General features: G+C 37.5%; 2 protein-coding genes, 3 long non-coding RNA genes and 33 other non-coding genes across 96 annotated transcripts; 35 read left to right on the plus strand and 3 right to left on the minus strand.

The window, feature by feature from the left end:
* Window positions 1-13111: 13111 nt before the first annotated feature.
* LOC128095712 (U6 spliceosomal RNA) lies at window positions 13112-13218 on the minus strand. Its single transcript, XR_008213324.1, has one exon. It is a non-coding gene; the product is annotated as a U6 spliceosomal RNA (small nuclear RNA).
* A 588-nt stretch (window positions 13219-13806) lies between these two features.
* LOC128095182 (uncharacterized) lies at window positions 13807-79459 on the plus strand. Of its 3 annotated transcripts, none has more exons than XR_008213180.1 (9): window positions 13807-25952; window positions 26815-26907; window positions 28609-28878; window positions 29980-30141; window positions 57658-57782; window positions 58859-58973; window positions 64489-64632; window positions 66065-76053; window positions 78568-79459. It is a non-coding gene; the product is annotated as an uncharacterized LOC128095182 (long non-coding RNA). The 3 variants fall into 3 exon arrangements; XR_008213181.1 differs by having other exon boundaries at window positions 64527-64632; XR_008213179.1 differs by lacking the exon at window positions 64489-64632 and having other exon boundaries at window positions 13808-25952.
* LOC128095846 (small nucleolar RNA SNORD64) lies at window positions 20072-20136 on the plus strand. Its single transcript, XR_008213444.1, has one exon. It is a non-coding gene; the product is annotated as a small nucleolar RNA SNORD64 (small nucleolar RNA).
* Window positions 38358-38476, minus strand: LOC128095697 (5S ribosomal RNA). Its single transcript, XR_008213312.1, has one exon. It is a non-coding gene; the product is annotated as a 5S ribosomal RNA (ribosomal RNA).
* Window positions 79460-83208: 3749 nt separating the features above from the next.
* Window positions 83209-83302, plus strand: LOC128095817 (small nucleolar RNA SNORD116). Its single transcript, XR_008213420.1, has one exon. It is a non-coding gene; the product is annotated as a small nucleolar RNA SNORD116 (small nucleolar RNA).
* Window positions 83303-86276: 2974 nt separating this feature from the next.
* LOC128095816 (small nucleolar RNA SNORD116) lies at window positions 86277-86370 on the plus strand. Its single transcript, XR_008213419.1, has one exon. It is a non-coding gene; the product is annotated as a small nucleolar RNA SNORD116 (small nucleolar RNA).
* Window positions 86371-89805: 3435 nt separating this feature from the next.
* LOC128124757 (selenide, water dikinase 2-like) lies at window positions 89806-258438 on the plus strand. 18 transcript variants are annotated; one of them, XR_008222957.1, is made up of 20 exons: window positions 89806-89921; window positions 93689-93833; window positions 97600-97744; window positions 110390-110534; window positions 116910-117004; window positions 117585-117771; window positions 120386-120424; window positions 124311-124437; window positions 127785-133554; window positions 185852-185945; window positions 195656-195696; window positions 200597-200747; window positions 214098-214121; window positions 219827-225505; window positions 234888-234928; window positions 240661-243587; window positions 246495-246571; window positions 247352-247392; window positions 255974-256021; window positions 257281-258438. XR_008222957.1 is itself a non-coding variant. In XM_052761391.1 (15 exons), exon 15 carries the CDS (start codon window positions 242294-242296, stop codon window positions 242999-243001), a length of 708 nt encoding a protein of 235 aa, XP_052617351.1. In that variant the 5' UTR covers window positions 89806-89921; window positions 93689-93833; window positions 97600-97744; window positions 110390-110534; window positions 117585-117771; window positions 120386-120424; window positions 124311-124437; window positions 127785-133554; window positions 185852-185945; window positions 195656-195696; window positions 200597-200747; window positions 214098-214121; window positions 219827-225505; window positions 234888-234928; window positions 240661-242293; the 3' UTR covers window positions 243002-246488. The 18 variants fall into 18 exon arrangements, 1 of the variants encoding a protein (XP_052617351.1); XR_008222958.1 differs by lacking the exon at window positions 116910-117004 and having other exon boundaries at window positions 219827-223795; window positions 225231-225505; XR_008222966.1 differs by lacking the exon at window positions 116910-117004 and adding an exon at window positions 233594-233640 and having other exon boundaries at window positions 243458-243587; window positions 257281-257492.
* Window positions 90186-90281, plus strand: LOC128095814 (small nucleolar RNA SNORD116). The gene has a single exon (XR_008213417.1). It is a non-coding gene; the product is annotated as a small nucleolar RNA SNORD116 (small nucleolar RNA).
* LOC128095813 (small nucleolar RNA SNORD116) lies at window positions 94098-94192 on the plus strand. Its single transcript, XR_008213416.1, has one exon. It is a non-coding gene; the product is annotated as a small nucleolar RNA SNORD116 (small nucleolar RNA).
* LOC128095815 (small nucleolar RNA SNORD116) lies at window positions 108721-108813 on the plus strand. Its single transcript, XR_008213418.1, has one exon. It is a non-coding gene; the product is annotated as a small nucleolar RNA SNORD116 (small nucleolar RNA).
* On the plus strand, window positions 199536-199601 carry LOC128095866 (small nucleolar RNA SNORD109A). Its single transcript, XR_008213461.1, has one exon. It is a non-coding gene; the product is annotated as a small nucleolar RNA SNORD109A (small nucleolar RNA).
* LOC128095860 (small nucleolar RNA SNORD109A) lies at window positions 218480-218545 on the plus strand. The gene has a single exon (XR_008213455.1). It is a non-coding gene; the product is annotated as a small nucleolar RNA SNORD109A (small nucleolar RNA).
* On the plus strand, window positions 221543-221608 carry LOC128095862 (small nucleolar RNA SNORD109A). Its single transcript, XR_008213457.1, has one exon. It is a non-coding gene; the product is annotated as a small nucleolar RNA SNORD109A (small nucleolar RNA).
* LOC128095865 (small nucleolar RNA SNORD109A) lies at window positions 233029-233094 on the plus strand. Its single transcript, XR_008213460.1, has one exon. It is a non-coding gene; the product is annotated as a small nucleolar RNA SNORD109A (small nucleolar RNA).
* Window positions 240792-240854, plus strand: LOC128095868 (small nucleolar RNA SNORD109A). The gene has a single exon (XR_008213462.1). It is a non-coding gene; the product is annotated as a small nucleolar RNA SNORD109A (small nucleolar RNA).
* Window positions 245034-245112, plus strand: LOC128095864 (small nucleolar RNA SNORD109A). The gene has a single exon (XR_008213459.1). It is a non-coding gene; the product is annotated as a small nucleolar RNA SNORD109A (small nucleolar RNA).
* Window positions 255659-255737, plus strand: LOC128095812 (small nucleolar RNA SNORD115). Its single transcript, XR_008213415.1, has one exon. It is a non-coding gene; the product is annotated as a small nucleolar RNA SNORD115 (small nucleolar RNA).
* Window positions 258439-258564: 126 nt separating the features above from the next.
* LOC128094214 (uncharacterized) lies at window positions 258565-366229 on the plus strand. Of its 32 annotated transcripts, none has more exons than XR_008212858.1 (40): window positions 258565-258879; window positions 259259-259306; window positions 260660-260781; window positions 261161-261208; window positions 262562-262683; window positions 263063-263110; window positions 264464-264585; window positions 264965-265012; window positions 266366-266487; window positions 266867-266914; window positions 268268-268389; window positions 268769-268816; window positions 270170-270291; window positions 270671-270718; window positions 272072-272193; window positions 272573-272620; window positions 273974-274095; window positions 274475-274522; window positions 275876-275997; window positions 276377-276424; window positions 277778-277899; window positions 278279-278326; window positions 279680-279801; window positions 280181-280228; window positions 281582-281703; window positions 282083-282130; window positions 283484-283605; window positions 283985-284032; window positions 285386-285507; window positions 285887-285934; window positions 287288-287409; window positions 287789-287836; window positions 291317-292958; window positions 303618-303766; window positions 304948-305150; window positions 331123-331271; window positions 354420-354524; window positions 354624-354704; window positions 360098-360136; window positions 363769-366229. It is a non-coding gene; the product is annotated as an uncharacterized LOC128094214 (long non-coding RNA). The 32 variants fall into 32 exon arrangements; XR_008212866.1 differs by lacking the exons at window positions 304948-305150; window positions 331123-331271 and adding an exon at window positions 293941-294002 and having other exon boundaries at window positions 258566-258879; window positions 291317-292837; window positions 292922-292958; XR_008212880.1 differs by lacking the exons at window positions 304948-305150; window positions 331123-331271 and adding an exon at window positions 293941-294002 and having other exon boundaries at window positions 258571-258879; window positions 291317-291361; window positions 292922-292958.
* LOC128095795 (small nucleolar RNA SNORD115) lies at window positions 258936-259014 on the plus strand. Its single transcript, XR_008213398.1, has one exon. It is a non-coding gene; the product is annotated as a small nucleolar RNA SNORD115 (small nucleolar RNA).
* On the plus strand, window positions 260838-260916 carry LOC128095796 (small nucleolar RNA SNORD115). Its single transcript, XR_008213399.1, has one exon. It is a non-coding gene; the product is annotated as a small nucleolar RNA SNORD115 (small nucleolar RNA).
* Window positions 262740-262818, plus strand: LOC128095797 (small nucleolar RNA SNORD115). Its single transcript, XR_008213400.1, has one exon. It is a non-coding gene; the product is annotated as a small nucleolar RNA SNORD115 (small nucleolar RNA).
* LOC128095799 (small nucleolar RNA SNORD115) lies at window positions 264642-264720 on the plus strand. The gene has a single exon (XR_008213402.1). It is a non-coding gene; the product is annotated as a small nucleolar RNA SNORD115 (small nucleolar RNA).
* Window positions 266544-266622, plus strand: LOC128095800 (small nucleolar RNA SNORD115). Its single transcript, XR_008213403.1, has one exon. It is a non-coding gene; the product is annotated as a small nucleolar RNA SNORD115 (small nucleolar RNA).
* Window positions 268446-268524, plus strand: LOC128095801 (small nucleolar RNA SNORD115). The gene has a single exon (XR_008213404.1). It is a non-coding gene; the product is annotated as a small nucleolar RNA SNORD115 (small nucleolar RNA).
* Window positions 270348-270426, plus strand: LOC128095802 (small nucleolar RNA SNORD115). Its single transcript, XR_008213405.1, has one exon. It is a non-coding gene; the product is annotated as a small nucleolar RNA SNORD115 (small nucleolar RNA).
* LOC128095803 (small nucleolar RNA SNORD115) lies at window positions 272250-272328 on the plus strand. Its single transcript, XR_008213406.1, has one exon. It is a non-coding gene; the product is annotated as a small nucleolar RNA SNORD115 (small nucleolar RNA).
* LOC128095804 (small nucleolar RNA SNORD115) lies at window positions 274152-274230 on the plus strand. Its single transcript, XR_008213407.1, has one exon. It is a non-coding gene; the product is annotated as a small nucleolar RNA SNORD115 (small nucleolar RNA).
* LOC128095805 (small nucleolar RNA SNORD115) lies at window positions 276054-276132 on the plus strand. Its single transcript, XR_008213408.1, has one exon. It is a non-coding gene; the product is annotated as a small nucleolar RNA SNORD115 (small nucleolar RNA).
* On the plus strand, window positions 277956-278034 carry LOC128095806 (small nucleolar RNA SNORD115). The gene has a single exon (XR_008213409.1). It is a non-coding gene; the product is annotated as a small nucleolar RNA SNORD115 (small nucleolar RNA).
* Window positions 279858-279936, plus strand: LOC128095807 (small nucleolar RNA SNORD115). Its single transcript, XR_008213410.1, has one exon. It is a non-coding gene; the product is annotated as a small nucleolar RNA SNORD115 (small nucleolar RNA).
* Window positions 281760-281838, plus strand: LOC128095808 (small nucleolar RNA SNORD115). Its single transcript, XR_008213411.1, has one exon. It is a non-coding gene; the product is annotated as a small nucleolar RNA SNORD115 (small nucleolar RNA).
* On the plus strand, window positions 283662-283740 carry LOC128095809 (small nucleolar RNA SNORD115). The gene has a single exon (XR_008213412.1). It is a non-coding gene; the product is annotated as a small nucleolar RNA SNORD115 (small nucleolar RNA).
* LOC128095810 (small nucleolar RNA SNORD115) lies at window positions 285564-285642 on the plus strand. Its single transcript, XR_008213413.1, has one exon. It is a non-coding gene; the product is annotated as a small nucleolar RNA SNORD115 (small nucleolar RNA).
* LOC128095811 (small nucleolar RNA SNORD115) lies at window positions 287466-287544 on the plus strand. The gene has a single exon (XR_008213414.1). It is a non-coding gene; the product is annotated as a small nucleolar RNA SNORD115 (small nucleolar RNA).
* On the plus strand, window positions 292457-292522 carry LOC128095861 (small nucleolar RNA SNORD109A). The gene has a single exon (XR_008213456.1). It is a non-coding gene; the product is annotated as a small nucleolar RNA SNORD109A (small nucleolar RNA).
* On the plus strand, window positions 297157-297220 carry LOC128095863 (small nucleolar RNA SNORD109A). The gene has a single exon (XR_008213458.1). It is a non-coding gene; the product is annotated as a small nucleolar RNA SNORD109A (small nucleolar RNA).
* On the minus strand, window positions 326831-420038 carry Ube3a (ubiquitin protein ligase E3A). Of its 4 annotated transcripts, none has more exons than XM_052712404.1 (13): window positions 419927-420038; window positions 405446-405509; window positions 403185-403304; window positions 399582-399626; window positions 366746-367041; window positions 361737-363043; window positions 352504-352648; window positions 350543-350748; window positions 349565-349729; window positions 348098-348253; window positions 347913-347986; window positions 333380-333523; window positions 326831-332373 (listed from the first exon to the last, which is right to left on the minus strand). In XM_052712404.1, exons 3-13 carry the CDS (start codon window positions 403202-403204, stop codon window positions 332253-332255), a joined length of 2679 nt encoding a protein of 892 aa, XP_052568364.1. In that variant the 5' UTR covers window positions 403205-403304; window positions 405446-405509; window positions 419927-420038; the 3' UTR covers window positions 326831-332252. The 4 variants fall into 4 exon arrangements, with proteins under 4 accessions (XP_052568364.1, XP_052568365.1, XP_052568366.1 ...); XM_052712405.1 differs by lacking the exon at window positions 419927-420038 and adding an exon at window positions 419397-419903; XM_052712406.1 differs by lacking the exons at window positions 403185-403304; window positions 405446-405509 and having other exon boundaries at window positions 419927-419990.
* Window positions 420039-463660: 43622 nt separating this feature from the next.
* Window positions 463661-512441, plus strand: LOC128125548 (uncharacterized). Of its 6 annotated transcripts, XR_008223186.1 has the most exons (6): window positions 463661-467978; window positions 468545-468623; window positions 474798-474867; window positions 492680-492804; window positions 505509-505754; window positions 512140-512441. It is a non-coding gene; the product is annotated as an uncharacterized LOC128125548 (long non-coding RNA). The 6 variants fall into 6 exon arrangements; XR_008223185.1 differs by lacking the exon at window positions 492680-492804; XR_008223187.1 differs by lacking the exon at window positions 468545-468623.
* Window positions 512442-576716: the final 64275 nt, after the last annotated feature.

Raw genomic sequence — 576716 nt, forward strand, 5'->3', positions numbered from 1 at the left:
TTTATTTATTTATCTATTGATTTATTTCCTTTGTGTGCTTATTTATTCTTTCTGTCTTTCTTCCTTTCCTCCTTTCTTTCTTTATCTCTCTTTCTCTTTTTTTTATTGACTAACCATAATCCTTACTTACTAACATTTATTTGCTTGCTGGAATTCTTAGCTACTTACCTATTTATTTATTTAATCATTTATTTATTGTCTGATTATTTATTTATTTATTGTGTCACCAAGTTGTTTGTTTGTTTGTTTATTGGCTCGCCATAATACTTAAGAACATTTACTTGCTTGCAATAATACTTATTCATTTATTTATTTATTGGTTCACCACTTCATTTCCTTTTTTCTTTGTTCTTTCTTCCTTTCTTTCTTGGCTCACATTAATACTTATTTACATACTTACTAACATTCATTTGCCTGCTGGATTATTTATTTATTTATTTATTGAGCACATGATTATTTATTCATTTATTTATTAGCATGCTGCATCATTTATTTATTTATTTATTGCCCCTGCCCCCCCGCATTCTTACTAACTCAGTATTTATTTGCTCGCCTGAATACTTACTTATATATATATTTATTAGCTCGCTGGATTATTTATTTATTTATTTGTGTATTTCTCCCCTCCCCCATCAATGTTACTTATTTACTAACATACTTATTTTACTCCCCGGAAATACTTAATTATTGACGCACTAACATTTACTTATTTATTTTCCCGACAGAGCAATTATGTATTCATTTATTTATATATTTATTTATTCATTTATTTATCTGCACCGGAATGTTTGTTTGTTTGTTTGTTTACTTATTTTTTGCCCCGTTTGGAATTCTCACTTATTAACATTCATTTGTTCGCCAGAATCCTTACATACCCACTAACATTTATTTATTTATTTATTTGCCTGAGAAATCAATTATTTATTTATTTATCTATTTATTTATTCATTCATCTATTAGTGCATCGGAATGTTTGTTTGTTTATTTATTGCCCTCTTTGGAATTCTTACTAACATTTATTTGTTCGCTGGAATACTTATACACTTACTAACATTTATTTATTTATTTTCCCAACAGATCATTTATTTATTTATTTAGGTAGGTAGGTGGTTATTGACTCACCGTTTATTTTTCATTCTTTTATTGATTCATTGTCTTGCCGGATTATTTATTTAATTATTTTTTTCTTATCGGCCCTCCCAATTATTTATTCATTCATTCATTTATTTATTTATTTATTTATTTATTGACTAGCCATACCTCTTTCTTACTAACATTTATTTGCTCGCCAGCATACTTACTTACTATTTATTTTTTATTTATTGCCTTACCAGATTATTTATTTATTTATCCATTTATTTGTTTACTGTCTCCCATATAATGCATTTCTTCATTCATTTACTTATTTATTCATTCACTCATTCGCACGCTGGCTTATTTATTTATTTATTTACATATTTATTTATTTATTTATTTATTGGTCTCCCCATCATTCTTACTTATATATTTGCTCCCCTTAATGCTTACATACTTACTGACTAACATTTATTTATTGGCTCACCAGATTATTTATTTATTTATTCATCTATTTATTTTCTAACCATAGTACTTACTAAGATATTTATTTGTTTGCCGAAATACTTACTTACTCAATAACACATTCATCCATTCATTTGTTCATTCATTCATTTATTTATTTATTGTCTTGCCAGATTATTTATTCATCTATTCATTGATTTATTTGTTTATTGGTCCCCGCGTCATATTTACTTAATCACTTACTTACTAGCATATTTATTTCCTCCCCGGAATTCTTACTTAATTACTCACTAATTTGTTTACTTTCTCACTGGATTATTTATTTATTTATTTACTTATTCATTATTTATTTATTGGCTAACCATAATACTTACTAACATTTATTTGCGCCCCGGAATACTTACTTACACCTTTATTTATTTATTGTCTCACTGGATTATTTATTTATTTACTGATTGATTGATTGGATTACCAAAATTCCTACTTATTAACATATTTATTTGTTCTATGGAATACTTACTCACTAACATTTATTTATTGTCATTCATCTATTTATTTGCTGCCTCGCCTATTTATTCATTTATTTATTTATTTATTGCCCCCCTCATCATTCTTACTTACTAACATTTATTTGCTTGCTGGAATACTTACTTAATCACTAACATTTATTCATTTATTTTCCTGGTGGATTATTTATTTATTTATTTATTTATTGGCTCCTCGGTTTATTAATTTTTATTTATTTATTTTAATTTATTTATTGCCCTCTTTGGAATTCTTTGATTGATTTATTGTCTCGCTGGTTTATTTATTTATTCGTTAATTGATTTATTGTCTTGCCCGAATAATTATTGTTTAAATAATTGGGCTCGCACAATTATTTCTTCATTTATTTATTTATATATTTATTGGCTAACCATAATACTAAGTTACTAACATATTTGTTTGCCAGCATACTTACTCACTCACTAATTTATTTATTTATTTAGCACCTCCCCAGAATATTTATTTATTTATTTATTAGCATGCACGTTTATTCATTGTCCCCCCATCATTCTTACTTATTTACTTACTAACATATTTATTTGCTCGCCCGAATCCTTACTTATTCACTCACTAACATTTATTTATTTTCCAAATGAATTCTTTCTTTCTTTCTTGCCTCGCCGATTTATTTAACTATTCATTCATTCATTTATTTACTGCCCCGCTGATTTATTTATTTATTTGTTTGTTTGCTTATTTGTTGGGTAACCGTAATACTTACTCACTAACATATTTATTTGCTCAACCAGCTTTCTTACTTACTCACTAATTTATTTATATATTTATTTTCCTGCCAGATTATTTATTTGTCTATTTATTGTCTTCTCTAATCATCTATTTATTTATTCATTCATTCATTTATTGGCACACCAGAGTTATTTATTTATTGGCTAACCGTAATACTTACTTACTAACATATATATTTGCTTGCCAGAATACTTATTCACCAATTTCTTTCTTTCTTTTTCTCACTGGCTATCTATCTTATCTATTTATTTATTCATTCATTCATTCAGTTATTCATTCAATCATTTTATTATTTATTTGTTGTTGTCTCGCGGGTCATTGATCTATCTATCTATCTATCTATCTATCTATCATTCTATATATCCATGTATCTATCTACCTACTTATCTATTTATTTGTTAATCGCCCAACATCATACTTAATCACTAACATTTTTTTGCTTGCCAGATTGCTTACTAATTTATTTGTTTATTTATTTTTTGTTATTTATCTATTTATTGTCTCAACTGATCATCTCTATCAATCTATCTCTATCTATCTACCTATCTATTGGCTCCCGGGTTATTTATTCATTTACTTATTTATCTGTTTATTTATTTAATGGCCCACCATCATACTTTCTTACTTACTAATATTTATTTGATCACCATAATACTTACATAACACTCACTAATTTATTTATTGGCTTGTCAGATTATTTATTCATTTATCTATTTGTCTGTTTTTATTTTTTTTTTATATATTTATTTATTGGCTCCCTGTACATACTTACATTATATATCTGTGTATTTATTTAATGGCCCACAATCATGCTTTCTTACTTGCTTACTAACATACTTATTTGCTTTCCGTAATATGTACTTACCTACCAATTTATTTATTTATTTATTTATTCATTGTCTCGCCAGATTACTTATTTATTTATTTATTTATTCATTTCAATCATTTATTTATTTATCATTCTCTCACTTATTGGCTCATGGTTTTACTTATTTATTTATTTATTGGTTAACTATAATACTTACTTACTAACGTTTATTTGGTAGTCAGAATACTTAGTTACTTACTCACTAACGTTTATTTATATTTACTGTCCCACTGGATTTTTATATATATAATATATACTTTATATATATATATACACTATATTATATATATACATTTATTGGCTTGTTGGATCATTTGTTTATCTATTTATTTATTTATTTATTTGCTGACCATCATAATTACTAACGTATCTATTTGCTTGCCAGATTATTTACTCACTTACCTACTAATTTATTTATTTATTGCTTCAACAGATTATTTATTTATCTATTTTCTTATTCCTTCATTAATCATCCACTTATTTCTTGGCTTACCGAATTCTTTACTTATTTATTTATGTATTAATTCATTAATTTATTAATTTATTGGTTAACCATAATACATACTGACTGCCATTCATTTGTTCACCCGAATAGTTAGTTACTCACTAACATATTTATTTATTTATTTATTTATTTATTTATTTATTTATTGGCTTGTCAGGTCATTTGTTTATTTATGTATTTAATGATTTATCCATCTATTTATTTATCGGCTAACTATAATACTTACTAACATTTATTTGCCTGCTGGAATACTTCATTATCATCAATTTATTTATTTATTGTAGCACCACTTTTTTACCCACCTATTTATTTATTTATTTATTTATGCACTCACTTATTTGTTTATTGGTTGGCTTGCCCGATTATTTATATATTTAGTTATTTATCTCTCTGTTTTTTATTTATCTATCTATCCTATCTATCAACTTATGTATTTATTTCTCTATCTATCTATCTATGTATCTATCTATTTATTTATTTATTGATCAGTCATCATACTTATTTACTTACTAACATTTATTTGCTCGCCAGAATACTTACTTATTCACCCATTTATTTATTTATTCATTCATTCATCCATCCATTTATTATTTATTTATTGTCTTGCCCCATCAGTGGCTTGCTTCTTCATTTATTTATTTGTTTACTTATTGTCTTGTCGGATCATCTCATTTATTTATTTATTAATTTACTTACTTTGCTGACTTGCTAGATTACTTATTTGTGTATTTATTTATTTATTAATTTATTTATTGGCCATGTAATTTTTACTTACTAACATATTTACTTGCTCATCAAAATACTTACTTACTAATTTATTTATTTATTATCTCATTGGATTATTTATTTATTTGTTCTCCATCCGTCCACTCATTTTTTCATTTAGTCATTCATCTATTCATTTATCTATTTATTTATTTATATATTGGCTCCCTGGTTTATGTATGTATGTATGTATGCATGTATTTATTTATCTATCATTTCCTTTATTTATTTATTTATTGACACTCCATCATACTTACTTACTTACATATATTTATTTGCTTGCTGGAATACTTACCTACTCACTCACTAATTATTTACTTGCCTGTTGCACTATTTCTCTATCTTTTTTTATTGTCTTGCCGCATGATTTATTTATCTTTTTTCATTAATTAATTAATTTATTGGATAGCCATAATACTAACATTTATTTGCTTACTGGAAAAATTGGTTACTTACTAATTTATTTATTTGTTTATTTAACTTTCCCCACACTATGTATTTATCAATCTATCTATCTATTTGTTTAATTTAGTTATTTAATTGATTTATTGGCTCCCCGTAATAATTACTAACATTTTTTTTCTCGCCGGATTACTTACATATTCATGAATTTACCTATTTATTTATTTATCTATCTATCTATTGATATATTTATTTGTTTATTGTCTCATCTGATTATTTCATCGCCACACCATTTGTTCATTCATCTATTAATTAATTTGTTTGTTCATTGACTTTTATTTGTTTATTTATTTGTTTATTGTCTCTATCTTGCTCTATCTGTCTGTATCTATATACTGTCTCACCAGATTATTTTTTCATTTATTTATTTGTTTATTTGCTTATTTGTTTGTTAATTTATCTGCCTGACATCATACCAACATATTTATTTGCATGCCGGAATACTTCCTTACTTATTCACTAGTTTATTATTTATTTGATCACCACACCATCTATTTATTTATTTATCTGTTTATTTATAGTTCGCCATAATAGTTACTAATATATTTATTTGCTTGCTGGAAGAGTTACTTATTTACTCACTAATTTATTGTCTCCTCAAATTATTCATTTGTTTATTTGCCTGCTGCACTATTTATTTATTGGCTCACCATAATACTTACTTACTAACATTTATTTGCTTTTCAGAATACCTACTTACTTATTAATTTATTTATGTATTGTCTCATGGGATTACTCATTCATTCATTCATTCATCCATTTATTCTTTCCTTTCTTTCCTTCCTTCCTTCCTTCCTTCCTCCCTCCCTCCTTCCCTCCTTTCTTTCTTTCTTTCTTTCTTTCTTTCTTTCTTTCTTTCTTTCTTTCTTTCTTTCTTTCTTCTTTCTCTCTCTCTCTCTCTCTCTCTCTCTCTCTCTCTCTCTCTCTCTCTCTCTCTTTCTTTCTTTCTTTTTATAGGCCAGCCTGAACACTTGCTAACATTTTTGCTTGACAGAATACTTACTCAATTTTTTGTTTATTGGTTCACTGGCTTATTAATTAATTAATTAATTAATTTATTGGCTCACCATAATACTTACTAACATATATTTATGTGCTCACTTATTTACTCATTTATTTATTTATTATTTATTTATTTATTGGCTGGCCGCAGTACTTACATACATTTATTTGCTTGTTGGAATACTTACTTACTCACTAATTTTTTATTTATTTATTGTCTCATCGGTTTATTTATTTATTTGCATGCTGCACTATTATTGCATCATTAGATTATTCGTTCACTTATTTATTTATGTATTTATTGGCATGTTGGGCTCTTTATTTATTTATTGGCTCATCTGATTATTTATTCATTTATTGGTTCATCATAATACTTACTTGCTAGCATATAGATTTATTTGCTTGCTGGAATTCTTAGCAACCTACACAGTTTATTTGATTATCTAATCTACCTATCTATCTATCTGTCTATCTCAATCTATTTATTTATGTCCTCATTGCATTATTCATTCATTCATCCATTTATGTATTTATTGTATAGCCAGATTATTTATTTATTCATTTATTTATTGGATCATCATAATACTTTCCTGCTAACATTTATTTATTTGCTACTAGTAGTATTCACTCACTCATTTATTTATTTGGTCGCAGCATTATTTTTTATTGGCTCACCATAATACTTTATTATATATATATTTATTTGCTCACCTATTTATTTATTTTATTTTTGGTCAATTGTTTATTTATTTATTCTTTCCTCACCATAATACTTACTAACATTTATTTGCTTGCCAGAATACTTACTTACTTAATGATTTATTTATTGGCTTGTCAGATTATCTAACTCTTATCTATCTATCTATCTATCTATCGCCTTGCCAGATTATTTATTTATTTTTGTATTCATTCATTTGTTGGCTCTCATTAATACTTACTGACTTATTACATTTATTTGCTTTCTGGATTTCTTATTGGCTCGTGAATAACCTCTATCTATCTATCTATCTATCTATCTATCTCAATCTATCTACCTATCTACCTACCTACCTATCCTATTTGTTTATTGTGTCATTGGACTTTTTATTTATTGGGCCGTCGTTTTATTTATTTATTTGTTGGATCACTGTAATACGTACTAACAGGTATATATTTACTTACTTACCTACCAACTTACTTATTTATTTGTTTCTTGGGTTGCCACTCACTCTATTATTTATTTATTTGGTCATGGTATTATTCATTTATTTGTTGGATCACCATGATACCTACTTACTAACATGTCTATTTGCTCACTTATTTATTCATTTATTGGTTTCATAGATTATTTATTCTTTCTTTATTGACTTATCATAATACTTACTAACACATATTTATTTTCTTGACAGAATACCTACTTCCTTGCTTATTTATTCATTTATTAATATATTATTTATTTATCTGTTTGTTTATTTATCTATTTATTTATTTATTTATTGTGCTGCCGATTGATTGATTGATTGATTGGCTGGCTATAATACTTTCTTACTGACATATATATGTGTGTGTGTGTGTGTGTGTGTGTGTGTGTGTGTATTCCTTACTGAAATACTTAATTACCTATTTATTTATTTATTCATTCATTTATTTATCAGCTTGCTGGATAATTTATTGTGTCCCCCATTATCTACTTATATATTGCCTCAGCTTTATATGTAGTAACATATTTGGCACCAAATATTTACTTGTTTATTTATTTATTGTCTCCTGATAATTTGTTTATTTATTTATTGGATCATTGTATATTTATTTATTTATTCATCCATTTTTTATTTTATTTATTTGTTGTTTATTGGCTCACGAGATTATTTATTTTACTTATTTATTGGCTCGCTGCATCGCTTTATCTATCTATCTATCTATCTATCTATCTACCTATCTATCTAATCTATCTATTTTCTCCCAGGTTTTTTATTCATTTACTTATTTATCTGTTTATTTAATGACCCACCATCAAACTTTCTTACTTACTAATATTTATTTGATCACCATAATATGCTGTGGGATGTTCTGTATGGCAAATGTGTTGCTGATTAGTCAATAAATAAAACACTGATTGGCCATTGGCTAGGCAGGAAGTGTAGGCAGGACAAGGAGGAGAATAAAGCTGGGAAGTGGAAGGCTGAGTCAGAGAGACACTACCAGGCGCCACGATGAGAAACAGCATGTGAAGATGCCAGTAAGCCACAAGCCATATGGCAAGGTATAGATTAATGGAAATGGATTTATTTAAGCTGTAAGAACAGTTAGCAAGAAGCCTACCACGGCCATACAGTTTGTAAGCAATATAAGTCTCTGTGTTTACTTGGTCGGGTTTGAGCATCTGTGGGACTGGCAGGTGAGAGAGATTTGTCCTGACTGTGGGCCAGACAGGGAAACTCTAGCTACATTAATACTTACATAACACTCACTAATTTATTTATTGGCTTGTCAGATTATTTATTCATTTATCTATTTGTCTGTTTTTATTTATTTATTTTTTATATATTTATTGGCTCCTGGAACATACTTAATTATTTGTTATTTATTTAATGGCCCACCATCATACTTTCTTACTTACTAATATTTATTTGATCACCATAATACTTACATAACACTCACTAATTTATTTATTGGCTTGTCAGATTATTTATTCATTTATCTATTTGTCTATTTTTATTTATTTATTTTTTATATATTTATTGGCTCCCGGAACATACTTAATTATTTGTTATTTATTTAATGGCCCACCATCATACTTTCTTACTTACTAATATATTTATTTACTTTCCATAATATTTACTTACCTACCAATTTATTTATTTGTTTATTCATTGCCTTGCCAGATTATTTTATTCATTTCATTCATTTATTTATTTATCATTCTCTTAGTTATTGACTCATGGTTTTACTTATTTATTTATTTATTGGTTAACTATAATACTTACTTACTAACATTTATTTGGTAGCCAGAATACTTAGTTACTTACTCACTAATGTTTATTCATATTTACTGTCTCGCCGGATTTTTATATATATAATAAATATACTTTATATATATATTATGTATAATATAAATATATATTGGCTCCTTGGATCCTTTATTTATTTATTGGCTCAACATAATACATAATTATTTTCTACCATATATATATTTGTTTGCTTGCCTGGATACTTAATAACTCATTTATTTATTCATTATTTATTGGCATGTTGGACTATTTATTTATCTATTTCTCTATTTACTTATTTTTTAATTTATTTGCTTACCATAACACTTGCTTACTTACATATATTTATTTGCTCAATGGAAAACTTACTTAGTCACTTACTAACTTATTTATTTATAGTTTTGTTGCATGATTTATTTATTTATTGGTCCGCCAGATTACTTATTAATTAATTTATTTATTTGCTCGCTGTGACACTTATTTACTTACTTACTAAGATGTATTTATTTGGTCGTTGGCCTATTCACTTTCGAATGAGCATTTATTTATTTATTTATTTGGTGGCTAGCCATGATACTTACTGACATTGATTTGCTCACCGGAATACTTACTTACTTCCTCACTAACATTTATTTATTTATTTTTTCTATCCATTTATCTATCTATCTATTTATTGGCCCCCCATTATAGTTACTTACATACTTACTAACATTTATTTGCTCACTGAAATATTTATTTACTCACTCACTAATTTATTTATTTACTTTCTCGCCAGATCATTCATTCATTCATTCATTCATTCATTTGTTTGTTTGTGTTTATTTATTGATTAGCACTGGCTCATCTATTTAATTATTTGCATTTATTTATTGATTAGCACTGGCTCATTTATTTATTTAATTATTTATTTGCATTTATTTATTGATTAGCATCAGCTCATTAAATTTATTTATTTATTTATTCATTTGCTCACTATAATATAATATAATATAATTATATTATATTATTATATATTATATCATATAAATATAAATATATATAAATATTATATTATATAAATAATATAATTCTTATTTACTAACACGTATTTATTTGCTTGCCTGAGGTTCACCAACATACTTACTAACATATATTTATTTGCCCACTTATTTATTTATTTATTTATCGATTGATTTATTTCCTTTGTGGATTGCTTATTTATTCTTTTTGTCTTTCTTCCTTTCCTCCTTTCTTTCTTTATCTCTCTTTCTCTCTTTTTTTATTGACTCACCATAATCCTTACTTACTAACATATTTATTTGCTTGCTGGAATTCTTAGCTACTTACCTATTTATTTATTTAATCATTTATTTATTGTCTAATTATTTATTTATTTATTGTGTCACCAGGTTGTTTGTTTGTTTATTGGCTCACCATAATACTTACTTAAGAACATTTATTTGCTTGCAATAATACTTATTATTGGTTCACCATTTCATTTCCTTTTTTCTTTGTTTCTTTCTTCCTTTCTTTCTTGGCTCACATTAATACTTATTTACATACTTACTAACATTCATTTGCCTGCTGGGTTACTTATTTATTTATTTATTTATTGAGCACATGATTATTTATTCATTTATTTTTCCTTTCTTTTTTACTTATGTGTTGGCTCTTCGGGTTATTTTTTTTCTATTCATCTATTTATTTATTTGTTTGTTGGATCATGATAGTACTTACCAACATAGATATTTACTTGCTCATCAGTATACTTATTTATTTAATTTTTATTGCCTCTTCCGGGTATTTATTTATTTATTTCCTGGGACTCCGTATTATTTATTTGTTTATCTTTCTGTCTATTTTTTATTTATTGTCTTTCCGCATTATTTATTTATTCTTTTATTTATTTATTGGCTTATCGTGATACATACTTACTAACATATTTATTTGCTTGCCGGAATATTTATTTATTGATTCGCAGGATTTATCTATCTGTCTGTCTGTCTGTCTATCTATCTATCTATCTCTATCTATCTACCTATCTATCTATCTTATTGGCTCACCATACTGCTTACTTACTAACATTCATTCGGTCGCCAGAATAATTACTTACTTAGTAATTGCTTTATTTATTGGCTTGTTGAATTATTTATTTGCTAACCGGAGTTCTTACTTGTTTATTTATTGAATCACTGAATTATTTATCTATATATTTACTTATTCATCTTTTGCATTGCCACATTATTTACTCATATATTCTTCCTTTATTTGTTTATTTATTTATTGGCTCACTGTAATACTTACTTACAAACATATTTATTTGCTTCCCAGAATACTTACTCACCTATTTATTTGTTTATTTGCTCTTTGAAATATTTATGTGTTAATTGGCTTGCCGGATTATTTATTGATTTACTTTTTTTTTCATTGGCTCACCATTATTTGTTTATTTATTGGCTTGCCTATTTATTTATTTATTTACTTTATCTATCTATCTATCTATCTATCTCTGTCTATCTATCTATCTATTTTTTGACTCACTGGATTATCAGGTCTCTATCGATGTATGTATCTACTTAACTTTTGGCTTCTTGATCTATCTATTTATTTATTGACTTGATAGATTATTTCTTGGCTTCTTGACCTTTTTATTTATTGGCCTGCTTGCTTATTTAGTTATTTATTTATTAATTTTATCTTAGAGTAGTAAAAGGCCTTCAATGTGCTGAGAAAATACTATATGATAGTCTATGTAACTATTTTTTAATGGCTTCTTGATCTATTTATATATTGCCTTGCTGCATTATGTATTTATTGGCCTACTGGGCCATTTGTTTGTTTCTTGGTGTGCTTGCTTGCTTATTTTTGTATTGGCTGGATTATTTATTTACTTGTGTATTTGCTATCTTGCTTTATTATTTTTAATGATTGATTGACTTGCTTGTCTATTTATACATTTATATATGTGTATATGAAGGTATTCATTTATTTTATCCTAGTGTAATAAAAGACCTTCAATATGCTGAATAATACCATACTGATAAGCCATGTCTCTTCTATGTTTTTATATTTTTCCCTGGGACAAGGTTTCTCTGTGCAGTTTTGTACCTTTCCTGGAACTCTCTCTGTATTCCAGGCTGGCCTTGAACTCACAGATATCCACCTACCTCTGCCTCCGGAGTGCTGAGATTAAAGGCATGGACCACCAGTGCCTGGCTACCATGTCTCTTCTCTATTGGACAGTTTATATATCTATTTATGTATTTTCTGGCTTCTTGATCTATTTATTAATATGTGGCCTTGCTGCATTAAGTACTTATTTGGTTATTCATTGACTTGCCAGCTTATTTATTTATTTATTTATTTGCTTGCTATTTATTCATTGGTGTGCTTGCTTAATTATTCCTTTATTCATTCATTGTTCCGCTTATATTACTGTTGACTAATAAAAGGCCTTCTAGATGCTTAGCTAATGCTATATGGATAAGCCATGCCTCTACTCTGTTAGACTGTTTATCTGTTTCTCTATCTATCTATCATCTATCTATCTATCTATCTATCTATCTATCTATCAGTCTATCTATCTATTGATACATCTATCTAACTGCCTTGACTTCTTGATCTCTATTGCTTGCTGGATTTTTTTTAAGAAAACATTTCTGAAGCCTTTATTTATAAAAGCTTTGAAAACACATAATACCCTTTGTTTGCAAATAATGTATAGTTTAAAAAAATATGGAATGCTTCATGAATTTGCATGTCATCCTTGCACAGGGGCCATGCTAATCTTCTCTGTATCATTCCAAATTTAGTATATGTGCTGCCGACGCGAGCACAGCTTGCTGGGTTATTTATTTATTTGCTTATGGATCTGTTTATATATTGCCTTGCTGCATTATCTATTTATTTATTTATTGAACTTGCAAGATTATTCATTTAGTAACTTACTGAATCTCCTAATACTTATTCATTTATTTGCTAACTGGAATACTTACTTAGTTGCTTACTCAATTAAATATTGGCTTGTGAATTGATTATTTTTTTATTTTGCCACCAGATCATTTATTTATCTATCTATTCATTCCTTCCTTCCTTCATTTATTTATTTATTTATTTATTTATTGGCTTCCATAATACTCTCTTCCTTACTAACATATTTATTTGCTCCCAAAATACTTACTTATTGATTGATTGATTGATTAATCAGCTGTCCGCATTGTTTATTTATTCATTCATCCATTTATTTATTTATTTATTGGCTTTCTGGATTATTTATTTATCTATTTGTTTATTAATTTACATGCTGGATTATCTTAATCTATCTATCATCTATCTATTTATTGGGTTGTTTTTCTATTTGTATGTTTATGTATGTATGTATGTATGTATTCATTTGTTTATGTATGTATGTATGTATGTATTCATTTGTATTCATTAGGAAAAGGCCTTCAGTGAGCTGAGATACTGTGTGGATAAATCATGCCTCTCCTGGTTAGTCAGTCTATCTCTCTGTTGATTATCTTCATATGTGTCTATCCATCTATTTATTTATTTGCTACTTGATGTATTTATTATTTTTTGTTGGGTTGCTATATTATTTATTTTTTGACTTGCTTGTCTATATATGTATGTATTTATGTGTGTATGTATGTATAAATGTTTTCATCTATTTTACCATATAATAGTCAATGGCTTTTAGTGTGCTGAGAAATACTATACTGATAAGCCATGTCTCTACATTGTTAGGCTGTTTATATATCTATATATCTTTATTTATTTACTTATTGAATTCCTGGTCTATTTATCTATTTAATGGCTTGCTGCATTATTTATCTATTTATATATTTATTTGTTGACATGCTTGCTTATTTATTTATTGATTGATTGTTTAATTAATTCTTTCAGTTATATTACCGTAGGCTAATAAATGGCTTGCCAGGTAATTGGAAATGGCTATACTGATAAACTATGCTTCTACTCTGTGATACTGTTTATCTAATCTATGTATCTATATATCTATGATTCTGTGTATCTATGTATCTATCTATCCATCTATCAAAGTATTGTCTATCTACTTATGTTTTGGCTTCTTGATCTATTTATTTATTGACTTGGATTATTTATTGTCTTGATCTATTTATTTATTTATTGGCCTGTTTGCTTATTTATTTATTTATTCATTTTACCTTAGAGTAATAAAAGGCCTTCATTATGCTGATAAAATACTACTCTGATAATTTATGCCTCTACACTGTTACAATGTTTATCTGTATGTATTTATCTATCTATCTATATATATATCTATCCACCCATCCATCCGTCCGTCCATCTACCTGTATATTGGATTCTTGATTTTATTTATTTGCATGCTGGCTTCTTTATTCATTCTACTTTAAAGGCCTTTAAAGTACTGAGAAATACTATACTTAGAAGCCATGCTTCTACTGTTAGAATGTTTATCTATCTATCGACTATATATTTACTTAATGGATTCATTTTTATTTTTATTGGCTTACAGCAATATTTACTTATTTATTTAAGTATTTATTTATTAGTGTGCTTAAAGATTGATTAGTGATTGGCTGGATTTTTTATGTATATATTGGCTTGCTGGGTAATTTATTATTGACTTGCTTGTCTATTTATATATTTATGTGGTATGGAAATAATCATTTATTTTATCCTAGATTAGTAAAAGACCTTCTGTATGCTGATAAATCCTATACTGATAAGCCAAGACTCTTAAAGCCAAGACTCTTCTGCATTACACTGTTTATAAATCTATATAATTATTTATTTATTTTATTTAATGGCTTCTTGACCTATACATTTATATATTGCCTTGCTGCATGATCTATTTATTTATTGGCTTACCGGGACACTTATCTATCTGTCTGTCTATCTATCTATCTATCTATCTATCTATCTATCTATCTATCTATCTATCTGCATGCTTGATTGCTTATATATTTTTTAATTGGCTGGATTGTTTATTTGTATGCATTTATTGTCTTGCTATATTATTTATTGATTTGACTTGCTTGTCTATATATGTGTATATGAAAGTATTCATTTATTTTATCCTAGAATAGTAGAAGACCTTCAATATGCTGAGAAATATCCTGATAAGCCATGCCTCTTCTCTGGTAGACTGTTTATCTATGCGTGTACATTTATGTATTTAATGGCTTCTTGTTCTATGTATATATTGCCTTGCTGCATTATCTATTTATTCCTTTATTTACTTGCCAGACTATTTATTTATTTGCTGTATTTGTTATTTATTCATTTGGTTATTTATTCATTGGTGTGTTTCATCATTTATTCATTCATTGTTTTATATTACTGTTGACTAATAAAATGCTTTCTAGATGCTTACCGAATGCTGTATGGATAAGCCATGCCTCTACTCTGTTAGACTGTTGATATCTGTCTCTGTGTCTGTCCATCTATTTATTTATTTATTTGCTTACATATATATATATATATATATATATATATATTTACTGTTTGCTGGATTATTTGTTTATTTGTTGGCTTATTGATCTATTTATTTATATATTGCCTTGGTGCATTATCTATTTATTTATTGATTGACAGATAGATAGATTGATTGATTGGCTCTCTAATGCTTGCTTACTTATTTGCTCTCCAGAATATCTGCCTACCTATCTATCTATCTATCTATCTATCTATCTATCTATCTATCTTTCTATCGGCTTCTTATTTATTTATTTAGTGGCTTGCTTATTTATTTATTTTACCTTACCATGATAAAAGGGCTTCCTTCATTGTACTGAGAAAATTCTATACTGATAATCTATGCCTCTACTCTATTACAATGTTTATCTATCTGTCTGTCTGTACATCTATCTATCTAACTATCCATCCATCCATCCATCTATTGGCTTCTTGATGTATTTATTTATTGGCGTGCTGGCTTATTCATTCATTATACTTTGAAGTAATAAAAGGCCTTCAAAATGCTGAGAAATATTATACTGAGAAGCCATGCCTCTATTCTGTTAGAATGTTTATCTATCTATCTATCTATCTATCTATCTATCTATCTATCTATCTATCTATCTATTTATTAAATTGTTTCTTTATTTTATTTTTGGTTTTTTGAGACAGGGTTTCTCTGTGTAGCTTTGGGGCCTTTCCTGGAACTTACTCTGTAGGCAAGACTGTCCTTGAACTCACAGATCCACCTTCTTCTGCTCCCAAGTGCTGCATTAAAGGCATCTGCCACCACCACTGGGCAGTTTCTTTATTTTTCTATTGACTTGCTGCATTATTTCTTTATTTAAGATTGATTGGCTGGATTTATTTATGTATATATTGGCTTGCTGTGTTATTTATTTATTTACAGACTTAAAGATTGATTGGCTGGATTTATTTATGTATACATTGGCTTGCTGGGTTATTTATTTATTTATTTATTTATTTATTTATTTATTGACTTGCTTGTCTTTATATATTTGTGTGTGTATGGAAGTATTCATTTATTTTGCCCTAGATTAGTGAAAAACCATTAGTATGCTGAGAAATACCAAACTGATGAGCCAGACCTCTTCTGTGGTAGACTGTATATAAATCTATATAACTATTAATTTAATGGCTTCATGATCTATTTATTTATATATTTTCTTGCTGCATTATCTATTTATCTATTGGCATACCGTGTCATTTATTTATTTATTGGTGTGCATGCTTGCTTATATACTTATTTTTTTATTGGCTAAATTGTTTATTCATATACTTATTGTCTTTCTGTATTATTTATTGATTCATTGATTAACTTGCTTATCTATTTATATATTTGTGTAATGTACGTGTGAAAGCATTCATTTATTTTGTCCTACAGTAGTAAAAGGTCCTCAATATGCTGAGAAATACCATAGTGATGTGCCATGTCTCTTCTCTGTTAGACTGTTTACATACCTATATATCTATTTATTTATGTATTTAATGACTATTGACCTATTTATTTATATGTTGCTCTGGTGCATCATCTAAATTTATTTATTTATGGTCACTTATTTATTTATTTACCCGCTGGGATATTTGTTTATATATTTAGTTGCTTGTTGTATTTGTTATTTATTCATTTACTTATCTATTCATATGTGTGCTTGCTCATGTATTCCTTTATTCATTCATTGTTTCATTTATATTACTGTTGACTAATAAAAGGTCTTCTAGGTGCTTAGCAAATGCTATATGGATAAGCTATGCCTCTAGTCTGTTAGACTATTCATCTATCTATCTACCTACCTACCTAACTACCTATCCATCCATCTATCCATCCATTCATCCATCTATCTATTGGCTTCTTGATCTCTTTATTTATTGTTTGCTGGATTAATTGTTTATTTATTGGCTTATTGATCTATTTATTTATATATTGCCTTGCTTCATTATTGATGCATCAACTTGCCAGATTATTTAATTATTTGTTTATTTATATATTGACTCCCCTAATACTTACCTATTTATTTATTTGCTCGCCAGAATACATACTTACTAACTTCTTGATTTTTTTTTAATTTGTTGGATTGTTGAATATTTATCCATTACATATTTATTTATTTACTGGCTGGCTGGAATACTTATTTATTTCCACTCTGGGATTTTTATTTTATTTATTTATTGTCTCACTGGATTATTTATTTATTTATTTATTGGCTCCTCATATTTATCTATATATTTATTGTATTTCTAGATTATTTATTTATTTACTTATGTATTTGTTGGCTCGCCGTAATACTTACAGATTTATTCATTACCCTGAATATTTATTTATTTGTTTCTTTCTTTCTTCATTGACTCGTGGATTATTTATATATTAATCTATTGGTTCACCATATCATTTATTTATTTATTCATGTTCATAGGATTATTTATTTACTTATTTATTGCCTTGCCGTAATGCTTATTTATTTATTTATTTACCTGCCGTAATGCTTGTATCAGTTCCCAGCCAAGGAAGTAACAACAGTTAGAGGCACAAAGCTACATGCTGGTATATGGGTCATATCTGGAGAATTTGTTTGACAATGTACCATCTTTGGTACTCCACATTTAAATACACTCCCCCCAAAACATTGTCAAAACAAAACTTCAATTGTCACCTCAAAGAGTAAAGAATTTATGTAAGAGAAGAATTAGAAGGGTCATAGCTTAGGGAAACACAGATTCAAGTTGCCTCATATCATTGTTTTTGTGTAGGACCAGTTGTGTATAGCTTACATCAAAACAAGGTCATAAATTGGGAAAATCAGGGAGGGAAGTTATAACAAAGTGGGAAAATCTAAATTCTAAGAATCAGGTTCTATTTGATGACATTCTTAGGTTTTGAAGTATTGAAAGCTAGGGTCTTATTAAGAATGCATTTTAAAAGTTTTGATAGTCATTGGGATGTTATGTTAGAATTAGATGTGGTCAATGGGTCACTTTCAAAGTGGCAAAAAATAGCACAAAATAGAGTCATTTGTCATTTGCTATTATAGAATCAATAGGTGAGCTGCCATTTTTGTACCTTCTGGAGACTTCAGTTAACAATTGAAATTGCATGACAAAAACCTTGGTAAAAACAAAGGGTTTTTCATAATCTGTGGTGACAGATATAAACTTTGAATGATTTATGTGTGGAAACTGATAATTATTTACTATATTTAGTTTTATGAAACCCTGGATCTCATTCTTACTCTGCTGCTGGTATGATGTTTGCCTATGCATTAATTGTTAGTTTGCACATTTATTCAATTATATTTTTATCCTGGGGATTAAACTCTAGGGCCTTGAGTACTGTTTCTTGTGTAGTGTTAAAATGGACAGGACAAGCATCTGTGTGGATTTTGTTTGCTTGTTTGTGTTTTGGCTTGTTTTTATTTTACTTGATTTTTGAGTTTTGAAACATTATCTTATTATATAACTCAGCCAAACTGGCTTCCAGGTCACAGTATTCCTGCTTCAGTATCCTAAGTATGGGACTACAGCCTTGCATTAATCCTATTCATTTGTTTTTTTATTTATTTGTTTATTTATTTATTTATTTATTTATTTATTGTGTGTGTATGTGTGTACACGTGTGCGCTTGTGTGCGTGTGCTTGTGTGCATGTGTGCAACATTGCACATGGGCTCCAGTGCTTTCTCTATCCATGGTGTTCTTGAGGTGATCTGAGATCAACTTTCAGGACTCAGTTCTTTTTTCAATTCATTGTCTGACAAGCTGTCTCTACTTGAGTTAGTATATCAAGCTTATCACTGATTCTCATGCTAGCATCTTCTCTTGTGGTAAGATTACTGTGTATTTTTTAAAACTTTATTTATTTAATTTATTTGTGTGTGTGTGTTTGTGTGTATGAGAGAGACAGATATACAGAAAGAATGCATGAATGAGCATTGATGTTTGAACTCAAGATGTCCTGTATATCTCACTAGGTAACGATAAACTTAGCCTCCATACATTCTACATTGTTTTTAGTGCTGTTAATTTAGCCCAGGATCTTGTTCGTGTGAAGCAATTGCTCTGTTACTGAACCATACCTGTAAATCATAAGTTACTTTCTAAATCAGGCCCCTCAAATTCACTGTCTTTCCTACCACATCAGTACCAGGTAACCACCTACCACGTTCCATTTTTTACACAACTTTTGGTAAATACCTTTTAGAGGACCTTGGCTGGATTTATGATGAGGTATGCTTACTGAGCATGATGAAATGTGGCTCAATGATTACTCTGAAGTCTAGCCAAAGTGTCATATTAATGACTTAGGTAACAAAATTTTGAAACTTAAGTTATTAGAATATGATATCACAAATTTTTTTTCAAGGAGACTGGAGCTGTAGATTTTTCCAATATAGCAAAATTGGTTTTATACCCATTACATTTTCCTTTTGTAAAGTGCCTCTATATTCACATCGCATAATAGCATTCACCTTGATTTTCATTTGATAAAGAAACTTGAGAAAGACCTTGGAAGCTAATGTGTCTCTTCCAGTTACCCAGATCTTACCCTGGGTTGTAGTTTCTTGAGCATGTTCCTAGTCATTCTGATAGCGTTTCCATTTACTATATTGAGATATTGCTAGATTGTTAGTAAGACATTCATTGATTTTTGAATAAGATAGGAATTTGATATTTACTGGAATGCTGAGGTGGAATTCAGAGAGGTTAATTTATCTTTATCCTCACAAGGCATTGGTGGAATAAAGTATTCCTATGAACACTTTAGGGAGGTGAATTAACTTTGTGATTGCTGATACTGAGTGTGAGTAATTATTATATTGTTTAATTTTTTGGCAGCAAGAGAACTTATTCCCATTTTGGGACACTTGATTTGGCAGAGTCTGGATAATTATCTATATACCAGTTTGTTTTTGTTCCTCTGACATGCTTCCTTGAGCATTTCTTTTTGTATATGAGCTACTGCTGTAGTATTTTCTTACTGTGGAGTATTCTCCTGCCTTTGTAAGATTTACCTCTGAATCTTTGCATATCTGCTTGCATATACAACAAGTAGATTTATGTTCTCCTACAATTGTAAATCATCTCTAAATCTTGAGGTTCTGGTAACTTTTATAACTGATAGAATATTATTTTAAATATATACTAACTCATTGGCATAATTTAGTTAACATAGAAATGTAAGATGGTTCTTGATTAAACAAAGTATTGTATTTTACATGGTTCAGAGTCAAATCAGAAAATACTTGTATTTATTTTTTGGTTTATATTGTAAAAATTACTTAGATTTTAAACAACAATATGGTATGTGAAATGATTGCTGTGATAAAATAACCGCAAGAGAAATTTCTATTACATACTTGATAAAAATCATCATTTCATAAAGATTATGGCAAGCAAATTAATGTTATATTTATGTTTTGAGTTGCTAAGGTTAGTGTGAAACAAGGGGCTATAAAAAGTGCATAAAGTATAAACTGGAAAAAGGCATTATTTTCACTACATGTGAGAAGTCATTCAAATATGATTATGTCATTTTCTTTATGTAGATTACAAATCATGGTGTTTGTTAAAATATAGAAGAAATGTTTTTAAATATTTAAAAAAAAAAGTAGAATTTCTATAGTATATAATATAATCTTTTATTGGATTATTGTGGCTATCCTTTCAATTAGTACTTATGTATATATGGTAGTCATGGTTATGTTATCAAAGAAGCTTATGTTTATTTACTAGTTCAGAAAAACATCACCCTATTATCTAGGATTGAATATTCTTTTACATTGACATGTGTATAATAGAATAATGCACCATGTTAATTTAATCTTATAAGGAAAAGTGATAGATGATTTTTGCATTTGAAGATCATTAAATTACTAGAATTATTTTATTGCTTGTTCAGGAACTTCTAGACTGTTTTTATGCCATGTTAAAAAGGATTTAAGAGGGTACCATTTCAGAGAGATGATTTTACATGACTATACCCCAATGAGAAATTATTAGATATGTTTTGTGGATGAATCTGATGCCAAGGAATATTTGACCTTTATGATAGGAATGTTGTCTGTGAACTAAAGTCTAGTGACCCTATGATATTAGTCCACAAATATCATCAATATTTCAAAGACATAGTACATATTATATTCTTAAACATTTGTATCACATCCATATAACTAACATCATTTACAGCATTTTCTTACATGATATAAATAAAATGTATAATTTTTTGCTGTTTTAAATTTTTAGTGTTGATGTAATTATGATTGTCCCATATTACATGTATGTACATGGAGTATTATATACATATTAACTCATTAGTATGTCTGTACTTAGATAAAACAATAGTTGCTGAAATACAAGATTACAAATTTCTTTGTCACCAGAGAATATGATACAGCAATGTTTTTCTAGTTTTTCATTGTGAATTGTGAACTGTAAAGTAAAAGCAAACATTTTTTTTTTTAAATTGGAATTGCTGTATCATACTTTGGATTTATAAAATTAGTCAGTTACATTCAACAAACACCAGAAATCTGTCAGTGAATCTTCCATGGTTCCATTTATCAGTCATTTTTTTAGTAACTGAATCAGTGATTGTCAGTAAAGTAAGCTACATAATAAGATTTGATCCCCATTCTCTCTGTTTAAATATTTGTGAGAATTGTAACAGTTGTTATGTATATTGTGCAGACTTTTTATCCAGTCTAATTCTTAACTTGTTTCTACTAGTATCTATTCATTTTTTTAAACGTAACCTGGCAGTGTTTGACTACTGCAGAAATAATAGACTGAATTTGTGTAGACTGTCTGAAATTCCTACATTTGTAGAAACACCAAATCCCATCAACTACCATATACACATGGTGTTAATAATAAGATTTAATCAGTCTTAACATTAGAACTATCAATCTCTGTTTTGTATTTAATCTATATGAGGTTTGTTTGAACCACTTTATCTGACTACTTTTGCCTATATGCATAATTTCTGATTACATTTTCTGAATATATTTTACTTTTAAAATTTAGAATAAGTGCTTTTATGTGATAAAATGTTTTAAAACTGTATGTTTCATATGTATGTAGTTACATTATTTTAAAAACTTCATGAGTAGAGAATAAATTTTGTTTATGGAAAGCTATGTTTAAAATATTTGGCCTGTAATAGTTCAGATTTTAAACATATAGACTATAGGAAAAGAATAAATTATTTTTGTTGTTAAAATATTATCTTTATGTAGGTTTCATTGTGTTGTATGATAAAGTCGAATTACCTGAATATAGTGTTAGCAAAGGCCTCTTTTAATATATATGGTAAAAAATATGTGTGTATATTCTACCATGGTGTCAAGATACTCTTTTTAGCTACTAAATTATTTAGGAGTATAACTCAAATATAAGCACATAAAATATCACTGTTCTTTGAAAAATGTATATGCTATATAAAAGGCATGTAGCTACATTTTATTTTTCTGATCACTGAGATTTGTGATGCAATTTATTTCTCCAAATGATCTAGATATTTCAGAATTACATTGTTTTATATTAATCCGATACATGGCAAAAATTAACTCTGTAAGTAATAAGTTACTTTTTATATCAAGCCACTGGTAATTCTAGAGATACTGAGACTTAGAAATTATAAGCTTATAAATATATTGTAAATACTATTGTCTATTTCAATTAATATGACAAACTGATAGTTTATAGAGGGGATCATGGAGCTCACAGTTTTTCATGTTTGTTTGAATGTTAAAGGAGAAAGTTATAAACACTATGCATTTACTCTATTCTCATAGTAGGATAGTTGACCATTTTTTCATGTGAGTTGCACATTAAAAATGACATGGTAGGTATTTCAGTTGGCTTGTTGAGCAATAATGAGCCTACTGATGCACCTCTTTTCTACTTTTTTTGTCAACTTTCATGAAGATTTTGTACTACCTCTTGGGACACTACAAAGTTTTGTATGTGTTTCCTGTTTGCATGACAATATTCAAGACAACTTTGTAAATAATAGTCAAATACAAAATTTTAACATCTAGTCTTTCTAGATGTATAGAGTGTCACAGGGTATAATTTTGTAAATACATCATTGTAAACTTTCATTGCACCCACTAAATTTCGGGAATGAAATTTTTAAAGTTGCGATTTTTTTTTCTACTTTATGTTCATTATTTGTTAGGGGAGTGAGTTTTCTTAAGAGTATTTAAATTTAGCTTTGGCTACATATCTCAAGAAAAATCTTCATTAACCATAGGATAAGTAAGGTTTATATTGTACAATTAGGGGTGCAAATTATAATTCTGTGGTTGTATTAATGATAGGCCACCATGTAAATACCTTGTTAGTCATTATAGGAAAAAACTCTTAAAGAGTTACTTCTACCTCTGAATTAATATACTATTATATTTACATTGCATGACAGCATTCAAGACAAGTTGTAAATAACTGATAAATGTTTCCATTTGAAAAATCCATTTTTAGATATACATTCTTAACAAAATATAAGCCTGTGAATATTCATTGTAAACTAACATTAATAAAATTATTCCAGCAAATGCTTTTTCAATGCAATAGATAAGGACTACTCAGTTTACTAAGTATAAAAATGTTTCTAAGTAGTTTCTCATGGAGAATAAGCTAGGTCTTATTTTTACTTGGAGAAAAATTACTTAAAGAAAAGAATTAGATACTTTTCATCTTCATGAAGAAAGATGAACAGTAAAAAAATTTTAAATTAATGATATAATTGTAAAAGCATTGTTTCCTGCCCATTTAACCTAGGCAAATTTGTTTTATATTACATTCACATATACATCTTATGTTATAGTAGTATATAAACTACTTAGTATTCATCTTTCATGTGTTTTTGTTTGTTTTTACATTAGTATTCCCACTTTACAAATTATAAAATTAATATTCTAGTTCTAATTCAGATTATTTAGACATATTTTGTGTTAATGAAGAGCCTATAACTTTGTTTATGTGTTTATACATCTTATAAATTTATTTATGTATTTATACATCTTCAGTGTATAAAATTTTAAAAACTTGTTTTATTTTTGTATATTTTTCATGTAGGATTATTAAATGTAAACATCTAGTGTTCCCTCTAATGTACTGTAAGAAAAAGTAGCCTGTGTGACATTAAAGGCAATATAAATTATAGAGTTGGGCTTGATGAGGAACACTTATACCAGCACCTGCCAAGATTATACTCAGCTACATACCCAGTTTGAGGCCAGCCATGGGTCATAAGACCCTGTGTCAGAAGAAAACATGAAAGCAAAAAAAAAACTGAGTACCTTCCTACAAAATCAGGAGTTATAAAACTATGTAAATTATTTTTCATATTTTGGAGTTGGCTACTAAGATTTTTATCATTTCTGATTCTCAAATTTAATTGTTGAATATAAAAATAGCAAAATGCCAGATCTGTCAGTGAACAGATCATAAGGATTGTAGCTTAAAGTGAATGTAATTTAATATTTTAAATATCCATTTTCTGTAGAAATGGTGTTTGTTGAATTTTAATTGAAGAAATGTACAATTGACATACATGTAGATATATTTTAGTTCTTCCAATTAAAGTGGATAATTAAGAAAATTTTAATTGCACATAGGTAATATCAGTCTGAAAGTTAATACTTCTGTATTACGATGTATGTTATTTTCCAGTAATGATTGAAGATTTGTTCAAGTGATTTAAACAGTGTATTCATGCTTGGAAATTGTCACATGAGAACATCTAGAACAAATGAACAATTTATGCAAACAGAAAACATGTTCAGGAAGAACGTTAAAGTTTTAACACTAAAAAATAGAAAGGAGTAAGACCACTTCTATCTGCCTTTGTATTTTATAAGGGCCTTTGCAAATAAGCAACTAAAAAACAGGAAAGAGACAATTTATGCCTGTATCTTTGATTGACAACATCATGGGAGTGATGGGTTGCCATATCCAACTTTCTATTCCTAGCAGCCCTTATGAATGGTTTTTGAACATTTTTGTGAAGAATTTTAGACACTCCAGCACCTTATGTGTCAACAATCAGTATTCCATTATCCAATGATAAAAAGGAGAAGATGAAAATTCACGTGAGTATTAAGCTGATCATGTCTTGTGATGAACCTATGAGTGAAATGTATTAAATAAAAAATGTTTTAAAGGGTAAACATTTGTAATGGCATGGTATCCTAATAGGTATAGGATGCTATTTTAGATAGTTTTTGTTATGTCACATTTGGGATAAATTGCAAGTTTTAGTATTACATTTTTGTGCTTGGAATATAACCCAGGGTCTGAAGCATGATAAAGTATAAGCTGAACTACTAAACTACCTTTCCATTCATTCGATGTAATTTTTATATAGAAGAAGAATAGATTATTCCTTCATTATATGTGTTTGATATGCTTCAGGGATCTCAAGTAGGCATTTAGGGATGTGTAGATCCTACAAAATTAACTGGGAGAACTTTAAATAGTGATACTATTATATAGTAATTGAGTGGTAGATAGATGGCTCAGCTGTTAAAAGCACTTAACGTTCTTTCAAACCTGAGCTCTGTCCCCAGCTACCTGTGGTGACTCACTGCTGCCTGTAACTGCAGAACCTGGGGAATCTAAAATGTCTCTGAATCAGGCATCTGCTCTCACATGCATATATTCACATACAGGCACATACACATGAATTAAAAATAAGATGCTGGAGTCAAGGCTTGTTGAGTATGTGAACTGTATTTCCGGGGGACTTCAGTTATATTTGTAGCACCCAAAGACATATTTCTCATCTTTGGTATCTGATGCTTCTGGACTCTGAGGGCTCCCACACAAATAATAAGTGGGAACTGGATAGGAATATTTGCTGTTAAATATAAGTTTTGGCCCTGAGAACAGAATAATGCTCCTAATAGTTGCTTCATAAACAACATGCTTTGTATTGGCTACTTTTTTTTTCAGGTAATTATGATGACAGACTTATTAAACCTACTGTGATAGCAACTTATGGAGTCTACGAAAATTTACTTTACGAAAGTGAACTCTAAACTAAAGGTAAGAAAGGATTTTAATTTTATTATTTAATTTTATTTTTTTAATTTTATTTTATAATTTAATTTAATTTTACATATCAGCCATGGATTCCCTCCCCCCGCCTTCCCCGCAGCTTACCCCCCCATTCCTATCTCCTCCATGGCAAAGACTCCCCTGAGGATTGAGTTCTACTTGGTAGATTCAGTCCAGTACCCTCCTCCCAGGCTGAGCCAAGTGTCTCTGTATAAGCCCCAGGTTCCAAACAGCCAGTGCATGTGGGACAGGTCCCAGTCCTACTTCCTGGACGACTCCCAAACAGATCAAGCTAATCAATTGTTGCTCTTATCCAGAAGGCCTGATCCAATTGGGGACTCCTCAGCCATTGGTTCATAGTTCATGTGTTTCCATTCATTTGGCTATTTGTCCCTGTGCTTTTTCCAACCTTGGTGTCAACAATTCTTTCTCATAAAAACCCTCCTCTTTCTCCCTAATTGGACTCCTGGGGTTCCACCTGGGGCCTGACTGTGGATCTCTGCATCCGGTTTCCTCAGTCATTGCATGAGGTTTCTAGTCCCACAATTAGGGTATTTGGCCATCCTATCACCAGAGTAGGTCATTTGGGGCTAGATGTAGCAAAATAATATTATTTCCAACATTATTGTTTTCATGTATTTGATTTTTCTGTATTAAAGAAATCATTTTTTCCCCAGTGATTGGTATGAAATCTGTGGCTCTCATATATGAACCAGAGTACACTATGAGTAAACTGTAATTGCAACCTTGAATTAGTTATTTTATAAATCTTTGAGATTTGTCTGAGGTATCCAAAGCTGGTGTCAAACTCTATGTAGCTGACGATGGACATGAACTTCTAATTCCTTTGTCTACCAGGATTAGATAGAGATGTGCACCCTCATTCCTGGTTTATGCAGTTATAGGAATTACACTCAGTACTTTGTTCATGTCTAGAAATTGCCATCTAACATCTCCAGTCCTCCTGAAACAGTCTTTTTAGGAGGTCATTTTATTAAAACAATGATTTAATACATGTACAAATGGTGTTGCCCTTTATTTAATTGGCTTACATATTCAATTTTGGTTTTGTGATTTGTTGCTTAGAAAAAAACACGTGATAAAAGTAGAGATAAATTGCTTAGCAGTTAAAAGTGAGTACTTCTCTTTCAAAGGCTCTTGAGTTTAGTTAGCTTAGTAGCTCACAACCATCATACACATATATACATGATACACCCACAATTGAAATAATGAAAATAAACATTTAAAAAATATATGATCCAATCACTTATGGGCTCACAGTACAGTCAACATTCTACAGTGGTGGAGAGGGCATGTCAGCAGTAGCATGATGCTGGTGGTCACATTATATGCATAGTCAAAAAGTTCAGTGGTAGAGCGCTTGCCTAGCAAACGTGAGGCCCTGGGTTAGGTCCTCAGCTCTGAAAAAAAAATTAAAGTAAGCAGGATAGGGAGAATTTACAGGGAAAACAGGTTCAAGTGGCCATATATGCTTATTTGAAAGTGTTTGTATTTACCAAACTAGCAAGGACAATGAAAATTAAATAAACTCAGTAATACAGAAAACTGACTTGTTCAGTACTATTATTTGTGGTTTAAGAATAAGAAATACCTGTTTTTATATAAAAATAAAATACGCTGTACTTTGATAATACTAATGGTTCTGAATTTCTTCCTTTGTGCTTTTAGGTGATCACCAAAATAGATAATCATTGTATCTACAACCTTCATAACTGTAAAAAGATCTCAGAAGGTGTTGCGTGACTAGTCTTATTGATCATTAAAATTGACCTCAGCTTATTGGATGGAGACTGAAATATGTCTTTGAAGAAAATATTTTATATATATTTAAAGACTTTCATTGATTTTGTTGGACTAACTCAAGAAATGGAGACACTACCACATGGATAAAAATAGTATGATGGAACTGACATTGGCTTCATCACAGTGTTTTCATAAGTACGAAGTGCTTCTCATGATAATAATAATGACTTCATGTTAATCTTGAGGCTGATTTGAAGTAAATTAGAACTGATTATAAATTTTCATTTTTAAATGGTTTAACTGTAGCACAGTCTGACATTTGAACTCACTTTGCCTCAGCTGCCTGAGTGGTGATTATAGAAATGGACCATGTGCTAAGTTAGAATAGTGTTGTATGAAGCTTTATATTACATTTAAAATTCATCCTAATTTTAACATACAGTGTTAATCAAAGTTTATGGAATTCTCTGGTACTTTTGGGAGAATTTTTTCAAAAATATTTGTAAGTGCATCTTTCATGAGTTGAAAGAATAGTTTTAAATTTTTTATGTAGTCATTATGTTTATATGGAAATATAAATCTCACAGAGAGCTCAGAATAATTTGTATTGCTTTGATGTACCATGGCAAATTATATCAAATCTACATTTTAGTCAATACCCTAAGATGAATTAGTGGATTTGAATATTATTATTAAATAAATTATTAAAACTACAAATATTTTAGTTAATAGTACACTTCTTGTTTTTACTGATAATATAATATTATAAAGTATTTAATATTATTGAATCATCATGCTATTCATTTCTATTTGTTGTTCTGTTTGAGTTTTCATGCTGAGTATCTGTTACTTATTTATAAACCCATTTGTAATTGAGTCTGTAAGCAGGTCATTGTGTGTCAAATGAAATAATATGTGTTTTCTATTCGTTTTAATACTAGGTTGTACATAACTTATTCAATGAAATACAATCATGTTCTCTCATGTCTTTGGAGTCTTGTTTTTTTTTCTTTTGCAAGCATGTTTATGTTCATATCATACTTCACTGTGTTGTCTCCCTAATTTTTCATCAGAGATTTTTCTATTTCTTTTGCTCCTGATTATTGATATCCTAGAATATTAAATAATAAAATTATTTCCATTGAATAATACTGTTCTTAAAATCTAGCATATAGAAAAATCATGTAATTTGCTGCATGTCTGTTTGCTTTCTCTTCTATTAACTTGTTAATTACTGATGATTTATACTGTCTTACCTGTTCTATTGAGTTCAGCCTCCTTTCTCTTCTTTTTCAGAGTATTCCCTGTATGTAGTCAATTTTTTCCTCAGAGTTGATGCTTACAATTATTTGTCAAGTTGGAAAAAATGCACTTTTAATTTCATTTGCACCACATTTAATAGATTAAGTAGGAGAGAATAGATTTCTTTAAAATTGAGTCTTCTTATACATCCTCAAGGTATGTCTTCTATTTGTAACTAAATGTTTTCACACCTTTGCATTCCATAACTTTCATTAATATAATGGCTCGTAACGTTTCAATGTGGTTTATGATATGATATTCATTTTCACATCCTTTTCCAATAGTCTCCATTAAATTTAAAAAATTCCTACTATCATTTGATCACGAAAATATGAATTGGATAGTACTTCTTGAATATATACAAGTATGAAGTACTCTTAGATTCTCTTGTAGGTAATGTTACATACTAAAGGTTTTTCTACAAATTCAGTGTTGGTTTTAATTTTTTGAATTATTTTTCATACTTGCCCTTTAAATTATCACTTGCTTAAGAAAAAAATGCCCCAGGATAACTTGGACCTCATGGTGTAGTTCATGTTAGAGTTGAACTTTCAGGAATCCTCCTACCTATGTACCTCCTCTAAATAGTAGTTAACATTTCTAAATATTTTATTCCTGGGCCTGGAGATTATATTCAGAGTACCTAATGCACTAGCAGACCATGTTTCATTCCCAACACCCTTCTTATTGGTCTTATAGTTGTCTGCAACTGCAGCATCCAAGGTATCTATTTCCTCGTCTCTTTGGGAATATGGATTCATGTTGACTTACCTTACAAGCAGGGTTTTTACTTGAGCCAAGCCACTTTACTACATCACTTAGGAATAACATTTACCTCTCCCTAGCAACGTTTAATTGCCTATAGATACTCAGGGAGTATAGTGTTGTATGAAACATAATAATGGAACATTGATTTGCCCTGTCTTTTTTTTTTTTTTTTGGTTTTTGAGACAGGGTTTCTCTGTGTAGCTTTGTGCCTTTCCTGGAACTCGCTTTGGAGACCAGGCTGGCCTCGAACTCACAGAGATCCGCCTGGCTCTGCCTCCGGAGTGCTGGGATTAAAGGCGTGCGCCAACACTGCCCGGCAAAGAAGTGGTTTTTATCCTTAACACTAATGCCATAGTTGTACCATTAGGCTCATTGTATCTGGCAGTCTGGTTTGTAGTTTGCATTGTTTACAGCTTTGTAAGATCATAGATAGCACTTTCTAGCACTAAGAAAGGTAGCCAACAGAGAGGAATGTTCTAATCAGTTTCTGCTTGATGTATATATGTCCTGAACCCGAAACATTACCTGCAGTAGCAGGGTATCATCTAATTTTGATTGGCAACCAAGAACTGTGGCAAAGGCCTGTGTGATTTTGTTGTCTTGGAGTCTCCCTGACAACATCGTATTTTATGTGAAGCATTAGGATTTTTGTTTAAATATGTGGTTTCTGGGAGTAGCATAATCTATGCATGTAGGATACCACAGATTATTTGAAAAAAATTACCATTCTACTTTCCTATGATATGTTATATCCTTGGATAGACACATTCTAGCTTCCAGACCTCTTCAGGCATTTCATAGTTAAACATAAATCTAAAAATCAAAGGTTGCATTTTAATCAGCGGGAGAAAATGAGTACTTTGTCTTCCTGGACCTTAATTATACCTCATACCATTTTCAGCCATTAGGAGGAAAAGTCCATGACTTTATAAGTTAATATACTATCATAATTATCCTATTTATCAGATGAGAACCTAGGTTGCGTCAATTTTCTAGCTATTGATGGTAGATCATCAGAGAGTATAGATGTGTGGGTGTGTGTGTATATATATATATATATATATATATATATATATATATATGTGTGTGTGTGTGTGTATATGTGTATATATACACATGTACATGTATGTGTGCATATGTATGTATTTGTATAAATATCTTTAATGTGTTTTATATCTGAAGAAGTCCTTTGAGTAGATTCCCAGGAATGGTTATTGTTTGGTCACAGGGGACTTCTATGTTTTTCACTTTTTTTCAGGAAATTTGCACACTAATTAGCTTAGTGTCTTAACCATATTACCCTGTGACATTGTTCAACTTTTCCCATTACTTTCTTATCATTTGTCTTCATAATAGTAATTATCCTTATGGTGTAAGTTGGAAACTCATTGTAGTTAATTTTCACATTCCTGAAGTCTGGGCGTATTGATCACTTCAAAAACTACCTCAGTCCTGTGCCACATTTTTGATATAGCTGTTTCTTTTAATCATGGTGAAGATTTTCTGCCATTCCATTAGCTCCTTGTTTACTTATTGAACAACTTCTTTTGATGTGTGAATGTGCCTCTAAAGTTCTTACTAAAATTTTCATTTCCAGTTTTTCCTTCAGTTTAGATTTTCCTTACTGATTCCTTTTCTACTTTCATGTCATCTCAGGACATGCTATAGTCCGTTTTTTAGGCTCCAGTAGAGACATACAGTCCTGGCTGTTATTGATATGCTTTTATGCTGATGTTTAGGTATCTGGGTTTGAACTGCCTATAATTCTAGGTGCTAATAACTGGTCTTTTTTTTTTTTTTGGTTGGATATTCTGATCCTTGTTTTCTATTTCCCATTCTGTTTCTTATGAGAATGTGGGGTCTGTGGGTTGCCTGGTTAGGAGATGGGTTTCCAGGTAGAATGTTTTTCTAGGATTTGGGGGAGCTGGTGATGGCTTTGAAGGGTTGTGGGTGAGAAGGTCCACAGGAGAGAGGAAAGCAGGTTGTGCCACCAGGATGGGCATAGACAGTCTGTGAAGGCTGTTAGAGAGGAAAGTAATCTGATACAAAGCTAGGGATAATACTTGGGAATTGTAATTAGATGATAGGAGGAGATCATCTACTTGGGTCCCTGGCCAGTGTGGCCATCAGGTTTCCTTTGAGTACCTATGTGCATTGGAGCCTAAGACAGACGACAATTTTTAAATTTTTTAATTGATGTTCTTATTTATACCTTGAATTTCAAAATGCAGTGATTTTGCTCATTAATCCCCTCCCCAACATCCCTAGACACCCAATTTCATGATTATTCTCTTTTCATTCTCTCCCTCTCTTCCTGCTCCTCTCTCTCCATCCAACTAATAATAGTAAAAGAAAAACATCAATCCTATTTGTGTCAGCTGACTTCTGTTCTTGAAGCCTACATTAGACTTTGGTCAAATGTGGGAGCCCAGCTGGGAGACTGGCCCCCACATTTTAGTGCAGGATACTCTTGAGGAGTGAGGGATAAGAGATTTAGATAAGAGGACAGAGGGGAGATGAACAGAAACAGAGGAGAGCCTCGGGTGGGCCTGAATCCTTTTCTTCCAGCCCCTTCTGTCTCTTTTAAAGGGCTATTTATAGTAATGCCAAGGAGTGGAGCAAAAGATCTCCCCCCAGCACAGTCAAGTGCAGACCCTTTCCAATCACCTAGTAACTGCTCATGATCAAGCCATCCTCTAATGCAACTCTGCTGGGTAAAGCAAGCTCAGATCTCACTAGGAAACCTTTGTGGGCCCCCACAACTCCCCTTCTTGATATAAAAAGAGGGCCTCCCAGGCCCCTCAGATTGTGCCTGTCTTCTTTGGCTACCAGCCTCTAGCAAGAGGGAGTACAGAGCTTAACTCAGCTCTGACCCAGGCCCCTACTATGAGCTTTCAAACATCCACAGCGATCTCCCTGTAAAGGAGTAGAGGATAATAAAGATGGAATACCCTTATTGTAATGGGTCTAAGGTGGTTACAGCAGTCTTAGCTGCACCAAACCCCTTTCCTAGGTCAAAACTCCTAACAGATGTTCAATAAAACTTTCATGAGACTATTTTGATTCCTAGGAGAAAATAGTCATTTCAAACCATTTCAGAGTATCCATACACGTAAACAAAAACCTATGCTAATTATAAAAACACTTTTACAAACTAAAGAGTTTTATCCCTTTGTGGGAGGTCTACCCCTTTCTAAACAGAAACAGGAAGAGTGAAAACTTCTAGGAAGAAGGCAGAAAAGCTCCCCTAATTATGATATCTTCATTTAAGTTTTCCAGGGGCTACTGCCATCATAAAATTATATTTTAAGCTATCATATAACATAAGATTTTATTTTAAGCTATCATATGAAATCATTAAATTATATTTTAAGCTATCATAAAAAGTATTCAAATATATCTGAAAGTAAAAGTAATAAAAACAATCCTAGTATGAAGATCACTATTCACTTTTTACAAAATTACATTCAATATTCACACTTTACATTCAATAATTACACATTTTGCATGCTTAATTCAAAAGGAAACTTGATCAAACTAGTTTAGCACATATCCAGAAGAGATCTCTTACCAAACCTAACTTACATTCAAAAACAAACTCTATGGCAAACATCTGGAAAGAATCTCTTAGCAGAATTAACTTATTTTCTTCAACAAGACAGAAAGTATGCACATCATTTCTAAAGTTTGACATTTATAGTCAGCTTTAATATCATACTGACAGTTTGAATTTAGAGCCTAGTTTGTCAGTGGCTACAGCTTCTCTAGACCCCAGAATTCAGTGAATTCCATTGGTAGGGCACTGTATCACTTGCTGCTAGTGACTGTAACACTTGGGACAATGAATGCCATTCCCCCAAAGTCACCTTTTTCACGTGTCTCAGCAATTCTGGAACTGGCAGAAATGCACTAAGTGGCAGACAGTTTCTAACTAGGGGCTGTACCTTCACCCAAATTCATTAAAGTTCCCCTGAGTGCCACAATTCAAACAAACATTGATGAAGCTTTCTTCCCTACTATAGTGGCACTTTTGGTTATTATTCCTGAGAAGTTTTTGCCTAGAGACAAGAAAAGAATTACCGGTTTGGGCTGTTGTAAAGCTCTTAGAAATAACTTCCTCCACAGCTGTTCTTCAAGGAGCCTGCATTGAAACAGAAGTGCTATGGCTCCATGTTCCATTTCTTTTCGGCTTTTCTGGAAAAACATCAGTACCTATGGTATTATTAGAGCTGACATGTCCTTGTTCCACACACCTCAAACTCAGCCAACAGGCTTTTCCCGGAGTGCCTTTCTCTGTAGCATCAAACTGTTATGTTACGGACTGTTTCCCATACTGCCTTTTGTGTCCAGGAGAAAACTCAGCTGCAGCCAATGATGGCCATTACTCTCCCAGTTTTGTTCACACGGTCTGCATATGTGCTTTTGCTTTTACCACGGGAGACTTTTTTTTTCTTCCCTAAGCTTGCATTAGGACACCTGCCTTATGTTTGACAGGTGTACCTCTCTAATTAGATTTTTCACCTGACACTGTTCAACAAGCACTCAGGTGCTTGTTGCCAGAAGAGAAAACCCCTTGGGGCATACTCCCCTGCCTTATGGGATCAGTGAAAGAAGATGAAAATAGTTGAAATAAAGCTTTGTCAGTCCCTGTTTGTCCCCTCCCCCAAGATGTAGAGTCTCTGATGCCTTAGCAGAGGCTCAGTTTCTCCACTAAGTGTTTCTACACTAGCAGGCCCTCCCTGGGTCCTGCTCAGCCTCTTCTGCAGTTAACGCTCAGCTGTCTGCCTGCACTTTCTTGGGTATAGGCTCTGCCCACAGGGGATTCTGGCTGCTGTTTTTACTGGCTTTAAGGAGAGACAGGGCTAGTAAAGAGGATTTGTCATATTCCAAGAATTTTTTTGTTTGTTTTTTTCTTAGAGCAGCATTAAAGGTGATTTTCCCCTACTGAAGATGTTATTTCCAGGTGAATCTAATTTTGGCCTTACAAGAAGAAAAGAGTTCTGAGAATGCAAGACCTGAAAAACTTTCAGTTTTTAAAAGAGAGATTACTAAGTTTTTCCCAGGAAAGCTTTCAGTTTTTGTGAGAAAGATGATTAAATTTTCCCCAGAACTTCTGTTCTCTAAACTTTTGACTTCATGGCCAAACAGAGACTAATTCTGATTTATGATGTTTTCATTTAGTCACGGCATCAGCAGAGTGAAAAGTTTTATTTCACTTGAGTCTGCCTCAGGGAAAATTCTTTCCTCTGCCTCTCAGGGCTTGATTCTAAGCTGTCTCCAGGCCAAAAGCTTCCATAGGAATCTTTTTCTGCCCCCCCCTCTTTGCTTATCTTTGATAGATTTTTCTAATTCTTTCCCAGGATTTTGTGTTTATAGTCCCATAGTTGGAAATCAAGGACATAGTTCCTCTGTCTTGTTGCTTGTCTTATTCTAATTTTTTTCTTAAACTGTATTCCTAACCCAATATTTCTATTTTCTACCTTACTCTAAATTTTTTCTTTAATTTCTATAGAAATTAAGAGAGAGAGAGAGAAAGAAAGAAACCTCGATAGAGAGAAATATATACTGCAGCCTTACTTTTCAGCTTCAGCATTCCACTGCCTAACCTTCACTCCTGAGAATAAAATACTATCACTTTTATATTTTTCAATTCCTTTTCGGTATGACTTACACCTGCCACACCCCCTGAAACCCCTTTTGCCAAGTCCCTCATCCCTGTTCATGGCACTGTCTGTGGGAAACCAGCTGGGAGACTGGCTTCCACATTTTACCCCAGGGTTCTCCTGAGGAGTGAGGGATAAGAGATTGAGATAGAAGCATAGAGGGGATAGAAACAGAAACACAGGAGAACCTCGGGAGGGCCTTTCTGGGCCTCCATAGTCAATGTGTGTCACACAGATGAAGAATACTTACTCTTTCTGCTGCCCATCATCAATAAAATGCCAATATTACTTCACCTGCATCCTCCATGTTTATATTTTCTCTGCGTTGAACTTGAGCAGGTGTTGTGCATTTTACTAGTCACTTAGTTTATCTAAGTGCATCTACCCTTTTTTGTATATGGAAAGTACAGATTCCTTGAGGTCATCCACCATCAATCTTTACATCCCCTCTTCCAAATAGATCACTGAGTCTTGATGGGAAGGGTGATAGAGACATCCCATTTAGGGCTGAGGACTCTAAATATGACATTTGTCTATCTTGGTCTTGATTACTTCACTCAATAGGATATTTTCTACTTTCATCCATTTGCCTGCAAAATTATATCTGAATAGTATTCCAGAGTGTATATGCACCACATTTTTATTATCTATTTCTCAGTTGAAGGACATTTTAAGTTGGAGGATATTTATGTGGCTTATTGTGTTTTAACTTGCCTGCATTTGACCATTCCTGTGTTTCAGAGATAAAGCCAGGTTGGTCATGGTAGATAATATTTTTGATGTGTGTCTGTAATCTGTTGGCAAGTATTTTAGCACATTTTTAAGTTTATGTTTGTCAAGAATATTGATCTGAAGTTTCCTTTTTGTTTTATCTTTCCCTGGTTTGGGTAGTAGAGTGATGATGGCTCTATAAAAGTTTTGGAATATTCTTTCTATTTCTATGTTTTTGAATAGTTAAAAAATGACTAGTTGTAGATCAGCCTTCAAAGTTTGTCAGAAATATGTTGTGAAATTTTCTGGCCCTGAACTTTTGCTTTGTTTTGGTTTTATTCGGTTTCAAGGCAACTGGCTCAGACAATACAGCCTCATGGACTACCCCATAAGCCTAAAATTTTCTTTGTGTCTCATAAGATACAGCGCCCTCCTCCAGCAGGAAGTAGTAAGAGATGCTATCCCAAATTCCCAAATATACCAAGCTGGCTTTTGGAGATGGAATTGGCTCACTCCCCCTCTAAACCCAGACATATTGCTAAAAGAAAAGGTTAAGAGATTCTTGTGTCCCAAATCAGAAGAGCCCTCTGATGTGGGACAGAGAAAAACCAATATTTTTATTTAAAACAGGTTGATTATGAATGCGATGTCTTTCTAAAAAAGAAAAGGGGATATGATGTAGATTTATAGGATATAGAGATGATAGGATAAAAGAGTAGATTAATGTTTTGGTTTTATTGTTGTTTTTGTTTGTTTGTTTTTTCTTTTCTGGAAAGTTTTCTATTGATATTTCAATTTCATTTGTTTGGGTCCATTTAAGTTATTGAGTTCTTGGTTTATCTTTGGTTGTTCGGCTACTATTGAAATTTATCTATTTCTTTTAGATTTTCCATCTTAAAGGTATAACAATCTCTTGATATTATTCTGAATTTCTTTGGTGTATATTATGTTATCCTGTTCACTTCAGATTCTGCTAATTTTGGTCTTGTTTTTCATTTGGTTAGTTGGACTAAGGGGCTGTCAATCTTGTTTATCTTCTCAAAGAACTAGCTCTTAGAATTATTTATTTATTTTATTATTTTCTTTATTCCTGTTTTGTTGATTTCTGCTCTTATTTTTATTTCTTGTGGTCAATTGGGTTTGGATTTGATTTATTCTTGTTTCCTTACTTTTTGAGCTGTGACATTAAGCCCTTTGTTATTTTCTGATTTTTTTTTTTTTTTTTTTTAAAGCCTACAGCACCCGGTATTCCCAGGCGGTCTCCCATCCAAGTACTAACCAGGCCCGACCCTGCTTAGCTTCCGAGATCAGACGAGATCGGGCGCGTTCAGGGTGGTATGGCCGTAGACTATTTTCTGATTTTTAATACAGTCAACTAAAGCTATGAATTTCCTGCTTGGGACTGATTCCAGTGTATTCTAGAGGTTTTGTTGTTGTATTTTCATTTTTATTTCATTCCAGGAATTTTTTCTGTCTTAATTTCTGCTTTCACCTCTTCACTATTCAGTAATGGAGTTGTTTCATCATCATGGAGTTGTTTAATTTCTATAAGTTTGAGTATTAACTAGAGATTGTTTTGCTGTCAATTTTACATTTTCCTGCACTGTGGTAAGATAGGATACAAGGAGTGGTTTCAATCTTTTTGAATTTATAAAGATTGGTTTTGTGTCTCTGCAAGATTTCATGTTTCTTTTTTTTGTGACAGAATGTAACCATTTAGCCTTAGCTGTTGTGATACTTCCTATGTAGACCAGGCTGATCTCAAAGTCACAAAAATCTGTCCATCTGCCTCTGAATGTTGTAATTAATGGCATATACCATCATGCCTGTAATTAAAGGTCTTTGAATTTGGTTTCTTGTAGTTTTACCATGTCCTTAAGGGTCATCCTTAAGTTGTTTATTTTGAACCTCTTTTTTTTTGTTTGTTTGTTGTTGTTTTGTTTGTTTTTTAAATTTGGATCTCATAGATACATGCTTTTAGTATTGTTTCATTATTCACTTTATTTTCATAAGTTAAGTATTCATTTTCATTTATTTTTAGAATTTTAAATTTCCCTTTTTGGTTTCTTTTGTTTTGTTTTGTTTTTGTTTTTTTGTTTTGTAATCCGTTATTCACTCAGTAGTGTGGCATTTAATCTCCATGAGTTGAATTCTCTGTCTTGTTCTGCTATTGTTTTCTAGTTCTTATGCTGGCTAGATAGAATGTAAAAAGTTATTTAAGTTTTACTGTATTTAGTAAGACTTTCTTTGTGTCCTAGTATGTTATTGGTGTTATAGAAAGTTCCATATATTGTTTAGAAAAATGTGTATTTAATGTTGGTACATAATATTCTATGCAGAATTGTTCCTGTTGTTATCCATGTTATTTTTTAACTACTGCATTTCTCTGCTTGTTTTTATTTTTTTAAATGTATTTTTTATGTGTATGGGTTATTTGCCTACATGTATGTCTGTGCACTATGTGCATGCCTGGTGTAAGTTGAGGCCAGAAGATCACATCAGATCCCCTGGAACTGAAGTTAAAGACAGTTGTAATTTGCCATGTAGGTAGTTTGAATTTATATAGGTCTTCCTGAAAGAGCAACAAATGCTCATAACTGCCTAGCCATCTTTCCAGCCTTCTGTGTCTGTTTTTTATTGAGCCATTTGCCTACCCTTGAGAATTTCTGTGTTATGAATAATGTGTGACTTCATACCTAACAGTATATTTTATATGAAATTTAGTGGACTCAATGTCTGTTTTATTTAGAGTTGTAATATGTTAATGATGAATCATTCCTTACTCAGTATGAAATGACCATTTAATCTTTCTTGACTAAAATTGCTAGTTCTGTTTGTTTGGGATATCCCTTTCCAACCTTTCACACTGAGATTGTGTCAGTCTTTCAAGGTAAGATGTATTTCTTGCAGGCAGCAACTAGATGGAATCTATTGATTAATATAGTATTTCATAAATGAATACAGTTTACTTTTATTATATTCATCTCCTCTTATTGACATAAACTCCTTCATAACTAGCCAACTTCTTGTCCTCTTTGTGTTTTGTAACCTACTAAGTCAACTCATGCTACCTATGTGCTCATTGGTATACTGTTTGCTGTTCCGGGTCATATGGGGGAACTGGGACTATGATTATGTAAATTTTATTTAAAGTCATATATTAATTCCTGTCATTTTGTTGTGTGTGATATTTTCTTAATTCTCAATTTGTAGTATGTTTTACTCTTTTGTGTGGCTCTTTGGATAGTTTTCTCTTTCTTGTTAGTATGAATCATTCCTTCTAGTGCTCTATGTAGAGTCAGCTTTGTGATCATAAAGTCCTTTAGTCTACTTTCATTTGTTAAAGAATGTTTTAATTTCTCTTTCCAATGTGATAGTTTTCCTGGGCAAAATAGCTGGGGTTCACAAATATGTTCTTTCAGAACTTCAGTTACATTTTTTCCAGTGCATTTTTGATTTTGATATTTTTCTGATGAGTCTGCTTGGACAGAATTTCTCTGTGTAGCTTTGCAGCCTGTCCTGGAACTCACTCTGTAGACCAGGCTGGCCTCGAACTCACAGAGATCCTCCTGCCTCTGTCTCCTGAGTGCTGGGATTAAAGGCATGTGCCACCACTGCTTGACGAGTCTGCTTTTATATATTTTCTGGTGTTTCCCTTTCGCATCTCTCAATAGATTCTTTTTCTATATTTTTCATGCTTTAACCATAGTATGACATGAGAAATTTCTATTCTGGTACTGCCTATTTGGTGTATGTATCTGGGACTCAGACTAACCACTATTTCTTTAGATCTTTCTTAGTTTATTTTGTACTATGATTGTACTGAAAATATTTTCTGTTCCTTTTTGCATGAAGTTTTTTCCATTCTTCTATTCTCATAATTCATACATTCAAGGTTTTTCATAGATATAATTTTTTCAAACTCAAGGCTGTCCTCGACTGAATGTACCAACTTTTCTGCTTTGTTTTCATTTCCTGATTTCCTAACCTATTTTCAATGAGCTCTATATTTGATTTATTTAGTATTTCATTTCTAACGCCATTTAAATTTTCTGTAGTATTTCTATTATTTGTCTTTATTGAATACTTATTTCATTCCCTTACCTTCTTTATTTTATCATCTCTGTTTATTTTCTTTTTTGAGTTTATTCAAATATTTTTACCTATTTATTTATATGAACATATTTATCATTATTCTTCTGAAGTTTTTGTTGAGATTAACATCTAAGTCCCTTCATTGGAGTTGTTTGCCCTGTGACTGTATTAGAAGAGACTTCATGTGTGTGTGTGTGTGTGTGTGTGTGTGTGTGTGTGTGTGTCTGTGTCTGTGTGTGCATGTGTACATGCACACATGAACACATTGAGATTTGTGTCAGGAATTAGTTTGATTTAAAAGGTATTTAATTCATCTTTCATCTTTTATTTGGAAGTGTTTACAGTAATATATTAAAAGTGAGGATATTTTCTCCCTAAGGTGGGTGTTCAGGGAACCAAAACAATAGTCACTTCCAAGACTGCAAAACCTCTATTCACCTGGAAAACAGATTAATAATCAATATTCAAAGGTCATCTCTTAATCAGTTTCAGGGAGTCAAGGCATATTAACAGAGTAAGTATAAGTAGAAAATGAAGGAGAACTATTAGGAAGGTAGTTATAGGGAAATGATGAGGAAAGTGGGGGAGTGAAAATAGGGACTTGCTTGAAGTTTAGAGGTAAAACTTTGCAATCAGATAATTGAAGAATCATGCTGTCTTGGGAGAGTGAGGCATAAGGACCTTGAAGACCACAACCAGACAATGTAATTTGGTAGAAGAAAACCAGAGAAAAACAGTAAGAATAGAGGGGGAAAGAAAAAGAAATAAAAGAAGGAAAGCAAAAAAGAAGGAGGGGGAAAGCAAAGAAAGGAAAAAGCAATATAGGTTAAGAGAAGAACAGGCCACAAAAGCATTCTACAATTAACTTTGGGTATTAAAAGTAGATGGGATAGATACAGCATAGAATGATAGGTGGATATATAGGATATGAAAACTGATATGTATATGAGTTTGCTATCTTCCATTGGAGCATGGGAAACTTATTAGTGTCCACTTCAAACTTATTAGTGTTCATTTCAAAAAAGAATGATTCTTCCTCCTCCAGTAACTATTCACTGTGAATAACACTGCCAAAGGAATGCAGCTTAAAGATAATCTATCTATGCCATCTGGAGTGGGATTTTGGCTGGCTCAATCTTTTGCAGGGAACCACAGCTGCTTTGAATTAATAAGTGTTATAAACATTTTTTTCCTCATTTTTCTACAACCTTGCCCCTTACATTCTTTCTGTCTTCTTGCGCAATTTTTATGAGCCTTAGTGGTGGTGCTGTTAATGTACTTGTCCTATGTGGGACTGAGCATTCAGTCTTTTTATCCTCATATCCTCAGCATGTTAACAAATAAGTTGTGTGTCTCTCCATTAATATCTAAAATCTATTTTAATGTGCAAAATAACAATAGCAATTTCTACCCTAGGACTTAAGAGCTCCTCTTCTGTGGGTTTTTGAGGAGAATTATAATGCCAGGCATTAAATTTCCTTTATTGGAATAGCATTCATCAATTTAGAAAATATCTGGTTGCTCATTCCTGTTATGTTACTATTACAGTATTGCACCATGCAGGAACTACCACTGGGTGAGAGAATTGATGTATTTTCTCCCACACCAGTTTTCAGCAGAATTGATGTATTTTCTCCCACACCAGTTGACAGCACTATAAAATGTAGCCAGCATAAATAAAGTCTCCTGGTTGGTTTCAAATTGATTTCTGTTATTTCTTGGGTGTGAAATATTCCACAATAGGGTCTTACAATATAGTTTTTTATGGTTAGCCAGGTACATTGGCAATGAATTTGTGTTGTTTTGGCATTCTGGAGACTTTCTGACCAATAATTTATAGTGAGGCATCCCATGCCTTTCATTACTTTCATTTTATATTACTAGCCAGAAAGGAGAACATTTCTTGGTTACTTTGATACTTAGATCTCTGTCCATCAGTCAAAATGTGTGCTGTCTTTTGCTATAATGTCTTACAATGTGATTCTGGTGGTTTACCAAGGGCAATGTAATGCTTATGTTGGATTAGAAACCTCTGGATTAGAGAATCTCTGTTGGATTAGAGATTCTTCCTGACTAAACTTGGTAGGAGATAACTATATCTTATACTGACATTAACATTTAATAATCCATGTCTTCTGGGAACATTGTTAACACATGGAAAGTAATTAAATTGGAGCTATTATCTGATTAAGAAGTGGTTTTTAAGCTTGGTGGTGGTGGCACACGCCTTTATTCCCAGCACTTGGGATGCAGAGGCAGGCAGGTCTCTATGAGTTCGAGAATAACCTGGTGCACAGAGCTAGTTCAAGGACAGCCAATGCTACAAAAGCATCCGTGTCTCAAAAAACAAACAAACAAACAAACAAACAAACAAGAACAAAACAAAGAAGAAATTGGTTTTTATATTTGTCATAAATCAATCTGCTTAACACACCCTATCCCCTCCTTTTCTATGTACCTCTGAATCCTGCTTAACCATTTAACTCTCAGTATTCTTGCCCTTATTTTTCATTTCACTTATGTTCTACTATCCCTCCATTTATCTTTGTAAAATGAATTATTAGATATTTGGCTTCTATATGGCTTTCCATACCTTCTTTATTGGGCTAGGTCTCCTGCTAATAGCCTGGTTTTTCATACTCTCATGTTCCTCTCTGATTAAGCCTTTTTACCACCAGGATTCCATCTCAGTTTTTTTTAACTGCCATATATTATCCTCTAACTCTTAACATATCCCTCTTCAAATACCTCTTTTTTTTGTGTGTTCTCAGTCCTCTAATTGTTCCAAGAGCTGAGATCTGAAGCTAGGATCCATAGAAAAAGAGAACTATTTTCACCTTACCTAGTCTTGTTCTATTCCTATCCATTTACTTACCAATTACAAGATTTAAACTTTCTTTATCACTGACTAGTAGTCCGTAGTGTATGTGTAACAAAATCTATTCATCAGCTTATAAACAAGTACTTTGATTCCATTTCCTAGCTATTATAAATATTCCCTATAGTAGTGTATAAAGTCCATTGGGTATATGCCCAAGAGTAATATAACTGAATCATAGGGTAGTCGTATTTCCTTTTTTGTTATTTTTGAGACAGTTTATCTGTGTATCCCTTGCTGTCCTGGAGCTCATTCTATAGACAAGGCTAGCCTCATCTATATATGCAGTTATATATAGTGATAGATGTACACATACACATGTACACACATGTGCATATTATGCATGAACACATATGCATATGTGTACACCTACATACATGTGCATATATATATCCATATACATATATACACAAACACATATAAACAGGGAGTGGTAGTAGATACTTTATAAGGCCCATGACCCCACTTGCTCTAGGAAGCTGGCTAGGTTTCCAGTACCAGGCATGATTTCCTTCCTTTTCAGTGGGCCTGAAGTCCAATTAGACAGCTATTTGTTACCACTGACTTGTGAGTGTCCCTTATTGTATGTTTATGGATATATTGTCATGCTAGTAATTGTGATAGTTCATGCATGTTACGAGTGGGTAAGACATTTTAATTGCTCTCCTCCCTTGGCATCTTGCATAGTATTTTCTGCAACCATGTAATCTAGACCACAAAAAGAGGCTTTCAGGTCAGATCCACCTCTAGTCATCTGAATTAGCATTAGGGGCATATCCACAACCCATGAGAGGTAAACAACTGGTACATCACTATAGCAATATTCTATATTGTTTGCAGAGTCAATTGGACTACCCTGACCAACACTTGAAAGGAGGTTTCTCATGTCAGGTACTGACAAGTTCCTTAATTTCCTTTAAGAAATACAAACACTACTGCCAGTAGTCTAATCTAGGGTCATCCTTGTGGATTCCTGGGAACTTCCCTAACACCCATTTTCTCCCTATTCCCATGATATCTCCCTCTATCATGGTATCTTTTCCATTTCTCCCCCATTCCATCTCTGTGCCAGCTTGACTATCACGTTACCTTGTGTTCTTATCCCCCATCCCCTACCCTCCATTGCCCACCCGTCATCCATCCCTGGTGCATGAGCAGGCCTTTTGGAGCCAGCTTCTGTGACTGGACACCTTGCACAGCCTTGAGGCAGGGGGAGGGGCTTGGACCTGCTTCTACTAAATGTACCTCCCCATGGGAGGCCTTACCTTCTTGTAGGAGGGAATGGGAGGTGGGTTGGGAAGGGGAGACTGGAGGGGCAGGAGAAGGGAAAAGGGGGATCTTTGGTATATAAAATGAATAAAACCTTTTTCTTAAAAACAAGAAATACACACACATACATACACACACAGATGTCTATATTATCTATTTGTGTTTAATATGTATACACACAATAATTTTAAATAAATATAAAATAATTTCTTGATGCTTTATCAAACACTTTTGGTGTTATTTGTCCCTACCCCCTCCCCAGTTGATGCTATATCTTCCTCACTTTTTCATGTCCTACTTCTTATCACCAGTATTCAGCTATTCCCCCTCTCAAACCCCCTGCCTTGATCTGGTTTTTTTTCTGATTTCAATGGTTATTCCATGTTGTACACTCACCTCTGAGGATTTGGATCTAGAAACCACAGATGAAAAAGAACATGTATTGCACATGAAAAATAATATGCTGACAACTTTCTGGGTCTGGGTTCCCTCAATATACTCTTTTCCAGGTTTATTCATTTCCTTGCAAATTTCATGATTTCATTTTTCTTTACAGTTGAATAACATTCCATTGTATATATGTGAAGTATTTTTTGCCCATTCAACTGTAGAAGGATGATATTTAGGCTTCTTACATTTCTTGCCTATTGTGGATAGGGAAGCTATGAACTTTACTGAGCAACTATCCTTGAAGCGTGATGTTGATATTGTTGGGCATATGCCAAGGAGTTGAATCACTGAGTCATGAGGTAGATTTTTTTTGAGCATTCTCCATACTGATTTTCAGACTGACTCCAACAGTTTGCATTTCTGACAACAGTGAATGAGAGTTCCTCTTTCTCTACAGCCTCACCAGCACTTTTTGGCAGTTGTTTTGTTGATCTTGGCCACTCAGAATAAGATAAAATCTAAAAGCTGTTTTAATATGCATCCCTATTTGCTATGGATAAGAAACTTTTTGAGGTATTTCTTTGCCATTATTTTTTATGTTGTGAAGGAAGTCTGTTTAGATCCCTATCTCGTTTTTAATTGAATCTTTTTTCCTTGACTTTTTAAAAAATTCTCTGTATATTCTGTAAATAACTCTTTGTCAAATATATAGCTAGCATAGCTTCTCTCCCAATCTGTGAGTTTCTTCTCAATTGATTGTTTCCCTAGGTGTACAAAGCTTTTTAGTTTTATGAGGTCTCATTTGTTGATTGTTGGTATTCATTTCTTGGCAAATAGAGTCCTGTTTGGAAACTCTGTAAGGTTCAGCTATCTTTTCTTTTAGAAGTTTTAGTGTTTCTGAATTCAAATTAGGGTCTTTGATCCAGTTGGATCTAATTTTTGTGCAAGGTGATAGATATGGTTTTACTTCTCTTTTCTGTAGGTAGGCACCATGTTTTCCCAGCATCATTTGTTGAAAATGGTGTCTTGACTCCAATGTATGATTTGTTTGCTTCTTTGTCAAATGCAGCTGACTGTAGTTATGATTACATATGTTTGAGTCTTTTATTCTATTCCATTGGTGTACATGCTTGCTTTTATGCCAGTGCATATTATTTTTATTACTTTAGATTTATTATATGGTCACTCTATAATATCTGAGAGTCTGGAATAGAAATGTCTCCTGTGCTCTTTTTTTTTTTTTTTTTTTTTTTGCTTTTTCGAGACAGGGTTTCTCTGTGTAGCTTTGCGCCTTTCCTGGAACTCGCTTTGGAGACCAGGCTGGCCTCGAACTCACAGAGATCCGCCTGGCTCTGCCTCCCGAGTGCTGGGATTAAAGGCGTGCGCCACCACCGCCCGGCTCCTGTGCTCTTTTGTTCAGGATTTCTTTGCCTAGCTGGTATTTTTGCTGTTTCCAAATGAAATTTAGAATGCGTGGTCTTTATTTCTGTGAAAAGTGTTGTGAGTATTTTGATTGAGATTGCAAATTAAGAAATTCCAGCCCATTTGGATTTATCACTGAGTTCTTCCAGACTTTCAAAGAAGACTGACAACCAATCTTTAAACTTTTAAAAATATATATAAACAGAAGAATCACCTATTCTATTGCTCTAATCCCCAAACAATGTATGCACACAAATAAATCCACAGCCTGATATCCCTGAAGAACATAGTTGCAAAACTCATCATAACATTCTGGCAAACTCTATACAAGTACATTCAAGAAGATCATCCACCATCACTAGGCTGTCTTTATCCTGGCAATGTAGACTTAGTTCATATATAAATAAACTCATAAATATAATAAATCGTATACATAGACTTAAAGATAAAAATCACATGATCATATCAGTAGTGGCAAAAAAAGCCTTTGACAAACTCTAATATGCTTTCATGATGAAAGTACTAGAAAGAGTAGGACTGGAGTGAACATATGTCTACATAGTAAAGGTTATATAACAAACCCATGGCCAGCATTTTACTAAATAGAGAAAAACTTAAAGCAATGTCATTAAAATCAGAAATGAGAGGCGCTCACTGTACTCACTTATTTTTAATATAGGAATGGAAACACCAGCTGGAGTAGTAAGACAAGTGAAGGAAACTAAACAAATGCCAATAGAAAAAGAACTCATTCAAATTATCTCTATTTTCATGTGACATATTACAGATTCCCCCAAATTTCACCAGGAAACTTCTAGAAATAACCAACAACTTTTTCATAGTGACAGATTACAAGCACAACTTACAAAAATTAGTAGCCTTTCTATGCAAACTAACCACAAACACATTGATAAAGACCATGGACACACCCCCATTTACAATATCAAAGTCAAGAAAATAAGAAAATGTCTTGGAATAAACCTACAAAGATGGGGAAGGAAGATCTTTATAATTAATACTTAAATGCTGAAGAGATTGAAACAGACACTTGAAAGTGGAAAGTTATCACATGTTCACAGATTGATAAAGTCAATATTGTGAAAATGTCCATACTGTCCAAATCAATTTATAGATTTAATGTCTCTTTTCAGGTAGAAGACTTTTTATTGTTTTATAATTTCTTTTGTTACAGGACTATTTAGGTTATTGGTCTCCTTGTTTTAACTTTGGTAATTTGGGTGAATCAATAAATTCATACATTTCTTTCTAATTTTTCAACTTAGTCATGTACAGGTTTTTAAAATATTCTGTATTCCTTTAAAATATTCTATATTTCTTTGGTGTCTGTTGTAATGTGTCTGTGCTCATTACTGATTCTGTTATTTGTGTTATTCTTTCTTTTGCTTGGTTAGGCAAAGGGTCTGTCAATCGTGTTTATTCCCTCAAAGAACCATTGCTTGCATTTATTAATACCATTTTACCATTTAAAAAAAAATCTTACTGAGTTCAATTAGTACCATCTGCATGTGCCTGTGTATGGGACCATGCACCTGAGTCTAAACAACTTTTCAGGAGCAAATGTCCAAAGAAAAATGACTTCCCTTCACAAGCAACCATCAATTACTAGTAGCTCCTTAGTTAGATTTTGAGTTTCTTTTTTTTTTCTTTTTAACATTTATTTTATTTATTATGTATACTGTTCTTTCTCCATGTTTGCCTGCATTCCAGAAGAGGGCATTAGATCTCATCATAGATGGTTATGAGCCACCATTTGGTTGCTGGGAATTGAACTCAGGACCTCTTGAAAAACAGTCAATGCTTTTAACCTCTGAGCTATCTCTACAGCCCCAATTTTGAATTTCTTGAGCCTCTTTCCCATTAATGTTGAGAGGTTGGCTCTCTTGATCTTGTGTTATAGCCTGTAGGGAAGTTCCATAACTCCTTATTTTCATGAGGTCAATGGCCATGTCCTGCATAGTATTTCACACCACTTCTGCATCTTATATTTCTTCTACAGTGTTTGTTCCTTAAGCTTGGGTGGGGGAGGTGCAATGTATAAATGTTCCCTTTGCTACTTGTTATTTTGTCAATTTTGGTTATCCAATGCTTCATGTTAGTTTTCCCTCCCCAGCAACCATTGTGTATGCTCTATATATTTATGAAAAGTCATGAAACCTATTGTATATAATTAATACATACTAATAAGAACAAATACTGATGTCCCACTTTCTGTGGATATTTAACAATTTGTTTTGAGAAATGAATGCTTACCATTGAATGTATGGGTACCAGTATCTTTCTGTCTTTGTTATAGAAGTCAGTTGCTAGATTGATATTGTGTGTCCAAAATGTCCTATAGGTATGTTAATTATTCATTTTCATCTTTTACCTTTTTTTCACTGTACTTTCGTTTTTTTGTTTTGTTTTGTTTTTTCGAGACAGGGTTTCTCTGTGTAGCTTTGCGCCTTTCCTGGGACTCACTTGGTAGCCCAGGCTGGCCTCGAACTCACAGAGATCCACCTGGCTCTGCCTCCCGAGTGCTGGGATTAAAGGCGTGCGCCACCACCGCCCGGCTCACTGTACTTTTTAAGAAAAAAAGTAAAAAAATAGTTTGTATTGGGTTAGAGGTTGTTACTGTCAGTTTTGAAAAGTAAGTAAGTGGCCAGTTTTTTGTTTTTATTTTTGTTTTTTTACATACTGCCTATTCATCCTCAAATAGAATCCTCCTTTATGAGCTCCTGAATGTTGTGATTACATGTGTTCAATCAAAATCAGGTTCTTGTTTTCCAAAAATAATTTTTATTTTGAGATAAAGAACACAATGTGATGTATATATCTGAGTTTACTAGCAAGTGATTTTCCCTCAGCTCTTTTATCTTTTTTATCACAAGGGATTGTCCGCATTTTAGTTAGAAACTTTCTGTTTCAGAGGTGTTATTTAAAGTCTATTTCCCCATTTGAAGTTTATTTCTTCTGTCCATTGTTTCCTTTTCTGTGTTGACACTTCTTACATAAATATAATGTGAGGCTTTCTTCATATATTTTTCCTTCATATATGTCTCTCTGTCTGAAGTTCATTTTCTTATCCTCACTCTCCATCAATCAAATACTGTCTCAGGATTTAAGATTTGCACCCAAGAGAGTGTTCTGGGAGGTTAGTGTAATATGTAATGGGTTATATTGTGAGAATTTCTCATTCTTCTCTTGCTGGTGTCCTTACTTCTAAAAGATGTCGGTTCTATTTACATGTATCTGTTTCATTGATTGCTATTCTCCCACCCTTTACACCTTTTCCTCTTGCATATATATATATATATGAAAATATAAACCTATATTCTGTATTTGTAATATATAACTTCCTAAGTCTTTCTTATTTTGATGAACATTATGACTTTCAGCTCCATCCATATTTCTAAGAATGTTATTTCATTTTATATTGCAGCAAAATACAATTCCCTTGTACATATTGCCACATTTTCCTTTCATTTATCTGTTCAACATCTAGGCTGGTTTCAAATATTGTATTTTCTAAAGTAGTATAGGCCATTTTTTATTAGGTGATTTTTTTTCCAACATGGTATTTTTACTGATTATTTGGGAACTTCACATAACACACTTCAATCATACTCACTTTCCAATCCTCCAAGGTGAACCCTGCCACACTTGTGACCTCCCCCTAAAAAAGAAAAGAAAAGGAAAAAATATACCAAGTCCAATATGTATTGACCATGTACTCACTGGAGCATAGTTAAACTCCCAGTGGTCAGCCCCTTAAAGCAAACTAGGTCTTTCCCCACCCCTACCCCAGCCAGAAGCCACAGACACCACATGTCCCCTGGTGGCAGCATGGCCCACAGACATCAATATGGCTTCAGGCAGCAGCATAGACCACAGATATCCACATGCCCTCAGGTAGTAGCATGGGTTACAGACTTCAACATGGTCTATGGTGGCATGGACCACCGATACCATTGTTGGCTATAGGCAACATTACAGACCATCGACATTAACATGACTTCAGGGGGCAGCATAGACTACAGATATCCACAAGGCCTTTGATGGTAACATGGGCCACAGACATCAGCATGGCTTCTGGTGGCAGCTTGGTCCATGGACATCAACATGGGCTCAGGCATTAGCCCATGCCAAGAACTCCCATTTATCCTCCAGTGATAAAACCAAATATGAACATCAACATGGTCTCAGGTAGCATCATAGACCACAGACACCAAAATGGCCTGTGCTGTCAAAAGGGACCATGGACATCATCACCTCCAGTAGTAGTAGGACAATAGATATAAACATAGCTTCAGGCAACAGCACAGACGATAGACATCATCATGGCCCTGGCAGCAGCATGGGCCAGGGACACCAACATGGGGCCGCATGGATCACTGATGTTAATATGGGCTTTGGTGGCAGCACAGATCATGATGATCAACTTGGCCTCAAGCAACAACACTGACCACAAGTACCAGCACATCCTTGGCAGAACTCCAGGGTGCTGCATACCACCCTGCATGGCATGCTCCCCTGTCCATTGAAGCTTTCACCCACAACTTTGGCTACCATTGAATCTCTAAGGTCTGCCTCTTTCCACCATCCATGATCCACTCCATTCCTCCATTATTCCTACTTGTCCATCACATATATGTTCATCAAAGCATATCACACAGTATATATTTTTGTCCAAATAGCTTTACATGCAAATACTCATCACAATGAGTCATTAGTCTGGTTCAAGGTTTCTGGTTTCTGAAGCACAGTGAATACTGGACAATCACCTAGAGGTTTCTTGGATATCCTGCTGTTGTCCAGGGTCAGGGTGATTGTAGTCAGATGTTTTACTGTGTCCCGCTTGGCCCGCAGTTGGGACAAATTTCTCCCATTCGTGTCCTGAGGCAGCTTAGTCCCAAGTAAACACACAGAGGCTTATATTATTTACAAACTGGATGGCCTATGGCTCAAGCTTCTTGCTAGCTAGCTCTTATAACTTGATCCTTTTCTATTAATCTATAAGTTGCCATTTGGCTGTGGCTCACCGGTATTTTCACATCTTGCTTCTCCTGGCGGTGCTGGCATCTCTTTCCCCTCTCCTTTCTTCTTCATGTTTCTCTCTTTAACTGCTTGCCTAGCTATAACCTGACTTGCCATAGGCAAAACAGCTTTGTTTATCAACCAATCAGAGCAACACATATTCACAGCATACAGAAAGACATCCCATAGCACTTCCCCTTTTCTGTCTAATCAAAAAGGAAGGTTTTAACTTTAACATAGTAAAATTACATATAATAGAACAGTTATCAATCAAGAATTACAGTTACAATATCTAGTCTATTTTATTTGATAAAATTAAAGAAAATATTCTATCATCTACCCTATATTTGTGAGTTTAAATTTCATATCTAATTTATCTTTTATCATAACAAATGAAAATTATAATTATCTAATCTTCAACTATATCAAAGACCTCAGAAGGCTATAATATTACCTAAGTAAACAGGAAGTGCATTGTAAGCAACTTCCAAAAATCTAGAATGACAGAGACAGCTGGCTGTTAGAGTTATAACTTACATTTTTTGGAAGTAACTTTTTTGCACTTCCTGTTTTACTAGGTAATATTCTTTTATTTTCAGGTCTCTGAGGGAGTTGAAAATTAGATAATTATAGTTATAGTTCAGAAAAGAAACTCACTAAGAAGTGTTAAGTGTATAAGTTTGAAAGACATCAAAAGATAGTTTTTGGTTGGTAAATAAGTTAGGATAGAAAGTGAATTAGATGCATTTTGGACTCATTAAAATAGGATAGATAACGAAGTATTTTCTCTAAATTTATCAAATGCAAATGGACTAGACATTGTTGATATATTTATTGCTTGTAAATATTATATATAGTCATTGTACTTGTTGATATAGTTATTGTACTTATTGTATATAGTTTTTCTTATATTAGTTATAACTTTTTTTATTTTTTACTTTAGACAAAAAAGAGAAAATGTGGTGATGTATTGTGTCTGCAATATATTGTGAACCCTAATCAAGTTAATCTGATGATCGGAGGAAAAAGCTAGCTACTAAAGAAAACATAGAAGTCAGGCAATAATAGCACATGCCTTTAATCCTATCACTTGGGAGGCAGATCCATCTGGATCTCTGTGATTTCAAGACTACACTGGGAACAGAGGCAGGCATGGCGGTACATACCTTTAATCCTGGCACTAACTATAAAGGTCTGGAGGTTTGTATAGACAGACAGGAAGTGACAGAGCTTGGCAGGAAGAGGAAGTGATATAGCTGGGCAGAGAGAGGAAATGAGAGGGCAGAATAGAAAGGCATATAGGCATGGGTATACAGAAAGTAAGTCTCTTTGGAGACTGACGTGTCGTGAGGTGAGGTTGTCTGTGACTTGTCCTATTTCTCTGATCTCTCTGTTTTTCACCCGAATATCTGGCTCTGGGTTTTTATTAATAATACCATCTAGCATTACAACTACAGGTGATCTTGTTGCTAGGCAGGGCATCCAGGGGCAGGATTATCAAGAGCTCTAAGCACTACATACCTCCCTGCCCTTGGTGCCAGCAGACTCAAGGCTCACCAGATTGACCTTTGTACTTGCAGCCTGTGGGCATCCCCTTCTCACAGTAGGGTGAGCTGCACAGGCTCTGTGCTGCAGTTCACCACAGACCGAAGACTGGCTCTATTCAGTAATGTCATGTTTTTTGTCTGCTGCAACCAAGCTCTCATATGGCTGCCATACCAGTAAATGCCTGTCTGTCATTTTACTATTCTCTGCCACACATGTGACTCAACCATCTTTCCATCCAATTTTGTGAGTCCCCCTTTTTTTAAAGTATCTTCCTATAAGATCTACCTATTTTTTTAGTTGTTCTGCAGATACTGTGGGCTCTGCAGACTCCCGTGTTACTGCCCCTGCCACATCACCCCTCAGAGCCTCCATGGGTCTTTCAGGCTCCCTTGGAAATGCTCTTTATGTTGATCTGATCAAATGATGTTTGTTTACTTTGTATTTTAACTTTAGACACTCATGGAATTCTAGAGATTAATCTGCTGCTTCATAAGCTTTCTCTTCAATAATTGCTTTTCTGTGCTATGCCAAAGTTTATTTTCATGTAAACTCATTTGACATTTTGAGATTAGTTCCTATGTTGTTGGATTTAGAAAGTCTTTGTGTATGCCTCTGTCTTGAAGTGTTTTGCTTTTGTTTTCCTGTGGATAGTTTATTTAGGTTATTAGGAAATTTCTATAAATTTCCATATTTATAGAAACATGTATAGAAATGGATGTATAGGTTAGTGACAAGTAAGGAAAAATCAGTGGAATTAGAAATAGTTGATAAACAACTTCATGATATATATGTGGATGTTTACATTTGAGAGTTCATTTTAAATGGAATTAAAGGATTGGATGTATGAGTGAAGAAGCATATTTTGTACACATATTTTAACGTAAGTATGTAAACAAGGTTATACACATATACACACATAGAGGAGTATAAATGTATGAGGTGTATTATAAAGTATTGTATGACTTTAGGCTGATTGACAATGAAAAATGAAGACATGGTGGATAGAAAACTGGATTAAGTGATTGAGATTTACTTGAAAGTGTATGTGGGTCTGGCAATTCAAAAGAAGCTAATTTCTTTTTTTTGTTTTTTGTTTTTTGTTTTTTGTTTTTCGAGACAGGGTTTCTCTGTGTAGCTTTGCACCTTTCCTGGGACTCACTTGGTAGCCCAGGCTGGCCTCGAACTCACAGAGATCCACCTGCCTCTGCCTCCCGAGTGCTGGGATTAAAGGCGTGCGCCACCACCGAAGCTAATTTCTTAATCTCAATGACCTAAATTTGTGTGTATTTCCCACAGTGAGTTGTTAACCATGATTTTTAAAGGTCCTGTGTTTGTGTTAGTCACTTGTGCTAAATGTCACATAGAAAGTAACATTTGTTTTTGCTTTTATCTCCATATAAAATTCCATGGCTTATTGATTGTCAGAGAGTATAGGTGAGGTCATATAATTGCCCTAAAAAATACTATCAGGGAGTACTATCACTCCAGGTTTTACAGAATATATTCCAATGAAAACTAAGGAAAAACTATATTGCTAAAAATTACATATTTAAATATAAATTAATTTTAATTATTTCACTATTAAAATGGCTGAAGTGATAGACATTGAAGTCATTATTAATAGTTATTGTTTACCTTGCCATCTTATATACATGTATCAAGCATGATATACTCATACATGTATACAATTACATTTTTGTCAAAGGTAATTTACATTGTATAACTAGCTAAACAATTACTGATGCATATCACTGAATGTATTTCTAATTTGAGATTAAGTTTCTACTCATTAAATTTTTCTTCTTGGTAGTTAGAACTAGTGAAAATGCCATTCACCTAAAACCCCAGAGTGTATGAAGTACAGGACTCACTTCCTTAAGTGAATTGAAGCAATTTGTAGATTATGTCACATTTTTCTATTTTTATGACAGAAATATTTGATTTTATAAGATGGTTATTTGCATAATGACTGCTCATTTTTTGTGGTAGAGCAAGAATAGAGCAACCATAATACAACTCCAAATCCTAAGCTGTCAACTGTGACAGATACAATAATCAGCACGTGTGGATATATTTATGGCCTCTAGTTGTAGCAAGCAATGTCTCATTAGCCCTTATGAGAGTCTCACTTATACTCTACTTTCCTGCCCTACTTTGGGCCTGGAGGTCATTTTCTCATTTGCCTCATGAGCTCCTTGATTGTTTTTAAGAGAGGCAGAGGGGCTCTCTTAAAATCATTGTAGAGACTTATTTATATAGTTGTTTATTCCCAGAGTTTAGGTCTAAAGCAATCAAAAATATTTTTTCAGGTATTTTTTATTATTTTCATTTATTTGGATGTCTGTTTGTGTGTGAATGCCACAAGTATGCAGGTGCCTGAGGAGTAGAGAAGATTATATCAGATCCTACTGGAGCTTCGGTTATGAGCTTCCCAACATGGTTTCAAGGAACCAAACTTGGGTCTTCTTGAAGATTAACAAGTCTTTTACCTCTGAGATATCCCTCTAGCTGTAAAATATGTTTTTGTTTGTTTGCTTGTTCCATAGGTGTGTAATAGAGAGCTTATCTAGTATGCGGGAGGCCCTGGATACAGACCTTAGCTTCATACAACCAGTAGTATAAATGCATGTTTCTTGTGCTTGTGTCTGCAGTAGCCTATATATGAGTACCCATCTGTTATCTGTGGCTCACAAAGAAATATTGATAAATGAGGTCACAAAAGGGTATTGTTGTGTAATAGTAAAAATACCATGTGGAACAAAGGTGCCATATGAGTCATTGGATATTCTTTTGAATGATTACTCAATTTTATCATACTAAGACACAAAATGTTGGTTTCTGTGACTTCAAACTGACTAGATGGGATGCTGTATATAGTTCAAGTACAATGCTATAGAAAGTGAAGATCAGCAGAAGGCAATATTTTTGTTTGTAATTCCAGCACTTAGGAGGTTAAATCAGGAAGGTAAGTTCAAATATAGGATGGCTGCTTAGTGTGATTCTGTTGATACAAACCAACAAACAAAAATGATAGGTTACAGTTGATGTTTTAAGATAATTTATAAAGTCTGGCTAGGAATATTGATTAAGAGCACATATTGTTCTTGCACAGAACCTAGGTTCAGTTCTTAGGACCCATAACCCCAGTTCCAGGATATTTTATGCCTGCTTATGTCCTCTTTAGGCACTAGACATGTGCATGCTTGCAAGAAAAGCACTCATACACATTAAATTAAAATAAATTACAAAACAGAGAATTGAAAAGGACCTGGAGTGATAACTTAGCTGATAAGAGCACTTGGTACTCTTTCAGAGGACTTGAGCTCAGTTCTAAGCACCTATCTTTGGTGTTTCACAGTTGCTTATAACTCCAGCTCCATGTGATCCAACATCCTTTTGTAGCCTCCATGGGCACTGTACTTTTATGTACACAAACATGCAGAAAGACATATACATATACACACGTTTTTAAATTTTTAAATAAATGTAGGGATAAGTGTATAGACAAATCTGTTACATGATCAGGTTTCATGTGCCTTGACAGATATAATCATTCTTATGGCTTGATTAAAAACAGAATGCTACAGATAGATGACTCATATAAGAACAAACTGATACTGCAAATCATGTGTAAAGTTGAAGGAAAAGACAAATAGCTGAAGGGTGAAACCATAGTAGTGTTCTTAAAACAAAATATTTTTACAGTAAAAAAAATTCAAATTGCAAAATTACTAGTGAGTGGACAAACTAATTTTTTTCTAATCAAGATTATTTTCCACTTTATCTTAATTACTTATTAGAGAATATTCTTATATGTTGCAGGCTGACCTTTAATGAACTGTGTAGCAAAAGATAACCATTTAACTTTTGATTCCCCTGCTCCTACTTTAGGAGGATTCCGAGATTACAATCACGTATCACAGCACCAGGTTTATGTGGTTCTGGGGCTGAAACTCAGAGATTCCTGAAGGCTGGATAACTACTCTACCAATTGAAGTACTACACCCAAACCAAAGGTAAACTTTTATATTTTAATAATTTGGAGTCTGGCATCATAGCCAATACCGCAATTCCCAGTACTCAGGAAATTGTTATAGGAGGATTATAAGAGTTCAGGGCCATTTTAAGAGATGACTCAGTGGTTAAGGGCACTGGCTGCTCTTCTAGATGGACCTGGGTTCAAATCCCAGCACCCACATAGCAGCTCACACCTATCTGTGACTCCAGTTTCAGGAGACCCGACATCCATGGCAAAAACACCAATGCACGTAAAAAAAGAAAAAAATAATAATAAAACACCCATCTTAAACTATATAACACCCATGGCATAGTGTCTTTCACCTTTAATGCCAACGTTCAGAATGCTGAGGTTGAATGAGCACTGGGAATTCAAAGAAAGTCTGAGATGTATATTGAGTTCCAGTTTAGGCTGGGATAGAGTCAGAATATGTATAAAAATAACAATACTAAAAAATACATAAAATCAAAACAATTTGGGTACTCTGGGATTTTGTGTATGTCAGTCAACAATTTTATGATTGCATTCTTGTCATAGTATGTGCCATTTTCTTTCATATTTTCTATAGCTCTACTAAAATGTTTTCAATACAAGAAGTAAGAGTTTAAGCTGAGTATGTTGGGGCATACCTGTAAGTTAAGATACAGGGAGGCATATGCAGTTCTATTTTTAATTCAAGAATAGGCTAGGTTACATCCAGAAAGCCCCTCTGAAAAATAAGTCATACTTTCAGATACTTTATAGCCTGTCACTTCCATGTCAATCTAAATCGGAGTGTTTATTTTTGTAGACTTTATTCTCTGAAAGAGCTCACAGGCATCAGTACATTTGTTGTACTATTTGTAAATTTTCATTTAATATATTCAATCTGATATGTTTACAATATTTGAAGATAGAACATATGCTATTTGAATTTCATAAAATATACAAAACATCAGATTGTGAAGTGATTGTCAGCCTTAATAGAAAGTACAAGTTTTTCTAAATTTTGATTTAGTTTTTATAGGAGCATTATATACATTTTGACTTATATTTTCTATTATGTCCATAAACTGTTATTTGCATCTAATACAGGAATAGTGTTGTACAACTCTAGCCCTGGCTACTCAAGACAATACAGGAAGACTGAAAGTTTGAGGTCAGCTTGGCAACACTGAGACCTCTTCTCCGCATCTCAACAACAAAAAAGGTGATGATATTATCTACACAGGGTCTCTAATCTTTTATCTGTATCTGTATACTCAGTAAATGTAAATTTTCTAAATTTATCAATAAATGTTTAAGAATATACCAATGGTGGATGAATAGAGGAAAACTGGGAAGCAGGTAAAGAAAAAAACTGAAAGATGTATAGACATATGTCAAAAAGATAGTGGGATGTAACATTTGCTACATGTGGCATAGGGGAGTTGAAGGTTGAGTATTAGTTCCATGTGCATGATTACCAGTGTTACTAACTGTATTGGGTAGTACATAGTTTCTGATGTAAAAGTAGATTGCTAATACCCTTTTATTTGATGAATGAATGAAAATTTTCAAACATGATTTAATTTCTTCTCACAAGGTTCCTTTAAAAGCAAGCACCAAATAAATATCAGCTATAGGTAAGATCTTGAAGGCATATATTATAATATTTAAGATGTTCTTTTGTCTACATTGATTATAAGTAATAACTTAGCTGGGCATGGGTGGCACATACCTTTAATACCAGCACTCAGGAGGTAGAAACAGGTGGATCTCTGTGTTTGAGGCCATCCTGGCCTGCAGAGAGAGTTCCATAACAGCCAGAGCTACAAAGAAACCCAGTCTTGAAAAAGAAAACAAACAAACAAAATCACTGTCTTAGTTGTTCAAAATTGTTTTTTTTTCTTATAAACATACATTATGGCCTATATATTTATCAAATATTTTAATAAAAACTTAATTTGTTATGATGGGACAGCATTCCATGAAACTGATATTTAAAATACAAGTGCTTTCTTATCCTTAGTGATTTTGTTAATTTTCAATTGCTATGAGAAAAAACAACAACAACAACAACAACATGACCAAGGGAACTTATAAAGGCAATCATTTACTGAGGATTTGCAGTTCATAGGGTTAGTCCATGACCATCACAGAAGAAAGAATGGCAGCAAGCAGGCAGACATGGTGTTGGAGTAGTAGCTGAGATCTTACATCTTGATCCACTAGCAGAAGGCAGAAAAGTATCTGAGAATGACCTGGGCTTTTGAACTATCCAAACTCACCACCAATAACATACCTCCTCCAACAAGGCCACATCTCTCAGTCATTGCTCAGCAGTTCTACCACCTGGGGATGTGATGACTAAAGTTATGCTTTAAGTTTAAATTACTGTGCTTAAGAGATCTATAAACCAAAAATGCCTCTAATCTGTGAGCCCCACTTGCCTAAGGACAGATAATTTCCTAGAGTGCTTGGGGCTATTGTTCATGTAAGATAACAAACCAAACATTTCATTTTGTAAATAAAGTTTGTTGGCCCAACTGCACAGGACATGCTTGATCACATGCATATTTAAGTCCTTGTCATCTTCTAAGATTTTAAAAAAATTATTGAGTTCATCATTTTTTTACCCCAACAATAGTTCTTAGATGAGAAATATCTCCAAATAATCTTTGAAAGTCATTAAGAGTCTGTAGTCTATCTCTCCTAATTTGCACCTTTTGGGGTCTAATTTTTTGTAGCTCTATTTTATATCCTAAATAATTAATAGAATCTCCTCTTTGCATCTTTTCAGGAGCAATTTGTAATCCCCAGCAAGGCAAAATTTTCTTTACTTCTTCAAACATTCTTTCTAAAGTATTTGCATTTGAGTCAGCTAGTAAAATATCATCCATATAATGATAAAGTATAGATTTAGAAAATTTTTTACGTACCACTTCCAATGCCTGTTGTACAAAATATTGGCACAGAGTTGGGCTATTCAACATTCCCTGTGGGAGGACCCTCCATTGAAATCTTTTAACCGGTTGAGAATTATTATAAGTAGGCACTGTGAAGGCAAATCTTTCTCTGTCTTTTTCTTGTAAGGGTATTGAAAAGAAACAGTCTTTTAAATCAATAACTATGAGAGACCATCCTTTTGGTAATAGAGTAGGCAAAGGAATTCCAGATTGTAGAGAGCCCATTGGCTGAATTACTTTGTTAATTGCTCTAAGGTCTGTTACCATTATCCATTTACCAGATTTCTTTTTAATAACAAATACAGGAGATTTCCAAGGGCTGGTTGATTCTTCAATATGCTGAGCATTTAACTATTCTTCTACCAGCTCTTTTAAAGTCTGGAGTTTCTCTGTTGTTAAAGGCCATTGCTTAACCCATACAGGCTTGTCTGTTGACCATTTTAAAGGTAGAGCTGTTGGTGTTTTGGGAAGATTATTAGTTGTTGTGCCCTGTTCTTGTATGACATGGATGGCTGGTGACCACTCATTATAATAATATCTTCTAATATTTCTCTCAGAAACATGTACTAGTTTATGATTTGTTTCTGAGATTGGAGGGATGTTAATCTGAATATTCCATTGTTGCAACAAGTCTCTACCCCACAGGTTCATAGCTATGTTAGCCACATATGGTTTTAATTTTCCTTTCTGTCCTTCTGGACCTATACATTTGAGCCATCTCATGCGAGATAATGTCCCAATTCCTGTCCCAAACAGTTGAATGTTTACCTCTTGAAGAGGCCAAGTTGGATGCCAAAATTCTGGTGCAATTATGGTAATATCTGCACCTGTGTCTACCAGACCAGACAACAAAACACCATTTATTTTTATTGTTAATTTTGGTCTTTTTTCATTAATAGAGGTTTGCCAAAAAGTTTTCTTTATGTTTTTTTTCTGAATTTCCTATTCTCTCTGTTTCATCATCCCGACCAGCATGATTTATTCCAATAGGCATTTGATTATTTAGTTGCTTTGAGTAGGGGTTTCCTCTACAACTGCAGGAAAGGTTTGAACTGGATTTACTGTGGGGGCCTGCCTGAGGCCCCTGTGGGAGTTTCCTGAAGCCTGAGGCAAAGGATTACCCTGTCTGTCCCTTGTTGATCTACATTCGTTGGTCCAGTGTTTTCCCTTACCACACCTTCTGCATACTCCAGAAGGAAGGGGTATTCTGTTGCCAGTGTTCCTTGAAGAAACATTATTTCTAGGAATGACCTGTTTACAATCCCTTTTCAAATGTCCTTGCTTTCCACATCCAAAACTTCTAACATTTCTCAAACCTTTTGAAATTGCTTTTCCTACCCACATATCATTATGGTCATGAGCCTCAACATTAACCGTGTCTCTAATCCAATCTTCCAAGGGTGCAGATCTTGCATTTAAAGGCCTGATTATTCTTTTGCATGCTGCATTTGCATTCTCAAAGGCCAAAGATTCGATTATTATATGACTAGCCTCTGAATTTGGGACCATTCTCTGTACTGCTGAAGTCAATCTTTGTAAGAAATCTGTGAAAAATTCTTTTGGGCCCTGTATAACCTTTGTAAATGACTCAGTTTTTTTACTGGTTCCTCAACTCTGTCCCATGCATTCAAGGCTGCCGTTCAACATAGAATTAGGGTTTGGACATCATATAAACATTGTGTTTGTACTGAAGCATATTGGCCTTATCCAATAAGCTGATCCTGGCAGACTTGTATTCCTTTATCCCTCCATTGTTTTTCTATATTTTTAGTCTCCTCCTTTAACCACATTTTCCACTGGAGATTTTGTCCAGGTTTAAGAACAGCCTGTGCCAGCTCCCACCAGTCCTGTAGTAGAATCCTATTACAAGTTGATCAAGAGTTTAACATTTGTTTTACATATGGGGAATGCATGCTATAAGATGCTATTGCCTCCTTAAATCTTCATAAGTCTAACATTTCAATTGGAATCCAAGTATTTTGTCCATTCTCTTCACCAGGTAGCTGCTATATGGCTACTGGATAAATTAAGGGTGATTGTGTGAAAACAGGCTTTCTTTCTGTAACCTTATGATCCAATTTTGAAACAACTTCACTGTTAATTTCTTCTGTCTGAATTTAAATTTCTCTATAATTCATTTTTACAGGTTTAACAGGTTTTTCTAAGACTGTTATCCTGGCACTTAAATTGACTATCTTTTTAAATAGTAAAATGAGGTTAAGAAAAGTAATAAACTGCATAATTCGATCAATATTAATCTTCTCATATAGTTGTTTCATTGTTAGAGTGCCTAAAATTTCAAACAAAGCCCAATTCTCTTCCAATGTACACATAAAGCCCATTTTTTTTAATGTAGAAAAAAATTCTCTTTTAAATAGATATGTTAATTGACTTACCAAGTCTGCGTAGAATAGTAGAAATCCAAAGGGAATTTCAAAACAGCCACCTGGTGTCCTAGGTGTGAATCCAGAGAGAGAGAGAGAGAGAGAGAGAGAGAGAGAGAGAGAGAGAGAGAAAGAGAGAGAACAAGAAAGCGTAGCCACAAATTCTGGCTAAAAGCTTAAATCCAGCCACGTTTTCCCGCTTGAGCTGAGTCAAGCCTGGGCAGGCCTGAGTTGTTTGTAGCACCGGCTTTAAGTGAGTAGCAACAGCTGCATGTAACCACTTGGGTCTACGGTCGGGTCATTCTGGCCTGAGACCAAGCCGACCTGGGCCCGAGGTAGGAAGCCGGGCCACCCAGATGGGAAACCGGACCTGCTGCCAAGCCAAGCCAAGCAGTTTTTAATGGATTCTTGTCACATTGGGCGCCAAATGTAGATGTAACCAACCATCTTATTAAATAAGAAACACAGAACCAATGCAAAGAAGAAAGCCACGAGGTCAGAGCTAAGAGCTAAAACCTTACCCTTCCTCCTGCGGTGGTCCTACCTCTCCGAAAGAGAGCTACTTCCTGTGTTAAAATCTTTATAAAGACTTTCAGTTCTGCCTTCTCATTGGTTGTAAACCCAACCACATGACTGCCTCATCACTGCCTTTCTGTTCAGACCTCCAGGTCTTCTATGGTTGGTATTGAGATTAAAGGCGTGTGTCTCCAATGCTGGTTGTATGCCTGAACACACAGAGACCTACCTAGCTCTGCCTACCAAGTGCTGGGATTAAAGGCATGCGCCACCACCACCTGGCTTTCCTATGGCTTGCTAATAGCTCTGACCTCCGGGCAACTTTATTTATTAACATACAAATAACATTTTAGTACAAAATAAAATATCACCATATATTTATCACCAAATATATCTAGGTCATTCCTAGAAATAATGTTTCTTCAAGGAACATTGGCAACAGAATATTGCCTGGTGGGATTAGTAGGGACCAAGAATTCAAATATATGAGCCTGTGGGAGCTCTGCTCCTTCAAACCACTGTATTCTAGTCCCTGGCCCACAAAAGCTTCTGGTTATATCATAATTCAAAATTTAGTTGAACTTCAAAGCTCCCCATAGTCTTTGACAGTCTTAACACAGTTTTAAAGTCCAAAGTTTCATATGAAACTCTAGGCATTCTCTTAATTATAAGGCTTGTAAAATAAAAATCAAAACTCAAATTATACACTTCCAACAAACAATTCTGCAGAATGTGTATTATTTTTACGAGAAAGACAGGGATGAAGGTATAGTGAAGAAATACTGCATCAAAGTAAAACTGAAACCTAGCAGAGAAAACTCCAACTCTTTTAATCCATATCTTATGTCAAAGGGCTCACATGTCTTTCTCTTCCCAGCTCAATTGACTGAAATATACTCCTTTCTCTTGGGCTAGTTGCACTCCCTGTCTAAAGACCTACTTGACAGATATCCCATGGCTCTGATACCTCCAACATCCTGGGGTCAGCTTCATGCAATGCCCTCTCAGGACCTCCATGCAGGTACTCCACTTCCATAAATCTGTTCTCAGCAACTTTTCATAACTATAGAGGAAGATCTCAAGACCTATTTACTCTAAAGCCAGAACCACATGACCTTCACTCTCCAGTTCAGTTGCTCTCTTGGGGTAGAACTTGGCCTTTTTTGGAATTATATTTGCATAAGTTTTGATTTGTTATTGCTTCTTAGAACATTCCTTAGGTCTTTTCCTTCCACAAGTTGAAGGTAGAATCTTTCCCTGAGGGCATTATACCCTTTATTTTATTCCCTTCAGGCCTCTTCTTATCGTTTTTGTACAAGCCTTAGCTCCAACATTAAATTTTCTGGTGCTCTTTTTCTTTTCAAACTGTACATTTATAATTATTAACCTGTTTGCTGTTTTTCTTTGTGGACTTGCATAGGAATTATTACTAATAACCTAGTGACAGAATAAATATTAGGCTGTCTTGAAATCTCCTCTGCCAAAGAAATTAATCTACTATTTTTCAATTTAGTCTCAGGAAGATTGTTATTAGAAAGGAAAAAAATAACAAATTATTTGCCAAAATATCACACAATGGTCTCTAACCAAGTTACTAATATTATTCCTCTGTAAAACCTTGTGATAGACCTCCATGGGCCACACTGCCTTCTGCGCTATTATCTTCCAAGTTTCTCGTAAGATGGCCTCGTAAGCCCTGCTTTCATCATCCAACCACTTGCCATGTCCAAAAGTTCAAATTCTTACACATTCTCCCAAAAAAACAGTGTAATAAGTCTTATCACAGCAATACCTCACACCTGGTACCAGCTTCTGTCTTAGTTATTTTTTAATTGCTATGATAAAATACCATGAATAAGGAGACCTTTAAAAGAAACTATTCAGAAGGATCTTACTGTTGCAGAGGGTAAGCCCACGACTGTCATGGCAGCAGTTAGGCATTTTTATTCAAACCACTGCACTTAGAATCATCAGAAATTGCACAAGAAGCTTTTAGGAATTCAGTGACAACAGATATATGCATTGTTTTTGTTTTTCTCAGAGACAGGGATTCCTGTATGCATCCTGGATTGCCAGAAATATATAATCTATATAATCCTTTTGCTGTGGAGTCCCTTATGTGGGGATTTTGATTTTTGGAAAATATTTCCATAATATATTATTGGATATAATGCATATTTTAACAGATTAGCTGCTAACTAAGAATGTATATAGGAAATGTTATGTCCAAAAATTAATAAGTGAATAAATAACATCGAAACTCTTTAGAATATGAAATAAAAGAAGGAAATGAAATGATAGCAGTCATTTTTATAGAGTATTTTTCATTGCATTCAGAATTAGAAGCTGCTTTTATGGAGTTTTGGTAAAATCTGAGGATGATTTCTATCCATTGGAAACCAGGTAACATGTTATTCTTTTCACTTATAATCTACATTTCTGTACTCTCCCAGGTGGTGGCCATCTTGACAAATACACCAAATATACCTTCTGAAGAGGTTTTATCAACAGGATCTTCCTAATACACTTACTGTATTTACTGTTTCTGGAGTCTTATTCTACCCTTATCATCTCACAACTTGTATAGAAGCCTTCAGTGGAATAGAAAAGACCTGGTTTTGGCAAGTAATTGACTGGAACATTCAGTACTTCTGCTTTCAGAATATCTTGTACTCACGTGTTGTGCGTTACTTCTTCTCTTATTCATATTTTACATTTTAAATGGAAGAGACTTTTATGTGTAGGTAGTACAATTACTGTACACAGATATTTTTATGATACTTCAGATGATAACAAGGTTTTCTGACTAATTGAGTTTCCCTGTATACCAGTTTTGTTATCATTTGTGAGATGGTTTCATCCTCCTTTAAATAAGAACCTCAAATTTTAGGCAGTCCCCAGAGAAGATCATCTTCTACACTGGTATTCCCTAGGGAAGACCCTCCTCTGGTTTCTGTTTTATTGGCATTACTGGCCTCTGTCTGGGCCAGGAAAATGGGTCTCTGTGGTTTGTCTTTTCTCCAATACCTCAACTGCAGACTTCAATACCATTGCAACTATGAGTATGTAGAGAAATGTTATTGCATTGTTGAGGAGAACCATGCGGATGCTCTAATCACTTTATTGGTATCATCTATGTCCCTTCAGGTAAGGGTAAAACCTCACTGTTTCAAAGAGATTTGAGTTTATTACACAGTGTGTTGATTTTCACTTGTTCCTGCTTAAATTAAGTGAAGTCATAAAGTACTATTTATTTTAAATATTAGTTGTCTGTTTTTAGAACATAAGTCATACTGTTCATCAGGAAATTACTATCTGAATTTCTCAACCTGTTTTAATAATTGTTAAGAGTACAAACAACTGCTAAGAATTTTTAAAGTGTGTGCGTGTGTATGCTCTTATGTAAGTATGTTCATGTTAGGTGTCTGTGGAGGTCAGAAATCAAAGTCAGATCCCCTGGAGCTGGAGTTATGGGTGAGCCATGATCACTCAAGCACCAGATATTTTAAGGTTATTTAATAATTCCTTTCTTTGAAAGTTTGTGTGGTTTACCAGTGGAAAAAGGTGATTTCCATCCAAGCCTGGCAACCTCAGTTTTGTGTTTGTAACTCAAGTTGGAGAGAATATAGCAGAAAGCAAAAGACTTAATGGATTTTTTTCAATCTCATAAATTTGTAATGCAACACATGTCTCATTATATTATTATGGCATTGCAGTTGATTTCTGAGGTATGTTCTGTGTTATTTTTATAATATCCATTTAATTCATATACAGTGGAGTTCCTTTTTTAACAGCAAAGTTAATGTATTTCAGTTAATTTCCTATGTTAATATTTTCCAAGTTCATATTGATCTTGAGTCTAATCAGACACAGTGACAGTGCTTGAAACAGAAGATAATACAACTTGTCAGTTTGTGTTAGGGGTCACAAAACATTTTCTGTAAGGCTCCAGATTTACAGATCATGTTGTTGCAACCAGGAATCTGTTCTTGCAGTACAACAGTACCAAGGGCTAATTATGAAACTGTGACCCAGTAAATAGTTACAGTGCATAAATCCTGTGGCAGATTTGGACTCTAGCAGATGATTTCGATCCCTTAGTGTACTGTATGGTTCTAGTTTCATCCATAAGATCTTTGATAAATTTTGAAAAAGAAGAGACACAAAGAATGTCTTTGCTTGTACTAGTTTCTGAATCTTTTATATCAGTGGTTCTCAACCTGTGGATTGTGATCCCTTTGAGGTCCAACAACCCTTTCATGGAGGTCACCTAAGACTATTGTAAAACAGATATTTATACTACAATTCATAACAGTAGCCAAATTGCAGTTATGAAGTAGAAAAAAAATAATTTTATGGTTAGAGGGTCACCACAGCATGAAGAACTGTATTAAAGGGCCACAGCCTTAAGGAAGGTTGAGAAGCACTGCTCTAAACATTCAAATAGTTATATTTATCATTGAAAGAAATATTTAAGCCTTTTGATACTTGGCCCTTAAATTTATTTTAAATCAATTTTAAAGTTAGATGTTTTAGCACATTGAAATATGGCCATCAACAATGATTAAAGTATTCTGTGCTCATTCATTCTTAATCTTCTATCCACATTCCACAGCAGTGATGAGTTAAGCTTTCATGATATATATATATATATATATATATATATATATATATATATATATATATATATAGCAGTCAGTAACTTTCTTATGTTTATATAAATGTAGGTGGAGGTTGTAGATGTATGATCTTTGTATTGTTGCTTTTAAACTTTCTATTTAATATATCATGGGTGTATTTCCAAACTAGTAGTTTAGGTTTATAAAAATGTGATTTGCTCCTACATGTGATACTGTTGATGATGCCACATATAATTATATAACTTTGAAAATATATTTGGGTTCCTAATTATGTAATAGTTTTCTACGTATGGTAATATTATGTCATCTTCTGTGGTTTCTGTTACTATTGTGAAATTGCTCTTAAATGCTTTCTGGGCTAAGCCAGAGCAGTGGTGTAATGACAGTGCTAATTTTCATAGACTTGTGTTTATTATGTTTCAAAACATTTAAATAATAGTCAATCTAATGGGTGAAATAGTATTTTTAAAACTTAAGCCTAATTTAAATGTTAAGTGGCCAAGATTTTATAAAATTAAACAGTTTTTAGATGTAGAAACCACTAAATGCTTCTAATTTTTGCACTTTCTCGTAAATTCCTTTAGTATATATGGCAATGAGTTTTTTCTTTCTCTTATTTTGATCAAATTTTAGGGCCAGATGCTCTTCATCTAGGTTTACTATTTGCATTCCTTTCACTCATCATGTCCTTTCCTCTTTCCCTCCCTTTCCTCTCATCTTATTTCTGTTTATACATGTCACTTTGTTTTCTGAACCTATGTATTATTTGCAGATATGATGTTCAAATTGCCCAGTATTTTTCTGCATGTACATTATAAAAGTGTGTGTATGTTCCTTTAAACCTGGCTTAATTTTTTTTTTTTTTTGGGTTTCGTGAGATAGGGTTTCTCTGTGTAATAGCCCTAGCTGTCTTGGCACTAACTCTGTAGATCAGGCTGGCTTGGAACTCACAGAGATTCTCCTGCCTCTGCCTCCCAAGTGTTGGGATTAAAGGCTAGTGTCACCACCACACAGCTAGACCTGGTTTAAAATGTAAGAACTTTATGACTCTGATGTGTACTTTTTCCTTTATCATATCATATCATATCATATCATATCATATCATATCATATCATATCATATCATACCAAATATATTATATTATATTATTATCCCTTAGAAGCCTGTTTATTTTCTAATGAGAGACAAATGGCGATTCTATATGGGAAGGGAAGTAGAGAGGAACTGGGAAGAGTAGACAGGTGAAATCATACTTTGTGTGTGAGAAAGAAAATCTTTCATTAAAAGGAAAAAGATAAAGAATATCAGATATATCATCACTAGTTTAAAAGTGCACTATATGCATTGTATAAATTTACATGTCAATAGTTTTTTTTTCTTTCTTTTTCCATTCTGTGGAAATAACAGTATTTGCAGAAGCCATGTCTCTTTGTTATATCCATTAGGCTATCTTGGTCCTCGATGGCATTGGTGTTCTTGAGAAATAGCACACTTCAGGTTTTGAGATTCTTCAGCTTCTTATTTTTTTCCTTATGAAATATTTGAGGACATATATTTATTTAGTAATACTTCAGAATAAATGTATGTTGTCTTCAACAAATCATGCAAGTAAAATGTTTATCCTCACAATATGGATATTCATTTAGTTTAATTGGAACTGACATCTTTCTCCAGTGTTACAGTTACTTCTTCCTAAATAAACACTACATAGAAAGACAATTTTCAATTATGTAAATCTTTTTATAAGCAAATTTTAGCACTATCAATTTAAATATTCCTTGTGTTTCTATATTTGAAAACTGTAAGAAAATTTGATGACAGATCTTCTCTGAACATCTGGTAGAATTCTTCCATGAATCAATTTGAGCCTGAGCTTTTCTTATTTTTGTTGTTTTATTTTTGTGTAATATATTTTGATGATGTTGTTTGGTTCTCCCAAATTCTTCCAGATCTTCCCTACCTATCCAACTTCCTGTTCTTTCTCTCTCTCTCAAACACAAAAGCCAAACCAAACATCAAAGCAAACAAAAAAAAATCAGTAAGAGAAAAAAATGCCTAAACAAACTGAAACATAAAGCAACAAAAATAAATGTAGTCTCGGTGATGTGATTTATTTATTTCATATTTAATTTTTACAGTTGTTTTGAGACAAGCTCTCACTATGTAACCTTGGCTGTCTTAGTGTTGCCTATGTAGATTAGGCTGCCCATGAACGCATAGAGCTCCACAGAGTTTTCTCTGCTTCTACAGGTCTGGGTTGAGAGGCATACATCACCATATCTAGATGGGCTATTTATTTTTTACTTAGAAGGGATTTTGCTACTGTTTCTTTTATCTTATTTTTGGTTGTTTTTTTTGTTTGTTGTGCTTTTTTTGTTTCAGTTTTTGTTTTTGTTTTTGAGATAATGTTTCTCTGTGTAGCCTTAGCTGTCCTGGACCAGGCTAGCCTGGAACACACAGGGATCCATCTGCCTCTGCTTCTGGAGTGCTGGGATTAAAGGCATGTGTGTCCATTACCCGGCTGTTACTGTTTATATCTCCTTGTTTATTTTGAGTATCTTAACCTATTGATCTCTTCTTGGTTTTACTTTGGTGGTTTGGAGAAATCTAGAAATTCACCCAGTTGTTTTAGATTTTCTAACATAATAAAGCACGTGTTTTTAAAGTGCTCCCTTATAGTATTCTAAATTTCTTTGGTCTTTGTTATGTTTTCCTGTTCATCTCTGATTCTAGTTTTTTGGGTCATCTCTTTCCTTCTTTTGCTTAATTGGACCAAGAGTCCATCAAATTTGTTCATCTCTTCAGAGAACCAGCTCATATGTTCATTGTTTCCTTATACTTTTATTCCATTATTAATATCTGCTCTTATTTTTATTATTTCTTGCAAACTGCTGGATTGTATTTTGGTTTGTTCTTGTTTTTCCAAAATCTTGATCTATATCATTAAGTTATTTATTTGTGCTATTTCTGGTTTTTGATTTTGTTATGTTTGGTTTGGTTAACAGTTGGTCTTGCTATGTAGCCCTGGCTGTCTGAAACTTACTATGTGAAGCTGGTTACCCTTGAACTTACAGAAGTCTACCTGCTTCTGCTTCAATTTCTAATTTTTAATGTAGGATCCAGAGCTATACATTTATCTCTTAGTAATGCTTTTAATATGTCCCAGAGCTTTTGTTGTATTGTTTTATTATTAAATTACTTCCTGCTTTTAATTTTTTTCCTTTGATTTCTTCCTTGAACCATTCATCATTCAGTAATGTTTTTTTTATTTCCACGAGTTTCTGTAGTTTTGGCTGATTTAAAGTTTTATTGAATCATAGTCATGTAAGATACATAGAATTATTTCAGGTTTTTCTGAATTTTAAAAATACTTATTTTGTATAACTTAGACAACAAATGAAAAACAAATATCTATTATTTCTGTTGATATTATCATTTAAAATGAGATGGTCATATAATCTAATGCTTGAAAAAAAGATGAGTTTGAATGTTTGTATTTGGATGGCTCCCAGATGTGGGCATATCATTACCATCCTTTGGCATGAAAGGATTAATTAAAGTGATTAAATAAAAAACAAACAAAAATAGGGAGGAACATTGATAATTTACCAGTAGTATTGAATATAGACTTAGAATATGTCTGAAAACAGCCAATAGCACCAATGTTTATGGCATATCCAAGAAAGTTATTGAATATTCTCCCAAAATGAAGACACTGTTATAGTCCCTAGCTGGAAACCTTCCAGTATTCTGCTTTTCAGTTGCCTGTGTGTTTGATAATTTAAAGTTTGGTATGTTGTACTTACTTGATCACATAGGATTATGCAATAATCATTTTGTCTTTGCTTTCATTTCTCCACAAGAAAGGTAAATTCCAAATTGATAGAAACATGGATTCTAAAGATGTATTCCTTCTCAAAATTTCACATTTAGTGTTTCCTCAGAACAAATGTTCTCATTTAAGTACTTGTAGTGCTTTTGGGACAAATTGCCTTTTTATGTGTGTGTGCCATAGAGATAACTCATCAAGTATAGGTGCTTGCCACTAAGGCTAATGATCTGAGTTTTATTTCTTGCATCCATATGTTGGAAGGAAAGAATTGATTTGTACAAAGTGTCCTCTGAACTTTGGTATGAGATATACAGACATACTTTTTGAGATGAAGAGAAGGTCAATTTATATAATCCAACCCGGACAGCTTTAATCATATGATCATCTTGATGGCCTCCACTGTCAGTCTCCTTAGTACAGTGATTCCAGGGTGCACCAGCATGTTTGGCCCATGTTGTCTACATATATTTTGTTTATTCAAACATATTAGGTAAGATAAAGATCATATTGGTTGAACTCTACAGATAAATAGTAGTAACATACAAAAACTAGAATTAAGTAAGGAAGATTCATGGATATTTCAGAGTTGCATGTAATCTATGTGTTTGATATATGTATATGTAATTATGGAGAAAACCGGGATTTGGAATATATCTGTGAAGTATTGCTAGTACAATTTGATAAATTGATAATTATTACTAGGTGTTATAAGGTTTTTCAAGACAGAATAAACAGCCAGACATGTTAGCATGTACCTGTAACCCCAGTGTCTGGAGAGAGAGCGACAGAATTAGCTTGAGTTTCAGGTAAACCTGGGTTATATAGAAATATCATGTATTAACAAATAAGGAAAAACTAAAAATTAAAATCTGAGAAAAATTTGACACCATTTATTATCATTACTATATTGAACAGTTACTTTTCTCAGCATTTGATAGGGACAGGGTAGGAAGAGAAGGAGATTTTGAGAGTTTGTCATTATATTCATCCCTTAACACAAACACTTGATTTTTAGAATGGAAATAAATTAGAGCTCCAGAGAATTTAAAGAGAGAAATAATAGTTTGTATTAATCACTGTGTGATTTTCTTGTGATTGTGTGCAAATATGAGACCTAGAAACAGTGAAATGAGAGGAGGAATAGCCACTTGAAACATTTCCTTAAGTGGTCTAGCATGGAAGTGTTGAGAAAGCAGTCATTCCTTGATGTTTCTTCATCTTCTGAGTTCCCACTTGTGTTGCTTTTATTTGCCTGCATTGTAGAATGTGAACCCTTGATCCTCAAGCCTCTAGATTTACTCATTGAAAGCAAGAGAATATGGCAGACTTGGGTGTAAATTAAGTATAAAACTCAATAGCTACTGAGATAGTAATTAATTTTTTATGTCAATGAAAGACATAGTTTACAAGTATAGAGAATATAACTGTTTTAGGTAAAAGTTCTATGTGGAGAAGGGAGAAAGTAGTCAAGATCAAATCTAAGGATACATTTGAATTGATAGATTGTCCTTTGATGATGTCACTAGCCCAGATATGTATTTGTATCTGGTGAGGTTCTTTTTCAAAGTTATTTATTTATTTTTTTCATATTGATCATGTTTTTTCATCCACTTACTCTTCCCAGACTTTCCCCTCCTCCCTACCCAACAAACTTTATTCCCTCTGTCTCTAGAGTGTGTATGAAAATAGCAGAGATGTATCTCATGTGTACAATAACACATTTTCTTCAGCATTCCATATTCTTTATATGAATACACCACTGAGTATCTTTTACATCGCAGAATTCCAATAGTAATCTTTTGTTTAACTGTATCATTTTAGTTCCCACTTAGATTGTTTCTTTTAGTTCTTGTATCCATTGACTAATACCATTGAATAATATTTTTTGAGGCATGGTTGTTGAATTGCTTGGAGATGCGGATTTTGTGAAAGGTTTATAAAAGTTTGTGGTGTAATTCAACCATTTGTTGAATGTGTAAGAGCCCTAACAAAAAATAAAAACTCTAAACATAAATGAGTAAAAGATTCAAGAACATAATGCCAGGAATCAAGGGAGTAAAGCAGGATAGATGGTATATAAGGTAGAATTTGGTAGAAAGTGTAGTAGGGTAAGGTAAATTTAGTTCACAATTTTGCATATTATTTCTGAAAGACAGTAAATGATTATACCATAACTAGAGTTAGAGGAAAGCAAGAGTGTGGGAGATAGACTTGCCAACTGAATCAGGAAAGTTGTGAACCGTATCTCCAGAAATCAGTTGTAAATTATCATTCCCTCCTTTGTGACTTCGAAATGAGTGGCTATTATTCAATATACCAAGATTCATACCATGCAATTTATGATTTTTGCCCCTGACCTTTTCTTTTCATTTTTTAATCTTTTATCTGTTTAGTTTATTTTCAGAAGACTAAAAATTATGAGCTCCTATTAACAGATTTAGTAGTCATTTCAATCTTGAAACATAAATCCACATATTCTGTGTACTATTCCTTTTTTTTTTTTGGTTTTTCGAGACAGGGTTTCTCTGTGTAGCTTTGCGCCTTTTCCTGGAACTCACTTGGTAGCCCAGGCTGGCCTCAAACTCACAGAGATCCTCCTGGCTCTGCCTCCTGAGTGCTGGGATTAAAGGCGTGCGCCACCACCGCCCGGCGTACTATTCCTTTTTATTTGCTATTTGGTTCCTAACAAAGATGTCATTATAGCCCTATTGATACGTCTGTATTTTAATTTTTTATGCATGAGAAGACTTTTTGTAGAGAGCCTATGAACAGGGCATTGGTAAGACAATGTGGTATCAAAGAACAATGCTTTAAAATATTTAGAGTGAACGCTGTATTTCAACCTCTATGTCTAACTTCAGATATACCATTCATTCATCACTTACTGCTATGTGTTTATTACTGTCTTTGACCTAAGTTTTAAAAAAAAAATTATTTGTATTTTTAATTATGTGTATGTGTGTCTATGTGTGGGCATGTATGTGTGAGTGAAGGTGCCTATAGAAACCAGAAGAGTATATCAGGTTCTCTAATGTTGGAGTACAGGTAGCTATGAGTTGGCCAGAAAGGGTGTGAGGAACTGATGTCAGGTCCTCTACAAGAGGAATATATTATCTTAGCCACTGACACATCTCTCCAGCCCTGAACTGAGTTTTTAAACTTATTCATCTAGGTATCTCATACACCATAGGCATTTCCTAAAAGAACTTTATTTTCATTTTTGTGAGTCAGCTCACTTATTTAGTATTGGAATTCAAGCAGTAATAAAGAAATATCTACTTATTTATGACAGATTAGAAGAATATATTTAACTGGACATCATGGCATTATGGCACACACACCTTTAATCCCAGCACTCTAGAGGCAGACAGATCTCTGTGAATTTGAGGCTAGACTGGTCTACATAATGAGTTCCAGAACAGCTGGGGCTACTTAATAGAGAGAGTCTGTCTTAAAAAATCAGAAAAAAAACGTTACATAGTTTAGATACCATATGACAAAGGAAAATAGGAAGGAGTTATTTTTCCAAAAGATAAGAAATGGTCCTCTTTTGAAGATTTTGAAGATGCTAGAAACAGCAAGATGCCTCACAGGCAGTATATGACCAAATTAGTATAGTGATACGTGCTTTTTTATACTGTCTGTTGGCTTCTCGTGATCTATTCTATTTTATTCTATTCTATTCTATTTCTAGTGATCTATTAACTTTTTTTCTGATGATGTTACCTTTGGGAAATCTAATTCTTTTAGTTCAATTTTGAGCAGTACCAGATTTATTGAAATGATCTCCTGTTGATTCATGATTATCTTCATTGATAATATTTCATGGGATCCTACACATATCCTTCCTATATCTAGTATAGAAGTTCTGCTTTGGAGACATTTTACTGGATTGATATATTTGAGTGAGATCTGATGAATGGCAGTGAGACATGAAATACAGGTAAGATCAAGATGCCTTAACATAAATGTCTGTATGTGTTTAGTCATTTGTACTTTTTTTCACTTCTTACTTCAAGTTTTTAAACATTTGTGTTTATATATTTATCAATGCAGTTTTGGTTCACTTTATGTCTAATATTGTGTTTCCATTACCCAAAATAAATATAGTGAGCTCCTACTTGACAGGGATTATTTTCTTACTATTACCTAACCCTACAATTTCCAAAGAAAAGGGTTTGGTTAAAGCTTATTAAATAAACAAACTTGTGAAAGGAGGAGTGAAAAAATTTTGTGAATAATGCTTTAATACAGATTTAGACTTAGATTTTGACAGAAATGCCATGTAATTATAGTTACTTAGTAATTAATTACAAACATTTGATAGAGTAGCAATGAACCTATAAAATTTGATTTTTTTCTATAGTCTTATTTTATTCAGTGAATTGTATAGTTCTTGTTTACAACTTCATCTTTTACAACTCTTCTAGACTTTTTCAGAGAGTTGAGAATGTTATCACAGAAGACACTTGGGTTTTTCTTCAGATTCATTAGGGTTGTTAGGGAAATGTTTCTGGGGATGTTAAGAACCATTTAATGAACATGAAAGGGTATTCTGGATGCTTCCATTGATCTAACTTTTTAAACAGTTTTGAGAAATCTGAATGCTTAGTTTTGGTTATTAGGTCTTAGTCAAAGTGTTCAGTTACTAGAAACAGCATACATTAATCTTCTTATAGCCACTATTATCTTTCAAGATTTATCCTTAAAAATATATGTCTGCCTCTCTGCTGTGTATCTGTGACATTGATATTAAAAAATAATTGAGCCAAGTGGTTGAGGCACATGCCTTTCATCCCAGCACTCTCGATACAGAGGCAGGCAGATCTCTGAGTTCAATGCCTGCCTGATCTACAGTGAGATTTCCAGGACAGCTAGTATTACATAAAGAAACACTGTCTTGAAAAAAAACAGATCAAACAGAACAAACAAACATAAAATGAAAACCAACCAACCAACCAAAAACAAAACAAAAAACAAAAAGTTAAGTATTTAAGAGCATTGTATGTGTGTATAACAACAATTAATGACAAAAGAGGTCATGGATATTAAAAAGAGCAAGGGAAGTATATGGAAAGATTTTTGATGGGAAGGAGTAAATGATGTAATTATACTATAATCTCAAAAAAATAGTTAAACAAAACACCCAAAGGAAGAAGCACAAAGCCATTCCTCCCAGGTTAGCTGGCATTGGCAACACTAGTCTGTGTGATCATGACTTAGAATAAAATGGCTAAGGGACTATGGGCCACTAATATATGCCAATAAACATTAAAAGACCATATTAATGTGTTGGACTACTTAAATCAAACTAGAGTTCCCTTGCTATCCATATTATTATACTTTCCCATATTCATGCACAGTTTTAATTACATTGAGTTATACTTGAGAATTTCTTAAGCCAGACCAGAAACTAAAAAGATTTAAGTAACTACCCAGTTATTTTGAGACTGGGTCTCCTATATCTCAGGATGGGCTCAAACTCACTGTGAGCTATGGATGACTTTGAACTTCTAATCATCCTGAATAAGCCTCCATCAAATTCAGTTTGAACATTTTAGGTTGTGTTCAGACATTATTTTTATTTTATGTGTCAAATCTTGGAGTTACAGACAGTTGTGAGCTACCATGTAGGTGCTGGGAATTGAGCCCAGGTCCTCTGGAAGAGTAGTCAGTGCTCTTATCTGCTGAGCTATCTCTCCAGCCCTTAACATTTTAGGTTGTAAAGATTTTAATACTTACTGTTGCATGTAAGCTAGCTTCTGTTCTAGTGGGAAAGCAGTGATATGTGTTGTGTAGTATGTCACTTTATTATTTTATTTTATTTATTAATTTTTACATTTTCAAGACAGGGTTTCTTTGGTTAGCCTTGGCTGTCCTGGAACTAGTTCTGTAGACCAAGCTGACCTCAAACTCATAGAGATCCACCTGCCTCTACCTCTCAGGTGCTGGGGTTAAAAAGGTGTGTGCCATGATTGCCTGGCCCTGTGTAATATGTCATAACTGTTTAAATAAAATTTTATTTCCAGATATAGCCTGAGATAATATATTTACTAATCCTTGTACTAGAGCATTGGCTAAATTAGAACCTTAAAATTACATTAACTCAAACACATGGTAAAATATATGAGAATCATTTCTCCATTTTACTTTCATAAAAATAACTTTTAGTTATTTTATCAGGTCTCAGTTGTAAGAGTGATGCATATATTATCATGATATAATCCATATAGTTACCATAATGCAAGAAAATAGCAAAGTAAGAGTCTATCTATAGTTATAACTGATAAATTAAATTTAATAAGTGTAACTTCTCCACATTTCTGCTTTTTTGTTTCCTCATTTAGTGGACATTATTTTCTTTTTTATTTTACTACTCATTACATTTATGTATAAATGTTATTCCTCAGCATCATTGGTTTCATCTATACCCCTTGTACAGTGACGAAACCACTTTGATTATAGCAAAATTTTTACAGAAAAGGTTACTTTTTAGTCTATTAAAGTTAGAGTCAATAGTATGTGTAGCCAATGGATCCTATTTATTCTATTTATGTTTTATTTTCTTAATTTCTTCATTTTCATATTGTCTGGCTCTAAAGGTTAAAGTTAGAAAGGAAGAATCTAGAATCTAGAATTTGTTAACTTAAAATTAACTTGTAACTAATTCTTCTTTTTCCTTCAATTATTCATTCAAAATATATTTAGTGTTTTATTTTATGAAAGGCTCACTAAATCAATTGGGAAAAAAACATCATGAGTAAGTAGAAAAGCATATAAATTAATGATTCATAAATGAAGTGTTATGAATGGCCACAAACATATAAAATACATTAAATTATGTCAGTCTTTATTACTAACTGATTAACTTTGAAAATCATTAAATCAGAACATAAAGGATATATTAAGAAATGAATTTCCCCTTTTCACCTATCAGATTTGCCAAAATACTTAGAAATGAAATTTGAAACAATTGAAAATTCTGATACTGTTGAAAATTTTAATTAAGATAGACATATATGATGAAAATTAGCACATTTTGATCACCAATTTAATTTTTAGATAATTACTTATAGTTTGTAATTAGAAACAAGAAAATTTATGTAATAGTAAGTATTCATCATAATCAATAATTATGCTTGTAATTATTAATTAACTTGTGATTAATCATAGTTCTATTTATCTAATTTGAATATGTTCACGTATTATGATACTGTATGTTCAAATTAACTGTTAAAAATCCCAATTTGAAAAATTCATTTGTTGCTGAGTGCCAGTTATGTCCGAAGCATTGATTTATTTATTCATGTCAAATGTTATATGCATATGCTTCTTGTGGCCAATAAAACAATTTTTAGCAGGGATATTTAAAAATATTCATAGTGATTTGTTGTCATTATTTTATTCTTGTATTTATATGGGTGTGTGATTGTTATTTATATAATTTCCTAAATATTAAATTTATATAATATATATATTGATATAAAGTATCTTAATTGTTGTATTTTTGTATAAAAGACTATAAAGGACCAGTGAAATGGCTTAGGATAGATAAAGCTGCTTGTTATCAAGAGTGACAACCTGAGTCTGAGTTTATCATACAGAGAGAGAGAGAGAGAGAGAGAGAAAGAGAGAGAGAGAGAGAGAGAGAGAGAGAGAGAGAGAGAGAGAGAGAGAGAGGAGAGAAAGGAGAGAGAGGAGAGAGAGGAGAGAGAATAACATTTTAAAGAGTTGGGCATGGTCATACATGCCTTTTATCACAGCACTTGGGAGTCAGAGGCAGGTGAATCTCTCTGAGTTCCAGCAATCCTAGTCTACAAAGTGAGTTCCAGGACAACTTGGCCTGTTACAAGGAGAAACCCTGTCTTGAAAAAAACAACAATGAAAAAGCAACAGTAATAATATTATCGTTTAAAAAATGAAATATGGTCTCCACTACCTCTCTCCATTGCACCTTTTCTTTTCCTGCTTTTCTATAATATGCCCTTCTTCCTCTTGTGTTATTTTTCTGAGATTAGGTATCTCATTATATAGACTTAGAATATTTGGCAACTGAGCTGACCAAATGTGAATGCTATAAACACTTACTGGAATATTTTTTCCAGTTGTAGTTCATCAGGTTGTGTTCAGATAATATAGCAGCTCCTTACTAAAATACATGTTCTATAATGATGTTATTTTCCCCTTTTTTTTTCATTCATTCTAACTCTTTTTGTTTTTTAAGTGAAAACTTTATGGTAAAGAACTTTCAGATAAAATACAACACACAAAAGTAAGATTAGCCTGACCCTACATTTGTAGTTCTCAAGGAACTTCTTTCCTGAGATCTGTGACTTTGCTTAATATTGTACATTTTAAATCTATGTATTTTCCTGAAAATTTTCTAATTTACTTTTTCTTAAGACCTGAATAGTATTCCACATTATGAATTTTAATGAATTTACCCGATTTTCATTAATGCTTCATCCATTAGGTTGATTCCATTTCCATGCTACAGTGAGTCAAGCAGTAGTGAATGTGGTGTTATACATGTCTCTGTGATAGAGTGTGGCATTCTCTAGGTATATGTCTCTGTGATAGAGTGTGGCATTCTCTAGTTATATGCCTCTGTGATAAAGTGTGACATTCTCTAGGTATATGTCTCTGTGATAGAGTGTGGCGTTCTCTAGGTATATGCCTAGGAGTGAAATACCTGGGACATATGGTAGTTGTCTTTTTAGTTCTATTCTCATGGAATCTCAAAGTTGGACCATTGAATTGAGGCCAGTTTCTTTAAAAGGAAACATGAATGGTCAATAACTATTTTAAATATGTTAAATATTCATAACCATCAGGGAATGAAAACTAAAAGCACTTTGAAATACTACAGTACCACAGTCAGAATGGCTGTTATGAAACAATATGAGAGGATGTGGAAAATCTTTAATACACTTAATAACCTTAAACACTGTTGGTAGTGATACAAATTAATATAGCTATTATGGAAATTATTATGAATTTTCTAACCTTTTCCAACTATAGCTTGTGTCTTATATGTACAGCCATTGTGCGATTCACAGATAGTCACTGAAAAACTATTCCTTGCCTGTGCATACCTCATGAATGCACAGAGCTGCCCCCTGTGAAGGGGGGCCCTTAAAGTAGATCTCTGGTACAGTACCCTTGTTTCTGTCATTGTGGGCCTGTACCCATTTGTATTTATTTCTTGGCCTTGTCAGGAGATGAGTAGGGGTGACATTAGAGGCCATATAGTAGCTTTGAATGTGGAGGCCTGGACTACAGACTTCCCTAATTGCACCATGGACCTTGCAGGTCAGCTATCAGCAAGAGAATCTGCCTCCTCCATATTTTAAGTCCCACCTGCAGTACCTGTCCGACTTGTTCTTTCCCGAGGTCTGTATTCATTTGGAAGAACTGAGCCTTAATGTGGTTTATTCTGATGCTTTGGAAGCAGATTGGGTGAGAATATACAGTCCTCATCCCCTTGGATATTGGCGGAAGTGCTCATTGACACACAGGGTATAGTTGAAGACAGTCCAAAGACAACATCACATGACCACTGAAACACCAAAAAAGGATGCCTCACTCACATGTTGAGCTTAGTGGTACAAGGAGGCATTGTGTGACAAAAAAATATTGAGAAATCACAGATGCAGAAGGCTAAAGGTATTTGGATACACCATACAAAATGATGCTTTCATGGAGTTCATAGATTCCAGTCATCTTAAAAGATGGAATTCGCCGGGCGGTGGTGGCGCACGCCTTTAATCCCAGCACTCGGGAGGCAGAGGCAGGCGGATCTCTGTGAGTTCGAGGCCAGCCTGGTCTACAAAGCGAGTTCCAGGAAAGGCGCAAAGCTACACAGAGAAACCCTGTCTCGAAAAAACTAAAAAAAAAAAAAAAAAAAAAGATGGAATTCTAGAATTCCTCACTTTGTTGGAAAAATGTGTGTGTGTGTGTGTGTGTGTGTGTGTGTGTGTGTGTGTGTGTGTGCATGTGTGTGTGTGTGTGTGTGTGTGTGTGTGTGTGTGAGAGAGAGAGAGAGAGAGAGAGAGAGAGAAAGCGCTTGTTTCTTGGTGTCCCATTACCCTAGACAGAATGACCCGTATTCCAATATTGATAGAGAGGTAGACATACAACCAGTACAGCAGGTTAACCATTCTCCATCAAAATGGACAGATAATTGTACACAGACTTTGAGGAAAGGCAGCATGGAGGAATACTTCCTACTTGAAAAAGATGTTCATGGAGGCATAGTTTAGCTGTGGAAATGCCCAGAACTTGGGCTAGCACAGGTCAGCAAAACCCAGTGAGTTTGTCCTTGGAAATGCAATCAAGGCTAACACTGAGAAGGAGAAACAATGGCAGAAGATGGCCTATGATGGAAGTTTAACATTGGTTTGCTTTAGTTGGAGGAATCTCATGTGTTGGAAAGTTTGGGATTTTTGTCAGTGACTATAAAAATGGTACAAAGACACTTGTGAAGGCCAGAGAGGGAGACCAACAGAGAACAAGACCTTAGCATTCAAACAACTTTCCTCCAGAGAAAGTTTTGAAGAATATATCCCATGCACATGGCAGCCTGATTAGGAGGGTGTGTGGAGAGCATGTGAAATGAAGAGGAGGTGTTACCTGGTGTTCCCAACCAGATGGGAGCATTGCAACACCAACCCTGTTGTAGCTGTTCCCCTGTAGAGATTGTATGTGTTTTATGTTGCTATCTCAAGGTTTGATTTCCATGATCTTCATGCCTTCAGTCCAATAAGACGAGCCACAATATCACTTCTAGACGAGTGAAGACATCCAATTGTGCCTCATGCAATGCAGTTCAAAATTCAGATCCTATAGAGAAAAGTAGAGGATAATGGTAACCATTATTTGAATTCTCCAAGGTGCTCATGACTCTAAGGTCTTGGTGGAACTGCTAGAATTTAACACTTCAAAACAAATCCAAAAGTCTCGGATTTCCATGTCCCACATTTAGAACTGTCAGTTACCACCTTGAGGAGGCAAGGTACCCTCTTCTCCTGGATGCAGAAGGTCCTAGAGTTCATCATACTTCCCAATTTTCTGCAAGTTTCAGAGTACACTGACCACCTTATTGCTAATACCCTCCAGCTTGGGTGGACCAAATGGTTATTCATATTCAACCTTCATTGTAAGAGATGAACAAAATAAGTGAAAACTCATTATCATCATTCTAATCAAGACTAAGATACAGCATATCCACTGACCCAAGTACTCTATAAGTCAGGCAAACTTTTCCAAGTCACTCTTCTCCCTTGCTGACAACCAGCTTTGGCAAGTCACCTTTCAGAGGGGCCTGAGTTTTCAGGGGTTTTTTGTTTGTTTATTTGTTTGTTTGTTTTTTGCAAACACACATGTGTACAGTAAAGGGAACATTTTGGGTACCTGGGAAGCTCCCTGTGGTCTTGTTCCTGGGCAGGCAAGAGTGGAAAGTTTTAGGACTGGCATGAAGTGAGAGAAAAGAGTCAAAGACAGAAGCAATACAGGCACAAACAGTTTGGCAAGGTTGATAATGACCATGAGTAATGTGTCAGAGAGCTGCACTGAAATAAGACTGTCTTAAAATTTGCTTTGTTGGGACTTTTAGCAGTATAATCCACAATGATGGGCTGCATCTATTTTGGGGATGAGCAGAAACAGTGTGAGTCTCTGAATATCAGAGCACTGTTTGAAGCCATGGTTGGAAAGAGAGACAAAGACAATGTCTGAAGCAGATGAATATGGGTGGAAATATTAAGGCAACTTCACGTAGTTAAAAGGGAGTTTTATTTTGGGGGATAACTTACAAGTAAACGGATAGGTTACAGGTCCAGGAGAGGTGAAGTGCAGTCCAGCAGTGTTCTCTGGAGAACTCTGTACCATCCAGCATCAAGGATTACCAGGAACCAAGAGAGCCAGCACATCTGGATCTCAGGTCTTAAGGGCTCCCATCTTGGCCCGCCTCAGAGGCAGGCCATAGGTAGGCTTGGCGGTTACCAGAAACCTCAATGAGGGTAGTACTTCCAGGTCAAAGCTAGAACAGCTACCCACTACAGATGAAGGCTAGAAGAACTATGCTGAGGGGGCATGCCATCTTCAGTCCTGTGTGTTGAACGGTTGCTTCATAAAGCCAAAAACTGTCTTGTATCTAGATAGGCAGTCTGTCTTGTGACCACCTGAAAGAAGTTCAGTGGACCTGCTTGGAAGAAAAAGGGCCACATGAGTGAAACATGGATGGCACAGATATACAGGTTTGTTTGACCAACTTACACCCATACATGTGCACCTAGATGCCTGGAATGTTGGAATACATAGGTAGAAGCATTGAGATACATGTACCTTTGTACAATGCGGATATATGAATCTGTATAGAAATCAATGTATAGCTGAGGTGGTGGTGCACACTTTTAATCCCAGCACTTGGCAGGCAGAGGCAGGCGGTTCTGTGAGTTCAAGACCAATCTGGTCTACAAAGTGAGTTCCAGGAAAGCCAGAGCTGTTGTTCAGAGAAACCCTGTCTTGAAAATCAAAAAAAAAAAAAAAAAAGAAAGAAAAGAAAGAAAGAAGGAAGGAAGTGGAAGAAGAAAGAAAGAAAGACAGACAGACAGAAAGAAAGAAAGAAAGAAAGAAAGAAAGAAAGAAAGAAAGAAAGAAAGAAAGAAAGAAAGAAACATGTATAATGGTACATTTGATCCTGGCACTTTTCTGGGGATCTTTGGTCCACCAAAATGGTTTCTACCAGGAAACTGACAAGGTAAAGATATGAGAGTCCTGGATACACAATTGCCAGGGCCACTCACTTTCTGAGGAGTTAGATTGCAGCAATATTTGGGCTCTACATATGTCTGAACAAACCTTGAAAATGTAAATAGATGTCCACAGTGAAGCTACCAAATAACATGGACTGCTTAATAGAGACATCTCTCTGTCTTTATAGGTCACGAACAAATTTCTGCCTTGTGCTGGGCCTTGGCATCATGGGGAGTGGACCATGCTTAGCTGATTTGACACAGTAAGACAACAAGAGCAGCTGAGGCCAGGTATTTGGAAATCAGCATTCCTTCCTCATACTTAAAACTTGAAGGCAAGCGGTGAATTTGGAGATGGGACTCCTCTGTATTTTGCATCATGGCCCATAGTACCAGAGGGTCTCTCTTGTGTTTGGATGAACATAATAAGAATAGAGACAAAATGAATTATAATCAGAAGTTTTAGAGATGATGTTTCAAGGAAAGTAGGCTTTGTCTCCAGTTTGGTGGCTACTGAAAGAAGTGGTCAGTGGCAGGAAGATAGGTGTGAAGATATACAGAAAGAGACAGAAAAACTAACGACATAGAGAAAGAGAAATGTAAATTGGTTCCCATTGACTTAGAAAGTATGAAATATATTTCTGGGAATGTGGAAGAAAAATCTGCAACCCTCTGGCCCAAAGCTTTGAAGCAAGGATGAAAAGTGAACAATTCAGAAGGGAGATTATGGCCATTCTAAACATTCACATTATTCTTGTTAGAGTAACTTTTAACATGTTGGAGAGACTGGGATTTGTTGTGGGACTACAGAGAGGTGCAGAGGAGATAAGTAACATCAGGAAGGGAGACAGGACTAGACCAAGCTGAAAAAAAACATATTTTTCCCAAGAAAACCCCCAAAAAACCACTACTTGGCAAGGATGAAAGGAGGGTGTAGGGAGAAAGCAGGTGGGTTCAGACACTCAGGGTAGATTTGACTAGGGAAAAAACTACAGAGCATAATTGTCACTCTATAATGAGTCAAGAGCATAGTTCAATATTTTCACAGACACATGTGGTGGGGCCCAAGAATGCAGTGCACAAGAAAATCATCAAGATGACTCAATGACAGGAGCAAGAAACAGAGGGGGCAACAGAAATTAACTTAGAGTCCTTGGAATATTAAGCACAAAAGCCCTAAGAAGGTCAGCATAAATAATATAATAAAGAGTACTGATATAGCTTAGATCATGGTGTAGCTAAGAAGAACAACCATGTATATAAGAAGGAATGTATAGAAATGTCACAGAAAACAGACTCAGGATAATCACATAAAAATGTACAGGTAACTACAAGAGCTTACTGAATGGTGCGTATTTGGAATATCTCACATTCTCAAATACCCACCCATGTCCCAACTGCCCTGAAATGCCTTGAACTAGGGCATTCAAGAATGCTTGGATCGATGAAGATTTCCAGTCAAACAATCCTTGGAAAAGCTGAACAAAATGTGAAAAAACTCAGTACCGCCGCTCTCATCGAAACTGAGGTCCGGCACCTTGGCTCACCCAAGTCCTCTGGGAGTCAGACACAGGCCTGAGAACCACTCCGCTGCTCCTGCCCCCCTCCAGCAGTAGCCAGACTCTCTTCCCGTGGGCGTGATCTTTGCCCCACTCTGCTCGCCATCACGGGCATGGGGAAAAGAGAAGATTTGGGGCTTGCTGGCCAGCAAGCAGCCATCCCCACTCTCCCAAGCCAGACTGACAGCTAGACATGGGACCCTGGACCTTGGGCTCTCTTGGAGGCACTCTAGAAATAGGCTAGCTTCGGACACCCACATGAAACAGGCGTGCTGACCTGTGTAGATATCTGCACAGTGGAGGCCTGTGGTGGAGTCGGTAGACCAGGGGACACTGCTGGCCTCCTGGTGGAGGAGACAGGTGTGAGAGTGCTTTTCTCTCAGCCATGGTAGTGGAGGTCCTGTGGAGGCTCAAGCCAATCTCAAAGCTAGGGAAGATACCTATTTTGTTGAGTGGTCTTCACCAGCATGTGATTCTTCCAGGAAGGCCTGTTTGGAGGCCGGCTAGGGATCCCTTGTAGGAATTGCACTCTGGGGCCCAGGCTGTAGATCCAGACTGGCTGGAGAGCTCTGCTCACGGGCAGTGGAGGGTGCCAAAGCGACTTTGTCTTGCAAGGGTGCGTTTCTGGTCATTGGAAGCCATGTGTGTTGCAACTCCTCTTGGGACGTGCCGGATTCTCTGGCTTGCCCTTGGCATCCCTGTAGCTAGAGTTTTCCTGCCTGGCCCACAGTCAGGACAAATGTCTCTCAGCCGCCAGTCCCAGAGCCGCTCAGACTCACCCAAGCAAACACAGAGACTTATATTGCTTACAAACTGTATGGTCGTGGCAGGCTTCTTGCTAACTGTTCTTACAGCTTAAATTAATCCATTTCCATTAATCTATAGCTTGCCACATGGCTCGTGGTTTACCGGCATCTTCACATGCTGCTTGTCATCGTGGCGCCTGGCAATGTCTCTCTGACTCAGCCTTCCACTTCCCAGCTTTATTTTCCTCCTTGTCCTGCCTATGCTTCCTGTCTAACCAATGGCCAACCAGTCTTTTATTTAGTGACCAATCAGCAACACATTTGCCATACAGAACATCCCACAGAACTTCCCTTTTCTTTTTCAAAAAGGAAGGTTTTAACCTTAACAAAGTAAAATTACATATAATTTGGGAATTTGGGCGTAGCTTCTCTTACTATTTCCTGCTGGATTGGGGTGCTGTATCTTATGGGGATACAAAGAAAATTTTAGGATTATGGAATAGTCCATGAGGGTGTATCATCTGAGGCAGTTGCCTTCAAACCATTCTGGATGTTGGATCATCTGGGCCATGGTGTCATCAGAGACCTTTCAGGGGGTCTTGGCTGGTCACACCTGATGTATCTTAATCTGGAACAAATCCATAGCCTCTGGCTTTCTGTGGCAACAAAAAAGACTCTTTTCCAAAGCAACATATCCTTATATCCACATTTTGAAGTCAAGGTATCTTTAAAATGTACATTTTGGCATAACTCAACAGCTTTTACAATCGAATGTTTTTCTGCAGTTAAAAATCCCAAAGACAACACAATCCAGATTCTCTGTGTAATATTCATCTTCACGTGGCTTATTTTTTATATTACCTTTACTGTCTCTTTAAAGACTTTATTTTTAAAAACTATGTATTTCTTTATATAACTGTATATATTCCTTTTCCTCTCTCTTCCAAGCCTACGTATATTTTACACACATTGTAAAGTATTACATCTGAATCTGTCTTATTGTGAATCTATTGCTTTAAACTGCAGTAGCTGTGGCTGCTGGCTCCGCCCACCTCAGCTTCCCAACCTGGCAGTGGTAGTTGACCGCCAGCTCTGGGAGCTATCGTGGGTCTATGCTTTTATCCAAGCCGCGTGTAGCCCAGAAACCTCTTGTTTTGTTTTGTTCTCGGAAGGGCAATATCCACCACGCAGCTTAATGTGCCACTTGTACAGGCCTCATTCCCGCCACACTGCAGGTCGAGCATGTAGCTAGGAACCCACAAGTAGCTCAAGCAGGCAGCTGCCACTCATTTGAGAGAGACAATTAGGAAGCTGTTTTTAGCTCTGTTGTAGAATCTTTTTTTCTCAGTTTTTACGTGGAAACTCTTGCCACCACGTTTAACGCCATTTGTAGCTAGAGTTTTCCTGCCTGGCCCACAGTCAGGACAAATCTCTCTCAGCCGCCAGTCCCAGAGCGGCTCAGACCCAACCAAGTAAACACAGAGACTTATATTGCTTACAAACTGTATGGCCGTGGCAGGCTTCTTGCTAACTGTTCTTACAGCTTAAATTAATCCATTTCCATTAATCTATACCTTGCCACATGGCTCGTGGCTTACCGGCATCTTCACATGCTGCTTGTCATCGTGGCGCCTGGCAATGTCTCTCTGACTCAGCCTTCCACTTCCCAGCTTTATTTTCCTCCTTGTCCTGCCTATACTTCCTGCCTAGCCAATGGCAGACCAGTGTTTTATTTATGAACAATCAGCAGCACCTTTGCCATACACAACATCCCACAGGACGTCCCACATAAGTTAGGTTGTGTAGATGTAGTGCAGTGCTCTGGCTTGCAGTCAAAATTTCCAGCACTCTTGAACACGGGCTTTCCCATGAAGACAGACTGACAGAGAATGGCATCAATCCAGAGACAGAAGCAGAGACAGAGAGAGAGACAGAGAGAGAAATCAGGAGTAAGAGAAAGAGACATGGCAAAAGAAAGAGACAGAAAGAGAGTGAGAAAGGAGGTCTGGTTGACCCAGACGACCTGCCATGTCCTGTGGTGAAGGCCTCAGAGGAGACTTTAGGCACATTAACGTCGGGCCCTCAGCATTATTAGCTGCAGAAGGATGCAGATTTTGGGTAGCTTTGCCCACCTGGTTGTCAGGGATGTTGAGATGGGAGGATGGAGGCTTGGTTTGGCTAGTGAGCATGGCCAGAGCTGCGTCCTAAGACTTGAGCTTGAGCCAGCAAGGTGAGCTTGCCCTGGTTAGTGACCCCCGGGCACAGTGTTAGAGGGTTGAGGTCCTCAGAGCTGGCCGTGAGTTTTTTTCGGGAAGAGTCTGCTTGCCTGCAGCGCAGTTCCTTGATGTTTTGGCCGGGCCGAAACTGGTGGTTGGAATGCAGAGAGGGGCCAAGGTGATCTGAAAGGGCAGGGAGGGAGGGAGCCAGGGTAAGGACAGGCTCTGAGACCCTGGTGGAAAACTGCCACCCATGTGGAAGCCATGCTGGAGGGTGAGGGCAGCGCCGGAGTGGTGAGGGAGCAGATGTGATCTGATCTTCCCATTGAGACGAGCCAGGCCCACCCATCCATCCATTCCAGAGCCAGTCACCCGCTTCCCACTGTAATGTTGGCATGTGCTTTGATGTCTTCACAGTGTGGCATTGCGTGGCCTGCACGGCCATAGTGCGGAGAGGAGAGAATGGCCCAGCATCCTTTGCCCAGGGCTGATGGCACCTGAGTGAGCCTCGAGGGAAGCTGTTTCGTGTTAGTGTCCTGCATGAGAAGGCCTGAGGCCCAAGGTAAGCCTCCCATGCATTGTCCCAGGTGCTCAGGATCCTGGGGTCTTGGTGGTGCTGCGAGCAGGACTTACCATCCCTGCATCCCGGGCCTGTCCGCACCTGTAGCAGACTTAGGTCCTCAAGTTGCCTCCCATTTCCATGCAGGGACCCGTGGCATCCTGCAAAAGGACGACGGGGCATGTCTTGGTATTTCTCGCACTCCCCAACACCCACCCTGTCCTGAGTGCCCTGAAAATCCCTGTGCAAGGGCACTCCAGCGTGCTTGGATCGATGATGATTTCCAGTCAAACATTCCTTGGAAAAGCTGAACAAAATGAGTGAAAACTCAGTACCCCGCCGCTCTCATCGAAACTGAGGTCCGGCACCTTGGCTCACCCAAGTCCTCTGGGAGTCAGACACAGGCCTGAGAACCACTCCGCTGCTCCTGCCCCCCTCCAGCAGTAGCCAGACTCTCTTCCCGTGGGCGTGATCTTTGCCCCACTCTGCTCGCCATCACGGGCATGGGGAAAAGAGAAGATTTGGGGCTTGCTGGCCAGCAAGCAGCCATCCCCACTCTCCCAAGCCAGACTGACAGCTAGACATGGGACCCTGGACCTTGGGCTCTCTTGGAGGCACTCTAGAAATAGGCTAGCTTCGGACACCCACATGAAACAGGCGTGCTGACCTGTGTAGATATCTGCACAGTGGAGGCCTGTGGTGGAGTCGGTAGACCAGGGGACACTGCTGGCCTCCTGGTGGAGGAGACAGGTGTGAGAGTGCTTTTCTCTCAGCCATGGTAGTGGAGGTCCTGTGGAGGCTCAAGCCAATCTCAAAGCTAGGGAAGATACCTATTTTGTTGAGTGGTCTTCACCAGCATGTGATTCTTCCAGGAAGGCCTGTTTGGAGGCCGGCTAGGGATCCCTTGTAGGAATTGCACTCTGGGGCCCAGGCTGTAGATCCAGACTGGCTGGAGAGCTCTGCTCACGGGCAGTGGAGGGTGCCAAAGCGACTTTGTCTTGCAAGGGTGCGTTTCTGGTCATTGGAAGCCATGTGTGTTGCAACTCCTCTTGGGACGTGCCGGATTCTCTGGCTTGCCCTTGGCATCCCTGTAGCTAGAGTTTTCCTGCCTGGCCCACAGTCAGGACAAATGTCTCTCAGCCGCCAGTCCCAGAGCCGCTCAGACTCACCCAAGCAAACACAGAGACTTATATTGCTTACAAACTGTATGGTCGTGGCAGGCTTCTTGCTAACTGTTCTTACAGCTTAAATTAATCCATTTCCATTAATCTATAGCTTGCCACATGGCTCGTGGTTTACCGGCATCTTCACATGCTGCTTGTCATCGTGTCGCCTGGCAATGTCTCTCTGACTCAGCCTTCCACTTCCCAGCTTTATTTTCCTCCTTGTCCTGCCTATGCTTCCTGTCTAACCAATGGCCAACCAGTCTTTTATTTAGTGACCAATCAGCAACACATTTGCCATACAGAACATCCCACAGAACTTCCCTTTTCTTTTTCAAAAAGGAAGGTTTTAACCTTAACAAAGTAAAATTACATATAATTTGGGAATTTGGGCGTAGCTTCTCTTACTATTTCCTGCTGGATTGGGGCGCTGAATCTTATGGGGATACAAAGAAAATTTTAGGATTATGGAATAGTCCATGAGGGTGTATCATCTGAGCCAGTTGCCTTCAAACCATTCTGGATGTTGGATCATCTGGGCCATGGTGTCATCAGAGACCTTTCAGGGGGTCTTGGCTGGTCACACCTGATGTATCTTAATCTGGAACAAATCCATAGCCTCTGGCTTTCTGTGGCAACAAAAAAGACTCTTTTCCAAAGCAACATATCCTTATATCCACATTTTGAAGTCAAGGTATCTTTAAAATGTACATTTTGGCATAACTCAACAGCTTTTACAATCAAATGTTTTTCTGCAGTTAAAAATCCCAAAGACAACACAATCCAGATTCTCTGTGTAATATTCATCTTCACGTGGCTTATTTTTAATATTACCTTTACTGTCTCTTTAGAGACTTTATTTTTAAAAACTATGTATTTCTTTATATAACTGTATATATTCCTTTTCCTCTCTCTTCCAAGCCTACGTATATCTTACACACATTGTAAAGTATTACATCTGAATCTGTCTTATTGTGAATCTATTGCTTTAAACTGCAGTAGCTGTGGCTGCTGGCTCCGCCCACCTCAGCTTCCCAACCTGGCAGTGGTAGTTGACCGCCAGCTCTGGGAGCTATCGTGGGTCTATGCTTTTATCCAAGCCGCGTGTAGCCCAGAAACCTCTTGTTTTGTTTTGTTCTAGGAAGGGCTATATCCACCACGCAGCTTAATGTGCCACTTGTAGAGGCCTCATTCCCGCCACACTGCAGGTCGAGCATGTACGCTAGGAACCCACAAGTAGCTCAAGCCGGCAGCTGCCACTCATTTGAGAGAGACAATTAGGAAGCTGTTTTTAGCTCTGTTGTAGAATCTTTTTTTCTCAGTTTTTACGTGGAAACTCTTGCCACCACGTTTAACGCCATTTGTAGCTAGAGTTTTCCTGCCTGGCCCACAGTCAGGACAAATCTCTCTCAGCCGCCAGTCCCAGAGCGGCTCAGACCCAACCAAGTAAACACAGAGACTTATATTGCTTACAAACTGTATGGCCGTGGCAGGCTTCTTGCTAACTGTTCTTACAGCTTAAATTAATCCATTTCCATTAATCTATACCTTGCCACATGGCTCGTGGCTTACCGGCATCTTCACATGCTGCTTGTCATCGTGGCGCCTGGCAATGTCTCTCTGACTCAGCCTTCCACTTCCCAGCTTTATTTTCCTCCTTGTCCTGCCTATACTTCCTGCCTAGCCAATGGCAGACCAGTGTTTTATTTATGAACAATCAGCAGCACCTTTGCCATACACAACATCCCACAGGACGTCCCACATAAGTTAGGTTGTGTAGATGTAGTGCAGTGCTCTGGCTTGCAGTCAAAATTTCCAGCACTCTTGAACACGGGCTTTCCCATGAAGACAGACTGACAGAGAATGGCATCAATCCAGAGACAGAAGCAGAGACAGAGAGAGAGACAGAGAGAGAAATCAGGAGTAAGAGAAAGAGACATGGCAAAAGAAAGAGACAGAAAGAGAGTGAGAAAGGAGGTCTGGTTGACCCAGACGACCTGCCATGTCCTGTGGTGAAGGCCTCAGAGGAGACTTTAGGCACATTAACGTCGGGCCCTCAGCATTATTAGCTGCAGAAGGATGCAGATTTTGGGTAGCTTTGGCAACCTGGTTGTCAGGGATGTTGAGATGGGAGGATGGAGGCTTGGTTTGGCTAGTGAGCATGGCCAGAGCTGCGTCCTAAGACTTGAGCTTGAGCCAGCAAGGTGAGCTTGCCCTGGTTAGTGACCCCCGGGCACAGTGTTAGAGGGTTGAGGTCCTCAGAGCTGGCCGTGAGTTTTTTTCGGGAAGAGTCTGCTTGCCTGCAGCGCAGTTCCTTGATGTTTTGGCCGGGCCGAAACTGGTGGTTGGAATGCAGAGAGGGGCCAAGGTGATCTGAAAGGGCAGGGAGGGAGGGAGCCAGGGTAAGGACAGGCTCTGAGACCCTGGTGGAAAACTGCCACCCATGTGGAAGCCATGCTGGAGGGTGAGGGCAGCGCCGGAGTGGTGAGGGAGCAGATGTGATCTGATCTTCCCATTGAGACGAGCCAGGCCCACCCATCCATCCATTCCAGAGCCAGTCACCCGCTTCCCACTGTAATGTTGGCATGTGCTTTGATGTCTTCACAGTGTGGCATTGCGTGGCCTGCACGGCCATAGTGCGGAGAGGAGAGAATGGCCCAGCATCCTTTGCCCAGGGCTGATGGCACCTGAGTGAGCCTCGAGGGAAGCTGTTTCGTGTTAGTGTCCTGCATGAGAAGGCCTGAGGCCCAAGGTAAGCCTCCCATGCATTGTCCCAGGTGCTCAGGATCCTGGGGTCTTGGTGGTGCTGCGAGCAGGACTTACCATCCCTGCATCCCGGGCCTGTCCGCACCTGTAGCAGACTTAGGTCCTCAAGCTGCCTCCCATTTCCATGCAGGAACCCTTGGCATCCTGCAAAAGGACGAAGGGGCATGTCTTGGTATTTCTCGCACTCCCCAACACCCACCCTGTCCTGAGTGCCCTGAAAATCCCTGTGCAAGGGCACTCCAGCGTGCTTGGATCGATGATGATTTCCAGTCAAACATTCCTTGGAAAAGCTGAACAAAATGAGTGAAAACTCAGTACCCGCCGCTCTCATCGAAACTGAGGTCCGGCACCTTGGCTCACCCAAGTCCTCTGGGAGTCAGACACAGGCCTGAGAACCACTCCGCTGCTCCTGCCCCCCTCCAGCAGTAGCCAGACTCTCTTCCCGTGGGCGTGATCTTTGCCCCACTCTGCTCGCCATCACGGGCATGGGGAAAAGAGAAGATTTGGGGCTTGCTGGCCAGCAAGCAGCCATCCCCACTCTCCCAAGCCAGACTGACAGCTAGACATGGGACCCTGGACCTTGGGCTCTCTTGGAGGCACTCTAGAAATAGGCTAGCTTCGGACACCCACATGAAACAGGCGTGCTGACCTGTGTAGATATCTGCACAGTGGAGGCCTGTGGTGGAGTCGGTAGACCAGGGGACACTGCTGGCCTCCTGGTGGAGGAGACAGGTGTGAGAGTGCTTTTCTCTCAGCCATGGTAGTGGAGGTCCTGTGGAGGCTCAAGCCAATCTCAAAGCTAGGGAAGATACCTATTTTGTTGAGTGGTCTTCACCAGCATGTGATTCTTCCAGGAAGGCCTGTTTGGAGGCCGGCTAGGGATCCCTTGTAGGAATTGCACTCTGGGGCCCAGGCTGTAGATCCAGACTGGCTGGAGAGCTCTGCTCACGGGCAGTGGAGGGTGCCAAAGCGACTTTGTCTTGCAAGGGTGCGTTTCTGGTCATTGGAAGCCATGTGTGTTGCAACTCCTCTTGGGACTTGCCGGATTCTCTGGCTTGCCCTTGGCATCCCTGTAGCTAGAGTTTTCCTGCCTGGCCCACAGTCAGGACAAATGTCTCTCAGCCGCCAGTCCCAGAGCCGCTCAGACTCACCCAAGCAAACACAGAGACTTATATTGCTTACAAACTGTATGGTCGTGGCAGGCTTCTTGCTAACTGTTCTTACAGCTTAAATTAATCCATTTCCATTAATCTATAGCTTGCCACATGGCTCGTGGTTTACCGGCATCTTCACATGCTGCTTGTCATCGTGGCGCCTGGCAATGTCTCTCTGACTCAGCCTTCCACTTCCCAGCTTTATTTTCCTCCTTGTCCTGCCTATGCTTCCTGCCTAGCCAATGGCCAACCAGTCTTTTATTTAGTGACCAATCAGCAACACATTTGCCATACAGAACATCCCACAGAACTTCCCTTTTCTTTTTCAAAAAGGAAGGTTTTAACCTTAACAAAGTAAAATTACATATAATTTGGGAATTTGGGCGTAGCTTCTCTTACTATTTCCTGCTGGATTGGGGCGCTGAATCTTATGGGGATACAAAGAAAATTTTAGGATTATGGAATAGTCCATGAGGGTGTATCATCTGAGCCAGTTGCCTTCAAACCATTCTGGATGTTGGATCATCTGGGCCATGGTGTCATCAGAGACCTTTCAGGGGGTCTTGGCTGGTCACACCTGATGTATCTTAATCTGGAACAAATCCATAGCCTCTGGCTTTCTGTGGCAACAAAAAAGACTCTTTTCCAAAGCAACATATCCTTATATCCACATTTTGAAGTCAAGGTATCTTTAAAATGTACATTTTGGCATAACTCAACAGCTTTTACAATCAAATGTTTTTCTGCAGTTAAAAATCCCAAAGACAACACAATCCAGATTCTCTGTGTAATATTCATCTTCACGTGGCTTATTTTTTATATTACCTTTACTGTCTCTTTAGAGACTTTATTTTTATAAACTATGTATTTCTTTATATAACTGTATATATTCCTTTTCCTCTCTCTTCCAAGCCTACGTATATCTTACACACATTGTAAAGTATTACATCTGAATCTGTCTTATTGTGAATCTATTGCTTTAAACTGCAGTAGCTGTGGCTGCTGGCTCCGCCCACCTCAGCTTCCCAACCTGGCAGTGGTAGTTGACCGCCAGCTCTGGGAGCTATCGTGGGTCTATGCTTTTATCCAAGCCGCGTGTAGCCCAGAAACCTCTTGTTTTGTTTTGTTCTAGGAAGGGCTATATCCACCACGCAGCTTAATGTGCCACTTGTAGAGGCCTCATTCCCGCCACACTGCAGGTCGAGCATGTACGCTAGGAACCCACAAGTAGCTCAAGCAGGCAGCTGCCACTCATTTGAGAGAGACAATTAGGAAGCTGTTTTTAGCTCTGTTGTAGAATCTTTTTTTCTCAGTTTTTACGTGGAAACTCTTGCCACCACGTTTAACGCCATTTGTAGCTAAAGTTTTCCTGCCTGGCCCACAGTCAGGACAAATCTCTCTCAGCCGCCAGTCCCAGAGCGGCTCAGACCCAACCAAGTAAACACAGAGACTTATATTGCTTACAAACTGTATGGCCGTGGCAGGCTTCTTGCTAACTGTTCTTACAGCTTAAATTAATCCATTTCCATTCATCTATACCTTGCCACATGGCTCGTGGCTTACCGGCATCTTCACATGCTGCTTGTCATCGTGGCGCCTGGCAATGTCTCTCTGACTCAGCCTTCCACTTCCCAGCTTTATTTTCCTCCTTGTCCTGCCTATACTTCCTGCCTAGCCAATGGCAGACCAGTGTTTCATTTATGAACAATCAGCAGCACCTTTGCCATACACAACATCCCACAGGACGTCCCACATAAGTTAGGTTGTGTAGATGTAGTGCAGTGCTCTGGCTTGCAGTCAAAATTTCCAGCACTCTTGAACACGGGCTTTCCCATGAAGACAGACTGACAGAGAATGGCATCAATCCAGAGACAGAAGCAGAGACAGAGGGAGAGACAGAGAAAGAAATCAGGAGTAAGAGAAAGAGACATGGCAAAAGAAAGAGACAGAAAGAGAGTGAGAAAGGAAGTCTGGTTGACCCAGACAACCTGCCATGTCCTGTGGTGAAGGCCTCAGAGGAGACTTTAGGCACATTAACGTCGGGCCCTCAGCATTATTAGCTGCAGAAGGATGCAGATTTTGGGTAGCTTTGGCAACCTGGTTGTCAGGGATGTTGAGATGGGAGGATGGAGGCTTGGTTTGGCTAGTGAGCATGGCCAGAGCTGCGTCCTAAGACTTGAGCTTGAGCCAGCAAGGTGAGCTTGCCCTGGTTAGTGACCCCCGGGCACAGTGTTAGAGGGTTGAGGTCCTCAGAGCTGGCCGTGAGTTTTTTTCGGGAAGAGTCTGCTTGCCTGCAGCGCAGTTCCTTGATGTTTTGGCCGGGCCGAAACTGGTGGTTGGACTGCAGAGAGGGGCCAAGGTGATCTGAAAGGGCAGGGAGGGAGGGAGCCAGGGTAAGGACAGGCTCTGAGACCCTGGTAGAAAACTGCCACCCATGTGGAAGCCATGCTGGAGGGTGAGGGCAGCGCCGGAGTGGTGAGGGAGCAGATGTGATCTGATCTTCCCATTGAGACGAGCCAGGCCCACCCATCCATCCATTCCAGAGCGAGTCACCCGCTTCCCACTGTAATGTTGGCATGTGCTTTGATGTCTTCACAGTGTGGCATTGCGTGGCCTGCACGGCCATAGTGCGGAGAGGAGAGAATGGCCCAGCATCCTTTGCCCAGGGCTGATGGCACCTGTGTGATCCTCGAGTGAAGTTGCTTGGTGTTGGTGACCTGCATGAGAAGGCCTGAGGCTCAAGGTAAGCCTCCCATGCATTGTCCCAGGTGCTCAGGATCCTGGGGTCTTGGTGGTACTGCAAGCAGGACTTACCATCCCTGTGTCCAGGGCCTGTCTGCACCTCTAGCAGACTTAGGTCCTCAAGTTGCTTCCCATTTCCATGCAGGGACCTGTTACTCCCTGCAAAAGGACAACCGGGCCTTTCTTGATATTTCTTGCACTCCCCAACACCCACCGTGTCCCTAGTGACCCGTCCCGCTGGCCAGGTTATTGGGTGAGACCCAAGGAGCCACCTCCTTAAAGATCAATGGTGGTGAATGAGAAAGGAGACCAGGCACATAAAGGAAGACAAAGTCAGTCTGAGTCACGTCAAGGTCTCGTTTATTGCAAGGAAGTCAGGCTTATATATGCTAGGAGCTAGGAGAAGTATATAGGGGTATGGAAAGTTACTAGGAGGAAGTTAGGGCAAGGTAGGGTTCAGGACAAGGTCTCTTTGTTCCAGGGCCTGATCCACGGACCATACAGCAAACCATTATGTTTCAGGGAGTTGATCAAAAGTTTCATACTTTGTCTTGTTTAAAAATGATTGCTATTGAAACTGTTAACGGAAGGTTAGATACACAGCTTTTTCCCATGAGAATCAGTTAGGCTACTTGGCTCCTGACAATTCCCCCTTCTTTCTATAAAATGGCCAAAGCAGGCTTTGGTCATAAATCGAGAGGGCCCCTGCTTAGGCTATATGGGGTGCATCCTGTGTCTGGCAACGTGCCATGTTGAGCCAGTCTCTGGCGACCTCTGTATATTGTGCTCCCAGCACAGGCCCCATACTATTCCCATCATTGAGTGCCCTCTAGCTTTTAATTGTAGGGGATTTTTAGGTTTGTAGGCCACTGAACCTGAGCCTTTCACCTGTTTCAATAGTTTCCTCTCGAGTTTCTATCCGATGGTAGTGTACTGAAACGGTTTTTGATAGGGCCGAATCGATCTGATTTTTGATGAATTGTGTTAGTTGTTGACAAGCCCAAGGACCAAAGGTGAGGAGGAGAAGGAAAATGATCAAGGGGGACAGGATGGTGGGAATCAGAGTAGAAAGCCAAGGGGACCCCTTTAGCCAACCCCCAAACCAATTGTTTTGATTTTCAAAATCACGTTTTCTTTGTGCCAATCTTTCTCTTAGTCTATTCATTGATTCTCCGACTACCCCAGTGTGATCGGCATAAAAGCAGCATTCTTCCTTCAAGGCTGCACATAATCCCCCTCCTTTAAAAATAGTAAATCCAGACCTCTTCTGTTTTGTAACACAACCTCAGAGAGCGAGGTTAAAGACTTCTCCAGAGCAGAAATGGATCTTTCTATGGCCTCTAGGTCAGTCGTCATAGCCATTTGTAACTGCATAAGGTGGTTGTTCTGCACGAGGGCAGCAGTTCCTGTACCAATTCCTGCAGCGATACACCCAATACCAAACAAGAGGGCAATAGTCATAGACACAGGTTCTTGAGTGTATCTGCCTCTCTGCTCAAAGAATTCCATCACTGAGCTTTCTTGATGATAAGTGACACGAGGCTCTAACTGGACCATCTCACAAAATTCATGGGAATCATCAAATATCTGAGCAGATACACATGGGGTCAATCCTGTGTTACAGGCCCAGTAGGACCCATTGGGGGCTTCGAGATTATAGCTCCCTTTATAGGGTGTCAGAGTTTGTTTACAGAGGTGACTATGGGTCGATGGAATCTTGCCCAAACAAGAACCTCGTCCAGAGACTTCAGGGAGTGTTAGCTTATGTGGCTTAGTCTGACACCTATTGCTCGGGGAAGTGAGGTTATTGGCAGTAGACTGAAAGGCTATTCCTTCATAATAAGGAGGACTGGAGGTTAGGCAAAGCCAGCAACCCAAGGTTTGGTTTGGATTTGTGGCATTTAGGGCCAGATAAGCTCCCTGGACCAAATTAAACAATCTATCTCCTGTTCCCCCAAAGGGAGTAAGGAGAGTTCCGTTACTGGAGTCTACGATAGTAGTCACAGTGTTTGTATGGTAGGGAAAGGGACGAGGATGAAGTGAGGGGGGAGGAGGTGATAGCACCTTTTCATGATTGGAGGGAACTTTTTGGTCAGAGAGAACTATGTTGGTTCCTACCGACTTTGGGTACAGGTTTTCTATTGTTAGCAAGATCTTGAAAATGACTCCTTTATCTGTGCCATCAAGATACCAGCGGAGTCCCCATGTTTTTCCTGAGGGCCATTCTCGATTCGCCCTACCCTGAGGGGTGAAGGTTATGTTTAAAGGTAATGATAGCCTGTGATTATGGGCTGTCCCAGTATACGAGCTAAAGCAAAAATGTCTATTCGTGCTAGGCTTACTGTATCCCCTTGTAACTGAAATAAGGTCCCAAGATGAAGTTGGTTACCAGTAAGCTGCCCCTGTAGTTTCACAACCCCTTCGAGCACAAAAGAAGGTCTCGAATCCCCCACATCTGGCAGTCGTAGCTCGGCTTCTACTGTCCTTAGGGCAGACATAAAAATCAGATTGTGCTAACCTACAATGAGCTGTAGGACTAACACAGCCTGGGGCAGTCATCATGGCAGGGTCATTATCATGGAATGTTCCACAAGGGCTTGTCCAAGTGGTTTTAGGACTGCGAGGAAATTGATGGCAGTTTGGAATCATTTGACCTCCTGTACCATTTAACTGGTGTTGGTCAATAGTAGGTATATCCAAAGAATCCAATCCTGCAGCCAGCTGACAGAAGTCAGGAGTGAGTGACGGCCACCAGGAATAGGGAGCATGGTTTGCAGTAACCCTCCAGACCTCCTCCCCTGTTACTGTGAAAATTCGCCAGGTAAGCTTTTTAATAGCATGGGGGCTTTCCTTGGAGATGCAGGAGAGGGGAAGGGGGAAGAGTAGTAAGCAAGTGATGAAGTAGGGGTTGATTTTCCGAGGCCCGCGACGAACAGGTCCTGCCATTGAGATGCCTGTGGCTCCCTTTATTTTCCAAGTTGGAGGCATTTCTGAAAGAGAAAGAGAGAATTTTTGTCTCAGGGTTGTGTCCTGGATATAATAGTTATTTTTTCCTTAGTCTAAGGAGACAATCTATGTAGAGTAAGGCTTAATCAGTCTTTCTGGTAGCCAACGAGCCCCATTTTCCTTGGAGTCATAGATACATGCAGACCCCTTTCCCCAGATTATAGCTGGATCAGGACCACCCCATTTTCCAGTTATTGGATCTTTCCAAAGGGCCTGTGCATATCCCTGTTTGGTTTCTGGGTGCCAGTGTCACTCAGCCGCAGATTTTCTGAAAACATCCAATTGCAGAAAATTTAATACCAATAGGGCATGAGAAAGCAGAGCTTTGTGGTTTCCCTTAAGGGGAAATAGTGTCTCTTGTGAGCTAAGTTTATTAAGAATATTTTTTAAAGTTTGGTGAGCTCTCTCCATGATACCCTGTCCTTGAGGGTTATAGGATATTCCAGTGATGTGTTTAATTCCTAATTGTAAACAAAATTGTCTAAATTTGCTACTAGTATACCCAGACCATTATCAGTTTTTATACATTTCAGCTGACCCAGCACTATGAAGACATGTAACATATGATTGATAACATCTTTGGTGGCTTCTCCACTATGAGCGGAGGCACAAATAAATCCACTGAAGGTATCTACAGTAACGTGTATAAACTTTAATTTGCCAAAAGAAGGAACATGGGTGACATCCATCTGCCATATTTGTCCAGGTATAAGCCCTCTGGGGTTTACTCCATAATGAGGTTTGGGTAAGAGCATCAGGCAATTTTTACAGCATTTTACAATTTCTCTAGCCTATTCTCTAGTAATTGAGAATCTTAGTCTCAGAGTTTGAGCATTGAGGTGATGAAGGCGGTGTGCCTCATGAGCAGCTGCTACCTGATCATGTTCCAAGTGAGAAATCAAGATAGAACGTGTAGCAGAATCGGCAAGTTCATTTCCCTGAGCTAGGGGTCCAGGTAGGCCTGTGTGGGCACAAATATGGCCAACATAAAAGGGTAGCAACCTCTGTCAGATTAATATTTGTAATTCAGAAAACATTTGGAAGGTGGGAGTAATGGGTTGGATTATTGGGACCATTTCTAAAGCCTGTAAAGCCCCTACCACATATCTACTGTCTGAATACAAGTTAAAGGAGCAATCTTCAAAATTTTTAAAGACAGCAAGGGCAACATATAGCTCCACCAGCTGAGCTGACTTGAAAGGAGTTGTCATAATGTTCTTTTGGCCATTGAGGACATAAGCAGCTTTACCATTACTTGACCCATCTATGAAAAGCACAGGGGAGTCTGGGATGGGCTCCATTCGAGTATTTTTAAGAAAAACAAAAGAAGTGAGGGAGAAGAATTGTAGGAGTTTGTTACTGGGCATCTGTGTGTCAAGTTTTCCTTCATAGGTGCAGACAAGGATAGCCCAGTCAGGACTACGGGTGCATAACCTTTCAAGTTGCTCTTTATCATATGGCATAACAATAATATCAGGGTCATGCCCAAAGTATTGAGTGGAGGCTTTTATTCCTAACATTATCGCTTGGCAAACCAGGGAAGGGTAGGTGGGAAGGATTTTTCTTTTAGTAACAGGAAGATGTACCGACAGTAAAGGTATGGGCTCTTGCCAGAGCAGGCCTGTAGGGGCAAAATCTATAGAAAAAATGATCAAATACAGTGGGAGGGTCGGGTCAAAATATCCTGTATGTTGTTGAGTGATGGCCGTTTCAACCTTTTGTAATACCCTCTCTGCCTCCACCGTAAGGTATCTAGGGGATTAAGGGTCGGAATCTCCTTTGAGGATATCCTCAAGGGGGCGTACTTCTCCCTTGGTTATTTTTAAATAGGGTCGAGCCAATTGATATCCCCTAAAAGCTTTTGAAAATCATTGAGACAACGAAGTGTATCTTTTCTAATCTGGATTTTTGTGTATAGAGGAGGTCTGGGTGTAACTCGAACCCTAAAAACAGGAAGGGGTATTGGGTTTGTATCTTCTCTGGAGCTATATGAAATTCTCGATACTGAAGTGTGGTAATTATCTTTTGAGCTACATTTTGTGGGTTTTGTTCAGATTTCCTTGCTATTAACAAATCATCCATATAATGTATAATATAAACTTCGGGGTCCTGGACCCTCACTGGATCTATAGACTGAGCTCCATACTTTTGACATAGCATAGGGGAATTGGCCATTCCTTGGGGCAATACTCTCCATTGAAATTGAGGGTTAGGCCCAACATGATTCACAACAGGTATAGAAAAGGCAAAGTGTTTGCAATCCAGAGGATGCAGGGGGATAGAGAAAAAACAATCTTTGATATCTATGACTATTTTAAAATATTTTTTGGGAATGGCCACAGGAGATGGCAACCCAGGCTGTATCGCTCCCATGGGGACCATGGTTTTGTTTACTTCCCTGAGATCCTGCAATAGCCTCCATTTTCCAGTCTTTTTCTTTATCACAAAAATAGGAGTGTTCCTTTGAGATGTGGAAGGTTCTAGATGCCCTTGTTTTAATTGTTCCTGCACCAACTGAAGGGCAGCCTGTATCTTTTCTTGAGGCATGGACCACTGATCTATCCAAACCGGATCATCTGACTTCCAAGTTATTTTATCGGCTTGGCATGCAGGAGGAACAGTGGTCCTTAGGAAAAAAGGTCTGTCCCCAATACTCTTTTATCCAGCTTAGGGGTGGGCATGATGGGCTGAGTTCATCCTTGTTCAAACTTCCCCAACCCTTTGCCAGGCAGAAAGCCTGTCTTTAACATCATTTGGGTCACTTTATCATTGGGACTCATCATAATGACCCCCATCTTTGTCAAAATGTCTCTTCTCCACAGGTTGGTTGGCAACCCCTCAACTATAAAGGGCCTTACTGTTCCAGTATTTCCCTCGGGGTCTTTCCATTTTAAGAATTTTGAGCTTTGTAGCATATTTTGGATTTGGCCTATTCCCTTTAAATGTGTGGCAGTGGGTTCCAGTGGCCATGAATCAGGCCAGTATTTTTTTGCTATAATGGTGGCATCAGCACCCGTATCAAGGATACCCGAAAATTGCTTCCCCTCCAAGGAGAGGTTGAGTATAGGCCAGCCCTCTGTTAATTGTTGTACCCAAAATATATCTGAAGATCCTGGTGTTGAGTGACCACGAGTTGGACCCTTATAGGAAAATCGTCCAACCATCGGGAGAGGAAGGGCCTGTGCAATGCAGTGGCCTGCGGGGATGGTGATAGGACCCCAAGAAGCCATGGCCAGGCATTTTATTTCTCCTTGATAATCAGCATCTACTATGGAGGGAACAATGGAGAGCCCTTGTAGTGAGCTGGAGGCTCGGCCTATAATTAGGAAGAACATACCAGATGGGGAAGGGCCAAGGACCCCAGTTTCTATAATCACCATGCCCTCTTCCGGAGTTACAACCCGGGTGGTGGGGGAACAGAGGTCCAATCCTGCACTTCCTGGTGTGGCTCGGGATAGGCCTGAGGAAGCTGAGCCAAGGCTGTCTGGGGCAGCGGGGTCCCGTGTTCCCGATTGTTGCTGAAGGGGTTGTTGGGGTTTACACGGGGTTGTAATGGATGGGTGGGGCCCCGAAACGGGGCCCGCATCCCGTTTCCCGATACCACAGACAATGGCTGGCCATTAATATCAGTCCTGGAGCGGCAGTCCTTGGCCCAATGTCTCCCCCTTTTCATCGAGGGCAGAGCCCTGGGGGTGGATTGTTTAGATTATTATTAAAAGAGGATCCTTCACCTTGGGTGCTAGGGCACTCTCTGGCGAAATGTCCTGGGCACCCGCATTTGAAACAGTTCTTGCCTCCATAATTTGGCCCTCTGATGGGCACCTGAAGCACGGCACCTATGGCCATACTAATGGATTTAGAGATCTTGTGATCAAAGGAGTCTACCTCATTACATAGCTTGATCATGCCTTTGAGATCCATGGCCTTAGTTTTGCCTCTTAAGGCTGCTCTGCAGGCTGCATTGGCATTTTCTATGGCCAATTGTTTAACCATAATATTTTCTAACCCATCCTCTCCCAGGATTCGTTCAGCCGCTTCTAGTAGCCTGGCAATGAACTGGGCATAAGGTTCACTGTTGCCTTGGACTATCTTAGACAGGGAAGTAGTGGCTGCCCCTGTCTCGGGCACAGCCCACCAGGCAGCCATTGCTGCCTGGGCTGTTTGTACCAGAAGCCCTGCTGGGAGTTTTTGTTGCTTTTCCTCCATGGCATACTTGCCCCTTCCCGTAATTTTATCTGAAGACCATGAGGCCGTCTGGGAGCCCTTTTTATTTATGATGGCCTGTGTTTCAGCTCTATCTATAAATTCAGCCTTCCAGGTCAAAAGCTGACTTCAAGTTAACACTGACTGTACCACTTTGTTCCATTCATGAGGCAACAAACTGCCCCCCTGAGCCAGCCCTTCAAGGACTGAAATTGTAAAGGGGGCGTTGATACCATAATTCTACACTGCTGAATGCAAATCTTTTAAATGCCTGATTTTTAGCTTTCTATATATGACCTGGCCATTAGTGCCACCCCCCTGTTCCTCTGTTGGTTCTTCCTCTTCCCCTTCGGAGGCTGAGGCGCCTTACTCTGCACCCTCAGCATCCTCATCATTATCCTGAGTGGTGTCAACTTGTCCCCCCATGTCCTGGGACTGAGTACCAGAGCAGGTCATTACTAGGAAGGAGAGGAAAACGGTGGGCAGTGTCTTTTTGATTTTTTTCTACTTTTGGTTTGGCCTTCGACTGGGAGTCTGAGTGATGGGAGTTACCGGAGGCGGTGGGCAGGGTGGTGTTGGCCTCTCATGTAAGGTCAGCTTGTAACTCCTGTATCTGTTGGGCAAGATCCCTCAACTGTCTTTTCATAGAAAGACCATCTTTTAAATTGGTGATCTGGTTTAGAAAAGATTCCTTGGTCTCTAAAAGACCCTGCATTCCTGGTATAGCATAGCCCATTTGTCCCAGCACTGTTTCTCTATGAGTAGGGGCTCTCGGGGCACTGGGAATAGGAGGGACATAGAGAGGCGGGGGGGGGGCAATGCAGGCGCCTCTCACCACATAGGATCTGGGACTGAATAAAAGGAGGGGGGTCATATCGTTCTTTTTCATAGCGTGCTGCCTCCTCTCCTAAGCTTACTACAGACGAGGGGTCAAGCCATTCATCACCTGACACATTTTTGTAAATGAGAGGGTAGATCTTTTTTTTTTTTTTTTTTTTTTTTTTTTTTTGTTTTTGTTTTTTTTTGAGTTATGCCAAAATGTATATTTTTTTTTTTTTTTTTTTTTTTTTTTTTCAATCTTAAAATTTATTTATTTTTTTTTCCCCTTTTCTATTTTAATAAAAAGGAAAAAAAAGAAAAAGGTTATAACTAACAAAAGAAAAATTATATACAAAAGTACAATGACTATATACAATATATACAAGTAATAAATGTCTAAACAATGTCTAGTCCATTTGTATTTGACAAATTCAGAGAAAATAATTTCATTATCTATCCTATTTTGTTAAGTCCAAAATGTATCTAATTCACTTTCTATCCTAATTAATCTTCAACTATAACTAACTAACCTTCAACTATAACTAACTAATCTTCAACTCCCTCAGAGACCCAAGAAGGAAATAATATTAGCTAACAAAAATAAAAACAGAAAGTGCATGCAAGCAACTTCCAAAAAATTTGTGAGTTGACAGAAACAGCCAGCTGCCTGGACAGTCACCTGAGGTTTCTCCACAGTGTTGGGGCATCATCTTCAGCCTATAGGCTTAGCATATCTGACAGACTCATTTGTGAGGTAGGATGTACACAAGGTCGACAGTTCAACCTCACATTGGGTGAGAGCAGTCCATGTACCAGAAACACCTGAATTCCACTAGTGTCATGTCATGACTCAGGATTTTAAATTCTGGAAATTGTTGTTGATTTTTTAATTCAGCTGTCCATTCTTGGCTGTGTATATATGGCTTCATCTTAACATCCCGTTCTTCTCCACATCCCTCTGTCAAATGCCAGTTTACTATTGCGAGGCGTGAGCTTAGTTACTCTTCAAGAATAACTGTTTCAGCTGCTGTTCCATTGCACATCAGAAGCCATCGGCCCACTGCCTATTCAGCTGCCTTCGAAGAAAAGGGCACTGTACCTTTTCCAAATTGCGAAGGCCACTTCAGGGATGGTGCCATATTGTCCTGGCCTCAGAAGATGCCTTTTGATAAAGCCATAACCACACTCGTTTTGGCAAGAATCAGTAGTCCTTTGTTTCATGTCCTGTCTGTCCATTTTGTCAGCAGTTGATTCAAGGATACTTTGTTGTCCAGTGGCTAACTTTTGCCACAATGAAAGTTAACTCCATATGCAGTTTCTTCAATGCCCATATTTTCTCTGAAGTAGATTGGTACTGCCAGGAGCCGACATGTCTCATAATCATAACAAAAAAGAAAAATTTTCTAAGTTATTAAAACATTTTAAATGCCATATTCTGTAGATCTCTGAAGGGTTTGAAGATGACCTGTCTAAAATATATCTGCTCAATTTTTAAAACATATCTAATATGACTACAACTTCTATTGTAATGTCTAACTACTAACTTTCATTTCTTTTTTTTTTTTTTTATTAATTTATTTTGCAATACAATTCAGTTCTACATATCAGCCACGGATTCCCTTGTTCTCCCCCCTCCCGTCCCCCTCACCTTCCCCTCAACACCCCCCCCCCATTCCCATCTCCTCCAGGGCAAAGCCTTCCCCACAGACTGAGGTCAACCTGGTAGACTCAGTCCAGGTAGGTCTAGTCGAGGGTAGATCTTTTTACAAGATTGAGTGGCAGTGGGTGGCTTTATTAGAGGGGTTGTTAACTCATTAGGGACAGGCTCATCGATAAGAGAGGGGGCACGCGAGACCGGGGCGGCTGCAGGGTCATCCATGATCTCGATGTTCTTTTGAGCCTCCGTTAGGGGAGAAGTGGCCATTTTTGTTTCACTTTCATTTTTTAATGGAGTGGCCACCACACCTCCAGATTCATTATCGGGTGTCAGGCAGGGGGAGTCTGAGAGAAAATCCTCTGCAAGGGCTAGTAAATGTGAAACACGCCCATCTCCTTCTGCTTCCTTTAAAACATCTCTAATCATACCATAAAAACTAAAAAAGGCATCAGGGACATTTTCCCCATCTCTGAGTAATTTGTTAATATCTTTTCCAACCTTGTTCGAAGTCAAAGGGTGAATTCCTGGTCCATTAATCACTAACCAGGGACATTTCTCCTCCACATATTGGAAGAATTTTATCAAATCCTTTTTCTTAACTCTTATTCCTCTCTCCCTAAGATTACCTTTCATCTCCTTTAGAAAAACAGCCTCTTTAGATAAATTTTTGCCCATGATCAATGGGACAACACACTTACCTCAAGACTCTCCCACGTTGCACGAGTGATGCGGTCTGGGCATCTCTACCCTGATCCTCTCCAGGGCCCCTTCTGTTGTCCATCGTCTGGCAGGTCACCGTGCCTCAAGCACCACATTCGGGCACCACTTGACCCATCCCTTGGGCCAGGTTATTGGGTGAGACCCGAAGAGGCAACTCCTGAAAGATAAATGGGGGCAAGAGAGAAAGGAGATGGGGTGCATAAAGGAAGACAAAGTCAGTCTGAGTCACGTCAAGGTCTCGTTTATTGCAAGGAGAGTCAGGCTTATATATGCTAGGGGCTAGGAGAAGTAAATAGGGGTATGGAAAGTTACTAGGAGGAAGTTAGGATAAGGTAGGGTTCAGGACAAGGTCTCTTTGTTCAGGGCCTGATCAACGGACCACACAGCAAACCATTATGTTTCAGGAGATGATCAAAAGGTACATACTGTGGTCTTGTTGAAAAATGGTTGCTATTGAAACTGTTAACAGAAGGTTAGGTACACAGTTTTTCCCATAAGAATCAGTTAGGCTACTTGACTCCTGACACCTGAGTGCCCTGAAAATCCCTGTGCAAGGGCACTCCAGCGTGCTTGGATTGATGATGATTTCCAGCAAACATTCCTTGGAAAAGCTGAACAAAATGAGTGAAAACTCAGTACTGCTGCTCTCATCGAAACTGAGGTCTGGCACCTTGGCTCACCCAAGTCCTCTGGGAGTCAGACACAGGCCTGAGAACCACTCCGCTGCTCCTGCTCCCCTCCAGCAGTAACCAGACTCTCTTCCCGTGGGCGTGATCTTTGCCCCACTCTGCTCGCCATCACGGGCATGGGGAAAACAGAAGATTTGGGGCTTGCTGGCAAGCAAGCAGCCATCCCCACTCTCCCAAGCCAGACTGACAGCTAGACATGGGACCCTGGACGTTGGGCTCTCTTGGAGGCACTCTAGAAATAGGCTAGCTTCGGACACCCACATGAAACAGGCGTGCTGACCTGTGTAGATATCTGCACAGTGGAGGACTGTGGTGGAGTCGGTTGACCAAGGGACACTGTTGGCCTCCTGGTGGAGGAGACAGGTGTGAGAGTGCTTTTCTCTCAGCCATGGTAGTGGAGGGCCCGTGTAGGCTCAAGCCAATCTCAAAGCTAGGAAAGACACCTATTTTGTTGAGTGGTCTTCACCAGGGCATGATTCTTCCAGGAAGGTCTGTTTGGAAGCCGGCTAGGGATCCCTTGTAAGAATTGCACTCTGGGGCCCAGGCTGTAGATCCAGACTGGCTGGAGAGCTCTGCTCATGGGCAGTGGAGGGTGCCAAAGCGACTTTGGCTTGCAAGGGTGCATTTCTGGTCATTGGAAGCCATGTGTGTTGCAACTTGTCTTGGGATGTGCCAGACTCTCTGGCTTGCCCTTGGCGTCCCACATAAGTTAGGTTGTGTAGATGTAGTGCAGTGCTCTGGCTTGCAGTCAAAATTTCCAGCACTCTTGAACACGGGCTTTCCCATGAAGACAGACTGACAGAGAGTGGCATCAATCCAGAGACAGAAGCAGAGAAAGAGACAGAGACAGAGAGAGAAATCAGGAGTAAGAGAAAGAGACATGGCAAAAGAAAGAGACAGAAAGAGAGTGAGAAAGGAGGTCTGGTTGACCCAGGCGACCTGCCATGTCCTGTGGTGAAGGCCTCAGAGGAGACTTTAGCACTTTGACCTCGGGCCCTCAGCATTACTAGCAGGAGAGGGATGCAGATTTCGGGTAGCTTTGCCCACCTGGTTGTCAGAGATGTTGAGATGGGAGGATGGAGGCTTGGTTTGGCTAGTGAGCATGGCCAGAGCTGCGTCCTAAGAGCTGAGCTTGAGCTAGCAAGGTGAGCTTGCCCTGGTTAGTGACCCCCGTGCACAGTGTTAGAGGGTTGAGGTCGTCAGAGCTGGCCGTGAGTTTTTTTCGGGAAGAGTCTGCTTGCCTGCAGCGCAGTTCCTTGATGTTTTGGCCGGGCCGAAACTGGTGGTTGGAATGCAGAGAGGGGCCAAGGTGATCTGAAAGGGCAGGGAGGGAGGGAGCCAGGGTAAGGACAGGCTCTGAGACCCTGGTGGAAAACTGCCACCCATGTGGAAGCCATGCTGGAGGGTGAGGGCAGCGCCGGAGTGGTGAGGGAGCAGATGTGATCTGATCTTCCCATTGAGATGAGCCAGGCCCACCAATCCATCCATCCATCCCAGAGCCAGTTGCCTGCTTCCCACTGTAATGTTGGCATGTGCTTTGATGTCTTCACAGTGTGGTATTGCGTGGCCTCCATGGCCATAGTGCGGAGAGGAGAGAATGGCCCAGCATCCTTTGCCCAGGGCTGATGGCACCTGTGTGAGCCTCGAGGGAAGTTGCTTGGTGTTGGTGACCTGCATGAGAAGGCCTAAGGCCCAAGGTAAGCTTCCCATGCATTGTCCCAGGTGCTCAGGATCCTGGGGTCTTGGTGGTGCTGTGAGGACTTACCATCCCTGCATCCCTGGCCTGTCCACACCTGTAGCAGACTTAGGTCCTCAAGTTGCTTCCCATTTCAATGCAGGGACCCGTTGCAACCTGCAAAAGGATGACGGGGCATGTCTTGGTGTAACATTCTGTGTCTTATGTCTATGTGTGACCATGTGTGTGTGCAAGTGTGTGTCTGTGTATGTATATCTGTGTGTCAGAGTCTGTGTCAGTGTTAGCATATATATGTTTTGTGTGTGTGTGTGTGTCTTTCCCTAAAAAATGACTTTGCTCTGTTTTTACTGGACAGCATGGGAATATGGAATGAATGGCATAATTTGCAGAGATATTAAAGAATTTTCCAGGGATAGGTCACTGCCTCCAATTGACCCTACCTGACCAGGACAACAAAACTAAGTACAAACATCATTGTTTATCAGACAGTATACACAAATGAATATTTACTTTAAAAGCTTGCTTTCAACTTGTATATTTGCCATATTTGTTACTATCTAGGGGTCTTTACCATGTTCATTTTCCTGTCAGTTCAAGAAGTAAAAGGATGAAAAATAGCTCAACAGGTAGCAGAAGAGAACATGAGCAAACAAAATAAAGAAAGGTGAAGACACACCCACATGTAGGAGACACACAGAGAAAAAATAAATCCCCCACTAAGCAGACAAATTCACCTTCATTTATATGGTGGGTTTTGAGTCACTTAAGGGTCTCCCTCTTCTAAATGAGGATTGGTTGGTTTGAAGAAAGATAAAATGACTGATTGGGCCACAACTATTAAGCAAGTATGGTCTGATTTGACCCCAAAGTTTTTAACCAGTCCATCAGCAGAAGCTGACTGGCAGGAGAAAAAGCCTCCAAGAATTTTCTTTTAATCTGACAGGGTTTTGTCTCAGGTCAGGAGGGTGAGGAAGAATCCCAGACGTTCACCACCTTTATTATTTACATATTGCTCCTCTCTTTATCTGTCTGCCTCCCAGGGAATCTGTGCACTGCCTACTCTCTCACCGTCAGCAAAACATACACATGCATTATTTGAGCCAGGGTTAGAGAAGGGTACATACTTTAAGATAACAGCTATTCATTAGCTTCATTTGTAAAATTTGATTATGTGGGAAGTTCAAGGTAAATACAGTTGTTGTTACATTGTTCTCCTGTAGTCAGGTTAAACAAGCAGGCTGCATATATAGTGGAACAGCAGTCTTAAGCTTTAAGTGATCTCAAGTTGTATTATTAATCCTGGATTGGAGGTTCAGCAAATGTTCCAGTCTCTTAGAACTTAAGAGATTTTTTTTCATAATTTATCACCACATCAAATATTATGAACGCAGATAAAAAAGGACATCTATCAAATTAGGATCCTAACAAAATGGCCTTCAACCAAACCAAGGGTGGTCCAAGAGCCTCAGAAAGAACTCACCTGAAAAAATAACATCAGATGGCCTGGATTCATTGAGTCCATGCAGGTACCTGGCTTCCGTTCAAGTGATTTATCCAGAGAAAAGAGAATCATTTTTAGAGTCCCAACTTGAAGCCTAACACTTTTTGGGCCCTTTACTTTAGATCATTAACCCACTTGCTCACTTGGGAGTATTTTTGCTCAACAAATCAGTTCTGTGCTTATTTCTAAACATGTGACCCTGGAGCAGTCCTAGTAAAAACTGCTGCAACCTGATCACAGAAGAGTACCACAAGCCACAGAGACAGAAAGAATTACAGATCTATTAGATTTAGTGCCCTAGGCTTTCTGCAGGCCTCTCCCAGGTAGCTTTCTTACTATTTCTAAGTGCTTCTGGGAAATTGAAATGAGAAGGAAGAAGATATACTGGCATTATGGGTGTCCTTGCTATTGAAAAAAGAGAAATTGGAGAGCATTTTATGCCTTTCTCATTTGTAGTTCTTAGAGATTTCAGATATAAACATTATATCCTGACTGGATTATGGGGAGATAAGAATTATTTACTGTTCTAGATGTAGTTCTGATTTCAGAGGGCACCTGCTGAGATTTCCAGATTCTTGAATCTCAAAAGAGGGAAATGGACAAAGGGCATGTGTATAGTGATATAAATAGATAATTTATTAAGAGGAAAATGCAATCACAAGAGTAGAAGTACGTCAGAGAACTGGGAAATAGTAGAAATTGACTTAAGGTTCATTTACTTTTTTTCTTGTGCATTCTCTGTTGACTACACTCAGGTGGGTGTCCATCTTTCTATAAACTAGCTATTTTGTGTGTGAATTTTAATGGACATTTCCTCATTTGTGCCCCCCATTCATTTGTAGCCTTATCCTTAGGCTAGGTAAGGCTCCAAATAACTATGCAGTCCCTGTCAAGGTATGGTCCTGCCCATTCTCCTGAAAATCAAATTGATGCTTTGGCTTCCCACAGGAATTTTAGCATTTTCCTCATTACATCAGTAGAGTCATGGAAAAATTCAAATTCCTTTTTTTATTCTTCTCTTATATATTACATCTAGACCAGTTTTTCCTTCTTCCATCCACTCCTCCCAGTCCCCCTGACCTTCTCCTTCAGATCCACATCTCCTCCATTTCCCTTCATAAAAGAGCATGCCTCCCAGGGATATCAACTGACCACAGCATAATAAGTTACAGTAAGACTAGGTACAAATCCAAATAACAAGGCAAGGCAAAGCAACCTGGAAGGAGGAAAAGGGTCCCAAGCACAGGCAAGAGTCAGAGACACCCTCCACTCCCACTGACAGGAGTCCCACAGGAACACCAAGCTATGCAACCATGCAACCATAACATATATGCAGAGGACCTAGTTCAGACCAATAGAGGCTCTGTGATTGTCACTTCAGTCTTTGTGAGCCCCTGAGCCTTGCTTAGTTGATTCTGTGGACCATGTTCTCATGGTGTCCTTGACCCCTCTGGCTCCTACAACCCTTCGTTCCCATCTTCTGCAGGGTTCCCCAAATTCCATCTAATGATTCAAATTTCTTTCTTTTTTAAAATTTTTTAATTCATTTTACATACCAACCACAGATCCCCCTCTCATCCCTCCACCTGTTCCCCCAACTTCCCCCTACCCCTCATCCTCTCCTCCAATAAGGTAAGTTCTCCCATGGGGGCACAGCTTATCTTGGTACATTCAGTTGAGGGAGGACCAAGCCCCTCCCCACTTTACCAGGGGTGAGCTAGGTGTCTGTGGTTTAAATTTCTTAAATAATTTTGTTTTAAATAGTCCAAAGGACTCTCAGCACAATTTTCTGATATACAGTAACTTGTTTCCTGCTAAGCTCCATTAACTCTCACCCGAGTGATATTCATTATTAGTTACTGAAATCACTAATAGAATTTCAGTGAAAAAAATCAACATGATAGGAAAAAAATGTCCTAAGATTTATATGGAGCCACAAAAGGCATAAACATCAAAATCAACCTTGATGTAAATGAACAAAAGACAGATGAGTCATATATTGCTAATCCCACTGCGTAAGAATAAGACCACTACCACAATTTTTGAGCCAAATTTGAAATAAGCTTTATTAAATATTGGTCAGAAGATAGGCACTAGCCAGGTCCATACCCAGGATTCCTAGAGAATGTCCAGGAATTATGTTAGTCAGGCACTTATAAAAGCAAAACCCACAAAGCTACATACTTCCTGCTTTCATCCAGTCAGGCACAAACATATATATCCTGATGTACTTCCTGCCTATGTACCTCCCACCAATGTGTGATCAAGCACATCCTGTGCAGTTGGGTCAACCAACCTTGTTTATAGAAGTGAAAACAAATAGCTTGCTATCTCATATGAACAGCCCCCAGCATTCTAGAAAGTTATCTGTCCTCAGACAAGTAGGGTTTGCATGTTAGAGGCACTTTTGTTTTAGAGATCTCTTAAGCACAGCAATTTAAACTTAAAACAACTTTAGCCCTCACAATATCTTGATTTGAAATCTACTACAAAGAAATTCAAACAGCATAAAAACAGACACACCAGCTAATGGCACAGAAATAGTGCCAAGAAATTTTTTTTTTGGTTTCAAAAAATAGAAATAGAAAACCAATGCTGTTGAGAAACTAGATATCCATATGTAATATATTGTAGTCATACCCTTGTCTCACACTATATGTAAAATAAACTTAGTGGACTAAAACTTTAAAGGTAAACTTGAACCTATAAAATTACTAGAAGGAAACAAGAGTAAAATGTGACTTCCTGAACACATGAAAAAACCAAAACAGACAACAAAAAAATGAAATACAAATAGTATAACCCAAATTTGAAAAGCTTCCTCATAGTGCCATATATAATGTTCAGAATGAAGAAATAGTCTATAGAATGAAAAAATTTTAAGCTATATATCTAATAAGGCTTGGTTATCTAAATATAAGGTATTCATACTACTAAGAATATGATAACCTGATATAAAAATGAAAAAGAATCTAACTAAACATATAGTCAGCAAGTGTATGAATAAATGTCAGACACTACTAATTATCAAGACAATGTAAATCAGTATTTCATCTAAATGTTACTTCAAATATATTTGAACGGCTATTATCAAATACAGAAGAAGTAATATGTGTTGCTGAATATGTGAAACTTGTAAGAGTAGGCAGCCATTGAAAGACAGAAGGTAGAAGGAGAAGTGTGGTCTGACCTTGGGCAGGATCATGTTTATTCAAGGCAAAGTGACATCTTGTTACCCACATGTGTGGTTGGCCAAAAGTCTTTTAGCATGAAACTATCAGAAGATAAGGAACATTTATATGCATTTATATGGTAGGAATTTAAGTTAATGTGCTCATTATGAAAAGCAGCATAGTGTCTCCTTAAAAATGCCAATGTATATCTACTACATATTCAGCAAGTCTAGTCTTCAGGATATATTTACAGCCAATGAAATGGGTATGGTGAAGAGGTACTGAAGTATCATATTAATTTCATAGTCATTCACAGTTCTGACACAGACTCAACCTAACTATCCATTAAAAATGAATAGCTAATTAGGATAAGTATTAAGCCTATCAAGCAAGGCTTTTATTTTTGTTATGATTGTTCAGGTCTATTATCTTCATTGGTCCATTTTCTTACATCTAATACATATGTGTGACTTTCTACTGTTTCACTTGTTTCAAGAGAATGCAATATTGGCTAAAGCAGCTTTAACATGATGCTCAAAATCTTTATCTGATAACGAAAATGTTTAATCTGGGGGTAATTGTTACCAGTTGATTTTCTTACTCTATTCCTGATTTTACTTGTACTTATAATTTTTCTGGAGCTTATTTGGTGGATGCTGCATTGTTTACCTGTTAGTGTTTAGTATTAGGGAATTCAGATCCCATATATATATATATATATATATATATATATATATATATATATATATATATATATATATATATATATATAATATTAATATATTAATAGAAAATGTTTTAAATTGAATGCTGATTAATGAGACATTTTAATGACTCAATCATTTTGTTTAGATTCCAATGAGATCTATTTTTGTCAATCTACATTGTCAGTAATCACATTTACAAAGGTGACTTTGAACCTAATATATCTGTCAGAACATGAATGATGTTACATAGTTTATGACCAACTTCATGACTCCCTTTCACAGACAATGTCCAGGATCACTGGAGTCTTGTGATTTTCTGAAAAGAATCAATATCATACAGGTTTTATACCTTTTGATGGTTATATTATATAATATATAATATATATATTAATTCTTGCTAGAGGTGCAATTTGAGAGTATATAGCCTATTCATACCTCCATTTTGCTCTCTCTGACTTGTGTTTGCAGTTGTGTATATGATCTCTCAGTTTCTTGTTCCAAGTGCCTGCTGGTATGCCTCCTCTACCAGTATGATCTCTCCTTCTGAACCACAAGCCAAAATAAACTCTTTATTCTATGAGTTGCTTTTGGTTATAGTATTTTATCACAACAACAGAAAATTAACTAATATAGTCATATGAACTTTTCAGATTTAACAGTTTTTAAATTTTTATACCAGGCTTTCATAGAATGTACTTTTAGTCACAGCTGTTTCAATGTTGTTTGATCACTTCATTTATCTGGTGTTCCTATAATGCTATGTGAGATATCAAATAGTTATACATTACTGGGATGCCTTTTCCCTGTAAACAAAACAGAAAATCAAGAACATAAAAATGAAGAGAGCCTCAACTGTGTCACCTAGCAAATGGTCTTGACAAATATATGACAATATGCTCCATAGAATGCCAACTCTGTGGAGAGTTCTAGACAGTTGACTTGAACAATTAATATCTGTATTGCACATCTTTCCACATTTTTCTCTATTCTTGCAGCTCAACATGAATTCATCACTGGAAAGTACAGAGAATGATAGTGAATATAATAAGGCTAAAACCAAACTTCAAAACTCAGTGGGAACCATCAAAAGGTATAAAACCTGTATGATATTGATTCTTTTCAGAAAATCACAAGACTCCAGTGATCCTGGACATTGTCTGTGAAAGGGAGTCATGAAGTTGGTCATAAACTATGTAACATCATTCATGTTCTGACAGATATATTAGGTTCAAAGTCACCTTTGTAAATGTGATTACTGACTATGTGGATTGACAAAAATAGATCTCATTGGAATCTAAACAAAATGAATGATTCATTAAAATGTCTCATTAATCAGCATTCAATTTAAAACATTTTCTATCTTAACTTCCTTAAGATTGCTTGTGTTTATGGTCCAAACTGATACCACAGTTGCATGAATTTCCTACTGTCATGCCAAAACAAGCTGACTTTTACCACTTAAATTAGCTTCTTTTTCTGAGAAAGAACACAATGATATACTCTGGTGGTAACCTTTCACTGTTTATATCTATTTCATCATATTAATCTTACTATTGCTAAGTATTCAGGAAAATTATTGCTGTTTATACTTTGCTAATTCAGACATTAGAGCCTTTACTAATACGGTGAATATTACAAGTCTGCCATTTTATTCTCTTTTGTAATTCTAGGACATTTTCTTCTTCCTTAAGACTCCCTATATGGGAACTATGTATTGAGACTGATGAAAATGCTCTTCCTCATTGTTGTGATGAAGGGAAGTTTGACTCTCCTGAGATATAGCTTGCCTGAACATTACTGAGTCCTCAGAAGGATGGCTAGAGAACATCACTCTTAATAGTAGGTTAGAGACTCATGGTAAGAGAAATTTCCCTTGTCTATTGTGCCCACACCTAATTACTCTAGTCACATGTCCATATTTTACTGTATTTTTGTGAACTCTGACTGAAATGTTGTGACCGCTCTTTGTAGAATGTCATATAGTGTAGTGGGTAGCTGTTCTTGCAATCCAGCATCCAGGATCATAAGGTAGCCAAGAGAGAGCAAGCACATATGCATCTCAGATTATAAGGGTCCAAAAAGGCCATACCCCATGGGCAGGTCATATAGGAAAGTGTAGCAATTACCTGCTACCTCGCTAGGGGACAGTGCTTCAAAGTCAAAGCTGGAACAGCTACCCACTACAATGTAGCATAGCCCTTTTTTTCCTCTATAAATTGGTAGCTTCTCAAGCTCCTGGAATTTGGATGTTGTAATCAATCTTTAGAAAATTGTTCTTTTATTCCTCCATAATGGCTTTTGGAAACTTCTTCCACATTCAATTAATGGATCATTTAAGCCTTAATTTGTAAGATAATCTGATTTGGTGATTGAAAGTGCAGATTTTGCTGTATATTGTTGTTAATGGAATCTTGACCATTCCCAGGATGATTCCATTTAATTTGTCTGGTAGAACTTGTTGGAAAATATTTGATCTGATGGAGGCTATAGACAAACACACTAACTGTTGAAAAATATTGTAGGAGATGTGTTAACATGGAGGCAGGCACATGTGAAACTTTCTATCCCATAGGCAGCAGACTAATGAGCACATGCTTCTATATGTCTCATCTTCCAATAGGATTACGCTGTGGTCCAAGATCATCAAGGACAAAGCACTGGGATTTATATGAAAGTTTGTTTCCTCAGCATGAGCTGGGAAAGGAAGGAAAATATCAGGAATGGTTTCTGATATTACATCTTCAGGGACTAATGGGAATTCTTAACTTGCTAAAAATTTTATATTTAAGTTATTGGCATATTATAGTTTCAAGTATTGCATAATGGTAGTCTGAAAGATACTGTCTGTGCAACAAAGAAGCTGGGTCACTGATGTTTGTGAGTGGTCTCTGTAACTGAGTGTGGCAGGTTAGTAGGTCCCAAGGTAATGTGTTCTAGAGTACTTAGATCCTGACCCTTTTCTGTAAGTTCTTAAAAAAAAAACAGAACAAAGCAAACAAAAAACATGTTTCAGTGATGGCTATTATAATTGATCTTCTCAAAAATTCTAGAAAAATGCATTGTGAAATCAATTCTCTAAAAATGGAGGATTAACACATTAAGTAAAACACAGTTGGAGTTTAGTCACTCTCCTTTGTACACCCAGTGAAGACTGTGGTATTGGAAATCTATATGCTTGCATAAGTCAGAAAGACTAAACTGGTTAGTGATCTGTATATACCTGATTGGAGTAGAAAGAATGGCACTTAGCACTCAGGTAATGGAACAAATATGTATGTGATAAGGAGACCCTGGAGTATCAGGTCATGAACAGAGAAAAAGAAAAAGTTGCATTTTATTTATATTATTTTATTTATACACACACACACACACACACACACACACACATATTAGCTGTCCACACTTTTGTTTGAACAATTAGGATCTTTTCCATGATGTTTGTTTTCCTCAAAGCAAAAATAATAATAATAATAATAATGCCTCATTTTAAAATGAATATTGTTTCCACTTTCTGTTTTTGTAGTAAGTAAAAGAGGTCTGGAAAAAAAACCCAGGAAACATGATATATTTAGAATCTTCATAGTATACTTTAATCCACTTACCAATTAGTCTGTAAGATTGAAACATTATTTCTCTAGGGTTTTCTCCTAAGCTAAAGCAATTTTACACACTGGACTTTCCACAAAAATTTGTTTCCTCACCCTTAGATGAGAATGGAAGCAAATTCCTCCAGATTCACATGGTACATTAGACATTTTTAGTCACAAGCTAATCTAATTTCTAATTTTTATGTTTATTTTGGTTTTCTTGGTGACTTTTACATACCCTCAGTGATTCCTCAATGTGTTTACAGATAGGTACGAGTCATAATGAGTGTTGTGTTGGGTGTGATGAGGAAATTCTGAAACTGGTATTTTAGAAAATACTTCTAAACTACTGTATTTCAGCAAATTAACTGTTTGTCTTCTATAGCCAACACAGAAAATAACTGGTAAATCCCCAACAACAATTTTTTAAGTAAGCATTCCACTAGGGAAGTTTAGCTCCCCAGCTCTCTAAACTTCCCTTACTTTATAGAATGAAGTGATGTTGATGAGAAGGGGCATGCTACTGCTTGGAAGTCTTACCAAGAAGCTCAAAAGTAGCAAGCTTTGTAGTAAATAGTAGTTATAGAAGGTTTGTTTCTTTCTCTATACAGAGGTAATGATATCATTGTCTTATGTAATTCTTTACCTTAACTTCAATGTTTCATTAACAAATATGTCTGTATAGTTCCTTTGGAGGAAACAGTTATGTATCTTCTTCGTGAATGATATATACATGTATACACTTAGCTAGTCAGGGTCTCTATCCATATATGTGTCAGTAAGAATTTTCAAGACCAAATATCTTATATTTGATATATAATCATGTATTTACAGTAGTGCCCTATTACTCCAGCCCATAATGATTTTAAAACTCTGTTCAACAGGAAGCATTATGAAGTTCAACTGTCAAAGAATGATTTATGGTAAGTTTGCAAGCTGCTTTCCTTTTGATAATAATCTAAACAAGTAGAAATGTAGCAATTGTCTTATGGCTCGAATGATATTTATTTCCTTCTACAATGGCTGCAATTTCTTTCTCAAATACATACATATGAAGTTCAACAGACAAACTTCTGTAATACCCTGACATAATCTGAACACTGTGTTCCTGTGAGTACAGATGTAAACACTTAACCTAAGGGCCTCCAGCAAAGTTCTACCTGCTCTAGAGCTACTGCCTTGGTTCCTCTACCGCAGTACAACACCCTCCAGTTTTCTCAAGCTTATAAACTGTTGATTAACTCTTACTTTGTACAGACAATGCATTTAAACATAAAGCAATATGTAGGGCTGTGATTGCTCTTGAAACATTCTTAAAATAGAAGAGATTTGAATCTTAAGCCTCTTTAATTATACTATAATAATGCAGAGCAAGGGATTCAGTTCTACATCCCTACATTTACACACCAGAGTACCTTTGGGAGTTAACAGTGTGTTACCAAAGCTCAGAATCTTCACAGGTAATTCCAGATCAAGGCTTTCTTGGTTGAAGGATTTAGATGAATATATGTAAATGCAATGAAGATATGTGACAAAGTATACAGCAGATAACTTTGGGCAACAAATTTTTTGTGACATGTGTTTGTTTACTATAATTAATTGGTTGTTTGACAATTTCAAGCATGTATATAACACATTCTGGTCACACTCAACCTTCTCTTATCTCTCATCTATCTCCTCCAAATCTGCTCTCCCTAGAAGCCCCCTTCTCATTATCATGCCTTTTTAATTTTGTTTTTCTTTTATGATCCACTGACTTTAACCAGGGTTATGTGTATGACCATGAATGTAGAGCTATGCACTAGAGCATGGATAAGTCACTACTGGTTTGAGCATTGAAAATATAACAGCCCTTCCCTTAGAAGCCATCTACAGCTAATAGTTCCCCAGGGCAGTGCCAGGCTTCATGAGCCTCTTGCCTATCCATGACTGAATGTTTTCTGCAGGTTCTTCATAGGTAACACAGTTTTCATTTATCCATTAGATAATGATTACATAATCAAATATGTTTATTATTTTGACACATAGAAATTTCTAGTTACATTGAGGTTATTGAGAAATAATTTTACATTGCCAACATTGTTCAATATCATCAATAAAAATATTTAAAATATGTGGTTAGAGCCTGCAGAGATGACTCAGGAGTTAAGAGCATGAATCAAACTTGGTTCACATTACCTACATGAGGATGTTCATTACTGCCTGTAATTCCAGCTCCAGGAGTTCTTATGTGTCTGTCCTCTGTGTGTCCCTTCATCCACATCCACATACCTACATGTAGACACACATATCTACACATAATTAAAAAAATAAAATAGTTATAATATACCATGTCTATAGATATGTTTCAGAGGAAGAATACTTAGGACGCTCAATATTGCTTTGAGGTGAATTTTAGACTATTTTTAATGATGCAATTTAATTTAATCCATTTTACCTAGGTATTTAGATGGCCTAGTATAGTATCCACAGACTAGTTTTGCTAAGACAGTAGATTTAGGTTGCAAACGAACACTTAGAGGTAATAAGGAAGCTAATAGGAGACATAAATTTACCCACTGGGTAGTTTCACAAGTAATACTAGATGATGAAAGATTCAGTGCAGCACCTGGTCTAGTAGCACCTACCTTTTCCAGAACTTCTCACCATGTTGGAAGCAATGTGTATCTTTTTCTAAGCATTCCTAAAGCAGATGAATGGGTAGATATTTTTCTTAATTAGGGTTTTTATTGCTGTGAAAAGACAATATGACCATGGCATCTCTTATAAACGAAAACATTTAATTGGTATGGTACACTTGGAGTTCAGAGGCTTAGTCCATTATCATCATGGAGGGAAGGCACCATGCAAACAGACCTGTTGTTGGAGAAGGAGCTGAGAGTTCTTACATCTTGACCCATAGGCAATAGAAAGTGCACTGAGACACTGGGCATGGCTTAAGCATATACGAGACATCAAAGCCAGCCTCCACAGTGACACACTTCCTCCAACAAGGCCATATATACTCCAAAAAAGACATACCTCCTAATAGTGCAACTCCTTATGAGCTTATGGCGGCCAATTACATTTAAACTACTACAGTAGTATTACATACTTACAACCTATAATGACATAGAATATACATTACCATTCCAAAAGAGATAAAAAATATACATCAGAGCACAGTGAACCAAAGCAAGACCAAAACTAGAAAATGATTATTCTGTCAGTACTATGCAGGATCATCCTTAAGTAGCACTTACATTCCAAACAGGACCTTAAAAGAGGATCATTATGTGGCTAAACAAACATTTTTTTTCTCCACATAGTGCTTCCTATTGCCTTGGATTCCACAGAGAGGGGATCTCTAGGTCAGACTACCTATGCAATGACATCTTTAGTCTGGCTTGCTCTTTCCTCATGGCTAGCATTCTTAAAGAAACAGCTGGTAGGGTATGTCCAGGAGGTGTATTCTCTCTGCAATTAGCTAACTTGCTTAGTGTATATGGGAGAAGTTAATATTACCTAGACCTGGTCCATGGCTAATTTGGTTTGACCAGAGTCTTGGAAAGAAAAAGAATTTCAGGGCAAGGATAGTTGATAGTGATAATGGTCGCCTATTTTCCCAGCCACACACATGAACATTTTCCTGTAAGGATGATCTTGTTACAGTTGGTTAAGTTGCAAATATATTTTGCCAACTGGAACTTTTAGGAGCCTTTCTTACATTTCAGTGAGTATTAAAAGAGCATGTCTTCACTGTTTTGTATACAGTGGTAATATTTTTATTTTGTGACATTTGGTTGTAATCAAACATAAATATGTTTATCTTACTAGCATAATAATTACATGATACTCTCTGTCCACTGGACAGGAGAATGTCTGTGTGACAGAGGATTCAGCAAATGTTTTACTTTCAAATTTACACATGACACAACATACTCATACTTCGTGGATATTTCATTAGAGTACAAGAGAGAGTGTACTCTCTTGTTATTGTTATATGTTACTATTCTTTGTTTTGTTTCTGTTGGGTGATGATACAAACCAGAAAGAAAGAGCAGTTAACGCCCTGAATGAATGGGAAACTTCTTTCAGTCAAGGTATCCATTCCTAATTATAGCCTTTTGGAATTTTGCTAGGTGTGGTGAATATATGAATAAGGACCTACATTTTTCAGGAAAAGAACTCAAGATGCATATGTCTTGATAGTACTTGTACTCAAGCTTGATGACATTTGGTTGCAGCCTAACAGCATAAAATCTTACCCAAGCTTCAGATGGATGTGGTTAGTTATGGAAAATTACAGTATTGTTGTCATATGAGTGTTTCTGCTTTGGGAAGTTCTTATTGGACTTAATCTTCTTCTATTAAAGCACCATATTTAAGACCGGTATTTGTATAGCTCATTGAATGAACTTTTACTTATTTTTAGTCACATATTTTTATGTTTACTGTTGTGACATTAGCCATATCTCATCATAGGATGAGTTTGAAATAATTTCTATTGATAATTAAATGTATGAGGTTTTTGAATTACTCTGAATAACTTACTCCTCTACATAGTTAAAGATAATTTTTTTTTTAAAGAAAGTTAGAAACATGAATTTTACTCAGACTCAGATGATCCACTGAGTTTTGGAGTACATAAGGGGTGAAGGACCTGAAAGTATGCTCAAAAATATAAAGATAAATGGAATAGATATTTATGGCTTCAGGGTTGTATAAATAAAGAACAGTTTTCAAATGAAATCAAAATGAAAGAAACAATGAATTTTATGGATTTCATGTAGATTTGTCTGTGACACTGGAAACATTGTTTCCTTTTAGTTTTCTACTCAGAAGACCTATTCCAGAAATTTCTTCAGAGAATGACTAAGAGCAGGAAATATCTGTAGGAAGACTCCTCAGACCAAAATCTCTTCACCATATATTATAAGAAAGCCATACTCTGAAGGTATGTCTGTTAGTTACTTTCCTATTACTGTGATAAAACATTAACAAGATAATTTATTAAACAAACCAAATGTTTAATTGGGCTTATGGTTCTTGAGGGTTAGAGTTCATGATCACAAAGTAAAGGCATGACAGCAGAAAAATGTGAGATGATGTATCTTAATCTATAAGCAGGAGACAGAGGGTACACTGGAAATATCAAGAATCTTTTGAAACTTCAAAAGCTGCTCTCAGTGTCAAACATCCTCCAAACAAAGCCACTCCTAATCCTTTCCCAGAAGTTTTACCACCTGGAAAACAAGTATTGAAACATATGAGACAATTGGTGCCAACTTCTCATTCAAACCACACATTACATTCTCTGACACTTATATAGGCTAATGGTCATATCATGATGCAAAATATATTTAGTCCAACCTAAAAAGTCTCATAATATTTCACAGTTTCAACACTGTTTTAAAGCCCAAAGTCTCTTCTGAGACATGAAATAATCTTTTATTTACAATGCTCTGTAAAATCAAAATGCAAATTGCATGCTTCTAACATTTAATGTCATAGAATATTCATTACCATTCTAACAGGGATAAATAAGAGAATAGTGTGGCAATACTGGAACAAAGCAAGACCAAAACCCAGGAGGGCAAAATCCAAATCCTGTAGCTCCATGTCTGGTGTCAGAGGTCTTAGACTTCTCTAGCCTTCCGGTGTACTGCCTGCAATGTGTATCTGTTCCTCAGGCTGGACATTCCCTGTCTTCAATTCTATTTTGTAGATACCCCACAGTTCTGCCATGTGCAATACTTTGGGGTCTCCAATACCATTCAAACTTCACTTGGACAGCTTTATGCCATGGTTTCTCAGGGCCTCCTTTCCTCTCAGGGTCCTTGTGTAGGGACTTCCCTACAATATTGCCTGGCCTCATTGGCTCTTCTTCACCAGATAATAAGACTGTACAACTTCTTTACCTGTTTTTCCCTCATGACTCTAAAACCAGAACCACATACATGAGACTTCCAAGTTCGGATGCCCACTTAGGATGGTGCCTGGCCCTCTTAAATTTCATTTGCACCAACTTTTATTTACTGTTGCTTTTTAGGATCACAAACTAGAAGCTTAGCTGGCTGATGCCATGTCCTCAGGGCTCTCTTTACTTTTATCCCATTGTGGATTAGGCTTCTCCTTGATATCCTTATTTCTTTCAGCACAAGCCTTGCTTTCAACATGAAATTTTCTAGTGTTCTTTTTCTCTTTAAAGTGTACATTTGTATTTCTTTCTGCAGCATTTGAGCTTCAACATTATAACCTGCATAAAAGTGATTAATAATCACATGACATAAACAATACTCAGTTGACTTAAAAGTCTTCCAGGAAGTTAGTTCATTGCTTTTCAATTTAGCTTTAGGCAAATTCTTAGGACAAGTGCATTAGGCAGCCAAATTCCTTGCCAAAATATCACAAGCCTTGTCTATATCCCATTTGATAATAGTAGTCCTATCTAAAAGTTCTTGAGCCAGACCTCTATAATTCACATTGCTCTTAGCACTGCTGTCTTCCAATATCCTCCTAGGACAGTGTATTAAACTCTTTTTATAGCACTATACCACTTTTCTAGTCCAAAGTTTCAAAACATTCCACACCTCTGCAAAAAAATAATAGTGAGGTTCTTCACAGGAATACACCATTCCTGTTATCAATTTCTGTTTTACTTACTTTCTTTTTTTATTGTTTGTTTATTTTTTAAGACAGGGTTTCTCTGTGTAGTTTTAGTGTCTGTCCTGGATCTTGCTGTGTAGACCAGGCTGGCCTTGAGCTCACAGAGATCCACCTGGCTCTGCCTCCCAAGTGCTGGGATTAAAGGTGTGCACCACCACCACCCATCTTACTTACTTTCTTTATTGCTGTAATAAAACACCATGACCAAAGCAGCTTATGAAATAAACAGTTTAATTGAACTCTAGTTCCAGAGTATTAAGTCTGTAATGGCAGAGTAAGACATGGCAGCAAGAACATATGAAATATCACATATTGATCTACAAGCATAAGGCAGAGAGCACACTGGTAATGGTATGAGACTTTTGAAACCCCAAAGCCCACCTCAGGTGACATACTTCCTCCAACCAGACCATGGCTCCTATTCTTTCCCAGATTGTTCTACTAATTGAGGAGCTAAGTACTTAAACATGGAGCCAATAGAGGCCATTATCATTTAAACCATCACAGAAAGGTTTTTGGTAACTGTACTCTTAACTTTATAGAAGTCTTATCTGCATAGAAAATGAATTTTTAATTTCCTGAAATGGATAACATTTGTGTATACTCTACTTAAGTCCATTGACCAAACTGTAAAAAAAGCTAATAACTCGAGTGTTTTTAAAAAACACGTATCTTTGTAGCATTTCTACATCTCAATTTATGTTGTCACTGTGAAGGAACTCTTTGACTTTCTGCTGCTCATGTTTTGTCACTATGAAGGATTTATTTGATTTTTTTCTGCTCCTATCAAATAGACTAAACTCCTACTGAAGGCTGTCTCCATGTGTCACTAGAAAATTACTTTATGTGTGAGACACAATAGAATCTCTAGTAAGTGGAAAATAGAAACCTCACAAGACCTGACAAATAATGTTGTCTGATATAATTGACCTAGAGTTTTAGGCTATAGAATAAAGGTGAAAAGAAGAGAGCACAAAGTCCAAAGAAACCCAAAGTTTCTGGATGGTGGCTGTTACTTTTAACCAGAAGAAGGAGGAGGAGGAGGAGAAGAAGAAGAAGAGGAAGAGAGAGAGGAAGAAGAGGAAGAAGAGGAGGAGGAGAAAGAGGAAGAGGAGGAAGAGGAAGATGAGGAGGAGAAGGAGAAGAAGAGGAAGAGGAAGAAGGATAATAATAATAATAATAGTAAGAAGAAGAAGAAGAAGAAGAAGACACACCAGCATTTGCCTTTCTTTTTTAAAAAAATATTTTATTTTATAATTAATTTAATTTTACATATCAGCCACAGATTCCCCTGTCCTCCCTCCTCCCTCCTCCTATCCCCCAGCCTTCCCCCCCAACCCACCCCTCATTCCCACCTCCTCCAAGGCAAGGTCTCCCCTGGGGAGTCAGCCCAGCCTGGTAGATTCAGTTGAGGCAGGTCCAGTCCCCTCCTAAAGCATTTGCCTTTCTTAAGAAGTTTCAAAATCACTTTTTCTGGCCACAGAATGAATCCCAGCTTCTACCCAAGAGCCTTTCTTCATGTATTATGAAGATCTGTTCTAGCACATGTTGGTATACAGTCAAGTAGTTTCCAGCTCTCTGTCTTCTTAGGATATGTGTTCCTAACCTATCAAATTTCCCTTTTTGTCCTGGCAGATGATACCAGCTGTGATAAGGTGGAAACATAATAGATGGTGCCATCTCTTCTACCAGCAGATTCACCAAGACAGTCTTCACTACACAAGCTGATGCCTTTTTCCTGTGTAGCAGCAGATACCACCTGCAGATAAGAAATGCTTAACTGAGAAATGCTCATGTTGGGATATCATCGATGAAACTTTAATTTGGGCATGGTGACTGTTTCCCTTGCTGCCACTTGACTCAATCCCAGGAGCCTCAGTAGAGGAAATAATATTGCACGAGAAGCTCAAAATGGTGGAAATATTCAGTGCTCCTATAAATATACATTGCTAATTTTAAAAATACGAGATATCAAAAAGAACTGCATGATTAAAAAAAACTCAAAGTATACTTATATGATACATAAATTATGGGCCTTCTCTCTTTCAAGAGATTTGAAAGTTTCCTACAGTTTCCCCCCATTAAGGAAGGGTTATACATGCTCTTAAGCAGATAAATATACGCAAAAATGCGCATACTTTCTGGGGGGACTTCTAGCAGTGGGGCCATATTCTTATGCAAATTGCTACTTTTATTTAAGAGTCTTTTTAATGAGCTTTTCTATTTCAGTACTACATTAATATCTATGTCATTTTTTGAATGACTGCATGACTGCTTTGTAGATGAAATAGAATGAAATGTTTTAAGCATTGCCCATTCATAGACATTTATGTAGGTGCCAAATTTTGTGCAATGAACTGCCATATATATATATGTATACATGTATATATGTATATATATATGTATATGTATACATGTATATATGTATGTATATATATGTTCATATATATGTATATACACACATACATATATTATCAATAATTCTGTATTTGTCTCCTCTATTACAGTAAAATTACCTAGTACTTAAATTATTAAAATTAAGAATATATTAATAGTTAATTTTTTTAAATCATCACAATTACTTTTAAATGTGCTCAATAGCTTTCTCCTCAATGGCAATGCCTTAGAATACCATCCTCATAATCCACATACAATGGATTTTACAAATATTTGAAATCTCTTCCAATGTGTTAGTCCAACCTATTGTCTTAAATTGTATTTATTTTATTTTTGAGTTTGATCATTTTCATGTTTATTAGCCATCTGTATTTTTTGATTTCTTCTTTATGTCAAAGTTTGAGAGTATGTGGAGGTTTTAGTCTCTTTTAAAAATCATATTTATAATTGGGGAAAAATAAGATTTTGGATTGTCAAACATTACATGTTTTTCACACTTTTGAACTTTGTTTTGTTATAAGAATGTGTATAATTGTTACATGTCCAACTATAACCATGTTTGCTTTTATGGCTTCTGAGTTTCATGTCATTTTTGAAAAAAAAAATATATTCTGAGCCCATAAAGCCCCTTTCCTTTGTTAATCCTAATTCTTTTGTGTTTTTTAATTCAAATTCTATGTCATGAAAAGAATTTTGTTTTAAAATCTTAAAGTTGCAAGTTATTTGCCATTACTTATGATTATTTGCCAATAATTGCCCATTTATCTGTAATGCCATCTTGCACATGTGCTGTATTCATCCGTGAATGGCTCCATTTTTGTTCTGTGGGTACGTGTGTCTCTTCTTCTGCCTCCTGTCTCATGTGTCTTCTTGTTGGAAGAAATTACAGTTTAGACTGCAATTTCATCAACCTTAATAAATTAATTTGGGGAAACTGTTTTTAAATATTATTGTCTTCATAATTAAGGACAAGGTATGTCTCTTTTATTAAACATTTGATTACTGTTTATATTTTCACCGTGATGTTGGGTTTTTCTTTTCTTTTATTTGCTTGTTCATTTTTATGTATCTGAAAGTTTTGTTTTGTTTTTGTTTTTGTTTTGTTTTATTTTGTTTTTCAGATTTTGTTTTGTTTGGGGAGGTTAAGTGGCCACGTTACTACTGATTGTTTTCAGAATGTACCCCAAATTCTTTGCAAATATTGATTTTACTCCTTCCAATTGATATTGATTTTGGTTATTTTGATAAAATTTCCCCAGACTGGTACTTTCAGAGCACTTAAAAAATTTGCGGAAATATTACTCACACTTGATTTAAATGATATTTAACGAGTGCTTCTTAGGTTGAATAGCACCTATATTGCTGCTGGTCTATGCTTCCAAAAGACCACCTGAAAGAGCTATGATCAAGCAAAGTTGAGTTTATTAAACTTACTGCAGCAAGGGAAAACACCACCTTAACAGGGTTTAGTAGTGGTTGAAAGGCAAAAAAGAAGGGCCTTTGGATCTGGGTTTCTGTGGTTTAAAGCACAGACATGATTATGAATACATTGTTCAGCATGCGATACTTTAAAATGAATGGGGGTATGGTGAGATTCTTAATGTGCTTCTTGATAATCAAACTGTTATCTAAGTGAGCTGTTTCTCTTAATAGATATTTATAATGACAGAAGAGCTATTGCCTATGAGAGAAATAGAATTTATCAGTTTATAGTTTTGTCTTGCTAAGCAGGACTTACTAGGGTTGGTATCAGGTCTTATTCCCAAAAGGTAAGTTATTTTTTTTTAATGTGAATGGTTTTAAGTATCAATGTAAGATTATAACTTTTAACTCTGAGATATTTGGTATATTCTGTTAGAAAATTCTTCCTTCCATGTTTTATATTTTTCTAAAGAATTTGAATCAAACCTAGGTGGAAGATGTAATTGTTGTTTTTTACCCAAATAATTGTACTATTCTTTTTTGAATTATTAATTGCTGTACAATATTTATTTTTCAATTTTTAGAAATCCTTTTATTCCATGAGTGAGCATACTCTTGCTTAATTCTTTTTATTTACTGCTGAGCTATCGGCACTTAAATTTGATTTGAAATTATTGAGTGTATATCATTATATGAAATTACTTTTCCATTGACTTTTCTTTTCTACTTTGGTGTTAGCATTTCTGATTATGTTTAAACAATGTAGAGAATTTTCTTTATGATGCTCAATGAGTTGGTACCATGATAACTTGAGCACATCAGTGAAATCAGCTGCTGTGCAGTGGTGGTCCATGTAAATAAGGCTGTATAGTTTTGCTCCCATCTTACTAGTTATTGTTTGTTTCATATCTGGTGTCTTCTGTTAAACATTTTTCTCATAGAGGATCACAGTGCACACAGACTTTCTATCACACTGTTTAAACTGTGCCTTTTTAAAGGAGCAAGTTACAAAATGGGTTTTTAGAATTGCCAGGTTTTTCCCTCTCTTCCACAATCAAGACTTTAGCATAGTTTTTAAGTTTATGAAAGGTCCATATATGTATGTGTGTGTGTGTGTTTTCCGTGTGCTTTGCCTCTTTTAGTAAGAAATGCTTAAACACTTGTAAACTATTCATTTCTATTTTTTTCTTAGTAATTAAAAATGTGCTTTCTCATGTACTCTCTGAAATTATAACCATGGAGCAGGAGAGGAAAGGACGGTGAAGTTGTACATGCCAGGGCAAGAGCCCATGTTGCAACATGATTAATCTTCGCTGAATATTCTTCATGTTATTTAAAAAACCATTTTTAAATGAGAGGATGAGTAGGTGGTTTAGTTGTGAGGTCTTGAGTTCAAATCCCAGAACCTATGTTTGAAAAGCTGGATGTGGTGATACATGCTTATAATCTCCTTGCTAGAAATCAGAGCCAGGTTGATCCCTGGGGCTCACTAGGCATCCAGCCCATCTTAATTAGTGGCCTCCAGACCAATGAGAGACCCTGTCTCAAAGCAAACAAACAAACAAAAAACTACAAACATGCTAAGCAATAACAACCACAGTTGTTCTGGCCCTACACCCGGCACTCCCTCCCTCACCATACACACATATGCCTAGGAACTCAAACACACTCACCAAATATTTTTTTAAATGAGTCAGGTAAATCTTAGCAGTTTTTCCTCAGAGACAACTTAAAATGCATTTATTTATTCATTTCTTCCTTAATTTTAGAGAAGAAACACATGTTTACCATAGTTCACATGTATAGACCAGAGGATAACTTGGAGTCAATTCTCTCCTTCCACTATCTAGGTTCCAGGGATTGAGTGCCAGTCACCAGGCTCTGCAGAAAACACATTTACCTGCTGAGTCATCTCACTGGCCATTTTAAATGTATATTTAAATGACTGTGTATATTACAAAATTCATAGTTTACAAAAGTAAATTCAAATAAAACTAATTCTTAATTCCAGCATTGCTGGCCATGCAGTGTCTTCATCTCCATAAAGACAGCTAGTGTTACTGCATCATTCTCTTTGTCTCTGTCTTCCTCTCATTCACACCCCTGTACATCCACCCTCAAATCTCCAAGGTATATGTATGTAAATACAACAGATACTTTTCTATTATTATGTAACTTTCTTTTGTATACTAAAACCATATTATAAATGTTTTAGTATTGTTTTCTTGAGACAGGGTTTCTGTGTATAGCCTTGGCTCTCCTGGAGCTTGCTCTGTAGATCAGGCTGACCTCAGACTCACAGAGATCCACCTGCCTCCACCTCCAGAGTGCTGAGATTAAAGGTGTGTACTATCACCACTTGGCTAGAAGCTTCTTATCATATTTAATAATTTATACCTTTTCATAGGTAAAATCTACATATTTAAGTGCATATATCTTCTAAGTTGCTTGAGGATTTTGTATAATGTATTTTGATCATATTTACATCCTCTTCCAACTCCTTCCAGACCCACTCCCATTTTCTTACTCACTCAATTTCATGGTCTTAAATGTTTTTATGTCGTAAAATATTACCTCTGTCTTAGTTACAGTTCTATTATCATGAAGAAACACTATGACCAAGTCAACTCTTATAAAAGAAAGCATTTATTTGGGGGTTTACTTAAGTTTCAGAGGCTTAGTCCAGTATTATCATGGCAGGAAGCATGGCAGCATGCAGGCAGGTGCTGGGGCAGTAACTGAGAACTATATCCTGATCTGGAGGCAGAGGCAGAGCAAAAATGACTGGGCCTGGCCTAGGATTTTGAAACCTTAAAATATATCCCTAGTGACAAACTGGCTCGAACAAGGCCATACCTTCCCATAGTGTCATTCCCCGGTGACTAAGCATTCAAGTATATGAACTTACCAGGGTCATTCTTATTTACATTCCACTCCCTAGCTCCTATAGGCTTACAGTCATATCATAATAAAAAAAAAATGTGTTTTGTCCAACTTTAAAAGTTCCCATATTCTTTCACATTCTCATCACTGTTTAAGAGCCACAAGTTCAAAGTCTTTTTTGAGTCTCATGGCAATAACTTATCTGTAACCCCCTATAAAATAAAAAATAAACAAGCAAATCACACACCTTCAACATACAGCAGTGCAGAATATACATTATCATTCCAAAGAGGAAGAAACAGAGCATAATGAGGAAATGCTAGACCAAAGCAAAAAGAAAAGCCAGTGGGTAAACTCCAGATTCTGTATCTCCATGTTTGATGTCAAAGCCCTCTCATACCTTCAATTACTTTCAGGTTTGTTGACTGCAACACACTTCACTGATTCCACATAGTTTTCCTTCCAGATATCCCATGACTCTGGCATCTCCAAAATGTTTCATTCTCCCACACAAACCAGGCTTCACCCTCACATCTTCATGCAATGGCCTCTATGATCCTTCATGCGGGGTCACCACTGACACACACCTGGCCTCAGCGACTTCCCTTAGCCACAGAGGGAGATTCCACAAGCCCTTTCTAGTATTCTTGACTTTCAAACCAGAACCATGTGACCAAAGCTTCAAGTTCTGCTGATTGCTGGGGTAAGAACATGGCCTCCCTTTTCAATTACATCTTAATCAGTTTTCTGTTTTTTATGGTTGCCTTTACTGTTTAAGCTTTTTTAAAAGTTCTTTTTCACAACTGGGAAGCTTAGCTGGGTGGGGTCTTGCCCTCAGGACATCATTTCCTTTATTCCATTTAGCATCAGGCTTTTCTTTAAACATTTTGTCTCCTAGAACATAGGACTTAGCTCTATTATATTTTCTGGTAATCCTTTTCTCCTCAAACAATACATTTTGTATTTTTGCTTACTCAGCTTTTTTCTTTTCATTATATATCTGGCCACAAATAAGCATATGGCACAGTAAAAAAATAAGCTGTCTTGAAATCTTCTCTTTGAACACTATTAATGCAAAACTCTTCAGTTTAGCCTCAGACATATTTTCAGAACAAGGGCCCAAACCAGGCACGTTCTTTGCCAAAATATCACAAGGGTGGTCTCTAGTATACTTAACTAATATTCTTCCTCTCTGAAACTTCTTGGATTGGCCCCCTATTGTTCAAATCACCCTCAACCTTGCCTTGCATGCTCCTACTAGGATGACCCATTAAGCTCTCTTAAAGTGTCCAGTGGCTTTTGGGGTCCAAAGTTACAATGTCTTCCACATCCTTCCAAAAAACAGTAGGGTCAGACCTGTCAAAGCAATACCCTAGTCCCTGGTACCAACTTCCGTCTTAGTCATTGTGGAGAGAAACTATGACCAAGGCATCTCTTTTAAAAGGAAGCATTTAATTTGGGACTTGCTTACAGCTTCAGAGGCTAAATCTATTGTCATCATAGCAGAGAACATGATGTCAGGCAGTCAGGCATTGGGGAAGTAGCTGAGGGCTATATTCTAATATTTAGGCTAAGAGGCAGTGTGAGAGAGACTGGGCCTGGCACAGGCTTTTGAAACATCAAAGCTCACACCCAGTGACACACTTCTTCCAATAAGGCCATACCTTTTAATCCTTCTTAAATAGTGTCACTCCCTGGTGCCTAAGCATTTATATATATGAGCCTATAGGGGCATTATTCATCAATTACAACCTCACTACATGGATAAAATATTTATTATTATTAAAGTTTTGCTGGTTATTCTTTCCTGGAAAGCTAATTCTCTAAAGGGAATAGTGTTTTGTTTCCACTAGTATAGATTACTTTTGCCTGTTTTTCAATTAACATGATTAAAATCACAATGTGTGTCTGGCTTCTTATGTGTGTCATAGTGGTATTGACATTCATTTGTGCAGTTCTACCCATAAGGTTTTTAAATATGTTCTTCATAATTTTAATATAATCCATTAGGTGGGCATATTAATAACTTTTTAAATCCAGTCTCCTACTGATAAATATCTGAGTAGTACCTAGTTTTCAGCTTTTTTGATGTTGACATATCTCTGATATAATTATCTAAAAAAGTGGATTTTTTTCATCATAGAATAGAATTTTGCTTAACTTTATAGTTGCCAAAGAATCTTCTAGAATTGTTTTCCTTTCCAATTAATGGTATATGAAACTTCGACAATCCATTGTCAGATACATGGGAAATTGACAATCTTTTAAATTTTTGATAATTTTTATGGTTATCTTTTTCATTTAAAAATCATAATAGGTTTTTTGAATACTTAATGTATGAGCACTGGATCTACCTCACTCTGACCCCACACTCCTCCCCTTCCAGCTGCCCCCCCCTTCTCCAATCCACAATCTCTTTAAAAGCTATTATTGTTGTATGTGTATATACACATGTATATATAACCTACTGAGTACATTTATCTTTACTCATATGTGCATGTGTCCAAGGATGACAACTTGGGAATGGAAAATCTAGTGAGAATTTGTCCCTGGAGGAAACTGTTTCTCCCTCTCTCAGCAGCCTTTAACCTCCTGGATCTCTTTGCTTAAGGTTGGGACCATGTGGAATTTCCCCGGCCTCTCTAACATACCTATTAATATTGGTGTTTTCATTTTATTGGTCTTGTGTCTGGCAACCAAGTTCATGAGAATTCCTAAATGCACTTCCCTATTTAATCTAGAAGATGCTACCTACCCCCAGATATCCAGGTCCTCTGACTCTAACAGTCTTTCTGCTCATTAAGGGAGGGTCTCACTATGTAGCTCAGGTCCAGTTGTCCATGCCTGAATCACTGCATCCAGGGAGGCAGAGAAATGTGGATCTCTAGTGCAAGGTCAATCCAAGTTAAATAATGTCCATGTGAGTGCCAGGCAGTATTTTATCATGACTTTAAAATAAAATTTATTCACTTTATTAGGTAACTTTTCATGAGATTATTCAGTTGAAAATCTATGTAATGCTTATAATTATAGACTAATGGGAAACTTATAAATGTAATAATCTTCATATATTTTATTAAAAATATTTTTTGAAGATTGTACACATTTGTACAATGTATTTTGATCATATCTATCCACCACCACCTTTCTCCAACTACCTCTAATCCCTCCACTACATAGTCCTCTCAAGTTAACACCTTCTTTTTAAAATTTATCAATAAGCCCTGAGTCCAGTTACCATAGTCCATATGCACATGAGTGTGAGGCCTTTCATGTGGCATGAGAAATCGACTGTTAGTCAAATACCCAAGGAACAGTGACTCTTTGTCCCTTAGCAGCCATCAACTGTCATAGTCCTCTGCTAGTTATGAGGACTCAGGGAACCTTCACCATACCTGCTAGGCTTTTGACTGGCTTGTTCTTATACAGGAAACTACAAATGTGTGTAGATGTGAGCAATAGCAATGTTATGTCCAGAACCAGCATTTCACAGTGCTCCAACCCTCTGTTTGCTGGCTCTTATTCTTTCTGCTCAATCTTCCATCATATTGGGGAAGTTAATATAGATAATGCATCCACAGTTGAGTACTTGCAGATACCTATATTTGGTACTTTGACCAGTTTTGAGTTTCTGCATTAAGCATCTCCTATTGTAAAAGGATGTTTTGTGACATAAACTTAAATCAACACAAATATTTAGATAAAAACATAAATATTTAAAAGGCAGTTTGACAACATGGCCATTTAGGAAAACAAGAGCAATAGATTTCCAACAAGGGCATATGGCTTCCTTGGTTATGAGTTTAAAAAGAATGTATTTTATATTTAATTATGTGTATATATGTATATGTGTGATGGGGTTAGAGAGTTATGAGCATGTATTAGGGGTTTCTCTAATGAGCAGAACTGATGGAATGAACACATACATAATATACACATATATAATATACTATAATAAATATAATACAATAAGTATAATATATATATATATATAAAGTAATATATAATAAAGAAATTTATTAGAATGGCATATGGGCTGTGGTCTGAGTATAACAATTGCTGCCTCCTGACAGGAAGGCCAAGGATCCAGTAGTTGTTCAGTCCATATCCAATCTGAAAGCAGTTGATTATCCCTCTGACCCATCCAGCAGGTCAGGTTATTCGAGGGTCTCGAGGAGGGAACCACCTGAAAGCCAATGGGGGTGAGAGAAGAAGGAGACCAGGCGCATAAAGAAAGACAGAGTCAGTCTGAGTCGCGTCAAGGTCTCGTTTATTGGCAGGATGTTGCAGCTTATAAGCAGGATTTCAGGCAGGGAGGGGGAGCAAGGGAAGGAGAGTGGAAAATATTTGAGAAGAAGTCAGGGTGGTCAGGGTGGGGTGTTTCTTTGGTCCCAGACTTCTGCAGCTGGCCGATTACAGTTTATGCCGGGTGGTTTATCTAAACGTACATTTTGCGGTTAGGCCAAGGACGCCCTGTTTTTGCAAGACTCCATGAAGCAGAAAAACTCAAGACATAACAGTCCTGGGTCAAACAGTCCTCGGTCAGGCTCCAACATCCCTCTACCTGTTATACCTCAATTGTACTAGTCAGCAGGCACATGGGACCAAGCAGGCTAGTATTGTAATAGTGAAGGATACATCCACTGAGGTCTTTCCTTCCCAGTCAGTTTGCATTGTATCTTCTGGCACAATGTAAACTAGCCAATAGTGTGTTTCCCTGGTTCATTTTAAGGATGAGTTCTCTACATCCTGCATCCACAATGAGTGGTGTCTTTGGCAATAGGGTCTGACCATGTGGTATGGTGGAAAACCAAGAGTAATGGCAATATCCTTCATTGTTTTGAATGCCTCTGGGTCTCCCTGATTAATAGCTCACATAGAAGTATCCTGTGCCTGGTACTGAGATTGATATTTAATAACCTGTGCCCTCTGGGGAGATCATTTTCCACCTATGTAGCATACTTATGTTTAAAAATGATTTTATTATTATCATTATTGTTATTATTGTTGTTATTATTATTTACATGTGAATGTGTGAATGCATGTATATGTGTGCCTTGTTTGCGTGTGTGGGTGCATGTACCATGACTATGCATGGAGGTCAGAGGACAGCTTCTGGGAGTCAGTTCCCATCCTCAAACTTTAGATAGGTTCTAGAGATTAAATTCAGTTTATCAAGACCATTCAAGACGTGACCAGTTGAGTTATTTGTCTATACTCCCACCCTCTTATGTTTTTCATTCAGTCATTTTATACTAGCATATCATATAATCTCTTATAATATTTTTTTACTTATGGTTATTAAAGTCATGAAATTATGATTAAAATAATTTATTAACTAATATGCAGGGTGGTATCTTCAGTGAACATGAATCCCCACACTCATGAGGAAGACTGTGGCAAAAAAGGTGACCACACAGGGTGGAACATCACAGTGAGTCACAGATCAGGAAGACTGGAAGATTCTTGGTCCAAAGGCTCTCTGGATAGCCTGTCAAGCCTCTGCCTGACTGCCAGACTTTATTCTGGCCCTGCCTCTGCACCCTTCCTGAGCCAGTCATCCTGCAGATGTAATGCTGCAGAGGCAGGTTCCCATGATACTGGTCCTGTTCATGACATCCTATCCCTGAGTGTTGCAGGAGAGAATGGCAAAGGAGGAAAAAAAATAGACACGGACAAATATTAATTGAAACAATAGTAAAGAAGTTACTTTTCAGTGGAGAAAGCTGCCAGACACTATCTTAATCAAGTGACATACATAACAACAGCATGAATAATTTCCACTAATGACATGAAGTAAGGACAACCCAGTAGGAGCGAGTTGGAAGAGAAAAATAGGGTTTGGATGCCATCATATTTCATTCAGTTAATGTATGAAAGTTTTAAAAAACATTTTTAAAAAGCTGACACTTTTTAGTAAATTTAGCTCAAATTCAGAAAATTTACTCTAATACTGACTAAATTAGTTTAAAAGCTCAATTAAATTTGATTCTTTGTGGATTATCTTTTTGACCAGCTGTGAACATGGTTTTTCTACAGGAATTTTTGTCTCACATAATCTTTGTGTGTGTGTGTGTGTGTGTGTATGTGTGTGTGTGTGTGTGTGTGTGTGTGTGTGTGAAAGGTGCTATAGTTTTTTTCCCCAATACTTAAAATTTACAGTGTTATACTAATATGTTGTGATACTTTGCTTATTCCATTTCTGTTAGTTTAACTGTTATATTGTTTTTCCTTTCCTAAAGCTATTTCAAGGCTATGTTTTTCAAACTTACAAAAGTATGCATCTAAAGAGTCACAGGGTTTTGCATCATTACATGATATTCAGCAGCTCTCAACTTTTGGCTCACTTTCTTCTTCCCCATCGCCACCACTTACTAATCTCCAAAGAGACTGGAATTTAGCTGCGCATCTTTAAATAGCCCACTTATTATGAGCTCTTCTTTTTTCTCCCTAGTATTTCATTAGTTATTTGAGAATTTTATATAGTGTATTTTATCATGTTAACCCCCCTTTTTCTTAGTTACTTTTCTATTATTCTGAAGAGACACCATGGCTAAGGCAATTTATAAAAGAAAGGATGTAATTGGGGACTTGCTTATAGTTCCAGGGGGTAAGATCATGGCTGTCATGGCAGGGAACATGGACATAGACAGGTAAGCATGGCACTGGAGCAGTAGCCAAAAACTCACTTCCTGATTGCAAGTTGTCTGGTGTGTTGGCTTTTTGTTGTTGTTGTTGTTGTTTGAGACAGGGTTTCTCTTTGTAGTTTTGGTGCCTGTCCTGGATCTTGCTCTATAGAGGAGGCTGGCCTCGAACTCATAGAGATCCACCTAGCTCTGCCTCCTGAGTGCTGGGATTAAAGGCATGCGCCACCACTGCCCAGCTGTGTTGGCTTTTGAAACCTCAAAGTGCACTCTCAGTGAAATACCTTCTCCAAGAAGGCTACACCTTTTAATCCTTCCCCAAAACAATTGTATCAAGTAGGAACCAAGCATTCAAGTATATGAGCCTTTGTAGTTTATTCTCACACAAACCATCAAATTCCACTCCCTGGACCCCAGAGTCTTGTCGTCATATCATAATGAAAAATGCATTTAATCACTTTCAATTCTCTACAGTCTTTCACAGTCAACACTATTTGAAACTTCAATAAATAACATTTTTTTAAAGGTTCAGTCATCTAAGGCTTAAGTCAATCTTCTAATCATAATCCCATGTAAAACCAAAACCAAACAGCAAATTTCATGCTTCTAATAACACAAAATATATATAAGAAAGGAAAGGGGGGCTAGTGAGGAAATGGTGAACCAGACCAAGGCTGAAACCCAGCAAGGCAATCTCAAAATCCTCTAATTCTCATATATAATCTCAAAGGGTTTAGCTTGCTCCTCAAATCTCCCACTCCTTTCCTATTTGTTGAATGTAGCACACTTCTGTTGTGGGCTGCTTCCACTTTCTATGTCCTTAGCAGACATCCCATGGCTGTGGCATTTACAACATCTTGTGGGATCCAACACAATCTAGGCTTCACCTTCATAGCTTCATGCAATGTTTCCTCTGTGCCTCCATACAGAAACTCTGCCTCCACAAGCCTGACCTCAGCAGCTTTCCTTAACTTCAAGGAAATTTCCACAGCTCCTTTACTGTTGCCTCTGGTACTGTAAAGCCAAAAACACATTGCTGATTTTACCTAGGATTTCCACCAATGTGGTATAAAATCTAGCCCCTCCTGAATCACATTTGTATAAGCTTTGATTTGTTGATGCTTTTCTTTGTTTAATAAGCTTTCCTTTGTTTTAAGAGCAGAAAATTCCCTAGGCAGTTTCTTTTCACAAATTGAAGGATTAGCTGGATGGGGTCTTTCTCTGAGGATACCATTCCCTTTATTTTGTTTCTCCTTATCTCTTTCAGCGCAAACTAAGACTCTAACATTATATTCTTTGTTGTTCTTTTTTTCTCCTAAAATTGTGCATTTCCATTTTGCATTTTATTTTGCCCCTCCTATTTTTTTTATTGTAGATATGCATGAAAGTGACCACTAATAACTTTGCAACTCAGCCAATACTAGATTTTCTTGAAATCTGTTCTGCCAATAATATTAATCCAAAACTCTTCAGTTTGAGGCCCTTAGTGGTCAATAGCTACACAAGAAGTATCTCATTCTCGACACTAGGCTTTATATTTATTTGTTAATCTCTAGTGTCTAGTAGGAACATTGTTAACACATTACAAGGTAACTCAACTGTAATTTTTTATGTATACACACACATATGTATATACATACATACATACATACATAATACATACATACATACATGGAAGTTTCCACAGTAGTAGATTACTATATATGATTTTTTTTTCTAAAAAAAGATATTTAGGCCGGGCGGTGGTGGCGCACGCCTTTAATCCCAGCACTCGGGAGGCAGAGCCAGGCGGATCTCTGTGAGTTCGAGGCCAGCCTGGGCTACCAAGTGAGTTCCAGGAAAAGGCGCAAAGCTACACAAGAGAAACCCTGTCTCGAAAAACCAAAAAAAAAAAAAAAAAAAAAGATATTTAGTATTATTTATCCCTCCCTGTATTTCTTCTTCCATCCTGTCTTCTCTCCCATTCCAAACCTCAATTTAACACTTTCTGCTTTATTTTTCCATTCTAACACTTTATACTGTTTGAAAAAAAAAGAAATAAAAAGGAAAGGAAGGACATGACTGCTCCTAGGTATGGTGGAGGAGAAAGTTTATTGTAGATGTGTGGGAGAGCATAGTCAGAGGCAGATCTGGGAGAGTCCAGAGTGAACATAATCATATTGAACTAGGCCATGTGGGAGAGGGAGAGGGGAGGGGAGAAAGGGGGAAAGGGAACATGTGCAGCACCAAGAGCCAAAAGTCCAAAAAGGGGAGCATAGCCAAAATGTCTGGATTATATAGCGGGGAGCCTCTGGAGGAGGGCAGCTCAGCCTTTGGGCTTGGAGAGTTCAGGTTAGAGGTTGGGTATATAGGGACTGAGGGATGCTGGGTGAACCTGGTAGCCACATCCAGCTTTGAGAAGGTAAATAGGTACCTCAGCTGTGTGTCCCTGGTTTGAAACTTAACACGCCAGCCTTTTGTTGACAATACATGAATGATAATGAACAATGTAACCATCTATGACTGCTTCCTGCTGACAGTGGGGCATTGTAGCTGGGGACCCAAAAATCTGGAATATTGGCTAAGTCTGGGAAAAGCAGGCTGTTTCAGTCCCTCTCCAGGCTCTGCAAGATCTAGGGATATGCAGGCAGCATTTGGAGCAGTTTGCAGACGTTAAGTCTGCGGAACAAATATCCATTAAGGCAAAAGATAAAGTTACATTTAGGAGGAAAATTTTCTTAGGTGTACATTTGAATTTTTTAGGTACATGGTCCTGGTAGGTAGAGGAGGGGAGTCCATCATTGACACTGTTTATACTAAAATCCACATTGTAGAAAAGCCAGCAGACTCACATTTTTGAGTCATAGTAAAAGCTTAAAATGTCTTTCCTATCCAGGAGACTTGGTATATATAGATTAGACAGATTTTTTTTTAGCATAATGAGAAGCACTTTTAAGTCTGTACTTCGATGACAGCTAAAGAGAATTCAAAATTCTTGACTTTGTGACTATGATAATTGTTTCATTTAAAAATGGTGGGTGGTAGTCTTGGTGGATGGGAGCCAAGGGGCATGGCATAAAGTCACTCACACCATGCAGACAGTGCTCATGTAGAGGATTTTATTGGGGGGAAAGGGAGAGAGGGGAGATGAAGAAAGAAGAGGAAGAAGAAGAGACAGAAAAAGCAAAGAGAGGAGGTACAGATGCAGCCTCTTCCAGGGAGAGGGAGGGAGAGAGAGAGAGAGAGAGAGAGAGAGAGAGAGAGAGAGAGAGGTGGTCAGAGCCCACCTCTTAAAGCAGGCATAGCACGTGAACAAATGGGCTACATAAGATAACACTGTCAGGACCCTGAGCAGTCCAAGGTACTTCCTGCTTTGGCTAGGTCCCCAAGGGGCCTGCCAGGTAATGTGTAAATGCTAACAATAATAGTAGTAGTGCATTACCACAACTAGATTAATAGCTTATTAGTGCTGTAGTTTAGCAGCAGAGAGAAGGAATTGCACCAAACAAAAAACTCACATGGGAGGTTTATTGGGAAAAGGGAAAGAGAAAATTTCAGAGACCAACCTTTGGGGAGAAGCTGTGGGAAAGAGAGATGGGAATGGGTGGAGCTTACTTTTAAAGGGGGCTTAGCGCACACACAGGGAATATGTAGTGACATAGTGGCTGTAGGACCCTGGCCTGGCCAGCATACCTGCCTAAATGTTAGGAAGTGCATGCACACAGGGGATGCTGTTAGTGGCTGTAGGTAAGCACCCTGTGCAGGCCAGCATAGTGCCTGAATGCTAACAATCAGAACTCCATTGAATAATGTTAAGACTCTGAACTTTTGAAGTCTTAATACAACAGTAGCTTAGTAGGGGAAAGAAATCTGAAACATTTTTCATTTTCTTATGTACACTTAATTGTTTTCTTATCACAACTAAAGTTTTCACATCCTCAGACCTTACATAAACTTGGATTTACACCTAAAACACCTTTTTAAACCTTAAAACATTTTCTTAGATCCTCACAGCTTAAGCTTTCATATCCTCAGAACTGACATAAACTTTACATCTTTTTTTTCTCTCCAGGCATTCACCATGAGACACAGGTGGTAGATTATTGAGAGCAGTATTGTAAAGTGAGTTTCTTTAAATAAGTGAATAGCAAAAACTTACATTGAAATCTGTTTTGTGGAAATATATATATATACATATATATACATATACATACATACATACACACACACACACACACACACACACACACACACACACACACACACATATATATATATATATATATATATATATATATGGTAACAAGGTAAACTATGCCTAGATCTAGTAGTAGCTCTAGGAAAATGAGGCCTGTGACCTGATTTTTGCATATGAAAGAACTGAAAAGACAGCTGAAACCTTGGGAAATGAGCTGTGTGCTTGCTGCTGCTAAAGTTACAGTTAGTCAATATCCTCAGATATCTGAAAAAGATAAATCATAACTGGAAATATAATCTAAATGGTCTATGTATCAGTTAAAATGACAGTGAACCTTTACCTAGACAGGTTATCTTAGGCTCCGGTGGTCTCCACAGTTTCACTGGGTGCAGTAATTGTAGGTCTTCAGCTGTCACAAAGAGCAGCAGAGGCCTTGGTTTTCAGATTCATGTCTGAAATTTCTGTGGAGGAACAACTTGGGGGACTGATCTTACTTTGGCCAGGCAAAGTAGGGCAATCAACCCAAAAGTGTCCATGGTGTGAATAGATCCATGGCACCAAGCAAGGCATGGGGCAGTGCTTACCAGTGGTTAGTGTTGCCCAAATCCAGGTGGAGTTGTCATGCTCCATCTCTCTTTGGATACTTTAAGGGGTTCCCACAAGGAGGGGTCAGTTCTTTCTATAATGGAAGCTTAAACATTTTAAATGTCATATTCTGCAGATCTCTGAAGTGTTTGAGGACCACCTGTCTATTCGATATATCTGCATAGCCAAATTTTGTTTCTAGTTACTTGTTTTAGGCTTAACTTTGAAAACATATATGGGGGCTATGTAAGGTTTATTCTTGTAATTAATTACATTAGTACTTAGCATAACTACAAGTATCGGTCTGAGCACATTCAAGAACTTGATCATTTATAAAGTGACTGATTATGACCTTGCATTTTTTATTATGCTTAACAGTTTACAATAAATTTGTACCTTTTATAAGACTAAGACTTTACATTCCATCCCTGTTTAAAGTGACTCACCATTAACTTGCATTCCTTAATTATCCTTAACAGTTTACAGTAAGTTAGTAGCTTTCATAAAACTAGAACGTTATGTTCTAGCCCTATTAGGTTTAGCCTCAAAAATAATGATTTTTGAATTGAAGCTCTTCTAGTTCAAAATAAAGCCTTTAATCATAGATACAGTCCATAGAGAGATTGGCAACTTTTTTGAAACTTTTAAAGTGTACCATGAATGAAAATGGGTGCAGTAAAGAAACCAAAAATAGCCACTCCATGGGTAAAAGGGGGAAAAATGTTTATTTCAGACTGCCAAAGGCTGTATCTCAGAAAAGCAAGTAGAAACACAGAGAAAAGCTTTTCAGGGTTAAATGGGAATATGAGAAAGGGGGTTTGTGAGCTGGGGTTGGGCTTGTGAGCAGGGATTAAGCAAACCAAGGGGCAAGTATTTCCCTTGACAAGTTAATAGACACCACAGTCATATGTTAATGGAGAAGGGCCACAAGTTCCTCTTTCCAGGGATAAGGAGAATGACTCCCTTTTAGCAACCAGGAACTTTCTTCAAGCCCCTGAGGGAACTAGAGCCTTTGTCTGAATGGGAAAAGGGACCTTGGAAAAAGGACTTTCTTGGAAGACAAGACATAACATTATAGAATATTGCAGGGTTTTTGTTTGTTTGGTTGTTTTTTTGTGTGTGTGTGTGTGTGGCTTAGTTTATCCAAGTAGCTAAAGCTTGAATGAGCAAAGATGAAGCTATTGACTCACAAATACTAATGTGAGCCTGAGAAGACATTAGGAATTTATAAATCTTGATTACCAAATGTACCTTATTTATCAAGCAAATCTTATTTATTAAATATACCTTATCAAACAAATGTTTCTTACTTAAATTTTCTAGTAGCTGGGTTTTAAACATTTACCAGAGACAAGTAGTTAGACATACATCTTTAATCAACTTCTGTTAATCTGAATAGACCTTCATAACCTTAAAAGTGTATCAGCATATAGAGTATACTGTAAACCAGAGTTGAATCACATGTATAGTATGTTGTACCAAATATAACCTTAATTTTTTTATCATCATACAAAATTCCATACTGATCCAAAATATTTGAGACATTGCTTCCTTAGTCTACAAAGAAATACAATGAAAAACTAAAGGCTCGATAGGACCGAGAAGTCTTATAATTGTTGCTTTATGCCATATAGTCATCTTAAGATGATGAAATCACATACTGTTTAACCTTATTAAGGATAGTTGCCAGCTAAATGGCTGCTTATGTCTTGAAAGCCATCAGTCAATATGAAGGAGAGCCACACAGTTACTATTTAAAACATCTGTCCTCCTAAACAAAGTTGAATCTATGTGTACAATATATTCTAGATAAGAGTTGGATGACATATCCATGTGTGGATACACATACGATGTTGTAGCAAATTACAATTCCTATGTATAGGTTTTAATTATAAGCCTTTTTCTCTAAGTTTTAAGCCACATTTTGTCACAGATTTTACAGATTCTTTAACCACATCCAATGAACTTACAAATCAATTCTAAGATAAAGACTGTTTATGCAGTAGTCTTTAAAGATTACTTGAAAGCAAAGCCCAGAGAAATATTAGAAATAAAAGATTTGAGTGGGAAGTTGTAGAACCTTAGGAATAAGAAACTTTAGGATCATTTGCTTGTGCAGTGACAGAAGTTATTACATTCTGTTACAATTTGAAACTCAGATGTGCCATCTTTGACCATCAAGCTATAGTGAGGCTAAGCCATTTTCAGTAAGACAGTGAGGCTTTAAGAAAATCTGAGTCCAAGAAAGGAATCAAGTCCTAGGAGAAAAGTAGGAAGGGTTACAAAAGAAAAAGAAATCCACCACAGGGAGGCTTAGGCAACTAGGAGATAGAGAAGAATGTCAACCTAAGGGACAAACAGGAATAAGCAGAAATTCCACCAGAGGGAGGATTCCAAATCGAAGGAACCACAAGGACATAGAGAAACTGTGGGACTTAGCAGGCAGCTCCTAGGGGCAGGCAAGGGAACCCGAAACATGTAAGCCTAGGAGGGCAATAGGAGAGATAGAACAGGTAGCTCTGAGCCTGAAAGAAAGCTTCCTGGCACACTGGTGTGGCTTTCATAGTAAAAGTAGACAAAGCAAGGAGCTCTGTAGTGATTATTACCCAGTGGTCAGAGCAAATAGAAAAGAAAATATCTGGAAAGGTGCAAGTGTCTTAGTAAATAGAATTGCCCATGTAGTGGGGCCCTGCAGGACATTGCAGAGAGTATGCCCATGTGGTGGCCAACCCAAAAGGGGCATCGAAGGGAGATGCCCACATTGAAGATGGCCCAAAAGTGCAGAGAAGGGAGATCCCCAAGTGGTAGGTAGTCCAAAAGGGCATAACTGGGAGAGAGGACACTTATTTAGCAGGCAAGGAGAGATAGATGGTTAGTTAAGATCAAGGGAAGAAGCAGCTGAAGAGGCAAACTCTAGAGTCAACTTTTGTGGGTGACAAAAGTCTACAGAAGCAAATGATCTGTACATAACTTCTGAGAGTCAGATCAGCAGCTTTGTTCAGAGCAGCCGAGTTCCTTGGGCAGGGAATTCATTTAAATTATTCCCGGGTTTCAGCACCAGATGTATGAAAAAAAAAAAAAGAAAGAAAAAGGAAAAGAATGGACATGACTGCTCCTAGGAATGGTGGAGGCGAAGTTTATTATAGATGTGTGGGAGAACATAGTCAGAGGCAGGGATATCTGGAAGAGGCCAGAGTGGACATAACCAGATTGAGCTAGGCCATGTGGGAGAGGGAGAAGGGAGGGGAGAAGAGAGAAAGGGGAACATGTGCAGCAGCCAAGAGCCAAAGGTCCAAAATGGGAAGCATATCCAAAAATGTCTGGAATATATAGGGAAGAGCCTCTGAGCTTGGAGAGTTCAGGGTAGAGGGAGGAGTATGCAAGAGCCATACCCTGTAACAGGTAGGGACTGAGGGATGCTTGGGGAACCTGGTGGCCACATCCAGCTTTGATATGTTAAATAGGCACCTCAGCTGTTTGCTCCATTTGGAACTTAACACTAATGAATTATGTCTTTCCTCTCTTGAAAGTTCCTCTCTCTAGCCTCCTCCTAATTCCCTGACTTCTATGGGTACTTCCAATGTGGTATAAATACACGTATTATATTTTCCTTTGTAAATTACTTACATAATTTTCTTTGTTTGCTGACTTATTAAAATATGTATTTATATCCTCTCCTCCATTGAAAATCATTTAGGAGAAAAGTTATATGGTGTTTGATAAGTTTTGGTTACCAATGTGTCTTATGATGAGTTATTCTTCTAAAAAATTATCAGCTTAATAGAGACTTCTTTGTGTAAAAGAAGATAGTAATACAGAAATCTCTTGTTCATGTAATAAAGCAATCATGAGAATTTTTTATTCATACAGTGAATAAGATTAGCAAGTTACAACAAATTATAACAGAACTTATTAATTTTTTTCCTTGCTAAGAATTTATTCTAGAGCTTTGCAAATGCCTCACAAGTGTTTTGCAACTGAATTCTATCTCCAGTTCTTGGTTTTTTTGAGACAGGCTCTAAACCTGTGTTCCATGCTGCTTCTCACTGAGATATTATTGTCTGTTTCCGAGTGCTGGGATTATAAGCATGCACCAGCATATCGATGTATTTTGTCTTTAATAATTGTTGTCATTTGTAGCTAGAGTTTTCCGGCCTGGCCCACAGTCAGGACAAATCTCTCTCACCTACCAGACCCAACCAAGTAAACACAGAGACTTATATTGGTTAGAAACTGTATGGCCATGGCAGGCTTCTTGCTAACTGTTCTTACAGCTTAAATTAATCCATTTCTATAAATCTATACCTTGCCACGTGGCTTGTGACTTACCGGCATCTTCACATGCTGTTTGTCATCATGGCGGCTGGCAGTGTCTCTGACTCAGCCTTCCACTTCCCAGCTTTATTCTCCTTCTTGTCCCACCTACACTTCCTGCCTCACCACTGGCCAATCAGTGATTTATTTACTAACCAATCAGAGCAACACATTTGCCATACAGAACATCCCACAGTAGTCATTTATCTCATGACATGCATATATCATAATTTTATGAATTTGACATAAAGCATATGAAACATATCTATATGTTTACCTAACAATGCTGCTCAGATGCCAGTACTCAAATTGTTATTTATTTTATTTTCTTTAGAGTTTTTTGATACAAGTGGTTTTCTTTGTATGATAGCGCTGGTTGTCCTAGAACTTGCTTTGTAGACCAGGCTGTCCTTAAACTCACAAAGATCCAACTGTCTTTGCCTTCCAAGTGTTGGGGTTAAATGTGTGTGCCACAACTTCTGGCTGCCTCAAATTGGTATTTTTAAAAACAGGCTTTATGTAGATAAAACTTCATGGAAAGATTTGGAATAATACTGTAGTCATCAGTTTCTAGAAACTGCAATAATAAGGGAAGACATAGTTCATTAAAACAATATTTTGACGCTGTTACATGTTCTTGAAAAATAATATTAGTAGGCACTATGTCTTGATGTTCTTCACATGCCAGGTTTACTTTGCTGTATAGTCTGAAATTTTAATTTTGCATACCACATTGGCATAATTACATTCAGTTGCACAATTAATACAAGTATTGTAAAGTGCACAAAGTCAAATTTTTGGACTTATTTCATCACTGCTTTATGTTTCACAGCAACATATACCACATGGTCAACAGTGGCATATATAAATTCATTTGTCACTGTTATTTTCTTGATATCACATTCACATATTTATATCTTTTTTCCACTGGTAGTACTTTTTTCAAGAATTATTTAAGAAGCACTCCTAAAATATTGTATTCCTTGATCTTGGTATTGTTAATTGCTCTTTTGTTATTCCCTGTAACTGTTTTGATCAGTCTGATCTCATAGTTAAAAGACAAGCAGCACATTAAAGAGACTCTCAGCCATTGTGATCCTGGTTTCAGACTCAGTGAAGATGGGCCCTAAAGGAGCAGTTAGCCTTTTGTTCCTTCCTCATCTCTTAGATCTACAATTCTAGGTTTGACTTAATTCTGCAGTCAAGTATTTTCTGTTGGTAAATTGGCAAAAAGTCTATTTGAAGTCTCAGAATTTAGTTCTCATTGTCTTTACAAGATTTGAACTTTCCACCCTCTCTGTCTATAAAAGTCAAAGGTGGAAAAAGTGGGCTTGGTTTGAGTCATTCGTCCATTCAATAACCTGGGATGAAACTCAGGGTAGGTCTGGTATATCTCCAGCAGTACTCCACAGCTATCCATCTTTGAGCATCAGAATGTTTCCCAAGAAACAGGAAAAGGAAACTCCAAACATAGACAGCTTAGGAATTTATAGTGTACAAAGACACTTCACACAAAATGCTAAGTGTAAAATCTACTTCCATAAAGACTTAATGTTTCTGGGTCATAATACCACAAAGGCTGTTATGGCTCTGTTTTGCTATCATGTAAAACATTTGATAGTTTTTAATTCCCAAACCCCAACCTTGACCCCATGGAAGAATAATCATATAATAGAATTAGATGAATGAGGACTTAAAGTATGTTAGGCATTTAAATTATTGATTCTTTCTTCTTTTCTACTGAGTTGTGTGTAGCTCCCCATTGAGACTTGCTCCCTCACTAATGCTTGATCTGTCTGTTTTAGAATCCAGCATATAAAATTAATCAGGCATCTGTCTTGTTAATATTTGTCAAATGGAAGAACAGTGTCCTTGATAGAAAAATGGACTGTTAACCTTGTAGCACAAATGGAAAAATGTATCCGTATTAGGAGGAAAGTGCTTGAAGGAAGCTGTCATAGCCCTCTGTTGCTCTAATTGTAGTCAACTTTTAATGTCATCAGCAGCTCTCACCTTGAAGAAGCAGCCACTGGTGTGTCTGGTGGGCCACAGGGACCAGGGGAAACAGTATGAACTGCATGTTACACAAGTAATTCTGTTCTGGGTGTTTCTGTTTGATATGTTTCCTGGCTGAACTACTTAATACCACATGTAGTTAAAAACCACAGTGAGTATTCTCAGGAGTGTCCTGCCTCTGCATCATACTGGGCAGGACTGAACTTCTTTCTTCTAGTGTGATGTAAAAGTCAGATTCATCAATGACAAACTTGAAAGTAAAGTTAGAAAACATATTTTCTTCTAAATTAGGCTTAAGAGAGAAGCAGCAGCATTGTTCTTATAACTGATACTGTTCTACTGAATTGCCATTTTCACTTTATTCAATCCCTATTCTTTTTACCTTTGATAAAGTGTGAGCTCCCTCAGAATCTCTTTGTACCTTGACCCTAGTACTTTTTATACATTCTGATCATGGTATGTGCTCATTGAACATAGTTTCAATACTGTGAATATTTTGATGTAAATTAACTATGTATTAAAGGAAATAAAAAATAGTTTATTTGGAGCCATAAGTAAGTGGGCATTCCTAGAGAACATGGATTCACTACCTTGAATGACCTCTTCTGCATGAAATAGGGCAAATGAGCTTTTGTAGCCAGTAAAGACAGACAGAAATCAGTACATTCCACAAACATATTGATGCACATAGAGCTATAGGAATGGTGGCAGCAAGCAGTCATTTTGGTTCAACAATACATTTGAAAAAGCTAACATATTAGATACAAAATTTAAAATAAATGACTATTTTCCTAAAAGAACTAAGATAACAGAAGATAAAATTCACTCTTGACCTATAACATGCATATTCTAATTCTCTATTTATTTTTTTTCTCTCTCTCTCATTTTCTCTCCCTCTCCATAGTCACAATGTTCTTCTTAGAAAGGTCAGAAGTCTACAAGATTTTTAATAAATTCCTTAGTTTCACAAATGTTTTATTAAATAATTGAATGAATTTGGTGAAAATATAAACACTTAACAATATTTACACATATATGGAAAATATATATATAATTTCGTTTTGTGGTTTTGCTTTGAACTGTTCCCACATATTTTCTTCTGGTACTTTCCTAGATTTGAACCTTACCTACAGATCTTTGCATATTTTTACATTATTTGTACATAGTGAGAGACAGGAGACAAGTTTCATTCTTCTCAATATGTGCATCCGGCTTCCACACTACCAATGATTGAAGAGATTATTGTTTTTCCAATATTTGTTCTTGATAGCTTGTCAAAGCAAGTTGGCTATAAATATTTTGATGGTTTTCTACATTTTCAATTCTGTTTCATTAGTCTGTTGTCAGGTTTTCTACCAGTTTGCTGCTTGATTTCTGTAGCTTTGAGGAATGTTTGGAATTTTTTGTAATTTAGGTTTGTTCTTTTAGCTTATGACTGCTTTGTCTACTTGGGTCTTTTGTGGTTATGTGAATTTTTCGGGGTTTTTTTTGTTAACATGAAGAATGTAATTAGTATTTTTGTGGAAGTTTCACTGAATCAGTAGGTTGTTGTGAGGAATAGGAGAAATATTAGCTATATTTTTGCAAGTCATAAACATGGAGAGTCTTTTCATTCTGGAGTGTCCTATATAATTTTTTCATTGACATTGTATAGCTTTCAATATTTGCTAGTTTTCACTGTCCTAATACAAATTCCCTAAGTGAGAAAGAAAATTTCAAAAACTCCCTTAAATTTGAAAGTAAAAGAGCTAAATCAGGTTCAAAATTTTGAAACAGAGAATTATGCTTTGAAAGAATTTTTGTGGTAACAGATAAATAGTGAGAGCAAATTTTCTTTCTTTCTTTCCTAAAAGAGAGGAAAATTAACAGAAAATTAAGGCAAAGTAGAGCCTAAGTTAAACTGCATATAAGCAGGGTTTTGATGAGAACAAAGCCAGAAATTAATGTGATGAAGTTGATTCAGTCAAAGTCAACGGGAGATCACTGAAAGAAATAATGAAGAAAGGCTAGCTCATACAATGTTTTTATGTTGTGATATGACAATAGATGAAAACGAGTTTTGACCAGTTTCACCACTATCTGTATGCTTCGTGATTAGATCTTTCATGGAAGAACAGTAATTCCCACTTCTTTTGTACATGAGGATGATGTCCTTTAAGCAAGGTTGGCAGATTTTATTATTACTATTAAAGCCTAGAGGTGAATACACATTACTGTGCAACCTAGATATCAAGTGATAGTGATTTTTCCTCTAACTTTAAGCATCTAAAGTACAAAGATAATTTAAAAGGCAACTTTCTGTCAATCATTTAAAAATGGTGAAATAACACAATAATGAAAAGAATAATAAAAGGGGAAATATAAATAGTATAATATCTGTTGAAAATATACAGTCATGTATCTGTTGAAAATATCATCCTGTAACTGTTAAACATTTACATATAATAATATTCCATGCTTAAATGTTCCATTAGTAAAATTTTATAAGTACTTGAGGAAAACTACAGAATTAATTTTCAGAATATTAAATTTTACTAACAAATGTAAAATAATATGACTATTATGGCCATAGATGGGATTGAAGATTAAATTATGTTACACTTCAAAAAATAAAGAATTCTGCATTATGACGATTTAAGATTTTTTTCTTAGAAATGAGAAACATTTTTGTTTTGTACTTAATAAAACAGCATTCAATACTTCTGGCTTCCACTCTAACATGGAAGAGCTTACATGCCATCATTTCTGTCTTATCAAGATAAAACAGAAAAAAAAATTTTCCCTTGAAACCATCAGAGAATGGAAGCTTCAGGAAAGCTACCTATTAAAATCTGGAGAGTCTAAAACTAATACTTAGGTATATGGAACAGAAATTGGAGACACAAATTAAAAGAAGTGCTTAGGTTAAAACATAAATGAATAACTGAGCAGAACGTGACAAGAATCAGAGGAAAAGACTCTGGGGGACCTCACAGTGTGTGTTCAACCTATGTACAGGAACCTCACCCATGTCTCAAGGTCCATGTCAAAGAATGATTCCCTTGTGATTCCGAAAAAGAACAGAGAAAAGCTTGTGAAATACACCCAGAGTATCCCCATAGCAGTTTCCATCTTCAATCAAAATACTTTACCAAAGTAATATTCCATTTGGAAGTTGGGCATTATTTTTCTAGCCAATTTCTTTCTGTCTTACAAGTCAAAAACTAATAATCCCACAAGGATTAACAGAGGTCAATGCTTTAGAGAAATGCATTAGGGACTGTGGTATTTTGAATGTAACTGGCCCCCATAAGCTCACAGGGAGGGGCACTATTAGGAGGTGTGACTTTGTTTGAGTAGGTGTGAATTTGGTGGAGGAAGCATTTCACTGTGAGGATGGGCTTTGAGGTGCTCTGTGCTCAAACTATACCCAGTGACACAATTCACTTCTTATTGCCTTGGGATCAAGCTGTAGAATTCTCAGCTACTTCTCTAGCACCATGTCTGTTTGTATTCTACCATGTCCCACCATGATGACAATGGACTGAATCTCTGAAACTTTAAGATACCCAATTAAATGTTTTCCTTTATAAGAATTACCATGGTCATGGTGTCTCTTCACAGCAATAGAAACCGTAACTAAGAAAAGGTCACTAAAATAAAAGAAGAAAATAGAAGGAAACTGGGGAGAGAAGAAAGCTATGCATGTATCCAGAGATGACTCAATGGAAGAAAACCTCTTGTCTTTGATGAATTGAGTTCAAAACCTAGGACCTACATGGTACAAGAAGAAAATCAAGGCCCACAAATTATCCTCTGACCTTCAAATGTGGGCCTTGGCACACACATTCATGAATAAAAAAACAAATAAATACAAATATAAACAAATATTGAGGGTCAGTGAGATGGTACAGGACATAAAGCTGCTTGACTCTAATCATGATGATGTGAGTTTGAGCCCTGGGACACACATGGTGAAAAGAGAGGAACAATTTCTGCAAATTGTCCTCTGATCTCTCCCTGTGGAGCATTGACAAACATGTCAACACACACACACACACACACACACACACACACACACACACACACACACACATATACCATGTTTGAATGTACGCATAAATAAGTAAATAAAGAAATACTGTAAAAAATAATTTCAGGCAGTGAAATGGTTCAGCAGGTAAAAGGGCTTATCTAAATACCCAATGACTTGAATTTGGTTCCTGAAACACACATGATGAGAGGAGAGAAACAACTGCTTCAAAAGTTGTCACCTGAACTCTAGATGCACATGGTGACACAGACACCTCTTTCCAAACAATAAACATTGAAAACATCTAATTTAAAGAAGATATGCAACTGTAGAAATTTCTGCACAGACTAGTACACTATACAAACTTACTCAACAGTTCTCAGAATATCCAGTGTTCCTTGACATCTCACCACACCACAGACTTGCATATAATAACAATGGGTTATGGTTGAAGAAGCTGCAAAGCATTAGTTGTCTCAAACTATTTAGTGAAGCCCAAAGTCAAAATGAGAAATCAAAACAAAGATATTAAAGGAGTCTGACACTCTGTTCCTCTAGTAAATGCAAACATTAACCATCCAGCTCCTGCTCAGATGGCCATAAATCTCACTGTAAAGGACTATTTACCCCAGTTTCTTATTACAGACAAAATGGCAGTGAGTGTCATATGTCAAAAAACAATTAAAAAAAAGGGAGATATCAGTGAATAACACCAGACCCAGAACATATATGTTAGAATTATCAAAGGGGAATGCTAAACCACTATTATGAACATGTTTAGGGAACAGAATGGAAAATGGAGATACTATGCTTGAAGAATGAGCTATATAAGCAGAGACATTGGAATTTTGATAATCAAAAGAAAATACTAGAAATGAAAAGCCCTTCAAACAGAAAGAAAGGATGCTTTCACTGGGTTCATCAGTATACTAAACAGAGTGCAGGAATCAATCAACAATCTTATAAGTCTATTTTACACACTTCGGTGCAAAGAAGAAAACAAAATAACAATAGAATATACCAGAACATTTAAGAACAGTAGAACCTACTATATCTTAGTATAATTGAAGTCCTAGAAGCAGAGAGTACAAGAAGAAAAACAAAACAAAACAAAAAACCAAACAAACAAAAATCAAAACAATAGCAGGCATAAAGTGTCCAAAAGTAGTAGCATCCAAAGATCCATGTAATTCAGAGAACAAATAAAACAATAGAAAAAAAACCTAGCAAAACCTAGGTGTGTCATAGTCAGTAGAGAAACCAAAAGGGGAAAAACTTGAATTAATCCATAGGAAAAAATCCTCATCTACAAAATAAAAAGAATAAAATAACTTTTCCATTGAAATCATGAAATCATGAAGGAAGGAGATATTTAAATGCTTAAAATTGTTCAAGAATAGAAGAAACTAATTAACATAGCAGTCTATATGCAGATAAGTTATTCAAAAGTAAAAGGCAATAACAACTTCCATATGTTCTTGGAACAGACAAAAACATATATATTTCCCAGCATACATGCCCTTTAATACATGTTAATTAAAGTTCTTCAGGAAAAAGAAAAATAGTTTTAATCCAAAAGCAATGTTTCAGTAAGAAATAGCATTATTGAATAAATAAAAGTGGTAAAATAAAATCTATTATTTACATTGTCCATTCTTTCATTATTTTACTGAAATTATTTTCATACAATATAGTATGATCATACTTGTGTCCCCTTCCTATCCCTTCCAGTATCCTTCCCACCTCCCCACCCACAGAATTCCATGTCTTTTATTGCTCATGCTCCTCATAAAACAAATAAAACACAGCCCAAAAAATACAAAAACACATACATGAATACACACATACATGGGGTCCAGGAAAGCAGGGAGGGAAGGAGGAAGGGGGAGAGAGAGAGAAAGGGAGAGGGAATTTGAAGCCAAAGAACAATAAGACACACACACACACACACACACACACACACACACACACACACACACACACAAATGACCAAACAAAGCAATATGAGACAAAAATACCACTGATTTCATGTTTTTCAGCCATTTACTCATGGGCCCACTGTTCTTAAATAATCTAAAAGCTTTATTAAAGGAATACAAGCAATTTCCTGGGTAATTATGGCATACAAGTATGTAAAATAATTGTCAACAATGCTACAAATGATTGTAGAAAGAAATTAAATATATTCTGTTGTAATGATGCCACAGTAGAGGTAAAATGCATATACCCTTCATGTAAAGTGCTCAAGTAAAAGTAGATAATGGAGTAAAATGAGATGGGATAAAGAAATGGTAATGTGATGACTAGAAAACGCATACAATATATTAGTTCAGCTACATAACAACCACTTTAAATATTAAGTCATTTAAAATATAAAGATTGTCAAATGGATTGAGTATGATCTCTAAGTGTCTACAAGAAATCTGCTTTTAAGATTTAAACAGATTCAAAGTAAAGAGAAAGGAAAAGATCCCAGCAAAAGTTACTATATTGATTTCAGACAAACCAGATTTCAGAACAAGAAAGATATGAGACATAAAGAATGTTATTACAAAATGATTACAGTGTAGCTGGAGATTTCTCCAGTCCCACAAGGGCCCCGCAGCCACTCAGACCCAAGTAAACACACAGAGACTTATGTTACTTATAAACTATATGGCAGTGGCAGGCTTCTTGCTATCTAGTTCTTATATCTTAAATTAACCCATTTATAGTAATCTATACCTTGCCATGTGATTCGTGGCTTACTGGTATCTTTACATGTTGTTTCTCCTGGCAGCAGCTGGCAGCATCTCCTGATTCAGCCTTCCTGTTCCCAGAATTCTCCTCTCTCTTTGTCCCACCTATACTTTCTGCCTGGTTATTAGCCAAACAGCACTTTATTTATTAACCAATCAGAGCAACACATTCACAGTATACAGATATCCACAGCATAACAGATCATTAAACAAATGAGATACTAGTTATAAACCTGTCTATACATAATAACAAGAATGTACAGCCACATGAGATAATAGTTACTATTATTGAAAGAAGAAATAGACAAAGAAACAGTAGAATTCAGTTTAGAGGTGTCAAGATCTTTGCCAAGAACCAATAAAGTAGTCAAATCACAATAAGAATAGAGATGACTTGATCAGCACTATGTATTGATTTGTTTAACACTGATAGAGTACTCATCTAACAACAGGGTACTATAAATTATTCTAATTCACATGAGAAATGTTCACCCAATTGATCAATCATGTTGTATGTCATGAAATATGTCTTAATAGATTCAAAAGTGTAAAAAATAGCAGTTCTCAGAAAAAAATAATTTATAAATAAATAAAAAACAGCTCAGTAGTCATCAAGTATTTGGAAATTAAATAATATAACCCTTCAGGTATGATACTTAAAGCTACTCATTAGAGAGATTATAATTCATTTTTAATAAGTTCATGCAAAAATCCTAATCAAAATTTGGAATATCAGTTCTCTATCATTATTTCCAGAATGTGGACATAGAGGGATCACTTACTAGATCACTGCATACACAGCAGTCAGACAGACATTAAAAGGAAACTATGGACCAATATGTCCTATGAATTTCAGCCTAAAATTTTTAACAATGGCAGGATTCAGATATGTGTATATAGATATATTTTCTGTGTGCTATGAGAGTTAACATTACTAATTAAGATAGACATAGCAGGAGAGTAGTTATGTCCATAAAATATGTGCTACTATTGTACCAGTAGGAATGTCATATTGGGCCAGTAACTATTTTAGCTCACAGCTGTGTAAAATTGTTGATTACCTTTTCACTTAGTAATACAAGCAGAATTTTCTAGCACTAGAAACTAGTAAATACAGCTGAAGCATCCAGTTAGATACCAACTTGAAAGATCAAGCGACCCCAAATCCCAGCATGAACAGGGAGGTGATCAGGAAGTCCCACCCATAGATGAAAAGTTATTGGCAATTTGTGGCTGCTGGAAGAAGGACAGTCAGTTCTCTTCAGAAATACAGTCCTTGAAAGACTACCCATGTTGGAGTGGTTCATACTCCCTGCACATACAGACAGCACTTACTAGACTCAATAAAATTGAAATAAGACAACAAATCAAGTTCAGAATGAAATGGATGTATAACTAGAAAGAAGGGAATGGGTGTGACTATGTTCAAAAGATTATATGTGTTTATGAAATATTCAGATTTAGAAAAAACAAAAATTATAAAATATTGGAATAAAGAAACTGCGTTTTCCTTGGTTAGGTTACCAAGGTAGGTAGTCTTATATAAAAAATTGCTATCATTGAAACTATTGAGCTTTTTGAGTTTATTGTTTTTCAATAAATTCTGACATTATGGAAAGACAAGAAAATTCTTAACACATTATTGTTGAATTGAATTCACCAATATATACAAAAGATATTAAAGCAAGCTGTTAACTTATTCTAGGTATACAAATCTGTTTCACCATTTAAATTTCAACAGCCCAAGGGGAAAAAAATTACAAAATAATATTGATAGGTGGAAAAGGTATTTAATGAAATCTAATATTTATTAGCAATATTAATTTTGAGCAAGGAAATAATTCAAGGAAATTTCCTTAACTTGATAAAATATCTACAAATACAAGATCCAGTTTACATCAAACTTACAGCATAAGACCCTCTTATAAATGAGGCCAGAATGTTGTTTCTTATAGCATTATTTTATGAGATCTTTTTGAATGTCTCAGTTAGTTCATCACTTTGAGAAAAAGGAATAAGCCCTACAGGTCATAAGGAAAGAAATAAACTGCCTTTATCTGGGTGATATGACTGTTTATGAAAAGGACTCCCAAAGAATCTGCAAAAAGAAAAGCCCTTAGAGCTAGTAATGGAGTGCATCAAGACTAGAGGATATGAGGTACATCAATTTCTTGTTGCTGTGTCAATACTGAAAGAAGCAATTTAATTTTTAAAAGTTTTCGTGTGTGTGTGTGTGTGTGTGTGTGTGTGTGTGTGTGTGTGTGTGTGTATGTGTGTTTGTGTGTGTATGTACATTCCACAGCACAGATGTAGAGAACAACTTACAAGGAATTGGTCCTTTGCTTTAACATCTAAGAGATCTGAGGATCACACTTAGTCCATCAGGCTCAGCTACAAGTACCTTTACCTGCTGAGTCACTCACCAGCTCAAAAGAAATAATTTGAATTGCAAAACAATTATTTTTCTTTTTAGTTTCCTAGACTTTGGTGTTTTACAGTCTTGCTGTGAGCCTGTGGGGAGGCAGAACATCATGAATAAAGCACCTTGGTTCATGGTGGCTTGGAAATGGAGGGACAAGAAAGAACCAGGTCATGCTCCTAGTGACCAAGCATTCCTAACTAGACCCATCTCCTAATAATACTCTCATATTATTAATTCATTGCTCCATAAATTAAGTAAGAGCTCCCAAGATCCATTCACTTCCCAAAAGTCTATTATCTGGCAACCAGGGCCCTAAATGGAAGCCTTCCATAAAGGATATCTCAGATTCAAATCATAAGACTAAAATACATAAACCAGTTGTTTCCCTAATACCAGTTGAAGACAAAATGTAAAAAACTCTATGCTAGAAAGAAAAAAATAGGTTTAAAATATAAGTAAGTAGGTATAGGCACATTTTTCTACATACATAAAGTATACCACTTTGGTGAAAGGAATCAAAGGTCTAAATAAAGATCTGTGTTTGGGGATTTGAAGACTCCGTGTTGTCTAGATGCTATTCTTCCTGACTTGATCTATAGATTCAATGTAATCCTATTTAAGCACAAATTCAATATTGACAGATTAATTCTAAGGTTTATATGAAAAATAAAGATCCAGAAGAGTCAGAAAAATACTGAAGTGGATCAAAGTTGGGTAAACGATATATATGACTTGGTTTCAAATATTTTATTAGAAACCATAGAAATGAAAGTAGTTTACAATTGGAAAAGAATAAAGTATAATACAGAATGAATAAAAGCCAGGATTAGAAGGAGACAGGGGTGCAAATCCAGTGCCTGAAGAATAGGTTTTCAAAGGACACTGGTGTCGTCAGACTTGGTGGCCCAACTGTAATGCTGTCACACAGGAGGTGAAGACAGGAGCTTAAAGCTATACTTGGCTACATAAGTCCAAGACCTGCCTGAGCTACATAAGAACATGTCGTCAAACAGATTTAAAAATGAAGGAAGAATGTTTCTTGAGCAAGGTGATATACATACACAAACAAGTGATCCTAGATTCAAACTATGTATACAAGGAGTACACTAACTTCATCACAGAACTAAGTATGATAGCAAAATATTTGAAACTTAAAACAATATTATGTGACCTTAGATTCCATGAAGAGATTTTAAGTAAATCACATGCATTAATTAAATCTAATGAGGGCAAAAATATAACTTGGACTTTTTCTAGTCTGTCTTTTAAAAACATTGTTAAATTAATGGAAAGAGAAGGCACAGATCAGGAGACAATATTTTCTAAATATATCTTTTATCTATTCAAGTCAATAAGAACTCATTAAACTTAGCAATGAGAAGTCATAAAATTTACTTTAAAAATAGACAAGATTTAAACAGAAGCTTTATAAAAGTTATGTAGATGCCAACCTTATATAAAAATACTCAAATCTTTATATTATTAGGGAGTTTCAAAGTGATATAATTTTTCATTAGAGTAAAAAGTTATAGACAAGCAAAGATTAAAAACAAGACTAGTCCACATTGTAATGTACTGTTGTTGGGAAATCAGTGTAAATAGAATGGTACATAATTAAGTATAATGTGTAGATATGCCTTGTAAACACTCAGGAACACACACACATGCATACATACTATTATCTTACTCTATCATCTGAGAAATCATGTGATATTCTAATAACAATAGGCATAACCAGGATCTACACCTTCATAATTAGGAAACCAAATCAATGACCCTTGGAAAAGTAGCTCAGTTTTCAATTGGTAGGGAATGTTTATAGTGGACCCAGAACAATTTGTAATATCAGACTAAAAAGGTACTAAGCATGTAGACACCTTCATTCATGGAATTGCATTAACAAGGCATAGGAACAAGCCTAAACAGCTCCATGCTCACAAAGCTAGAACAAACTGAAAACAATGCATAGAATATCCTGGCTGATAACTCATAGTTTTAAATAAATATCTTTGAATCCATAGTAATATAGATAACTGAATGCTAAAAGAAAAATATTTTGTTGTTGTTGTTGTTGTTTTTTCCAAGACAGGGTTTCTATGTGTAGCTTTGTGCCTGTCCTGGATTTCGCTCTGTAGACCAGGCTGGTCTCGAACTCACAGAGATCCGCCTGGATCTGCCTCCCGAGTGCTGGGATTAAAGGCGTGTGCCACCACTGCCCAACAAAAAATATTTTTATATTACTTTCAAAGGATAGAATGTAAAAGTAGGAGTCAGAAGAAAAGCAGATTGTCAGTGTGTGTCATAGAGTTTATATTGCTATGAAGAGAAACTACAACCACATCAACTCTTATAAAGTATAACATTTAACTGGGGCTTATGTACAGTTCAGAGGTTTGGTCTACTGCCATTATGGCAGGAAGTATGGCAGCATGCAGGCAGACTTGGTATTTGAGAGGTAGCTGAGAATTCTACATATAGATTGGTAGGGGGCAAAAATAAAGAGTGACACTCGGTCTTCTTTGAGCTTCTGAAACCTCAAAGTATAACCCTAGTGACACACTTATTCCATAAAGGCCACACCTACTTCAAGAAGGCTCTACCTCTTAATAGTACCATTTCATATGGGTCAATGGAAGTAATTTTCATTCAGGCCAACACAGTATGGAAGCCTGATAAATAATATCATAGCATGGTGACCATAAGCAGCATCAATAGTGATGAAACATATTGGAAATAGGTCTGTTGATATAATGTGCTGGAGATTACACTTATCTCATGATTGTCTTCCTTAAACCCACAAGGCCCGAACCATCTTTCAATACTCATCAGAAATCATCTTTTGAGAGACACTTTCCAGAATATTTGAATATTTTGTTTCAAAATTATAAAGGTCATAAAAAAGAAAAATTTGATAAAGTATCACGGCCCAGAATAATGTAAACACACAAATAAGTGTAGTATGAGGTCGTGGAGCAGAAAGAGGGAACATTGTTAAGATTATAAAAATCTGAAGGAAACATATATTATAATGGATTACCAATATTGGTTTATTTACAAATGTATCATAATAATAGATTAATATCAGAAAAACTTGATGTGAACATTTGTGAACTCTGAGCTCTCTTCACTTTTGCAGTAAGTGCATTTTCAAACAAAGAGTAAAAAACATTCAGTGTAATTCAACTAAGTAATGCATGGGAGGGAAAAAAAATCACAATTGTGCCCCCAAAACGTTTGATAAAATGCAAAATAATCTTTCATATGCAGACCCTAGTCTTTCTCATTTATTTTCAAATTTATGTGTTTAGGTATTTGAGAAGTGTGTGTGTGTGTGTGTGTGTGTGTGTGTGTGTGTGTGTGTGTGTGTGTGTGTATCCTGGCATGGACACCATAGTGTGAGTATGGAGGTTAACAGAAAGCTTTCAGGAACAGGCTGTCTCTTTCCACTGTGAGTTCCAGTGATAGAACTCAATTCATGAGGCATGAACTTCAAATCTTATTACCAGCTGTCCATCCTCTAGATATTATTTTTAATGTATGTGTAAATACGTTGTGTTAGTGTGGATATAGATCCTGAAACTATAAAGGGGACCACAAAGTAGGAGAAGAAATGTGTTGAGGAAGAAGATGGGTAATAGAACACATGTGACATCAAAAGAAAAGAGGCTGCTGAGACTGAGAGGGAAGTCTAGGGAGAGCAAAGAGGTAAAGGAAGGAAGGAGGATCAACAAAACTAAATTAAGTTTGAAAATGTCAGAATGAGTGATGTTATGGTGGTGCACTCCTTTAATCCCAGAACTTGGGAGGCAGATTGAGGAGTTTGAGGCCAGCCTGGTCCGCAGAGTGAGTTCTTGGACAGGCAGGGATGCACAGAGAAAACTTTTTTTTTTTCCAAAAAAAGTCATAATTAAATCTATCAGTTGTATGGTAATTAAAAATAAAGTAAACTGATTCTTAATAATTCTTTATTGTAACCAAAACCCAAATGCAGATAAAGGGTGAAATACTGATAATAAAGATATGAAAAGTTTTCCTGATAACGAGGAAAATGCTTCTTTTGTGATTTATATTAATCACTAGTCTGAGAGTCTGGTAATAAGCCAAATAGGTCATGGAATGAGGAATGGCAATGTAAATGTATATATTTCATTACTCACACAAAAAAGTGTTTTAAGCAATAAAAATAACGAAGTTAATGTAACAAACTGCTGACTTCTAAAACCAACATTTAAAACTAAGTGTGTCTCTGTGAAACAGAAAATTTAAAGTGATAGAAAGATAGCAACTGATAACATTTTCAGAAAAATCACAACATCAACTACAGGAAAAGATATCTGAAGAAGTATTAACAAGCAGTGTTGAAAGGAAATAAATATTATCAAACAAATGAGGTAATACATTCAGATTGATACATTTACTTCTGCATGAATGTTCTGCCTTCCTGAAATTTACTTAAAGGTCCAGTTAAAAAATGTTTCAAATCCAAAATTGACTCATTTTTATTTTCAAAATTATTAATCTTTTTTCAAGAATTATTTAGGATTTACAACTGAAAAGAGTTGGTGGTTAGCTCAGTGATAGTATGACTTTCTAGTACACGCTGGTTTCAACCATCATCACAGAAAAAAAGAAAGGAAGCAAGGGAAGGGGAGAGGGAAAGAAAAAGACAAAAGGAGAGTTTCTTGAGGTAGATTAGTGTGACTGTGTGAGTTGTATGACCAAATCTGAGGTTCTATTATAAAATTACAGCATAAAATTATATTCATTGTTGTGCACAACTATAATCCCAATAGTCAGGCTTCAGAGGTGGGAGTGTTGTGAGGTCTAACCCAGCCTACTCCACAATGCATGATATCATCAACAATAGTAGCCACTCAAATTACATTGTATTGACAAATGACAGAGACTATCCCACATACTCCATTTAGATGTGACAAAGGCAAAGTTCTGTGACGTATGACCCAACGATCACTGTTTGACAGTTAAGAAAGCCTTATCTACTCAATAGCTCCTGGCAGGTCTGTTGAACTTCATGATGGAAAATCCTGAGTCCTTTTCAGACAAACACAGAAGATATTTCTAGGTATTGCTCATCTGTAAACCAACCAACCAACCAACCAACCAACCAACCAACTAACCAATCAATCAACCAACCAACCAACAAAATAAAAAAAAATAACAAAAATCAAAGCTTCTTGAATATAACATAACAGTGTCATTATAATTTGTGGGAAGTTGAAAAGTCAAAATTAAATGCCAGAAGTGCTTGCCAAGAAAATAATCATTGATGAAGTAATTTTCATCAAAATTAAAATACTTTTGTCAAAATATAGTGTTTACTCAGTAGAGGACCATTATATAAAACAGTCAATAAACTTTTATGTAGGACAAAGTAAGAAACAAAACATTTAAATACCTATTTCAGAAAGGAAGATATTGAAACAACCAGTTAGCATATGAAGTGGTCATTGGCCATAAAAAAGTACTATTTCAAATAATCAGGCAAAATACTACCTAATTTCAAGTTAAAATCCAGTTTTAAACAGTCTATTCAGAATATTCTTACTAAATGCTAAAGTTGAATGGAGACATCTTACTCTTAAGCACAGAGTTAACAAGATGCATAATTTTGTCTACATATGAATGGTTATAGTAGCATAATTTCTTTTTTGTTTGTTTGTTTGTTTTTTCGAGACAGGGTTTCTCTGTGTAGTTTTGCGCCTTTCCTGGAACTCACTTGGTAGCCCAGGCTGGCCTCGAACTCACAGAGATCCGCCTGGCTCTGCCTCCCGAGTGCTGGGATTAAAGGCGTGCGCCACCACCGCCCGGCAATAATTTCTTATATATAAACTTCAAAGCTAAGGAGCTATAAGGAGTTAAGAGAAAAAAATAAATCTCAGAATATACTCATGCATTCAGAAAATATTAGTATTATTATGGATAGTTCTTTTCAGAGACTAACCTACGTAGAGGGCAGAGTTTATTTTATTTTACTCAGTTTTGCGATTTTGTCTTCCTACAAAATTAAGGCTGGTCTCAGGCTCCTGAGCCCAGGTGATCCTTGTGTGTAAGCCTCCTGTGAACAGTGATTATAGCCACATGCCACCATTCCTAAATAAGAAACTTAACTTTATACTTGAACTTGACTTTCATTGAAAATTAGGAAACATTTGATTAATTGGCACTGTTTATATGGCATATTACTATCCAAATTCACATATGAGCTCCACTATCATGCAAACAGCTTGTGAACTTCAGCTGATAAACATCTGATGGTAGACTTACTTTGTTTGTTTCTTCCCATATAGGAAATTCTTTATTTCATAAAACATTTCTCAGTTTTCTTTTAATGACTTTGATGTGTTGCAGTAAATCTAGCTTGTGAATGTAGACCATTGTATGAATCAAGTATTCTGCTGATAACTTAGGCATTCCAAATACATTTTTGGGTTCAGTGAAGACTTGATTCTGGTGTATACAAATTCATCCTCTTTGATATTATGAATACTACTATATGTTCTTATCATGCATTGATTTCCATTTAGAAGATTCTCACATTAATTTTTATTACATGTATTTGTGTGTGTGTGTGTGTGTGTGTGTGTGTGTGTGTGTGTGTGTGTGTGTATGTGTGTTTGGGGGGTTGTAATCACACCATTGCATGCTTGTGGAGGTCAGAGGACAATTTTCAGAAACTGGTTCTTTTGTTTCACTGTATGGGTCCTGGGAATAGAACCCCAGTTGCCAGGCTTCATAGCAAGTGCCTTTCCCAGCTGAATCAAATCACCAGACTCAATATTCTTACTCTCTACCTGAATTTTCTATGACTTAAAGTTAAGAAAATTTCTAGTTCATTAGTATAATTAGTATAATTTCTACAATAAAATAAGTAGACAAGTTCAACCTTGTTACATTTTTTCAAATTTGTAATATGTTATAATGTCTGTAATTGATGGTTGATGAACTGATTATTGGTGGTTGCACTCAGAGGACTGACACCCATATATTTGTTGGTCTATATATATGCATTTGATAAATTAGGAGCTTGGTATTTGACTTGTGTTTTAGAAGTAAACATCCATGAAATACAATTCTTTAAACTACTCTCCAACTTCTGTGCACTCTTAGATAAATATTACAGAAGAATAAGACTCCATGGCCTAACAGAATATGTGACCATTATATAAAATGAAACTAGCTATACTGAATCTGTCAAAACTGTGATGAATGTTACTATGAGTTCTTAATGATTTCTTTTTTTGTTCTTTTTTCTTTTTTTTAATTTAATGTTATTTTATTTTACAATATAATTTAGTTCTATATATCAGCCACGGATTGCCTTGTTCTCCCCCCTCCTGCCCCCCTCCCCTTCCCCCCAGCCCACCCCCCATACCCGCCTCCTCCAGGGCAAAGCCTCCCCCAAGGACTGAGATCAACCTGGTAGACTCAGTCCAGGCAGGTCCAGTCCCCTCCTCCAAGGCTGAGCCAAGCAACCCTGCATAAGCCCCAGGTTTCAAACAGCCAACTCATGCAATGAGCACAGGACCCAGTCCCACTGCCTGGATGCCTCCCAAACAGATCAAGCCAATCAACTGTCTCACCCATTCAGAGGCCCTGATCCAGTTGGGGACCCCTCAGCCATTGGTTCATAGTTCATGTGTTTCCATTTGTTTGGCTACTTGTCCCTGTGCTTTATCCTTGGTCTCAACAATTCTTGCTCATATAAACCCTGCTCTTTCTCGCTAATTGGACTCCCGGAGCTCCACCCGGAGCCTAGCCGTGGATCTCTGCATCCAGTTCCCTCAGTCATTGGATGGGGTTTCTAGCATGACAATTAGGGTGTTTGGCCATCCCATCACCAGAGTAGGTCAGTTCTGGCTGTTGCTCGGCCATTGCCAACAGTCTATTGTGGGGGTATCTGTGGATTTCTGTGGGCCTCTCTAGCACTTTGCTTCTTCCTATTCTCATGTGGTCTTCATTTACCATGGTCTCCTATTCCTTGTTCTCCCTCTCTGTTGTTGATCCAGCTGGGATCTCCCGCTCCCCCAAGCTCTCTTTCCCTTGACCCTTGCCCTTCATTACCCCAACTCGTGTTCAGGCTGCTCATGTAGATCTCATCCATTTCTCTGTCATTGGGCGATCCCAATTTCTTGGGGTCCTGTTTTCCAGATAGCCTCAACACTGATCAAAGTTATCTAGAAATAGGTACATTTAAGGGGAATTTCACAATTTAAACTCTGAGGATATTTGGTAATATGATGGTTATGCTTTAAGCGTCACATTGTCATCCCTTTTTGTGAAGGGATATTTAGGTGTTCAGCACTGTGAAAAATAGCTAAGGAAAAAGAAATGATAGACCAGATGAAGCAGCTGCCAAGAATTTCAAATGGGATTGGATCGCATATCATGGGGCTCATTTCAGGAGGAGAATAACTCTCCTTCTCTTAACAACAGTTAATTGTGTGTAGCTTTTTAACTAATCTGCTTTTTAACTGATGGGGTCCTATGAGATTGCCTCCACACACATTATCTTGTCAACTTGTGTTGTCATTGTCCAAGTCATTTAGTCAATTGTACTGTTGAAAGTTCATGGCTGCAGGGTCCATGTCATTTATATAGGGCACAGGAGAAGTTGGTGTTGGGAAGAGGAAGGGGATGGAAAATTTATAAATACAGCAATCATGTATGATATTCTGAAAAGAAATGAGCATTGAAAACTTGCTAAAACTTAAAAAAATTAGATACAGAACTGTCTTTATGTGAAGGTATTAGTCTGATATAAAAGGAGAAAAAAACCAACAGAATTGAGATATTAACTGAAAAATGGGAAAAGAAACCAAACAAAACAGTTTTCATCTGAAAATGAAGAATACTGGTCCACCACCTTAAGTCTTTGTTAAAAACTATGTAATTAGTGCTGGATATATAATGTTATTTTTTATGAGTCCTTTTATTGAGCCAGCATAGGCTATGTTCATATCTATTTTCCAGTGTGCTGTGGGAGGCTATCCACTAAAATTTCCCAAGGTGCTTGCAGTGCCTTTTCAGTTCAGAGCACTACACATGCAAATGAGCCCTAGATTTTGATGGGGAAATCCCTCCAGTTGCCTTTATTTTACTAACAGGATGTGCACAAGAGCTAAAGGAAAAACAATTATTGAACAACTCTGTATTTTTTTTTTACCTTGGAAGCTTAGCAAGAGAGATTGATAGCTGAATTTATTAGACAAGATAAGCTGGAAAAACTAAATACTAAACTTGGAAGTTGGCCAATTACCTTATTGATTTTTAATGTGGGTGTTCTTAAATTTATAAATCCATAAAGAGGTTAGAAAACCTTTCGTATTCTCAATTGATATGAAGCTTTTGTTGTCACACATTTAAATATGAGTAAGATTAAACCTATGTAGGTGAAGTTAGAGGTAGTTCCTAACATACAGGTGGTTGCAACCCATCTTTGGTACTTTATAGAGAAAGATAATACAAAATAAACCCAATATCTGTATTAGTTGCCAGTTACAATTGCTCAAAGCATTATTTAGAGTGTACAAGCTAATGGAATGCCACTAGTAACTATGGTAAAAGCCAAGGAATTAGGAAAAGGAATCATGAAGAATATTGAGTAAAATGTTAGAGGTTAAACCTCATTTTAGAGCCTCCTCAAGAAGACATTTCCAATTTTGTAAACTCAGACAAGAAACAACTGTCAGTTGTGAATTTCCACCATTTATAAGACTAAATTTCTCTTTGAGATATTACACAAATTCTTGACAATTTTTTTGTGCTGTAGTCAAAATAAACAGCAGTCTTCCACACCCCTAAACTAGATGTTGAATCCTATGGAGATTAGGATATTGTAACATTAATAAAACTTCTACTTTTTCTGTCAGGAGATTCTTTATAATGGTGTGCTTACTCAAAAATTAGGCTTTGATTACAGTAATGTTTTTTGCTTTTCTGGATTTAGATTTGTCACTTAGGGATGCCATTGTTACAGTGTATACCAGTAGTCTCTCTCTTAATTAAAAATGTTTAGATTTTGACTCTGGAAAATTAACTTAGAGATAACTCATACTGACTATTTATTTACTTATTTTACAAATGTATAACAGATAATACTTTTGAGTGTATCCACCAACTATACAGAGATTGTACAGTTTAAGCCCAAAAACATTCTATGAGGTGTGAGTTTTTGACAGCTTCTCTGAGGATAGATACCAACAGAACAGGTAGAATGTATTTTAGTCAGAGATAAAGATCTTGGGACTTTATCTGAGCTATCTAATATTCCAATTCTGAATGATGACTGAATATTCACTGGTAAATTCTTTGTGAGGCCAAGAAGGCATCATAAAAGAACCTTAAGCAGTCCTTGTGAAATGTTCAAGGATTTTGTTCTCTTAAACATAAAACTCAAGTGGCAGAACTCACAAACATTATACTAGTTATTAAATTAACTGGAGTCTTATAGTGACTGTCTGTATTGACAGAATTTATATTTGTGGTCTGTTCTGTGAGTGGCCAACTTTGGAAGAATATGAGTAGGCTTTCTGACATCAGTAGAAATGAAGTCATGACACAGGAAACCTACTAATTGATGAGAGTTTTATTAGAGATTCATGTGTTTATTACAGTATTCACTCTGGAAAATAAGATTAAGTTTCTCTCAAGATTTCAAAGATTATAAACAAACCTGAGAAAAGCTATTAAAGTTAGAGTAGACAAACTGGATGACATTTCTGTCATTTCTACCAGGAACTCTTACTCACCATTCAGAAATAGTCAACTCTCGATATGATTGAGAAGATTAAGAAGCAAGAACTGAAAAGTCTATGGGAAGCAGGATTTCATGATGGAACCATGCCTTTATTTGTTCTGTCACTGAATATCCTTATCATGACTACCATCAAATCTTCTAACAAAACAGATATACTGAAAAGCTCAGAAATTGTCTAGTCATAAAAATAAACAATTCTGATAGGTTGAATTAGTAAGGCAGACTCTGTTTTTGGCTAATTTACAGCAAGACAATGGTTAACAGGGCCCACAAACTTCACCATTTGTTCTATTTAAAATAAAGTTCACTCTTTCTAGAAGGCATAACATCTCTCTCCTTTGAGTTTGAAAGATTTAGGAAACTGGGTTTAAGCCTAACTCATTATCAGATAAACAGAAAACTCTCATTATTAGATAAAGCATTTAGTTTGGGGGTTTCTTTATACTCACTTTACCACCATTCTGGCCAGATCCTGGAAATATTCCCCAAGAAGGTAAGCCATTCATGTTGAATAGGGAACACAGCCTATCTCAAAATGTTCCAATGGCATACTGTCACCATATTGAGCAGAGCCACACTAGATATTGCTAACTTACAGTGCTATAAAAATAAATGAAAACTGAAATAGATATAAGACATATGTAACATCTGCAAAAAATGTGTGGTAAGATATGATAATATGCAAGCTGAATAGAAGAGCTTCTCCAATGGACAGACAGCAGAATAAGAATGACTTGTTGTTTTCTTATCTCTGTATCTCTCTCTCTCTCTCTCTCTCTCTCTCTCTCTCTCTCTCTCTCTCTCATTTGTATGCTCTGTTTGTGTGTGTGTGTGTGTGTGTGTGTGTGTGTGTGTGTGTGTGTGTGTGTGTTGTTATGAATCAACTTGGAGATTTGTTATGCTAGGGATGTGCTCTACTACTGAATATATCCTGGCCTTAATTATCCTGACATTATAAATTTAATAGTTATATAATATTATTTTAATCTGCATCTTAATAAATCCCCTTTCTTTTGAAAACAGTATTGCAATGTGAAGGAAGTTTTAATTGATTAAACATTAGGCAGACTACAGGGGAAAGAGATCAAGAACCTCTCTGCACTGTCCCAGTTCATGAGACCCATCAAATGAAAGTTTCAAATTTGGAAGAAACGGAACTTTTCAAGTCTCGTAGGTCAATGTTATACCAATAAATAAATATAAATGTTACATTATTAAATGACTGAACATACTGATAGAAGACATTTTTAGCTAATCAAATAGAATATAACTGTATCAAGTTAAATGTCCTGGAAAATATCACAAAGCTCAAACTGTGGTCTTTCGTATGTAGCCACAAGAATCAAGTCAACAAAGCACTATTGGAAATGGAGATATGGAACATATATCAACCCCAATGATGAGGGCTGGTGCTTTAAAAGCCCCTCCCCCAACCATCTCTGATAAGAATGTGTCTACAATTTTTAGATCCTATGTGCCACCTGTCAACATATTCAGTCTCTCTAGGAGAATTAAATGACTTATAAATTCTAATATTGTATCGCTAATGTGAGTAAACTAATTTTGATTGTTCGTGATAGTCTGCAATATCATGAAAATATTTCACTAAACCAGTAGTATAACTAAACTAAGATTATTGCAAAATTAGATTGAGGGAAGAGAAACAAGGGATTTAATATTAATGACATAAAAATACTAACAAAATAATTGCTCTGGGGAAATTGAGGAAATGTATAATTTAAATATGAATAGGATGATGTGATCTGTATAAAGATAGAGAAAATTAGAACAAAATCAGGATCAAAGGTGGAGTTGGGCATTTTGAATGAAAATTTTCCAGAAAAATAGAAAATTCTCATATGCCTTAACTTGTGTAAGTGAACAATGATGGTGAATATTTATAAGCACTAAGCTACAAGATTGTACCTACTTCTGAAATAAATTTGATATTTCTCATATTACTGCCTATGAGTTGATTAAATGTTAGCACAAGAGGATTGATTTCATTTTAGACAAAAGATTTAAATGTATCAACATTAAACTAATGAAATAGAGTTCACTGTATTACATTTTTTGCGTGTGTGTGTGTGTGAAAGTTGTCTACCTTTCAAGAAAACGTAATTTATTGTAGCTCATAAGTTATTGGCCAGTATAAGAAATGGTCATTTGAGTGGATTTATTTAAGACCTGAACCCTGAACTGTATCTTTTTTTTTTAATTACAACTATGTTTCTGTAATTTAATAATTCCTTATATAGCTTACCAAAAATACACTATAATCAAGCTTCAGTAATATATAGCAAGGTTGGTGTCTTTTATAGGAAACATGACTTGGAAAAAATGGATTATTTCTATCATTCCAGATTAAACTATAGGAAGATATTATATAATTCTGGAGAACTATATTAGATCAGACTACAAAAATTCAAATTATAGACCTGTGTAGGCCTGTCATTGCTGCTTCAGTATCTATGAGTTCATATGAGCTTGGCTCACTTGTTTCAGAGGGCCTCATTTGTCTGGAATCCTCCATTCCCCATCTCTCCCACTCTTCTGCCTCCTCTTCTGTAGGATTCACTGAGCTCTGAGATAAAAGATTTGATGGATACATCTCATTTAGAGTTGTGTGTTCTAAGCTCTCTCTCTCTCTCTCTCTCTCTCTCTCTCTCTCTCTCTCTCTCTCTCTCTCTCTCTCTCTCTCTCCCCGTGTGTGTGTGTGTGTGTGTGTGTGTGTGTGTGTGTGTGTGTGTGTGTGTGTATTTGTTTCTGTATGTTGTATGAGGAAGTCTTTCTGATGATGGCTGAATAAGGTACCGATAAGATACTATTGGTAAAGCAGAATATCATTAGGAATCATTTGTAATGTTATTGTTATTTTTAGACCAGTAGTATTTGGTTTTACCCCAGGTTTCTGGGCTATGTAGATGTAGGCTCTTGGTCATTCAAGCAGTGTCAGGTATTGATTTCATCTCATGGAGTGGGCCTTAAATCAAATTAGACATTGATTGCTTACTCCCACAAGTTTTGTGCCACCATTGTCCTAGCATTTTTTATGGGTAGCACAGATGAAAGATCAAAGGTTTTGAGGTTAGGCAGGTGTTTACTTTTCCCTTTTGGTAACCTGCAAAGTGCCTTTCTGGGACAAAAACACTAGAATGTGAGGGTGAAGGTACTATGTAGGCACCAACTTGACCTCTCCATGTTTGTGTAGGTATTGTCTTCAGCAATGGCACCTAGCTAACAGTTTGGGGAGAGTAACTTCCTGTCTTGGCAACAACCTGTGTTGTTTGGGAATTTCTATGGAACACTTTCAGACAACAACTCAATTGAATGAAACCCAGTCTTGGCACTGAAATGCTTTGTTTGGTGAAACAAGATAGCAAATAGGCTTTCTATCCTTCTCATTATTTGAAGACTTCATTAAGACCACCTTCATGTGTTATGGGAAATTTCTACTACACTAGCTTCCCCTACTTCCCTTCAAATGCTCTTCCATTCTAGCTGTCTCTCTCCTCATTCTTTCCCCCAAATCCCATCTCTACTTTCCAACCAATGTTCTATTTCTCATCCAACCCTAACCTCCCCCAGACCAATGTACCTATAAAATCGATGCTATTTTCTCCTCCCAGGGAAATCTATGTATCTCCTCTAGTCCCTTCCTCTATGCCTAACCTCTCTGGGTCTATGGATTGTAGCTTGGTTGTCATTTATTTAATGGCTAATATCTAGATATAAGTGAATACATACCACACTTACCTTTCTGAGTCTGGGTTACCTCACTCAGCATGATTTTTTTCTAGTTCAATCCATTTGCCTGGGAATTTCATGATGTCATTTTTTAAAAGAACTGAATAATACTCTATTTTGTACATGTACCACATTTTCTTCATCCAGTCTTCTGTTGAGGGACATCTAGATTGTTTGCAATTTCTGGTTATTATGAATAAAGCCACAATGAACATCATTGAGCAAGTGTCCCTGTGATAGGATGAAGCATCCTTTGGGTATATGCCCAAGAGTGGTATAACTGAATCTTGAGGTATATCAATTCCCATCTTTCTGAGGAACCTCCATACTGATTTGTACTTCCACCTGCAATGGAGGAATGTTTCACATTCTCTGAATCCTTGCCAGCTTGAGCTGTTATGTGTATTAATTATCTTAGTTATTCTGACAGGTATAAGATTAAATCTCAAGTAACTTTGATTTGTATTTCCCTAAGAATGTTCAGCATTCCTTTAAGTATTTCTCAGCCACCTGAGTTTTCTTTGTTGTGAATTGTCTGTTTAGATCTAACCATTCATCTATTGATGAACGTCTAGGCTGATTACATTTACTGGTTATTTAAAAAGACCATCAATAAACATGTCTAAACAAGTATCATTTATAGTAGACTGTGGAATCCTCTGGGCATATGCGTATGGGTGTTACACTGGGGCATTTGCTAGTTATTATTTCTAATATTTTGAGAAACTGTAACAGTGATTTCCACCATGGTTGAACCAGTATACATTTCCACCAAGGGATAATAAGGGTACCTCTTGCTAGAATTTGTTACCATTATATTTCTTGATGATAAGCATTCTGACAGGGGTGAGATAGAATCTCAAAGTAGTAACTTTTAAAAATGCATATCGGCTATTTTCATTTCTTCTTTTGAGAATTTTATTTAGTTCCTTGGTCTATTTTTGTTGTTGTTATTGTTTTTTACCTTATTTGGTAAAGATATATGTTAAAGATATCAGGGGAAGAAGTCAAGATAGGAACTTGAGGTAGGAACATGAAAGCAGGAACTGAAGCAGAAGTCATGGAGGAACGGTACTTACTAGTATCCTCCTCGTGGATTGCTCAGCCTGCATTTTCATACACTGCTGACACCTTACCCAACAGTGGTACCAGATCTGACTGGCTGGGTCCTCCTGCATCAATTACTAAGTAAGAAAATGCCCAACAAGCTTGCCTATAGGGGAGTCATAAGAAAACATTTTCTCAGTTATAGTTCTTTCTTCTAAGAAAACTCTAGATTATGTCAAGTTGATAAAAGCCAATCAGAACAATCGACCTCTCATCAAATTCACACACAAACACATTACTATCCAATTATAGCATTTCTCTTTTTGATCATCTATAAGATCTCACATTAATATCAATTCCTCAATATAAAACACATTTCAAAATTTAAGTCCCACAGTCTTTAAAAATTCAAACACTCTAAAAGCTCAGTCTCTTTAAAACAGTGATTCTCAGCTTTCCTAATGCTGTAACCCTTTAATACAGTTCCTCATGTTGTGGTGACCCATACCCATAAAATTATTTTCATTACCACATTAAAACAGTAATTTTGCTTCAGTTTTGAATCATAAAGTAAGTATCTAATATGCAGTATATCTGGTATATACTGTGAAAGGGTTATTCAGCATCCCACCAAAGGGGTAGCAACACACACGTTGAGAACTGATGCTTTAAACATCCAATGTCCTTTCAAAGTTCAAAACACTCTAAAATATCCAAAGTCTCCCAAATGTAGGGTACTATAAAATTAAATAATAAGTCAAATACTTTTCTTACTCCAACAGTGAAAATCCAGGACATGGTCATAATCAATCTAAATTAAATTCATTATTCAGCATTATAGAAAGTGTGTGGCATGAATTCATGATCCTCTGGGCTATAAAGGTCTTTATAATGCTGCTTCTCTAATCATTTTCCACAGCACACATATATTGTCACAAATATATTTAGGCATAGAACATCTCTTAATAGTTGCTGCTGTACTACTTGGTTGTTAAGCCATGATACGGCATCTTCAAAATGTAGTATCTACAAGTTTGCACCTCCATCAATAGCCTTTCCTGAACTCTCTTTGGTGACTATGGTTCTGGCGCATGGTGAAAAACATCATTTTCTCTCCATGATCCATTAATCCTGGGACTTCTACTTCAACTGGCTCTGCACATTCATCAGTGGCTTCTTCTGTCCTCTCATTGTGCCAAGTCTTAGTTCCTTTACATGAGCCCTTCAAAGAGGTATCTTCTGGGAGACTTTTGCACATTACCGAGTTTGACAACCTCCATATTAGGTACAGCCTTGGCCTTCTCTGGACCATGGCTTCTGAGTGATGACACTGTGGAAATATTTCCACATTTGCCCCCAATGATGCTAGCCTCTTGTCAATCATAACTGTTTCTTCAGCCCCAGTTTTTCTGAACATATTTTTAATTCAAATTATGGAATGGCCTGGAGAGAATTTCTAAATGATTCCCATATAAGTCAGGATTCTTAGCACTGTCTTCTTACTTCCCATAATAGTCCGTTAAGCTCTGACTAGTCAATGGCTTTTCTAGCCTTAAGTTCTAAAGTATTTCCATAATCCATCAAAAACATGGTTATATCTGTCACAGCAATATCCCATAAACCTGGTAGTATCAATTTCTGTCTGTTTGAGTTTCTATTGCTCTGATAAAAACACCATGATTAAAATAAACTTGGCTAGGATAGGGTTTATTTCATTTCACAACTTTCAGGTCATGGTCCATCACTGTGGAAAGTATAGGCAGGAACCTGCAGCCATGAAGTGAAGCAGAAAACAAGGTAGAACATTACTTACTGACTTTTTTTTACCATGTCTTGCTTAGCCTACTATCTTACATATCATGGGGCCATCTGATTAGGATTGGTACCACCGATGATGCATTGGGTTCAAAAAACACCTATCACTAATTAAGAAAATGACTCACAGGCTTACCTGCAGGCCAATTTTATGGAGATACTTTCTTAATTATCATTGGGTCTTATTCTAGTTTGTGTCAAGTTAACCAAAAGACCAGGTAGGTCATATAGATACATATGATCCTAATTTTCTATTTCTGTAATAAGTACACAATGACTAAATCACCTTGGGGAGGAAAGGGTTTATTTGTCTCACACATCCTTATCATAGTTCATCATTGAAGACAGGATAGTAACTCACAACAGGAACCTAGAAGCAGCAACTAAAGCTGAAGCCACAGAGAAAGGCTGATTATTGGCTAGATTAGAATTTGGATGGGGGAATGTCTTATTAGCAGATGTAGAAGGATGTTTTAGAGTTTTGAATGCTTTCATAAAACACTATGACCAAAACCATTACTTTTTATTTATTATAATTCCATTCTTTTTCTTTTTATTATTTTTAGTTCCTTCTCATATTTATTTTGTTCTTTAAAATTAATTTATATGTTCTTGATATCTTTATTATAAAACATATTTGTTTTACAATCTGGAAGTATCAATTCATTCTCTTGAGTATAATAGATGCAGTTTATCATGTCTATACTTTTATTGATATTTGAGCACCAGAATAGATCTGATTAATGTTTTGTAGTATTTGACCTTAGCCTTAAATATATTTGGGTTGCTCTCTTGAAATTTCTATGAAGTCATTGTAGACATGGAGAACAAAGGACTTAGGTGTAGGCCATTTAGTCCAACAATCAGTTTCATTAAGAGCATTGAAATCCAGGGGAAACTGTATGGCAATTGTATTAGTATTTTGGTCCCACAGTAGCTTTTTAGTAAGCTATAGTGAAGGTTTTGTCTTTCATAGTGCCATCATGAGTTATCTTAAGAAACACTGAGCACAGAGCACTTGTGGTTTTTCCTCTTGTCATTGAGACACTTAGGACATGGGTACAGGCTCCAAGATCCCCCATTGGATGAGATAAATAGACAAGCATATAAAACACAATTCTTGAAATTACCAGAGGTTCTCTAGTAGCTTTATTCTTAGAGTTAACTTTAAAGATTCCCTGGGTACCCCACCTACTTCCCACCAGTCTTTTTCTTTTTCCTTTTAGAACCTTTAAAATTATACCTCTTAGCTCAAGTAAAAGGAAAGAGTCCATCCTTTTCTGCTGACATTTGGCAGTATCAGTTGTCTGAAGCACTTGAAAGGGGCCTTTTCTTTTTTTATTTAAAACATTTTAGTCATTTTATATACCAACCACAGATCACCCTCTCATTCCTCCTCCTGCTCTACCCGAGGCTCGCTCCTCCTCCTCTTCCATCCCCTCCTTCAAAAGGGTAAGGCCTCCCAGGGAGAGTCAGCAAAGGCTGATACATTCAGTTGAGGCAGGACCAAGCCCCTCCTCCCCACATCAAGGCTGACCAAGGCATCCCACCATAGGTAATGGGCTCCAAAAAGCCAGTTCATGCACAAGGGATAGATCCTGATCCCACTGCCAGGGCCATTTCAATTCAGTTGGAACGTATCTTATTTTCCCAACTTTTTCAGGACCATGTCATTGGCCTAGGATTGATATTCTGAGGACAGGATATGAGCAAGACATTACTTGTTTGTGAAGGATGATAAAGAGGAAGATATAGCTAGCACATACTTTATTAAAAGTTGATCCTTAATTTTCATAATAGAGAGGTGCTGGGGAATAACCTTTTTGTACACTATATATATATATTACTCTCATTGGCTAATAAAGAGCTTACTGGCCTATATCTGGGCAGAAGGATGTTAGATGGAAAAAACAGATTAAGAGAATGCTGAGAGGAAGAAGGGTGGAGTCAGAGGAGTTGCCAGCCAGACACAGAATGAGCAGGACACACAAAATGGGATAGAGGTAAAAGCCATGAGCCTCAGAACAGCACAAAGATTAATTGAAATGAGTTAAGTTGTAAGAGATAGTTAGTAACAAGCCCGAGCTATTGACCAATCATTTATACTTAAAATAAGTCTCCATGTTGGTTATGAGAGCAAGCAGTTGGGACAGGAAAACTCTGCCTACAGAGAGGTCCATGGACCCACTAAGATATGGGAAACTATACAACATTTAATATGGAGACAGGCACTTATCGCTTCATGGAGATGTTCTAATGCTAAGCAAAGCTTCATGAAGGCACTTAGTCTAGTAAAATCTTTTTTTTTAAGTGTAAGTTCAAGTACACCATCCCTTTGGTACTGGGTGAACTTGCAGGGCAAAATATTAGGTACTCTCATTGATACTTGTCCTTATTAGTGCATACCTCCAAGGTTTGATTGCTGCGCATCTGAAAGTTCAGCTTTTCAAGTCTTGTAATTTTAACTATTGTTTAAAACAATAAGCTATTATATATAAAGTTTTAAGATAAAAACTTTTAAATAAATTTTTGATGTTGTTATGACTCATTTTCCTCAATTTGTTGAAGCCTAACAAAAATACCAAAAACCACAAATAATTGTTTTGATAAGTATATTTTAAGCTAGTTCATGTAGATGTTATGACGAGCAATTAAATTTTAATAGCATTTAATCAAACTATTTGTTATCCTTTTGCTCCATCTTGTACAATCTATATGTAACTTATTTGGAGTTTATTTGTTGTTTTTACCAAAAATTATAAACTTATACTTACACCTTTCTCATCAATTCTCTCTGACTCAAATTTACTATTTCTTTTTTTTAATTTGTGTTCTAACAATTTTTTTATTTTATTTTATAATTTAATTTAATTTTACATATCAGCCATGGATTCTCTTGTTCTCCCCACCTCCCACCCACCCCCCACGTTCCCCCCAGCTCACCCCCCATTCCCATCTCCTCCATGGCAAAGACTCCCCTGAGGATTGAGTTCAACTTGGTAGGTTCAATCCAAGCAGGTCCAGTCCCCTCCTCCCAGGCTGAGCCAAGTGTCCCTGTATAAGCCTCAGGTTCCAAAGAGCCAGCACATGCACTGAGGACAGGTCCTGGTCCCAGTGCCTAGATGCCTCCCAAACAGATCAAGCTTATCAACTGTCTCATTTATCCAGAGAGCCTGATCCAGTTGGGGGCTCCTCAGCTATTGGTTCATAGTTCATGTGTTTCCATTCATTTGGCTATTTGTCCCTGTGCTTTATCCAACCTTGTTCTCTACAATTCTCACTCATACAAACCCTCCTCTTTCATGACATCATGAAGTTTACAGGCAAATGGATGGATCTAGAAAAAATCATCCTGAGTGAGGTAACCCAGACTCAGAAAGACAAACATGGTATGTACTCACTCACAGGAGGATACTAGATGTAAAACAAAGATGACTAGACTGCTACTCACAACTCCAGAGAGGCTACCTAGAAAACAGGACCCTAAGAAAGACACAGGGATCGTCCAATGACAGAAAAATGGATGAGATCTACATGAACAACCTGGATGTGAGTGAGGGTAATGAAGGGAAAGAGAGCTTAGGGGAGCAGGAGATCCCAGCTGGATCAAGAACAGAGAGGGAGAACAAGGATAAGAGACCATGATCAATGAAGACCACATGAGAATAGGAAGAAGCAAAGTGCTAAAGAGGTCCACAGAAATCCACAAAGATACCTCCACTATAGACTACTGGCAATGGTCGAGAGACAGCTCGAACTGACCTACTCTGGTGATAGGATGGCCAAACACCCTAACTGTCATGCTAGAAACCCCATCCAATGACTGAGGGAACCAGATGCAGAGATCCACGGCCAGGTCCCTGGTAGAGCTCCAGGAGTACTATTTCTTTTTTTATTTATCACTCTAAACATTGAATCCCAATCCCATTCATGCACATTGTAGCAATTTAACCTGTATCTATATTATTAAACTGTTAATGTTTATTCCTGTTGCAAGTCCCAGGCAAGTATTTTTTCTTGGAATTTTACACTACTATGCCTTCCGTTTTTTTCTTTTCGTGCCCCACTCTTTTATATCTTTGTTCTTCTCCAACACTTCAGAAATGACCAGGAGGATTTTTCAAGAAGAAAAACTAATGCAGAAAGACTTGCCAAAGTTTCCAGAAGAAAGGGACATCCCTGTATCAACTAGGCAACTTTCCAGAGCCCAGGAGAGAAAGCTTTATATTCAGCAAGAGCCTGAAGATATATCAGTGACTTTAAGTAGTGAAAGCTCATTAAAAACAAGAAACAGGCAATGATAAATTACACAGAGTGACTTTTTTTTTACATGTTAACCATATAATTGAAATTTTAGGTACAGAAGACATTTGTTCTTATTACAACATTCTGTGTCCTCCTGAAAGAGTGGAATTTAATCATTAACATAAAAGATTAAAATTTGACTTATCTAATCCATTTCTGATTCAAACTTCAGCCAGAAAATGGAGGTTATTTTTTTAATCGATATGTTCTTTTGGCCATATGAAACAATAATTTGATCATGAAGTTGATTCAAAACAAACATTTTTCCTTCCTATTTCCCTTTGTTCATGGGTTGTCATCTAAGAACCTCAACATTCTTTCTAATGACCTATGTGGGAGAATTTACCAAGGAGTTTTATTATCATCTTTTTACCTTGTGTCTCTTCAAATTTAATCACTTATTTCCCTTCTTCTATTTCTTGTCTTCTCTGGAGTCAGTCAACCTTCCACACTGGAGGATTTTCACATTCCCCTAGACACACTGTCTTCCATTTTTAGAGAACTCCTGTGACAGCCATGTCAGTTACACTCTCACCGTCTGAAAACATCCAGGCTCCATGGAATACTGAATTGCTTTTGGCCAACTTTCCTGCCTTGGCAGCATGCGTGCTGTTTGCTTGTTTACCATGGTATCTTTTCTTCTGAAAAGACCAGTCACCACTCCACACTTTGTAGTCCAGTATTTCTACTTTGGTTCAAGCATGAAGTTGCTTTTTACTTTTGTGATGTCTCTTCCTTCTGGAAAGCTCTGCAAGTAATTCTGCATTAGTTTCACTTCTCTTTAAATTACTCTTGAGATTTTCTCAAGGTCTGCAGAAAGACCAAGATCTGGAAGAATAGGACACTCTAAGTGGAGTCCAAAATGTTGTCCCTTCTCCAGAGACAAAAGGGCTTTTGCCCCAAATACAGAAATAAGGAGAGGCCCTAGTTGTGCAAAATGTAGGCCCTTACTTCAAAATAACAGCACTGACAGAGTAGCAAAACCAAGAGAGTTTATTTTACATTGCAAAGGCAGCATCTAACTAGAACAGTGGGAACAATGATGCTCCACAAAGAACAGTTCTTATAGACCTGCATGCTGGTCTCTTCTTCCTTTACTTCATTGTCTAAATGATCAGAAAGTGACAATCTTATGTGTCATGACTTTCATTTGCAGGTAAGCTTGGCTGTTAATTTTCTACTCTAAACTTGCAGTTTGAGTGGGGGGTCTAGTAGACCAGCAGACACTAGCAGGGGTCCAGTTTTTTCTATCTGTCTGTTTCTGGGATGAAGCTGCTTTGAAGCACCTTTAAAAATAAATATTTCAAAAAATTCTTACACTTGTTATATATCTGTGTAAATGGCTTATCTCACCTCAATTTAACTTTCACAGGCCATATGTAGCAAGAAATTCATTCATCTCTTTTATATTTTCCTACAGGGAAGATTATAGTTTTTAAAATATTAATTTGTGATTTTCTAAATTACATTGGTATATGTACCATTCCTTTAAGTATCTTTTAAATTTCTGCCTTTATGAGCATGCACAGCTTCAGTTTGTGCTTATCTTAAATTGCTGCAGTTGGAAGTTTTCCTGTGTCCCACCTGGTCCCATGGCCACTCAGTCTCGAGTAAACACACACAGGCTTATATTAATTACAAACTGTATGGCCTATTGCTCAGCCTCATTACTAACTAGCTCTTATAACTTTATTCAACCCATTTCTATTAATCTATCTTTCATCATGTGGCTTCATGGAACTACCTGTTCTCTCACATCTTGCTTCTCCTGGTGGTGGCTCACAGTTTTTGCCTGACTCCATCTTTCTTCATCTCTGTCTTCAGTTTGAATGTACCTCCTAACCTTATTCTGCCTCACCATTGGCCAAACAGCTTTATTTATCAACCAATGAAACCAACATATATTCACAGTGTACAGAAAGACATCCCACAGCAAAATGCCCTTTATTTCTCCATCCATTTTAAAAGATAGCTTTTCTGTTTATTGGAATCTTGATTATCAGCTATTGTTTTTTCCAGTACTTAAAAATATAGCACTCCATGCTTTGGCTTTGAGGCTTGCTTACATATTCTGTCTTTGTAGCTGAGTTGATGCTTTCCCCAATATTTTACAAAACTGTTTTTTCACTTTGTATTTTTAATTATTTTAGAGTTTATTTTATTTTATTTTATGAATATTTGACCATATGTACATATGTAAACTGCATGTGTGTCTGGTGCTAATGGAGGCCAGAAGAGGGCATCAGTTCTTCTGGAACTGGAGTTACAGATGGTTGTAACATAGTTGCCAGGATTTGAACCCAGGTCCTCTTCAAGAGCAACAGTGTTCTAAACCAGAGACAACATTCCATCCCTGCTTGATGGTTTGAGTATTATATGTCAAATAAGTTATTCTCTAGTCACATCTATCTGAGATTCTAAATGCCTCTTTTATTTAAATATTTTCTCTTTTTCTAGATTGGGAAATTTCTGTTGTACATTGAATATAACCTCTATTCTTTGTATTTTCCTACATAATCTTAGGTTTAGTCTTTTGGCTGTATCTCAAGAGTTCTTCTTCTTCTTCTTCTTCTTCTTCTTCTTCTTCTTCTTCTTCTTCTTCTTCTTTCTTTCTTTATTGATATTTAAATGTAGTATGTTGTCAATATTATCTGCCTTTGCTGATATTTTTTCCTCTATTTGGCCAAATATATTGGTGGAGTAGTTTGAATATAATTAGCCCACATAATCTCACAGGGAGTGGCACTAGTAGGAGGTGCGGCCTTGTTGGAGGAATTGTGACTATGGGGTGGGATTTGAGATCTCTTTTGCCCAAGCTTTGCTGAGTGTGACCCTCAGTTGATTGCCTACTTCCTGAAAGATGTAGGACTCTCAACTACTTCTCCAGCACTGTGTCTGACTACATGCCACCATGTTTCCTGACTTAATGATAATGAACTGAATCTCTGAACTTTAAACAACCACCTCAATTAAATATTTTCCATTTTAAGAGTTGCTTTCATCATGGTGTCTCTCCACAGCAATTGAAACCCTAACTAAGACAATTGGTGATGCTTTGCTATGTTATTTTTTTACTTGTTACCTTTAGTCTTTAGTTTTGAGGTCTTTAATCTCAAGTCTGTTTTTTTTTTAAGAATCTCAATTTACTTGTTGATTTTTTTCTTTCAATTGACATTTTCACTCATGTTGCTTGTTTTCTTATTCATTTTAAGACTATTTTCCTCTGTGTTACTAACTCTCCTTTCTTGTCTTAGATTGAATTAATGTGATAGTCTGTATCTCCTTTTGGATCATTGACCATTTTTGCCCCCAAATCTTTGAATTCTTCATGGGGCATTTTACTCATTTCAGAAGCTCTAAATTTACTAGCTGAGGGGTTATCATTTTTTGAAAAAGTCATGTTGATTTGAGTTTTCTTGGTTCTGGAATTTGTAGATCATTATTTGTACATCTGTTTGTTTGGATTTCTTTTCAAGATTTATGGGGAGGAATCTCTGATTGAGAAGCCTACTCATAAAGGCTCAATCTCAATATTACTCAGCAAGGGGAAAATAAACACGTTACCTGTGATCATAAAAGTGAAAAAAACCCACAAAACTCATGCAGAGTATTCTGTGAAATTAAAAAATTTTAAAGGTGATCTGGAAAGATTGTTCAGTGGCTAAGAGCATGGATTACTTACTTTTGTAGTTGAAGATATATTTTTTCATACCATATAATCTGATTATGGTTTCTTCTCCCCCAAATCCTCTCAGATCTTCCTTGACCCCTCATCCACCCAAATCCATACCCTTTCTTTCTCTCTCCCATTTGGGTACAAACAGACAAGAAAAATTAATGATAAGATTAAAAAAGGACAAAGTGAACTACCAGGAGAAAAAGATCCAAAGAAAGAGTACAAGAAACACATATAGACAAGGAGACACACACACTAAAACACAGAGAAATTGCATAAAAAGAGATCATCAGAAACAATAATGCATATGCAAAAGACCTGTAAGGAAAAATGGACAAAAAGAAAAATAATGTCCAGACACTGAATTATGAGACAAGGAGCCTCCAAAAATGCAATCGAGTTCACTTTGTTTTTTATCTACTGTTCAGCATGTGGTCTGTCTTTATGGGTGGTTTGTATACCAGTGAAATTCACTTGGAGAAGATTAATTTTTTCTTTGTGAGTGATTAGCAATTAGAGATAGCTTCTTTGATTTGGATGGATTCTTGTGCCCACTTCTTCTTTCATTACTGAGACACCATCTGGTTTAGATCTTTGTATAAGGACTGCCGCAGCCTGTCTGAGTTCATATGTGTATCAATCGTGCTGTGTTTAGAAAGTATTTTTTTCCTTGATGTCCTCCATCCTCACTGGTTCTTACCATCTTTCTGCTTCCTCTTCCACAGGCTTCCCTAAGCTATGATGGGATGGATTTGATCAAGACAACCCATTTAGTATTGAGTGCACCAAGCTCTCCCACTCTCTGTACTTTGTTCTCTTGTGAGTCTTCATATTTGTTTACTTCTTCTTCTTCAGGAATAAACTTCTCTGAGCAAAGGACAAAATTATAAGTATAGCAGAATGTTGTTAGAAGTCATTTTTGCCTTGTTTCTTTAGTAGAACAGTTGTATTTAGATTTGACCAGGTCCTTGGAATCTCTAGTCTCAGGTTCTTGTTCACCTGAGCAGTGTCAGGCATGGGTTTCATGTCATGGAGTGGAATTTAAATCCAATCACGCAGTTGTTGGTTATCCCCACAAGCTTTGGGCTACTATTGCACAAACTAATAATGCACCGGTCACCATTGTAGAACAAAGGGTTTGTATCTGGGTTGGTGTTTACCTGTCTCTTCTGGTAGTGGGTGGAATATGTTTTAATATCATGAACACTAGTCCATAGGGGTGAAGGCTCTTATGTAGGTAGCAGCTTGACTTCTCTGTGTTCAATGACAAGTGTAGATGTTGTCTTTAGCAATAGGCCCATACCATTAGTTTATGGAGAGCAACCAGCAGGTTTGGTAATAGCCATGAATGCTTGATGGTGTCCATCAAGTCCTTTGGCCAACAACTCTATTCTATGTAACCTGTTTCCAGAACTGAAGGTTTCGTTTGGTGATGAGAGATGCCTAGTTGGGACTTTATCTCCCCTGTTATTTGATGATTCCCTTTAGATTTCTTTCACATATGTATGTATTTTAGGAAGCTTATACTGCATTAGGTTTCCATACTATCCTTCAAATGACCTGTAGCTTTATCTCTCTCCCTGTATTCCCTTCCTTATCCCACTCTCCCTTCTCCCTCCCTATTTCATTCTCCTGTTCTATTCTCCTGATCTCACCCCTATCCATCAATAACTGTCTATTCTAATTCCTCTTTCTAGGGAGAACCCATCTTCCTCCATGGTCCCTTACTCTATACCTTACCTCTGTGGTTATATGGATTATAGTTTGCTTAACAAAACCTTAACAGCTAACATCCACAAATAGACAAATACATAGCATATTTATCATTTTGGGTCTAGGCTACCTCATTCCGTATGATTTTTTCTAGCTCCTTGCATTTGCCTGAGAACTTCATATTTTCTTTCTTTTTTTTTTGGTTTTTCAAGACAGGGTTTCTCTGTGTAGCTTTGTGCCTTTCCTGGAACTCACTTGGTAGTCCAGGCTGGCCTCGAACTCACAGAGATCCACCTGCCTCTGCCTCCCGAGTGCTGGGATTAAAGGCGTGCGCCACCACTGCCCGGCTATTTTTTAATTTTTATTAAGAATTTTTTTAAATTCATTTTACATACCAATCACAGAGCCTCATCTTCCCTCCTCCAGGCCCTCCAGCCTGCCCCGCAACATACCCCATTTCCTCCTACAAGAAGTTAAGGCCTCCCATGGGGAGTTAGCAGAGCCTGGTACATTCATTAGAGGCAGGTCTAAGCCTCTTCTCCTGCCTCAGCGATGTGTGAGTTTCATATTTTCATTTTTAACAGCTGTGTAATATTTCATTGAATAACTGTACCACTTTTAGGCTGTTCCCAATTTCATATCCTACCACAGAGACATTTGCTCAACTATGCTGCTCTATTCATAAAAGCATGTGATACTCTTTCAGAGGACCCAAGTTCAATTCCTAATACCCATGTGAAGTGGCTAGCAACTACTTATAAATCCTTCTCCAAGGGATTCAGTGCCCTCTTATGGACTCTATGGTCACTTCACTCAATCCATATCTACATTCATGTATAGATACATATACCTAATAAATAAAAAACAAGTCTTTAAAAATATTAAAAGTAAGTTAGAAATAGTTGGTAAGTGAATTGGTATAAGAGAATTAATAGAGAAGAGGGAAGGTTTCATAAGAGGAGTAAGAGAAGTGGGTAGAGCAGAGTGTCATAGAGAGGAAAAGAAAGAGCAAGTGATTAGAAAAAATATAAATACCAACAATGAAAAAGTCCAAAATATGTGGATGAATGTAAAAATGGACATAAAAATATCATGGAAAGAATACAGTAAAATCAAAATACCTCTAATGTAGACATGAGGGAAGAAGACAGGAGTTAAAAAGAAGAAATGGAAAAAATACATAAACATAGATGTATATGTGAAAAGGAATAACACGTTAAAAATTAAACTTAAAATTACAATAAAGTAGAATTTTGCTAATCATGTAGAAAGACAAACAAATCATCAGGGATAAAGAAAGTTTGTTAGAGTAGGTTCTTTTGGGGTCCTCATAAAATAGAGACTGCATGGAGCACAAATGTTGTTAGTTGTGCTTATGAATACATCTTTATGCTTGTTTCTGAGTTTATATTGGACAAGTGTCATATCCACCAAAGACGTCTTTAAATTCAATAGTTTTTCTTCTTTGAGTAGGAGGAGGTCTCTGTTATCCACACTTAGCTTTGCACTTTGTGTGCAAGCAGATTTTCTCATAACTCCCCAGGGCCCACTATGAAGTGGATAACGTTTTTGATGTAGATGCCTGCCAAAAGTTCTGGGAGTGTAGGAAGTAACTACAGTACTGAGATCAATACAGGTGAAGAAGACCTCTTGAGCAGTAACCACCTTTCTGGGAAGATGGAGCTGTGGGAATCATGCATATTTCTACATCTTTCTAGTGCTTGTGCTCTACCTCAGTGAACAAGAGAAAGATAATTTGAGAATTTAATATATCCATTTTCCTTAGCAGCAGAGCTATTTAACACATTTTAATTATCAATTGATATGATCTGCCACTGTCCACTGAAGATAGGATCATGTTTCCCCATACACTTTCCAACTTGAGCAAAGCTCTTGGCACATGTAAACACTGGCTTTTCAGAGTCCATTTCTCCTTCTGTACATGATTTCCTTGCTGAGTTTTCTATAATCCACAAGTTATGGCATGCCTGTGAATGTTCCCTGATCACAGGCCCTGATAATAGCTCAGTTTTTAAATCTATTTCATCTCAGACGAGCACAGGCCACTGTCCTCAGAGTCATAAAATAGGATTTTTCTCTGCCAATAACACATACATCAAATGAATCATTGTGTCACCAAAAATTGTATCTAGATTTAAGACTTGTGAGGGCTGTTGCCTGTCATGATGGTATGCTGCCCACACTTCATCTTATTTACCTATTGGAAGCAGACTCTGTTATCCTCCCCTTGCTACCTCTGAACTGTGCACACAAGGCAGTGGGTGGCTTACTTTTGTGGGTTGCACTTTCTTTTTTTCTTGTTTGTCTTTAGGTACTGGTACACTTCATTAATCAATTTCTGAAACTGTATCACACACACACACACACACACACACACACACACACACACACCTATACATACATACAAATGTATATGTGTACACACACACACACACACATATGCTGTTTTTGTTTTTAAGACAAGTTCTCACTATGTAGTCTTGGATGTCCTGGAATTTAATATGTAGATCAGGCTGGCTTTAAACTCATAGATATCTATGTGCTGTTGTCTCCAGCGTGCTGGGGTTATCTGGTTGCACCACTACAACTGGTAATTTGTATTTGTTCTTGTTCTGTCTCCTTTACCTGATCACAGAGACATACTCTTCTCTGCAAACTTATCCAGAGATCCATGTTCTTTCAGTGAAATAATTTTTGAAAAATTAGTTCTTTAAAGGTCTTACAGAATTGAGCAGTGAATATTCCAGTCCTATTCTTTTCTTTTGGAGAAGACTATTATTGCTTTAAAGTTATTATAAATGTGTTAGTTGCTTATATCAAATCAATTTAATTTTAGTAGGTCATATGTGGCATTAAGTGCAAACATTTCTTCTAAAATGATAAATTGATTGGAAAATATGTGTTCAGGATATCTCATAATATGGCTTTATGGTATAAGCTGCAATAATCTCCTTTTCATGAATAATTGTATTAGTTTGTATTGTTTCTCTTTTTTTCTTTTGGGTAGTTTGAATAAGGTTTTGCTATTATTGTTTGTCTTTTCAAAGAATCAGCATTGTCTCATTGATAATTTCTAGTCTATTCTTGATTTCATTAATTTATTCCCTGATTTTCACTATTTCTTTCCTTCTATTACTTTTGTATTTGTCTAGTTCTCATTTTTATAAGAGTTTTAGGTATACTACTGGATTATTTGTTTGAGGTTTCTCTTGTTTTAAATTATAGGCTGCCAAAGATACAAAAATTGTCTTACAATTTCCTTTGCTGAATCTCAAAGGTTCTGGTAAATTGTGTTTCATTTTCCTTTGATTCCAAGTGTTTAAACATGCCCCACCCTGCAATTTCTTGAGTAATCCGCCTAGCTTTGAAAAGTACATTGCACCATTCCTTTATGTTTCCATATCTTTTCTAGTTTCTTTATTTTTCTCTTTATTTCATGACAGTCTGATCAGATATAAGAAATTATCTCAGTTCTTTCCATTTGCTAAGACTTCTTTCATGGCATAAAACCTGCTCTGCTCTAAAGAAAGTTCCATGATGTGCTGAGATAAATGAATATTTTAATATTATCATATAGAATTTTCTTCAGATATTTTTAAAGCCCATTTGATCAATGGCATAGTTTAAACTCTGAATTTTCTTTCTTGACCTTTCTTTTCTCTATGAATGAACTCTATATTGATTAGAGTAGGGCATTGAAAGTCCGCATTAGATCATCTGGGTCTTTGTGGGATACCCAATAATACATGTTTATAATTATTGGAGTTTCTTGATAAACTGTTCATTTTTCAAAGTTATTTTTGTTTTCATTTTATGTATATGTATGTTTTTCTACATATGTGCATGTGTACTGCCTGTATGTCTAGTGTCTGCAGAGGTCAGAAAAGAAAATTGAATCTTCTGGAACTGGAGGTACAAACAGTTGTTAGTCTTCATGTGGGTTCTTTCAGTTGTACATGTTATCTGCTAGAGCTACAGGTACTTTTAACTATTGAGCCATTTCCCTCATCCCTCATCCCATTTTTAATTTTAAATTATTGACCTCTTTTTTTTCTGACAGTTTTAACCTGAAATCTACTTTTTCAGATATAAGCATGGAACTCTATTCTGCTGTCAGATTTTGTTTTCTTGAAATATCATTTGTAATTCTTTGCCTTTCAGTCTGCGTAAATCTTTGGCTGATAACCACGTTTCTTGCAGATAAACAACAGGCCAATTAGTCTGTGTCTTAGATTTGAAAATTAATACCACTTACATTTATGGTTATTGTTGAAATATAAGTATTATTAGTTTCCTCTTCACTTTAGATATTTTCTGGTTTACTGATTTATATTAATAAATTCCTTCCTTTTTCACATCTTGTAATGTGAATAGTTTCCAATATGGTGAATACTAGTCAATAGTAGCAACCAAAGGCTCAAGTTAGGTACCAGTTAAATTTCTCTGTTCAATCAGATATGTAGGTGTTGTCCTCAGAAATAGCACCTTATCATCCGTTTGTGGATAACAATCAATAGCTTTAACAGTTGCCTCAGTGGTTTGATTTCTTCATGTGATCAAAATTTCAATTAGATGTACTCTATTTCTGGCACTGGAGGTTTCACTTGGTAGTGACAGATAGATAGCGAGTTAGGGATTTGTCTTTCCCATTATTTGATGACTGTATTTAAATTTCTTTTGTAAATGGACATACTTTTAGATTCTTTTGGTGTTGTGGGTTTCCATATAATCCATGAAATGTTCCTTAGAGTTAGCCATCCTTCTTGGTTTCCCCTCATTTACCCTCGTCTTCATCCCTCTCCATTTCCTCCTCATATTTCAGTCTCCTCATTGTCTCTCTCCATAGCTATATACTCTATTTCCCCCTTCTTTGGGGATCCTCTATTCACCCCAGTCCTTTGTTCTATACTTAACCTCTGTGTTTAAATAGATTGTAGCTTATTTATCAACAACTTAATAGTTTACACCTACATATAAGGGAGTACATACCATATTTGTCTTTCTAGGTATGTGTTACCTCATTCAGTTTGATTTTTCTAGCTCTATACATTTAACTGTGAAATTCATGTTTTCATTTTTTAACAGCTGAATGAAATTCAATTGTGCAAATGTATCACATCTTCATTATCCATTAATCTGTTGATGGGCATCTGGGCAATTTTTCATTTCCAGTTGCTATGAATAGAACATACAGAGTAAATATTTCTGTAGTAGGATATATAGTCATTTGATCTATGTCAAGTGTGGCATAGATTGAACTTGAGGTAAATTTATTCTACACTTCCTGAGGAACCACCACATTGACTTCCAGATTGGCTGTAGAAGTTTGCACTCCCATCAGCAATGGATGAGTTTTCCCCTTACCAGCATGAACTATCATTTGTTTTACTGATCTTGGCCCTTCTCACTCATGTAAGAAGAAATCTCAAAGTCATTTTCATATGAATTTCCCTGAGGACTAAGTTGTTGAGCTTTTCTTTGAGTTTTTCTCAGCCATTTGTATTTTACCTTTGAGAATTCTGTTTAGAACTGTACATCAACTTTTAAAATTGAGTTATTTGTTTTCTAGTTGTCCAGTTTATTTTCTTTAGTTCTTTTATATATTTCAGATATTCACCCTCTGTTATATGTGTAGTTGGAAAACATCTTTTCTCAATTGGTAGCCTTCTACATTGTCTAAATAATGGTGTCCTTGCCATACAGAATCATTTCAGTTTCATGAAGTGTCATTTAATGTTGTTCTTAATGACCATGTCATTGGTGTCCCATTCAGAAAGTCTTTTTCCTGTTCCAATGAGTTCATTAGTATCCTTTACTTTATTTTCTATCAGATTCAGGGTATCTGGCTATATATTGAAGTACTTGAGACATTTGTAATTGAGTTTTGTAAAGGGTGATAAATATGGATCTGGTTGCATGTAGCCATCAAGTTTGACCAGTACCATTTGGTGAAGATAGTATCCTTTTCCAGCTTGTATTTCTTGGATTTATTGTTAAAAATTACAAACCCATGGGTATTTGGACTCCCCTGCTGCCTCACCAATTCAGAGCTTCCTTTTCTTTAACCATTCTTGTTATGTGTACATATAAATGAATGAATATATGAATATAACTAGCTGAGTTTCTTTAGTGTTACCTGCATGCATATGTTTCTAGGGCAGACCACTTGATATTAGATAATATTTCAGGGACCAATCCCTGGGGAAAACAAATTCTCCCTCTCTCAGCAGGTGTTAATTTCCTATAGCTTGTAACCAATAGGCAAGTCTTATAACATTTAACCCATCTATACTGGGATGTCAGCTGGTGTTGTTATTGTAAAGGTCTTGTTGGGTAGCATATTGTTGTTATTTTGTGGATATAGTTCCCTTTTGTAGCTAGATGTCCCAATTCTCTGGCTTTTATAATCCTTCTCTTTATTCTTTCACTGTGTTCTCTGAATCTTAGTTATAGGAATTGTGTTGTGGATGTATCAAATGGAAAAAGGCACCCTATTGTCAATTGTTCTCTGAATTTTGACTAGTGGTGGCTTTCTGTAATGGTCCTCTACTGAAAAAAGAATCATCTCTTGTGAAGGATGATATATACAATAATCTCTCTGTATAAGAATATGTATTTAGAATGCAGTTAGGAATTAAACTGGTTTAGGAAAGTAGAGATAGTAGGTACTATCCTCTGATCCATGACTTCATTGTCCACATGCATTTGGTTAGGTTTATGATAGCAGGAATGATTTCCTACTAAGAGGATGTTGATTCCCAATAAGACAGCTGTTCACTACTGTCAGTACATAAGTGCCACTATTCTATCTTTTAGAATAAATTACCATAATGGTAATGGTTTTAGTTCATGAGTATCATAGCTGTGTAAGACTATTTTTAATTTTTTCCTTTATGTTTATTTTATGTGTATGCATGTTTCCATGCATATATGTGTGTGCACCACCTGCATGCCTCATGCCAAGGAGACTAGAACAGGGCATTGCTCTGAGGCTAGAGCTACAGACAGTTGTGAGCAATCATGTGGAATAACACTTGGAGAACTAGAAAAGCAGTCAATGCTCTGAATCTTTGAGCCATCTATCCAGGCATGGGAGGGACTATTGATTGTTTTGCTCTTGGTAGATAGCATACCATCTTCTGATACTTTGAAAAGTATTCCAAACAGCAGATGTTTTTGGTTAGATATAACTAATGCTTTATTGAAGAGCATTAGTTAGTAAACTAATCTCAACATATAACTAAATATGAAGGATGATAGTAAAATTAATCTTCGTGGGTAGATAATACAGCTTCCATACTATGAATTATGTTTCAAGGCATGGGATCCATCCATATAAGCAATTGGTCACTGATACTTCGATTGTACCAAAAAGAGCAGGATGCTGCCATTGCCCACAGTTACCATCCTTAACTACATGGTAGCACTGTATTGCTGAAGATTCCACACATTTTGGTTGTAGGATGAAGATAAAACAGTCTCAAAAAGTCCAGGAAACTTTTCTTTTTAACCTGCCTGCCAGATTTACTATTGCCAGATGGTGTTATGTAGATTGATAGGTAAGAAAACACACAAATGCTCTTACACCTGGAGACATTCTATGTTGAAATACTGAGTGAAAGGTAAGACATGCTCACTAGTGTAACAGAGTGAAAACTGCTATCACGTAACTAAAAGCATAAATAAAACATGGTATATGTAAAATTGAAAGCTGTAAAGCCAAAAATTATTTAATTTCAGGAAAAGTATTTTATCTAGAAACAAGTACAGCATATCTTGTCTCTCACCTGCACACCTGAGCTTCTACTTGTTATAAATGTGTATTTATGTAGGAGGGAGTATAGGTTTAGTTCCCAAAAAGATAACTGTAACCATAACAGATGAAATAAACAGCAGTGAAGAAGATAAGAGATAATTGTGACATGAAAAAGTATAGAGAGTTGACTGTTTTAGGTAGACATAGAAATCTGAAAGTTAGGATGGGTGATAAGGAAGAGGAGCAGGAATTTGAGGAACCACCAAGATAAGAATGTATAGGCATGACATCATGAAACCAGTACCTTTGAATTGAAATTAAATGTCTCTTTTAGAAAGAACAAATAACATCGGAGAATCATTGACAATTTATTTTTATTATCAGAAAAGGGACCAAGTTTTATTTTTTATACAGCATACACTATCCTGTAACTCAATGCCTCCTAGTCCCAAGATACAATTAGGGCCATTTCCAGCACAGTGAAACCATTCAATGAATATCAAAACAAATGTGGATCAGCAGGAAAATGACAATGGGGACAGTTAAGATTCAACAATGACCATACTCAACTATGTGCAAGAGAAGTAGAAGTTTGTAACAAACATAAGTATTAGTAGGAGGGTGTACTGCTAACAGGAAATTGAAAATAATTGTCAACAATTCCAAGTCTGGAGAAGATCCAAGGACTTCAGCACTTATTTTCACAAACAATCTATAAACCTCTTGGGGCATGGGTGTAAGCTGCCCTTTGATCTACAACTCCGAAATACAAACTGTTAATAAAATAACAAGATAAGCAGATCCACAACAACCATCAATAAAGATACAGATACAAAAAGATGCTGAACTACAAAAACAAAAACAGAACCACATGCATGTCTTACAGAATTTCCCAGAACATGAAAGTAGAATTGAAACCAGTACATTACAAATTACCATGAAACAGAAAAAAGATATAAGGTAGCCAAACTTGGATATTACTTTATATTGCCTTGAGGCATTGTCTTTACTGACTTATTTTATATGTATTGTGTTTCAGGTTATAAGCCTGAAGAGTTGCTTGTACTTCAGAGAAATCAGGTAAGCCATGACATTGTTTCTGTTGATGTCCATTTTGTTTTCTCAGGTTCTTGATATCATATACTCAGAGATGTAGATCAGTGACCATGTGAGAATGCTTTTACTGAGGTCTCTATTGTGAAGAGTACCATCCCCTCTTTCAACAAGGCATCATTTTTCTTATTTTTCTTTTAGAAAAGGTTCTAGATTTATGAGACAGTAATCGAGGAATAACTGAGAGAAGGTAGTGTCATTAAATCAAACATCTACTCAGGCTTTAATCTTCCTAAACAGAAAACAGTTCACTGGTGTACAGAAAGCAGTTCTAAATTTAGTGTTCAGCTCTAATGTGAGGTTTTCAGTTTTGGAGCTTGCATCATCAATGCTAAAGCCTCTTAAGATCCCTATCTCACTCATATCTAGCATGCAAACATTAATTCTCAATTTCCAATAGGTTTCTGTATCCCCAGTGATGAAAGCAAGGACCATCACTGTACAACGTGAAGGCCCCAAGAACACTGACATAAATAAATAGGTTTTGGGGGAGTCAGAGATCCTTAGAAATGAATTTTCAAACTGGATCAATTGTGTTTTAACTCGTTTGTAATTAGGATGCCACATTAGAAGTGCTCTCTGTTTATTTCCTAAGCATGCTTTAAAGCATTTTCCTTCCTCTTACAGAGATAATGCACATGCATGTGTCTTGTTGCACTGGTCACTAGAGCAAAGGCATGATACCAGACTAGGTGCCCATCCACTGACTAAGGCACAAATGAAATGTGATATATATATATATATATATATATATAATTATATTATTTTGATGAGTGCATAAGCCTAAACTTATATAATTTATGGTGATACTGAAGCAAATAATCTAGACTCAAATAATACAAATTGGATATGCTGTCTCTCACGTGCACATCTGAGTGTCCTCTTGATACATATACATGTTAATGTATGGGTGAGGGTGGTTTAATATCTTAAAGATAAAAGTGGAACCATGAAGGAAGAAATATAAAGGGCCAGAAGGATAAGAGAACATATCTTTTAGAAAGTGAACAGATTACTAACTGTTGCAGCCTGAAATGAGAAAGTGTAAGTGGACATAAGTGATGAAGGAAAGGAGCAGGGAATGGAGGAACTATGAAAACACAGTACTCCTAAATATCTCATGAAACTTCCAACTTTGTATGCTAGTTGAAAGTTCCTTTTAGAAAGAACATGTAACATTTTCCAATCAAAAGCCCCTTTTTTCATTTTATGTAAAGCATATTTTTATAACAATTCAGTCATCTCAGATGAATACTTCAAGTTTTCTATTATTTATACTGCCTCACTTATCTCTAATTTACCTTGAGCAACCCATGACACATTTATTTATGCTGAATTTATCAGGTACAATGTACAGATTGCAAAAAGTCTACTGGACAATTGTCTTCTTTTTTCACATCATAGAAGACATGTTTGCCCATACTTTGCCTGGCTGTGGATATGTTCATCTGCTGATAGAGAGCTCTAATGGATAGTATCTGGGGATGCTAACCAATTCATACAATTTTCAGTCTGAGCTAAAAATTCCCACCTATAAGACAAGTGATATTTTCAAAGCTTGGCTTAGAATATTTAGACCTAGGCCTGATTTATGATCCTAGCTTTTGAAGAAATAGATATCTTTAGAGTGTCCCAAATGTGACCCAAGAATTGCTTCATTTCTTTTACTCTGAATAGTGCTGTAGTTACTTGACTAAACGAGACATAAACTCAGGGTCTGGGAGATCAACAGCTGAATGTATGCACATTTAATGAAGTCTCTCATTTGAAAGGTGCTTCTTTCTTCTTTCAACAAACATTTTTATTTTCCCCTTTGTTTAAGACTCTGAATTTCCAGGACACATATTGTTATATAATTGGCATAAGCTAGTGACGTGGAAACCAGGTATCTATGAAGCTTGGCTTCTGACTGATGATAACAAACTGGTGATTAATATGCAGTCATAAGTTAAGTATCCAGCTTTAAATGAAGGTTCACTCTTCAGCTATGTAGTTCAGAGAATTAACATTAAGGTTTTTCACTATTTCATTCAATCTTGCCATCTCAGCATTAATGTTCTATTTCTTCCTTGCTAGGACTCATACCAAATTGCTTACAGCTAGGCAGAGTATAGGTCTCTTGAATGAAGCACATGGGCTTTAGGTACTATTGGAGTTCCTTAGAAATGTATTTTCAGATTGGATCTACTATATATTAACTACTTTGTAATCAGTACACCATGTTTCAGTTTTTTTTCACATTATTTCCAAGACATTTTTTGAGGTTTTCTAACATAAAACAGAGGTATTACTATTCATGTTTCTTGTTACACTACTCACAACACCAAAGATCTGGCACCAGACTAGATGTCTATCCACAGATAAATGTACGAAGACAATATTTTATATATAAGCATTTGCTAATGATTAAGCCATAAATTTAACATTATACAATATCAGGAAAATGGATTTTTGAAACTGATGATACTCAGGGAAGTAATATAGTACTTAAAAACAAAAACAGCATGTGTTGTTTCTTATCAGCACATATGAGCTTCCTTTTGATATGTAGATATATTAAGAAAGAACCTGGTGTTTGAGATCTTGAAAGTAGGTTGAGAAAGAAAGCAGATGAACACTAGAGCAGTATAATATAAGAATACATGATTCACCCGATAAGTAGACTACTGCATGCTGAAATGGAAAAGAACCACAGATATGTATTTTAAGAGTGGATCCTCTGTATTTTTGTTTGTTTGTTTGTTTGTTTTCGAGACAGGATTTCTCTGTGTAGTTTTGGTGCCTGTCCTGGACCTCACTCTGTAAACCAGGCTGGCCTTGAACCCACAGAGATCCGCCTGGCTCTGCCTTTCTAGTGCTGGAATTAAAGGCATGCACCACTGCTGCCCGGCCGATCCTTTGTATTTTGAATACTTTGAAATTAGCATACCATTTTACAGATTTCCTCTAATTATTTCCTAAGAATTAATAAATTTTCTTTTTATAACATACATAAAAAATTCATTATACTTATGCCAATCTACATAAGAGCAAGGCCATGGTACAAATTATATTTTCATCCATAAGCAAATGAAGAAAATGTTTTATATTTGCATTTAGGAAGCCATGCATCTCTAAATATATAGTTTCAGGAGAACAAATTCATATGGAATTGATGATTCAGAAGCATGTAATCCTGACTCAAAAACAAAAACAACACATCTGGTATCTAGCCAGTCCATTTAAGTATATTGATGTAGGGCTGCCTAAGGTTTTTGTCCTAAAAGGAAAACAGGAGCCACGAGGAAGAAGGTAGGCAGGGAATACATGTTTCAGAAAGTGAAGAGTGTATTGATAATTGCAAGTAGAAATAGTAAAGAAAAACTGTGCTGGGAGATGGGCAAGAGGAATATAAAGTAGAGGATTCACTCACACATGACACTAATGAATGTGGTCTCATTATATCCTAACACAGGATGCTGACTAAAAGATCTTTTATAAAGAAACCACAACATTTGACAATCATTGGCAATAGTTTCATTTTACATCAAGAAAAACAGATTTTAGGACAGAAAGTCAATTCAGAAGGAGTTTCAGGGTTTTTTTTACTAGTAATGGTTTCACAGTACAGTATTTTGATAACTTATTTATTTCTCATTTCTAACAAACAAATGACAATTTATTCATTCTGACTGATTTAGTGCCTCTGTTCAGCAACTGAGCAACGTGTCTTCTGCAAAATCGTCTTCTTCCTTATCAAACAAAGTAGATAGACTTTCCAAGGTTTTGCTTGGCTATGAAAATACATGTTGAGAGAGATCTTGGATTGAATGATGATGACAATAACTGTCTGAGAATGCTGAGTAGATCATACAAATAGCAATGTGATGTCCAGATGTAGGATATTCTGATAAGATCAATGAAGCTTTCAGATCCTGGCTTTCTCTCTTCAGTTTTCACCAATAGCATATAACAGTTCAGGCTGGCTTTAGTATACTAGCTGTTGAGAAATGGGAATCTTTTCTCAATTGTACCCTAATACTTGCTATATTTCTTTCACTCTGAGTAGCACTGTAATTAATAGGACAGTATAGATTTATAAATAATTGATAGAAAAGTGCAAATGTTGAAATGATGGAATCAAAAAAGATGTAAGCCCTGGAAAAATGCACTTACCTGCTCACTAGCACTGTCAACAGAATATGGCCTTATTATATTAACTAAATTGCAAGGAAGGGCTGGCAGGGCTCTTAGCCTTCATAATGAGTATTTTCAAGGACTGTGTCTTTCCTTTTTCTTTTTCTATAATGTTCATCAACGTTTGATTATTGAGTGAGGAAGCTTTCTTCAATAGTAACTGACATTGGGTTTGTCAAGATTTAAGAAAGCAAGAGTATCAGTGGATGCTAATGGCAATCATATCGGTCATAGTTAATGACCATGAAAGCTTTCATGATTTGCTGAAATAATCAAGCCTTCTTAGCATCATGATTTCTTCTTCATATATTTTCTTTAATTTATGATCATTGTCATTAAAGCTATGCCAAACTTGAATGATTATGTGTGAAGTATGTCCTTCATGTTCATTGAAATATATGTTATTGTTTGCAAACTGAGTGTATTCACTCAACTTTGAATGGTCAAAATCAGAAACCACAACCTACTGTAGGACCTACTTCAAATCATCTCTTGAATCTGACCCACAATTCAGGAAAATAGCTGCTGAGTAAAAAATTGAGTAAGTAGATGCAAAAGGACCACAGATAATGAAGCAAACACATGAAGATTCTCAACTAAGAAAATTACATAACCACAAAGATTCATTTCAAAATATTACCAGATCATCAAGGTTCAATTGAAATCAACACATTTAATATTTTTCCCCAAGGGAGTGAAGAAATGAAGGCTTTAAGACTCTTGATATGAAGCATACAATGAATACACATGCAAAGCAAAGATACAAAAGAAACAGAAGTATTTTGTCCCAGATAAATTGTGGTATACAATATTCTCAATAAGAAATTGTCAAAGAATTAAAGGTAAGAACTGGCTTATAATTTATTGTGTACAAAATGCTTTCATGGGGCAGTGGTAGTGCATGCCTTTAATCCCAACACTTGGAAGACAGAGGAAAGGAGATCTCCGGGGTTAAGGTCAGCCTGGTCTATAAAATGAGTTCCAAGTCAACCAGGGCTACTCAGAGAAACCTTGTCTCAAAAACAAGAGAAAATAAAAAAGAATAAAAAACAAAACAAAACAAAATGCTATTACTTATGTCAAGCAAATATGGCTTCTGACATAATAAACATAGTATGTGTGTTATGCCTCAAGGAACCACATAGTTAAGAGAGAAAAATTCAATATTTTCCAAGGACTTTCATGGATAGGGAAAGGTATCCACTCTGTTTCATAATCTGATGGAGCAAGAAAACAGAAGGAAATTATTAAAGGGATATATCTAATATAAATTCTCTACTTGAATATTACTTCCACTATCCTCTCTGAGATAACACCTTTGTTTCTTCTAGCACTATTCAGTGTTCTTTGATTGACTGCTTTAGAGGAAACAATTAGAAAAGAAACAAGACCATGAAAAAGAAGTTCAATATGGTGAAAGAAATTCAGCCAACTTAATGTTTATAGGGGTGGTTGTATGTGCTCACATACTTTCAGAATTCTGCCTGTAAGACGAAGTTGGATATTACTTTCCATTGCTTGGCACATTCCCATGCCTGATACATTGTTTAAATTTATTTTACTTAATATTTTTCCTGTTTATTTTACATAACAAGTACAGTTTCCACTCCCTCCTCTCCTCCCATTCCCTCCCCACCACCTATTCTCTAAGCCCCTCCCCATCTATTCCTCCTCTGTCTCCATTCAGAAAGGGGTCAGGCCTCCCATGGGCTTGAACAAAGAATGAGACATCAAGGTGAGGTAGAACCAAGCTCCTCCTTTTGTATCAAGATAATCCAGCTTGGGCAACACATTAGCTAAGCACCTGGGCCAGATCCTGATCTCACAGATAGGAGCCTTACAAACAGACCAAGCTACACAATGGTCATACACATGCAGAGGGCCTATGTCAATCCCATGCAGGCACCCTAACTGGTAGTCCATAGTCCATGAGCTCCCATGTGCTCAGGTCAGCAGTTTTGTGAGTTCCCCATCATGAACTGGACCCCCCACACATACCTGGCTCATACAATCCCTCCTTCCTTTCTTAAGGAGGATACCCTGAGTTTGGCCCAGTGCTTGGTTGAGGATCTCTGCATCTTCTTCCATTGGTTACTTGATAAAGACTCTCTGACAAGAATTAGGGTAGTTACCAGTCTGATTACAGTAGATGACCAGTTCAGGCACCCTCTCCACTATTGTTAGGAGTCTTAGCTGATGTCATCTTTATGGATTCCTGGAAGTTTCTCTGGCACCAATTTTTCTCTAACCCTGAAATGCTCCCCCCAATCAAAACATCTCTTTTGTTATACTCTCCCTGTATCCTGTCCCCAATTTGCCTCCTGTGCTCAGTCCACTCCACCAATTCCCTCAAGTTCCCATCCTCCCATGACTCCTTGCCCTTAGTTTACCAAGAACATCTAATTATGCCAGCACCATTTGTTGAAGATGCTTTCTTTTTTCATTGTATAATTTTGGCTTGTTTGTCAAAAATCAGGTGTTCACTAGTGAGTGGGTTTATGCCAGTGTCTTTGACTCAATTCCATTGATCCACATGTTGGCTTTTATGCCAATATCAAACTATGTTTATTACTGTAGTTCTTGAAGTCAGGGATGATGATACCTCTGGAAGTTCCTTTATTGTACAGGATTGTTTGGAGTATCCTATGTTTTTTTTCCACATGAAGTTGAGTATTGTTCTTTACAGATCTGTGAGGAATTGTGTTGGTATTTTGATGGGGGATTGCATTGAACCTTTTGATTACTTTTGATAAGATTACCATCTTTACTATGCTAATCCTGCCTATCCATGAACATGGGAGATCTTTCTATTTTCTGATATCTTCTTTAATTTATTTCTTCAGAGACTTAAAGTTCTTGTCATATAAATATTTCACTTGTTTGGTTAGAGTTATCCCATGGTATGTTATATTTTGTGGCTGTATTATAGGATGTTGTTTCTCTAAATTCTTTCTCAGTCTATTTATCATACGTATATAGGAAGGCTACTTATCTGTTTTAGTTAATCTTGTATTCTACCACATTACTGAAGTACCTTATCAGGTGTAAGGGCTCCCTGGTAGAACTTTTCAGGTCACTTTTATATACAATTTTGTCATTTGCTAATAGCAAAAGTTTGACTTCTTCTTTTCCAATTTGTATCCCTTTGATCGCTTTTTGTTGTCTTATTGCTCTAGCTAGAACTTTGAGTACTATATTGAATAGATAAGGAGAGAGTGGACAGTTTTGTATTCTTTCTGATTATATCAGAATCACTTTGAGCTTCTCTCCATTTAATTTAATGTTGGCAATCATCTTTCTGTTTATTGCCTTTATTATTATTATTATCCTTGCATCACTGATCTCTCTTAGGGTCCTGCTTTCTAGGTAGCCTCCCTGGAGTTGTGAGTAGCAGTCTAGTCATCTTTGTTTTACATCTAGTATCCTCCTATGAGTGAGTACATACCACGTTTATCTTTCTGAGTCTGGGTTACCTCACTCAGGATGATTTTTTCTAGATCCATCCATTTGCCTGCAAACCTCATGATGTCATTGCTTTTCTCTGCTGAGTAGTACTCCATTGTGTATATGTACCACATTTTATTTATCCATTCTTCAGTTGAAGGGCATCTAGGTTGTTTTCAGGTTCTGGCTATTACAAATAATGCTGCTATGAACATAGCTGAGCATGTGCCATTGTGGTATGATTGAGCATTCCTTGGGAATATGCCCAAGAGTGGTATAGTTGGGTCTTGGAGGAGATTGATTCTCAGTTTTCTAAGAAAGCACCATATTGATTTCCAAAGTAGCTACACAAGCTTGCATTCCCACCAACAGTGGAGGAGAGTTCTCCTTGCTCAACATCCTCTCCAGCATAAGCCGTCTTCAGTGTTTTTGATCTTAGCCATTCTAACAGGTGTAAGGTGATATCTCAGAGTTGTTTTGATTTGCATTTCCCTGATGATTAGGGATGTTGAGCAATTCCTTAAATGTCTTTCAGTCATTTGAGCTTCCTCTGTTGACAATTCTCTGTTTAGCTCTATAGCCCATTTCTTAATTGGAGTGTTAGGCATTTTGATGTCTAATTTCTTCAGTTCTTTATATATTCTAGATATCAGCCCTCTGTCAGATGTGGGGTTGGTGAAGATCTTTTCCCATTCTCTAGGCTGTCGCTTTGTCTTGTTGACTGTGTCCTTTGCTCTACAAAAGCTTCTCAGTTTCAAGAGGTCCCATTGATTGATTGTTTCTCTCAGTGTCTGTGCTACTGGTCTTATATTTAGGAAGTGATCTCCTGTGCCAATGCGTTCAAGACTACTTCCTACTTTCTCTTCTATCAGGTTCAGAGTAACTGGATTTATGTTGAGGTCTTTGATCCACTTGGACTTAAGATTTGTGCACAGTGACAGATATGGATCTATTTGCAGCCTTCTACATGTTGACATCCAGTTATGCCAGCACCATTCATTGAAGATACTTTCTTTTTCCATTGTACAGTTTTGGTTTCTTTGTCAAAAATTATATGTTCATAGGTGTGTGGATTAATGTCAGGGTCTTCAATTTGATTCCATTGGTCTACATGTCAGTTTTTATGCCAGTACCAAGCTGTTTTTATTACTGTAGTTCTATAGTAGAGCTTGAGGTCAGGGATCGTGATGCCTCCAGAGATTGCTTTATTATTCAGGATACTTTTAGCTATCCTGGGTCTTTTGTTTTGAAGTCTATTTTATTAGGTATTAGGATAGCTATGCCAGTTGCTTCTTAGGTCCATTTGCTTGGAAAGCCTTTTCCCAGCCCTTTACTCTGAGGCAGTGTCTGTCTTTGAAGTTAACGTGTGTTTCTTGTATGCAGCAGAAGGATAGATCCTGTTTTCTTATCCATTCTGTTTGTCTGTGTCTTTTTATAGGTAAGTTGAGACCATTGATATTGATGGATATTAATGACCAGTGATGGTTAATTCCTGTTATTTTTTGTGGCCCTGTTGCATTTTCCTTCTTTGGTGTTTGTTGGTGTGGGATTATCTGTTGCCTGAGCTTTCATGGGTGTGTTTAACTTCTTTGGGTTGGATTTTTCCTTCTAGAGCTTTCTGTAGGGCTGGATTTGTGGATAGGTATTGTTTAAATCTGGTTTTATCATGGAATATTTTGTTTACTCCGTCTATGGTGATTGAGAGTTTTGCTGGGTATAATAGTCTGGGTTGGCATCCGTGGTCTCTTAGTGTCTGCATAACATTTGTCCAGGACCGTCTAGCTTTCATAGTCTCTATTGAGAAGTCTGGTGTTATTCTGATGGGTCTGCCTTTATATGTTACTTGGTCTTTTTCCTTTTGCAGCTCTTAATATTTTTTCTTTGTTCTGTATGTTTAGTGTTTTGATTATTATGTGGCAAGGGGACTTTTTTTTGCATCCAGCCTATTTGGTGTTCTGTAAGCTTCTTGTATCTTCATAGGTATTTCTTTCTTTAGGTTAGGAAAGTTTTCTTCTATGATTTTGTTGAATATATTTTCTGTGCCTTTGAGTTGATATTCTTCTCATTCTATCTTTATTATTCTTAGGTTTGGTCTTTTCATGGTGCCCCAAATTTCTTGGACATTTTGTGTTACAACTTTTTTGTCTTTAGTGTTTTCTTTGACTGACGAATCTATTTTCTCTATTGTGTCTTCAGTGTCAGAGATTCTCTGTTCCATTTCTTGCATTTGTTTGGTTATGCTTGCTTCTATAGTTTCTGTTCATTTAGTCAGGATTTCTATTTCCAGCATTCCCTCAGTTTGTGTTTTCTTTATTGTCTCAATTTCAATTTTCAAATCTTGAATTGTTTCCTTCATCTATTTAATTACTTTTTCTTGGCTTTCTTTGATTTCTTCCAATTTTTTGTTTGTTTTTTCTTCCATTTTGTTAAGGGAATTTTTTTATTTCCTCTTTAATGGAGTTTTTCATTTCCTCTTTAAGAATCTCTATCATCTTCTTAAAGTCATTTTTAGGATTGATTTCTTCTGTTTCTTCTGCCTTGGTATCTTCAGGTCTTGCAGGTGTAGAATCGCTAGGTTCTGATGTTGTCATATAGGTCTTTATGTTGTTGTCTATATTTTTGCACTGGCGTCTACTCATCTCTTCTTCTGCTGGGTATGGGTGGTGTCTGTGTCTGAAGGTGCCTCTCTTGTTCTAATTGTTAGTCTTGGTCCACTAGGAGTTCTTGGTTAAATCAGTGCTGTTGGGCTCTGTTTCTTTGGGAGCAGCTGTGCCCAGTTGGTGTAGTGTAGGCTTATGATTCTAGTGATCTGGTTCAGTGGCTGGTCAGCACCCTCTTTTGTGTTCTCAGGTCACATTTTGCTCATTCATCAACTCCTCAGCTGATCTTGTTTCCTCAGCCTGCAGACTGTAGGATTCTGACTCCTCTCCTGAATGGATCTCAGCTGAGTAGATTATTTAGTAGGGTAATCTCATCAACACTTCCAAGTTGTTGAGTTTCGCAGGTTCAGCAGCTGTTTTTAATTTCTTCTTTAAAAGCTTCTAGCATCTTCATGATGTTGTTCTTAAGGTTGCTTTCCTCTGCTTCTTCCATTTTGTGATGTTCAGGTCTTGCTGTTGGAGGAGGGCTAGGTTCTGGTGATGCTGTATTGTTCTTTATTTTGTTGAATGTACTTCTGTCTTGACGTCTGCCCATATCCTCATGGATTCGTTCTTGGTCTTACCAGTGCTCTTGGTCCAGATAGAGCTGACAGATTCAGCATTTCAGGAAGCATCTCTTGGTTCAATGAGAGGTGGTAGATTCTACTTCTCAGAAAGTCACTTTTGGTCTAATCAGGGCTGGCATATTCCCTGTCTCCTGAGTTTACTCTTGGTCCAATGACAGCTCTTTGTCCAATGAGAGTTCTCTTTTTCTCTGGGCCAGATGGGAGCTCTCTGGGGTAGATGGGAGTTCTCTGCGTCTGAAGAGAGCTCTCTGGGCCAGATGGGAGCTCTCTGGGCCAGATGGGAGCTATGGGCCCTATGAGCTGGGGGCTGGTCACTAAGTCTCAGGAAATGGCGGGGTCTCGGGCAGATGGGTGTGGGGGCAGGTCGTGCAGATTGCAGGGTCTGCCGCCGGGGGGGGGGGGTTCTTGGAGAAGGGGAACATTCCCTCATGGGCCCCGCCCGATGGCCAGAAACTGGGGCCAAGTTGTGCAGGTCTTCTCCAGGCATGACTGGTACTCAGAGATGGGTCCTAGGGGCAGGCATCCCTGAGTATGACCCCCAGACACTCACCTCTGGTCCAGATGGGAGCTCTGAGCCTGATGAGAGCTGGGAGCTGGTCTTCAATTCTCAATAAGTGTGTGTGGGGTCTCGGGTTGATGGGTATAGGGGAAGGGCTTGTAGATTGTGGGGTCCTCTGGTGGTCTCTGGTCCGGATGGGAGCTGCAGGCCAGATGGGAGCTGGGGACTGGTCTCTAACTCACAGGAAGTGGCGGGGGTGTAGAGTGCAGGGTCTGCCAGGAGGTCTTTGGGAAGGGGAACCTTCCCGCTGGGGCCCCTCCTGATGACCAGAAACTGGGGCCAAGTTGGGCAGGTGTTCCCCGGAATGGCTGGTGCCCAGGGATGGGACCCAGGGGCAGGCCTCCCTGGGTATGACCCAAGACACTCACCTCTGGTCTGGATGGGATCTCTGGGCTGGTTTTGTGGATTAATTTAAGGAGCATTGTCATTATCTCTTCTTTGAAATTCTGACTTCTATGCTAAATCCAACTGGCCCTGGGTTCTTTTTTTTTCTTTTTTTTAATTTAGTTAGTAGACTTTTCATTACTTCTGTTTCACTAGGGGTTATAGGTCTATTAAAACTGCTTATATGATCTTGATTTAATTTTTGTATGTGGTAACTATGAAGAAAATTGGCCATTTCTTTTTGATTTTTCAATTTTGTGAAATACAGGTTTTTGCAGTATGACCTAATAATTCTCTGGATTTCCTCAGTGTTTTTTGCTATGTCCCCCTTTTCATTTCTGATTGTGTTAATTTGGATATTTTCTCTCTGTATGTTGGTTAGTTTGGATAAGGGTTTGTCTAACTTGTTGATTTTTCTCAAAGAACCAACTCTTTGTATCATTGATTCTTTGTATTGTTCTCATTGTTTCTAGTTTGTTGATATGAGCCCTCAATTTGATTATTTCTTGCCCTCTTACTCCTGCTGGGGAAGTTTGCTTCTTTTTGTTCTAGGCCTTTCAGGTATGCTGTTAAGTTACTAGTCTGACATTTCTCCAAATTTTTTATGTAGGCACTCAGTGCTATGAACTTTCCTCTTAGCACTCTTTTCATAGTGTCACATAAGTTTGGGTATGTTGTGCACTCATTTTCATTGAAATATAGGAAGTCTTTAATTTCTTTCTTTATTTCTTCTGTGACTCAGTGGTAATTCAGTTGAGAGTTGTTGAGTTTCCATGAGTTTGTAGACTTTCTGTAGTTTGTGTTGTTTTTGAATTCTAACTATAACCCATGGTGATCCCATAAGGTACAGGGACTTATTCCAATATTTTTATAACTGTTGAGATTTGATTTGTGCCTGAATATGTGGTCTTAGAGAAGGTTCCATGAGGTGCTGAGAAGAAGGTATATTCCTTCTTCTTAGTACTGCTTTCATATTGTCCTATAAGTTAGGGTATGTTTTCACTCATTTTTCTTGAAATATAGAAAGTCTTTAATGTCTTTCTATATTTCTTCTGTGAATCAGTAGTAATTCAGTTAAGAGTTTTTGAATTTCCATGAGTTTGTTGTCTAACTATAACCCATGGTGATCTGAAAAAATAGAGAAGGTTATTCCATTTTTTGTATCTGTTGAGATCTACTTTGTGCCTGTGTATGTGGTCAGTTTTAGAGAAGGTTCCATGAGGTGCTGATAAGAAGGTCTATAGTTTTGTATTTGGATGAAATGTTCTGTAGATGTCTGTTAAATTCATTTGAGTCATAACATCTGTTAGTTTCCTTAATTTTCTGTTAAATTTCTGTCTGGCTGAGCTGTCCACTGGTGAGTATGAGGTATTAAAGTCTCCCACTATTAATGTGTGGGGTTTGGTGTGTGATTTAAGCTTCAGTAATGTTTCTTTTACAAATGTGGGTATTTGTATTCAGGGCATAAAGGTTCAGAATTGAGACTTCATCTTGATGGAATTTTCTGTGATGAATATGAAATGTCTTTCTCTATCTCTTTTGATTAATTTTAATTTGAAGTTTATTTTATTAGATATTAGAATAGCTATACCAGCCTATTCGTTACATCTATTTGACTGGAAAATCTTTTCCCAACCATTTACTCTGAGGTAATTTCTGTCTTTGAGGTTGAGGTGGGTTTCTTTTATGCAGCAGAGGGACAGATCCTGTTTTTTATCCATTCTATTAGCCTATGTCTTTTTATAGGCAAATTGAGTTAATTGATAATAAAGGATATTAATGACCATTGATTGAAGTGTGAATCTAATTAATCTTATCAATAAAAGTCAAGAGTCATACATCAAGGTAAAAACCTGAAATATCAGTGTAGCAGGGGAGCAGCCACAATGGTTTCCTACCTCTACAGTTTCTCTCAATAAAAGGACTCTAATTCCCTCTGCCCCACACTACTACTTCCTGTTTCCTCTCCATCTACAGTCATCCAAACTTCTATGTTTAATTTTGATCAATGAGTGGCTGGCCCCACCCTCTGACTCCATGCAAGTTTTATTTGTTATAACACAATCAAAATATCACCCAACATTTCCCCCTTATTCTCTAAATAAAGAGTGAAGATTTTAACTAGCAAAATAAAACTATATACAGTAAGTACAATAAATTTATACAAAAATATATAGGCAAGAATTACATTAACAATGTCCAGTATATTTGCATTTGGCAAATTCAGAGAAATATTTCATTAACTATCCTATCTTGGTGAGTCCAAAATATTGTACATAGTTCACTTTCTATCTTAACTTGTATGACCAACTCAAGGATAACCTTTTATGTCTTTCAACCTTATACACTTGACAGCTCTTTTGTGAGTGTCTTTTGTGAATGTTATAACAAGGAAAACTATAATTATAGCTATTTAGTCTTCAATTACATCAGAGACCTGAGAGGATATAATATTACCTGTGTAAACAGGAAGTGCAGAGCAAACAACTTCCAAAATTAAGAAATAACAGAAGCAGTTGGCTGCCTGGACAGTCATCCATGGTTTCTCTGTAATGTTGGTGCTTCTATCTTTGGCCTGCAGGCCTAGAATATCTGACATATTTTTCTGTAAAGTAGGATTTTTGAATGACTATCTCACCTTGTCTTGACAAATTTTGGCAACTTCTTTTTTGTGTGTCCTGCTTGTCTAATTTGGACAGCATACTCTCAGCAGTCAAGCAAAGGCAGTTTCTTGACTAGGGGCTAACTTTTGCCACAAAGCAATTTCCATATGCAGTTTCTCTGATGTCCTTCATCTTCTCTGAAGTAGATTTGTGCCACCAGGAGGAGACATGTCTCATTGTCATAAAAAATAACTTTATATTATTAAAATTTCTTAAATGCCATATTCTGTAGATATCTGAAGTGTGTGGAAACCACCTGTCTACCTAAATTGTATATCTATTTGACCTTGAAAACATATGTAACATGACCAAAAATTTGGTTATAATGGGTGACTAACTACTAACCTGCATTTCTTTATTTTCCTAAATAGGTTATAATAATAATTTTGAAGGACTAGAAATTTACATTACATTGTTAAATAATCTGTATAGGTGCAATACCTTAAACAAGAGTAGAAATGTAGGTACATTAGCTTCTAACAAAAATAACCTTAAATTTTCGTCAATATACAAAAATATCTTAAACAAGAGTATAAATCTATATCCAGTATCATAAAAACAACCTCAAATTTCTGTCAATATACAAAAATCCATATGAATGTAAAATATTTAAGACTAGTAGTGGCTTTTCTGGTTTAAAAGTAGAATCAATAATCTATCATTTTATCCTATTTCTACATCCCCTTTATCTTTTTAGAACAAGATCCCTGCATCTAATCACCTTTGTTCAGCTTTTTTTTTCTTGATAATTACCAATAACAACTTGACTCCAACCCTGCTAAATGATGACAAATATCCATAACCTACTGAACAACCAAAAACTGCCCACCCAACTCTTGGTAATGTGTGTATTGTGTTCTTAAAATTACTTCCTGTTGTCTGGAGGCAATGACATATTGAGGGAACCCTGAAAAAAATTAGGATAACTATCAAGTCCTGGAAGAGCTAGTTGTATCATTTATAGTCTAGGCTTTGGGAATGGGAAACTACAGGGTTTATCTCAAGTCCTAGCTATAGTAATCAGTGAGGTTGGGCTATCTCAGCTAAATACCTTGAAATTTCCTGAGCAGTTTGTAGTCCCAAGATGACCTTTGAGTGGTGATTGTCAGCTTATTGTTGTTACCACAATCCTGGTGGAATTGTTGTGGGGCCCCATCCTCCTTTTGGAGACTTCATGCATCACTGTTAGGAATGGTCATGGTTCACTGCAGAAAACTTCAACATTTTAAATGTCATATGCAACAAATCTCAAAGAGGTTAAAGACCATAATTTCTTATGTACACCCAGAGTACAAAAACTTAATTCCTAATTACCTGATAAAGACTTAAAGCCAAAATCATATACAAGAAGCAAGAGGATGCCTAATTCTAAAATTAGTACTCTATATAATCATTAATAACATAACAAAAGTTTAAATATATATATATATATATATATATATATATATATATATATATATATATATATCTTATACATTTTGAGGCAATATTTATACCTCAAGAAAAGTTTTAAAGAGTCAAAATAAAACCAAAGAATTATGAGATTAATGGTATTAGAATAGTCTCTTCATTTTGGTTTTTCTTTTGTCCCATACCAGGTGGCTCTTCTGACAATAGACAGAGATTTTGGATTTTCCTTTAACAAGCATGCTTGAGTTTAGAGAAGAAGAGAGTCATGCTCCAACTCCAAAAACAGCTTTAAAATTTAATTCAACTGGGACTACAAAAAGACCATTTTCATTATTTTTGTGCAGAGAACAACAGAAACAAATATTTGAGAAGATTTATGAAATTTTATACTGCTGGAAATGTGATATGCCAATAGCCAATAGGCTAACTTTTTCTCTTGGGACATTTTCTCTTGATGATTCATCATTTTTCTTCTGATGTCTCACTTGTCCAGTGCTCTTCAGATTCTTTAGTTGTATGCCTTTAAACTCCTGGAAAGACAAATACAAAACCCTTCCCCAATCCTGACTTTGTAGTGTTTCCCTTTTGGCAAGTTATTTCTAATCAAATGAAAAACATTTGTTAGTCTTATAAATTAGTTTTGACTGAATGGTTATGCTGTTTGACAAAACATCATTGCTTCTAATCAAGAGGTCTCTCTTGTTCGAATCTATTATTTTTAAGTTTTGAGGATATCTCCTGTGGACCTCTTCCCCAATTTAACACATATCCTGGTTTCCATTCTGAGGTCAACAAATTTTAAAGTATACAGGCTGATTTAATTCAGCAGTTTTTTCTATCATCCAATGTCTCTCTGCAGCTGCTGTTCCTTTCTCATTAGCATTTAGAAAATTTAAAATTAATAAAGCATTGTGCAATCTTTGGGGGTCTTTATTACCCCTTTCTATTTATGAAGCTTATCTTTCAGAGTTACATTAGAGCCTGTAGGATTGTGTGGTATTCCTGTAACATGCTTTATGTTGTAATATGCAAAAAACTGTTTCATTTTACTAGAGAAATATGCTCAGCATTGCCATTCTTAATTTGTACCACTATCCCCATGATGGTCTTAAACTCTAACAAATATGTAATTACAGAATCATACTTTTCAGAACTCAAAGAAGTTGACCATTGCAATCCTGAATATGTATCCATGGTATGGTGTACACATTTTGATTTTCTTGACTCTGCAAAATGAAACGTATCCATTTGCCAAATTTCATTTTTCTTGAGGACCCTTTGTGTTACTTCTTGCAGGTAGTGGAGTTTGGTTATGCAAAGAACAAGTACGACATTTCCTTATTATTTCCTTGGCTTGTTACCAAGTGATGATGGAAAAATCTTTTATCAAATCCTTGCTATTAACATGGTGTATCTTATGAAAATCTGAGGCTTCTAGCACATTTACTACCAATAGTTGATCAATTTTATCATTATTTTGTGCTAGAGGGACTGGTAGATGAGTATGAGATCTGATATGTGTTATATATAATGGATGATTTTTATTTCTGATTATTTCTTGTAATTGAACAAGTAAACTCCATTCTGAGTCATCTAGAATAAATTCAGCAGTTCCAATACAATTTTTTTCTGCATATTGAATGTCAGTAACTATATTAAGAGGTTCTGGAAAATCTAATTATACCATGAGAATAGCATGTAATTCTTACTTTTGAATATAATCAGAAGGGCTTTGAATCAGTTTAAGTAAATTGTCTTATAACCTGTTTTTCCTGATTTTTTGGCATAACTATAGAATGAAGGGGCTCCAGAAATTGTTGCTCCCCATACAAGTGAGAAAGGATCCAGTTAGTTTTCTTTATAAACTGAATTATCTTGCTTTTGGGATATTTGTTGTTAATATCTCCCCCAAAATTATTGCAAGCTCTTTGCCAATATCCATTTTCTTCTGATAAAGAGGAAATTTCAGCATTAGTAAAAGGAATGACTTCTGCCAGATCTATTCCTGCTAATTGACAAAATCTTAATTTTGCTTTTAGAATCAACTCAGAAACCCTTTCTACATAGGTCTTTAATTTTTTACTCTGTTTGTGTGGTAAAAATATCCATTCTAAGATATTATCTTCTCTCTGCATTAAAATTTCTGTATGAGAAACCTAGAAAGTAAAATAACTAGAATACAATCAAGCTCTGGATCCAAACTATTCACATGAAACATCCTGCAATTCCTTTTCTACCAAAGGCAATTCTCTCTACATCTCAGTTGATAATTTTGTTGGAATATTTAAATCCTTATCACCTTGTAAAGTTTGAAATAAATCACTTAGTTCTTCAGTGGTAAATCCAATTATGGACCATAGCCAGTTAATATCTCCCAGCAATTTTTAAAAATCATTGAGAGTTCATAATTAATCTCTCCTGATTCATACTTTCTTTGGGTTAATTTTTGTAAACCAATATCATAACCTAGGTAATTAATTGAATCTTCTCTTTTTTATTTTTTCAGGAGCAATTTGTAATCCCCCAAAAGGTAAATTTTTCTTTACTTCCTCAAACATTTTCTCTAAGGTATCTACATTTGAATTAGCTATTATGACATCATCCATATAATGGTAAATTATAGATTAAGGAAACTGTACAAGAATCATTTCCAGCAGGTATTGTTCAAAATATTGGCACAGGGTGGGGCTATTTAGCATCCTTTGTGGGAGAACTTTCCACTGATATCTTTTAACAGGCTGAGAATTATAATTGGTAGGGACTGTGAAGGCAAATTTTTCTCTATCCTGTTCTTGTAAAGGTATATTGAAGAAGCATTCTTTTAAATCAGTCACTATAGTAGACCATCCTTTGAGTAATAGGGCCTTCTGTTTGGGTCATCTCTAGAAAAAAACATTGTTTCTAGGAACACCCTGCCTACAAGATCTTTTTAGATGGTCTTATTTACCACAATTAAAACATTTGACATTTTGATTTTTTTTCAAGCCTTTGGAAATCAACTCTCCTATCCAAGGATCACCATGGTTATGAGATTTAATGTTGACTGTATGTTGGATTCATTCCCTTATGGGTGCTGCTCTTATCTTTAAAGGCTGAATTACCCTTTGCATTGTGAATTAGCATTTTCAAAAGTCAAAGGTTCAAGTAATATTCATCTATCTTCCGGATTTGATATCCTTTTATTTACAGCTGAAGTCAATCTTTGCAAAAATTTATTGAAGACTTCTTTTGGGTCTTGTATAGTTTTAATAAATGAGTTAGTCCTCTTTCCTGATTCTTGAATTTTGTCCTAAGTATTCAAAGCTGCTGTATGGCATAGGGACAAAGTGTGATAATCAAATGTAATCTGTCTTTCCACATCAGCATAATGGCCCCTACCAAGGATTTGATCTTGGGAAATCTTGTAACCTCTAACCCTACCTTGCTGTTCTATGTGCCTAGCTCCATCTCTCCAACAATTGTTACACTATAGTTGAGGACTACTTCTCAATACTGATTTAATTAGATCTTTCTTGTCTTTTGGAATAATTCTGTGCTAAATGAACCATGGATTTAACATCTGCTTCATAAAATGTGAGTGGATGCCATATGAAACTATTGCTTTCTTTACATTTCTATAGAGTCTCATTTAACTTCTGAATAGCCTTGATGATGTCTGTCATCTGGTTGTCATTCTTGAATTGAAGCTGGATAAATTAATGTTGGCTTCCTAATATCTTAGGGTCACTCTCCTTCAGTTTCATAATGCCATGGTATGGTAACTTCTGCTCTAAATACCTCTGTCTATGTGTGAATATTTTTTTTAGTTCTATTAGTCTGTCTTTCTGAGTATTTTATCTTATTAGTCAATGTTTTGTATTTGGCACTGATATCAAACAATATTTTAGGGATAAAATAATAATTACCAAATGTATAATTGACATCATGTGAATCCCAACTAAGTTGACTATCCCTTCATTTAATTGTTCCATTTTCAAACCATCCATTGTAGAACTATACAGAGATCTAAATCCATGCATTATAATGTTTCTCATTTTTAATGTTGGGGAAAACCTCTTCAACCTCTTCTCTCTCCTACTTTTTATCTAATTCACCCCTTTTAAAAGATACAATTGTCTCTGCAAATCTGCTGACAATGATTGTGAAGTGTGAGGCTAACTGTCTCTGCATAGCATGTATGAGAACAGCTGCCACTGATTGCATGTCAACAGCCTGAACAAAGATTCACAGAGAAGCTCAAAACCCATGAGGAAAAGAGGCCAAAGAGTAAGCCATCTGAAAGGCATGCATGGGGAACATATGAAAGCAGCATATGTAATAAGCAGATGGGAAGTGAAAGCACAGAGCTGCTAAGACAGAGCTGGCAGGTGGTAAGGGGCTAACTCCAGCAGCATTTGGAACACAGGTACCGGTGGAGTTTGGGGCTTGTGGAGATTGCTGTGGAGAGGCTGCAACAGCAAAATCCCAGACTCACTCAGAGGGCTTGCAGAAGAAAAGAAAAAACCAGCCACCAACATGGTGATTCTGCTAGGTGCAGTTCCCACATGCAGCCCCAGCAGGTTCCAGCAGCTGCAAAGACCCAGGCAAGCAGCTATCTGATGAATTCACCATCTGAGTAGGGTGCCAGATGAAATGTTAATCTAACTAATCTTATCAATAAAAAACCAAGAGTCAGATATTGGGGTAAAATCCTGAAAGATCAGAAAAGCAGGGGAGCAGACATAGCTGCTTCCTAGCACTCCAGTTCCTCAGTCCCAAAGGGCCAGAATCCCCTCTCTGCCCTACCTTACTACTTCCTGTCTCCTTTCTGTCTACAGTCCTCCAAATGTTTATGGTTAATTTTGGTCCCCTAGTGGCTGGCCCCACCCTCTGACTCCAAGCAAGCTTTTCATGTCAGAACACAATTAAAATATCACACTACATGTGATTGTTAACTCCTGTTATTTTATAGTTTTGTTGTTGTTGGTAGTATGTATATGTTTCCCTTCTTTGGGTTTTGCTCATGTGAGATTACCTATTGCCTGTGTTTTTCTAGGTGCAGCTAACATCCTTGGGTTGGAGTTTTCTTTCTAGTACTTTCTGTAGGACTGTATTTGTGCATAGGTATTGTTTGAATCTTGTTTTATCATGGAATATCTTGTTTTCTCTATCTATGGTCACTGAAAGTGGGTATAGTAGTCTAGGCTGGCATCTGTGGTCTCTTAGTGTCTGCAAAATGTCTCTCTAGGTACTTCTGTCTTTTAGAGTCTCCATTAAAAAGTCACATTTAATTCTGATAGGTCTGCTTCATATATTACTTGGTCCTTTTCCTTGGCAGCTCTTAATATTCTTTCTTTATTCTGTATGTTTAGTGCTTTGACTACTATGTGGTGAGGGGACTTTTTGTTTGATCCAGTCTACTTGGTATTCTGTACACTTCTTGTATTTTCATCAGCATGCACTTCTTTTGGTTGGGGAGTTTTCTTTTATGATTTTGTTGAATATATTTTCTGTAGCTTTGAGCTGTAATTCTTCTCCTTCTATACATCTTATTCTTAGGTTTGGTCTTATTTATGGTGTTCCAGATTTCCTGGATGTTTTGTGTTAAGAATTTTTTGGATTTAACATTCCCTTTGACAGATAAATCTATTTCTTCTATTGTATCTTCAGTACCTAAGATTCTTTCTGCCATCTCTTGTATTTTGCTGGAGGTGCTTGCATCTGTAGTTCTTGTTCCCTTACCCAGATTTTCCATTAGCAGAATTACCTCAGTTTGTATTTTTCTTTATTGCCTCTATTTCAATTTTCAAGACTTGAACTGTTTCCTCCACCTGTTTGATTGTTTTTTCTTATCTCTCTTTAAGGGATTTATTGATTTCTTCTAATTTTTTGTCTTTTCCTAGATTTCTTAAAGGTAACTTTCCATTTCCTCTTTAAGAGCCTCTATCATCTTTGTAAAGTCATTTTTAAGCACATTTTCTTCTGCTTCATCTGCTTTGGATTGTTCAGGTCTTGCTGTTGTGGGACCAATGGGTTCTGGTGATGCCATATTTCCCTTCATGTTGCTGAATGTATTCTTAGACTGGCATTTAACCATCTGTTCTTCCAACTGGTCTAAGTGGTGCTTGTGCATATAAGGACTGCTGTCCTTTCAATTGGTTTCAAATTGTGTTTATAGGGTCTGCTGATGTTGCCAGAGAGGGTTGTCCTTGGGGATTATGATGGGGTAGGTGTGGTTGAGTGGGATAGTGGGTCTTGTGGGAACAAAGGCCAGTTGGTGGCAGCAGTTGTGGAACAGCCTGCCTGTAGGTCTCTCACTGGATGGCAGGCTACTAGGGACTGCACCAGAGCAGTAGAGTTCCCCCAGAGTTTGGGTGAGGAATCAGCTGCCTTGCTGGGCCATGGATTGTGAGGTGGAGCATCACAGGATGCCCCTGGGGTTTATGGTCTAGAGATTGGGGCAGTTTAGCTGGGAGACCAGTCACTCACCTGTTCTTCCAATTGGTGTAGGTGGTTCTTGTCCCTATATGGGCTGCTGATGTTGCAGGGAATGTTTGGCCAAGGCCAGGAAGACAGGATAGTTGGAGGTAGGTGTCAGAGTGGGTCTTGTAGGAACACAGACCAGTGGGTCACAGCAGTGGTGATCCAGTCTGCCCACAGTTCTCTCATCTGCTGGCTGGCTACTGGGGTCTGCCACAATAGAGTATTTTGATATCACATTTATTTCAGATTTGAATTAAGGTACAAAAAAAATCTTATGCTTGCTGATTCACATTCAATACCTCTGTTCAGAGACTGAGAAACATGTTTCTACACAATTATGTTCTTCATTTTCAAGGCCAAGGAGACAAACTTTATATGGTTTTTCCTGGTTGTGGAAATACTTATGTATTGAGAGAGGGCTTATCTGGATCAATGATGAGAACACCTGTCTGAGGATGCTGAGTGACTCATGTCAATGGGAATCTGAGGTCCAGATATGAAATCCTCTAATAAGACCAATTAGGGTTTCAAACCCTGGTTTACACTCCCCAGTTTTTATGGATGACATATAACTGTACAATCTGGCTTTAGGATCTTAGATTTTGAGCGTGTTTTGATAGTGTCCCAAATGTATCATAATTTCCATGTCATTCCTTCCAAACTGAACAGCATTCTGATTAGTAGTGCACCATATTGTGTATTTAAATGAGTGATAAATGCAGGTATTTAAGGGGTGGACTCAAAAGAGGGCATGCACTGAACAATTCACTTCCCAGATCACTAGCATTCTCAACAGAATATCACTTTCCTTTATTAGACAAAATGCAAGGAAAAGAAAGTAGGGATCACTGCTCTTATTACTGAGCACATTACAGTATTGTGGTCTCTGTCTCTACCCCCTTTTCAATCTCATATGATTCATCAATGTTTGACTCTTAAGTTAAATGTGAAAGAAATGGTTTAAGATTCCTGAGAGAAAACAGAATGATTGCAAACACAAATAAAAGTGTCTTACAGGAGTATAGAATACTTTGTTCTAGATGAAGAGTGATGTATAATATTCACAATAAGAAATTTTCAAAAGTATTCAAGATTGCTACCCAATTATCATTCTTTCTACATAAAATGCCTTAATTTTTGACAAACACAGCTCACAGAATATGATTCAACAAATCTTTACTATCATATGAATGGATGCATTACCACATGACCTTGAATCCTAACTGATCATGAAGGCAGATCTTCTATTTCATCTAATATACCATAATACAGTTCATGAGTTGTCAAGAAGTATAGTAACACAGAACAAACCTAGTATGTGATACGTCTTAAGGTAACCACAGTAATTAAAGAAGAAAAAATCAAAGTGTTTCCAGGAATATTATGGTTTGGTTCAAGTGTACACTCTCATGTTAATATTCAATGTTGTATTGAACCTTCTAGGAAACCCAGAAGACAGATGAAAAATATCAAAGGAATATGCCTGATATTCATTCTGTCCTTGAATACAACTTCCACTAGTCTCTTTGAGAGATAACATATCTGACTCTTATAGTATTATTCATTGCCTATTTATTGATTGCTTCAGAGGAAAGAATTAAGAATGAAAAGGTGTCTGCAAGAACATTCAATGTCATGAAATGAATTTAGCTCTCTTTATGTTTGTTGGGAAGATTTTATGTACTTGCGTTTAAGGCAGAGGAAGTGGGATATTATATACCCCTTTCTTGAACATTTTCCTTTCTAATATATTTTATTTATATTTTGCTGCAGGTTAAAATCAAGGAGGGCTGCTTATACTTCTGGGAAGACAGATAAGCAATGATCCTGTTACTGTTGATCTGCTTTCTGTGATCTAGGATTTGGCATTTCATAAAATTAGTGTCTGTGAGAACATCAGCTAAATAGTATTTTTATTATGTCACTCTTTTTACTGTTTTACTTTAATTCTTTCCTTAAATGTCAATTTCCCCCTTTCATGCCTCTATTATGGTAGGCCTCAAATTTTGAATACCTGATGAAAGCTAATGAAATTGTAGCAAAATAATTATCAATGCCTGCATCTTTTTTGATTATAAATCAGTCCAGTGAGGTGTAGCATGCAGTAAAATGACTATAGTATCAAGTTCAAATGGAAGACTTTCTTTTTAGCTTTTTAATGTAGAGATTTAAAGATAAAGCATTACCAGATTCCCTATCTCACTTTTTTTTAAGATCCCAGATTAATATAATATTTCTATACTGCCAGGTCTGGTACTCAGGTGATGAGTATGACATCATAGACCTGTACAGGGTATAGGCCCCTAGAGCACAATCATACTTAGGATTTTGACCTGTCAGAGTTTCATATATGCAAGTTTTCAGGATGAAATCTTTGTAATTTCACTACTTTGTAAAGAATATACCATGTTACAATACCATGATATAAAAATGTTTCTTGAAATATTTCCTCAGAAAAATTTTAAGTAGTCTTTCTTCATACAACTAAGGTAACAAGTACATCTCATGTAAGACATTCAATATGAAAGAAATACTTGGCAAAATACTATAGGTCCATCTTGGACAAATTATGATTTTTTTGTGTGTGTTTTGTTTTGTTTTGGTTTTGGTTTTTTGAGATAGGGATTTTCTGTGTAACAGTCCTGGTTGTCATGAAACTTGCTCTGTAGACCAAGCTTGCCTCAAACTCAGAGATCTATCTGCCTCTGCCCCCTCAGTTCTTGGATTAAAGCTGTGCACCACCACACTTGATTAAATTATGAAGAATAAGTTTTATGTCCAACCATTTGCCATTTAGAAAGCCTCAAACTTGCAACTATGTAATTGCTAGAGAAAAAAATATCTCTGGAATTAATGATACAGAGGCAATGAATCCAGGTATAAAACACAAACAGCAAGATTCCCCGACCCCCCCCCCCACCCCCACCAAGTTCTTAGTGCTATTAACTTGTATTGATGTAGGAATGCTTCTGGTTTATGTCCTGAAAGGAGAATAGGGACCATGAGTAATGGGATGGACAGAGAACACAGATTCAAAATTGAACTCAGTATTGACAATTGTAGGGTGAACTGGAAATTCACAGAAACCTACCAAACAAGTTATTTATGAATATGAACATGAAAATACATCAACTTAGTATGATAATGAAAGGATCTTTTTGTGATATCCTATACATTTTTCATATCATTGACAATACTTTCATTTATATCCAGAAAAGCAGTATTAGGACAGAAATTAAACTTAGATTAGCTTTTTTTTCACATTTTTATTAGTAAAAGTCACACAATACAGCATTTGATATCTTATTTATTTCTCATTTGTGTTAGCCAACAGATTATAATTGATTATGCTGACTGTTTTAGTACCTCTGTTAAAGACTGACAACATTCCCTCTGAACAATCATGTTCTTGTTTCTCAAAGTTAAGGATACAAGCTTTCTGAGGTTTTACCTGCAGTGGAAATACTCATGTTGAAAGAAGGCTTGTCTGTATCAATGATGAGAACAATTGTCTGAGGATGCAGAATGACTCATGCCAATAGAAATATGGGGTCCAGATACGAGGTCCTCTTAAGACCAAAGAGGTTTCCAGAGCTGGACTAGCACTTTTCAATTTTGACAGATGACAGGTAACATTTCAAACTGGCTTTGGGACCCTATATTTTGAAGAAATGGTCATTTTTACAGTGCCCCAAATGTGCCCTAATACTTGTTTAATTGCTTTTAATCCAAGTAACACTGTAAAGAATCATATAGTCTAGACAGGATAGAATCAAAAGAGGTGTACACAGTGGAAAAAAAATCACTTAACAGCTCATTACCACTGTCACCAGAATCCTGATTTCCTATATAAGGTAAACTGCAAAGAAGAGATTGGAGGGCTCACTGCTTTGATTACCGAGTGATTTTTGAGGACTCTATATTTCCTTTTTCTTCATCAATTATGCTTCATAAAGTTTAAGATATTGAGTATGGTGTTAGGTGCATTTGGTACAGATCTATTGACAGTGAATTTGTGTAGGTTCAGGGAAGCAGAATTATCTCTCAATGTTAATGGTCATCTTATTGTCCATGACACCAGATCAAGAGAGTTTCAGAATTTGCTCAAATTAGCAATCCTTCCTTCATGTCACATTGTCTTTTTCAAGTAATTTTATTTAATTGAGGCTCTTTGGAGCTATTTCTCATGAACCAGCATGCTTGAAGTGAGTGGTTCATGTTCATTACATCATGTATTATTTGCAAGAATAGTATATTTAACAAAGTTTTCCTGATTCCAAACATAAACTATATCCTACTTCCACAACCTCATGAACCTGACACACAACATAGGAAAATGAACTTCTGAAGAAGAAATGATGAAAGAAGATACACATGGAACATGGCTAATAAAAGAAATACATAATTTTTCTGAACACAGAAAATTCCAGAACCACATGGATTCTTTTCAGAGTATCACAGGAACATCAAAGTTCAATTAAAGCCAACATATTTAACATTTTACCCTGCAATAGTGAAGAAAATAATGCTTTAAGGCTAGTAATGGGATGGATAAAAAGAACATATATGCCAAGCAAATTCTGGTGCAAGAAAAAGATAGAATAGAGTGCTTTGCCCCAGATGAGTAGTGATATGTATTATTCTCAATAGAAACGTGTCAAAAGAAATCAAGATTGGAATTCATATTTCATTCATTGTGTGTAAAAATGCTTTAATTTAAGATAAGCAATTATGGTTCACAGAAGATAAATCAACCAGTCTTTAGTGAAGACAATTTCCACTACCCTTTCTGAGAGATAAAGCGTCTATCTCTTCTTGAATTGTTCAATGGACTTTGAAAGACTACTTTAGAGGAAGCAATTAGAAAGGAAATAAGCCCTTGCAAACAAGTGCAATGTTAAGAAAGAAAATGAACTCACCTGATGCTTTATAAGAAGTTTGTATGTGCTCAGATATGTGCAGGGTATGATGTGTGAGGCAGAGGAAGTTGGAAATTACCTCACTTTTCAAAGGCACATTTTCATTCTTGATATAATTTATTTGTATACTTATATTTTGTGGCACAACAAAAGCCTGGAAGACTACTTCTACTCTGGAATAACAGGTAAGCAATGTCTCTGGCTCTGTATTCCAAGACTGGGGTTTTTAGAAACTCTGCACCTGTGATTTTAGAAGTTCAATTAATATGACTTTCATGTTATTACTCTCTTGATCATTGTTTTTTATATTCTCTGACTATTTTTATTGTTTTTCAAGCCTTTTGTATTCTAGTTATCATAGTGTAGAATAATTGATAAAACCCAATGACACACCAAGCTAATGTGACCAATTCTTGTATCCTTGTTGACTTTAAAAGAGTGGTATATAGTATATGCTGTAATTATTTTCATCTCCAGGGCAAAACTAAGGCTTTCTTTCAACTTTGAATTTCAAATATTCAAACATAATTCATCCTGAGATTTTTCATCTCATTTTCCCATCAAATCTCAGATCAAAATTCTATTTCTATAGTGGCAATTCCAGTATCCAAGTGATGAGTATGATAACAGAAACATCTCTGCAGTGTAGGTCTCTAGAGCACAGAACATAATTCGTAAGTGTTCAGCCCATCAGAATTCCAAAGTTGTAGATTTTCAGAATGCACCGACTGTGTTTTCACTACTTTGTAACTTGCATTGTATGTTACAGGATTCCTCTATTTCACAAGAACATTTCTGAAGTGTCAGTCTTCCTACAACTATGGTAAAAAAAATACCACTTACATGTAACACTGTAAACAACAGAAAGATGTGGCACAACACTACATGCCCATCCTTAGAGAAATTAGAAAGAATAAGTATTATAAAAAGGCTTTGTATTTGAGGAAGTCCTGAAACTGCACCTTTTGGGTGCATAAATCTGGCTGTGATAATACAGAGAGAAGGAAACCTGTCTCAAAAAACACAAATCTAAAGACCAGTACGTCTCAAATTCATATGGAACTATTAGTCACATTAAGTAATATTAGTGTAGCTTTCGTTCTGGTTTCTATCTGAACAGGAGCATGAAAACTATGAGGAAGGAGATGGACAAGATAGATATGTTTCAGAATTGAATGAAGTATTGATGTTTGGAGCATAAACTGGAAATTGAGTACTGTACTGAGAAATAGAGGAAAGGATCATGAGCAGGAAGAATCTGAGCATAAGATATTAATAAAATTGATGGTATGCAATCAGTAAATTGGGGTGCTTATTAAAGGATCTTTGGAAAGAAAACAAGACATTTTAATGCTTGAAATGATTTTCCCTTTCTTGTTAACAAATCAGAATTCATGATAGGTAGTCAATTCAGAATATTTCACCAATGTGTTACTCTTTCTTATAAGTGTGGCACAATAGAGTATTTGATAGATTGTTCAGCTCGTATATGATATAAGATCCAGAAGACAATTTATTCATGCTGTCTCTGGTTCAGTACCTCTGTTGAGAAACTGAACAGCAAGCCTTATACACAATCTTGCTCTTGTTTTTCAAAGTTGGGAAGACTAGCTATCCCAAACTAGCTGCTGGTGCTGTGGTTCCTAGAGCTGGCTTGTGCTCTGGTAAAGCCAAAGTCTACTTCTGAAATGATAGTCTGGGATATGATGTTCTGGAATTCATAGGACCAGCCTTATCCCCAGTAAAGCTGCCAGGACTGTGGTCACTGGTAAAGAGCCCAGTGGAGAAGGTGATAAATATAACACAGTATGGTAACGAAGAGAGAGGAATCCAGACTCAAACACAGAAACCACAAGATGTGACCCTCTCAAATTCATATGGGATTATTGGTGATATATAATTGTCTCTGTGCTTTCTCTCCTGACATGAGCAGAGAAACTTCAAGGGAGGACACAGAAATAAGACACAAGTTTCAAAACTGAACATAATATTGAAAGTTACAAGATAAACTGGGCAGTCAATCCTGGGCTTTGAGATATAGGACAAAATCTTGCAGAAGAGGAGGCCTAGGACAAGAATGAACATCAGAAAGAGGAGGAATTTACCAAAATGCTCTTAATGGATTCTTGTGAAATCTAAAACACAGTATGCTTAGATGCTTAGGTTGTAGGATGTTTGCAATCTGTGGTTCATGAGGCAGAAAAGGTTGCCTGGACAAATTTCCATTCTTGATATGTTTTATTTATGTTTTGTTGCAGATTAAAATCCCAGAGGGACTACTAATTCTGCAAGTATGACAAACGAGCTGCAAATCTGGTTCTGCTTCAGCAAATTTGATTTCTCTGTATTAAGACTGGGGATTTCTTAAAGAAAGTATCTATGACCTCAAAAGTTCAAGGAATATGATTTCTGCAATGTCACTTTTTTGAAAGCTATGTTTGGAATTGTACTACAAATATCAAGTTTACCACTTTTCAGGCCTCTGCTATTTTAAATCTCATTAAGTGGAGTTCCTTCTCAACCTAGTGACAAGGTAACCAAATATTACCATTATCTGTATAGTTGTTGGTTTTAAAACACCACAATTGTGTGGAGGTTATGTTGAAATGACTTTAGTATTGAACTTAAATGAAAGTTTCTGTTTAAAAGTGGATTTCAGAAGTTCAGTCTTAATTCCTCCCCTGAGTGTGAACTTATTCTCCTTTAAATTCCAAGTGTCTACCACACTCCTATTTCTACCCTGTCTGATCCTGTTCCCAAATGATGTGTATGACAACAGAGACCAGTCCAGAATGTAGGTCTCTAGAGCACAGAGTATAAAGTTCAGATATTTGTCTTATCTGACTTCCATAGACATGGACTGGGAAAAGGCACCCACTGTCCTTTTACTGCTCTGTAATTATCTTTGCATGTTACAGGTGCATCTTAGTTTTTATGGAAAAATTCTCAAAACTTCCATTTTTCATATAACTGAGTTAACAAAAGCATCTTATTGGAAGTCTGTACAAAAGAGCAGGATGTGCTATAACAGTAGATGCTCATGTGCAAAAAAATGAGCAAGAATATATTTTATATACAACATTTCACCACTTAGGATCCCTAAAATTGAACCTTTGTTTGTGCCAGGTGATAGTGGCACACATTTTTAATCCCAGCACTCCTGCGGCAAAGCCAGGCAGATTTCTGTGAGTTTGAGGCCAGCCTGGTCTACAGAGTGAGATCCAGGACAGGCACCAAAACTACACGGAGAAACCCTGTCTCCAAAAAAAAAAACCAACAACAGCAAAAAAAAATTGAACCTTTGAAAATTTCTGTGAATAAATACAGCATGGTGTAATAACAAAGAGAGATTAATCCTTCAAACACACAAACTACAAGACATGCCTTTCTGAAATGCATCCTAAATATTGATGATATTTAGGAATGTTTGTGGAGCTTTCTCTGTGGTTTCTATGCAGACTACAGCAGAGAAACACTTATGAAGGAAATGGTAACAATACACAATTTTAGGATTCTACATACTACTGACAGTTGCGGGATGAACTAGACTGTGATACTGAGGAAAAAACTTGGGGTAGAAGAGGATGATGAGGAGGAGGAGGAGGGTTAGGAGGAGGAATCTACCAAATTTCTCTTGATGAATAGATTCTCATTAAAATCAAAACATAGGATGCTTATTAAAAGATGCTTAGAAATGGTACATGGTATTCTTAATGCTTTAGGACATTTTCTTTTTTGTCATGGAAATCAGATTTCAGGAAAGGAAGTTACCTCATAAAAATCTTCTAATGTATTTCTTATCAGTAACTGTGGGACAATAGAGTATTTAATGTTGTTCAACTAATATGTGTTATAAGATGCAGGAGACAATTTGTTCTTGCTGTCTCTGGTCAAGAACCACTATAGCCAAACTTAGCAACAAGCTTGATGCACTATCCTGATCTCCCTTTTCTAAGACTGAGACTAGCTATCCCAGGTTTCACTGGCCAGTGGAAAAACTCAAGTGTTAAGAGAGGGCTTTTTGGACAGAGGCAGACTGAGAAGCCTCAGAGGCAGACCACAGAGGCAGATGGAGTGGCAACAGAGACAGATGGAGTGGCGGTAAAGGTAGCTACGGCAGAGACAGGCTGAGCGGTGGCATAAACTCGGTCGTAATAAAGACCAGAAACTGAGCTATTACACACTGAGGAGTTAGTGAAAACAAGGAGAATAAGAACCTGGAACAGGGACGCCTTTAAACCCAGCACCCAGGGAAGGAGCCATCTCCATTAGATGTGACCAGAATGGATACCAGCATTCAGTCTGAGGCCAATCCAAGGCCCAGCTGCTGAACCTGCGAAACTCAACAACTTGGAAGTGTTGATGAGATTACCCTACTAAATAATCTACTCAGCTGAGATCCATTCAGGAGAGGAGTCAGAATCCTACAGTCTGCAGGCTGAGGAAACAAGATCAGCTGAGGAGTTGATGAATGAGCAAAATGTGACCTGAGAACACAAAAGAGGGTGCTGACCAGCCACTGAACCAGATCACTAGAATCATAAGCCTACACTACACCAACTGGGCACAGCTGCTCCCAAAGAAACAGAGCCCAACAGCACTGATTTAACCAAGAACTCCTAGTGGACCAAGACTAACAATTAGAACAAGAGAGGCACCTTCAGACACAGACACCACCCATACCCAGCAGAAGAAGAGATGAGTAGACGCCAGTGCAAAAATATAGACAACAACATAAAGACCTATATGACAACATCAGAACCTAGCGATTCTACACCTGCAAGACCTGAAGATACCAAGGCAGAAGAAACAGAAGAAATCAATCCTAAAAATGACTTTAAGAAGATGATAGAGATTCTTAAAGAGGAAATGAAAAACTCCATTAAAGAGGAAATAAAAAAATTCCCTTAACAAAATGGAAGAAAAAACAAACAAAAAATTGGAAGAAATCAAAGAAAGCCAAGAAAAAGTAATTAAATAGATGAAGGAAACAATTCAAGATTTGAAAATTGAAATTGAGACAATAAAGAAAACACAAACTGAGGGAATGCTGGAAATAGAAATCCTGACTAAATGAACAGAAACTATAGAAGCAAGCATAACCAAACAAATGCAAGAAATGGAACAGAGAATCTCTGACACTGAAGACACAATAGAGAAAATAGATTCGTCAGTCAAAGAAAACACTAAAGACAAAAAAGTTGTAACACAAAATGTCCAAGAAATTTGGGGCACCATGAAAAGACCAAACCTAAGAATAATAAAGATAGAATGAGAAGAATATCAACTCAAAGGCACAGAAAATATATTCAACAAAATCATAGAAGAAAACTTTCCTAACCTAAAGAAAGAAATACCTATGAAGATACAAGAAGCTTACAGAACACCAAATAGGCTGGATGCAAAAAAAAGTCCCCTTGCCACATAATAATCAAAACACTAAACATACAGAACAAAGAAAAAATATTAAGAGCTGCAAAAGGAAAAAGACCAAGTAACATATAAAGGCAGACCCATCAGAATAACACCAGACTTCTCAATAGAGACTATGAAAGCTAGACGGTCCTGGACAAATGTTATGCAGACACTAAGAGACCACGGATGCCAACCCAGACTATTATACCCAGCAAAACTCTCAATCACCATAGACGGAGTAAACAAAATATTCCATGATAAAACCAGATTTAAACAATACCTATCCACAAATCCAGCCCTACAGAAAGCTCTAGAAGGAAAAATCCAACCCAAAGAAGTTAAACACACCCATGAAAACTCAGGCAACAGATAATCCCACACCAACAAACACCAAAGAAGGAAAATGCAACAGGGCCACAAAAAATAACAGGAATTAACCATCACTGGTCATTAATATCCATCAATATCAATGGTCTCAACTTACCTATAAAAAGACACAGACAAACAGAATGGATAAGAAAACAGGATCTATCCTTCTGCTGCATACAAGAAACACACGTTAACTTCAAAGACAGACACTACCTCAGAGTAAAGGGCTGGGAAAAGGCTTTCCAAGCAAATGGACCTAAGAAGCAACTGGCATAGCTATCCTAATACCTAATAAAATAGACTTCAAACTAAAATCAATCAAAAGAGATAAGATGGACATTACATATTTATTACAAGAAAAATCCACCAAGATGAAGTCTCGATTCTGAACATTTATGCCCCAAATACAAAGGCACCCACATTCATTAAAGAAACACTACTAAAGCTTAAAGCGCACATCAAACCCCACACATTAGTAGTGGGGGATTTCAACACACCACTCTCACCAAAAGACAGATCTACCAGACTGAAACTTAACAAAGAAGTAAAGGACCTAACAGATGTTATGACTCAAATGGACTTAAGAGATATCTACAGAACATTCCATCCTAACACAAAAGAATATACCTTCTTCTCAGCACCCCATGGAAGCTTCTCAAAGATTGACCACATGCTTGGTCACAAAACAAATCTCAACAGATACAAAAACATTGGAATAACTTCCTGTATCTTATCAGACCACCATGCTTTAAAGTTAGACTTCAACAACAACAAAAAGCATAGAAAGCCTACAATCTCATGGAAACTTAATAATGCCCACCTGAAACATCAATGGACAAAGGAAGAAATAAAGAAAGAAATTAAAGATTTCCTAGAATTCAATGAAAATGAAAGTACAACATACCCAAACTTTGGAACACTATGAAAGCAGTGCTAAGAGGAAAATTCATGGCTCTAAATGCACACATAAGGAAATGGACAAATCTCACACCAATAAATTAAAAGCACAACTAAAAGCTCTAGAACAAAAAGAAACAAACTCACCTAGGAGAAATAGATGCCAGGAAATAATCAAATTGAGGGCTGAAATCAATGAAATAGAAACTAAGAGAACAATACAAAAAATCAAAGAAACAAAGAGTTGGTTCTTAGAAAAAATCAACAAGATAGACAAACCCCTAACCAAATTAACCAAAAGGCAAAGAGAAAGCACCCAAATTAACAAAATCAGAAATGAAAAGGGGGACATAACAACAGACAATGAGGAAATCCAGGGAATCATCAGGTCATACTTCAAAAACCTATGCTCCACAAAATTGGAAAATCTGGAAGAAATGGACAATTTTCTGGATAGATACCATATACCAAAGTTAAATCAAGACCAGATAAACCATTTTAATTGATCAATAACCCCTAAAGAAATAGAAACAGTCGTCAAAAGTCTCCCAACCAAAAAAAAGCCCAGGACCAGATGGTTTCAGTGCAGAATTCTACCAGACTTTCAAAGAAGAACTAATACCAATACTCTTCAAATTGTTCCACACAATAGAAACAGAAGGAACACTACCAGACTCTTTTTATGAGGCTACAATTACCCTGATACCCAAACCACACAAAGATACAACAAAGAAAGAGAATTACAGACCAATCTCCCTCATGAACATTGATGCAAAAATACTCAACAAAATATTGGCAAACCGAATCCAAGAATACATCAAAAAAATTATCCATCAAGGCCAAGTAGGATTCATCCCAGGGATGCAAGGATGGTTCAACATATGAAAATCTGTCAGTGTAATACATCATATAAACAAACTGAAAAAAAAAACCACATGATCGTCTCATTAGATGCTGAAAAAGCCTTTGACAAAATACAATACTCTTTCATGATAAAGGTCTTAGAGAGATCAAGAATACAAGGAACATTCCTAAACATAATAAAGTCAATTTATAGCAAGCCAACAGTCACCATCAAATTAAATGGGGAGAAACTCAAAGCCATATCACTAAAATCAGGAACAAGACAAGGCTGTCCACTCTCCCCATATTCAATATAGTACTTGAAGTTCTAGCCAGAGCAATAAGACAACAAAAGGAGATCAAAAGGATACAAATTGGAAAAGAAAAATTCAAACTTTCACTATTTGCAGATGATATGATAGTATACATAACCCCAAAAATTCTACCAGGGAACTCCTACAGCTAAACAACTCCTTCAGTAAAGTGGCAGGATACAAGATCAACTAAAAAAAAATCAGTAGCCCTCTTATACACAAATGATAAAAGGGCTGAGAAAGAAGTCAGAGAAACATCACCCTTTACAATAGCCACAAATAATATAAAATACCTTGGGATAACACTAACTAAACAAGTGAAGGACCTTTTTGATAAGAACGTTAAATCTCTAGGGATTGGGGATTTTGCTCAATGGTAGAGCACTTGCCCAGTAAGCACAAGGCCTTGGGTTCAGTCCTCAGCTCTGGAAAAAAAAAAGTGTAAATCTCTAAAGAAAGAAATTGAAGAAGATATCAGAAAATGGAAGGATCTCCCATGCTCATGGATAGGTAAGATTAACATAGTAAAAATGGCAATCTTACCAATAGCAATCTACAGATTCAATGCAATCCTCATCAAAATCCCAACACAATTCTTCACAGACTTGGAAAGAAAAACATTCAACTTCATGTGGAAAAACAAAAGACCCAGGATAGCTAAAAGTATCCTGAATAATAAAGCAATCTCTGGTGGCATCACCATCCCTGACCTAAAGCTCTACTACAAAGTTATAGTAATAAAAACAGCTTGATACTGGTATAAAAACCGACATACAGACCAATGGGATTGAATCGAAGACCCTGACATTAATTCACGCACATATGAACACCTGATATTCGACAAAGAAGCCAAAACTATGCAATGGAAAAAAAGAAAGTATCTTTAACAAATGATGCCAGGCAGTGGTGGTGCACGCCTTTAATCCCAGCAGTCGGGAGGCAGAGGCAGGTGGATCTTTGTGAGTTCGAGGCCAGCCTGATCTACAGAGCGAGATCCAGGAAAGGCACAAAGCTATACAGAGAAACCCTGTCTCAAAAAAAAAAAAAAAAAAAAAAAAAAAACGGTGCTGGCATAACTGGATGTCAATATGTAAAAGATTACAAATAGAGTCATATCTGTCATTATGCACAAAACTCAAATCCAAGTGGATTCAAGACCTCAACATAAATCCAGTTACACTAAACTTAATAGAAGAGAAAGTAGGAAGTACACTTGAACACATTGGCACAGGAGATCACTTCCTAAATATAAAACCAGCAGCACAAACACTGCACAACAATTAATAAATGGGACCTCTTGAAACTGAGAAGCTTTTGTAGGGCAAAAGACATGGTCAATAAGACAAAAAGACAGCCTATAGAATGGGAAAAGACCTTCACCAACCCCTCATCTGACAAAAAACTGATCTCCACAGTATATATAGAACTCAAGAAACTAGACATCAAAATACTGAGCAATTCAATTAAAAATGGGCTAAAGAGTTAAACAGAATTCTCAAAAGAAGAATCACAAATGGCTGAAAGACATTTAAAGAAATGCTCAACATTCTTAATCATCAGAGAAATGCAAATCAAAATGACTCTGAGATATCACCTTACACCTGTCAGAATGGCAATGATCAAAAACACGAATACAGTCTATGTTGGAGAGGATGCGGAGCAAAGGGAACACTCCTCCACTGTTGGTGGGAATGCAAACTTGTACAACCACTGTGGAAATCAGTATGGCGGTTTCTCAGAAAATTGGGAATCGATGTACCTCAAGACTCAGCCATACCACTCTTGGACATATACCCAAGGAATGCTCAATCATACCACAAAGAAACATGCTCAACTATGTTCATAGCAGCACTATTTGTAATAGCCAGAACCTGGAAACAACCTAGATGCCCAACAACTGAAGAATGGATTAAGAAAATGTGGTACATGTACACAATGGAGTACTACTCAGCAGAGAAAAAAATGACAGTATGAAATTTGCAGGCAAATGGATGGAACTAGAAAATATCATCCTGAGTGAGGTAACCCAAACCCAGAAGGACAAACATGGTATGTACTCACTCATAAGTGGATTCTAGATATAAATCAAAGAACAATCAATCCATGGAATCAGGGAGGCTATATGGCAGGGGGGACCCTAGGATGACTGTGGCTTAGAATAAGTTTTGGTTTTACTCAATAAATAAATAAACAAAACAAAAAAAGAGAGGGTTTTTCTGAATCAATGACGACAACAAGTCTCAGTGGATGGTGATCAACTAATACAAATGGCAATCTGATGTCCATATTGGAAGTGCTCTTGAGAGCAATGATGTTTCCAGAACAAAGCTATCACTCTCTTGTTTGAAGAGTGACAGATGACAGTGTAGACTGACTTTGAATCTGAGATTTTGAGGAAATGGCATTTTTTCAGTGTCCCAAAATTGATGTAATACTTCCTCATTTACTTTTCATTTGAAAGTCACTGTATCATATGTTATAGTGTACACCTGTTTTTAAGCAATTGATTAATGTAGTCTCAAACCAGAGAATCCAAAGAGGTGAAAGCACTGCAGTATTCCCTTAGCAGCTTTATGGTCCTTGCAAGTGACATTTACTTTCCTACATTTGGGAAAGTACAAGGAAGTGTTTGTGGGATTCACTGTCTGTATAATGGAGAATTTTGGAAGGATGTGCCTCTCCTGTTTCTTTCCTTGATTTTTTTCATCAATCTTAGATAGTTCATGTATTTTGAGAGTCATTTGTTTTCTATGTATTGACAGTGAATTTGTCATTCTTCTTAGGAGAAGTTGGATTGCCTCTTGAAGCTAATAATCATTGTATTGTTCAGGTACCAGATCAAACAGCTTTCAGAATTTGACCTACTCATCAACTACATCTTACCATGATAATGTCTTTTTGACATATTTGTTAAATGTTATGCTCCCCAGTCCTAACAGCCATCTCCCTCTTGAAGTATGTTGTGTTAAGGGTGTGTTTAGGTTTCATTACATTATTTGTTTTTATTAGCAATCTAAGAGCATTCACACACTTAATGTTAGTCATGAACAAAAACACAAGCTACTTCCAACAAGCATTCCAAACAGTTACATGAGCCAGGAAAACAATCAGTTGAAGAAAAAAAAGAGACAAGCATGTATACAGGGAACAGATAAAGAAGCAGGCACTCTTAAGTTTCTCAACTGAAACGTTGAAGAACGACATGTACTGCACTCAGAATATTTCAGTCAAATCAAATTTAAAACAAAACAAAAGAATATTTCATATTTTACTGAGACATGATGACAGGAAGAATTTTGGAATCATGATAGATCAGTTGAGTAAAGATGTTCACCAAGCAGTGTTTATTGAAACGGAAATTGAATGGAGAACTTTGTCCTAGTCTAGTAGTGATGCACACTATTCTCAAACAGAAATCAGGAAACGAATTCAAGATTGCCATCCACTTATCACTGTCTTTTAGAAAATACCTTATTTCAGAGACACACGTATTTCTCACAATACACAATTCCAAGATCTTATCCATCTTGGGAATGAGTGCAATTGCTCAAGATCCAGGAAAATATCTGCATTTGGAAGGGTTTCTAGGATTTCATACTTCATTCTATAATGTTGTGACTGTGCAAGGGTGAATCATAACCAAATTAATGATACACATCAAAGGAACTAGGTACTTGCCTAAGAATTCTTCATCACTTGGCAGGAATATCATAATGTCAGGCCTTCTCTCTCTTAACACATGTTCAATATGCTCTTGAATCCTGTGATAAAACAAGAAGTACAGCATATACATGCCATATTTTCTTCCTCTTGAGTAAAACTACCACTATCCTTTCAAAGTGACAACTCTCTCTTTTCCTTTATTGTCAAATGTGTTTAGACTGACTGCTTTGGAGGAAGCAATCATGAAGAAAAGGTGTCCATGCAAAATAAGACAAAAGTTAGGAAAGCAATGAACTACCTGAGTGTTTGTTGGAAAGAATGTATATGCTAGGATGTTTGTAGGGTATAGTTCATGAGACAGAGTTGTCTGGACACATTTCCATTCCTGATATATTTTATTTCTATTTTTTGTAGGTTAGAATCCCAGAGGGGTACTTATTCCTCAGGCAGGAGAGGTAAGCATCGAATATGATTCTCATGACCCAGTAACTCTTTACTAATAATGGAGATTTCTTAAAATCAGGATCTGTGACCTCAGTAGTTCAAGGAATTTGACTTCTATGATTTCATTCTCTTAACATTTATATTTGGATTCAGGCTACTTATCAAGTATATGACTTTTCAGTCCTCCATTATTGTATGTCTCATAGAGTGAAATTCCCTTCTCAAGCTAGTGACAAAGTAAACAAATATTATCATGGCTTGTATGCTTCTTTATTTAAAAGACCTCAGTTGTGTGAAGGTTATTCTGTAATGACTTTTTTGATCACCTCCACATTCATGCATTCAGTTCAAAGGTGATCTTCAAACGTTCAGTCTTAATGCCTCCTATGATTCTCTATCTTACTATCCTCTAAACTCTAAGCATCATACTACTGTTTATACCTTGTCTGATCATGTTCCATAATAATCAGTATGTCAACTACATACAGAGATTCTACAGAGATCTGTCCAGACTGTAGGTTCTTAGAGGATAGACAATCAATTTATTGATTTGGCTTATGTGATTTGTATAAATGTGGATTCTGAAAATGCTCATGCTGTGTTTTCATTACTTTTTTGTTTGCTTTGGATGTTACAGGTGACTCTAAGTATTTTTTATGGGAAATTACTCAAAACTTTTCTTTTGCTACATCTGACTTAAGTAAAGCATCTTACTGGACATTTATACAAAAGATTAGGATGTGGTAGAACTCTACATACCCACGACTAGACATACTGGCAAAAATCATTTTTATATTAAAAAATTGCCATTTAGGAATTCCTAATATTGAACCTTTGGGGAGTTATTTGAATAAATAAAACATGGTGTAATAACAAAGAAGTCTTAAATCAGACTCAAAAGACAAACCACAGTATTTGCCATTCTGAAATGCATTAGAGTTTATTAGTGACATATACAGACATTTTGTTTTGTTTTCTCTGTGGTTCCTGTCCTGACTATAGTAGAGAAATGTCCAAGATAGTGATGGTAATGGGACACAAGTTTCAGGATTCTACATAACAGTCACAGTTACAGGATGAACCTGAAGGTACATACTGAGCTGTGAGATAGAGGACAAAACCTTGAAGTATACTAGTTGGAGGAGAATGAGAATAAGGAGGAGGTGATGAAAGAATCTACCAAAAAGTTCTTGATGAATACATTCTAATATAATCTAACACATAGAATAATTATCAAAAGATATTTAAAGATAACTCATGGCATTTTAGATGCATTTTCAGAATATGTTTGTTTTATTTTCATGGAAATCAGATTTTAGAATGAGAAATCAAACAATAAAAATTGTCCAAAGTGTTTCTCTTCTTCTCAGTAACTATGGCACCGTAGAGGCTTTAATATGTTGTTTACCTCATTTATGCTGTAAGAAGCAGGAGACCATATATTCATACTATCTCTGGTTCAGCCCTCTATTGCAATTCTGAATAACCAGCCTGGTGCTCAATCCTTATTTTCCTTTCAAAGCTGAGGAGATTGGCTACTCTAGCTTCCACATTTCAGTGGAAGTATTCATGTGTTAAGAAAGGATTTGTTGGGCTCTGACGATAAGTCTCTGAGAATTATATTAATGGCAATCTGAAGTCCAGATAGGAGGTCTTCTTGAGGCAATGGTGTTTTCAGAGGATGGCTGGCACTCTTCCTATTTTTAGGATGACAGACAACAGTGCTGACTGTCTTTGTTCTCCTATATTTTGAGGAAATGTCAATTTTTCATGTTTAAAACTAGCTCCAATATTTGCATTTCTTTACATTCCATCTGAAAAGTACTGTGTTAAACAATGTTGTCAATCACCTTTAAGTTATTGACTCATGCAAGCATGAAAGAAAGAATCCAAAGAGGTGGCAGTAATGAAAACAATTACTGAACATCTCACTGGCTGCCCCATGGGAATTTTACATTCTTACATTGGGGAAACAGCAAGAAGAGATAATAGAAATTACTGCAAGCATAACTGACAATTTAGGAGGACTCTGCCTCTACTGCTCCTTTCCACAATTTGGCAACAATGTGAGATAATTCACCATGTTGTGAGAATAATTCCTTTTCTATATATTGTCAATGAATATATCTTTCTTACTGAAAGCTGTATTACTTTGGATGCTAATAGTTATCTTACTGTGAGGCACCAGATCAATCAGCTTTTAGAATTTACCTGCTTACCAAATACTTCTTTCCATCATAATGTCTTCTTGGCAAAATCATAATTTTTTGTTATGGTCCATGTCATAACTGCAGTCTGTGTTTGAAGTACAATGTGTGAAGTGTGGACTTTAGTTTCCTTACATTATTAGTCTTTATTGGTAAGCTGAACGCCTTCACACACACTGTAGGACACAAACACATCCTAATTTCAATAGTCATTCCACTCAGATCTATGATTCAGGAAAACATTCAGCTGAGTACACAAAGAGGCAAGCAGGTGCACAGAGAGAGTAGATAACAAAGCAGACACTCTAAGTTTTTCAAGGGAAATATTGAAAAACCACATACACTATGCTCAGAGTATTTGATTCTCATCAAATGAAAATTGAAAAAAATATATTTCAAATTTCACTGAGCTATGATAAAAGGAAGGAGTTAGGGCTCATGATAGATCAGTTGAATGAAGGCCTTCATGGAGCACTATTTTTTCAAAGGTATAAAAAAAGAATTCATAGCAAATGTATCTAATATATGCATGTCAAATCCTTTCCCTGCTTGAGTATAAGCAACACTATACTTTCAAAGAGACAACTCTCTAATATTTCATTGTCAAATGTGCTTAGATTGACTGCTTTAGATGAAGTGATTAGAAAGAAAAGGTTTCTTTGCAAGATAAACCAAACTTTAGAAAAGCAAAGGGTCTACTGCAGTGTTTGATGGGAAGGTTGTATTGGTAGGACAGCTGCAGGTGTGTCTAGCTAGGCATACAGAGTTGTATGGACACATTTCTAGCCCTAACATATTATAATTCTATTAAATTGTAGCTTAGAGTCCAGCAGAGCTACTTATTCCTTAAGTGAGAGAGGTGAGCAACAAATCTGATTCTGGTGACTTGGTAACTCTAGAATATAGTAGGGATATCTTAAAATCAGGATCTATAAAATCAATAGTTCAAGGAATATGACTAATATGATTACACTCCCTTGAAAATTGTGTTGAGATTAATGATAATTTATCAAGTTTATCATTTTTAACTCTTCCATTAGTTTAGGTATCATAGAGTGTAATTCCCTTTTCAAGCTAGTGACAAAGTTACCAAATTTTACCATACCATGTACGCTTCTTAATTTAGAAGACCCCAGTTGTGTTAAGGTTATGCTGTAAGGACTTTCTAGACCACCTGAAAATTTAAGCTTTCTGTTCAAATGTGAATTTCTGATATTCAGTCTTAAATCCTCCCTTGATTCCCTATCTTATTCTCCTTTAAATTCTATGCCACAGACTCCTTTTTCTTTCCTGTCTTATGCTGAGTAGTGCAACAGAAGCCAGTCCTGAATATAGGCTCCTAGAACACAGAGAATCAGGTTTACATGTTTGCCTTATTCAACATATATAAGAGGATACTGAACACACTCCCTCTGAGTTTTTACTACTATTTTGTTTTGTTTTTCAAGTTACAGGTGAATCTAGACGTTTTTTATGGGACATTACACAAAACTTGTGTTTTAGCATATTTGATTTAAGAAAAACATCTTACTGTACAATAGCACAAAAGAGGATGATATGCTCATGCTCAGACTAATTAGCAATAATCAATCTAGGGATCACTAAACTGAGTTTTTTTTTAATTAGGTGAATAAATACAACACGGTGTGATAACATGGAGATTTCATCCAAACTCAAACACCCTGAAAATGTATCTGAGATTATTGCTGAACATTTGCCAATCATTTTTTGCTTCCCCTGTGCTTTCTATTCAAAGAAACATGCAGGAAGATGATGGCATTGGGACACAAGCTTCAGGATTCAGAAGAGTATTGACAATTGAAGGATGAAATGGAATACTGGAAATACTGGGGTGTGAGACAGAGGACAAAATATTGAGGTAGAAAAGGAAGAGGAAACTGAGAGGCCGAGAGGAGAAGGAGGATGAGGAATAAGCTAACAAAAAATCTCCTGATAAATATATTGTCATGAAATCCAAAATGTGGATGCCTATTTAAAGATATGTAAAGATGGACAATGCCATTTTGATGACAGATACAATTTAGTTCTATATTGTCAAAAATTAAAATCCCAGAGGGCTAAAAATTATTCAGGTGGGAGAGGTAAGCAAGAAATCTGATACTGGAGACAGAATAACTATTAAGGCTGAAGATTTCTTAAAGAAGGGTATATGACACCAGAAGTTCAATGAATATTGTTTCTTTGATTTAACTCTCTTGATAGTTATATTTGGATTCATGCTAGAGTATACAAGTTTTCAATTTTCAGGTCTTGATTATTCTATGCCTCAGAGATTGGAATTCCCTTACCAAGCTAGTGACAAGGGAAACAAATATTTCCATTCCCTGTATGTTTCTTGATTTAAAAGATCTCAGAAGTGTGAAGGTTATTTTGTAATTACACGCAAGACCATCTCATAGCTCATGCATTCCATTCAATATTGAATTTCTGATGCTCAGTCTTGCAGACTCGTTATCTTTTTGTCCTTTGCAATCCATCAAACAAGCTACTATCTCTACCTTGTATGGTCATTTCCCTAATGCTGAGTAACACCACAGAAACCAGTATAGAATGTCAATCCTAGAACACTGAGGATCAAGTTTAGGTCTTTACCTTATCTGACTTGTATAGATTTAGATTCTGAAAATATCTGCTCTGAGTTCTCAATATCATTTTGTTTGCTTTGCAAGTTACAGGTGACTGTGAGTGTTTGTTCAGGGAAGTTACTCAAAACTTGTTTTGTAGTCTATCTGGTTTAAGACAAGCAATTTGAAGGACAGATACAGAGATGAAGAGGATGTAGCAGAACTCTAAATTCCCATGCTCTGAACAATTAGCAAGAATCAATATATGTATAGAAATCTTTGCATTAAGGGATTCCTAAAATTGAACTTTCATAAATAGAGGTGAATAAATACAATATCTTGTAAATACAGGAATGATTTTATCAGAACTCAAACACACACATCACAAGGCCTGCCAATGAAAATGCATCTATGATTATTTCTCACATATACCTATCATTTTTATGTTCTCCTTGAGTTTCTATCACATCGGTAGCAGAGAAACAAAAAGGAGGGTGCTTATTTGGAAAACAAGTGTGAGGTTTCAGTAGTGTTGACAGTTGGGAAAGCAACTGGAAAGCCCACACTGGGCAGTGAAACAGAAAAAAATCTATAGGCATTTAGAGGCAGAAGAGGTAGAGGAGTTTGAGAAAGAGGAAGAGAAGGAGCAGGCAGAAGAGGAAAAAGCTACTAAAAGTCCTGAATATTAGATTTTCATGAAATCCAAAAATTAGAATGCCTCTCTAAAAATATTAAATGGTAACCCATGACATGTTTAATGCCTATTTAACACATTTTGTCTTTTTTCTGATGGAAATCTGATTTCAAGATGAAAACTCATCCCATGAAAGTCCGCTAATGTGCTTCTCTTTGTTATCAGAACCTGTGGCACAATAGAGGATTGATATTGTTCATCTCATCCACGCTCTAAAATGCAGATGACAATTTTTTTTCTTGCAATATCTTGTTAAGGACCTCTGTTGAGGATGAAAACAACAAGCCTGCTGCACAATCCTGATCTTTCTTTTCAAAGCTAAAGAGAATAGCTGTCCCAGCATTGCCCTGGCAGTGGAAACAGTCATGTGCTGAGAGAGGGCTTGTCTGGATCAACGATGACAAGTCCATGAGATCGGTGATCAACTCATACAAATGGCAATCTGAGGTCCAGATAGGAGATCCTCTCAAGAACAATGATGTTTCCAGAATTTGGCCCAAACTCTTCCCCTTTGAAGGATGACAGAAAACAGTGCAGACTGGATTTGGTTCTTAAATTTGGACAAAATCACAATATTTGGGTGTGACAAACCTGTCCTAAAAATTGCTTCATTCCTTTCCATCTAGAAAGTACTGTAGTAAATATAGGGTGTACATTGCTTTTAAGTTATCCAATCATGTAAGCCTGAATGAAAAAATATCAAAAGATGTGGAAGCACTGAAAGAATCATTGAGCATCTCCTGGTATTCTCATGGGAATTTCACGTTCCCACATTGGCAAAAGGACAAGAAAGGATTACAGGACTCACTTCCACCAGAACAGGACTGTGCCTCTCCTGTTCCTTTGTACCATTTGGCCACAGTATGAGATAATTCACCATATTGTGAGAAAAAGTCATTTTCTATGTATTGTCACTGAATATACCCTTCTTACTGGAAGCTGTATTTTTATGGGTGCAAATAGTCATCTTACTGTGAGGCACCAGATCAAGCAGCTTTCAGATGTTGACCTGCTCACCAATCACATCTTACCATCATAATGCCTTCTTGACAAAATTATAATTTTTGATGAGGGTCCATGACTTAAGTGCATTGTGTTTTTGAGGCACAATGTTAGAAGTGAGGGCTTCAGTTTGTTTACATTTTGTGTAGGTATTAGTAAGTTGAGATCATGCACACACATCATAGGCCTCAAAGACTGCCACATGTTACTTCCAACAAGAATTACATTCAGAATCATAAGTCAGGAAAACAATTATCTGAGAATAGGAAGAGGCAAGCAGATAATTCGAGAGTAGATAACAAGGCAGGCACTCAAAGTCTCTGAAATGAAACATAGAAGAACCACCTGTGCTATGCCAAGATTATTTGAAATAGTACAAAAGAAAGATGAAACAATGACATGTTTATACATATATATATATATATATATATATATATATATATGACATTGTTTCATAGAGATTCTATAAAAAGAAGCATTAAGAGTCACGATAGATCACTCAAAGGGAACGTTCACACAGCAAAGTTTCTTGAAGTGGAAATAGAATTTTGAAACTTGTCCTAGTCTGGCAGAGATCCACACCATTCTCAAAGGGAAATGAGCAAAGGAGTTCATGTGTGCCATCCAGGTAACCTTCTCTTTTAGCAAATGCCTGTTTTCCGAGAAAATTGTCAACTCCACAGACCATAATTTCAAGATCATACCCATCTCTGAAGTGAGTGGAATTGCCCAAGATCCAGGAAACTATCTGCATTGGGAAGGGTTTCTAGGATTTCATACTTCATTCCGTAATCTGTGACATGCAAGACTCAATCATAACCAGTGGATATTACACATCAAGAGAGCAGGTGCTTGCCCGAGAATTCTACAAGACTTGGAAGGAATATCATGGATAGGGTCAAGCTTCCTGCCTCCCAAGAGCACACGTTCAATGTACTCTTGAACCTTGAAACAGAACATGATAGTGCAGTGGTAGGAGACGTGCTGGTGCTGACCAAACCTTTGGGAACCCAGGTTGCCGCCAATGCCCACCAATGGCTGGATAATCCTGAGAAATGGAATAAAATCAAGATGGTGGTTTCCAGAGAGGAAGTAGAGTTGGTCTATCAGGAAGCTATGTTCAATATGGCTACTCTAAACAGAACTGCTGCTGGGTTGATGCACACATTTAATGCTCACACAGCCACAGGTATCACAGGCTTTGGCATTTTAGGACACTCTCAGAACCTCGCAAAACAACAGAAAAGCGAAGTGTCCTTTGTCATTCATAACCTGCCAATCATTGCCAAGATGGCTGCCATCAGCAAAGCCAGTGGGCACTTTGGCCTCTTCCAGGGAACATCAGCTGAAACCTCTGGGGGGTTACTGATTTGTCTGTCAAGAGAACAGGTGGCCCGCTTTTGTTCGGAAATCAAATCTTCCAAGTATGGAGAGGGTCACCAAACATGGATCGTCGGCATCGTGGAGAAGGGAAACCAGACAGCCTGTATCATTGACAAGCCTCGCGTTATTAAAGTTCTACCTCGGGGAGCCGCTCCTGCTGCTGCTGCTCCTGCTCCTGAAAATTCCAACGCCGCAGCTGAGCCTAGTTTATGAAATGGAATAGCAGAAGTTGTTGGGGACTCAGAGCCATTCCACGCGCTCATGGACTGTCGCCCAAGGTTGATTTTAAGACCTTTGCAAAGGCTCTCTGCATAGTGCCTCCAGGTGCCCTTGCTAGTTCCATCCAAAACTGCCTGTATGTACATCTAGGGCCATAAGTAGCATTGGGGGAATGTGTGTTCATCTCTTGATTGTGGAGCAGGAAGCCTTTTCCCAAAACAAGATGAGACTATTCCAGGTTAAGGGATTTTTTCTTTGCACTGAGTTGATTCATTTCTGCACAGGGAGTCAGATTATTAAAATTACATACAGAAGAAGTAAACTGCAACATGAAAAGAAATTAGAGTTTGGACCAATATACTGATAAATCTAAATTGTTAGAGCTCTTACTGATTCATTGTCAAGTTTGTTATTAATTTTTCTGAGAAACTGCCTCTTTTCCTGTTCTAGACAAGAGTTGAGCAACTTGTCCAACTAGGAAAGGAAGACACAGTCCCCTGCCTTGGTCTCTGTTAATGATGTCTCCTCCTTCGACTCCCACTAAGGACTGGAAGAGACTGAACAAGCCTCAGAGCCAGGTGTTGGTGGTCATTAATATACTAAATCTTATGCTGAAAATTCCCGGAGATTTAGTTAATAAAGAAAATTTCTTACAGCTAAATAAATAAAAGGGACTTCGTTGAAAAACAAAACAAAACAAAAAAGTAAACAAAGCAAACAAAAAATCCCACTTGTGTGAAGGTTATTTTGTAATGACACTCAAGACCACCTCCTAGTTCATGCTTTCCATTCAATAGAGATTTTCTGAAGTTCAGTCATAAAGATTCCCAGATTCTCTATCTTTTTTCTCCTTTACAGTCTATCCATCAAATTACTAACTCTACCTTGCCTGGTCCTCTTCCCTAATGCTAAGTAACCAGTCAGAGACCAGTACCGAATGTCTGTTCCAGAGCACTGAGGATCAAGTTTAGTTCTTTACCTTATCTAACTTGGATAGATTTGGATTCTGAAAATACCCGCTCTGAACTTTCAATACTATTTTGTCTGCTTTGCAGTTACGGGTGACTCTAAGTGTTTGCTCAGGGAAGTTACTCAAAATTAGTGTTGTACTCTATCTGTTCTAAGACAAACACCTTCCAGGACAGATGTAGAAATGAGCAGGATGTGGCTGAACTGTAGATTCTCATGCTCTGACCAATTATCCAGATTGAATTTGTATGTAAAAATCATTGCCATTTAGAAATCCCAAAAACTGAACTTCTGTAATTTGATTTGAATAAATACAGCACAGTGTGATAGCAAGAGACATTTGATCTAGACTCAAACATCCACCACACAAGTCATGCCCCTTTAAATGACTCTGTGATCATTTGTGACATACACAAATTTATTTGTTGCTTTCCCTCGGGTTCCTATTATGACCGTAGCAGAGAAACATCCAGGAAGATGTTGGCTTTGGCACATTAAGTTCTAGATTCAGTAGACTATTAACATTTGAATGATCACCTGAAGGTTCCACACTTGACAGTGACAGAAGACAAATTCTAGGACTGGTATAGACAGAGAAGTTTGAGAAAGAGGAGGAGGAGGAGGAGGAGGAATAAGAGGAGAAATCTAACAAAAACTCCTGAATATTAGATTTTCATGAAACCCAAATTTTGGAATGCCTATCTAAACATATTAAATGGTGACCCATGTCTTTTTGATGACTATTTAATACATTTAGCCCTTTTTCTCATGGAAATCCTTTTTCAGGATGAAAAGTCATCCCATAAATGCCCTCTAATGTGTTTCTTTTTGTTATCAGTACTTGTGGCTCAATAGAGTACTGATACTTGCTCAACACATCCATGATCTTAAAAGATCACAATTTATTCTTGCAATAGCTGGTTCAGGACCTCTGCTTAGGACCAGAACAACAAGCCTGCTGCACAATCCTGATCTTCCTTTTCAAAGACAAAGAGAATAGCTGTCCCAGCTTTCACATGGCAGTGGAAATAGTCTCATGGTAGGAAAGGGTTTGTCTGGATCAATGATGACACCAAGTCTCTGAGGACAGTGATCAACTCATACCAATGGCAATCTGAATTTCAGATAGGAGATCCTCTCGAGAACAATGTTTTCAGAACCTGGCCAAAACTCTTCCCTGTAGCTAGAGTTTTCTGGCCTGGCCCACAGTCAGGACAAATCTCTGTCACTCACCAGTCCCACAGCCGCTCAGACCCAACCAAGTAAACACAGAGACTTATATTGCTTACAAACTGTATGGCCGTGCCAGACTTCTAGCTATCTAGTTCTTGCATCTTAAATTAATCCATTTTTAAAAATCTATACCTTGCCATGTGGCTTGTGGCTTACCAGAGTCTTCACATGCTGCTTGTCATGGTGGCGGCTGGCAGTGTCTCCTCCCACCTTCCTGTTCTCTCAATTCTCCTCTCTGTTAGTCCTGCCTATACTTCCTGCCTGGCCACTGGCCAATCAGTGTTTTATTTATTGGCCAATCAGAGCAACAGATTTGACATACAGACCATCCCACAGCACTTCCCCTTTGAAGGATGACAGAAAACAGTGCAGACTGGATTTGGTCTCCTCAATTTGGACGAAATCACAATATTTGGGTGTGCCAAACCTGTCCTAATATTTCCTTCATTCCTTTCCCTCTGGAATATACTGTACTAAACCATAGGGTATACATTCCTGTTAAGTTACTGACTCATACAAACCTGAATGAAAAAAATATCAAAAGATATGGAAGCAGTGAAAGAATCATTGAGCATCTTCTGACACTGCCATGGGAATTTCACATTCCCACATTGGCAAAAGGACAAGAAAGGATTACAGGACTCACTTCCACCAGAACAGGACTGTGCCTCTCCTGCTCTTTTGTGCCGTTTGGTCACAATGTGAGATAATTCACCATGTTATGAGAAAAATCCTTTTCTATATATTGTCACTGCATATACCTTTCTTTCTGGAAGCTGTATTATTATGGCTGCTAATAAACATGTTACCGTGAGGCACCAGATCCATCAGCTTTTTTAATTTTACCTGATTATTCAACACATCTTACCACCACAATTCCTTCTTCATGAAATTATTTTTTTTGAGCATCCATGTCTTAAATGCATTGTTTGTTTGAAGCACAAGGTTTGAAGTAAGGACTTTAATTTCTTTACATTTTTTGTAGTTTTTAATAAGTTTAGATCATGCACACACATCATAAATCTCAAACAATTGCACATGTTACTTCAAACAAGTATTGCACTGAGAATTATCAATCAGGAAAACAATCATCTGAGGATAGGAAGAGACAAGGGGGTACTCAGAGTAGATAAGAAGGCAGACACTCAAAATTTTTAAAGTGAAACATGGAAGAACCACCTGCACTGTGTTGTCATTATTTGAGTCACCACAAATGAAAGATGAAACTATATATATATATATACATGTGACATACATATACATATATATGTCATTTTTCATACAGATAAATTAATATGAATGTTTAGGAGTCATATTAGATCGCTTGAATGGACGCCTTCTCCTCACAAGGTGTATTGAAAGGTAAGATGAATCTTGAAACTTGTCCTAGTCTGGCAGTGATGCACACCATTCTTAATGAGAAATCAACAAAGGAATTCATGTTTGCCACAAAGGCATTCTTCCCTTTTACAAAGCGACTGTTTTCAGAGAAAACAGTATACCTCACAGTCCTTAATTTCAAGGTCTTACCCATCTCCCAAATGAGTGGAATTGCCAAAGATCCAGGAAAATACCTGCATTTGGATGGGTTTCTAGATTTTCATACATCATTCCATAATCTGCTGCTGTGCAAGTTTGAATAATTTCCCAGGTGATATTACACATCAATGGAGCTAAGTGATTGCTCAAAAATTCTATAAGACTTGTAATGAATATCTTAGCTATGGTCCATCTTCCTGCCTCCTAAGGCCCATATTCAATGTGCTCTTGAACCCTGAGATATAGCACGAAGTCTAAGATACAAATGCCATGTCTTCTTCCTGCTGGAGTACAACTACTGCTGTCCTTTGAAAGAGACATCTCTCTGTCTCTGTCTCTCTGTCTCTCTGCCTCTGTCTCTCTCTCCCTCTTTCTCTCCCTTCATTGCCTAATGGATTTAGACTGACTCATTAGAGGAAGGGATAGGTGAGAAAATGTGTCCTCTCAAGAGAAGCCAAAATTTAGGAGAGCAAAGAAATCACCTCAGTGTTTGTCAGTAATGTTTTGTGTGCTAGGATGGCTTCATGTTTTTACTAGTAAGGCATGGATTCTTACCTGGACACCTATTTGGGCCTGATATATTTTATTTCTATTATGTTGCAGGTTAGGATCCCACAGAGGCTACTGATTCTTCTTACAGAGAGGTAAGCCCCACATCTGATTTTCATGACCTGGTAACTCTTTTCTAAGGCTTGGGATTTCATGAAATTATTATCAATGGCCTCAGGAGTTCATGGAAATGATTTCTGTGTTTTACTCCCTTGAGAGATATGTTTGGATTCTTGATAAAATTATCAAGATTATCAATTTTCAGGTCTCCTTTATTCTATGTCATATTTTGAAATTTCCTTTATGAGCTAGTGACAAGCTAAACAAATATTTCCATTTTCTATATGCTTCTTGACTTAAATATCCCCATTGTATGAAGGTTATTTTTAATGACACTCAGGACCACCTCCTATCTTATGCTTTCCATACAATATTGAATTTCCAATATCAAACTTAAAGACTCACTGGATTCCCTATCTTTATCTATTTTTAAGACCGTCCATAAAAGTTCTATTTCTACCTTGTTTTATTCTCATCTCTAATGCTGAGTAATACCACAGTGATCAGTCCTGAATGTAAGTCCATATCCCACAATTAATCAAGTTAAGTTGTTTAGTTTATACCACTTGTGTTGATGTGGTTTCTGAAAATATGCCCTCTGATTTTTCAATACTATTTTGTTTACTTTGCAAGTTATAGTTGCCACTAAGTTTTTGATATGGGAAGTTTTCAAAATATACATTGTACTTTTTCCAATTTAAGAATAGCATCTTATTGGACATTTGCAGAAATTAGAAGGATGTGACAGAACTCTCAATTCCCATGCTCTGACTATTTAGCAAGTATCAATTAGTACATAAACATCTTTGCCATTTAGGTTTTGCCTTAAACCGAACTTTTGTAAATTGAGGTGAATAAATACAATATAATATGATAACAAAGATTTTAACAAACACACGCACCACATGGCCTACTCCTGAAAATGCATCTGAGTTCATTGGTGACATATGCTAATATTTTTGTTGCATCCCATCAGGTTTCTCTATGACCATCGCAGAGAAACATCCAGGAAGATAAGGGCTATTTTGCATGTTAGGATCCCAGTAGTGCTACTGTTCTTCATGGAGAAAGGGAAGCACTCAATTTGATTATCATGACCTGATAACTCTTTTCTAAACCTGGGCATTTCATGAAATTAGGGTCTGTGGCCTGTGGAGTACCTGCTCCCACCTTTTTCCAGGGTGTTCTTGAGTAGTGTTGGATAAGAGATTTAGATAGAAATATAGATTTGAGAGAGGTATATAGAACTTCAAGATGGCCTTGTTAGGGCATGAGTCCTTATCCCCCAGCCCCTTCTGTCTCTTCTTAAGGGTTTTTTAATGTAATGCTAAGCTGTGGAGCAAAATACCTCCTCCTAGCACAGCCAAGTGCAGTCCCTTCCAACCTCCTAGTAACCATGCACATTGATAATCCATCCCCTTATGCAGCCCTGCTGGGCAAAGCAAGCTCAGATCTCACTTGGAATCCTCTGTGTTCTCCCACAGGTCCCTCCTCTTAATTTTTTAAGGATTCCTTCAGGCCCCTCAGATAGACTGTGCCTGTATTAGGTCATCTTCTTCAGTTAGGCAAACCTTACCCATCTTAGAGATATACTTTCTATTAAGCATATTTGTGTCTCAGGTTGGCAGTTAACAAGAGGAATGTTGCTCATCTCTGATTACCAGTCTCTGGCAGAAGCAGGTACAGAGTTTTACTCAACTCTGAGTAGGGAGCTTGAAAGTAACAACCCAGTGATCCCTAGGCTGCTACACCCACAGTAAAGAAGTAGAGGATGATCAAAATAGAATGTTCTGTTTTGAATGGGTCTTAAGATGTCTATAATGAGCCGGGCGGTGGTGGCGCACGCCTTTAATCCCAGCACTCGGGAGGCAGAGCCAGGCGGATCTCTGTGAGTTCGAGGCCAGCCTGGTCTCCAAAGCGAGTTCCAGGAAAGGCGCAAAGCTACACAGAGAAACCCTGTCTCGAAAAACCAAAAAAAAAGATGTCTATAATGGCATATGCTATGCCAAGCTCTTTTTTAAATCAAGAGACTCTTGATGCAAAGTATATCAAATAAACTGCATCGAACTTAAAGATTCCCTTCACTCCACCAAACACTGGTTCATTAATATCAACATAATTCTAGTATGAATTGCTATACATACTTAGTACTTGCATAACTATTTACTATATGTATTTAAACTCCTTACAAACTTATAATCAAAAGCAAACACTCTTTAGGACTACCTCTTAAACTTTAGGAAACATCTAAAACAGATCTCTTAATAGAACTATTATCAGTATACATATTTAAACTTACATTCTATAAGACTACTTTATAAACCTTAGCAAACATCTAAAAGAGATCTTTTAACTCAACTATTTACATTATCTTCCAACAATAGAGCGTACATAAATTGAGAAACATAATAGTTCAAATTGCAGGTAAACTCAAAACTGCTTCATTTCTGAATTCACAATCAGTTTTGATAACATCCTTGAAAGTTCCCCTGACAGTTGTACACAAGAGCCTAATTCATCAGTGGCTCTAGAGTCATTGTATCTGACTCCCTTGACTCTGGAATTTCATGAGTGTTGTTGCTATGTGGCTATAACTTTTGTTGCTGAGGGCTGAAACACTCAGTTCTGGTGGGCTGTAACACTTAGGACAATGTCACACCCCCAAAGTCACATTTCCTGCTGGCCCTTCTAGCCATTCCAGAACCAGGAGATATTTACACATCATGTGGTTGCCATCAGGGTCTGTCCCTTCACTCAACTCGTTGCAGCTCCCTGAGTGCCACAATTCAGGTAAAGGTTGCTGAAACTTCACTCATCTAAATCACAACTTTTGGTTAGCTCTACCAAGAAGCCTCACCTCAGAGCGAGGGTGGAATTACCACACTGAGCTGCCATAAAGCTCTTAGAAAAAACTTCCTCCATAGCTGTTCAGCACTATCTCAAAGGAGCCTGCATTGATTTGCTGCTAGTCAAACAAAGGCAGTGTGGCTCCAATTTCTGTTTCCTTTCAGTTTTTACTTAGTAGTGACAAAATGTTTGTCCCCAAACTCCTAAGCAGTCTGAACCTCCTCTTTCCCCAGACTGCAGGATGGAACCTAAATATCAGGAACCTAAGTATCTAGAGGAGCCTCACTGGTGTTGAAATTCCTCTGTTCCATACTCCTAACCAAATGCTCAGGGAGGCAGCAAGTTTCTGATTGTACAGTGTTCCCCTTTCTTAATTTTCTAAAGCTGCTTTTTAAAATTGCCATTAGCCCTTTTAAGGATACCTTGTCTTTGACAGATTTTTATTAGCCCACTGTTTCTGACAAGATTATTTGTTCATAGAAGCTGCTAATGCCAAAAGGAATTAAGAAAATAGAGGTGTCGTCTTATTTGTTTCCATGATTTAGCGTTTTCACTATGTTCACTAACTCCTCACTAACATCAGAGCAATCACTAAGCGCGTGTTCGAATTTAGCATTGTTTACTTATAGGGCACTCTCAAGTGAAGTAACTCTATTTTGAAAGACAGCTAGATTTTCTGGAGTTTCGTCCCCATCTACAAAGCAGTCATTCCTTTCTGAATATGTGCTTCCTTGTTCCACCAGTAGACTGGCAAAGCAATCACTCACTGCAGGCTATTATTCAAGAGACAAAGAATTTCTTTATCTTCCCATAAGTGTTTTTCATGCCTAAAGCAGTTTTCCAGTGTATGAGCCAATTTTCCTTGCTTTCTTAAGGGTTTCCAGGTGACTTGTTGATAAACAACAAGCTATTGGCCTCTTAGTTCTCAAGAGTTAAGACTAAGCTTTTTAATAGGACTTGGAAAAAAACTGCATTTTAAGCAGGGGGAAAAAACAGTTTTTGAGCAGTATCACCATTTTGAGCTGAAAAACTACATTTCCCATATTGCCGTTCTCTATATCATCCCATGGTTATGGATGATGTTACAGACTACATTTCCCATGCTGCCTTTCATGTAGTTCTGCACTCCCATTTCTGTTTTACTTTTTTCCCCTAAGCTTGAATTAGGACACTTGTATTACCATTTGATAACTGTCACACTCTGATCAGTATTTTCACCAGCCACTCTTTCTGGAGCTGGTCACAACTGTCTGCAAGCATGCAAACAGGCATTTTGGTGCCAGAAGTAAAAACCCCTTGGGGCTTGCTCCTCTGCCATACTGGGTCAGTGAAAAAAATGAAAGTTCCTGAAATAAAACTCTTTTTAGCCTTGTCAGAGAGGTTCCCTCCCAGGCAGATCTTGGACTTGTCCTGGCTTATCTCCTTTCCCAGATACAGAATCCCTAATGCCATAACTGAGGCTCAGCTTCACTGCTTCATTCATCCCAGGAGCCCCTCCCCAGGTCCCACACTGCCTCTGTTGTGTCTCCACACTTCAGGGAGGAAGCTGCCCAATAGGCTCTCTGTGGCTCTCTGCCCACACTTTCCCAAGCATCTAGGGCTAGGCTGTAGCTGCAGGGGATGGTGGCTGCTCTTTTTCTCTAATTGGAAGGAGAAACAGGACTAGCAGACAGGATTTGCCATATTTCAAGAGGTTTTTTTGTTTTTTTCTAGAACAATTGCAGGTAATTTTCCAATTCTGATGGATGTTTCTTACAGGTGAGTTAAATTTTTGCCTTACAGAAAGAGAAAATATCTGAGAAAAAAAGTCTGAAAAGCTTTTAATTTTTTAGAGAGAGATTACTATGTCTTTCCCAAGAAAGCTTTCAGTTTTTGAGAGAAACATTATTAAGTTTTCCTGAAAACTTCTGTTTTCTTTAATTTTGACTTCGTGACCAAATGGAGACTAATTTTGCTGGTATGATGTTTTCATACAGTGCCAGCATCAGCAGAGTGAAAAGTTTTATTTCATCCACATTTGTCTCAGGGAAATTTCTTTCCTCTAACACTCAGGACTTAGATTTAAGCTATCCACAGGCCAAAAGTTTCCATAGGAACCCTTTTCTGCCAGTTTTTCTCACTTTTGATAGACTTTTTCTCTGACTTTTCCCCAGGATTTTGCATTCATAGCCCCATAGTTGGAAAACTAAGGAAATATTTCTTGTCTTGTTGCTTATCTTAATCTAACTTACCCTTAGCTTCCAATTATCCAATATTGCTAATTCTACTCTTATTATAAATTTATTCTTACATTATATTCTTACATTTTACCTTATGTTATTTCTTTAATATTTTATAGATAGAATTTAAGGGAGAGAGAGAGAGAGAGAGAGAGAGAGAGAGAGAGAGAGAGAGAGAAGAAGAAACCTTGATAGCAAGGAATATACACTGGAGCCCCACTTTTCAACTTCAACATTTCCCCAAACTTTCACTCCCAAGAATAAAATATCATGGCCATTATTTATCAGCATGACTAACACAATGCCCCCTGACATGCCTTTCACCAAGTCTCTAATTTCTGTTCATGGTGCCATTTGTGAGGGGCCCATTCCCACTTGTTTCCACAGGGTATGCTTGAGCATGGAGGAATGAGAGAATTAGAGAGAAATATAGAGATATAGAGGGGAGTGAGACAGATAGAAACACAGCATAAACTCAGGAATATATATATATATATATATATATATATATATATATATATATATATATATATATATATATTCATTATTTCCTATGGACACCATAATATGAAGCTTAGAAGTCATGATAGATCAGGTGAATGGATACATTCATCTAGCAAACTTTAATGAAAGAAAATTGAATGGTGAACATTGTCTAAGTCTGCGAATGATAAACACCATTCTCGTAGAGAAACAAAAGTAATTCATGCATGCCATCCATGTATTCTTCTCTTTTAGAAAATGTGTGATTTCAGAGAAACCAATATTCCTCACAGTACATTATTTCAAGATCTTACCCATCTCTGAAATGAGTGGAATTGCATGGGATCCAGGAAAATATCTGCATTTGGAAAGGTTTCTAGGATTTCATATTTCATTCTATAATGACATTGCTATACAAGTTTGAATCATACCCCAGGTGATGTTATACATCAAGGGAGCTAGGTGCTTGCACAAGAATTCTCCAAGATTTTTAAGGAATAGCATGCATAGGATCATACTTCCTCCCTTTTAAGATGACATGTTCAATGTGCTCTTGAATCCTGAGAAACAAAAAAACAATCTAAGAAATAAGTACCATAACCTTCACCTACTAGTACAACAACAATAATTCTTTCGAAGGGAAAACTCTCTCTAAATTAATTTGTTCCCTAATGAGTTCAGACTGTATACTTCAGAAGAAGCAATCTGGAAGAAAAGAGCTATGGAGGAAGCCCTGGCACACAATGTTTTTTGTGTCTCAAATGCAGCATAGCTCCACACTCGGGACCTGGAGCAATGATGACAAATATATACCATGAAGAGAGATGATGACATAATCATGCTAAATAAATTACTAAGAAGACCGGGCTACATGGGGGGGTGGGAGATGGGGCCTAACGTCCTTGGGGAATTCCTTGAGTCTCATGGCACAGGCCATTATTCTCTGCCTTGTTTCTCCATTTGAGGAATCCTATAATGTTCAGGTTCACAACCATAGGAGAGAATTAAGAAGAAAATTGATTCTCAAGGTTTCCTTGAAGAGATTTGACCAGGATTGACTTTTGTAAAAAGTTCCCATGGACAAGTCCCACAACAGCACTGGGAGCCCTAAAAAGCCCAGTTTCACAAATGGAAACTCCTAAAATGTCTATGTGCACAGACCTAAGAGAGGCATGACTGGTTTATCAAAAGCACCTTGTGTGACTATCAACACTTGTGCAAGGCTTTAGAGGGCAACACAGTTCTCATGTCTTCTCTGCTGTATTTCAGTGATCTGGGATGCCAACACAGAGCTCACAATATCTGATATCACAGGTAACTGGAAAAGTCTGTCCATGGACCAGGATCTCCAAAGTTCATATGCCTTTGCCATCTAAAGTCTCTGACACCCCATGAATCTTTTAACTTAGAAGCACAACCTTCAAGAACTGGTGTGATTGTGGGAATATTCTACACCTCAGGCCTGTAGGTACAGAATGGCAAATAAAAATACCCTCCTGGCCTTAGACAATTCCAAAGGAATTGGACAGGAGCCACTTATTAGGGACTGTAGGAGACCTATAGGTGAAGTCAGGAGGCTCAAAGCTTCTCTGGTTCATGCCCCAGGGATAGAGAAATTTACACTTCACTTTATTTCCCTGCCTAGTTTTATCCTTGTGCCTCCCATCCAGATTGAGATGGGCAGGTGAAGACCTTCAAGGTCGCATTGTGACAAAAGGCTTGAGAACCACATACTTGCTGAAAGGGCTTTCAGAAAACACCATTTGGTACATCCTAGAACAATGCTCACTTCAAGGGCAAATTGGGAATAGAGAAAACTCCAACATTCTACTGCTGGACAGTGGCACCAAGGCATTCCTATCCCTGTGATTTAGTGAACACACATGATTGGCCTATCATCCCTCAAACCACAGGAGCCAAAGCATGATCATGCAACAGAGCAGGCATTCTTTTCCTGGCCTAAAGTACATGAACTGTGCACTGTTTTAAGACCTTCTCAACATTAGGCATTTGTAATGAATTTCAGCTCCATGCATATCCTACAAACCATGAACAAAAAAAATTCTGTGACCACAGTGATGTGTAATTTCCCAAGGGGTCTAGAGTAGGCAGCAAAACAGGCTGGGAGGACACACAGAAGATTTCTGAGAGAACAGATCCTCAAGTAGCAATTTATCTGTGGGTCTCAACATTTAAATAGATAGTGCTCAATCATGGAGAGAAGATGACAGGTCTCTGAATTGGTGGAGCCAACATAAGAATCACAAGGAGAAAAGTATAAAAAGCCCTGCATAGTGTCTTGACAATTGTCATCAGTCTAATGCTAAGAGTCAGAGTATTAGGAGAAAGGTGCCTTTATTAAAACACTGAAGTTAAGTCTTGGGCAGGTGAGAAAGGAACCTATCTCTAAGTGTGTAGCAGGACACACTATGGCTCAGATTTTCAAAGGGCCAGAAATTTACTGCTCTGTAGCATGCCTTCAGACCATGGTCACTTCCCTCAGACCATGCAATGGCATCAAAGAGTCCATATCAAGAGTACCCTGATATCCTCCCTTTCTTTTTCCCCCAAAAAATACCCTTATAGAGAAGACACCTCATTCTGCTGGATCCCTTGAAGCAGATTTCAGCACGCTGGGTTGTATATTAGGCCTAAACTTCTCATGGCCAGGGCCCATATCAGTGCTGGCAGCCTTGGTAAGCCATGTTGTTTGTGTCCTAAAACCATGAGGAGCTGTGCTCTCTGGAGACCTGGGTCTATGATGACAAACCAATGTCATATAGAGAGATGATGACATAAATATCATGCTCAATAAGACCATGGTGAGGCCCAGGCTGCGGTTCAGGGGAGAAAGAGGTGCCTGGTTTCCTTGTGGCTTCTTTGAGGCTCAATTTGCAGGCCTTGATATCCCTAAGCCCTGATTGCCCACCTGAGGAATCCTATGCTATCCAGTTGCAAATACCCCTGAGGGCTCCATTCAAAGCACATTGTGTGACTCTCTACCCTTGTGCAAGGTTTTAGTTGCCAACACACTGCTCAGGTCCCTGTTTCCTCTCATGTTTTTCAGTGATCTGGGATTTTGTTTCAGAGTGTGAAGCATCCTGGTACATGTCAGGTAAGTGGAAGAATAAGCCCAAGGGCTGGTATCTGTATGAGTCCTGTGCGTTCCCCTTCTTAATCCACTGACACCCCAAGAATATTTCCACTTTAGAAGCACAGCCTCCAGGCTCTGGCCTGATTGTGGCAATATTCTACCCCTCAGGCCTTTGGGTGCAGAATGGCAATTCCATGCACACTCTGTCCTGGACAATTCCAAGGGAATTGGACAGGAGTCACTGATCAGGGAATGCAGGGAAATGCCCATAGGTGGAGTCAGGAGACTCAGAGCTTCTCTGTTTCATGACACAGGTATAGAAAACACTTCACTTTTCTTCCCCGCCTAGTTTTATCCTTGTGGCTCCCATCCTGAATGGAAGGAGCATGGGAAGACCTTCAAGGTCACATTGTCACAGAAGGATTGAGAGCCACACCCTTGCTGGAAGGGCTTTCATGAGGAGCCATCTGGCATAACCTTCACATAATGCTACACCCTGGCCACTTCTTGGGCACATTGGGCAGAAGGACAATTTGAACATTCCATTGCTCCTCAGTGCCACTAAACATTCCCTACCCATGGGACTTGTGACCCCACTTGATTGACCTCCCATCTGAAAGGCCACAGGAGTCAATATTGGATTGTGTATCAGGGCTGGCATTCTCTTCCTGGTCCCAAGTCCATGAGTTGATTGTTTGAGACTCTCACAAAAGTAGGTTTTTACAATGAATTTTTGTTTAATGTATATCCTATAAATTTGTAAGAACACACTTTACTGAGCACTGTGATTTTGAATTTCCCCTGGGGTGTAGAGCAGGCAAGTTAAACATGCTGGCTAGCAGCAAATGATGCCCCTGGAAGAATGTATTTTTATGGAGCAGTTTTTCTGTGGGTCTCAGCCTTCATATAGATAGTGCTCTAATATGGATAATTAATCTAAGTTCCCTGACTGCATGGGACCAATGCAGGAACACAAGGAAAAATACCTACCTGGCTCTCCATCGTGTTGTGACAATTGTCATCAGTCTAATGCTAAGTGTCAGAGGCGGAGGGGAAAGTTGCCTTTTCGAAACACTAAAGTTAAAATTTTGGCCTGCACAAAAGATACCTATCACATACTGTGTAGCACGACTCACTGTCTGAATGATTTTCAAAGGTCAGAGATTTACTGATTCCTAGCATGTCTTCAGACCATGATCACATTCCACAAACCATGAAGGCTTATCAAAGGCCCATCTCACACATTCCCTGACATACTCCCCTTTCTCCTTACGCAACAGGTGCCCCTTTGAAGAAGAGATTCCATTCAGTGGGACGATTCAAAGCAGATTTGACCAGAATGGTCTATATTGGGGCATAAACTTCTCATGGCCAAGGCCCTCATCACCTCTGGAAGCCCTGGTATGCAATGTTGGTTGTTATTAAAAATGTATGTATAGCTGTGCTCGCAGAAGCCCTGGGTCTATAATGACCATCCTGTGACATGAAGAGAGATGATGACATAACAATCACGTGCCGCCGGGCGGTGGTGGCGCACGCCTTTAATCCCAGCACTCGGGAGGCAGAGCCAGGTGGATCGCTGTGAGTTCGAGGCCAGCATGGGCTACCAAGTGAGTTCCAGGAAAGGCGCAAAGCTACACAGAGAAACCCTGTCTCGAAAAACAAAACAAAAAACAAAAAAAATCATGTGCAAAAGAATGATGCTTATGACCTCACTGAAGTAGAGGTGAGAAAGAGCTGCCTCATCTACTTGCGGCTTCCATGATTCCCAATTTATAGGCCCTGCTCTCCCTAAGCCATATTCCCCACCTTGGTAATCCTATGCTCTCAATTTGCAAATACCTAGCAGAAACATGAGTGCTCCATTCAAAAGACCTCTTGGGACTCTCTAAATTTGTTCAAGGCTTTATTTGCCAACACATGGCTTATGTCCCTGTCTCCTCTCCTGTCTTTCAGTGACCTGGGATTTGTTTCAGAGCCCAATGCAAGCTGGAACATTTCAGGTAAGTGGAAGAATATGCCCAAAGTCCGCAATCTCTACAGGTCCTATAACTTCCCTTTGAAAAAGCCTTGACAAACCAAGAATATTTCCATTTTAAATACTCATTCTCAAGGCTCTGGCCTGAATGTGGCAATGTTTGACCTCTCAGGCCTTTGGATGCAGAATGACAATTTCAAATGCACACCCAGTCATGGATAATTCCAAGGAAAGTGGAAAGTAGCCACTAGTCAGAGACTGTAGGAGAATGACCACAGGTGGTGTAAGGAGGCTCAGAACTTCTCTGGTTCATGTCACAGCAATAGAGAAACATACACTTCACTTTACTTCCCTGCCTGGTTTTATGCTTGGGCCTCCGATCCTGATTTGAAAGGCAGTAAAGTACCTCAAGATTCTATGCTACAGAAGGAATGTGAGCCACCTCCTAGCTGAAAGGGCATTCAAGAGGAGCCATCTGGTATACCCTAAACATATAGATAGTGCTCTAACATAGAGAACTGATGAAAGGTTCTTGGTGATGACTTGGTGGGGACCAAGGCAGGAATCACAGAAAAACTCAAGTTAAAATTTGGGCTGGCGAGAAAGGCACCTATGCCTTACAGTGTGGCAGGACACACTATTTGATTTCCCATTGGCCAGAGATTTCCTAAACCTTGTCATGCGTTCAGACCATGGTCCCATCCCACAGACCGAGCAGTGTCATCAGTGGCCCATCTCCAGAGTGCCCTGACTTCCTCCCCATTCTTCCTCCCAAAAAGGTGCCCTTAGGAAGAAGAGAACTCATTCTGCTGCATCCCTTGAAGCAGAGTTCACCAGGCCGAGCTGTCCTTTGGGCCTAACCTTCTCACGGCCAAGGCCCTCTTCAGCACTGGCAGCCCTGGTAAGCAATGTTGTTTGTGTCCTAAACGCATGTGTAGCTGTGCTCTCCGGAGACCTGGGTCTATGATGACAAACCTATGTCACGAAGAGAGATGATGACATAAAAATCATGCTCAATAGGATTACGCTGAGGCCCAAGCTGCAGGGCAGGAGAGAAACAGGTGCCTCGTCTCCTTGTGGCTTCCTTGAGGCCCAATTCTCAGGCCCTGCTTCCCGAAGCCCTGTTTCCCCTCCTGGGGAATCCAAGCTATCCAGGTGCACATACCTAGGAGAGCCCTGAGGGCTCCATTCCAAAGCACCTGGTGTGACTCTCCAGCCCCGTGCAAGGCTTTAGCGGCCAACACGCTGCTCATGTCCCTGTCTCCTCTGCTGTCTTTCAGTGACCTGGGATGCCGTTTCAGAGCCCGAACCATCCTGGCACATTTCAGGTAATTGGAAATATCAACCCAAGGGCTGGGATCTCGAAACATCGTGTACCCTCGCCTTCTAAAGCCTCTGACACCCCAAGAACCTTTCCACCTTAGAAGCAAGGCCTCCAGGCTCTGGCCTGATGGTGGCAATCTTCTACCCCTCCGACCTATGGGTGCAGAATGGCAATTCCAAATGTATACACTGTCCTGGACAATTCCAAGGAAATTGGACAGGAGCCACTGATCAGGGACTGCAGCGCAATACCCATAGGTGGAGTCAGGAGGCCCAGAGCTTCTCTGGTTCATGGCACAGGCATAGAACCAGTTACCCTTCACTTGACTGCCCCGCCTAGTTGGATCCTTGCACCTCCCATACAGATTAGGTAGGATGGGCAGGGGAAGACCTTCAAGGTCACACTGTGACACAAGGCATGAGACCCACATCCATCATGAAGGGGCTTTCAGGAAGGGCCATCTGGCACACCCTAGAGCTCACCGTGAGCCGCGGCAACTTCTTGGGCATATCGGACTTAGGGACATCCCCAACATTTTACTGACGGACAGGGCCCACAAAGCGTTCCCTACCCCTGTGCCTTAGAGAGGCAACTTGATTGACCTCCCAAACAGAAGGCCACAGGAGCCAAGGCGGGATTGTTTTTCGGGGCAGGCATTCTCTTCCTGGCCGCAAGGCCAAGAGCCCTGATTGTTTTCAGACCCTCTCAACCGAAGGCATTCTCAACGAATGTCAGCCCCATGCATATCCGACAAAGCTCGAAAAACACACTTCTGTGACCACTGGGATGTGGAATTTCCCCAGGGGTGTAGAGGAGGCTAGTGACACAGGCTGGGGACCAGCAAATGAATGGATTTTTTTATGGAGTGATTTATCTTTCGGTGTCAGCCATTATATACATATATATAATCATTCATTTATTTATTTTTTATTTATTTGTTTGTTTGTTTGTTCGTTTGTTTGTTTGTTTATTTATCTGTACATATATATGGTTCTCTAACTTGGAGAACTGATGAGAGGTCTCTGACTTGGTGGGGCCAAGGCAGGAATCACAAGGAGAAAAGATGTAATTAGCTCTGTAGAGTATCTTGACAAGTGTCATCAGTCTAAGTCTAAAAGTCAAAGCACGAGGGGAAAGGTGCCTTTACGGAAAAACTCAAGTTAAAATTTGGGCTGGCGAGAAAGGCACCTATGCCTTACAGTGTGGCAGGACACACTATTTGATTTCCCATTGGCCAGAGATTTCCTAAACCTTGTCATGCGTTCAGACCATGGTCCCATCCCACAGACCGAGCAGTGTCATCAGTGGCCCATCTCCAGAGTGCCCTGACTTCCTCCCCATTCTTCCTCCCAAAAAGGTGCCCTTAGGAAGAAGAGAACTCATTCTGCTGCATCCCTTGAAGCAGAGTTCACCAGGCCGAGCTGTCCTTTGGGCCTAACCTTCTCACGGCCAAGGCCCTCTTCAGCACTGGCAGCCCTGGTAAGCAATGTTGTTTGTGTCCTAAACGCATGTGTAGCTGTGCTCTCCGGAGACCTGGGTCTATGATGACAAACCTATGTCACGAAGAGAGATGATGACATAAAAATCATGCTCAATAGGATTACGCTGAGGCCCAAGCTGCAGGGCAGGAGAGAAACAGGTGCCTCGTCTCCTTGTGGCTTCCTTGAGGCCCAATTCTCAGGCCCTGCTTCCCGAAGCCCTGTTTCCCCTCCTGGGGAATCCAAGCTATCCAGGTGCACATACCTAGGAGAGCCCTGAGGGCTCCATTCCAAAGCACCTGGTGTGACTCTCCAGCCCCGTGCAAGGCTTTAGCGGCCAACACGCTGCTCATGTCCCTGTCTCCTCTGCTGTCTTTCAGTGACCTGGGATGCCGTTTCAGAGCCCGAACCATCCTGGCACATTTCAGGTAATTGGAAATATCAACCCAAGGGCTGGGATCTCGAAACATCGTGTACCCTCGCCTTCTAAAGCCTCTGACACCCCAAGAACCTTTCCACCTTAGAAGCAAGGCCTCCAGGCTCTGGCCTGATGGTGGCAATCTTCTACCCCTCCGACCTATGGGTGCAGAATGGCAATTCCAAATGTATACACTGTCCTGGACAATTCCAAGGAAATTGGACAGGAGCCACTGATCAGGGACTGCAGCGCAATACCCATAGGTGGAGTCAGGAGGCCCAGAGCTTCTCTGGTTCATGGCACAGGCATAGAACCAGTTACCCTTCACTTGACTGCCCCGCCTAGTTGGATCCTTGCACCTCCCATACAGATTAGGTAGGATGGGCAGGGGAAGACCTTCAAGGTCACACTGTGACACAAGGCATGAGACCCACATCCATCATGAAGGGGCTTTCAGGAAGGGCCATCTGGCACACCCTAGAGCTCACCGTGAGCCGCGGCAACTTCTTGGGCATATCGGACTTAGGGACATCCCCAACATTTTACTGACGGACAGGGCCCACAAAGCGTTCCCTACCCCTGTGCCTTAGAGAGGCAACTTGATTGACCTCCCAAACAGAAGGCCACAGGAGCCAAGGCGGGATTGTTTTTCGGGGCAGGCATTCTCTTCCTGGCCGCAAGGCCAAGAGCCCTGATTGTTTTCAGACCCTCTCAACCGAAGGCATTCTCAACGAATGTCAGCCCCATGCATATCCGACAAAGCTCGAAAAACACACTTCTGTGACCACTGGGATGTGGAATTTCCCCAGGGGTGTAGAGGAGGCTAGTGACACAGGCTGGGGACCAGCAAATGAATGGATTTTTTTATGGAGTGATTTATCTTTCGGTGTCAGCCATTATATACATATATATAATCATTCATTTATTTATTTTTTATTTATTTGTTTGTTTGTTTGTTCGTTTGTTTGTTTGTTTATTTATCTGTACATATATATGGTTCTCTAACTTGGAGAACTGATGAGAGGTCTCTGACTTGGTGGGGCCAAGGCAGGAATCACAAGGAGAAAAGATGTAATTAGCTCTGTAGAGTATCTTGACAAGTGTCATCAGTCTAAGTCTAAAAGTCAAAGCACGAGGGGAAAGGTGCCTTTACGGAAAAACTCAAGTTAAAATTTGGGCTGGCGAGAAAGGCACCTATGCCTTACAGTGTGGCAGGACACACTATTTGATTTCCCATTGGCCAGAGATTTCCTAAACCTTGTCATGCGTTCAGACCATGGTCCCATCCCACAGACCGAGCAGTGTCATCAGTGGCCCATCTCCAGAGTGCCCTGACTTCCTCCCCATTCTTCCTCCCAAAAAGGTGCCCTTAGGAAGAAGAGAACTCATTCTGCTGCATCCCTTGAAGCAGAGTTCACCAGGCCGAGCTGTCCTTTGGGCCTAACCTTCTCACGGCCAAGGCCCTCTTCAGCACTGGCAGCCCTGGTAAGCAATGTTGTTTGTGTCCTAAACGCATGTGTAGCTGTGCTCTCCGGAGACCTGGGTCTATGATGACAAACCTATGTCACGAAGAGAGATGATGACATAAAAATCATGCTCAATAGGATTACGCTGAGGCCCAAGCTGCAGGGCAGGAGAGAAACAGGTGCCTCGTCTCCTTGTGGCTTCCTTGAGGCCCAATTCTCAGGCCCTGCTTCCCGAAGCCCTGTTTCCCCTCCTGGGGAATCCAAGCTATCCAGGTGCACATACCTAGGAGAGCCCTGAGGGCTCCATTCCAAAGCACCTGGTGTGACTCTCCAGCCCCGTGCAAGGCTTTAGCGGCCAACACGCTGCTCATGTCCCTGTCTCCTCTGCTGTCTTTCAGTGACCTGGGATGCCGTTTCAGAGCCCGAACCATCCTGGCACATTTCAGGTAATTGGAAATATCAACCCAAGGGCTGGGATCTCGAAACATCGTGTACCCTCGCCTTCTAAAGCCTCTGACACCCCAAGAACCTTTCCACCTTAGAAGCAAGGCCTCCAGGCTCTGGCCTGATGGTGGCAATCTTCTACCCCTCCGACCTATGGGTGCAGAATGGCAATTCCAAATGTATACACTGTCCTGGACAATTCCAAGGAAATTGGCCAGGAGCCACTGATCAGGGACTGCAGCGCAATACCCATAGGTGGAGTCAGGAGGCCCAGAGCTTCTCTGGTTCATGGCACAGGCATAGAACCAGTTACCCTTCACTTGACTGCCCCGCCTAGTTGGATCCTTGCACCTCCCATACAGATTAGGTAGGATGGGCAGGGGAAGACCTTCAAGGTCACACTGTGACACAAGGCATGAGACCCACATCCATCATGAAGGGGCTTTCAGGAAGGGCCATCTGGCACACCCTAGAGCTCACCGTGAGCCGCGGCAACTTCTTGGGCATATCGGACTTAGGGACATCCCCAACATTTTACTGACGGACAGGGCCCACAAAGCGTTCCCTACCCCTGTGCCTTAGAGAGGCAACTTGATTGACCTCCCAAACAGAAGGCCACAGGAGCCAAGGCGGGATTGTTTTTCGGGGCAGGCATTCTCTTCCTGGCCGCAAGGCCAAGAGCCCTGATTGTTTTCAGACCCTCTCAACCGAAGGCATTCTCAACGAATGTCAGCCCCATGCATATCCGACAAAGCTCGAAAAACACACTTCTGTGACCACTGGGATGTGGAATTTCCCCAGGGGTGTAGAGGAGGCTAGTGACACAGGCTGGGGACCAGCAAATGAATGGATTTTTTTATGGAGTGATTTATCTTTCGGTGTCAGCCATTATATACATATATATAATCATTCATTTATTTATTTTTTATTTATTTGTTTGTTTGTTTGTTCGTTTGTTTGTTTGTTTATTTATCTGTACATATATATGGTTCTCTAACTTGGAGAACTGATGAGAGGTCTCTGACTTGGTGGGGCCAAGGCAGGAATCACAAGGAGAAAAGATGTAATTAGCTCTGTAGAGTATCTTGACAAGTGTCATCAGTCTAAGTCTAAAAGTCAAAGCACGAGGGGAAAGGTGCCTTTACGGAAAAACTCAAGTTAAAATTTGGGCTGGCGAGAAAGGCACCTATGCCTTACAGTGTGGCAGGACACACTATTTGATTTCCCATTGGCCAGAGATTTCCTAAACCTTGTCATGCGTTCAGACCATGGTCCCATCCCACAGACCGAGCAGTGTCATCAGTGGCCCATCTCCAGAGTGCCCTGACTTCCTCCCCATTCTTCCTCCCAAAAAGGTGCCCTTAGGAAGAAGAGAACTCATTCTGCTGCATCCCTTGAAGCAGAGTTCACCAGGCCGAGCTGTCCTTTGGGCCTAACCTTCTCACGGCCAAGGCCCTCTTCAGCACTGGCAGCCCTGGTAAGCAATGTTGTTTGTGTCCTAAACGCATGTGTAGCTGTGCTCTCCGGAGACCTGGGTCTATGATGACAAACCTATGTCACGAAGAGAGATGATGACATAAAAATCATGCTCAATAGGATTACGCTGAGGCCCAAGCTGCAGGGCAGGAGAGAAACAGGTGCCTCGTCTCCTTGTGGCTTCCTTGAGGCCCAATTCTCAGGCCCTGCTTCCCGAAGCCCTGTTTCCCCTCCTGGGGAATCCAAGCTATCCAGGTGCACATACCTAGGAGAGCCCTGAGGGCTCCATTCCAAAGCACCTGGTGTGACTCTCCAGCCCCGTGCAAGGCTTTAGCGGCCAACACGCTGCTCATGTCCCTGTCTCCTCTGCTGTCTTTCAGTGACCTGGGATGCCGTTTCAGAGCCCGAACCATCCTGGCACATTTCAGGTAATTGGAAATATCAACCCAAGGGCTGGGATCTCGAAACATCGTGTACCCTCGCCTTCTAAAGCCTCTGACACCCCAAGAACCTTTCCACCTTAGAAGCAAGGCCTCCAGGCTCTGGCCTGATGGTGGCAATCTTCTACCCCTCCGACCTATGGGTGCAGAATGGCAATTCCAAATGTATACACTGTCCTGGACAATTCCAAGGAAATTGGACAGGAGCCACTGATCAGGGACTGCAGCGCAATACCCATAGGTGGAGTCAGGAGGCCCAGAGCTTCTCTGGTTCATGGCACAGGCATAGAACCAGTTACCCTTCACTTGACTGCCCCGCCTAGTTGGATCCTTGCACCTCCCATACAGATTAGGTAGGATGGGCAGGGGAAGACCTTCAAGGTCACACTGTGACACAAGGCATGAGACCCACATCCATCATGAAGGGGCTTTCAGGAAGGGCCATCTGGCACACCCTAGAGCTCACCGTGAGCCGCGGCAACTTCTTGGGCATATCGGACTTAGGGACATCCCCAACATTTTACTGACGGACAGGGCCCACAAAGCGTTCCCTACCCCTGTGCCTTAGAGAGGCAACTTGATTGACCTCCCAAACAGAAGGCCACAGGAGCCAAGGCGGGATTGTTTTTCGGGGCAGGCATTCTCTTCCTGGCCGCAAGGCCAAGAGCCCTGATTGTTTTCAGACCCTCTCAACCGAAGGCATTCTCAACGAATGTCAGCCCCATGCATATCCGACAAAGCTCGAAAAACACACTTCTGTGACCACTGGGATGTGGAATTTCCCCAGGGGTGTAGAGGAGGCTAGTGACACAGGCTGGGGACCAGCAAATGAATGGATTTTTTTATGGAGTGATTTATCTTTCGGTGTCAGCCATTATATACATATATATAATCATTCATTTATTTATTTTTTATTTATTTGTTTGTTTGTTTGTTCGTTTGTTTGTTTGTTTATTTATCTGTACATATATATGGTTCTCTAACTTGGAGAACTGATGAGAGGTCTCTGACTTGGTGGGGCCAAGGCAGGAATCACAAGGAGAAAAGATGTAATTAGCTCTGTAGAGTATCTTGACAAGTGTCATCAGTCTAAGTCTAAAAGTCAAAGCACGAGGGGAAAGGTGCCTTTACGGAAAAACTCAAGTTAAAATTTGGGCTGGCGAGAAAGGCACCTATGCCTTACAGTGTGGCAGGACACACTATTTGATTTCCCATTGGCCAGAGATTTCCTAAACCTTGTCATGCGTTCAGACCATGGTCCCATCCCACAGACCGAGCAGTGTCATCAGTGGCCCATCTCCAGAGTGCCCTGACTTCCTCCCCATTCTTCCTCCCAAAAAGGTGCCCTTAGGAAGAAGAGAACTCATTCTGCTGCATCCCTTGAAGCAGAGTTCACCAGGCCGAGCTGTCCTTTGGGCCTAACCTTCTCACGGCCAAGGCCCTCTTCAGCACTGGCAGCCCTGGTAAGCAATGTTGTTTGTGTCCTAAACGCATGTGTAGCTGTGCTCTCCGGAGACCTGGGTCTATGATGACAAACCTATGTCACGAAGAGAGATGATGACATAAAAATCATGCTCAATAGGATTACGCTGAGGCCCAAGCTGCAGGGCAGGAGAGAAACAGGTGCCTCGTCTCCTTGTGGCTTCCTTGAGGCCCAATTCTCAGGCCCTGCTTCCCGAAGCCCTGTTTCCCCTCCTGGGGAATCCAAGCTATCCAGGTGCACATACCTAGGAGAGCCCTGAGGGCTCCATTCCAAAGCACCTGGTGTGACTCTCCAGCCCCGTGCAAGGCTTTAGCGGCCAACACGCTGCTCATGTCCCTGTCTCCTCTGCTGTCTTTCAGTGACCTGGGATGCCGTTTCAGAGCCCGAACCATCCTGGCACATTTCAGGTAATTGGAAATATCAACCCAAGGGCTGGGATCTCGAAACATCGTGTACCCTCGCCTTCTAAAGCCTCTGACACCCCAAGAACCTTTCCACCTTAGAAGCAAGGCCTCCAGGCTCTGGCCTGATGGTGGCAATCTTCTACCCCTCCGACCTATGGGTGCAGAATGGCAATTCCAAATGTATACACTGTCCTGGACAATTCCAAGGAAATTGGACAGGAGCCACTGATCAGGGACTGCAGCGCAATACCCATAGGTGGAGTCAGGAGGCCCAGAGCTTCTCTGGTTCATGGCACAGGCATAGAACCAGTTACCCTTCACTTGACTGCCCCGCCTAGTTGGATCCTTGCACCTCCCATACAGATTAGGTAGGATGGGCAGGGGAAGACCTTCAAGGTCACACTGTGACACAAGGCATGAGACCCACATCCATCATGAAGGGGCTTTCAGGAAGGGCCATCTGGCACACCCTAGAGCTCACCGTGAGCCGCGGCAACTTCTTGGGCATATCGGACTTAGGGACATCCCCAACATTTTACTGACGGACAGGGCCCACAAAGCGTTCCCTACCCCTGTGCCTTAGAGAGGCAACTTGATTGACCTCCCAAACAGAAGGCCACAGGAGCCAAGGCGGGATTGTTTTTCGGGGCAGGCATTCTCTTCCTGGCCGCAAGGCCAAGAGCCCTGATTGTTTTCAGACCCTCTCAACCGAAGGCATTCTCAACGAATGTCAGCCCCATGCATATCCGACAAAGCTCGAAAAACACACTTCTGTGACCACTGGGATGTGGAATTTCCCCAGGGGTGTAGAGGAGGCTAGTGACACAGGCTGGGGACCAGCAAATGAATGGATTTTTTTATGGAGTGATTTATCTTTCGGTGTCAGCCATTATATACATATATATAATCATTCATTTATTTATTTTTTATTTATTTGTTTGTTTGTTTGTTCGTTTGTTTGTTTGTTTATTTATCTGTACATATATATGGTTCTCTAACTTGGAGAACTGATGAGAGGTCTCTGACTTGGTGGGGCCAAGGCAGGAATCACAAGGAGAAAAGATGTAATTAGCTCTGTAGAGTATCTTGACAAGTGTCATCAGTCTAAGTCTAAAAGTCAAAGCACGAGGGGAAAGGTGCCTTTACGGAAAAACTCAAGTTAAAATTTGGGCTGGCGAGAAAGGCACCTATGCCTTACAGTGTGGCAGGACACACTATTTGATTTCCCATTGGCCAGAGATTTCCTAAACCTTGTCATGCGTTCAGACCATGGTCCCATCCCACAGACCGAGCAGTGTCATCAGTGGCCCATCTCCAGAGTGCCCTGACTTCCTCCCCATTCTTCCTCCCAAAAAGGTGCCCTTAGGAAGAAGAGAACTCATTCTGCTGCATCCCTTGAAGCAGAGTTCACCAGGCCGAGCTGTCCTTTGGGCCTAACCTTCTCACGGCCAAGGCCCTCTTCAGCACTGGCAGCCCTGGTAAGCAATGTTGTTTGTGTCCTAAACGCATGTGTAGCTGTGCTCTCCGGAGACCTGGGTCTATGATGACAAACCTATGTCACGAAGAGAGATGATGACATAAAAATCATGCTCAATAGGATTACGCTGAGGCCCAAGCTGCAGGGCAGGAGAGAAACAGGTGCCTCGTCTCCTTGTGGCTTCCTTGAGGCCCAATTCTCAGGCCCTGCTTCCCGAAGCCCTGTTTCCCCTCCTGGGGAATCCAAGCTATCCAGGTGCACATACCTAGGAGAGCCCTGAGGGCTCCATTCCAAAGCACCTGGTGTGACTCTCCAGCCCCGTGCAAGGCTTTAGCGGCCAACACGCTGCTCATGTCCCTGTCTCCTCTGCTGTCTTTCAGTGACCTGGGATGCCGTTTCAGAGCCCGAACCATCCTGGCACATTTCAGGTAATTGGAAATATCAACCCAAGGGCTGGGATCTCGAAACATCGTGTACCCTCGCCTTCTAAAGCCTCTGACACCCCAAGAACCTTTCCACCTTAGAAGCAAGGCCTCCAGGCTCTGGCCTGATGGTGGCAATCTTCTACCCCTCCGACCTATGGGTGCAGAATGGCAATTCCAAATGTATACACTGTCCTGGACAATTCCAAGGAAATTGGACAGGAGCCACTGATCAGGGACTGCAGCGCAATACCCATAGGTGGAGTCAGGAGGCCCAGAGCTTCTCTGGTTCATGGCACAGGCATAGAACCAGTTACCCTTCACTTGACTGCCCCGCCTAGTTGGATCCTTGCACCTCCCATACAGATTAGGTAGGATGGGCAGGGGAAGACCTTCAAGGTCACACTGTGACACAAGGCATGAGACCCACATCCATCATGAAGGGGCTTTCAGGAAGGGCCATCTGGCACACCCTAGAGCTCACCGTGAGCCGCGGCAACTTCTTGGGCATATCGGACTTAGGGACATCCCCAACATTTTACTGACGGACAGGGCCCACAAAGCGTTCCCTACCCCTGTGCCTTAGAGAGGCAACTTGATTGACCTCCCAAACAGAAGGCCACAGGAGCCAAGGCGGGATTGTTTTTCGGGGCAGGCATTCTCTTCCTGGCCGCAAGGCCAAGAGCCCTGATTGTTTTCAGACCCTCTCAACCGAAGGCATTCTCAACGAATGTCAGCCCCATGCATATCCGACAAAGCTCGAAAAACACACTTCTGTGACCACTGGGATGTGGAATTTCCCCAGGGGTGTAGAGGAGGCTAGTGACACAGGCTGGGGACCAGCAAATGAATGGATTTTTTTATGGAGTGATTTATCTTTCGGTGTCAGCCATTATATACATATATATAATCATTCATTTATTTATTTTTTATTTATTTGTTTGTTTGTTTGTTCGTTTGTTTGTTTGTTTATTTATCTGTACATATATATGGTTCTCTAACTTGGAGAACTGATGAGAGGTCTCTGACTTGGTGGGGCCAAGGCAGGAATCACAAGGAGAAAAGATGTAATTAGCTCTGTAGAGTATCTTGACAAGTGTCATCAGTCTAAGTCTAAAAGTCAAAGCACGAGGGGAAAGGTGCCTTTACGGAAAAACTCAAGTTAAAATTTGGGCTGGCGAGAAAGGCACCTATGCCTTACAGTGTGGCAGGACACACTATTTGATTTCCCATTGGCCAGAGATTTCCTAAACCTTGTCATGCGTTCAGACCATGGTCCCATCCCACAGACCGAGCAGTGTCATCAGTGGCCCATCTCCAGAGTGCCCTGACTTCCTCCCCATTCTTCCTCCCAAAAAGGTGCCCTTAGGAAGAAGAGAACTCATTCTGCTGCATCCCTTGAAGCAGAGTTCACCAGGCCGAGCTGTCCTTTGGGCCTAACCTTCTCACGGCCAAGGCCCTCTTCAGCACTGGCAGCCCTGGTAAGCAATGTTGTTTGTGTCCTAAACGCATGTGTAGCTGTGCTCTCCGGAGACCTGGGTCTATGATGACAAACCTATGTCACGAAGAGAGATGATGACATAAAAATCATGCTCAATAGGATTACGCTGAGGCCCAAGCTGCAGGGCAGGAGAGAAACAGGTGCCTCGTCTCCTTGTGGCTTCCTTGAGGCCCAATTCTCAGGCCCTGCTTCCCGAAGCCCTGTTTCCCCTCCTGGGGAATCCAAGCTATCCAGGTGCACATACCTAGGAGAGCCCTGAGGGCTCCATTCCAAAGCACCTGGTGTGACTCTCCAGCCCCGTGCAAGGCTTTAGCGGCCAACACGCTGCTCATGTCCCTGTCTCCTCTGCTGTCTTTCAGTGACCTGGGATGCCGTTTCAGAGCCCGAACCATCCTGGCACATTTCAGGTAATTGGAAATATCAACCCAAGGGCTGGGATCTCGAAACATCGTGTACCCTCGCCTTCTAAAGCCTCTGACACCCCAAGAACCTTTCCACCTTAGAAGCAAGGCCTCCAGGCTCTGGCCTGATGGTGGCAATCTTCTACCCCTCCGACCTATGGGTGCAGAATGGCAATTCCAAATGTATACACTGTCCTGGACAATTCCAAGGAAATTGGACAGGAGCCACTGATCAGGGACTGCAGCGCAATACCCATAGGTGGAGTCAGGAGGCCCAGAGCTTCTCTGGTTCATGGCACAGGCATAGAACCAGTTACCCTTCACTTGACTGCCCCGCCTAGTTGGATCCTTGCACCTCCCATACAGATTAGGTAGGATGGGCAGGGGAAGACCTTCAAGGTCACACTGTGACACAAGGCATGAGACCCACATCCATCATGAAGGGGCTTTCAGGAAGGGCCATCTGGCACACCCTAGAGCTCACCGTGAGCCGCGGCAACTTCTTGGGCATATCGGACTTAGGGACATCCCCAACATTTTACTGACGGACAGGGCCCACAAAGCGTTCCCTACCCCTGTGCCTTAGAGAGGCAACTTGATTGACCTCCCAAACAGAAGGCCACAGGAGCCAAGGCGGGATTGTTTTTCGGGGCAGGCATTCTCTTCCTGGCCGCAAGGCCAAGAGCCCTGATTGTTTTCAGACCCTCTCAACCGAAGGCATTCTCAACGAATGTCAGCCCCATGCATATCCGACAAAGCTCGAAAAACACACTTCTGTGACCACTGGGATGTGGAATTTCCCCAGGGGTGTAGAGGAGGCTAGTGACACAGGCTGGGGACCAGCAAATGAATGGATTTTTTTATGGAGTGATTTATCTTTCGGTGTCAGCCATTATATACATATATATAATCATTCATTTATTTATTTTTTATTTATTTGTTTGTTTGTTTGTTCGTTTGTTTGTTTGTTTATTTATCTGTACATATATATGGTTCTCTAACTTGGAGAACTGATGAGAGGTCTCTGACTTGGTGGGGCCAAGGCAGGAATCACAAGGAGAAAAGATGTAATTAGCTCTGTAGAGTATCTTGACAAGTGTCATCAGTCTAAGTCTAAAAGTCAAAGCACGAGGGGAAAGGTGCCTTTACGGAAAAACTCAAGTTAAAATTTGGGCTGGCGAGAAAGGCACCTATGCCTTACAGTGTGGCAGGACACACTATTTGATTTCCCATTGGCCAGAGATTTCCTAAACCTTGTCATGCGTTCAGACCATGGTCCCATCCCACAGACCGAGCAGTGTCATCAGTGGCCCATCTCCAGAGTGCCCTGACTTCCTCCCCATTCTTCCTCCCAAAAAGGTGCCCTTAGGAAGAAGAGAACTCATTCTGCTGCATCCCTTGAAGCAGAGTTCACCAGGCCGAGCTGTCCTTTGGGCCTAACCTTCTCACGGCCAAGGCCCTCTTCAGCACTGGCAGCCCTGGTAAGCAATGTTGTTTGTGTCCTAAACGCATGTGTAGCTGTGCTCTCCGGAGACCTGGGTCTATGATGACAAACCTATGTCACGAAGAGAGATGATGACATAAAAATCATGCTCAATAGGATTACGCTGAGGCCCAAGCTGCAGGGCAGGAGAGAAACAGGTGCCTCGTCTCCTTGTGGCTTCCTTGAGGCCCAATTCTCAGGCCCTGCTTCCCGAAGCCCTGTTTCCCCTCCTGGGGAATCCAAGCTATCCAGGTGCACATACCTAGGAGAGCCCTGAGGGCTCCATTCCAAAGCACCTGGTGTGACTCTCCAGCCCCGTGCAAGGCTTTAGCGGCCAACACGCTGCTCATGTCCCTGTCTCCTCTGCTGTCTTTCAGTGACCTGGGATGCCGTTTCAGAGCCCGAACCATCCTGGCACATTTCAGGTAATTGGAAATATCAACCCAAGGGCTGGGATCTCGAAACATCGTGTACCCTCGCCTTCTAAAGCCTCTGACACCCCAAGAACCTTTCCACCTTAGAAGCAAGGCCTCCAGGCTCTGGCCTGATGGTGGCAATCTTCTACCCCTCCGACCTATGGGTGCAGAATGGCAATTCCAAATGTATACACTGTCCTGGACAATTCCAAGGAAATTGGACAGGAGCCACTGATCAGGGACTGCAGCGCAATACCCATAGGTGGAGTCAGGAGGCCCAGAGCTTCTCTGGTTCATGGCACAGGCATAGAACCAGTTACCCTTCACTTGACTGCCCCGCCTAGTTGGATCCTTGCACCTCCCATACAGATTAGGTAGGATGGGCAGGGGAAGACCTTCAAGGTCACACTGTGACACAAGGCATGAGACCCACATCCATCATGAAGGGGCTTTCAGGAAGGGCCATCTGGCACACCCTAGAGCTCACCGTGAGCCGCGGCAACTTCTTGGGCATATCGGACTTAGGGACATCCCCAACATTTTACTGACGGACAGGGCCCACAAAGCGTTCCCTACCCCTGTGCCTTAGAGAGGCAACTTGATTGACCTCCCAAACAGAAGGCCACAGGAGCCAAGGCGGGATTGTTTTTCGGGGCAGGCATTCTCTTCCTGGCCGCAAGGCCAAGAGCCCTGATTGTTTTCAGACCCTCTCAACCGAAGGCATTCTCAACGAATGTCAGCCCCATGCATATCCGACAAAGCTCGAAAAACACACTTCTGTGACCACTGGGATGTGGAATTTCCCCAGGGGTGTAGAGGAGGCTAGTGACACAGGCTGGGGACCAGCAAATGAATGGATTTTTTTATGGAGTGATTTATCTTTCGGTGTCAGCCATTATATACATATATATAATCATTCATTTATTTATTTTTTATTTATTTGTTTGTTTGTTTGTTCGTTTGTTTGTTTGTTTATTTATCTGTACATATATATGGTTCTCTAACTTGGAGAACTGATGAGAGGTCTCTGACTTGGTGGGGCCAAGGCAGGAATCACAAGGAGAAAAGATGTAATTAGCTCTGTAGAGTATCTTGACAAGTGTCATCAGTCTAAGTCTAAAAGTCAAAGCACGAGGGGAAAGGTGCCTTTACGGAAAAACTCAAGTTAAAATTTGGGCTGGCGAGAAAGGCACCTATGCCTTACAGTGTGGCAGGACACACTATTTGATTTCCCATTGGCCAGAGATTTCCTAAACCTTGTCATGCGTTCAGACCATGGTCCCATCCCACAGACCGAGCAGTGTCATCAGTGGCCCATCTCCAGAGTGCCCTGACTTCCTCCCCATTCTTCCTCCCAAAAAGGTGCCCTTAGGAAGAAGAGAACTCATTCTGCTGCATCCCTTGAAGCAGAGTTCACCAGGCCGAGCTGTCCTTTGGGCCTAACCTTCTCACGGCCAAGGCCCTCTTCAGCACTGGCAGCCCTGGTAAGCAATGTTGTTTGTGTCCTAAACGCATGTGTAGCTGTGCTCTCCGGAGACCTGGGTCTATGATGACAAACCTATGTCACGAAGAGAGATGATGACATAAAAATCATGCTCAATAGGATTACGCTGAGGCCCAAGCTGCAGGGCAGGAGAGAAACAGGTGCCTCGTCTCCTTGTGGCTTCCTTGAGGCCCAATTCTCAGGCCCTGCTTCCCGAAGCCCTGTTTCCCCTCCTGGGGAATCCAAGCTATCCAGGTGCACATACCTAGGAGAGCCCTGAGGGCTCCATTCCAAAGCACCTGGTGTGACTCTCCAGCCCCGTGCAAGGCTTTAGCGGCCAACACGCTGCTCATGTCCCTGTCTCCTCTGCTGTCTTTCAGTGACCTGGGATGCCGTTTCAGAGCCCGAACCATCCTGGCACATTTCAGGTAATTGGAAATATCAACCCAAGGGCTGGGATCTCGAAACATCGTGTACCCTCGCCTTCTAAAGCCTCTGACACCCCAAGAACCTTTCCACCTTAGAAGCAAGGCCTCCAGGCTCTGGCCTGATGGTGGCAATCTTCTACCCCTCCGACCTATGGGTGCAGAATGGCAATTCCAAATGTATACACTGTCCTGGACAATTCCAAGGAAATTGGACAGGAGCCACTGATCAGGGACTGCAGCGCAATACCCATAGGTGGAGTCAGGAGGCCCAGAGCTTCTCTGGTTCATGGCACAGGCATAGAACCAGTTACCCTTCACTTGACTGCCCCGCCTAGTTGGATCCTTGCACCTCCCATACAGATTAGGTAGGATGGGCAGGGGAAGACCTTCAAGGTCACACTGTGACACAAGGCATGAGACCCACATCCATCATGAAGGGGCTTTCAGGAAGGGCCATCTGGCACACCCTAGAGCTCACCGTGAGCCGCGGCAACTTCTTGGGCATATCGGACTTAGGGACATCCCCAACATTTTACTGACGGACAGGGCCCACAAAGCGTTCCCTACCCCTGTGCCTTAGAGAGGCAACTTGATTGACCTCCCAAACAGAAGGCCACAGGAGCCAAGGCGGGATTGTTTTTCGGGGCAGGCATTCTCTTCCTGGCCGCAAGGCCAAGAGCCCTGATTGTTTTCAGACCCTCTCAACCGAAGGCATTCTCAACGAATGTCAGCCCCATGCATATCCGACAAAGCTCGAAAAACACACTTCTGTGACCACTGGGATGTGGAATTTCCCCAGGGGTGTAGAGGAGGCTAGTGACACAGGCTGGGGACCAGCAAATGAATGGATTTTTTTATGGAGTGATTTATCTTTCGGTGTCAGCCATTATATACATATATATAATCATTCATTTATTTATTTTTTATTTATTTGTTTGTTTGTTTGTTCGTTTGTTTGTTTGTTTATTTATCTGTACATATATATGGTTCTCTAACTTGGAGAACTGATGAGAGGTCTCTGACTTGGTGGGGCCAAGGCAGGAATCACAAGGAGAAAAGATGTAATTAGCTCTGTAGAGTATCTTGACAAGTGTCATCAGTCTAAGTCTAAAAGTCAAAGCACGAGGGGAAAGGTGCCTTTACGGAAAAACTCAAGTTAAAATTTGGGCTGGCGAGAAAGGCACCTATGCCTTACAGTGTGGCAGGACACACTATTTGATTTCCCATTGGCCAGAGATTTCCTAAACCTTGTCATGCGTTCAGACCATGGTCCCATCCCACAGACCGAGCAGTGTCATCAGTGGCCCATCTCCAGAGTGCCCTGACTTCCTCCCCATTCTTCCTCCCAAAAAGGTGCCCTTAGGAAGAAGAGAACTCATTCTGCTGCATCCCTTGAAGCAGAGTTCACCAGGCCGAGCTGTCCTTTGGGCCTAACCTTCTCACGGCCAAGGCCCTCTTCAGCACTGGCAGCCCTGGTAAGCAATGTTGTTTGTGTCCTAAACGCATGTGTAGCTGTGCTCTCCGGAGACCTGGGTCTATGATGACAAACCTATGTCACGAAGAGAGATGATGACATAAAAATCATGCTCAATAGGATTACGCTGAGGCCCAAGCTGCAGGGCAGGAGAGAAACAGGTGCCTCGTCTCCTTGTGGCTTCCTTGAGGCCCAATTCTCAGGCCCTGCTTCCCGAAGCCCTGTTTCCCCTCCTGGGGAATCCAAGCTATCCAGGTGCACATACCTAGGAGAGCCCTGAGGGCTCCATTCCAAAGCACCTGGTGTGACTCTCCAGCCCCGTGCAAGGCTTTAGCGGCCAACACGCTGCTCATGTCCCTGTCTCCTCTGCTGTCTTTCAGTGACCTGGGATGCCGTTTCAGAGCCCGAACCATCCTGGCACATTTCAGGTAATTGGAAATATCAACCCAAGGGCTGGGATCTCGAAACATCGTGTACCCTCGCCTTCTAAAGCCTCTGACACCCCAAGAACCTTTCCACCTTAGAAGCAAGGCCTCCAGGCTCTGGCCTGATGGTGGCAATCTTCTACCCCTCCGACCTATGGGTGCAGAATGGCAATTCCAAATGTATACACTGTCCTGGACAATTCCAAGGAAATTGGACAGGAGCCACTGATCAGGGACTGCAGCGCAATACCCATAGGTGGAGTCAGGAGGCCCAGAGCTTCTCTGGTTCATGGCACAGGCATAGAACCAGTTACCCTTCACTTGACTGCCCCGCCTAGTTGGATCCTTGCACCTCCCATACAGATTAGGTAGGATGGGCAGGGGAAGACCTTCAAGGTCACACTGTGACACAAGGCATGAGACCCACATCCATCATGAAGGGGCTTTCAGGAAGGGCCATCTGGCACACCCTAGAGCTCACCGTGAGCCGCGGCAACTTCTTGGGCATATCGGACTTAGGGACATCCCCAACATTTTACTGACGGACAGGGCCCACAAAGCGTTCCCTACCCCTGTGCCTTAGAGAGGCAACTTGATTGACCTCCCAAACAGAAGGCCACAGGAGCCAAGGCGGGATTGTTTTTCGGGGCAGGCATTCTCTTCCTGGCCGCAAGGCCAAGAGCCCTGATTGTTTTCAGACCCTCTCAACCGAAGGCATTCTCAACGAATGTCAGCCCCATGCATATCCGACAAAGCTCGAAAAACACACTTCTGTGACCACTGGGATGTGGAATTTCCCCAGGGGTGTAGAGGAGGCTAGTGACACAGGCTGGGGACCAGCAAATGAATGGATTTTTTTATGGAGTGATTTATCTTTCGGTGTCAGCCATTATATACATATATATAATCATTCATTTATTTATTTTTTATTTATTTGTTTGTTTGTTTGTTCGTTTGTTTGTTTGTTTATTTATCTGTACATATATATGGTTCTCTAACTTGGAGAACTGATGAGAGGTCTCTGACTTGGTGGGGCCAAGGCAGGAATCACAAGGAGAAAAGATGTAATTAGCTCTGTAGAGTATCTTGACAAGTGTCATCAGTCTAAGTCTAAAAGTCAAAGCACGAGGGGAAAGGTGCCTTTACGGAAAAACTCAAGTTAAAATTTGGGCTGGCGAGAAAGGCACCTATGCCTTACAGTGTGGCAGGACACACTATTTGATTTCCCATTGGCCAGAGATTTCCTAAACCTTGTCATGCGTTCAGACCATGGTCCCATCCCACAGACCGAGCAGTGTCATCAGTGGCCCATCTCCAGAGTGCCCTGACTTCCTCCCCATTCTTCCTCCCAAAAAGGTGCCCTTAGGAAGAAGAGAACTCATTCTGCTGCATCCCTTGAAGCAGAGTTCACCAGGCCGAGCTGTCCTTTGGGCCTAACCTTCTCACGGCCAAGGCCCTCTTCAGCACTGGCAGCCCTGGTAAGCAATGTTGTTTGTGTCCTAAACGCATGTGTAGCTGTGCTCTCCGGAGACCTGGGTCTATGATGACAAACCTATGTCACGAAGAGAGATGATGACATAAAAATCATGCTCAATAGGATTACGCTGAGGCCCAAGCTGCAGGGCAGGAGAGAAACAGGTGCCTCGTCTCCTTGTGGCTTCCTTGAGGCCCAATTCTCAGGCCCTGCTTCCCGAAGCCCTGTTTCCCCTCCTGGGGAATCCAAGCTATCCAGGTGCACATACCTAGGAGAGCCCTGAGGGCTCCATTCCAAAGCACCTGGTGTGACTCTCCAGCCCCGTGCAAGGCTTTAGCGGCCAACACGCTGCTCATGTCCCTGTCTCCTCTGCTGTCTTTCAGTGACCTGGGATGCCGTTTCAGAGCCCGAACCATCCTGGCACATTTCAGGTAATTGGAAATATCAACCCAAGGGCTGGGATCTCGAAACATCGTGTACCCTCGCCTTCTAAAGCCTCTGACACCCCAAGAACCTTTCCACCTTAGAAGCAAGGCCTCCAGGCTCTGGCCTGATGGTGGCAATCTTCTACCCCTCCGACCTATGGGTGCAGAATGGCAATTCCAAATGTATACACTGTCCTGGACAATTCCAAGGAAATTGGACAGGAGCCACTGATCAGGGACTGCAGCGCAATACCCATAGGTGGAGTCAGGAGGCCCAGAGCTTCTCTGGTTCATGGCACAGGCATAGAACCAGTTACCCTTCACTTGACTGCCCCGCCTAGTTGGATCCTTGCACCTCCCATACAGATTAGGTAGGATGGGCAGGGGAAGACCTTCAAGGTCACACTGTGACACAAGGCATGAGACCCACATCCATCATGAAGGGGCTTTCAGGAAGGGCCATCTGGCACACCCTAGAGCTCACCGTGAGCCGCGGCAACTTCTTGGGCATATCGGACTTAGGGACATCCCCAACATTTTACTGACGGACAGGGCCCACAAAGCGTTCCCTACCCCTGTGCCTTAGAGAGGCAACTTGATTGACCTCCCAAACAGAAGGCCACAGGAGCCAAGGCGGGATTGTTTTTCGGGGCAGGCATTCTCTTCCTGGCCGCAAGGCCAAGAGCCCTGATTGTTTTCAGACCCTCTCAACCGAAGGCATTCTCAACGAATGTCAGCCCCATGCATATCCGACAAAGCTCGAAAAACACACTTCTGTGACCACTGGGATGTGGAATTTCCCCAGGGGTGTAGAGGAGGCTAGTGACACAGGCTGGGGACCAGCAAATGAATGGATTTTTTTATGGAGTGATTTATCTTTCGGTGTCAGCCATTATATACATATATATAATCATTCATTTATTTATTTTTTATTTATTTGTTTGTTTGTTTGTTCGTTTGTTTGTTTGTTTATTTATCTGTACATATATATGGTTCTCTAACTTGGAGAACTGATGAGAGGTCTCTGACTTGGTGGGGCCAAGGCAGGAATCACAAGGAGAAAAGATGTAATTAGCTCTGTAGAGTATCTTGACAAGTGTCATCAGTCTAAGTCTAAAAGTCAAAGCACGAGGGGAAAGGTGCCTTTACGGAAAAACTCAAGTTAAAATTTGGGCTGGCGAGAAAGGCACCTATGCCTTACAGTGTGGCAGGACACACTATTTGATTTCCCATTGGCCAGAGATTTCCTAAACCTTGTCATGCGTTCAGACCATGGTCCCATCCCACAGACCGAGCAGTGTCATCAGTGGCCCATCTCCAGAGTGCCCTGACTTCCTCCCCATTCTTCCTCCCAAAAAGGTGCCCTTAGGAAGAAGAGAACTCATTCTGCTGCATCCCTTGAAGCAGAGTTCACCAGGCCGAGCTGTCCTTTGGGCCTAACCTTCTCACGGCCAAGGCCCTCTTCAGCACTGGCAGCCCTGGTAAGCAATGTTGTTTGTGTCCTAAACGCATGTGTAGCTGTGCTCTCCGGAGACCTGGGTCTATGATGACAAACCTATGTCACGAAGAGAGATGATGACATAAAAATCATGCTCAATAGGATTACGCTGAGGCCCAAGCTGCAGGGCAGGAGAGAAACAGGTGCCTCGTCTCCTTGTGGCTTCCTTGAGGCCCAATTCTCAGGCCCTGCTTCCCGAAGCCCTGTTTCCCCTCCTGGGGAATCCAAGCTATCCAGGTGCACATACCTAGGAGAGCCCTGAGGGCTCCATTCCAAAGCACCTGGTGTGACTCTCCAGCCCCGTGCAAGGCTTTAGCGGCCAACACGCTGCTCATGTCCCTGTCTCCTCTGCTGTCTTTCAGTGACCTGGGATGCCGTTTCAGAGCCCGAACCATCCTGGCACATTTCAGGTAATTGGAAATATCAACCCAAGGGCTGGGATCTCGAAACATCGTGTACCCTCGCCTTCTAAAGCCTCTGACACCCCAAGAACCTTTCCACCTTAGAAGCAAGGCCTCCAGGCTCTGGCCTGATGGTGGCAATCTTCTACCCCTCCGACCTATGGGTGCAGAATGGCAATTCCAAATGTATACACTGTCCTGGACAATTCCAAGGAAATTGGACAGGAGCCACTGATCAGGGACTGCAGCGCAATACCCATAGGTGGAGTCAGGAGGCCCAGAGCTTCTCTGGTTCATGGCACAGGCATAGAACCAGTTACCCTTCACTTGACTGCCCCGCCTAGTTGGATCCTTGCACCTCCCATACAGATTAGGTAGGATGGGCAGGGGAAGACCTTCAAGGTCACACTGTGACACAAGGCATGAGACCCACATCCATCATGAAGGGGCTTTCAGGAAGGGCCATCTGGCACACCCTAGAGCTCACCGTGAGCCGCGGCAACTTCTTGGGCATATCGGACTTAGGGACATCCCCAACATTTTACTGACGGACAGGGCCCACAAAGCGTTCCCTACCCCTGTGCCTTAGAGAGGCAACTTGATTGACCTCCCAAACAGAAGGCCACAGGAGCCAAGGCGGGATTGTTTTTCGGGGCAGGCATTCTCTTCCTGGCCGCAAGGCCAAGAGCCCTGATTGTTTTCAGACCCTCTCAACCGAAGGCATTCTCAACGAATGTCAGCCCCATGCATATCCGACAAAGCTCGAAAAACACACTTCTGTGACCACTGGGATGTGGAATTTCCCCAGGGGTGTAGAGGAGGCTAGTGACACAGGCTGGGGACCAGCAAATGAATGGATTTTTTTATGGAGTGATTTATCTTTCGGTGTCAGCCATTATATACATATATATAATCATTCATTTATTTATTTTTTATTTATTTGTTTGTTTGTTTGTTCGTTTGTTTGTTTGTTTATTTATCTGTACATATATATGGTTCTCTAACTTGGAGAACTGATGAGAGGTCTCTGACTTGGTGGGGCCAAGGCAGGAATCACAAGGAGAAAAGATGTAATTAGCTCTGTAGAGTATCTTGACAAGTGTCATCAGTCTAAGTCTAAAAGTCAAAGCACGAGGGGAAAGGTGCCTTAACGGAAAAACTCAAGTTAAAATTTGGGCTGGCGAGAAAGGCACCTATGCCTTACAGTGTGGCAGGACACACTATTTGATTTCCCATTGGCCAGAGATTTCCTAAACCTTGTCATGCGTTCAGACCATGGTCCCATCCCACAGACCGAGCAGTGTCATCAGTGGCCCATCTCCAGAGTGCCCTGACTTCCTCCCCATTCTTCCTCCCAAAAAGGTGCCCTTAGGAAGAAGAGAACTCATTCTGCTGCATCCCTTGAAGCAGAGTTCACCAGGCCGAGCTGTCCTTTGGGCCTAACCTTCTCACGGCCAAGGCCCTCTTCAGCACTGGCAGCCCTGGTAAGCAATGTTGTTTGTGTCCTAAACGCATGTGTAGCTGTGCTCTCCGGAGACCTGGGTCTATGATGACAAACCTATGTCACGAAGAGAGATGATGACATAAAAATCATGCTCAATAGGATTACGCTGAGGCCCAAGCTGCAGGGCAGGAGAGAAACAGGTGCCTCGTCTCCTTGTGGCTTCCTTGAGGCCCAATTCTCAGGCCCTGCTTCCCGAAGCCCTGTTTCCCCTCCTGGGGAATCCAAGCTATCCAGGTGCACATACCTAGGAGAGCCCTGAGGGCTCCATTCCAAAGCACCTGGTGTGACTCTCCAGCCCCGTGCAAGGCTTTAGCGGCCAACACGCTGCTCATGTCCCTGTCTCCTCTGCTGTCTTTCAGTGACCTGGGATGCCGTTTCAGAGCCCGAACCATCCTGGCACATTTCAGGTAATTGGAAATATCAACCCAAGGGCTGGGATCTCGAAACATCGTGTACCCTCGCCTTCTAAAGCCTCTGACACCCCAAGAACCTTTCCACCTTAGAAGCAAGGCCTCCAGGCTCTGGCCTGATGGTGGCAATCTTCTACCCCTCCGACCTATGGGTGCAGAATGGCAATTCCAAATGTATACACTGTCCTGGACAATTCCAAGGAAATTGGACAGGAGCCACTGATCAGGGACTGCAGCGCAATACCCATAGGTGGAGTCAGGAGGCCCAGAGCTTCTCTGGTTCATGGCACAGGCATAGAACCAGTTACCCTTCACTTGACTGCCCCGCCTAGTTGGATCCTTGCACCTCCCATACAGATTAGGTAGGATGGGCAGGGGAAGACCTTCAAGGTCACACTGTGACACAAGGCATGAGACCCACATCCATCATGAAGGGGCTTTCAGGAAGGGCCATCTGGCACACCCTAGAGCTCACCGTGAGCCGCGGCAACTTCTTGGGCATATCGGACTTAGGGACATCCCCAACATTTTACTGACGGACAGGGCCCACAAAGCGTTCCCTACCCCTGTGCCTTAGAGAGGCAACTTGATTGACCTCCCAAACAGAAGGCCACAGGAGCCAAGGCGGGATTGTTTTTCGGGGCAGGCATTCTCTTCCTGGCCGCAAGGCCAAGAGCCCTGATTGTTTTCAGACCCTCTCAACCGAAGGCATTCTCAACGAATGTCAGCCCCATGCATATCCGACAAAGCTCGAAAAACACACTTCTGTGACCACTGGGATGTGGAATTTCCCCAGGGGTGTAGAGGAGGCTAGTGACACAGGCTGGGGACCAGCAAATGAATGGATTTTTTTATGGAGTGATTTATCTTTCGGTGTCAGCCATTATATACATATATATAATCATTCATTTATTTATTTTTTATTTATTTGTTTGTTTGTTTGTTCGTTTGTTTGTTTGTTTATTTATCTGTACATATATATGGTTCTCTAACTTGGAGAACTGATGAGAGGTCTCTGACTTGGTGGGGCCAAGGCAGGAATCACAAGGAGAAAAGATGTAATTAGCTCTGTAGAGTATCTTGACAAGTGTCATCAGTCTAAGTCTAAAAGTCAAAGCACGAGGGGAAAGGTGCCTTTACGGAAAAACTCAAGTTAAAATTTGGGCTGGCGAGAAAGGCACCTATGCCTTACAGTGTGGCAGGACACACTATTTGATTTCCCATTGGCCAGAGATTTCCTAAACCTTGTCATGCGTTCAGACCATGGTCCCATCCCACAGACCGAGCAGTGTCATCAGTGGCCCATCTCCAGAGTGCCCTGACTTCCTCCCCATTCTTCCTCCCAAAAAGGTGCCCTTAGGAAGAAGAGAACTCATTCTGCTGCATCCCTTGAAGCAGAGTTCACCAGGCCGAGCTGTCCTTTGGGCCTAACCTTCTCACGGCCAAGGCCCTCTTCAGCACTGGCAGCCCTGGTAAGCAATGTTGTTTGTGTCCTAAACGCATGTGTAGCTGTGCTCTCCGGAGACCTGGGTCTATGATGACAAACCTATGTCACGAAGAGAGATGATGACATAAAAATCATGCTCAATAGGATTACGCTGAGGCCCAAGCTGCAGGGCAGGAGAGAAACAGGTGCCTCGTCTCCTTGTGGCTTCCTTGAGGCCCAATTCTCAGGCCCTGCTTCCCGAAGCCCTGTTTCCCCTCCTGGGGAATCCAAGCTATCCAGGTGCACATACCTAGGAGAGCCCTGAGGGCTCCATTCCAAAGCACCTGGTGTGACTCTCCAGCCCCGTGCAAGGCTTTAGCGGCCAACACGCTGCTCATGTCCCTGTCTCCTCTGCTGTCTTTCAGTGACCTGGGATGCCGTTTCAGAGCCCGAACCATCCTGGCACATTTCAGGTAATTGGAAATATCAACCCAAGGGCTGGGATCTCTAAACATCGTGTACCCTCGCCTTCTAAAGCCTCTGACACCCCAAGAACCTTTCCACCTTAGAAGCAAGGCCTCCAGGCTCTGGCCTGATGGTGGCAATCTTCTACCCCTCCGACCTATGGGTGCAGAATGGCAATTCCAAATGTATACACTGTCCTGGACAATTCCAAGGAAATTGGACAGGAGCCACTGATCAGGGACTGCAGCGCAATACCCATAGGTGGAGTCAGGAGGCCCAGAGCTTCTCTGGTTCATGGCACAGGCATAGAACCAGTTACCCTTCACTTGACTGCCCCGCCTAGTTGGATCCTTGCACCTCCCATACAGATTAGGTAGGATGGGCAGGGGAAGACCTTCAAGGTCACACTGTGACACAAGGCATGAGACCCACATCCATCATGAAGGGGCTTTCAGGAAGGGCCATCTGGCACACCCTAGAGCTCACCGTGAGCCGCGGCAACTTCTTGGGCATATCGGACTTAGGGACATCCCCAACATTTTACTGACGGACAGGGCCCACAAAGCGTTCCCTACCCCTGTGCCTTAGAGAGGCAACTTGATTGACCTCCCAAACAGAAGGCCACAGGAGCCAAGGCGGGATTGTTTTTCGGGGCAGGCATTCTCTTCCTGGCCGCAAGGCCAAGAGCCCTGATTGTTTTCAGACCCTCTCAACCGAAGGCATTCTCAACGAATGTCAGCCCCATGCATATCCGACAAAGCTCGAAAAACACACTTCTGTGACCACTGGGATGTGGAATTTCCCCAGGGGTGTAGAGGAGGCTAGTGACACAGGCTGGGGACCAGCAAATGAATGGATTTTTTTATGGAGTGATTTATCTTTCGGTGTCAGCCATTATATACATATATATAATCATTCATTTATTTATTTTTTATTTATTTGTTTGTTTGTTTGTTCGTTTGTTTGTTTGTTTATTTATCTGTACATATATATGGTTCTCTAACTTGGAGAACTGATGAGAGGTCTCTGACTTGGTGGGGCCAAGGCAGGAATCACAAGGAGAAAAGATGTAATTAGCTCTGTAGAGTATCTTGACAAGTGTCATCAGTCTAAGTCTAAAAGTCAAAGCACGAGGGGAAAGGTGCCTTTACGGAAAAACTCAAGTTAAAATTTGGGCTGGCGAGAAAGGCACCTATGCCTTACAGTGTGGCAGGACACACTATTTGATTTCCCATTGGCCAGAGATTTCCTAAACCTTGTCATGCGTTCAGACCATGGTCCCATCCCACAGACCGAGCAGTGTCATCAGTGGCCCATCTCCAGAGTGCCCTGACTTCCTCCCCATTCTTCCTCCCAAAAAGGTGCCCTTAGGAAGAAGAGAACTCATTCTGCTGCATCCCTTGAAGCAGAGTTCACCAGGCCGAGCTGTCCTTTGGGCCTAACCTTCTCACGGCCAAGGCCCTCTTCAGCACTGGCAGCCCTGGTAAGCAATGTTGTTTGTGTCCTAAACGCATGTGTAGCTGTGCTCTCCGGAGACCTGGGTCTATGATGACAAACCTATGTCACGAAGAGAGATGATGACATAAAAATCATGCTCAATAGGATTACGCTGAGGCCCAAGCTGCAGGGCAGGAGAGAAACAGGTGCCTCGTCTCCTTGTGGCTTCCTTGAGGCCCAATTCTCAGGCCCTGCTTCCCGAAGCCCTGTTTCCCCTCCTGGGGAATCCAAGCTATCCAGGTGCACATACCTAGGAGAGCCCTGAGGGCTCCATTCCAAAGCACCTGGTGTGACTCTCCAGCCCCGTGCAAGGCTTTAGCGGCCAACACGCTGCTCATGTCCCTGTCTCCTCTGCTGTCTTTCAGTGACCTGGGATGCCGTTTCAGAGCCCGAACCATCCTGGCACATTTCAGGTAATTGGAAATATCAACCCAAGGGCTGGGATCTCGAAACATCGTGTACCCTCGCCTTCTAAAGCCTCTGACACCCCAAGAACCTTTCCACCTTAGAAGCAAGGCCTCCAGGCTCTGGCCTGATGGTGGCAATCTTCTACCCCTCCGACCTATGGGTGCAGAATGGCAATTCCAAATGTATACACTGTCCTGGACAATTCCAAGGAAATTGGACAGGAGCCACTGATCAGGGACTGCAGCGCAATACCCATAGGTGGAGTCAGGAGGCCCAGAGCTTCTCTGGTTCATGGCACAGGCATAGAACCAGTTACCCTTCACTTGACTGCCCCGCCTAGTTGGATCCTTGCACCTCCCATACAGATTAGGTAGGATGGGCAGGGGAAGACCTTCAAGGTCACACTGTGACACAAGGCATGAGACCCACATCCATCATGAAGGGGCTTTCAGGAAGGGCCATCTGGCACACCCTAGAGCTCACCGTGAGCCGCGGCAACTTCTTGGGCATATCGGACTTAGGGACATCCCCAACATTTTACTGACGGACAGGGCCCACAAAGCGTTCCCTACCCCTGTGCCTTAGAGAGGCAACTTGATTGACCTCCCAAACAGAAGGCCACAGGAGCCAAGGCGGGATTGTTTTTCGGGGCAGGCATTCTCTTCCTGGCCGCAAGGCCAAGAGCCCTGATTGTTTTCAGACCCTCTCAACCGAAGGCATTCTCAACGAATGTCAGCCCCATGCATATCCGACAAAGCTCGAAAAACACACTTCTGTGACCACTGGGATGTGGAATTTCCCCAGGGGTGTAGAGGAGGCTAGTGACACAGGCTGGGGACCAGCAAATGAATGGATTTTTTTATGGAGTGATTTATCTTTCGGTGTCAGCCATTATATACATATATATAATCATTCATTTATTTATTTTTTATTTATTTGTTTGTTTGTTTGTTCGTTTGTTTGTTTGTTTATTTATCTGTACATATATATGGTTCTCTAACTTGGAGAACTGATGAGAGGTCTCTGACTTGGTGGGGCCAAGGCAGGAATCACAAGGAGAAAAGATGTAATTAGCTCTGTAGAGTATCTTGACAAGTGTCATCAGTCTAAGTCTAAAAGTCAAAGCACGAGGGGAAAGGTGCCTTAACGGAAAAACTCAAGTTAAAATTTGGGCTGGCGAGAAAGGCACCTATGCCTTACAGTGTGGCAGGACACACTATTTGATTTCCCATTGGCCAGAGATTTCCTAAACCTTGTCATGCGTTCAGACCATGGTCCCATCCCACAGACCGAGCAGTGTCATCAGTGGCCCATCTCCAGAGTGCCCTGACTTCCTCCCCATTCTTCCTCCCAAAAAGGTGCCCTTAGGAAGAAGAGAACTCATTCTGCTGCATCCCTTGAAGCAGAGTTCACCAGGCCGAGCTGTCCTTTGGGCCTAACCTTCTCACGGCCAAGGCCCTCTTCAGCACTGGCAGCCCTGGTAAGCAATGTTGTTTGTGTCCTAAACGCATGTGTAGCTGTGCTCTCCGGAGACCTGGGTCTATGATGACAAACCTATGTCACGAAGAGAGATGATGACATAAAAATCATGCTCAATAGGATTACGCTGAGGCCCAAGCGGCAGGGCAGGAGAGAAACAGGTGCCTCGTCTCCTTGTGGCTTCCTTGAGGCCCAATTCTCAGGCCCTGCTTCCCGAAGCCCTGTTTCCCCTCCTGGGGAATCCAAGCTATCCAGGTGCACATACCTAGGAGAGCCCTGAGGGCTCCATTCCAAAGCACCTGGTGTGACTCTCCAGCCCCGTGCAAGGCTTTAGCGGCCAACACGCTGCTCATGTCCCTGTCTCCTCTGCTGTCTTTCAGTGACCTGGGATGCCGTTTCAGAGCCCGAACCATCCTGGCACATTTCAGGTAATTGGAAATATCAACCCAAGGGCTGGGATCTCGAAACATCGTGTACCCTCGCCTTCTAAAGCCTCTGACACCCCAAGAACCTTTCCACCTTAGAAGCAAGGCCTCCAGGCTCTGGCCTGATGGTGGCAATCTTCTACCCCTCCGACCTATGGGTGCAGAATGGCAATTCCAAATGTATACACTGTCCTGGACAATTCCAAGGAAATTGGCCAGGAGCCACTGATCAGGGACTGCAGCGCAATACCCATAGGTGGAGTCAGGAGGCCCAGAGCTTCTCTGGTTCATGGCACAGGCATAGAACCAGTTACCCTTCACTTGACTGCCCCGCCTAGTTGGATCCTTGCACCTCCCATACAGATTAGGTAGGATGGGCAGGGGAAGACCTTCAAGGTCACACTGTGACACAAGGCATGAGACCCACATCCATCATGAAGGGGCTTTCAGGAAGGGCCATCTGGCACACCCTAGAGCTCACCGTGAGCCGCGGCAACTTCTTGGGCATATCGGACTTAGGGACATCCCCAACATTTTACTGACGGACAGGGCCCACAAAGCGTTCCCTACCCCTGTGCCTTAGAGAGGCAACTTGATTGACCTCCCAAACAGAAGGCCACAGGAGCCAAGGCGGGATTGTTTTTCGGGGCAGGCATTCTCTTCCTGGCCGCAAGGCCAAGAGCCCTGATTGTTTTCAGACCCTCTCAACCGAAGGCATTCTCAACGAATGTCAGCCCCATGCATATCCGACAAAGCTCGAAAAACACACTTCTGTGACCACTGGGATGTGGAATTTCCCCAGGGGTGTAGAGGAGGCTAGTGACACAGGCTGGGGACCAGCAAATGAATGGATTTTTTTATGGAGTGATTTATCTTTCGGTGTCAGCCATTATATACATATATATAATCATTCATTTATTTATTTTTTATTTATTTGTTTGTTTGTTTGTTCGTTTGTTTGTTTGTTTATTTATCTGTACATATATATGGTTCTCTAACTTGGAGAACTGATGAGAGGTCTCTGACTTGGTGGGGCCAAGGCAGGAATCACAAGGAGAAAAGATGTAATTAGCTCTGTAGAGTATCTTGACAAGTGTCATCAGTCTAAGTCTAAAAGTCAAAGCACGAGGGGAAAGGTGCCTTTACGGAAAAACTCAAGTTAAAATTTTGGCGAGAAAGGCACCTATGCCTTACAGTGTGGCAGGACACACTATTTGATTTCCCATTGGCCAGAGATTTCCTAAACCTTGTCATGCGTTCAGACCATGGTCCCATCCCACAGACCGAGCAGTGTCATCAGTGGCCCATCTCCAGAGTGCCCTGACTTCCTCCCCATTCTTCCTCCCAAAAAGGTGCCCTTAGGAAGAAGAGAACTCATTCTGCTTCATCCCTTGTGTAAGATTTCACCAGTCTGAGCTGTCCTTTGGGCCTCATCTTCTTACAGACAAGGCCCTCAGACCTGGATGTCTTTCCAGACAGGCACTTATAAGAAAGTGAGTTGGCATGGCTAAGAACCAATAAGAGGGCAGAACAGCAAGGCAATAAGGGCACTGGTTAGACAGGAAGAAGCTGGTTCTCTTGTGACGTTATGATGGTGTGGTGAGTTATGTTTAGTTGGTGGCTATTCCTATTTCTCTCATCTCTATGACTTTCACCCATGTAAAAAAATAATGTCTTTATATTGGAATATCTTGTTTTCTCCATCAATGGTAATTGAAAGTTGCCTGGTATAGTAACCTTTTCTGGCATATGTGGTATCTTAGTGTCTGTCACATATCTATCCAAGCTCTTCTAGAGTCTATCTATCCAGGCTCTTTTAGAGCCTCCATTGAGCATTCAGGGGTAATTCTAATACATCTGCCTTCATATGTTACTTGGTCTTTTTCTCTTGCATCTTTTAATATTCTTTCTATGTTGTATAAGTTTAGTGTTTTGATTTTTATGTGGCAAGGGGATTTTATTTTCGTATCCAATCTGTTTGGTGTTCTGTATGCTTCTTGTATCTTCATAGGCGTTTCTCTCTTAAGGTTAGGAAAATTTTCCTCTGTGATATTGTTGAAATCATTTTGTGAGTCTTTGAACTGAGTTTCTTCTCCTCCCTCTATACCTATTATTTTTAGGTTTTGTCTCTTCATAATGTCCCAGATTTCCTGGATGTTTGTGTCAAGATTTTTTTAGATTTAATATTTTGATCAATGTACCTATTTCTTTTATCATATCTTCAATGCATGACAGTTTCTATTCCATCTCTTGCCTCCTGTTGGTGAAGCTAGCCTCTGTAGTTCCTTTTTGAATTCCTAAAGTTTTCATTTCCATAATTCTCTCAGTTTGTGTTTTATTTATTGCTTCTTTTTACATGTTCAAGACTTGAACAGTTTTATTCATTTCCTTAAACTATTTGTGTTTTCCAGGTTTCTTTAAGGGATTTATTCATTTATACTTTAAGGACCTCTATCATATAGTTGGTTTTAAGGTCTTTCTTGAGCTTCAGCCATGTTGGAATATTCAGGGCCCGCTGTGGTAGTATAGCTGGGATCTAGTGGGCATATAGTGCCCTGGATATTGTTGATTGTATTGATTAATAAAAATTCTTGCACCTCGGCATCTGAGTTTGGAATTGCTAGAAGTCTAGGTGCTGATTTCTGGATTTGTCTTTCTTTAGTGGTTTCTGTTTCCTTTCTGGATTTTTGGAGTGTGGTAGATGTGTTGCCTATTTTCCTGGCCTATTCAGCTGATGTTGAAATCTGGGTAACTGGGATGAATTGGAGAAGGAAGGTTGAGGGGAAGGTCTTTATGATCCATTCGAAATAGTGTCAAAGAGGAAAGGGAGACCACAAGAGGTTTCTAGCTCCAGATCTGGAAATAAGACTGGGGCTATTAGCCCTCAGGAGTAGAAGGTGAGGTGTGGGTCTGCCTTAAGCATGCTTGTTGCCCTGGGAAGAGATACCCATGGGTAAGCAATGGGTGCCTGCTGGAGTTGGTGTCAGGGACAAAGCAAGAAGTTGGGAGAGGTTAGGGGGGATTTTTTGTGGGATCCACAGGAGATGCACACAGGAGGAAGGCAATGCTGCAGCTGATATTGTGTTGCAGCTCTACAGATGAGATTGTGGAATTGAGTCTTTCTTAATTGAGAGAGAAGAAAGAGTCTGTGGACAACTTACCTTGTCTCTTGTAAGGTGTGGCCTGTGGTTTAGCAGGGGGTATCTGTTGGCATTGGTGGCTTGGATAAAGCAACAAATGGAAGGAGGGAAGTTAAGAGGGAATGGTCTGTGGGGTCCAGAAAAGATGTGGTGAGGGGTGAGAGAAGGATGCAACTGGTGTTCAGTTGCAGAACTAGGGATGAGACTGGGGATTGGGTCTTTTTGAACAGAGAGAGAGGAGGTCTGCAGGAAGCATACCTCTTGTGTGACTTTCTACTCTTGCACAAGCCTCAAATGGCCAACCAACATTGCTCAGGTCCTTGTCCCCTCTTGTGTCTTTCAGTGATCTGGGATGCCCTCTTTGACCCCACAGCATCGCAGTTTTCAGGTACAATGAAATATAAGGCCTATAACTTGTGTTTAGAAAGGCCAACGGTTCTCCTCCACCCTTTAGAATTTCTGTCTAGTTCTAATGACATTCGAATCATCCCACCCATGCTAGGGGTGGTTTCTGTACATCACCTACCACGTAGGCCTATGTGTCAGGAACTGGAGATACAATTTATCTTGCTTGGGTAAATTCTAAGACACTTGGACATAAGCAACTGATCAGGTAAAAGAAAAAGAGGATTATGCATAGCTATAGTTGGGATAGCCTTGAGGTGGCCATGCTAAGGGGATGTAGGAATTTACCATTAACTTTCATGCCTACTCTTTAACATCTGCTTCCAATCACACTGGCAATGGAGAAGACCAACACTTCAAGGGCTTATTGTGACAATAGTCATCCAAACTACAAACGTGGAAGACTCCTCATAAAGAGTTGCCAGATTGGCAGCCCTAGAACACATCAGAGATACCAATATCACTTCTCAGGTCAATTGGACACACTGATAACTAGAAAATTCTGGTGGTGGACTGTGGTTCTGGGTATCCTTGACTATAAGCCCTTCATTTGGGATTTAGTGATCAATCTCCAAACCTGCAGGCAGCACAAACTGTGGTAGGCAAGTGCATCACAACAGGCATTCTCTTTGGGACCTCAAAGCCATGAGACAGAATAAAATTAGCAGAACAAGATGCAGAGTCATTTAAAGACCTTCTAGTACTGTCAAATATCAGCTAGCTAGTGTTAACAGTGAAATGAGTGAGTAGTAGGGTGAGTGGAGCGGCCATTTGTGCTTTCCTTGCCCTTGCTAATATTTATCCATACATTAATGTGTGTGCTGGGCCTCATGTAATTCAGGATCAAGGTTCTGGAGGTCTTTCTGCTCAATGGCACTATGCATTGATGATTTGATATAGGGCACACAAAACCCACTCTCAAATGTTCCTTCTTCCTGGTCACCTTTCACATTGCCAGCAGGTACTTGTTCAGAAAGTAAGCAAATTGTCTACTGCACAATCATACTCTTTCAAAACACAGCTTACCCAGGTTTTGTCTGGCTGTGGAAATATTCATCTTTTAAAAGATGACTTGTCTGGATCAATAATGAAAACAACTCTCTGAAGATGGTGAATAACTCATACAAATGGCAATCAGAGGTTCAGAAATGAGTCCTTCAAATAAGACAAATAAGATTTTCATAGTCTGCCTTTGCCTCATGAGCCACTGGTGAAGTCCTCTAACCACTATGTGTGGGTTTTGTCTCCTAGCTTTTGAGGTAATGTGTATAGTAATTTTGTCTAGTGACCAAGATTTGCATCATTCTTCTTACCGTGAATGGAGCTGCTGACACTTTCATCAAGGAAATTTATAACAAATAGGAACAATGGAAATACGGAATCAAAAGCAGGGCAAGGAACTGGAATATACGCTGACAGTCATACTAGCATTTCAAAAACAATATTGCTTTCCTGTTAGGTAAGTATAATGGAACATACTTTTTACATCTTATATTAGTATTAAGGATTTTTAGGCAATTTCTTTTCTTTTTTATTGTTTTAGTGATCTAAGACTGGAAAATTCAGTTCAGATAACATAGGTGAGTAACTATAAACTTTATAGACTGTATGTATTGTTCAGTATGCAACTTTCTGAAGTCTATGTATCTTTTTTGGAGTCTTAATGGAGGTTACTGTTGTGATATTTTTTGAAACTTTATCTAAAGATTCATTATTGAGTGTTTGTTGCTTCTACTCTTTCCTTTTCTCTTTAACGATTTTCTATAATATGTAAAAGGTGTAAATTTAAGAAAATTTATTTTAATAATTTTATATTGAATAAAAATTAGTAAGATCAAGTTGTTGCAAAACAATATCACACTGTACCTATTTGATTATTTACTAGAGTTTCAGAATAGAGACCCATTGCTCATAAGGAGATTGTGTTCATACTGTAGTATTCTTTGCTTCTAGTTTAATCAGAGAAGGCTGACATGAATTTACTGTTCCTTTTCCAAAGTGGAAATATATATGCAATTTTTCTTGCTTCTCTGTGGCATATAAGTCATAGACATAAGATATTTGAATAGATTCTGGAATCTTAAAAAACATCTTGTCTGTATTAGTTAATTGCTGGATTTGTATGGTATAAAATTATTGAGCTGGAGAAATTTAGTATATGTACTTTTGTATAAGTATTCTGTATTTCAACAGATAGTAAAATACACCATCAGTCTAGTGTCTATTGGTTGAGGTTATTTCTTGAGAATGTTGTCTAGTAGATGGTATTTTACTTGGTGCTTAATGGTTGATGTCCTCAGAACAGGACAAATACTCGTAAGAAAAACATTGATTTAATATATGATACTTTGGTGGTACAATGGTTTGATTAAGAATGGCCCCTATAAACTCGTATGTTTGAATGCTTGGTTAACAGAGCATGGCACTATTAGGAGGTGTGGCCTTGTTGGAGTAGGTGTGGCCTTGTTGAAGAAAATGTGTCACTAAAGATTTGGCTTTGAGGTTTCAGATGCTCAAGCTAGGACTAATGTGGCATTCTTTTCCTGATATCTGCTGATCTAGTTGTAGAACCCCCATCTATCTCTCCAGCACCATGTCTGCCTGCATGCCACCATGTTTGACAGGTACATTGTTAGAAAGCTCAATAAACTAGTATATTGCTATTTAAGATATCGTAAATAAATTTATTAAAATAAATTTTGTTAATATAAGTAAAATTGTCAGTACTGTTTACAAACATGTATCATTTAACATATAGAATTTAACAGTGACATTGATGCCATAAAAATCTTAATTTTCAATCATCTTACTACTTCTAATTATAAACCAAAGTATGAATACTAAATTTTAAAGGTTCCAAATCATTGTATGCACAGGTTTCTAAGTTCCTATATTATTTATAATAAGATATTCTTAAATCTCAAATTTATAACTTAATTTTATTGTTGTCAAACATAGTGAAAAGTCACAATGAACTACAATAATATATTAAGAAATTAATTATTCTCATAGTGCTAGAGAGGCCCACAGAAATCCACAAAGATACCCACACAACAGACTGCTGGCAATGGTCAAGAGACAGCCCGAACTGACCTACTCTGGTGATGCGATGGCCAAACACCCTAATTGTTGTGCTAGAAACCTCATGCAACTACTGAGGGATCTGGATGCAGAGATCCATGACTAGGCCCCGGGTGGATCTCTGGGAGTCCAATTGGCGAGAATGAGGAGGGTTTATATGAGCGAGAATTGTTGGGACCAAGGTTGGATAAAGCGCAGGGACGAATGGCCGAATGGGTGGAAACACATGAACTATGAACCAATGGCTGAGGGGTCCCCACTGGATCAGGCCCTCTGAATGGGTGAGACAGTTGATTGGCTTGATCTGTTTGGGAGGCATCCAGGCAGTGGGACCAGATCTTGTGCTCATTGCATGAGTTGGCTGTTTGAGGCCTGGGGCCTATGCAGGATTGTTTGGCTCGGCCTGGGAGGAGGGGACTAGACCTACCTGGACTGAGTCTACCAGGTTGACCTCAGTCTGTGGGGAAGGCTTTGCCCTGGAGGAGATGGGAATGGGGGGAGGGTTGGGGGGAGGGGGAGGGGGGGCGGGAGGGGGGGAGAACAAGGGAATCCGTGGCTGATATGTAGAGCTGAATTGTATTGCAAAATAAATTAAAAAAAAAAAGAAATTAATTAGGATAGACTACACGGTATGAATTTGGATAAATTTATAAGAAAAAATGCTCTGACATATTTTTCAAACTTTTAATATTTTTAATAGAAGTTTTAAAAATGTTTCTTTACCTCTAAAGAATTTGAGTATATATGGTATATAAGTTTTTTATTAATTGGATCTGTTCATTGACAATTTCATGCCAATACAAAATACATTCTGATTACTCTTACTCCCCTCATTTCCCCTCTCATACCCTTGTCAATCCACCCTATTGACAACAAATCCCTTTCTTATGTTTATATCTTTTTGTTTTATAAGCCAGTTAGTTTAGCAAGGGTCATCTCTGTGACTATGGGTTTGGAACTATCCAGTAGAGATTGTAGACTCACCAGTGGGTACAATTCTGAAAATAATGACTCTGTAAATAGTTTAGCAAGAAAGGTATGTCCCATGAGTCCATCCTCTATCCATGGCTGGTTGTGATAGTTCAAGTTTTGTGCTGGACTAATGTGGCTAACCACCACTGCTATGAGTTCATAGTTGCATAGTTCGTCACATCCCGAGAAAGTATTTCATATCCCTTATATCTATCTTCAGGTTCTTACATTATTTCTACTCCCTCTTCCTTGAGCCTTACATGGAATGGTATAAATGTGTTTTTAGTTGAATACTTAACCACCTGTGAGAGTTTTATTTATCCATCGTCCTGACTATATATGAACAAATAAGAAAAGAAAAACATAATTAGGTTCCCATATTGAGTTATTATATCATACAAGACACAAGGCAGTGGTTCTCAAACACCCTAAAGCTGAGACCATTTAATACAGTTCCTCATGCTGTGGTGATCACCAAATCATAAAATTATTTTGTTGCTACTTCATAACTGGAATTTTGCTAGTTATGAATTGTAATATAAATATCTGATATGCAGGATATCTGATATAAGACCCCACAAAGGGCTGTGACCCATAGATTGAGAAATACTGACATAAGGGGTTTTAATCTAGAATGCTTGTGTAAAAATATAAATGTGAGTGGTATATAACATATACCAATTATTTTCATGTAATTGACAGACCTTATAAATAATGAAACTTACATCTTTGTTTTATATTAATAACCCAAGTAAGTCTTTATGGGTTTTCCACATGAATGACAGGTGTGTGTGTGTGAGTGTGTGTGTGTGTGTGTGTGTGTGTGTGTGTGTGTGTGTGTGTGTGTGTATGTATATGTGTGCATGAGAGAAGCAACAATATCAGGCTGTCAGTGTGTTTCTTAGGTGTTGCTGTAACTGCAGTTTCCCAGATCTGGAGCAAACACATAAGAATTTCCAGCAAACAAGGCAGTTTCAAATCCCTAAATATGTAATACTTCACTAGCATTTCATCACTCCTTCCTAAATATAGTTTGTATGAACATAAATCAAAGACAATTTGGAGCCATCTTGAATGGGTGGTAATGCATTATTTATATACCTCTGGTCTTGACGATGGTGAGGAGAATGAGGGAAATGACACAAGTAGGCCTGCTAGAACAGAGATGCAGGTGGAAGTTTAATGCCCTTGATTTGGATAGGAAATTGGGAAAAACACACATGACAAGAAATCATTCATGTGACTCACTTATTGAGAGAAATTAGCTAATTTTTGATAAACTGGAAATACTGGATATTGTCTTGAGTTGCTTCTGGTAATATAGTCCATAGATGTGAATATGGCAGTAATATTGTTTTTCCAACATGGAAATAACTTCTTGGGTACTGAGAAGAGATAGAATTGGTAAAAGCAGGTTTGTATTGGATGTTTTAATGTTCATGGCCTTTTGTTCTAGTCATCTCAGTGATACATGCTGAAAGTTTAACCTTGCAGCAATATTTATTCCTTTTAATTTTTCTAAGTGTCAAGCTGCCATCTCCCAAACTCTTGTTCTCCTATTATTGTTCTGCTATAGTGTTCTGCTAAAGTTGATTAAGTTGACATACTGCTAGCTTTAGTAAGCTAAAGGTGAAGAATAAAGCATCTTGAAAATCTAGACAACAGCTATGTCAGAAAGTAATCCACTTATATAAAAAGCCTAACTTGTCAGGAACAGTCTTACCAAGATCAATGATGAGCACAATCATCTGAGGACTGTGAAATATTTTAAGATGTCAATCAGAGAACAGCTATAATTCCTTTGGTAGCAAAAAAGAATTTCAAGAATTATCTCAATGTGACGACCTCTTTACTCACAATATTCCTACATAACATTTTTCTCTTATTTCCTCAATAAATTGTATTGTCAAAATGATTTCCCTGGGGAGACTTTATCCTTAAGGTTTCACATTAAGGAGAAGTTTGATATTTTAACTACTGTGAATAGTTTGATATTGGTTGAATCAAAGGACTTGAGTGAATACTTGATTACAAAGCCATTAAAAATACACACATATATTTGATTAGAGAAATATACATATCTCTATTACAGAAATAAAATGTGACCAAACTGTTATAAAGGGGCATGTAACTCAGTAATGTTGAGAAAGTTCGATGAGAATAGACACAAATAATATCTAAAGACAATTGTGTTAGTTTATTGTAATTGCTGTTTATTATTTTCTAAATTGATTTGTTTGCTTTTGTCCTTTGCCATTTATTTCTCTGTCAGGTAGAATAGAAGTGGTAACATCATGTTGAGGAATAGAAATCAGCAGATTCCTTTGTCATTACAAGTGATAAGATAGTAATATAATTAGTTGATACATTTAGAATGAGTACAATTCATATAAAACATGTTGATTTAATTCCACAATGGATTGAAATTAGAAGCTGAGAAATATTTATTGATAATCTCCAAAATATTTGAAAAAAAAATGAAAACTTGCCGGGCGGTGGTGGCGCACGCCTTTAATCCCAGCACTTGGGAGGCAGAGCCAGGTGGATCTCTGTGAGTTCGAGGCCAGCCTGGGCTACCAAGTGAGTCCCAGGAAAGGCGCAAAGCTACACAGAGAAACCCTGTCTCAAAAAACCAAAAAAAAAATGAAAACTTATAAGCAATTTTCTGGACAAAGAAGACACAAAAAGAGAAACTGAGAAGCATTTCAAACTAAATACATATAAAAATTAATATCTTCAAATTCAAATGTAGCTAAACTGGCTTGGGAAGATTTTTTTGTGTGTTTTTGCTTTTGTTTTTCAAGACAAGGTTTCTCTGTGTAGCTTTGCGCCTGTCCTAGAAGTCACTCTGCAGCCCAGGCCAGCCTCGAACTCACAGAGATCTGCCTGGCTCTGCCTCCCAAGTGCACCACCACTGCCCTGCTGGGAAGATTTTTATAGAACTGAAATTCTTATACTACAGATAATTAGAAGCCTTTAATAAATGGCATTATTTCAAATGAATGGCTTTATACTCCAGTATAAGAAACTTAAGAATGATATAACACAGAATAAAAGAAAGAGCACATTCATAAAAAGGAGAACAGAAAGTAATCAAATATATATTTATACATTATATATTTGCACATAAATATACATACATACATGCATGCATACATATATAGAGGGAGAGAGAATGAGAATGTGTTAAATTAAATTAAAAGTAACCCATTAAAGCATGCAGAAAGAATTAATGAAAACCTAGTCCCTGGGGTAAAGGTTAATAACTGGACTGTCATTTATACCTTCTGAGAGTGGGAAAATCAGCTTTCTCCAATGAAGGGACATTGGGTATATAAACCACTCAAGGGCAGATCTTTTGTTCAGGAGTAGCTAGTCAAAATATAATAGGCTCCATGGTTTGGTTTTTTGTTTGTTTGTTTTTGTTATAGTTTGTGTGTTTTTATTTGGTCACGGTGTTTTTTTCTTTTGAGGTATTATCAAATTTTGTTTTTTTTCATTTGGGGAAGTTTATTGTTGTATTAGATTTTTAGGTTTTTTTTTTTTTTAAGAAAAAACAAAGTTGGGTATGTAGGGATGGGGAGAGGATTTGGAAAGAGCCCGTAAACCAGCAACTTAGATGGAGTAAAAATTTTCACTTGAAAGATGCAAATATAAAAATTAAGTCAGTAAATAGATAACCAAAATAGTGTTTTATCAAAAAAATTAATTTTTATTAAAAATATTCTTGCAAGGAAATATAGATTACACTGAACTTTAAAACCTGAATTCCATATGATCTTCCAGAAGATATAGAAGAAGGGAATAATTCCAAATTCAACATATATGAAAAGCACTATCTTCATAGAAAAAAATCCTACATTTAAAATGAGGCTATACAAAAATATTTTTTATGAGCATGTATATCTGTGTTCAAATTTTTAGAAATAAAATCTAACAATTTATAGCCATGTTTCATGATTAAATCAAATTAAGCCTAGAATCAAGTTTGGTTGAACATTTAAAAATAAATCTGTATTTTCAAATCACTAGAAATTCAAGGTGAAAACATTTAAAATGTACTTATCTATAAAATCTGTGTTTACATAAATACTCAAAATTAGCCAGGCATAGGCACATACATGTGATCTTAGCATTCAGGAAGCTACAAAGCAGGAAAATGTTGGTTTGAAGACCAGCTTGACAACAAAGTGATAGTGTTTCAAACAAAAGTCAAAATTAATATTTATATTTTTGGAAAGTAACCAAAGACTTACACATTTCCAAAGAATATTTATGCAAGAAAACCTTCTGATTCTCAGTAAGAAAAACAGAATAACTATTTGGATCTGCTAATAAGTTCTCTAGAAAAAATATAGCTTGCGGTGGTATTGTTTTCCCTGAAATATTGTGCACTCCAATAAACTTATCTGGGGTCAGAGAACAGAACAGCCACAATATTAAACACAGAGGTTAGGCAGTGGTAGCACGCGCCGTTAATCCTAACATTCCAGAAGCAGAGATCTGCCTGGATCTCTGTGAGTTCAAGGCCATGTTGGAAATAGCCAAGCATGGTGACTCACGCCTTTAATCCCAGGAAGTAATGGCAGGAGGCAGAAAGGTATTTCAGGCTTGAGGACAGGGAATTATAGCCTGGTTAAGCTTTTAGGCTTTTGAGCAACAGTTCAGCTGAGATTCATTCTGGATGAGGACTGAAGAGGCTTCCAGTCTGAGGAAACAGGATCAGCTGAGGAATTGGTGAGGTGAGGAAGCTGTGGCTTGTTCTGCTTCTCTGGTCTTCCAGCATTGATCCCAGGTTTGTTTTCATTAATAAGACCTTTTAAGATTCATGCTACAATAGCGCATGAAATTTTTAGTTATTTGGGCTGATGCAGAGACTTTTCTATGAGTAGATTCCCATACCAGTGTTAAGCATAAAGAATTAATAACAATTATTGACTATCATATAAGGTTAAATAACTAACGGTAACTGGAATAAAAACACAACAAAATAATGAAAATGTAAAAACAATGGATGATAAAGATACATTTTGTGGTATATTTAAAGAGTTCTTTGGAAAACAATAACACACTGCTTTTTATATGAAGTCCACATGAATGTGCAGAATGTATGGTAGCATAGGAAATACTTGAAGTTCCTAGATGCTTACTTCTTAATTATCACAAGCTCCTGTGCAAGCAGTAGGTTAAGGCTAAGAAACAATTTTGAGCTACCTGAATACCACATGTGAAACAAAATACACATAGAGAAAGTCCCTTAGTAAAGAGTGAGTGACATATTGGTTATTTAGGGAAAATTTTACCTAATCATTATATGTGCTCAAAGCTGCAAAGATAACTCATTATCCACACATTACAATATACAAATTTTATACAGGAAAATCATGAAAAAGAACAGATTAGCAACAAAAACAAACTATATGAATGGAGAAAACCTATTTGCATATGTAATGTTCAGTTTCCAAGAAAATAAAAAAATATACAAAGAAATAGTAAATTACTGCACATGCACAGAAAAAGAAATCAACAGAAAGTATTCCAAAGGAAAGAAAGGTACTGGACTTACTAGACATTAAGTCAACTTTTAAAAATATATCCAAAGAACTAAAGAAAAACACCAGTAAAGATTTTAGTAAAGTATGAAGCTGATGCTTCAACAAATATAGACTGTTATTAAGACATGGATACTAAAAAAGAACTACATAAAAATTCCTCAATTTAGAAATAAAATAAGTGGGTAATGCTTCCATCCAATTGAAAAAAATTAAAATATATATGACATAAAGGACCCTCAAGAATGGATTTTTAGCAGACAAGAAATCCACTAACTTGAAGATGTTCTAATTAAGATTATCTAGTCCAGGTATCAAGGGGGGAAGCAAATAATGGAGAAAAATGAATTGAACAGAAGAGAACCATAGAAAACCACACTTATACGAATGTACACATTAATGGGAGTCCAAGAAGGAAAATAAAGAAAGGGGAAAAATTGAAGAATGATAGCTCAAAGCTTCCCAAATACGAAGGAAAACATTAATGTACCCAATAATGATATCAAGAAGCTCCAAGTAAGATAGATTTGAAGACAAAAATCTAATTCCAAAGAGAAAAGCATCATTATGAATTTCGAATAACTAATAAAAACAGAATGCTGAAGACTGTAAGAGTAATATTGAAAACATGATTCTTATCATAAACTGTGTAAAACAGCAAGTATTTTATATATAATATACAAAATATACAGTATATATACATATTAAAAGTAATGAAATAAAATATTCAATAATTTAATATCTACCAAAATACACTCCTTAAATTGAGAAATGAATACATTTCTAAGAAAACACAAATTTGGAGAAACCCTTTTTTATACATAGAGCCCTGAAAAAGTGCTAAGGAAACTTCTAACATATAAAATAGGAAGACACTAGACAGTTAAATAAATCCACATCAGGAAATAAAAAAGCAAAAAACATAATATCTGTAAATTTAAAATAAAACATAAATGTATTTTGCATGTGACATTTGTCTTTTAGTTAGTTTATAATATCATTTCATGAAAATTCCATGTTGATAGTCTCATATATAATTATGGAGCAACTGAAGAATGATAGCATACAGGAGTTTTCTATCAACACCCCACAAAATTTCAACAGCAGAAAGAACCTGAGAACCTCTGGAAACAGCTTGGGAGCACACATCACCTACTGGTCTGACTCTGGCGAAAGATAAATTCAATCCTCAGCATCCACATGGTGTCTTACAGCTATCTATAAGATATGATGCTCTCTTCTGGTCTCTGTAGGTACTGCATACAAGTGGTATGGGAGTCCAAGACAGACTCTATTTTCTTTATTTTCCTTCTTGGACTCCCATTAATGTATGGTAGAGACATGAATGAAGACAAAACCCCCATTCACAAAAAATAAAAATAAAGGAAAAAATAGGTAACTTGAAATTATCCACTGGTGAGGAAAATTATAAACAAAAAGCTTATAGAATTAACATGGCATCATCAAAAAAAAATAATATAAGGATTATAGTAGTTACAGAAGAAGAAACAAAGAGACAGAAAGCTTAAAGACATAATGGCTTAAAACTTCCCAAATCTGGCTCGGCAGCGGTGGTGCATGCCTTTAATCCCAGCACTCAGGAAGCAGAGTCAGGCTGATCTCTGTGGGTTTGAGGCCAGCCTGATCTACAGAGTGAGATCAAAAACAGGCACCAAAACTACATGGAGAAACCCTGTCTCAAAAAACCAAAAAAACAAACAAAACAAAATCCTCCCCAAATCTGTGGCACAATATGGACATCAAAATAATACAATTCAAATACCCCCAAACATATTAAAACTTCACAAAGACACATTATAATAAAAAATAAATGTCTATCTAATCACTTTGCAAGCACCAATCGTTAAGAGTCATTATATATATATATATATATATATATATATATATATATATATATATTCTATGCTACAATTATTTGCATATAACTTAAGTAAATTCTACTGAAAACTCTGTATGTTAAAGGAATAAATTTGAAAGAATGGAGTGAAAATAGACCCATTACATATAAGGGATTGTTTACAATCAAAATATTTCTGAGAAAAAAACTTACAGACAAGGAAAGAGTGTGATAATATATTCTATCTTCTGAAAGAGACTGTGGAAAGTTGGTCTTCTTTCTTACAGTAGCCATTTATTTTTATTTATTTAATATTTATTTATTTACTTACTTATTTTTAACTTATTCTTAATTTTCTATTTTACATACCAATCACAATTCCCCCTCTTCCCTCCTCCTGCCCCTCCAACCTCCCCCACACAACCCACCCCCATTCCCTCCTCCAAGAAAGTAAGGCCTCCCATGGGGTGTCAGCAGAGCCTGGTACATTCAGTAGAGGCTGGTCCAAGCCCCTCGCCCTGCCTCAAGGCTTTGTGTCCCACCATAGGTAGTGGGCTCCAAAAAGCCATCTCATGCACCAGGGATGTATCTTGACCCTACTGCCAGGGGGCCTCTTAAGCAGATCAAGCTACACAACTGTTTCTCTTATGCAGAGGACCTAGCCCAGTCCATGGAGGCTCCACAGGTGTTGGTCTAAATTTCATGAGTTCCCACTAGTTTGGTTTGGTTGTCTCTGTACATTTCCCCATCATGATTTTGATGCCCCTTACTTGTAGAATCCCTCTTCTCTCTCTTTGACTGGACTCCTGGAGCTGGACCTGTTATTTGGCTGTGGATCTCTGCATCTGCTTCCATCAGTTACTGGAGAAAGGCTCTATGATGACAGAGTACTCACCGATGTGATTACTGGGATAAGCCAGTTCAGGTAACCCCCTTCACTATTGCTAGTAGTCTAAACTGGGGTCATCCTTATGGATTCCTGGGAATTTCCCTAGTACCCAGTTTCTCCCTGTCCCCATGATGTCTCCCTCTATCATGGTATCTCTTTCATTGCTCTCCCACTCCATCCCTTTTCCAGCTCAACCATCCCATTCATTTATGTTCTCAGATGGCTCAGCCATTAAAGGCTAGGCTCACAATGAAAAATATAGCAGTAGCCATATTTATATCTGATAAGATAGACTTCAAGCCAAAGATAAGAGATAAAGTCAATGTATTTTAATAAAGAGATAATTCCTCAAGACTATATAAATATATATGCACCAAATGTTAGCAATGTAATTTCATACCACAAACAGTATGAGGCACTGAGGGGAGGATAAACCTATATAAAATAAATAATATAGTGACTTTAATACCCTAGTCTCATCAATAGATAGACAAAAACAACAGATAAATTTCAGATGAGCTACATCATAAGCCCAGGACGAGATGAAATGATTAGCTGATAAGCTCCATCAGATCACTAATGAAGCATTATCATCAATCTTTCCCAAATTATTTCCTAAAATAGAAAGTTAAAAAAGAGCAACATAATTTATGAGGCCAGTATTACATTGATACAAAGCCTGGATAAAGAGACAATAAAGAAATCTATACACAAATTTCCATGATAAACATGCATACAAAAAAATTAATAAAATTATCAATCAAATCCAAAAGTACATTTTAAAAGATGATGTAACATAATCAAACTGGCTTCATTGCAGAGACACAAAGATAGTTCAACATATACAAATCAGTATGTGTTAACAAACATGTACATATATGTAACAAAGGCTTAAGGACAGAAATTAGATGATAATTGCAATAAATACAAAACAGCCTTTGAATAATCTCCATCATCCCTTCATGAAAAAAGACTCCAAAGAAACTAAGAATAGGAAGACCATAGCTTACTATAATAAAAGCTACAAATATAAGGTTATAGCCAACATCATACTCAATGGGATAAAAACTGAAAGCACTTCCTCTAGTATTAGGAGACAAGTATATCTTGCCTCTCCATAACTATTCAATATAATGTTTGAATCCTTTGCATGGGTAATAAAGCAATGTAAATAAGGCATAGATTAAATGAAATAATTCAATTCATTCCTACTGCAGACAGTATGGACCCTAAAACTCTCACCAAAGAGGAAGACAAACTTTGATCTGACAAACACTTCTAACAAAATGGAAGGATATAAAAATCAAAATACAAAGGTCAACAGCTTTTCTATATGATAACTAACATTCTGCATAGGAGACTGGTCCCATTTACAAGGATCTCAAAAAAAAAACAGCTAGAAAGAAGTCTTACCAAGAAGGTAAGTAAGCTCAACAATGAAAATCTTAAAATACTTCCAAAAGAAATCAAAGACACTACAGGATGGATTGGTAGAGTTAATGTTGTAAAAACAGCCATGTAACAGAAAGTTATTTACATTTTCAATGTAATCCCTATCAAAATACCAAATATTCTTCAAAATATTATTTTAAATCTTAAAAGTCATACAGAAGTACAAAGGACTATGCACTAAGCACTCCTAAGCAGAAAGAGCAATATTGGAATTGCCATAGTATGGAATTTCAAACATACTATAGAGCCATTATGTTGAAACAACATGATACTTGCACAAAAACTGACATATAGACCAATACACTATGTAAACTAAATATACAAATCAAAACCAAAAACAAACAAACAAAAAAAATAAGCCCATGCAGTTATGGCCACTGGTTTTGACATAATTTCAAAAATCATGTGCAGGGATTAAAAACAGCATCTTTGACAAATGGTTCTGGGAAACTTAATATGCACATGTTCAAGATTGAAACTTGATAGCTCTGTCTCACACTGCATGAAACCCACTCAAAACAAGAAAAGACATTAACATAAGACCTGAAGGATTGAAGCTGCTAACAGGGAAAACACTCAACGGTATAGACACAGGCAAGAATCTTCTGAAAGGAACTCAAGTAAGTCAGAAAATAATGGCAAGAATTTTCAAGTAGGATTATATAAAATTAGGAAGTTTCTGCACAGCAAAAGATACAAAAGTCAAATCTGTAAAGATGGGTGAGTTGTCACATTATGTACTCACAGAATAGCTTGGTTTGGCTCCACACTACCTCTAACTCCAGTTGCAAGCAATCTGCTGCCCCCAGGTCCCTGCACATACTCTCATGAAGGCTCACACACATAAAAATAAACAAATGAATAAATAAATCTTTTTTTAAAGAGTCAAGGTTCAGCCTACAAAATTTGAGAAAATTTTTGCCACTTATACATTTGAAGGGAACTAGTATCAAGAATATATAAAATGCTGTAAATATTAAAAATCAAAACCATAAGTAATGAGTAAAACAGCAAAAAAGGGCCAATAAATACATGAAATAACAATCAGTATTTTTAGCCATTTAGGAAATGCAAATCAAAAGATTGGGATTCCATCTTGTCTCCACTGAAAAAGTTATCATTAAGGTAACAGGTAGGGCTCCTTCTGGAGATAGTTCTTTTAGTATAATTTCTGTCTTCCAAGCATGAGGACCTGAATTTCAGCTATAGAACTTAAATAAAAAGAAGCCAGGTCTGGTAACACATGCTGTAATGCCACTGCTGAAGAGACTGAGATAGGTTGGATCCCAGGGACTCACTGTCTAGGTAGTGTAAGCTACAGTTCCAGGCCAGTGAGAGACCCTGTCTCAAAGCAAAGAAAAACAAGCAAGCAAACAGCGACAATAACCACAAAACAAACAACAGGTAAACAGAACCTGAAGAAAGACACCCAAGATTGACTTCTGGCCTCCATATGCCTGTACACATGTGCATGCACACCCACACCCACACATGAAAAGCAACAACAGAAAATGCTGAGGAGGGGTGTGAGGGGGACTGTTATACAAAACTGGTAATAATATAAATTAGTCCAGCCACTATGAAAGTCTGTATAGATGTTCCTCAAGAAAACGAAAAATGACAAACTACCAGGTGATGTGGCAATACCACTCTTGGAAATATAATTCAGTACAGAATAGAGGTATGAGACCATCCTTGTTCACTGTGAAACTGTTGCTGGCTCTGCAGCTGGGGTCTCGCTGTCTCTGATCACAGGAGAAGGGGGTGGGTAGATGCAGAGTTAATGACACAGACTCCAGTAGGTTTGCAAGCCGTCTCTCTTTTATTAAACAAAGAGCTGAGGTTTATATATGTGGATTTTTGTCAGGCTTTGCTTCTGGCTGCTATGGTGTTTCTTGGTTGGCTCTAGGCTGCATGTCATCATCTTTTGGTTTGGGGCTTATGGGTCAGATTTCCTCTGGCCAGAGTGCTCTCTGCACATGTCACATCTCTTTGTTTGCTTAAGGCATGGCCCAGTGCTTTGGCCTTATCCACCTCAGTGAAACATTTTTTTTTTTTTGGTTTTTTGAGACAGGGTTTCTCTGTGTAGCTTGTGCCTTTCCTGGATCTCGCTCTGTAGACCAGGTTGGCCTCAAACTCACAAAGATCCAACTGGCTCTGCCTCCCGAGTGCTGGCATTAAAGGTGTGCGCCACCAATGCCCAGCTTCAATGAAACAATTTAAAATGGAGGTGGTATAAATCAGTTTTGATGTCTATGAGCACATTAACAGAAAATGAGCTTTTATTTATCTCTAAAGAATGAAATGATCACATTTACAGGAAAATATTTCAATGGAACCACACTTAAATTATACTAAGTGAAAATAGCCATACTCAGAAAGACAAAACGTCAGAATTTCTCTCATATTTAGAACCTAGATTTCACACACATGCACACAGATATACACACACACATGAATGGCAGAGAAGTAGGGGAGGGAAGTATTCAGGGAAATGGGGAGAAGGTTAGCAACAGGAAGATGGGGTCAATAGAAGAGATTAATGAGAATATGGTAAATGTGGTTGGAGTAGATGATGTATTTTAATGAAAATGCCATGAAATCTACCACTCTGTACAAGAAATATATTCTATTAAAGCAAAAAAGAAACATTTATCTAGCCATCTACTACATTTCTATAGTTATTAACTATACATTGTATGATCTCTGACATTCCACCACACATTATACACTGGCTGCATCTATGATGCTAAACATATCAGAATTAACATCATTATGATTTTCAACTTACTAGCTTGAAAACCTGTTAGTACAAAATTCAACCTTTCAGGAAAAGTTACAATATTTTACTTAACTGTATTTTTATAATTAAAACCTACTGACATGATTATGGAAACACAATTAAAGCATTTAGCACAAGTTAACATATACACACACTTCTTCCTTACATTTGTGATAGAGTTTAACAGTGAGAACATGTAGCATTTGCTTTCTACTTGGAATGTTACTGGTCCTTATTTTAATTTCTTCCATAAGTACATATTTGCTTAGATTTCTATTTCTTGTGTGAGCTTTATCAGGTCAATTGACCAAGGAGTTGGTCAATTTCAGTGAGGTTATTAAATTGGACACATAAATGATCATTTTTATAATACTTTGAATACTCTCATTTTTAAAGTTAGAACAGCATTACCAATTTTATTTATCTTTTCTAAAACATAGCTTTTAGTTTTCTTGATTCATTTGGTTTTGTTAATTATAGTAAAAAACTTTTCATTAGTTTAACATTACTACTTTTTCCTGTTTTACTTTAGATTGAATTGTTTTTCTAGTTGCCTGAGGTAGAAAATATTAATTTTAGAATTTTCTTTTTCATCATTGCTCTAAATTTTTAAGGATTTTTTCATGCATTCTGAAGTTTGGTAAGTTATATTGTCATTTACTTTAAAATAATTTTCAATTTCTTGAAACTTATCTAACATAATTTATAGGTAAGTTTAATTTGGACTAGGACTGTAGCTCAGTGGAAAAAGGTATGTAGCTCACATACATTATTGCCTAGCATATGTGAGACATAGGCTTTGAATCTCAGCACCGAAAAAATATATTTTAAAATCTGAAAATTCAGTGGACATGAGACCAAATTCCAAATCAGATTTCATAGCTAGTGCCAGATTGATAAAAGCCCTATGCTGTCCTTATACTTTAGATGTGATTATATGTTTAATTTACATTTAAAATTTGTTTTTATTTTCTCTGAATATTTTTCAGGAAGGACAGAGTAGAAAATTATCATAATATTAGTTACCTTTGAGAGAATATATAAAAATGAGAAAAGGCTTTTTACTGCTACTTTTATATCTTTTTATCTCTACTGATTATTTGGTGTGGGATAACTTAATGAATATTGATTATCTGATTAGAAGTATACAAAAGAACCTATGCAGCACTCAGGTATATTTTGACACAATAAATAAAATCAATCCTGTGAAGCACTCAATTTAGAGGCATGTTTATTTCAAATATTGTTACTGCTGTAGTTTTCTGATAATTTTCTTACTAAGTGGATGTAGCATTTAAAATTCAGAATTAAATGTTCATTTGACTCTTAGAACACCACAATTTTCTGGTCTTGGTGCATATATAATTATTAAAAGAATTAAAAGCTTTTTTAAAAACTCTGTAAATACTTAGCACTTTTTCAGTTATGTTATTGATTTAAAGTTTAATTGCATTGTGGTCTCAAAGAAGCATTACATGTCTTATGTGTTGTGGGTACTGTTGTTCAGATCCTGAACAACAGATTCCTTTCACACATTCTCAATTCTTGTGTGCAGGGTGGGGAGGGCTGGCACAAAACCCAGCCACAGCTCAATTTCACTAATTCTTTCATTTGTCATTGGCATTTCATTTGAGTACATTCATCAAATTTTTAGTTGCATAATTTTATTTCTGTAATTTGCATTTAGTTGTTTTTTACAACTTTATTTCCTGAAAATAAAATTGTCTTCATTTTCAAGTTGATTGATATTGTACTTTGTAGAATATTTATGGTGACACCTTAAAATCCTATAGATATTTCCAACATCTGATTCGTGTTGATGTTGGCACTTGCAGAATATCTTCCATTATTGAAGGTGTAAGTTTCTTACAATTTGCTATAATGAAAGGTTTTTCAGTCATGACTAGGACATTTAGTAATTATGTGACTCTCAGTCTAATAGAATCTTTAATCAGTCCTCCTATGTAGCTATAGCTCAAGGTCATAGTGATTGCAAATTCAGCTTCCTACTTCACCAGGTTCACCACTACCCAGCAAAAAAGGGAGTCTGACTGGTTTACTTGTATGGTTAGAATGCAATTTCAGCTTCTTAGTCCCACTTATACTTTCCCAACAAAATGCAATAACTTAAGCTACTATTGCCTCCTATTGAGGACGTGGTTTTGGTTTTTCATTGTGACCTACTGATGTTGGGTTGAAGAATCTGAGTTTTGCTTATTTTCATTTATATTAGGTGTTCAAATCTCTACTGGGACCACTGACAATAGGGTGTGCTTCACATAGGGTTGAACAGTGATGACTAGCCTTGTCTAACACTAATTCTTACTGCCTTTGTGTTGGGGGTAGGTGAAGAGATCTCAATGTTCCCCTAAACTCCATTGATATAACTCTAGTAGATAATCCAGTTCTCCTCATGGCACCACTGGAAGGTGATAGAAGTTCAGTTGACACAACCCTGGCAAGGGAATTGATACACTATTATTACCAGTACATTTTTCCTATTCCATGTTGTCATTTCTTATGAAATATAAACATTGAGTGGAAAGTAACAAAGTCATTTTGCATGTACTAGAAATACATTTAACATTACCTAACAGGGAAAAATAATTCCCAGATAGATATTCTTAAGCAGAATGTGCCACACTATAGAGGAAGTACTAGCTACTATAGTAAAGGATGAAAAAATAACGGTCTTGCAGATTTGAAAAGGAGGAAAAACATTTATTCACAGATGACATGATTATCAATGAAGAATCCCAAAAAATCTAAAAACAAAACAAACAACCTGAAGTTTGACTAGGAATTACATATATATCTTACAATCAGAGCAGGGAATATTCTTGTATCTTGCTATTTATCTTCCAGTTACTTCATTATAATGAATTCATTTTTGTTCAACTAGCTTACTTCCTAAAGCTTTATTTACACACCACTAAAGAGCAGAGAGGACTGTCTATTTATTCTTTTGTTTCTCAGTGCAGATCAGTGACATGACTTGAGTACAGAAAACATAAATCTTACATAAAGTAGCAAATGCAGAACTCTTTGCTAGTCTGGTTTTATCTAGATACAAATAAACTTACAACACTAGTAGAATGACTATTTATTGCTCATCAAGAATATGTTTATGGATGCCTATTTACTTAGACAGAAGGTAGAACAAATGGTTTCTCTTATGAAAATTGAATAGCTATATAATACAAATAGAGAAATTGTAGTTTTCTTTATGAATCATAATTAGATTTGACTTTCACTCAACCTGTCTGTCTTGGGAACATTTGATGTATTGGTAAGGGGTTCCGAACTTTAGACAATGTAGCACAACTTTGTTATCTACAAAGTTATCTGTAGAGGAATTTCTAAATGGTCTTAATAAATAAAAAACACAGAGCCAGAAATTTGGGTTAAAGCCCAAGAAAAAGAGCAGAAGAATAGGACAAACCATGAGCTAACCTCACCTCACCAACTCCATAGCTTCCAAAGAAAGCAACTTCCTGTCTACCTAGGCTTATATGCCTTGCTGTTCTGTCATCTGATTTGCTCTCTGTCTAGCTATATCACTTCCTCTTCCTGGCCAGCTCTGTTACTTCCTCTCTGTACAGGCCTCCAGAATTTATGGTTGGTACTAGGATTAAAGGCATGTGTCACCACGCTTGGCTCTGTTCCCCAGTGTGACTTTCAACACACAGAGATCCTGCCTGCTAAGTGATAGGATTAAGGGCATGTGCTACTGCTGCCTGACTTCGTTTACTTTAAATGGCTTGCTATTTCCTCTGATCTCCAGGCAAACTTTATTTATTAAAGCACAAGTAAAGTATCACCACGTTTCAGTTCTCAGTTAAGGACTGTAACACACACACCCACACCCACACCCACACCCACACACACACACACACACACACACACACACACACACATACACACACACCCTCAAATCTCACCTTAAGTAAATTTACAATTTTGTGTTACATTGTATTCCTAGCTATCCTTGTTTCATGGGGCCACATTCAGCCTACAGGCCATAGGTTGAACATATTTGGATAGTTTAAGCTCAGTGTTACCTTGATGGCTTTTTGTCTTGATAATCTGTGCACTCTAAAGTAGTATATAAAGGTCTAAAGCTGTATGAAGGCTATCTCTCACTTCTCATTGTTCAACAATTGCTTTCTACATTTACACACACCAATATTGGGTGGATATATATTTACAACTGTTCTATCTCCACTTTGAGTCTAACATGTGACAATCAGGAGAAGCGTATCTCCTTAAGATAGCAGTTTTGTTGTTGTATTTTATTTCATTTAAAAAAATAATTCCACCACTTTATTCCATTTGGTTGAATAATTCAATCTATTTACATTCAAGGTAAGTTCTGATAAGGAATGTTATCATTTTGGGTTTTTTCTGGTGGTTCTGTAAGTCATTTTTCAATTTTCACTGTCTTCGTTGTAGTTAAGGAAATTTCTCTAAAATCTGTATTGTAGGTTTTGAATTTTGGTTATAATAAGGCTTACAAAAGGATAATTAAACAAATACTCTTAAAGTATTAACAAATAATTTAACCTCTCCCTTTCTTTCTCTCTCTTCCTCTCTCTTTCAAATTTCCCCTTTCCTTCCTTTTGAATTTTCAGGTCACATTTTAAAGGATTACAAAATGCCTATCTCTTAATGTTATTGCATTTATTAGAATAGCTTTGGCCAGCTCTGGTGGCACATACCTTTAATTCCAACACTTGGAATCCAAAGGTTGGTGGGTCTCTGTGAGTTGGAGGTCAGCCTGCTCTACATGGTGAATTCTAGATGAACCATGAATTCATAATGAGACCATAAACAAAGAATAATACTTTTTATTGTGATATTTATACAGAAGATATCAGGAAGTCTTTTACTTTCAGATTTATTATTTTTAATTTTTGCAGTGTTGAGATAAAATATAAGGCATTACACATTCTAGGCAAGCAGTCTACCTTTGAACTTTGTATCTGATTCCCTTTCCACTTTCATTAACCATTTTTGTAGGGCTGGGAATCAAACCAAAGGCTTTATTCACCCTAGGCAAGCAATCAACTACTGAGCCAAAGGCTCTGTTCATTTAACATTTTGCATAAGGCAGGTCACTTTTTATCATCTTAACTTTTAGGAAGAGAAAGGGTAGTCTGCAAAGTCTCTCTTTTGTTTCTGAAGGACAGTTATATTAGGCATAGTAATTCTTGGTTGGCAGCACCCCCCCCCCCCCATTTAATAGCTTGAATATGGATTCATTTAGGGGTGACTGGAACATAGAAACTGATCTAATTAGTGTATTAAACCTAATTAGTGGGTTAATCTGAAGGTATTATTGAGGAATGTTAGGTGGAACAAATATGTCATTGGGGCTGTGATCTGGAGGTCTAAGCCTTGTCTTTGGCCTTTCCAAAACAATGGAGGCAGTAGATCATTGACTGAAACCCCAAATACCATGAGTCAAAACAGATGTTTCCTCTTTTTAAACTGTTCAAGTATTCATCACAGAATTGAAAAGCTAAAATATTCTTTAGCATTTTAAATACCATCCTACTTTCTCAAGGCATGATGTTTCTGTTGGGATATATGCTACATATATGAGAAGACTCTTATATACTATTTGTTTTCAACATTCTCATTTTTTTCTTGATGCACGTGCGTACGTGTGTGTGTGTGTGTGTGTGTGTGTGTGTGTGTGTGTGTAAAACACAAGATTACAATTATGTCCTGGGGCATAATATATAGATTAAACCCTGAGACTGGTGAACTTCCTATACCTGGATATCTTTCTGCTAGTATGGGAAGTTTCCTGTCATGAATACTTGTCTCTAAACCTTTCTCTTTATTTTATCTTGAACACAAATCATTCAAACATTTTTCCTGTTATAACATTTGTGCTTTTAATTTAATCCAGGGAATTGGGTAAGCAAAACAAACGTGCCAACTTCAAGCTCAAACATTTGCCTTTTAATAGTGTCCCACCAATCCCACAAGCTTTTTTTAACTCCTTGTTCATTTTTCTCTTATCTCTATATATTTTCAGATATATTAATTAATCATCTATGTAAAATTTTTCATTTTTTAACAACTTGTCATTTCACTGATGTTATTTTCCAGCTAATTTTGTTTACTATTATTTCATTCTTTTATCCTTCCAGTCATTTATTGTTTCTTATTTTGAATTCTCAATCATTAAGCTTAAATGTCAGTTCAATTTGTAGTTTGATGCTCTAATAAAGTTATTTTCATGACTTTCACATAATATTTCTGGTAGTTCACACATTTCCATTTCTTTGTGATTAGCCATTTGTTGCTTGTTTTTTCCCATCTTACAATAATTCTGACATCACCTTTGACTCTTGTAATAAGGGCATGGCATTTGTATACTGAAGTAGGTACTCATTCCATATTTTGCAGTCTTCCTTTGAGAATGCCTGTTCAAAGATCCTGGACAGACCGCTGTGGCCTCTGGGCCCATACCAATACAGCCTTTGAAACACTAGGGTGTTATCTCATTACAACACTGCACTGGCTGGCACAATGCTGGACTGGAATCTTGTGTCTATTGATTCAGGCACAGAGTTAAGAAATACTCAAAACCTACAAGCTACTAAGGCTAAAACAGCACTAAAACATGCCTAAATTTCATCACCACCAAGCCCCCTGTAGTCAACCAGTAGTGTATAATATAAGCAAATGCAGATCAGTTCCATCTGGCTGGTGCTACAAGTTCCTGCCTAATACTGGGGAAAGGGATGAAGCTCAAATCACAGGCATCTTCTTACAGAGGCCACAACATTTGCTCAGTAAAGGGTTTCATTGACAGTCCTGATTAGTATTGGGGTCCTTAGTAAAATTCATGCTTATTTATCCATTTCATTCACTGTAATGACTGAATATCACTTTATGAATATACTGTTTTATATATTAGTTGGTGAATATTTGGATTTTTCTCTACATATTGACTATTTTGAAGAGTGTTGCTTTGAAAATTGGTAGAAAGCTTTTGTTTGAACACTTCAGTTCATTTGGTGATATACTTATAGGTCAAATCAAGTCATATAATAATTCTCTTTAGTTTACTGAGGAACCACAAATTTCTTTCTACCATGTCAGCATAATTTTCCATTCCTATTAATATGAGAAAAATTCTAATTTCTCATATACTTACCAATATTTAATTCTCCTCTTTGAAGAGGAAAGCCACCTAATGGGTATAATGAAGCATCTGATTTTGATGTAGTTTTCACTTGACTAAGGAAAACTAATTTTGAGTGCCTTTTCAGGTACATGTCACTATGTGTATGTATGCCTTAAAATCTAAAGTTTAGATGTCAATGTCTTTTACTTTGTCCATTATTTAACTCAGTCTCCTTGGCTGTAGAATTACTATATGCATAATTCCTACATATTTCAGAATTTCTCAATTTGCTGTTACTGATTTGTTGGCCCATTTCATTTATAATCAAGAAATATGTGTGCATGGTGATTTAAAATTTTATTGTTGTTCTTGCTCTTTTTCTTCTGCTGTGTTTTATATTTAGCTTCAGTTTTGGGGAACAGGGTGGTGATATGTAGCTCAAGTTTACCTTGGCTTTCTGAGTGTGTACCTCAAGGCATATGACATCAGATTGGCATGAAAAATTAAGACTGGGTTTGTGGCTTAATATATAGATTTTCTTAGAAAAATTTTAGGTGGAACAATACTACAACCTTTGGGCAGAGGAGTAGTCTTGATTTTTTAGGTCTGACTTAATCTATAATATTGAAGTCTTTTATTTTGTATTGGTCAGTTTTCTACTCATTACTGAAAGTAAGATATTATGTATATTAATGTGGAACTGTCCTTTTCACCTTTCAGTTTTGTTAATGGTTACTTAATATATTTTGGAGATTTGAAATTTACAGCACTGGAAATACTGTTCTGTTGCCTTAGTCAATTGACTCTCTTAATCCCCATACACTATTCCTTGTCTCCTCTAAGCATCTCATTTTTAAAGTGGCTACCACCATTCCCCCAAGTCTGAATACAGATCTCTTGCTCCCTGCCCTAACTCACTTTGTGTTAATTTGCATAGAGACTTTCCCCTATTCTTTCACTGTTGACCTGCTTTTTTTCCTGCTTACTTCTTTCCCTTTAGTGTAATGCATTTAAAGTGATGGCTGACAAAATGACATTTGCTTTAAATAGTTTGGATTTTGTGTCTCTTAACTTTTTATTTATTTATTTATTTATTTATTTATTTATTTATTTATTTGGCCTGCCATTCCTTCCAATACAGCTACTGGTGTTCAACTGTTTTTTGTTTGGGGGATGGGAGTCGGGGAGGTGGATGGATAGTGTCAGTTTGGTTCCTTTGTTTCCTTCTGTGTGTATACTGGCAGTACTCTTTGTGGGAACCTACAAAGACTCCCACATACACTCTTCTAACATAATAATATCTTTCATTGAGGGATTGCATAAGGGTTAAATGGAAATACAAATTATCTAGTATAATTTAAGCATTTAGGAATTAGTAATTCAAGTTCCAATCCTCGCTTTCCTATATCTTTTCCTGATATTCCAAGAAGCATAACATAGAAGGGTATGTTTCCTACAGTATTCAAAATGACTTGTAAAAAGATGAAAACAGTTAACTTGTAGGACTAGGAGCATACAATAACCAAACCTAACTAACAAAGTATAAATGAAATAGATGGAGCACAAAATACAGTAGAATTGGTACTTGGGAGCACTGAACATTAGTAGACTGATCCTTTCCCTTTAAATTATTTTTCATATGGCTTCTATATGATGTATGTGATACTATGATTCAAAAGCATCCAAACTATAAAAGACTTGTAATCCCTTTCAGGTTTAATTACTGGTTCTCATATTTAAATTTAAATTCGAACTGATGACAAATTCACTGCAAAAGGATGCATAGAGTTCTGCCTTATTTCCCAGTATCATGAATCACATCTTTATAAGATGTACATATAACATGGACTTTTATTTCTAAAATCTACACATAATTGGAACTACAAACTAAAAGTAATACCGTGTTTTATTTTTCAATGTATTAAGTTTAGCTCACAATCTTTACAACATGAGTTCGAATTATTACCGTTCATGGTAACCTTGTATTTATTTTATTTATATATTTATTTATTTATTAATTATTTATTTTGAAACTGGGTCTCACTAAGTAGCCCTGGCTGGCCTTAAACTCAGAGATCCTCCTGCTTCTGCCTCCCTAGTGCTGAGATTAAAGAGATGAGCCAACTACATCTGGATTAAAAAAAATCGATCTAGTAGTAATGAGTTCTCATAGCTTTTGAGAATGTTTTAACGTTATGTCCATTTTTGCAGAAAATCCCCTGGACACAAAACCTCAGTGTTGTTATGTTCTCTCTCTCCACCCTTCTCCACTCTTCCCCCTTCATTTCCCTCCTCTCAGTTCCTATGAATCTATCTTCCTCTTTCCTTTAGATGTCTAAAATTTTATTAAGTCAACCAATAATTTGAAGTATTTGAGTTGCTTTTCTTTTGTTTCAGATTCTTTCTCTGGCTTTTGATAAGTGTGATAATGTATCTTGACACACATACACACCCTTCCTTTAGGGTTTATCCTAGACTATACAGGATATCTTACTCATGTAAATTTATGCCTCAAAAATTTTGCAGTTTTTCAGCCACTATTCTGAAATTTTTCTCTTCTAGATATTCTATATTGGTTCCTTTAATTGTATGTTACAATTATAAACCCTGTACACTTTTTAACCTCTTGCTTCGTTCTGTTCCTCATACTTAATTCAAATGTCATGTCTTCACTTCTTCTGCCAGCTCATATTTTTCCTTGAACACTATAATGAATATTTAAAGTTGAGTTCATTTTGTCAGGTCCATTGTTTTGATTGGTTCCTTTTTGTACTTTGGTGATATTTTTATTTGCCTTATGTATGTTTCATTTCCTTCACTATTGTTTTCCTTTTGCTCTTTTACCATAACTAAGGCACTTTAGAATCTTAAGTCCAGCCATCTACACTTCTTCAGAGATGGTATCTGCCAATTTACATTCTACTCTTCAGTTTGCTGTATTTTCCTATTTCTGTGTGCTCTTAGTTTTTGTTACAAATAGGCATTTGAAAATATAGTCATCATTCCCATGTTGGTTAGAGAAATCTAATCAGTTTAAATGAAACTTAGGGTCTTCTTATATATCTTCCTGGGCATGCATTTTTTCCTAAGCCCATGTACGACTTTCTCAATGGTCCTATATAAAAAGCTACTCGTTATTAGCCTCTGTTGTCTTTTCCAAGGTTTCTCTGAGTCTACAGTAGCACTGCTACTTTCCCCAGCCACATCACACTCTGCTCCCTATGTTTTGGCTTAGTTGAGATAGAAAATATTCCTTTAAGTAGCCCTCAGAAATGTAGGTCTTTCATAGGGAAGTTTTGGTGCAAATCCAAGTAAAATCATAAAATAATTTTAAGGCAAGTTTTGCTTCTAGAGCTCCAGAAAGGTTACTTTTTCAAGTTTTTGATGGTTCTAAAGGAGACCAAGTTTTTCCCACAAATCGTTTTAAGGGCCTTTTGCATGATAGGTAAGCACTATTCCACTGCAGTAAATCAACAACCCTGATTGCCCTACTGAGATTTGCTTTATGGTTCAGAATAAGGTCTGCTTTGGCAAGTGCTCAAAATGTAAATGAAAAAAAAATGTACACATCACTGTTGTGTGAGGTGTTCTGTCACTTAAGGTAGTTACTAATGATGTCCAAGTAACTAAGTACTCTACAGCTTTACTGTTATCCTAAGAATGACTCAAACAAGTATTTAAGATCTATTAACTTTAATTGTAGATTTTTTTTCCTTTGTAGTTCAGTTACATTAGATTTTGCTTCCAGTAATCAAGGGCTGTTCTTAAGTACAGGTTTGTCTTCTGGTTACATAACTTCTTAGCAACTATTAACTTATTATTTGCTTCAAAGCATATTTTGCTATTAACATAGCTCAGCATTTCTTTTGACAAACTGTTATTTTTGTCTCCATCCTCTTTTTTAAAACTCATTTCTCTTTAAAGTCTACTTCCAATATTCTTATACATTGCATAGAGTTAGGTCTTTGTAAAGAATCCATACAAAATTCTGTCTTTTCAATGCAGAATTTATATTATAGATAAAATTATCACTTTGCTATTCAGTTTGTTAGTCCCATTATATATTCCTTTTGTTTCTATTGAGCATTGAATTAGTTTCCTAAGGCTGATGTATTACCACACACTAAGTGACACAGTATAAGAAATTCATTGTGTTAATTTTGGAGTCTAAACAAAGTAACATTCACCTTTTTAAGAAGTCAAAGTATCATCTGGGCCATACTTTATCTAAAACCTGTATGGGATAATCCTTGTCTCTTATAGGTTCTGATTTTTTTTTAAAGTAATCCCCAGCATTCCTTGTCTCTCAGAAGCAATGGCCTAATCTCTTGTTCCTTAATACATACTCATTTCTTCCTATGTGTGTATGCTCTCCTTATCCAATAAGGGTATCAGGCATACTAAATCAGAGCTCATTCTAAAACCATCATCCTCAGTTGAATACAACTGAAAAGATGTTATTTCCAAACAAGCTCCCCTTCATAGGTATTAGGACTTCAATATATCATGTTGGGGGAGAGGTTAGACCATAGTTTGTGTGATTGCCTTTTAAATTCGTTGTGGTATTAACTTAACTGTTTGATCTAATGGGTGTTTTAGAGCTTACAGTATACATCTTGATCAGTCTACCTTCAGGCTACAACCTTTGTGAATACTATAAGAAACTTACATTGGTGTTTTCTCATTTCTCATCTTTGATCAATATTTGCATAGTCTGAATATTATTAACAATATGATAGCTTTTAAGAACTGTTATTTCAGGCTGACTTAATTGTGTGATATTTGTGTATACACATTCTTACTCTGCTCTCCCTTGTATATTTGCATTCTGCATCATTTCCTGCTACCTGAAAGTTATATGTCAGATTTTTCTCATCACTATTTAGGGCAATGGGCTATGTGAATTAGTATAATTTTCCTCATGCTTACAGTGATTTTAAATCTGTATGTATAGTTTATCAAACTTGTATTTGACTGTGTCTTAAAATATTCCTTGTTGCCTCTGCCTTTCCTCCTGTTATGGCACTTTGATTTTCATACTACAGATGTTAGGGCCAAGTTGTTGCTTCTCTTGTTACCATTATGCTAGCTAAATGTTAGACCTTGTCAACATTCCTTATGAAATAGCAACCTGCAGTTAACTGTCCCAGGTACCTGACCATTTTAAGTCTTAACACCTAGATAGCTGAGCTTAGTTTAAAAAAATTAATGTACCAGTGTTTTACCAGGGTAACTAAATGTTTTTAGGCATTTCTTGAGTTTTAGATATAAGAGACTCTCAAGTTTTGGTGTTTATGGATTTTCAAAAGTACTATCAAGGATAATTTTAACACAACTTCAAAGCTATTACCCCCTAGGAAACCTTCCAGCATTCTGCCCTCCTCCCTTAGGTGCCCCTTTCCAAGCCCATCTTCACACCTCTCTTCCTACATTGTAGCATACAGAAAGGGCAAAGCTCAGGTTGCAATGAGGCAAGTGAATTGCTACCTTCTGCCTTTTCACTTCCCCTTCTGATTTTCTGATTTTAGAACTAGTTAAAAGACAAGGCCAGTGAAAGGGCTCAGTAAGTAAAGTGTATTTGTTGCTAAGCCTGACAACTTGTTCAATCCCCCAAAGCCACACAATAGAGAAAACCAACTCAAAGTTTCCTTGCACACGCACACTCGAAGAATTTACTAAGCAAAATCTTTTTTCTTTGTTTGTTGTTTTTTTTTTTCGAGACAGGGTTTCTCTGTGTAGTTTTTGGTGCCTGTCCTGGATCTCGTTCTGTAGAGCAGACTGACCTTGAGAGATCCACCTGACTCTGCCTCCCAAGGGCTGGGATTAACGGCATGCACCACCACCACCCAGCACTGAGCAAAATCTTATCAAATAACAAATATACACACAAAATAAACTAATAATGTAAGAGTTGAAAAACAGACTTTGACAAATTAAGAACATACTGAGGTGGGGTGGAGAAACATGAGCAAGTCAGTTTTACTTGATAAGTTTGTGGATGTACACATTCTCTGGGGGACCCTTTGGATGCTAAAGATCAGGTATATATACCCTTCTATAGCATCTGTGCAGAGGATTAGAAAGAACCACACCTCTATTCTTTTTTAACAGAAGGAACATGGAAACTCATTGCTACCACCTAAATAGGAGGGTGGTTTTTCCTCTGGTATAGTCACAAAGTACGTTAGTTAGCTTTGTTTTTTGTCTTATATCCCTCCAACAAAGCTATGAGCAGAGGCAATTCAATGCAGTAGAGTACTGGCTTAAGGGCTGAGTGCGTCAAAACAGCCTACACAATCCTGACAAGCACCTTAACTTCCTAGGCTTCAGATCCCCTCATCACTTGGGCTATGTGATCTGATTGCCTCTCTGCTTTTCTTCTGTAATCTAAGAGCAGTAGGGCAGCCCAGAGCTCCTACTACCTCTAAGCTTTAGGAAACTGTGAGTTGTTACAGAGAAGTTCTACACATTTTGTACCTGCCCAGAGTTAGTTCAGCAGTCAGAAGCAATTTGGACTCAGTGACAGATTTGGACTGTGATGAAGGCCTAAAGAACCCTGAACCTCATGCATCTACTATTTGAGAAACTTGACTCTACATTCCACTGACCAGGCTAAGAATATATTTGGGGTCATCTCTCCAAATTACCTAACAGCCATTCATTAGGGGAAACATGGCCTAGATTCATGAAAATTTATTTTGATTTAGGCAACATCTTCTAATTTAGAAGTCACTCATATAATTTCACTTCACCCATAGAAATAATATCTCTTCACTCAATATAGGACAAAGGTAGTGTCTCCTTGGTAAGAAAGGTGACAGATCTACCACAGATTAATATTTTCACTCAGATAGCAAAGCAAAGTTGCCATTACTAGGGGTGGGGATAAATGCAGATGGAGTCTACAGGATATGAAATTCCAGAACAAGGTTTGATGTGCTGTAAGAAGGGGCAGAGGTGTTGCAGGCATGCAAAGTTCTGAAGAGATTTGGGGATAGTCTGGGAAATAAAAGAGAATTAGGAGGAAAGGAGTCTAGGTGATTTACACATGGCATAGATGACCATCAGTGGGCCCTACAACGGGGAAGATTATAGCTATATATAAGAAAGGACAGTCACTGACAAAGAAATCTAACAAGTAACAAACCTGAATTCCAAAACAGCTGGAGTCACATAATACACAAATAATTCAAAACAGATCAGCAGTGTATGTGAAGGTACTCATGGGATTAAGGAAAGACATAACAGAAAAAGTAGCCCTTATCATTGTGTTTGAGGCTGAATACAGGAGCTTGAAGAGGAAGGGAGAAGGAATAACACTAAGGGGGTTTGAAACCACCACCGGAAATCATATTATTTTGTTTAGATAAAATTATGTGATATATGTATTTTTAGCCAGTAATCAAGTGTTGTACAGAACCACTGACAAGAAGAAAAGGCAAGTCTTAAGTTGGTGAGATGGTTCAGTGGGTAAAGGCCAGTACCAAGCAACACCTAAGTTTGATCCCTGGGACTCAAATGGTGGAGAGAACCAACTCCAAGTTGCCATCACCTCCACTCTCTCCAGAAACACAACAAAATAAGTTTAAAATGTGATTTAAAAAATAAAAAACAAGCTTTTTAAACAAACCCTTGGACAAAGTGTGGAATACTCCAAAAAGAAAAAGCCAAAGAACAAAACACCTCTGAGGCCTAGAGAATGTACACATAAACACACATAGACCCAACATTGCTGACTCACATCAAAGCGATCCTAAAATAAGTGTTGAGCAACCTAATCTTTTGGGTTACTTTTAGCCTCAAGCATCCACAATCAAATTATCTCAAAAGCAAATATTGGAAAGATATTTTTTTAAATAAATAAATTTTTAATTATGTATACAGCATGTATGACTGCAAACCAGAAGAGGGCACCAGATCTCATTACAGATGGTTGTGAGCCACCATGTGGTTTCAGGGAATTGAACTCAGGACCTCTGGAAGAGCAGTCAGTGCTCTTAACCTCTGAGCCATCTCTCCAGCCCTGGAAAGATATTCTTGTATAACCTAAAATACTAGCCATTTTCTCTCTAGTGAGAAGTCAGCATTTTAGACTTTATTCCTTGAAGTTGTTACCATTTAAGTGGTTGGGACATGTGTGTGTGTGTGTGTGTGTGTGTGTGTGTGTAATAGCATTTGGCATTTAAATGAAAATGTTAGGGATCTCTTGACCAGTACTTCTACATATTTCCCAAATATTACCGTCTGTGATAGAAAACACAGAGTTCATCATTAAACGCATTGACACCACTAAGCTCATCATTAAATAACTGCCGGTTTAAAGTGTTACTAGATAACTAAAGGGGCACCTAACTAGGGAAAGGACTTACATCTCAAAAAGTAAGTGCTGTTTGTTCTACATGACAATTTCACATGGACTGTTTTCATTTCCTTACTTTCCCTTATGAGTTGGTTATGTAGAAACAGAAAGCATAGATCATAAAGACCAAAAATATACCCTTGCATAGGTAATGGGATTATGAATGCAATTTAAGGACTTGGAGGAATAAGTAAAAAGTAGCATAATAATGAAGGGATGGTTTAAAGTCACATACAAACACCTGATGGATTTACCCATCACCTTTTAAGAAATAAAGGAAAAGCAAGCTCATTTTCTTCTGTTGTTTTTCCAAAATGGGTGTAAACATAAGACCACTTTAGGATTGTGTTATCCTGCACAATGAAGAAAAGGTGCAAGGAGTGTCTGAATGTTAGTAAAGCTGTACCCAGGATGGGTCTTCATATACAGGAACAATTTTTGTAATAATTTTTCTTTTTACTGGTAGCTTTATAGAAGTATGCAAAAGGTCTGGCTGGCTAACCAGGTCATGTCTTTGCAATCATTTAATTCATACATTCAATCAACAGATATGAATTACAGAGTGGTCATTGGGATTAAAAAAAAGTGAGACTATCCCTACTCTAGTATAGCTCAGTGAGGAACTAAAAGCAAAAACTGAATACACAAATACAAATGACCTGGAAGAACTATGGTACACATTATGAGAAACACAATATAAATATATATTGGTCCCAAATTATTATATTGGAAGCTCTCAGTGGGAGCTCGTAAAAGATGCAAGCATTTTGGAAACAACTTCTGAAATGCAGTTAGGTAATAGGCTGGCTTCCATTACCCAAGTGTACACCATCTAGTTACAAACTAGAATCCCTTTGGACAATCTTATCTTGAAACACTTCCTGCTACATCTATCTCTAGGCAAGTCTAGTTTATATGGGAACCTTTGCTCCATCTCCCAATCTTCCAAGGTCCCTCAAAACAAATCTTACTACGGTGATCTTTGGAATCACCAAGAAAGGTCAAATACACAATGAAGCACAGTGATGGGACCTGAGAGAATAACTAACAATTATTTTAGAGTTAATATTACAACTATTTGAAATATCTGCACTTGGCTAACTGGATTTCATACAGTATGTATCAGGTTATCTAATAGTTATAATGAGAGTTGTAATTGGAAAATAGAGCTAGTGGTATGGAGATGGTAAGAAGTAGGATGAAAATAAGATTCTAAGACAGTCTGATCATTGTATGATTACAAAAAATATATTCATATTTTGATGTAGATCCCTCAGGCAGAGCTACAAACAAAAGCAAGTTCCTAACCTTAAGAAGCCTGATCTAGTAAGGTTAACATAGATAAAGTCAAGCAAACCAATAAACCATTTTTTTCTCATTTTCCTTTACTGTGAGTTCTTTGTGTAATTCTCAAATGATAGTTCTTCCATGGGCTTTATCTTTAGTCTTCTCTCCTCCCTCCATAATTGTTTCCTGATCATAATACTCCAGGGAAACAGTCCAAACTGTGCATTTATACACTATTATAAACACTCTAGGCTTTGCATATACGTCTAGTCCAATAAGATCCTCTCTGTGTATGACACCTTAATTGAGCAAAGCAGCTCTGAATTAAACTGAAGCATCCAGCAACCTGGAAAACAGCAAACATCCAATAGTTTTGTTAATGAAAAAAATGTTAATGAAACACTTGAACTTCTGTTAGACTATGATAACAGCAACTTTTAAAATGTTTAACATATAGATCTTTCTTCATCATAGATATTATCCCACATTTCTTAAACCCTTTGCATAGATCTGATGATACAGATTTTATGTATCTATAATGCTGGTGGGGTAAAAAAGGTTTTTTGTTTTGTTTTTATTTAAACGTGGTCTCTATTTTTTCTGGTGAGGAAACATCAAGCTTTGAGACTTTTAGGGTCATATTCAGGAAACAAAATGTTTATTTTGTGGGCACCAAATATCCCATTGTACTTAAATATTAAAATGTCTAATTCTTTTTTTTTATTTTTTTTAATTTATTTTGCAATACAATTCAGTTCTACATATCAGCCACGGATTCCCTTGTTCTCCCCCCCTCCCGTCCCCCTCACCTTCCCCCAACCCCCCCCCCCCCCCATTCCCATCTCCTCCAGGGCAAAGCCTTCCCCACAGACTGAGGTCAACCTGGTAGACTCAGTTCAGGTAGGTCTAGTCCCCTCCTCCCAGGCCGAGCCAAACAATCCTGCATAGGCCCCAGGTTTCAAACAGCCAACTCATGCAATGAGCACAAGATCTGGTCCCACTGCCTGGGTGCCTCCCAAACAGATCAAGCCAATCAACTGTCTCACCCATTCGGAGGGCCTGATCCAGTGGGGACCCCTCAGCCATTGGTTCATAGTTCATGTGTTTCCATTCATTTGGCTATTTGTCCCTGTGCTTTATCCAACCTTGGTCTCAACAATTCTCGCTCATATAAACCCTCCTCATTCTCGCTAATTGGACTCCCAGAGATCCACCCAGGGCCTAGTCATGGATCTCTGCATCCAGATCCCTCAGTAGTTGGATGAGGTTTCTAGCACAACATTCTTAACTGAAGATTTTAAGTCTTTCTGCTCAGGTCTTCCTATGGATGTAAAGCCTGAATGTAGGGCCTATAGCAACTTGACACCCCCACAAACCGCCACACCCACATACACATTCCTTCCATCATCCTTTAAGCTTAACAGCTACTTAGGGCACTTCTGTACTAGGGGGAATCATAGAAAAGATATTGTCTTAGTTATCAAGTTGTTAGGATTATGAGAAGTTGTGGTGGGGAGTGGGGTATTAATAACTTTCTTTCAAAAATTTACCTTCTTGGCAATCCCACCTGAGATTGTTTGGCTTGCCCATTAGCTTCCAATGCTTCCTACTGTGAATGCATCTATGTTGGGTAGCACTCAGCTTCTAGATGTGTGTCTTAATAAGAGAGGTCATTTGTGCAAGGTAATTCTTAAGACAGCTGATGGCTTATCTCCTCTAACAACTACACACAGCTCGTGAGAAACACCCATCTTGACCAAAGATGGATGTTAACTGCCCTTTATTCAGCTGCCAAAGGACACTCCAGTCATGTCTTACCTTGGAATCACTGCAAGAGTCAATCACCATTCCTGTGTCACCCAGTATCTAAAGATCACAGATTAAGTCTAAAAGTATGTCATTTCAAACACACCTCACTGGGTTTAAGAATAGCTGGAAAGCTTCTGGCATATTTTGAGACCAGTATTACCCTGATAGCAAAACCAAAGATAAGAGAAAAAAAAAAAACAAACTACAGACCAATATCATTTATGAATATAGATGCAAATATGCTAAACAAAATACTAGCAAACCAAATCCAGCAGCATAGAAAATGGTTTATGTAGCATAGACAAGTGGGGTTATTCCAGGAATGCAAGATTTGTTCAATATACAAAAATCCATCAATGTAATACAACATATCAATAGAATAAAGACAAAAACTACATGACAACCTTAATAGATACAGAAGCATTTGACAAAATTCAATACTCTTTTTTTTTTTTTGATAAAAAACACTCAATAAAGTAGGAATAGATGGAAATTTCCTCAACTTTGCAGCATCTATGAAAAACCCACAGCTAACATCTTATTTAATGGTGAAAGAACTAATAATTTCCCCCTAATACCAGGAACAAGAAAAAGATGCCTACTCTTGCCACTTCTATTTAATATTATACTGGACGTGCTAGCCAGGGCACTTAGGCAGATAAAATAAAGAATCTAGATTGGAAAGGAAGCCAAATTATTTCTATTAACAGATGCACAATCTGGCAAACAGAATCAGCTCAGAATACCTATAGTATACAAGGTCAATACACAAAATTCAATTCTTTCTAGATGCTTGCAATGAATAACTCAAAAATTTAAAAAAAATTGTAATAGCATCAAGAAAAATACCTTCAAAAAACATTTAACCCCAAAAAATCAAGATGTATACACTAAAATCTATAAAACAGCATTAAAAGAAATTACAGACCTAAATAAATGGAAAGACACTCCATGTTTATGGATTAGAAAATTTAATACTGTTAAAATACCAACATACTTCAATCTGATGTATCGAATCAACACAAAAACTATCAAAATCTCAGGTGCTTTTTACGCAGAAATTAACAAATTGATCCTAAAATCCATGTGGAATGCAAGGGACCCAGAACAGATAAAATGATCCTGCAGTAGAACAAAGTTGGTGAACTCACACATTCTAAACTCAAAACTTACTACAGAGGTACAATTAAGACAATGTGGTACTGGCATAAGAACAGACACATAGGACAATGGATTAAAGTCCAAGAGTCCATTTTTACGGTCACTTGTATGTATGTGTGTGTGTGTGTGTGTGTGTGTGTGTGTGTGTGTGTGTTGGGGGGGGTGTTTTGTTTTTGACAAGGATGCCAAGCTCACTCATAAAGAAATAATTATTAGTCTATGTAACAATTAGTTATTTGTTCTACTGGATACTCACATATTAAAGAATGAAACTGGATCCCTAAAATGCACCACATGCAAAAATGGATCAAAGACCTAAATTTAAGAACTAAAACCATAAGATGCTTACAAGACATAAGAGAAATGAAAATTTAATGTGTACACAAAGTATTCATAGTTGTATTCATAATATGCAAAAAGCAGAAACAACACAACTATCCACAACCAAATAGACAAGCAAAAAAATACATTATATCAATACAATGACAATATTCGGCCACAAAAGAAACAGTACCGATACATGCTACCACAAGGATGTACTTTGAACTCATTACTTTGGGGATGGTGGGGGAACAGACAAAAAAGGCCACATATCATATGACTCCATTAACATGAAATGTCCAAAATAGGCAAATTCATAGGCATATGTAGATGAGTAGTTGTCAGGGTCTGGGGGTTAAGAACAGGCAGTCACAACTAATGGATACAGAAAACTTTTTACAGTGATGAAAATGCTCTGGAATTATATATAATGACAACTTCACAACTCTGTGAATATACTATGACCACAAATTTTACACTTTTTAAAAGGGTGAATTTTATACTATCTCAAACAAAGATGAGAGAAAGCACATCTCTTCCATTTAAAGGTGGATGAGATAAGGTCAATTCTTCCAAAATAAAATCTTTATTACAGACATTTCCAATCTCTGGTTTTTTTTGTTTGTTGGTTTTTTTTTTTTTTTTTTTAGTTCACAAGCAAATGTTAGGAGAACTCCTCTCAGGATGTCTTCCAAGATGTTATCTAGCATCTGTATGGTAATTTCATTAAAACCACCCTGGAGATAAGGTACAATTGGGTATAATCCAAATCAAGGGAATGGCAGGGCCAAAACTAAACTCGGGAGTCATTTCACTGAACGCTGTAATAACTAATCTCAACCACTCTGTACTACTATTTTCCTTATTCCTTCCACATCATTTTCTATGAATTTTGGGGAAATGAAAAATAATGAGGATAATGATCTTAGAAAAATAATTAGGATAATGATCCTAGGTCCCATGCATGTCAGTCTAAGAATCTTAACTTGATACTTGATTTTTTTTTTAAGGGGGAAGATAACAAATATTAGGTAGTCATATGGGCCCACCCATACCACTAGTTTGGCTGTATGACTTTTGGTAAGGTGAATAACCTCTCAAGTTACAGTGATTGACCTATTTTGTGCAAGAACCATGTGCACAGTTACTCAGCAGTCACTGAAAGTTCTCTTCAGAATTTACAGGAATCTGATTTACAAAGAATAAGAAAATGTTAAATATGACTCACATACATTTACAGAGAACTGCATCTGGATGACTCCTCCATGAAAATTTGAGGGACTAGTAATAGGAGAATGAGTTAAGGTGCCAGCTGCCATCTTTGCTGGGATAAAGAGAAGTGTGTGGGTAGCATAAAGAAGGTGGCTTCTGCTATCTAGCTTACAAGAGAAGGTAGAAAGCAGTCACAAAAACTTGCTTTCAACAATCTAGTCTTTTTCAACTCTCTGACTTCCTTTTCCATGGGCCAATATGATTCAGTGAGTCCAGAATATGAATATGTGTGTGTGTACACACATATACCTAAGAGACAGAAAAATCTATGGTGATCAATGGAATAAGAGGAGAAAAGATAAGAGAAGCAGCAAGTAGAAGTTGCTATTATTATTTTACTCTGGTGGCTGTGGTAAGGGTAGAAAGGATAAAGGTAGTATTAAAATCAGCAAGTACAGCGATGAACATCACAAAGAGTAGCCTCAGAAAAACACTTCTTTCTCCAGTAGGTTATATGGATTCTTGAGAAAAAATTCCTTAAAACAGGTTTAAGTTTCAGCATAGCCACCTTATGGAAACAGGGAGTGATGCTGCCCAATTATAAGCATTTGCCACATATTAACATGAACAAGTTCTCTGAAGCCTCATTTATAGGTTTCCTTGGATATATACCTTCCTATACAGGGATGTATCTCCAAATAAAGCTAAGGTAATTGTAAGTGGATTTGATCACACAATTAACTATAAACCACAATATATACAATCAGACACTCAATTCATTTGCTGCAGCTGCCAAGTCTCCAGAAAAATTTTGCTGCAGGCTGTGCTTTTATGCTGTAAGTTTGAAATGTTCTACAACAGTAAAAGGTATTCTTTTACTCATAAGATACTGTTTCTTGACATTCTAAGAAAGCACTAATGAAAAGGCAGCCATAACAATGTGGTAACATGCTGAGAAAAACTGAATAGGAAGTAAATCAGAGTTTATTTTTTCCTCTTAAAACTTTTTAGGGTATTTTTTCCCACTTTCAATTAATATATTGATGTTACTTCTGTCTGATAATCTATATTATCACTTGAAAACTTTCACACAGGTATAATATCACAACTACTTCAATACTGTAGTGATAATAAAACTTGAGAACTAAAGAACACAAATTTCTTCACAAATTTATTTTATAAAATGTACCCACTTAATTTGTCTTCTTATTACTTTCATAATACGTAAGAAGCACAGTGGATGAGAGAGGCCCTTTAAGATGACTATAGTCACATTTAGGGGTCCTAGAAATCAAGGTAGCATACATACCACAATAGTTTTCTAAAGGCTAGCCCAGAAAAAAACCCACATTACCTAATCACAATATGGAAAGCACTGAGTTCTTTTTCCCATTAAGATATAATTTGTTTTTTTAAGCCACTGCTTTATTTAGCATTACAGTAAATAATAGTTCTGTGTCAACTACTACAAGAATGAAAAAAAAAACTCTGACAGACATCATTTTCCCACTTCCAATGATTTGAAAGCTACTTATTTTCCCCTGCCAATTTTAAAATATAAGGTTGATTTGCACTAAAACAATCAAGGCACAAGCTCAACAAATTAGCTGCAGCTTGTAGTAAAATGATATACCAGTATGTATCTCCTTAAAAATACATAATTCTTTTATTTTATTATGCAACAAAAGAAATTAACATCACAGACATAGAAGACTACGAATGGGAAACTACATTAAATATCCAGTAATTTAAGCCTATTTGTACTTTCCTATAGCACATGAAATATTTAACACTTTTTGAAGTAAAATTTAATTTGGGGGATATACAATGTAATTCTCAGGAGTAATAGTTCCATTCATTTGCAGGCCTGCTTACTGTGTGACTAAGTAACACAAGGCACAGTAGCCATCCTTTCTGTTATGCTGCAACACTGATCGTGTGTCTTGGAAAATAGCTGATTAAACAAGATGATGGCAACAGAAGGGGAGACTTTGGATTGTCTATTAAAATCTAGGTAATAATAAAGATTCATTTTAAGTGCACTTTTACATGCTTGTTTATACAACAAACTTTCTAATTTTGTTGCAGTAGGCTTGACTACCCTATCATTTGGCCAAATGCACTTTCCCCAGTAAACTTAAAACAACAACAAAAACAAAAACAAAAAATCCCTGTCCTTTCATATACTAAGAGGATTGGCTACTGAAACAGTTCATTGCAAGACACATGAAGACAACATACTGTGGCATGAGTTGTTTTAATTTGTTGTGCTGTTACTAAAGAAAAGTTCTGAGGGCTGTGATTAAAACATTCCAAGTTCTCCCTTCCATCTTTATTGGTTCTCAAAATTTTGCACAGAAAACTCTTTGGGGGCTAGAACAGCAGTACTTGCACCACACTGTTTCCAAGACTTCAAGTTTCAAAAGAAAATTGATAGGAGAAAAAAAAAAAAGAAAAGAAAAAAAAGGAGGTCCTGATTTGAATTAGATACAGGGACAAAAAAAAAAAAAAAAACCCACCACCAACAACAAAACCAAAAAACCACATACTTGAAGATTACATGGTCTACAAATGGTGGCAATGTTTTCCTTGCGAGAGTAGTTTTGTTGGTATATATATTTTAAATACTCAAAAAGGCTCAACCTCAAGCAGTAATAAACACAAGCAAAAGTGATTTAACCCTTAAAATAAATATTCAGAAAAACCTCTCTGTACATACAAGTGAAAGAATATGTAACACTTTCACACAAAAAAATAATTATAATAATAATAAAGGATTTGTTCATATATGTAGCTGAAATCTGCTGTTCCAGCCCACAATGTCCCCAATGAAGAAGGGAGGCACAGACATAGATGACTACTGTGGTTCATTATCTTACAGCCTTTTTGTACTGGGACACTATCACCACCAAATTATCCCTCTTACTATATTTATTAAGTTTTTTTAACGTTTTTCTTTTTTTTTCTCTTGTTTTTGTTTTTGTTTTCGTTTTGTTTACAGCATGCCAAATCCTTTGGCATATGTGATGGCCTTCAACAATCTCTCTTTAAGTTTTTCTTTGTTTGAATATTCCGGAAGTAAAAGGACATTAAAGCAAGTATGAGATGTAGGTAACCTAAATAGAGAGAAAGAGAAAAACAGGAAAATCGTTAAGTCAGAAAAAATATGCTCAGTGTGAAATGTTCCTATTAGATGCTTATCTAGTTAAGATAGTTTGGAATGAGAAACTACAGATTAAAATATATCATAAACATTGTACTGTTCATCTACAAACATCAGTTGGTCTTTATCTTATGAAATAATGCTAATATGATGGTGATAGTGATGATAGCAACATTTTGCATTTATTAAGTTTATACTCTATTGTTTTAGATACTTAAACCTTCGTAGTTCGTTTAAATCTTCAGACAACAAACATACCAAGATATTACTAAACCCACTTAAAAGCTGAAGTCATTAAATAACTTACTCTCAAGTTGAAAAATAATTCAAACGTAGTATTAAAGATTTCAGAGTCTGTGCTCTTTTAATACTGATTAGAAATGCAGTTGGCAAAATGACAATGAAAATGAGTGGATGGAAAATATAAATTAATTAAAATTAGAGCCATAATGTATCAAATAATGGAGAATAGACAATAATGAAAATATATGTTGATGTATAGCAAAGTCAACATACTTCTAAGGATATATCGTCCAGTCCCACCATAAATTAGTAAGTATTTAATGGGGAAAGGATACAATTAAATGTCAAAATTATGTAACTCAGGATTCTAGAATAAGCTTTAAAGAACTAAGAATCCTCTAAATTTCAGTGTAAGCATTCTAAATAGACTGTTACATAAAAACGGCTTTCTTAACAAACTGTAAAACAAAGGAGAGGATAAATCATACCAATTTGACATACTCTGAACTCATGTAGCTCCACAATTACTTTTTAAGTATGTCAACTTTACAATTGAGTAATAAAGGCAAAATATTCCCTCCACTGATTTTTTTGTTGACTTGGCAATTTCTATATAATAGCAGAAGAGAACACAGAGGCAACACAAATGTTGCCTCTGCTCACATGTGTGAGGTGAAAGGTTTACAGTAGGTATGGAGCTGTACTTCAATAATTACCTTTCTGTGTCTGGGCCATTTTTGGCTATAATCATCTTCAATTTTCCCAGCCCTCCAACAGGTGCTCTGTCTGTGCCCGTTGTAAACTGTAAGAAGAGTCTTTTCTGTTCATCTGTAAATGAATGAACAACTTCCCAGAACTCCCTAATGAAAAAAGATACAACACTAGTTTTAATTTGACATTATTACAAACACAAGCTCATTGTTACTACAACATCATTAAGGACAATTTTGCAGTTAACATTAGGGATACCAATATCATCCGGAATATATTTTATTTACCATTCTTCCATTACTCTCCTGTTTATTCATTCCATACTCAAAATTGTGAAGGCAAGGTGGTAACAGATTTAGATTATAAGAAAAACATGAAGTAAAAAAAAAAAAATCAGACTTAATAGCAAGAATACAAACGTACTTTTCATGTAGTGTTTTTGAGCAAGAGTTACAATGGTATTTATCCCACATGTAGTAACTATAAGATATATCTGGCTGACTAAAACCTATAAACTAAATTTAATAACGCAATAATCTTTATGTTACTCTAAGTTCAAAAAACAACACACAAGCTCATAATGAACAATTTTGATTTGCTTCAATTAGCTATCTGTAAAATGAGTATGTTTGAATTAGCTATCCATAAAGTGCATATAGCAATAATTCACAGCTAAGAAAATAAAGATTTCAGAAAAAATTCAAAAGTATTTTTAATTGGCAATAGAGTATATTTTATGTTTTATATTTAAAGTTCTTTCCAAAATAATCTTAGAAGAGGGCTAAATAGATTGCTCAGTGGTTAATAGCACTTGTGGTTTAATCTGTCAACTCCTTCATGCTATATTCTGTCACCTCTACTAGCTCCATGACATGTACACCCATCACACACTCAGTCTCTCTCTCTCTCTCTCTCTCTCTCTCTCTCTCTCACACACACACACACACACACACACACACACACACACACACACACACACACAAATGTAAGAAAAAATTTAATCTCAAAAGAGACATTATGCTTTTCAAGCTTTTGAGATTCTATCCTTTGACATTCTGGTATACTAGTTTTATTACCCAAATGTTGGTATTTTTAGTGCTGTAAACCATTATTCTGACATTAATCACATTATTTCCAAAATTTCAATATCCAAAAGCTTTATCAGATTTCCTGGCTTTCTTCAATCTCTTGTCACGATTCCTGTAAAACTGATACACACCTAGAGAAAATAACAATGGTACATACATTCAACAGGAAACTGGACTAGGAATTTGTGCAAGAATCCCCCATTTAGAAGGAAAAGCTCATACTTCCATTTGTAGACGTCGTTTTTGGGGGTTGGCAGGAGAAAAGTAGTCTATTGCAGCGACAAGACTCCTGTTAGGACACAAAAGCTACACAGGAGCCATTGGCAGCTAATGGCTGTTGGAGAAGGGAAAATCAGATTTTCTTTGGGAGTGTGTCCATGGACAAGTTGACCATGTTCCAGTGCACAGGTTCACAGGCATGCATATTTGGGTCACTCTACTTCTGACTCAGGGGGTTACTTTTCAAAAAGAAGGCCTAAGTTGGGAAGGGGCTTGGGGAGTGCAGTGAATCTAGTAGGATTTGGAAAAGGGCGTATGGGGTAATATGATCAAAATACACTACATACATATTTGAAATTTTCAAAGAATAAATTATTTTAAAGCTATATTGCAAGAGGCGTGGTTAAAATAAAAGCCTTCTCACACTCAAGGCTCTGATACTTGACCTAATCCATCATCTAAGGAGGCAGATATTCAGGCATCACTGCAGGTCACAGAGGAAGCAGATAAATCATGGTCACAGTGACCAGGTCTGGCTATGTTCCATTTCTGTAGTTGTTTTTAAAATAACAAAAATACTCAGAGGTCCATAAAATCTACTTAATGAAAACAAAGCTGAAAGAGATCTCCTCTTCATGTTATACCCTACTAAAATCTTTTAATTAAAAACATGTATGTATTTAGAAAGCTCAAAAGAAAGTATCAAATAGATCATATCCTATTCACATTCTCCAAAATCTATTCAGATCAAAGAGAGAGAGACAGAGACAGAGAGAGACAGAGAGAAAGTGTAATAAAAATCTATGCCAAGAATAAAACTAGGACATCAAGTCATAAATCTCCAAAGACAGAAGATAAACAGAGTTAGGACCATACTAGGACCAAACAAAATGGCAGGCATAGGAAGTTGTAAAGAAAGGAGTGGCAAAGTTTTTCAAAAGGGATAGATATGCCTGATGAAAGGGATTCGAACTAAAATAAGATATAGTTAAAAACCTAGAGAGCACTGGATCATGTAAAGCAGAACCAAATGTTAATGAAACATTGTACAGCAGTAAAAGGGACACCCTTCAACAGAGAAACCACTTAAAGTGACTCTAGAATACTTTGCTCCCCCATGACATTTATTAACAGCAGGTCCAGGCAAAAATATATAAAAAAAAGTAAATGAGAAAAAAATGTAATTTTAAATACAAATATTATGAGGAATCCTGCAAATAAGAAACAAAGCTTTCTGGCATAGGAAAGTACATAAGAAAGACTGAATCATGAATAATTTAAACTTTAACATGAAAAGTTCAGCCACTAAGAATGTCATGGATCAAAAATAAAGAGATGAATAAATTCAAATGGAAATGAAAATACTAGAAAATTCTGAAGCACTACGCATAGGAACTCTGGAAATAATAGATGATTCATGAATGAAGTGAGCAAAGGAGAAAAAAGAAGTCATTTCTATTTGACAATCATCCAGTATTTGTATCTGACATCAGTCTAAAAACAAAAGGCAAGATGGGGGTAGGTAAGGAAGGGGGAGAAAGAGAAAGGAGATAAAATAATTGAAACTAAAGAAATGCATATCAAAGTAGAATAGAAAAAAATTGTTAAGTACATTGACAAAACCTTTCACTTAGTGAAAACCCTAATAAATAAAGATAAATGGCAATGTAGAGGAAATACTGTAAATTTTTCTATCATAAGGACCAATGTCTTTAATGTGCAAAAAGGATATGTAAAAAAAGGATAAGGGAAAGGATATGTAAAAGATATTCCTATAATTAATTCAGCACTTATGAGGTGGAGGCAAAAGTTAGGCCTAGGCAAGATCTTGTCAAAACAAACAAACAAAAAGGAAAAAGATCAATAACTGAACAGTAATATTAAAAATATTAATATTAAAAATACAGATAGTTAATACAGTGTCCATGTATTAAAGAAAGAAAAAAAAAAAAACATGTCCATGAAGATTTAAAAACCTACAATGCATCAATACTTTGTGGCAGTAGTAGGCAAGCAAAAATGTTGCAGAAGTAACTTCTACATTAATGAGGGATTGCTTCTGAGATATACTAAAAGGAGATTATTTCTAGGTTTGTTCCTTGACAAGTCCTACCAGCAATAACATTCAATAGTAAATCATATTCCTAAATGCAATTCTCTAATCATTTCTTTTGACAATGTTTTATTCCAGGGTAGAGGATAGTAATGTTCAAGATAAGCCAAAATTTCAAACTTTAATGGAGTCATGTGTCATGTTAAAAATACAATCCTAAAACACATACACTACATTAAAAAAAATCCATGAATTCATAGTATTTGAACACAAAAATAAACTCGCCTAACATTATTTAAATTACCATATTATCTCATTTTCTCAAACGTAAATACATTTGACTTTACCTTTTCAACAAACTCCTTTCTTAAGGCAATAAAATAGAACTTGCTGATACGAAAAAAAGATAGGAAAATAGGAGAATGACGATGTAAAATGATCAGATAAAAGGAAACTGTTTCCTTAAATCGACATTTTTGAAATCTCAGGCTAAATGGTGAAATAATGGATTAAGGAAAGACAGACAAAAATAAGATACATACAAGGCAAAGAACTATCAATCACAGCTATTTTGCTTTAGCTCTACAATCTCTGTCAACAGAACAAATTTAATTAGGAAAATCAGACACCTACATTAATGTTTTGTTTATCTCAGTCTACTGCAAATAAGACAGAAGGAAAATGAGGAAGGAGTTAGGGGGCAGTGAATCAGCCAAGTAGTGTTGTTATGGTTCCTGCCCTGACACCCTTCAATGACGGATTGTGAACTGGATGGGTACAAAAATATACAAGGCTTCATAAGCCCAAACCACATATAGCAAATATGAATATTTCACTTAAAAGAAATGTTTGCTTCTCATAATAAGACACATTTTCTAAAGTCAAAAAGGCAGTCTTCAAGGTGACAGGGGGGTTTAAAGATAAATTTGCTGAAATGTAGAAACGAAGACAGAAAGAATTAAAGGAATGAACATGCAGAAGAGAGGAGGATGTGTTTTCATAAAAAGAAAAAGGGGGCCGAGCAGTGGTGGCGCACACCTTTAATCCCAGCACTCGGGAGGCAGAGGCAGGCGGATCTCTCTGTGAGTTCGAGGCCAGCCTGGGCTACAGAGGAAGTTCCAGGAAAGGCGCAAAGCTACACAGAGAAACCCTGTCTCGAAAAAAAAAATAAATAAAAAAATAAAAGAAAAAGGGAAGGTGAATTAGTAAATAGCTGAGCAAATTAAGAACATAATACAGGAACTAAAACCGTCATCAGAGGAAGGAGATGATTCATTCACTGCTTTTAACAGTTGTACCTGTCAAATCATACATCTAGAAAAGGCAATTTTGGAGATCTAAAGACAGAATTAAGAAAAGAACTGAAGAACTGGGGCAACAAAGACAGAAAAATTGAAAGATGCAAGAAGAAGAAGAAACATGACATTTAAAGTGAAGAATGCTTTTGAACAGGCTAAGAGGAAAATTGTAGATGTGAGGGAAAAAACCAAAGACACACACACACACACACACACACACACACACACACACACACACACACACACACGTAAAGAACATAGCCCTGAAAAACTCAAAACTCAGTTTTGACAAAGCAGAAAGGCAAAGAAGAAAAGACAAAAAAGAAAACAGATGAGACTGAAAGGAGACTGAAGAAGGAAAAAACTCATCTACTGAATCAAGGAGAAGTAAGGTATTGGATGATTCCAGAGATGTTTAAAACAATATCGTATACTAAGACAGCTGGAAATTAATTTTTAAGGAAACTAAAGCCAAAAATGGAAGAAGAATGATTAACAAAGGAGCAACAGGAATATAAGCCAGAAACAGAAAACAAACGAACAAAAACAACAGAGAACTAAGACAAGAAATGGGAAAAGAGGAAGAAAATGAAACCTTTTGACTGAGCAGAGAATATGAAGAACTAATTAAATTAAAAGCAGTAGTTCTATTCACACTAAAAACCCTAAAAAAAAAGTTTGAAAAAAGTTAATAGCTCTGAAAAATAAATACAAAGAAGAACAAGCAAAAAGGACTGCAACTGAATTTGAAATTAAAGAGAAACAGAAAACTTTCACAAGGCAAATGGATCCAAAACTTGCAAAGAAGAAATGAAGCTCTACTCATAAGGTGAGCGTGAAGACCATATTTGAACAAACAGCTAAGGAAAGAGAAGCACAAAGAAGAATTAAAAAACAAGAGTTACTAACTCAGTTTGAAATAAAATAAACTGAAGTAGTCCTACAAAAGAAAAAAGTTGAGGAGAAAAAGGGGAAGTAGCACTATGATTGACTTCGCTGTGAAAGATGAAGAGCAAATCGAATCAGAAGCTCAATGTTTCAAAAGGCTGGAAAAACAAAAACATATCAATTGTACAAGTATACCCCTTAGATTTAAAGTAATAGGAGCACCAGAGCCAGAAATTCCAAGGTGATCTGAGATAGAAATAGTGCAGGATGGAGAATACGGCCAGTAGATTGAAAGGAGAAGCTTATTGGTATCATTTACCAGAAGAAGGAAGAACATATTCATAAACTAAACAAAAATAAATGTTATGTAGCTAGCTAGTTAGTACTTCTATTTTTATTGTACAAAGTAAAAACTGTCACTTGATCTTTTAGTCTACTAAAATGTTTTCTCCATGGGGTGGGAGAAATCATTTTTCTCTTTTCGAGTAGACAACAGATGGGTTTCCTTTCCTTCCCCCTTCAGTACTTTAAGTTTCTTACTATATACATCTTTTCTATGAGGAGGCCAAAAAACAAACAAACAAACAGATAAGGACCAGAGGTACCACTATATTGACTTGCTAATTCCTTTCTCTAAGTCTTCAAAATAGAAGTTCAACTAAATAGACATTTTTACAAATGAACATCAGATTTATCATTATGCTGTGTAGAAGTCAAGAAGTATTTAACAAGGGTGAAAAATTACTCATTTTCTCAGAATTTAAAACACAGGCTGTGGATTTCCCATGTTTATAGCAATTATACTTACAGTATATATTATTGTGAATTAAAAATTAATTTATGAGCATTTACATAAAAAACTAATCTAACATAACAGATAATGACATTGGAACATCAATATGAATAGCCCCTTTTTACCATAATAGTATGTAATTTTGACAGCTACAGTTTCAAAGTCTTTCTGAATAAGATATACTGATGGAGTATCATTCTTTTCATGGGAAAGGAACATAGAAAGCAACAACAAATCAAAAGTGACTTTTAAGAAACAATTGCCAAACACAGTTTGCAGCTTTAAAAACATGCATAGCATGTAAAATTCACAAATGTATAGTGTGGTCCTGCTGAACACATTACAAGAAAACTATTTGTATTCCATGGAGGAGCAACGACTTCCAAATAATTGAAGGCCTCAAGATCTAAGAGAATTAGATATAGGAAAAAGTAATACAATTTTTAATTTAAAATTCAAGAAGTAGACCTGGAGAGGTTGTTCAGTGGTTAAGAGTACCCGCTGCTGTTGCAGGGGTCCCAGGTTGGATTTACAATACCTACAATGAGGGCTCATAACCATCTTCAACTATAGTGCTAGGGGATCTGACTCCCTCCTCTGGCCTCAGCAGACACTGCACACACATTGCATGGACATATGTAGGAAAGCCACCCATATACATAAAATTAAAAAACAACTCTATCTTTTAAAGTAAGTCTATAAAAAATTAGTTATTGTGTTCTATTATTGAGTTGTCTCATATTTTAATTTACTGAAAGATAATTTTATTCTACAATGTAAATTCATAATAAAGTTACTTTTTAAAAAAGAAATGAAAAACAAAACTGGGGATTAAAATAAAACATCACACACATTTTATTAAATAGTATATGCATGAGAACTTTGTCCATTTAGAAGATATCAACAAGAGATGAAAACTATAAAAACATGAAAACTAAGGCTATAAATATAATAAACTAAAAGTAAAATTTTGAAATAACAGAGTCTATGAAAGAACAACTAGTTCAGAAATGCAAAGTGTAGAAGACATTAACAGAAAGAAAGCTTTAAAAGATGTGAAAAAACTAAGGTATAACTAGAAATAAATTTTTAAAATCATGCCAAATATAAAGAAACTAAAGCTAAATTTAAAAATAAACATTAAGAGTAAACATAAAAAATTTGCAATCTTTTAAAACCTAAGACAGAAAGATTAAAAATCAAAGAAGTTGCACCATACTCGACATTCTTTCTTGTTACTAAGCACTGAAGATGATTCTGCTATGACTAGTTCTGTCCCTGAAATGCTATCCTTTGACCATTAGAGACCCTTAGGTAAGCCTAAGATAAACACATGGGCTGGGAACCCCAGCAGCCAGTCAGCAGCAGGCAAGATTCCTGCAGTCATGCCACTCCACCACATTCCCTGCAGCATCAAAGGCCCCCCAGAGGCACAGGCTCCACCTACACCAATTTGAGAAAGAGCAGCCCCTAGGCACAGACATCACCTGCCCCAATTGGAGGAAGAGTCAACACCTGTACCTGTAATTACTCCAAACCCAGCAGTGTAAGAATAAATTCAACAACATAAAGGGCAATATGGCACCACCAGAACCTAGTGGTTCTATTAACAGCAAGACCTGAACATCCAAGTGAAAATGAAGCAGAAAAAAAACGACCTTAAAAATAACTTCATGAAGAGAGGCAAGAGGGATTATATGAGCAAAGGGTGGTCAAGATCATGATGGGGAAATCTACAGAGACAACTGAACCAAGCTCACAGGAACTCACAAACTTTAGAACGACAGCTGTGGAACCTGCATGGGAACAGACTAGGCCCTCTGCACATAGGAGACAAGTTGTGTAGCTAGGCCTGTTTGAGGGGCCCACTGGTGGTGGGATCAGGATCTATCCCTGGTGCATGAGCTGGCTTTCTGGAGCCCATTACCTATGGTGGGACTCCTTGCTCAGTCTTGATGCAGGGGGAAGGGGCTTGGTCCTGCCTCAACTGAATGTACCAGGCTTTGCTGACTCCCCATGGGAGGTCTTACCCTTTTGGAGGAGGAGATGAGGAGTGGGTCAAAGAGGAGAAGGCTGGGGGAGGGGAGCGGGAAGAGGGATGAGAGGGGATCTGCAGTCAGTTGGTATGAAAAATGAATTAAAAAAAAACACACAAAAAAAATCATGAAAATAAAAGAGGCCCTTAAAAAGGAATTGAAAAATTCACCTGAAGGAATGGAGGACAAGACAAACAAAACATTGGAAGAAATCAATAAATCCCTTAAAGAACGCCAAGAAAAAACAAACAGGTGAAGAAAACAGTTCAAGACTTGAAAACTGAAAGAGAGGCAATAAAGAAAACACAAACTGACGGAATGCTAGAAATAGAAAATCTGAGTAAATAAACAATGAACTACAGATGCAAGCATAACCAACATAATGCAAGAGATGAAAGAGAGAACCTCAGGTGTTGAAGATATATTGGTCAAAGAAAATGTTAAATCCAAGAAAACATCCAGGAAATCTGGGACACCATGACAAGACCAAATGAAGGAGAATTCTAGCTAAAAGGCACAGAAAATATATTCAACAAAATCACTGAAGAAAACTTTCCCAAACTAAAGAAGGACGTGCCTGTGAAGGTACAAGAAGCATACAGAATACCAAATAGACTAGACCAAAAATAAAAAAGAACCCTCGCCACATAATAATCAAAACACTAAACATGGATGATAAAGAAAGAATATTAAGAGCTGCAAAGGAAAAAGCCCAAGTAACATATAAAGGAAGACCTATGAGAATTACACCCAACATCTCAAAGGAGATTATGAAAGCCAGATAGTCCTGGACAGACATTTTTCAGACACTGGGAAACCTCGAATGCCAGCCCAGACTATTATACCCAGCAAAGCATTCAATAACCATAGACAGAGAAAATAAGATATTCCATGATAAAACCAGATTTAAACAATACCAATCCATAAATCCAGCCCAACAGAAAGTATGAGAAGGAAAACTTCAACCCAAGGAAGTCAGCAACACCCACAACATTTTCATATTCATCACAAGAAAAATCAGATAAAACCCTTTGATCTACAAGAGTGATCTGCCTGCAAGATACGCTGGTGCAATAACGGTACAAAGTCTGTGGGAATAACCATCTAATATCTGAATTGAATTAAGCAAGGCCTCCTCCATGAGCTGGAATCCATACCCAACATTGCTCAGGTGGCTATGAACCTGAGTCTAAATAGCCCAAGAACCTAGGGGGAAATCAAGTACTACTGTTCTGCTAAAGGAATGTAGGAGTAAAATGACTCCAAACAACATTCTGCTACACTCATAGAGCTGTGCTGTGCTCGGCCACCATCAGAGAAGCTTCCTCCTGAAGCAGAAAGGAACAAATACAGAGACCTGCAGCCAGAAAATATGCAGAAGACTTTGGAACACTCAGCTCTAAAGGGGATGTCTTCATCAAATCACCTCCCCACTGGGCTCAGAGAACTCTATGGAAGGGGAAAGAGTGTTAAGAACCAGATGGAATGGAGGACACTAAAGAATCAAGTCCTTTTTGATACAACAGAGCTGCTGCACATATGAACTCAGAGACTGTGGCAGCATGCACAGAACCTGTCTGGTATGCACCAGATGTGGTCCTAGAGCTGAAAGGAGAAGTGAACACATACAACCATCCCTAACCTAGAAGCGATCTCTAACTGATAGCCACTTGCAAATGAAAAACTGGTTTTGTCCAAGGGAGTCTCAATGGGGAAACAAACTACTCATATGGATGGGTCCTGTGTCCATCAATAGATGGCCAACACAAACCTAATTCACCAGCATCTACAGAGGTTCTTCAACTCATAATGGTAAGTCAGGGGGTTTCCCTCCCTACTTAAAGATCCTCTGATTATGTATTATGGCTTTATGGTTTGGGTTTTTATAAGATTCTTGAGTATGCAAACATGTGTCTCTACATCTATATGTGTTTCTTGTGCCTTTTTTCTTTGGCTCTTTTTCTTGGTTTTGTCATATTCCAATTTGTTTTTTCATTTATTTTCATGTATTTTAATATTATTCCTTAGATGCCTGTTTAATTTCTTACAAGAGAAAGAAAAGGTGTAATCCAGATGGAGGAGAGGTGGGAGAACCTGGGAGAAGTAGGGAGAGGGTGAAATTATAACCAGAATATATTATATGAAAAAAAATATTTTAGATAAAACAAAACAATAACAAAACCTTCAAAAGACAAAAATGAAACAAAAATACTAGCATACCAGAAACCAGGAAATGAAAACAACTGATGCCAACATAGATATCAATAAGATGTTTGAATTATCTGATAAGGTTCTTTAATACAATTTAAGAAGTAATTATAAGCTTGGTCTCAGAAATAAAAAATAACACATAAGAAACATGTCAGATTAATATTTATTCCTGACTAAAGCATACAGTATTTCAGCACTAAAATTACAAGACAATGCTAGGAGAAACTAATGCATAATAAATGGAAAGGTCTATGTCATGCTTGAGGTTTAGAGAATCCAAACTGGTGAAAATGACAATTCTCTATGGTGATGTATTGTGTTCCCCAATATACTCTGCCTCCCAATAAAATTTACCTGAGGATCAGAGGAAAAGGCCAGCCTAGAAACCACAGAAGTCAGACAATAGTAGCACACATCTTTAATCTTATTTTGGCAGGCAGGGTCTGTCTGGATCTCTGTGAGTTCAAGGCCACACTGGGAAAAGTGTCAGGCATGGTGGCACATGCCTTAAATTCCAACACTAGTTAACCATGGAGGTCTGTAGGTCTGTACAGACAGACAGGAAGTGATAGAGCTGGGCAGGAAGAGGAAATGATATAGCTGGATAGAGACAGCAAATCAGATGGCAGAACAGCAAGGATTATATAGGCATGGGTAGAAAGGAAGTAGCTCGCTCTTTGGAAGCTGTGGAGTTGGTAAGGTGAGGTTAGTTGTGGCTTTCCCAATTTCCCTGATCTCTCAGGTAAATTTTATTGGGAAACACAGTATATTGGGGGACACAATACATCACCACAATTCTCAGACTGATTTATTCAATCAAAGTAATTCAAATCAAAATCTCAAAGGAATTTTACTCTATTCATGTAAAATTCAGAAACAGATTTTAATATTTCTATGGAAGTAAAAACAGTAAAAGGAATTGAGAACAAGGAAAAAGTAAAGGTGGTCACTCACACCTTCTGATTTAAAGACCTGTTCTATAATGTAAAGAATCAATAAGATATGAATCTGACCAAAAGACATAAGAATACTTAGAACAGAATCTAATCTAGAATTAACAAATAATTCATTTTCAACAAAAAAGAAATTCAATGGGGAAAAGAAAGCTACAAACTATAAGAACACATGTATAACATGTTAGCAACAATCTTTTATCAAGAATATATTTTAAAAGAAAAAAATCATAATCAGTAAAAAACGGGGAAGACAATTAACAAAGTAATGGCAAAAAAAAAAAAGTGAAGCCAGCTCAACATCATGAGTCATCAGAGATATGCAAATTTAAACTACAATTGAGATTTTATTTCACATTCCTCCAAGAGAACTAAAGAACAACATGACCAAAGACTGAAAGAGATATAGAGCTGAGAGCTCTGACATTGCTAGTCATCCTAGGGTGAAATGGCACTATCATTTAGCAAAAAAAAAAAAAAAAAAAAAAAAGGAAAAGAAAAAGCTAAAAAGCTTAAAACACAAACCTCTATCTCCTATGTTTGTCTAAGAGAAATGAAAACACTTCAACAATAAGACTGGATAACTTTATTTGTAATAGTTCTAACCTTAAGAAAATCTAATTGCCATCAATAATAGGAGAATGGATAAGCAAACATCATACATTCATCTAAAACATTATTTTGCCATAAAAAACTCACAATGTAAATTAGAGTAATAACATGAATAGATTTCAAAAATGACTCCATATATATTTAATTCAATAACAACCCCCCCCCAAAAAAAAAGAAAGAAAGGAAAAAAAATCCACTGTTACAGAAATCTCTACGGTGATTGCCCGTAGGAACAGGAATTAACAGCAAAGAGCCACAGGAACTTGGATAATAGTCTGTATCTTGCTGTTGCAAAGGTGTAATTATCTGAATCTCCAAATTGTCCAGTAAAGTTCTGCATATTTCACTGTACCTAAAAGCTACCTCACACATTAGTATCACCATTATCACCAACGCCATATTCATAATGTTTAGATAACCACTGTTTAGAGAGCGATTAAGCTATTATAAGATTTTGGTAAACAAAAAAATTAGTAATGAGAAAGACTCATTTATCATGAAAGGTATATAATAAAATATATATCTCTAATTCTAGAAAAGCAAATATTGATGAGCACTACAGATAATACTTATCAATACTCCAAGTAATAAAATGTGGACTAAAAATAACAATATTATCATCTGATAGTACTAAATGATTTAACAAAGTTGTCTATCTTCACCTAGGGCAAAAATTACTAAAAGGCAGAGATGGTTAAGTATCTCTACAACGAAGTACAAATAAAAACTTATTAGGTAGGGAAGAAATCAAATACAGAGCTGAATCAAGCCTTTGAAGTTGAAATTATCCATTAAAAGATAAATTGCTGGGGCTGGAGAGATGGCTCAGCAGTTAAGAGGACTGGCTGCTCTTTCAGAGGACCTGGGTTCAATTCTTAGCATCCACACGGCAGCTCACAACTGCCTACAACTACAGCATCTGACACCCTCATACATACATACATACATGCAGGCAAAACACTGATATACATAAAATTTAATTAATGAAAAATGATAAAACAGCTATCTCTAATCTCAAAAGGGGGATGGAACATTAGAAAAAAAATCTCTTAAGTAGATAAAAGGAAACAGGTAGAACTTTTCCAAATGAAAAATACATGCATAAAACCTTACTTGTGCATTCTGATTTTATAAATTCTGAATACACAAGATAATTATTAACAACATATCAGTATTGTTAGATTTTAGGGCAAAGGATTATTTTAGTATTTGACTCCTACTAACTATAAATTCCAATGAATGATTTCACAGTATTTATAGTGACAAAAAAAAAAAAAAGTTGAAGTAGTTTCACAGGATATAAGATACCATAAACTGTTAAGTCTGAACCTTTTTTACTGCTGTAATTTTCTTGCCATTAAAGCCTGAATTCACAGATAATCTTAAGATATGCATGACATAAGAATGGAATTGTTACAAAAGCATAAAACTTTGATTTCTAAGATAATTGATTCAGAAATAACAGTCCAAGATACTTCTACTGGTCTAAAATGAAATGTACTGTAAAGCTAGTTTTCTCATATTAATTCTCTGAGAAGGCCTATCTTGGATCAACATTATTACAGATATAATATATATATATATGTTATGATAATTATAATAACAATGTCATGATATTCCCATTAAGGCTTTACTATTACCATGTTATTTCAGTCCTTTTATGAATAACCTTTGAAACTGAGTTTTTAGGAGCAATATAATGATTGCCATTAGTAAACACACTTGTGACTGCTGTTAGAAAGGGCAAAGCAACAGTAATCTTCTACAAACCTAGATAAATAATAAAATAACACTGTGATATAAAATTAACAAACATAATGTATCATTACTAGACATAGTTAATATGCATTCTGTTCTTCACATACTTGAGTCTTACAGCTCTAGAGGGATCTTCCAGTTTAAATGCCTCTGACTTTACAACAAATAGTGGATGCTAAAAGGGCCTATCTGTCATTTTGACCAGTTACATTAGTGGATCGGAAACCCATCTTTCAGAATTGGATATTACAGAGAAGTAGGAACAATAACCAGGGCATTTGGCTAGAGAAAGACAGTATCAGTGACACTGTTCTGAGAATTGTTCAGAAGCACCAGTACATATCATTCGTCCCAAATATCTTAAAGACCAAAAAATGTACCACTTTACATATTACCAGAAATAAACCAAAAGCAAGAGAAAACATGAGACTTATATAACCACTTAATTAATTAAATAAATCATTAGATTGTAAGAAAACCGGTAATATTAATACAGGTCTACTTTTACAGATGAGCGCCTTTGAGCTTGCTTGTTTGGGAAGCAATACCGACAGATACAGGTCTGAATTACAACAGTACACATAAACTTCTTTGATGAATAAAATCTTCTTAAGAATAAAACACCTCACCTAATCAAAACAGATTCTCTGGTATAGCCACCGTCATATTCTGTAGTTTCTTCTAGTGCCTGGAAATCTAGATTCTGAAAATTATAGAAAAAAAATACACCTTAACATTTACAGCAAACTATTAAAAAAATAAAATATGAGGGTTTTTTTTGTTTTGTTTTGTTTTTTGCAGATGTCTTTCTTACCCGGCTTCCACATATAAGCAATTCAATCTCTTCTGGTCTGAATAGGTACTTTAAGGGAGATTCATTAGTCACCATATGAAAACCTCTGCGAAATGCCTTGAACTGTTTTTCTACTGATTTATTGAGAATGTAGTCTGAATAGAGATTGACAAATTCCTGTATAAACATTAAAAACAAAAAGTCACATGCTATACAAGTACAAGTGAACACAATTAGTTATTAGGTTTACATAGCTGCTTTTAGCCCCACCCAAAAGAAATCCTTCAGGAGTATTTTTTAAAAATAAGTTAAAAAAATAAATTTTGGAGAGATGGGTCAGAAGTTAAGAGCATTAGCAACTCTTAGAGAGGATCTAAGCTCAATTCCCAGCACTTGCATGGCAACTAACAACTATCTGTAACTACACTTCCAGGATACTCTTCTGGCCTCCATGGGCAATACATGCAAACAACCCACCAACATATATACAGGCAAAACATTCATGCATATAAGACAAAAGTCTTACAAATATTAATAAAATGTTGTATATACAAAGAAAGATACTTTCACAATTTTTTTGTATATACAAAAAAAGATACTTTCCTCACTTCTGATATATACTAATCTATAAATAGGTCATATACAAGAATATATAAATTATGATTCTGAGTAAATTAAACAGGAAATATAAAATATAATTTTATAATAGTAAGATTAATATAAAAGATTAAAATGACTTAATATTAAAACAGAGCCTCAACACAATGTTCCAAAGTCCCTTAACTAAGTATGCAAATATAAGTTTAAGATATGAACACTGAATTTGAGCAAACCAGAATCTCATATTTTCTACTAGAGACTTTGGTAAACTACTTACTGTATCCAGTTCAGCAAAAACACTATTTGTTGGTAAGCTAAGCTACTCTATTAAATTACAAAAATGTATTCTGTGTTCTGACATTGTAATATTTTACCAAAAAAGTAGTAATATAAACTTACATATTTCTTAAAAGTTAAACTATTTATTGTAATTTTCTTATTCTGTTCAGTTATTTCCTGTTCCTAAATGAATACTGTTTTAAATTAACAGAAACTAAATCCAATGAAAAGAATAATTTTCAGATGTATAATTAGATTTCAAATGGGAAATATGTATACACACTAAATAGGACCTTAATCACTTGGGCCATTACCTCTACAGTTTAATATGGTAATGCCCTGTTTCTGGTGTTACACTATAGTTATATTTACGCATTCATTCTGTCCTAGTCAGTGTACTCTCTCTAAAGAGGGATTAGAAACTAACTGTATATACTGACAATGGCTCTTATCTAAGAGTTAGCAAACTGTACCTTTACTATCTACATAAATTTGTTTGTGATTTTTTTTGTTACCGCTTCAAGCCATATTAGATAATTCTTTGAAAACTCTAAGAAAACTGCTTTGAAATTATATATTTACAAAACAATGTCAGAAAATTTTTATTACCTTCCTGTTTTCATTTGTAATTGGAATTTTATCACCATTTTCCTTTAGATCATACATCATTGGGTTACCAAAGAGATCTGTTTGTGATATCTGGAAAGTGATCATCATATCATCTTCCACATTCCCTTCATATTCCAATAAGTCCTTTAAACTCTGATATAAAACCTAACAATCAGAAAGAGAAGTGAGGCTACCAAATGACTTGTAAAAGACATTTTAAAAGAGAGAGAGAGAGAGAGAGAGAGAGCGCAACAGCTTGTTTTCATTCCTTTTAGAAACAATTTGTCAATAAAAATGAAGCCAAAATTATTCCTCCATCTCCCAAATAGTTTATTAAGACATAAAGACTGTCACTGAGCTGGGCAGTGGTGGTGCACACCTTTAATCCCAGCACCCGAGAAGTAGAGGCAGTGGATCTCTGTGGGTTTGAGGCCAGCCTAGTTTATAGAATGACTGCTGTAACAGCCAGAGCTACATAGAGAAACCCTGTCTTGAAAATAACAGGAAAGAAAAAAAAGGAAAAAAAATTGTCACTGTCACTGATAATGTGTCAATCTTCGCTTAGAAATTCTTCAAATCATCAACTCAGCAACATATTTCATACTGAGCTCTAGAACATCCACAGTATCTCCAGGCTGGAGACCAGGTACACAGAGGAAAAAAACACATCAGCTGTATCTATCAAGGACCAAGCAATGCTCATTCTACCAGGCAGTCATAGGTTACATTGAAAACAATGTTTACAACATTTAACTATGCAGTCAATCAAAAGTTGCTTGATGCAATCTACAGAAACAATACTCTTTAAAAATTTAAGTGTTCATTACTTAAACAGATTAAAAGAATTTTTACCACACTGGTTAGCAGTATGTATTGACAAAAGATCCCAAACAAAAACATATTTTTATATCAATTAAGATGTACTTCTGTATTTAGATAGTATCTTAGAGACTATTTAAAGAATGACAAAGAACTTACTGGGTGAGAGTCTCCCAAGTCACGAAAGGTTCCTTTTTTCCCCATTAGCTTCCTGTAGACAACCATGGGAAAATGGACATCCAGTATACAGTTATTGTAAATAGCCAGACCGAGGACTATGCCAATCAGGGTAAACTGACCCTCAGTCTCAAAAGAAGATGGATTAAACCAAAATAATTTTGTAGCTTCATCATATGTGAACATACCTATAAAAATAAGTTTTAAAATAATTTGTACTTTTTGAAACTCTAAAAATTTAAAAATAATTTTGACAAAAAAAACCCAGAATTTTAATGCAGTAGATTTAAGTTTTTGCTATTACATGCATGTAAGAAAACTGTACAAATATAGTATCCGATTATCATTAAGTGTATTAATTGGTGGTATACAATTCTAAGAACACAACAAAATAAAATAAAACGCAATCTGGGTAACATTTCAGGAAAGATATTTTTAAAAAGCTTAATTAAATTATTCAAGGCTTATTACAGATTTTCATTGACTAATGAAAGGTTAATTTACAGTCATATTTTAGCCACTTAACTGAAACTTACATAAGAAGCAAACTCATGATCAATTACAAAAATTAGATAAAGTTGATTAACTTTAAGGTACTTAAAATACATATCTAATATGAGCTAATAGTTTAAAAAGGCAACTTTAGCCGGGCTGTGGTGGCGCACGCCTTTAATCCCAGCACTCGGGAGGCAGAGCCAGGCGGATCTCTGTGAGTTCGAGGCCAGCCTGGGCTACCAAGTGAGTTCCAGGAAAGGCGCAAAGCTACACAGAGAAACCCTGTCTCGAAAAACCAAAAAAAAAAAAAAAAAAAAGGCAACTTTATAATCTTTCATCTTTACATGATCTTCATTATTCAAAACCAAACTTGAGAGACATTTCTCCTATCATCATTATTTCATCTACGGAGCAGTAATAGAGATGTCTTTTCTTTTTCAGGGAACATCAAAGATAAAAATATTTAAAATATATTCTTATGCTTTTTAATTTTTCTAAGTTCATTTTCAGTTGCTTCTCAGAAAGTACTTGTAAATTAATATGTAATTGTAATTGATCATGAGTTTGCTTCTTATGTAAGTTTCAGTTAAGTGGCTAAAGTAATATGCTGGGGGAGAAGGAATTGCACACATTAGCAGAATGAGGCAGGAGGATCATGAGTTTAAGGCCAGAAAGCACTAATATAATATAAAAAGACTGTCCACAACCAAAACCAAGACCAAAGGAAACAAACCAAAGTAGGTTTGGGAAAAAACTTTTTTCTAATGGAAAAAGATTATTCAAAACCAAATAAAACAGCATTAAAATGTACTTTTAAGTTAATTTTGAAAAGATTTTAAAATGTTTCATTTTCATTTTCCGTTTTAATGAAAAAGAAAACTACAATTTTCTCTCTAACCTGTAGGAGTATAAATGAAGTCTATGCTTTTTCTTGCAATTTAGTATTTGTGAAATGCTGGTTTTAAAATTGTCCAATTTATACTTAAGTTCCACAGTTTTAAAAATATGTATACATTGTATGTATAGTTATTTATTTGTAAGCCAAGTTATAGATCCATGGAGTATCTAAAACTTCAGTTGACAAGCAATAAGTCTAAACAGAATGTCACAAATGGATGATTTTGTTCTCAAGAACAATAAGCTATAAATTAACCAGAGTATAAAATTTATAAACCATTAATCTCATGCCTTCAGTTGTTTCCAATCCACCATTCTAAGGTTTTCCAAATTAAATTTACCAAAAAGTGTTCTCTACTAGAATATTTGGCTAAGTAATCTAAGGAAGAACGTGAATACGTGAATGACAGATAAGTTCCTGAAGCATACATATTTGTTATCTGTAATAATTATACTCAATTCTTTTGTTGTTTATCATAGTTGAGAATATTCTCAAAACAAGTTCATAATTCAAAAGACTAACATATCATAATCATATCACTAACACTTACCAATATCTGGATTAAAGATTTCCTCCACAACCAACTGAAAAAATTCTTTGGAAACACCTCCCTCATCCACTCCTTGTTCTCCTTCAAATTCCACATACAACTGCTTCTTCAAGTCTGCAGGATTTTCCATAGCAATCATCTCTAGCTGTTGAATGAAAAGATAAAGAAGACTGATGAGAATAGGATAAAAGCTAAATGCAAGTCAAGTATAAGAAAACAAGGAGTATTATTAAAAAGAAACAATTTTGTTTCTGAATAAAAACCAGAAGCAAACTGACTCCCCTTCCAAAGAGTATGGTAGAGTGTTAGGGACATGGCTGATTAGGTAAGAGTACTTCATCTGCAAGCATTAAAATCTCAGTTTGAATCCCTAGTATCAATGTTAAACTCCTGGCATGGCCACTCATGACTGCAACATTACTTAACACCTGCAACATGGTGGGGAACAAGCCAGAAGATCTCTAATGCTTGCTGGTTAGACAGCGTAGTCAAAATGAGTGAGCTTCCAGTTCACTCAATGATCTTATTATTTAAAAGTGGAAAAACACCTGACATCATAGACAGGCTTCCAGATGTTCACGCATAGGTACATACATCAGCACATTCATAGGCATTAACCACAAACATACACCACACAACACATACACACAAAACTACCACTAAAGAAAATAGTTACTTCTAACTTAACTAAATTTTCTATTATTATATTTTTATATATTAATATAATCCACAGAACAAGACATGAGAACAAGTTGAGGTAGCAAAATACTTGTTTGCCTACTCACATTGTCATTTTAGCAAAACCAAGCATAGAAATGTGACCTATACATTTTTTACTAGTAGAAATTATAGTACATATAAATAACTTATACGTGGAAATGTAAAGAGTTAAGTCTTCCTAACTACCATGTTATAAGTGAGATAATTTCAATTAAGAAATATACACTGGAAAGCCAGATGTGATAGTTCAGGCCTATGAGACAGGAAAATCATAAGTTCTAGGAAATCTTAGATTACATATCAAGACTCTGTTGTTAACTTAATTCCCCTTCTGCCAAAACAAATTTATAGTTATTGCCACTTTTCAGTGGATTATAATGTGGCATGCAATATCCACATTTTCACAATGGCTGGTGAAACATACACTTCATATCTTAATTCTTCAGCTAACCATTAGCCAAAACTGCTCTACTAGCATTAACTTCAGTCTGCTATGAAATTAATATTAAATTCTAATGTGTTATGTTTAAAATGTAATTTATCTACTTAAACTTCTCAGATAATATTCATAACTAATTATTCAATGTATTTTTAACATTGTTTTCAAACATGTTGGCTTAAAAAAAGTAACATAAAAGATGAAAGCTTGACAAAACAATATTTAAGGATGTTAAAGACTGCTTAACCAGTCCAAAAGGAATTTTAAAAGGGCTTTGAAAAATGTAAATGGCACTTGAGTAAGTATATTAGCTTCCTAAAGCAAATTCCATAAACAACAATAATTTTTTGGGTGTCTATTAAAAAAAAAAAAAAAAAACTAACTAGAATCTCATAAATTCAAGAATCTGGCCAGGCTGCCCTAGATCTGTTTTTAAAACTGCGCTGTAATGGTTTGCAACCAATAAGAAGTTTGAAAAAAAAAAAAAAAAATGATCCACCACATCAGAATGCATTCCAAAAGATAATAGGACCTACTATTTTTGGCAAGACATATTTCAATATATAGGTATATATTTTGTTTAAAATGCTATATTTTTCTTAGTAGGAGATATAGCCAAAAATTTTTGGAAAAAAACAAATGGTTCAAATTAATTCCTGGATATCTTCAACTCTGGGGTTCTAGGATACTATGAATTTTTTTTTTTTAAATCTGTCTTGCTCTTGTTTAACTCATTTATATGTCTTCATGTGTGCAGATACGTATGTGTGATTACACCTCAGATGTTATTCCTCAGGACCTGTCCACCTTGCTTGTCAACGGAGAGTCTCTGACTTGCCTGGAAGATTGAAAAGCAGCACAGGTTATACTGTCAAGAAGCCCCAGGCACCTGCCAGTACCAGTACCTGACTACCTAGTATCAGGATTGCAATGCCCACTCCATTTTTCTCTTCTTTAACAGGGTTTTGGGGATTAAACTTGGATCTACTGTAAGCACTCTACTAATTGACCTATCTTCTCAGCTCACATACATAATTTTCAGGTCAGTATTTATTGAAAATTTATTTTTGAAGCACTATTTTGTTGCTGAATATATAAGAAACCAAATACTCTTTTATAAGTCCTAAATGTTACTACAGATTAACATTTAATTATTAAGCTCCATAAATCTTGACAAGTTTCTAATGTACAAAGAAAAAAGGAGGTAATATTCTCCTTACTACAAGATGGTAAAAGTTTAAGAATATATAATTTCTACTAAGCATGCAAAATTGGTATGAACTAATATTATTCTTTAAAATATAGTTTATTTCTTAAAATTCACAATTTTATGTCCCCCAAAAAGATCAAAAGGTAGACTAGTTCTGAGACTCTACAGTCAAAAAAAATATGTGGATTCAAAATTAACCCTGAAAATGGAAAAAAAAAGCACACTGACAACAGTGCTAATTGGAAATTTGTCTTAAGAAAGAATAACTTTGAAACTTTGAATTTCAATGCTCCCACACAACATTACTATTACTGTGTGACCCATCTCAGTACTTTCTTCCAGTTCTCTTGCTAAGAATTTAAGAGACTTAACTAAATGTTTTCATTTGTTTTTCCAACACAAAAGCAAAACTTCTTTGATCAAATATTACTAAATAGGGAAAAAAAGCCCAATATTTATGCATTTGATTGTTTTTTCTATTAAAACATGTAAATTATTTGATTCAAAAGCCTGTTGGTATTCTTAGCCCATTATGATTCAAATAAGACAGTATATGTCTGTCCATTTCTATCAATCTCTACTCTTTTTCCTCCAATACTGGTTACCAGAATAATACTGTATGTTCTATTTTGATCACTGAAAACATAATTTTCTGTCTTTTTTTGCTTTGCTTTGAAATATAAACTAAACATAATATAGTATCAAATAAATTAATATGTGAAGTGCTTAGATTAATTCTCTAACATTAACTCTGACTATAAGCTTGTGGTTGCAAGTACTATCATTCTATTAATTTAAAAATGTTCCAGGCTCTCTACACATGGCAACATATGCATTTAATCCCAGCACTCAAACTCTGTTACTTTAATGCTGTTTCATCTACATAGAAAATTTCAGGCCAGTGAAGGCTATACACTCATTCTCTATCTAAACTAAGATTAAAAAATAAGTATTTCCAGTTTTGTCAGAATACTTAACCAGAAGATTTTTAAGACAAAAATTGTTCGGGAATAAGAGCAGCAGAAGTAGTATATAAAACTTATGAATTGGGGCTGGAGAGATGGCTCAGCAGTAAAGAGCACTGGCTGCTCTTCCAGAGGACATGGGTTCAATTCCCAGCACCCACATGGCAGCTCACAACTGTCTATAACTCCTGTTCCAGGGGATCTGACACCTTCACATAGACATACATGCAGGCAAAACACCACTGTACATAAAATACAAATAAATAAATAATTTTTAAAAAGATGACTTTAATTAAAAAAAATTTATGAATCACTTTACAAATAAAAATTGGTTTGATTATCTACAACCACCTAGCAAGCAGATGGCTAAAATCACTTTACAGATGGAGCTTTGAAATAATAAAAGGCTGAATAATTTAAGAAACAGTAATTCAGAGAAGAGAGGTTCTAATTCAGAGAGCAAGCTTTAGACTACAGTTCAACTACTTCTCCACAGAAACTAGAGATAATACTTGTTTTTAGATTTTATGCGCCTTTTTACTTTCTTCTTTGGCTTTTTACAGTCTTATCAATACTCACATATTATTTTCAGAATCAGGGCGTATTCGAAGGTTATGATTTAAAAATAGTTGGCAACTTAATTCTGTAGGTAGAAGTGTCCAATTAGCTATTTAAGAAGACCATTCTCAATGTGCCAAAGTGATTTTGTAAATTATTATCTTCTTTGAAGATAATGCACTAGTAGCCTATCTTTCTAAAAACTGTGACAACAAAAACAAAACATATTTAATAATAACCACTGACAGAAGCCATTATCATAAGAAGTCACATTAAATTTTCTTTTTCTTAAAAATAATAACCCTTAAAGCACACACACACAAAACTTAAGCCATCGTTTCGTCAATCAAAGAATAGTATAGGAATTAAAATTATACAATTATATTACTTTATATAACACCTTTTATTTAAAACTAAATTTGTAAAATCAAGTTTTTTTTATATAGTTGGGAAAATGAAAATTGTTGGAATATGTCAGATAATTTTGAAAATAATCTGTAAGCATCCTTGACCTCATTAATTATACAGCAATGGATTTTATATGTATTTATATTTCTTGAAATATAAAATAGTATGCCAGAATAGATTGTAGTAGTATTATTATACTGTATTAAAATACAGTGCCACTTCCTAACTCAGCTTCCTTTCTGATTAGGAATTCTTGCTCTTATCAACTGTTAAAATAATTTTAAATTCCTTAACTTTTAATTGGCAAGACAAATCCTAAAGAGATCATTTGTTACAAGGTGACCTGATATGAACGCATTCCCAGAACTCTAAGTAGGATGATATATTGATGCAAAACATTCTATTCCTGTATCTTCAAAGGTCAAAAATATTTTTTCAAGTCTATTATTTAAAACATTTAGACATCCTGAGTTACTACCTCAAGTCCTATGTTGACATAATTTAAATAAAAGAAAAAAACTAGGGATTTAATTATTTAAGTAGAAGCAGCACTTAAATTAGTTCAATAGTGCTAAGACTCTCCAAGAAAGGTGTTTTATACACTTTGGTAAATAACTCTAAGATAGTGATCACAAATGCAATTACCTTGATGAATTTAAGTTTTTCATGATATCTGTAAATAAATAAAGACCAGTCTTTTGTGCCTTAAAGTTTAAGTGGATTATAGCTGAGTCAAATGATTACCATCTTAGGTTCTAAATCCAATTATGACATTCATTTCTATAAATAAGAATCTCTCTAAAATTTATTTTCCTCACATGAAATAGGAGTTTGATGAATTTTATTATTTTACATTATTATATAATGCTGACCCTTTATAATTCTGACTATTTCATTTCTCATTCTCATTCTAAGAAATTAATTTGAAGATAAAGTGAGGATTCCAATCATTTCTATTAGAGTAATTTTAAATAATAGTAATTATCCTAAGCACAATTTAATTAATGAATGATTGATAGAATTAAATACACAGCACAGAAAACCTCCATTATTAAAGCACTGTAGGCCAGCTGATTAAAAAATCTCAAATTCATGTAGCAATAGGTATTCATACTAATGCTAATTATGGAAGCTGAGTTAGATGCTTCTAGATCCCTAAATAAACAGGGTTAGTGACTTTGAGAGGAAATTGGGCAACAATTCTTTTTCTTTTAACCAATTTCCTTCATCTGTGTGTGCCAGCTCCTGGTTTTTGGACTTTCTTTTCCAGTTCTACATCTTAACCATTCCTTTTGGTCTTCAGATTAACCATTTAAAATTCTATAATTTACTAAATTTAATCAGGTACTATAACACCATTAACTCCTATTTTAGTTACACTAACTTCATTATTCCTTTTAAATACTTGCAATATTCTAAGCATGTAAATTAACACAGCCAATAACCTAACCTGTACTAAGAGCCATTTCCCAAATATTGGTCTGCAGCATAGATGTACTTTGGTATGCTAGATATTTTGATATCTAACGTACAGACACCAAGGCTTCATATCAGAATCCCTAATCTGAATTGCTAAAAGGCAAAACCTTGATTTTTTGTTGCTGTTGTGTTTTTCATTTGGGCAGCTCTCTGTTTAGACTGTGACGTCAGTCTGAAGCAATATTGTCTCTTCCTTGATACAAAGAATCTTGATCTCCTACTCCTTTAAAAACAAGATTTTAAGATTGTATATATACTACATTCCTCAAAAAGTTTTGTTCAAAAGGGAAAGAGAACATATGTTAATTATTTACTGGGGAGTAGAGGGACACATGTAGCACAGCACACACTGGAGGTCAGAGGATAAGATTTGGGCTTCAGTTCTTTCCTACCATGTGCATCATCAGGGCTGGTGGCAAGTGACTTTTACCCACTAAACCATCTCAGTAGCCTAAGGAGAAAAAACAAAAACAAAAAAAAACAAACAAAAAACAACCTTCCACACTAGAACTATTATCATTCAAATGGAAGAAGGATTCTCATTATTATTTATTTCTGTATTATTTTCTAAGCAATAAAAGCCAAAAATCAAGGCTTGGGAGAAATGATGCAGTTTTTTTTTCTCTTTAGTAGGAATAAAATAGTACTTTTTAAAAAACAGTACCTTATACTTAATAAAATATTTCAAACACTAACTATTCTCTTGTCAACAAACAGTTCCTCTAAAAGCACAGGTTAGGGAAGAGTTGTTAAGACTGATTTGAATTTAATAACACATGAAAGCAATGGACATACTTTGGCTTAAAAAAAAAAAATTGACCAGAGAGTTTAGCACTCAAAGGGAAGCAGAAACAAGATGATCACAAGTGTAAAAAAAAAATCATAATTATTAATTCTAGTTTACTGACCTCTCTACCTTCAAACTAGCGAGTCTAATTAATAACTGTAAAATAATATTCAATATAAAAAAATCACATATGCGATCTTTTCTAAGCCTCATTTGTAAACTAAGGAAAAAAACTTATTATCATCTTCTCAGCTCTTAAGTTTAGGGTACTGTAACTTTCATTATTTATTTATTAATGATGAATTCATGGCAGAACTTCTCTTTCCTTCTTCTATATCCAGCCTTAATATGCAGTTCAAAATGATTAGGTAATAAGCAAGTGTGATCAACAGGAATTATTTTGTCAAGCATTTTATGAAAGAAAGCACGAGGCTTAAAAAACAAAAGGGATGCGTGGAAAATAAGACACGGAAAGAAAGCAGTTCATCAGTGGGGATCTTTTTAAATACTGCTTGCTGTAAACATCCTTTCTGTTACTAGTCTAATGTGACTTGCTGTTAATATTGTTTATGGGGGAGTCATCAATTTGATCTCTAAGGCCTGTGTCTATACTTACATTCTAACCCTTTCACACTAGTATGTTGAAAAAGAAAAAGAAATCTGGGGATGGGAGTTAAAATGGTATAGGAAGTCGAAGAAGAGAGGAGGAGGAAAAGTAGGGAAAGGAAATGCTCAAAAAAATACTATTTGTTTGTAACTATACTGCTTATCAAAGAGACAGGCACACAAAACTGATGAAGGCAAGGGCTTCTGCAAACTGGTACTAGTCAAGTACAGATATCTAATGAATTATGATTTATAACATGTCAACGCATAATTACAAAACTTACTGTTGATTTTATTCCAAAACCTCTTTAGAAAAAGAATTTTAAATACAGAAATGGCTAATTTTCTCCTAAAACGTAACTTAAAAAAATATGTAAATACTATCTCAATTTTTACTGGTTCTTACCATCACTTTATTATAGAAAAAAAGGAGGAAAGGAAGAAAATAACAAAGGAATCAGGTAAGAAAGGTAGACAGCTTTGGTTAAGTCTGAATTTAGTTCAGTCTTATTACTTTTCAGATTTAAACAAATCCATACTAAAACAAAAATACATTTTCAAATAAATATTATTTGTTAGCTGTTATGCGTTCTTATTATTTGTTAGTGTATAAGGGTGATACTTCAATTATAACAGTGCTAACTTTTACATCAAGCTCATAGAAAAAGAACTAGCACTGACAGGAATAATTAACACCACAGAATAAAGACCTAAATTTGTTAAATATAATTCTGTAAAAATATGACTGGCAATTGGCAAACCAATTTTATTGCTTAATTGACAGGGACATTGCAATTCTTGTCGTCTGTAGAAGAAAGAAACAGATAAGAAGCAATGTCACTTGAAAAAAATTCAGGGAGTTAGAAGTACCTGTCTTCCCAGTTAAAAATTCTAGATTTGACTGAAAAATTGTTATCATTAATCCCAAAGTCTTCCAGAAGTCTCAAGACTTTTATTATTACAGTGAAAAAAAAAAAATCCTACAGTGTCATGTAAGACAGAGTGGCTTAGAACTCCAAAGTCTTACTGACAAAATGAACCAAGCTATCCTGGTCATATTACCAAGTTCACAATGATGAGTTTTACATAATGAAATTTGCTAGGCACCTTTTATACATCTAAAATTCAGATTTACTGCATTACTTCTCCCGCTATATCCATTCTTAACACTAGGTATCACATTTCCCTTTGTCATGTGTTTCAGTATTCCAGTCTTTGAAGTCTTTTCTTCTGAATGAAAATATATGGGGCTGGCTTTCAAGATTTAGAAAATCCATTCCTTTTTTATTTTTTTGAGACAGGGTTTCTCTGTGTAGTTTTGGTGCCTGTCCTGGAACTCACTCTGTAGACCGGGCTGGCCTCAAACTCACAGAGATCCGCCTGGCTCTGCCTCGCAAGTGCTGGGATTAAAGGCGTGTGCCACTACCACCCGGCTGAAAATCCATTCCTTTTTAGTGCTTTTTAAGTGTGTGTGTGTGTGTGTGTGTGTGTGTGTGTGTGTGAGAGAGAGAGAGAGAGAGAGAGAGAGAGAGAGAGAGAGAGAGAGAGAGAGAGAGAGGAGAGGGAAATGCATTAGTGGAAGAGCACATCAAGTATCAGTCCTTGCCTTCTACCTTCTGAGACAGGATCTAGTTATTTGCTACTTTATATAACAGGCTCTCTGACCCACAAGCTCTGAGGGTTCTTCTGTCTCTACCTTCCATCTTGTTTTAGGATGTGGAATTATAAATGGTACTACCACATCCTGTTTTACACATGTTCAGGGAATCCAAGCTTAGGTCCTCATATTGGCACAGCAAACTTTACCCAATTAGTCATCTCCCCAGCACTATAAAATCTATTCTTCTTCAAAAAGAAAATAATCATTAGATTAGACAACCAATATAACCAATATTTTTGGTGAGTAGCAAAATAGGTGTAGTAATATAGATAAGAAATACAAACATGTTACTAAGTTGTAAGATCATTTTTTTTCAAAACCATAGATAAAATGAACACACTGAAATATGTCACTTTGTAGCTTTTAGTTTAATTCTGATTTTAAATAGCAGTCAAACTTACCCGGACAAGTGCATCATCTATGATATGGTCACGTCTGACTTTGAGTCTCAAATATGGATTCAACTGCTGTCCTTGAACTAAGCTGTAGAGAACAGTGATTCTTCGTTCACTGTACATGCGAATTCTATTGTCATAATATAATCCCAAATTCTTTGTGACAGCATTCAATATAAAGGGACATGTCATAAAAGAGAATTTGTTCTCTGTTTCAACTTTGAAAAAGGTATAATCTTTATCCATTTCTAGAACATCATTCAGTGGTTCATTAATGAATTCTTCAAAGGAGATAAGTGGTTTTCGACAATCTAGAGTTTTAACACCAAGTTCAGTTTCTATTGGGTCCACTCGAGGACCTTTCTTGTTTCTTCGTTCCTCTCCCAAAAGCTCCTGCAATGTCAATTCGCTGGAATCAGGTATGGGCTCTTCATCATCTTCCTCATTGTGATTTGTGTCCACTTCCCCTCCCACTACATTTGCATAGTAAACCATTTTCAAACACTTTGAAGCAGCAACAATGGAATCATCATCATTCACTAGATTTCGGCTATTAAATTCATTGCTTATGACTTTGAACGTAATAAGTTGCTGAAATGTTTCCATCATTCTCCGAATCTGATCTGCACTGTATTTAGACCAAAGTCTAATCAGTTTTCCTTGAGCTGCAAGGGGTAGCTTACACATAGCTTTGCAAAATAATGGCAGCGCCATTTCCAGATATTCAGGACTGTGGAGGTTTCCATTCTCCATTACAATAATGAACACATTGAGATAATTAGGATCTCGGGCATACACACTATGATATGTCAAGTCACATTCCACGTTAGGTGACAGATATACAAGTGCATTGAGAAAGGCAGTTTCTAAATTTTCATTAGCGAGCAATCTGGCATAGACCCTTCTAATAGCATCAATATCCACAGTCACTTCATCAGGACCCAATTTTTGTACATTGTTGTCTCCCTGTGAGCTATCACCCATCCTTGAAGAAGATGCTTCTGAGTCTTCTTCCATAGCAGCAGCAGCAGCAGAACATGCAGCAGCAGCAGAACATGCAGGAGCAGCAGAACATGCAGCAGCAGCAGAACATGCAGCTTTTTCTTTTTCATCTTCATCTTTGTCTTCATCCTTTTCTTGAAGAGATTTCAATTCCTCCTTAGTATGTTGTTTGACTTTCCGAAAGCTCATAACCAATGCCTCAGCACTAGAAAAAATTCTTCCAATTACTCGAATTAAAGGGGAGTAATCCTCACTTTCTCTACATACGTCAAGAATTTCATACACTATCTCTTCAGTTAGGTAATTCACATCTAAAAAATGGAAAGAAAAAGAACATTTACTGTTGTAATATATATGTTTATTTTGTCATAAGTTACATAATAAATGTAAAATACCTAAACATTCTGAACTCAAAGAGCTAGAAATTGTAAATAATAAATCTAATTTACCTATCAACATACTACACTTAGCAATTTCTTTTCATTCAAGTAATACCAACAATCTCACCCTTGGCATTCATTCAACAACATATAATTATTAATTATGTCATGCTGATTAAGATTTGCTTTGTAATCAAGATGTATTAGTATATAACTTTTATAAGTATGAACTAATATGTGTGTGTGTGTGTGTGTGTGTGTATGTGTGTGTATGTGTGTATTATTTCATCACTGTAGTATATTACAACCTTGATGAAGAGCTACTACACTGATATACTGAATGCATTTTTCCCTTGCATTGTTCTCAAAAGATTAAGGAGACAAGGTTTTATAACAGATGTCCCTTGGTCCCATCATATGCAAGCAACTTTTCCCACTTCTGTATATATTAAAATCAAGTGGCACACACCTTTAATCCCAGCATTTAGGAGGCAGAGGCAAGCGGATCTCTGTTAGTTCAGACGAGTTCCAGAACAGCCACAGCTGTTACACAGAGAAACTCTGTCACAAAAAAACAAAACCTCCCCCACCCCACCCCCCAAAAAAACCAAACAAACAAAAACTGATTCATTTTATGTTTTCCTCATTTCTTCCAGGGATTCTATTCTGTGACTACTACTCATACAAACTCTGAAGTATGACTGCTGCTACTGCTACTACTACCTGTAACCATAATTCAGGTCCTAATAACTCTTAAGAGAGCAACTGGAAATGATTACAAACAGCGGGTAGAAGCTAAGAAAGCAAAGGCCACAAGCACCAAAACATATCTGTTTTCTCCCAGGCACAAAACTGGGATCATAAACTTCCTAGTTTCCCTCACCTTTACAGTAAATATCACTTTCACCAAAGACTTTACCCTTTCCAGTTAACGAAACACAAGACATTTTATATTATTGGAAAAAGATGAATGACATTTTATATACTAAAATTTTAGAAATTAAATATCAAATAATGCTGAAAGCTTAATCCCTTAATCAAGAGTATTACACTATAATCATTAAATATAAGGGGAGGATAATTTTATAGTTATGTTGTCAATTCATCCCTACCTTCACTGTGTCAAGTATTTCCTTATATACATTCAGCATGTAAAAATCCTTTTTTAAGAAAATTATTTATTGATTTTACATCCTGGCCAGTTTCTCCTTCCCCTCCTCTTCTCGCAGTCCCTCCCCCTCATCATCTCTCTGTTCCCACCCCTGAATCCACTTCTCAGTTTCTATTTAGGAAAGGGCAGGTCTCCCATGACAGTCAACAAAAGAAAGCATGCAAAAACCTTTCCTATGATTCCTACATATTATTCAAGGTACCTACTCAACAGTAAGAGACAATATAAAATTCAAGTCATCATTGACAGAATGGCTTCCAAAACATAAACCATGGAGCAAGAAGCTTTATATACTGCAAACCTGATCTGTAGGCTGTTCCAAGAATATCAACACGTTTGTTTTATGATCTTCAATTCTTTCTTTAAAAAGAAGTGCTGTTCTTACATATATTTAATAGGGGTAAGGGGACAGCAGACATGTGGTGGTCAGAGGATAACCTGAAGGATTTGGTTTTCTCCTTCTATAATGTGGGTCTCAGGCATCTAATTCAAGCCATGAAGCTTGGCAGTAGGTACATGTACCTATGAGCTAGCATGCCAATCCAAGCACTAACTCTTCAGTTTCTTAAGAATAAGTAAGTATGAAAGAACTAACATTGAGCTTATTTCTCATTACAACTGGAAAATACTATGGTATCTTCTTTGACCATTCAAGTCTAATTTTTCTCTAAAATGTAACCAAAAACATAGAAAATATCTATAATGAATAAAGAGCCTGTTAGGAGATAACATGTTTGACCTACAATTCTACAATGTACCAATACTTGTTCCAAGCAGTGTTCTGCTTGAAATGTTTAACTGACAACTTTCCTCTCCTCCACACCCCTCCCTCCCTCACTCTCTCCTTCCCTCTGTGTATGTGTATCTGTGTGTCTGTGTGTGTATGTAAAGCACTGCAATCAGAAATACAAATAGTTACAGTCTGGATATCAATGAACTGGTAAGTGAAGAAACATTTTTAAGATTCACTTGGAATTCAAGATGCTTCTTCCCTGGCTTCCTGAGTACCTAGACTACAACGACACAAGACTCAGCTAAAAGACAATCTTAACACATAGTATTTTGTACTCTAAAAAGTACAAAACAGTTTCATATAAGAACACAGCTGTCATACAATAATTGATACCTACACATCTAATTAGATTGAACAAATACAATTATCAAAATGAGAGCTGTAGTATGATTAAGCATGTGTAATTCCTAATAAAAATATTATAATGAGTAAAGGCAATAAAAATTGAAGTGATACACAAAACAAGAAATTACAAAAAAAATGGGCAAAAAAAAGACTACTACATCCATTATGTACTAGATTTCCTATAGCTAGTTGCATTCAATCACAGTGGCATATTATACTTCATTTACGGTTACTCTGTGATGCCCCTCTGTGGCAAAAACATGCAAAATGAAGCTAACACAACTTCCACATCCAACATATTGATAGTATTCACCTATTTATCCATATGTGAGAAAATTCATGAAAAAGGACTGACTAAGTAGCAAAGTTTCTGATTTTTCTATAGTTATATTGTGGAATAACAGTATAAAGTTTTAACATAATTTTATTACACCAATTCTTTTAAACATGTATCAAATGACAGTGGGTCTAAGCCCTGGCAATCTGAAAAATTAAATTACCTCATTGTTAATACTAATTACTTACACTAAGAAAAAGAAAGATTGAATATCCATGAGGGAAAAGCAGAAAGTTTTAAGATGTTTCAAAATATAGGACCATTTTAAAAAGAACAGATTGGTTGGGGATGTAACTCAGTTGGCAGTGCTTATCTTGCATGTACAAAGACTTAGCTTTCATTCCCAGTACCACATAAACCAGGTATGCTGGCCCAATTCTTTAATCAATAAAAGTCCAAAGACAGTCTTAGTAACCTTGCTTAAAACAAAACAAAACAAACAAACAAACAAACAAAAAAAAAAACAAGACATGAGTCCCTTGTGAGGATAACAAATGCCCAAGGTAAAGGCAGTATATGGGAAGAAAATATTACAAAAAAACCCAACATTTTTTAGATAACTATTGCAAATATTGCCCTGATGTATATCTATATATAGATATATATATATATATATACACGCATGCTTCTTTTACCACAGTCCCTGGAGTTTCAGAGCTCATACCAGGATTTACTGCAAATGCAATATATGTAATAGACTTGGTGAGCTAATAGGCTATTAGGTACAATGGAAATCATTACATATTGAGATCAACTCATTAACATATCAACTTTTAGATTATAATCTGCTTCTGACTAACAACTACTATATCAATAAAGTAACTAATTCAATTATAACTGTCCTTTACCACATCTTACCAAAAGAGTGGCTTTCACTATACTGTGATGTCTTTAGGTCACAAAAAGGCAAAATAACAAAAGCAAAACATTTAAATCTCTGATACAGCTTTTAATTAACTATTCTCAATTGAAAATACAATCTCTTACCTTTAAAATCAGGCTTAGCTCCTTTTCCGTCCTTGTTCATTTTTATCTCTGAATTAGGTGTGCCTTTTGAGTTCTCAAGGTAAGCTGAGCTTGCTCCTTTCTTGGAGGGATGAGGATCACAGAGTTTTCCATTAATTTTATAAAGCTCAAGGGCTTTAATAGCTGCTGCATTGTTATCCATACGAAGAAAAGTTGGACAGGAAGCACAAAACTCATTCGTGCAGGCCTCATTTCCACAGCCCTCAGTTAACTGGTGGTAGTAGCGTTCTATTAGATGCTTTGCAGCTGCTCGCTTCCTGTACCAGACATTCAAACAATAAGCACAGTGATTAGTATTGCTCAGAAACAAAGCCGAACAGATAAGACAAAAGTTAGCTAAGCAATGAAGCAATAAACTAAATATTTAGATGTAGAAACTAGAAATCCATTATTACCCTCAAGTGTTTTAAGTAGTAAAGTAATACTAAGAAACTGTGATAAAATGTCATCTTATAAAAATCATTTTAATACAGTATGCTTTTCTTTGGTTTAAAAAGATAAGCTTGCCGGGCAGTGGTGGCACACACGTTTAATCCCAGCACTCGGGAGGCAGAGGCAGGCGGATCTCTGTGAGTTCGAGGCCAGCCTGGTTTACAGAGTGAGATCCAGGAAAGGCACAAAGCTACACAGAGAAACCCTATCTCAAAAAACAAACAAACAAAAAAGATAAGCTTAATTGGATGATGTGTGATCCTTAAACTGTTTAGCACAAGTAAAAACCTTAAATGTATTGCTGTGTCACACCTCCATGCCAGTTTTCCTTTTCATTATATATAAAATCACTAATTCATTCTAATTAAGTCTCAAATACTTAATTTGTAGTTAACACTAAATTCCTATCTAGAGTTTAAGAAAACAATTTTTTCTCAATTAACAATCAAGAGATTTAAAAGGGAACAATCTAAATCTCATATAATTCAAAGGAAAGCAGTACCAACATATACAACCTTGAGCCCAGATTTGTTACTAACCCTCTTCATTAAATCTGTGTCATAGGAAAGACAGAAAAGGTTTTAACTTCCATTAGGTCAAACTCATATTCATCTTCATGAACTTTAACCATGAAGATTAACATTTGATTATCATTTTTCACACAAAGTGATCAATAAAACTTAAGGAATGAATTATGTCACCAACCAAGAAGTTGTTCTACATAATCTATCTCTATATGTTGACTCTAAAATTCTATTCTTTGAGATTACCACTGTAAGCAAGAGGAAAGGTATCCGGACTGCTCGGGAAGTCAGGCTATACCTGGGGCTGGGGTGCAGTGGCTGACGGTCTCCCTGCAGGATATAGCAATCCTGCTCTTCTCCTGGAGAGGCACTACAGCTGAGCTCTTAAGGGAGCTTCCCAGCAGAGTTCGGCTTCTTCTCCCTCGCCCAAGATGTTGCTTCTTTTGCTTCAACTCTGCAAAGTGTAACAATCTCCCGACTCCTGAGAAAAGTTGTTACTTTTTCTGCTCTACCTTACTCAGTCCCCTTAAGGGAGATCTCAGCAAGGTTCTTCTGTTCTGCTCCACCTTGCTCAGTCCCCTAAGGAAACCTCTCAGCAAGGATTTTTCCTGCTCAGTCTCCTAAAGGACATCTTAGCAAGGTGGTTCTTCTCTGCACCAGCAAATGAAGATCTTCACCCAAGATTCTTCTGAGAAAGAGATTTATTTAGGAAGTCCAACAGAGTGCCTGCCTCTACCAGGGTGGGAAAGAACAGCAGGGTGGTTTATATAGGGTTTTTTGGGGCAGAGTTTCTCCAGGGAAATTTTTGTTCAAGGATTGTTTAGTTTCATTGGTCAGGGGCACAGATGGCTCTGATTTCAGAGCGAAACTGTTGTGTTTTTTTCACTGACCTTTTTTTTTTTTTTTTTTTTTTTTTTAAGCTTTTTGGCTCTAATTCTAAGGCCAGGGCATATTTCTTTCACTGGCTCAGTCCCAGATCCAGGCTGTGTTTCTTTCACTGGTTCTGGGTTCCTGGGTCAGGGTGGATGTCTTTAGCTGGCCCCTGTCCCCTACAACCACAATTTAAGTAGAATTGTATACTTGATCCACAGTAATATAATTCAAATTATTCTTTTGAATCTAAATTTACAAGCATGGGAACTGCAAGTAGGAAGAATCTACCTACTTTCATTCTCAAAACTTCATGCCATTATTTTGTTAATGGATAGAACTAAGTGGCCAAAGGGAATAGAGGTAAACAAGTAAATAGGGAACTGGTAAGTCTTAGAACTATGACTCCAAACAACACAGGCAGATGGTACAGAATTGTATGCCAAATACTACCAACCCATCCAGGTGCTTATATTTAGAAATGTTTCCTATACATTCACCACTCACAGTGTGCAAACAGAGAATGACCTACAGGCCAACCTTGATGACCTGATTTTGATCCCTGAATCCCACTTGGTGAAAGAAGAGAACCTATTACTGCAAATTATCTTCTCACCTCTACACACACACCACAGCATATACCCAGCCACACATATCCACAGAATATAAATAAATTTAATAAAATTTAAAATGTATCATATGAGTTAAGAGATCCCACTTATGAGGAAAAGTGGTCAGTTAAGGAAAACATTATTTCCCTATATCTAGGGAAAATCAGCATGCCTACTAACAGTGATCTGCTTCAATAAACTGACAGAATTCACTAAATTAAATAATTACCAACAGCCTTCCTGCTATATCACTAACAAAACTAGTGATCAAATTATAAATGTAGGATAAACCTGTTTGTTTCAAAATATAAAATAAGAATTTTCTGAATGACATGACTAAGTTAAATATTTCATGCTTTTTATCCTAGCTACTTTTTTCTGTAAGTATGCACTTATAAAATAAAAATTACTAAATATTAATGAGGAAGAAGCAGTTTCAAAACTGCATCTACATGATTTGAAGGGGCCCAAAGTTCATTTTTGTATCCAAGATTTTTAAGTATTAATTTTGAAGTTCAAAATACTAACATATTATTTTTCTTAAAAATACTAGGTTTTGTTTACAAAGAAGCCAAAAGAGCCCCCCCTTGTGTGTGCACATGTGCATGTGCACGTGTGTGTGTGTATGTGTGTGTGATGCTTGTCTATGAGGTGAACTGTGAATAGTGGCAGGAAAAATCAGAACATCTAAGAGTCATCTCCCATGTAGTTACTTGGGTGATCTTAAGGAACTAATTGTCTAGGCCTCAATTTTAACATCTTGAGTTCTTTAACTTATCTAGCACTCAACATCCAATAATAAACACAGTACATTGCCTGGTACTCTGATTATCTTGCAAAACTTGACCTTGAAGATTATCTTCAGTCTACAGCCATTAAGAGAGGTGCACGCCTTTAATCCCAGCACTCGGGAGTCAGAGGCAGGTGGATCTCTGTGAGTTCGAGGCCAGCCTGGTCTACAGAGCGAGATCCAGGAAAGGCACAAAGCTACACAGAGAAACCCTGTCTTGAAAATCCAAAAAAAAAAAAGAGACAGAACTGAAAAAGTAAAATCTTATAATTGAACTTATGCCTAGGACCAGAAAAGGAGTCAGCAAGACTTCCACCTTCAGAATCTAATTTATATCCAAGCACTGTTTTACAGATGGTAATTTCAGAATAATATGTAATTGGAACACAAAACCTACCACCCAAAAAAATCTAATCTGAACTTCATAATCATGTGTACTGCCTGGGTACAATACTGAAATTTCCTGAATAAATAATATCAATCTATTATATAATGAATGCTCAAATAATGAAATGCTCAAATAATTAATGGAATATTATACTTCATTAAAAACAAAAAATATTACAAGCTATATTCTGGGCCCAATTGTAAATATCAGATGCTATTGCAATTGCTTTGCTATCACTTGCACAAGTATATGACTTGGCCAAGAGAAATCCCACTCCACTAAAGCTCAAAGGAATGACACAGGAAGCCACATATTTAATAAAGGATTAAAATTCAGGCTTGACTCCAAAATTTAAACTTTTATATTGCAGAGTAACTGCTTGAAACTGACCTGCTTCTCTGCACCCAGCTATAAATAGCAGCTCCACTAATAGTAAAAATAAAAATTAAATTAAATAAAATTCATGATAGACCCTCCAAGATACTGGCAGAATCAACCATATTAAGCACTATTCTTTTCTCCTCATGATAACTTAAATTACTTGAATGCCAATTCCAGGGCACATAAAAGGCATATATATATATATTCAGGACATGTAAACAGTCTCAAATTGTGAAACATGTTTTTGATAAACTTCCTGCACAATATTAATCTATACACAGCAGAAGTCACTAAATTATAGCTATTGTGTCAAATCGAGACATCCACCTCTTTTTTTCACAGTTCAACTTCAGAATATTTTGCATTTTGCGGGGGTGGGGGGGAGAAATTCAAGACAGGGTTTCTCTGTGTAACAGATTCCTGGCTGTCCTGGAACTCACTCTATAGAACAGGCTGGCCTCAATCCACGTACCCTCTATCTCTGAGACTAAAGGTATGCACCACCACACCTGGCTTAGAATATTTTCCATTCTTAAATCATTCAAAAAATAAAAAAAAAAACAGTATTCTGTTCTCATGTGTGAAAATTGCATGAAATTTAAAATTCTATTTCCATATTTTCAAACAGTAAATTTCAAGTATTTATATATTTTCTGCATGGCCTCTATCACTTGGATCTAACAAAAAATAAAAGATGTGCCAACTATTCCCCGTGCACTCCAGTGAACCTTTCATCTAATCATCTGGACTCCTAACTTTCTCTTTTCCCTCAGCAGATGAATGAAATAAAATTCTTTTCTCCATATTACAAAAAAAGGAAGAAAAAAAAAAGGACATAAAAGGAAAAAAAGGTGAAGAAGTCAGGAAATGAAGTGAAGCCTTTTCCTGACATTCATAATCAAAACTCTGCAAAGAGGAGCTACTGATTACTTTTAGCTTCTTCACATTCCACTGACTTTTCTTACAAATCAAAGTACAATATATTCATCCCTTAAATAAAAATATGCCATTCTTACCTAACCCATAATAAGGATAAAGTGAATCCTACCAGTGAGAGTGCTCATTTAAAATAAACAACACTTTCAACTTGTTTATAACCATCTAAAAAGCAACTGGCCGTTAAAAAGGTTTCCACAAGTGACAGTAAAAAAATAATAATAATAATTTCAATGTTCTCAGTAGCACTAGTAACATTACTTGCTGGCTCCTATTAATTCCAGTTAATTTCTGGAACATTTGGATACTTAGCAAAAGAAAAAAATTAAAATAAAACTTACAAGTTATAAGATAATCATAACTGTACATAATAACTTATCAAAGAGATTATAAACTACAAGAATAAAGAATTCCTACATAAGTAGTTAAGCATAGGAATTAAAAACACTGAATAGCAGCCATGAAAACAAGAGACAAAAGCTGAAAAAATGAAAGATAAATAAGAATGTGACTTAAGCAGATGACTTTTTGTTGTTGTTTGAGAAAGGGTTTCTCCATAGCTTTGAATCCTGTCCTGGAACTCACTATGTAAACCAGGCTGGCTTCAAACTCACAGAGATACACTTGTCTCTGCTTCCCAAGTGCTGGGATTAAAAGTGTGAGCCACCACTGCCCAGTCAGCAAATGACTTTTATTAAAGATAAGTAGAATAAAAACATGAAGATTTGAGAAGGTAAGAATCACAAATGGTCCAAGACTTGATTAACCTGTGCATAAACTAGTAAGCACTGCTTAGTATCTTTCACAGGTGCACTTTTCACAGGTACATCCTTTAATTTTAGGATGTACCTCTATAAAATCTCTACTCCTACAAAGTGTGGTGGCATATGCTTATGATAGTAGCCACATTAGAGAAATATATAGATGTAAACAACAATCTCAACATTATATTTAAAAGATTTTAAATCATAAATCTCCACGTTATTTACTAGATAGTTCAGTTTCAAAAAATTAGTCAATTTCATGTATTGTATTAACAGAATAAGAATAAAAAACAAGATAAACTGGAGGGTAGAGAGAAGACTCAAAGGCAGAGGCAGGCAGATCTTTGTAAGTTCAAGACCAGCCTGGCTGACAAGAGCTCCAAGATAGCCAAGGCTACAGCCAAGGCTACACACAGAGAAACTTTATCTCAAAAAATTAAAAAAAAAAAAAAAAAAACACACTATCTGGTCTTCCAGAGGAAAAGAGTTTACTTCTCACTATGTATATCAGGTGGCTCACAAAACTGCCTGTTACTCCAGTTTTGATATTCAATGCCCTCTTCTAGCCTGCCACAGGCACCCCCCCACACATACAGCATACAAACACACACACACACACACACACACACACACACACACACATACATATGCACACATATGTATACACATCTTATTAAATCTAAATACAATCAAAATCAATGCATAAAACACATGTGACAAAGCAGAATACATGCTCATGCTAAAAACATACTAGTAAAAGGAAACCATGTGAAGAAGCCAACAAGCTTTCAGACTCCAGTATGAGAATACAAATAACTACTCCCAGGGATGGAGAGATAGCTCAGTAGTTAAGAACACAGACTGCTCTTCCAGAGGATCAAGATTTGATTCTCAGAACCAACAAACTACAGCACAATCAACTGTAACTTCCAGGGGAATCCAACACTCTTCTGGCCCCCATGGGCCCCAAGGCATGCTGCATGTGGTACACAGACAAAACAGGCAAAACACACACACACACACATAATTTTAAAAAAAAATGAATAATGTTGAGGAATATTATCTTAAGGTGTGTTACTTTTGTTAATGTTGCATTTGTTTAACTCTGTGAAGCTGTGTTACTTTGCCTGTCTAAAACAGCTGATGGTTTAATAAAGAGCTGAATGGCCAATACTGAGGCAGGAGAGACAAATAAGCAGGACTGGCAGGCAGAGAGAATATATAGAAGGAGAAATCTAAAAGGAAAAGAAAGAGCTAGAGAAGGAGGAGGACATCGGGGCCAGCCACCCAGCTACACAGCAAGCAACAGAGTAAGAAACAAAGAAAGGTATACAGGAATAGAGAAAGATAAAAGCCCAGAGACAAAAGATAAATGGGATAATTTAAGTTAAGGAAAGCCGGAATAAGCCAAGGTAAGGTCAGGCATTTATAATTAAGAATATGCCTCCATGTGTGATTTACTTGGGAGATGGGTGGTGGGCTTCCCAATGAAGAGTAAAAACTAACAACAACAAATACCTATTTTCACCACTTCTAAATGACACAGTATAGTGTCCAGACATAGCAATGGGATAAGAAAAAGATAAAGGGATCTTTGGAAGGTTGGAGATACCTCTGGGGTTAAGAGCACTGGATGTTCTTCCAGAGGACCTAGGTTCAATTAATTCCCAGCACCGACATGGCAGCTCACAACTGTCTGTAACTCCAGTTCCAGGGGGTTTGACACCCTCACACAGACATACATGCAGGGAAAATACCACTGCACATGAAATAAAAATAATAATAATAATAAAGACATTTGGGATAAGACAGAAGATTACAAACTGCTGAAATGTGATAACATGAATGAAAATAGCCAGGGTAACAAGGAGTGGATTCAATTCTTAAGAGAGAAGGAACACTGGAAATCACAAAAGAGGTACTACAACAGCTGAAAAACAGAGCAAAAGGCTATGCAGTAAAAAAGCAGCAAGTGGTTCTAGCCAAACAACCAGGTGCTGATAAGGGCTATCTCATCCACAAGGTAAGCCAGATGGCACTGAATCAAAAGACACTGTGTTTTGATCACAGGACAAGCAACAGTAATCACAAAGCTTAATTTAACTTGGAGTTCTGCCATGACAATGACTTATTCTAAGTCAGCACTGGAGAGGGGAAAATCCAGTTTGGAACTACATTCTGGAGAACTACAGTCAGGTTTTATGAGAAGGGACCTATATCTGTTTGAGAATGAACTATTGTGGGGACTGAAAACTGGAACAATCACAGGTAAGGAGAGTGGAAGATGTTTTGTCACAGTCACAGCTGAGCAAGGCAGTTGTGGGGTAGAGAACTGAACAGAAAAAGGTTGAGAAACTCAAGCAAAAAAGACAAGGCTTGAAGGACACTATGTCAATGAACCAGCCTTTCTGTGGCAAGGAACATATCCCATTACAAGTATGGAGAATGAAGTGTCAACCTGTGTTCATGGGCTGCTCAGGCAACAAAACTGAGTCACTGATATGAGGTTTGCTGCCTACAGAAGTTGACAACTCAGAAGGTAAGGAAGGTCCTGTGGAGAAATTGATACCCCTTTCAGTGTGCTGACTACAGGCAGGATCTAAAAGCAGAGAGACAAGTTCTCTAGAACAAAGTGCTTTGTTAGTTGGCTTCCTCATTTTAAATCATTTGGGAGACACTCCTTGGCTTGGAATTAGCCAACTAAGATATAAAAACTGGGATGCCCCTGAAAAATAAGAGAATCTCTAAGCCATGTACTGCAAAGTGCAGCCAGTAGAGACCCTAGTATTCAAAAACACTGACAATCTCAAACAAAGGCAGTTCTCGAAGACATCTCACCTTTGACTGGTTCCAAATGAGCACCAGCCTGAATAAAATAGTAAATGGGAGACACTCCAAAATCACCTGACAAGCTGCTCCATACAGTAGACTGTAATATTAGGGGATGCAGAAGAAATTACTCCAATATTTTCTTTTACTTGTTATTTTTAAGACTACTTTTTATTTTCTTTTGACTACCCTTTACTATGATTTAGATTATTTTTAAAATACCAGTGTGCTCTCTTCTTATTCTATTTATTTAATGTTGTTTGCTTTCTTTACTTATTTACCATATGTTCCTTTCTTCTGTTCTTTTTATTATATATTGTCTCTTTTCTTTTAAGCTTGCTCCCCACTTTTTCCTGCATCTTTCTTTTTTGTCATTAAGTTACTATTTCTAATTAATTTTAATTTCTTACAATATTCTTAGCATTTTTTAATGGTCACTGTTGTTATTAATGCTGGCATCAATCAATTTAAAGTCTACTTCTGTATCTGGTTTGATTTTATTATTCGTGTTACAGAGGTTCTTTTTTTCTTCTGAGTAGTACTAAGGATTGAAACCTCAGAGGAATGCTGATTACAAATATCCATCCTTACAACTGTACCAATCACAAGACAGAAACAAACCAACAAAATATTAAAAAGCAAGGCAACAAAACTATTTCAAAAGATCAGCATTCAGTAACTAATACAAAGATACTCAACTGGTTGAAATGCTGTTCAAAGAATTCCAAACTCTAAAGTGTCAATGACCACAGGAATGCAAAAACAAAGAATGGAGTACAGAAGTAACTTCAAGATCTAAATAAGAGGGCCAGCAAAATAATGGCTGGGAAATTCAGCAAAAAAATTAAAATTGGGGTGAGAAAAAGATGGAAATGAAAAAGCGAATCAAATAATTAAAAATCACAGTGGAGACCATGAGCAATAGACCAAGCCAAGCACAAGACAGAATAGCAGGAATTGAAGAGAAATACTCTATTCAGATACCAACAACAAAAAAATAGTAAGTAAACATAACCATGACTTTAGGACATGATCAAGAGAAACCGAAGGATCCATGGAGCAGAAGGAACTGAGATACGGAAATCAAATCAATGAAATAATAGCAAAAAAATTCCAAAATGCAAGGAAAGAAATGGATATCCACACAGAAAAATGTTTAGAAACTAAATTACTCATGACCAGAAAGAACCACTCCATAGCACATTATAGTTCAAATGTTAACACTACATACACACATACACACACAAAAAAAATTGTAAGCTGAAAAAGTGTTAAGGGAACTATGAAAGAAACAACAAATTTGACCAACAAATTTATCTCAATATAAATATTCTTAGCATTCCAATTAAGTTACAGATTAGTAGATTGGATTCAAAACAGGATAAAATTATTGACTGTCCATAAGAAATGCATTTCATCAGAATATATACTAAAAGAGAAAAGAAGAGACTATGAAAAGTTAATGAAAGCCAAAACAGAGCTAGAATAGTGACACAAACATGATTATATACTATAAAAGGAGACACCCATGAGGGAAATATAATTATAAATATGTATGGATGTATGTGTGCATGCATACACACGCACAGAGACAGATACATACACGCACAAATATAACACACACACACACACACACACACACACACACTATACACATTGAATGGTGGTGCACCCAAGTTCATAAAACAAGCACTAGTGAACAAAAAGCAACAAGTTAGGCCCAAATAAAATAATAATGGTAATTTTCAAAACTAATACCTCATCTAAACAAAAAACAAAAGAAATATTTTATCTAAACTGTACCAAACAGCAAATGGACTTATCTCAAGACATCTACAGAACATTTCACCTGCTGCAGAATAAACCTTCTTGGCAGCCAATGGAATTCTCTAAAAGACAAACCACATTTTGGAATTTAAGGCAAGTCAACAAAAACAACAAAATTACTTTATTGCACTTATCAGATCATAATGGAATAAAATTAGAAATGTAAAAGCAAGCCTGTAAGCTATACAAATACAAGGAGACTAAACAATACAATCTTGAAAGTCATAAGAGTCACTGAAGAAACCAGGAAGGAAAACTTGTAAATAAGTAAGTCAAATGAAAAGAAAACATACTAGAATACAGCAAAAAACATCCTGAGTGAGGTAACCCAGACCCAGAAAGATAAATACTCTACATCCTCTTATAAGGGGATATTAGCTGTTACTTAAATGAATGTTAACCAAGCTACATAGACCCAGAGAGGTTTGGTAAAAAGGAAGGGTCTAGCAGGAAGGCATGGATCTCTCTGGAAGGGAGAAATAGAATAGATTTCATGCTGATTGGGCACAGGTGAAGACAGGAGTGGAGTGAGTATCTGTTGTGGAAGGAGAGATCTGGTGGAGAGAGTGTAGGCAGAGAAGGCTGGAACTGGGGGTGGTTGATGGGGGCGGGTATTTGGGGATTGGGGTGGAAATTTAGTGCAATGGAAACTTCCTGAAATTTATGAAAAAAAAAAAGAGAGAGAGAGAATATAGCAGGAATGGACAAATGAGACTGCAACAGTTAAAAGGCAATCAGTAAAGTGAAGAGATAGCCCACATAATGAGAGAAAAATCTTTGCCAAGTATACACCTAACAGGGAATTAGCATCTAGAATGTATAAGAAGCAAAATTTAAACATATATACAAACAAAATACCCTTCATCAAAATAAAAAATAGATAAATGTACTGAATAGATCTAAAAAAGGGCATACAAATGGCCAATATATGTATTTAAAACTTCTTCATCAGAAAAATGCAAACTGAAACATTAAGGACTCTAACCTTAGGCAGAAAGACAGCCATTTCTGGCTAGGATGTGAGAGGAATACCCTATATATTCCTGGTGGAAACACAAATTGGCCCAGCTAGTAGGAAAATTTAATACAAAGAGTCCAAAAATAAGAAATAAAAAAAAATCTATCATATAATCCAGGTATAGTATTTTCAATTTAAATATCTAAAGTTATCTATTCCATAGATCAGAAAGATACTTAACATATATTTACTGAGGCACTACTCACAGTAGTCAAGATGTAGAACCATCTTAGTAACAAAATGTGGTGTATATACATAAAGGAGTTTTATCCAGCCATAAAGAACTAACTTTTTCATTTGCAGGAAAAGATAGGACCAAGACTATGTTAAGATAAATAAGTTATTCTCAAAAAGACAATTATATTTTCATTTGAAATCTATCCATAAAAATTCTATCTAAACATATGCATATATACATACTTTTTTTTTAACTCACATCACATGAAATAAGATCAATCACTTCTATAAAGCAAAGGGACTAATGGAATAGGGAGCAAAGCATGGTACTGGACCTCCTGTTCTGGCCCCTTTTCCTCTTTTTGAGGATTCCCCAGATTCCAGAACTGTCACTACCATCAACTCTCCAGCCTGCCCATGTAGTGTAGATACTCACATAAGCTAACTGCACTCTTCCAACAGGTCTCCTCCATCCAGGTCACCCAAGAGCCATGACTGTTTGCCAGAAGCCACCAACTTCTTGTAAACAGCATTCATTCCTTGGGAATTCATCAGAACCAAGCTTGATCTCCAACAGGGACTCTCTAGCCACCACATGTGACCCAGAGACCCAGAGCCCTGACATATGCCTGACTGGTACTATCCTGCTGTCCCTATCCAGCCTTGAAAAACAGGAATTATCGGAAACTTATTCCAAGCTCTAGTGAAAGCTGCTGAAAGCACTAAGATTGTAGCTAAAAAGCTGAAGGACTGCAACAGGAGGTGTAGCCCCAATACGAGACTGAGGAACTTGATATCCCAACCCTGCTATAATAAAATAGCCCTCTTGTTCAACATTGTAAACACCTCTGATGAAAGAAAACAAGCGACCCAGGCAAAAAAAAAAAAAAAAAAAACCAGAAAAATTACAACACAAAAATAAAAAGAACACATGAAAAAAAATGTTTACTCCAAAAAAACACAAATCCCTTAATAATGGTCCTGAAGAAAAGGACCTGGGAGAAGTTCCAGACAAAGAATTCATAACTGTAACTATAGTCGATGAAAATAAAGACAAAGAGATGTGTAAAATCAACCCAAGAAAATAGTTTGAATTGTTGAAGAAAACACAAACAGAAATAATGTATGTTGGAAAAGAAAACTCAATAAGCCAGTTAAAAATTTCAGTGGAATGTCTCACCAACACAATCATGTCAAAAACAGGCAGTCAACAATGGAAGAGAAAGTGAGCCACTCAATAAACCAAATTATATGTAAATGAAAGGAACATAATAAAGTTTTGCGACTATATGGAAAACCTAAACTCATAATTATGAGCACAGAAGAAAAGAAAACCTCTGAAAAGGCATAAAGACTATCTTCAGTAAACCTTCAGAAGAAAATTTCCAACCTATGAGATATGCCCAAACAGGTCTAAGAAGTTTAGAGAACAAGAATAGAAAAGACCAGAAAATAAACTCTCCCCAATATATTATAACTAAAAATTTTAAAACAGAGAATGAAAGGTATTGAAAGATACAAAAGTGAAGTCACTCATAAAAGCGGGCCCATCAAAATTAATATCTCTTCAACAAAAAAACTTTAAAGCAAGAAGTGCCTGGATCAGTGGTCCTCAACTTTCCTAATGCTGCAACCCTTTAATACAGATTCTCATACTGTGGTGACCCCCAACCATAATATTATTTTTTCGTTACTTCATAATTGTAATTCTGCTAATGTTATGAACCATAACATAAACATCTGATATGCAGAATATCTGATATCTTACCCCTATGGCAGTCATGGCCCAAAGGTTGAGAACCACTGATCTGGATCCTAAATGACCATAACTGTCAACACAAAGCATTATACCAATAAAACTATCCACAAAAACCGAAATACAAACTTTTCATCATAAAAACAGGAATCAATACACATCTTTAAATGACTGAATATAAATGGTCTCAATCCCCTCCCCAAAAACACAAATTAAAGGAAATCAAAGGGAAAAAAAAATCAACTAGGTGCATGTTACAGTTTTAAACATATAGGCAACTAACAGAGGGGCACACAGTTTCATAAGAGAAATGCTATTAGATCTAAAGTACACATTAGTCACAACACAGTGATTGATAGTGGGTAACTTCAATATCAACTCTCACCAACAGACAGGTCATCTAGACAAAAATTAAACAGAAACTTAGAATTAAACGACATAATAAATAAAACAGACCTAACAGATACCTGTACAACATCCCACCCACATACTAAAAAATGCATATTCTTCTCAGTTCATGGAATTTTCTACAAAATCAACTACCTATTAAGACACTGAAAAAGTCTTAACAAATGTATGAATACTGTAATAGCATGCTTCATTGTATCTGACCACAATGGAATAAAAATAGGTATTAACAGCAACATATACTACATAAACCATGAAAACTTAACACATTATGAGCAATTAACTTGGTCTAGAAAAAAAAGTGAAAGACTATTTAAAAATTCTTGGAAGTGAATGAACATAAAAACAAAACAAAACAAATTATATGGGACATAATGAATGCAATACTATAGAGAAAGTTTATAGAACTAAATGTCTAATTAAAAAACTGGACAGATCCTATATTAATAACTCAACTGCAACTGAATATGTTGAAAAAGCAAAAAGCACAAGAGTAAAAGAAATAATAAAAATCAGAGATGAAAATAATGAAACAAAAAACAAACAAAACTACAAAGACTCGATGAAATGAAGTGTTAGATCTTTGAAAAGATTAACAAGATTGACAAACCTTAGCCAAAAGACAGACAGGATCCAAATTAATAAAATCAGACATGGAACAGGAAATATTAAAACAAATACAGAAGAGAGTTAATGAATTATAAGGGCATACTTTAAAAATCTGTGTTTCACTAAACTACAAAACCTAGTGGATGAATTCCTAGATATAAATGAGCCACCAAAATTAATTATTAAGTAAGTAATCTAAACAGACCCATACTAATCACATAGAAGCAATAATTTTTAAAAAAAACGACTCAACTAAAAAAACTTAGGACAAGACGGATATAGCACAGAATCCTACCAGACCTTCAAAGAAGAATTAGTATCAATACTCAAGTTATTTCCAAAAAACAGAAGGAAAACTTACAACTTCTTTTCATGATGCCAACATTACCGAGACCAAAACCAGAAAAGGAAAAAAAAGAAAAATTATAGGCCATTATCTCAAATGAACACAGACCAAGAAATTCTCAACAAAATATTTACAGAGTGAATTCAAGAACACATCAAAAAGAGTAGCCACCGTGACCAAGCTGGATGCATTAAAGATGTAGGAATTGTTCAAAATATACAAATAAATAAATGTAACCTACCACACAGAGATTCAGGAAAACTATAGGATCACCTCATTATGTGCAGAAATATTCACTAACAAAATCAAACATTCCTTCATGATAAGTGTTCTGGAAAATCTAGGGATACAGAAGATATACCATAACATAATAAACCCAATGTATAGAAAGCCAGCATCCAACTCCATACAAAGCAGAAAAACTCAAAAGCATGTCAACTAAAATTAGAAATTTAGACAATAATGTCCACTCCCTCCATTCTTGTTCAATACAATGGTTGAAGTCTTATTTGGGGCGACATATTAAGTAAAAAAAATAGAGGGGATAAAGATTAGAAAGGAAAGAAAAAGTCCAAGTGTCCTTACTCACAAATGAAATTATTCTACACCTAAAAGACCCTAAAGACTTCATCAGAAAAATACTAATAGCTGATAAACATATTCAATAATACATAGGACATAAATTTCACACACACACACACACACCAGTAGCCTTCCTATAAACCAATGAGAAGCAGACTGAAAAAGAAATCAGGAAAACAATTCCATTCCCAACATCCCCCAAAATTTAACAAAACAAAAATATATTGAAATAACCTTACCCAAGAAGTGGAAGACTTCAATGAGACAAGACTGATGAAAGAAACTGAAGAATCCGTAACACAGAGAAAGACCTCCCATTCATGATTGGTAGGATTAATATTATGAAAATAGCCATCCTACCAAAACTAATCTACAGATTCAATGCAATTATCATCAACCCAGTTAAAACAGCTAATGTAAAAAAAAAAAAAAAAAGACAACAAATGTTGATATGGATGTGGGGAGATGGGAACATTTACGTCTAGGACCATAAACTAGTGTAAGTCACTATGGAAATCAGTGTGCAAGTTCCTCAAAAAGCTAAAAACAGATCTACCATTCAATTCAGCTGCACGGATTCTCTTGGGTACCCAAAGACTCCATGTCCTATTCTAGATATACCATACATATATGTTCATTCTGCTCTACTCCTAACAGTCAGGATATGAAAATAAATTAGATGTCCATCAACTTATGAATGGATAAATAAAAATGTGATACTTTTACAGCAAGGAATATCAGTCACCTGTTAAGAAAAACAAAATTATGAGTAAATGGATAGAGCTGGAAACAACCATTCTAAGTGATGTAACTCAGACCCAGAAAGACATATGTCACATATATTCTCTCATCTGTGGATGTTAGTTTTTAATCTTCAGATATATGTATTTCATTCTGAATATTCATAGAGGTTGGGAAATTACCTTGGGTCCATGGGGGTGGGGGATGACCTTCAAGGGAGAGTAGACTGAATGAAATATTTAAAATTAAGATGGAATGATGAAAATATAAAAGGTTAAATTGGAGTAGGAGATGAGTGAGTGGGATAGGGGAGGAAATATAGGGGAGGGATAACAACACTAAAAACCTTTCAAGTTATATGATGACTTCCTACTATAGACTTCCTAAAATATATACACACACATACATAAAGAGTTTAAATGAACAGCCACCTACCTTTCTGCCTGGGACTCACACCAAGTAGTTTCTACCTCCTAGGAGTCAGTAGATCCCACACAAAGAGCCTCAAGAACTATAGGTAGGCAAAACCCAAGTTCCCTTTTCTCTGCCATTTGCAACACTCACCACCCCATAAGGCATTGCATGACATGGTCTGACCACAAGTGTCAATGAGCTGAGACAGTTCAGACACCCCCTTCAAAAACCAAAACAGTTGGCCCAAGATTAAATACCAAACTCTATTCAGCTGGTTCACAACCTGGTAGGTTATGGAAATACCAAATAAGGGACAAAACAACCATACAACAAAAAGCTAGCTGTCTACAACTATCAAAGACCTAATTCCAGAAGCATTGATCCAATTGCAAAAATACAAATATTAATAACTAAGAGAATACCTCCTCTAGAAATTAGCACTTGCAGTATACTGATCTCTGAGAAAAGCAACACAGATAATGCACAGAAACATGACCTTAAACAGCAATTATATATTCAAGGAACTCAAAAGACAATGTGAACAAATGCCTGAATGAGAACTGTAAAAAAAAACCACAGCTGAATAAACTAATGAAAGTAATTCAATATGTCAAAAATGGAATTTAATAAAAAAATTGAATCCCTAAAGAAAAGTCAAAATGAAACACTACTGGACATGAAGAATTCAGGAAATCAAACCAAAGAGCTCAGATGAAAATATCGCCACCAGACTGAATCATGTAGAAGATAGAATCAGGCCAGAGGGTAAGGAGGAGAAAATGGAAAATCTGAAATCTTAAAAATCTAGAGAACTTAGTATGCAGGATATAAAGGATACTATAAATAAAACAAATCTGAAAATAGTAGTTATACAAGAAGAAACACAAGTCAAAGGCACAAAAAAGGTTTTCAACAAAATCATAGATGAAAATTTCCAATATCTAAAGAGATGCCCATTAGGGTGCAAGAAACAGAGAAAAGAACACCATACAGGATCAGAAAGGAATTTTTTCACATTCACATAATAATCAAAACACTAAATGTATAGGGCAAAGGCAGAATACTGAGATAAGCAAGAGAGAAAAAACAAGTCCTATCAGAGTCCCATCAGAATAACACCCAACTTTTCAATGGAAACTTTGAACCTGGACTAATGTTCTCCAAATTCTAAATGACCAGCCCAAGCTACTATATCCAGAAGTCACCATAATCAAAGGAAAGAGTTTCCATGCTAAAATCAGATGTAACGAATTTATGTCTACAAAATTCAGCTTTACAGAAGAAACCCCAATCAAGTAGGCTTCATACTAGAGATATGGGGATGGTTCAACACACATAAATCGATTAATGTAATCTAACACATAAACAGACCCCAGATCAGAAATCATATCATCATCCCATCAGAGATGCAGAGAGGCTTTTGACAAAATCCACCATTCCTTCATGATAAAAGTCCTAGAGAAACTAGGGATACAGGGGACGTATCGCAACATAATAAAGGAAAAACAGAAGAAACTCATGACAAACATCATGAAAATAAATGGGGGGGGGGGATACTCAGAACATTTCCACTAATAGGAACAAGACAAGGATGTTCATTCTTGCTATTCACATTCAATAATGCTTACAAGTTTTAGCTAAAGTATTAAAATTATTGAAGGAAATAAAGGGAATACCAATAGTTACTCAAAGAAATCAAATTATCTAGATTGATAATAATACAGTTCTATACAAAAAGTAAATCAGTAAGTAACAGATCATAAGACTCCACCAGAAAACTCCTACAGCTGGTAAATACATTCACTGAAGTAGCAAGACAAAAAATAGACACAAAACTCAGTGGCCTTTCTATATACAAATAATAAACACAAAGAGAGAGAAATCAGGGAAACAATCCTGGTCACATTAGACTGAAAAAATATCTTGGAACAAATTTAACTAAGGAAGTAAAACAGTTACATAATTAAAACTTTACGAAAAGACACTGAAGATACCAGAAGATGGAAACACCACCCATGCTCAGGATTGGTATGATTAATGTGAAAAATGGTCACACTACCTAAACCAAGTTACAGACTCAACACAATCCACATCAAAATTACGGCTCAATTTTTCAGAGATACTGAGAAATATTAAATTTCATTTGGTAACACACACAAAAGAAAACCAGTCCTGAACAGTAAAAGAACTGCTAGATGTATCATCATCTATGATTTTAAGTTATACTACAAAGCTTTAGTTATAAAAACAGCATGGTAATAGCATAAAGACAGACAAGTCAATTAATGAAATAGAAGTGAGGTCCCAGATACAAGTCTACAAAGCTACGTGATTTTTTAAAGAAGCCAAAAATACATACTGGAGAAAAGACAGCATCTTCAACAAAATGGTGCCAGTCAAGCTGGCATGTATAAGAATGAAACTAGATCCTTATCTCTTGTCATGCATACAATGCAACTCCAAGTGAATCAAGGACCATGACATAGCCTAAATCTAATAGAGAACTTAGAAAATATAAGTCAAGGACTCCAGTAGCAATGGCATTAAACCAAAAATTAATTAAATGGAACCGTAATGAAACTAAAAACATTCCATACAGTACACGATTCCTGCAAAGAAGCAGACTACAGAATGGTTGCAGCTATACACTCAACACAGGGCTGTTTTCTACAAAACAGAAAGAACTCAAAAAATTAAACATCAAGAGAACAACCAAATTTAAAAATGGCACATAAATCTAAATAGTTCTCAAAAGATGAAATACAAAAGTCTGAGAAATACTTTTTGAAGGGCTGAACATCTTTAGCCATCAAAAAAAAACACCAATTAAAATGCTGGCATTTCATCCTACCTTAGTCAGACTGGCTAAGTTCAAAGACACAAGAGATGTTGGAATGAATGTAGGGAAAAGGCAATGCTTATTCAGTGCTGGTTGGAATGCAAATTAATGCAAACACTATAGAAATCAGTGTTAGGTTCCTCAAAGAACTTAGATCTACCATATAAGCCTGCTACACCACTCTTGGCAATTTAGGATTTCACATCCTACTACTGAGATACCCACTAATCCATGTTGATTGTTGCTCTATTCACAATAGCTAGGAAATGGAAACAGTCTAGATGTCCATCAATTGATGAATGAATAGTGAAAATACAGTACATTTACACAATAGAATATTGTTCAGCAGCATTTTAAGAAAAACATATGAAATGTGCAGGCAAATGGATGGAGCCAGAAACAGTTACCTCAACAGAGTAATCCAAACAAAGAAAAATAACACTGTACGACTCCTCTCATTTCTGAATGTGAACTTTGAGTCGTCAGGTATCTGTGTTCCATTTGGAATATACATAGAGGTCAGAAATTTACTAAAAAGCCATTAGGAAGAAGAGACTTACACTAACAGGTAAAATACAGTAGCACGAGTAGAGAACAACAGAATAAGAAGGGTTAAATTGGGGTGGAGAAAAGGAGAGCAGTGTAAAGAAGGGAATACGATGAGGAATAATCAGCATTAAAGGCCTTTTGAAATAGCCAGATGGAAACATAGTACTACAGAACCTCAGTAATACACACATAAAAAAGAAGTTTAATAGAGCTATTCTATAACCAGGAACAATACCACAACCAGACACTCCATGCTACTGAATAAAAACCCTAGAACCAGGAATTAGTTGGCCATTGGGCTCACATTGAAACCCCAACCATTATAGTAGGCTATTGCTAATACTCCTGGCTAACCTCCGGCCTCAGTTACTTTTCTACTGCTGTGATGAAACACCACAACCAAAAGAAATTTGAGAAGGAAAGGTTAATTTCACTTAGCCTTCCATATAACAATTCCTCAGTCAAAGTGGTTAAAGCAGAAACTCAAGAAGGGCAGGAACCTGATGCAGAGGCCATAGAGGAGTGGGGCTTACTAGTTTGCTCCTTATAACTTGTTCAGTATGCTTTCTTACAGCCCAGGGGTGGCACAAACCATAACAGACTGGGCCTTTCAAATCAGTCACTGATTTAAAAAATGCCCTGATGGCTTACCCACAGCACAATCTTAGGAAGGCGTTTTCTCAACTAAGTTTTTCTCTTCTCAGATGACTGTAGCTTATGTCAAGCTGACATAAAACTAGCTAGCATAACTCCAGAACTTGAGAGTACAACCTTATTGCTGAAGACACTAACAACATCCTTGAAACACTGAGCATGCAGACATAACACTGGTACTCAGCTGCAAATTTCATCGTGACTGGCTAGTATTCACTACACTGGGAGGTACTATACAAACTATCAGAGGAGAAAGGTCTCAATCTCATCCAGTCCTGAACCCTGCAAGTTAAAAGTGCCCCAACAAGAGAGGCCCACTGGTGCAATAGTAGCACAAATATTATGGGAATAACTAACCACTACATGACTGGATCAAAAGTCTACTCTATAATTGTTTCTACCAGAAACAATTAAAGGGAAAACAATTAAAGGGGCCAAGAACCTGTAATTAGATAAGGTCATAGGTCCTAGGGCAGAACCCAATACCATTACTCTGCTAAAAATATAATATTAAAATGACTTCTAATGATTTATTGCTATACCTACTGACCAAGAGTACCTCTCACCCCTCATCAGAGAATCTTTGCTCTGCAAGAGATGACAATTAACAGAGATTCTCCGAACCCCCAAACTAGTAAGCATAGCATGAAAAGATCAGGGATCTTTTTGGAAGAGGGGCTAGAAAGATGGTCAGAATCACAGGTGACAGAAAACTTCAAGGAAACAGTGTTTTTCCAAGACACTACAGAGTAGATGCACATACAAGCTTACAGCCACTTTGATAGCATGCCTAAGCTCCAGACAGCCAAAATCCCTGCATAGAGGGCAGAGAGGTAGAGATGTCATCCCACCACTACCTGGGGAGTTATTAGTATTTTATGACCCCTGATAGTCAGACTACAAACTAGAACAGGCCCCAATCCCAATACTAGCAACACAAAACTGGATTCAATGGGGGAATGAAGAAGAAAAAAAAAAGTAATCTTAAAGGAAAGGAATGGGAGAGTTAAGAGAGTTTTAAGGGGAGGAATTGATGAGGTGATTATATTCAATTATACACTGGATGAGACACTTGAAGAATTTTTTAAAAGGAAACAAGCAGGCTACAAAACAAATTTAAACGGAGTTTAAGTGTAAATAAAAATCCCAGTAACAGGGGTGGGTTACATCTGGCCAGTGAGATCCCAAAGAACTACCGTTTTCCAAAATTACAGCTTATTTAATGCCAATGTTTTTTTATCAACCCTATAACTTGACTGATGGTAAGACACTATTGCTGAAAACACCACATACCTTAGTTAGAAAATGGAAAAAACGAGCTAAACTCACTTGGAAGCTTGATCCCTACTACTGACTAGCATCTGTAGTACTTGACAGTGCTATGCAGGCTACCAAAGGAGAAAAGTAATCATCATCAGTCAAACCCAGTTCTGAACACTGAGAGCTACAATAACAACTAGCTTGGCAAGAAAGTCCCCTGTTGTAATAGTAGCACAAATGTCATGAGAATGAATAATCAACTACTCTGATTGGCTTCAAGGTCTGCAGCACAATATGAAACATATACCCAGCCTAGTACCAGAGTCAACAATCTATGGCTAGATAGGTCATAGGTCCTGGGCCAGAACCTAATATTAATACTGTCAAATGGCTACAGTATTAAACTAACTCCGAATAATTTATCATTATCTCTCCATCTTTCAACACTCTTTGTTCTTCCATAAATGGTGATTAACACAACTGCAGAGACTAAGCTGTGGAAAGCCCAGCCCTACATGGGATATCTACATCCCATATACATAACCCCTCCCAAGGCTCAGGGACCATTTCAAAATAGGGTGTGGAAAGACTGTAGGAGCTAAAAGTGGTAAATGACTACAAGGAATCTGCTTTCCAAAGACAGCTGGCCAGGTATATATTTGAACTCACAGCAGTTGTGACACCATGCACAAAACCTATGTGAGCTCAAGCCAGACAAAATCCCAGCCTGGAAAAGAGAAGGGAGCATGAAGCCCCACCCCTAGCTGAAGTGCTATTGGCAATTGATAGCTGTTGGAAATAGTTGTCATTAAGAGTAACCATGCTCTAATGGAAGGCCACAGATCCAAGATTATATGAGCAGCATAAATTATACTTTATGGGTTAATAAAACATAAACATTACATACAGTGAGGGAGTTGGGAGGGGTGGATCTTGGGAGATTTATGGGAGAGGTGAATATCATCAAGATATATTTTGAAAAAGTATCAAATAACTAAAAATAATCCTCCCCCCAAAAGCCATATGGTATTGGGAGGACGAATATAAATAAATTATGAGCATACACAGAGATGTCACAAGAGAACACAGTATTTTGTTTCTCTGGCCTCTGAAATCTCTGGAATTCTGGTTCTGTAACTTTTCATAGTCACTCTGTATCTTACATAAATATATACATATACATTTATGTGTACATACACATACGCATCATGTGATATATAATTTGATATTTGTAACTGGAATAAATTAGCCTGTGTTTGTTTCAGCTAGAGATGTCAAAGAAAGCAGGAATAGCTGGCACATTGCTATCACCAAAACCACCACACCTTTTGAATTTGGTGTTAATAAATTATAAAACTTTGAAAAACAGAAATTTGTTCACCTGTGTTTGACATAAAATAAAAATAAAATTTTAAGAAAAGATTACAGCCAGGCGGTGGTGGTGCCTTTAATCCCAGCACTCGGGAGGCAGAAGTAGGTGAATCTCGGTGAGTCCAAGGCCAGCCTGGTCAAAAAAGTAAGTTCCAGGACAGGCTCCAAAAGCTACACAGAGAAACCCTGTCTCGAAAAACCAGAGGGAAAAAAAAAAAAGATTATGTAGGTACATTGCAAATCAAAGAATCCAGAAAAGGGGTCAAGCCTAAGAGTCTAGAGACAAAGGTGAGTGGTAAGAACTTTCTAATTCTGGAGAGTTGGGCCACCGTATCTTAGGCCATCTTCAGCCCTTCAACAGCTATTCATTGCCCACTTCTGTATACTACCTAACATCCTACTTAACTTTGGGTAAAATCTTTTGGGATGTTAACAGATCTAACTTCCACCAAACTAAAAATTAATAATGTCATTAGATAGCACCTGAAACATATAGCAGAGTGTTCCCCATTTTGCTGTAACCCACTTTTGTGATGTTTCCATTAATGTGTTTGAAAAGTGCCAGATTTACATGAAATTCATAAATACATATGTATGTAACAACAATTAACAAAAAAAAAGGGCCATAAAAGCAAGTAAGTGTGTATGGAAAGGTTTAGACAGGAAAGTAGGAAATGATGAATTAATTTTTTTTTTTTTTTTTTTTTTTAAGATTTATTTATTGATTATGTATACAGTGTTCTGCCTGCACATATGTCTACAGGCCAGAAGAGGGCACCAGATCTCATTACAGATGGTTGTGAGCCACCATGTGGTTGCTGGGAATTGAACTCAGGACCTCTGGAAGAGCAGCTAGTGCTCTTAACCTCTGAGCCACCTCTCCAGCCCCTATACTATAATCTCAAAAAATAAAAGTAAATAAAAAAGAAATAGAACACAAGTGAAGAAAAATCTGAAACCCTGATCAAAAAAATGCTTCATTAAAAATAAATAAATAGACAGGGAAAAGAATTTAGCTACGATGTCTTATTTTCCCAAGTATTTGGATATAAAACTACTTATAAAATTCACATTTTTTTCATTTCAAATGAAGTTTCTTTCAATCAAAGAAATATGCAGTATAAAGTAACAATACTGAACTTGACTTCTAATACCTGTAGGTTTTTTTGCTTGTTAATTTTTTTTTCTGGTTTTGGAGTAGAACATGGTAAGCATTTAGATGCATCTAGTAAACACATTATCTACAAAGTTTGTGAAAAAAACACTAATGTGCTAAAAAAACAAAACAAAAAAACCACACACATACTTCATGAAAACATTACCAAGACAAGTTAGAACATGTTATTTAGGGTGTCCTAAAACTTCACATTTTCTATTTTCTATATGGAGATTTCTATTTGGCTCTACAATAAACCATCTCTTGTCCCTTTACAGTGATTTTAGCTGTTTTTGTGTTGACATTGCTAATTAATCCTCATAATAATCTGAAGTAAGAGACTACAGTTAAAAAACAAATAGAAGACCTTGTGAGTAAAAAGGTTCTGCTTTTCATTAACTTGAAAGAGCATCTCTTTTATTTTCATTGATTTCTCTAGGCACTGAATTGCACTAACAGCAAATAAACTCTATGTGCTAAAGGTAAATTATCTTCACTGACATTCCCTAAAAATCTTTTGATGAGAAGAAAATATAAATGAGTAAAATTTACAGTTCACATAAAGACTAAAAGTCTTTCCCTAGATAAACCTCAAAGAGAGTAACCAAGTATAATTTACTGAGAAGACTTAGCCAGTTTGTTTATTCAGTCATTTCTAATGTAAACTAGGATATTTCTTAATATTTAAAAGAGAAGCTATAGCTTTTATGTTTGATAAAGCTGAAAAATGAACAGATTGTGATTGACATCACTTCCATATCTAGTGCTTTACACTGTCTACTCACATGTATCAGGAGATAATCAACTTCCATGTCATAGTCTACTATGATCTACTGTGCTTTTCTAAATTTAATCACACTTCACATCTCCCATCACCTTAACGCTGCACTCCAATAATACTGAGCCTATGCATAGTATAGTGGAATTGCTGGTAATAAGTATTCTTCCTATTGAAAACACCATGGTCCTTAGTTATCACAGTTCATGCCCAAAGCTTCCATTTACATACCATTTCTATATTCCTACAGCAATCACTCCACTACTCCACATTAACTCCACTTCCTTATTGTATCTTCTAAACTACAAAATTACAAACTCAATATTGTCTAATTTCTCTTTAACAAAGGCAATAACAATAACTTACTGTTTTTAGTCCGTGTTTTTCTAGTTATCTGACTTTGAAAAAAAAAACCATGTTGGACAACATACATTTCTTCTCCATTCCATATTAGGCTAATCTGCTTAAAGGACCTACAAAAGTTCAGTAGAACCAAGAGTATGATGACAAAACACAGAAAGGAAATCCTTTAAAACAGAACCACCTATGATTAAAGGTAGTTCTTTTATTTAAAAAAATATTTGAGATATTAATTGGTGCATACTTATATATTTGGAAACGTGCCTATGTTAAACATCACACAGAAACTAAAAGTATCCAACCTTATAACCAGAGTTCACTCTGATTAAAAGGCTCATCTCTCCCAAAACAATCTGAGAAAACATTCATGGAGCATGGAGCACAGAGTAAAGTGACTTGCCAAATGGCAAATATTAAGGATAAAGATGTTAGACAGTATTTCCCATACTCACAGGGGCTGAGACTATATGACAGAGTTAAATAGATACCACATAATCTTTTCGTGCTTCTGAGATACTAAAAATTTTTCATACATTTAATGATTTTCACTCTTTCATACAGTAAGCATTATTGACTACTAAACTACATACTTCACTAGGTGTTCAAAGTAGCTTTAGTTGTGAACTTAATATACCCTAGTATGACCTAAGAAGAGAGTCGCAATTTGGGGGACTGCCTAGATCAGACTGACCTGGGCTGTGCACCTGGGGGATTGTCTTGACTGATACTGGAAGGCCCCAACTACTGTGAGCAACACCATTCCCTGGGCAAGTGATCTTGGACTGCAAAAAGAAGTGGGTAAGCTAAGCTTAGGTCTTCAAGCTGAGTCAACAAGTAGCAGCATTATTCCATACTTCCAAGTTCTCTCAATTGTGGCCTATAACTTGAAAGCTGAAATAAACCCTTTTATCTCCTAAGATACTTTTGGTCAGAATGTTAAATATCAACAGAACACTAGGTTCTCATTCTAGTGAGAGCTTAAAAAAAATCAAGTGATATTAGATATTATAAAGATAAATAGTAAGAACTAAGATGGGGCATAATTATACTTTGACAAAGTTAATCAGAAAAGACATCTCTGACAAAACATTATCTAATTCTGGAACAAATAAAGAAGAAAAAGATGTGGGTAAGCCAAGAGAGGGAAGAGATAGCAAGTACCAGGCTTATGAACTCAAACGTTGCAGGATAAGAACATAAAGCTAGTGCAGGATGTCATATAAATTAAAGAAGCCAATTCATACAGGGCTATCTCAGTTTCAGGGTACAGTTTAAGAAATGGCAAGTCTTTGAAAACTTTTGAGTATAGAAAAGATAGTTTAACTTCAGTATCAAAAAAAGCATATTTAGTTGTTTCTAGAACAAATATACTGAGAAACAATGACATCCCTTATCAAAACAAGATGGCAATGGTACTTTAAATGTATCTTAAGTGGGTGAATTGTATTTTGAAGATAAATCCAGCAGGTCTTACAAATGGTTCCAAAATGAGACAAAGAGAAACTGAGGATGCTTTCCAGGATTTGGTTAATGGACGTGGAAAAAAAAACTACTGAATATGATGCAAAGGTCTATAAAAGAAGATTTGGAGGAATTAAGAGCATACAAATAACAACCCTATTTTAGATTACTCAATTTCTGTTTGTGTGTGCCGGGGGAGGAGGATGTATGTGTGTGCATACATGTGCAGGTATGCATTACCTATGCATGTGCAATCAATGCCCAACTTCATCTTCTATTGCTCCACATCTTATGTTTTGAGACAGGGTCTCTCAGCAAATCTGAAGCTCATTGAATTGTCTAGACTCAACAGTGAGTTTCAACAATAATTCTATTTATGTCCCTCCACCAAGAGTGAGATGAGAAGGCCACCTCACACTTTTTACATAGGTTCTGGGAATCTGATTCACAAACTTGTAGAGCATCTACTATACCAAATGAACAAACTCCTTAGCCCATTTTCAGCTGCCATCTGATGTTGCGGTTATTTAGAGCCAGGGTCTCATGTAGCCTAGACTGGCCTATGAGTGAAGCTAACCCTACACAACCTCCCAAGTACTGGGATTATAGGAGTGTGCCAACATGCCCAGAAAAATATCAAGATTCTTAAAAACCCTAAATGTACAAATGTCTAACATGAAGCTTTCATATAACCTGAATACCTTCTGGCTTTCCTTCCAGTTCTATTAGACTCATAGGCTAAAAGGACATTTTTTTCTACCCCATTATATCACCAATAAGGTGACATCAATGTCAGTGTGCATGTTAGATCCAAGTATAAGAATACCATTATTCATTTATCTTAAGCATATTAAACACCATACCTATGATTACTGAAATTTTATCAGTCTGTTAAAAACTTTCATTCATGCAATAATTTTGATATATGAAGACACAGGTGTTTTTCCAAAATTTTTATTTTTGTTGACAAATAAGAACTGCATATATTCACCTCACATACACAGCATATTTGCAAGAATACTTAAAATTTTGCTTTTAGAAAATATTCAAGAAAACATACATTAATAAGTCACAATGTTGTGCAACAGGTTTCCTGAACTAAATTCTATCCATTTTCAATTTTGTATTCTGTGATAATCATCTAGTCTACCCTGAGTAACAAACACTTTTAAAAAATCAATGTTTTTATATTTTAATACATGTGAGATCATGCAGCACTTGTTTTTCTGTGCTTGACTTATTTCATTAACTATGAACCATCAATTCCATCCATGTCACAAACATAGGATTTCAGACAATTTTTAATGGTTAAATAATACACCACCATATATATATCAACTTTCATTTATTTACCCACTGACAAACACTGGTTTATTTCTGCTTTCTGGTTACTTTAACTAATGTTGCAAACAACATGAAAATGCAGGTATCTCTTTCAACACACCAGTTTTATCTCCTTTAGCTATATATTTCTATAATGTAATTGCTAGGTCATGGCAATTCTACTTTTAAGTTTTTGAGGAACCTATTATTTTTCCGTAATTGATCTAATTTACATTTCTTCCAATTGTGTACAAGATTTCTGTTTGTTAAAAAAATCCACTATCATGAACATTCATATTTTTATAAATGACCATCCTAGTAGGTATGAGGTGGTATCTCATTGTCGCTTCAATTTGGATTTCCTAGATGTTTATAGAGATTAAGAATTTTTTTCTTACGAATTTGAAGCTGGGTGTGGTGACACACACTTTTAATCCCAGCACTCAGTAGGCAGAGGCAGGAAGTTTGAAGCCAACTTGGTCTATAGAGCAAGTCCCAGAACATGTAGAGCTACACAGAGAAAACCTGCCTCGAAAAGCAAAACAAACAATCAAACAAATAAATACAATTTTTTTCTCAGATAAACTTGAAAGAGAGCAAGGAAAGGTGTATGTGAGAGTTTGCAAGGAGTAGCGGGAAGGGAAAAATACTTTAATTATAATCTCAGAATAATTATTAAAAAGTAAAAGATGAATTTTTTCTTATTTAGCCACTTTGCCATTTGTACTTTTTTTTCCTTGTGTTGGCCACAGCAGAGCCTCACTTTTCATCCTCAGAAACGTAGCATAGAGCTTACCAATTAGACTAGCCCCAGAGATCCTCCTATGTCTTCCTCTCTGCACTAGGATTTTTTATGTGTACACTACCACATACTGCATTTGTGTGTTGTCATTATTTTATCAAATCAGGTCCTTATGCTTGTTAGGCAAGCACTTCACCTATTGAACTATCTTCCTACCTGTATTACTTTATCAGAAGCAACTATTTAAGTCCTTTGTCTACTTCTTCAATCAGCTATCTGACTTACACAATTTATGTATTAACTCCTCAGAATGCAAATGCTTTCTTTCATTTCAAATTATACCTTTTCATGTGCAGAGAGCTCTTAAGTTTGGTATAATCCCATTAATCTTTTTGTTGTTCATATCTAAAAAAATTCACAAACACTAATATATATAAGTCTGTCCTGCCTTCTTACAGTGGCTGACAGTCATTAAGGATATTAACTATGTACATAATTTCATTCTTCTATTTATGCATACCCAACTTTTCTCAGCATCATCTACGGAACATATTGTTCTTTCTTCTGCAAGAATGATCAGTGCTCTTAACAGCTGAGCCAGCTCTGCAGCCTCAAGAATCCTTGACTTAGAGAGTAAGGCAACATGGTTCCTGATGTGAGACAGATTTGGCTTGTTTTTGTTGTTCTTTGGTTTTCGAAACAGGGTTTCTCTGTGTATCTCCGCTGTCCTAGAAGTTGCTCTGTAGACAAGGCTGGTTTAGAACTCAAGAGATCCGCCTGCCTCTGCCTCCTGAGTGCTGAGATTAAAGAGATGCACCCCCATACTAGACTAAGATAAATCCCATTTAATTATGGTGAATAATAATTATGTGTTGTTTAATTCAGTTTGTTATTACTTTCTTGAGAATAACAAGAAAATTTTGTTACTAGCCTATAATAGTAGAGTTTCTCTTTTGTTTTCATATCAGAGTAATTATTGACTCATAAAAATAGTTTGGAAATCATCAAAATTTTGGATCGAGCTTGGAAAATATTATTATTAGTTCTTCAAATGTTTAGTGGATTTCAGGAATGAAGACATTAAGTCTGGGCTTTACCTGACAAGAGAATGAATTACTGCTTTAACATCTTGTGTCAGCAAAACCTTCTTAACCATGGCCTTTAGTAATAGTATGTAAATGCAAAATGCTCTAACGCTAAAAGTGTACTGTACACACCACTAACAATAGTCTGTCCTGGCTATTCAGCTAATATTCAATCTAAAATATTACTCATTAGAGACTACTTAAGAAGTCTCTGAAAATTACAATCACTATGAAGTTTCTAAGCTCAGCTGGACACTCAGTGCATGAAACTTTGAACATTTAGTCTGCTTTTTTACCCCAACCCTTTCCTAGCTTTTTTAAGTTTTTAGTATATTCAATCCCAACTCAATTATTCTAATTACAGTGTTACACAGAATACCATTAAAATTTTTTTATAAAAAGATACATGGGAAACTGGCAGTAGTGGTGCACACCTTTAACCCCAGCACTCGGTAGGCAGAGGCAGGTCAATCTCTGAGATTGAGGCCAGTTTTGTCTACAAAGTGAGTTGGGGTAGCCGGGGCTACACAAAGAAACCCTGTCTCAATGAAAAAAAAAAAAAAGAGAAACCCTGTCTCAATGAAAAAAAAAGGGGGGGGGTTTACATGGGGAAGGCAGTTCTTCAGTTCCTGCCATACTTGCAGCTATCTAGGTATAGATAATTTGTAAAATAAAAATAAATTTGTTCTCTTTTTAAGAATAAAATCAACAAAAAAAAGCTACTTGGTTACTAAACTATATTTAAAATACCACCTCACATCCATTAGGATGACTACTACTCCCCCAAGAAATTTTTATACACTAGCCAAGTTGTAGAAAAATTATAATGCTTTTATTGTAGGTAATGTAAATAAAATGGTATAGCTACTGCTTAAAACAGTATGGTATGTTCTCAAAATATTAAACATAATTACCATGATATAATAATTACATTTCAGATATAGACCCAAAAGTACTTTGGACAAGGTCTCAAAGAACTGACCCATGCTTATAGCAACATTATTTGCAATTGCTAACATAGAAATAACCCATTAGCAGATAAATAGATGGACAGAATACAGCATATAGAAGCAAGTGAAATTATTCAGTGTAATAGGAATTTCTAGTATTTTGATACACATGAATGAACTTTGAGGATGCTATGCTTAGTTTAAAAAAAAAAAGCCAATCATTAAAATTAAAAAAAAGCTGTCGTGACTGCACTTACTTGAGGTAGTTAGAAGCACCAAAACTCAGACAAAAAGCAGAATTGTAATTGCCAGTCACAATGGGAACAAGAAGTCACTATTTAATGCATACAAAGTCTCAGCATTGTAAAATACAACAGTTCTGATGATAAATGCTCAAAAGCATTAATGGCCACAATATCACTGAATTGTATACTTTAAAACAGCAAATAGTAAATTTTCTACATTTATAATTGTTTTAAAGTTACCAGAGAAATTACATGGTCATATAAATTTAAAAAATATATTTCATAGTCATTTCTTGGAATTCACAATGTACATAAGCATTTAAAATGATGTAATCTGCTTTCAGTAAAGAAAACCTTGACTTTTTCAACCACATTCTTCTTTTTCTTTTTTTCCTGGTTTTTCAAGACAAGGTTTCTCTGTGTAGTTTTGGTGCCTGTCCTGGATCTCGCTCTCTAGACCAGGCTGGCCTCGAACTCAGAGAGATCCGCTTGGCTCTGCCTCCTGAGTGCTGGGATTAAAGGTGTGTGCCACCATTGCCCGGCCTCAACCACATTCTTAAACACAGCTCCACATACCTACCTTTACCTCCTAATTTCAGAAGATAGGGATGTGTGTATTATGCATTTGTGCAGGTATATTAACACATGTGTGGGGGTTATATGTAGAAGTCAAAGGCTGACACCTAGTGTCTTTATCAATTGTTCTTTATTTGCTGAGGAACTCTCTCACTATACTCAGAGCTTGCCAATTCTGCCAACCTAGCAGCCATCTTGCCTCCTACTCCAGTCTTCGTACTTGCAGGGCAGGTGCGATATTCACCAAGTCACTGCCACAGTCTCTTGCCTGAACCCTTGTAATGATGATTCTTATCTTCATTTTTCATTCCTCATTGCCAAATTTTGAAATGGTCTCAATTCCTTAATCTTCCCTGTACTCAAGTGTCCTGCTTCAGAATCTTGCCCATGACTGCCTAGAAAACTAGTCAAACTTCCAGCTACTTAATTCCCAGTAACATTTCAACACTAAACTAGTTTTACCTAGTTATGCCAATTTTCCTACTATCTGCACTAGATTTCCTACTATCTGCACTATTGCAAAGTTTGGTACTCCTCTTTATTCCTACTGTAACCCAACTACGATTCTATCTCAATAATTAAAAATACCTGTTTATGCTCTTTCAGATGGTAGGAACTAATTCTCAGGCATCTTTATATCTAAAACACAGGAACTGATGACTTATATTTAGAGTAAACAGAGGTCATATTTAAACAGTCATCATTAGTTATAAATTAGTCAATAGCAGGCACTAAAATGGCTGAGCCTTCCTATCATTTCCCTATTTACCCACAACTGGTAAGGACACAAAAACATAAGAATTGAGAATCACATATGCAATTATCTACTTCCCATTGGACATATAATGGTTTGCAGAGGATGGAAGTATTTGGTAAGGGGAGAAGTAGATATTTTCTAATCTCTAGATAAAATATTAAGTTTTTTCTTTTTTTAATTTTATTTTATTGATTTATTTATTGTTTTACTTTAAGCCTGGAAGTATTTTCAAATAAAGCAGTGTAGGGCAACTTAAAACACACATAGCCTGAACCAAGTTATACTTACATTCGGCTAGCTTCAATGTCCTCAGACTGGGATTCTCCTGGTGATCTGTAAAATGTAATTAAGGACAAAGGTTAGTGAATTCCAAAAAGGGGTAGAAATGTAAGTAGGGAAGATAAATTTGAAAGCAAGACTTAAGTTCTAATGAAAGGGTATTTTAAAAGATTTAAAAATGAGAAAACAAAACGGTTAGATCAAATCAGTCATAACACATTTAAGGACAAACTTTAAAAGCCTTGATGCTTTTTTAAAAAAAAGAAATTGGAATCATTAATATTAGATATCAGATCACTGTAAACCATAATGATTTACAAAGTCAAGCATCTATGAAAAACAAAACTGTAACTTTCTATCAAGTTGGGTTGCCTGCATTTACAAATAGGTATTCATTGTCTTGAAATTAAATGACGTGTTAGCAAACTGTAACCTGGGCAAACACACCAAGGTATGGAATAAACACCTGATTTTGGAAGTAATGTTTTACTGAGACAGTCACATGTATTTAAACACTGTATATGTATACTGAAAAAGCAAGGTTAAGTACTTTCAGGAAAGACCAGGTTTTCCTCAAAACCTAAACTATTACACAACTCCCTTAAACATTATCTGCCAGCTTCTGCTCTAGACAATTCAAACTAAAATATAATAGTGTATGTAAATCTTAAAATATTTAAATTCTATGTACCATTCTAATCATAATTACTGTGGTCCAACAAGGAAATTAGATTTCTCTAAAAAACATTTATTTGTCATCAGTATGTACAATGAGTATTATATTTGTTAGATAATTGTAAGCTAGTTTTAGCTTTGATAGCTGCTGGTTATTTTATTTTTAATATATTAGCTAATATAGAAAATGCATACATCTAAAGCATCAAAAAGCATCCCATTTTTATTGGGTTGGAACATAAGGCAATTTTCCCTATACCTAGTACATGGTTAAAGAATGAATTCCAGAGTGGACACAGCAGCACTTTCCTATAATTCCTGTACTCAGAGGGTAATCCAGGATCATACATATTTTGGAGTCAGCCTGGACTAATAGTGAAAAAATCTGTTACTCTGTTAGTTTTTATAAATCATTAAAGTGTGAGAGTCAATGTTCTAAGATGAACTGATTTTAATACCTATTTATAACATTTCAAATTCCCAAAATGGGTTAGAAAAAAAAATAAAAGATTAAGTTAAAATTTTCAAATTGGTATACAAAGACTTGATTTGTGAATTGTCACTGACTTCAGACTTTACAACTTAAACAAAAACCGTTTATAAAACAGTTTATTTTGGCTCACTGTTATGGAAGTAATTTTTAACAAAGAACCTTAAGGGGCTGGAGAGGTGGTTCACTGGTTAAGAGCACTGGCTGCTCCCAGAGAATTAAGGTTTAACTCCAAGCACCCACACAGTTGCTCTCAACCATCTTTAACTCCAGTCCCAGCCCTGGTGCCCTCTTCTGGCCTCTGTGGGCACCAGGCACACATGTGGTACACGTACATACCTGTAAGCAAAACACTCATACACTTAAAATAAAGAAGTGAAATTTAAAATAAAAAAAGAATCTTAAAGATTACTGTATTCATTTCTTTAGTGTCAAAAAATTCACTTCTTTGCTAGATCTTCAAAACAACAGTCACTGCAATTCATTTAGATTCCAAATTAGTAACACACACACACACACACACACACACACACACACACACACACACACACACACAGAGAGAGAGAGAGAGAGAGAGAGAGAGAGAGAGAGAGAGAGAGAGAGAGAGAGAGAATAAAAGGCATACTTAATTAAAAACAGACCCAAAGCTCAAATATTTTAGATTTTCTTAACAGTGTATTTATATTTTCTGTTTAACACAAAAATACATAGGAACTGAAAATTGGGGCTTGGTAGTGACAATAAATGCAACACTTTTCCACCCTCTTCCCCCCAGGGAACAAGCAAATCATCTGGGTCATACTGGTTTCCACCAGCCTTAAATAAATACTCCAAGATTATTCTCAAACTTACATCCCATACAAAAGGACTAGAAGAGCTAAAATATGATGATAACCCATATGTACTAGCTAAGTCATTTTTTAATGTGCCCCTCCAATATTCATCATTAGACTGTGAGGTAAAGCTGGCTTTAAAAAAAAAAAAAAAAAAAAAAAGGAAACCTGTAAACAATGAGAAAGACAAATTACAAACTTTTAAACAGGTTTTAGAAAGCAAAATGTTCAAACAGGGAAAGGGAAAAGTTTAGGGAATGATGATGGAAAAAATATTGGAAAAATGTAAGACAAGAGGGAAAAAAACACATCTCAGGAAACATTATAGAACTATTGCTTCAAGATCCTAAAATGGGATATAGAGCAAATATATCTACAAATGGCCAACTATAACTGTTTTCCCAAATTCTGTTCCCTAAACAGAGGATGTGAACAGCAGAATCATAATGCCAATAAAGTATTGTATATATACGATTTAATGTTTACATATATTAGAACCAGCTATTAAACACTATTAAGCCAAACTAACAACCTAAAACAACCCAATCCAGCAAACAGAGAAAAAAAGGATTCAAAGATTATTATCCTAAAATTATTTTCTCTCGGTCTCTTAGACATAGCATAGGCTGCTTTCATTCAAACTGCAGTTTTATTTTAGTCAAAAGAAAAGTAAATATACAAAACAGAAATATGTTATTGATAATTATTGTGTACATCTGAATAATGTCTACTCTCAGACTACTTCAACAATATTTTAAGTTACTAAAATATACCCTAAAACTAGAATTAATTCTCAAAACTATGAGTATATATAACACCTACTAACAGTTCCAAAGCTGTACTTTGGTTCTTAAAGAGCTTATGGTTTCTTTACTACCAATGCACTGGAAATAAGAATACAGTACAAGCTCCTAATTTTACCAAATTCAAAATTTAAAACCAAAGTTAAAAAAAAAAAAAAAAAAAAACTGCTGACCCAAGTTATCCTGAAGTTTGCCCAAATAAAAAATAAATAAATAAATGAAATTAGAAAACTGAAACATACCTAGTAACGCTGAATAGTCTTAAAAGCATCAATTTTAGCTATTAACCTGAATGACAGAAAATGTGATCACAAAACACCCACTAATCTGAACAGTGCAACATGAGCTTGCAAATCTAACCTTTTAAGGATGTAAAGCTGCACTTTTAACTCCACTGTAACTCTTGAGGAGAAAAAGTAGACTAGTTTTACTAAAGGTACAACACTTGTAGGGAGGCATTTAAACTTCTACCACAAAAGAAGGTTCACTTAAAAACACTAATCAAAGCATTTTCCATGTATTTCTTAAAATCTCTACAATGTAATCTTCTTTTTTGAGAAACACTTTCTTATTTAGCTATATAGAAAAACAGATCTTTGATGACTACTTATCTTCATGAATGGAAGGGCAGGAAAGAAATTCACTATAATAAACATCTTAGAAAGGAAATTAAATGGAGAAATAGCTCAATTCTTAGTCCTCTATTCTTAGCAGTATTCCTGCCACCTATGCATTTTCTTCATTTTTACAGTACATATTTCACTTTATAATGACAGCCTTTTAAAGACTGTAAAATAACATTCAAAATTACCTTTTACAAGCTGTGGCCATTCGGTGACATCAGGGTGATAACAGCTTTGAGTCACTGATTAAAAACAGGTTGTCACACCAGTCTAGCTGCTAACTTGATCTGAACGTAGGCTTAATAATTCTAATAAATTAAACAAACCTTTAGTTAGAACACTAGCATAAACCCAATTCATTGTTCAAATCATAATCTTCAAAGCTTCAAATCAGTTGTCAATATAAAATTAGAAAAATTACCATAGGAAAACCTTTATGGACTATTTTCCAGTATATTGTTTTCTTAAACGATCTCATCACTTGAAAAAATGAGGAACGTTCTCAATCCAAAACTTAAAAATGCTCCAAAAATCCAGAAAATTTTAAATATCATGTCAGCAACTCAAAAAGGTTTAGATTTAGGGATATTTCAGATTTTGCATTTTCAGATTCAGATTAGATATGCTTAACCAGTAAAGTCTATAGAAACATGCCAAAATCTAAAAAAATTCTTAAATCTGAAACAAATCTGGTCCCAAGCATTTCTGATAAAGATAATAATCCCTATTTTTCAATGTTTATATGGTTTACAAAGTACAATGATCAACAATACCCTTATGTTTGACTGACTTTAGTTAGCTCTACGTGATCAAAACACTATCAAGACACTATAAGAATAATAATAAGCAGCCTCAGAGTGATTAACCAACTTGCCCAAGATTTTACAACTAGTGTTGAAAGTAATATTAAAACCATGACTGACTAACCTTCTACTGATTATTAAAATTTTGCTATGGCTTAGTTTTGCTTTAGAGACTTTTGAGATATAAATAAGCAAAGATTTAGAATATGGATTATGGCAATAGTTAAAATGAGACTGATTTAATAACAGGAGTCTTAAATGGATAGAGAAATCATCTACCAAAAAGGCAAATTCTTGATGAAATAGTTGCACACACACACATATTCTGTATTTAAGTAGAATCATCTAAAATTAACTTAAAAGGGTTGTATAAGAAAGTGTTCATTCTCAATCCCATTAGACTCAATTCTATGAAATAATATGGCAAAATATGAATGTACACCCTTATTCTTCAAGTACCTTAACTCACATACAAAATTTTAACCAAATTTTTCTGATTCAAATTACATAGTACTCCTTAATCATACTATAATTCTGTCAAAATGCCTTATGTCAGGAATATATCAGTACTGAGAAATCATTTTATCCAGTTAGTTTTTCCCACAAACATCTTTCATTGATCCATACACACAGAACAAATTTCAATGAACTAAAGAAAAGAAGTATAAGATTAGTAAGGGGAAAGCCCCTTCACAATTAACATCCTCAGACAGCAATACAAACGAGGTGACTAAAAGCCTGAATCAGAACCCAATTTAAAATAGGAAGGTATCTGAGAATCTCAAAGGAATTATTGAAACATCGATGTTTGAGCCCATATTTTTGCTAGTGTTGGCCTGAGTATATACATAAGCAACTTTAGGGGATTCCAATAAGTAGCATTTATAATCTCTGTAAGAAATAACTCAATTTCCCAGATTTTCCTATCAGAACTATGTCTCCTAATAACAACAAAGGCATCACTGAGATAGCAAGGGACAGAGGAAACATCCTTAAAATGCATGAGACAGTTCCCTTATGTTTCTCATGAGACTAATAGCTTATGTGGATTGAGAATATTCAAATGAACCTAACTTCCCACTTAAAAACACAAAAATGGCAAAAGTGAAAGTAAAATTGATCAATTCGTTAAAGAACTACACACACTCTAAAAATTAAGTCAAGCACTCTCTTTTAATCTTTTCCTTTTTTATGAGGTAGAGTGCTCAGCTGAACACTGGTTCCAAAGCCAATCTGAGATTCCACTCTCTGCTTGATCACTTAGGACCTGGGAAATCTTGGGCAAGTTAGATCACCTCTCTAAACCCCAGTTACCTTACAGATAGAATTAAGACCATAGTATGCCTTGTATATAATATGCCTGCAAATAAATCAGATTCTTCACACCCACAGTCTAACAGCCAAATCTATTTCCTAGATCTTCTTGTCCATATTACTTTATGTCTCTTAGTACAGTAATCTCTTATACATTCTTTCAGCACCCCACTTATATCTCTCAGTCTACCTGGTAGCATACTCACCACTTAACATGATCCTTTAAAAATGACAGGCGCTCAAATTTATTGAACGCATTATGGCATTATGCTAGCCATGACATTAAGATAATTCATGCAATATGAATTTCAAAAAATAAAACAGAAACATACCATATTTCAGCAAACTTCTGAGGAGCTGGTGAATTCTAAAATCAGGCTCTTACAGATTTTTAACCTAAAATATAAAACACCTCACTCAATTCTTTTAACATAAACAACTGGATAGTCTTTCAGAAAAAAAATGAAATTAATTTGTTATAAAATAAAAGCAAATCCATCTTTAATAATACTTATAAAAATCCAAAAAATATACTGAAAGACAAATTACCCTACTCCTGTTACCAAGATAAGTAGCAGGGTAGCTAAGCAGGCTGTGATCCAAATATTTTCATCTGGGAAAGCATGTTTCCCATTTTCATGTACAAAGATTAACGCTCCTCATTTCCTTAGCCTCCTTACAAATAAGATGAAAATTATGAAAATTGTCACATACCTCAAATCCCTCCAGAAAACTATGGTAATTCTGCTTTCAGATAAACTCTATATGCAAAACATCTGCTGTACAAAAACATAGATGCTTATCTACTTACTACCTCTCAGAGTTGTAACCATGGCTAAATCCTATGACCTCTCAGTCTCTCAAGTGTTAAGTGGTTGAATTAAAGAAAATGTACTGAAAGAATATAGATGCCTTCCTGGCACATAACGGGGTCACATTACACTGTAACATTACTTAAGTAAAGTACTCCATATATATCATAAATCTTTACAAATAAAAAACAACAAAAACACCCAACTTAATATCACCATGCACAAAACTAAAGTCTATGTGGATCAAAGACCTCAACATAAATCCAGTTACACTGAACCTGATAGAAGAGAAAGTGGGAAGTAGCCTTGAACGCATTGGAACAGGAGACCACTTCCTAAATATAACACCAGTAGCGCAGACACTGAGAGCAACAATTAATAAATGGGACCTCCTGAAACTAAGGAGCTTCTATAAGTAAAGGACACAGTCAATAAGACAGAACAGCAGCCAACCCCACATCTGACAGAGGGCTATCTCCAAAATATATAAAGAATTCAAGAAACTAGACATCAAAATACCAAATAATCCAATTAAAAAATTGGGTACAGTTCTAAACAGAAAATTTTCAACAGAAGAATCTCAAATGGCCAAAAGACATTTAAGGAACTGCTCAACTTCCTTAGCCATCAGGGAAATGCAAATAAAAACGACTCTGAGATACCATCTTACACCTGTCAGATGTAAGATTTTGATCAAAAACACTGATAACAGCTTATATTGGCAAGGAAGTGGAGTAAGGGGAACACTCCTCTACTGTTGGTGGGAGTTGTACAGCCACTTCAGAAATGAGTAAGGCGGTTTCTCAGAAAATTGGGAATTAATCTACCTCAAGACCCAGACATAACATTCTTGGGAATATACCCAAAGGATGTTCAATCATTCCACATGGACACTTGCTCAACTATGATCATAGCAGCACTGTTTGTAATAGCTAGAACCTGGAAATAACCTAGATGCCCCTCAACCAAAGAATGGATAAAGAAAATGTGGTACATTTACATAATGGGGTATTACTCAGCGGTAAAAAAAAAAAAAATGACATCATGAAATTTGCAGGCAAATGGATGGAACTAGAAAAAAATCATCCTGAGTGAAGCAACTCAGACCCAGAAGGACAAACATGGCATGTACTCACTCATAAGTGGATACGAGAGGTAAAGCAAAGGATAACCAGGCTACATTCCACAACCCCAGAGAAGCTAAGTAACAAGGATGACCCTAAGAGAGACAAGCATGCATCACCCTAGGAAGAAGAAATAGATAAGATCTCCTGGGTAAACTGTGTGTGAGGGAGAGAGGATGGGGGATGAAAACATGAGGGAACCGATGGTGGAGTTGGGGAAGGGAGGGATGGGAGAGCAATGAAGGAGTTATTTTGATAGAGAGAGCCATTATGGGGTTAGGGAGAAACCTGGTGCTAGAGAAATTCCCAGGAATCCACAAGGAGGACCCCAGCTAAGACTCCTAGCAATAGTGAAGAGGGTGCCTGAATTAATGGTCATCATAGAACCTTCATCCAGTAACTGATGGAAGCAGATGCAGAGATCCACAAACAAGCACTGGGCTGAGCTACTGGAGTCCAGTTGAAGAGAGGGAGGAGGGATTATATAAGTAAGGCGGGGTCAAGATCATGATGGGGAAACCCAGAGACAGCTGACCCAAGCTAGTGGGAGCTCATGAACTCTGGACTGAAAGTTGGGGAGCCTGCATGGGACCAAACTAGGCCCTCTGAATGTGGGCAACAGTTGTGTGGCTTGTTTTGTTTATGGGGCCCCTCACAGTGGGACGAGGATTTATCCCTGATGCATGAACTGGCTTTTTGGAGCCCATTCCCTAGGGTAGGATACCTTGCTCAGCCTTGATGTAGAGGGGAAGGACTCGGTCCTGCCTCAATTTGATATGCCAGACTTTGTTGACTCCCCATGGAAAGCCTTACCCTCTCTGAGGAGTGGATGGAAATGGGGGACATAAGAGGAATGAGGTGAGGGAGAAAGAACAGTGGTTGGTATGTAAAATGAAAAAAAAATCAAGAAATAAAATAATAAAAATAATAAAAAAAGAAAAATGTACTTAGGCTTCCCTGCAGTGTTTCTGATTCAGTGCAATAAGAATGCATGAATTTGTATTTTTAACACATTCTAAGTGATCTTAATATCATAACCATATATATTTAACATCTTATCTCTAGCATTATAACCTCCAACTCCCAATTATCAAAGGTATAACACCATTTCAGTAAGTCAGCATCTAAAGTAATTTAAAATTAAAAATAATAATCTCAATTATCCCCCATAACACCCCAAAAAGCAAAACAAAAAACAAAAAACAAAAAACAAAAAAAACCACTCCACTCTATATATCTATATATCACCAATCTCATTGTCCTAAGGGGGAGAAAAATCTTGTGCCATCACGTTCCGCTATTTCTATTTAACCTAACCACTATAAGTCTTCAAATTCTTCATTCAAAACATATCAGTTAGATTTTGATTGTATACTGGTAGCTGAAAACATCATAGTAAAGAAATTATACATGATTTCTTATGTTGTGGGCGAGATGAGGATAAATTTAAAAAAAAACACAATAAATAATTACAATTCAAAGTAAAAGCTATGAAGGAGATTCACAGACAGTGATGCTATTATAATAGAATCCTGACTTAACAGGGGAAAAAGAAAGTCTATCCAAGAGCTTAGATTTATCACAGACTAAGTAAATCCTGTGACATACTGGTAGGATTCACAGGCCAATAACTCAAATCAGAAAATTTAAATAAGACTATAGAATCTCTCCTCCCAAGTAAAATATATTTCTCACTGCTACAAATTCTACCTCTGGAATTCCCCCACAATCCAACACTATCCCTAAGAATTCTTTTGACGGGATTTAGTTGCTTTCAGAACAAAGTTTAATCTCTCTATCACAACATTTAAGACTATGTAATCAAACCTTGCTAGCACAGCTTCTTCTTCCTGACTAGATGAAACATTAAGAGTATGTCAATCATTCATTTTTATACTTCCAATCCTTAAAAATGTTTAAAGAATAAAATAGCTCATAAAAGAGAAAACTTGGGTGGCTTGCTATACATAGTACATAAATACAAGGCTAAGATTCAAACGTAAATCTGATTCTAAAGACTATCTATGGCTATTTCTTTAGAAAAACATTCTAACTTATATTCAGGCCTGGAAATGTTAACTTTAAATTGTTTCTTAATATTTCCTCTTTAAAGAATCTACTGATTCTTTTCCCTACATCGTTACCAAGATTGTTGTGATACAGAGCTTTATTATTTTACTAGTTTCTTTCTCATATATTTTGACAGAATTATCTTCCTAGAAATTAGAATTTGATCATCTCTCATATTAAAAATTCCTATGCCTTCTCAATGCCAACAACATAAATTTCAAACATTTTTTTCATATTAACTGAGATCCTTGTCACATGGCCACACCCAGTCATCCAAATGTTACCCTGACATCCTGAGATATCAACCTCCTTGGGTTATTGCACTCTTTAGAAGTCCCTATTTCTGATCTCAATAATTTTGCTTTTCACGACATTTCTCTAGAAATATTTCCCTTTGCCCTGCCATTTCCATCCCTTATTCACCTATAAAAGCTTATTTAAAAAAAACTATTATTTCTAAACCTTTAGAGCACCCCAAATGAACAATGACAATTAAAAAGACTGGAAGTAATAACAGCAACAATAATAGGGAAATCAGAACCTTCACATGTTACTAGTAAATTTATTTTTTAAAAAATATAGCCACTTTGAGAAGCATTTAAAAGTGTCTCTAATTTTAAATAATTACCCGATGGCCCAGCCAATTCACACCTACATAGATACTCAAGAGATGTATAGTTACAACAAAAGCTGTAGACATATATTCACAACAACACTAACAACCAAAATTGGAAGCAACCCAAATACCTATCAGGTGATGACTGAACAGACAGATAATCAAGCATAAACAATGAAGTACTATTATATGCTACATGAACGAACATGAATGAACCTTAATAATGGTATTATGTCAAGAAATAAATACACCACACACAAAAGGATATCGTTTAATTCCCCAAAGGAACTTGATAAATTGGTTTCATAGTATTGTGAAGAATAGAGGTCCAAGAAGAGCTAAGACAAATCCAAAATTAAGTAGGGAGCCTTGGAATCCCAGTTTTCAAAGCTGTATATGAAGTTATTACAAATAAAATCAATGATGGAAAAAAAAACCCTAAAGCAAATCAAATGAAGAAGCATAAGGGAGATGATACAAGTGACATTTTTAAAAATTGGAGAAAAATTTAACTCAATGTTAGGACCACTAGCTTTTCATATTCATTTTTTTTAAAGGATTCCTCTTAGATGGACCAAAATAAATTATCCATACCAAAAACCCTCAACTAATAACAGACACTATCACAAGCAATTTCACTTTTTAAAATTGTAAAGAATCATGACTTTAACCTTAGAAATTGAGACTAAGATTGTATACCAGGAGAGAATGCTACAGTGGACATAACATTCTATTTTATTCTTATTCTGAAAGCATTTCTCAACTGCACTCTAAAGCAAAAAGGCTGGATAAGATAGTTCTCAACGTCCTTGTCAATATGAAACCTGTACAGTGTCTTTTCTTTTAAAATTTTTTCTGTAAATTATAAGACACAAAGAAAATTACTTAGCATACAGCAGGCCCTGGATTTCAATCCCCAGTAGCAAAAAGAAAAAGATTTTTACTTTAAATTTGTTAAAGTGAAACATGAAGAAAAAAATCATGAAACTCATACCATTTTACCAACCACTCAGAATTAAAGCAAACACAAAGTAAGATGCCATTTGATATCATTACTTAAAATCTGATAAGTCCAAGCAGGGGGAAAAGATGCTAGAACAAAAATGGTCATACACTGCTGATAAAGTATCTGTTGGCAAATCCAATTTACATAAGAATTTGGCCATATCTAATCAACTTAAAGATAAATTCTATTCTTTAGCAACCTCATTTCTTTAATTTCCCCTAAAGAAAAACCCGTACAAAGGAAGTATAAAAAAAATCTCTGTATCATTAGTCCTAAGAGCAATAAAGGAAATAATCCAAAATATTCATAAGTAGTGGGATACAATACTATTTAGATATCCATACAACGGAATACCACAGAGCAGTAAAACAAAACAACAGACCTGAGTGTGTCTATATACATATCTCAAAAACATAACAGAGTTAAAACAAGTCAAGTGATGACAGGTATATACAAAACACATCTACAAAATCTTAAGTGTGATATATCATTTATGAACAAGGGTCGTATTTAAGCACAAAACAGGAAATACTCAAGAACCTCAAGATACCTGTTACATGGGTAAGAAAAAGGGTACTAGGACTTGGAGGGAGGGATTAAATTTCTAAAATAATATCAAAACTGGCATCATTTATATTCCTGGGCTAGGTAAGTAGATTTTTACTACATTATTTACTAAATGCTTTAAGTATTTTATACATATGTTTTAAAGAGAAAAAATAAAATTAAGAGTATACTATGTCCAAGCTAAAAACAAAGCCCTGGGATCTTACATAATTAGGTGACCCAATCTTCCTGCTTTGTGAAAAATATCCTAATAAGATAAAAATGTAGGGCTGGTGAGATGACTTTGTGGGCAAAGTGCTTGCCATAAAAGCCTGACACCTTAGTTAGATCTCGAGGACCAAAGTTAAAAATTGACAGAAACCAAATTATCCTCTGACCTCTACACACATAGTATGGCACTCCCATGCCCAAACACACATCATACAAAACATATTAATATTAATAGTAATAATAATAGAAACTTGCCCTGGACATAATGCCCAGAACCGCAAAAATAGATAGATGATAGATGATAGACAGATAGGCAGGCAGGCAGATAGATGAACAAATGAATAGATAAATGCTATTATTACAATGTAACAATTTTAAGCACAGAGTAAGTGTCTAAATAATCAACTACCTCTTGACCAGTAAAAAGAGAGATCAATCTTAATTTCTCAAAATTTGGTATGAATAATTGTCCAGTATTGATCTAGTACTGCCTATTTCTGCTTAACTTTTATCTCCAGCCTAGAGGGTTATTCATTATCATACATACATGTTTCCCAAGCCTGTAGCAAGCATCCTAAACTAGACTCACAAAAACTAGAAAGTAGTTTGTTCACTCTAGCATTTACAAATACCTATATCTGCAGAATGAAATGGTTGACAGGGAAAGACAAAGGAAGAGGGAGGCAAGAGGGTGGAAAAAGGAAAAAGAGATGAAGGAGGGAAAGATGGAGAAAGGGAGAAGAAAAAGGATGGAGAATGCAAAATGTGTACACGAGAAAACATTTACTGTTCTCACAGACTCTTCAATACAGGAGTAGACATTTAATTTCAATTGGTAAAGTTATGTACATATTGCACCGCAAAAATATACCTGTTTTTAAGTTCACTTCTTCCTTATGTTTCATTTAGCTCAAAAAATGGAGTAAGATAAATTTTCAGAATGGGGTAGGCAGATGATCCATACACAGTTAAATCAGACCAAAAAAGTCTCATTTTTAAAGTAACACGAAACATAATGTACCAGACAGTAATTATACACGATCTAAAGAACAGATACCAAGTTTTATGTGTACAAAAGACTAAAACTAGCTCAGTTCTACTATGCTTATGGGTTCTTATTTCAAAATTATATAGTCCAATCTATGGAATAAAGTATATTCCTCTTTTAAGTTCCCAAACTTTAATTTCCTATTCCTATCTCCCATCTAAAAACCTATACGTTACAGAATCAGTGAGAAACAGCAACAGAGAGAATGAGAATGGAGCAGCATTTACAAGTGGAAAAATTTCATTTATTAGAAACTTGGGATTTGGATTTTCCTAGTGTATTTTACAACAACAACACAGGATACACTGTCAGCTCACTTCAAAAGCGAGGAAAGAAAAATATTATCTAACTAGTCTTTATCTGAAATAAGATCTATCAACTAGTACACATAATACACAGGTACTCAAAAAGCATTATTTTAAAGTCCCAAATAAAAACAAAAATATTTAACAAAGACAAATATTAAATATCCCCATTTGGGGCATGTTGTATGATCAGCAAATGTGGTACATATCCACACTGAGGGACACAATAAGTAGAAATTTTAAGGAAAAAAATACTAGTAAGCTAGAACCTACTTCCCTTTATGACACACTGGCTTTATATACAAAGCACAACTATGCATTTCTTCTTTTGCCTTCCAAAAAAGAACAGCATTATGTTTCACATCCAATACTAGGTGAAGTGTTGAAACTATAATGAGAAGGAATTCTTACAGTGTTACTAAAGGTATCAACTAAAAAAAATAAAGAATGAGTTTTGGAATGCACAACAGAGTACAAGGAAATAACAAAATGTAAAGTTTGTTCATACTGAATATGTGGCTCGTTATGTATCCTCTACATTGTCCATATCTTCTATATTTAAGTAGAAGCATCTAAATTTATTTTACATCACAGACTATAAAACTAAAATTACGGCCACGTTTCATTCCACAAAGGCAATTCTAAGACTACTTTCTTACATTTGAGAGAAAGTCCATTAGAAGTCTGAAGTGGACAAGCCATCTCTTTTATACAAGGCAGAAGTTATTACATGGAAAGACCATCCATAGAAGTACAACACTGAGAGCAACTTCATTCAGGCCATGAATAGTTTTGTGTGTAAAACTGCTAGCTTTAAATGCCCAAAAGAACATTTTTAATTGCACATGTATGCACCAGGCATAAGTAAGAAACAGTGGTTCACAGCCATAGACCCGGCACTGGAGCAGTGAAGTCAGGATAAGTAGCTCAGGTCATCTTCAACTATAGAGTTTGAGGTTAGCCTGGGCTATATAAGACACTGTCTTAAAAAACATACAAAGTCAACAAGAAAGTATCCCAGCACTTGGAAGGCATAGGCATACGACCAAGAATTCAAGGGTAGCATGAGCTACACTGTCAGGTACAGTCTAGCCTGGGCTATGTAGCTTGACTCTTTTTCAAACAACTTCTACTGCTACTACCACCACCCCACACAAAACATCACCAATTAGAAAAGATCTACAAGGCTCCATAATACAAAGAAGTTAAATTATTGTTTTCAACATGGGGATGTAGCCCACTGGTAGATATCCTGCCTGGCATGTAGCAGCAAGGCCCAGCACTCCATCCTCAGCAAAGTAAAACCAAATTCAAAGTATTTCTTTTTTGAATGTCTGACTTCTATCAATTTATTGAGATATGTACCACACTGCTCAAATGATGCTGACAGGTACAGAAGACCAACTTCTGAAACGCACTGAGATGCAAAAAGTAACAGCATCAGATTCTACACAGCACGGACAACAGATGTGTAAGGAAGATTTTATCCTGTTTATGTAACAAATGTACAAGATCTATACACTACTTCTGGGCTTTTACTTACTTCAAATAAAGATGCCAGATTCAGTAAGACTTACATAGGATTCTCTTTCACAAATCAGGTACAATTTCTTAATGAAAGCTCCTACTCATATTTACCACAAGTGACCTTCAAGAATAAGCCTATGTAGTATGTTACTATAACTAACTCATAAAACTTGTTCATAAAACTGATTCACTCGCCAATCACTTAATTGATAAAACAGGTCAAGTAGAGCAAATTACAAGGATTCAGTATTACAACTAAATAACATAACACTAACAATTAAGAGTTATTGTTCATGTTAAATGTAGTTATCATATCTGAAATAAATCCACATATTGTAAATGTAGCTGGTTAAGGAAGCACAGACCTGCAATCCTTGCACTGGAAAGAGGTAGGGAGATCAGGAGTTCAATGTTGTGCTACCAGTCAGTTCTATGCCAACCTAGACTGCATAACTTTTGTCTCAAAATAAACAAAAATAAAAATGTCCCCAGATAATATTTCTTTAAAAGGCTTAGCATATAGCATATTAACAGAAAACAGTTAACAGAAAGTCACGTTCTATCACTCTTTCTACTACAAATTTCCTGGGCAAATTACTTTATACAGTATCAATCAACTTTCAAGAAGTATTGTATATGAGCAACATAATCCTCTGAAACTAGAAAGCAGTAACGCTTTCATGTGTGAGATTATCGTGTCTTAGAAAGATAAATAAATGGCCTGTTCATTTTTAGTTCATTCTGGCTCAAAAAAAAAAAAAAAAAAAAAAAAAAAAAAACAGAAGTAGGGGGAGCAAGACCTTCTGGCCGCAAAAAAAGTGAATTCTTTCCTTTATTTCAATAGTCCCAGGTTTTTGTTTCCTGAACCACTGAAACTCTGAAGCATTTATTATTTCTTGTGTGGATTCGGGGAAGTAAGACCTAGAGATACTAGAGATGCATAACATATACTTGAACCTCTATCAAAAAGCAGTGTTAAAAAAAACCCCACTATTTCATTTGTAGATAGTCCTAATACTAATTATCTTTCCAAATTACTATCCAGTTAGTTTACTTGTTCTAGACAATTGAACTCAAGGAACTAAAGCTAGTATTTTGTAATTAAATGAAAACATGAGAAGAAATTTGATGTATATTTATCAATAAGTCATTTTGTTAAGAAGGAATAAAGCACCTTCAAGTATTTCAAATACCTCAGGTTTGGAAAAAGAAATTATGAGAAAAATAACAGTATTTCTATTTAATACAATCTTATTTCACATCTTTTATTAGAAAGAATAAAAGCTCTGTCTGTGGCATCTTCTAAAGGTTACCTTTTATTAATAGTATGGAAAATACATACCTCCATAAAAGTGGGTGGGCAATTACAAAGTACATGTAACTATTCTTCTGAACAGATAGACCAGAACACCTGCCAATATATGTAGAATCCTGATCTGGGAGCCAGAGACTCCAGACTGATTCTGGCCCTAGGTGATTTAAGAAAACCATATTAAACCTTAACTCTTTAATTTCCTTGTGTTAAAAAAAAAAAATGCAGTAGCTGATCTCAGGCAGAGGACTATTCTGGTTTATAACAGCTATGACTCCATTATCAGAAATTAGAATGATAATCACTCTCCCAAAACTAGTACTAACAAGCCAAGTACCAGAGTAAATCTATTTTATTTTACACATACCACACATGTATGCATACTATAAATCAGATATTGAATGATAGGCTGGAACCAAGACATGAATGAACACATGTGCTCGGATTGTATCTCCAGCCAACTCCCCAAAAAAGGTACCAACAGTAAGTCTTAATTGCAGCTAAGGTCTAAGGGATGTCTCATCTACAGAACTGACTTAAGACTGGAAAGGCATAGAGAATCTAGGTTCAATTCCCAGAACCTTCACAGCAACTAACAACTATCTGTAATCCTAGTCATAGCAGACCAAACACCTTCCTCTGGCCTCCACAGGCTCTGCACACATGTGGTGCAGTCATGCATGCAGGCAAAACTCTCATAAAATAAAATCTCAAAGAAAAAAATGAGAGAGGCAGACAGAAACACAGGGACACATTTCAACCCAAACATGATGGTACAGGCCTGTAATCTAGCTACTATGGAAGATGAGACAGGTGGACTCACAGCTCAAGGTCTGCCTGGGCTAGTGAGTCTAAGGCAGCCTGGCCAACCTAATGAGGCCTGTGTCAAAAAGCACAAAAAGGACAGGGACTGGCATGTGAGAGGACCTAGGTTCAATCCCTAGTCCAGCTAAACAAATCCTCCTAAAACTACTCGTTTTCAATGAAATTAGCTTTGATCTTAGGACTTCTCAGTATCCCTAACTATGAGATACATTTCTATTTAAGGTGTGTGTGTAGGGGTAGAGGGTAGGGGTGTCTTTTTCTTTATGTAAACTACCCAGTGTTTGATAATATAGCAGGCTGAATAGGCTTAAGGCATCTGGAAAGATACTCTCTGATTAAACAATAGAAATCCTTGCACTTAAAGACTGAACTCACAATGAAAAAGAAAACAAGTAATAGAATAAATAATGGGCTACAGACCACTATATACAAGATAATTCAGAAAAACTGAGTATGATGTCTTCTAAGGTAAAACTGAAAGGCACACTGTACAGTCTTTAATCCTCACATCTGAGATACCTTCACCATCCTGTTTATAAATAAAACCATGGCTCAGCAAAAATGAAATCAAGCTCTAATTACAAAGCTATTTCCAGGCTGCATGGTGCTGGCACACGGCTTTATCCCAGAGGCAGAGGCAAGGAGATCTCTGTAAGTTCAAGGCTAGGCTGGTCAACAGAGCTAGTTCCAGGACAGCCAGGGATATACAGAGAAACCCTGTCTGAAAACCACCACAACCACCACCCCACCCCACCCCACCCCTACCCCATGCCAAAAAAATAAAGGAAGGAAAAAAAAAAAAAACACAAAGCTATTTCCACTACACATTTTATCACATCTCTACCATTAACTTTTTTTGAGACATGCTCTCACCTCTTATCCTAGGCTAGCTTCGACCTTGCCACAATCCTGCCTCAGTCTCTCAATCGTTGAGTTTACAGATATAAGGCACCATGCCTGGCTTAACATTGTCTTTATATTTATCAGTGAGGAAAAAAACTGTCAAAAACATCCAAAATTCTATTATCCTAAACCCTTATGAAGAGAATTATCAAAGACGTTTTAAAGACTATTTTTACATGGCCCTCTGTCATATGCTTTCTGTACTTGAAAGTACTTAAAAGACCACTTCTGAAAACTCATCTCCATTTTTAAAAATCAGAAAACTGATATTTTAATAACTACATATGCACTTAATATATAGAACAATTTAACAGTAATGTTATCATTAATAACAAATATAAACCTAAATAGAATAAATGACAGGAATATACCAATAGTCATTTAAGTTTTCTTTTTAAAGACATCTGCAATAATCATTTTAAGCTCTTGAGCAGAAAAAAAATAGCTATGGTTAATTTAGAGGACAAATGTTCACAAAATTGAGAGAAACATTATTACAGCAATTATTTGACAGAAGACAGAGATTGGCATAAATGTATAAAAAAATACAATTGACTTTAACGTTACATGTCAGAAGCATTACAGATACCCAATGAATGCTGTTAAAAGGACTAATCAAGTGGGATAAATTTTAGACTGTGGTAAAAATTACATTTAAAGACATAAAACAGGACAGTAGCCAGTCCTGCTGGCCTACACCTTTTAATCCCAGCACCCTCGAGTCAGAGCCAGGAGGAGAGTTCCAGGTCATCCAGAGTTACACCATAAGATCCTTTCTCAAAAAATAAAATAAAATAAAAGGTGCTGGGGGAGTAGATTTCAGGGATAAAAACAAAAGCCACCTGCAAAATCTGCTTGTAAAGATATTCTAACCCCATAAAGTTAAACTCCTCAGATATGGGGGCAATGTCCAAAGGAGTATGTGTATACTACTCTACACACCAATGCAAGTTAAATATTGACACATCTTTCATAGCTTACATTCTGATTTTGAAAACAAAGCTACAAGTCATCTCTTTTTATTACGTAGGGTATCTCATATTTAAAAAAAATACAGATTGCAAATTATTTGTTGAAGCTCTCATTTTTGTTACAGATTTTGATGCATGGGCTTTTTTGTAATGTTAAGTATTTAAGGACTTACAGTCATCCTTAAGGCTTATCAGCAAAATAGATGTGGTAGTCATTTCCTTAAAAATGCAGTAAGCAGATTAGCTTTAAATGGAGACTCTAATACCAAAGAAATTTCTATCATACATACCAAGACAAAAAAATTTTTTTAACCTCTACTAAATTCTAAATTTACCTGAACTGCCAAAGCTATCTTAAGAGTAGTCACTAATCTGAGCTGTGAGAAAAACACTTCTCATGTCCCTTTTCCCATTAATTCAACAAGATTTACTGAGTAGCGACATGACTTTGGTATGTAGCTTTTTAACAGCTGTATTTCTTAAACTTTAGGTCATCTTTATTTCAAGCGCATTTTCCTCTCCAAAACATTCTGACATAATCTGCTACTTCTCCCCAAATCATAGGTTATACCCATAGTCCTTCACGATTGAAGATAATCGTGGATCATACATTCAATATACTATTTAGTTTACATTTGCAACAGCACACTAGCTACTTGATACAATCCCAAAGAGATTTTGTACTGTTCTATTTTAGCATACTCATAAGTCATTTTTAAAAAATGACATAAAATTGTCTTTCGAGGATTCTAAGTCTGAAAAGTCTTATTAAAATTTTATTTTCTATTTTTAGGGCTAAACCATTTAGTACGTTCAATTGTGATTCTTCCAACAAAAAGCCTCCGCATCAAGATGGGGGAAAACGTCCTTTTCATTTTCTCAACTGAAAAGGGGGAGGGGAGAGGAGGAGGAGGAGGAGGAGGCCAACTGCTTACAGGTTTGCATTTAAATTTAACACAGCAGTTTCTGAGGAATCCAGTAACTCACGTTCAACTACTGAATTCTATCAGAAGCAGCACACGGAGAAACGGAGAGCGCAATCCTTGGGCTTGATGTGCGGCTTCATCCGTCTTTCCTTTCCAATCCACCCCCAATACCCCAACCCACTAAGCACACGTCTAAATATGTCTTCCCACCCAGAGCGCCCCTTTGGAGGAAAAGGCCTGCCCTTCGCAGCCTGAAGCCACAGCAGGCTCTCCGATCCCTGCTTCGATGAGGCCCCAATTTCGATGCCCTGCACGTCCGCCCCACCCCGGGCCCACACGGGTACCCGCGGGCGACAAAACCCTCCCTCCAGCGCTCAGCCAGCACTGACAGTTAAGGCTGCAGCAGCCGCAGCCACCAGGGCCTACTCCTGGCACCGGCCCCTCCAGACCACGCGCCCCAAGCACTCGCTCACAGAGGCGGGTGAGGGCCCGGGCGCCTACCCTGCCTGAGCGGTCCAGAGGGGACGAGAGGGCCGGCGGTACAGACCAGAGGGAGCGCGCCGGGCAGGCCGCGGCCGCAGCAGCACTGACCTGTCCTCGCCCCCGCGCCTGGGCTGCGGCCGCCTCACTGGTCCTAGTTGCCCTCGTCTGCCGCCGCCGCCCGCCACCGCCTCGTTTCCTTTCGCTGGCGCCACCGCCGGAGCTCATGCGGGACCCACGCTCCTCGTCAGGAAACGGAGGCCGGGAGGCCAGGCGCCCGGGCAACGCTGGAGTCGGCGCGCTGATCGGCTGCTGCCGCGGTCTGTCCACAGTGGGGTGCGAGGGAGGCGAGCAACTCCGAGGAGAAGCAGAAGGAGGCGCCACCGTCCGCGACAGGTAGACAGAGGAGAGGCGTGAGGAGGCGGTGGACGGCTGCGTGGCCGGGTGCGCGAGCGAGCGCAGGAGGGGGCAGCGAGGTGCGGGCGAAGACGAAAGGCCCTGTCGTCTCCTATAGTCACCCACAGAGGAGCGCCACCATCTTGGGAGAAACACGGGTCTCGCGAACGCAGCGCAGGACGGGAGGACTGGGTGGGCGGGCCGAGTATCCCGACAGGCAGCGCGCGCCGCCCTGCAGGGCGAGGGCTCGGAGAAGAGAGGCGGGATGCGAGGCGAGGTCGCGCGTGCGTGGGAGGACGACAAGGCTCTGCCCCGCCCCGCCCGCCGCTCCGCCAGGCCCTCCTCTAGTTCGACTTCGCTAGCGGCGCGGGGACCGGTGGGAAGGCGAGATGGCCTTGGGCTCAGTGGAAGCCAGCCAGGCGCTGTCGCCATCTTGAGACAGGGCTGGGAGAGGCTTGGTGCTTTTAGGCCGTGCTCCTTTCATCCAGCCCCTGTGCTTCAGTGTACTCGGGGAGAGCGGCCCGGGCTAGCCTGCCGAGGACAGCCTCAGGGTCAGTTAGGCGGACTAATTGGTTCCGAGAGTCGGCCGAGGCGGTGTACCCAGGCCGAGGCTCGAGGAGGAGCAGAAGTGTTCACTTGCTAGGGCTGACCCCTATGGCTTTTCACCCGAGCTGCCCTGGTAAACGTTGCAAAGGTTGCTGAGAGTGGACAAGCTTTCAGCACACAAGGTCATCAGCTCAGGCCTCTGCCAGCACAGGATATGTCCCAGGTTTACCAGACTAGAAGATAAAAGCCCAGGTCCTGCAGAGTCGTCTTCCAGTAGGCTGTCAACTGAGAGAAGTAACCGCCTGCTCAATCCCACGTGGATAGAGGCTAATTTTGATGTATACAACAGCTGAACCATGTTAAAGCCATGGGTCTTGATGGTACCCGAGTGACCTTTTTACTTAACAGTTTTTGTTGTTGTTGTTGTTAATGGCTATGACACTTGCCACTAAATAATGAAGACTGGCTAACAAGTCATTTTCTGTTTTATAACATCGTGGATAAGCCTTAATCATATAGTACTCAAAATGTAACAATCACAAGTAGCAATGTGCTTTTTCGTTACTTAGAACTTACACAAATGTGTACATATATGTGTGTATATGTGTATACCCCATCTTCCCACTATAAACAGTTATTTATTAAAAATATGAAAACTAAGCAAGAGGGTGAAAAAAGAATGTAAGCTATTCTGGGATAAATGATAATAAATGACATTGTTGTAATGTCAGGTTTTAAGATTCTTTAAAAATATCTACTCATTTTTTTTCATCTCTCCTCCCATTACAACTCTTCATTTGGAAATTACCATTGTATTTTATGGAAAGAGCCAGTAACAAATGTAACCTTTTAAGGACTTATCTTTGCAAATTATTAAAAATTACAACCAAAAATTAAGACCATTAAACTATAAAGCATATTACTATTGCAGGATATGAAGATGTTTTCAGCTATTCTCGAATAAATAGAAGTTGTCTGAAAAAGAAAAGTAATTTTATAATAGTGAGAATTATGAAAATGTAGCCAAAACTCCAGAATTCTAAAAAACTTAAAAGTTTAAGTTAGGAGATAGATGTCAAAATGGCAATCCAGTTCTGTATGGAGATCACGGAGAATCCCAATTTCTCTTGGGAATCTGAAGAAATTATCTTTTTAGTTAACGTTAAATATGGTTTTTGGTTTTTTGTTTTTTGTTGTTGTTTTGTTTTGTTTTTTCGAGACAAGGTTTCTCTGTGTAGTTTTGGTGCCTGTTCTGGATCTCGCTCTGTAGATTAGGCTGGCCTCGAACTTACACTCAGAAAGATCTGCCTGGCACTGCCTCCTGAGTGCTGGGATTAAACACGTGCACCACCACTGCCAGGCTAAATATATATTCTTATGTTTGCCACTGATTTGAATCCATTTATTTTGGATTATCATTTTTTAAATTTAGAAACATAAACTGCTAGATGTGAAGGTGCTTGCCTGCAATCCCACTACAGAGGAGGATGAGGCAGGCAAATCTGAAGTTCCCTGGCAGGCCTCACTATAAAGAGAGACTATCTCAAAGGGGGCTGGAGAAAGCAATGTTTATGGTAAAAATTATCACCATGAATGATTCTTGACAACATAGTCACATACTTTTCATAAAAATTATTTCTTCCATAGCAGGCTTACATTGTTTTCATACACTTTTTCTAGAAAAACCAACTTAGTATCTAGGTGGGCAATAAATTCTTTATACTACTTTAGTCTAAATGAGACTCAACAGTTTCTAATATTTTCTTATTTCAAATGTAAAAGAAATAAGCAAATTAATTGTATAAGCAAATTAATTCATGCTTTGAACATACTTAGTGTCTACTATTTACCCAGAACTATCCAGGCCTTGTGAAACAATAAAAAATAATCCCTGTACCTATCTTCAGTAAATCAATTTAAGAGAAAATCAGGCCTGTAAAAGTGTTAACAGTTTTAAAGCAATTCAGTGATTGTGTAGTTAAGAGGGTGTTTGTAGCTGGAGTTTTCTCTAGTCCACCTGGCTCCTACATCCACTCCGACCCCAGTAAACACACAGAGACTTATTATAAACTGTATGGCCATGGCAGGCTTCTTGCTATCTGTTCTTATATCTTAAATTAACCCATTTCTATAAATCTATACTTTGCCACGTGGCTCATGGCTTACCAATATCCTTACAAGTTGCTTCTCATCAGGCAGCTGGCACAATCTCCCTGCCTCAGCCTTCCACTTCCCAGAATTCTCCTCCCTCCTTGTCCTGCCTATACTTCCTGTCTGGCTACTAGCTAATCAGCACTTTATTTATCAATCAATCATCCACAGCACTTCCCCTTTTCTTTTTTTTTCAAAAAAGGAAGGTTTTTAACTTTAACATAGTAAAATTACATATAACAAAACAATTATCAAGCAAGAATTATAGTTACAATATCTAGTCTATTTATAATATCTAGTCTATTTGTATTTGGCAAAATTAAAGAAGATATTTTATCCATCCTATATTTGTGAGTCTAAAGTTTTATGTCTAACTTATCTTTTATCATGACTAAAGAAATTATAACTATCTAGTCTTCAACTACATCAAAGACCCCAAAGGGATATAATATTACCTGAGAAAGGGGAAAAGGACGCAAGCAAATTTCAGGAGTCTTGGGAGAGTAGACAGAGACAACTGGCAGCCTGGACAGTCATCCAAAGGTCCTCGGTAAAGTTGGGGCATCTGTCTTCAGCCCACAGCCCTAGAGTCTCTCAATCACTTCTCTGTGTCCTGTAGAATGTCTGGCAGTTTCCTCTGTGAAGCAAGAACCTGAAGGACTGTTTTGCCAAGCAAGGTTCAGTGGTCATCTTCCTATATGGGATCTATATATCCAGTCTATCAAGCAGTCCAGGCAAGAACAGTTTCTTGCCCAAATGGCTATTTTTGCCAAGTAGAAGATAAGCTCCATATAGAGTGTCTTCAATGCCCATCATCCTCTCTGAAGTAAATAGTTGCTGCCAGGAGCAGACATGTCTCACTGTCCAGAAAGTCTAAATTTTTAAAACATTTTAAATGTCGTATTCTGTAGGTCTTTGAAGTGTTTGACGATTACCTATCTGTCTGAAATATATCTATATAAACCTAGAAAACTAAACTAATATGACTATAAATTTGACTATCATAGACGACTAATTATTAATCTGTATATCTTAATTATCTATTACAATCTAAATGAGTTAAATAAACATAATACCTCAAATGAGAGTAGAAATATATATATAGTATAACAAAATTAACTTCAAATTTGTATCAATAAACTAAAATCTATAACAATGTAAAACATTTTTAAACAAGTTGTTACTATTTATCCTATCATATCTATATCCCCTTTTCTTCTTTAGAAAGAGATTGCATTTATAATCAACCTGCTTTAAATAAAAATATTGGTTTTTCTCTGTCCCACACCAGAGGGCTCTTCTGATATGGGACACAAGAATCTCTCAACCTTTTCTTTTAAGAATATGCTTGGGTTTAGAGAAGGAGTGAGCCAATTCCATATCCAAAGCCAGCTTGGTATATTTGGGAATTTGGACGTAGTTTCTTATACTACTTCCTGCTGGATGTAGTCTTATGGGAAAATAAAGAAAATTTTAGGATTATGGCGTAGTCCATGGGGCTGTATTGTCTGAGCCAGTTGCCTTGAAACCATTATAGATGTTGGATCATCTGGGCCATGGTGTCATCAGAGATCATTCAGGGGGTCTTGGCTGGTCAAACCTGATGTATCTTAATCTGGAACAAATCCATACCCTCTGGCTTTCTGTGGAAACAAAAGCAGAGCCTCCTTACCAAAGCAGCATATCCTTAGATCCAAATTTTGAAGTCAAGGTATCTTTAAAATATACATATTGGCTTAACTCAACAGCTTTTACAATCAAATGTCTTTCTGCAGTTAAAAATCCCAAAGACAACACAATCCAGATTCTCTGTGTAATATCCATCTTTGTATGGCTTATTTTTATACTACCTTTACTGTCTTTTTAAAGAATTCATTTTTAAAAACTATTTCTTTATATAACTGTATATATTTTTTCTCTCTTTCAAGTCTACATACATTTTTACATGCATTGTAAACTGTTTAGAGGTTTATCCCATCTTAATCTGTCTTATTGTGAATCTATTGCTTTAAACTGCAGCATTCTAAGATAGAAATGGCAGCCATGGCTGCTGGTTCCACCCACCTCAGCTTTTCAATATGGTGGTGGTAAATTTACTGGCAGCTCTGGGAACCATGCTCCCACAGACTCTGGGAAGCAGTGGGTCTATGATTCCATTCAGCAGCGTGTAGCCCAGAAAGCTCCTTTTTTTTTTTTGTTTTGTTTTGTTTTTTAAGTAACAAAAACTATGTCCAACACACAGCATAGTGCGCAGCTTGGAGACACCTCTGTATAACATAGCTTAGGTCAAGCCCACATGCCTGAAACCTGCCATAAAGTAGTTCAAACCCACAGGCTGCCACTAACTTGAAAGAGACAACTAGGAAGCTGTTTTTAGCTCCATTTTAGAATCTTTTTTATCATCCACAGCAGGTGTCCACTAATATTTATCTGCTGTTCCTTCTGAACTAGAATAAAATCAATAAGAAAGGACATAAATCCCCAACACTCAGGAAAATGCTAGCCTATATTTTGGTATTGATGTCCTGATCACATACATTTATTTTAATGATCACATATTTTCTATTCATAACATCAATGGTTTACCATGGGTCCTTTGAGCCTAAATGCTGAGACTAAGACCTACTTGACATAGCCCGACCTTCCTTCCACACCTATCTTCACATACTCCACATAAAAACCATTGCTTAAACAGTACTTAAGTATTTGCTAGTCATTTAGAGCCCTTTTGAATATAATTCCTTCTTCCTTTAAGACAAGTCCAGGTATCTCTCTGAACAGCCTTTCTGATCTTCCCAGGGCTTTTTGCTTCTGCCTCTGCAGTATTTCCTTCTATCCTGTCACTTGTCATGCATTGCTAATAAGTAACTTTAACTTCCTTCCTCTATACTCCTTGAGGAAGAAGAATGTTCTTGGCTTTTCCTCTTCCCTCATGTTAACACCTACCTAAATGGCTAAAACAGGGTAACTCCTCAAAAAAGGGAATGATCGAATCAGCCCTTGTGAATGTAAAAATGGTAAAAGAAGAAAGTTAAGAACTAAGACCAGTGTGTCTGACAGAATTCCCTAACACTGAAAGAATGTAATAAAGTAGTTGTTTGGGACATTAATCTACTCAAATTATGTAAAAGTATACAAAGTACTGAAGTGGCCTTCTTATGCAATATAGTGGGGACGAAAAAGTCAGGTAATTTACTATAAGAAATCTGAATTCAAAAATTAAGTAATAATGGATAAATATTTTAGAGCATTAGTGTGTGCTGTATCAAATTGAGGTTTCGACTATGATAGTTTATGAAGTTCTCTTAAATTTATGAATCATTCAGCACTAATTCTACTAATTATACAGATAGCTAAGAATGCATAAGAAGTTTTGAAGGTCACAATAAAACAGCTCATTGAGGTAAAGGCACTTGCTAACAACACTGGAGACCTGAGTTCAATCCCTGGAATCCACATGGTAGAAGGAGAGAACCCAATTCCACAAGTGACAGTGATGCACAGATATGCCATGGCATGAATGCTTGTATGTATACACACATAAATACAAATAAAAAAATGAGCAACCGGGTATGGTGGTGGATGCCTTTAATCCCAGCACTCGGGAGGCAGAGGCAGGCGAATCTCTGAGTTCGAAACCAGCCTTGTCAACATAGCAAGTTCCAGGACAGCAAGGGCTACAAAGAGAAACCGTGTCTCAAAAAATCCTGTCAAACTATGTTTTGACCTTGGTCATTTCAATGTTTGTGTTAAACAGGCTGGAGAGTAGGTGAAAAAGAGAAGTATTTGACTAAATCCCACCTGCTGCTGCAGCCACCACTACTGTTATATTGATAATCTGGGTTCTTCTGAATGGGACATTTCCATTCAAATCAATAAATCAACCTTTAGAATTTTCCTTCTGACTAAGTACATCATTTGAGTTCTTTGAAATCATTCATACTATATATGTTTAATACTATTTCAAATACATTTACTGACCCTGGGGTTCTCGCAACATTTTTTAAATCTGAATAAGTACATTGATTAAATAAAATCTTAGTATTAAAGATGGTACACTTAACTGTTTCTTCGCGCTCTCTCAAGAAAACATCTAGTCAGTAATCATGAATATTGTTTGTAATTTAAAGGCAATATTTAAATTTTAAGTCTTACTTGATATTGATATATAAAGAATACGAAATTCTATTGCTGAAATGATGTTTTACTCTGTAAACTAATTTCTTCAGAATCTATTATTAAAGCTTACTTTTTTTTGTTTTGTAATATTAACCTAGACAGTTAGTATACAAAGACCAAGCATTTTAATGGTAGTTAATATACATATCATTCATAGTAATATATTTTCTATTGCTTCTTTTTTTTTTTTTTTAGGATCCTGATAACCATAGTCCTGATTGCATCTATATAAATTTGAGTAGTTAATGCCATGTTTCTGAAGTGGTAGTGGCTTTCCACAGATTAAATCTGTGTGCTCAATAAGTGGTAGTTTACTAATCAGTTACACTAATCTGATTAACTTTTACAACAGATTTGGATATTATATATTTTGTACATTAGAAAATTGAGTTTAAAAAAAAAGAAAATTGAGTTTATAATAGATGAGCAATTGACCCATGTTTCACAACTAAAAACTAGTAGAATTACAACAAATTAAACCAAGGGATGTGTATATATGTGCGTGCACATGTGCATGTATTTTTATTGTGATGTTTTATTTGGTTTTTATTAATGTAAAAATATTTCACTGGATTTCTTTTCTGGTAATACAGTAAATTGAACCCAGGGCCTCACTCATACAAGGCCAAGGGCTCTCCCACTTAACCATGGCCCAAACCTCGTTGGATGTTTCTTAATCATACAATAATACCCATTTCTCCATACTATGCAGTTAAGTTCTGCATATGGATATATGGGACCCCAAAGCCAGTCTGGTTCTGAAACTAGGACTAGAATGCAGTATAGGCTTGGATCCAGGCTGCCAAGGCATGCACAATGTAAGCAAATGAATGGAGAAGCCACATTTGATAGCTGTACCTCAGTCTGGATTTAGCCATCAGGATTATAGCCTTAAAATCATGTTTTCATCCACTCCATCACCAAATTCACCCTAGCCAAGCTCAAGCCATAGACTTACAAATCAGAGCACTAGTTTATTGATTTAAATTGAAAATTAACTGTGAAAATTAATGTGTGACCAGGACATTTTCTCTGTAAGAAGATAGGCAGGACCCTCAATACCACATTGCTGAGGTTTGGGATCTACAAAAGGACAACTAGAGGTACTGTCGGTTTTGTTTTTTGTGTTCTATGAACTTAATCTAGAATACCTGATTCATTTTATTTTATTAAGAATTGTCTTGAGAAGAATGAAAACCTTTGATGCTTTTTGGCCAAGGTCCTCAGGGTAGGTTATAGCTAGTATTTAATAATCTAACTTTTCTCAGTGTTTCTACAGATAATTAGCTCTTATATTTAGAACTGTTGGGTTTTAACCATATCTGGCAAGCCTAGAAGTCAGTTTTCTCCTTTTGAAGTGATTTATGCCAACTTCTGTGTAGCCCATTAGGCAGTTCATCTGAAAATTTAACACTCAAAAGGTGATCTTTTCTTTCTTTCTTTCTTTCTTTCTTTCTTTCTTTCTTTCTTTCTTTCTTTCTTTCTTTCTTTCTTTCTTTCTTCCTTCCTTCCTTCCTCCCTCCCTCCCTCCCTCCCTCCTTCCCTCTCTCTCTCTCTCTCTCTCTCTCTCTCTCTCTCTCTCTCTCTCTCTCTCTCTCTCTCTCTCTCTCTCACTCTCTCTCTCTCTCTCTCATTCCGTTCTCGGTGCTAAGTACTGATAATGTGATACTTTATTGACAGAGTGATTGTAATTCTCATCCAGAACACTGTTTCTGTGTTGAGTATCTGAACTTAGGTGGGCTTTTCAAATCTATGAAACTTACTGTCCCCCAATTTTTATTCATACTTCTCTTTCAAGACAAATACTTGTTATATGCTATATGCCTAATTTGTGTCACTTCCCCATTTTCTAACCATTTCACCCAAAAGAAAAGTCCAAAAACCTCATATTCACTGCTACCATTACCTTCTCCTGTCCCCACCGTTTCCCTTCTTCTCTCCAGACATCCCATTCTGTTTTTATGTAATGTATGAGACAAAGCATGCAATACTTGTCTTTTTGAATCTGACTGTTTCTTTAACATGATGACCTCTAGTTTCATTTTCCTGAAAACTACATAACTTACTTTTTGGTTTTGTGACTATAGAACTCCATTGTATATATTTATTTACCACATTTTCTTTATCCATTCATCTGTTCATGGATATCTAGGCTGATTACATAATTTAGCTATTGTGAGTAGTTCAGGGATAAACACAGATGTGCAAGTGTCTCTGACATATGCTGATGTATATTCCTTCAGTTATAGCTGGATCATGTTAGCAGTTCTACTTTTAGTTTTTTCAAGATCCTTCATAGGGATTTCCATAATATCTATACCAATTTACGTTCTATTCAGTATATAAGCATACTCTCCACACATTTTCCCCTATCATTTGTTTCTTGTTTTCAGCTATTCTGACTCAGCAGAGATGGACTCTCTATGCATTCATCTACATTTCTCTGATAGACAAAACTAGGTGATTTATGATTCTTTTGATAACTGTCTGTTTAATTCATTAGTCCATTTATTTGATTTTTGGTGCTTAACTTTTTTGCATTCATATCTCCTGGCTATTAATCCCGTGTTTGTCACTGTAGAGCTACCAAAAATTTTCTCCTCTGTCGGTGTCTTTCACTCTGATGTTTCCTGTGCTGTGCAGATGCTTTTAAAATTGCTGCTGTACCATTTGTCAGTTCTTGCTGCAATTTCCTGGTCAATGGAACCCACATTTTAAAAGTCCTGCTCTGTGTTTATGTTTTAAGATGTTCACTATGTTTTTCTTTAGTAAGCTTCAGGTCTTACATTAAAGTTTTTATCTATTTCCAGTTGAATTTTGTTAATGATAAAAGCTAGTGATCACTTTCTTCTGCGTGTGTGTGTGTGTGTGTGTGTGTGTGTGTGTGTGTGTGTGTGTAAAGCTTTCTCAGTATTATTTTTTGAAGATGCTGTCTTCCTAAGTTTTTGTCACCTTAGTCAAAATTCAGGTGGCTGTAATGGAATGGGCTTATTTCTGGATCTTCTATTCCATTAGTCTGCATGTCTTTCTGTTGGGTCAGTCATTTGATAAAAGCTCCCACAATGTGATTCTATGATTCATATGATCCTTTCTCACAATTATATTCATATTACATTTTTTTCAAAATGCATGTAAAGGTTATTGTTTTGCATTGCATTACATAAAGAAGCGCAAGCACATAATGGTAATTTAGTCTGTCATTGATATTATTGTTTTATTACTTGGTTTTAGATTTCTCCATCATATACCTATATTGTAACAATAATTTGAATATGATATTCTGAGAACTGAATAAATGTTCCAACACTTTATGCATTATTGTTGGCATCATAAGTTATCACTATATGAATCAACTTTACATTAATGGTTGCATAATTATAATTTTCCATCCTTTCAGTATTAGCTGAGCTTTTGTTCATTTATTTTTATTATATGTGTGTTTGTGCTGAGTTTTTATTTATTATTATTACATTTATATATTGGGGAAGGTTGCACATGGTGTGGGAGCCAGAGAACTTATGGAGTCAGTTACTTCTTTCCCCTTTGTGGACCTGAGGGATTTAATTCAGTTCATCAGCCTGGGCAGCAAGTATTTTATCTACTGAACCATCTTACCAGCACTAGCTGGTTGGGTTTTGTTTTGTTTTGTTTTGAATAATAATTAAGATTGTATATATGTTTCTGTGTGTGTACATGCTCATGAGTGCACCTGCCTGCAGTCTGGAAGAGGTATAGGATCCCCTTGAACTGGAGTTACAGGTGGCTGTGAACTGCACAATGTGGATGCTGGGGACCACACTTGGGTCCTGTGTAAGAGCAGTATACACTCTTAATCACTGAGCCATTTCTTCAGTTCCCATATGTTTACCCCACTCTAGTTTTTAGAATGAATCTGGAAGTGTAGACCTAAAAATGAGGTGGACTAGAGTCTCTTGTAATAGCCAACTTTATTCAGAGCATCCCACAATTTATACTCTGAGGGTTAATTAGAGTCACCTGAGTAAAGTGTACAATCACAAGGACAAGCCACTTGTGGCAAAAATATGTTTTACCTTAGGGGCATATGAAGAATATTTTAAATGTTTAATTGAATAACATCAGCAAGCAATAATGAAGAATCTGATGTAAACTCACCCCTATTCACCAAACCTGGGAGGAATGCAAAAACACATTCCAAAAACAATTTCATGTTTTGAAGAAACTGAGGTCACAAGACTTGTTTTCTTCAAGTATCTTCATAAGCATTCAAAATTCTCCTTACATGATACTATTCTTGAAAATGTTCTGACACCCATAGCTTATTTTTTAAGTAATGGATATTTTACAGGTATTTTAGATAGATAATTAATAATATGATTCCTTATGACTTTTTATACATCCTTATTGTTATTTTACCCTCCTCCCTCCTTCTTTTCTATGTATCTCCTCCCCTCACTAATTAGAGCCTCCCAACCTTCCCATTTCCTTTCATATCTCTTGTACCCCACTATGCATCTCTCTATTGCTTCCCAATCCTTCATACTGGTCCCATTTTACTTTCCGAGCTTCTGTAGTTACTCTGGGTTATATATGCAAGTCTGAAAGTTTAGAGCAAGAAACCTTGGTTGAAAGAGAACATGTGATGTTTTCTAGGTATGGGTTCCTTCACTCAATATGATTTTTATAGTTGCATCTATTTACATGCAAATTTTGTTTTTCTTTACAGCTGAAGAGAATGCCATGGTGTATATGGACCACATTTTCATTATGTATTAATTGATAAAAGGACATTTGTGGTTTATTTGTGTTTTTCCATTTCCTAGCTATTGTGAATAGAGAAGTAATGAACATGGCTGAGCAACTATCTGTGCAGTAGGATGTCAGGTTCTTTGGACATATTGCCAAGAAGTGGTATACGTGTGTTGTATTTTATTTTATTTATCTGTGTCATGTTTATTTTTAGTTTTTTGGAGATTCATCACACTGATTTCTAGAGAGGCTGGACTAGTTTGCAATCCCACCAACTATGGATTGCAGGTCCTCTTTTACTCACATCCCCTTCAGCATACGTTTTTGGTTGTTTTGTTGAGCTTTGCCACTGTTACAGGGATAAGAGTAAATCTAAGTGTTTTTGATTTGCTTTTCACTAAAAACCAAGGGCAAAAAACATTTTTTTGCAATATTTCTTAACTATTATTTTCCTTCTTTTGAGGACACTCTGTTCAGGCCCCAAGCCCATTTTTTTAATGAGTTGTTGATATTTTTTCTCTCTTGAGTATTTTATATTTTCTGCATATTAATTATATGTCAGATGTTTAGATGGCATAGATTCTCTCTCATTCTGTGGGCTTCCTCTTCACCTAGTTAATTGACTGTTTTGTTATACAGAAACTTTAGAGTTTTATGAAGGCCTGCGTGTTAATTGTTGGCCTTCATTCTTGGGCAAATGGATTTTTATTCAAAAAGAGCATTCCTACTTCTATGTGTTGGAGGACACTATGTGTGATTTCTTCTAACAGTTTTTGTGTTTCAGTTTTTATACTTAGTTAGGTCTTTGACTCATTTGGAGTTAGTGTGTGTGCAAACTAATGAATATGGGTCTAATTTAATTCTTCTGCATGTCAACATTCAGTTTTTGCAACACCTTTTGTTGAAGATTCTTTCTTTTCTCCAGTGTATGTTTTTGTTATCTATGTCAAACATTAAATGCCTGCAATTACCTTTACTAATCTTTGTGTTTTCAATTTTGTTGCATTGGTTTACCTGTCTGTTTTCTGCCAGTACCATGCAATGCTTCAAGATACACTTGAAATCTGAATTGGTAATCCTTCCAACACTGTTCTTGTAGCTCTGCATTGTTTGGGGATATCTAGGGTATTTTGTCCTTCCATATGATTTTCAGGTTAGTTGTTGTTGGTTGTTTTGCTTTGTTTTGTTGTATTTCTGTGAGAAACGAGATAAAGATTTTAATTAGGAATACATTGAATGTATAAATGGCATTTGGTAAATGGTCATACTTACAAAGTTAATTCTACTAATTCATGAACATGTCCTTGCATTTTTTAGTGCCATTTTAAGCCTTGTTCTTGGATATTTAAAGTTCTCATTGTAGAGGTCTTTCACGTCCTTGGCTAGGTTTATTCCTTGGTATTTTATTTTCTTTGAGACTGTAGTGAATATGAGTATATCCATGAACTTTTTTTTATGCTTGTCGTTGGTGTATAGAGAAATTATTGATTTGTGCAAGTTGATCCTGTATCCTGCCACAGTGCTGAATTTGTTTGTTGTGTCTAGTAGAAGTTTTCTGGTAGAATTTTTGGCATCTCTTATTATAATGTCTTATCTCCAAATGGAAATATTTTTACTTCTTGTTTTCCTATTTGTATATCTTTAATTTCCTTCTCTTGCTAATTTCCAGCTATTAATTCCAGGACAATATTGAAAAAGAGTGAGGATAGTGGACTGCCCTGTCCCGTTCCTGGTTTCAGTGAGATTCCTTTAAGTTTTTTTTTTTCCATTGAGGATGATGTTTGCTGTGGCTTTCTCATATTTTTATGTTAATGTATCTTCTCTCTAGTCCTAATTTCACTAGGACTTTAAAAATAAATTCATATTTGATTTTGCCAAAGGTTTTTTTTCTTCATCTATAGAGATGACCAATAGATGCAGATGTTGCAGATGTTTTTTTTTCTTCAAGTCTGCTTATGAGGTTTATTACATTTATTTACTTGAACTCTCCCTGCATTTCAGGGATAAAGCTAATGTGATCATGGTAGATAATCTTTTCGATAAATGTCTGTATTCTGTTTGCAAGTACTTTGCTGAACATTTTGAGTCTATATATTTATTTGTCAGTGTTTTTGGCCTGCAGTTTTCTTGTGTATTTACCTTGTTTAGTATTAGAGTGATCTTGGCTTCACAGAAGGAGTTTGGAAATGAACCTTCTGTTTCTATTTCTTTGAATAATTTCAGAAGAATTGGCTCTAGATCTTATTTGAAATCTGATAAAATTCTGCTGTGACTCCATCTGGCCCTGGGAATTTTTTAGCTAGAAGAGAGTTATTACTATTTTAATTTCCAAATTAGTGATGGGTCTGTTGAGACTGTTAACTTCTTTTTGGTCTAATTGTGGTGGTTTGACTGAACCTAGAAATTCATCCATTTCTTTTGAACTTACAACTATGTAGGGTATACATTTTTAAAGTATCCCCTTATAATATTCTGAATTTCTTTAGTGTCTGTTGTAAGACTTCCCTATTCCTTTCTAATCCTGATATAGTCCTCTCCTTCTTTAATTTGGTTATTTAGGCCAAGGAGTTGTGACTCTTATCTTCTCAAAGAACCATCTCAGAGATTTGTTGATTCTTTTTATTGTTTTCTCTGGTTATATTTCATTGTTTTCTGCTCTCATTTTTACTATTTCTTGCCATTGACTAGGTTTAGATTTTGTTTGGTTTGGTTTTTCCAAAATTTTGAATAAAATCATTAAATCATTTATTTGTGCTCTGATTTTTAAATCAGAGGGCTTAGAGGTATAAATTTTCTTCATAGGATTGCCTTCAACATGTCCTAGCAGTTTTCCTTTTCATTTCATTCCAGGAAGGTTTTAATTCCTTTCTTAATTTCTTATTTCACTCCTTCATCATTCAGTAATGAGTTATGTAATCTCCGTAAGTGTGTGTATTTAGTAGAGATTTGTTTACTATCAATTTTCAGTTTTATTGCATTATAGTCAAATGGAATATACAGAGTTATTTCTGTCTTTATGAATTTGTAAAGATTTGTTTTATATGCCAGGGTGTACTCTGTTTTAAAGAAGCACCATGTGCTGCTAAGTAAAATTTTTATTCTTCAGTGTTTGGGTCAAATATTCTATAAATATCTATTAAGTCCGTTTGATGTATGATGTCATTTAATTCTAATGTTTCTCTTTATGTTTTGTCCAGATGATCTGTCTATTGGAGAAAGTAAGGTATTGAAATCACCTACTACTAATAAGCTGTTGTTAATCTGTATCCTTAAGTCTAATACAATTCTTTCTATGAAACTGGATACAGAATTTTGTTGCATTTATGCTTAGAATAGTAAGGTCTTCTTGGTTAATTGCTGCCTTGATTAGCATGAAGTGTTTATCTCTTTCGATTAGTTTTAGTTTGAAGTCTCTTTTTTCAGATCTAAAGATAGCAATCCCTGCTTGTTTCCTGTTCCCATTTGATTGAAGTACAGTTTCCTATCCTTCTATTCTAAGGTGATGCCTTACTTTAAGCTACGTTTCTTGTGAACTACAAATAGGTGGGTTTTGTTTCTTGGTCCATTCATCCAACCTGTGCCTGCTGACTGGAGAATTGAGGTCTTTAATACTTAAAGTTTTTATTGAAATGTGTCTATAAATTGTGGTCATTGTGTTGTTGATTGTTGGTATTGTATTTTCAATGCTAATTTGAATTTTAATAATTATGGCTTCATGCTTCTTTGTACAGTTGCTTGGCTATGCTCATTCCTGTCTTCAGCCTGAAATATTGCTTCATATATTTATTTTAGGTTTGGTTTATTGGAAATATGTTTTCAGGCTATTGAAACCATGAAATTTTTTTCTCCTTTCAACATGGTAGATAGTTTTACTAGGTATATGAGTTTAGTTGCGCTTTTACAACTTGGAATGCATTGTTGCAGGCTCTTCTTATTTTCAAAGTTTCCATTGAGAAATCTGCTGTTATTCTGATGGGTTTAGCATTGTTAGTGACTTGTATTTTTTCCCTCTGTCAACTTTCATTACACATGTTTTAACTATTATATGCCATGCATATTTTCTTTTATGGTATTGTCTATTTTGTGTGCTGTGTGGTTATTGGATCTGTGTGGGCCTGGTCTTTCCTTGGTTTGGGGAAATTTTTATTTTATTTTATTTAGTTTACATCATAACCACAGTTTCTCTTCCTTCATCTCCTCCTATTTCCTCACCCCCACCTTCTCTCATTCCCCCTATACACTCATCCATTTCTGTTCAGAAAGGGGTGGGCCTCCCATGGGTATCAACAAAGCTTAGCATATCACCTTGCGGGAAGACTAAGCACCTCTCCTTGTATTTAGGCTGGACAAGGCAATCAATTATGAGGAATAGGTTCCAAGAGCTAGCCGAAGCATTAGAGACAGCTGCTGCTCCCGTTAGGAGTCTGACAAATGGACCAAGATACACAACAGTCACATCTATGTGCCTAGGTCAGTCCCATGAAGACTCTCTGGTTGTTGGTTCAGACTCTATGAGATCCTCTGAGCCAGGTTAATTATTTCTGTGGGTTTTCTTGTGATGTTCTTGACCCCTCTCGCTCCTACAATCCTTGCTCCCTCTCTTCAGCAGGGTTTGCTGAGCACGGTCTAATGTTTGGCTGTAGATCTCTGTATCCATTTCTGTCAGTTACTGAATGAAGGCTCTCTGATGAAAATTTGATGAATCTGATCACAGGAGATGGCCAGTTCTGTCTACCTATCCACTATTGCTAGGAGTCTTAGCCAGAGTCATCCTTGTAGATTCCTGGGAGTTTCCCTTGAATCAGGTTTCTACCTGACCCTGAAAAGCTCCCCCTTTTCAGTCATCTCTTTCAGTACTTTCCTTCACCTACCCTTCAACCTAATCCCTCAATTTCCCATCCTTAACTGGCCCCAGTCCACCAAGAGATCTCTTCTATCTCCCCTTCCCAGGGAGATATATGAGTCATCCCTTGCACCCTCCTTGTTACTTAGCCTCTCTGAGTCTGTGGATTATAGATTGGTTATCCTTTACAGTTAATAGCCACTTATGAGTGAGAACATACCATGTTTATCTTTTGGGGTCTTTGTTACCTGACTCAGTGTGATTTTTTTCTAGTTCCATCCATTTGCCTTCAAACTTCCTGATGTCTTTTTTTAAGCACCTGATTAATACTCCATTGTGTAAATATAACACTTTTCTTTATCCATTCTTCAGTTGAGGGACATCTTGGTTGTTTCCAGGTTCTGGCAATTACAAGTAAAGCTGCTATGAACATTGTTGAGCAAGTGTCCATGTGGTATGATTGAGCATCCTTTGGATATATTCCCAAAAGTGGTATCGCTGTGTCTTGAAGTAGGTTGATTCCCAATTTTCAGAGAAATTGCCATATTAATTACCAAAGTGGCTGTGCAAGTTTTCACTTCCACCAGCAATGGAGGAGTGTTCTCCTTGCTCCACATCCTCTCCAGCATAAGCTGTCATTTGTGTTTTTGATCTTAGCCATTCTTCTGACAGGTGAAAGATGGAATCTCAGAGTCATTTTGATTGCATCTCCCTGATGGCTAAGAATGTTGAACATTTCTTTAAATGTTTCTCTGCTATTTGAGATTCTTCTGTTGAGAATTCCATCTATTTAGGTCTGTACCCCATTTTAAATTGGATTATTTGGGTTTTATGCATAGTTTCTTAAGTTCTTTATATATTTTGGAAATCATACCTCTGTCAGAGGTGGGGGTGGTGAAGCTCTTTTCCCATTCTGTAGGCTTGCATTTTGTCCTATGGACAGTGTCCTTTGCCTTACAGAAGGTTTTCAGTTTCTTGAGGTCCCATTTATCAATTATCCATCTTAGTGTCTGTGCTACTGGTTTTCTATTTAGGAAGTTATCTTCTGTGACAATGTGTTCTGGGCTATCACCCCACTTTCTCTTGTATCAGGTTCAGTATAACTGGATTTATGTTGAGGTCTTTGATCCACTTGGACTTGAGTTTTTTACAGAGTGATAGATATGGATCTATTTGTATTCTTCTACAAACTGACAGCCAGTTGTGCCAGTACCATTTGTTGAAGATGCTTTCTTTTATCCATTGTAAAATTTTGGCTTATTTGTTGAAAACCAAGTGTCCATAGCTGTGTGGATTTATGTCTGGGTCTTCAGTTCTATTACATTGATCAATGTATCTCTTTTTATGTCAATTCCATGCTGTTTGTATTACTATAGCTCTGTAGTCAAGCTCGAGATCAGGGATGGTAATACTTCCAGCAGTCGTTTTATTGTACATTACTGTTTTAGCCATCCTGGGTTTTTTTTTCCATATGATGTTGAGTATTGTTCTTTCAAGGTCTGTAAAGAATTGTGTGGGAATTTGGCTGGAGATTGTGTTAAATCCGTAGATTGCTTTTGGAAAGATGCCATTTTTACTGTTAATCTTACCAATTCATGAGCATGGGAGATCCTTCCATCTTCTGATATCTTCTCCAATTTCTTTCTTCAAAGACTTGAAGTTCTTATCATACAGGTATTTCACTTACTTAGTTAGAGTTACACAAAGATATTTTATATTGTTTGTGGCTATTGTGAAGGGTATTTTTTCCCTGATTTCTTTCTCAGGACCTTTATTGTTTTTACATAAGAGGGTACTGATTTTTATTTTAGTTAATCTTGTATCCAGCCACTGAACACTAAAGATGTTTATCAGCTGTAGGAGTTCCCTGGTAGAATTTTTGGGGTCACTTATATATACTATCATGACATCTGCAAATAGCAATACAGTGACTTCTTCTCTAATTTGTATCCCCTTGATTTCCTTTTGTTGTCTTATATGGAAAGAGTGGACAGCCTTGTCTTATTCTTGATTTTAGTGGAATTGCTTTGAGTTTCTTTCTGTTTAATTTGGTGTTGGCTGTCGGCTTGCTATATGTTGCTTTTATTATGTTTAGATATGTCCCTTGTATCCCTATCTCTTTAATACTTTTATCATGAAGGGGCCTTGGATTTTGTCAAAGGCTTTTTCAGCATCTAATGAGATAATCATGTGGCTTTTTTCTTTCAGTTTGTTTATATGATGGATTACATTGACAGATATTCATATGTTGAACCATCCCTGTATCTCTGGGATGAAGCCTACTTAATCATGTTAGAGGATGTTGATGTGTTCTCGGATTCAGTTTGTCAGTATTTTATTGAGTATTTTTGCATCAATGTTCATGAGGGAAATTGGTCTGTATTTCTCTTTGTTCAGTCTTTGTGTGGTTTGGGTATCAGGGTAACTATGGCTTCATAAAAAGGATTTGGCAATGTTCCTTCTGTTTCTATTGTGTGGAACAATTTGAAAAGTATTGATATTAGCTCTTCTTTGAAAGCCAAGTCTGGTTGGCAGATTTTAATGACTGTTTCTATTTCCTTAGGGGTTATAGATCTATTTAAATTGATTATCTGGTTTTGGTTTAATTTTGGTATGTGGTACCTATCAAGAAAATTGTCCATTTTGTTTAGATTTTCCAATTTTGTGTAGTACAGGTTTCTGAAGTATGACCTAAGGATTATCTGGATTTCCTCAGTATCTACTGTTATGTCCCCCTTTTCATTTCTGATTTTGTTATTTTGGATATTCTCTCTACCTTTTAGTTAGTTTGGATAGGGTTTGATCTGTCTTGTTGATTTTCTCCAAGAACCAACTCTTGGTTTCGTTGATTCTTTGTATTGTTCTCTTTATATCTATTTTATTGATTTCAGCCCTCAGTTTGATTATTTCCTGCTGTCTATGCCTCTTGGGTGTGTTTGCTTCTTTTTGTTCTAAAGCATTCAGCTGTGTGGTAAAGTCACAAGTATGAGGTTTCCCCAAATTCTTTATGAAGGCACTTAGTTTTATTTATTTTCCTCTTAGCACTGGTTTCATTATGTCCCATCAGTTTGGATATGTTATACATTCATTTGCATTGAACTCTAGGAAGTCTTTAATTTTTTTTCTTTATTTCTTCCTTGACCCAATGGTAATTCAGTTTAGAGTTGTTCAGTTTCTATAAGTTTGTACGCTTTCTGTCATTTGTGTTGTTGAACTCCAACTTTATCCCATGGTGATCTGATAAGATTCAGGGGGTTATTCCAAATTTTTTTGCATCTATTAGGACTTGCTTTGTAACTGAGTCTGTGGTCTATTTTAGAGGAGGTTCCATGAGATGCTGAGAAGAAGGTATGCTTTATGATGTTGGGTGAAATGTTCTATAGATGTCTGTTAGGTTCATTTGATTTATGACATCTGTGAGTTCCCTTATTTCTCTGTTTAGTTTCTGTCTGGATGACTCCATTGATGAGAGTGGGGTGTTAAAGTCTCCCACTGTTAATGTGTGGAGTTTAATGTGTGATTTAAGCTTTAGTAGTGTTTATTTTACAAATGTAAGTGCCTTTGTATTTGGCACATAGATGTTCAGAATTGAGTCATCATTTGGTGGAATTGTTCTTTGATGAATATGAAATGTCCTTCTCCGTCTCTTTAGATTTATTTTGGTTTGAACACCATTTTGTTAGGTATTAGAATACTTACACCACCTTTCTTCTTAGGTCCATTTGATTGGAAATTTTTTTCAACCCTTTACCCTGAGGTATGTCTGTCTTTGATGTTGAAGTGTGTTTCTTGTATGCAGCTGAAATATGGATCCTGTTTTTTGTTAGCCCATGTCTTTTTATTGGTGAATTGAGTCCATTGATGTTGAGAGATATTAATAACCAGTGATTGTTAATTCCTGTTACTTGTTGTTGATATATATATATATATATATATATATATATATATATATATATATATATATATATATATATATATATAGTTGTTGTTGTTGGTGGTGGTGGTAATGGTTATGGTGATGGTGGTGGTGGTGGTGTGTGTGTTTCCCTTCTTTGGGTTTTCCTGGTGTGGGATTATTTATTGCCTGTGTTCATTGGTGTAGCTAACTTCCTTGGGTTGGAGTTTTCCTTCTAGTACCTTCTGTAGCGCTGGATTTGTGGATAAATATTGATTAAATTTGACTTTATCATAAAATATGTTGTTTTCTCCACCTATGGTGATTGAAAATTTTGCTGGATATAGTAGTTTGGACTGGCATCCATGACCGTTTAGAGTCTCCAAAACATCTATCTGTCCAGGCTCTTCTGGCTTTTAGAGTCTCCACTGAGAAGTATAATGTAATTCTGATAGGTCTGCCTTTATATGTTACTTGGCCTTTTTCCTTTTCAGCTTTTAATATTCTGTCATTATTCTGTATGTTTAGTGTTCTAATGATCTTATTGAAGATCTGGTCTACGCATTGAGTTAGGGTTATTCTCCCGCATACATTCCTATAATTCAAAGTTTGGTCTTTTCATGGTATCCCACATTTCCTGTACATTTCTTTCCTATGGGTTTTTCTTTTTCACATTCTTTGCTTATTTCATCTAGATCCTCTATTTTATCTTCCAGACCTGATATTCTATCTTCTGCTTTATTCTTTTTCTACTTATAAGTCTTTTCTTTGAGTTTTATAGTTAATTATTAGATTTTTCAGTTTAATCTTAACAGCTTAAGTTCTCTTCAGTATTTCTGTCACTTTATTGAATTCCATTTTCAAATCTTGGATTGTATTAATTATTTGATTACCCTTATGTTTGTAATTTCTTGGACACCACATATTTTCTCTTTAACTTATTTTCTTCAAGTTCATTGAGCTGATTTGTGGCTTCTTTAAATTACTGAAATTTTTTATGAAGCTTATGTTTTTTTTTCATTTAAATTCAGTTCCCTGGGGCCCATCTAGATAATTCTCATTAACAAACTTCTACAGGATTGGCATGGTTTGTGTGTGTGGGGGGGGTGAGGAATAAGAATGAAAATAAGATATACAGGATTCTGGAACTTGTGGTTAGACAGCCAGTGTTGGACTAGCTAGACCACAGCCTGTCAGTCACTCTAATAAATCCCCTTTGTGTGTGTGTGTGTGTGTGTGTGTGTGTGTGTGTGTGAGAGAGAGAGAGAGAGAGAGAGAGAGTTCCCCTAGAGAACCCTGACTAATGCATGCATGGATAGTAAGCAGTTGCAAACACACACACACACACACACACACACACACACACACACACACAAAATCAAAACAAACAGACTTTAAACTATAAAGAAATTTCAACAGAAACTTGAAACTAAATATAATTAATTAGGTACTTAGAAGTAAAATTTTCCATGCCTAAATTAAGAACTATATGGATTTAACAGCAGATCAGCATATAACAAAAGGAAAGAAAAGAATGAAAATAATTGAGAATACAAATGATATGTAAAATAAATAATCAAATAATCTAACACGTAAGTTCCAGTAGAAAGTCAGGGAAATACGGGGCAGGGGAAATTTTATGACAACAATGTCCTGCAATTGTTGAAAGCCATCAAGTTACAAATTAAAGAGGAGAAAACCTTAGGGGGCAAAAAGGTAAAGACAACCCAACATAAGTGCATCCTCATCTAGTTGTTAAAAACCCCAAAAGAATTAGATACCTCTAAAAAATCACCAGGAAAATTAGACACATCAACTTCAAATTATGCACAATAAGAGTGAGAGCTGACATTTTATTAGAAATTGTGATTAACAAAAGACAATGGAATGACACATTTGAGAACAGGAGAGAGTAAAAGTAGCCATTCTGGGATTCTAAACTCATTTTAGAACAATAAATTTTATTTTCTGTATATGAGTGCTTTGCCTGTATATATGTCTGTGCACCACATGTGTGCTCAGTGCCACAAAAGCCAGTAGAGAGCATAAAAGCCCTGGAACAGGAGTTATAGATGGTTGTGTGCCACCATTTGGGTGCTATGAACTGAACCAGATCCTCTGGAAAAGCGTCAATTGCTCTTAATCACTTCTATCTCTCCATCTCTGAAAATATATTCCTAATAAATATATTCTAAATAAAATAAGAATGCTTTAGAGAATAAAGTGGCATTAAGTTATGTGCAAAAAAAAAAAAACCTGGCCATTATCACATCTGGGGAAACATAGTCTCAGAGGCAGAGCAGTTATTATTTAGGTTTCAATTGCTATGATAAACACCATGACCAGAAGCATCTTGGGGAGGAAAGGGTTTATTTAGCTTATATATCCCAGGTCAAAGACAAGAGTAGAGAAGCCAGGGCAGGAAATCAAGAGGGGAACCTGGAGGCAGGAACTGAAGCAGAAGCTGTGGAGGAATGCTTCTTAGTGCCTTGTTCAAACTGCTTTCTTATTAAACCCAGGGCCACCTGCCCATGACTTGTGCTACCCACAATGGGCTGAACCCTTCCACATGAATCATTAGTCAAAAAATTCATCCAAAGGCTTGTCTAAAGACCAATCTGGTGGAGTCATTTTCTCAATTGAAGTTCCCTATTCCAAAATGACCCTGATTTATGTCAAACCATCCAGCACGGGCAAGAATATTAAGCCTGATTGACCCTTGATTGCCCACTTCACTTCAAACCTATACTTGGTTGTTGTTTTTTTTTTGGTTTAATACAGATCCTTTTAGCCCTTGCTACCTTCAAACAAAATCTTTAGGCCTCAGCCTGCCAAGTACACCACCTCACCTAGCCATGCACTTTTCTTTATACAGAAAAAAAGAAATATCCTCATTGCTTCATGGAGACTCAGTAAGAATTGTTCACACAACCCAAACACAGACTCCTTAGCTCCCTTTCAATATAAAGCCAAAATTGCTGGTCAAGAAAGGTGAAAATGGAAAGGTGTATATTTAACATTCTCTCTCTCTCTCTCTCTCTCTCTCTCTCTCTCTCTCTCTCTCTCCCTCCCTCCCTCCCTCCCTCCCTCTCTCTCTTTCTTCCTTCTCTTGAAAAAAACATTTATGAAAAAAATTTCCATGAATCTATTTACATTTTTGTCATCTATTTCAATTCCTAAACACTATGCTGTATCTTACTTTCCCTACATTTTGAACTTTATGTGAACTTTATGTGAAAGGGATTGTATAACATGTTCCTTTGTATCACACACACACACACACACACACACACACACACACACACACACACACCAAAAAAAATGTTGTTCCAAGTAATGTTTGTAAGGTATATCTATGATTGACCTTTCTTAGTTTTGTACACAAACGAAATAATTTGACTCAACAGTAAAGTAGGAATTTAAAAACATGAAAAAGTTATCCATGATGTAGCATGTGTCTATAGTTATTTCATTTTTATTGCTATGTAATGCTAATATACTATAAATTATTTATCCATTCCACTGCTGACAGGCATTTGCATTCTATTTTTGAATATAATGAGTAATGCTGCTAGGAAAAATCTTGAATGTAGCCTGCTGCTTTCTGAATTATGAACAGAGGAGTCCTTCATAAAAGCAGAACCCCAGGCTTTCTAGGCTTCCTTATTACAGTTCAATTTTATGACCTTCAAGAGTTATTTGCTGAGCTTGGCATGGTGGTACAGATTTGTGATTCCAGCACTCAGAAGGTAGAAACAGCAGGATCACTAAGTATTTGAATCCAGACTGGTGTACATAGTGAATAAACTGTCTAACAAAAGCCCCAGTGCCAGGCATGGGCAGCCTCCTTTTAAGTTGTTAATCAGGGGAATCCAAGCAACTTTGAAAACAATACAGACTATTGAAGGTGCCCTTAGTTGCCTCCCATCACTTGAAAGTATGAGCCTGTTGCTGATGATACTACATACTTCACACACAGGACTTGGCAGAATGGAGCTAGAACCAACCTGGAAGTCTCCTCCCCAAGGATTAGCTCTCACTGTATTGGAAAGAGATATGCAAGCTTCCAAGTGAGAAAAGCAATCATTAGTTCTACCCATCCATAAAGCCTATGAAACAAAACTGTCCAGCATGCAAGATACCCTCAAAGGTACAAAAATGACAAACAACAGCTGTCTACTTGGACTTTATGCCTGGTACTGTAAACATAGACTACTGGTGAGGTCATGGAGTCTAGAGGAGAACCTACTATTACCAATTTCCTAAACCAAAATAATTTCTAATGGAATTGTATTCTAAATATTTATCCTATATTCAGAAGTAGTGCAGTTCTCACCCTTTATCAAAGAAACTTCATTTATTACTTATTTATGTATTTATTTATTCTCTCAAATATTACATCCTAACCACAGTTTCCCCTCCCTCCTCTCCTCCTAGTCCCTACTCTCTGTCATCTTCCCTTCCCACTGGATCCACTCCTCCTGTTTCCCTTTAGAAATGGATAGGCCTTTTCTAAACCTGGGATATCATGTTGCAAGACTAGGCACATCCCTTCTTATTAAGGCTGGACAAGGCAGCCTAGTAGGAGGGAAAGGATCCCAAAAATAGCCAAAACACTCATAGACAGCCCCCACTCCCACTGTTAGGTGTCCCACAAGAATACCAAGCTACACAACTAAAACATATATGCAGAAGACCTAGCTCAGACCCATTCAGGTTCCCTGATCGTCACTTCAGTCTCTATGAGCCCTGCTTAGTTGTTTTTGTGGGCCATTTTCTTATGGTGTCTTTGACACTTCTGGCTCCTACAATCCTTCCTCCCCATCTCCTACAGGATTACCAAAGCTCTGCTTGTTTGCCTTTGGCTCTCTGAATCTGCTTCCATCAGTTGCTAAATGAAGCCTCTCTGATGACAATTATGCTAAGCTCCAGTCTAGAAGTATAGCAGAATATCATTAGGAATCATTTCACTGACTTTTTTTTCTTTTTGCCAGTCATGTTTGTTTCTGCTCCTAGATCTCTGGAATATTCAGCCTCTGATTCTTAGCCTTCCAGGGAGTGTCAGGAATGGGTTCCTTCTTGTGGCATGGGTCTCAAGTTGGACCATTTATTGGTTGGCCACGCACAAGTTCTGTATCACCCTTACCCAGCACATCTTGTAGGCAAGACAAATTGTAGGTTGAAGGTTTGGGGGCTGGGTTAGTGTCCCAGTCACTCCACTGGAAGCCTTGCCTGGTTACAGAAGATGACCGGTTCTGACTCTGTATCCCCCATTACTAGGAGTCTTCCCTAGGATCACCCTTGTAGATTTCCAGGAGTTTCTGTTACACTGGGTTTCTCCCTTGCCTCTGAAATGCTCCACAGTTCCACTCATCTCTCCCAGTACTCTCTCCATCCATTGCCCCCACCTGATCCTTCCTGTTCCCATCCCCACCCACCCCCATTTCACCTGCAAAATCTATTCTATTTCCCCTTCCCAGAGAGACCCAAACATCTCCCCTTGAGCCCTCCTTGTTACTTAGCCTTTCTGGGTCTGGGGATTGTAGCATGATTATCCTTTATGACTGCTTCTATTTCTTTGGGGATTATAAGTGTATTTGAAGTGTTTATCTGATCTTGATTTAACTTTGGTAAGTGGTATCTATCAATAAATTTGTCCATTTATTTTAGTTTAGTTCTTTGAATTTCCTCAGTGTCTGTTGTTATGTCTTTTTTTCATTTCTGATTTTGTTAATTTGGATATTCTGTCTCAGTCTTTTAGTTAGTTTGGGTAAGAGTTCGTCTATTTTGGTGATTTTTCTCATTCTTTGTTTTGTTGGTTCTTTGTATTTTTCTCTTTGTTTCTATTTTATTGATTTTAGCCCCCAATTTGATTGTTTCTTGCCATCTACTGCTCTTGAGTGTGATTACTTCTTTTGTGCTAGAGCTCTCAGGTGTGCTGTTAAATTGCAAGTATGAGATCTCCATTTTTTTTTAAATGTAAACACTTAGTGCTATGAACTTTACTCTTAATACCATTTCATTGTGTCCTATAGGTTTAGTATGTTGTATATTCACCTTCATTGAATTCTAGAAAGTCTTTAATTTCTTTATTTCTTGGCCCAGTTTTCATTCAATAGAGAACTAGCTATTCAGTTTCCATGAGTATAAAAGCATCTGTGGTTTCTGTTATTGAAATCCAGCTTTAATCCATGGTGGTCTGATAGGATGCGTGGTGTTATTTCAAATTTCTTGAATCTATTGAGACTTGTTTTATGGCTGAGTATGTGGCCAATTTTGGAGGAAGTTTTGTGAGGTGCTGAGAAGAAGGTACATTCTTTTGTGTTTGGGTGAAATGTTCTGTAAATATATGTTAGGTCCATTTGATTTATAACATCTGTTAGCTTCAGTATTTCTCTGTTAATTTTTGGCTGTATTATGTGTTCATTGGTGAGAGTCGGGTATTGAAGTTTCCCACTATCAGTGTGTGATTTAAGCTTTAGTAATGTTTCTTTTACAAATGTGGGTGCTCTTGGGTTTGGGGCATAAATGTTAAGAATTGGAACATCATCTTGCTGGATTTTGCCTTTGATGAGTATGAAGTGTTCTTCCCTGTCTCTTTCGGTTAATTTTGGTTTGAAGTCTATTTTCATATATATTAGAATGGTTACATCTATATGGTCCATTGCTTGAAAATCGTTTCTAACCCTTTACTCTGAGGTAACGTCTATCTTTGATGTTGAGGTGTATTTCTTGTATGCAGAAGCATGGTTCCTGTTTTCACAGCTATTCTGTTAATCTGTGTCTTTTTGAATAATTGAGTCCACTGATATTGAAAAATATCAATGACCAATGACTGTTAATGCCTGTGATTTTGGTGGTGGTGGTGGTGGTGGTGGTGGTGGTGGTGGTGGTGGTGGTGGTGGTATGTGATTGTGTGTGTGTGCGTGCGTGTGTGTGTGTGTGTGTGTGTGTGTGTGTGTGTGTGTGTGTGCTTTCCTTCTTTGTGTTTTGCTGGTGTGAGATTATTGGGTTGGTGTTTTCCTTCTAGTACCTTTTGTAGGGCTGGATTTATGAATATACATTGTTTTAAATTTGACTTTGTCATGAAATATCTTGTTTTCTCCATCTATAGTGATTTCAAGTTTTTCTGGGTATAGTAGTCTGGGCTGGCATCTGTGTCTCTTAGAGTCTGCAGCACATCTGTCCAGGCCCTTCTGGCTTTTAGAGTTTCCAATGAGAAGTCAGGTGTAATTCTAATACGTCTGCCTTTATATGTTATTTGGCCTTTTTCTCTTGCAGCTTTTAATATTCTTTCTTTGGTGTGTGTGTTTAGTGTTTTGATTATTGTTCGGTAAAGGGTCTTTTTTTTCTGGTCCAATCTATTTGGTGTTCTATAAGCTTCTTGTATTTTTTATAGCCATGTCCTTCTGTATGTTAGGAGAATTTTCTTCTATGATTTCATTAAAAATATTTTCTGGGCCTTTGAGCTGAGATTCTTCTCCTTCTATTTCTATTGTTCTTGGGTTTGGTTTTTTCATTGTGTCACATATTTCTTGGATGTCTTGTGCCAGAAATTTTTTAGATTTAACATTTTCTTTGACTGGTGAATCTATTTCTTCTATCTTGTCTTCAACACTTCAGATTCTCTCTTCTATCTCTTGTATTCTGATGATGCTTGCATTTGTATTTCCTGCTTGCTTACCTAGATTTTCCTTTTTCAGAATTCCCTCAGTTTGTGTTTTCTTTTTTGCTTCTGTTTCCATTTTTAGGTCTTGAACAGTTTTATTCTATTCCTTCAACTGTTTGGGTTTTTTGTTATTGTTTGTTTTGTTTTGTTTTTCTTAGCTTTCTTAATATTCCTTATGAGATTTATTGATTTCCTACACTATTTTAATTGTCTTTTCCACAACTTCTTGGAGGGATTTATTCATTTCCTCTTTCAGGACCTCTATCATCTTCTTAAAGTTGGTTTTAAGGTCATTTTCTTATGCTTCAGTTTTGTTGAACTATCCAGAGCTTGCTATAGTGGGATGGCTGGGTTCTGGTAGTGACATATTGCCCTAGCTGTTGTTTGTGTTCTTACACTGATGTTTAGGCATCTGAATTTAGAGTAATTATAGGTCTAGGTGCCAATTTCTGGATTTCTCTTTGTTGGATGGGTGTTTTCTTCCTTGGTTTCTGTTTTCTCTCTGGTCTTATGGCTGTCGTGACCTGTGGTTGAGTAGAGGGTCTCTGCCCAAGTTGGGGCTGGACTTCTGATGGCCTGGATAGCCTCTGGTCTAGCAAGGGGTTTCCTGCCCAGGTTTGGGGCTGGAATTCTGGCTATGTGCATGGTCTTTGATCTGGCCAGGGGTCCTCTAGGTTCAGAATGGCTTCTGGTGGGATAGGAGGCTTCTGCCTGATTTTCAGGGGTCTGCCCTTGTCTCTTGGGCTCAGGATGCTGGACTCACTTCTCGTGGATTAGTAGGCTTCTGTCAAAGGTGTGGGCTGGTATAAGGTGACAAGGAAAGAAAGGGAGGTTGAGGTTATGTTAGTCAGGCATGGGCAGTGTGGAGGGTTAGTCTTACCTGAGTTTCAGGTTACTGGCTGGCCTCTGGTGGAGTAGGAGACTTCCACCAGAGGTGTGGGCCAGTATAAGGTCACAAGGAGAGGAGGGATGGTTGAGGTTATGCTGGGCAGGCATGGGCAGGGTGGTGGAGTCATCTTACTTGATGCTGGCCTGGCTTCTGGGAGGTAGCAGACTTCCACCAGGGGTGTGGGCCGGGATATGGTGACAAGGAGAAGAGGAGCTGTTGGAGTTGTGTTGGGAAGGTGCAAGGTGGGGATGGAGGCAGTTTTACCTGGGATTCAGGGGAGCTTGCCTGGACTCTGTTAGGGTAGGAGGCTTCCAGCATTTGTGTGGGCCAGGATATGCTACTGATTATGTTTTTATGTTGGCATCTAAACACTAGGTTGGGAAGATTGTAATTATAGCTGCTAATATCTGGAATGGCCTGCCAGATGCCTGTTTTTTAAACAAGAGACAGAATGGGTGTGGATTTTTATGGGTGGGGAAGTGAGGAGGGGGTCTTGGAGGAGCTGGGGGAAGGGAACCATAATCCGAATATATTGTATGAAAAAAATCTATCATAATAAAAGGAAAATAGAAGAAAAATAACACAGGCTGATTAAATGGATTAAGAACAAAATCCACCTTTTTGTTGTCTACAAAGCACTCAGATTTAAAGATAGGCACAGTATTTAAATAAAACAATTAGGAAAAGTATTGCAAGCAAGTGGGATAAGAAAGCAAGTAAGCATTGCTATCCTAATATCTGTCAAAATAGACTCCAAGCTAAAACTAATCCAGAGAAATAAAGGACACTTCATTCTATTCAAGGGAAAAATTAACCAAGAAGACATTACTATGCTAAATATATATATGCAGCAAACTCTGGTGTACCCAGTTTAATAAAAAACATGCTATTGGACTTAAAGACACAGATTAACATCAAGCCAGTAATAGCAGGTGATTTCAGTACCCAACATTCTCCAATAGAAAAACCATCTAACCAAAAAAATAAAAATAAAAAATAGAGAAACATCATAATTAATTGACATCATACATCAAATATACCTGACAGATATCTACAGAATATTCAACCCAAACACCAAAGAATATACATTCTACTCAGGACCCATGGAAGTTTAAGATTGTTATAGACTATAAGGACTTTTGAAGTTGGACTAAATATTTCTATATTATGTTATAGCTACAAGCCTATGGGGGCCAAGGAGTGGAATATGGTGGTTTGACTAGGAATGATCCCATAAACTCATGTGTTTAAATGCTTGGTCCATAGAGAGTGTCGCTATTTGGCATGGTGGCCTCATTGGAGTAGGTATGGCTCTGTTGTAAGAAGTGTTTCACTAAGGGATGAACTTTGACGTCTCAGAAGTTCTAGCCAGTTCTCTGCCTGTTGCCTGTGGATCCAGATGTAGAACTCTCAGCTGCTTCTACAGCACCATGTCTGCCAGCATGCCCCCATGCTTCCTACCATGACAATAATGGACTAACCTCTGAAACTTAAGCCAGCCCCAATTAAATATTTTCCAGACTCGCCGTGGTGGTCATGTTGTCTCTTCATAGCAGTGAAACCCTAAGACACCAATATAAGGCAACTAAGGAATGCTGAAAGTAGGATAAATAGTCTTCCCCAGGGAAGAGCACACTAGTTAGTTATCCAATACCAAACCATGAGCCCTGAAACCATACATACAAGTAACACTGTAAAAACTGAGCAGATCATATGTAGAATATATATGCATATACACATGCATGTATACACGTAACAAGTAATGGAAAAAAGGCCACAAATTTGAAACAGCAAGTAGGAGTATATGGGAGGGTTTGGAGGAAGGAAACAGCAAAGGGGAATGATATAATCATATCATAATTTCAAAAATAAAAGAAAAAACTGAACACAAGTACATGACTCAATAATGCAACTCAAGAATTTTGGAAAAACAGGAACAAACCAAACTGAAATCCAATAAGACAGGAGTAACTAATAAAAAATCAAAGCAAGAGTTAATGAAATAGAAACAATGAGAATAATACAAAGAATCAATGAATCCCAGAGCTGATCCTTTGAGAAGATAGACAAGATCAACAGACCCGTGGCTCAACCAAGCAAAAGAGAGATGAATAGGCAAACATTGCAACAGACCTTAAAGAAATTCAGAACGTTGTAAGGGAATAGTTTAGTTTAGTTTAGTTTAGTTTAGTTTACTGTGGTTTTTTGAGACAAGGTTTCTCTGTATAACAGTCCTGGCTGTCTTGGAACCCACTCTGTAGATCAGGCTGGCCTCGAACTCACAGAGATCCACCTGCCTTTGCCTCCCAAGTGCCGGGATTAAATGAGCCCTGTGTAACGGAATATTTTTAAAACATCTACTCGCTTAAATTAGAAAATTTTAAATAGATGGATGTATTTCTGGGTCACTCTGAGCTACAAGAGTTAAACCAAGAAATCAACAAGTTAAATGGTCCCAAAATGAATAAGGAGATCAGAAAAAGGAATAATAAGCCTTTTGTCTAAAAAAAAAGCCAGGCCCAGATAAATTCACAGCAGAATTCTACCTGATATTTAAAAAAATTACAATTCATACTTCTTAAATTATTTAAAAAATACAGACAAAGCACTTCCATACTCCTTGTATGAAGTCAGTATAACTGACTCTAAAACCAAACCAATATGCAACAGAAAGTACAGGCCAATATCACTGATGAGTACAGATGCAAAAATCTCAATAAAATATTTCTAGACTCAACAGAGGCACATATCAAAAGATCCTGAACTATAACCAAGTTGACTATCCCAGAGATGCAGGGATGCCCATCAATGAATATAATAAACTACATGGATGAATTTAATGACCAAAGTTATGTAAGTATCTCAATATGTGTATGCAAAGCATATGACAAATTTCACCATGGACTGAGTGATAACAGTCTTTGAATGAGTATAACTGGAGGGAATATGTTGAGACATAATAAAGGCTGTATTTGACAAAATCATGTTTAACATCGTCCTAAATGGAGAAAAACTTCAAGCAATCCCATTAGAATCAAGAATGATGCAGGGCTGTATACTATCCCCACTCTTTATCAATATACTACTAGTTAAGCACTAGTTAAGTCAATGAAACAAAAGAAGAAAATTAAAGGAATACAAATAGGAAAAGAAGACATCAAACTGTCCCGGTGTGCAGATGATGTAATTTACACATAAAAGATCCAAAAAACTTGTCAAAACAATCAACAATCTCAGCAAAGTGCAGGATACAAAACCAATTCAGAAAAAGCAGTAATCTCTTTTATAAACCAACAAATATGCTGAGGAAGAAATCATGGACTCACTTCTATTCCCAACAGCTTCAAAAAAAATTTCTAGGAATAAACCTAACCAAGAAGGTGAAAGAACTCTACAGTGAAAATTTTAAATCTCTAAAGAGACTGATACGTTTGCTTCTAGATTACCTGGCTTAATATTGTGAAAATAACCCACCAAAAGCAACTTGCAGATTTAGTGCAATCCCAGTAAAAATCCCCACAGCATTTTTCACACACATAGAAAAGAAAAGCATCCTAAAGTTCATATGAACCACAAAAGACTCCAGATAGCCAAAGCAATCCAGATCATGAAGAATAATGCTCGAAGGATTACCATTGCAGATATCAAGATCTATTATTGTGCTATAGTAATAAAAACAGTTTGATACTAGCACAAAAACAGATGTGTAGATCAGTGGAACAAAATAGAAGACCCAAACATGAGTATATATAACTTAAACAAAATCTAAACAGTGGCAACACCAGTTGACATGCCAATTTAGGTGGAGGAAATCTTAGGAGGTCTGACCCCTAGATGAAGAACTACAGGTAATTAACAACTGGTGAGAAAGGAATAATTAGTCTTCCCCAGGGATAGTCTCCTTAACTAGTTGTTCAGTCCCAAGTAGTCAGCACTAAAAACATATACATAGAAGCAACACTAAACAGACTCAACAAGTTGCATTTGTATATTTATTTGCATATGTATGTGACAAAAATAAGAAGAGTTCACAAGTTTTAGAGGAGGAGACCATAAAAGGATTTGGAGGGAAGAAAGGGAAGGAGAAAATAATATAATTGTATTTTAAATAAATAAAACCATTTAAAAATAAATATTAATAAGGAGGGAAAAGTAGATTGATTAGCAAGCCAACCTCTGAAACATTTATATGTTCAAGAGTGTAAACCTGACTTCAGTTTTGAAAAGGACTTTTAGATGCATGACTTAGATAACTCAGCCATTCTCTAAGATAGAGCTCATACAGTTGCTGCTAATACCATTGGCTAACCTTTGTAATATCTGTAAGTCACAATAGCTCCTGCTCTAATTTCATGTACCTTCATTCAAGGTAATGTCATTGTCACCAAAAATCAGCATCTGTCCACCAAAAGAAACTAATATGGGAAACAAGTCAGGTAAGTTTAGTGTTCTGTCTCAGGCTGAAAGCCCACTTGTCCCATCTGGAGAATATGAGTTAATGAGTGTCAACATGGAGTGTATGGATGTAGGGGTTACTCAGGTTAAAAAAAGAGATCTCTAACAAGTACTGGGACAGAGATTCATGGATGCTTTCCAAATTTTAACATTTATCTACTTTTTCTGTTTCTGTTATCTTGCAGATCACAGATCAACTTTGTTACTGAATAGTAACTAATGTTTATTTAACATTGTCTTTCTATCAGTATTTTCTGAGTTTTCCTGTGATAGCCATACTACTTCAGTACCTGCCTTTCTCATCATAGATTTTCAGTAAAGACAGCATAAGTTTCTGTGAACACATTTTACTCTGGTAAAGTGAGGAATCTTAGGAAAGTCAAGTAGACCTATGAGAAATGCTAAAGGTGAAATGGTGCCTGCAAGAGTGGGAGGCTAATCTCTCTGAGTTTAATGGAGACACTAAATCATAAGTTACAATTACCCCAGGAAGCTGGCATCAAATCATGTTTATTTCCTTCCTCTTCTAAGATGAGAAGACTAGTTTATAAGAAATATTAGCATTTTACTTATTTTTTAAAGAAAAAGTTTGTACCTAGCTCAGAACCTAGAAATGTGAGTGTTCTCTAACATTCCTCAAATAGACTGAGCCCTAAATGTTAATTTGAGTCTGTGATTTTGCATAAAAGACTTTATTCTGGCACTGGGCATAGACCTTGCACAGTCAAGGGGGCAGATACTCCATATAAATTCTTGCAATTAGAAATGGGCTGGAGTCAGATGCTGCTACCTTTCATCAAAGACTTGACGTATAAGCAACAAGAAATCAGAAATAGCAGAGGAGTTTAAGAAAAATCTTTGGGTGACTGTAGCATAGGCAGAACTTCTGGGGAGTCCCAGGTTCTAAAGGTGCATAATAGTGGGGAACAGCCCATTCTGCTCCTTGCCATATAGAAACAACAAATTCACTAGCACCAGAAGCATCCACAAACTGCAGTCTGTGCATAGGCATCGTTGCCACATGATGGGCAGGAATGGTGTGGAAATGTCCCTGTGAGGGCTCTTGGACAAGTGCCTTTTTAATCAGGCATCTTGGGAAATAAGTCTGAAGACCAGAGAATGTGATCATTTCATCTTAAGTGGTGAACATTGACCATATTTTATGATCTAAGGCTGATGTAGGGTCAGTGTGAGGTTAATAGTACTAGAATCAGAAAAAAAGATGTATTTATTAGTAAGTAGTATCTTTTACAAGGCCAGGCATGGTGGCACATGCCTTTAATCATAGCACCTGAAAGACAGAAGCAAGTGGATTTCTCTGAGTTTGGGGCTAACCTGGTCTATGTAGTGATTTCTGGGCCAGCCAAGGCTTCAAATGGAAATCCTGTCTCAAATAAATAAAGCACAACAAAAATCAATAATTTATACCACCACCAGGATTCGGTTCAAATTTTGGAACAGTGTTAACTTGGTTTTGTGATGCTAGTAAGCCATTACAAAACAGCTGGAGGTTGCTATGGTCTGGCTGAAGGATAGTAGCAGGTGTTCTGACTGCCACATGGGTGCCAGTATCTGTGGGGATGTAGGAGGCACAGGCTATATTAGTCATGGTTCTCTAGAGAAACAGAGCTGATGAACTTGATCATCGCTCCTTCCTGGTTGGAGCATGAGGCCAAGATCTGCTGCAGCTCAAGTAAATAAAGATCACATTGCAAAAAATGAAAGGACAGTTGGTTGACTTAAACACTTGGTCATGTGACTAAGAAATTCCCCACATTATTGTTGAAGCCCAAATGTGCTTGGATACAGACTGTGCCAGAGGTCGGTAAGAAACTAATAGATTCAATAAGGGTCATACATAATCATTATGTTCCCACAGACAAAAATAAGTTTTTAAGTTCTTTCCTTTTTTTTTTTTTTTTTTTTTTTTTTGCTTCCTCGGGACACACTCTAAGTCAATGGCAAAACCAATATCGAGATCCTTGATAAAAGCCAGCATTTATGAGATCCACACAAGATGATTAGGAGTTCATGGTCAAGTTTGAAGCCAGCCTTTACCTAACAAAAGAGGAGGAGGAGGAAGAGGAGGAGGAGGAGGAGGAGGAGGGGAGGAAGAAGAAGAAGAAGAAGAAGAAGAAGAAGAAGAAGAAGAAGAAGAAGAAGAAGAAGAAGAAGAAGAAGAAGAAGAAGAAGAAGAAAAGGAAAAAGGAAGGAAAGAAGGGAGGGAGAGAGGAGGAGGAGGGAGAGCAGGAGGGAGAGAGGGAGGGAGGAAGGGAGGGAGAGAGGAGGGAGGGAGAGAGGGAGGAAGGAGGGAAAAGAAAAGGAAACCCTGCAAACAAAAGACCCCTTCTAGCATGTATTGAATTTACTAAGAGTGCTATTTTCAGTTCTTGTCCTCCTCAGCAGTTTGAGTAATATTTCTGGAAGTGATTCAACCAGTGTTTTCATAAATGATCTATTTGTCAGTATGTTATTTCTGGACTAAGGAAAGAAATATAAGGATCAACTTTACAAAAAAAAAGCTTTACATACTGCTTATTAGATGCTGTGTGGATGAAATACAGCTACACTCTAAAACATGATTTGTTAGGTAACTCAATTTAAACTACACGAGGACAATGCCCTTCCTAGACTTAATAGACTATGAAATAAAAACCCACTGCCATGCGTGGGTCACCACTTTTTAAGTTGCTGATCAGTGGGGTTCTATAGATGCCTCAAACATCACTGGCTATTTCTATTGGTCTTGGCTGTCCTCCAGAATTTTACAGTAAGACCTTATTGCTGTAGATGCCACTTACTTAAGTCATAGAACATGGAGAAATAAAGCAGGTACCAACATGGAAACTTCATTCCTACTAATTAGCTTCCATAGTGCTCAAATATTTGTGCTAACAGGGAGGGAGAAAGGTATTCATCAATATTATACACCTGTAACTTTAAAAGCTACAATAACTAGTGGCCTACAAGATATGCGGACTGGTACAATAGTAGCATAAACGTGTTGTTCACCAACTCCACAAATCCTCTGACTGAAAGCCTCTTGAGTCCTCACCCAGAAGGGTCTCAGCTGAACTGCCTTAGTTTCTGTCTCCTCAGGCCTTATATACCATTCTCCACTCAGCCATGTCACTTCCTGGGATTAAAGGTGTGTGTGCTTCCCAGTACTGGGATTAAAGGTGTGAGTCACCACTGCCTAGCTGTGTTTCCAGTGTGGCCTTGAACTCACAGAGATGCAGAAGGATCTCTGCCTCCCAAGTGATAGGATTAAGGGTGTGTGCCACTACTGTCTGGTTCTGTGTCTAATCTAGTCTCTGGCTCTGTCCTGTGATCCTCAGACAAGTTTATTAGGGTACACAATATATCACCACATAAATGCTATGGGAGTAACAAACCACTTTTTGATTGGCATTAAAGCCAGGCTTCATGTGACAGAAGCCTCATAGTTGGTACTGTTAACTGGACCAAAATCCTGTGACTGGCTAGATCTTAGGTCATAGGGGGAGTCCAATAATATTCTGCTAAATCGACATAGTATTAAACTATCTCCTCAGTTATTATCTTTATACCCACAAATTAGTGTATCTCTAATCCCTCACTAGAGAAACTTCTTTTTCAATAGATGACTAATACAGAAACCCACAGATGATCAATGTCCAGATAATACAGAGATTCCGCTATTAATGTGACATCTATATCACATGGAGTGCTCAGCTATAAATGGGACATCCGTGTCACATTTCCTCCCCCAGAATCTCAGGAATCATCACATAAAGGGTTTGGAAAGATTGCAAGGGCCAGAAATAATGGAGATCTGTAGCAAAATAGTATTTTCTGGACATGACAGAGCCACTGCACCCATTAACTCACAGTTGCTGTGACGGCATGCATAAAGACTGCACAAGATCAAGCCATCCAAAATCACAGCATGGAGAGGGAGGGAGCTCATGTAACCCCACCCTTAAGCTGAGAAGCTATTGGTCATTGATGGCTGCTGGATGGGAGGGATAATATGTTTTCTTCAGAAATGCAGCCTCTGAAGGGCTACCATGCTCCATTAGATAACTGTGATGGATAATCTTGGTTGTCAACTTTACTGAATCCGGAATCAATCAAATGTAAGTGGCTGGGCACTTCTACAAGGTATCTTCTTGATTAGATTATTTGAACCACCCTAAATCTGGGTGGCTGGTGTCTTTTAGTGCCTAACCAGCTAAAAGGACATGGAAGAAGGAAGCTTTTGCCTTTTACCTTCTTACTCTTACTCTCCCTGGCAACTTCATCTCTCCTGTCGCTATGACATTTATTCTCAGATATCATAACTAGCTTATTTGGGCTTCTAATGTAGATTGAATACTATCAGCTCACCAGGAATCCTCCAGGTTTTCAGCACCAGATTGGGACTGCTGAGACATCTAGCCTTGTGAATTGTGCAACTACCAGATTCTCAACCTCACCAGTGTGAGATAGCCATTGTTGAACTACCTGGACATCATCCTGTAAGCCAATATAATAAATCCCCTTTTAATATATATTTATTTGTATATATTATGTATGTATATATTAGGGTGAATACACACACACACACACACACACACACACACACATATATGTTCTAATTCGGTTCATTTAAAAGATTAAAGAATTTTCTGTTGTGTAATTTTTTTGTGTGTATCTGACAAATAAAGCTTGCCTGGAGATAAGAGGGCAGAGCTAGCCACTAGTTAACCATAGAGGCCAGGCAGTGGTGGCTCATACCTTTGATCCCAGTACCTGGGAGACTCATGCCTTTAATCCCAGCACAATTGGGAGGTGGAGACAGGAATATAAGGTGGGTGGAGACAGGATCTCTGCCCCCACTTTTGGTCTGAGGATCTGGAGAGGTAATAAGTCACTAGTGGCTGCTCCTTTTGCTTCTCTGATCTTTCAGGTTATTAACCCAATATTTAACTCCTGGTTTTTATTGATAAGACTAATTAGTATCATGCTTCATCTCTGACTAATACAGTGACCCTAATACAAATACCCATGTACATATCAGCATCACTATATGGCTTTAGTAGATGGGTGGAAGCATGAAGTTGGGAGGGAAAATTGGTGAGGGGATAGGGAAGGAATTGGAAGTAAGTAAATGGAGGGTGTATTTGAACAAAATTTTATATGTATGTATCAAGTTTTCAAACAATGAACAATGTTAAAAAATAAAGTGGTCATAGGCAATAAAAATGAATTATTCTTACTCAGGGGGAAAATTAAGTGACTTACTGGGCTAGCAAGATGGTTAAGCAGGTAAAGGCACTTGCTGCCAGGCAATGCAAGCTGGGTAACCTGAGTTTTATCCACAGAACCTATATAAAGGTGAGAGGAGAAAACTCTCTCTACAAAATTGTTCTCTTATCTCCACATGAGTGTTGTGGCACATTCACCCACCCAGTCACTCACTGTACTCTAATAATAAATAAAAATGGAAACATTATTTATCATTTATAAGAGAAGGTAGATTTCTCAGGGGTCTTAAACTACCTTATCCCTCTCTTAGAGATTGTGACTGATATGTCATGGTTTGAGAACAGACTCAATGTACCCTTAATAGTTTAACTAGTGTTGAGACCCATAAAAGGTCCACTGTGTCCTCCAAGTACATTCTCTTTGTTGCCACAGTTTTGGAGAGTACTGTCATCAAATAACTATGTGAGTGGTGGCATCTGTTGTTCCCCTTGGACATTCATAATATACCTTGGCCATGAAGGCAAAAAGTATCTCTAAGTTATTTAGCAAGAGATGCTCAAACTTTTTCACCCATTCACAGAGTTTTACCCTTGTACCACTTTATAATATGAAGCAATGCTTTCTGTAGTAGATTCTAGGAGCCTCTCTTCCTTGTTTTGAGTCAAGCATCTTGTTATTTGTTTCTTGAACATACTATACAAGTCTATTTTTGCTGATTTTCATCTGTCTTCTAGGAAAAATACTAGGGATAGCTGATCATCATATTATCATAGCGTCTCAGTCTGACTGCCACAATATAAAAATGGACAACCAGTGTGTGAAAAAAAAAGTGCTTAGTATCGATAGTCCTTGAAATGAAAACCAAAAGCACCATGAGCTATCTATCACCTTACCCCCATAGGCGTGGTTATTGTCAAGAAATAGCAAATGTTTGTTAGAACATGGAATAAAATGTGCTCATATACTGTTGGTAGAATAAATTAATGTAGCCATTACAGAGAAGTAACCATGTGACTCAGCTGTCCAATTTCTGGATATATAGCCCAAGGAAATGGAGTAAGCATGCCTAAGAGACATATGTCCATGTTTATTGTGGTACTATTAGAAATATCTAGGTATGAAATCAGCCTGCGTGTCCATTATTAGGTGAATGGATAAAGAAAACTAGAAAGTGCTGGGCAGTGACTCTACTCGCCATTAGTCCCAGAACTTGGGAGGCAGAGACAGCAGATTTCTGTGAGTTCAAGGCCAATCTGGTCTACAAGAGTGAGTTCCAGGACAGGCTCAAAAAGCTACACAGAGAAACCCTGTCTCAAAAAAGAAAAAGAAAGAAAAGACAAGAAAAGAAAATTAAAAGGCAAAGTCTTGTGTCTCAGGATTCTTGTCCCAACTGCTATGGAGGCTTAGCTAGGCAGGAGCATAACAAATTCAAAGTATTTCTGGGCCAGAGTAATTTCAAAGCATGCCAGGAAAACTTAGTGAGACTCTGCCTCAGAATAAAAATTAAAATGTAGGCCAGAGATATAGCTCAGGGTAGAGTGCTTGCATCCTATGTATGAGGTCTGGGTTTAATCCACAGCACAAGGAAAAAATGGAATAAGAAAAAATAGTATATATAACCATTGAAATATTCACTCATTAAAAAGAATAACATATTGTCATCTACATCCAAATGGATAGAGCTGTAAAACATTACATAAATGGTAGTAAGCCAGACACATACAAACAAGTATCTTATGTTTCCACACATATGTACAGGCTAAAAAGGCTGATTCACAGCAAACTAGAAGCACTGAAGTGTAGGAAAGAACAGGGTGGAGGAGGTTGAATAACAGATACCAAAATAGAGTTAGATAAGATAGATGCATTCTACTGTTCTGCAGAATAGAGGGTGACAATTGTTTACAAGATTCTATTACAGGTTTTGTGATGCCTTAGGAAAGAAGTGCTTGGAGACTCTGGACACAAAGAAATGACAAGAAAATGGAAATGTCAACCTATTTGGTCTAGGCACCATGTATATATGTATTTACAACACTGTATCCCATATGTATGGATAATTGTTATTTGCTGGTAAAAAAAACCCACAAACAAACAAACAAAAAACAAAGTTAGTAGGATGATCCATGCCTCTAGTCCAAACACTCCAGAGGCAAAGGAAGGATGATTGCTTTTAAATTAGTGTGGGAATGGCTACAGAGTAAGATCCTGTCTCAGAAAATCAAAATCCCAAATCAGAGAAACAAAGCCTGCCTGGGCCTTGGGCTCACTAAGAGAATGATTGCAGCTTTCCTTCCAGTAGCTAAACTTTTGGTGCCCTGGACAACAGTACCTCCATCATTATCTCCTGTAATTATACTGTTTTAGAAGATCATGTGACAGGAGAAGATATCTTCTCTGAGAAGACCTTCCTATTCAACAGAGTTGTCTATCAAATATGGAAAATTGGGTTTTTTAGGTCCTGAATTGTATGCTTTTCCCTCTCCTGTTGGTGAGGGAGAATGGTATGGCTGGCAAAACAAAGCCAATATAATGAAGTTCTTCTCTCTAGAAATACTTGGAGAATGGAAATCAAATGTGGTATGTCATGACAATATGAAAACCAGAAATCACTTATGTACATGTGGTGGCTCCATGCAAAACTTATCAATGGCATATGCAAACTTTGTTATTTTATAAAATGGAAAAATATTTATTCTTACTTTCTAAATCAATTTTCAGCTCTTGGAATCAATTTTCACACAGACCTGTTCAAGTTCTAAGAAAACCTAGACTTATATCCTATGCCTAAATAAATAGGCTTTTCACCAGTTAGCTATGTCTGAAATCAGACTGTTGAGCCAGAGGCCTATGCAAGTACTTGGGAAGAGGAGCCCTGAGTTTAGACCCTGCCTAGTGTAGCTTTCTTTTGCTATAGTATGTCTAGTATGCAAGCCATGGACTCAACAAACTCCAAAGGAATGGCTGCTATAAATACAGACAAGCTGGCAGCCATATATCAAATTACACAGTCAGAAGGGCCTGAGAGAATCAGATTGTGTCATGCTGAACTCTAAGAAGGGCTCAGAATCAGGGTGTTCTGAGTGTTGGAGGGAAATGTGGCTTTTTTACTTTCTGCATATTATTGCCATGACCTTCTTCCTGCCTCTGCCCCATGCTGACAGATTTGCCATTTCTTGCACTTCCAGCTCTCATCATTCTTCAGATTCAAAAGGCTGAAGTGCTCTTCACCCAGGCTGTCCCCTGGGAACATCTCTGCAATGGTGGCTCCCAACCTTTCCATTAAAGACTTTATATGTAAACAGAACATTCTTTTAAAAAGTGTGTGTGCGGTGGTATTGCTGTTTGTTTGTTCACATCTTAACTAATTTTGCCAGAGAGGGTGAAGCATTCCACAACATGCCTGTAGAAGTCAGTTCTCTTTTTCTGACATGTTGATTCTAAGAAATTAGGACTGTGGCAAGTGCCTTTACCTGCTGAGTCTTCTTGTCAGCCCGGGTAACAGAAAATTCTTGAGCCTTATTACCATCAAGTGGATGCTAGGTGTTATCTAGGGACTTTTATTTTAAAAATAAATGTAAATATTTATAAATTTTAAAAATAAACAAAAATAAAAATTCCAGCTCCAGGTGAGCCTCACAAAGTGTTCCCAATGTCTTTTTTGAGCACCCCTTGTTCCACAAAAAGAGACTATTTTTGTGACTCATCCCTTAGTGTGCACATATGTTTAAATATTTCCCATTTAAAAAAAAAGAATCCTGAGCTGAGGAGATAGTCTGCCTTATAAGCAAGAGGACTCAAATTCAATCCTCAGAACCTAAATTTAAAAAAAAAAAAGGTGACACAGGCATGCATGTGTCACCCTAGCATTAGAGAGGTGGAAACAGATCCCTGGGGTTCACTGGCGAGGCAGTCTTGACTACTTAATGAGTTCGAGGCCTTTCACTTACTAAGAAAGAGATACCTGAGGTTGCCCTCTGGCCTCGACATAGACATGCACACATGTGTGCATGCACACCTGTATGGGAGTGAGAGGGTAAGAACGTGAGAGCAGAGAGTGAGAGTGAGATGAGGGCTATCTTCTTCCAGCCTCTCCTCTCTATTTCTCTATGGTCAAGATCACCCGAAGAAATAATAAAGTCATTTGACTGCTTCCTCTTTCTCTGCCCTGCAGTGGTTGTCAGCACCACTTCATACATAGCCTTATTACCTTACAACCCCAGCCCAAACTTCTTAGGAGCCTGAAGAGAGCATGGCTGAGACTGCTCACATGAAGCTCAATCTGGGCCTCTAGTCTACTGCCTTACAGTTCCTATCTTTCTTATGGTTTCTGAGATGCAGTCAGAGCCCTTTGTTCCTCCTGGCCTTTGCACTGCTGTTGTCTGGAGCTGGGTGCCCTCCTCCCACAAAAGTTCTTACTTTATAACCTTGACATTAAGAGTCCATATCAGGGGAGCATTGCTTACCCACCTGATGTAAGATAGAGACTCTTACTATTTATTGTTTTCTTGCTCCTAATATTTTCCTTCAGAGTATATTTTCTAATGTATTTTTCTTGCTTATCTCCTTGCTTGCTAGATTATGAATTTCAGAAGGCTTCATAGTTATAGTTTATCACTGTACTAAGCCCAGTCCACAAACACAGCAAATGTTGGTTTAAATTAAAACAGGGAGCCGGGCGGTGGTGGCGCACGCCTTTAATCCCAGCACTCGGGAGGCAGAGCCAGGCGGATCTCTGTGAGTTCGAGGCCAGCCTGGGCTACCAAGTGAGTTCCAGGAAAAGGCGCAAAGCTACACAGAGAAACCCTGTCTCGAAAAACCAAAAAAAAAAAAAAAAATAAAAATAAAAAAATAAAAAATAAATTAAAACAGGGAATTAATGAAACTCTTTTTAAGGATGACTCATGTACCCCCTAGCTTCCATATTCTGCACTTGACTGCATGCCTAAGTGAGTGAATAAAAATGCTAAAGGCCAAGTTCCTTCATGAACAAAACCAGTATTTCTCATTGTCTAGGCTGGTCCTGATGCTAGAAGGGCTGAGAGCTTTGTAGTTTAATGATTTCAGGCTAAAGAAAGCAAAAAGCTTGGTTTCTTCCTTTGTACAGAAAGATGGTATGGCTAATGCTATTCTATGATTACAGGATAATCTTCATAAATCTCCTGAGACCTTTCTTTTGTTAGCTTTTGCAGAGTGAATGAAATAGAGGGCTGACTCATCCACCTCCTGCGTAGCACTGTGATACTTAGCGTTCCCTTAGAAACCAAGGTTTCAGAGTTCTTTCAGCATCCCTGCACACACCTTCTTGGTTCTGCATGCAGGATTTTTAATATTCTCATCTAGCTAAGCTACATTTCACTTTCCTTCTTTGAGGTAAAAATCTTCAGGCAATAAAAATATACAACTGGGTTATAATGTATATGTGTACATTGTTCATGTCCCTGATTTTTGTTGAGTGATAGTAATACTTATTTGATGTTTTGGATAAAGCACTTAATAAACCTCCTCACTCCATCAGAGCCAGTGCCTGCTTAGAAACCAAAGCATACAAATACATACACAAATAGTAAAAACTTCCATAAATCATTACATCCTCTTGAAGTTATTTTCCAAACAAATCATGAATTCTGGTTAAAAAAATCTGTGCATTTCTTTATTTTCTTATTTATATTTAAGAATGTCTTGAAATATAATCCAAATGAAGTGGAATGAAAAAAAATTGCTAGTCAGTGGTGGTGGCAAACGCCTTTAATCCCAGCACTCAGGAAGCAGAGACAAGAAGATCTCTGTGAGATTGAGGCCAGCCTGATCTACAAAGCTAGTTCTAGGACAGCCAAGGCTACACAAAGAAACTCTGTCTCAAATAAATAGGTAAATGACAAATAGATAGATAGATAGATAGATAAAAATAAATAGATAAATAAAAACAATTACCAAAAAGGAACAATGTCAGAGCTACCTGAAGAGGTATCAACAGAGGATGGCTTCTGGGAGGAGAGTCCATTTTCTTAAGGATGTTGCCTAGTAGGTGGATGCTCCAGAAAAAAACCTGCACACCCAGGAGTATATAGGCAGCACAAACTGGCCATGATGGGTCTTTAAAAAAAACAGAGGACAGGAAGTTGGTGGCAGGTGGGGAGAGCAAGACAGGAGTAAATCTGGTAGGAGTTTGGGAATGAATGGGGTGAATATGATCAAAATACATCTTATGGAATTGTCAAAGAATTAATAAAAATAATTTTAAAACAACCAGAAAAGGTTGGAGCTAAAATCCCACAAGAATTACTTGTTTAGAATCATCAGAGATAGATACAAAGTAAACATTTAAAATAAATATAATACTGCTCACTTACAGTGTATTTTTCTCTGAGTGTGGATATATAGGGTCCTGCAATGCTGAACAGAGATGGATTTCAGGTTTACACTAGTCAATTCTGATAGTGTCTTTTGTTCCCTGTGTTATGTCCAACATCACTGCTGAGTTATTCTAGGACTTTCACACAATAATATCTTCCCCTCCTGTAAGATCTTTTAACTTCTATGACCCCTTTCATAGGTTTCATGACCTATAAATATATATAAACATCTTCACAAATATGCACATACACACATATATAGGCATAGATATGCATAATTTTAAATCTAAGTTCCTCATATGAGAAGGCATATAAAATAATTTGTCTTTCTGCATCTGGTTTATTTTCATTAACATAATGATTTCTAGTTCCATCCATTTTCCTGTAAATTTCATGATTTCATTTTTGTCTATAACTGCATAAAATTCCATTATGTATATTTAATGCATTTTATTCAGTTATCTGTTACTGTATATCTAGGTGGGTTCCATTTCTTAGCTATTATAAATAATGAAGAAATAAACATGGATGTGTAAGTATCTGTGTGATATGTCTACTTAGAGTCATTTGGATATATATCCAATAATGGTTCAGCTGGATCAAATGATAGTTCTGTTTTTAATCTTTTGGAGAAACTGCCATACTGATTTCCATAGTAACTATACAAGTTTACGTGCCCAACAGGATTGAATAAGCATTCCTCCTGTCCCATATAGTTACCAGATTTTGTTGCCATTTGTTTCCTTGATGTTAGCCATGATTACTGGGATAGAATAGAATCTCAAAACAACTTTATTGTTCGTTTCTCTTATGGCTAGAGATGTAGCATATGTTTTCAAATGTTTATTGCTTATTTATATTTCTTCTTTTTGGAAATATCTATTCAGTTCATTAGCCTATTTATTGATTGAATATTTCGCATTTAAATTTTTTAGTACTTTATATTTTCTAGATCTTGATTCCTTGTGCAATGTGTAGTTGTAAAAACTTTTCTTCCCATTTATAGGTCATCATTTCAGGTTGGTGATTGTTTCCATAACTGTGCTAACGTTTCCCATTTTCAAGTTTTGGAGTTATTTCCTGTGTTATTGAAGTACTTTACAGAGGATTCTTGCCTAATCCTTGATCTTGAAGTGTTTTATCTATGTTTTCCTCCAGTAGTTTCAGTTGCAGGTCTTACATTAAGGTCTACAATTCAGTTTGAATTGATTTGTGCAGAGACTGAAATATATTGATTTTGTTTCATTGTTTTACATGTAGAAATCAAGTTTTCCTCATGCCATTTGTTAAAGAGGCTGTGTTTTCTCCAATGTAAATTTTTTACATCTTTGTAAAAAACAATTAGGTAGCTGTAGCTTGTGTAGGGCTATTTCCAAGTCCCATATTAAATCTTATTGTTTAACATGTCTATTTTTATGTCAGTGCTATGTTGGTTTTCTTGCTATGACTTTCTTATATAATTTGAGATCCAGTACTGTGATGCTTTTGCTCTTTCTGCTAAGAACAGATTTGGTTATTTGGGTGTTTCTATATAAATGTTAATTTTTTCTAAGTCTATGAAGAATGACATTGGAATTTTTTAGAGGATTGCATTGGCTTATATTTTCCATATGCTAACAATATATTTGTCCTATATAGGTTTTATTATGCTGAGGTATGTTCTTTCTAGTCCTTTTCTTAAGAGTTTTTTATTATAAAGGGATATTGAATTTTGTTAAAGACCTTTTCAGAATTTAGTGAGATGATCATGTGATTATTGTCCTTGAGTTTATTTATGTGCAATATTATACTTGTAGATTTATGTATGTTAAAACAATCGTGTATCCTGAAATGAAGCCAACATGGTCTTGGTGTAATCATCATCACAATGTGTTCTTGAGGACAGTTTGCAAGAATTTAATATTGAGATTTTTTTTTTTTGCTTGTATGTTCATTGGGCAAATTAGTATTTAGTTCTTTCTTTTTTTCTTCTTTTCTTGTTGTCATTCCTTTATATGGTTTTGATATGAGGGTAAACCTGATTTAATAGTATGAGTGTGATAGCCTTCCTTTCCTTTCTCCTTTTATGAGACAGTTTGAGGAGCATTGTTGTTAACTCTTCTTTAAAGGTATGGTTGAATTTGGCTATGAATCTGTCTGGTCTTTAGATTTTCTTCATTGATAGATTTGTTTTTATTACTTCCATAATCTCCTTAGTTGTTGTAGGTTTGTTAAGATTATTTATATGCTCTTGATTTAATTTTGGTAGGTTTTATGTGTCTGGGCATTTAAACATTTTTTTTCTAGATTTTTCCAGGTTTGTTTTTGTTTTTTCCTTGTTTTTAAATGTAGGTGTTCCCTAATGATTCTCTAAATTTCATTGAAATCTATGGTAATTCTCTCCTTTCCCCTAGGTCCCATTATTTTCTGTCTTCTTTTCACTTTGGATGCTTTAGCTGTGAGTTTCTTAGTCTTGTAATTTCTTACAAAAAAAAAACAGTTCTAATCAGTTTTATATTTTTTTTTGTTTTTTTAATCTCTGCTGTGATGTTCAGTATTTCCTGTGCTCTGCTGCTTTGAAATATTCTTGTCGTTCTAAGAATTTGAGATGCATTAGGTCATTCATTCATTTGAGATCTTTCTGATTTTTAATAGAAGCACTCAGAGCCATTAAATCTCCTCTTGGGGAATTTGGATCTCATGAGCTGTGCTTTCATTTTCATTGGATTCTAGGAATTTTAAACTTCCCAATTTCTTCAACTAATGGCTGAAAATCCAAGAGGGAATCATGGGGCTGGAGAGATGACTCAGCAGACAAGAGCATTTCTTGCCCTTGAACAAAACCCAGGTTTGTTTCCCAGCATCCATATGGTGGTTTGTAAACTGCAACTCCAGTTCCAGGGGAATCCATCACCCTTTGCTGACCTCTGTGGGTACCAGGCATACATATGATGCACATCCCTACAGGCAGACAAAATGCTTACACACACAGGATAAATTTGAAAAATTAAAAGCATAGCAGTCAACGTCCTTTGTTTCGTTTCTGTTGTCTTTCCTGCTATCAATTTCTAATTTTTAATTGAACAGCAATATGATTGGATACAAGAAAATTATTTTGATTCCTTTATAATTGGTAAGATTTGATTTCTGGGCTAGAGTGGGATCTATTTTAGGGAGAGTTCCATGGGCTGATGAGAAAAACGTGTGTTCTTCATCTATTGGATGAACATTCTGTAGTTATCTGTTGACTCCGTTTGATCCATGGTATAGTTTAAACTTGAGGTAGTTGCTTTGTTTTTTGCCTTTGGGTTTTTTTGTTGTTATTTGTTTTGTTTTGTTTTTTGGTTGTTGTTGAATAATGTCTTATTGCACCTGTCTGACCTTTCATGTCCATTCTTTTTTTTTTTTTTTCAGGAAATTGGGTCTCCCAACTTTGAAGCATATATATTGATGATTGTTATATATTTGATGAACTATCCTCTTTATTAATTAGGTAGTGACATTTAATTATTAATTCTTGTCTCTTCTGACTAATTTGATTTGGAGTCTGCTTTATCATATATCAGAATAGCTATGCCAACTTGTGTTCAGATCTCATTCTCTTGATAGATTTTTTTTTATACTTTGAGTCTCTGTGTGTGTCTTTGTCTTAGAAACAACAGATAGTTGATTCCAGTTTGTTTTGTTTTGTTTTGCATTGTTTCATTTTTAAAATACAGTCAACCAATCTGTATCTCTATTTGTTTGAATTGAGGACATTAAATTTAAGGTTTTATTGCTGAAAGATGATAGCTAATTCTAGTAATTTTGTTGGCTGTTTTTCCTGATAGGTTAAACTATTGTTTATTCTCTACTTTCCTCACTGTTTGCTGGTTTAATGTGCTAGATATAATGGATTCCTCCCTAGATTTCCTCTGTTTATATATTCTTACTTTTTCCTGTCTTGTGCTGTGACTGTCATTATTCCTGCTCTGTGTATGATATTCCATTAAGTGCCTTCTGCAGTTCTGGTTTGATAGTTATGATGGGACTACTGTGTGTTTGTCATAACATTTATTTATTTATTTATTTATTTATTTATTTATCTGTTTATCTGTTTATCTATCCATCTATCTGTTCATTTTAAAAAGAGGTTTGTTTTGTTTTTTTTTTTTTTTGTCTGTACATACATAGCAATTTTGGTTGATCATGTTTACTTTGTGAACTTGAAATACATCATTCCTTGCTTTTCTGGTTCTGGGGTTGGTGTTAAAAGAGTTCTTATTGTGCTATGTTTGCCTTTATAGCACAGTAAGGCATTTTTTTCTGGCAGCTTTTAGTATTGTTTCTTTACTTTGTAATTCTGGTATTTAACTATAAAATGTCATGAAGAGGGTGCTCTTTGGTCATGTCAATTTGTGATTCTAAATGCTTCTTATGATTGGATGCCATTTTCTTTCTCTAGATTTTTAGAATTGTTGGCTGTAATATCATGGAGTAGATTCTCTATACTTTTTTTTTTTTTTTCTCATTAGATAATAGATTCTCTATACTTTTGTTGTGTATCTTTCTGTCCCATGAATTCTTAGATTTGGTCTCTTGATCATACCCAAATTCTTGGACATGTCAGAAATGCTCATGCCTTCCCTTTGTTGATGTTTGAGCTTCCGTTGACCCTGATATTCTTTCTAATGATTGGTCAAGTCTATTTGTAATGCTTATACTGTTTATTTAATTCAATGAGTTTTTCATTTTTTGTAAAATTATTCAATTTTCAACATCCTATTTGGACTTTTTCTTCTATGGTGGTTACTTTTTGTTTATAATGCTGATTTTCTCACCCATTTTGATGCCTTTCTCCTATATATTGCTGATGTTTTTCTCCTGGTCTTGGACTGGATTGATCTGCTTATTTGTATCATCTTCCACATCATTTATTATTTTTACCTGTATATTTTTGAAATCTTCATTCATTTTACTCATTTTAGTATTATTAAGTCTATTGGTTCAGGACTTGTGAGCTTTTGGAGGAGTCACATTGCCTTATTTTCACATGTGCCTTGTGTGTCTGTGTTGTGACTTGTACATGTTTGTTTGGACACCACATGTGATTTTATTAGGGCATCATCTAATTGAGCAACTATTCTTGAAGGGTCATTCACTAGTACCACTTAGAAAAGTGAAAACCAATAGTTGTAATGGCAACAACTTCAAACCATACAAGGTATATAAATATGATTAACATTTACTAAAACCCACTAATCCATCACTAGTGATCATAAAATTGAAAGTGTCAAAAATACTCTGGAATGCACTATGAAGTTAAGCATTATTTAGAGCTAGTCTGAAAATAGTACATGAATGTGACAAAGGAAGGAGTCAAGGAAAGTGTATAAATAGAGGAGACGCAGATTAAATAAAAAGAAAGGAAAAAGACAGAAAGTAGGGAAGAAGTTATGAAGAAAAGAATAAGAGATTAGTAAAAATAAGAGAAGAAAAAACTTTAAAACATCATTTTAATATTGAGAAAGTCAAAACCAAAATGAAACAAATATGAGAAAGGAAATAAAAAATTAAACCTTCAAGCCTAGAGATGGCTCAGAAATTAAGAGCATATTTTCCTCTTGCAGAGGAACCAAATTTGGTTCCCAACACCCACATGGCAGCTCATAACTGTCTATTATTCCAGTTGTAGGGGATTGTATACACTCTTCTGGCCTCCATGGGCATTGCATGCCATGGTGAACAGACATCCACACACATAAAAAATATTTCTAAAAAGTGTAACAAAACTTCTCACATCATCCCATGTCTCCAAAGCTCAAGGAATATCACAGAAGAAGAAGCACAAATATGAGCATGAGGATGAATAAATGATGTGGAATGTTGTCTTATAGAAATGATATGGCAACTAAACTCATGGACTCACAGCAGCTATAGTTATCTACACAACATCTGCACAAGTACACTGCTGGAAATTCAGATTCCTTTTCAGCCTTACCCTGATGAATGGCAGAGTTCTAGTAGTTAATCTACCTCAGAACCACTTGAGCTAGCCTCCTACTGCTTGCATCCTTTGTCTTGTTAAATTAGCTTCTGGCCTTCCTGTTTTCCACAGCTGCCTCCTTGTCACTTCTGTCACTCTTAGGCTGTGACAGGTCAGACTGTATGTAGCTCCTTGACCTGTGGTTATTCTGGTTTCTTAGGCTGTCACATCACTCAGTTTTTAATAACTGATGGTGCCAGGCCCCTGACCTCCACGTGGTATTACATGACACAATGGAATTTATTTCAACTACTGACCTGCCTGCTAGAGGAATCACTGTTTCATCAAAATCCACCACTGAATCTGAGGCTTTGAGGCCTCCAGGCTTCTCCTCAGGATCAGACTACCTATCCTTTGTCTAGCTAACCCAGGAGCTACTTTACTTCCTCCCTTCATGCAGGAAGTTGTGTGGCTGAAACTCCGCTCAGCTGAATTCTTCTGTGTACATTGCCTATGTTTTTCTCAGCACCTTTCAGGCCTCCTTTCATTTCCTTTATGGATTTCTGAAACTCTTCCTCTCTTTTTTTCTCTCTGGAATGCAATCTATTTTCTTAAATTCTTGTTCTGACTCCCTCCTTCACAGGCTCACAAGGAGGCAGCTTCTAGACTGCCATTTTATCCACAACTTTCCAGTTTTATTTGAATTATGGTACTTAACAGCTCTCAGTGCTGTGATGTAATAACTTACCAAATGAGGAAAGGGAGAAGAGGCCATTCACTAATGTACTGACCTTCTACTACTCAGTATTAGGCCTTGTGCAAGATTCCTGAGCTGGAATGATGAAGACCCAGTGATACCTCAAAAGACACACCAGAAAGGGTGTGCTAACACCCTGGGTGATGGGAACAGAAATAGACTGGGGGAGAACATGCTGAGTTCAGATTTGGGCACTAAGGCCTAATATTTTCAAAGAGCTACCTACATGGTGATACCAACCAAATAAACAACCAAAATAAGGGATCTAGAACAGAGGTGGAATCTGTTATAGCAATTCAGAAGCCAGGTCTGCAGTGAGCTCTTAAACCTTGCATGAGTGAGAAAATTCAAATGAAAATAAAGATGTTACTCAAATCTAAGAGCTTAAAGAGAGCTCAAGAATTGAAGCCTATGGGAAGAAATAAAATAATACAGGAGACAGAAACTGAAGTCATCACAAAATCTGGAGAGAAAGGAAAGCATCCAAAAAGCAAGCCCAGATCAAGTTCCTCAGTGCAGTCGGCATAGCATCAAGAACAGTATAGTTAAGAAAGCTAAGTCAGAAAATGTTTTGAATGAGCAAAGAAATGCTGAGGACCATTGTTCATTGGAACAATGGAGGCGAACTGTCTTTTGAGATATGAGGAGTCAGGATATGAGAAAATGGAGGTTATAAAGAGGCTGGTCTGCAAACGTGGGTGGTTGATAGAATAGGAGAATACAGAACAAAGGGAGACAGTGGTCATGCTGGGAGACAGTGAGTAATTCTGTTACAGTGATCTCTCAGTTCTTGTTTTCTTAGGAAAAAAGTTTCTACAAGACACACAGGTAGTTTATGAAGTTTCATGAGTATTTATGAGAAAGGTAGCATATTCATAAAGTAAAGTGACACTTTTCTTTTCCAAGTTATGGTAGACAGTATCTCTCTTTAGAGTATTTCTTCTCATGATCTCTAGAAAAGCCCACAAAAGTAGTGGTGTCAAAACCACAATGTAAATAAGGTATTTTGAAGATACAAATCTTTTGTTAGTAGACATGTGTGAATGTCCTGGTGTCTTAGTTTCTGATAGAGTGGGATTAATCTACTTGTTATTTCGAGGACATTTGACCACTAATGCATTCTGACCCATCAGGAGACACAACTACCAAGATGTAGCTGTAGTTTCTTTTGGTCACTGACCTAACTTCTTGTTCACCTAGTATCAATTCTCCAAACAGAGATCGAACTTCTAAGAAAAGCAATAAGAGAGAATAAGGGAGGCCAGATGTGGTGGTTCATGCCCAATTACTGAGGAGGGAGGATTACCATGAGTTTAAGGTCAGCATGAGTGACATACTCAGTTCCAGGACAGCCTGTGCTACAGAAAAAGACTATGTCTCAAAAATAAACAGCAACAACAACAACAAAAAAAACAGGAAAGAAGAAGGAAGAGAGGGAGAAGTGTAATAAATCATGTGATATACGGAGTAGAGAGAAGACAAACTGGGAACTTTCTTGGACTGTCCTTTATCATGTTTGAAACTGAAAGCACTACTAATTTGACACACATAGAGGGCAGGGGTAACCCTGGAGTCTAGGAAGGGCAACACATATTTGGAAGTATCCTTTTGGCAATGCTCAAGAGCATCGATATGAACAAAGTTGCCTATAATCACTGCAAGGGCAACTTTATACTAAGCATGAACATGGAAAATCAAGCAGCAAAATTTCTCTAGAAATGCCTTGACAAAAAAAAAAGGAAAGGAAAAAGAAAGGAAGGGCAAAAAGTTGAAAAGCAGAAATGTCTGCCTTTGAAACTCAACAAAGTCTGAAATAAGGCCCAAATCTCCCTCCCCTTAGAAAGATAGTCTATTCAAAGACCAATGATGCTCTCATTTGCTCGCTCCTTCTTCACAGGACTGATGATTGTTTCTGATGATGGATTACCTGAGATGTGTGGCTCTTCCTCAACCTAAACCAGTGTCAACACTACTTAAAAAGAGTTCTTAGTGGGGCCGGATTGAATAAACAATCCTATAATATGGGTAAATTCCAATAAATAAATCACCAAGTGTGGCTAATAAATGTGTGGCTAATGATCACAATGCTACCCTGCTGAAGAGATATCCTTGCACCCTAGTTCCATGTACCAAGGCACTGTCCTAATCTGTTAACATTCTTAGAAAATTTAAGTGGTCCGTGGTAGGGGCTGTTATTTCACATGTCCTACTGCCTACTGTTTAAATAGAGAAGATTAGGATTTGTAATAAAGATGGCGATTAATACACAGGGACATTCCTTTTGCTGTTTCATTGACAGGAAAGAAGCAGATAGCCTCTCAAAGACCTGAAAGAGCAGCATTGGTTTCAAACTCCTATCTCCCATTCCTGCTCCTCTACAGTCTTGACTTTCTTTCTTCCCTCCTTTCTTCTTCCCTTTCTTTCTTTCTTTCTTTCTTTCTTTCTTTCTTTCTTTCTTTCTTTCTTTCTTTCTTTCTTTCTTTCTTCCTTCCTTCCTTCCTTCCTTCCTTCCTTCCTTCCTTCCTTCCTTTCTTTTTTTTCTGTTTTTTGTTTTCCTTATAGCTTGCCAAATTTGGGCTTAGTCAGTCCTGTGGCATTAACACTGAAGCTCATAATGAGCCAAGTTACATTGACTCAGAACCAAAGAGCAGATCAGCACTGCATCCAGAAACAGAGACAAAAGCGTGTGCAGAGAAAGGCGCTAGCTTCCCTCAAGGAGTGCCTTTCTTAGTTCAAACATCTTAGAGAGGTTTAAGTGAATAGGCTGGGAATAAGAGAGGTGATGAACTCTAAGGTGTCGGGGGCGGTGGGGGGAGAATGCAATTTCCATAAAGAGGAAAGACTGCAGGTTTTACTATATGTGTTCACATACATGTATTTTAATATGACTGTAAACATGAAAATTATTTTTTTATTTTTAATTGAATTTGACATTTTAATTCTAGAGTCACATGCGGTTTCAAAAAACAGATACAAGAAGACCTTATATGTCCTCTTTTCCAGCTATCTCTAAAGGTAATATTTGCACATTTAAGTATAATATAACAACTGAGATTTTGACATTGATACAATCTGTTATTAAGTGTTCTCCTGTTTGCTTTGCTTGTGCCTGTTTGTGGTTTCTCTACATTATTTTTTAAATTTTATTTTTACTTAAAATATTACATCATCTTCCTCTTCCCTCTTATTTTTCCAAATCCTCCCATATTTTCTCTCCTACTCCTTCTCAAACTCATGGCTTCTTTTTCATTATATGTGTGTGTGTATGTGTGTGTGTACATATGTATATACACATATGTAAGTATATAAATATAACCTGCTATATGTGTTTAGTATTCCTTGTATGGATTTATTTTTAGGGCTGACCACTTGGAACTGATGACCAATTAGGGAGTTCATCACTGGGAAGACTGATATTCTCTCTCTCTCTCTCTCTCTCTCTCTCTCTCTCTCTCTCTCTCTCTCTTTCTCATGCACACACACACACACACACACACACACACACACACCAGTCAATAACTGCTTGTAGTTCTTCATTGGGGGTGTAGCCCTTTGAGATTTCTCACATCCATGATGGTATGTTAATTGGTTGTCATAATTAATATCTTATTTAGGCATCCATATAGTTGAGGTTTCATGGGTGCAACTTCCTGTCATATCTAGAAAATACAATCTTATAGCAGACTTCTTGATTCTCTGGCTTATACAATCTTTCTGCCTCCTCATCTGCAATGTTCCCTGAGCCTTGGATGTAGGAATTGTTTTGTAGATATGTCAATGAGGTTTGGGCAACCCCATAAGTTCTCTAAATTTTGACCAGCTGTGGATTTCTATAATAATCTTTGTCTACTGAAAAAAGAAACTTCTTTGATAAAGAGTGAAATCGACACTTATCTGTTGGTAAAAGGATAAATATTTAGAAAGCACTTAGGAATTATATTGGTTCAGGAAAGTGGCTATAGTAAGTCTTCCTTTAATATCCATAACCACACTAGTCATCATCATAGTATACATGTATACAGTATACAGTACCAGGCATGAATTCCTTCCTGTTAAATGGCTCTTAAGCCCAATTAGACTGCTGCTAGTTACCACAAAGTTATGAGTGACACTGATGTAGTTATAAGCATCACAGCTGGGTAGGACTATCGATTGCTTTCCTCCCTTGGCAGCTTGCATATCATCTGCCAGTACTATGGAAATCAGACCTCATGGGGAAGGCTTTGGGCTCAGATCCAGCCCGAATCCTCCAATCCTGATGTACAAAGTTCATGATGTCTTCAGCAACAGGGATTTGCCTTCAACTTCTGGGAGGTAACCAAGGGCAACAACAATAGTGATCATTGGTTGTGTAGTCTTTTGGACTCCCCTGACCAACAAATCAACAAACGGTTTCTCATGTCTGTTACTAGGGTTTTTATTAGTTAATCTATAGTTGTTTGGGGGATCATTATCAGCCTAAGTAGTGTAGCTTAATTTATGAATATACATATGAATGTATTACATGCAATTTCAGGTAAATATAAAATAATGAGATTCCTTATGTCCTTTTTCAATATCTTAGTGTTACTTAGTGTACCCCTCCTCTTCTGTACTGTCCTCCCTCCACAATTAAAGCCCCCTTCATTCTTCCTATTTCCTCTTTATACCACCTGTATATTGCTACTTACCTCTCCAGAGCACCCCCAATGGTACCTTTTTTACTTTCCTTGTTTCTGCCATTACAATAGAGAAACATTTGAAGATTTGGGGCTAGGAGCCTCCAATAAGAGAGGCCACGTGACATTTTTCTGGGCCTGGGTTACTTTACTCAGTGTAATATTTTAGAGTTCCAAACATTTATCTGCAAACTTTATAGTTTTGTTTTTCTTTATAGCTAAGTAATATTTTATAGTGTGAATATACCATGTTTTAAATATCTAGTCATCTGTTGAAGGACATTTAGGATGTTTCCATTTCTTAGCTATTGATGATAGAGCAGCAGTGGATTCAGTTGAAGAAGCATTTGGGAGTAATATGTCAAGTGCGTTGGACACAAGCCAAGAGGTATAGCTAGGTTATATGGTAGAATTGTTTTCAATTTTTTAAGAATATCCACACTGATTATCAGATTACTGAGTACTAGTTTGTACCCAACCAACAGAGAATGAGTGTTCATCTTTTACCACATCTTTGCCTATATTTGTTGTCAATTATTTTGTTGATCCTAGCTGTTGTGACAGAGGTGAGTTAAAATCTCAAAATCATTTTATTCTGCATTTGCCTACCTCCTAAGGACTATGAACACTTTTTAAAGAATTTTTTTTAGCCATTTTATTTCTTCTTTTCAGAACTCTCCAGTCAGATCCACAGCCCACGTTTAACTGAGTTGTTTGTTTTCTTTTCTTTTTGTTTTATAAATTCTTTATATGTTCTGGATGTTAATCCCCTATCAGATGTAGAGCTGGGAAGGATCATCTCCCATTCTATGGGCTTTCTCTTTACTTGACAGAATGTTTCCTTAGCTGCACAGAAGCATCTTCATTTTATGAGGTGTCACTTGTCAATGGTGGACCTTAGCTTCTGAGCAAATGGAGTCCTAGTCAGAAAGTCCTTTCCTACGCTGATATCTTGTAGAGTACTAGCTATGTTTTCTGTGAGCAGTTTTGGTGTTTCAAGTTACGCATTGAGGTCTTTGATCTATTTGAGTTGATTTTTGTGCCGGGTGAAAAAAATACAGGTTTCATTTCATTTGTCCACATGTGTACCTCAAATTTTTCCAACACCATTTGTTCAAGATGCTGTCTTTTCTCCAGTGTATGCTTTTGTTTGTTCCACTGTTCTACATGTCTGGTTTAGTGCCACTACCAGAGAGTGTGTGTTACTATAGCTCTGTAATATGCCTTAGTATCTGGAATGGTAATCCCTCCAGCATTGTTCTTTTAGCTCAGGAATTTTTTTTTGGTGGGGGGTGCTATTCAGGGTCTTTTGTGGTTCCATAGGAATTTGGGGATTTTTTTCCCTATATCTGTGAAGGCTATTGTAGTTCTTTTTTTTTTTTTAAATTGGGATTCTATTGAATCTGTAAATTGTTTTTTTGGTAAGATGATCATTTTCACAATAATAATTCTACCAATCCACGAACATAAAAAGTCTCCCCCCTCGTGTGTGTGTGTGTGTGTGTGTGTGTGTGTGTGTGTGTGTGTGTGTGTGTGTGTTGTCTTTCTCAGTCTCTCAGTCTCTTTATTTGGGGATTTAAAGTTTCAAAGGGATAATTTGATGTCTTCTTTTTCTGTTAGTATCCCTTTATTTTCTTTCTCTTGCCTCAGTGTTTGAGCTACTGCTACAAGCACTATATTGAAAAGAGTTGGGATAATGGGCAGCTCTGTCTCATTCCTGATTTTTGTGGAGTTGTTCTCAGGTTTCCCCCATTTAGGGAAATGTTAGCTATAGATGTGTCCCTATAGCCTTTATTATCCTGAAGTGTGTTCTCCATTCCTACTCTCTTTAGAACTTTTGTAATGAATGCATTTTGAAACTTGTCAAAGGCTTTTGCTGCATTTATTGAGATGCTCTTGTGATTTTTGCCTTTAAGCCTACTTAAATAATTTACAATATGTATGGACTTACATATGTTGACCCATCTCTATATCTCTAGGATAAAGCCAACTTAATCTTTTTTGATACATGTTCATATTCAGTTTGCAAGTATTTTATTGAGTATTTTCATATCTATGTTCATCAGAGATATTAGCCTGTAGTTTTTTTTTGTTCTGTCTTTTCTTGGTTTTGGTTTTAGGGTCATACATACAAGGTATTTGAAAGCACTCCTGTTTGTATTTTCTGAATAATTAAAGATGAAGTATGGATTACAATTATTGGTTTTAACTTTTTGTTTGTTTGGTTGGTTGGTTAGTTGGTTGGTTTTTGTTACTGTTGTTGTCATTGTTGTCTTTGAAAATCTGGTAGAATTCTCTTGTGAATATTTCTGGACCTGGGATTTTTTTAGTCAAAAAGTTTTTCATTATGTTTTTGATCTCCTTATTTTTTATGTGTTCATCTAAGTTGTCTTTTTGGTTTAACTTTTGTGACTTAGATTAACCTAGAAATTCATCCATTTGTTTAAAATTTCCCAACTTAAGGAAGTAGATGTCTTTAAGGTATTCCCTTATAGCATTTTTAAATTTGTTTAATGTTTGTTTTAATGTTTGCCTGTTCTGGTTTTTTGTTGTTGTTGCTGTTTTTTTGTTTTTTGTTTTGTTTTGTTTTGATTTGATTTGTTTTTTGCTTGGTTGTGCCAATGGTTGATCTCGCTTATATTCTCAAAGAACCAGCTCTGGGATTCATTGATTCTTTGTATTGCTTTCATTGCTCCTATTTCATTAACATCTGCTCTGATTTTTATTGGTTCCTGCTGTCTAATGGATTCCAGTCTGGTTTGTTCTTGTTTTTCAAAATTCTTGAGTTGCATTATTAAGTCAATTACTCCTAATCTTTCTAATTTTTAAATGCAGGTACTTAGAGCTATAAATTTTTCCATAGGACTGCTTTTAATGTGTCCAGACTTATTGTGTGTGTTTTCATTTTCAATTTAGTTTCAGGAATTATTTCTTTCTTTGACACATCCATGATTCTCTAGTGAGTTGCTGATCTCTATAAGTTTGTATTCTTACTATGGAGCTGTTTGCTGTTTGTTTTAAGATGTATTGTTTTATGGTCAGATAAGATAGGTGCAATTATTTTAATTTTCTTGCATTTGTTAATATTTGCTTTATATCCCCCAAAATGTGGTCTATTTTAGAGACACTTCTGTGGGCCGCTGAGTAGAATGTGTATTCTTTAGTATTTCGTGGAATAGTCTGTAGACATCTGTTTGGTCCATTTGGTGTATGTTGTCATTTAATTATCATGTTTTTTTCTTTAGTTTGTCTCTATGACCTTCCTATTGGAGAAACTGGAGTACTGCAATTATTCAATATTTATGAGTTGATGTTAATCTGTGTTATAACTCCAATATTATGCTTTTTGTAGACTAGGTGCACCATAGATTGGTTCATTTATGCTTAGGATAATAATGTCTTCTTGCTTAATTTTTCTATTGATTAGAATAGTGTTCTTCTTTATCTCTTTGGATTCATTTTAATTTGAAATCTATTTTATCAGATATTAGGATAACAATTCCTGATTGCTTCCTGGTCCCATTTGCTCATAATATTTTTTCCATGTTTTCACGCTAAATTGGTGCCTATCTTTAAGGCTATGATGTGTTTTTTGCAGATAATAGAACGATGGATTTTGTATCTTAATCCATTAAGCTAGCATGTGTTGTTTGATTGTAGAGTTGAGGGCATTAGAATTTAAAGTTAGTAACGAAATGTGTGTTTTGACTGTCACCATTTTTCCTGTTTGTACTCTGAGTTAGACTTTGTGTCTCAATAATTACAGCTTCATTTGTTCTCTTTTTATAGTATCTTGACTATTCTTACATTTCAAATTATTGCTTCCAGATTCTCTGTAGGACTGACTGATTTGGTAGACATGAATTCTTTTAGCCTGTTAGTATCATGGATTTTTTTTCTTTCTGCTTCAACAATGGAAGTTAGTATTATTGCTGGGTTCAGTAGTCTAGATTGTCATCTGTATGCATTGCTCCAGGCTCTTCTGGCTTTCAAAATTTACACTGAGAAATCAACTGTTATTCTGATGCATTTTCTTTTATATGTGACTTGTATTTTTTCTCCTGCAGCTTTCAATACTCTTTCTTTGTTATATTTAGTGTTTTAACTATGATACATTGTGGCTATCTCCTTTTTGGTCTTTTCTATTTGGTGTTTTGTGTGCCTCTTATATTTGTATGGGTATGTCTTTCCTTAGTTTAAGCAAGTTTTTTCTATGATCTTGTTAAAGATCTGGTGTATGCCATTGACCTGAGATTCTTCTCTTTCATTGATGCCTATAATTTGAAGACATGTTTCTTTCATGGTTTTCCACAGTTTTTGCATTCTCCTTTCCTGTGTTTAAAAACATTCATATTCTTTGTTTGTGTAATCTGATTCCTCTAATTCCTTTTCAAGATCTGATATTCTATCTTCTACTTGATTCATTTTACTTGTAAGGGTTGTCCTTGTGTTTTCTTATTGTGTTGTTAAGTTTTTCAATTCCATATTCATTTTAGCTGGAGTTCTCTTCAATATTTCTACCTCTTTAGTGGATTCAGTTTTCCAATCCTGCATTGTCTGTCATTCCATTTAGCCGTATGTTTGTGCTTTCTTGGGCACCACTCAGGAATTTATTCTATTTAACTTTATTAAGCAGCTTCTTTTTGTCTTCCTTAAACTCCTTGAAGTGTTTAATGAAGTTATATGATTTGTAAGTTTTAATTTCTGTGTTCTTAGGTTCTTCTGAGTAATTTTTGTTGGAGAACATTTCTGTGTAATGGTTAGCTTTAGGAATGGGGACATACTTTCTTGATCTTTCATATTGTGTTTTTGTGATGAGTCCTGTAGATGTGGAATTCTTTTCTTACTTGTGGACACCATAGGTTGTTTTGGCATACATGATATAAAATCCACCCTAAACCTAAATATTGGTCAAGACAGTCAAGGCTCATCGTGTGGGCTAGAACTCTGGTTCTGGAACTAGATAGTTTAAAGAATGGGGAAGGTACAGGCTGGTTAGGGTCAGCAGGACAGACTCACCAAGCGGGGTCAAAGCACAAGCTATTCCTTTGTGCTGGGCCTGTAGGTGGGATGATGAGAAGGCAGAGTAAGATCAATCAGACAATGGGAGCTGGGCTGGCACACCAGTTGTAAGTCTTTACCTGAGCTTAGAGGTTAGGATCAGCATAGATGAGGCTCCCATCCATGGCTGGGACAATGGATTTGGGACTTGATCAAAGTCTAGAGATTGGAGATGATGCAGATAAGATAGGATCAGGTAGAAAGACTCATTGGGCTGAGCTACAGCACAATTGTTCTATCTGCTGTCTTATCACATGCACAGAGTTGGGTTTCCACCACTTCAATAAAGATCCCAAATGCTTCGTCATCACTAGAACCCTCTCTTCTCCAGTGAAAACTAAATCTAGCTCTTCCATTCTATTCTATATCATCACTGCAACATCTAGTAACTACTGTCTGCAGGCTTGAGCCACCGGTGCACCATGAGCTAAGCTGCACAGCAGTTTAAGGTTTGCTCATGCAGACAAGGTTACAGATACACAGTAGAGCAGATTCAAATGGAAAAAAAACTCTGAACAGGTCGCTGTGTGTTTAACAATGTGCTTAGGCTATTGGGGAAAAAAAGGATATAAACAGTCATAAAAAAGAAAATAGATAGTTTAAAAATAATAAAATAAAGACAGAAGTGAAGTTAAAAAAAGAGTAAGCCATGTAAAGATAGGAAATATTATAACACAGAGAGTTTGAGCCTTATATGGTCCTTTGTTAATTTTGAATTTTTTAATGCTAATAAATAGAGAATAAAAGCTGCTGAGAGATATTGGATTGTAGAAAGGACTCTGAATTAAACCAACCTATATGCTTTAGGAATGCCTTATCTTTAAAATGGAAGTCAAAAAATTGCATTACACTAAGGAAGAGGTTATGCTTTTGTTTTCAGAGAAATCAAAAGGCTGTGGATTCCTTCCAGGTTAATCGAGATCAGATTTGACCAGGGAAGACCTTCTGAGTATCTTGACTACAAATATCAGGGAGGAAGCCAAAAAAGACTACAGGACAGTTGACATGTAAGCTGATCCCCCTACATGGGAACAGCTTGGAGACAAGATGAGACATGATAAATCTTGTAGGCTACAGAGTCCTCATGACTTACTATTATATGCCATCCTTTCGTATAGCATGGTTAGAAATTTATATTACAGTTTGGTTATGCAGTCCAAATGGACTTACAAAGTTGACCTTATAAAGTTACCTGGCTCTAACATAGAATCCAAAAAACTTTTTTGACTGACTTTTACATCATATCTTCCATACTTGTGTTAATGCAGATTGTATGTTACCTTTAAAAGTTTGTGTGTTTTCAGGGGGACTAGACACCAATGAAACTGGATAGCCCAGGTGATCCAGCATCTCAGAGTGCCTCTGTTGCAGTTTTCTCAGAGTTCTGCATCCAGAACAGCTTCCAAACTGAAGACTGAGATGGTCCAGCCTCACAGACTACTCCAGCCACAACTTCAGACAAGCCTTGCATTATCCCATCACACCAAGACTGGTCAACAGTTAGCTCCCCCAGGACTTGACTATTATTTTATATTTTCAGGGTCCTGTAAAGATGCAAGCACCCCCAGCACAGCAGCAAGAGTCTAGAGAACATGACACTCACATTCCCAAGAGGCAAGATGGGTGGTTTTTGTCATTCAGTGGGTTATGGATATTTGTCAACTTTAAGGGGCTTGGTTACAAGTTATTATTGGTAACGGTCAGGAAAAAAGCTGAACAAGTGAGATTAGATTAAGGGATCTTATTCTGAAAAGAAAAAAGGGGGATACAGAAATGATAGGATAAAAGGGTAGATTATTGAAATTAGTTTTAAACTAAAAAAAGCAACTACTAGTCTTAAATATTTTACATTGGTATTGGTTTTTGTACATTGATACAAGTTTAAGGTTATTTTTGTTATACTATATATATATGTTTCTATTCTTATTTAAGGTATAGTACCTAGGTAGCTCATTTTAAAAGGTTATGTAAAGTTTTAGTATTTGAAAGCTATTTAAGATATCAGGGAAATACAGGTTAGTAGTTAGTCATCTATAACAATCAAACTTATAGTCATATTAGGTATGTTTTCAAGGTCAAATAGATATATTTTAAATAGATGGATGGTCTTCAAACACTTCAGAGACCAAAAGAATATGGCATTTAAACTGTTTTAATAACATAAGGCTTTTCGTGACAATGAGACATGTCTGCTCCTGGCAGTACCAATCTACTTCAAAGAAGATGATGGGCATCAAAGAACCTCCATATGAAATTTACTTCTGGGCAAGAAACTGACTTTGCCTCAACTGCTGACAGTATCCTGTCCAAATTGGACAAACAGGACACAAAAGAAAGCAACTGCCAAACTTTGCCAAGACAAGGAAGGACAGTTCTTCAAAATTCCTGCTTCACAAAAAGTCTGTCAGATATTCTAGGCCTGTAAGCTGGAGATGGATGCCTCAACATTACAGAGACCTTCAGTGACTCTCCAGGCATCCAGCTGTTTCTGTAATTTCTATAGTTTTGGAAGTTGTTTGCTCTATACATCCTGTTTACTTGGGTAATATTATGTCCTTCCTGGGTCTCTGATGTAGTTAAAGATGAGGTAGTTATAGTTACAGTTTTCTTTATTACCAAATTCAGAAATGAGACTCACAAAGGAGGTATAAAATGTATGGCATTGAGACATAAAAGCTTAAATTGTTTATCTAGGAGAATGTTTTGAAGTCTAAAAAATACAAGTTATGATAGAAAAAGGTTTAGATAAAAACTTTGGACTAAGATAGGATAGATAATACAGCAATTTCTCCAAATTTACCAAATATAAATGGACTGGACATTGTGAATGTAATTCTTACCTGATATTGTTCTTATTATTTATAGTTTTATTGTGTTAGAGTTAAAAATCTTTTATTTTTATTTAGACAAAAAGGGGGAAATATTGTAGCATAATCTTTTTGTTCATTGTGAAGATGTGTCACTCTGATTGGTTTAATAAAAAGCTGGACAGCTAATAGCTAGGCTGATTTCCAGGTACAGGAGACTCTGGGAAGAAGGGCAGAGACACCAGGAGACACAGAGGAAGTAGCATGAGCAATATAAAGTAAAAGTAACTGAGCCACATTTAAAAAACATAGATTAAAAGATATGGATTAATTTATGTTGTGAGAGCTAGTTAGAAACAAGCCTAAGCTATGGCCAAACTTTCATAATTAATAATAAGTATTATGTAGTGATTTGTGAGCTGGCTAGCAGGGCAGAGAAAGACTCACTACATTTAAGTCATTGTGTAGATCAAAATTTCATTCACTTACTGCATACTAGTATTCCATGGTAGGTGTGATGGCTATTCTTGGTTGTTAAGCTTACTACATCTGGAGCTAACTAAAACCTAAATGACTGGACACACCTGTGAGGGTTTTTTCCCTTAATTAAATCATTTGAAGTGGGTCTTCTAATCCAGATCTTTTGATATCTTTTGAGGTGGGAAGATCTAACTTTAATCTGGACCAAACCTTCTGATGGCAGCCTATATTAGGGACATGGAAGAAGAAGTCTCTCTCTCTCTCTCTCTCTCTCTCTCTCTCTCTCTCTCTCTCTCTCTCTCTCTCTCTCTCTCATCACTCTGCCTTCTCTCACTAGCAAGTCAATATCTTCACTGGCATTACAGCCTACTTCTTTGGGATTCTAGCATATACTGAAGACCAACTGAGACATTCAGCCTTGTGGACTGAACAACTATTTGATTCTTGGACCTTCTGTTTATAGACACCTATGTTGGATTAGCTGGACCACAGCCCATAAGCCATTCTAATAAATTCCCTTTCTATATGTGTAGGGAGATTCATTCTATATGTTCTAGTCCTCTAGAGAACCCTGACTAATACATAGGACTGGCACAGATTGATTAATAATTCACCTTTTCAACTTACTTTTATTATAGGAGAAGTGACTTTTTTCTAAATAACATCCAAAGAAGTTGTTTGTATCCACTCTGTCAATTCCTGACTTAAAAACATTTTTTTATATTTTGGTACTCATGTCTACCTTTTAAATAATTTGTGTTTTCTATTTCCTGATCTTGTTTTGTTTAATTTCTTTTTCCCCCCTTGGGTTGCTGACATGTTAATGATCCTAAGTTCCTACAAGGTGGAATGACTGAACTTTATGATTTTAGATCAGTAAAGTATTGAAGGCCAGATCCAAACTGTGTTTATCCCATCTTTATTCACATATAAGTCAAATGACCTTGTGATAGCAAATCTGGGTTGTCAGCTTGATTGGATCTGGATATGAACTAACACAAGGGGATTTCTTTATCAGATTATTTAAATCAGAAAGATAACCCTGAATCTGTGTGACAACTTCTGATGGCAGCCCAAATAAAAAGATATAGAACAAGAGTGCTTTGCTTTTGTTTACTTGCCGTCACTCTCACTGGCAAGTTCATCTATCCTATTGCTGCAGCATTCATTCACAGATATTAGAACAGGAATCTTCCAGGCCTTCAGCATCAGATTGAGACTTCTAAGGCATCTAGCCCTATGAACTGAGCAGTTACCATATTCCCAACCTCTCTAGTGTGAGACAGCCATGGTTGGAGTACCTGGACCTCATTCTGTAAGGCAATTTAATAAATCCCATTGTATTGTACATACATACATATATGGTGTGTGTGTGTGTGTGTGTGTGTGTGTGTGTGTAATTATATCAGTTCTATTCCTTTAGATAACCCTAGCCAATACAGATCTTTATGCCACCCATTACCCCCACCATGACTGATCTAACATCCCTGTAACAGTTATATATTATTAGCAGACTGCTAGTTTTCACCAATCCAAAAGCTAAGAATGGGACCAAGTATCAAGCAACATTGTTTTTGCTTATCTGTAGTCCACCTATTCTTAGTCCTCACCAATATATTTGGTAGATCTGGTGATTTGTGCCTTTTTTGTTTTGAAACAAATAAAATTTCATGTAACCACTTCCACAGTGGTACTGTTTTTGAGGATGTTGTGTAGCAAATGCAAACTCAAAAAGTAAACAAAAACTTACATGGCCCAGAAAATAAACAACTAAGGTCTCACAAAATTCAGAAGGCTCTCCTCAAAGTTATATAGCAGTAATGTAATAATTGCTATTGAGAAGAGACTCTCTAACAAGTCATGCAGGAACTTCAAGGATGCAAGTTGTATGAGGCATCACTCATGCGGGGGTGGGCTTTTTAGGGATGTAGCTGCCTTTGAGTCATCTATGCTCCTGTAAGTAACCCCTCATCCATATACCTGTTTGTAACTTCAATAAACTTACTCATAGTCAGCTGGACTTGGGTATAATTGTTTCTTTGGTCTCTTATTAGTACCCTATCTGGCTGAATAAATGTTTGCTCACATTTTTTGAGGAAAAGTTAACACAACCCAAAGCAGTCTGAATTCATATTGTCAGACTATAGTCACTCATATTTTGTTCAATATTTCTTATTTCATTTAGGTGAGAGCTATGTTTTATCTTGAACCCTACTCTTCCAGCTTCCCATCCCAAGTGCTGGAATTATAGGAGTGTAATCCACCATCCCTGGTCTCTTTATTATTTCTTTGTTTCAAGATTCCTTTTATCATTAACTCATTTCAACTTGGTAAATTATTTTAGCCAATCTTGAAGAGCAAGTCTGACAGGGATGTATTCTTTTCATGTGAGAATGTCTTTATTTCTTTCCTTCCTGAAGCATGATGTTCCCAGATACAAAATTCATGGCTGAATTTCTTCCTTTCAAGTACTTGAAAAACCTTGTGCTATTTCCTCTATTTTCTGTTGTCTCAGATGAGCAATCTACTGTCATTTGAATCATTTTCCTCCTACAGAGAATGTGTCACTTATCTCTAGTTTCTTTCAAGATTACCTTTTCATCTCTGACATGGATTTCTTTGGTTTAATCCTGTTTAAATCTATATTTCTCTGTGTTACCAAATTTGGTGATATTATATTTTTATCTTTAAATATTCTTTCAGCTTCACTGTCTCTGTTATTAAACGTTCCATAATGTGCTGATCCAGACATGAATTCCCAGCTACTATGAAGACTGAGGCAGGGGGATTTAAGAGGAAGTTTTAAGGCAGTATCAACAACTTAGTGATACCCTATCTCAAAATTGAAACATTTAAAACAGGGGTGAGGATACTGCTTGTGGTAAGGCATTACCTAGCATGTATAAGGACCTGAGTTAAATCTCCTATATCACATCCAAAGACCCCCACCTCTCAATCACTCCTCAAACTGGTGACTGGACCTTCAGGGTCTTTGTGAGGGGAACATTGCAGATCCAAACTATGGAAGTAAAACCAAATCTACTGTATATGGTTGATGATCCAGTGCAAAGAATCAAATGTATCATGGAGTATGTGAGGCAAGCTAAGCTAGTGGTGTTATTTTTATCCAATACCCAGGGCTCTTTGAAATGTGGTTTATCTGTGTGACTCATCTGACTAATGAAATGCAGGCAGAAATGATGAGTATCACTTACAGGTGGTGGCTCTGAGAGCCCAGAGGACATTTGCTTTGTTCTCTTCCATCATGACTATGAATGGTGTTTTAGTCAGCATCATTTCAATCAGCCCACATCCCAGAATGAGAATGATGACAGCTCAGAGCACAGCCCCTGCAGATCTCGGAGAGCACACTGTGTGAGTAAGAAGAAGCAAATTTGTGTGCGAACTGTCGAGCTCTGGATAGTGGCTTTTCACTCAGCTTATCTATCCTGCAGTGAGTTTTACTTAAAGAATCTATGCAGAGGCAAATTCTATCATTGGAGGCTATTATGAATGCACAAAAATATGGTCATTAAAATGACACTTATTAAGGGGTAGGGATTTTTATCAATAGCAGAATATTTGCCCAACACATGCAAAGTCCTGGCTGTGATCTACAACACTATAAAAATGAAATTACATGCATTTATGCATTTTATTAATTTACTTGTGCCCTCTGGTTAAATATAATAATTGCAGTTTTACTGACTGTAAATGAAAAGCTACACATTTGGTTGTCAGCATCCATCTATGTAAGAGTAGTTGAGTGATTTACAAATGCCTTTGATATAAACAAAAAATATTACATTTTATCAGAATTTTATGGGGCTGTTGATATTTTCACTTATAAAAGAAAAGTTCCATTTTGCCTCCATTCTCAGGATGGACTCTAGAACTAATTATTGACTTGGTGACTCTGTGCTTATCTTCAGTGTTTTGCTATTCATAGTACTTGCATGTCTTTAACTGACAACCTTACATTAAGACCTTCACAGGCCAGTAATGGTATCTGCTTATTTTACACCAGACCACAAGCATCATCTCTCTGTATGTGAACGAAACCACATCAGGGAGAGAATATATCCGCATAAGGGAAAGGAAAGCAATCTTCCTCTGAGGGCTCTTGGTAAACCTGCAGCATTACACCATTTTCCAGATGATATTTAAGTTAAGTTGGTCTTAACACTTTCTTAGATGTTCTTAATATAATTTACTCCCAAGGAAAGGTCACCTGCTCATTCAATAAGAGCACAGAAGTATTTTCTGCTAAATGGTGAGAGGGAAATCTGAATTTTTAAAAACAATATTGGATTGGTGAAAATGAAATCACTTCAAAATTGAATGAGAATGACTCATGTACCTCTCAACCAGAGAATCACAAGGACATCTGGTCACTTCAGTTCCTAGGGCAAACATGCCATCCAGGCTGTTCCTAAGTGCCTTTTTCTGTTGAAGACACATCCCACGTTCAGCCCACTGACTTTTTGTTCTTAAAGATTCCATCTTTCTGAAATCCAGCAATGAAACCAAGTCCTTCCTCTGGTCCCTTTTTGATGTTCTGATCAAGATGTATTATAGACTCTTTTAATTGAAGAATTTTACTCTCACATAGGAGTTTTCAAATCTACTGTGTCATTAGACAGAAGGGGATGACATTAGATCACATTGAAGTGTCATTCGGCCCTATGTACTTACTCAGTTTTAGCTGTTTCTCTTTAAAAATAAAAACAAACAAACAGAACCCTCATTATGCTTCTGGAATATGCTGAGTGACTTCAAGAATTTTTAAAGAACAAATGTTGATTTTATTTCCCACTGCATTCATTGTTCCAACAGGCAGATTTACAGAATTTTTAAATCTATTCTTGTAGTGACAAATTTTAAGTAAAAAGTATAAGAAAATGAACCCACAAAATAATATTTCTACAGAATAAAGCTTTCTTGAATGGCCAGTGTTTGATAGACACTGATCTGGCCATCAAGTGGGAAACAAAAGAATTTGTTTTACAAAACTTCACCCATAATCTCTTTCTCAGAGCGTTTGTTGTGACAACAATCACACTGTAAAAAAAAAAAAAAAAAAGAGCATGGACATATTCCCGTTTACAATAGTATCAAAGACAACACAATATCTTGGAATAAAACTCATCAAAGAGGTGTGGAAACCTCCATAATGAAAACTTCAAATCTCTAAAAAGAGAGTTGGAAAAAACACTAGAAAATGGAAAAACATGTCCTGTTCATTCCTAGGTAAAATTAATATTGTGAAAATGGCCATCCAGCCAAAAGCAATTTACAGACTCAAGACAATCCCAATAGGAATTACCACAAAATTCTTCACAAAAATAGCAATTAAAAATATGCTAAATTTCTTACAGAGAAAACCTCAGGTAGTCAAAGCAATTCTGAGCAGAAAGAATATTAGAGATTGCTATTTCAGACTTCAGAATACATTATAGAACTATAATAATAAAAACCAATATGATAATTAGACAAGAACAGACATGTAAACCAATGAAATAAGATAGAAGTCACAAACAAGAGTATTCATAACTACAGCCATATGATATTTGACAAAAAACACACACTATCTATCTACCTATAATCTATCTATAATATGTGCACATATATAATTATATACGTTATACTGTACAATAAACACACACACACATACACTGGAGAAAGGACAGCATATTCAACCAATGGTACTGGGAAAACTGGAAGTATACATGCAGAATAATGAAATTAGAGCCATATCTCTCACCACAAAAATTTGATCTAAGTGGGCAGAAATCTCAATTTGAAGCTTGAAACACTGAAAGTGCTAGAAGAAAATATGGGCATCATCCTACAAGATATAGGTATAGGACAGAACTTCCTGAACAAAACTCCATTAGCCAAGAAAATAAGGCCAACAACTGACAACTGGGATTTCATAAAATGAAAACCTTCTGTACAGCTTATGAAACAATGTATCAAGAAGAATCCCATAGAATTGGAGAGAATCTTGCCAACTGTACATCTGACAGAGGATTAATATTTAGAAGATATAAAGAACTAAAACAAAACACAACAAAAACAAACAAGGAAATAAATGACACAGTTTCAGAAGGGGTAGGGGCTATGGATATGAGCAGAGCATTCTCAAAAGAAGAAATAATAATGGCTAAGAAATAGCTCAATTACCAATTAGGAAAATGCAAATTAAAACAATTTTGAGATTTCATCTCAGCCTAGTCAGAATGGCTAAATTAACAGAACAACTAACTCCAAATGCTGGTGAGGTTGTGGAAAAAGAGGAATGCTCTTTTATAGGTAGTGGGAATACAAATTGGTGTAGCTACTCTGGAAATAAGTATAGGGAATTTTCAAGAAACTAAAATTAAATCTACCATATGATGCAATTATGCAACATCTTGGCATAATCCCAAAGGACTTGACATCCTACTCCACAGGTACTTGTTCAGTAATATTCACAGCCACCCTATTCACAACAGCAGGAAATGGGAGCAACTTAAATGTCTTTCAATAGATGAATGAATAGTGAAAGAGTGGTACGTATAAATAATGCATTGCTATTCCACTGTAAAAAAAAAAAAAAAAACTAAACTCATGAAATTTGCAGGTAAATGGATGTACCTAGAAAAGATTATATTGAGTTAGGTAAACCAGACCTAGAAAGACAAATGCTACATATTTTCTCTCATATGCAGTCCCTAGCTCCAAATCATCAGATGTAAGTATACAACACTGAGTAACCATAGAAGCCAGGAAACTCTAAAGAGACCCTAGGTGAGGAGGGAGTCATGGAAGGTGAATAGGAGGAAACAGGATTATGAAGTGTGAGACAGGCCGGGCGGTGGTGGCGCACACCTTTAGTCCCAGCACTCGGGAGGCAGAGCCAGGCGGATCTCTGTGAGTTCGAGGCCAGCCTGGTCTCCAAAGCGAATTCCAGGAAAGGCGCAAAGCTACACAGAGAAACCCTGTCTCGAAAAAAAAAACCAAAAAAAAAAAAAAAAATGAAGTGCGAGACAGAATAACAGGGAGGGGCCTCCAACTGGGAAAAAGAGAGGGGGGTCAATACAGAAGGACAAGGGAGAATGAGAGGCAAATAATACCAAGGTTGTTTTGATAAAGCCTTAAGGAATCATTTACATTTACTTAAAATTATACAGGATATATATAAGATACACACACTATACATATATTTATACACGCCTTAAAGGGAATTAAGCTACTTGGGCTGACAGTGCTCTCTACAAGAACCATAAACTAACAAAAAGCCTAGTACCAGGCATGAAAAATCTCCCTTTGTATGCTTGGTCAGAATATACTAAATGACTTTCAAAAAGTTATAGATTATAGATATAGTCCATGGTTGCCTCTCAGGGGTTGAATATGAGTCCGTATTGCTAAAGACTACACATTTGGGACATAAGACTTGAATAATTCCAGTGAGTCTGACCTGAAAGTATCTTTCAGTATTGCAGTTTAGCTTCTATGGTTTCAGAAAATTCAGAAAATGTAAATTACCAAGAGAGAGAAGCAATTAAACAGTCCTCTGAACCATGAAAATCACCAGCATGGCAAGATATGCTTAAAGGTACAATAAGTGGCCCTCACATGTATATGGCAACCGACAGCTGCCTAACTGAACTTAAAGCTCATTCAAACAGAGAGAAATCATGCCTGGTACTGGAAACCTAGCCAGCTTCCTGGGAATAATGGAGTCGTGGGCCATAGAAAAGATTCTACTACTGCCACTTTTCAAGACCAGAAAAATTCCTTACTGCATTGTAAATGTTATCCTTATATCCACAGATAATTGTTGTTACCAATCCTCATCAAAGAAGCCACTCCTTAGAGCAAATGGAGACTATCACAGAAAACCACAACTGAATACAATGCAGAGACCAACAGCTATGCAGAGTCCAGTCTCAATATGTGTTAGTTACTTTTCTATTACTCTGTTAAAATACTATGAGCAAGGCACCTTATAGAAGAAAAACTTTATTGGGCTTATTGTTTCAGAGGGTGAGTCCACAACCATCATGGTGGGGAGCATGGCTGCATGCAGGCAAGCATGGTGCTAGAGCAGTAGCTGAAAGCTTACATCTTGATACAACAACCACAGGGAGAGAGAGAGAGAGAGAGAGAGAGAGAGAGAGAGAGAGAGAGAGAGAGAGAGAGAGAGCTAACTGAAAATGATATGGATTTTTGAAACCTCAAATCCTGTCCCCAGTGACATGCCTCCTCCAACAAGGCCACATTCCCTAATCCTTTCTTAATAATTCCACCAACCAGAAACCAAACATTCAAATACATGAGCCAATGGGAGCCATTCTCATTTAAACCACCACACAATGGATACATCTACATCACAACTCCTGCACCTCTGGCTCAGGGAACATCACAGAATAAAGCGCAGGAAAACTGTAACAGGCAGAATACCAGGGAATATACTTTGAAACAGTCTCATCTAGAAATGGCTATATAAATAAGACCTGAACAAGGGCAATACCAATGAATATGTTGTCATGGAAGGAAATTTTTGTGATGTCTCACCCCTAGACAAAGATCTAAAGGCAACTAATGATTGCTGGGAGAAGGATAATTGGTCTCTCCTAGGTATGAGCTCCCTTATTGGTTGCCCAGTACAGAGTCGCCTTGAAGTCATATATACACAAACAATAAAAACAGTGTCAGTAGGTTGTATTTATATATACAACAAACACACACACATACAATAATAAAGAAATAGAGGTTATCAACCTTTGAGGGGCCATGGGAAAGGTTTGCGCAAGGGTAGCTGGGAAGGAAAAAGAGGTATGAAAGTGATGTAATTCTATTTTAATTAAGAACATTAAAAACAGCTGGGTGGTGACAGTGCATGCCTTTAATCCCAGAACTTGTGAGGCAGCGGCAGGCAGATCTCCAAGTTTGAGGCCAACCTGGTCCACAAAGTGAGTTCCAGGACAGCCAGGGTTACACAAAGAAACACTGTTTTGAAGAAAAAAAAAAAAACACTAAAAATAAAAACAAACTTATTCATTCACAAAGAAAGTGGACATATAGGATACAAAGAAAGAAGAAGATACATGCCTCTTCAGCCTGGTTCAGTGGCATGTTCTGCTATCCCAGAACTCAGAAGCCTGAGGTATCACGAAATCAAGGCCAGCCTGGCAACATAATCACATTTAACTTAAAACAAACAAACAACAAAAAACAAGCAAGCAAATGAACAAATACAGTTATTTAGGACAAAAGGAAAAGGTGTCTTGTCAGATGACAGAGTGCAAATGCTGGTCTGTCATCTGTCATTCACATTTGACAAAGTCTGAGAATAAGAACTATAAAGGTAGTGTAAAAAGCCTTAGGCTGAACTTTTCCTCCAATTAAAAAATTTACTTTCTTTATTTGCATCAGGAGGATAGTATTAAGGAGAAAGGGGAGATTATATATAAGAAAGCCTACTGTCTTAGTGTTTCAATTGCTATGAACAGACACCATGATCATGGCAACACTTATAAAAGAAAAACATTTAATTGGGTTGGCTTAAATTTTCAGAGGCTTAGTCCATTATCACCGTGGTATGACATGGTGACATGCAGGCAGACATGGTGCTGGACAAGGAGCTAAAACTTCTACATCTTGACCTATAGGCAACAGGAAGTGAACTGAGATATTGAGCATAGCTTAAGCATAGAAGACCTCTTCCATGTTACTTGACGAAAGAAAACAATCAGGATAATATACAACTTCTATTATTGCAAGAGACAATCACTGTAAACACACTAAACAAGCCTGGTCATATCTGTGTTGGAAAACAAGAAGAGAACACTTGCCACACAATCAGGAGAACAAGTTTGGATCCCAGCATCCACCTAAGTAACCAGTTGTCCCCACAAATTCCTATGACCCTTGCTCCTAGGAATGCAAAGACAGGAAGATCACTGGGGCAGGCTGACTTCTGCTTCCAGATTTCAGGTATAGACCCCACCTCAAAGAAATGTGTGGATAACAATAGAGGAGGACAGTACAAGAGCACACACATGTACATACCCACACACACACAACCACACACATACACTCTCTCTCCACTACCTGCTCTCTCTCTCTCTCTCTCTCTCTCTCTCTCTCTGTCTCTCGCACACACACACACACACACACATATACACACACTCCTGTACACACACAGACACACACACCTCGGACAGGAGCAGCTGGGAGCCAGGTCAGTAGAAATCAACATAGAACACTCTCCCCTCTCCCACACACTGAAACTTCAGAACTGTCCAAGGGAAGAGTTGCAGCAGAACCCAACTCAGCAGTGCTGTAGATGTGGATCACAGTCTAGAGAGTACTTGTTAGAATTTCTAGGTTCTTATGTCCCAGACAAGGAACAAAGGACATATAGATAGTGATAGAAACAAAGACAGTTGGTTAAGAAAGAGAGACATTCTCTAGGAAGCAAGCTAGAGAGCTTGAACAAGTTGAATAATAAAAACCCTGGATCCTCAGTATCATGTCCCATTGCAGGACATTTACATAATACTGGCCTTTCCCACATTTGTATGTGGTAGGCTTTTCTCATGTGTGTTCTACCCCTTACCTGTAGCTCTGGTGGGGAAGGATTTTCTTTCTACCTGCTGGCTTCCTTCCTTACTTCCTTCATTTCTTTATTTATTTTAGTATTTTCATAGAAAATTTATTTAATCCTATAAACCTTGCAGATTTGGCAGGAATGTATTAGTTTTCTGTCAATATTAGTGATTTTAAGTGTTCTTACCACAAAAAAATAAGTGCATATGCTAAGTAGCTTGGTTTAGCCACTTCATAATGTATTCATATTTTAAAATATCGTGATCTATACTATAATATATAGAATGATATTCAGCCTAAAAACAAATACCACTTTAATAGAAATACCTTGAAGAACAGCTTTAGATTCTATTTTTCACTTTTTTAAAGTACTATTTAAAAAATAATACCTTCCAAATAGGTTTGCCCAGCCTTATTTTCTCAAACATTTTGCAAATACAAAATTTAAACATTGAGTATAATTTCTTTCTTTTATTTTTTATTTATTCTTCTCTCATGTATTGCTCCCTCCTCTCCTGCCAGTCTCTCCTCCCACCTTCCCTCTGCCCTAGATCCACCCTTACTCTATTTCCCTTCAGAAAAGAGCAAGCCTCCCAGTGATATCAACCAAACATAGCATAACGAGTTGCAATAAGAATAGGCACAGACTCTCATATCAAGGCTAGATGAGGCAATGCAGTGTGAAGAAAAGGGTCCCAGAAGCAGCCCAAAGAGTCAGAGACAGCTCCCACTCCCACTGTTAAGGGGTTCCACAAGAACACCAAGCTATGTAACCAAAATATGTATGCAGAGGACACAGGTCAGATACATACAGGCTCCCTGAATGTCGCTTCAGTCTTTGTGAGCGCCTATGAGCCCTGTGGGCCATTTTCTTCTGGTATCCTATAATCCTTTATCCCCCTCTTTCACAGAATTCCCTGAGCTCTGCCTAATGTTTGGTTGTGGGTCCTTGCATCTGCTCCTATCAGTTGCTGGATGAAGCCTCTCTGATGATGATTGGGCTAGGCACCAATCTATTAGTATAACAGAATATTATTGGGAATCATTTCATTGACTTTTTTGCCAGTCTTGTTTGGTTCTATCCTAGGTCTCTGAGCTATTCAGCCTTTCATACTTGATTTTCTAGGCAGTGTCAACCATGGGCTCCCTCTCATAGCATAGGTCTCAAGTTGGGCCAGTCATTGTTTGGCCACCCCCACAAGTTCTGCACCACCTTTACCCCAGCATATCTTGCAGGCAGGACAAATTGTAAGTTGAAGGTTTTATGGTTGGGTCTTAGTTAGGGTTTCTATTGCAATGAAGAAACATCAAGTGCAACAAACCACAAGAATATATTTAGAGATTCAGCTATATATAATAAGCAATACCTTGACTGACCAAAGTGTCCTTCAAGAGGAAGCCATTTATTAAGGAATATTTGGTGTTATTAGCTTATTAATATATGTCTGCTGTCTTCTGCTATGAAATTCTTGTGCTCCCATATACTACTAGGACATATTGGCAAATAGTTAAGCTTCTCAGACCTACTGCTGATCCACTAGGTAACCAACACCCTTGCAGGGTCTAGGAGACAGGCAGGCTGTATATGCATAGCTTTGTTTCTTGTGCAGATGAAGCTCAGACCATCCCTTGCTTTCAGGCCTGTTAGCATTGCAGAGCTACTGACTCAGGACCATAGGACTTTTTGCATAACCAGGTGCAGTAAGGATTGGAACAGAATTCCAGAGGCAGGAAGAGCTGTGTGGCCAGAGAGAAGAGAACAAGGAGAATTTCTATAGATTGTAGGCAGAACCATGTGGCTGGAGGGAAGAGAAGAAGGCAGAGTTTCTCAGAGCCAGGATACAAAGCAAGGAAAGAAAGATGGAGGATGAAGGTACAGAGGACAAAGATGAGGTCGAAAGCATAGGAGATTACTAAAACTATGAGGACAGATATAAAAGGGACAGAGAAAAACTGAGTGTCAGGATGAAACTGAAGCTGTGTAGACAGAAGTTTGTTATAGAGAAATAAAGTAAACGGATGTAAGAACATGGTATACATGGATTCTTTTCCCTCAGACAACCCTATGCCGGACATAGCGCCTTTCCCAGGACTCTGGACGGTATCTTCTCAGGGCAGGCCCCTGGGAAAATTCCATTAACCAAGACCACAGCAACTCATATTAAGGAAAACATTTAACTGAGGTGACAGCTTATAGTTCAGAGGTTCAGTCTATTACCATCATGATAGGGAGCATGATGACATGCAGGAAGACATGGTGCTGCCTACAGCTTGATCAGCAGGCAACAGGAAGTGAACTGTGACACCAGGGGTAGCTTGAACATTGGAAATGTCAAAGCCTACCCCCAGAGTGACACACTTCCTCCCACAAGCCCATAACTACTCCAACAAAGCCATACCTTCAATAATGCTACTCCTTATGAGCTTATGGGGGCCAATTATGTTCAAACTACCACAGTTGGTGTCCCAATCCCTCCACTGGGAGCCTTTCCTAGTTACAGTAGATGGCCAGTTCAGGCTCCATATCACCCATTACTAGGAGTCTTCACTAGGGTCACACTCATAGATTCCAAGAAGTTTCCATTGCACTAGGTTTCTACCTTGCCCCCGAACTGCCCCTAAAATCTAGATGTCTCTTCCAGTATTCTTTCCCTCCATCCCTTCCCCTCATCTGATCCCTCCTATTCCCATACCCACCCACCCTCCAACCACCTGTGACATCTATTCTATTTCCACTTCTCAAGGAGATCCATGTGTCTCCCCTTGAGTTCTTCTTTTACCTAGCCTCTCTGGGTCTGTGGAGTGTAGCATGATTATCCTTTACTTTACAGCTAATAAGCACTTATAAGTGAGTACATACCATGTACATATCATATTTTTCTTTCTGGGTCTGGGTTACCTCACTTAGGATGATTTTTTTCTAGTTCCATCCATTTGCCTGCAAAATTCACGATGACATTTTTTTTTTTAGCAGCCAAGTAATACTCCATTGTGTAAATGTACCACATTTTCTTTATTCATTCTTCAGTTGAAGGACATCTAGATTGTTTCCAGTTTCTGGCTATTATGAATAAAACTCCTATAAATATAGTTGAGCAAATATCCTTGTAGTAGGATGGAGCGTCCTTGAGTATATGCCCAGGAGTGGTATAGCTGGGTCTTGAGGTTGATAGATTTCAAATTTTCTGAAGGGAAATGGAAGAGGAGTGAATCTGAGGGAGAGGAGAGATTAAATAGCCTTAATTTCAGGACTATGATACCTTGAGTTGTTTAAAAAAAAAGGCTATGGCTTGTATATTGAGGATATGGACATATATAAAAGCACAGGTTTAAGCAGGGCTCTAATGGTGGGATAGATTAAAATGGAGACAGTGTGAGAATTTAACTATTGAGTACAATGTTAACAAGAAATGAAGATAATGAAGAAAATAAAAAATAGTGAGGTATCAATAGTGATAAATTTATAAGTAGAGCTTATCTTAGTATTTAATGTCAACACAACTTTTTTTCTAGTTTGGGGAAAATTTTTAAGTCTTAGCCTTTTTAGCACTTTCCAGATATAAATAGCCCATCTTTAAGGCTTTGGAATCTAAAAAAAGATAAAGGATACAGGTAAAGATTTTATTTTGAAGAACAACTTGTAATTTTTTTAATGTATGAGAAGTCTTCATCCACTCCAAGAAGGTATCAGAAAACACCAGAAGATATTTACATCCCCAACAGGGCTTATTTAACTTTAGTTTGTAAGCATCCTTAATATCCACATATTACATATTTTAGTTGAAAAAGTGAGCAATGGGTTTAGTATACTTGAAACTTTTAGGTGGGGACTCAATGGCATACCTTGTTATTAGATCATGTATAGGGAAATCCCCAAGGCTGTAGTTGTCAATAGTAATTCTTTTGGCTTTGAGGTATTTCCATTAATATTGATCACTATGCAAATTTATTTATTAAATTGCATTGGATTATCCTTTATGGCAGAGAACAAAACACCAGTTCTGAAATGAAAATTAATAATTTTAGGCACTGCCTCTACTACCCCACTTCATACTCAGATTTTCCACATCCTCCTCTAAGCTCTAGCTTGGTATGTACTCCCAACCATGTGATACTCATTTTCCTACAACTTGTCAGGTCTAGTCTGGGTTCCATAGCCAGTGCCCCTGACTAGTATGTACTCATGCACATGAAACTTTCTCCAAAATTGTCCACACATTTAGTATGCCAGTTTGAATAGGAATGGCCCCCATACACTCATATAGTTGAATGCTTGGTCACCCAGGAGGGGCACTATCAGGAGATGTCAACTTGTTGGGGGTGGGCTTTGTGGTTTCTAGTGCTCAAGCCAGAACCAGTCTCTATCTCTGTCTCTGTCTCTCTCTCTCTCTGTCTCTCTCTCTCTCTGTCTCTGTCTCTCTCTCTCTCTCTCTCTCTCTCTCTCTCTCTCTCTCTCTCTCTCTCTCTCTCTCTCTCTCCTGCATGCCAAGATGTAGAACTCTCAGCTACCTCTCCAGCACTATATCTGCCTGTGTGCCTCCATGCTTCCTGCCATGCTAATAATAGATTCAACCTCTAAAATGTGAGCAAGCCACAATTAAATGTTTTCCTTTATAAGAGTTGCCATGGTTGTGGTATCTCTTCACAGCAATAGAACTTTGACTGAGATGCTTGGCACAAAGTCTCAACAGATATAAGAAAATTGAAATAACACCCAGCATCCTATCTGACCACCATGGATTAAAGCTGGTTATCAACAACAACAGAAATGGTGGTAACCAGTAGAAATTATGAAAACTCATAGAAACTGAACAACTCACTACTCAATAAAAACTGGTCAAAACAAATCAAAAAGGAAATTAAAAACTTTTAAAGCCTGTGTCTGACCCTAGTTCAAAACCACTTTCTCTTTCAACTCATCCAAACTCTTGGTTTCTACCAGGACCTGTCCCACCTGCAACTACTTGCAAATTTCTGGAATGCCTTTAGAACCCCACTAGATTCCCAGACTTCCCAAGATCGCCTCCATAGTCTAGCCTGTTTAAGTACCCCTGACTTCCTCATCCATTTCTTTTTTTCAAATCACCAGATTTACCCTGAGTCCCACAACCAGTATATTAGCTTAGTCTGCCCTTCCCTGTCTTCACTGCAAAGGAGCTATAGGCTTGGGGCAGGATCCTCCACATCTACCCTCCAAATCCAGGACTCTTCCATGTTGTATCTAACCCTTACACTAAGACAGATCTATCCCCACACAGCAAACTTGGAACAGGCAGCATGTATACCAGCCAAGTCCCCTCAGCCTATCTTACTTCATTCCACCTAAGACATTTCCACCCTCTATACCCAATCCATCCCTGTATCTTCTCTTCTTCCATAGTCTTCTCTGTCCATAACAAACTCAGAACTAACCAAGAAAATTCACATGCCAGATCCCATACCCCAAACACCAATAATCTAAAGGATCAAGCCAGTATCTTCTGTCTAAATTTTACCAGTCCAGTAGAAATGCTTACTAATGAAAATTACCTAGATGAACTCTAGGACACAGAATTTAAAACAACAATAATAAGCCTCATCATAGAATTCAAAGAGATTAAAGAAGACACAATGAAACAGCTCAATGAAATCAAGAAGAAAAAGTTGAAGGAGAAAAAATGCCTGGGTGATGCCCAAGAAAACACAAACATAAGGCTGATGAAAGTGAAGAAGACAAGCCAATATTTGAGAGTAGAATTCAATCAGAAGATAGAAAAATTGAAAACTCAAGCTGAAACAAAGATGGAGTAAAACAGCCCAATAGTTCAACTAGAAAACTCAAAGGAAAGCCTTACAAGTTGAATGAATCAAGCAGAAAACAGAAGATTGGATCTCTAAGATAAAATAGAGGATCTAAACCAAATAAGGAGGAAGCATTAAAAAAAAACAGGAAAGGAACACACAGGATATGTGGAACATAATGTAGAAACCAAATCTCTGAATTATTGATGAAGAAGAAGAATCCCAAGTTAATAGACCAGATCTTCAACAAAGGCCTAGAAGAAAATTTCTTCAAACTAAGAATACAAGAAGTGCACAGAACACCAAATAGGAAAAAAAAAAACCAGAAAAGAAAATCCCCATGGCATACCATACTTAAAAAACTAAGTATACATAACAAATAAAGTGTATTGAGAGCTGAAAGAAACAAAAATACAAATCACAAACAAAGGTAAATCCATCAAAATAACAGCTGATTTCTCCATTTGAAAACTTTGAAAGCCAGAAGAGGCTGGAGCAATCCAGTCCAAGTTCTAAAAGATCAGTCTAGACTCACGTACCCAGCAAAATTAGCCACCATGTTGAAGATGACAAACTTTCCATGGTATAAACAGCCTAAAAAGTTATATCCAACAAACCAAGCCTAAGGAAAATATATGACACATTGTGTCTAGCTGAAGATGGGAATTAGCATATCAGAGGGACTATGGAAAGAAATATGAAGCCATAATTATTAAAACAAAAAATAACTGAGAATAAATAACAGCAAAAAAATCAACAGCACAATGACCACAATTAACATGTATATTTAAATAAAATCTTTAAATATACCCAGGCTGTGGTGGCATATGCCTTTAATCTCAGCACTGGGGAGGCAGAGGCAGGCAGATCTCTGAGTTCAAGGCCAGCCTGGTCTACAAAGTGAGTACCAGGACAGCAAGGAACAAACAGAGAAACCCTGTCTTGAAAAACAACAACTACAAAAAAAAAAGCAAAAAAAAATTAAGTATCAGTGGTCTCAATTCTACAACCAAAATACACAGATTGATTTAATGGATCAAGAAACAGAATTCATCTGTTTCCTACAAGAAGCCCACCATGGTTTTAAAGATAGGCTACCACCTCAGAGTGCAAGGTTGGACAAAAGTACTCTAATCAAACAGGAACAGGGAGCAAGCAGGTGTCACTATCCTAATTTCTCACAAATAGACTTCAAACTAAAACTAACCAGAGGAGATAAAGAGAGGCACTTCATTTCAATCAAGGAAACAATTAAGCAAGAAGATATGAGTATCCTAACATATATGCACCGAACTCTGGGGTTTCATAAAAAAAAATCTACTACTTTAAAAAGTAGAGTTAAAGAAAGATTAATGTCAATACTATGAATACTCCATTTTACTCAGGACAAAAAATCAACAGAGATACATCAGAATTAATTGACATCATACATCAAATGGACTTAACAGGTACCTACAGAATATCCTACTCAAACACAAAAGATTATAAATTCTATTCAGCAGCAGCACATGGAAGCACTTATGAAATAGAACATATCCTGGTACACAAAGCAAATATTTACAAATTAAAAAAATTGAAATCACTCCTTATGTCTTATTTAATCACAATGCAATAAAACTTAAAATTGACTGAAAAAAAAAATCTTCCAGGAAATAAGCAGACTCATAGAGACTAAAGAATCCATTACTGAATGATGAGTTGGTCAAAGAGGAAATCAAGAAAATTTTAAAACTTCCTGGAATGAAATGAAAATGAAAATATAACACAATAGAACTTTTGAGGCACATTGAAAGCAGTCCTATGAAGAAAATATATTACTGTAGGTACCTACATTAAAAACCAGAAATCCCACAAATAAATGGCTTAATGATGCAATTCAAAAAGTTGGGAAAACAAAAATAAACCAACTCTAAATCCAAACCCAGTTGATGGCATGAAATAATAATAGTCAGAGCAGAAATCTACAAAATAGAAGCAAATAAAACAGTACAAGGAATCAAAAAATCTAAGAGCTTGTCATTTGAGAAGACAAACAAAATTGACAGACTCTTGGCCTAACCAAAAGAAAGAAAGAGAGTACCCAAATTAAAAGAATCAGAAATGGACAGGGAAATATTACAATAGACACCAAAGTAATTCAGAATATATAAGGGGTTTGCTTATTTATTTATTATTTATTTATTTATTTATTTATTTATTTATTGTTTTTACATCCCAATCAAAATTTCTCCTCCCTCCTTACTTCCAAGTTCCTTCCCCCACCACACACACACCATCCATTCCTCCCCCACTGTTTCTCTTCAGATACAGGCTGGCCTCCCGTGAATATCAGCCAGCCATGCTATATCAAGTTGCAGTGAGACGAGGCACCTCTTTTTCTATTAATGCTGAGGCAATATAACAGGAGGAGTGGGTCCCAAAAACTGGTAACAGAGTCAGGGACAGACAGCCCCTGCCCCCGCTGTTAGGAGACTCACATGAAGACCAAGTTACACAACTGTATCATATATACAGAGGGCCTAGGTCAGTCTCATGTAGGATCCCTGGCTGTTGGTTCAGTCTCTGAGAGTCCCTAAAAGGGAATATTTTAAAAACCTGTACTCCATTATGCTGGGGAAACTTAAAAAAAAAAAAGAAAAAAGATGGTTTTCTAGATTCATCTAAATCACCAAAATTAAAACAAGAGGTCAGCTACTAAACAGACCAATGATAAATACAAATCATATGATTGAAATAGTTATAAAAAAGATTTTCAGCTAAAAAGTCTTCCAGTTAAAAGTTTCCAGGACAAGATGATTGACAGCAGAAATCTATCAAACATTCAATGAAGATTATTGTAGTCAGAATGTTTCTCTGGTCCCGCCAGACCCCCACAGTTCCATGGCCCACTTATAAAATAATCCCTCAGAAGCTTATATTAAGTATAACTGCTTGGCCATTAGCTCAGGCTTATTACTGACTAGCTCTTACAGTTAAATTAACCCATAATTCTTATTTATGTTTAGCCATGTGGCTTGGTACCTTTTCTCAGTTCTGCTTTGTCATCTTGCTTCCTCTGTGTCTGGCTGGTGACTCCTGACTAGACAGAATTAACACACATCTTCTAATTATAATTTTGAACACTATGAAGTAAATTCTTCCTTTAAAAGACACAGACTAGTAGGTTGGATTAAACATAAGGTCCATTCTACCTTACCCTCAATAAAAAAGGCAACCATAAAAGAATAAACAAGTGTATTCCAAGCAGTGAGACTTTTAAAAAGCAAGAAGTAGTGACTAATGTCCAACAAAATGTACATTGAATCAAAAGTAGTCAGAAGAGATGAAGAGGATCACTTCATAATGATCCATGGAACCATTCATCAAGAGGAAATTATAGTTCTAAAAATATATGCACCAAACATTGGTGCACCTATGTTCATAAAACAAACACTACTGGATGTAAAAGCATGTACGAACCCAAATATAAGGATAGTGGGTGGTTTCGTTACCCCACTTTCACCAACAGACATTCAACAAGATTAAACAAAAATTTCTGAGTTAAATGACACCATAGACCAAGTGGAACTAACGTATCGACAGAATATTCCATGTAAGCAATAAAGAGTATCCATTCTTTTCAGAAGTTCATAGAACTTTCTCTTAAAAGGGGCAATAGAATAAGGCATGAAGCAAGTCTGAGCAAATATAGGAAATTTAGAATACTTTCATGTAGACTATTGACAACAGTAGAATAAAGCTAGCATCAGCAGCAGGAAAAATTGCACAGCATGCAGAAACTGAAAAACACATTGAATGATGAATGGGCTATTGAAGATATTAAGAGGGAAATTTTAAAATTCTTAGATTGAATCAAAACGAAAGCACAACACTCCAAAACCCATGGGATACAGTAATAATAGCAGTAAGTGGGAAGTTTATAATTATAAATGCCTACAACAAAAGTCAGAAAGATCTTAAATAATAACCTAATCATGCAACAAGAACAAGACCAACCAAATTCAGTAGCAGCAAATAAATATTCAAGATCAGGATAGAAATTAATGAAATAAAAATCAACAAACCATAGAATCAATAAAAACAGAACTGGTTCTTTCAAAAGATTTACAAGATTGACAAACATTTAGGCAAAGCAAACAAAAGAAAAAGAAATAAGACCCATTTAACAAAATTGAAGATGAAATAGAAGATATTACAACAGATAGCCATGAATTTCAAAAAATTATTAGGATAAATCTTAAAAACATATCCCTAACTGTCATCATAGAGCCTTCATCCAGTAACCGATGGAAGTAGATACAGAAAGCCACAGCCAAGCACCAGGCGAAGCTCCAGGAGTCCAGTCGAAGAGATAGAAGAGGGATTACATGAGCAAGGGGAGTCAAGATCATGATGGGGAAATCTACAGAGACATCTGAACCAAGCTCAAAGGAACTCATGAACTTTAGACTGACAGCTGTGGAACCTGCTTGGAGCCAAACTAGATCTCTGCATACAGGAGACAGTTGTGCAGGTGGGTCTGTTTGAGGGGCCCCGGAAGTGTGATCAGGATCTATCCCTGGTGCATGAGCTGGGTTTTTGGATCCCATTACATATGGTCGGACACCTTGCTCCCCTTGATGCAGCAGGAGGGGCTTGGTCCTGCCTCAACCGAATGTACCAGGCTTAGCTGTCCTCCCATGGGAGAACTTACTCTTTTGGAGGAAGGGATGAGGGTTGGCGTGGGGATAAGGGGGGAGCGAGAGGAGGAATGAGAGGGGGATCTGTGGTTGGTATGTAAAATGAATATAAAAAAATTTAAAAAGCGTATCCTACAAAGTTGGAAATCTTAAAGGAATGGTTTCATGACTGGTCCAGCCTGAGACCTATTCCACAAGAAAGAGACCACCCCTGGGATTGCCTGGAGCACCAGGAACCAAAGGCTAGTTGGCCCAGAGACCTAGGATAGAACCAAACATGACTAGAGGGAAAAATGTCAATGTTATGATGCCATAAAATATTCTACTACATTCATAGATTGGTACCTAGCCCAATAGTCATCAGAGAGGCTTCATCCAGCAACTGGTGGAAACAGATGCAGACCCACAGTCAAACATTAGGTCGAGTTCAGGGAATCCTGCTGATGAGAGGGAGGACGGACTGTCGGAGCCCGAGGTGTCAAGGACACCACAAGAAAACCCACAGAATCAACTAACCTGGGTCTCTAGGAACTCACAGAATGAACCTACAACAAGGGAGCCTGCATGGGACTGACCTAGGCCCTCTGAATACATGTGAAAGTGTGTAGCTTGATCTTCTTGTAGGACTCCTAACAGTGGTAGTAAGGACTATCTCAGACTCCTTAACTGGCTTTTGGGACCCTACTCCTCATACTGGGTTGCCTTGCCCAGCCGTAATACAAGGCAAAACACTTAGTCTTACTACAACATGATATGTCATGTTTTGTTGATATCTATGAGAGGTCTGCCCTTTTCTGAATAGAAACAGGAGGAGTGGATGGAGTGGGGCGGGGCAGAGGAAGGTGGGGGAAGGGACTGAGATGAGAGGAGGGAGGGAAAACTACGATTGGGGTGTGAAATAAATAAATAAAATTCTAACAACAAGAAAAAGAAATGGTTTAATTTCTAGGCTTATATAACCTATCAAAGTTAAACCAAGATGATTTCAATAATGTAAACAGATCATTTACAAGCAATGACACAGTAGTGGTACTAAAAAAAAAATCTGACTAAAAAGAATAAATGTCCAGATGGATTCACTGCTGAAATCAACTAGACCTTTAAAAGAAGTACAAATACCAGTAAATATCAGTATTTATCAAACTATTTCATGACATAAAAAAGGAATTCTGCCAAGCTTCTTTTGTGAAGCCAGAAATACTTTAAGAAACCTTGATACCAAAGCCAGTTAGATACACACACACACACACACACACACACACACACACACACACACACACACACACACACTGCAAATTTTCTCAGTAAATTATTGACAAAGAGAATTCAAGAACATTTCAAAAATATAATTTGCTACAATCAAGTCAGCTTCACTCCAGACAGGCATAGATGCCTCAGCATTTCACAAGTCAATGTATGTAATACAATACATAAATAGACTCATGTATATAAATCACGTTTATTACAATAGATGCGGAAAAAGCTTTTGACAAAAAATCCAGCATCTGTTCATAATAAAATCTTCAAGAAACCAGTATAGAAGAAATTTATCTCTAGATAATAAAGGTTATATATGGCAAACCAATGCTGATGCCTTACTAAATGAGAAAAACAAAAATTCACAGATTTCTACAAATCAGAAATGAGACAACGATGTTCACTTTTTCCATCCTCTTCAATATAGTTCTCAAATTCTTAAGGTAAATATGTAAAATAAAAGCATACACATAAGAAAGGATGAAGTAAAAATATTTTTATTGTAGATTATGTGGTTCCGTACATATGAGACGTGGCAGACTCCATCAGAAAATTCTGAGAACTGATAAATATTTGCAGTAAAATGTCAGGATACCAAATTAACCCAAAAATCAGTAGCAAGAGATTTTCTAAAGCCATCTCCTTTCAAAGCTGTCCTTTCTGCTTGAAGTTTGGCTACACCTTTGGGTAAGCCCCAAGGAAAGGTCTCTTCACAGACTCAGAACCTCTGATCTCAGGTTGGAAGCCTAAATCCAGCACCATGTGAAACCCACTAACTCAGAGAGCTCTGAGAATACTGCCTTTCAACTGAGTACAGCTGCATTTCATTCTATATGTACTCTTCCATCTCTTATTTTAAATGATTTTATTTCTACTCTTGCATAGATGTCATATAATATGTTGACTTTTATTTGTATATTGCTTTGTTAGTTTATAGGACTGTTTTTTATGTTTCTTCACAGTTTAAGGCATTCTTTACTATCTTAAGCCACATCTCATATACTCCTATTATTCCTGTATTTTCTTTATCTCACTCTTATTCCACAACCTTTCTTCTTAATTATAACCTTCTATAGCTTTAACTATCTCTTAATCTGTAGACCCTAATAGTATTCTAGCTTTTCCATCCTAGCTATTTTACCCACTTGAATATTTTTGTCTTCTAAGTTGATCTAATGCTTAATCCATATATATATATATATATATATATATATATATATATATATATATATATATATATATATATATATATATGCAGGCCCACTAGCATAACAGATATTTTTTCAACTGAAACTTTAAGATCCAGAAAGGCTTTGAATGATGTATTTCAAGTTCTGACAGAAGACAGCTGCCAACCCAGAATATGATATCCACCAAAGCTATCTGTTATAACTGAAATAAAAATAAAAACTTCCCATGATAATAATAGGCTAATGGGATTTCTGATCACTAAGACTGCTCTACAGGAGATGATAGAAAGAATCTTTAAACTGAGAGGGGAAAAAGTCAGCACTACAAAATCAACAAAATGGCAGGAATCAATGTACAACTTTCAATGATATCTTTAAATATTAATAGTGTCAATTCCCTAATCACAAGATGTATAGTGATAGATTAGATTTTAAATATATTTCAAACAAATGGTAAGGAACAAGCAGGTGCTTCTGAGTGTGTTTGTTTTTAAACAGAATTAATTCACTGTATTTTTCTTGTATGAAAACTCTTATGTGGTAGCCACAGCTGCAGCCTGGATCCTCTGAATGAAGACTCTTGTATGGGTTTTCACAAGATGGTCAGTGAATTCCTGATAAGGAGATTTGGTGAACACAGTCTCTTTCCAGATGCCAGGGGTCAAGTAGCTGTAGGTCTTGGAGATACCATCAAAGGTGGTCTGTCAAAGTTGACCAGGGTAGTAGTGTGCATCCCCTGGCTGATATGTAACAGTCATCAAAACTGGCCATGAACAGCAGCTTCGTTGAGAAAGGAGCAGAGAAGATACCAGTGTATCTGCAGGCAGAGATGAGACACACCAACACAGAGCCACAGTGGTCTATCACCTAGCATGTGGCAGTGTAGGGCTTTCCAATCTTGTTCCCCCAAGTTGTCTTTCTACACAGGGAAGATGGAAAGTTTGGTCAAGATGATGGCCCCCAGGAATGGCAGTGGCTATCTCCTTGGATATGTAACATCAAGACGATCATGACCACTGTAGGAGTCAATACTGACAAAATTTGCCTTGAACCTGATCCACTGGCCAGCCAGAGTCTGCTTCTGCACTGGCATTATTTTTACAGCCTTGTATTATAGGGATGCTCCCATGAAAAAGTCAATAATCTCAGATTCTTTAATGGGCAAGGAGAACAGGCAGATAGATCTCCGGGGACTTAATCTTGATGTCCTTGACCAGGCCACCCAACTTGGTGACCAGGATCTACTCCTTGTCTTCAGCTCTACCTCCATAAGTTGTGCAGCACCAATGGTACACATTTTCCTTAAGAAACTCAGCCTTCTAAACATGGCCCCTGTCCTCTGGGCTCTTCCAGTGCTGCACTGGCCAGATCATCTGTCATTTGGTGGTTTCCCAAAGAAGTGTTTTTAAAACTACTTTGAGATTACATCTCGCTTATGTCAGATGGCTACTATGAAGAAAACAAATGAAGTCAAATACTGGAGAGGATATGGAGAAAGAGAAGTGTTTATCCTCTCTTGGTGTGGATATAAATTGATGCATGTACTATGGAAGTCAGTGTGGAGGTGTCTCAAAGGGCTAAAAATAAAAACTCCATATGATCCACTTAGAGGTACACTTGAACATCTGTGTTAATTGCTATACTATACACAGTAGCCAGGAAATGGAATCAACCTAGAAGTTCATAAACTGAAGAATGGATAAGTAAAAGTATATATATATATATATATATATATATATATATATATATATATATATATATAACAGAATTTTGTTCAGTTGCAAAGAAAGCTGAAATTATGAAATGTAGTCAGATGTTTCTCAGGTTCCATTAAGCCCCCACAGCCCCATGGCCTGCTTATAAAATAATCACTCAGAAACTTATATTAAGTATAACTCCTTGGCCATTAGCTCAGGCTTATTATTGACTAGCTCTTACACTTAAACTAACCCATAATTCTTATCTATGTTTAGCCATGTGGCTTGGTACTTTTCCTCAGTTCTGCCTTGTCATCTTGCTTCCTCTGTGTCTGGCTGGTGACTCCTGACTTAGCCCTTCCTCTTCCCAGAATTCTCCTCATCTGCTTACCCTGTCTACACTTCTTGCCTGGCTACTGGCCAATCAGCATTTTATTTATCAACCAATCAGAGCAACACATATTCACAGCATACAGAACAACATTCCACAGCACTTCCCCTTTTCTATCTAATAAAAAAGGAAGGTTTTAACTTTAACATAGTAAAAGTACATATACTAGAACAGTTATCAAGCAAGAATTACAGTTACAACATCTAGTCTATTTGTATTTGTCAAAATTAAAGAAAATATTCTATCTATTCTATATTTGTGAGTCTAAAGTTTCATATATAATTTATCACAACCAAGGAAAATTATAACTATCTAGTCTTCAACTACATCAAAGACCCCAGAAGAATATAATATTACCTAAGTAAACAGGAAATGCATTGTAAGCCACTTCCAAATGTCTAGAATGACAGAGATAGCTGGCTGCCTGGACAATCACCCAAGTTCCTCTGTAATGTTGGGGCATCCTTCTTCAGCCTATAGGCTTTGAGTTTCTCAGTTTCTTCTCTCTATGTCCTGTAGAATATCTGACAGTTTCTTCTGTGAAGCAGGAACCTGAAAGACCATCTCACCTTGCAAAGTTCAGTGGTCACCTTTCTATGGGTAATGCATGTCTAGTTTATATAACATTTTGTCAAGCTACTGACCAATCACCATTTTATCTATCAACCAATCAGAGAAACACACATTCACAGCATATAGAATGATATCCTACAGCAATGAAATTTGTAGGAAACTGGATGGAAGTAGAAACTATAGTAAGTGATGAAGCCCTGGCCCAGAGAGACGAATGTTACATGTCCCTTTTTATATGGAGATTGTAGCCTTGAACTTTTAGAAGTGTGTGTTTAATTTGGAGATCTGCAGAGCTTGGGAAGATAGAAAGGCCCATGAGAGGGAGTAGTGGGACACATATGAAAGTAGAAGTGATTCTTCTCTACTTTCTGGGGTTAACAGTTTAGGTAGGTTTAGGACTGGGGACAGGAGAGAGGAAGGAATACAGTGTGTTAGGCAAAATAAGAATGGATAAATAAGCCTTACAGAAACTCAGTGTTTCTGTAAGTTAACTTAAATGTATAATTTTTGAAGGAATATGGTAACATTTATTTAGAAATTTTGACCACGTCAAAACAATATTGCAGTATAAATAAAAGAACATACACCTCTATTCTGAAACTCACTAGTCTTCTTCTAGCCAAATAAACAAGGCAAAGGACTATATTTTTGTAAAAATAAATTATTAAAGACAAATGGATGAAGAAATAGAGAAAACACAGACATGTTTATAGTAACTGTGTTCACAGTTGCCAAAATCCAGAAACAACCCAGTGATCATGAGCAATAGTAAGAATAAATGCATTGTAATATATCCAAATAATACAATAATTTAGAACAAATAAAATATAATCAGAGGGGCTGCAGAGATGGCTCAGTAGTTGAGGATATTTGCTGTTCTTAAAGATGACAAGAATGTTTTCTAGAACTTGCCTCAACTGGTGTGGTGCTTTGAATGAAAATGGTTCTTATATATAGGCTCATAGGGAGTGGCGCTATTAGGAAGTGTGGCCTTTTTGGAATGGGTGTGGCCTTATTGGAGGAAGCACACTGTGAGTGGGCTTTGAGGTTTCAGAAGCTCAGCCCAGGTCCAGTGGCTCACTCCGTTTTTTTTTTTTTTTTGTTCCTTCAGATCCAGATGTAGATCTCTCAGCTACCTCTCCAGCACCATGTCTGCCTGCATGCGCCACGCTTCCCACTATGAAGACATTGGACTAAACCTCTGAACTGTAATCCAGCCCCAGTTAAATGGTTTCCTTTGGGTTTTTTGTTTGTTTGTTTGTTTGTTTGTTTTGTTTTTGTTTTGTTTTTTGTTTTTTCGAGATAGGGTTTCTCTGTGTAGTTTTGGTGCCTGTCCTGGATCGCATTCTCTAGACCAGGCTGGCCTTGAACTCTGCCTCCCTACTTCTGGGATTAAAGGTGTGCACCATCACAGCCCTGCATGGTTCCTTTGTAAGAGTTGCCATGGTCCTGGTGTCTCTTCACAGCAAGAGACTCCCTTAGACAAATAGTTTATAACAGTTGCAAAGGATCATTCAACCTCTTGGCTTGTGTGGGTACTTGCACACACATGACATACACTCACATAGACAAATAGCTATACACTAAATGATAATATAATATAATATAATATAATAAATCTAAAAAGTAAACTGGCTGAGGGTATGACTCAGTGATAGAGTACTTACCTAGGATGTGAAAAGCTCTAAGGTCCATTTCCAGGAAAACAAAAACAGTTGCAAAGAAGAAAATCAATGATGCCTGCAATCACATAAATGGATTTCTCAGACATAATGATGATATGAAAGTCAAAATGATACAACTAAGTTTGGTTGAAATTCAAGGACAAACATATTCACCCTAGTTTATAAATTCTGATTAGTAGAAATAAACTCAGTGGGAGAATACAACTTTTCTGCTTTAAAAACTCTGCCTATCTGTAGTCCTTATACAGAAATAAATTATCTAGCTGTCCTACTTCTGAGTATATACTAAGGAATGTATTTTTCATATAAGAGTGTGACTTCATCACCCATGCATGTTGTGGTGTATTTACAACAGTCCAGTTATGGAAAGAGCCTGGGTTTCTATCAACAGGTGAATGTATTGAAATAAATAAAACAGGAAACTTTTCTTTGCAACAGATGGAGATTATTACAGAAAAAAAAAAAAAACAACCAATAAGAAGGCAGAGTTGTAGAGCCCAGTGCCAAAGGATACATCTTTAATAAAACTCCTTCACCCAAGTCTTAGGAATCATTGCAGAAGAAGGGCCCAAAATATAAGGGCCCTTATTATATGAACCAAAGGAACAGAGAGTTTGCTGTGAGATGGACCTCCTAGGAACCTCAGAAGCAACATCCAGAAAGCCTCACCAATATGACGGCTCAAACAAGAGCTAAACAAGGACAATAACAGTAACATGCTAATGTGGAGTGGGAAAAGCCAAGGAGGTCTCAACCCTGCACAAAGAATTCATAGCAACTAAAGAATGCTGGGAGCAGAAGAAATAGTCTTCCCTAAGAAAAGTACAGCAATTGATTATCCAGTACTAAATAGTCAGCCCTGAAAAACAAACAAACTGATAAGGTCATATGGATTATGTTTGTATACACATGTATGCATGTAACAACAATTAATGAAAAAGAGGCCATGAATGTGAAAGAAAAAAAAGGGGAATATATGTGAGGGTTTGGATAGAGGAAAGGGAAGCAAGAAATGAAGTAATTATAGTATAATCTCAAAAAATAAAAGAAATCTAAAATGTCAAAAAGAAGAAATTTTTAGCTAAAAAGATGGGATATATATGCACACACACAGTGGAACTTTTTTCAACCATAAACTAGAACAACATATCATTTACAGAAGGATGAATACTAAAACTTAAATGAACAATGCCAGACCAAAAGGCAAACAGGCCATGTTTTCTCTCATTTGCAGAGCAGAAGTTGAGGAAGGGGGTGGAAAAAGAAGGAAGATGTCAAAATTAAAGTATAAATTCTTGAAAACAAAAACAGGATGAACAGGAAGTGAGTATGAGGGACAAGTAAGAGCAACAGAGTGGGTAAACATGACCCAACTACATAATATCCATCTACAAAATGTCATAATGAAATGCATTATTCAGCATAATATATCTGCATAGAGATGAAGAAGAGGGAAAGAGGATGATGAGGAGGAAACGTGTGATTGATCTTCAAGGATTAATTTTACACTTATGATGTGTGGACTACAGGGTAATTATATGGTAACTATTATTTTCAAAAAAATTTAACGTATCTAACCATGATGTCAACTTTGCTTAAAAGTGATCTCACTTCTCTTCACTCTATCAAAATTAAATATGTCCCTTTTTCAATTGTAATTTATATTTTTTACCTCTTTAAGTCATTACAAATTCATACTATGATAGCTAACGTAGCTAAGAGTAGTGCACTGGCAATTTTAAGAGGTTATCAGCGTGTTAATAAAGATAATTAAAATGCAATTTATGTTGTGGACATTGAAAAATACTTTTTATTTTTCAGGGATATTAAATACATTTTCTAGCATGTAAGTGTGTGAATTTAGCAGGCTAAACAAATAAACTGTTAGAAGGCAAGTATCTGTAATTCACCAAGTTTTAGCTGACTTTTATTTATTTGCAGTGTATTTCTATATAGATTTGGCAATGCAAATATAATTTTTATGACTATAAAAAGTGTCAGGGACCAAACATGAACCATGGAAAAGTACTAACTAGGCCAGAGAACAAGCAACAGGCCCTAAACCAGATGCCCCCGAAGATAAAGAACAGGTCAGGTAGGTCAGGTAGCATAGCAACAGAACAATGGGCCATGACCTTACCACCTGGCACAACACCTTGCAGCCTCATGACTTGCATGTCTCCCTTCACCTGCACATATGGCACGTTGTGCACCCCTTCCCTCCTTCCTGCCCCTCCCCCTCCCATGCTATATAAGCCTTGCTGAGGAGAATAAAATTTGCAGCTTGATCAGAACCCTGTCTTGCTGTCTTCCTTTCGTGTCTCCCCGTCCCTTTAATTCTGTCCCGCAGGTGGGTCGCCCCCGTTGACACCCCACTGGCCAGGGCAAAAAAGTAATGAGATTGAAACTCCTATAAGTTATCCAACAAAGAAACCCTAGATCTGAATAATTTTTTTATGAATTATTATCAAATTTTTAAGGTAGAAACTAGTTCCAATGTTCCTCACATTATATAATGTTATAGAAAAGGAATGAAACCTTTTAATATCATTCTATGATAAAAGTATAATTTTAAAAAAGAGTTTGAACACAGATACCCTTCCCTTCACAGGTGGACAGTAATTTCTTGCAAAACATGGATTATTAAATGAAAATCTCTGTGTCAGGTATTAGATTCCTTCCTATCAGTTATTGGTCAGGTAGGTTCCAAAGGCTCCCCAAACAACACAGGCTACTGTCATTGCTCTTATTTACCCACTGTTACTAGACCCTAAGACTACATTGCTGAAGGTTCCACTTACTGGTTTTGGAACATAGACAAGTCAATCTGGAACTGACCTTTAAATTTCCTTTTTGCTGTCTAGCTTTCATGGCTCTGATAGGTGTTGTACATGATGGAAAGGCTATCAACAGTATTATTAGGCAGCAAACCCTATTTGCTATGCTACCAAACTGCCAGGCAAAATGTATTCATTGCTGCAATAGTGGCATGCACGTTATGGAGATTACAACCATCTTTGGATTGAATCTAAGACCTGCTTTGCCTGAGGGAATTAATGCCTGGTCTGTAAACCTGGTCAAAGTCCATGGGTCAGAAGTCATAGGCCAGGGGGTGGGGAGACTTACTCCTGTTGTCTTGCTAAATAGACATGTTCTCAAACTGCCTTCTAAATATTTATGATTCCACACACTTAGAGTAGTGTTGCCCTCAACCTTGGCCAGAGAAGCTTCTCTCTGCAGTGGCTAGCAGTTAATGCAGAGGCTCATAACTGGTGTTAAGAATAAATGACTATTGTGTGCCTAGACATAAATGAAACATCTGTATCCATCCCTCCCCAACCCCAAGTCTCTGAGAACATTATGCAAGTGCAGGCCAAATAACATTGCAAAATGCTATCTTCCAGACATGAAATGACATCACCATTGTACCACAAACTCACTACAGGTATGGTTACTTGCATAACACCTTCACAAGACCAGACAGCATTTCACCAGACAGCAGAAATTGGGTTTAGTAGTTTACTAAAAGATGAGAGGACATGAATGAGGAATGGGAACATGTTGAGTATACTAGAGTTGAGGAGGGGACTTGGAAGTAGATATTATTAACATATATTGCATACATGTATGCCATGAACAAAAAAATAAATAACATATTCCTTTTAAATTTTATTATTTGATCTTGGGAACCCATGTGAAGATGGAAGAAGAAAACAGATGTAATGCAAAGCAATGGTCAGTTATAATCTATAATCATGATCATGTTATTAGTTGATTTTCTCTAGAAGTGCTAGTTTAGGTTGTTTCTTTCCTCGCCTCTTACTTCAAAGGGGATAGATGGCTTTGATTTTAATAAGGATCTCTTACTAAAAGATAAGATATCTCATCTTATTGTTTTTTTCTTCTTCTGAATATCTGTCTTCTATGTGCTTATTTAAAAAAAACCAAAAAACAAAAAACAAGTAAGTGCCTACTGCCATCTGTTGGATGTGGCAAGTCCTACTCAGCCCAGGGACCTTGAACACCCAAGCACTGGTCCTTCGTTTTAACTATACAGCTTGTATCCTAAAGCTAAGTTCTTCCTTTGATGCATATGCATGAATCTGGTCTTCCATCCCCAGAATTTAGTCTATTTTAGGGGTGTTTTTCATTATGGTAGGGTGCTTTCTCTTTGGTAGTTTAAATTCTTTCTGCTGAAGAGAGTGTGAGGTTTGTATTTTCTTAAATTGAGGTAGGCATGCATGGTAGGAGGAATGTAGCTGTGAGTGATTAGGAAAACTTTACTTTTAAATTTAGACTGTATTAAGAGGCAGTGCCATAAAATTCATGTTACTTTATGTTGGTGCATTTTGGAGCTAGTGATCTTATTTCCCTGGGCTTTGGTTTCCTCTTCTCTGAGGGGAAGATACTGAAGCCTTAATGGATGTTGTCAGAATGGAAGCCTAGAGACAGGGCCATGCCTCACCTAGGCTGTTTCTCCAGGATGTGACTCCCATGATTCCTGTTATTGTCAGATTCTCTGACCCACTTTCTCCCTGAGCTTTGGTGAGATTTGGGATGTGGACAGAGGAAGCACAGCCCTATGCTGGTGCTTAAACTTTCAAGGAAATGAAATGTAGTCTGTCTTTACAGAAACCTGGGGAGATTCCTATACTTCCCTGTTACCTGAAGAGAGACTTGAAAGGTGGCAAGATGAAGGAAGTATGGAGAGAAGGTCTGACGGAGAAAGATCCTGTTTGTTATCGCTGGAGAGAAACAGTCGGTTATGTGATTTATTTCCTCAGTCAAAGTCTGGGAAGATGATAGTTGGAATCTGAAAGAGTCATTTCTGTATCTGGCAAGAAAAGAACTCTGAGTGATCAGCATGTACTATTTGGAATTTTGACATCTTTGGTAATCTTAGCACTATAGTCAACTTAGACTGAAAAAAAAAAAAAGAAAACCGCCATAGGTGACCAGCTTAGAAAAACCAGACATTTTCCCCTCACATTTCTGAAACCTAGGAGTCTAACAGGAAGCACAAATCTGATAGGTTTTGGTGAACCCACATGGGTTTTCATACAGCTGATTTTTCACCGTGTCCTAACATGAAAGAAAGAGGAAGCTACAATCTGGGCCCACTTTCATAAGAGCACTGTTCCATTTATGTGAGGGTATTAATTCCTTTTGCATTTCTGTTATGAAAACATTTGAAAGAAACAATCTAAGGGAAGAAAGATTTAGTTTGGTGCACAGATACTATTCCAGCCAGGCGGTGGTGGTGCACACCTTTAATCCCAGCACTTGGGAGGCAGAGCCAGGCAGATCTCTGTGAGTTTGAGGTCAGCCTGGTCTACGGAGCAAGATCCAAGACAGGCACCAAAACTACACGGAGAAACCCTGTCTCGGAAACAAAACAAAAAAGATTCTATTCCATTGTGGTGGGTAAGGCAGAGCAAAGTGTTTCAGTCCATAACAGCAGTATCATGTGGCAAAAACCAAGCTGTTCATCATCATGGTCGACCAGGGATTAGAGGGTGACCAGGACCAAGGACTATGCTATAATCGTCTAAAGCTTGCCCTTAGCAATCTGCTTCTTCCAGGTAGGCTCCATTTTTTCTGAAGTTTCCATAGCCTTCCAAAATAGCACCACCATGCAGAGACCAAACATTCAAAATATGAATCTGTGGGGGACATTTTAAACCACAACAGGAAAATTTATCCTGATGACCTCGCCTTCCCCTTGAAGGTTAGAATTTTAATATATAAATTTTCCAGGAATACACTCCAGAGCTATAATCAATAGCATTATATTGAGAAAACTATAAAGTGGAACTATAATATTAAAAAAAGAAATTACCTAAGCAAAAGTCCATGTTGTTATAGTTAGTCCTACAAATACTAATATCCTAAGAGTAAATATTAGGCAGTAAGTATATATACATGTAGTATGTATGTAAAAAGTATATGTATAAATGTGTACCTATTGTTATTTTTTCTGAGTATTCATGCCCAGAATTCATACTGAGGAATGAAGTTTGGGTCTTGAACATGCTAAGCACAAGTTCTACCACAAGTTCTACAGCCTCACTCCAAGCAGTTATATTCAAAGGACATCATAGTGTCACCATCAGTGTTCACATTCTCAGCTAGCTAGTGTGTTTCTAAACATTGGCTTCTTGTACAGATTATTATCAAAATGTTAATTCACCAGTTTTCTCCATAACTTTGCTTCAGGAAGTGGTGAACTCTCGATGAACCATTAGATAGCATAAAAAGCAAGCCTTCCAAGAGTAAAGCCCATTCACTTCTCATTGCTTTACTTTTGCTGGTACTGAAAAATACTGTGGCTCAGAATCCCCAGGCCAGAGAACTCACTGCTATTGCAGATGATTATCTATCTCCTTCTTGGAATGTGTAGTTCTAATTCACAGTTCTTATCCCAGAAGGTACATAACTTCCATAGTATCTAGGTTCTATATCTTCTATATTAGAGAAGACATTGTTGAGGATTAGTCAAGTTCCTGACCTTGGCCAACACTAAGGCTGCCTTAGACATTGAAACATGAAGCACCACTAATCCCTTAATACTGTGTTGCCCTTGATATACCTGTCTGTAATTTTCTTTTTTTTTTTTTTTTTTTTTTTTTTTTGGTTTTTCGAGACAGGGTTTCTCTGTGTAGCTTTGCGCCTGTCCTGGAACTCACTTGGTAGCCCAGGCTGGCCTCGAACTCACAGAGATCCGCCTGGCTCTGCCTCCCGAGTGCTGGGATTAAAGGCGTGCGCCACCACCGCCCGGCTACCTGTCTGTAATTTTCATGGCATATAAAAAGAGACTCTCGGGACTGGCATTAGTATGCTATGACTTGGTGATCCTAACTCTCTATGTGCCTTGGGGAGGCAGAACCACCTTTCTGAATATCAGACTCTACTATTACAGTGTGCCTTGGAAAGAGATAGGGGACAATCTGATGTATTCAGGCATGTCAGTGCCAAACCCATTTTCTTAGTTAGGGTTTTATTGCTGTGAAGAAACACCATGACCACAGCAACTCTTATAAAGAAAGCATTTAATTGGGGCTGGCTTACAATTCAGAGGTTTAATCCATTATTGTCATGGCAGGAAGCATGGCAGCATGCAGGCAGACATTGCTGGAGAGGTAGCAAAGAGTTCTACTTTTGGACCACAGGCATCAGGAACAAATAGTGAGATACTGGCCTGGCTTGAGCATCTGAAATCTCAAAGCTCACCCCCAGTGACACACTCCCTACAACAAGAACACACCTACTCCAACAAGGCCACACCTCCTAATAGTGCCACTCTCTATGGGCCTATAGGGTCCATTTTTTTATTCTCTCGTAAATTACATCCTGACCACAGTTTCCCCTCCCTCCTCTTCTCCCAATCCCCCCACCCTACATCTCTCTCTCTCTCTCTGTCAGATCCCCTCCTCCTCCTTTCTCTTTAGAAAAGGGCAGGCCTCCCAGGGATATCAACCAAACATGGCATATCAAGTTATAACAAAACTATGCACATCCACTCATATTAAGGCTGGGTTAGGCAATCCAGTAGGAGGAAAAGGATCCCAAACACAGACAAAAGAGTCAGTGACAGCTACCACTCCCATTGTTAGTAGTACCACAGGAACCTCAACTACACAATCATAACATATATGCAGAGGATGCAGGTCAGACTCATATAGGCTCCCTGATTGTTGATTCAATCTCTGTGAATCCCTATGGACCCTGATTAGTTGATTCTGTGGGCTGTTTAATTGTGGTGTCTTGACCCTTGTAGTTCATACAACCCTTCCTCACTCTTTTCTGCAGGATTCCCCAAGCTCCATCTAATGGTCTCTGCATCTGCTCCCATCAATTGCTAGATTGTTGGGATAAGTATGCTAGACACTGGTCTGGTTACATAAGATGGCTGCTTCAGTTTTCATATCCCCCATTACTAGGAGTCTACATGTAGATTCTTGGGAGCTTCCATTGCATTAGGCTTCTACCTCTCTCCAGAAATGCCCCCCCCCAATTCTGGTTATCTCTCCCAGTATTCTCTCCCATTCCCTCACTGCCACACACCCCCTCCACAATCCCTCCTGTTCCCATCTCCACCTGCCCTATGGGGTCCATTTTTATACAAACCACCACACCCACATCTTGTGACTCATATCATAATCCCCTCAGGCAGGAAATCTCAAATTAAAATCATGTTTAGGTTGTAAAATGAGCTGAAAGCCAACCTATACTAACTTTGTGAAGCCCTGTCTCAAAATAGTAGAGGGGAAGAAAAAAAAAAAACACTAAAAGAGAGGGATGAGGTTATAGCTTTGTGGTAGAACACGTTCCCAACATGCCAAAGACTGGGGCTGGAGGCAAAGTAAAGGGAGGCAGATGTTCCAAGGATGAAACAGGAGATTGCACACTTTGACAGAAAGTCATTAGAATATCTGAGTGTAGATTTTCCTTTGTGGGGAAGAAGGAAGGCAGAGATGGTAAGTGAACTCAGGGGCATTATGCATGCATGCTTTCGAGATTTCCATTTTTTAAATTTCAGTGAATTGGGTTTTCTACTGAAGTTGCTTTTAAGTTGATTTCAAATTAATCGGATATTCCTTTTTTCCAACTTTGATAATGTCTTGTGGCTACTGGTAAGAACTTTGGGTTTCAGTAGCTCTTACTTGACTATCAACTGAAATGGCTTTGCTCTTGGCTGAGGGGGGGGCTGAGCCATTCATAAAAGCAAACATTTTCACTAAGGGAGCCCTTTCCATGGATCATGCCATGTATTGAGGGCATCATGGGGTTTACCACATTTATTCCCATGTGACTCTGGAATCCCTTTGTTAGGTTCTGAGAAGATATTGAAGAGAGGCTCCATAGCACAATAAGAAGTGGGCTTAGGATTCCCAATCAAATTTTGCTTTATTATAATAGAGAGCTGTGTTTGTTCTTAGGCATTCTAGTAAACTATTTGGTTGTGATTTCCTTCTATGATGAGTGAGAGTTCCTACTTTGTAGAAACAAGCCATGGAGGAGCTCCACATTCATTTGGCAGCTAGAGCTGTAGGTGACCTTTACAATTATAAAATAATGCTAGTGTACAACATTGCTGTAAATTTTTTTTAAATTATTGGTTACTATTATTCCAAAAATGATACTGCTTTGTTATGCTACTATAAGTAGTTTGTCTATCTGTAAATTAAATATATTTTGCATCCTGAGAAACAAAAAATGTAGAGTATTTTATTACTTCAATCATTGCTCACCCAACCATCCATCCATTCATCCATGAATTCAATAAATATTTGATGATTTTTATATTAATTTAATTATATATTACATATTCATATCATTATCTTATTATATTATAATTTTATATTAAATTAATTTTGGTGATTTTTATATTAAAATGTAAGAATAGTTTCTTCTTTCAGAGCATTTTCACTAAGAATTATGAGGCATGAGACCTGGAGAAGTGGGTAATGGCTAAAGCTCTTGTAGTGCACATTGGAGGACTAGAGTTTGGATCTCCAGCATCCACGAAAATGATGGATCCATCATTTTCACAGCTGTATGCATTTGGTCAGCTATTTTCTGAGCCTGTTTTCTATACTGGTCAATTGAAATGGTGTCTGACTTGCAGTTCTTTTAAAAAATCCAATTCAATCATATGTATAGAGCCCAACCACTGGGCAGATCATTACAATGGTATCTATCAAGTGCCTGGGGCTAAACCAGGGGATAATGATAAAAGTGGCATAAAGAGTGAGAGGCAGAGGTCTGAGAGACAAGAAGGAATGGACAGAACCCAAAGTTCAACAAGAAGCGAAGTTGTCAAGTGATGGGGCTGAACAATGAGATGCACACAGGAGGCAGCACCCACTCATGGGGCACAGGTTCTTTGGGTACTGGGCCTGGGGCAGGCCTTCTGTGGAGTCAGGTCTTTCTTTTTGAGCCAATTCAGTGTATTCAGTAAATTTAAACAGTTGGTGACAACCAGAGGGGCACAGGATTTTTCAGGGTTTTTTTTTGGGGGGGTCGCTCCATCTACACAGCACTGTATAGGCAAGTTGGATGTGAAAATCACATTTATTTGTGATTTGAATGGAAGATCTATCTGCTGGTGGCACTTGATATTTACCTTTCCAAGAGTACCAAGTTTCACCTCTAACCCCAGTGATAGTGGTGAAAGGGTGTGGAAGGAAGGCAGTCCTCAGCAACCTTCATGCTCTGCACATTTGGTCAGCAATTCTCAGCTTCGGTTTTGAATGTTTTCTTTCTTATTGCCTTTCTTTTTTAACAACAATGCAAGAAAAACAGAATTACAGAAGAACAAAATGTACTCAGAATTGTTTAACTATGAAAAGATAGATATTTTAAGTACACTCCCCCCCTCCCATGGAAACCAAACAGGAATCTACCAAAAGAAAAATGTATCCCAAGGGAAAAGAAAATTCAAAGTTTGGGTAGGCATTAATGAATCAGGCAAATGAAGAACTTACTGTTATTACACCATATTTTAATTTCAATTTTATGTATGTGTGTCTGTGTGTCATGAACACTCATGCCTTCAAGACCAGAGACATTGGATCCCTCAGAGGTGGATTGAGCTGGCCAGTGTGGGTACTAGTAATATATCTCTGGTTCTTTGCAAGAACAGTATGAATCCTTAACTGCCAAGCCATCTCTCCAGTCCCCAATTCATTATCTTAATCAAATGTATGATTTCTCAGAATAATATGTTTATAGTCATCATCTTAGTTTACTTTTTCTTGCTGTGACAGAGCATAATGACAAAAGGAACTCTTGAAGGAAAGAGTTTATTTTACCTTACAGACCTAACGAGGTGAGTCAAGACAGGAACTCAAGCAGGGAAGGAACCAAAAGAAAGGAACTGAAGCTGAGATAATGGAAGAGTGCTGCTTACTGACTTGCTCTTTCTGGCTTGTTCAGTTTTCTTTCCTATATACCCCAGAATCTCTTGCCCAGGGGTGGCACCACCCGTAGTGGCTGGGCCCTCCCATATGAATTATTTTTATTCAGGAAAATGTCCTACAGGTTTAACTACTGGCAGATGATCAAGACATTTTCTCAATTGAGGTTCCCTCTTCTCAGATGATCTAGTTTGTGTCAAGTTGACCAAAAACTAACCAACAAAACCAACACCAAAACAAACGCAAAAAAAAAAAAAGTCAGCCTTTATCCTGTTGTCTTGGGAGTGCCTTTCAGTGTCTCTGTGAGGGAAGCCTTTGTGAAATCTAAGCTCCGAACCCTGAATCTGGTTGATAGGCCCTGTAACGGCTCTCTGTTGTCACCAGCAGATGTCACTGTTTACATGTAAAACTCCAGCAGCCCCCTCAACGCTTTTGCGTTATTCTAATTTGCATTTTCTTATTCTAAAACAAGACAAGCTCACTCACAGTTTCTTGTAAAGCCGTATCATGTCATAATTTTTCTTCTGGAATAGAACTGTGTGTCCTCTAAAGAAGGATACATGTGAAGGAAGACACACTTTCCTTATATTTAGCTACACTGTGAAGGCTCATCTGAAAAATAATTGTTAGTGGGTGTGGTAGGATATCTCACTGAAAGGCTGAGGCAGGAGGATCAAGAGTTTGAGGTCAGTGCAAGCTACATAGCGAGACTCTTTCTCAGTAATAAGGATAATAATAACCACGGAACACCTACTGCTCACCTCAGACTAATTTCTCTAATTTGAGGCACCCCAAATGAAATGAAAACCTCTTCTCCAGGGTTTCAAAACCTCTTCTTCTTAAGAGATAAGATTTAAACAGTGTAGTAACTTAAAATTTGGGCAATCAAGCAGTGAAATCAAAAATGATATTTTGGCTTAGATAGATTGGAGGGCAGCAGGAGTGGGAGCCGGTGGATGGATTTAAGAGAAGATGAAAGAAAGTGTATTCATCTGGTTCACAATGGAAAGGTACTGTTTTGTTGGGTTTTTTCCTTTGCTGAGAGAAGAAAAAGTATATTTAGAGGATCTACATAATGGAGCTGAGAAAAAAATGAAATGGATTAGGGATTCTGTTATAGGATCTGGAAGTAAGAACAGAAATGTCAGTGGTGATGAGCTAGGTGTGGTAACTCATGCCTGTAATCCCTGTGCTTGGGAGGCTGAGTCATGGTGTTTACCTTCATCCCAAACTTGACAGAGAATACACAGTGAGTTCAGGACAGATGGGCTGCAGTGTGAGAGCCTATCTACAGCACACTGAACCAAACCAAAACAGAACTATACAGCGACAAGTCCCCTCACAAAGCAATAACAAAAACAAATACATGAAAAGAAGTGAGGACCAGACAAAGGGACATGAGGAAAGAACCAGCTATGTCAGCATCCTGTCAGGTACAGCCATTGTATCTTCTTTTCTTTTCAATCCAACATCAGGTCACAATGTCATATCACAAAACAAAACCTTCAAATTCAGGGCCATTTCCAGAAACTCTGGGATATTGTGAATGCTATAGGTATACAAAGAAGAGAGTGACTTGAAGTTCATGAGCTAAAGTGACAGTGATAGGGAGTGACTTGGATGGGAGCATGCTTAGTCAATGTGACCCATCATACCGAAACTGGCATGGACCAGTCAGATTGAGATCTGAAGACCTCCCAGGTTTAAAGCTGGAATCTTGACCAGGGCTATCCTCAGGAGTCACAGACCTAGAAGCAGAAAAAGCATCAGGGAAGACAGAGAAAAGATAGCCAGTTGTAGTGTTGAGTTTTGTCTTTAGGAGTCACTTCATCCCATTAAATTACACACAAGCTGTGTCTTGAATAAGGCTTATCCAAAACGGAGGTAGGACCTGTGGCAAATGATTTATTTGTTAAGAGGAGACTGGATATAGGTGCAAGAGTGGCTGGTAAAAACGAGCCGCAGTCCTCTTGTGTGTGTCTCTTCTCACATACCCAATTATTCTGCCGTGTTAAAACTCTCCATTACTTTGCCAGATACAGCCACTCAATCTGAAATTTCCAACTTCTAGAATCATGGGTTAAATAATCTTCTTCTATTTATAAATTACTCAGACATTCTTTTATAGAAACAGAAATTTGAGGAAGACAATATATCTTCAATAGTAACAATCTTCAAGAAGGAAAATAACTAGGCACCTCTCCCTGGTGTGATATGCTCTTAAGTTCTTAAATTCCTGGTGATTCCCAAATCTTGCTGCATTCACATAATGGTAACTTGTGGCTGGAAGCCTTGAATCTGCACTCCTCCACCCATCTTATGCTGGTATAGTTTGGGTGTAAAATGTCTCTGGAAGGTCCATGTGTTAAAGGCTTTGTATTCAGGAGCCGTTGGTACTACTGGAAGGTAGAGGTACTTTTAGGAAGTGGAGCCCAATGGGAGGAAATTAAATCATTGGGAAGATGCTCTTGAAGGAGATATTGGGACCCTAATGAATATCTATATCTATATCTATATCTATATCTATATCTATATCTATATCTATATCTATATCATCTCTTTGGTTATGGCCACCACCTCAAAGTGAACAGCTTTGAAAAGCCCTCATCCCATGATGTGGTCCTTCACCACAGCCGCAAAGCAACAGGGCCATAGATTGAAATCTATGTCCATCAATTGAAATCTCTGACATATTGAGTCAAAGCAAACCTTCTTTACTTTTAAACTTACTACCTCAGAGATTTTATCACAGTGATAGAAATCTGACCAACATACAGAGTTTCACCAAAATTACTTGCTACCTCCAAATGTTTCTCTAATGATCAGTGACTGTTTTATACTAACTCACTCCTCTAGATCATTGTAAAGTTAACATTGCAACATAGAAGGCCCTGTTCTTCATGTAAGTAACTTTCTGAATCTTATGAGGGAGACAAGAAAATGTAAAATGTAGCCATGTATTTAAGAAATACACATCCATTTCCAAAGCATCTTGTCCTTCCTTTCTCACAGGGTTTCTCTCTGAATTTGACAAGCTCATATATATATATATATATGGTTTAGTTGTTCACTACACAGTGGGGATGATTTCTAATTTCTGCTTCTCTAGGTGAAATGAGATGGTAGAAGTAATCCATGTCGAGCCCTGTGAGACTGCATAGTTAAGAAGCATGCTAGCACCAGCTTGGTGTTTTCCTTTCACCTCCTACTTAGGTGGGTTTGGGGGAAAATCTAGTGTTAGAAGGACCTGAGTGAATCATGATGAATAATGATGAATTTGTGTTTGACTTGAACTGGAAAGTTGACCTATCAGTTAAGAGTACTGGCTACTCTTCTAGAGGATCCAGATTCTACTCCTAGGTGATCTGACACCATCTTTTCTGACTTCTTCAGGAGGCACCAGGCATGCATATGATACACAGACATACACACAGGCAGAACACCCATACTACGCATAAAATAGAAAAAAAAAGTAAAACTATGTTATTTGTTTGACTACTGATAAGAACTTTATGGGCATAAATGCTGCATCTCGGATCTATTTTGTGAGTGTTCAGTAAGAGTCAGTATTTCTTCTGCTTAAAACCATGTACTTAATTTGCATTTATAAAAATGAGGTAGAATTATCCAGACCTGCTGAAAACAAGAATTAGGATGTCAGTAAGGCCAATATTGTGAGAATGTTGAACTATTAATCATAAAGCAGCAAAAAAGAGATGCTTTTATTTATATCAAACTGTTGCTATGCAGAAATTTTAAAAATCCCTTTCAGAGCTTGGATTTTCTTTTCCTTGAAAAGTCTTTGGATTTTGAAGGTCCCCCTGCTCAAGATTAAACAAAAATCTCATGTCTGTATAAGTGTGAGTGCCTGTGGATTTTAAACTAACATCCTTGGCATCAACTAGTCCCTGTGATGATGGAGCCACCATGATAGGTGGAGAGGATCTTTCTTTCTTACCTGAATAGATCCTGGTTTCAGGAAGTCCCTTTAGACTTAAAGTTAATATCCCAAAGGAAGTTGCTGGAGCTCTTACGTCTCATTGAACATGTTGCCTACCTTCTACTGGGTTGACAGAAGCCAGGAGTCTGTCTATGGCCATTATTCAGCCATGCATCTTTTCTGTGACCCTTCTAGGACAGAGGCTGCTTCCTTTTAGGAAGGATGTTGTGGATGCAACTAGCTCATTCACAAAGGTCTACCTGAGTTCTCCAAGCTCTTTTGAAAACCGAAGGCTTCAATTTATGAAATTTCTGAATAGGTACTTAAATACTCCTGAAACTCATTAATGGATTTCTGCATGGACTGAAGTAGAGATGTTGGTGTTAGGTTTGGTAAATAAAAGGCCAAAAAAATAGTCACACAGTGATTCCTGGGACTGTACATATTACTTCTATTTGGAAAAAGGCTTTTTGCACATGTGATTAAGGATCTTGAAGTGGTAAATTTTCCCTAAATATGTACCCCTATAAGAAAGAAAAAAGGAAATGAACTTAGATGGAAGAACAGAAGGGGATGTGAAGATTGAGACCAAGTGCTGCACACTATGCTCATGTGCCTTCAGAATTCATGTGTGGAAACCTGATCTTCAGCGTGATAGAACTAGAGGTGAGGCCTTAGATGGTGATTTGATCATGAGGATGGTGTGCTCATGAAGGAGATCCAGGCCCTATAAAGAGGCTCCAGAGCGCTCTCTTGCCTATCATACCTTAAGAGGATGTAACAAATAAACAATCAAAAGTCAACTGTGAATCAGGAAGCATGCACTTCTACCAACTATTCTGCTGGCACAAATGGTCTTCAATTTCCTAGTATCCAAATCTGTGAGGAATAAATTTCTGTGCTTGATGAAGCAGCCAAGTTATGATATCATATTATAACAGTCTGAGTGGATTAAGGCAGATATTGCAATGATATATAGTTATGAGCCAAGGATTCTCAAAGCCACCAGCAACTGGAAAAGATGGGTTATAGAGCCTCCCTGGAGTCTTCCAATGGAGTGTAGCCAGGGGAAATGGATTACATACTTCTAGAATTCAGAACTATGTGGAATAATTTCTGTTGTAATTTGTTACATGTACTGTGTGATAAACTTCATCCTCTTCACATCAAGTCCATAAAGAAATATATTTAAAAATAGATTTAGAAATTAGTGTTGTACTGTTGGCAGAGGTGGGTAAGCCAATCCCAAAGTTGTGAGCATGGGAAAGTTGTCCCCATTTCTCATCTGTCTCATGGCAGCATGGGTGAGAGAGATGCCCTGAGATCATAAGAGCAGGAGAGCTGTTCCTGCTCCTCATCAGCTGCAGCACTCAGGAGAGTGGCCCCTATACCTCACCTGGGCAACACAGTAGAAATGGACCTGAAGGTGTAGGTGTGGGATATCTGACCCTGAGGACATGAAGATGAAATGCTCCTACCACTTGCTTATTGCTGCAAGGGGTGAACTAGCCAGGGCAATGCTGGAGAGCTCACCCTTGTGGAGAAGACAGGGAAGAGCTGGCAGGCTGACCAACCCTGCAACTACTCATGCCAAGAACCAGGGTTTTCTGTTGGTCCACCCCCAACATCCACCCCATTTGTGATCTCCCGGAGCATGAGAGGGGCGAGTTGGTTCTGCTGACCCAGGGCTATGATCTCCAATGACACAGGGCAGCAACAGGAAGAGTCTTTGTGAGGGCCCAGCTTCTATGGTGTATCAGAGACCAGGGACCTTGAACCAGATCAACGACTCTTTGGGATGAATGTCTTCATGTAAAGATGTATAAAGGGGGTTTACTGCATGACTCACTATCACACTGCAGCTTTCATGATGAGATTCTCCCTTTCTTCCTTTTTGTTCCCCCTTTCTTCTCTTAAATTTTATTTGAGGTGGGGGAAGGGAGACGGATGAGATCAGAAGACATAATGTGGAGACATGATGTTAAAGACACAAAGTATAAATAAAAAGAAAGTTTTAAAAAGAGAAGGTAGTGTTGTAAAAGCAATGCACATTTGTGGTAGAAAGGAACCAAGGGGTAAAATACAGAGTTAAAGGTCCCTCTGCTCACATTCTCCACAGTTAGGCCTTTAATTTCTTCTTATGTTTTTTTTTCTTTTCCCCTTCAAATTATTGTGAGTAGAAGTTTATTTACATCTCCTTTTCATATGAGCTGCATCATTCACTCAATTCACATGATTCTTTTTTTATTCTTCCTTTATTGAAAACAGTTTTTTTCCTCACATAATATTATAATTATTATGTGATTATGATTTCCCTTCCCTTTACTCCTCCCAGTTTCTCCCCATCTCCCCTCCCATCTATATCCACTCTCATCTTGTCTCTCATTTAAAAACAAACAAGCTTCTAAAGGATAATAATGAAATATAACAAAATAAAATATAATAAGAGAAAACAAAAACTATCACATCAGAGTTGGACAGGACAAACAAACAGAAGGAAAGGAGCACAAGAGAAGTCATAAGAATATAGACACACTCAATCACATACTCAGGAATCCCACAAGAACACTAAACTGGAAGCCATAATGTATACACAGACAACTTGGTCCTGACCCTTGCAAACCCTGTGCATGCACCTCAATCTCTGTGAATTCATGTGAGCTTTGATAATGTTGATTTAGAGGGCCTGGTTTTCTTGGTGTCCTCCATCCCCTGTGGCTCTTACACTCTTTCTGCCTCCTCTTATGCAGGGGTGGGTAGAGGGTTGGAGAGTGAGGGGTTGATAGAGGAGTGGGGCATACTCCATGTGGGGAGAGATTTGGTATAAACATCCCTTTTATGGTTGAGTATTCCAAGCTCTCTCACTCTGTACATAAAGTCTGGCTGTGGGGCCTCTAAATTTGTCCCCATCTGCTGCAAGAGGAAGCTTCTCTGAGCATGGCTGTTTTATGAATATAGCAGAATGTCATTAAGAGTAATTTTATTACTATGGGTTTTTATTTATTTATTTATTTATTTATTTATTTATTTATTTTTAAGACCAGTAGTGTTTAATTTTCCTTTCGACACCTGGGCTATCTGGTCTCTAGTTATCCAAGCAGTATCAGGTATGGGTTTCTTCTGGTAGAGTGGGCCTTAAGTCAAATTAGATATTGGCTGGTTATTCTCACAAGCTTTGTGCAACCACCGTCTTAACATTTTTTGCAGGAAAGACAGATTGTAGATTAAAGTTTTTGTGGTTGGACTGGTATTTATTTTTCTATTTTGGTAGCCTGCAGAGTAAGTACTTTTCTGTGTCACAGACACTAGAACATGAGGTGGGTGGGTTCTCTGTAGGCACCAGGTTGACCTCTCCATCTTCAATGAGTTGTGCAGGTGTTGTCTTTAGCAATATAGCCTTGCTTTCAGTTTGTGGAGAACAACCTATTGTCTTAGAAACTGCCTGGATTATTTGTGGATTTTCATGGAATCCTTTTGGCCAACAACTCAATTGGATGAAACCCAGTCCAGGCATTGGAAGCTTTGTTTAGTGACAAGAGATGGCAGGGAGAGGTTCTCTCTCTCCCTCATTGTTTGGAGATTTGATTAAGATCACCTTCATATATGTACATATTTTAGGAAGCTTCTACTGCATTATGTTTCCATACTATCCTTCAAATGTCTCTTAATTTTAGCTGTGTTTCCCATATTCTTTCCCGTGTCAACTCTAACCTTCCCCACACTCCCCACTTGATTCTCCTGTTTCTGCCCCCAATACATAACTATCTAGTCATTTCATGTTTCTAATGAGATCTACCTGCCCCCCAGTCTCTTACTCTATACCCATCCTCTGTGGTCCTATGGATTATAGCTTGTTTGTTGTTGAATTAACAGCTAATATCCACATATAAGTGAATATATACCATATTTGTCTTTCTGAGTCTGGGATATCTCACTCAGAAAGATTTCATCCATTTGCTTGCAAATTTCATGATGTCTTTTTTTTAAAGACTAATACTCCATTGTGTAAATGTAACACATTTTTTTTATCCATTCTTCTGTTGGGGGACATCTAGATTTTTTTCTTATTTCTATATATTACTAATAAAGCAGCAATGAAAATGATAGAACAAGTGTCTCCTTGGTATGATGATGTGTTCTTTGAGTATATGCCCAAGAGTGATATAGCTGGGTCTTGAGGTAGATGGAGTCCCAGCTTCCTGAGGAATCACCACACTGATTTCCATAGCGGCTGTACAAGTTTTACACTCCTACCAGCAGTGCAAGAGTGTTCACCCTACTCCACATCCTCACCAGCATGAGCTGTCACTTGCATTATTGATCTAAGTCATTCTGACCAGTATAAGATGAAATCTCAAAGTAGTTTTGATTTGCATTTTTGTGATGGCTAAGGATGTTGAACTTTTCTTTATTTCTCTACCATTTGAATCTCTTCTTTTCAGAAATCTGTTTAGATCTGTACTCCAATTATTAATTGGAGTATTTGTTTTCTTGATACCTAGTTTATTGAGTTCTTCATATATTTTGGATATTAGCCCTCTATTTGATATACAGTAGGTAAAAATATTTTCTCATTGTGTAGGCTGCCACTTTGTCTGAGTGATGGTATTCTCTGCCATGCAGAAGCTTCTCAGTTTCATGAGGCCTCATTTATTCATTGTTGATTGTAGTATCTGCACTAATGGTGTCTGTTCAGAAAGTCTATTCCTGTGCAAATAAGTTCAAGGCTACTCCTCCACTTTCTCTTCTATCTTGTTCAGTGTATCTTGCTTTATGTTAAGGTCTTTGATTCATTTGGAGTTGAGTTTTAGACAGGGTAGTAAGTATGGATTTATTCTTCTGCATGCAGCAATCCTGTTTGACCAGCACCATTTTGTTGAAGGTGCTGTCTTTTTTCCAGTGCATGTTTGTGGCTTCTTTACTGAAAATAAGGTCCATATGTCTTAGTTAGGGTTTCTATTGTTGTGAAGACATCATGACCATGGAAAGAATTATAAAGGAAAACATTTAATTGGAGCTGGCTAACAGTTCAGAGGATTAGTCCATTGTCTTCATTGTGGGAGGCTTGGAGGCATGCAGGCAGACATGGTGCTGGAGAAATATCTCAGAGTTCTACACCTGGATCTGAAGGTAGCAGAAAGAAAGAGTGAGCTACTGGTCCTGGCTTGAGCTTCTGAAACCTCAAAGACTACCCCCAGTGACACACTTCCTCCAATAAGACCACACCTACTCCCAACAAGACCACATGTCCTAGTACTTTCAAATAATGTCACTCCCTATGAGCCTAATGGGGCTATTTTCAGTCAAACTACCATATCATAAGTGTATAGATTTATGTGTGGGTGTTTAATTCAATTCCATCAATCAAAATGTCTTTTTGTGCCAATACCATGCTATTTTTATTAATATAGCTCTGTAGTACAACTTGAAATCAGGGATGGTGATACCACCCACACTTGTTTTATTATTCAGGATAGTTTTAGCTATTATGAGTTTTTATTTGTGTGTGTATGTGTGTGTTTATTTTCATATAAAACTAAAAATTGTCCTTTCAAATATGTTGGAATTTTGAAGGGGATTGCATAGAATTTGTATATTGCATTTTGGTATGATGCCTGTTTTTAATATATTAATCCTACCAACCCAAGAGCATAGGACATCTTACCATCTTCTTATATCATTTTCAATCTCTTTCTTCAATGTATTAATGTTTTTAATTATACAAGTCTTGACTTGCTTGGTTAGAGTTACCCCCCAAGATATTTTATAATTATTTCAGGCAATCATGAAAGATGTTCTTTCCCCTGATTTCTTTCTCAGGCAACTTACATTTGTATATACTAAGGCTACTGATTTTTTGAGTTAATTTTGTATCCAGCTGCTTTGTCTACGAGCTGTACAAGTTTTCTGGGGGAATTTTTGTGGTCACTTATGTATATTATCATATCATCTGCAAATAGATACTTTGACTTCTTCCTTTCCAATTTGTATCCCTTTGATCTCCTTTTGTTGTCTTATTGCTCTAGCTAAGACTTCAAGTGACCCATCCCGTGGGCCAGGTTATTGGGTGAGACCCGAGGAGGCACCTCCTGAAAGATCAATGGGGGCGAGAGAGAAAGGAGACCAGGCGCATAAAGGAAGACAAAGTCAGTTTGAGTCACATCAAGGTCTCGTTTATTGCAAGGGGAGTCAGGCTTATATATGCTAGGAGCTAGGAGAAGTAGATAGGGGTATGGAAAGTTACTAGGAGGAAGTTAGGGTAAGGTAGGGTTCAAGGAAAGGTCTCTTTGTTCCAGGGCTTGATCAACGGACCATACAGCAAACCATTATGTTTCAGGGAGTTGATCAAAAGGTACATACTGTGGTCTTGTTGAAAAATGGTTGCTATTGAAACTGTTAACGGAAGGTTAGGTACACAGCTTTTTCCCATGAGAATCAGTCAGGCTACTTGGCTCCTGACAATTCCCCCTTCTTTCTATAAAATGGCCAAAGCAGGCTTTGGTCATAAATCGAGAGGGCCCCTGTCTTAGGCTATATCGGGTGCGTCCTGTGTCTGGCAACGTGCCATGTTGAGCCGGTCTCTGGCAACCTCTGTACGTTGTGCTCCCAGCACAGGCCCCATACTATTCCCGTCATTGAGTACCCTCTAGCTTTTAGTTGTAGGGGTTTTTAGGTTCATAGGCTGCTGAACCTGAGCCCTTCACCTGTTTCGATAGTTTGATCTTGAGTTTCTATCCGATGGTAGTGTACTGAAATGATTTTTGATAGGGCCGAATCGATCTGATTTTTGATGAATTGTGTTAGTCGTTGAAAAGCCCAAGGACCAAAGGTGAGGAGGAGAAGGAAAATGACCAAGGGGGCCAAGAGGGTGGGGATCAGAGTAGAAAGCCAAGGGGACCCCTTTAGCCAGCTCTCAAACCAATTGTTTTGATTTTCAAAATCATGTTTTCTTTGTGCCAATCTTTCTCTTAGTCTATTCATTGATTCTCTGACTACCCCAGTATGATCGGCATAAAAGCAGCATTCTTCCTTCAAGGCTGCACATAATCCCCCTCCTTTAAAAATAGTAAATCCAGACCTCTTCTGTTTTGTAACACAACCTCAGAGAGAGAGGTTAAAGATTTCTCCAGAGCAGAAATGGATCTTTCTATGGTCTCTAGGTCAGTAGCCATAGCCATTTGTAACTGCATAAGGTGGTTGCTCTGCACGAGGGCAGTAGTTCCTGTACCAATTTCTGCAGTGATGCCCCCAATACCTAACAAGAGGGCAATAGTCATAGACACAGGTTCTTGAGTGTATCTGCCTCTCTGCTCAAAGAATTCCATCACTGAGCTTTCTTGATGATAAGTGACACGAGGCCCTAACTGGACCATCACACAAAATTCATGGGAATCATTAAATATCTGAGCAGATATGCAAGGGGTCAATCCTGTGTTACAGGCCCAGTAGGACCCGTTGGGTGCTTCGAGATAATAGCTCCCTTTATAGGGTGTCAGAGTTTGTTTACAGAGGTGACTATGGGTCGATGGAATCTTGCCCAAACAAGAACCTCGTCCAGAGACTTCAGGGAGTGTTAGCTTATGTGGCTTAGTCTGACACCTATTGCTCGGAGAAGTGAGGTTATTGGCAGTAGACTGAAAGGCGATTCCTTCATAATAAGGGGGTTTAGGGGAGTTTTTCATGGGTGCAACTCGGATTGGTTTATTTTTATCTCTGTTTTCTTTTTAATTGGGTGAGGGTACGTAACCTTTGAATTTACTGGTTGGTGGTTACAATTTATCACTTTGGGGGCAGTCCAGCACAAGTCCCAGGCTTTGTCCTTGAGCCACCATGAGGGCTGGCTGGCCAAGCACATACTGCACATAACTCTAAGTTGGTGAGGGGCCCCAGACAGTAAACATCTGGCTGAACTTTGAGCAGTCAGAGTACGTGCAGAAAGGGAGCTACTACAAGGACTATGTCTTTTGTTCATGGCCCTCCCAGAAACTGCTTGCTCAAGTCTCAGGAAACTGAAATTGAGGCCTGATCTCTGAGAGAAGACTGAGCAGACTGTTATGGCATCTGCTTGGTCCTTTCATTCCCCCCTTGAGTTGTATATCATCTCCAATCATGGAGATGTTGCTTTTTGGTAAAAGACTTTATCACCAGGGTAGTAGATCATATCGGAGACTAATTGGACCAGAACATAAGAGTTTTCCCATTATCAATGGCAAAGTGAGCTTCCCCTTATTCAGCTTTTGCCATCTGCAAGTGTGTCATGGGTTCAGAGGTGGATGTTGGAATTCTAGCATCCTCAGTTTAGTGGTACCCAGACATGAATCATCATTTAGTTAAGACATCAGTGATATAAGAGCCAACAGTAATTAGCAGAAGCACAAGGGCCAAAAGCCTTGTGATGGATGACAGAGTTCCTTATCCTCAAGGAACTTGGAACTTTATCTCGGTTCCCTATGACAAGAAATTCCCTTTTGATCTAACATTCCGGGGGGGGGGGGGCAAGGGCGATGTTTTCTCTTCTGTAATTACTTCCTGCTGACATTGGGACGTTGTTGTCAGGGCCCTGGAAAGCCAGAATGCTAGTCAAAGACAAGAGGGAACGTTTTATTGACCAGCTGAAGAGATGGTATGCATATCGGCTGAATTGGTCCATATCAGCTTTCAGCAAGTTCAGGGCTCACAGTCATTTGCAGTAGGTTGTCACCAGCAAATGATGCTTGGATGTATCTGTCAGCCAAGTGGAAACCTGTTGAGATACATATAAACTAGGAACAGGAGTTAAAACTTACGAACTTATTTGGAACTTTTAGACCCATAGTCTTAGTAATTGCAGTATTATCAATTTGCCCTGAAATCCATAGTGTTTTTTCTATCTAGAGAGCCAAGTATAGATTGGACTGAAATTTCCTTGGCCCAATGAAAAGCATCTGTAAGTCTATATTTAGAACCTGTTTATCTTTTTTAAAGAGACTTATTAGCTTTAATTAATTAATCCATTGATCAATCAATTACTAAGCTGAGAAAGCTATAGCTAGTCCAGTCATCAATGTCATCAAAGATCTGAGAAGGATAAACTTTACCTGAGTGCAGACTTTTAAATCTATTTAAAAAACAACAGAGACTATCCATTACCCAGACTGCCATAATCCCAGGCTCCTATAGTCTTCATAGTGTTGGCAGGACAGGTGTCATGACAGCATCAGTCTTGGCTGCTGGGCCCATAATGTAAAATTCTCCCTGTGGAGGAGAAAGACTGACCTTATCTTGTCAGTGTCTCATAGGCCAGATCCCTGGCAGCAGGTGTTGAGTCAGAGCATCTTGCCCAGTGGTCAATGTTGTCCACAATTCAGGTGGCATATTCTTGTCATTGTTCCATATCTTCTTTGGAGACCTTGGGAGTCATTGCTAGGAGCTGGGGAGCTTGGAGTCTCTGTTTGCTATAGTAAGCTTTTTATCAAATAATGTAAATGCCATATTCACCAGATCTTTGACAGGTTTGAGGACCATTATCTATTAAATGTATCTGAGCCAAACAAATCTAGACCCAATCTTGAAAATATCTCTTAAGTTTGGTAACAATAACCAGGTCAATTTGTTCTCTTATAGATATATTAGTTAAATATACCTCTCAGTTTTTTTATTAAAATAGAACAGTTTATACTTTAAACTAGTATCTGAATAGCCAGATGACTAGTATTAACTTGTATTTTTTAACATAAAGGACATGCAAACTCAGACATTCAAAACCAAACATATATGTGGCCACATTTTTCATTCATACCTGTAGAGTAGACAGACATTTTTACAACTATGACGCTTTGGAGTCTCAATGTAACAGCAGAATAGCAAGACAAAGAAATCTGAAACATGTTTCATTTTTTTTATATATCTCAAGTCATTTTTTTTAAAATCATTATTTAAGCCTTTTTATCCTCAGACCTTTATACCTTGCTTTTAGGTATTCTAATAACTTGCATTTTACATATTTTTTAAAACTTTTTTTATCTTAACCAACAATAATTTGAAACCAATTCTCTTAAATGATGGCAAGTATTTGTAACCCATTGAACTCAAATGACCAAAATCCATGTAAATTTTTATTTTTCCGGTGGACACAAAAGCATAATTTTCCCAGTATCTTGAACTGGTAATTTAACATTTCTTTTTAAGCAATATCAGGACAGAGAAGGGTTAATAAGAGAAGCTGCTGGCCGGCAGAAGAGACCTTGAAGTTATCACCATAAAGGAAGGGAGGGGGAGCAGTGGGCATAGAGCATGTCCTTGGCTGGCAGTGTTCCTGAAAAAAAAGTTTTTGTTAACTCCTCTGACTAAAGTCAGATTCTCTGTTCAGTGTTCACACAGTTTTTTGTCAATTGCAGGCAGTCCCCATTACCCTGTCCAGAGCTCCTGTCTTTGCCTGCCTGTACCGAGAGCATGCACCCCCACCCTTATGAGAGCAGCCAGCTGGCTGCAGTCCTGATAGCAAGAGAGCTACAGAGGGAGGGAGGTGGCCTTTGTTATGCCTCTCTCTCCTCCTCTTCCTCTAGGAAAATAAGGGAGGTTAGTAGACAGAAACAAATAACATTTATACAGACAATCCAAGAACCGGAACATCAGCACTGAGACGACAGCCTCATTCACAGCCAGCAAGCCCCTCTTGAAGTATGCAAGCCCCACCTGGCAGGAGCTACCTGTTTATCTCAGTTCAGTTGGAGAGTGGGGGTGGGGGACCTAGTTCCCTCTATTGTGACTCACACATCCTTCTAGTGGGCTAGGCAAAGGTCTAGTGGAGAGGAAGGAAACTGTCCCATAGCGTCCCTCACAGTCAAGTCAACAATAAGAACAGTTAATACATTACACACAAGACCAAGGGCACACGAAAAAACTTTGCCCCAACGAGACAACCAACAAAGCTCCAAGAACAATGACAGCCTGATGTGCTCTGGGGGGGGGTTGACCCTCCAGGCTCAATCACACCAAAAACAATCCAGACTGGAGGATCTCTGTCCTTAATCAAACAGACATCAGGGGCTTCCACATCCCTGTCAGTCAGACATGCACCTTTTTTTTTCTTGGAAGAGAAGAAGAGAGTAAAGTAACAATGATCACAACAAAACATACAAAAAAACCCACAAAATGGCTCTGACAATTTCCCAGGACAAAATACAAAGTGGCACTTCCTCCCACCATGGGGGAAGATACCCAAAGATGCTCCTAAACCAAATCGTCACCTCTGAGGTGGCCTTAGGGCTTTGGGACGTCTCCCTTCGCCGCCAGGTTCACTGTCTGGACACGTCTGCCCCAGTGAGAGCCTGCAAAGTACAAATCGATCAACCGGTACAAAACAAAAGTAACAAGACAGAGAGACACAGACAAGACAGAGAGCTCTCTTACCGGTAGATGTCAATAAACCTCTGGACCCTTGGGTATCAGGCAGGGGGAGTTTGAGAGAAAATCCTCTGCAAGGGCTAGTAAATGTGAAACACGCCCATCTCCCTCTGCTTCCTTTAGAACATCTCTAATCACACCATAAAAACAAAAAGGCGTCGGGGACATTTTCCCGTCTCTGATTAATTTGTTAATATCTTTTCCAACCTTGTTCCAAGTCAGAGGGTGAATTCCTGGGCCATTAATCACTAACCAGGGACATTTCTCCTCCACATATTGGAAGAATTTTATCAAATCCTTTTTCTTAACTCTTATTCCTCTCTCCCTAAGATTACCTTTCATCTCCTTGAGAAAAACAGCCTCTTTAGATAAATTTTTGCCCATGATCGATGGGACGACACACTTACCTCAAGACTCTCCCGTGTTGCACGAGTGATGCGATCCGGGCATCTCTACCCTGATCCTCTCGGGGGCCCCTTCCATTGTCCGTCGTCTGGCAGGTGTTCAGGCGCCACTTGACCCGTCCTGCGGGCCAGGTTATTGGGTGAGACCCGAGGAGGCACCTCCTGAAAGATCAATAGGGGCGAGAGAGAAAGGAGACCAGGCGCATAAAGGAAGACAAAGTCAGTCTGAGTCACGTCAAGGTCTCGTTTATTGCAAGGGGAGTCAGGCTTATATATGCTAGGAGCTAGGAGAAGTAGATAGGGGTATGGAAAGTTACTAGGAGGAAGTTAGGGTAAGGTAGGGTTCAAGGAAAGGTCTCTTTGTTCCAGGGCTTGATCAACGGACCATACAGCAAACCATTATGTTTCAGGGAGTTGATCAAAAGGTACATTCTGTGGTCTTGTTGAAAAATGGTTGCTATTGAAACTGTTAACGGAAGGTTAGGTACACAGCTTTTTCCCATGAGAATCAGTTAGGCTACGTGGCTCCTGACATTCAAGTACTATATTGAATAGGTATGAAGAGAGTGGACAACTTTGTCTTGTTCCTAATTTCAGTGGAATTGGCTTGAGTTTCTCTCCATTTGGGTTAATGTTGGCTGTAAAATTGCTGCAAACTACCTTTATTATGTTGAGGTACGTCCTTATATCCCTAATCTCTCCAGAACTTTCATCACGTTGGATGTTGTCAAAGGCATTTTCTTCATCTGATGAAATGATCATGTGGTTTTATTGTCTTTCCATTTGTTTATATGGTGGATTACGTTTACTGATTTTCATATGTTGAACCATCCCTGCATCTCTGGGATAAAGCCTTCTTGTTCACAGTGGATGATGTTTTTGATGTGTTCTTGGATTCGATTTGCCAGTATTTTATTAAGTATTTTTGCATTATTGTTCATGAAGGTCTGTAATTCTCTTTCTTTGTTGTATCTTTATGTGGTTTGGATATCAGAGTAACTATGGCCTTGTATAAAGAATTGGGCAATGCTGCTTCTGTTTCTATTTTGTGGAATGAATTGAGGAGTATTAACATTAACTCTTCTTTGAAAGCTTGGTAGAATTCTATTCTGAAACCATCTTTCCCTGGGCTTTTTTTTAGGTTGAGAGATATTAATGACTGATTTTATTTCACTAGGGCTTATAGGAATTTTTAAATTGCTTATCTGATTTTGATTTAACTTTGGCAAGTAGTATGTATTGAGAAAACTGTCAATTTCTTTCAGATTTTCCAATTTCTGGAATACAGGTTTTACAGTACAACTTTATGATTCTCTGGATTTTTGGGGTAGATATCTGTTGTTGTGTCCCTTTGTTCATTTCTACTTTTGTTAATTTGCATTTTCTCTCTCCATCTATTGGTTAATTTGGATAAAGGTTTGTCAATCTTATTGATTTTCTTGAAAAGCCAACTCTTTGTTTCAGTAATTCTTAGTATTTTTGTTTGTTTCTATTTAATTGATTTCAAAGCTGAATTTGATTATTTTTTGCCCTCTACTCTTTTGGGTGTGATTTCTTCTTTATGTTCTAGTGTTTTCATATGTGCTATTAAATTACTAGTATGAGATCACTCCAATGTTGTACTTGCCTGCTAGAGCCACCTTCACTATATCTCATATATTTGAGTACATTAATGACTGCTTCAACTTGAGGCCCATGCCATCAGAGAGAGCCCATGCCTGACACTGCCTGGATGGCCAGGAACCAGAGGATGGATAGATTTAGGATAGAACTAAACACAATTGGCAAAACAGTCAGTGAAATTATTCCTAATGATATTCTGCTATGCTCATAGATTGGTACCTAGCCCAGTTGTCACCAGAGAGGCTTCATTCAGCAAGTGATAGGAGCAGATGCAGGGACCCACAACGAAATATTAGGCAGAGGTTGGGGAATTCTGTGGAAGAGGGGAAAAATGGATTGTAGGAGCAGAGGGGTCAAGGACACCACAAGAAAATGGTCCACAGAATTAGCTCAGCAGTTTTTGTAGGGGCTCACAGAGACTGAAGCAACAATTGGGGAGCCTGTTTTGGTCATAACTAGGTCTTTTGCTTATATGTTATGGTTGTGCAGATTGGTGTTCTTGTTGGACTCCTCTTTTGCATGATCGTGGGATCCTATTGGATTGCTTCATCCTGCCTTGATATGAGGGTTTGTGCCTAGTCTTACTGTAACTTGTTAAGTCATGTTTGGTTGATATCTTTGACCTGCTCTTTTCTGAAGGGAAACAGAAGGAGTAGATCTGGGGGAGTAGGGAGGTGGTGGGTGCTGGGAAGAATGGAGATAGGGGAAACTACAGTTAAGATGTAATGTATGAGAGAATTTAAAAAAAAAGAACTTCTCTAGAATCAGATAAAAAGTTTGGGTATGTTGTGTCTTCATTTTCATTCAATTCTAGAAAGTCTTTAATTTCATTCTTAATTTATGTTTTTACTAATTTTTCATTCAGCAGAGAGTTATTCAGTATATTGCTTTTATTATGCTTAGTTATGTTCCTTGTATCATTGATCTCTCCAGAACCGTTATCATGAAGGAGTATTGGGTTTAGTCAAAGGCTTTTTCAGCATCTAATGAGATGATCATATGTTTGTTTGGTTTTTTTTCAGTTTCTTTATATGGTGGATTTCATTGATAGGTTTCTATATGTTAAACCATCCCTTCATCTCTGTAATGAAGCCTACTTGATCATGGTAGATTATCTTTTTGATGAGTTCTTGGATTTGGTTTGCCAGTAGTTTATTGAGTATTTTTGCATTTTGTTCATGTTCATTGATGTGGGATGTTCTGTATGGCAAATGTGTTGCTGATTAGTCAATAATAAAATACTGATTGGCCATTGGCTAGCCGGGAAGTGTAGGCGGGACAAGAAGGAGAATAAAGCTGGGAAGTGGAAGGCTGAGTCAGAGAGACACTGCCAGCCGCCATCAGGACAAGAAAGATGTAAAGTACCGGTAAGCCACAAGCCACGTGGCAAGGTATAGATTAATAGAAATGGATTAATTTAAGCTGTAAGAACAGTTAGCAAGAAGCCTGCCACGGCCATACAGTTTGTAACCAATATAAGTCTCTGTGTTTACTTGGTCGGGTCTGAGCGGCTGTGGGGCTGGCAGGTGAGAGAGATTTATCCTGACTGTGGGCCAGGCAGGAAAACTCTAGCAACAATTGGCGTCCAACGTGGTGGCAAGAGTTTCCACCTAAAACCTGAGAAAAGATTCTAAAGTGGAGCTAAACACAGCTTCCTAATTGTCTCTCTCAAATGAGCGGCAGCTGCCAGTTTGAGCTACTGGTGGGTTTCTGGAGTGTGCGCTCAACCTGCAGTATGGAGGGAATAAGACCTCTGCAAGTGGCACATTAAGCTGCATGGTGGATTTAGACTTTGCTAGTACAAAACAAAAAAGAGGTTTCTGGGCTACACGCTGCTTGGATAAAAGCATAGACCCACGATAGCTCCCAGAGCGGGTGGTAAACCACCGCCATGTTGGGAAGCTGAGGTGGGCGGAGCCAGCAGCCACAGCTGCTGCAGTTTAAGGCAATAGATTCACAATAAGACAGATTCAGATGTAATAGTTTACAATGTGTGTAAAAGATACGTAGGCTTGAAAGAGACAAAAAAGGTGATATATAGAGTTATAGAAACAAATACATAGTTTTAAAAAAAATAAAGTCTTTAAAGAGACAGTAAAATTAATATAGAAAATAAGCCACGTAAAGATGAATATTACACAGAGAATCTGGATTGTGTTGTCTTTGGGATTTTTAACTGCAGAAAAACATTTGATTGTAAAAGCTGTTGAGTTATGCCAAAATGTATATTTTAAAGGTACCTTGACTTCAAAATTTGGATATAAGGATATGTTGCTTTGGAAAAGAGTCTCTGCTTTTGTTCCCACAGAAAGCCAAAGGCTATGGATTTGTTCCAGATTAAGATACATCAGGTTTGACCAGCCAAGACCCCCTGAAAGGTCTCCGATGACACCATGGCCCAGATGACCCAACATCCGGAATGGTTTCAAGGCAACTGGCTCAGATGATACAGCCTCATGGACTATTCCATAATCCTAAAATTTTCTTTGTTTCCCCATAAGATACAGCGCCCCCCTCCAGCAGGAAGTAGTAAGAGAAGCTACGCCCAAATTCCCAAATTATATGTAATTTTACTTTGTTAAGGTTAAAACCTTCCTTTTTGAAAAAAAAATGGGGGAAGTGCTGTGGGATGTTCTGTATGGCAAATGTGTTGCTGATTAGTCAATAAATAAAATACTGATTGGCCATTGGCTAGCCGGGAAGTGTAGGCGGGACAAGGAGGAGAATAAAGCTGGGAAGTGGAAGGCTGAGTCAGAGAGACACTGCCAGCCGCCATCAGGACAAGAAAGATGTAAAGTACCGGTAAGCCACAAGCCACGTGGCAAGGTATAGATTAATAGAAATGGATTAATTTAAGCTGTAAGAACAGTTAGCAAGAAGCCTGCTACGGCCATACAGTTTGTAACCAATATAAGTCTCTGTGTTTACTTGGTTAGGTTTGAGCGGCTGTGGGGCTGGCAGGTGAGAGAGATTTATCCTGACTGTGGGCCAGGCAGGAAAACTCTAGCAACAACTCTCTTTTTTTGTTGTTGAGTTTTTTATGTCATTTTGGTATCAGGATCACTGTAGCCTCATAAAGTGTATTTGGTAATGTTCCTTCTGTTTCTATTTTGTGGAATGATTTGAGGAATATTGATATTAACTCTACTTTGAAAGTCTGGTAGAATTCTGTGCTACCATCTTGTCCTGGGCTTTTCTTTGATACAGAGACTTTTAATGACTGCTTTATTTCTTTAGGGGTTATAGCTCTATTTATATTGTTTATCTGACCTTGATTTAACTTTGGTAAATGATATCTGTTAAGAAATTTGTCCATTTCCTTTACATTTTCCAATTTTGTGAAGTACATATTTTTGAAATATAAACTAATAATTCTCTGGATTACTTTGATGTCAGTTGTTGTGTTCCCCTTTTCATGTCTAATTTTTTTAGTTTGGATATTCTCTCTTTGCCTTTTAGTTAGTTTGGAAAAGGGTTTGTCTATCTCATTGATTTTTCTCAAAGAACTAACCCTTTGTTTCATTGATTCTTTGTTTTGTTCTCTTTGCTTCTCTTTTATTTACTTCAGCCTTCAGTTTGATTATTTCCTGCTGTCTACTCCTTTTGGGTGGGTTTGCTTCATTTTGTTCTACAGTGCTCAGGTACGCTGTTAAGTTGCTAGTATGAGATCTCTACAAATTATTTATGAAGACACTTAGTGCTATGAACTTTCCTCTGAGCACTGCTTTCATTGTGTCCATAAACTTGGATATGTTGAGCATTTATTTTCATTGAATTCTAAAGTCTTTAATTTCTTGATATTGATAACTATGCCAGCTTGCTTATTAAGTCCATTTGATTGGAAAGTCTTTTCCCAGCCTTTTACTCTGAGGTAGTGTCTGTCTTTGAGGATGAGGGTGTTTCTCGTATGCAGCAGAAGGATGGATCCTGATTTCATATCCATTCTGTTAGCCTGTGTCTTTTTATAGGCGAATTAAGTCTGTTGATGTTAGGAGATATTCATGACCGGTGATTGTTAATTCCTGTTATCTTTTGGTGGTAGTGTGTGTGTATTTCCCTTCTTTGGGATTTACTGCTGTGGGGTTATCTATTGCCTGTGTTTTCATGGGTATATCTGACTGCCTTAGGTTGGAATTTTCTTCTAGTGCTTTCTATAGGGCTGGATTTGTGGATAGGTATTGTTTAAATCTGGTTTTGTCTTGGAATGTCTTGTTCACTCCATCTATGGTGATTGAAAGTTTTGCTGGGTATATTAGTCTAGGCTGGCATCCATGGTCTCTTGGTGTCTGCATTACATCTGTCCAGGACCTTCTGGCTTTCAAAGTCTCCATTGAGAAATCAGGTGTTATTCTGATGGGTTTGCCTTTATAAGTCACTTGGCCTTTTTCATTTGCTGCTCTTAATATTCTTTCTTTATTCTGTATGTTTAGTGGTTTAATTATTATGTGGCAAGGGGACTTTCTTTGGGCATCTAGTCTATTTTGTGTTCTGTAAGCTTCTTGTAACTTCATAGGCATTTCCTTCTTTAAGTTGGGAAAGTTTTCTTCCATGATTTTGTTGAATATATTTTCTGTGCCTTTGAACTAGTATTCTTCTCCTTCTTCTATCCCTATTATTCTTAGGTTTGACCTTTTCATGGTGTCCCAGATTTCCTGGACATTTTGTGTTATGACATTTTTGGCATTGGTATTTTCTTTGACTGACTAATCTATTTCCTTTATTGTATCCTCTACACCAGAGATTCTCCCTTCCATCTCTTGTATTCTGTTGGTTATGCTTGCATCTGTGTTTCCTGTTCATTTACTCAGCTTTTCTATTTACAGAATTCCCTCTGTTTGTGTCTTCTTCATTGTTTCTATTTCACTTTTCAGGTCTTGAACTGTTTCCTTGACATGTTTAATTGCTATTTCATGGTTTTCTTGGCTTTCTTTAAGGAATTTATTGATTTCTTTCAATTTTTTGTTGTCTTTTCCTCAATTTCTTTATTGATTTCTTCCAATTTTTTGTCTTTTCCTCAATTTCTTTAAGGGAATTTTTTATTTCCTCTTGAAAGGCCTCTAGCATCTTCGTGAAGTTATTTTTAAAGTTGCTTTCTTCTGCTTCTTCTGAACATTTTGATGTTCAGGTCTTACTGTTGTAAAAGGACTAGGTTCTGGTGATGCCATATTGCTCTTATGTTGTTGTATGTATTTTTTCACTGTCGTCTACCAATCTCTTCCTCCAATAGGTGCAAGAGGTGCCAGTGCCCTGTGCTTCAGTAGAGGGTCTCTGCCCAAGTTGGGGGCTAAACTTTCTGATGGCCTGGATGACTTCTGGTCCAGCAGGGGTTTGCTGCCCAAGGTTGGTGCAGGAAATATAGCTATGAGCATGGACTCTGATCTGACCAGGGGTCCTCTGTTGTTCAGGATACTGGTCTGGCCTCTGTTGGTGTAGGACACTTCTGCTAGAGGTGTGGATATAGTTATAAGGAGAGAAGGGGCAGTTTGAGTTTTGCTGGGTAGGCACACGTAGAGCAAGGTGGTTTTTGGGTATGGCTTACCTGGTTTTCAGAGAGCTGGCCTGGCCTCTAACGGGATTGAAGTCTTCTGCCAAAGATGTGGGCCAGGATATGGTGGTGAGGATAAGTGGTGGTGTTGGTGTGACTTACCTTGTTTTTAGGGAGTTGGCCTGGCCTATGACATAGTACAAGGCTTGCACCCAAAGTATGAGCCATAATGTGGTAGAGATAAAAGATTTTTAAGAGTGGAAAATAAAGAAAATGTAGCATAGAGTATGTTCAGATATAAGACATTTGGGTATATTTTTGTAGCAATAGCATTTGTTAATGATTTGTGAGAATTTAGAAATCAAGCTCACCATTATTATTTATTATTTCTTTATTTTTTTGCCATTACTCTGTGCTGACGCCAAGTTGTAATAAAATTCTGCATTCTATGGATTTCCCTGGAAAGGGGAAAGAGAAGAGATCTCCTGGGTAAACTGGGCATGGAAGTGGAAAGGATGGGGGATGGAGGATGGGAACATGAGGGATAGGGAAAGTCAAGTCGGGGGAGAAACAGAAAGGGAGAACAATGAAAGAGATATCTTGATAGAGGGAAACATTTTAGGGTTAGGGAGAAACCTGGCACCAGGAAAACCTCCAAGAATCCACAAGGATGAACAACCCTAGATAAGACTCTTAGCACTAGTGGAGAGGGTGTCTGGACTAGCCATCTACAGTATTCAGATTGGTGACTACCCTAATTGTCATCAGAGATACTCTATCCAGTAACTGATTGAAGCAGATGCAGAAATCCACAGCCAAGCACTGGGCTGAACACAGGGAGTCTTGCTGAAGAAAGAATGGAGGGATTGTATGAGCCAGGGGAGTCATGACAGGGGAACTCACAGAGACAGCTTACCTGAGCTCATGGGAGCTTATGGACTCTGGACCAACAGTTTGGGAGCCTGAATGGGACTGACTTCGGCCCTCTGCATGTGTGTGACAGTCATGTAGCTTGGTCTTTTTTTAAAGCTCCTAGCAGTGAGGCCAGGACCTGTTTCCCATGCTGGATTACCTCACCCAGTTTTGATGCAGAGTCCTGCCTCAACTTGATATGCCATGCTTTGTTCAAGTCCCTGGGAAGCTTTCCCCTTTCTGACTGAAGATGGAGGAAGAGTGGATGGGAAGTGGGGTGGCTAGGAAGTAGGGGAGAAGGCAGAAGAGGAGGGAGGGGAAACTGTGGTGGGTATGTAAAATAAATGAAAAAAAATTTTTTTAAATAAAATAAAATTAAAAAGAGAGAAAAAAACAAAAAAAAACTGCATCCATGGAGGAAGAGAGAGAGGCAGTCACAAAACACAACACTGTGCAGGTGTGTTTCTATAAACTCCAAAAGATATGTGAGAACTGATGCTGTGGGACTGCAGGCTAGAGCTAGAGATAACCAGGAGAGAGCAGGGGAAAAGGGAGCTGGTAGGTGTCCTTAGCAGAGACCCATGGGGTGAAAAAGGCCAGAGCCAAGAGAGAAAGTTGCTCACTTGGTAGGAACACTAAGGGCTAAGAAGCTGGCTCCTGGAGCCAGAGACACACATACAGCATCTGACAAGGAACAGTTAAGGGACAAGGAGGAACAACCAGTAACTGAGAAGCATATTGGTGTCCATTTGGATGGCACAGCAGGTTAGAGGGAAGCAGCCCACTGAAGAGCTGGACTCTGGAATTTGGAATCAAATTCACAAACAAATGATCTGCACAAACCTTCTGAAGGTTACATTAGCAGCTTGGTTCAGAGCAGGCCCTGTAGGGTAGAACAAGTGTGTGTTGGCCTGCTCCTTTGCTTTTTTCCATTCCTGACTGGCTCTGGCTGCCACTTTGCATCAACTATAACTTAAAGACAGGACATTTACACAGTGTAAAACAAATAGCGATTGAAGCAAAGAAGAGAAAAGAAATAGGGAATGGGGGATTTTTCGCCATTTCCCTGGATTGATTACAGTATTTTCAAGGTTTCCAAATAATATTGGGATCTAGGGTACCTTCAGTGGGCCACATTTGGATTGATCATCAATGGAGTTTTGAGACTAGATTTGACTATGAAGGCAGATGAGTTTAGAGTCCCTTAAGTCCAGCACTAGATGGAGTGCTTGGGGATTCTCCAAGAGGCATCCCAGAGGGGAGCCAGGAGGGATGGATGACACAGTTCCCATAGGTGAGGTAGAGGAGGAGGTCCAAGGCCTGAAGTCCAAGGCATCCCAAGGACTTACAGAGAACTGAATGAAGAAGGCATAAGTCTAACAGTGGGTTGCCACTGCACAGTTCAAGGGCCAGGGCTAAAATCCTGAGGCTACATGGGCACCTTGTCCCAGGACTTTTGAATGAAGCCAGAAGGTGAAAACAATTCTCAAAAATGAAATCTCAGCCAAGGGAAAGGGTTAGAGGTGGGTATCTCCACCTTCAAGAGTACCAGACTCAGAGAAGCATTTAAGTCAACTGAGAGGGATCACTCACCAATTACTGGTGTTGAATGGGGTGCCAGCAACTAATGAGATGAAAAGTGAGTCTGTTGCAGGTGGAATGGGGACAAGGGATAGGGCCCCTGTGCGTCTTAGACCCACAAGAGGGGAGCATACAGACACCAGGATATCCTACCAAGTCTTGGCACTAATGTTATGATTAATGCAGTAGAACCAATGTCAGGGCTTAGTGGTGGAAGGTACCTTGGAGAGTAGGGGCCAAGGTATGCAGCAAAGAGATCACACCACACAACAGCTCTCACATAAGAAATCTATTGTTGAGTGTGAAAAGCTGTCTGGTCATGAGAGAGAGACAGAGACAGAGGGAGACAGACTGGGAGACAGAGACCAGGAGAAAGAGAGACGAGAAGACAGAATGAACAACAGACTGATCTGGGATGGCAGGGACCTTTTAAAGGGTTGGCAACTAGTGATAATGTAGCTGCTGAGTTGCTGAGTCCCTGAGGGCATCTATGATGCTAGAGCAAGGCAGCAAGAGAAGAAAGCTGAGGGCTCACATTTTGATCCAAAATGACAAAGGAGAGAGAATGAACTGGGTACGGTATGGGGCTTTGAAACTTCAAAGCCCACCTCTAGTAACGTGTTAGCCTCAGCAAGGCCATATCCCTTAGACTTCCCCAAAATAGAGGGTTCAAATACTAGAGCCTATCAGGGCCATTTTCTTTCAAACTACCACACACAAATTCTAACTGGTACCCTGTCAGGGACCACCCACCTCAAGCCTCATGGCCAGCATGGAAGAGGTGAAGAATGGAATTCAGACAGTGTTGTCTTTGCGGGCAATGGGTCAAGATCTCCAGAGATTGACCTTGTGGTTTATTTTTTCCTGCACATTTTAACATAGTAGGTCTTGTGACCTGTGACCTTTACAATAAAAATTAATTCTATTGGCTGATAAACGTAACTCAGGGCTGGGGACTAAGGAAGGATTTGTGATAATCATAAGGATAGATTTTACTGGTAAAGGATGCAAAGTACATGAGGCCTCTTTCATAAGGATATGTTTTATTTATTGCAGGATTAGGGCTTAGACAAGGCTCAGGATCTTGGGAGGGTTTCATGTGGAGGCTCACTTCTAGTAGAATAGCAAAGAATCACCAGGTTGATTGACCACTTTTCACTCTGGCATGCTAGGTGATTGGCTGTCATTCATTTCCTTCCATTGAAGAAAACAGGCCCACATGATTGATAATACTAGTTTCTTCAACGCTTATTCTAAGCTGTGATTCCTACAGTACCCAAAATGTAGATTGCCATATGCTATGACATGCACACATGAAAACACATGCTCAAAATAAATAAATGTAAATTTGTTTGAAAATATGTATAATTCAATACAAATGTATGTTTAATCTAAAATTCACAGCTACTTCATATAAAATAACAATACTTTGTGGGACTATGATATGATTGTGATCAAATTTTGTAATTAAACCCAATGAGTGCAATAGACACAGCTCAAAGAAGAGATGTGTCACTCAGGGTACTCCCTACTCTAGATATTCACAATAAGACAAATAAATAGGTATTTTTCCTCTACTTCCCCTTTCTGTTTCTCATCTTCCTCTTCTACTAATTTCCAGTCAATTTTAGTGGTATCTTACGTGGTAGTTTGAATGAGAAATGTCTCTCCAAAGCTTAGGCATCTGAACATTTGGTCCCCAGTTGGGGATGGTGCTTGGGAAGGTTAAGGAAGTACGGCCTTGCTAGAGGAAGCATGCCAATTGGGGCAGACTTTGGGAGTTTATAGCCTTGCCTCACATCTAGTTGGCTTTCTCTGTTTTATGTTTGCAGTTGATGATGTGAACTCTTAGCTTCCTGCTCTTCTTGCTGTGCTTGTCACTTGCGGCCATGCCTTCCTGCTGTCTTCCTTCTGAAGCCATAATTCTAAATAAACACTTGCTTCTGTAATTTTCTTCTGGCCAAGATATTTCATCACAGCAAAAAAATAGAACTAATCCAGAAGTGGGTACCAAAGTGAGCTGTTACTATGAAGAACTTAACTGCGATTTTTTTTTATTTGTTTGCTTGTTTGTTTTTGCTGTTTTTTGAATGTGGAAGACTTTAGAATTCTGGACTAGAAAAGTGGTTGACTGCTGTAAGCAGGGAATGACCATTCTTTTTGATAGGATCCTGAAAGATAAAACTGCTGGGATCATTGAGGACCGTGGAGGCCCAGCTCAAGAGCTTTCAAAGGGGAACAATATTAGCATTGGATTAGAGGCCATTCACGTGATATTTTGACATATAATCTACGTCCTTCTGCCCATGTCCTGAAAATATGCCTGAGGCTAAATTAAAAAGTGATAACTTGTTGTGCTAGAGAGGCCCACAGAAATCCACAAAGATACCCCCACAACAGACTGCTGGCAATGGTCGAGATACAGCCTGAACTGACCTACTCTGGTGATGGGATGGCCAAACACCCTAATTGTCGTGCTAAAAACCCCATCCAATGACTGAGGGATCTGGATGCAGAGATCCATGGCTAAGCCCCGGGTGGATCTCTGGGAGTCCAATTATCGAGAAAGAGGAGGGTTTATATGAGCGAGAATTGTTGAGACTAAGGTTGAATAAAGCACAGGGACAAATAGCCAAACGAATGGAAACACATGAACTATGAACCAATGGCTGAGGGGTCACCAACTGGATCAGGCCCTCTGAATGGGTGAGACAGTTGATTGGCTTGATCTGTTTGGGAGGCATCCAGGCAGTGGGACTGGGTCCTGTGCTCATTGCATGAGTTGGCTGTTTGAAACCTGGGGCCTATGCAGGGTCACTTGGCTTGGCCTGGGAGGAGGGGACTGGACCTGCCTGGACTGAGTCTACCAGGTTGATCTCAGTCCGCAGGGGAGGCTTTGCCCTGGAGGAGGTGGGAATGGGGGGTGGGCTGGGAGGAAGGTGAGGGGGGCCGGAGGGGGGAGAACAAGGGAATCCATGGCTGATATGTAGAACTGAATTGTATTGCAAAATAAAAATAAAAATTAAAAAAAAGTGGTAACTTGTTCTCTGTGGTGGAGGAAATTTCAAGGCAGCACTAACATAAAATATGTGTATGTTTTGTTAATGATGATGCCTATGCAAGTCTACAACCAAAAAGAGTAAGTGGGGCAGAAAACGTACAAAATGTACAGTTGGGAGAAAAAAGCACTAGGACACTTAATGCTGCAGTCAAATCTTGTGCTAAAAGAGAGGCTGTAATTTTAAAGGAAATTATCACCATCCAGGACCTCAGCCTGCTATGTTTCTAACTTATGAGAAAGAGCCTAAGGTATTCTCAGCTTCTAGAAATCAGTTGAATAAAAAAGCTTCTATTAATGTGATTTAAGGGGGACCAAGATCCATCCTAAGGTGGTAACAGAGTTGCTTTAGAAATATGAAAGACTCAAGAGTGAAAGGGTCACATTTTATTTTTGCTCCACAGTTTCAGATAGCCATTGCAGCTAGGTAACATGTGGCAAAGAATGTCTGTTGTGTGAAGGCTCTGAGAGAGCTGGAGGCCCTTAGAGGCCATTGTAAAGGTGAAGTGTGGGTTTAAGTGGAGGCTTAAAGATATTGGAGATGCTAGAGCCATGAGATATCTTTTAAGGAGAGTTACATGCAAAGAGTTGACCCATACACACACACACACACACACACACACACACACACACACACACACACACACATGTCCCAGACAGCGGGATCTTCAGCAGAGACCCTAGAAGGGGGAATGGCGAATGAAAGGGATAAGAGACACAAAGAATTGACAGCAAGACAGTATTCTGACCAAGCTGCAAAATTTTATTTTTCTCAGGTGGGTTTTTATAGAAGCAGACCAGGAAACTTTCTTTGGGAAAAGATCAGGGGACTGTTGAGTTGCCAAGCAACCCAACCAAGCAACCTAACCACAAAACATTGTTACTAATGGTCACTGTAGCAGAAAGATAAGGAAATGGTAAGTTATTTTCTAATAACTCAAGACTTGTCCAGGCATGTCAAAAGTTTCTGGTTAGTGGCTCAATACTGGACAACAGAAACTTAACTCAGGCAGACAAAATGGCATGGCTCTTAAAATTGTCCTCAGCACACACACACACACACACACACACACACACACACACACACACACACACAGAGAGAGAGAGAGAGAGAGAGACAGAGACAGAGACAGAGACAGAGACAGAGACAGAGACAGAGACAGAGACAGAGATGTTTCAGGAAGCAAAGCTGGAAGGGCAGAGCCCTCTAAGCATTTTGATACTCTACTCTACCTGGAGCTACAGGACTTGGTGTTTGCCCTACTGGGTTTCAACCTTGCTTTAGTAGAGTATTTCCTCATTATGCCACCATTCCTCCCTTTTGGAATGGTAATGTATATTCTGTGCCACTATATGTTAGAAGCATTTACTCTACTTTTTTATTCTGCATGAGGTTACAGTAAGTAAAAGAGAGACTGCAAATTTGAATTTTAAGCAATGTTAAAACTGTAAAATAGTATGGGGACTTTTGAATACTGACTTAAATGGATTTTGTATTATGATATATCCATGAACCAGGGAGTGGAATGTAGTGATGTGAAACAGAAATGTCCTCCATAGTCCTAGGCATTTTAACACTTGTTTTGTAGTTGGTGGCACTGTTTGGGGAGGTTTAGGAGATGGGGTCTTGCTGAAGAAAGCATGTCACTGGCAGTGGGCTTTGAGAACCTAGAGCCTCATTGTGTTTGCCATTACACCTCTCTCTGCTTCATTTTTGTACTTTACTGTATGGTTTTTCAGCTTCCTGATCCAGCCATTATGCCCATCTGCTACAATGCTTCCCTGCCATGATAGACTCTTATCCATGTAGAGTCATAAAATAAATAAACTAAATTAAACTGTAAAATAAACTCATCCATAAGTTACCTCGGCCATGGTGTTTTATCAGAACAATAGAAAACTAACTGATATACCATGGTACCTTCAAATTTTTCTTCAAGCTTGCAAACTTCTTTTTCTTCTTCCTCGACCTCCTCCTCTTCCTCCTCATTTTTTTCTACCTTTTCCAGGCAAATTTAGTGGGATTCCCACCAAACTTTCCTTAGATTTATAGTCAGCAACACCCTTTTTGTTCTTCAGTTTCACAGTATTAGTGATGTATTGTTGGTTTCTTCATTACTTATGTCATTCTGTACCTCACCTAGATTTTTTTTTGCCACAGCTCCAATAGATGGCAAGGTTTGTGGATTGAATCTTAGGGTGAAATTACGAACATGAGAAGAGTCCTGGTGTGTCAGGGACCAGCTTTGACTTGTTGAAAGGTTCTTACGGGGAGGCATGAAGAATGAGGAAGTATTAGATAGAAACATAGACAGAGATGATGAGAAAGACAGACACAGGATAGCTTCAGGAGGGCCTCGGGTCAATACCTAGTCATCCCAAGTTTAATCATGATGGGCTTTTTATACATCAGCAAGGGAGAGGAGCAAAAGACCTCCCCATTTCAAGGTCGAGGAAGAAAGTACCAACAAGTATAGACCCTTCAAAATACCTGGTAACCATGCCTTTGGCCAAATCATCCCATTATGCAGCCCTGGTAGACAAAGCAAGCTCAGACTGTCTGACCTTGAGTAAGGTCTTACTAGGGAGCCTCTGTGGGCCCCCACAGATTCCACCTTTTTCATAATATAATATAAAGGGTCCCTCAGACCCCTCAGATGGACTGGGTCTGTATTAGGTCACTTTCTTCAATCCAGTCTCACCTGTCTTTGAAACACAGTTTCTGCCAAGTGTGCCCTGACTTATGTTGACAGCTGAAAAGAAAGACTTACCCATCTTTGGCTACCAGCCTCCAGCAAGGGAAGGTAGAGAACCTAAATCCATGCAACTCTGAAGCAGCTTTTCTACTAAGAACTGGCAAATAGCTGGAATAATCATAGCAGTAACATCTACTCCTTATGGGTGCTATACCTCCTAGTAAAGGAGTAGAGGATGATCAAGATAGAATGGCCTTTTAAATAGGTCCATGATGTGTACAGCAGTTTTAGCTGCATCAAACCTTTTTTAAATCAAAAAACTCCTAATGCAACCACATCAAATCTAAGTATTCCTTAGCATCACCATCCCTTGGTTCATTAACATTAACAGGTTAACATCATAATTCTAGATGAATATTACTATACACAATTACAATTCTCACAAACTTACATTCAAAAGCAAACTTGTAATATAACTATTCACACTTCATAAATTTTAGCAAACATCCAAAAGCAATTTTAATAGAACTTTTTGCATTTCTTGCTAGCTAAACATAGAGTGCATTAATACAGGCTAACATTATCCATACAAAGAACGAGAAAATGTTTTTGTATTTGAGCTGCTCCAGTCCAACAGCAAAAACTTTATCCCAACTCCTACTCATCAGTACATTTTTTTAAATGAGGAAACTGAGGATATAACTCTCCCTTTTCTTTATAATTTTTTAAGCTGAATCTTGAGCCTGGGTAGAAAAAACAAACTTTTCTATTCCTATAAAAACAGTTCCATTTTTACACAAAACAGTTTCATTCTTGCATAAAACAGTTCCATTCCTACACAAAACAGTTCATGTGTCACCACAGTTGATAGAGTATATATGTGTAGGTGAAATCAAAATTGTCCCTTTTCTGAGTTCTGAAAAGTTCAAAAAAAAAAAAAAAACAGTTCTGATACCAGTCTTAACATTCCACTGAAAGCTCAAGATCAGGGTCTGGTTTGCCAGCTGCCCTGAAATCTTTGTATAGTTCTCCAAATCATAATGAAACTGAGGCAGAAAGCTCCAAATATAAAGAAACCCACAACAAAAACTTTTGTAGTTCCCTTGAATGCAACAACCCATTTCAAACAAGAGTTTCTGAAACTTTGCTCTCAGCTAAAGAGGCACTTTGCAGCTGGTGTAGCCTTCCCCTAGGCAATCTGCCCTAGGTCAAAGGTGGTGTCACAGTAGTTGATTACTGCAGACCTCTTGAAAGAGACCTCCTTGCACCAGGAAGCCATCTCTTAAAGGAACCACATTTTTTTTTTGCAGCCAGCAAACAGAAGCTGTGTGGCTTTGGCTGCTGCCTCTGTCCCACTTGGCTTTCACAGTCCTGGTCCATCTGTACCTTCCATCTCTAGCCTGCCCACCTAGGACCCCAATGTCCTGGAGCCTGAGGCTCTCAATCACCTCATGTCACAGGAACTCAAAGTGCTGCCCCACTGCTATGAGCTGTGGCTCTTATTCAGCACCCTGGGTCCTGGAGGAAACCCAGCTGTGGCCAGTCATGGCTGCTGCACCCCAGCTCTGTTACCTGTGCTGCTGGTGGCCTTGCATCCTCTGTGTGCTGCCTCAAAGAACAGCCCCACAGCTTCACATCACTCTGTCACTGGAAGCATGGGCTGGCCTGGCTTCCAATTTGTCTCTGACATTCAGCATGGAGCAAGGCTCTGCCTCACCTCAGCAGTTCTCACACTTTTGTTGCAGGGGACTCAGACCCTACATTTTTGCTACACTCTGTGTAGGTCCCAGGGTTTCTGGGGCTGCCACTGCCTACATCCAGGACTTGGGAGGGCAAGAGCTGGCACTTCCAGGACATGCCTTGCAGTCCCCAAGTCTTTTTTCTTCTCTCTGGCTACGTAGTGGCTATTGAGGATCTGTTGCAGGAAGGATTTCAAAGCCTCTGCTGCACTGTCTGTATTCTGTCAGTGCAGAATGACAGGGCATTCTGTCAGCCAGGAGTTTCCTCAGTGTCTGTAGCACTGCTTTCACTGCTGGTTTCAATGTTCTGGAGCATAGACTTCAGCCATGTTCTCACAAACACCCTGACTGACTGTGTTCTCCCCACCATGGCTCCACCATGGCAGAAAGCACGCAGACCCTCAATGCTTACACTGCCTGCTGCATGACATGATGATGCTCCTCAGGTCTCAGTGATGCCAATGATAGGTTAGCTGCTGCTCCCACTGCTGCTGCTTGTGGTGGGGGCTTCTGAAGCCACTGCTCATTCAACTGCTAAGTCTCCAGTGGCTGTTCAGTCCTTGACACTGCTTTCTGTGTCCTAGGTCCCTACTCAGAAAAATCTATTCTACCCTAAGATACTTTCTATTCTATATAAGCCTACATTTCTTAGATCTAACAAAAACTTTCATGGCTTATTTATATTACAACATTAGACCTAACTTAGGCCTGCATCTTTAACATTCAAACTTCTTACTCAGACCTAAAAAAATTATAAATTCAAACCTTCACAACTTTCTAGAACCTTGTAATTTTCTTAGCCTGTTCTTTAGGATTGAGAGAGAGAGAGAGAGAGAGAGAGAGAGAGAGAGAGAGAGAGAGAGAGAGAGAGAGGCTGCAGCCTAACCTTAGTTCCTTCTGGCTTTTAAAATATCTTTAAAGAGCTGTCTATTACTACTCTGACCCATTTGCAATTTTACTCCCAAAAAAGAAAATCACCACACCCAAATTAATTATCTGAGCATGCTCATTGCAACCTTCAGTGTTCCTTCACTTTATCCTCGTACCCAAGTTCCACGTTTGGGTGCCATATGCTGGATGCCAGCCCTGACCTGTTAAAGGGTTCTTGGGGGAAGGAGTTGTGGTGATATTTTATTTGTGATGAAATGTGATATTTTATTTGTATGTTAATAAATAAAGTTGCCTGGAGATCAGAAGTCAAACAGCCATTAAGCAGAAGTCTGACAGTGGTAGCACATATCCTTAATCTGATCACATGGCAGGCAGAGTCTCTGTGTGGTCAAGGACACAGCCAAGCATGGTGACAGGAGCCTTTAATCCCAGTACCAACCATAGAGACCTGGAGGTCTGTATAGACAGGCAGTGATGAGGAAGTCATGTGGCTAGGCTTAGAGCCAATGAGAAGGCAGAACAGAAAAGCAATAAAAACACAAGCCAAGCAGGAAAATACTCTCCCTGGGGAAGCTACTGCTGGTGGTAAGCTAAAGCTACTCATGGCTATTGCACTGATCTCTTTAGCTATTTCCTCTGTATTTGGCACTGTGTTTCTTATTTACTAAGACTGATTAGAATTTCATCTACAAGGAATGAGGAAGTATTAGATAAAATATAGATGGAGACAATGAGAAAGATAGACAAAGGATAGCTTTGAGGGGGGGACTGGATCAATACCTAGTTGCCCCAAGTTTAATTATGATGGACATTTTATACATGAGCAAGGGAGAGGAGCAAAAGACCTTCCCCTTTCAAGGTCAAAGTATAAAGTACCAACAAGTGTAGACCCTTCAAAACACCTGGTAACCATGCCTTTGGCCAAATCATTCTATTATGCAGCCCTACTGGAGAAAGCAAGCTCAGACTTTCTGACCTTGAGTAAGACCTTACTACAGAGCCTCTGTGGGACCCACACTGGTGGTGGTCTTTATGAAGACATTAGTCCCTTTCCTTATTGCCTCCTGTAGCTGATCTATACTTCTTCATTTCCAAGTTGCAGTGTGCTTTATCTATTTGTGTGTCTGTGATTTCAACAAATTTAGAGCTCTCTTTGCTGTATATTATCTTCTACAACAGGACATTTCTTGGGAAATTCTCCCAAATTGACAGAGAACTCTGAGTTTTTTCTTTCATGTGTTTTTCTCTGCACATCTACACAAAAAAAGCAGACATAGACATCTCACCCTTTGGTTTCTTAGGTAGGTCACCTTTAGCAATCCTGACTGTGTGCCTCACTAGTCTGACATGCTTCATTTTTTGTTCATTTAAAAATTGTCTTGCAATAATTATCTATCATCTACCTATCTGTCTATCTACCTATCATCTATCTTCTATCTATCTACAATCTATCTGTGTCTATCTATATGTCTATCTATCTATCATCTATCTATCTATCTATCTATCTATCTATCTATCTATCTATCATCTCTCTGTATGTCTATCCATCTATCATCTATCTATTATCATCTGTGAGTGTGGTATTGTGTTCCCAGAAATATTGTGCATGCTAATAAACTTATCTGGGGTCAGAGACAGAACAGCCACAATATTAAACATCGAGGATAGGCAGTGGTAGCACACGCCTTTAATCCTAGCATTCCAGAGTCAGAAATCCATGTGTTCAAGGATACAGCCAAGCATGGTGACACACGCCTTTAATCTCAGAAAGCGAGCCTTTAATCCCAGGGAGTGGTGGTAGAAAGCAGAAAGGTATATAAGACGTGAGGACCAAAAACTAGCAGCATTTGGCTAGTTAAGCTTTCAGGCTTCTAGCAGCACAGTTCAGCTGAGAGCCATTCAGATATGAGGACACAGAGGCTTCCAGTCTGAGGAAACAAGATCAGCTGAGAAGTTGGCCAGGTGAGGTTAGCTGTGACTTGTTCTGTCTCTCTGACCACCCAGCATTTCACCCCAATAACTGACCCCAATAACTGATTTTATTAATAAGACTCTCTAAGATTCCTGCTACATGTGAGTCTATCATTTGTCTATCTATCATCTATCTGTCTGCCATCTATATCTATTTATCATCTATCTATCATCTATCTATGTGGCTAACTATATGTTTATCTATCATCTATCTGTGTATCTATCTATCTATCATTTATCTGTGCCTATCTATTTATCATTTATCTATCTATCATCCATAATTTTGAGTCAGGGTCTAGTTGTCCAGCTGTCCCCATAGTGCAGTCTTCCACAGCTGGGACTGTGTGTGCTATCAAGTCCATCTTTATCTTTGCTTATAATAGATATTTCCCTTTTGTTACCCAACAATTCTTATAAATATTTCACTGTATGTATGCTTCACAATTTTTTAACCATCCCCCAAGTAGTAAGTTAATAAACTAAATAAAACATATTTTCCTGTTGAAAAGGACAATGTCTCTTGTTCAAACATATTTATAACAATATATTTCTTGCCTTAAATCATGGCAAACTAGTATGATTGTCTTTTAAAGGTAGAAGAGTTGAAAAGGTTTGGTTCTTGATGGTGAGTGTGGATTTAAAGAGAAATCCTGGGATCTTTCAAGTACCCTTTTTTGGTTCCCAAAGTCCTGTGACCCAGATAAACAGGGGAGTGACTTGTTCCTTATCCAATCAGTAGGTTTCAGAGCCTTTTACACTCCTTTGCTGTGCCTGGCATTTTGCATGCACCATTGTTGAATAATACAAACTTACTGTCAGGTACTAGCTAAGTTATCACCAACACAGACTGAGATGTGAGTATAGGCAGGTGCTGCTCTAGAAATAATTTACATGCATTGTGTTTTCACTTCTATTACCCCAAGAATCAGAGGAGATATATAGTGTAGTCGAATCATTTTCTAAATGGCAGTGTTAGTCAGTGACCTGATGTGTCTGTTTCATAATGAAACTAAATTATTTAGCTCTTTGTAATTGCATCAAAGCCTTCTAAAATCTTGATAGTTTTAAGCATTTGCTTATGATGCTGAAATTTTGTTAGGGTTTGGTGAAGATGGTATACATTTGCTTTTTTTATTGTTTAATTTTTGTTCAGACTGGAATTTCCTAAATAAACTTGTGTGCCATCTGTGTCTTCAGTGAGTACTTGAATCAGAGGGCCCGAATGGATATGTTTCTCCTTTCTGTGTAACCTGCTTGGGCTTTCTTATAGTATGTGCATCTCTGGTGACTCATCATTCTTATACAGTAACCAGCTTTCTTCAGAATATAGAGAGAAACTAATTCCTTTACAATCTTGGGACATAGAAATTCAAGAACATCAATTCTTCTTCCTTTATTGGCCAATTCAAACACAAAGCCAGATCAGATTTATAAGAAGACTGGGCAAACAATCTTTTGTTCAGGTATAGTCACTTTTACATTACAAAGAGCTTAGAGGACTGCTGCAAGCCCCTAAAATATATGAAGTAGGATTTCAGCTGATTATGACAAGCTAATATCCAGAAGAAGCCAAGGGCCTTCCAGAGGTCAAGCTGAGGCTCAAGGAGTCTTGGTGATATTGGATTTTGATTATTAGCTGTTTCCTACTATGAATTTCTTGTGCTATTGTAGCTTTTCCATCATTTATTGGGCACTATTTCCCCTCTGCTAATGGAATATTTAGATAACTTTCTGCACTGACAGCTATGCACAGCCAGAACCTCAGTGCAAGCCTCCCTGTAATTATCATCATTGGCAGCATCTGGCCAGGTCCATCCCCAAATGGAGAAAAGTACCTTATCAGAGATACTTCTGTACTCTCTAAGAAGAAACTTAAGTGTTACCTGTTTGAGAAGGCCTGGCAGATGTACTAATTAAGCTTAACTTTCTCCTTTCCAAAGTTGTATCTCTAGTTTTAGATCCACCTTTAACAATTAACTCAGAACTAAAGGGTTCCATCTTACAGGTACATCTAGCTGCAATGGAAGTTGCCTAGTCAAGTTGCCTAATGACTGAGCACACTCACCAGAAATCACTTGGAAAGATAAGGGTCAAAGGGATTTAAAAAAAAGCAGTTTTATTTTCAGAGAGGGATGAGACAGAGAAGTGAAAAGAAAATGGAAGGACTAGATAGGTAAGAACTGGAGAGTAATGAACTGAGATGAGGAAGAACTAGATTGAAGGGCTAGAAGAGAGTACCAGAGGAACAAGATGGAAGATGGGGAAGAACATGATTAGAAAGAAGGTGATGAAAAAGAAGTTGATGATAGAAGAGATAAAATGAGAAAGAACTAGATGGATGAGAATCTAGATGGGGCAGAACTAATATGAGAGAATTAAGATAGAACTTAGAGAGGACAGCAGATAAATGTAGAGAGAAATTAGGCAAGAAAGGAGCTAGGCATGAGAACAGAACTGAAGCTGTGTAGATAGGATTTTATCCCAGAGGAATAAAGTAGACAAAGAATTTGGTGTGCTTAGATTCTTTTCCCCAAAATAATTTTTACCATTCATAGTTTCTCTTCTGAGCCCCTGGGAAGTATATTATTAAGGCTGGCCCTATAATAATATACAAGAGATGATGGGGATTATCTGTAGTGGAAATATTTGGAAACACATTCCATTGTAGATAATTGGACATGTATATGGAAAGCTTACAGAGAAAAAAGAAGTATAATAGATAGAGATTATGAGGGTGGTATATTACTTCCAGTGTGCCGACTAAAAGACAGATTCATGGAGGGCTCATTTGAATTGTCATTGGTGAATAGATGGAATTAGAGATTTGCTTGTGAGAACAAATTGGCTACAGGATATGTGAGCAAAGGCCCAAGGTAGATTTTATTTTTTAGTGTGTATGTGTGAGTGTGTGTGTGTGTGTGTGTGTGTGTGTGTGTGTGTGTGTGTGTGTGTATGTTTGTAGAAGTGGCTTCAACTCATGGGTCAACCAGTTTCTGAACAAAAGATGAACCGTGGGACAGAAGTGACTGACAGGATTGCCTTTATTTGGCAACCAGGAGACCAGAAACATGTTATCTTTGAGGATATTGAAAATAATGGAGGAGACGGAGATCATGTCTCATCCTTTCCTTTGATTTGGCACATTGAAGCAGTTTCCTCTTAGAGAACTGTTGTTAGGTAGACATGTGTATTTACGTACATGTACATTGCCACTGACCCCAGGATGAGAGACACTGGGCTGATTTGTTCCTGCTATGCTTTCCCTAGAGCTGAGCCTTGGCACTGCACCTGTAGGGCAGGCACAGCTGTGGATGGCATCACCAAGGTAATTATGAGAAGAATATGCTAATAAGCAGATGCCAGTGATTAATGTGCTTTTTTCTACTGCATAGCAAACTCAAGCTGCATTTGTTGGGAAAAGAGAATTAAACTGGAGTCAGATGTTTCAGTAAATATTTTATTTGATGTCTTATAGGACAAAAGAGTACAGTGATACCAATGCTTACTTTCATTTTTTCCACCTGTGTCTAAGACTCAGGCTAGAGCCAGGCTTTGAGCTAGGCCTCTGCTCACATGAGTTTCATATTATACCATCAGGGGTTCAGTGGTGCACCTGGATCTTCTTAGCTTGTTAATGTTAGGGTATTGTGGCAAGGCTTACTTGTTCTCTTAAGAGTAGATAAGATTGGCTTGAAAAGTATAGACACTGGAGCTACTAACCCTCCAACCAAGCCTCTCCTTGCACATCCTCCTTGAGGTCTCCTTTGTGAACCTCTTTTGTGGGCCCCTTTTGATTCTTAAGCATCCTTTCCCTCTGTGGTCTTGGGGTCTGGTCTTCTCCATCACAAGGACCTCTCCCTGTAACATCATGATGCTGGATTTCAATACCTGGGTGCTTGATTTGGCTTCTCCTCTGGAACTTTTTTACTTGTTTCAGCAAGTGGAGATCTTGATGGTGACTATTGTGTGGTGATTACATAGAACAAAGCTTGTAAAATTTTTTTCCTTGTGTGATACATTTGCTCTGATACACCTAGAGAATGGGAACAGGGGAAAGCATGTTGGAGGCAAGTGGCCATTTATTTTTGGTTCAACTGATTTTTTTAAGTACTTCATATTTGTATAAGATTCCATTGTAAACTGAAGACCATATAAGACATCCAGGCTCCTGGACTGAACAATTACTGGATTCTTGGCCTTTCTGTCAGACGACCATTGTTGGATTAGCCAGCCCACAACTGTAAGGCACTCTAATGAGTTCCATTCTGTTCCTCTAGAGAACCCTGACTAATACAACATTAAACTTTTTTAAAAAATGTTTCAGCAGAGTAAAACAATTTACTTCTGCAAGATGGTACATAGCCATGGTAAAGCAAGCAAGCAAGCACACCCAGCAGGGGTCCTACTAGGTTTTTGTTCCAACACAAAGGGGGCCTGTTCCTCACCTTGAGTGGCTAGAGGTTGGCCTCAAAATCTTCTGTGTTAATGCAGAGTGGTAAATTTCTAGGGAGGAATGAAACTTAAGCATATATTTTAATTTTAAGAAGTGAATTTTCCTGGAGGAATTTGAAATTCTACCAAGTGGTTTCTTTACAGTTTAAAATTTTAATCAAATTTGTCTTATTCAACCATTTGATAGAAAATATAGTACATTTTGTTCACATTTCCCACAATTTTCTTTTACAATATATTTTCATTATTTCCTTCAAATTCAATTAGTATTGTTTGACTTTCCTGTTCTGGGGTATTCATGTGTAACATAATTTTCATAAGATGTAGAAGTTTTGCCATTTATAGTTGCTTTAATTAGTACTAACCATTATATAAGCATGATATCACATAATACCCAACTGTAATAATGATTCCTAGGTGTCTTAATATGGATATTAGTGCTGTGAAGAGATACAACCACAGCAACTCTTATAAAGGAAAACATTTAATTGGGACTGGTTTACAGTTTCAGAGATTTAGCCCATTATCATCACGGTGGGACATGGTGATATGCAGGCAGACATGGTGCTGGAGAAGGAGCTGATAGTTCTACATCTTGATCCATAGGTAGCAGGACACTGCAACACTAAGCCTAGCTTGAGCACATAAGACCTGAAAGCCCACCTCCACAGTGACACACTTCTTCCAATAGAGCCACACCTACTCCAACAAAGCCACACCTCCAAATAGTGCCACTTCCTATGGGTGAAGCATTCACACACAGGAGTCTGTGGAGGCCATTCCTATTCAAACCACCACATTAGGATGTAAAAAATGAGGTCGTTACCCCTTTCCATTTTCAAAACCTTTGTTCCCTGAGCTTATACAAATGGTTATTTATTCCTGAATTTTAAGCTAATTCAGCTAATTGAAAAAGTATCTAGCCCTTGAAGAGGCTCTGTAAAGACACCATCAGCAGTTATATTATTAGGATATAAGTAAAATATTGTCTACCTATCTTCAGAATCACTCCCCCTTTTAATGCTAACATCATGTCTAGAGCTTGTCTGTTTTCCCAAGATGTTCTATTTGTGATATTCAATTGACCTACTGTACTCTTGATAGTGTGACTTGTGTAATTTACAAATCTTTGTTAGTTGGAGTATATGGAATTTAACTAGTCTACATTGCTTATTTATGATAGACCACCATAATAGTACTGACTCAAACACTAATGCTTTTAGTTTCTAGTCTTAAGCTGTTCAAGGACTCCTCTTAGTATTCTAATAGAATCTATATAAACATGTCTATTCTCTCTGGGCACTGTCATCTGCAGCAGATTTCTTTATTTGAGTGTAATAAGCCCATTCTCTTTCAGAGGTCTCTTTAAGACCACAATTTTGGTAGTAAACAGCATTAGAAAGGGCTGCTACTACATTGGTTCCAACTTGTTCTCTTTTCAGCTTTTTAGCAGCATTCTAGCCCCAACTTGAAAAGGATAGGTTGGAAATTCTAGTGGAGGGGTATGGTAAGAAGGACTTGTAACCCAAGAAGACTGAGAATATACTTTTTGAGAAATTAACCTTCAGTTTACATGGTGGGATGATTAAGAGCCATTTCCAGATATGGAAATCCATATAGAATTGCCTAAGGGGACAATTTTAGGTCCTTGTGTAGGACTCTGCAGATTCTAAGTAAAGCTATTAGTGCATACTTGCTGCTGTTTGAGAGTATGATTCATTCTTTCAACTTTATCTGAAGAGATAGGGTTCCAAGCAATTTGGGAGCCCATGTGATGGCTGATGCCTTCATGAGGTCTTTTAGAATAGTGGCAGTAAAATGGTTCTCATTATCTGAGTCTGTATTTTCTATTAACATAAGTCTTGGAACTATTGAGTCTATGAGTGTCCTTGCTGTATGCTTAGCTGTAGCACTGAAGAAAAGAAAAGCTTATGCCCAATCAGTAAGAAGATCCATAATAATCAATAAATCTTTTAATCAACCATTTCTGGGCATTTCTGTGAAGTCTACCTGGAAGGATACTCGGGAAGAGTCTTTGTTTAGGAGGCCTCCCATCTGGGGGTTGTTTTTAGTTATCTTCTTGTTTATCTTTTGGAAAGTCACATAACACACACACACACACACACACACACACACACACACACACACACACACACACACCTGTTTCGCAATGGTGTGTTCCCCATACAATTATAACATCTGTATGGTTTCATACACAGCCTGAGGTACTCAATGACTCTCTTTCTTATAAGACATGCACTGGTAAGAGTCTAGTCTGTGGAGAATTTTTGGCCTCTCTAATAAAGAGGAAAGTGACTTATCAGAAGGGTCTCATCATCCCTGGGGACCTGGTTGATCTTGAAGGTCAAAGGCCCAAATATTGGTTGTCTTTCTTTGACCCTTTTATACTCATTGGTATGAGCCTCCAAGAATTCATTGTTGAATGCCAGAAAGGGAGAATCACCAGTCTTAGAATCTTGACTTCTATATGGCATTTAGAAAAGGCTTATACAAAGCAAACTAAATAGGTCCTCATGAATTTACAGTTTCTTCTAGTTTTCCTAAGTGGTTAAAGCGTAGCATAAACACAAGTAATTATCTTGATTAGATGTGCATTATTGTTCTTTCAAGCTAGTTCTTATAAATGTTACCAGGAGCAATCAGTATAAACTTTAATAATCAAATACATATCATTCTTAAGTTCCATCCTCCACAAACCCTAAACAACTTACTCAGACGCACTATAACTTAGATTTAAGATTTCATGTTGTTTCCTTAACCTTTTATTTTCTGTTCTTAAGATAAACTGTTATTTCATAAAAAAAAATCCATCCATTCTAAAGGTTATCTAAAATACCCTCTTTTCTTTTTTACTCTTTGCACCAAAATCATAATCCCATATTTATGTCTTTCTCAACTATTTTCTCTTGTACCTACTTACTATTTCTTTCCCATTTCATTTCCTAAATTAAGAACAATCCATTGGAGCCAAATTTCAGGGGCTGAATTGCTGAAGAATACTTTTTTCTCCTCCAGCAGCCATCAATTACCAGTAGCTTCCCATATGGGGATGGGACTTCTTAGCCCCTTCCTCTACATGCTATAGCTTCAGATAGCTTGATAATGTGCAGTTCTTGTTCATTCAGTCACAGTCACTATGAGATCATAAGCATAATGTCCTGTGCTAGTTTTCTTCAGTCAGCCGCTATCTCTAGCTCTTACAATCTTTCTTCCTCCTCTCCTACAATGCTCCCTAACCCTTGGAGAAAGGAAGGTAATATAGATGTTCCCATTAGAGCTGAGCATTCCACAATAATATATCCTCTGTGTGCTGACAAGTTACAGGTCTCTGTATTAGTTGCCATCTACTGTAAAAAAGAAGGTTCTCTGATGAGGGGTGAGAAGTACACTCATCTATGAGTATAAAGATAAGATTTTAAGTGGTAATTTAATACTATTTTGATTTAGCAGAATAATAGTAGTAGGTTCTCCTATAGGGCCTATGACCCACATAGTCACAGGCTTTTTAGCCCAGGTAACAGTACCAGAAATTAGTTCTGCCTTATGGAGTGCAATTTAAATCCAATCAAAAAGTGATCAGTTGCTCTTCTGATGTTCATGCCACTAATACACCAATGGGCATGTCTTGCCTAGCCAGTCGTTGTAGCTCACAGGATTCACAGCTAGGTATGATTGGTAATTTCTTTTTAGAACTTGTAGTTTATGTAGCACCTCCAAGCACCATGAAACTAGCCAGTAGAAATCAAATTTCCAGGTCAGTAGTACTTGATTTCTCAATGTTCTATGACTCAAGTATGTTATGTCTTCAACAATAGAATATTATGAACTTGTGAGTCTTTAGAACCTCATTAGCTCATAACACACACACACACACACACACACACACACACACACACACACACACACACACACACAAAGGCCTTTCCATCACTGGGCTCTTTATTTGTTAACCTGTGGTGTCTACTAGAGGCACTGTTGCCATATTATAGGGTAACTCAACTTTAGGTTTCTAACTTTTTTGTGTTTGTGATGTGTACATGTGTTTGTATGTATAAGCTTCTGCAGCAGTAGGTTTTCAATATGGCTTTTGCAGAAGGTCCTCTATCCTGCCCTCTCCTCCTTTACCCCAATATAATCCTGTAGTGGGTAGCCATTCCAGCTTTGATCTGGAAGTTCCAACCCCCAATGAGACTTCGGCAACTGTCACGCCTACAAGGTGGGGCCAGGGGAGGCACCTGGAGACCTGAGATCTGGATGGGCTGCTCTCACTGTGTTCCGGGACCCTGGACGGTCGAGGTGGGCCAAGCAGAGCTCCAGAGAACACCGCTGGACTGCGATACACCTTCCCCAGACCCCGTGACCTACCTATCCCTTAATCTGTAAGTTACGCCATTAAATAAATCTCCTTTTAACTACGTGGAGTGGCCTTAATAATTTCACCAATAGAATCCTTCCTATTACATTCTCCCCTTTTCACTTTTTATACCATTGCATTCTCTTTCCCCTCCCTGTAGTACTGCAGTCTCTCCACAGTACTGAAGTTCTAATCAGTCAATCTTTCTCTGGAGACACAGATTCTTTTCAGGACTTCTCTTTCATGCTGGGTTGCAGGAGTCTTGGCTCTGTCTAGAGATGTGGAGTAAGTGTTCAACTGGGGTAGATTGGATTGGATGTATAATTTAGGCTTCCCACCTGAGCAGAGGGCTCATGAAGGGGCTCTTAAAGGAAGAAGAGTAACATGTATGTCTCGGGGAGGTGTGGGAACGGTGGAGTTGCTGGTATGGGTCTAATGCTTCTTCTTAAAGAGGAATGGTCCTTAGGTCTTTATAGGAAAGGAATTGGTGGCCCAAATTTGCTTATAGAAGAGGCCAAGAGTGCACAACATGGATAAGTAAAGTTGGCAGGGGTCAGTGAAGTTGAGTTGGCTGGAGAAGTCTAGGTTCCATGCCTAGGGACACAGGTCAAAAGCACTCAGCAGAGGTGGACTAGGTTAATGTCATAAGTCTGGCATCCCAACCTGAAGAGAGGGTGCAGGAATGGGTAAATGAAGTCAGGAGTGGGATATGTGTTATGGAAATTTAATTTTACAAAGTCTAAGATCTTTTATCCTTTCCCTTATAAAAAAGGAAGTCTGATTTCCCATTATTATCTTATATTTTGATTTGATCAGAGGCTTAGCTCAAATTTTCCTACTGTGAAAACCATGGGAAAGTATCACAGAGGCCCTTGGCTGTTGGTGGGTTACCATAAAATCCAGACTAGGTAACTTCTGGTACATGTAGAACACCTTACACTATGTAAAAATATTCTCCAGATCAGCCCCTTAAGGTTGATCCACCTAAAGATTCTTTGTACTCTGACTGAATCATTGCCTCCATCACTGACAAAATCCCTTGCAGGAGACTAAAACTGTGGTTTGGGAGCCACATTGGATTTGCATGTGTCTTAATCACATTCACAAAGTATCCTAACCGCTAAGGCAAGTCTTGAGCTTTTCTAATTTGGGGGGTGGGGATGGGTCCTAGACTGTATAAATAGAAGCAGTTTGTGCATAGAACATGAAGGCAAAAGTGTAAGATGGAAGGAAGCTGCTCACTTCATAGGAGGCAAGAGGCAGATATCAGGGCCCCAATTCTTTTCCAGGGCATGGTTCCAATGGCCTAAAGTTTTTCCATTCAGTCTTATTTTTTTTCAAGTTTCCATCACCTTCCAGTAGCACAACAAGCTACAGACATAGGCTTTGGCATGTGGGGGGTGGGGGGACACTTTACATTCAAATCACATGAATGTGGAAGGGAGTTTTCAACACCTAAAATGTCTTGGATAGAGAAGTTTGCCTGTGAGTGGGCAGGGCAATCAAAGTTGTTGATTGTACTTTCTGGCTGCGAGGCCTTGTGGAAGCTGAGGCTACCAGGTAATTGTCAAATGCTGCCCCTGAAGTGTTGTTGAATTCTGTATACTTATATAGGGTGAGCAAAACTGTTTGTTGATGAGGACTCTCTATTTAACCAAACTTAAAAAAAGGTTTCTTTGAACCATTTGTTTGGATTACTTCTTGTCCTCCACCCAGGCCTTGTTCTGCATAGCTTAGTGCTACCAAGAAATCCTGCTGTGTGGGTTTAGTGGAAATCCTTTCATACTTGATATGTACTTGAATTCCTGTTTCCCCCACCCTTGATACACAGTTCCTTTTACTAAGTTGTCATCAACTTCTTTACCTTGGTCATTGGTTATTTTTTTTTTTTTTTTTTGGTTTTTCGAGACAGGGTTTCTCTGTGCAGCTTTGCGCCTTTCCTGGGACTCACTAGGTAGCCCAGGCTGGCCTCGAACTCACAGAGATCTGCCTGGCTCTGCCTCCTGAGTGCTGGGATTAAAAGCGTGCACCACCACCGCCCAGCTTGGTCATTGGTTATAAATCTCTACTTGTCTGCATTGTAGGCCAAGCTGAGCTTAAGCTCTTTGCTTATGCCAATTATCTTAGAGCCCTGTTGAGAAAAGGAAACCCTTGCACATCATTTTTAGAAATGTAAATCAGTACTTGGAGACAGAACAGTGGTCCCCCAGAAGGCCAAAATAGAATTGCAATGCAGCCTAGCAAGGCCACTATTGGGTACAAATTCAAAGAAATAAAATCAATATTTGGAGGAGATACCTACACTCCCATGTTCATTATATATCTATTTACACGGTGATGGTGGCATACACCTGTAATCCTAGCACTCAGAAGGTTCAGACAAACAGTTATTTGAGGTAGAGGCCATCCTGCTCCCATAGCAAGTCCCTGGCTAGGCAGGACTACATAGAGAGACTCTGTCTCAAAAAACAAACAAATAAACAAACAATGACAATAAACAAAAAAGTACATGTTCATCACTTGATGAGTAGATAAGAAAAATGTACATTTGTGCAATAGAAATTATTCAGCCATAAAAAGTATGGAGCTATATCATTTATGTCAGCATGGATGGAATTAGTTATAATTATGTTAAAGGAAATGAGACAAACACAGAAAGATAAGTATTACATAATCTAATCAATATGTGGAATCTACAAAAGTTGGTTGTATAGGCAAGAATAGAATGGTGGCTACCAGAGGCTGAACAAGTAAGGAGACAGGAAGAACATGGGAGAGTTGAGCAATGAGTTACTACATTATGTGGATGGAAGGCCATTCAAGAGAGACTGCACAGTAGAGCCAGTTCTCACTAGGGAACTTTTACAAGCTTGCTCTAGAAATCCTGTACTGCAAACCTTGGAATGTGGTAATTTGACACCACAAGACTGAGGTCCCATACCATATGACTAGAAACTGTGACAAGGTCTGAATTTTGATCAACCAAGACCACCCTTATTTGAATAGCAGAGACACTACACTGGAAATTACATACACAGCCACTTACATGGCCCTCCCCAAACTGTATTCTTGCCAATATGGACCAGGCCAGAAAATTGCACACAAAGAAGCTCACCCTAACCCAAGGACTTCTTCAAAATGAGAAGCCCATAGCCCATTACTCCATGTTATGCATGGGATTAGAGTTGTCTAGCTGGGATGCTTCCCTGTTCAGTGCGCTCAGAAAACTATTCTTCCTGCTGTGGTCAAACAAAGGGCTTCCTTCACTGCCTGCCACTTCCTTTGTCTACTCTAACCCATTCACAGCTAAACAGAAGTGAGTGTATCTGTTGTGCTGCTGTTTTTTAGGGTTCCTAGGGACAGCTGTAGTTTGCTGTACTTCAGATAGCTAGAAAAGTGATTTTTGAAAGTTTGGCCATGAAGAAATGATAGTTATTTGAGGAAATTGATGTTTAACATGATTTTAAACATTGTAAAGTGTATAAATATCAGGTTACCAAGTTAGTGTGTGAAATTTTATGATTTTTTGTCCCAGTTAAAAATAAATTTAATTTATAAAAACCTTTGCATTTTTAAGAAATGTCAGAACAATTTCTGCTGAACACTGCCTAGGACTCAACAGTAGATATCACATTAATGAAATGTGTTGGGTGGCTTTGGAGACAAAAATATTTCTTATAATTCTTTACCCTGTCCCAGCTTTGTCTAAGTCTGTGCTTATTTCTCTGTACAATCTGATAGTGGGAATGGGAAAAGGAGGTGTTCTTTGGGTGGGGGAGGAGTTAAATATAGATGAAAGAGGGAGGTGACCAAAATAATAATAAAGTTACCAGAAAAAGCTACAAGGAATCACATTATTAACTATTTATCTAAAAACCCTATTATATACATAATTTATAAATATATCTATATAGTTTGAATGAACTTTTCTCAACTGGGCTGATGATGCTCTTTTCAAGAGCCAAAGACCACCTAACAAAAATCCCAATACCAGACATGAGAAGCCCTCTTTTGAGTTGTTGGCCAGAGCTGTTCAAGAGACTCCCAAAACATACAGCTTTTTCACTCTTTAAGGGAGCATAAAAAACATGATAGAAAAACACCATTGATAAGAATACCAGAGGAAGCCTTATGAATATAGGTGTGGGTAGATTCTATTTTGTTCCCTGCTATTTCTACATAGTGCTTAGTGCTTATGAGTTACTCCAATGCCACATAAATTTCTTTTTAAGATCCCAGGAATAGATAGGTCTCTTCTGATACAAAGATGTTGTTCTTCTTGACTGCCATGTGCCAAATGAAGCCAGAGGTTATTCTGTAAACCATTGGCAAAAGATAGTATCAATCTAAGTAAAATAATAATAAACTTTCATAAACAACACATCAGATATTTCTTTTATCATCTTCATATACCTATAGTTTCCACTACCAGAACTTTCTAAAGAGTACTGAATTATGCTAAATTCCATATTACTGTATTTGAACTGATCAGTTAAATTAGCCCAACCAAAATATCCCCTAATCATGGGGCTAAATATTGCATGCCTTTTTTTTTTTTCAAGACAATTGGTACCAAAAGATAAAGACAATCCTTAGCATGGAGAAATAGTATCATAGTGTTTCCTATCACAGGTGTGCCTTTTATTTTCCTTGACAAAAGACATTTGTATTCTGCAGTCACAAGCTGAGAGTTAACATGCAATACAGTGAGTGAACATAACAGCATCATTTTAGGGGTCAGTAGTATAGTGTCCTTACTGTTTCCCCAAAGTCTTTGCTTGATGAGGTAATTCTTGTCTGCTCAAGTTGTCTGCTTACTCTCTCTTTTGGGATTATCTCCTCTTGATTGGTTTGTCATCTATCTTTAGATGTTTCATTTGTCTGGTAGTTTCCAGGGCACTGTCTTGGTTGGATGCATCAAAGTGGAAGCCATCTGGGACTTCACTCATTCTGAAACAACTCAGGCATAACCTTGCATGAATGTTAAAAAAAAAAAAAGAATATCAAGCCCTTTTCATTGATTAGATTCTAGATCTTTCCATATAAGTATGAAAGTTTATATCCAGCTGATACTGTAAATGAAACAAAAATGTGAGCAATATCAACATATAACAGTTTCATGGAGGAAGAACTTGCCAGAAGGCTTTCTTTTTTATTATATTCTGCAGACAAGATAGTCTGATGGAACAGACTTTTAGGATGTATCAAAAATAATTTTAGATGAAAACTTCCAAATAATCAATTTCTACTGATTGGATTTTTTGGATTAACCCCTTTTGGCCTCCAAGGAAATTTGAGAAACATACAATTTTATTTGCATGTTTAGCCACCATATTATCTACAAGAACTAGTTTGAAGAAAAGAATTACTCCAATTCACTCCCATTTTTCTTTTAAAATACAATTTAAGCCTGTTTACATTGTTATTATTACATTTTTATTTTGTATAAAAATATAAATTAAAAAATGAAATTTTTGTAATAAAATACAAATTAAAATTTTCAGTCTCATTAATGGTGCAGTTGAACTAATAAAGCTATAGATAGCCATCAACATCATCAGAGATCTGAGAAGGATCAATTAGAGCAGAAGTTTAATCCAAATGGCCTCTGCATCAATCATCAAACTCTTCAAATGACAAATCCAGCATATCTCTGAGTGGTTTGAAAACCATTCAGTATATCTGATTTTAAATAAACTTTATTTGTTTTTAGTAATTTGCTTTAGGCTTGACCTTGAAAACTTATACAGAATGCTAAATAAAGCTTGTGCTTATAAATGAATGACATTTATATTTAGCATAATTACAAGCACAGTTTTGAGCACATTAAAGGGTTAGATCATTTATAAGGTGACTGACTAATAGCTTGCATGTTTTAATTATCTTTGATGGTGTTTACAAGTTAGTAGCTTTTATAAGATTAGGATTTTACACTTTTATCCCTGTTAAATTCAAGCCTTAAGAATTTGAATTGAAGGTTTAATTGAAGACCTTGTAGCATCAAAATTAAGGTTTTAACTATAAATACAGCTGCAAAGATAAAAAGGTTAGATATACATAAGTCAGTTTCTATTAGCCTGAACAGACCTTAGAAATATGTGTACCCGTTTATTGGTTATCTTATATCAAGTGGTCAGCTCTAAAAACATGTACATACCAGCAACACTAAATACTCAGCAGGTTGTATGTATATATCTATATGTATGTGTACATGTGACAATAATATTTAAAGAAAAAATAGTGCTGATTTCACAGGAAAAAGTAACCATATATTTCTAAATAAAACCACTGTGTAGCATGATGAATATGGCTGAGCATTAAGAATTCATGTAATCACTTAGCCCATGTACTGTTGTCTTGGTGGACCTGAGATATGAAAGACATAGCCTATCACACAACAGTTTCTAGGCATAGATCTTTTAAATCTACGGCTGAAGACCAGAATCTATTTATTAGCCTATAACATTAGAGGTATTTTGAAGAAAGGCTCATTCAGCATGTACCTCTATTAAGCAACAATTGCTTTTATTTATTTTCAAGTATATAACATAATTCTTCAAGTTGTTGTAAAATAACGTATCTATGCAGAATAGATCTCAGTGTAGAGGGGCTTAGAATTTATACATTTTTGCTGTCCTCATTAGCAGAAGAAATAGAAAAATACAAGGATCGAGTTAGGTAGATATATGCAAAAAACATTTTCAAAATGAGAACATAAACCTCAACAAGCCACAATTTTTTAAAAACCAAACAATGTCACAGATCAGGAAAACAGTTAAATAGTTATGTCCATATTATACTACCTTGTAGCCTTTTTCAACTAGACACTCTTTGTTGAGTTGTGTAAAGCCATTTACATAGAGGTTAGAAAGATATTTCAGTTTTTCTTTGGACTGATAGAACCAAAATTGAAAGTATAACACATGTGACATTCCACATGCACATGAATGCCTTCCTTTTGCAGACACATTGAAAGAAACCAACAGATCTAGGAATCCCAGTCAATACTGTTGTACAACTCTTATCAATAAAGAAAAATAAAATAGCCAAGTCAAGAGCTTCTACTTCACCTGTTGCCTGCTACTTCTACTTCAATCCTGCTGCTCCCCAGGATTGTGATTTTTCAAGTGTTAAAATTAGGTCTGAACACTCGCTGCCCATGCACTCCTCACACTGAGAACAGAAGGACCTATTTCTGTCAGGAATAGTCTCTGGCTGTAGCTACAGTAGTGTTGTTAAAATGCCAAGTCCATGGGTAGGAGTCAGCCCCAAGAGAGCTCTGAGCCAGAAGCCATGCCTCATGATACTGGGAGGTGGTCAGAAAGTCCCTCTCTGCTTTCACAAGCTCTCATTTCTAGCCCTGGGGCTTTCTCCTGAGGCAAATGAAAAGGGCACAACCTGACTGTTGCAGGCATTGCCTTTGGTGTTGGACCTTCCAGGTTACTGGAATGCTGCTAAGTCTATTGGTGGAGACTCACTTTGGAGAACTTCCAGGACATCCTGAATCCAAAATGTGCTTTCTTCAGTGTCTCTTTCAGTTTTTTGTCCTCTTGACTTGTCAGCAATCTTTTCTCTGTGTCTCTTTGGGACCATTTGGCCCCTGGGGGTGGCCCATTTAAGCAGTTTTCTCTGAGTAGTCTCAGGTTGCTTTCCCTGGGAGGGACAAGAGGTAGTCTTTGTGAAAAGTACACATCCGAGGAGAGCTATCCCATGATGACACCAGCATGGACACTGCAGACTTTTGAAGACATATGCAAGGCCCTCTGTAAAACACATGCCTTTCACATGTCCATGAGGCCCTTCTCACTTGGCAGAGGTGGCAAAGTAGAAACTCCTTCTTGTACTCTGGGTACAAAGAACCATGTCAACATCCTCACAACAATGTTTTCAACTCCACCCCCTTCAGCTGCATAGCTTTGCAATCTAAAAAGCAAGAAAGAATTCCTGCTGCCAGAATCCCTGCTTACTCTGTATTAGTGCTGTGGAAACTTTGTCTAGGTTACAGGTATATTTGACAATTCTATTTTCTTTACTTAAAACTAAGATAAAGTCCTTTACAACTTAATGGTACATTACAGAAAAGTGTGTCTATCCATTTTTGCTTTTCCTTAGTCAAGAATCTATCACGTGTTACCGATGACTAGAATGTTCTGTTGAATCTATTGTAGGAGAATCACTTCACCCTAAGTCCCTAGGGAACACTTATTCTTTCTCCTCTTTCCCTATTTGCTATTTTTGGTGACATCATTGCTCAGGGCTGTGGATCACCCATTCATTGTCAGATTTCCATCTATTCTTAGCACCATATTGGATGACATTCCTCCCCAACAGCTTTATGAAGTTTGTGTGTCACACAACTTACTGAATCTTAGAGTTTTCATTGATACTATACAAGGTGAAATGCTTTCATGGACTGATGGTGCAATGGTATTGGTGTCAGAGATACTGATGATATGGTGGTATTAGAGGCATTGATGGTGGTAGACATAGTAGAGGTTGTAAAGGTGGTGGAGGTGATGGGAGTGGGTGTGGTGGTGGGTATGGTGGTGGAGTGTGAGACTGCAGGGCAGAT

This window comes from Peromyscus californicus, unplaced genomic scaffold (genome assembly GCF_007827085.1).
Source record: "Peromyscus californicus insignis strain IS unplaced genomic scaffold, ASM782708v3 Scaffold_4__1_contigs__length_199733344, whole genome shotgun sequence".
In the NCBI taxonomy this organism is placed as follows: Eukaryota; Metazoa; Chordata; class Mammalia; order Rodentia; family Cricetidae; genus Peromyscus; species Peromyscus californicus.

Bases quoted from the DNA above. Each gene is read 5' to 3' on its own strand.
- LOC128124757 (XM_052761391.1), top strand. From the start codon at position 242,294: ATGGATAGGGTCAAGCTTCCTGCCTCCCAAGAGCACACGTTCAATGTA.
- Ube3a (XM_052712404.1), bottom strand. From the start codon at position 403,204: ATGGCCACAGCTTGTAAAAG. The intron at 363,044-366,745 runs GTAAGAGATTGT...TCCATTTTTTAG, and splicing joins AGCTAAGCCTGATTTTAAAG to ATGTGAATTACCTAACTGAA. The intron at 352,649-361,736 runs GTAAGTTTGACT...TTCATTCAACAG, and splicing joins TAGATGATGCACTTGTCCGG to CTAGAGATGATTGCTATGGA.